At 37.8% G+C, this 576,716-nt stretch overlaps 7 protein-coding genes across 10 annotated transcripts; 3 read left to right on the forward strand and 4 right to left on the reverse strand.

The window, feature by feature from the left end:
* Positions 1-24,293: 24,293 nt before the first annotated feature.
* Positions 24,294-119,462, forward strand: CUL5 (cullin 5). 2 transcript variants are annotated; one of them, XM_043994709.1, is made up of 20 exons: positions 24,295-24,820; positions 44,273-44,385; positions 70,278-70,387; positions 72,413-72,512; positions 74,807-74,983; positions 79,395-79,536; positions 82,184-82,329; positions 82,413-82,493; positions 96,010-96,103; positions 97,731-97,861; positions 98,118-98,225; positions 99,082-99,146; positions 104,817-104,949; positions 105,727-105,858; positions 109,172-109,295; positions 109,723-109,898; positions 110,015-110,176; positions 111,549-111,667; positions 114,852-114,975; positions 115,752-119,462. In XM_043994709.1, exons 3-20 carry the CDS (start codon positions 70,317-70,319, stop codon positions 115,944-115,946), a joined length of 2,280 nt encoding a protein of 759 aa, XP_043850644.1. In that variant the 5' UTR covers positions 24,295-24,820; positions 44,273-44,385; positions 70,278-70,316; the 3' UTR covers positions 115,947-119,462. The 2 variants fall into 2 exon arrangements, with proteins under 2 accessions (XP_043850643.1, XP_043850644.1); XM_043994708.1 differs by lacking the exon at positions 44,273-44,385 and having other exon boundaries at positions 24,294-24,820.
* Positions 119,463-137,040: 17,578 nt separating this feature from the next.
* ACAT1 (acetyl-CoA acetyltransferase 1) lies at positions 137,041-164,084 on the forward strand. The gene is made up of 12 exons (XM_043998114.1): positions 137,041-137,263; positions 138,922-138,969; positions 140,461-140,578; positions 143,408-143,503; positions 144,224-144,324; positions 148,363-148,506; positions 150,654-150,804; positions 152,346-152,441; positions 156,903-157,016; positions 157,846-157,910; positions 160,985-161,142; positions 163,198-164,084. The coding sequence occupies exons 1-12, from the start codon at positions 137,192-137,194 to the stop codon at positions 163,316-163,318; spliced, it is 1,284 nt and encodes a 427-aa protein (XP_043854049.1). The 5' UTR covers positions 137,041-137,191; the 3' UTR covers positions 163,319-164,084.
* Positions 164,085-165,257: 1,173 nt separating this feature from the next.
* LOC122748585 (protein NPAT) lies at positions 165,258-215,046 on the reverse strand. The gene is made up of 18 exons (XM_043994291.1): positions 214,883-215,046; positions 204,589-204,707; positions 197,522-197,582; positions 193,823-193,895; positions 191,890-191,930; positions 190,276-190,494; positions 189,228-189,312; positions 184,541-184,628; positions 183,652-183,743; positions 183,484-183,571; positions 182,217-182,313; positions 181,553-181,678; positions 177,828-179,531; positions 175,690-175,805; positions 175,490-175,598; positions 168,852-168,918; positions 167,641-168,769; positions 165,258-166,756 (listed from the first exon to the last, which is right to left on the reverse strand). The coding sequence occupies exons 1-18, from the start codon at positions 214,917-214,919 to the stop codon at positions 166,679-166,681; spliced, it is 4,329 nt and encodes a 1,442-aa protein (XP_043850226.1). The 5' UTR covers positions 214,920-215,046; the 3' UTR covers positions 165,258-166,678.
* A 280-nt stretch (positions 215,047-215,326) lies between these two features.
* On the forward strand, positions 215,327-347,077 carry ATM (ATM serine/threonine kinase). Its single transcript, XM_043998900.1, is given in 70 exon segments — positions 215,327-215,531; positions 220,172-220,273; positions 220,360-220,472; positions 225,486-225,631; positions 229,659-229,823; positions 232,472-232,637; positions 233,566-233,804; positions 236,473-236,636; positions 237,390-237,559; positions 239,379-239,750; positions 240,227-240,421; positions 242,693-242,788; positions 243,004-243,229; positions 245,931-246,056; positions 247,021-247,146; positions 249,179-249,268; positions 250,479-250,647; positions 251,447-251,646; positions 253,407-253,489; positions 253,597-253,752; positions 256,556-256,631; positions 256,778-256,908; positions 258,683-258,803; positions 259,963-260,139; positions 261,302-261,471; positions 265,187-265,433; positions 267,050-267,165; positions 270,933-271,059; positions 272,182-272,381; positions 273,329-273,503; positions 273,810-273,938; positions 273,940-273,975; positions 283,433-283,565; positions 286,321-286,416; positions 290,121-290,292; positions 292,974-293,094; positions 293,096-293,116; positions 294,007-294,129; positions 294,131-294,178; positions 294,997-295,174; positions 296,021-296,111; positions 298,148-298,300; positions 300,862-300,910; positions 300,912-300,971; positions 302,675-302,766; positions 302,917-302,945; positions 302,948-303,021; positions 303,422-303,461; positions 303,464-303,484; positions 303,487-303,568; positions 309,274-309,378; positions 310,399-310,518; positions 312,485-312,719; positions 312,866-313,033; positions 315,994-316,107; positions 317,069-317,286; positions 318,590-318,797; positions 319,738-319,851; positions 320,454-320,612; positions 321,744-321,882; positions 323,739-323,821; positions 324,949-325,089; positions 331,053-331,169; positions 337,213-337,362; positions 342,419-342,584; positions 344,563-344,649; positions 344,722-344,836; positions 345,825-345,888; positions 346,260-346,396; positions 346,500-347,077. Coding segments are annotated over 69 exon segments (9,186 nt in total). The 5' UTR covers positions 215,327-215,531; positions 220,172-220,201; the 3' UTR covers positions 346,684-347,077.
* A 924-nt stretch (positions 347,078-348,001) lies between these two features.
* On the reverse strand, positions 348,002-392,206 carry C3H11orf65 (chromosome 3 C11orf65 homolog). 3 transcript variants are annotated; one of them, XM_043998897.1, is made up of 9 exons: positions 391,751-392,206; positions 379,431-379,541; positions 369,837-369,929; positions 367,396-367,449; positions 367,044-367,247; positions 365,273-365,406; positions 359,420-359,590; positions 355,473-355,528; positions 348,002-349,004 (listed from the first exon to the last, which is right to left on the reverse strand). In XM_043998897.1, exons 2-9 carry the CDS (start codon positions 379,521-379,523, stop codon positions 348,892-348,894), a joined length of 918 nt encoding a protein of 305 aa, XP_043854832.1. In that variant the 5' UTR covers positions 379,524-379,541; positions 391,751-392,206; the 3' UTR covers positions 348,002-348,891. The 3 variants fall into 3 exon arrangements, with proteins under 3 accessions (XP_043854832.1, XP_043854833.1, XP_043854834.1); XM_043998898.1 differs by having other exon boundaries at positions 379,431-379,544; XM_043998899.1 differs by lacking the exon at positions 369,837-369,929.
* Positions 392,207-405,516: 13,310 nt separating this feature from the next.
* Positions 405,517-449,424, reverse strand: POGLUT3 (protein O-glucosyltransferase 3). The gene is given in 4 exon segments (XM_043993681.1): positions 405,517-405,635; positions 415,389-415,586; positions 444,213-444,478; positions 449,243-449,424. Coding segments are annotated over 4 exon segments (765 nt in total).
* Positions 449,425-455,491: 6,067 nt separating this feature from the next.
* On the reverse strand, positions 455,492-566,050 carry EXPH5 (exophilin 5). Its single transcript, XM_043998896.1, has 6 exons — positions 565,811-566,050; positions 506,753-506,907; positions 502,895-503,057; positions 479,540-479,588; positions 469,342-469,474; positions 455,492-464,128 (listed from the first exon to the last, which is right to left on the reverse strand). The coding sequence occupies exons 1-6, from the start codon at positions 565,927-565,929 to the stop codon at positions 458,448-458,450; spliced, it is 6,300 nt and encodes a 2,099-aa protein (XP_043854831.1). The 5' UTR covers positions 565,930-566,050; the 3' UTR covers positions 455,492-458,447.
* Positions 566,051-576,716: the final 10,666 nt, after the last annotated feature.

The raw sequence follows: 576,716 nt of genomic DNA on the forward strand, positions 1-576,716 counted from the left end.
CACAACTAGTAAGTTTCTGAGGTCAAATTTGAACTCATATGTTCCTGACTCCAGGCTCCACACTCTATACACTGAGCAATCTAGTTGCCTCTCTGATAATATTAAGAGACAGAAGGGCTCATTTTACAAGTTAGGCCCTCATCTATATTCTTTCAGCCTGGAGATAAGAGTGCCCATGTCAGGTACAGAAATTCAGGTAAAGGTAGAAAAAGCAAGAAGTATGTAAAAATTGAAAGTTTCTGAACTTTCAGGTGAATTATGGGTTCCTAAATTGATGTTCTTACAGTTCTGATGATAATAGGATTAGCTATATTGGGTTTGAACTCATTTTCATTATATGAATTAGTTTCTAGAAAACCAAATTTAGAAGGTTGTGTTTGTTCTATCTGAATTATGTTAAGCCCTTGTCACTAGCAGGTTTTTACCAGAATTAACTAGGGAATCTCTGCAATGAACTTGAAACCAGGGAAGTGGATATACTTGGCAAAGCTCCCTCCAGAGAATGAGTCCTAATCCAGAATTTCCAAAGAAAGATATTTCCAGGGATCGGACAGTTACAGCTAAGACCCAAAATGAAATATGCTGATCAAATGGACATTGGAAGTGGTTTACCAGTGTGCTATTTAAATTTTCTTTTGGGGGGGGATGCTAGGCTGAATTTTCTGAAATATTACTAAATTATATATTAATGGCTATTGTACCAGTTTTGGCAGTAAGCATTTATTATTCATTAATATCACATATCATTAAAGTATTGGCTGTGCATCTCCCTTACTTCCCCACTATCACAGGCTTACAGGCGTAAACAATTACATACCCAGCATATTGAGCCAAGAGGGCAAGGAGAGGACATGTGGAGAGTAAAAGATAGTTCAGAGAAGAAGAGAGCAAGCCCCTCATGGCTCAGTCTTTTGATGCTCTTTTTGGTAGAGGTGGGTCACCATACATTGATCTAAGCTAATTGACTAGGATCATTCAGCTTCATTGATTGACATGAAGTGGAGGGTGGTCTAGAGATCAGATTCGAACCATCTAGGTGTCCTTCTTCCCCTAACTAAATAAAGAATCAAATCTGCATTCCTTATATTAAGGTGCCCAGGCAGATTTCTGGTGTGTGTGTGTGGGGGGGAGAACAGAAAAAACTAATGTGTGGGTTTCTCCTAGAAATCTATTATTAATAATTATTTTCTCACAATCCTCCATCTGATTCATTGAGAAACTATGTTTACTCAGTGAATCAAATTAATATTACAAATAATTTTAAAAGTGTTCTTAACTATTGGGGCTTATGATGGTTAACAATGTAAAGGGGAATAAAAGAAAAAAAAATGAGCAACGCATTATATGCAACAGGGATGATTCTTTTTTTTTTTTTTGTGAGGCAATTGGGGTTAAGTGACTTGCCCAGGGTCACACAGCTAGTAAGTGTCAAGTGTCTGAGGGCGGATTTGAACTCAGGTCCTCCTGAATCCAGGGCCAGTGCTTTATCCACTGTGCCACCTACCTGCCCCAACAGGGATGATTCTTGGGACATCATCTTGATGCAGATCTGTATTCCAGATGTGATCTCAGGTGTGATTGCAGAGAAATCTTTCCCACATTCTTTAGATGTTCTTCCTTAGCTGGAAAATCTCCTACAAAACTGATCTTAATAGAAAACTTTAAATAACTTTGTTAATAACAAAATCAAATAATGAAAGTTAGCTCAAAGAAACATTTGTCTAGTGAAATTCAGAATCTTTTAGAGATTTTACAATTATGTATTGTCCAGTTTTTACATATGAAACTCAGATACAAAGAAAAAATTAGAACCCAATATTGTTATTATTAATAACAATAATAATAATACTTTGTATTATTTCAGTCCCCCATCTGGAGGATGAGATTCCCACTAAGGAATTTCAGACTCCTATTTATAAGATGTACTCAGTACAAAATCAAAATCGTACAAAAGTTGTCAGATTAACTTTAGTTGTAATAACTTCTAGCAGAAGTGGATGTCTCTTTAAGGCATTTGCAAGAGTCCACAAGTTATGCTGATATACCCTTTTTTAATACAGTATTGAAACAATTGTGATATTAACTAAGAAAAGGATTCATATCCAAGATGAAATATGCTGATTAAATGGACATTGTAAGTGGGTTACCAGGAATAAAGAGGCTTAATGTTATTTATTATTGGTGATCATTAATTGTAATGTTTTTGCTTTAATGTTTCCTAGTGTTTATGTTTGCATGCAAGAGAGGTATGCCCAAATTCCTTTTATTTACTGTTCAAGGATCAGCCCATCCCTCCTGCAACAATGGCAGACTATAAGGAAGCAGTTCAGCAAGCCCTTCTCCCCAACCCAAACTCCTCCATATAGACCTAGAAAGTTCACCACACCAAATCCTGATGAAGAAATCCAGGAAGAAGTCATAATAAGTGACTTTTTCAGCCCTGGTTAGCATAGACAGAGAGGTCCATTGTTACTGGGAATGGGGGCTGGCTAATAGTAGCCATTCAGAATGCACTAATGATTAAGGAGAAGCTGTGCACAAGGGCAAGATAAAGTCACATACCATATCAAGGCACAATGGTGGTAACAGGTGCCATATGATAGCTTTATCTTGCACTACAAGTTCCGGGTCACAAATCCAGGGCAGACTAAGGATGAAACCTGTGCCTAGAAGTGTGATTCTGAGGTAAGGAGCAATTTCAGAACTAAGATTGTGTACTGAGCGAGAAGGAAGCAACAGCAATATGACTGAGACTCCCAGGAACAGAGAAGGATCTCAGTTCCAATTTCTAGTCTAGTCTGAAGCCTGCAGAGATATAATTAGGGCAGGAGTCCTAGACCAAAGGGGAGCCTAGACTTCTGCCATTCTGAACCAGCAGAGCTCAACAGCTGGCTGACAAGGGCTGAGGTTAGCAGCTCAGATCCAAACCCAGGTCAGGAACTTGCAGAGTTCAGACTAGAAATGCAGTGGCTAGACTTTACCCTATATCAGACTACTTTGGGAGCACTGAAAGCTTTCAGGTTCCAAGTGTAGGATCCTACAATAACAAAGCACTCAATACCCCAAAAGGACAGCAACAGAACCAGCCCAGATCTTCCCTCTAGAAGTATACAGTGCCCAACATCAAGTCCAAAATCAAGAAGTAGCACGGAAGAATGAATAAATAAATAAAAATAATCCTACCATTAAAAACTTTTCCAGTGACAAGAGTAAAAAAAAAAATTTTTTTATCGGGGAAATGAGAGTGTTAGATGAAAACCCCCAGGAAAAAATACAGAGAATCCAGGCCAAAGGGGAAAAAATACTATAAGCAGCCAGAAAGAAAGAACTCAAGTACCAAGGAGCCACAGTCAGAATCACATATGATTTAGCAGCCACCACTACAAAGGAGCAGAGAGCTTGGAATGTGATATTCAGAAGATAAAGGACATAGGCTTATGTACGTGAGGAGGGAAATAGAGCTTTAATGAAATAGAGTACTTCCAAGCATTCCTGATTTTTAAAAAAGACCAGAAATATGTAAAAACTTTGAAGGACAAACACAAGAGTGAAGAGAAACATGAAAAGGTAAACACAATTATAAAGGACTAAACAAGGAAAAATTGCTCACACTCAAAGATGAAGAGATGATATATGTGTTCCCTCTGAACTTTGTCTTTATCAGGGATCATAGGAAAAGTTTAATTAGACAAGGCCAGGAAGTGGTTTTGTTATGTCTCCATGTTCTCAAGAGAAAAATGGAAAGAGGGGGGAAGAAGAATGCATTAGAGAAGGAAGGGGAAAGAAGGTTAGGAAAAAAATTATCTCACATAATTTGGATGTGCAAGTAGAAGTCTATACAAACAAGGAGAAGATGGAGTGGGGGGGGAGTGGCTGATACTTGGCCCTCATTCTCATCTGAACTGGTGAAAGGAAAAAAAGACTACAAGGACATATACATAGTTAAGTAGAGAACTACATTTCACTCAGCAGGAAATAAAAAAAAAAGGGGAGAAGGAAAAGAGGAATTAGAAAGAGAGTAAATTAAGGGAGGATTTAGTCCTAGGCTGTGGGATCTGGGACATTAAAAAAAAAAATGGAATATCCATATAAGGAATGGAATGTGGATTCCAAGACTTGCAGTATGGATATCCATGTAAGGAAGAGCCATATGTGCTGCACTTAAAAGTACATATAGTCACCATTTAAACCAGTCAACATTTTGTTTACAAGCACTGCAACCAATGAATAATTCTAGTTAGAACGAAGAAGATTCCTTGCCCTATGTAACCTAGATGTATAAATATCAGAGGGGAATGGGAGGGAATTTGCAGGAATTCAAAGAAATTCACAAAGTCCGCCTGCTTCCATGGACACACTGGCACCCCCCCCCCAATAAGTAAGTCTCCTTTAAATAAATTCTATCTCTTTCACCCTGGAGGGGGCAATGGCTTTCTTCAGTATCAAGTTTTCATCTGGGTACTGGGGCATCCTGAGCCCCTGCCATACCCTACATAAGCAAAACAAATTCTAAAGATGTAAAAAAATATTTATAGCTCCTTTTTAAGTGACAAAGACTGAGAATCTAACTGGAAACTCATAAACAAAGGAACTGATGAACAAGTTATTGTATATATATAAATGTGATGGAATACTATTATGCTGCAAGAAGTAATGAAGATGGCTTCAGAGAAACCTGAGAAAACTTATATGAACTGATATAGGATGAAGTGAACAGAACCAGGAGAACAATCTATATAAGACAATATTATAAAATCAAACAACTTTAAAAGACTTAGGAACTGTGGTCAGCATAATGTCCAAGTAATGATGTAACCTGCTACCCACTTCCTGATAGAGAGATGAAAGACTTGGGAAGCAAGATGAGACCCCCTTTATTTTTTGGCATGGTCAATGTAGAAATTTATTTTGCTTTACCATACATGTTTGTAACAGGGCTTTTATTTTTATTTTGTTTTCAACTGGGAGGGAGCAGTTAGGGTAGAGGGAGAAAAAGCAGTTTCGCTGATTGAAAAAAGATTTAAAAATAAAGATAGGAGAGCTGATACTGTCTGTAGGAAGCAGAGAAGAAGTTAATAGATAAGAAGAAACTGAAAATTCAGGAAAAAAAAGGATAACCGTGGGGGAAATCTGAAAGAGATGGGAGGAGATGAAATCGTGGGCATATGTAGAGGCAGGTAACATTGAGAAGTGCTACTTTTTTGTCAGAGACTAGAATAAAGCAGGAGACAATAGAAGATGATAATACAGGGTTTTGAGTTGAAGAAAAGTGAATGGAAATATTCTACAATGAAAATATTGCTTCTATTTCTGCCTCCAGTGATCCTCACTCAAATTATTCTCCATAATATTTCCCTCTGATCCCTATATGTCCTTAAATAAGCATATTTTATATAAGTAGATATCTGTACAAACATATCTATCAGGTGGCTCAGCAGATAGAACCAGGGCTCTATCCTAGAGTCGGGAAGAACAGCATTCAAATCTGACCTCAGATACTAGCTGTGTGACTCTGGGCAAGTCACTTAACCTCTATTTGCCTAATCCATGAGAGAAGGAAATGACAAACCACTTCAGTAGCTTTACCAAGAAAACTCCATCTGGGAACACAGTCAAATAAGACTGACCAAATGAACAAAAAAAAATCTTTTTATCTATCTATACTGATCCTTCCTCACTTTATTTACCTATCCTATTCCTTTTGATTTGAGTCACATAATACCAGTGAGATCATATTTACCTCCTTGCATTAGGGTTTCTAATTTAATATTTTATTTTTTCCAAATTATATGTAAAAAGTTTTTAACATTCATTTAAAAATTTTGACCTGCAAATTCTCTTCTTTCCCTCCCTTCTCTACGTGCTCCCTGAGAAGGCAAGCAACTTCATTTACACTACACATGTGTTGTTATGCATATTGGTCATGTTGTCAAAGAAAATATAGACCAAAAACGAAAAGAAAAATAAAGTTTTTTAAAGTATATTTTAATCTGTAGTCAAGACTCCATCACTTCTTTTTCTGGATGTGGATGGCATTTTTCACTGTATTGTTGAGAATTGCTAAGTCATTCACAGTTGATCATTGTGCAATACTGTTGTTACTGTCTGTAAAATGGTCTTTTGGTTCTGCTCATTTCACATCAGTTCATGTAAATCTTTCCAGTTTTTTCTGAGAGTATGCTGCTCATCATTTCTTATAGCACAATAGTATTAAATTGTATTCCATCATAATTATATACCACAACTTGTTCAGCCATTCACCAAATGATGGGCATCCTCTCTATGTCCAATTCTTTGCCACAACAAAAAGAGCTACTATAAATATTTTTGTATATAGAGGTCCTTTGTCTTTTTGATCTTTTTGGGATAGAGAACTACTAGTAATATTACTTGGTTAAAGGGTATGCATGATTTTATAGCCCTTTGGAAAGTTCCAAATTGCTCATCAGAATGGCTGAATCAGTTCATAACTCGACTGCTCTTATCATTAGGGTCTCAATTTTACCAAATCCCCTCCAAAATTTGTCATTTTCCTTTTCTGTCATATTAGCCTATCTGATAGGCATGAGGTGGTACCTCAGAGTTATTTTAATTTGAATTTCTGTAAGCAATAGTGATTTAGAGCATTTTTTCATATACTATAGCTTTGATTACTTCATCTGAAAACTGCCTATTCACATTCTTTGACCATTTATCAATTGGAGAATGATTTGTATTCTTATAAATTTGATTCAGTTCTCTATATATTTGAGAAATGAGGCTTTTAAAAGAAAAGCTTAATGTAGCTTTTTTCAGTTATGATTACTGTATTTCCCTCCATTCAATTTTCCTCATTTATCCTATTCTCTTTCTCCTTTTACCCTATCCTCAAAAGTGTTTTGTTTCTACCACTTCCCCCAATCTGCCATCCCTTCTATCACCCCAACCCTTTCTCTTATTCCCTTCCCCTATTTACCTGTAGTAAGACAGATTTCTATAACCAATGGAGTGTGTATGTTATTCCCTTTTTGAACCAATTCTGATGAGAGTAGGAGTCAAGCACCCACACACACACTTCCCCACCATTGTAAAAGCTCTTTTGCACATCTTTTATGTGAGATAATTTATCCCATTCTACCTTTCCTTTCCACTTTCTCTCAGTGCATTCATCTTTCCCACCCCTTAATTTTATTTTTTCAGATATCATCCCATTTTAGTCAACTCATACCCATGCCCTCTGTCTATGGATAATTCCTTCTAACTGCTCTAATAGTGATAAAGTTCTTGGGAGTTACAAGTATCATCTTCCTACATTAGAATATAAAGTTTAACCTTATTGCATCCCTTATAATTTCTTTCTTGTTTACCTTTTTATATTTCTCTTGTGTCTTGAATACAAGAAAGTCAAATTTTCTATTTAGCTCTGGTCTTTTCATCAAGAATGCTTAAAAGTCCTTTATTTAATTAAATATCCATTTTCCCCCTGAAGGATTATACTCAGTTTTGCTGGGTAGATGATTCTTGGTCATAATCCTAGCTCCTTTGCCTCCAGAATATATTATTCCAAGCCCTCCAACACTGTAATGTAGAACCTACTAGATCTTGTGTTAGCCTGACTGCGGCTCCATGATATTTGAATTGTTTCTTTCTGGCTGCTTGTACTATTTTCTCCTTGACTTAGAAACTCTGGAATTTGGCTATAATATTCCTGGGAGTTTTCATTTTGTGATCTGTTTCAGGAGGTCATTGGAAGAGTCTTTCCATCTATATTTTACCCTATGGTTCTAGACTATAAGGATGGTTTCCTTAATAATATGATGCCTAGGCTCTTTTTTTTTGGATCATGGTTGTCAGGTAGTCAAATAATTCTTAAATTATCTCTCCTCAATCTGTTCTTCAGGTCAGTATTTCCAGTGAGATATTTCACATTTTCTTCTATTTTTTCTTTTTTAAAAATTTTGTTTTATTGTTTCTTGAAGTCTCATGGAGTAATTAGCTTTCACTTGCTCAATTCTGATTTTCAAGGAATTATTTTCTTCAGTGAGCTTTTGTACCAACTTTTCCATGTGTCCAATTCTGATTTTTACAGAGTTGTTCTCTTTAGTGAATTTCTGTACATCTTTTTCCATTTGGCCAATTCTACTTTTTTAAGGAGTTCTTCTCTTCAGTGGATTTTGTGCCTCTTTTACCATTTGGCCTATTCTGGATTTTTTAAGGTGTTATTTTCTTCAGTATTTTTTGTGCCTCTTTTATCAAGCTGTTGACTTTTTTCCATGATTTTCTTGCATCAATGTCATTTCTTTACCCAATTTCCCCTCTATCTCTTTTTTGATTTTTAAAATCTTCTTTGAGCTCTTCCTGGAATTATTTTTGGGCATGAGATGGATTCACACATTTTTGTTTGAGACTTTAAGTGTATTTGTTTTGACTTTGTTGTTTTCTTTTAAGTTTGTTTTGATTTTCCCTGTCACCATAGTTACTTTCTGTGGTAAGGTTTTTTGTTGTTGTTTGCTCATTTTTTTTTTTAACTTTTAACTTTATGATAAAAGTTGGGCCCTACTCCTAGGGTGAAAGGGAAATTCTCCTGAGCTTCAGGTTTTTCTACAGCTATTTTCAGAGCTAGTTCTGGGAATCTATAAAGTTTCAGTTTTTCCAAGGTGCTGTGATCTAAGGAGAAGTGTGTTTCTAATATCTTGGTCTGTGAGTGACTTCAAGCTCTCTCTTCTGCCCTGGAACTGTGACCAGGATCTCTGTTCTCCTGCAGCCATGAACTAACTCTGGTATGCTAGTACTCTTCCTCACCCTGTGATTGAGATACAGAACTGCAACTTGGATCCACATATGGACAATGCAAGAGAGTCCTGCACATAATGCCAGCAAAGGGACTGCTGTAATCTCCTTCTGATCAGTTGTCTGACCCCTTTATCCTTTATGGGCTGAGAGTTCCAGAAGCTACTACTGTCAATTCAATTGGCTTGTCCTGGTGTCGCCTGTGCTACACTGAGCTATACTCTCAACCCAATGAGACAGACCTTTCCTGCTACCCTTCTAAGTTGTTCTGGGGTGGGAAATTGTTTCACTCCATCCCCTTGTGGATCCTGCCACTCCAGAATTAATTTTGAGGTATTATTTTAAAGTTGCTTGGAGGGGAATTTGGGAGAGCTCAGGAGAGTCTTTTTGCTTTTCTCTGCCATCTTGGCTCCATCCCCCTGTATTAGGACTTCTAATTCAACCTGTTTGCTAGCCATTCTTTATTCATCTGAGGACAGACATTTAAAGCCTTGTGCTTTATTCCTGCCTCCTTTCCTAAAAATTATCTGCCATGAATATTTATCACCACTCTTTTTCCTGTATTATACTTACTCTCTAAGGAATATAACTTGCTAAGTATATGTAGGTGGTATGCTTCTTCCCTTTGCGATTAAAGAATTCTTACTTAGATTTTCTATGCCCTAGTTGGGTACACTCTATTCCTAGTTAACAACCCATAATTCCTTTACTTTCCTCTGTGGCTCAGAAATCCAAATTCATTCCTTAGACACTATCTTTATATCTGGCTTCTTATTTCTCAAATCTTTGTTTCTTTTGTGAATCCTTCAACTTTGGTCAGCAGCAATGATAAAAAAAACCAACAAAAAACCCTGTAACTCTATGGACTTTTGTTTCTTGCTCAAGACTTCTTAATCTTTAGCAATAAACAATTTAGCCAAGTGAATAATAGTACAGCTCATTGTACAGTAAATTTTCAGTAATAAGGAGGTAGAATGACACATCTAACCACAATTCCTCTCTTAATTGCCAGACTTATACATGGAAGCCTATTAGACATGCCAAACTGGATATCTCATAGACATCTTAAACTCCACATGTTCAAACACATGTTCAAAACTAAATATATTATCTTTCCACCAGACTCTCCCCTCCTTTCAAACTTCTCTATTACTGTCAAAAGTACCACCATCCTCCTGGTCCTCAACCTCTCTCACCCCACTTCACCCCAATCCAATCTGTTGCCAAGTTCTTTCAATTTTGTCTTTGTATAATTTCTCATATATGCCCCCTTCTCTCCTCTGACACTGCTACTTTCCTAAATCTCTTTTTACCTAATGCCTGGAGTACTGCGATGGCCTGCTGGTTGGTCTTTCTGCCTTGTCTCTCCCTACTTCAATTCATCCTCCACTCAGCTGCCAAATTAATCTTCCTAAAGCACAGATCTGGCCATGTCACACACACACACTGTCCCCATTCAATAAACTCCAGTGGCTCCCTATCATCTCCAGAATCAAATATAACATTATCTATTTGGCATTCAAAGACCTTCAAAGCCTGGCTTTCTCCTACTTTTCCATACTTTTTATACCTAATTCCCTTCCATGTACTCTTTAATCCAGTGACACTGGCCCCCTTGCTTTTCATTACACAAGACACTCCATCTCCAACTCGGTGAGCTTGCATTGACTATTCCTCATGCCTGGAATAGTTTCTGTTCTTATTTCTGCCTCCTGGCTTCCTTGAAGTCCCAACTAATATCCCACCTACTATAAGAAGCCTTTCCTGATTCCCCTTAATGCTAGTGCCTTTCCTCATTTGATTAAATCTAATTTATCATATACATGTATAGAGACAAATAGACAAAGCTTGTTCATAGCTGTTTGTATGTTCTCCCCCTGATTAGATTGTGAGCTCCCTCAGAGCAGAGATTCTCTTTTGCTTTTCTTTGTATCCCCAATGCCTGGCACATAGTAAGTACTTAATAAATGCTTATTGACCAACTCGTTACAGTGAAACAAAACTGTAACAGCATTCCTAAATTGTATTATCTTCTAACTCACCTGTGCATATTATAAGTCTTCTGCACCCTGATGACTTCTGTCAACTCTGAAAACAAATGGCCAAAGAGTCATAGAGGTTTTGCAACTGCTGTTAATTCTAAAAATACCAAAGAGGTCACACAAGTTATCACAATCCCAGTTAACTCTGAAAAATAAAATAAAATAACAAAATAAAACCAACGAGATAAGAGAGGAAAGAAACTAGACACATGTGCCAGGGACCCCTTCTAGTAGGAAACCTGTGTCAGTGTAGGCAAATCTCAATACATATGCTAGTGGCTACACAGTGAGCTGTAGCCCTGATGATGACAACAATGAGACAAGTTTGATTCATACCAGGGTTTCATGACCAGAACATGGGTACTCTGAGTGCCTGTCTGAGCTCAGAGACTACCTGGTGCTGGTATGAAACAATTCTGGGATTTTGCTGTGCCTGAGTTCATCCAGAGGGTGAGTGTGAAGGATTGTTGTTATGCCAAGCTCAGAGCACAGCTTGCTTTCTGGGCCTTAGCTCTGGAAAACAGGGTGTCTCTTAATAGTAAAAGGAGAGAAATGAAAAGAGAGGGGTGGTCTTGGCATGTGTAAAGAATTAATTGTTATTTGAGGTTTTTATGACCCCATCTTTTGGCTAGAATTTGAAAGAAAAACCTCAGCGTGCACTGGCCTGGGGCTCTGCAAACCGCACGGTGCTCCACCCACTGGTTGTAGCCTTTGCCATGGAGCTGGCACCTCATCACCACTCGCCTACGACGTCTACATGGGCCTGGCAAAATTATAATGATTGGAAGCCTAGTGAGGGCAGTCATGTGACTGTCAGAGCAGCGAGCCAATTGGCTGGGGGCTGTGTGGGGGTGCTGCAAAGAAGGGAGGTTTTTTTCCGGCATTCCAACTGGAAGCTGGAAGGCGCTGGAAGATGGTGCTGTGTATTCTCAGGGGATTCCTGAGCAGTGGTTTCAGATTGTATAATTTCCCTTTCCCCATTTTATTTCCTTTCCCTTGATCCTACTGATCCTGTTTGTTTTTTGTTTAAGTTCGTTCTTGTTAAATAAATCCTGCTCTGTTTTGAGGGAGGCTGCCAGTCTCCTTCTTTGCCTGAATGTTGCGGCAAGCCGCTTAGCTAACACTCCCCAATTAAAAATTGGTCCCCACACATGGGCATCCTGACACTTCCAATGCCATCACCCTTGCATACCTCACTTGGCAGGTCTCTCAAATATGTAACTGATTCATAATTTTGTATTTGACTAGGTAAGGCCTATCTACTGTCTTTCAGCCTATTAGTGGGCTAGAAAGAAAGCCTAGATGTTGTCTAATGTTTTATATTCTTCTTTCCTATTCAGAAAATTACAGGAAACCTTTCAGATTTATGGATTCAGGATTCAACTACAATCGATTCCTTTTGGTCACTAACACTCCAGATTCTAATCCACCATTAAAAGGGAAATTGTGAGGCAGCTAGCTAGGTGGCACAGTAGATAAAACACCGGCCCTGGATTCAGGAGGATTTGAGTTCAAATCCAGCCTCAGACACTTGACACTAGCTGTGTGACTCTGGGAAAGTCACTTAACCCTCATTGCTTCCCAACCACCCACCCACCCCCGCCAAAAAAAGGGGGAATTGCTTCAAGAGCCCTTAGTTTCACTATTCAGGCAATCCATCCAGTGATTTCAATTTGTGTGTGTGTGTGTGTGTGTGTGTGTGTGTGTGTGTGTGAAGTGATTTCAATTTTGCAATCTTTAGTGCCTTAGTAAACAGTTTTCTGGTAGTTAGGCAATACAGTGGATAGAGTGCTGGGCCTGGAATCAGGAAGACTTAGCTTCCTGAGTTCAAATATGGCTTACTAGTTAGATGACCCTGGGTAAGTCAGTTCTCTCATTTGTAAAATGGGCTGGAGAAGGAAATGGCAAACCATGCAAGTATCTTTGCTAAGAAATCCCAAATGGGGTCACAAAGAGTTGGACATGACTGAAACAACTGAACAATAATGAACAGTTTTTCAGAGCTCTGTGACTAAAAAAATTCACTAACTAGAGTAATAACCATCCTTAAAAAACTCTGTACTTGGCCCAGCAATACATTCAATCTATTATATCTCTTTTATTCAGAACCAAACTTGGAAAAAGTTTCTCATCTTTCACTTCTCTGCCCTTGAAATCCAGCTTCTGGCCACATTATCCTCCTCTAATATTGCCTTGAAAGTTAGCAGCAATCTTTTTTTTCCCAGGCCAATGGGAGTTAAGTGACTTGCCCAGGGTCACACAGCTAGCAATTGTCAAGTGTCTGAGGCCAGATTTGAACTCAGGTCCTCCTGAATCCAGGGCCGGTGCTTTATCTACTGTGCCAACTAGCTGCCCCAGCATCAGTCTTTCTAATTGTCAGTGGTCATTTTTCAATCTTCATTATCTTTGACTACTTTAGCACTTTAAATTCTTCTTGTTTCTGGTATATTCTTTCCTCCCTTGACTTCTGTAATATCACTTTCTGCCTGACCACTCTTTTTTAGTCTCTTTTATTAATTTACCATCCATCTCCCATTCCATAAGCATGGGTATCCCACAGTGTCCTTCACCCCTTTTTCTTCTCTCTGTTAATTTTCTCTTTGTGATCTCATCCAATCCAACAGGTTCACTTCCTATCTCTATACTGACAATTTCCAAGTCTATTTATCCAGCCATAGTCTCCTTCAAATTCCAGCCCTGAATCAATTGACTATACTTTTACACTCTTATCCACTTAGCTGGGAATTACCTTAAACACAGGCCTTTATCATTTCTTACCTGTACTGTCATAACAGAGTCCTAATTGATCTTCCTTATTAACTTTTCCCTTCTTCAATGTATTTTCCACAAAACTGACAAAATAATCTTCCTAAGATACCAATCTGACCAGTTTGCTCAGAATACTTTAGTGATTCCCTTTGTCTTTAAAATAAAATATAGGGGCAGCTAGGTGGCACAGTGGATAAAGTACTGGCTCTGGATTTAGGCGGACCTGAGTTCAAATCCAGCCTCAGACACTTGACACTAGCTATGTGTCCTTGGGCAAGTCACTTAACCCTCATTGCCTTGCAAAAAACAAACAAATAAAAAATAATATAATAAAATATAATACTCTTACCCTACTGTCAAGTTATTAAAGTCTTACTATGTGCCAAGCACACACTAAGAGCTGAGAAAACAAATAAACAAACAAACCAAAAAACCCAGTTCCTGCCCCCAAGAAGCTCACATTCTGATACAGGAGACATCTGGGTCGAAACATTTCATATTACTCACCTCATATACTCTATATTCCAATTAAACACACCAACTAACTATTCTCTAAATTCAGTGTCTGCTCCAGGCTGTTCCTTATGCCTGCTACCCCACTTATGCACTTATTATCCCTTATGCACCCCTACCCCACTTAATCTTTAACTTTCTTCAGGATTCAGCTAAGTTTCTACCTCCTATGGGAAACCTTTCCTAATTCCCCTCAGTTGTTATTTCTTTGTTAGTCCCAGCACAAGGCACAGTGGCTCATACATGGTAGGCTCTTTATTTTTTTTTAAGTGAGGCATTTGGGGTTAAGTGACTTGCCTAGGGTCACACAGCTAGTAAGTCTTAAGTATCTGAGGCCGGATTTGAACTCAGGTCCTCTTGAATCCAGGGCTGGTGCTCTAACCACTAAGCCACCTAGCTGTCCCTGTAGGCTCGTAATAAATGTAGCCAGTACATCATCTTTTCCATCTCTGTGAATATCCAAAAGCTCAATAAATTTTTCACAGAGGGAGAAAGAACAGAAGCTGTAAGACACACCACTGGAAATGAGACTGCCCAGATTGTAACTAGGTCAGAGAAGACAATGGAAGATATTATGCACTGAATGTGCTTTAGGGGAAAACCCCATAGGACTCAGACTTTGGGGAGAGGAGAAAAAGAGGGACACAGCAGGTGTGATTGGGGCCTAGAAGGAACCACAGTGAAGATACTGTGACTATAGCTGGCCAAAAGATACAGCAGCACATGCACAGCTTTCAAACCTATCAAACCTAGGGCAGAGACAATGACCTTAGGAAAGATGAAAAGGGAAAAGATACAGTGTTGCCAAGTTGCCTAGTTATGAATTCCAAGGGGTCGCTGAACTGAATCTGAGAAAGGAAGTAGAAGCTCTCCTTGCACAGTCCTTTCCATGAATTTTGTCATGTCAGGATTACCCTCTTCAGTGGGAATTCTGGCACAGATAGAGAAGGAGGGGTAGGAGGTAGCTTGAAATAAATACCCAAATATGGAATTTTTTGGTCTACTTTCCTTTTTATTTTATTCTATATATGATAAATTGTGTAATTATAAACTGCTAAATCTCCATATCTATGAATGCCGTAAGAAGTGACCTGAAGGAATGGAATCCACTATGGGTACATGATTTCATATTTTAATATTATGAGCAATATTCCATTCTATTTGTTGTTGTTGTTCAGTTGTCCTACTCTTCTACACCCTAGGTTATATCCTGACCTGGACAATAAGGGGTTAATCCAAACTACATTAGCACCACAGACTTGTTGAGTTAAGAAAACAGGCTAGACATTTTCCGGATGAGGATCCTCTGATGGCTAGCAGGAATACAGTAGACTCTTGGGAATTGGACTATCTTCACGTGCCCCAAAGGAGTAACTTTTGGGGGGGGGGGCGGGGCAATGAGGGTTAAGTGACTTGCCCAGGGTCACACAGCTAGTGTCAAGTGTCTGAGGCCGGATTTGAACTCAGGTCCTTCTGAATCCAGGGCTGATACTTTATCCACTGCTCCACCTAGTTGCCCCCTTCTTGCAGTATAATTAGTACAATAGCAAACAGTCTTTCTGTAGTTTTAGGGAAAGTAGAAAGCACTTGAACCACACAATTAAAAGGCTCCGTGTTGGGAGCAAGTGTCACACAGATTTTTGTTCAGCTGAATTAGTGATGAATCTCTTAGAACTTAGGCTTGCCTTTTGAATTGCATATATGTAGTCACACAGTCAGTCATTGGGTCTTTGACAGAAGCATACTTCTTACCAGGAGCTTGTCTTTTTCCCGGAAAGTTTAAGAATAAGATTTTAGTGGAGTAAAAAGTCATTAATAGATTATTTTTTTTAACCTTTTTCCACTTTATTATACAAAAAAAGGGAGGGAGGGGGGAACAAAGCTTCCAAAGTTGGCCGCAGCCAGACATAATAGATTATTTTAAAAATTTTTTTGGGGGGGGGGGTGAGGCAATTGAGGTTAAGTGACTTGCCCAGGGTCACACAACTAGTAAGTGTTAAGTGTCTGAGGCCGCATTTGAACCCAGGTCCTCCTGACTCCAGGGCTGGTGCTCTATCCACTGCACCACCTAGCTGCCCCTATTAATAGATTTTAATAGATATTAAGGCCTTGAAAGTAATACTTGGGGCTGCTAGGTGGCGCAGTGGATAGAGCAGACACTTAACACTTACTAGCTGTGTGACCCTGGGCAAGTCACTTAACCCCAATGGCCTCACTAAAAAAAAAAAAGAAAGTAATACTTGAAAAGATCCATTATTGGTATTCCCTAGCTAGAGTATTTTGTGTCATTAAAAAATTATTCTGAGTAAAGACAGGAACTAGCCTGAATTCTCCCAAATTCTCCTCTAAACAACTTTTAAATCACACCTCCAAATGGATTCTAATGGGGCAGAACCAACAAAAGGAGGGGGTGAAACAATTTTCAAGCCCAAGAAAACTTAGAAGGTTAGCAGGAAAAATCTGTCTCACTGGGGTGATAGTGGAGAGCATTCCAATGCAGGCTGTACCTAGGCAAGCCAGCTGTAGGCCTAGGGAATAAATGAATTGCCAGTGTCAGTTTATAGAGCTCTGAGCCTAGAGATGGTAAGGGGGTCATGAAACTGGTCAGAAGGAGATTACAGGGGATCCCTTTTCTGGCAGTCAATGCAGGACTCTGTTGCAAAGACCATATGTGGATCCAGGTCCTAATTCTGGGTCTCAGTCCCAGGGTGAGAAGAAACACTAGCACACCAGAACTTGTGGCCGAAGGGAAGCAGGGATCCTAGTCACAGTCAATGGGTGGAAAAGAGTGCCTGTGGTCACTCACAGACCACAGCACAGGCCAGGAGAGAAATGACCACAGCATTTCTTAGATAATACCACCTTGGAAGAACTGAAATTGAAGATCCCCAGAATTAGCTTTGAAAACAGCAGTGCAAAAAACTCTAAGCTTTGTACCTAGTGTGACATAACTCTGCAAAGAATGTAAACTACCTTGAGTCAATGTAAACAGCAAAAGAAACTCCAACTATCTTATGGGAAAACTTACATGAGACCAAAGGCCATCCCTAGCACTATGCCTTCTTTGTTCTCCTATAAATTACCTGATATAAGGAGGGTACATAGATCTATCAAGTTGTTCTATTGTTGCCACAAGGCCAAGTCTCATGAATCAACCCCTTTTTAAAGCCTAATTACCCCCAATAAACCCTAATAAATCAACATATACAACCCAAGCTGGTGTGGCCTCCTTCTTTCTTCATTATGTAAGTACCTTCCCATTACAGTGGTATTGTACCTTTGAACAGTTTGTGCCATTACAAACATAAAGTTAAGTCAAGAAATAGGCTAGAAAAGTGAGCAAACAACTACAGAAAAGAACCTGACCTTAGAAAGTTATTATGGTGACAGGGAAGATAAAAATACAAACTCAGAAGACAACAAAGTCAAAACAACTACATTTAAAGCCTGAAAAAAAATAAAATGTATGAAGTGGTCTCAGCTCAAAAATAATTCCAGGAAGAACCCAAAAAGGATTTTTAAAATCAAACAAGAGAGGTAGAGGAAAATTGAGGAAAGAAATGACATTGATGCAAGAAAATCATGAAAAAAGAGTCAACAGCTTGGTAAAGGAGGCACACAAAAATTGTAAAGTTGGTTTCTGTAATGTGGCTAAAATTCTAGGTATACTGTCTAAAATTCTAATGAGTGGTTGCCAATAAATTAGAAGCTTTAGCAAGAGTTTAGATTTTTAAGCATTTATTAAGGAGCATAAGAATTTGGTGAAGAGAGAGAAAGAGGCCTAGATGTCTACATCTATCTATCTCAGGGAGCCAGCGTTTCTAGTTCCATACCCCACAAGGTCCTGACAAAAGAGAGTGAGAGAGAGAGCCTTACCCTTTCTTTATCTCACAAGCCTCCTGTGAAACCAGGAACATCCCATCCACATACACACGTAGCTCCAAGCTAATTGGCCGGTAGCTTTGATTGACAGCACCCACGAGCAAACATCACATTCTGACTCCAAGGAACTGACCTTCCAAGCCACATGGCTTGCCCTCAGATGCCTTCTCCTCATGGCAGGGCTTTCCTACAGTATCTCTCCAGTGGGGGGCGTCACTCCAACTGTCACAAAATACTCAAGAAAATAACACCATAAAAAAACAGAATAGGCCAAATGGTAAAAGAGGCACAAAAATCCACTTAAGAGAAGAACTTAAAAAGTAGAACTGATCAAATGGAAAAAGATGTATAGAAATTCACTGAAGAAAACAACTCTTTAAAATCAGAATTGGACACATGGAAAAGTTGGTACAAAAGCTCACTGAAGAAAATAATTCCTTAAAAATCAGAATTGAGCAAGTGGAAACTTAATTACTCCAAGAGACTTCAAGAAATTTTAAGAAACAATAAAAGAAAGAAAAAAATAGAAGAAATAGAAGAAGATGCAAAATAAATCACTGGAAAAACAACTGACCTTGAAAACAGATTGAGGAGAGAGAATTTAAGAATTATTGGATTAGTCATATGAAAAAATGCTATAAATCTTTTTTTTCCTTTTTTTTTTTTTTTAGTGAGGCAGTTGGGGTTAAGTGACTTGCCCAGGGTCACACAGCTAGTAAGTGTTAAGTGTCTGAGGCCAGATTTGAACTCAGGTACTCCTGACTCCAAGGCCAGTGCTCTATCCACTGAGCCATCTAGCTGCCCCTATAAATCATTATTGATTAGAGAAATGCAAATTAAAATAAATTTGAGATAGAAGGGGAAAAGATAAATGTTGGAAGGAATTCGGATCCCATCCATTTTTGGAGAACAACTTGGTATTATGCTTAATGTGAGAATTGGAATGACACCCCCTGCTGGGAGGGACATTGTGAGCTCTGGCCTGAAAAGAAACTATGTGACTTTAGTGTCAGGAAGTGACCTTTTCTGGGGTTTTGAAGGTCAGATCGGCGTCAGGAAGTGATGTTTGCCACCCCTGGGTCCTGTCAATCAGAGCTACCAACCAATTAGCTTGGAGCTGTGTGTGTGGATGGCCCTGTTTCCTGTTTCATAGGAGGCTTCTGGGAGGAGCAAGGTTTTTCGTTTTGGGATCTCAGCTTGGCAGGAGGACAGATACTGGGCTCTCTTAGATGAAGTTTGCTTTTTATCTCTCTCTCTTCACTATCTTCTGATGCACTTTAATAAATACTTAAAAGTCTAAATTCTTCCTAAAACTTCTAATTTAAGGTGACCATTCATTAGATTTTTTTTAATTAATAAAGTATTTTATTCACTCATTAGATTTTAGACATCATAGCTAGAATTTTAGGCCCTTACATTAAAGAGTTATAAAACTGTATACACTTTGACCCAGTAATGCTACTATTAGGTCTGTTTCCCAAGGTGATCAGGGAAAAAAGAAAAGAATCTATATACAGTAGTTCTCTTTGTGGTGGCAAAGAACTGGAAATTGAGGCGAAGTACATCAATTGGGGAGTGGCTATACAAGTTGTGGTATATGATTGCGATGGAAGAAAATAATGGGGTCCTATGAGACCAAGAGAGCCTGGCCAGACCTTTCTTAAGACCAGCCCAGAGTCAGGAGAATTTCAGAGGAAATGTGGTTGGACCTTGGACTGTGAATAGGGATTAAAACCACACCTACCTGAAAGCTTTTTCCTCTTGGAGGGCTCCATATTCTGACATCAGTACGCACCATGCTGAACCACCCTCAAATCCAGTAAACCAATAGATTTGAATGATGCTAGCCAATTAGCTTTGAGCAATGTGTAAGGGCGGGTTCTTCTCCAGCCTGCAGGAAGCTTACACAGTGATGTGCTCTTGACTTAGAACGCTCAGGGAGGCAGGACGTGGATGGTTCTCTCCCCTCTATCCTAGATAGGTCTGATATTTCTGAGCAATGTGCTCTCTCTCTTTACTAATATTTAATATGCTTTAATAAATGCTTAATGCCCCAAACTGGTGCAGTAGTCTCTAATTTCTAAGTAACAAATATATGGTAAAACCCCAGCTAATTTTCCCTAAAACCTGGGACAGTAATAGGGTGATCCCATGTAATTTTAATCGTCACAGCTGTAAGAAATGATGAGCAGGGGGGCGGCTAGGTGGCGCAGTGGATAAAGCACCGGCCCTGGATTCAGGAGTACCTGAGTTCAAATCCGGCCTCAGACACTTGACACTTACTAGCTGTGTGACCCTGGGCAAGTCACTTAACCCCCATTGCCCTGAGCAAAAAAAAAAAAAAGAAAAAAAAAAAAAGAAATGATGAGCAGATTAATTTTGGAAAAACATATAAAGACTTGCATAAAACAATGAAGAATGAAATTAGCAGAATCAAGAGAACAGATACAGTAACAGCATTCACTGAACTAAGTCATTCTAAATATTTTAAATATTCAAATCAACTACAAAGGACCTATGAAGGAAAATGCTATCCCTCTCCTGGGAAAAAACTGACAAGTAGAAGTATGCATAAGATGGTTTACATATATACATTCAAGTACATGTTTATGTATATGTATATGTATATATATATATTTTTCCTGTGTCAAATGGTGGCCTTCTCTTATGTGTGGTTGGGAGGGAGATAGTTTAGAACATAAAATGTAACAAAAATTAAATTAAATTTTAAAAAATGAATTATTGGACTACCTGAAAACCATGATAAAAAAAAAAAAAAGAGCCCAGACATCCTATTTCAAGAAATCATCAGGGAAAATTGTCCTGATATTCTGGAACAAGAGGGCAAACTAGAAATTGAAAGAATCTGCCAATCACCTCCTGAAACTGATCCCAAAATGAAAACTTCCAGGAATATTCTAACCAAATTCCAGAGCTACCAAGTCAAGGAGAAAATATTGCAAGGAGCCAGAAAGAAACAATTTAAATATCATAGAATCACATTCAGGATAACACAAGATCTAGCAGCTTCTATATTAAAGTGCTAGAGGGGTGAGAAAGGGGGATGCACTGAGAGAAAGGGGAAAGGAGAGGTAGAATGGGTTAAATGATCTCATTTTTAAAAGTTTTGAAAGCTTTTACAGTGGAGGGACAAGATGAGGGGATGGGGGTAATGGCAGACAATACTTGATTCTTACTCACCTTACTCTCATCAGAACTGGCTCAAAGAAAGAATAACATAAACACTCAGTTAGGTATAAAAATCTATCTTATCCTATAAGGAAGTAGGAGAGGAAGAGAATAAGAGAATTTGGAGGGCTGTTTATCCTTCTTTCTCAGTGAGGATCATAACAGATGTCATAAATTGCAATGAATTGGATTTAAGTGAGGAAGGGCAGTGGAAAGTCACCAGCCTTACTCTCTCCTCCACAGCTCTCTGGATCTAGTAGCAAGATATATCATCAGGATGACTGGAGATGACTCCAGATGTTTTAAGGTAATTGGGGTTAAATGACTTGCCCAGGGTCACACAGATAGTAAGTGTCTGAGGTCAAGTTTGAACTCAGCTCCTCCCAACTTCAGAGCTTGTTCTCTATCCACTGTGCCACCTAGCTGATGGCAAATTAGGGGAGGTGTGGTCAGAAGCAAAACACTTTTCTGGAGGGACAGGGTGAAAGGAGAGAGAGAAGAAGAAACAGAAGAAAAATAGGATTGAGGGAATTACACAGTAATCATAACTGTCAAAAATATTTATAGCAAATTTTTCTGATAAAGGCCTCATTTCTCAAATACATATAGAGTTAAGTAAAATTTGTCATTTCCTCACTGATAAACGGTCAAAGGATATGAAGTCAGTTTTCAAATGAAGAAATCTTTTTATAGTCATGTGAAAAAAATACAAATCAAAACAACTCTGAAGTACAATCCCACATCTATCAGACTGGCTAATTTTTTTTTTTGTTATACATGTACAATCATGTTAAACAAATTTCCACATTAGTCATGTTATGAAAGAAGAATCAGAACAAAAGGGGGAAACCACAAGAAAAAAACAAAAACCAAAAAAGTGAAAACAGCATGCTTTGATCTTCATTCAGACTCCATTGTTCCTTCTCTGAATGTGGATAGATTTTCTATCATGAATCTTTTGGAATTATCTTTGATCATTGTATAGCTGAGAAGAGCTAAGCTTATCATAGTTCATCATTCCACAGTGTTCCTGCCACTGTGTACAATTTTCTCCTGGTTCAGATGGGCTAATATGACAGAAAAAGGAAATGACAAACATTGGAAGGAAGGTGGGACAGTTGGGACACTAACATAGTCTTGGTGGAGGTGTGAACTGATCCAACCCTTCTGGAAAGCAATTTGGAATTTTGCCCAATCAGCTATAAAACTATGCATACCATTTGACCCGGTATTGCCACTACTAGGTCTGTACCCCAAAGAAATTTTTTTAAAAGAAAGAAAAGGACCTACATGTACAAAAATATTTATAGCAGCTCTTTTTTTTTGTAGTGGCAAAGAACTGGACAATGAGACAATACTCATTGACTGGGGAATGGCTAAACAAGTCCTGGTATATGATTATGACTGTGCCACCTAGCTGCCCTGGAAGCATACTTTTTAAAACTTTATTTTTCTTGTTTTGTTTTGGTCTGTGTTTTCACAATATGATGTGAAAATATGTTTTACATGACAGCACATGTATAATCTATATCATATTGCTTGCATTCTCAACAAGGGGGGAAGGGGGCAGTTAGGTGGCACAGTGGATAGAGCATCAGCCTTGGATTCAGGAGGACCTGAGTTCAAATCTGGCCTCAGACACTTGACACTTACTAGCTGTGTGACCCTGGGCAAGTCACTTAACCCCAATTGCCTCACCAAAAAAAGAAAGAAAAAAAAGGGGAAAAAATGGAGGGGGGAGGAGAATTAGGGAGAAAATTTGGAACTCAAAATTCTAATAAATGAATGTTAAAGATTTTTGTTACTTGTAATTGGTAAAGAATACAATATTTTTTTAAATTAACAAAATATTATTTTCTAAAAATTTAATATTTTATTCCCCCCAATTACATGTAAAAATAAATCTGGCCTCACCTGCTTACTAGTTGTCACTTTAGCTCTCCAATTTTTGCTCTCTGATTCACTTTAAGCTATCACTAGCAAGTCACTTTACCCTGTTTCTTTATCTGTAAAATGAGCTGGAGAAGGAAATGGCAAACCATTGCAGTTTATTTGACAAGAAAACCCCAAATGGGGGTCACAAAGAGTCAGACACTGAGCAACAATATATTTAATAATAATAGCCAATATTTATATAGTATCTACTATATGACAGGCACTGTGGTAAGTGCTTTACAAATATTATCTTATTTTGCCCTCACAACTCTTCTTGTTCTCCCCACCCCATTTGTTTGTCTTGGGAAGAGCAAATGGCAGAAATGGAAGCAGAGAGCGTGGGCAGCTTTTATAGGAGTTTGGGTGTGAAAGAGAGTGGACATTAAGTCAGTAGTCTGGGTGGATTAGAGTCTAATTAGGATTTTTTTTTTTAATGAATGGGTAGGTTTATGAGCAGCTTGGAGGGAAGGGAATGAAGGTTAGAGAGGAGGTTGACCAAAGCTCCTTGAGGACTATTTCATTCTTGTGTTCCCCAGTGCCTGGCACATAGTAGGAGCTTAATAATTGAAATCCTATCTCAGAAAGTAAAAGTCTGTGTGACCCTGGCCAAGTCATTTAACTTTCCTCAGCTTCCTCACCTGCAAAATACGAATAATAGCACAAGGTAGTTGTGGGGATTTAGTGAGATAATATATGTAAGGTTCTTGGCCATTCTTAAAACTCCATATAGGGGGGCAGCTAGGTGGTGCAGTGGATAAAGCACGTGCCCTGGATTCAGGAGGACCTGGGTTCAAATTCGGCTTCAGACACTTGACACTTACTAGCTGTGTGACCCTGGGCAAGTCACTTAACCCCCATTACCCCGCAAAAAAACCCAAAAAACCCCTCCATATAAATGTTATTACTATTATTGTTAATAAATACTTGTTGATTGATCGATGGGGGATCTGGAGCAAGAAGGTGCATCTCTCTCCACCAGAGGCAGAAGCCAAAAAGTAAGAAATGGGGAGAATTCTTAAAATCTCGGTATAATTTTTCACCTTTTGCGGTTTTCCTCCGCCCAAATCATAGATTTTTTTTTCCCCCTAATGTTTTCGAGGGGCGGGGAAGAGGCGGCGCAAGGAGGCCTCTGCCCCTTTAAGGTCACGACCAAGAGACGGCTGACCTCGGCGGCTCCCCGCCCCTTCCTCCTCCTCGGGTTCCCAGCTTCACCCGGGGCTCGTCGAGGCCCGGGCCCTCCCCAGCTCCAGGGCCACGTGACTCGGCCCCAGCCTCAGAACCCCGGCCGCGGGGCTCTGAATTGCACAGATTGGTTGCGGGTGCGACCGTGACAGACTGAGCCGAAGAGCTAAGGAAGGCTCGTCCTGGCTCTGATCTCGTCGCCTTTTCCTCCTCCCTGGCTCTTCTTAATTCGCTGTGCAGACGGTGTCTCTGAGGCTTCGCCTGGGTTCGCCTGAGCTCTTCCCGTGCGGGAGAGCCCCCCGTGAGCATGTAAAAGGGAGGAGGGCGAGCGTGCCAGTTCCCGGAGCCTGGACTGAGAACGCCGGGAGCCCAGTCCACCCTCCCTTCCCCCATTGGGCAGCGCTGGGCTCTCGGGCGCTGGGCCCGGCCGGGAGGTCTGGCGGGAGAGGCCGCAGCTGAGCCGGCGAGCTCTTGAAAATCTCGCGCGGTCCCGCGAGAGGATAAGTTGAGGGAACATGGCGACGTCTAATCTGTTAAAGGTAAGAACCCCACTCCTACCATCCCTCTCCGCCTTTCCGGGCTGTGCTACAGGATTCGCGCCAGGGAAGGAGCACGCCTGGCCCCGGGGGCGGATGCTGTGTAGGGTCAGACGACTGGACCCATAGTGACAGCGGTGACTGAGGGGAGACCCTCCCCCGGCTCTGGGGAGTGAGCGGCCCTGTTTCCCCGCCCCCCCCCGCGCTCCCCACCAGTTGCCCGGGGGTGTCGTGGGGAGCCTTGCGATCACTTCACGGGACACTGATTTCGGGATGGTGGGGTACAGTTCCTTTTTAGGGGTTCCCCCCCCCTATGTCCCAGCTCGCAAGGGCTAAGGCATAGAAGAGAAAAATCCGAGGAATGCCTAGGCTGCAGGATGCTGATCCCATTTACCTCACCCCCCCTTGCCCTCCCCCCAACTCGGACGTTTGTAGACCCCTCCCCCCCATTAATTTGCAGGACCCTTCACCCCAATCTCTGCCTCTTTTCCTCCTCTAGAAATTTCAGATTCTCTGCTCTCAGTTTCTTTAAGGGCTTGAGCTCTTGCTATAACGCGGTAGCAAGGTATTAGAGGGTTTTAAAAAATCTCTTTCTAAAGAAAGTAATTTTGTGCAAGAGCAAACTGTTGTAGGTTTGTTAGGTGTGATATTCACATTGTAAACTTTTTGCCTTTATGGATTCGAAAGGTTTCAAACCTGGAAGGGACCCATCAATACAACTGTCATTTTGCAAATGATCAAACAGGCTTATATAAAGAAATTAAGTGACTTGCCCAAGGTCATAGCCAGTTTGAAGAGTAGCTAGAGCTAACTTGATTCTAGGGATTTTTCTGTTTTACTACCCTGTATTTCTGATTAGTTATGAATGGTTGAGGTTTTTCCTAATTTCATGCTCTCCCTTTGAACTGGTCAATTATGGTCACTTCTCACGTCACATGTAAGTTTTCTCAAATCAAATCACAGTACCAGTTAAATAAACTTTGTCCACATTTAGTTACCTAAACATAACATTTTGCTGTTTGAAGTCAAGACTGATTTGAGTATGGGTGATGGTTTGAGTACCATTTTCCATGTTATGCAAACAATTTAAACTGATGCACTGCACACAAACATGAATTCTAAAATCAATTTTTTTAAAGGATGCTGATTAGTATTATCAGATTTCTTTTTTTGGTGTCAGTTAAGGCTCTTTTAAGTTTGCAAGCTGCTTCTCTGCTGAGATTCTTTTTTACTTTTCAACTCTTTACTTCTTAAGGATTATCTTTTAACTTTGGTGTATATGTTGGGTTTTTAATTTTTATTATTTTTTTTGTAATGGAGAGGAAGATTAAGTGATCAATAGGGGATTTGTGCAAAATTCATATAATTTATTCGACATTTATTAAACACTTAACTGTGTGCTGAGCCCTGTGCTAGGTTCTCGAGGAAATTTCAAGCTTAAAATGTTCAGTAGTCTCCTTAGAGCAGTATCTCCTAATCTTTTTTGTGTTATTTACCCCTTTTCGCCTTTTCTCCGAATAATGTTTTTAAATGCATAAAATAAAATACATAGGATTACAAGGGGAAACTAATTGTGTTGGAATACAGTTAACATTTATACAATTATGACCATGACTCCCAGCTTAAAACCTTGGAGACCTATTAGAATCTAGAGAGATAGAAGACATAAAAACTGAAAACTATAAAGCACATTTTTACATTTTGAATAATTTGGGGTTTGGTTTGTTGTTGTTTTTTTTTAGTAAATCTTCAATGAATGCAGTTCAATAACTCATTGCAATTTATAATCTTAGAGACTTCCCCTGGTACACTAAAGTTAAGGAAGTTCCTCATGATTAACCAACCAGCTAATATATATCCAAGAAAAGACTTGGAATTAGCTCTTCTTGACTATGTAGACTTCTAGCAACTACATGACTGTCTCTGGTGATGAGTGCATTAGAGGATTGCAAAACAAATTTCTCTGAGGTCTGTGTGGGGGGAACAAAGGAAGCATAAAAGAATATTAATATTTGAATTGGACTTTAAAAGAGGGGAGAAATTCAACAGGTTAAGGATGGAAAGGGAAGCTATTTCTGACATAGGGAACCACATGTACAAAGGCACTAAGCTAGTAAGCATTAATTGGATGTATTCAGTAGGCGGAGAACTGTCCAGTTTGACTCCAGGGCAGTAATATGAGGTGTTTTCACAGATGCATCCATCCTAGCAGTGTGACCCAGAGCACTTAAGCCACTTTAACTCTTGGCCTCAGATTTCTCATCTGTAAGATGAGGATGATAGTAATATTTTACTTCCCAGGGTTGTTGTGAGAATTGAATGAGATAATATATGTAAAGTACTTTGCAAACTTTAAAATGATACATAAATGTTATTATTTTTTAAGATCGAGCCTTGAGTGACAGGCAGAGGAGTTTTCATTTTACCAAGTATGTAACAAATAGGTAGCCACTGAAGATTTTTGAGCAAAGCAATGAATTGACTAGATCTAAGGATAGGAATATTATGGCAGCAGTATGCAAAATAAGTAAGAAAGTAGAGGGTCTTCTCAATTGGTGCTGAATGTCTTTTGTGTATTGAATCTACAAAAAAGGTAGATGGATACTCTCTACCCTTGAAAATAACATATAATAGATTCTCTTGGTATGCTTACATTGGAAACACTTACTGTACTATATCCCCTGAGATCATTCCATTCTAGTGAAACCAGAGACTGACATGATACTTGTAGCCAGTGAGGCTCTATCCAGAGACAGAGAAAGCAGAGCACTACCCTCAGAAAGCCCCAGGGTAGTTGGAAATCTGCAGTGTGGGCCTTGGAAGCTGCTGGAACAGCAGTTACAAGTCCAAGTGTGACTTTACTAAGAATGGAATACCCTAGGTCCTGGGACTCTGACATCCCTAGTACTCTGCAAGAGATGCTAAAGTGGGCCTTGAAGGTCCAGCACTCCAAACTTCAAAGGGACAGTGCTGGTGCTAACACCATATAGTGGCAGTTGGCATAGAAACCCAGGTCAGGATCAAGCAAGGCTAAATATTCCACCCAAAAGCATAGCAAGGGGTAAAGACTGACTCAGGCACAAAACTCCAATTTACAAACTAAGACTGAAGAGATGAGTAAATAAAAGAATACATAACTATTTATAGAGATTTATAATAGATCCAGAAATACCCAATAATCTAAAAGGAGAGAATAACTCCATAACAACTGTAATCAAAGATGCAAAAGAAAAAAATTTTTTTCACAAGAACTATATAAATACCTAGAAGAAATGAAGCAAGAGATTCAAAATATAGTTTTAGAAGAAAGAATTAGAAAAAGTGTAAATAGCCTAGAGCAGAAAGTGGTACAGAATTCTCTAAAATTTAGAATAGACCACACAAATCAGGGATTTAATGAGACAGCAAGTAATATTAGAAAAAATGCAGAAGATTGAAAAAAGGCTACTATCTATTATCTAAAACAACTGGGTCTAACAAACTGGAAAACAAGTCAAGTAGAGATAATTTTAAGAATCATTGGGCTCGGGGTGGCACAGTGGGATAAAGCACCGGCCCTGGATTCAGGAGTACCTGAGTTCAAATCTGGCCTCAGACACTTGACACTTACTAGCTGTGTGACCCTGGGCAAGTCACTTAACCCCCATTGCCCTGCAAAAAAAAAAAAAAGAATCATTGGGCTCGGGGCAGCTAGGTAGCCCAGTGGATAAAGCACCGGCCCTGGAGTCAGGAGTACCTGAATTCAAATCCGGCCTCGGACACTTAACACTTACTAGCTGTGTGACCCTGGGCAAGTCACTTAACCCCAATTGCCTCACTAAAAAAAAAAGAATCATTGGGCTCTCTAGGAACCACATTTTTAAAAAAAAATAAAAGTATTTTATTATTTTCCAGTTACATGTAAGGATAGTTTTCAACATTTGTTTTCATAGGAGTTTTAGTTCCAAATTTTCCTCCCACTCTCGCTTCCCTCCCTTCTCCCCATGACGGAAAGCAATTTGATATAGGTTAAATATGTACAATCACATTAAACATATTTCTGGGGCAGCTAGATGACACCGGCCCTGGAGTCAGGAGTACCTGAGTTCAAATCCAGCCTCAGACACTTAACACTTACTAGCTGTGTGACCCTGGGCAAGTCACTTAACCCCAATTGCCTCACTAAAAAAAAACAAAGAAAAAAACATATTTCTGCATTAGACATATTGTTAAAGAAGTATCAGAGCACAAGGGGAAAACCCTCAAAAAAGAAGGGAAGAAAACCCAGCCCCAAAGTAGAAATAGTATGTTTCAATCTGCATTCATAATCCACAGTTCTTTTTTCTGGATGTTGAGAATATTTTCTATCCTGAGTTCTTTGAAATTGTTTTGGGTCATTGCACTGCTGAGAAGAGCCAAGTCTATCACAGCTGTTCATCACACCATGTTGCTGTTACTGTTACTGTATACAATGTTCTCCTGGTTCTGCTCCTCTCAGTCAGCATCACTTCATGTAAGTCCTTCCAGATTTCTCTGAAATCCTCCTGCTCATTGCTTCTTACAGCACAATAGTATTCCATTACATTCTGTGGTAAAATAATGGAATTTGCCCAGGGGTCCAACTTGATTGACTTAGTAGTGTTTGAATTGGGTGTGAATGAGAAAGTACTAAGTACCCACTTAGATTTTTAACCACCTAGTTTAAACTTGGCCAACCCTGAGAAGGAGTGTCCTCTGAGGCTGTGGACTCTGTCATTAACAGGGAACCAGTCTCAACCACACTACTTGAAGGACTCCCCCCCACCTCCCTTTGGGGCAGGGAGAAAAAGGTAGAAAAGGGGACCCCAACAGGAAGTGACTCTGACACATACTCGGTCTCTCTCTGGCTTTGGAGGAGCATTCAGAGCAGACTACAGGCTGAACAGCTGACCCCTGGTCATGAGTTAAATCCTGCCCTTTGAATTAGCTGAGCTGAAATCAAGTTTGAGTTTGAGACAGCCCTTGATAGAGCCAGGAAGATTATCCATTTTCCTTTTTCCCTATTCCCTTGTCATTGGCTTAATTTCTTTCACCTTTGCTGTGTATTTTATTGCCATTAAATGGAACCTGATTTGTTTGTGGAAAAGTGACTGTTAAGCTCCTTTCTTATTGGCATGGGAGAAATAACTAAAAGGCAGTTCAAAGGGGAGGAAACTTTGGACCTAGAGGTACTTCATTATTTTCTGAACCCCAGTATTACAGCAAGCCACCCAATTAACTCTCCCCATATTAAATTTGGCCCCTACAATTCATATACCACAACTTGTTTAGCCATTCCCCAATTGATGGGCATTCCCTTGATTTCCAGTTCTTTGCCACCACAAAGGGAGCTGCTATAAATATTTTTGTACATGTGGGTCCTTTTCCCTCTTCTGTGATCTCTTTGGGATACAGATCTAGCAGTGGTACCACGGGGTCAAAGGGTATGAACAGTCCCATGCCCCTTTGGGCATAGTTCCAAATTGTTCTCCAGAATGGTTGGATCAGTTCACAGCTCCACCAACAATGCATTAGTGTTCCAATTTTTCCACAGCTTCTCCAACATTTTGTCATATTTAGCCAATCTGATAGGTGTCAGATGGTACCTCAGAGTTGTTTTAATTTGTATTTCTCTAATTAATAGTGATTTAGAGCATTTTTTCATATGGCAATAGATAGCTTTGATTTCTTCATCTGAAAACTGCCTGTTCGTTTCCTTTGAACATTTCTCAATTGGGGGATGATTTACATTCTTATAAATTTGATTTAGTTCCTTATATATTTTAGAGATGAGGTCTTTATCAGAAATACTGGCAGTAAAAATTGTTTCCCAGCTTTCTGCCTCCCTTCTAATTTTGGCTACATTGGTTCTGTTTGTACAAAACCTTTTTAGCTTGGGGCAGCTAGGTGGCGCAGTGGATAAAGCACTGGCCCTCGATTCAGGAATACCTGAGTTCAAATCTGACCTCAGACACTTGACACTTACTAGCTGTGTGACCCTAGGCAAGTCACTTAACCCCCATTGCCATGCAAAAAAAACAACCCAAAACTTTTTAACTTAATGTAATCAAAGTCATCCATCTTTCATTTCATAATATTCTCTATCACTTGTTTTGACATAAATTGTTTTCCTCTCTATAGATCTGAGAGGTAAACTACTCCTTCCTCTCCTAATTTATCTGTGGTATAACCCTTTATGTCTAAATCTCGTACCCATTTTGACCTTATTTTGGTATATGGCATAAGATGTTGGTCTATGCCTAGTTTTTACCGTACTCTCTTCCAGTTTTCCCAGCAGTTTTTGTCAAATACTGAGTTCCTATCCCAGAAGCTGGAGTCTTTGGGTTTATCAAACAGTAGATTACTATAGTCATTTACTATTGTGTCTCCTGTGCCAAACCTATTCCATTGATCCACCCCTCTATTTCTTAGCCAGTACCAAATAGTTTTGATGACTGTTGCTTTATAGTATAGCTTCAGATATGGTTCAGCTAGCTCACCTTCCTGTGCATTTTTTTATTAGTTCCCTTGATATTCTTGACTTTTTGTTCTTCCAAATGAATTTTGTTATTATTTTTTCTAACTCTATAAAATAATTTTTAGGTAGTCTGATTGGTATGGCACTGAATAAGTAAACTAATTCAGATAGAATTGTCATTTTTATTATATTAGCTTGGCCTAACCATGAACAATTGATATTTTTCCAATTATATAGATTTTATTTTATTTGTGTGAAAAGTTTTTTGTGATTGTGTTCATAGAGTTTCTAGGTTTGTCTTGGCAGGTAGACTCCCAAGTATTTTATATGTCTACAGTTACTTTAAATGGAATTTATCTTTCTATCTCTTGCTGCTGACCTTTGTTGGTCATGTATAGAAATTCTGATGATTTATGTGGGTTTATTTTATATCTTGAAACTTTGCTAAAGTTGTTAATTGTTTCAAGTAGTTTTTTAGTTGATTCTTTAGGATTATTTAAGTATACCATCATAATCATCTGCAAAGAGTGAAAGTTTTGTTTCCTCCTTGCCTATTCTAATTCCTTTAATTCCCTTTTCTTTTCTTATTGCTAAAGCTAACATTTCTAGTACAATGTTAAATAGTAGAGGTGATAATGGACATCCCTGTTTCACCCCTGATCTTATTGAGAATGCCTCTTACTTATCCGCATTACATATAATGTTTGCTGATGGTTTAAGAACCACATTAAAAAAAAAAAAAAGATTCTGGACACCATGTTTAAGAAAACATAGGGGCAGCGAGGTGGTGCAGTGTATAAAGCACCAGCCCTGGATTCAGGAGGACCTGAGTTCTAATATTACCTCAGACGCTTGACCCTTACTAGCTGTGTGACCCTGGGCAAGTCACTTAACCCTCATTGCCCTGCTAAAAAAAAAACAAAAGGACTGAGAAAACATAAATGAAACTTCAGAGATCTATTCAAAATAGTATTATTTTTTGGTTTGCTTCTAGAAAGTAGTTTGGAACTCTGAAAAATCTATTCATCTATGCATACCCTTTGATTTAGTAATATTGATTTAAAAAGAGGAAAAGGACATGTGCAAAGCAATTTATAGCAACTCTTTTTTGTGGTGGCAGAGAATGGAAAGTGAGGGAATTTTCATCAATCTGGGAATGACTGAACAAGTTATTGTATATACATATGATATAATACCATCATGCTATGAAAAATGCTGAAAGGGATAGTTTTAGAGAAACATGGGTAGACTTATATGCATTGATGCAAAGTGAAGTGAGCAGAACTAGGAGAACAATTTGTGCGTTAATAGCAATATTGTAAAGACACACAACTTTGGAAGACAAGAACTCTGATCCACACAGTGATCAACCACAGTTCCAGAGAATTTGAAACGTGCTACCTACATCCTGATAGGTGATGGATTCAGTAGAGATTGAGACTAAAAAAAAATTATGGCCAATTTGGGAATTTGTTTTGATTAATAGTGCATGGTTGTAACGGGGTTGTAGTTTGTTGTTGTTTTTTCCCTTGCTTTCTCAATTGGATAGTAGGATCAAGTAGAGGGAGAAAATGAACATCTAAAAACAAAATTTATTTAAAAAAACAAACAAAACCATAGAACACAGTAAAACGAAAAAGAATCCCCAAATTAATTTTACATTTAATCTCTCAATGCTCTAAGCAACTTTCTGAGCCTTTAAGTTGCAGAGAAGGTGCTGAGTTTTTTGGTAGAGAAGATTTCCTCATCCAAGAATTCTATAGTAGTAAAATCACAGCTGTAGTCAATATCCCAAATACAAGGTGTATCAAAAGTCTTGGTGTAATTCTAAGGTATTAAAAGGAGACACCTTGTATGTACTATGCACTGTTATGGTTCAGGAATCAATAAGACTTTCGTTGCTCCCAAGAAACTTAAAGTCCTTTATTATAGTCCCCAAAATCACCAAATAAAGAATTGGGAAGATTTGGCTTCCCAAGTTCATATTAAAATTACTTAAGTATATTAAATGAATATAGTTTCATGTATAAATCAACAGTATAGTTGACCAGAAAGTCATTTTAGTTTTAGTTTGTATTGGATGCCATTTAATATAAGAATATATAAGTGCTTAAATAAATTCATGATCATTGAAGGGCATTCCTTCCAGCAATGTAGATTGCAACTCATCCATACAATCAAGATAGTGAAAGGCCTTGAGTCCATTTCATATGAGAATCATTTGAAGAAACTGTATGGTTAACTTAGAAAAGAGAAGATTCAGGGAGGAGAGGACATGAATAGCTGGTTTCAGATATTTGAAGGGCCGTTATGTGGAGGAAGAATTGGATTTGTTCTGTTTGGCCTCAGAGGGAAGAATGGAGCAATGAAAGGAAATTGCAAAGAGACCAGTTTAGGTTCTGTTATCAGGAAAAGCTTGCTAACAATTACAGCTGTCCAAAAGTGAAATGAGCTTTCTGCAAAGGTGATTGGTTTCCCCCTCTTTGGAGGTATTCTCTCATTTGTTGGCTGTATTATGATAAGGGTTATTTTCTTGTATGAGTTGAGCTAGATGGCCCCTGAAATCCCTTCCAACTCTCAGATTCTGTGATTGTGTGGAAGAGAAATTATTTGTGTACACTAGTTGGCAGAACAAAAACCAAAAGATGGAAGTTACAAGGAAGCAAACTTGAACTGTTGAACTGTGTAAATGAAATGGAGTGAATGGGATGATAACCTCCATGTCACTCTTTCTGGCTAAATGCCAGCTTGTGAAGAAAGTCATAGAAAGTCTCTGTGTGGAAGATTGGTCTAAATAATGTCTCAGATCTTTATCTCTTTCTTAAGATTCCATGGTTTTGTTTTGTTTGTCACTTAGATTGTTGGGGCAGCTAGGTGGCACAGTGGATAGAGCACCAGCCCTGGATTCAGGAGGACCTGAGTTCAAATCCAGCCTCAGACACTTAAAACTTACTAGCTGTGTGACCCTGGGCAAGTCACTTAACCCCAATTCTCTCTCTCTCACACACACACACACACACACACACACACACACACACACACACACACACAAACTAGATTGTTAATAAACTAGCACACCTAATCTCTGTATCCTTTGAAGTAGTCATAATCTCCATTTTCCTGAGCATCCTTGAAGATAACTCATCAAAAGAACAACATACTCTCACACTAAAATTCCATCACAACAAATGCAAGGGCCTATGCAAGGTTGCTTTTTAAGGATGGAAATTTAACTATGACAACAGCAATAACAACAATAAATTATGCTTCTTCATTTATTTGAAATAGATGGTGGTCTTCACCCTTTTTGTGTTATAGACTCCTTTGGTAGTGTGGTGAAATCTAGGGATCCGTTCTTATAATAATTTTTAAGTGCATAAAATTTATAAAAAGATTAAAAAGGAAACCATATATATTAACAGTTATCAAGACATTTTTTAAAAACAAGTTTAACAGCAGAATCAGAACCCCCTGAAATAGACCACTTTTATTGACACTTAGAAACCTTTTTGTTATATATAGCTCTTTGTTGCAATATTCTGTGTCAGAATGTATTTTGACCAAATCATTTTTCTGTAGTCCTGATCTAATTTTGTGGTTTTCCACTCATTGGGGCAGCTAGGTTGCACAGTACATAGATTACTAGGCCTGAAGTCAGGAAGACCTGAGTTCAAATGTGGCCCCACACACTGATTAGCCATAAGATGAGACTAATGATAGCTCCTATCTAGTATAGTTGTTGTGAGGATCCAATGAGATAATTGTAAAGCCTTTAGGATGATGTCTGGTACATAGTCAGTGCTATATAAATGCTAGCTGTTATTAACTATTATAAGGGAATAGTTGGAGTAGATAGGCTAGAAAGGTAGGTCAGGCCAGGTTATAAAGATTCCTGAATGCCAGGCTAAGCTCAGAGTTTGAACTTTATCTTTTGGGCAGTGGGAAGACATAATATTTTGTGCAAGGGAATGACATGATTGAAGCTAATACCTGTGAACCAAATATGATATATGCACTTGCAAGCTGCACCTTAAGATCCTTAAGTACTTTGTAAATGTTAACAACTAGAAAAAGCTATATCTAAACACAAAACATTTTTGCATTTTTAATAAAGTTTTTTGTTTTGTTTGTTTGTTTTGCCAGGCAATGAGGGTTAAGTGACATGCCCAGGGTCACACAGCTAATAAATGTAACGTGACTGAGGCTGGATTTGAACTCAGGTCCTCCTGAATCCAAGGCAGGTGCTTTATCCACTGCGCCACCTAGCTGCCCCTAATAAAGTTTTTATCCACAAATTCCAGGAAGGAGAGAGCTCTCTAGTTTTACTTGATATCATCTTCCCTCTCTTCTTCCTTGAAACCAGATAAGAAGTAGTTCCTTCCTTTTAAAAAAATTGGACCCAAGAAGGAAGAGGAGTTGGTAGAAGATTTCTTTCTACCTACCTCATTTTCCTATCCTGAAGAACCTGAAGTTGCTGAAGGAGAAATTTGAGAGTGGCCTGGTGAACCTCTTCTCTCCAACCATTTTGCCCATTAAAGATAGTTGAGAAAAATTTAGATTAGTAATTTCTATTTAAAAAGAAAATTATTTTAGATGGGCTAATACCCCTTCACTCATACATTAGTATATATCCTTCAGTTAGATTGCCTAATATGTAGAGTAAAAAAGAGTTTTAATTGATGCTTTTTAGAGGAAGGATTAATTGTGAATCTTGGAGGTTGGCCCCAATTGGGATTATTTTGGACAGACAGGATGGCATTGAAGGCAGTGGGCACATAGTGAGTAAGGAAAAGGAATACAGTACAGGAGAAAGGCTAGCAGGTACAGTTAATAAATCAACTACTTTTTTAATGTCTTCATGGTATTGTTACATTATATTGGAAATGTTATAGTGGAATGTTATATTAGAATTCCATTGTTTTATTAGAAATCATGCTACCTCTCCAGAAGTTCTTATTGTATCACAGAGCCCTTTGGAAGTGTGGTGAAGCTTACAGATCCCTTCTCAGAATGTTATAAAATGCATAAAAATTAAGTATATAGGATTACAAAGAAAGCCAATTATATTGAAATATAGGTATCAGAATATTGAAGAAAACAACACTGAAGACTCCAGGTTAAAAATCCTTGCTTTCAAGGATACTCATCAAAAAAATAACTCTCCTCAAAAGATCGACATTGGGGCAGCTAGGTGGCACAGTGGATAGAGCCCTGGCCCTGGATTCAGGAGGACCTGAGTTCAAATATGACCTCAGACACTTGACACTTACTAGCTGTGTGACCCTGGGCAAGTCACAACTCTCATTGCCTCGCCAAAAAAAATAAAATAAAATAAAAAAGAGTGACATATTCACACACTAGAATTCCATCATAGTAAATACATAGCACTACCTACCATACCATTATAGAAAAGTACCCTGTCCATTAAAACCCACTGTCTTATTTTTGATACGGTATTTTGACCCTATCATATAATTTGTTGTATCATTTTAGTGTCACTTATTTTGTCCTGCATGTGATGTGGTCATTTCTTTGTAATTTCAGGTAGTCCATATTTTTTTTATAATATCAAGCATACTGCATGAACAAAATATTAGTAACAATAATTAGAAAAACTTATAGAATTAAGTTAACAAGTATGTATTAATTGGTATGTGCCAAGAATTTGACCTTGTGTTTGTGATACAAAGACAAAAATTAATAGTTTCTATCCTCAAGGAACTTAGATTTTATTGAATAGAAACAACATACATATAGATTAATAAATATAAAGTATTATATTTGGTATGGGTACAAAGAGAAAGATTTTGTTAGGAGGCACCACTTGAACTTTTAGCCATCTTAAGAGTCAAAGATGAGGAGGGATAACATTTTAGAGAAAAGGACTGATACAGAGACAGAAGTAGGAATCATGTCTGACTATCATTAAGCCAGGCCAGGCCACTTTGGCTAGAATTCCTGGGAGGAATATGAAATCATTGTAGAAAGATAAGTTAAGCCAAATTGGTGAAGGACTTTAAGTGCCAAAAATATGGTTGTTTTTTTATTTATGTTTGTCTTTGATACAATAGGAAGCCACTGAAGGCATTGCGGTAGAATTTCCTTGCAAGTTCATCATTATTTGAATTTTTTTTCCTGTAGACATCTGTGCTTTATTAGAATATAGTTCAGTATAATAACATAGTTATTTAACAGTTTTTTAAAAACATGGTGCTACAGAGACTTATCTACTATCATATATTTTGTATTCATTTTTAAAAGATTGGTTTTAATAAGTTTGTATTTTTATATATTATGTATATCACATGCAGAGTGATCTTTCTACCTTTTCCTGAGGCTGATAAAAATATTTTATGAATACTTAGTGTTCAAAGAGCAGACAGCTGCTTATTAATAGTACTTTAGATTTAAAGATGATGTACAGATCTTGAGTAATAATAGAACTAAAAATTATGCTGAATTTATGTATTTCCCAGCACACATTTTTCCCCCCTGCCTGGAATTACAAAATCAAGGAGACTTGCAAAGGTTTGAATCATTAAGTACCTAGTCTTTGCTAGATTCTGGGAATACAAAATGGAAAAATTAATTGGTCCTTGCCTGTAAGTTCTAAATAGACCACTTTTTATCTCATATCATAGGAGGTGAGAGACACCATCTAGTTCAATCTACCTATTTTACAGATGAGAAAAGTAGCTAGGGCTTTAAGGTTTAAAAAGTACTTTCTCCTTAACTCTTTAGAGGTTGGTAGTGTTAGGTATTATCTTCATTTAAGTTTGCTCATGATCCAATGATTAGTAAGTGGTAGAGCCAGGCCTAAGTTAAGTCCACTATTTTCTACTATGCCTTTTTACTTTCTGCCAGTTATTTTATAGGCAGGTAGGTGGCATGGTGGATAGAACTTGGGTAGGAAGCAGCTTTACTTCCATAATGATGCATGATAAAAGAGGGGCTGGAGCCTTCCTTTAGAAACCAAGGTGGAATCAGAATAGTTGTAAGCAAACATAGATCAGTGCCAGGGGTACTGGGCTTAGAATTGAAAGGAAAGACCAGGTGCTGTGGGGTTTTTGAAGTCAAAGCCAAGGTCTAGCAGCTGGTGTTGATGAGTTTGAAACTGGATGACCCTGCAGTAATAATAATGATAATAATCATAATAATAGCTAGCATTTAGATAGGGCTTGCTGTTTACTAAGCATTGTGCTAAGTGCTTTACAAATATTATCTCATTTGATCCACACAACAACCCTGGGAGATAGGCATACATATTCTTAAAGCTGAGAAAACTGAAACCTATAGCACTTAAATAACTTGCCTAGTCACATGGCTAGTAAGTGGCTAGGGACAGATTTGAACTCAGGTCTTCTTGACCTGTGTTACTACCTAGCTACCTTAGACAGCTATGTGCAAAGAGATGTATTTAAAACTAGAATAAAAATTAAATATATGGAAGATTATTCAGAGCACAGTTTAAGGTTGAGACATCAAAAGTTTCTTTTATTTTGGGGTTGCAGTAGAGGATAGACATTTATAGCTCTACTTGAGCTATAAAACCCCAGAATTCCTTTCAACTAGGAGCTTCTTTCAGCCAACCTCCTCTTTTGGAGTTATTAATTTTCTTAAATTTTTTCTCCTCAGTTTGTTTTCCAGGTCAGTTTTTGTTATGAATACATTTTCTTCTATTTTTTTTCCCATTTTTTTAAACTTTGTTTCACTATTTCTTAGTTTCCATTTGGTTCATTCCAGTTTTCAGGGAGTTTGTTGCTTGGGCAAGATTTTGTATCTGTTGTGCCAAATTATTTATTCTCTTTCCAATTCTTTCATTCATGGTTATCATTTCTTTTCCATTTTTTTCTCTAGTGCTCTCATTTCATTGATTAACAACATTTAGCTCTTTTAAAACTCCTATTTCTCTCTAAGAGTTCTATTTGTGCTGAAGCTGAGTTTTTCTTTGAGGCTTTACTTATAAAGGTTTTGGAGTCATTCTTGAGCATCCTTGTCACCCTAATAACTTTTTATGATGGGATTCTTTTGTTTGTTGTTTGTTCATTCTTCTAACCTTTGTTCATTCTTGACCTCAGACCTGATATTAGGGTTGTGCTCTGGACACTTCTGGAGTCTTGACTCCAGAGGCCTTGACTGGTTTTATTGCTGATTTCTTGGGATGTTGAGTATTGTGTTTTTTCAGAATCTCAGGGACAAGTCAGGTCTGATCCAAGATCACATCTGGTCACTTCACTTCCTGTACAAGTTGCTGACCTGGGTTTGGGTCTGAAAACAGTAGACTGCTGCTGGACTTGGTCCCTGTTGCCAGCTGGGGAACTAGTTCAGAGTGATAGAATGGCAAACTCCCTTTCTGGGATGCTTGTCCTGGTTATTCCTCTCCAGTTTTATGACAGGGTTAAAAGTTGGAACTGAAACCCCACTCTGCTCCTGGGATCTGAGGCACTGATGCTTCTGGACTTGCTTTTCTCTCTGTACATAACTCTGGGCTAGTGATTGCTTGTTACTTAGAATGCTACTCCTGGGTGCTCAAGTTTCCTCTGTTCTTTGTTCTGCATCAGATCTGTACTGCTTCTTGTCACCAACAATCATGACTCCACTTTGGGATCACGTCTCATGGGAGGTTCCTGTACTGAATTTACCCCCCCTAAGTTCCTTTCTCCCAAATTGACCCCATATCAAGGCCTGCTAAAGCCCCTGGTGTTATTTCTTGCATTCCACCTGTTGGTTGGAGCTACCCGAGTTCCCAGTCTAAACACTCTAGGAGGAAATGCTTTTCTGGAATTCCGAATCAGAACTCTTTTCTAAATATGTTTCTTCCTCTAGAAGCATTGTTTAATTGGTGGTTTGGCTTTATTGTATCGTTAGTACAATATGTGCTTCTGGTACACATTTAGGTTGGCCTGAAAACCTAACTGCCATTTATAACATTGTTTCCCTGGAAAATTCAATTCACAAGCTTTTATTAAGTATCCATTTAAGCAACGCAATATACAATAACAAGAAATGCAATAATATAAAGAAGAGTCAGGTGCTTTCTTTTCCCTTTGTAAGTTTAAGTGAAAGGAGATGTATATTTTAGCCAAATTAGACTGTTATTTGCCCTCTAAATTCAACATTCCATCTCCACCCTGGCCTTCCTCCCCCCATTCCTGGAATGAATTCCTTCCTCATCTCTGTCAGAATCTTTCTCTTTAAGGCTTAATTCACACGGCACTTTGTACCTGAAGTGTTTCCGTGCCCCCTCAGTCGTTAATGCTCTCAGATCTCTTTTAATCACCTTGTATTTAGCTTGTCTGTATACCTGTTATATTCCCTCAGTAGAATGTTAACTTGCTTCTTGAGGCAGGAACTGTTGCTTCTTTGTCTTTGTATCTCCAGTGGCTCTTGCATACTAAGTGCTTAATAAATGTATTTTGGACTTGTTCAGTTTGGGTCAACTGTGGGTCATCTATGTGCTGTTCTAGAAGCATTTGGACATGCTTCTCTGGAACTTGGAAGAGTGATCAGGGCCAGAGACAGCTATTTGAGAGTCGTGAGTGTGTCATTCGTGAGTGTGTAGCATTGTGCCTACCATGTTCCAAACACTGTGCTAGGCTTCAGTGACATGCTGACAAAAATGAAATAGTCCCTCCCTTCAAGGAGCTTATGTACTACTGGGGGAACCAGTATGGTACAGAATAATAAGTACAAAATATACAAAATCATATGGTGAATGAATGGTACCCATAACGGAAGTAAACAAGCATTTATTAAGTTTCATCTATGTGCCAGGCACTGTTCTAAGTGTTTTACAAGTATTATCTCATTTTATTTCCACTACAACCTTGGGAGATAGTTATTACTATTATCCCTATTTGCAGTTGATAAAACTGAGGGCAACAGGGTTAAGTACTTGCCAAGGGTCACATTTGAACTTGAGTTTCTTCCACTCCAGACCCAGCCCTTTATCCGTTGCGCCACTTAGCTGCCTCTAAGAAATAAAACTTGAGCTGAACCTTGAAGGAAGCTAAAGAGTCTGAAGCAGAGATAAAGAAGGGCATTCCATGGATGGGAGGAAGTTTGTACAAAGGCATGAAGATAGTATATAGAGGCTCAGTAAGTAGGCCAGCTTGTCTGGAAATTAAAGTCCAGGAAGGGAAAGCATGTATAGTAATTCTAGAAAGGAAGACTGGAGCCAAGACTTTAAATACCAACCATAGGAGTTTGTTAAAAAGGTTGGATAGAGGGGCAGCTAGGTGGTGCAGTGGATAGAGCACCGGCCCTGGAGTCAGGAGTACCTGAGTTCAAATTCGGCCTCAGACACTTAACACTTAGTAGCTGTGTGACCCTGGGCAAGTCACTTAACCCCAACTGCCTCACTTAAAAAAAAAAAAAAGGTTGGATAGAGAGGAGAAGCAGTTGTGAAGATGTGGGGAATTTTGGAGGACTCAAGGAGAAGGACATTAACCTCCTACCTCTGTTAAAACTCACTAACCACTTACTAGCTGTGTGACCTTGGGCAAGTCACTTAACCCTCATTGCTCCACAAAACAAACAAACAAAAAAACTCACTAACCCATGAAAGCTGGATCAGGGTCAACTTTGGGGACTTCTCTCTAATAATAATCTCTATGACTCACCCCTGGGAACACCTAATTCTGACTTGTCTCCCAAAGGATTTTCAATTTGTCTTCTAACAGTAGGATTAACTAGGCATTAACTGTAAAACATTTATTGATTTTTAGAGTTTTTAAAATAATAAACATTTTATTTATAGTTTTGAGTTCCAAATTTTTTCCCTCTGTCCCCATCCCACTCCCTGAGGTAGTAAGCAATCAGATGTGGCTTATTTGGTTGAGAGAGTTGACTCACCTGAGCATTCACTATACTCACAGGACCAGGTTTTTCTCATAACCTGTCTATCTGTAAAATAATGTTTTGTAGTTAAACTGGTAAGTCCTTGGGTATGTCTTGGGAGGTTAACTCCCAGTCGTTTTGTACATTTTATAGTTATTTTTAGTAGAATTTTTCTATCATTTCCTTTTGAGTTTTGTTTATATTGCATAGAAATGGGTTTTTTGAAGATTAATTTTGTGACATACTTTATTGAAGCTATTAACTGTTTCTTTGCATATTCATAGGGCTGTTTAAAGTAAACTAACATCATTTGCAAAAAGAAATCATTTTTCATCCTCTTTGCTTATGTGTACTCTTTAATTTCCTTCTCTTGTTTTATTTCTGGGAACTGGAAAAGTCTGTAGTGGATGTGTTCAAGCTATAGCACAAACAAGGAATTGCAAAAGAGACTTCATAGATTTCACTTTTAGAAAAAAAGAGCAAAAAAAGATGGTCAAGGGGCAGCTAGGTGGTGCATTGGATAAAGCAGAGGCCCTGGATTCAGGAGGACCTGAGTTCAAATCCGGTCTCACACTTGGCCCTTACTAGCTGTGTGACCCTGGGCAAGTCACTTAACCCCAATTGCCTCAAAAAAAAAAAGATGGTCAAGACAGATGAGCAAGGGATAACCATTTGACAAACCTATGTGCTCTGGTATCCTGGCCATGTCAAGATAATACAAGGAATGTTACCATTATGTTGTATGGACCTCCTGTAACAGACTTAAAAGAAGACAAGAGTTGCACAGGATGCATCATGATTTGCATAGCTGAAATCATAAATGCATCATATTTTTCAAAGTTAAACTGAAAACAGATCATTGTCAAATTGATGTCATATTGTTGTGGTTTATAGTACTGTATTAAGTAGTGGTAGGCAGAGGGGGATCCTTGTTGTATTGCTGTACTTACTAGGAACACTTACATGTTTTTTCCATTGTAAATAATGCTGATTTTTATATACACACATACACAAATGTACACACACATGTAATATTAATCACATTTAAAAAGGTATTTTCATAACATACTTTTTAAGGCTTTTAACATGAGTCCAATATTTTGTCGAGTGATTTTTCTGCATCTACTGATATAATCATGTGGCTTTTGTTGTTTGGTTAATTATGATTATTTTGCCAGTGCTAATCTATTTTTACATCTCTCATATGAGTCTAGCATGATTGTAGTAGATGGTTTTTGTCTATATTGCTACAGTTTCTTTAAGGCTTTATTTATTTGTTTGATTGCTTTGATGTTTATTAGCAAAATTGGTTTTGGTTACCATTCTCATCTTCATTTCAGTTGGCACTGCTACTTTGAGGGGGAAAATTTCCTAATTTATACTATTAAGATTATAAAATATTAAACAAAAAATTTTGATCTTTGCTTTTATGAGTTGGTTTTTTTGGGGGAGGGGGGGGTTGGGGGTTTTTGCAGGGCAATGAGGGTTAAGTGACTTGCCCAGGGTTACACAGCTACTGTCAAGTGTCTGAGGCCAGATTTGAACTCCGGTACTCCTGAGTCCAGGGCTTTACCACTGTGCCATCTAGCTGCCCCCTGCTTTTATGAGTTTTAAGCAGTAGCTTTTACTGATTAGATTTCTCATCATGGTATTAATCGTTCTGTGGCCCAATGTACTTTTCTTCCTTAATTAAAAAAAAAATGATCTTTTTACATTACCTTTATTTTCAAATATATATGCCCAGAGTCATCCCTTGTAATAGAATTTTTAAAAGATAGAGGAATGAGGCAGTCCAGCAAAACAAACCAACCCATCAAAGAGTCTGACAACATATTAAATGTTGCATATGTATGGTTCCCCACCTTTGAAAAAAAGGTAGGACAGAGAGGTCATTATACTTATTGTCATCATGTATATTATTTTCTTTATTCTGTTTACTTCACTTTGCATCAGTAATTATATGCATTCCAATAATGAAAAGCAATATCAACTTACTGAGGTTCTTTTGTATAAGATTAAAAAATCTAGAATGTTACTAATCTGATTTCAGATTCACCATCAGGTCAGGTATATGTGCATGGATCTCAACTAAGATCTGAAATTGAAATCCATCCCTTCAACTTAATATGTTTTTCCTTTAGAATAACAAGGTCACTGGTGATTTTACTGCTGGGCTCACTCTGATTTCCAGTGGTATTGAATTCTGCAACCAAAGACTTTTGACTGAGACCAGGTTACCACTAATTCCAGCCAGGTTAGTATGAGCAGTCTTTTGATATTAGTTGAGCTTATAGGGGCTAATCTAGACTACAGTATAAACATTTAAAGTTAGATTTTTCTGACCTATGTTGTGAAACCCAAAGCAAATTAATATTAAGCCTGCAGTTTAATTACAGGTTGTTGTTGGGGGTTTTTTGGATGTTCCACTGAAGGCTTCCTTTAATGCCTCATTTTAGTGTAAAGATAACTCCAGGTTCTCCAAGTCCATACTGGCAGAGTAGAAATCCTGCATAAATATGTGTGCATGTGTGTGTGCGTGCATGTGTGTGTATATGTATATATATAGACTTATGTATGTAGGTAAGCTTATATAGAGAGAATTTACATATTTATGATAAATATGTATACATATGTGTATATGAATAGATAAAATGCATGTCTAAAAACATTTTATGAATGTATAATTGTACCCCATCAAGCTGAAAGGGGTTTAATTATTGGCTTGGTGATAAGGTTGATAGCAAGGGCCAGCCTGTCTAGCTAAATCAGGAATTGAATACAGATACTAGATACTAGGCTTAATCAATCAAGACTAAATTGAGCATGGATTATTGATAAAGCCCTGTACTGGGTGTTGTGGTGCCGTGACTAGCTTTCCTTTGTGGTTTTGTTTGTTTTTTTTGGCTGGGCAATGAGGGTTGTGACTTGCCCAGGGTCACACAGCTAGTGTCAAGTGTCTGAGGCCAGATTTGAACTCAGGTACTCCTGAATCCAGGGCCAGTGCTTTATCCACTGTGCCACCTAGCTGCCGCCCTTGTGGTATAATTTTAAGTGACATCAAGAAATCTACCTTTCCTTGTCCTCAGATACTTAAAGATTTAAAAATTAAAGATTTGTTCTATGACTTAAGGCTTAGTTTCATATTAAATTGTAGACTATCTTGGGACAATATGGCCTTATCATTCATTTATAACTTAGTACAGATTTGCTAGATTATTATTAATACTTTCTAAATAGCAGATTTTGATAGAGTGATGGACTGAGAGCATGTGGTCCTCGGGTACTTGAGTTGGAGGAGGCAGAAAGAGGATTTGGAGACTGCCAAAAAGATCTTTGCTTACTTCACAGTTTTACCTAATGTTGGTCTTAGGAGTTGGTGTACAACTGAAATAAATGTTTCCTTTAAAAATTTACTTTTCACTTTATAGAGTATACACACATGCAGATATAGGCATCTATATCTCTACATATCTATGTGTGTATGTATAATACATATACATAACATGCATACCTATATATGAGAACTATAAACCAAAGTATCAACAAATGCAAAATATCATGCTAATAGAGAGAAGGCTTTGTAGAGGTGGTGAGTTTTGAAAAGACAGATGTGGACAACAATAACTGGTGGTAGGTATGATGGGGGAAGGAATTCATATGTGCAGCAGAAGTGTAGAGACCAACACAAGTTCTTTGTAAGGGCTGGTAAGCAGATTTAAGTTGCTAAGAGTGGTTGGAGCCTGTTGAGAAAAAAAATGAAATTGAAGGAAGTTTCAAGTTGAGTGGTACTTTTAAAGACTTAAATTGTGGTCTTTTAAAAATGGGTTTCTAATCTTTTGTTTTTAATATTGCTTAGATTGTAAATCCATATTCTTCTTCTTTCCCAGAGCCAGCCTTAATAATGAAGAATTTTTTTTTAAAAGAGGGAAAAGAAGGGAGGAAAAATCAGGAACATCAACTAATAGATAAAAAACCCCTGACACCTTATATGATGTTTCATGCCTTCCTCTGTAGAGGAACCAAGTTTATTCTTTGTAATTTCACAATATGTATTTCTAATTTTAATTCTGTTTTTAACTCTAAAAAGGAATTTAGTTTTAAAAGTAGTATGTACAGCAAAGATATGAGGAACAGAGGTACAGACATTTCCAGTGGGGATAGGGGAAGTATACATTCTTTTCAATACCACCCTGGAGAAAGTGGGCTCAAATTTGAAGTAGTTTCTACTTAGCATTGGTCCGACAAGATTCTCTTCCACATGAGATATAGTTGATGGATCAGTCCTTATCTCAGCTATGGCTGGACTACATTATTCCTGAGGACCTGACTTAACAAAACTGTGTCCTCTTCCTTAGGGCTACCCTGCTAGACTGTCTGGCTATAAAACTGGCTTGGAATTGAGCTCTTGGTAATTTACAGTTTTAACGTTTCAAAACTTACAAGGTCGTATCTGTGATATGGTGTGCTAAAGACCTTTCCAAGGGTTTTCAACAATTCTTATCTCTTTAGAGGACTACAGTCATGAAAATTTCCCAACTCTGCTTACTTCACTTTGTATGAATTTTTTGCATTATTTTAAGAGTTTTTAATGCCCTTTGGAAAAAAAGGTAGCAGAATGTTGAGGGTGTTGAGGGATCAAATTTCAAGGTAATCTTCAGGGAAGAAAAAATAAGAAAAGTGGGGGAAAAAATCTTGGGAGTATTAATACCAAAAAAAGTGAATAAGAAAATATAACTACTGTTATCTATGCTTATTTTTTCTTGAAGGGAGTGTTAAAATAGAACATTTAGGCTTTTGTAAGCAATACACCATAGTGTATATCTTTACCATCATGCAATTGAACAAAAGGTTTAGAGAATATAAGATTTCACTGTGTTTATTATTTGTCAAGTACAAAAAGCATTTGATTCATTAGAATACTCTCCCATCTGGGGCAGCTAGGTGGCACAGTGGATAGAGCACCAGGCCTGGATTCAGGAGTACCTGAGTTCAGATCCAGCCTCAGACACTTACCTGGCTGTGTGACCTTGGGCAAGTCACTTAACCCCAATTGCCTCACCAAAAAAAAAAAAAGAATACTCTCCCATCTCACCTCTGCCTTCTCTTTTCCCTCGCTTATTTAAAGACTCAATTCAGATCCCACCTTCTGTAAGAGACCTTTCCTAGACCCTGCTCCCTCACCCCTTCTAGTGCCTTCATCCTGAGATTACCTCCCATTTTACCGTATATATCTTACCTGAACATAGTCATTAGCTTGTTGCCTCTTTCATTAGAATATAAGCTCCTTAAGGACAAAGACCACATTTTTGCTTTTAAAAAAATATCCAGGGCAGCCAGGTGGTCCTGAGTTCAAATTTGGCCTCAGGCACTTAACACATTACTAGCTGTATGACCCTAGGCAAGTCACTAACCCCAATTGCCTCACAAAAACAAAACAAAACAAAAAAATATCCCTAGTGTTTAGAACAGTGCCTGAGGTTTAGTAAGCACTTAGTAAATGCTTATTGATAATGACAGGAAAACACTATATTTAGATGTCTCCTGTGCATATATGTCAAAATTATTCAAAAATCTTTGAAAGACATAACAATAGAGGTAACCTTGTTTGATCTGATCACTAATAACAGGAGAAACATAAAATAGGTAGACATAGTGATCAAAGGTATCTACCACTGTCACGACAGGATCTGGGGCTTCAAACAAGTAAAAGAGAAAGTCTTATAAATGGTGAGGTGCTTCAAAATGCTCTGGTTTGGAGATTAGTGTGATGATCAGATTAAGTCCTGGAATAATGCAGAACCTCCTAGACCAGATCCGTAACCCCCAAAAGAGTTTGACCCAAATTTCCATTCCGAATAGACCAAAAAATAAAGAATGCTTGTTGCCTGTACTGATGTATATACATTTGATTGAATAATTGATAGAGTGCGTGCATGTGTGTGTCTGTGTGTGTGTGTGTGTGTGTGTGTGTGTGTGTGTGTGTGTGTGTGTGTGTGTGTGTGTTTGCTTATATATCTTGGAAGAAACTTCATATAGACACTAAATTGGAGTCATAATTGAACTGAAGAGTGGTTTGGCTTTGGAAATTTTAAAAGTTCTTTTAATGTCCCTAAGCTCTCCCTGAAATAGAAGCCAATATATTAAATATCAGTGTTATTCTGCTGGTGGTGTATGACTCTTAAGTTATATTAAACTATAGTTTTCAAAGAATTAAAAATTAGACTTACCCAAAGAGCCATAAAGAGGTACATGGTGAACATGAGCAGACAAAGGATTATGAGAGAGAAATAGTAGGATGTCATCAAAGAAACAGATGCTAGAAAAAAGATGGCTTACCACAAAATAAAGCAAGGATAATTAGACAGCTCTTTTGGTATACTGGTCATGTTGAAAAAGGGAAGAAAAAGTCCTGATTCATTCAGTGGAATCCCTTTAGTGAATTTATAGAAAGAAAGGTCAAGATATGCCTGGGGGAAAATGTACTCTTCGATGAGATCAAAGATCCATTGTTATATTGAATACATGGATATATTCTTTAGGTGAGATTATACAAAAACCGTTTATTTTATGAGTTGCATTAGCTTTTCTCAACTGTAGCTTCCTTTCCTGAGTCCTAGTCTGATGAATGGCAGTCAAAGGATCATAAATTTAGAGGTATAAGAGACTTTAGAAGGTATTGAGTCTAACTCCGTCATTTTATTGCTGTAGCACTGGGTGGTTAAATGATTTACCAGATTATTACAGCTAGTATCTGAAGCAGGTGCTTGAAAAGCTTTATGCACAAGCTCAGTGACATATGTCAAGGATTAGTCTAACTTAAAGACAGAAAGGATCTTCAGTGTAACTTCAGCCATCATATAATAAATATTTTTGGCCATAGCAGCTCAGGAATTCTACTGGCTAATTGTTTCAGTTTGTTTCAGTGTTGAGAGTATACACAACAGTAAAATCATGAGTCCTTAAAATATAAATAGATTTGATAATTAGATAATTGTTAGTTTAACATGGTGAAATCATGGAACTTTCTTCCTGACACCTTTCTTTGTCCACTGTCTTATGGTTTACCTATCTAGCTTACTTTTTACTTACATTGCTTACTTTTATGACATCTAAAATAATATCACATTCTAATAATATTTCAGACTTGCAGAACACAAAGTCATGTAGTCTTCACTCCTTCCTAAAGAAAACATGGGGGGCGGCTAGGTGGCGCAGTGGATAGAGCACTGGCCCAGGATTCAGGAGTATCTGAGTTCACATCCAGCCTCAGACACTAGACACTTACTAGCTGTGTGACCCTGGGCAAGTCACTTAACCCCCATTGCCCTGCAAAAAGAAAAGAAAGAAAGAAAGAAAAAGAAAACATTACTTTCCAGGGCAAACCACTCCTGTTTTCAATAAGTATTAGGAAGTTGTTCCTAGTATTGATGCAAAATTTGCATCTCCCAAAGTTCCATTACACAGATTGCCCCCATGCATGGAATACACTTTCTTTTCACCTCTGTCTGTTAGAATATCTTGATTCCTTTAAAGCTCAGCTCAGTTGCCATCTTCTACTTGAGACCTTTCCTGGTCATTCCCCCACCCCCAATCCCAAATAGATCATAGATCTAGAGATGGAAGAGATCTTTGAAGTAATCTAGTCCAAAGGTGTCCAACACACAGGCCATGGGCTGCATGTATCCCATGAGACTTCTGAGTGTGCCCAAACCACATTAGAATGTAATTAGGAAATAATTCCAAAAGTAAATAAAAATAGAGAATATTAAATTATAAAATTGAAATTTTATTTTTAATTCTCTCTCTCTCTCTTTTTTTGGGGGGTGGGGTGAGGCAACTGGAGTTAAGTGACTTGCCCAGGGTCACACAGCTAGTAAGTGTCAAGTGTCTGAGGTCAGATTTGAACTCAGGTCCTCCTGAATCCAAGGCTGGTGTTCTATCCACTGTGCCACCTAGCTGCCCCCAAATTCTCTTTTAAGACTTAATCATGCTGTCATGGGTTTAATACTCTCCCACACTGTAAGTCCAAACTTCTTACCTTTGTAACTCCACTCTTGATCTATGGTTGAAATTTGCCTAAAGGCCAAACTTCTGTCTTGTAATTATATCCACTAAGGACTCAATTATTTTGTGAATTGAATCTTCACTCTCGAATTGTCTACCTTTGTTTTTGTTCCTCCTTTTCTAAGAGGACCAAAGACATCCCTGGTGACAACTTGCTCCTGAATTGGGTTCAGGTGAGGCAGAGTTGCACAGTCATCAGCCTCACTCCTTCTTCCAGAGTCATTGAAGTCCAGTGGCAAGACAAAAGTCAAGACACGTGGCAATGGCCCAAGATGCAGTGGATGACCTTGGCATCTTCAATGTCTGACCTAGTTCTAAGCCTTCCTCAAGCACCTGCCTCAGCCACCTTCATGGCTGTTGGAATAAATTGTACTTATTCACCCATTCTACTGGGGCAAGTCTTCATATACTTGGGGTGGACATCCCCTTAACTCACTGACAAATTTGAGGCCTGTCAGTTACCCTCGAACTGGGTTAGCTCATCTTCTGAGATAGTTTACCCAGGTCTGGCTTCTGCAAATACTACAGTTTCTTGAGCTACACTTGAGAATTGGATGAAGGTGGACATCAAAAGTGGATGAGCAGGGGCAGCTAGGTGGCGCAGGGGATAGAACACCGGCCCTGGAGTCAGGAGTACCTGAGTTCAAATCCGGCCTCAGACACTTAACACTTACTAGCTGTGTGACCCTGGGCAAGTCACTTAACCCCAATTGCCTCACTAAAAAAAAAAAAAGTGGATGAGCGGTGGCAGCTAGGTAGCTCTGTGGATAAATCTGATTACTTCATTACCTGAGTCTCATTTTCCCTATCTCTAAAATGAGTGGGTTGTATTAGATGCTTTAATAGCCTTTTTATTTTTATTTATTTATTTATTTATTTTTGCTGGGCAATGAGGGTTAAGTGACTTGCCCAGGGTCCCACAGCTAGTAAGTATCTAGTGTCTGAGGCCAGATTTGAACTTAGGTCCTCCTGACTCCAGGGCTAGTGCTTTATCCACTGCGCCACCTAGCTGCCCCCCCTTAATATCCTTTTTAGCTCTCCCATTCTGTGATATTTTGAAAGCATTCAGAGAAAGAGAGGTACTCAAAAGGGTTGGTTTTAAATTCAGTTCAATAAATGGTCTGCTTATATCTAACTGAAGTTTTTTTCTCTTCTATAAATTTTTAAAATTCTTTAGCACTCTGTCATCTTTTTTTGGCAGGGAGGGAATGCATCATTATTCCTTCCCCCATACATATACAGTTCCATCCCTCAAAAAACAAAAACCCTCCCTTGTAACAAATAAGCACAAACAAACAGAATCCATGCATCGTCCATGTTAGAAAATGTGTACTTCGTTCTATACCTGTTGTTCATTGTCTTTTTATGAAGAGGTTGGTAGCATTATTCTTCATCTGTCTTTTGGATTGATCATTACATTGTTTAGAGTTCTTAAGTCTTTCAAAGTTGTTTTTTAGTGACTTTTGGGGTATAATTCCAACCTGCTTTCCAGAGGCCTGGACTAATTTATAGCTCTATCAGCAATATATTAGTGTGCCTGGCCTCCTACATCCATGTTGTCTAATTTTCATTGAGTTTTTGTTCTTCAATAAATAGGTATAAGACTTTCCCATTACTTTTGCCGTAGACCCAAACAGGAATTTGCATAGTTTTTCCATTTTTATCCACTCATTTTATAATTAAAAGGTCAGGAGAAAAGAGAGTGAACTAGCTAAATAAATTGTGTAAAACAAGGGAGACTTATGGGAAAATATAGGGAAAATGTCTAAATCTCATTTCATTTGATTAAATCAAAAGTATGAATAAAGGTATACGATTAAAGACATGTAATAAAGAAGAGTAAGTAAATACGGACAAAATGTAGAAAAGATTTGAAGCTCTACAAAAAATTTATAATACAAGTTGTCCCAAAAATCTTAGTGCAATTATAAGCTATTAAAGGACAAAGGTAACATGCAGAACAATCGCAGAAAGATCCTTTTGGTTGTGGTGTTTTGAACAGATGGGAGGGGGGAAAGTGGATGAGAAAACATGGGTGAGGGAAGTTACTGACAAATAAGATGTAATATGTATGACCAAGAATACCAGGGATGTTGTAGGACTAACAAGGACCAGTAAGAGAAATATTTGATTGAAGACTTGAGTCTGATCAAGAGAACTTTAAACTGAAAATAGATGGAGAGGGAGAAAGCTACCTTATATAGTTTTCCATAAACTACCATTTTCTACAGAAAGTCACATGTATGATATAAGATATAAAGAATATCTGTAATTAGATGAATTGTCCAAGAATAGAGATAGAAATAAAATACATGTCCTTAGATGTCTGCCCAAAGTATGAATAATAAACATGATAAGAATTCTTAACACTTGGAGGTAAATTTGACCTGGGTAGGTATATCACATAAACTTGTTGGAATATTATTGGAGTATGATTGTAGAAGCATATAGATTATTCAAAGAGAACAAATCCATGATTCCTAACCTGTAGGCCAATAACCCTTGATACCCCTGGAGTAATGGGGATAAGAGGGAGAATGCAGTTAGTTTTTTCAAGTTATTAAATGTCATTATGATAATCAAATGTACCTTCTGTAGACAAAGTAAATGTTTCTAAATATAGCTGTCTTTCTATTATACACAAAATGCTATTATTTTTAAATATTTCATGTTTTCCAATTACATGTAAAAACAAATTTTTAACATTTGTTTAAAAAAATATTTTGAATTCCAGACTCTCTCCATTTCTTCCCTTTATTGAGAAGGCAAGCAGTTTGATATAGGTTACATATGTACAGTCATGTAAAACATTTCTATATTAGTCAAGATGTGACAGAAAACAGATTTAAAAAACATGAAAAAAAAATAATATACTTTGATCTGCATTTAAACTTTATCAATTTCTCTGGAGGGGATAACATCTTTCTCAAGGAGGGAGGGATAGAATTTGGAACTTAAAATTTTTTTTAGTTAATGTTAAAATTGATTTTTACATGTAATTGGGAAAAATAAAATATTTTTTAAGAAGAAAAATATATTTTCATGATGAAATTTAGATATTAGAGTGGGGGAAGCATGGTGGAAAGTATTTCAATAGGGATCATTGAAATGAGAAACAAAAAAGAGTATTGTGAGCTTATATTACAGGTTATCCAACCAAATATAGAACATAGTGAGTTCTGGAAATAAAGAATAAGAGAGAAATGCAGTAGACTTCTGTGTAATTAAAAGTTCATGTCTCTGTGTAAGGTTTGTAATATATTTACATACAGTATATTTTTTTTCTGTAATGTAGTGTTTAAGGAATAGCTTATAAATATAAAGTGACACAGTGATCATTAGGAGCCAACATGGGTTCACACCAAACACTATTTCCTTTTTGACAGGACAGTGTCATAGTCAAATTCAACTTGAATTTCAGGAAAACCTTAAAATCTTTATTGATGTTTTTGTGGACAAAATGAAGACAGTCTAAATTTTAGTACAACCATGACTAAATAAAACATATTCCTTGAGAGTAGGAGTTATTTAAAAAAAAATGTTTTTGTCTCTGTATCTGTAATGCTTAACAGAGGGCCTAGCAACATAGTAAGTACTTCAGATGTAGTGATTAATGGATAAATATCACCTTTGAGGGAAATCTCAAGGAAAGTATTCTTCTTTTTTTTTTTTTTTTTGCAGGGCAATGAGGGTTAAGTGACTTGCCCACAGTCACACAGCTAGAAGGAAAGTATTCTTAAAAATCTATCCTGTACTGATCAACATTTTGATCTGTGACTTGAATTAAGAAATAGATCCCATGTTTACCAAATTTACAAATGACACAAATTAGGGAAGAATAGATTAATGATGGCATCTAAAACAGTTCAGTGGACTATGTGAGGGGTTCTTAACTTGGGTGTAGAGATTTGAGGGGGTGGGTAAACTTGGTTGAGGGAGTGGAAATTGCATCTTTATTCTTACTAACCTCAAATTTAGCCTTTCTTCAATTATAAATGTGTTGTTCAGTTGTGTCCAACTGCTTGTGACTCCATGTGGATTTTTATTAGCAAAGATACTGGAGTCGTTTGCCATTTCCTTCTCCAACTCAATTTATAGATGAGGAAACTGAGACAAACATGATTCAATTATTTACCCAGGGTCACACAACTAGTAAGTCTGAGGCCAGATTTGAACTCAAGAAGATGAATCTTCCTGATTCCAAGCCTGGGTGCTCTGTGTACCACCTGCCTGCCCAATTATGAATGTAGACAGCAAATATTCTGATAAGGGTCCATAGGCTTCACCAGATTGCCAGAGAATTTCTGACACACATAAAAATCTCCCTGAGCTAGATCAGTGGACAGAAATCTAATAAGATTAATTAAAAGAGTAAAAATATAAAATCCTACTTGAAGGTTACTGCTATAGCTAACAGTATTTGAAGATGACTTGGTCTTGTAATAGTGCAAAAGTACGAGGGCAGGTGGCAGCTAGGTGGCGCAGTGGATAGAGCAGTGGCCCTGGATTCAGGAGGACCTGAGTTCAAATCCGGCCTCAGACACTTAAAACTTACTAGCTGTATGACTCTGGGCAAGCCATTTAACCCTAATTGCCTCACCAAAAAAAAAAAAAAAAAAAGTAGGAGGGCGGAGCATTGGGCTGGGACTTCCATTGAAAATTTATTTCTGTATGAGAAAAAAAAAAACCAAAAAAACTTCCTCTTAGATTTTAAGTGTAATGGGGATAAGTACTACCTTTTATCACTTCTGTGAATGGGATACCTTATGGGGTGGTGAACTCTGGAATTTTTTAAGCCAGAGCTAGATGACTATTTGACAGTATTGCAAAAGGTATTCTTTTCAGGCATGGTTAGGCTGGAGATGATCTCAGAAGTCCCTTACAGCTCTTATAATCTTTGATTTTGTTATTTTGTCAAGGGAGCTCTGCTCATATATGACTGGAAGGAGTTAATGGTCGACTTCAGAGGAAAGGTTTGTTTACTATAATTGACAATGATCAGATTTGGGGAAATGATGTTACTGTAAGGAGGAGACTGGAAAAAAGAGTGGATTAATAATTAACATCTTGCTACAGATGAGCATGCCCAGAGATATTTAAGATGTATTTTTAAAGTAACAGTAATATTTTTTGGGAGTAAGCTTTAGGAGTTTCTTGTAGTGCTGGCTTTAGGAGAAATTAATTGTTTTATTTACTTAAGGATTTTCTATTTTTATGTTTTTATCAAGAATGTACTGGGCTCAGGGCAGCTAGGTGGCGCAGTGGATAAAGCACTGGCCTTGGATTTAGGAGGACCTGAGTTCAAATCCAGCCTCAGACACTTGGCACTTAACTAGCTGTGTGACACCGGGCAAGTCATTTAACCCTCATTGCCCTGCAAAAAAAAAAAAAAATGTACTGGGCTCATTTTTTGAGCCCAGATTAGAATTAATAGTCGAATGATCCAAGTGAGAGAGAATAGAGAGCACAAAAATGAATAATAAATAGACAGTTCAGTTACACTGAAGTAAAATAACTAAATATGGAGGCTTGAGAAGCAGGAAAGATGCAGAGCTTTAGACACTTGAGAATTGCTTATCCTGCTGAAGCAGCTAAAGTGAGTGAGTAAGGACTTATATCAGAAAATGGAACAACTCTGCATAGTTTAACTTTACCCTTGCTATAAATGAAAACTGTGACAAACTATGGGATTAATTCACAAACTTGGGACGAATTTTTTTGTTTTATAAGCTTCGGTGTATGAAGAAAAAAAAGATTTGTTTAACTGAATAAGAAATGTGTCGTTCATTGTATATAAGAGTACATTAGGGGGCGCAGCTAGGTGGCGCAGTGGGTAGAGCACCAGCCCTGGATTCAGGAGTACCTGAGTTCAAATCCGGCCTCAGACACTTAACACTTACTAGCTGTGTGACCCATGGCAAGTCACTTAATCCTCATTGCCCCACAAAAAAAAAAAAAAAAGAGTACATTAGTATTAGAAATGACAAGAGACCCAGTCCACCTTCAAGGATGGGGTTGTGGGCAGGGAATAGTGGCAAGAAATTTATGATTTGCAAATAGATTGTTTTTTAAATAGTTTCTCAAATTGGAACTTAGAATCCAGTCATAGAACCAGTATTTTAAATGGTTAGGTACAAAAGATGGCACATAGAATTCTGTTTAACTCATGTAGTCAAAATACCATTCACATGTAATTTGAAAGTAGAAAAGTTAATCCACATAAATTATCAGCTTTTCTATACATGACCAACAAAGTCCAGCAGCAAGAGATAGAAAGAGAAATTCCATTTAAAGTAATCGTAGACAATATAAAATACTTGGGAGTCTCCTTGCCAAGACAAACCCAGGAACTCTATGAACACAATTACAAAACACTTTTCACACAAATCAAATCAGATCTAAATAATTGGGGAAAATATCAATTGCTCATGGATAGGCCAAGCTAATATAATAAAAATGACAATTCTCCCTAAATTGATTTATTTGGTGCCATACCAATCAGACTACCTAAAAATTATTTTATAGAGCTAGAAAAAATAACAACAAAATTCATCTGGAAAAACAAAAGGTCAAGAATATCAAGGAAAATAATGAAAAAAAAAATGCACAAGAAGGTGGGCTAGCTGTACCAAATCTGAAGCTTTACTATAAAGCAGCAGTCATCAAAACTATCTGGTACTGGCTAAGAAATAGAATGGAGGATCAATGGAATAGGTTAGGCACAGGAGATACAATAGTAAATGACTTTAATAATGGACTGTTTGATAAGCCCAAAGACTCCAGCTTCTGGGATAGGAATTCAGTATTTGACAAAAACTGCTGGGAAAACTGGAAGGGAGTATGGCAGAAACTAGGCATAGACCAACATCTTACACCTTATAGTAAAATAAGGTCAAAATGGGTACATGATTTAGACATAAAAGGTGATACCATGGATAAATTAGGAGAAGAAGGAATAGTTTACCTCTCAGATCTTTGGAAAGGAGAACAGTTTATGACCAAACAAGAGATAGAGAATAGTATGAAATGCAAAATGGATGATTTTGATTACATTAAATTAAAAAGGTTTTGTACAAATAGAAGCAATGCATCCAAAATTAAAAGGGAGCCAGTAAACTTGGAAACAATTTTTATAGCCAGTACTACTTCTTCTTCTTCTTCTTTTTTTTTTTTTGGTGAGGCAATTGGGGTTAAGTGACTTTCCCAGGGTCACACAACTACTAAGTGTTAAGTGTCTAAGGCCGGATTTGAACTCAGGTACTCCTGACTCCAGGGCCAGTGCTCTATCCACTGCACCATCTAGCTGCCCCCTATAGCCAGTACTTCTGATAAAGGCTTCATTTCTAAAATATTTTGAGAACTGAATCAAATTTATAACAATGAAAATCGTTCCCCAATTGAGAAATGTTCAAAGGATATGAACAGGTAATTTTCTGATGAAGAAATCAAAGCTATCTATTGCCATATGAAGAAATGCTCTAAATCACTATTGATTAGAGAGATGCAAATTAAAACAACTCTGAGGTACCACCTGACACCTATCAGATTGGCTAAAATGGCAAAAAAGGAAAATTATAAATGTTGGAGAAGCTGTGGGAAAATTGGAACACTAATGCATTGGAGCTGTGAACTGATCCAACCATTCTAGAGAGCAGTTTGGAACTATGCCCAAAGGACTATAAAGCTTTGCATACGCTTTGACCCAGCAATACCACTTTTGGGTCTTTTTCCCAAAGAGATTATAAAAAAGGGAAAAGGATCCACATGTACAAAAATATTTATAGCTGCTCTTTTTGTGGTGGCAAGGATTTGGAAATTGAAGGGCTGCCCATCAATTGGGGAATGGCTGAATAAGTTGTGGTATATGAATGTAATGGAATACTATTGTGCTGTAAGAAATGATGAGCAGGTGGATTTCAGAGAAACCTGGAAGGACTTTAATGAACTGGTGATGAATGAGATGAACAGAACCAGGAGAACATTGTACACAGTATCAACAATATTGTGTGTTGGTTAACTGTGATAGACTTGATTCTTCTCACCAATACAATGGTCCAAGATTGTTCCAAAGGACTCATGATGGAAAATGCTCTCCAAATCCAGAAAGAAAAAAAAAGAACTGTTGAATTTGGATGCAGATCCAACTATACTATTTCTATTGTTTTTGTTGTTGTTTTTCTTTTTTGAGGTTTTTCCTTTTTGCTCTGATTCTTCTCTCATTACATGACTAATGCAGAAATATGTTTAATGCGATTGTACATATATAACCTATATCAGATTACTTGCTGTCTTGGGAGGGGAGGGAGGAAGAAAAATTTGAAATAAGAAATCTTACAAAAACAAATGTTGAGGGGGCAGCTAGATAGTGCAGTGGATAGAGCACCGGCCCTGGAGTCAGGAGGACCTGAGTTCAAATCTGGCCTCAGACACCTAACACTTACTAGCTGTGTGACCCTGCGCAAGTCACTTAACCCCAATTGCCTCACTTAAAAAAAAATGTTGAAAACTTAAAAAAAAAGAGAGAGATTAGTTGTTGTAAAACTAATTAAGCAAAAGAGAAACTTATTGAATAATTTTATTTTACTCATCTTGATTGCTGAAGTTTAAGGAAAAGCTTTAATTAGAGGATGATAGCCAGGTCAGTAAAGACTTTCTGAAATTTAGAAGGAAACTTTGGAAACTTTTTAGTAGTTGGTGACATTGCTTTTTTTTTAAATGCCTAATATCCCTTTTAAATGTATGTCTTTCCTTTTCTGTCACATAAATTGTTCCCCCCTTCCCCCATGTTCTTATATCTCTTAGGATCATAGGCTTACTAGTATTGATTAGGGTTGAGAATTTTTTTGAGCATATGACTAGAATGAAAAAAGAGGGAACTTTTTTTTCCTGAGTCTTAGTAAGTTGGGGTTTAAAAGGGATTAAATACAATATATGTTCATTTGAGATTGATGGCCTTTGTTGAAATTAGCAGTACGGTAGTAACTGACTTATGGGTGGTGAAAAAGGAAAATGGGGGAGGGTGCATATGTTTATAGTCATTCTAGGGGGCAAGAAAGAGGGTGGTTGTTTAAAAAAAACTTGGGGTCACAATTTGGTAGTCAGTGAGCAGCCATTTATTAAGTTCCTCTTATGTACCAGACATTTTGCTGGATGCAGGGGATGCAAAGACCAAAATTAAATAATTCCTGCCCTCAAGGAACTTTCCTTGTACCTGAGAAGACAACATAGAGACATATAAGTAAATAGAAAATCTGTAAAGTTGGTAGAAGGTCAATTGGGGCAGAGCAGAGAGATGATAAAAGGTTTTGTGAAGAATTTTGCATATGAGGTGAGCTTTAAAGAGAGCTAGGGATTCTACGAGGCTGGAAGTGAGGAATGAGTAAATGCTGGGGCAGAGAAGGGATGTATATGCACATTGGTTCCAAGGCATGAATCTGGGTGATGGAGCATCATATATATGGAACAAAGAACAAATGTGCCAGTTTGGGTGTTTCTGGAGAATGCATATACTTAAAGTGGAAGAGTAGTGGTAATAAACCTGGGGAAATAGGTTGGACCCTGATTCTGAAGGGCATACTAAACAGAGGAGTTTGGCTTTTGATCCTAGAAAGTAAAGGCAGCACTGGAGGTTTTTTGGTCAGCAACATGGTAGATCTATATTTTAGGAAAATTATTTTGGCAGCCATGTGAAAGATGTGAAAGAAAAATGAGGCAGAAAGACCAAATAATTCAGGTGAGAGATTATGAGGATCATAACTTAATTGGTGGTCTTGTGAATAGAAAAGGGAACAAATACAAGAGATATCTTGTGTAGAAAGAGTCAAGAGAACTTAGCAACTGATTAGATATTTAGGGTAATGGAGGATGGATCCTGAATCCTAGGTTGTAAAACATGGCTAGTAGGCATTTGGTGAGATAGGACTGGAGCTTAGGAAAGAGATTGGGCCTTGGACATGCTTACCTGAAGTCATCTACAGTTATCCCTGCCCCATTTCAGCTTTTCCCGTTGTGGTTTCAATATATTGTGGGTTGGCATAAGAAATTAAACAGGAATATTTTGGAGAGTTTTGTGATAGCCACAGATGACACACAAAGGCTGGCAGATGACACAGAAAAAGTTGAGAAACTCAGAAATGCATAAGATGTGTGTGTGTGTGTGTGTGTCTATTATTGTATAATATCAACAAATATTTACCTTTTAATACCATAATAATTCAGATTTCTTCCCTGGTACAAAGGGAGGGTCAAAAAATTTTATGTGGTTTTTCCAGATCATAGGGGTGCACTGCACCCATAACCCCCATGATTTGGAAGGAATAATTATACATAAAATAATTGGATCCATGGGACTTTATGAGATCACAGAGAGCATGTGATGCTATTTTCAGTACTGCTTGTTTGCTTTCTAGAATCATGAAAATAAAGAAGCAAGGTGAAACAGGCCATAAATATATACCTAAAATTAGAAAATTTTAGTGACAAATACCTGAAGAATCTATATATTTAAGAAGGCAATCTCTGGAACAGCTAGGTGGCTCAGTGGATAAAACACCGGCCCTGGATTCAGGAGGACCTGAGTTCAAATCCAGCCTCAGACACTTGACACTTACTAGCTGTGTGACCCTGGGCAAGTCACTTAACCCTCATTGCCCTGAAAAAAAAAAAAGAAGGCAATCTCAGTTAAAATAGATAGATTATTTGGCCTATATTTTAGCTTGTTGTTCAGTCATATCTGACTCTTTGTGACTCCACAGATTGGGGTTTTCTTGACAAAGATACTAGAATGTTTTACTATTTCCTTTTCCAATGGATTAAGCCAAAAAGAAGGTAAGTAACTTGCCCAGGGTTACACAGCTTGTAAGTATTCTGAGACCCGATTTGAATTCAGATTTGATGATTAAAAAGATGAGATACTTAGTTTCTGGGTGATTTAATCATTTTATTACTAATAAGGCCAGCAGGTTATTAATAAAAGGACGTTTATTTGGCCATCTCTCTCAGACCAAAGACATTCATGGCAGTGGGGCTCAGAGTTTATATACCATTGACACAGTAGGTGGTTAGTGGGGCTGAGAGACCCCTTCACAGAGTGGTTATCTCCACTCAGACCACAACTAGCCTTGGGCTATCAATTCAAAGAATGTATCCCCTCTTCATTGGGGTGGGAGGGGGGAGAGTGAGTGACCCCTGGATAAAGAAGCCTTTGGCTATCTAGACAAGTTTGAGTAGAACACAGTGAGCTTCCCCAACCTGCATTAAATTTCTTACATGATTTTGGGGAGGTTGAGAGGGGGTGTTCTAAGCAAGATGAGAGGAGTTAATGAAGTATAATTCAGTAATATCCTCCAGGAAAAAGGGACTTTTTAAAATGAGGAATTTAGGGGGGGAGAGCCTCTGAATCTTCCCAAGGCATTAGTTATTAATAATCATTTCTCACACAGGTCTTCCTGGCTCCAGGCCCAGCATTCTATCCACTGAGCCACCTAGCTGCCTCTATAGTTTGGTACTGTGGTTCGGTTATCTTCCTGAGTTCAAATCTAGGTACTTATTAGCTGTGTAACCCTGGGCAGGTCACTTAATCCTGTTGGCCTCAGTTTCCTCATCTGTAAAATGAACTGGAGAAGGAAATGGCAAACCACTCCCATATCTTTGCCAAGAAAACCCCAAATGGGGTCATGAGGAATTGGACATAAACGGAACAGCAGCAGTTTAATGTTATACCCTTTGCTTTTATGGAAGGGCAAAACCATTCCAACATTTCCATGGTTTTTACAAAACCATAATTGTTACCTAGTATCCTTTTATATAATGACTTATATTTTCCTCCTTGAATTTAATGACAGAACAGAAAGGGGTTTGCCATTACAGGTGAATTGGTAGGCATTCTTCTGTTAGGCAGCAGTTAGCATATAATTCAGTAATTGGTTTCCTCTTTTTGTCTTATCTACCAGAAAACTTAAAAAAAAAATTAGTGTACTACTCTAGTAATTAACTAATCTCTTTATACTTTGACTTCTTTAATGACTTTGGTTCCATTGTTAGTTTTACTTGTCCTTTTACATATCTTTGTGTGTAACTTTAAACCCTTTGTTGGGTATTGTGGTGGAGCATGTCTGTAATCCTTGCTACTGTCTGAGGCTCATGGATCAGCTGAGTTCAGGAGTTCTGAGCTGCAGTAGGACAAAAACAGATAAGCATCTGTATTGAAAAATCTAGCAGGTTGAAGTTTTCATGCTGATCATCATTAGGATTAGGCCCTTGAGTGGCTGCTGTGTATACCCCTAGACTGTGTGAGATAGGGAAATTTAGTATCATATTAAATCAAATCAAACAAATTCTTTTTGGAAGTAGGCAATGTATGAATCCTAAATTAATTAGTAAATACCTGGCACCACCTGATGGGCCAGACCATATCTACATTTTTAAATTTAAGAAAAACAGGCTTGATTGTGTGAGCCCTCTAAGTTTTCTGATCTAATAGCCCTAAATTACATGACCTATTACTTTTTTGGGGGGCGGGGGCAGTGGGGGTTAAGTGACTTGCCCAGGGTCACACAGCTAGTAAGTGTCAAGTGTCTGAGGTCAGATTTGAACTCAGGTACTCCTGAATCCAGGGCCAGTGCTTTATCCACTGTGCCACCTAGCCACCCCCCAACCTATTATTTTAACTTACAAGAATGTGTCTTTGTTGTTATCATCATTAGGATAAAGTAGGAAGTAGATGGCATAATGTCCTTATTTTTTATTGGTGAATTTTGTTTTGATACAATATGTATTTCCCAGCAAAAACTATCTTTCCCCTTTCCCCCCCAAACATAGGGCATCAACAGTTAAGCAAAATCACCCAAAACCATTGATTGCCACTTCTAGTGCTTTGCACTATTTGTAGTTAACAGCAAGGAAGACTGTGCTTTAACTTTGGATGGTATAGTACCAGCATAATTATATTTGACCCAAGTTTTGTTGAATTTAAGTGTTGTCTATGTTTCCATTGTTTGTCGCTTATATTGGGTTTTTTGGCTCTATCCTGCACTCTTTTAATCATTTCATCCAAGTCTTGCTGTGGTTCTCTGAATTCTTAAAGGCTGGTGTTCTCTCCATTATCCATTCTATCAGTTATGCTTGTTTCCAGTAAGCAAAATAGCAGTCTGTCCCTTAATTGAAATTGCTAAGATAATTGAATAGTCTAGTTTGAAGGACTACAATTAGATCAGTTCTCCTATTTCAGCTCTGGCTCCATGTAGTATATGATACATTTCAAAGATCTACTTGTTGCTGATACGTCTTGTTAGTCACACTGACTACTTGTCTACTGTTAAAGCTTGTGCTTTACCTTGATCTCATTCCTATGTATTTGGTGTGAACCTGAATGTTGTTTTGGTTTCTAATATCCAATTAAGTCTTCCTACTTTATGGTACTTCCCAAGCTGATTCACATTGTTCTATTTTGTTGTTATTGTTATTTTTTTTAATTGTTATTTATTTTAAGCCTTACTTTCTTTGTTCAGTCCATCAGCAAGCATTTTAAGTATCTTCGGTGTGCCAGACATTTTGCATAGTACTGAGAATACAGTAGTTAAGTGTCAAGTGTCTGTCAGTTTTCGATTTAATTCTAGGTATTGCATAAGGGCACCAGTATGGTTTTTCCTTTTAAAAATGTTATTTGTGACATTGCAGTTATGTTTTAAATAACAGCAATATACAGGGTTGGGTTTTGGGTTTGGTGGGTTTTTGTTTTTGTTTTTTTTCTGTCAGCAAAAATCCCCCTAGAATCTTGCTGTTGAACATGTTCGTTGTAGGGGGCAGCTAGGTGGTGCAGTGGATAAAGCACTGGCCCTGGATTCAGGAGGACCTGAGTTCAAATTCAGCCTCAGACACTTGACACTAGCTGTGTGATCCTGGGCAAGTCACTTAACCCTCATTGATCTGCCGCTTCCCCCCCCCCCCCCCCCCCCCCCCCCCCGCAATATTCATTGTAAAGGATGATTTTGTATGATGTGATTCTTCTTCATGGGGATTTAGTTGGTAAAGGTCCAGAAGACAGTTGAGAGATGTTGTATATAGAAAATACCCAATATCATCACACACAAAAAATAAAATTAAAAAAGAAATCATTGTTTATTGATGTTGGAGTCATTTTCTATTTAGTTGTCTATGTATAGTCAGACCATAAACTTTGAAGAAAAAAAATAGAAAAAACTATACCAAATTAGAATAAAGAATAAAAATAAGATATGGCTTTTAGTTAAAATAATGCCATGCTGTTAATGCTCAAAAGTGCTAAATCAACAAAAGAACAATCAATACAGACTATTAGTATTTTTTAAGGATGAAATTTAAATTAGTTGCAGCAACTAGGAAACCAAAACAGCAGTAAATACTATTATCTCCTTGATGAGTGGAGAGATAGAACAACCAAGGGCATTAAGTGCCTATTTATGATATTAAAATCATTTGTTATGTCTTACCAGAGGATGAAATCAGAAAATTAAAAGCCGTTTTTGTTGTTTTTGTTTAGTCATTTCAGTCTTACTCAATTCCTCATGACCCCATTTTGGGATTTTCTTGGCAAAGATGCTGGAGTGGTTTGCCATTTCCTTCTTCAACTCATTTTACAGATGAAGAAACTGAGGCAAACAGGATTAAGTGACAGGGTCACAGAGTTAGTAAGTATCTGAAGCCAAATTTGAACTGAGGTCTTTCTGACTTCAGGCCTGGTGCTCTAGCCACCGTAAAATTACAAAAAAAGATAGAGAGAAAAACATTTGTAAGAGATTTGGTGAGAGGCCCAAATAAGCCATATCATTCCCAGACCATTTAAGAATGAAACTGGCAGGATTATAAACAGAAACAATAACAAAAAAAAATGGAGATCTGTCAAGATGATTATAGCAGATTGCTTTCTCAAAGATAATGGGGCTTCCACATTTTTCCTTAAGTTTAGTCAGCATGGCCATAGAAACTTATTAGCAGTGTGACCCTGGACAAGTCATTTTATACTGTTAACCTCAGTTCTTCATCTGTAAAATGAGCTAGAGAAGGAAATGGCAAACCACTCCAGCATCTGTCAAGAAAACTCCAAATGAGGTCACAGTCAGGCACAACTGAAAAAATTACTAGAACAATACATGTGAAGTAAACATAACACTAAAAAAATTAGTCAGCAAATTTTTTTTTTTTGCAGGGCAATGGGGGTTAAGTGACTTGCTCAGGGTCACACAGCTAGTAAGTGTCAAGTGTCTGAGGCCGAATTTGAACTCAGATCCTCCTGAATCCAGGGCCGGTGTTTTATCCACTTCGCCACCTAGCCGCCCCAACAACTATTTATTAAATACTTACCTACTAAGCAAGGTATAGAACACATAATAGATGCATTGCTTACCAGTATTGTTTGTAAGTGATGTGGAAAATGTTTACACTGATTCCACTTAGAAGAGGATACCCTATAGATGTTGGGGTCCCTCAAATGTTTCTTTTCACAGCACACATTGTGCTGATTGGATGAAGCCCTGGAGCATTGAAAGCCAACTAAATGAGAACTATGAAATTTCAAGAGATTGGACTAACCGTCTATTCAGGGAAAAACCAAGTGGATGAATAATGCCTGTTGAACAGACTGTGGTATGCAGTTAGATGGTCAGTCCACCCATCAGATACATTAGACAGACACACTGCAATTTCAGAGGAACAATAGAACCAGCTGGATTTCACTTGGGAAGTTGAGGTGATTAAAAAAAAACTCTGCTGGCCTCTTCCTTTTCTCCTTAATGTCAGTATTTTAAACATACACATGACTATGTCAGGATAGGTAGGTAGGTAGGTAGGTAGGTAGGTAGGTAGGTAGGTAGGTAGGTAGGTAGATAGATAGATAGATAGATAGATAGATAGATAGATAGATAGATAGATAGATAGATAGATAGATAGATAGATAGATAGATATGGGCACGTATATGTTTATATCCAACATGTGTGCTTATATGAATGCATCACATTTATTGCTAAGGTTAATGCCATGCATAGAAATAAAGTGGCAGAATCATTTTCTTCAATAACAAGTTTCATTTAATATCTTCAGTGTAGCAAATAGTTTCCAAAATAGTACTGGTAAAATGGTAAGGTGTTTGGACTTAAAACAGTATAACCTTGAACATAATTCACTGATTGTTATTTAAAAGCCACACACACACACACACACACAACATTATACACAATAACAGCAACATTGTGTGATGATAAACTGTGATACAATGATCCAAGACAGTTCCAAAAGACTCATGATGGAAAATGTTCTCCACATCCAGAAAAAGAACTATGGAGTCTGAATGCAGATTGGGAGCATAGTATTTTCAGGGGGTTTTTTTGCTGCTTTTTTGTTTCTTCTTTTTTATAGATTTCCCCTTTTGTTCTGATTCTTCTCCCACAATATGACTAATGTGGAAATGTGTTCAACATAATCATACTTTATAACCTTTATCAGATTGCTTGCTGTCTTGTGGAAGGGGGAGGTAAGGGAGGGAGGGAGAAAAATTTGGAACTCAAAATCTTAGAAACATGAATGTTGAAAACTATCTTTACATGTAATTGGGAAAAAAATTAAATACTACTTTTAAAAAATAAATATATGGGGCAGCTAGGCGGCGCAGTGGATAGAGCACCAGGCCTGGAGTTAGGAGTACCGGAGTTCAAATCCAGCCTCAGACACTTAACACTTACTAGCTGTGTGACCCTGGGCAAGTCACGTAACCCCAGTTGCCTCACTAAAAAATGAATGAATGAACATAAGTCCTGATTGGTCCTTCTTTAGGGCAGGGCTTCTTAAACTTTTTTCAATAACCACCCCTTTTCACCTGGGAAATTTTTATGTGACCCTGGGTGTATAGGTATATAAAATAGATGTACATAAACTGTTGCCAATTTTTTTTCACAACCCCCCCACCACCACCACCACATTCAGTTAGCTGACCCTAAATGGGGTCATGACCCACAGTTTAAGAAACTTTGCTTTAGGGTCTCATCTTTTGATTTGTAACTCATTTTAGAACTATTTTTGTGATTTTAGATGAATCACTTTGTTTATTTTTTATTTTTGACTAAACACTTTAAGTGACTCCCCATTATCTCCTTTGCAAATTCAAACAACTCCTACTTGACATTTAAAGTCCTGTAAGGGGGCAGCTAGGTGGCGCAGTGGATAAAACAACTGTCCTGGATTCAACAGGACCTGAGTTCAAATGCGGGTTCAGACACTTGACACTTACTAGCTGTGTGACCCTGGGCAAGTCACTTAACCCTCATTGCCCCAACCCCCCAAAAAGCCCTTTAAGCCTGGTTCTTGTCCACCTTACCAGCCTTTACTCCCCTTTATATAAATTTCTGATCCATCCAAACTGACTTTATTTTCACACTGTATTTATTTGTTTACATGTTGCCTCCTCCATTATACCGTAAACTCTCTGAAGACGGGCTGTCTTTTATCTCATTTTGTATCCCCACCACTTAGCACAGTGTCTGACACATAGTAAGTGGTTAATAGATATTTATTGGTTGTTTGATTTCTAGATTCCTGAAATGCACTTCTCTTACCTCTATTGTCTAGAATCATGTTTTCTTCAAAGTTCAGTTCCTAACCAGTGTTGTAGGACATGGAGTCAAAGACCTGAGTTCAAATTTTGTCTCAAACACTTGCTTGCCATATGGCCCTAGGAAAGTTAAATTCTCTCTTCCTCTATTTCTCCATTTGTAAAATGGAGATAATAATACCACCTATATCACAGAGTTGTTATGAGGATCAAAGGAATTAACCTATAAAAGGATTTGCAAACCTTAAAGAGCTATATAGCTATTATTCTTTGCTCATCTTTAGAACTTTTCCTAAGCTTATTTACTGATCTTGTTCTCCCTCTGATACAAATTGACTGTTTGGCCCTAGGTAAGTCACTTAATGTCTTTGAGCCCTAGGTAACTATTTAAGACTGTAAGACTAAAAATGACATTTATTAAACTATTACTGTGTGCTAGGCACTATGCTACTAAGTACTGGAAAATAGAAATAGAAGCAAATAGAAGCAGAAAGAAAGACAGCTCCCTACCATCAAGGAGTTATTAGAAGATAATACATAAAAGGGAGCTGAAAGAGGGTGGGGGAGACATGATGGAGAAAGAAGGTTGTGTGGAGATGAGATAGCAGTATAACCTGAAGATGGATTGAGAAATCTTTGGCCTCTGCCTCCTCCTTATTGGAGGTTCTGGGAGAAAATAGCCAATCAAATGTGATAATTAGTCCAGAAGAAGATTGAACTTTCAGACTAAAGAAGTTTCTGTGGCATGGTGGATTAGTCAACTTGTGCAGCCTATGGAGGGGGAAGGGCCATTCTCCAGCTTTTATACCGCGTTGCTCCTTGGGGTAGTAGAAATGAAAGTGAAAAGATAGAATTTAAAGGAAATAGCAAAGGAAGAACTAACAGGATTTGTTTACAAATTAGAGTGTCTCCATGGCACTTTAATGTTATCTTAGTCTATCTGCACAGTGTCCAAGCAGGTAGGGAGTAAACATTTTTGACCCAACTTCACAGAGATCTTAAGGGGCTTGTTCTGGTCACATTAAGTTATAAGCTAATACACCAGGAGTGTGAAGGGGTATAAGATACATCAGTAGTGTGAGGTGGAGATAACACCTAGAAAGGCAGTGGTTTTTTTTCTTGAATTGCCTTATATTTTAGTAACATGGTGAAATGGTTTGTGTTCATGGCTTAGTAGAGGAAGAAACCTTTCAAAATTGAGAGTACAGGGGCAGCTAGGTGTCGCAGTGGATAAAGCACCGGCCCTGGATTCAGGAGTACCTGAGTTCAAATCCGACCTCAGATATTTGACACTTACTAGCTGTGTGACCCTGGGCAAGTCACTTAACCCTCATTGCCCCACTAAAAATAAATAAATAAATAAAATAAACATTGAGAGTACAATCAGCTGATTCGGCTTAGGAAGATATTCCTATGGTAACTATGCTTTTAACACTTTAATAATAAATGACACATTAAAAAAATTTTGAGCAGACAACCACCATTTCTCATTTTGCAAAGAATAGTGGTAATTATTTGAGTTAACTTACTTGATATGATCTTACTAATGCTCATACTCCATCTTCATCTCTTAAGGACCATGAGGAAAAACAATCTTGTTTTTCACATCAGCTAATCAGATAATAAGGCTGCAATTTTTTATTGTTGTATGTAAAAGACCAATGTATGAACCCAAGTACATTAAATAGATTAGATTTCTACTATTTTTCTTATTAATGTTGTAAATATTATTACAGAAAAGATAGTGATTAATTTTTAATAAGTAATGTTTTTTAAAAGGCATTGATTTTTTTTTTTTAGAATGCCTATCTTTCCATTGTTCTTATTATAGCATTTATAGTATCAGGATAGATTTCCAAAGTGAGCTTTGCCAGTATTGCTGTGGAATTGTGTGATATTATGGAAGTCTGGACTGGGCTGGACTGGAAGTCAGCAAGTCTGGATTCTAGTCTCAACTCTGCCACTAAGTTGTGTGCCCTCAGATCAGTCACTTAACACTTGGGCCTCGGTTTCCTTATTTGTGAAATGAAAAAGATTCATTAAGAAAGGTCTCTAATGACCTAGAGATCTCTAAAAACCTCTGAAGTTGAATCACTTTAGCAGAATTTTACGTTTTTTTAAATTAATAAAGTATTTTATTTTTTTCCGTTACATGTAAAAGATAGTTCTCAACTTTTGTTTATACAAGCTCTACAATTTCAGATTTTTCTAGAATTTTACATTTATTAATATATGCTGCTTGCTATTCTACAAAATTTCTGAGAAAAACATTAGTGAAGAAAAAGAAGATGAAATGAAATATCAAGGTAACCATGGCTCCTTGACATAGGGTAAAATTTAGAGTGAATTTGTACTCCTTTATGGAAAATGGGTGACCTTAAATTTGGAATCTCAACTTTCTCCAGCTAATTATTAAAAGATAAAAATAGTAGATGATTTTAATTGACAATGTAATTTTAACTTAAGGGGATTTAAATAAAACGACTTTTCCTTTCTTTTTAAGAATAAAGGCTCACTTCAGTTTGAAGACAAATGGGATTTTATGCGTCCTATTGTTCTGAAGCTTTTACGCCAGGAATCTGTCACAAAACAGCAGTGGTTTGATTTGTTTTCGTAAGTAATTGTTTCATTCTAATTTGGGGGCAACATAATAGAAATGATGCTATAAGTGGGTTTTTTATTTTTTGATGAATCAAAAATGTGCCTTTTGAACTGGCACATTTACATGTAAAATAAAGTTAATGACAGACTTTGACTAAAATATATGTAGCATTGTTTTACTGAGATTTTTCAGGCTTTTTTCTTATAAAGAATAACATGACTTTCTTTTTTACATGCATTGCTGCCCTCATTTGAGCCTTTTGATGTTTTGTATATTGAGGCAACAGTGATAGACTAGATGTAATACTGGACCAGAAATACTAAATTACAGGTGTAATACTGGACTAGGTGTAATACTGGACCAGGATCAGAAAGACCTGGGTTCAAATCCCAAATCTGACACTGAGTAAATCACTTAATATTTGTGTGTCTCAAGTAGCAACTTAAGATTTATTTACCAAGTCATAGTTGGTAGAGGGAATTCTTTTTGTAGAAGAAATCTCATAATCACAGCTGTCATGCTCATAATTATATCCTATGAGAATTAAAGCATAAGAACCAGCAATTGAGTTGATTTTCCATTCTACATCAGTTCTGATACTAACCAGTTGGGTGACCTTGGACAAATCACTCACCTTCCCTAGATATTATTCCTAAGGGAGGCGAACCCCAGTCTTTATTGCCTCTAAAAATTCTGTGATTATATAACATTCACACATACACATCTCTTTTCTCTGTACCAGTTATTCTAAGTCAATGACAAAATAAAGATTAAATGAGACTATTTGTAAAGTGCTTTTCAAACCCTAATACATTATATTATTATTGTTATGTTTGTTGTTATTAAGTAAGAAGACTTTAGCTCATGGTGTGATACTAGTATCCACCAAAATTATGGTAGCTTTTGTATGTAAAATTCGATCTCATTTTAATCAGTGTTTCAGCCACTGATTCAGATAGGAATTTCATCTTCTTTTGTTGCATAAAATATCAAAAAGTTAGTGATCTATGAGCATTCAGATATTTGCCATTTAAAATGACCCTTAAGCGTACTTTTTAACAATATGATTAATTATCCTCTTCGCAAATTCAACTTTTTGTCAGAATTTCTTTTGCCTCCTTTTTTTTTTTTTTTTTTTTTTTGGTGAGGCAATTGGGGTTAAGTGACTTGCCCAGGGTCACATAGCTAGTAAGTGTCAATAGTCTGAGGCCGGATTTGAACTCAGGTACTCCTGACTCCAGGGCTGGTGTTTTGTCCACTGCACCACCTAGCTGCCCCAGGTTGCCTCCTTTTTAAAAATAAGAGTAGGGGGCAGCCAGCTGGCACAGTGGATGAAGCACTGGCTTTGGATTCAGGAGGACTTGAGTTCTAATCCAGCCTCAGACACTTGACACTTGACACTTAACTAGCTGTGTGACCCTGGGCAAGTCACTTAACCCTCATTGCCCTGCAAAAAATAATAATAAAAATTTTTTTTAAAGTAAATACTTTTTGGGGCAGCTAGGTGGCGCAGTGGATAAAGCACCAGCCTTGGATTCAGGAGTACTGAGTTCAAATGTGACTTCAGACACTTGACACTTACTAGCTGTGTGACCCTGGGCAAGTCACTTAACCCCCATTGCCCTGCAAAAACAAAAACAAAACAAAAAATAAATACTTTTTAATATAAAGTAAATGCCTTAGGAATGTGTAAGTATTAAATACCTGAAGGAATGTGAAACTGAATAAGTTGTATATTTGGAGCTTTACTTCTTTATCCATGTTTGAATGATATACTAGGTTCTGTAGAGAACATGGATATGTATTATTTTATTATTAAGAGTAATAAAACATGAACAAATTAGTATCTGTCTCCTAGGAACTTCTTTCTAAAGCTGTATAGCAAACGTGTATATGTATGTGATATGTATTTTGTTTGTATGTGTGTCTATATGTATATATGTGTGTGTGTGTGTATGTGTGTTTATATCTATATGTACAGTGATTACATATAAGAATTATGCCCTTAAAGGTGACTTGCCTTCATTATTTTCTAGGGATGTTCATGCAGTTTGTCTGTGGGATGATAAAGGCCCAGCAAAAATCCATCAGGCTTTGAAAGAAGATATACTTGATTTTATTAAACAAGCACAGGCAGTGAGTCTTTCAAAGTTAATTTTAAAACTTTTTATGATGTGGTTGCTTTTTTGAAATTAATATTTTGCTTTCAGTGAAGACTGCTTTATGGAATGTAATGTCTTTTTTTATTAGATTTTTTGAGATTTCAGCAGGTCTTTAAAATTTTATGCCTGAAATTCTTTTCCTTATATATTTATTCGTGTTTTGCTAATTTAGTGTTAAACTGTGTTCTTGCCCTGGCAAGATTATTATTTTGGTGCTATATCCAGTAGCTCTTGGTATGTTGATTATGATCCCTTTTATGGGACTTCCACCTATAGATAGCAGAATTTTGTTTTCTATGACAGAGTTCTTAAATCATTAGGAAATGCTTAAGCTGCCTTCTATTCTTGATACTGAGTCTAAAGTTCAAGGGTTGTAGCACAGTAAAGCTTACCTGTAATTAAAACTTCTAACAGATAACCAACTTTCAATTACTCAGGAGCTTATCCATTTAGTTCAGTTCTGCAAATATTTTTCGTACTGACTATATCTACCTAGTTTCTTTTGTTCTTCCTCACTATTGTGTACATTTTATCCATTTCATTCTTCATCACTGTCCTCTAGAAGGTGACAGAGGAAAGCCAATGAGTTGAAACCCAAATCAGCCAGATCATGTTGTTTGCTGGAAGTGCTTGTTAATTGATTGGTAGGAGGAAATTGAAGCTGATGACTGAAATTGCTTTTTTGGATTATCAGGGGTTTTAAGTTATCCCTGCTTTCACTTTTCTTTATTAATCAAGAGCCCTGAATTTTAGCTTTTTTTTTTTTCTGACATGGATACTGTTAATTCCAAAGAAACAAAAAAGAGGTAAAAGAAAATATTCTTGGGGCAGCTAGGTGGCACAGTGGATAGAGCACTGGCCCTGGATTCAGGAGGACCTGAGTTCAAATCCGGCCTCAGACACTTAACACTTACTAGCTGTGTGACCCTGGGCAAGTTGCTTAACCCCAACTGCCTCACGAAAAAAAAAAAGAAAAAAAATATTCTTGCACCGTATTCAAGCTTTTCAGATTAATGAGTTTTGAATTTTTTGCTGTCATACAGGCCAAGGTACTGCTCTGGGAACAGAATGTATTAATAATTGACCCATGTATAAATATATTTTTATACTTCTGAAAATAAAAATTGAAGCAAAGTGTTCATATCTCAGTATTATGTCAGTTATGCCCTTAAGCACTGTTTTTATACCAGTTTGAAAGATCCACAAGATTTTACTTTCTTTATTATGAAGTTTGGAAGCTATAGAAAACTAGAATTTCTGTTTTTTTAATGAAACTTTAAATGTCACTAATTTGCCAGTGCAAACAAACCAATAAAAGTTGCAAAATTACTCAATTACCTCTTTAACAGTTTTATATCTCTGCATATTAGTGTTTTTGTTACATACAGTCTTTATTCTGGGTTAAGATAATTTTCCTTTGTAATTAAGGGACTTAACGTATCAAAAGTGAACACTGATAAGTCATATATTACAAGGTAGCTAACATCTTGGTTAGGAATGATAATGTGTGTAGACTTTCTTTGGAATATTGAATGTTTTATTGTTAAAACATAATCAAGGGGCAGCTAGGTGGCACAGTGGATAGAGCACTGGCCCTGGAGTCCAGTACCTGAGTTCAGATCCAGCCTCAGACACTTAACACTTACTAGCTGTGTGACCCTGGGCAAGTCACTTAACCCCAACTGCCTCACCCAAAAAAAGCACCCCATAATCAAAAGCTTTGTTTTTGTATAAATTGTTTCTAAGTGCAGTTTGAAATTTTATAGAAAACCATTCATGGGGTTTTTTTGTTGTTGTTTTTTTAATTTTAATTTGTAACTTCTGGTGAAGTTGACTTGTGCCTCTAAAAGTGAGAGACATTCATTTGTTAATGCATAAAAATAAATTGATAATATCATTTGCTATATTTTTAACATTTGATAAATATCTATGCTGAACACTATGTGGAAAATCCAGTTAATGAAATACATTATAGTCTCTCTCTAACATAGTCAAGAGTTGAGAGTTCATTTTGATATTATCCAGATTAGGGTGTGCATCCACTTGAGGATAGAATCTAATGTATTTGACTCAGAATTTAAATGCTAGTAATAAACATATAGATAGAACTTTTGAAAGAGGGTACTTTTAAAAATCTTTAGTGTAACTACTTAGGAGATTAACCCTAATTTAATATAAAATACCAAATTAATCTTAAATTTTAAAGTCATTTTGTCCTTTTAGTGTTAACTGTATGTGTTCTTTTTAACTGGGATTTTTTTCTTTCAGAGAGTACTAAGCCATCAAGATGATACAGCACTGCTAAAAGCATATATTGTAGAGTGGAGAAAATTCTTTACTCAGTGTGATATCTTACCTAAACCATTTTGTCAGCTAGAGATTACATTAATGGGCAAACAGGGCAGCAACAAAAAATCAAATGTGGAAGATAGTATTGTTAGAAAGGTAAGTAAAGTGGACTCACTATTTCCTGTCATATAGTAGCTTTAGACCAACATCTTCCCTTTCAGATTTATATTCCTTCCTCAATCCTTGCTGATTCTTCCCTAATAACAAAGTATTTTTCCTTATTAACTTCACAGGCCTTGCTTTAGCATCAACATTTTTTTCTTGTTATCCATTATAACTTTGACCAATTCATACAATTCTAATTCATTTCCTTCAGCTATTACTACATAACCTCTCATTCCATCCCATTTCCTTTTCCTCTTTTTTCCTTTCTTTCTGCAGACATTATTATTCCATTTCATGATTTTTATTGCTTCTATTTTATTTTTGTGTTGCTTTCTGTAATCTGACCGCTTTCTCTCCTTCACATACTCCTCTTTTCCAGTGCATTTAATTTTCTTCTATCCCTTTCTCTGTGTTAAGTCATGCTTCACTTGTTTTCACCCTTCAGCTTTCATTGACCTGACATAACTTTTCTGAATCTCCTAACTATTGAAAAATTCAGCTTGTGTTATATTGTTTTGCACTTAAAAGTGTTAAATCATTTTGTGTGTGTGTTTTGTCTCCCTAACTAAATTTTTAATTCTTTTTTGGGCAAGGGAGCTGTGCAAGCAATTAATTTTCTTATTTGTACATAGTGCTTATACGTTATGGTGAAAAGAAAGAGTACAAGGCTGCGAATGAAGGAACTTGATTTTCAATCCTTGTTTTACAGTTCTATATGTGACCTTACACAAGTCATATTAACTTCTCTGGGTCTGTTTCCTCATCTGTCAAATATGATCATATCCTGACTTTACTGGGTAAAATGAGACAATAGATTTGCTACTACATTGAAAAGTTACTACAATAGAAATGTGAGATATCATTTGTCCTTATAGTTATAACTATTTATTGAATGAATATGCTTTCCCTTCTCATTTTCTTTTATATCTAGATTTGTTGAACACGTCATTTAAAACTGCTGCTTTCAGTTTTGGTCATCTATATTCATCTTAACTTAAATCTGTTTAGTTTCAGTGACTGCTACTTTGTCAAGTTTTTTTTTTTTTTAAGTGAGGCAATTGGGGTTAAGTGACTTGCCCAGGGTCACACAGCTAGTAAGTGTTAAGTGTCTGAGGCAGGATTTGAACTCAGGTACTCCTGACTCCAGGGCCGGTGCTCTGTCCACTCCACCATCTAGCTGCCCCTACTTTGTCAAGTTTTACAGTATGTTTTTGGTTTTAAAACCCATTGACTTTTTCAGTCAGTCCATCAATAGTCAATAAACATATGTTAAGCTCTGCTATATACCGGGTACTAAGAATACAAAAAAGATAAAAGGGGGGGAAAAGCAGCAAAAGACAATCCTGCCCTCAGGGAGCTTATATTCTAATGGAAACACAGAGAGAGAGAGAGTAAGGTATATACAGGATAAGTAGGAAATAATTCTGTCTTAATTCTGCTCAGCTTCTAAAACTAGGGTAGGATTTCTGGGAGTGCCACAGAGAATAGTATATGTTAGGTTTTAACTAGCTTTCTAACAGTGGTGATGCTCACAGCAGTGAAACAGCGGACCATCTGTGAATAATGTGAGCTTAATGTATCTTGCCACTCCTTGCATCCTTCCTTCATTTTCTTAGTTCTTGCCTTAAAATCTACAGTAGTGCTAAAGGATTCTAAAGCAGTAAATATTCAGACAGCTCTCTGATAGTTAGCAGACCTAAAAGGTGAACTCTGAACATGACAGAATTAGGGTTGTGGGGAAGTTGCAGAATAAAAAAAAATTATTTCTGTGAATTATCTTTTTCTTCCTGAAATTATCTCTAACTTGCATTTCCATGGTAATGCCCTATCCTCTTTCTCATTTCCTTAATATTTCTGCTTCACTTCTTTGTGTGGAATTTGGGCATCTCCTATTACTTTAACAATGAGAAACTGACTATATAGCATTTGTGTTTTTAGATGCTTTTGATCTGTAGTTTGTATTCTTATGATAAATATGTGTATGTGATCTAATTGGGTTAATAATGAAGTTGGAGGGGCAGCTAGGTGGTGTAGTGGATAGAGCACTGGCCCTCAATTCAGGAGTGCCTGAGTTCAAATCCAGCCTCAGACACTTGACACTTACTAGCTGTGTGACCCTGGACAAGTCACTTAACCCCAATTGCCTCACTAAAAAAATAAATAAATAATGAAGTTGGGATCCGTTTGTGAGATCTCATTCAATCATGCCTTCTTATCTAAATACACACACATTGTCTTCTACTGTTTGTCTATGATAGAACAAAGTATTTGAATAGTACTGAATAGGCAGCATACTGAAGTATAGTTTATCACGATGTAAAAATAGAGGATGACACTTTTTTTATGAGGCAGTTGGGGTTAAGTAACTTGCCCAGGGTCACAAAGCTAGTAAATGTCAAGTGTCTGAGGCTGAATTTGAACTCAGGTCCTCCTGACTCCAGGGCTAGTGCTCTATCCACTGCACCACCTAGCTGCCCTGGATGATACTATTTTTTTAAAAAGAGCTAAACAAAGGAACCTTATAACTGAAGGAATATATATCCTTGCTTGCCTCATAATAACTGGGAAGGGATAAGGGACAGAAAAATCATGTAAGATGCAACTGTTTATACTCCTTCAGTATGTCTCTATAGAAGCAATTACTTGACCTCACAACTCAGTTTCCTCCCTGCCTATTCTTCAGGGACCTTTGGCCCTAGCAGTTAGAATTTGACCTGTCTCCAGTTCTCCAAGCTTGCATTTGTATATTGCTTCTTAGAAAACAAAGTTGAACGCAATGGATAATCATACTTGCAGCATAATCCAATGGTGAGTGTGCCTGTGGAGATTTAGGTTACTTGTAAATCAGTTATCAATGGAGTTATGGGAAGAAAACAAAGCAGAACTTTATTTCAATCAAAATTCAGGTGACATAGTTACAGAATATAGACTTTAGATATCCAAGATACTATAGTTGTAAATCTTGATGGACACCAGAAATTCTAACTGATATCTAACTAAGAAAGACCTCAGAATGGAAGAATTGTATTTTCACAAATAAAAACATTTGTCATCAGGTTAGCGTCAGATTCATTTGCTTATAGAATTAGGATTATTAATCTCTTGATTAATTTATATAGAATAATTCATTTCAAAGTACTTTCACATTTATTTCTTTTAATCCTCGGGTAAGGCAGCTATGTGATAGTACCCTCGTTTTTAATGTGAGGAAACTGAGATAGAAATAGCCTAAGTGATTTATCAAGGCACAAAGCTAGTTAATGACAGAACTGGGACTGGAATATAGGTCTCTTAGTTCATAGTTCTGTGCTTTTTGTCAGCAGCATTATTGGCAGAAAGCTTTTTAAAATTCCTTAAATTAGTATTCTAACTTTTAAGAGTGTATAATTCGGGGACGGCTAGGTGGCGCAGTGGATAAAGCACCAGCCCTGGATTCAGGAGGACCTGAGTACAAATCCACCCTCAGACACTTGACACTTACTAGCTGTGTGACCCTGGGAAAGTCACTTAACCCCTATTGCCCGCCCCCCCCCAAAGAGTGTATAATTCTACCTTCTTTAGGCAAAAATAATTTTATATTAAAAGAAAAATAGCTGACTTTTAAAAAACTTTTCTCAATGAACAAATTTTTATTTATCCCTCTCTTTTCTCTGTACCCAAATTAAAAAAATAAAACCAAAACCCTCATAACTAACATGCATGGTTAAGAAGATAAATTCCCACCTTGACCATGTAAAAAACTTTTTTTTCTTATTTTTGTTTTTATTTCTTTACCAAAAAGGACTAGGATGTTTAAGTTGACTATTGGTAGAAAAAAGGACTGATATTTTAAGAAACTGAGAGCTGAATACCTCTTCATGGTTTTCAGGTGTAAAATGTTAATTTTTGAGGCATAATTGGCAAAGTTAGTGAGAATCAACATCTAACAAAGAATTTGCTTTAAAATGTTTTAAATTCTGTAGTAACTGTCAGCATTAGAAAAATAAAAATGTTTTAAGGATTTCTTTATATTAAAACATTCCTTTAAATTACTTGATTGTGGTAGTTTTGTTCAGTCTTTTTCTGCTGAATTCTATTTGTCTTTCTCACAGGATTTTTTTTTTTTTTTGAGGAAAGTGATGCTCTTTTATATTTTGAGGTGCTTAAAACATGATATTTTTTTTAAAGGGTAATAAAATATAAATTTTGAGCAGTTGACCAAGATTAGGTAAGATTTTGGAAAATCATCACTTTCTGACTTGTAACAAAATTTGATGTTTTAGCATTCAAATGAATGAAGGATGAAAGATTGGTAAATAGATATTTGGATTTTTTTTTCCACAGTCTTCACCCTTATTCTTTATATTTACCATAATTCCTTATACATTTATACTTACTGTATTTTATTTTCTTTTTTATGTAGCTCATGCTTGATACATGGAATGAGTCAATCTTTTCAAATATAAAGAATAGACTCCAGGACAGTGCAATGAAGCTAGTCCATGCAGAGAGATTAGGAGAAGCTTTTGATTCTCAACTGGTGATTGGAGTGAGAGAATCCTATGGTATGTTTTTAATTCTATGATATTACTTACCTGGTTTTTTTTTTTTAAACTGATGTATTTTGTGCTGCGGAACTTACTGTCATTAAGCATAATATATGTAATGTTGGTGTTAGATCAGAGGTCCTTAACATGGATTGTTAACTCTTTTTACACACACACACACACACACACACACACACACACAGAGTTTGATAATTATTTTAATATAATTGGTTATCTTTATAATCCTATGTATTTTTTATTCATTTTAAAATGTTATTCTGTGAAGAGGCTCATAGGCATCATTAGACTATCAATGGGGTCCATGATAAAAAAAATAGTTAACTTCTCTGTTACATAAATGAATGAAAAAGCGGTTATTATATTAAATATTTACTGTGTGCTGAGCACTGGAGAGACAAATGTTTACAGTCCCTGCTCTCAGGGTGCTCACATTCAAATGGTGGAGACAAAACATAAATTTCAGCTGCAGGTCAGATGAAAATGACTTTTAGGGTACAGCAGCAAAGCAGATGTTATGTATATTCTTTAATGTCTTTTGACAGTCAAAATTATACCTATTTCTGATGAACAATTTGGCAAGGCCAAAGACTTTGCCATCAAGAGCTTTCTTTTCTGACTCTTCTTGGCAGTGGTTGCTGAGGAGGCAGGGTCTACAACCCCTTCAGGAAGTTTGCAGGTCATATAGCACAGAGGGTGCTTATGATGTCTTTGGGGATTACAGTGAAAGAAGGACTGGTGGTTGCTGCAACTCCCAGTCTTTTTGACCTATTGGCAGCAAATGATTGTTGGTTGATGGTGGTAGTAGTGGTGAAAAAGATGGTTTCAGAATGCTTTTAGTAAAAGAACTTATTATTAGTTCACTCCATTTGATATTTTCTCCTTGGCTTTTGGGGCAACTAGATGGCACAGTGGATAGAGCACTTGAATTCGTATCCAGCCTCAGACACTTGACACTTACTGTGTGACCCTGGGCAAGTCACTTAACCCCAATTCCGCAGACATCTGGGGCCATCTCAAGTTGTCCTGATAATATATCTTGCCACTGGGCCCAGATGGCTCTGGAGGAGAGAAAATTAATTTTGCACAGCCCTCTCTCACTTAAATCCAATTCATGGCAAGTCATGACATCTGTTATTGTCTGCTTCAAGAATGAAGGATAGGGGCAGCTAGGTGGCGAAGTGGATAGAGCACCGGCCCTGGAGTCAGGAGGACCTGAGTTCAAATCTGACCTCAGACACTTAACACTTACTAGCTGTGTGACCCTGGGCAAGTCACTTAATTGCCTCACTAAAAAAAAAAAAAATGAAGGATAAACAACAATCCTTGGCTTTTAAGCTATAAATTTCTTTTTTTTAAATTAAGCTATACATTTCTAAATTTCTTAATAGATATGCTATGGCTGTTAGATCAATTTAAATAAGGGCAGTCATCTGACAAGTAACTTTTGCATTAATGTTCAAGTTTGGGAAGTGTGTTAATTCCTTTTAGGATTTATATTCCTAAAATTCAGAACCAACAGCAAATCCTGATTTTCTTACTTCTGACAGTCTCTTAGGCAACCAAGTTTAAGACTTTGACTCTTTTGACTCTATCTTTGAATCTTCCCACTTGCTTGGCACTCACATCCAATTATTGTACTCTTTTGATACCCACTTTCTAGTCCCACTAGTAAAATCTTAGTTCAGGTTTCTTTTCTTTGATTCCTAGACTATTCAAATAGCTTCCTTGCCCAATTTCTTTTTCTGTGTTCCCTCTCCTCTATAAATCTACCATGTATACTGATACCATGTTTTTCTTTTAAAACACTGCTATTTTTGTGTCACTGTTCAAATACTTAAATAACTCTTCACTGTCAAGTTCAACCTTTATAATCTGAGATTCAAGGCTTTATACAATATGACTCAGTTGCGTCACAGGGGAAAGATCACTAGCTGTGGAGTCAGATGTCAAAGCAGTTCAAATCCAGCTTCTGACATTTGCTACTTTTGTGACCATAGACAAGTGACATGTAACCTTTCTGGGCCTTAGTTCCCTCATCTGTAAAAAAGAAAAAGTTGGACCAGAAGGCTTCTAATATCCCTTCCATCTCTAGATATATAGTCCTAAATCCTATTTTTCTACCTATATATAAAATGGAAACCTTATATTCATCAACTCCCATAAGAGCCCTAGCCTTCCACCACCATTTCCTACGTATAACATGTTCTTCTGTACTTCTATGTTTCTGCTTATACTTTCCCAACTATTTCTTCCCACTGCCTCTAGAATAGCTTCCCTTTTCCTGAATTATCCAATGCCTTCAGTGCCCAGTTCCATAACCATCTCTTAATATAACGTTTTCCTCAAACACTAACTGAAATCTACTACTAGAATACTTTGTCTGTACCATGAACCTGCCACTTATTTACCATCTTATATTATCTTTTTATGCATTTGTGTCTCTTTCTTCTTGACTAAATTATGTGCTCCATATAGATACAGGGCTTATTATTCTTGCCACTGTGTATCTAGAGTCTGTGTGTGTAGCACTTAAAATTTTGTGGCCTTAGTTTTCTTTTAAAGTCTACATATTTTAAATATTTAAATATGAATTGTATCATAACTGGAGTGAAATTTTTTTTCTGGGTTGTTTTTTTTCCTTCAGTTAATCTCTGTTCAAATCCCGAGGATAAGCTTCAAATTTACCGAGACAATTTTGAAAAGGCATACTTGGATTCGACAGAAAGATTTTATAGAACACAGGCCCCTTCTTATTTACAACAAAATGGTGTACAGAACTATATGAAATATGTAAGTCAGAACTTACCACATAAGATAATTATTACTATACTATTACTCTTCTTAAAAATGATTGTCATTTTGCTTTCGGACAGGCAGATGCTAAATTAAAAGAAGAAGAAAAAAGAGCACTTCGGTATTTAGAAACAAGAAGAGAATGTAACTCTGTAGAAGCAGTAAGTATTTTTTGAGAATCAGTATGCTGTAGAATTGGTTGACTGTACTCCATTAAGTAAGTTCAATTAATCAGTTACTTTGTATTGTGTTTAAAAATTCTTATTTATAGTTTAATCTTTAAAGTGACATTTATGTTCCCCAAGTCAGCCACTTCACTATATTCAAATTTATCACTTAATCCAGATTCTATTGACTATTACCTGTCAACACCTAAGGCATTATCCTTTTTTCCTCATCAGATTTAGTCCCTAGCCTGACAGTTTTTCTCTCATCCCAGCTCCTGTTCTCCTTCAGCTAATGTATTTCAATATACATATTGATGCTTCATCCATCACCCCCACTTCTCAGTTCCTTAATCTACTCAGTTCTCATGATCTGCTCCTCCATTCTGTTTCAGCTACATACAGAAGTGGTCATGCCCTTGATCTTGTCATTTCTCTCAAGTGTTTCATTTCTATATTCGTGAATTCCAAAATTCCTTCATCTGATCATGATTTTTTATCATTACATCTTTCCCTCTGACTTACAATCCTTCACCCTATTCCTTGACCTCATTGTGACCTCCAAGCCCTCCAACCCTAGTTCTTTCTCAGTCTTTTATCCTTGTTTTGCCACACTCTCCTCCATTCCTTTCCCCCCATGTAAATAAATTCAACTCTATACTGTCCTCTACAATCTAATCCCATTTGCTTTTGTTCTGTCACCAATTATGCCTTGCCTAATCCTGACCTTAAATTATTTTCATCATCTACCTCCTTTACTCCTATTTGCATGTTGCCAAATGGAGCTGTAGAAAAATCATGAAACTGACTATGCTAACTAGGCCTTCATTGCAGTCATTTTACACTTACTTAATAAATTATATATCCTACAGACCACAGCAGTTTTTCTGAACCTTTTCATCCATCTTCAAGCCTTCTGTGGTTTCCTCTCCATATTTTCTCACTTTGTACTTCATTGAAAAAAACTGAAGCCATGCAACAAGAACTTTCTCTTCTTCCCTCATCATCTCAAGATCGCTCACCTACTCTCCTCCTCTCTCACATGAAAAACTAGCCCTTCTCACCAAAGCAATCCCCTCTACATGCACCCTTCATTTTAGGCCTTCTCATCTCCTCCAGCAAATTGTCCCCTTTCTCATCCTCACTCTTACTCTAATTTTCAGTCTATTTTCTGACTCTCCCTGCTGCCTACAAACATGACCATATCTTCCCCATTCCTGTATTTTTTTTCCTTTTTTTCTCCTATTGTTAAAAATCCTTCACCTAATATAGCTGATATCTCTCTTCCCCTTTATGATCAGATTCTTTGAGTAAAGACTTTAGTCTACACTAAGTACGACCATTTCCCTACCTCTCACTTGGTATATAAATTGTGCAGTCTGGATTCTGACCTCATCAGTCAACTGAAACTCTCCTGCCCTCTCCAAAGTTACCAGTGATTTTTCAATTGCCTAATTTTTCTCAGTCTTTATCCTCATCCTTCTTTATCTCTTGATAGCCTTCAACATTATCAATTACTCTCTTCTGGATACTCTTACCTCTTTAGTTTTTCATAACACTGCCTTCATCCTGACTCTCCTACTGCTTGTAAGAATGATTTTTCTCAGCCTCCTTTGCAACCAGATCCTGCCTACTAACTATGGGCATCTGCCAAGTTTCTGTCCTGGTTCCCCTTTCATTTTCCCTCTCTACTCTCTAACCTGGTGACCTCATTAACTCTGATGGATTCAATTATCATATCTATGCAAAGGATTTCCCGATCTATTATATCAAGCATTAATCTCTTTTGACCTGTAGTCAAGCATCTTCTTCAACTGGTCTCTTAAACATCACAAACTCAACACATAACATAATATATTCCCCCAAATCTTCCCTTCTTTATAACTTTTGTATTAATGTCAAGAATATTGTAATTACCAAGGCACACAATTTCACTGTCACTCTTGATTCCATACTTTCACTCAACATAGTCAATCTGTCATGAAATTTTATAGATTCTACTTTCATAACATCTTGAGTATACACTTCCTTCTCACCTCTGACACTGCCATCACCTTAGTGTAGGCACTCATTACATCACACCTGGACTGTTGAAATAGCCTGCGGGCTGGTTTCCCTGTCTCAAGTCTCACTACAGTCTACCCTCCACTCAACTGCAAAAGTGATTTTCCTAAAGTAGGTCTGACCATCTCAGCCCACTCCCCCCTACCCACTACTCCCCACTTGTTAAACTCCAATGGCTCCCTCTTAACCTCGAAGATTAAATATAGAATGCTTTATTTGACATTTAAAACCCTTCGCAACCTAGCCCTTTCCTAACTTTCCAGGCTTCTTACATTTTATTCCCCTACAATATGAAATCATATCGTAGGTTCCTTGCACATGACACTCCATGCCTTTGGAATAGCTGTTCCCCATTTCTGGAGTGCTGTGCCTTCTCACTCCTGCCTCTGGTTTCCTTCAAGACCAAGTTCAAATCCAACCTTCTACAGGAGTCCTTTCCTCTGAGATTACCTTCTATTTATACTGTATATGTCGGGGCAGCTAGATGGCGCAGTGGATAAAGCACTGGGCCTGGATTCAGGAGAACCCAAGTTGAAATCCGGCCTTAGACACTTAACACTTACTAGCTGTGTGACCCTGGGCAAGTCACTTAACCCCAATTGCCTCACCAAAAAAAAAAAAGAATTAAAAAATATATATATACTGTATATGTCTTGTTGGTCTGTAGTTGTTTGTATGTTGTCTCTTCTATTAGCGAACCCCTTGACAACAGGGACCATGTTTTTGCTTTTCTTTTATCTGTAACACTGTGCTTGGAATATAATAAGTGCTTGTTGACTGACTGAAAAAATTATTTTCATTCATTTCACATTTAATTTCTAGTCAGGAGAATTTCTGATGCTATCACAGAAAAGATAAAGCTGTATTTTAGAAACAAAAGCAATCTTTGATAATATAATTACAAGTAATTCATGATTGTGATTAAAAAAACTTTTAGAATAGTTAGAAAGTCAATTCATTTTGGAATCAGATCCAGTCTTTATTAAAATTGAATTATTCTGTTTCATGATTCAAGACATGAAATCCTGGGGTTTTTTTGTTTGGTTTGGGTTTTTTTGGTGTATTTTCATTTGATTTGGATTTGGAATAACTTCAAAATGGTCAGGTTAATGTAGGAAAACTGTGATTGCTTTCTAGTGTGGTTCAGATTGGTTCATGTTCTTGTTCTCACAAAGCCATTGATCAATATGGAAAGTTAAGTGTTAGGGTATGAAGACTTTATTGCTGTTTCTACATAGGTCAAATCAAGTGGAGAATCAAGGCAACTAACTGAGCCACTAAGCCTGATATATGGTTTTGGTTTAAGTAAACCTGAGCTATTAGCATTGGTTACACCTGATATCAGTTAGCTTTGCTCTAACTGCCCGACTACCAGCTTGATTTGTATTTAAAATAACCAGTATATCAAGTCATCAAATAACATTTCTTTTTGGTTTAGGATTATTTTTAGAACCTATTATTTTGTAAGAAATTGGTGTGGGGGGGTAAGAGATAATGATAATAACAATAATGACTAAACTACCTATAATCAAAAATAATTTTATTTTGTGCTTATCTGTTTCATGTTATGGTTATTCTCGTTTAAGAAAATAATGATTATTCAAAGGTGATGACTATGTCAGATTATCATTTCTGAGTGCTTTCTGCTCTGGAGGACCAACTTAAGGCTTCTTGAGCTAAACACATCTGTAGAATTTTGAGAAAGCTCACATAGTCTGCTTGAACAGAGAAGGTCGTTTTTCCTATTTCATTCCTTTCAGCCATTGGAGTTCTCAGCTCTAGCTTCAATTTCATATTTAAAATGTTAAAACATCTCAATAATTTGTTTAGATTTAACCAATTTTAACTGTTTTAGGTAGGATTTTTTTTCTTCTAGTCTTCTTTCCAAAGTTGTTTTTCTTGTTATTGTATAAATTGTTTTCTTCATTCTGTTCACTTCACACTGCATCAGTCTATATATGTCTTCCCAGTTTTCTCTGAAACAATTCATTTTATTATTTTAATATTCTTCTTTTCTGAACCTTAATTCCCTTTATTTTTTCCTCATACAGTAGGCCAAATTTAGATTCTTTTCCCCATTACAGTTAGTTTTTTCTCCTCCAATTACTTTTTTTGTTTGTTTTTTTAGTGAGGCAATTGGGATTAAGTGACTTGTCCAAGGTCACACAGCTAGTAAGTGTTAAGTGTCTGAGGCCATATTTGAACTCAGGTACTCCTGACTCCAGGGCCAGTGCTCTATCCACTGCGACACCTAGCTGCCCCCTCCAATTACTTTTTTTCCTTATCCCTTTTGTTTGTTTGTTTGGTGTGTTTTGGGGGGGGGGGTCGGGCAATGAGGGTTAAGTGACTTGTCCAGGGTCTCACAGTTAGTAAGTGTCAAGTGTCCAAGGTCAAATTTTAACTCAGGTCCTCCTGAATCCAGGGCCGGTGCTTTGTCTACTGCGCCACCTAGCTGCCCCTCCATATCCCTTTTGGACATTACTACCTCTTTGATTTACCAAAAAGTAAAGCCTAATGCTTGGCTAAAAATCGGGAGAAGTTCTTTACTATCTTTAGGGCTTTCCAGTTTATATCCATGGTTGTTTGTATAAGAACTCTTAATTTTTCTCCTTTTAAAATTAAAGGTTAGTAATATTATATGTGTACCATATTCACAGAAATATGTAAGGAGTAGTGTTATCCATTTTAATTCAGCAAATATTTATTAAGCACCTTATTGTTGTTCATGCTATTGAGTCATTCACTTGTGTCCAATTCTTTGAGACACTGGGACATAGCATGCAAGGAAGGCCCTTCTGTTCTCCACTGTTTGCCTAATTCTGTCCAAACTCATGTTTGTTGCTTCCATGACACTCTGTACCCATTTCATCCTCTGCTGTCCCCGTTTCCTTTTACCTTAAGTCTTTTCCAGTTTTGGTCTTTTCCAGTGAGTCCTGTCTTCTCATTATGTGACCTGAGTATTTCTGTTTCAATTCAGTATTTGTCCTTCCAATGAATAGTCAAGAGTTGATTTCTTTAAGTATTGCTTGATTTGAACTCCTTGCTGTACAAGAAGCTCTCAAAAGTCTTATCCAAGGGGCAGCTAGATGGCGCAGTGGATAAAGCACCGGCCTCAGACACTTGACACTTACTAGCTGTGTGACCCTGGGCAAGTCACTTAACCCCCATTGCCCCACAAAAACAAAAACAAAAAAAACCAATGCAAACTGATACCTTTTTGGCAATTTTTAATCTTAGAAAATTAAACTATCTGAAGATGATGGAGATGAGGAATATGTAAAAAAGATAACCTTCAGTGAAGAAATTTGTTAGTGATACTATAGCAAAAAATGCACAGAAATCAAGCCAATACTGACAAGATTCAAAGTGTCTACAGCAGAATCAAAAGGTCAGGAAGGAATACTTCAAAAAGCAGAAAAAGACTTCCAAGCCACTGAAAGGACATGCTTTTCTAGAGGATATTAAAGTAGAAATGCAGGCAAGCTTTGAAAAGGGTGGTTCCCTCCAAAAGTGAAAAGCAGTTTTATCACCAATGTAAAGAATTGCTTCTGGGGCAGCTAGGTGGCGCAGTGGATAGAGCACTGCCCTGGATTTGGGAGTACCTGAGTTCGAATCTGGCCTCAGACACTTGACACTTACTAGCTGTGTGACCCTGGGCAAGTCACTTAACCCTCATTGCCAGGCAAAAAAACAAACAAACAAACAAAAAGAATTGCTTCAGAATGTCTGATTAGGAGTCTATTCAAGATCTCAGGAGGAAATATCTTTAAGAAAATAAGTTTGAACAGTTTTTTGAAGTTTTCCATCTTATTTCTGTAGTAGTTGATAATGCAGTGAGAACTTACCCTGCCGAATTTGATAAATATCATCCAGATTACTTTGCTAAAAATGTATTGTCCAAATTTCCTGTTTAGTTTTCCAAGGTGGAACTCTACCCTTTGCTGCGTTTAAATATGTATGAAATTTTATGATAGGACGTAGTAGTAAGGGTTGTCAGATAAAAGGAAATGGTGGGGAGACACAGTATACAGTTAAATGAATTCAGTATTTCAGTAAAGGAAAAAAATTAAAATGAGCACTGACTATGTTGGGGTACTAAAAAGTGGCAGAATTTGAACCTAGCTCTTCCTAACTCTGAAGCCTGCTCTGTCTCCTATTTCATACTTCCTCTATTTTGATTTTTCTTCTGATACAATAGCAATCTAATGCAATATACTACAATCATATGCCATGGTTTTTTCAACCATTTACCAGTTGATGAGCACTCACTTTTTTTCTAGTTTTTTACCACCACAAAAATTGCTTTAAGGAATATTTTAGTATCTGAATCATAAAATAGTAATGCTACGTAGACCTTTAGAGATTATATACCGAGAAACTTGATCCTAACCAATACAAGCTTCTTCAAATTAGTTCCTCTTTATTTCTAAATTTACTTCTCCAAATCTGTTTCTTTATATCTTTACCAGTCGTCCTCTTTGTCTAAGAAGATGATATCACTTTTTCTTTACTGATTTCTTTTTCTTTGCCTACAGATATACTTAGGAACCTCTGTTTTACAGTAGCCATCCCTAGACCCTGCCACATAATTGTATTACTGCTCTGCATTTCTCCTTTGTTCTATCTCCAAACTACTTGAAAGAGGGCTTAGGGTACTATAAGCTGCCTTTACCACAAATGAATAACTTCATTCCTTATTCCTTTTTTTTTCTAGTTTTTCCCCTCACTCTTTGATCAAACTGATATCTCAGTAACAATCATCCTATCCAGTGATCTTTTCTGAGACTTTTTTTTTTTTTTTTTTTGCTTGGGAGGCATGGCAATGAGGGTTAAGTGACTTGCCCAGGGTCACACAGCTAGTAAGTGTCAACTGTCTTGAGACCGGATTTGAACTCATGTCCTCCTGAATCCAGGGTCAGTGCTTTATCTGCTTTGCTACCTAGCTGCCCCCTTCTGAGACTTGAAAAAAATCTTTATATAGCATTTTTTTTTTTTAGTGAGGCAATTGGGGTTAAGTGACTTGCCCAGGGTCACACAGCTAGTAAGTGTTAAGTGTCTGAGGCTGGATTTGAACTCAGGTACTCCTGACTCCAGGGCCGGTGCTCTATCCACTGTGCCATCTAGCTGCCCCTTTATATAGCATTTTACACTGATGATTCTTTCCTTACTGATGTTACTGCTTCTTGAATTTATGTGATGCTAGATTCCCTTGTTGTTTCTACTTGTCACACTGTTCAGCAGCTGAGAAATGCAGTGGATGGAATACTGGACTTGGAGTCAAAAACACCTAAGTTCAAATTCTGCCATAGACTCCGACTCCTCCTCCTCCTCCTCCTTCTTCTTCTTCCTCTTCTTCTTCTTCCTCCTCTTCCTCTTCCTCCTCCTCCTCTTCCTCCTCCCTCCCTCCCTCTCCTCCTCCTCCAGCAATTGTGATTAAGTGACTTGCCCAGGGTCACACAGCTAGTAAGTGTCAAACGTCTGAGGCCAGATTTGAACTCAGGTACTCCTGATTCCAGGGCCAGTGCTCTATCCACTGCACCACCTAGCTGCCCCTGCCTTAGACTCTTTATAGCTGTATGATTCTGGACAAGTCACTTAACCTCTATTTGCATCACTTTCCTCATTTGTATAATAAGAATAATAGCACCTATTTCCCGAGGTTTTTGTAAAGATTAAATGAAATGGAATTTTTTAAGCACTTTGAAAATTTAAAGTGCTACATAAGTACTAACTCTTAGCTATTATTATTCTTTCACTGGTTGCTTCCATATCCTAAATGTAGATGTTGCCGAGGGTTTTGTCCTTGGTCCTTTTTGTTTTTCCACCATTTTCTTTAGTTATTTTATCTGATCCTGTGCTTTCAGGACCCCTATATGAATGATATCCAAATAGATCTCTCTATCCCCAACCTTTTTCTCATATAAATTTCAGTTGTAGATTCTCTAAACAACAGCAGAACATTTTTACCTGTTTCTTTGACACTTTACACTCAGTGTTTGCAAAACTGAATTCATCTTTGAAGGGACTATGATCAACACAATGACCAACTATGATTCCAGAGTATGAGTGATAAAGAATGTTACATACCTCCTGACAGAAGGGTGACAAACTCAATCTGCAGAATAAGACATAGAATTTTTGACATATTCAATTTGAGAATTTGTTTTGCTTAAGTATGCTTACTTAGGTTTTTCTTTTATCATTTGGAGTTGGAAGGAGAAAAAAAAATAAATGCTTGTTAATTTGGGGGGGAGGGACTGAATTCATCTTCCACAAAATTAAGTCAAGCTTTAGATATCTCGGTTTTAATTAATAGCACCTTCATTTCATCCATTGTTTCAAAATTGAAATATCTCTTATCCTAATCTTCATATCCATTTAGTAGGCATTTCTCTCCATTTTACTTCAGTGTTTCTCTTATCTCTTTGCTCCTTTCTGTCATTACTGCAACCAACTTAAGAGTCTTATATTACTAGAAATAGTATAAGCTTCTTAAAAGTGAAATAAGAAACTTAACTTGAACTTCATGACCAAGCCAATTTGCATCATGAAGACTCTTATGAATCCATTTTGTGATGATACAAAGATAAAATGAAAAGGTTTCTGTCTTCACTGATAGGAGGCATCATTTAAAGATATAGATATGTACACACTAATTTAAAGACAGGAAAAACTCAAGAATTGGAATCAGGGAAGGCTTTCCTTAACAAGTGGCATGTGAAGAGTACCTTGAATAAAACTATGGATTCTAAGTGAAGATCAGAAAAAGAGTGTATTCCAGGCATGGACAAAGAAAGGGCATGGAGAATAGGGGGTGGGGGAAGGATGTTGTATATGGGAGACGGAAAAAAAATTAGGTTGGTAGGAATGTAGAGTATATGAAAGGGAGTAATATACAATAAACCTGGAAAGGGTGGGCTGGAGCCAACCAAATTGTAAAAGACTTTAATGCCAAGCAGGGCAGTTTATATTTCACTCTAGGGAGAGTCGAGAGCCACTGAAAGTTCCTAAGCAGGGAAGTGTTATGTTTAGACCTTTGCTTTAGGAAGGTTATTTTGATACCTGAGTTTGAGAAGTCATATGTAGTTGGTCTCTAAAGTCCTTTCTGATTTCATCATTCTATAATGCTGTTATTCATCTTAATTCAGATCCTTGTTCTTTGCCAATACTGTATGTCCTCTCTCCCCCTAAATATTCTTTTTTTTTTTTTAATGAGGCAGTTGGGGTTAAGTGACTTGCCTAAGGTCACACAGCTAGTAAGTGTTAAGTGTCTGAGGCCGGATTTGAACTCAGGTCCTCCTGACTCCAGGGCCCCTGCTCTATCCACTGCGCCACCTAGCTGCCCCCAAATACCCTTTTAATCTACCCTTCACATTACTATCAAATTAAGCCTTCTGGAGTACAGCTCAGTGAAGAAAGCAAAACCAAGAGTGTAACTACATACATTAGTGTTACTAATACAGTAACTACAGTAATATAAAAGATAACACAATAAAATAGTCAAACTATGAATTGTTATAAACAGTCTTCTCAACTGATAGGAAAACACAGTTTTCTCAGTAGAGACTGACCAAAAGTCCTTGAAGCCATTTTCAGTAGGAGTACACAGGGCAATTGTTAATCTTATGCTATGCTTAAACACTCTTATTGCTTGGATTCTTTTTTTTTTTTTAAAGTGAGGCAATTGGGGTTAAGTGACTTGCCCAGGGTCACACAGCTAGTAAGTGTTAAGTGTCTGAGACCAGATTTGAACTCAGATACTCCTGATTCCAGGGCCGGTGCTTTTTCCACTGTGCCACCTAGCCGCCCCTCTTGGATTCTTAATTAGAAATTTTGCCTCTTTAAAAAGATCCTTTGCCTGTTCATTGTTTTAAAGGGTTGCTAATCAGTCATCAAACACTGATAAGACATTTTTTATGTACCAAGCACTGTGCTAGGTGCTAGGGATGCAAAGGCAAAAATGAAACTGTCCTTGCCCACGAAATCCTTATATTCTTTTGGGGGAAGCAACATGAATGTAAAATATATACAAGGTAAATTTATGGGAAGGGGGACCCAAAAATGTTTCATTCTAGTTATTCAAGCAGTAAATGGTGTTCTAAGTTACTATCAGTATAATGTCACAGAATGTGTTTTCTATATTAGGGCCTTAGAGAGACATTGATGTCATGTGACTTATAGGAGAATTAATATTTTAGATTTATAGATCAAGTGACAGTTCATGACTGATTGGATGAGATTGCTCAGTAGCTATCAGTACTCCTCAGTTGCTATTTTTAAAAGTTATAATATACTTAGATTTTGTTTTTTCCTCTCCTTTAGTAGAATATCCTAAGGGGTGAATTAGAAACTGCCTTAGAAAAGTGGGGTAAAAACTAACTGTGGAAAGAATTTTTATTGTATTACATGGATTTCTGCAGGTTTTTAGCATAGTATATCTTAGTATCTGTTCATAGGGCAGAAATATCTTTATAAAAGTAATGAAGATCATATTTGATAACTAATTAGCCAAGATCCAAATTTAGACAGTAGTAGGAAGAATGTTAGGCTTGACTTATTTTGATATTGCAGTTCAGTTAATAGTTATAACTTGTAGCCCAATTATAATTAGATATTAAAATTTCTCATACTATCTGATATTCTGGGTTAGTCTGGCTTCTCTAATCTGCAAATTACTTTTGTAAAAACAAGGATGGAACCACAGAATTTTTAGAGCTGCCTGATAATTTAAAAGATTACTCGGGGCAGCTAGGTGGCGCGGTGGATAGAGCACCGGCCCTGGAGTCAGGAGGACCTGAGTTCAAATGTGGCCTCAGACACTTAACACTTACTGGCTGTGTGACCCTGGACAAGTCACTTAACCCCAATTGCCTCACCAAAAAAAAAAAAAGATTACTCAGTCTTAATTGTCTTAATTGACACAGTATAAGAAGACATGGGTGGGTTACCATTTAGAGAAGTGGAGGAAAATCACATATCTATCCATTTGAGTAAGTTGAGGCAACTATAAAAGGTAAAACTTCCCCATTATCATACATTTAGGTCACTTGACTCTTTCTGGTGGTCTTTACAATTCCTTAAACATAATTTTTTTTCTTGTAAACAAATACCCAATCGGTATGTATTGAATCTACCACAAAAGTTAGTCAACTGGGAATACCCTTTGACTCAACTATCTCACTGCTAGGCCTGTTCCCCAAAGAGATCAAAGAAAGAGGAAAAGGCCCCATAATGTTCAGTGTTTGCCACTCTTTTTGTTGTGGCAAAGAATTGGAAACTAAAGGGGTATCCATCAATTAGGAAAGGTTTGAATAAGTGATGGTATACTAATTAGTTGGAATACTGCTGTGCTATAAAAAATAACAAAAAGGAGAAATCTGGAAAGATTTATATGAACTAATACAGAATAAAATTAATATAATCAGTAGAACAATGTATACAATAATGAAAACTTCAAAAGAATAAACAAATTTGAAAGACTTGAAAACTGATGATCCTTACATAGATGATTTACTCAGAGCACAACTTGAGGTGTAATATTTTTAGGACACGACTAACATGGCAATTCATTTTGCTTGCTAATGCATATAATAAGGTTATTGTTTTATTTTAAATTAGGGGAGGGGAAGAAAATTTATATTTGTTTAAAAAATTTTTAATGTAATTAAAAATATATATATACTATAATCCAGGCACTGGGTACTATTGGAGATACAAAATATGGCCCCTGTGCTTAAGTAACTCAGGTTTTAGTTGAGAAGATTATACATATAGATGAAAAGAAATAATTGCAAAGAACAGTAAATGTTAAGTATCAAATGAGTGATACAGTATGTTGATGATATATATTAGTTCAAAGGGATAAAAAAGACATTTCACACTGGGGGAATTTAGGTGGACTCACAAGAGAGTATGTCTAGTTTGATTAGGGGTAGAGATGTTTGAAGAGGGTATTCAATAATTGGAGATTAGTGTAAACAAAGGTGTTAAAGGAGCAAAGCATAAAGCCTGTTTTTGTTTGTTTGGTTTTTTTTTTTTAAGTGAGGCAGTTGGAGTTAAGTGACTTGCCCAGGGTCACACAGCTGGTAAGTGTTAAGTGTCTGAGGCTGGATTTGAACTCCGCTCTATCCACTGCCCCATAAAGCCTGTTTTGAGGGCAGTATATAGACTAGTTGGGTCAGAATAGATGGTTTGCATATAAGAGTTGTTGATGATAAAACTTAGAAAGGTAGATTGGGACCACATAGTGTAAAATCTTGAGATGGAATTTTAAGTTTGGGTTCGATCTTATGGGTAATAGAATATCTTTGAAGATTTCTGAGTACGTGGCAGACATTGTTAACAGCAGTATCTAGAATGGATTGGATGTGATTTTAGTAGTTTGAAGTGAAGAGATAGTGATCTAAACTAGGGTGGTCATAGTGGAACCTTACATACATTTAGTTTATGAACTAATAGTCCGCTCCCTGATATGGCTATATGAAGAAGTAAAAGATTAAGTCGGGAAGAGCAAGTGGACCAAACCCAGTATGTACAGGGAAAAATATTTTGAAGTTGACAATTTTAAAACCAAATGTAGGGGCGGCTAGGTGGCGCAGTGGATAAAGCACCGGCCTTGGATTCAGGAGTACCCAGGTTCAAATTCGGCCTCAGACACTTGACACTTACAGGCTGTGTGACCCTGGGCAAGTCACTTAACCCCCATTGGCCTGCAAAAAAAAAACAACCCAAATGTAGATCAGTTTTCTGGGTATTTCACAAAGGGGAAATGCCAAAAGAATAGAAAAGTATTAGTACTAAAAATGTAGCCAAGAATATAAGGAGGAAACAGGCCTTAAAGAAATGTGGTGGGTCTATCACAATTATAGAAAAGAATTCCTCATTATTGAACAAGTAGAAATTATCAGAGGCAAAGTAGGTTTTGATACAAAATGAATTGTTAAATAACAAAATGTTTTGCATCCAGAATTTTTAAAAAATGTATCAGTTGGGGCTGAGAGGGAGGGAATTTTTGCCATGCTTAGATGGCTTTCCCAAATGTATGAGAATGATTTATGTCCAAATAATAAATGATCAAAGGATATGAATTTTTAAAATAAGAAACATTATCAATAGTTGCCTTTAAAACCATTTTGTATTCTCTCATAATTAAAGTAAAACACACCCTCTCCCAACACAAACATAACCTCTCAAAATTCTAAAGGACTTACCTCGCCTAAAGTGGTCGCAAGCCTTATACCTCTGATCTTCAGGGGGCAAAAGAATGTACTCATAAATGCTAAATCAGTATGAAAAATACATCTTAGAGATCCTGCATTACAGGTAAGTAACCTCCGTTTTGAGCACATAACAGGTTTTTCTCATTGTGGAGAAACTAATTTTAGCTTCTAAATTGAAACTTATGTGCTAAAAAACTTGAAATGAGTTCACTTAATTTCTGATATTTCAGCTCATGGAATGCTGTGTAAATGCCCTGGTGACATCCTTTAAAGAGACAATTTTAGCAGAATGCCAAGGCATGATAAAACGAAATGAAACTGAAAGTAAGTAAAATAGTAAATAACTCGTGTCAAATACAAGTAATTGTTAAGTAAATTATTTGATAGCTCTCAGTTATCTTACTCTTAGTATTTATATAAGGTACTTGTTAATGCATTCTATGCTTAAAGATTATAACAGTAAACTATCTTAAACATTATATTTTTCACCAATTTTTTTTCTATTTGAAATATTGTTAAATTGATGGTACTTTAGTAGCCTTTGAATTATGATTTGGAATATTTGATAATAACATAATTCTTTAAAGTTAATAGCCCATTTTTAAAAGGATGGTTTACATTAAGTATGGTGACTACAATTTTAAAAAGAGATTTTTCATGCATGGCTTACAGGATTCATCTTGTTGCTTTGTAATCAGATCTTATATATTTTAATACTCCATTCTGTTTAATTGAACACTATTTCTGCAGAAAATGATGCAAGAATACACATGCATAGTGATTTTGCTGTCAGTGAATATATTTAAGTATTATAAAAAGACCTTTTTTAAAAAATCAATCTGAATATTCCATATACAAATACAAATCACAACCTTTCCAAACCTTGGTGGACAGTTTCTGTGTCCAAAAAGATTTGAAATTACAAAACAAATTGTGAGAGGTAGAGGCTAGTGTTATTTTTTTTTAGGATGGAAAAAGGACTAGACACATTCTCTGCAACTTCTAGTCTTAACGAGTAAACTACAGCACTGAGAAGTTAAATGACTTGCCCAGGTCACAGAAGGTGTCAGAAGTGGGACTTGAATCCAAGTCTTCTGGCTTCAAGGTCAGCTTACTTTCCTAAGCTAGGATGTTATTACCATATTTTCTCTTAATTTTCCAAAAGCATTCACAATAAGGTCCTCTTTTTAAAAATATGGTTTTCATTATTAAAAGAAATAGTTTATATTATTTTTAAGAATACTTATATTGTATAAAACAGAATCGACCCATAACTTATCATTTGCTGTCACCAAAGGATGTTCAGTGGCTTAGTATCATGCACTAGAAGGTAATAAAAATGGATCAAGCTGAACGGTACTTGAGCACTATCCAAGGAGGAATAGTGGAATTTATTATTAGTCCAGTGTTAAAGGAGCAGTACAGTAATGTTATGTATAAGCAGAAGGTGCTCCCAAAGTATGAACCCTTACAAAAGGATTATAGGATGACCATTGGGGATGGGGGGACACTGTGGGGGTATGTCTTTGACTTTTTGTGGGGAATGGAGAGAATGGTAAAAAGCATTGCATTTCTTCATTATGTAGAATAATTTATGTATTGTATATTACCTGTTATGTTTTAAGTATTGTCATACTTGAAAGAAATACCTATACCTTTACATTTATTCAGTTTACTAATCTTCAACATAAAGTTGAATACCTTCTTGTTCCAAGAAAGAGATTAGGTTATTCAGGTGTCATTTCAGTATGTAGTCACTTTTGAGTTAGGATTTTTTTTCTTCATTTTTGTAATTGTTGGGAATAAACTGGAAAATTAAATCAGAACAGGCCCTACTTACCGTGATAATTCCTAAACTCATTTTCTCTTTATGGAGGAAACTTTCAGGTAAGTTGATTTTTTTTTTCTAAGTGGATAAGGTAGTTTTACTGGCATGTTTTTGTCTTTTCAGAATTACATTTAATGTTTTCATTGATGGACAAAGTTCCTAATGGAATAGAACCAATGTTGAAAGATTTAGAGGAACACATAGTGAGTGCTGGCCTAGCTGATATGGTAGCAGCTGCTGAAACTATTACTACTGTAAGTGTTTTTCAATAAAATATATCAGAAATAAATGTATGTCAAGATGAGAAAAGAAAATTGCAAATACTTAACATCGTTAAGTGAAATAATATTTACAATGGTACGGTATCACATCAAGAAAATATTCTTAGTGCTTTAGATCTATAGTAATTTAATTCTATTTAATTTGTATAGTTAACATATTTGAAATAACTTTACCAATATAGCATTGTGGTTAATTTTTTTAAACTTTGTAAATATGTTTTACTTCTAGGATTCTGAAAAATATGTTGAACAGTTACTTACACTATTTAATCGATTTAGTAAACTTGTTAAAGAAGCATTTCAAGATGATCCACGATTTCTTACTGCAAGAGATAAGGTATGTGACTTCACTGGGTTTTTTACTAAAAATGTCACTGTCATAGTTTACTTTTAGTTAAAAAGTTTCCTTCAGTACACAAATTAAAATTACCAAATAAAGGATTGGTCTTATTTAGCTAACTCACTTATTTTTACCGTTGAAGAGTGCTATTTATAATGTAAACGTTTATTTTTCGTTTTAGAATGTATTTTGCACCTGTATTTTTGAGTATATATGTCTTCTTTGCTTCAAGACTCAGTCGAGTTGCCTGATCTTTTTTGTTTATTAGCCTTTCCTGGTCCTCTCATGTGAAGAAAATCTCTTCCTCTTCATATTTCTCATAGCATTTTAATAGGACCACTCCTTTGTGCTTTTTATACTCTCCCTTATGTTGAACAGCAAAGTGGTTTAGAACTTGGAGTCAGAAAGACCTGAATTCAAGTCCTACCTCAAAAGACATACTAGCTGTGGGATATTGGACATCATGTAATTTCTCCGTTTCAGTTTTCTCATTTGTAAAAAAAAATTAATAGCACTTACCTCCCTGGGTTATGAGGACCAAATAAGGTAACATACATAAAGCACTTTTAAACCTTAAAGTTTAAAGTACTACAGAAATACTAGCTATTATTTTAGATGATGATGATGATGTAATTTGTAGTCTTCCTCTGGCTATTAAATTGTAAGCGCTGTAAGGTCTGTGTAATATTTATCTTTATATGTCCCTGGCACCTAGCACAATGTCCTACACATAATAAGCCCCTAATAAATGCTTGTTGAATTGAATGCTAACAGAAAATGCCTAATTTCATGTGTATAAGTATTTTAAATGTTAAAAAGTTTTTTTACCTATTTCATTTTAAATTATTTCTAGGCATACAAAGCAGTTGTGAATGATGCTACAATTTTTAAACTTGAATTACCATTAAAGCAGAAAGGGTAAGGAAATTTTTATTAAGGAAACATTCATTTTTAAATTAAAAAATGATCAAATTTACATTTTGAAACTTACCATATTTTAGGTTTTGAAAGTATCATATTAACTCTCATTCTATTTGTTTTGTGTAGTTTAATAATAAGCTACCTTAGCTTATTTTAAATCTGTTCTTCATCTTTTTTTCCCCCAGTTTTTAGGTTGGGGAAAATACTTGATTGTTGAACTTTCTCTTTAGATTATCTCCTCTCCTAATAAAAAAAAAATTATAAGAATAAACCAGAGAGGGGCTTCTAGGTGGTGCAGTGGATAAAGCACCAGCCCTGGATTCAGAAGGACCTAAGTTCAAATTTGGCCTCAGACACTTGACATTAGCTGTGTGACCCTGGGCAAGTCACCTCATTGCCCTGCAAAAAAAAAAAAAAAAAGAATAAGCCAGAGAAATTGTTAAATTTGGGGGCAGCATTTCTTTTCTACAGTTGTTCCTTATGTGTGTCCACAAGTGTTCAGAAATGTCATCCCATCTGCAAATAAACAAACTGAACTGATGCTAGCTGTAACTTAAATAAAAGTATATTTGCATTTTTATGTATTTCTCATTTCAGTGTCAGTGAACAATTAAGTTAATAAAATCCCTTTCTTAATTCAGGGAAAATATTTATATGATGATACTTTTAAAATTTAACTTAAAAAATAAAACCAAACCCCTGAATTGATCTTTCTTATGCAAATCCAGTCTATTTATTTGCAAGTGGGAGGCCTCTGCCTTGGAGCCATTAAAAATGGGCCTACTTTTCACATTTAAGATCAAGTTATTTTATCAAACTCCTTATACTACAGAGAGAATTTTGTGGGGTTTTTTTCTTTATACTTCAACTCCTTCATTTCCTTCCTGCAAGAAATTAGAAATAATTTATATAGTAGGGAGTGGGATATTATGGGGACTTTTTGTTTGTTTGTTTTTTAATTTTTTTTTTTTTTGGTGAGGCAATTAGGGTTAAGTGACTTGCCCAGGGTCACACAGGTAGTAACTGTCAAGTGTCTGAGGTCGGATTTGAACTCAGGTCCTCCTGAATGCAGGGCTGGTGCTTTATCCACTGCGCCACCTAGCTGCCCCATAATTTTATTTTTATTTAATTTGGGGGGGGGGGATATTATGGTTTTTGTATCACATATCTTTTCCATTATCTCTGATTCTACATGTGTAGTAAACTGCTGACTTGGCTTAATTGTTTTGAGGAAAAGTCATCCTAAATAAGTGAAGTCAAAAAAATTATAGGTTTAAAAAATGTAGCAAGGTTTGTACCTTTAAGTATGTAGACTCTTCTGATTCTACATTTAAATAAACTTCCTTGGGTCTGCTTTAATGCATAGAAGATGATGATGGTTAAAACCAAGCATTCCCTTCTTTTTTTTTTTTAATTTTTGGTGAGGCGATTGCCCAGGGTCACACAGCTAGTAAGTGTTGAGTGTCTGAGGCCGGATTTGAACTCAGGTCTTCCTGACTCCAGGGCCAGTGCTCTATCCACTATGCCACCTAGCTGCTCCCAAGCATTTCCTTCTAAGTCATCTTCCGTCTATTCTGTATGCTAGATGTATTTGTTTATTTACAAGTCATCTCTCCCCTTTAATAAGTGCTTATCAATTGACTGATAGATGGATTCCAGATCTTCAGTAGCTGTACAAGTACAGGGTCTGAGGGAGCACTGCTGTTCCTAGAGTTCTTGGGCTCACGGTCCTGAGTTGTCCCAACCAGAGTCTGAGGGAAATTGGTGGATAGCTGAGATGGTTTGACCTTCCTGGCATATGGCATCCCTTCCATCTCTTCTTCATGGTGCTTTATTGCTTCAGTTAGGCTACTTTAGATATGATGTGATAAATTAAATTCATTCATTACACTATTTTTTTCCACTTGTTTTCTTTGTTCTTTAAATACCTACTACAATTGATTGTGGGGGCAGCTAGGTAGCACAGTAGATAAAGCACCAGTCCTAGATTCAGGAGGACCTGAGTTCAAATCCGGCCTCAGACACTTGACACTTACTAGCTGTGTGACCCTGGGCAAGTCACTTAACCCTCATTGCCCCGCAAAACAATACAATTGATTGTGTTAACTCTTTAAATGAAGGTCACATTTATATTAACTCTTTGTAACAAATAAATTGCATGCTTCCTGGTTAAATCTTTAACATTTTTGTTGTTAACTTTTGGGCTTAAATGTGGATGAGTTATAGCTAGGAGTTCCATAATGCTAATAGTAGGTGTTTAACTCCAACAATCTTGCAGTTGTTACAGATACAGACTATCTTGTGATAATGGGCCAACCCACTATACAAACTTTAGAAATTGGAGTCTTACGGAGAATTGGGGGATTTTCCTTTATCTCTAAAATAGGATGTAGAATAAAGGAGAAATAATGGAGAAAAACAGGTTTATATTACTACCATTTTCTCTAGTTTTCTTTTGAAATCAAGGTATGGGGGGGCAGCTAGGTGGCGCAGTGGATAAAGCACGGGCCCTGGAGTCAGGAGTACCTGAGTTCAAATCTGGCCTCAGACACTTGACACTTACTAGCTGTGTGACTCTGGGCAAGTCACTTAACCCCTATAGCCCCACAAAAAACCAAAAAAACCCCAAGGTATAGCTAAAGAATTACCTTATGGACCATTGTTTAGAATGAATCTTAAGTTTATATACAGTCTTCTATAGTGGCCTTAGTTTGCCTAAGCTTTCTTTCCTTAATTTAGCCATTAGGTACTGTGACTGCAACTTGGAAAAAATTTTAGTTTTGTAGGATGGCCATCCATGAGTTTTTTGGAGATATTTTTCATTTAGCAAATTTTTAGAAATATGCCTTATGTTAATGCACTCTGAAAGATACAAAGGTGTAAAAGACGCTATCCTTGCTTTTAAGAAAGCTTACATCCTAGTAGGAGAGAATAAAGGGGTTGTACCATGTGGTCTCTGAGATGCTTGCCAACTCTAAAATCCTGTGTTCCTAAAACAGGTACACAGAAGAGTACATTAGAAGGCAGTAGATGATAAGTGCCATGTTAATGAAACAAAACGGTGCTAAAGGATACAGGAATCAGATCTGCATTGGGAGAGAGCTTAGAGGCTGTAGTCTGATGATTTTCTCCTACTCTCATCTCTACGTTTTCATGACACTGCTATTTCCTAATTCTCTTCTTGTCTTTCTAACCATTTCTTTTCAGTTTCCTTTGCTGGGTCTTCAACTGAATCCCTTTCTCTTTTCTCTCTATACATTCTCACTTGGTGAGACGCCAGTGGATTCAGTTATCATTTCTATGCAAATTAGTCCCAGATTTATACATGCTGCCCTATACTCACATCTTCAACTTCTTCAACTTCATCTCAAACTGGATATCTCATAGATATCTCAGTTTCAGCATATGCAAAGAGAGCTCATTATCTTTTTTCCCCAAAAATCCTTCCCCCTTCTGAACTTTCCTATTATTGTTTTTGGTTTTGGGGTTTTTTTGTGGAGCAGTGAGGGTTAAATGACTTGCCCAGAGTCATACAGCTAGTAAGTATCAAGTGTCTGAGGCTGGATTTGAACTCAGGTCCTCCTGAATCCAGGGCCAGTGTTTTATCCACTGCACCACCTAGTTATCCCCTTTCCTATTATTGAAAGCATCACCATCCTCCAGTCACTGGGACCTGCCACCTCAACTACCCTATTCCATTCACTCCACATATCTAATCTGTTGCTGTCTTGTTTTTTCTACCCTCACAATATATCTCTTCATCATCCCATTCTTTCCATTCACATAACCAACATTCTAATTTGGACTGTCATCACTGCACTCTTAGACTTTTGTAATAGCCTTCTTTCTTTCTTTTTTTTTTTGAACAAAAGTTTGTGTCAAGGACTGACTTTCAATAGATCGTGCAATAGCCTTCTAACCAGTCTCTCTGCAACAAGCCTCTCCAGTTCATCCTTTGCTCATTTGCCAAAGTGATTTATCTAAACTGTAGGTCTAACCATGTTATAATGTTGCTAAGTGAAGTTTGTGGCCTTCAGACACTATTAAAATGTTGAAGAGAAGCCTAGGAAGGTGAGAACTGAGAAAATGCCATTGAATTTGCCAATTAGGAAATTATTGTTTTAGTATTAAGGAGACTTGTACAACAGAAAAAAATCAGTGCGTGACTTTGAGGTTGGTTGTTTTGACAGAAAACAAAAGCAGAGTGGCCTTCCAGTTCCTTAACTTCATTGATGGAGGGCATCGTGCTACTTATTTAATGTATTTTGATTCTTTTTGCACCTGGCTTTTAATCAGAACAGGATTAGAAGAGATGTCACAGGTAGTGCAAGATTTTATTACAAGAGGTTTTCTCAGTGCCAGACATATTAGTACATCCTTAATAAATGCTTATTAAGGCAAAAAATTGGAAATTAAGGAGATGCTCATCAGTTGGGGAATGGCTGAACAAGTTGTGCAGTATGATTGTGATAGAAGACTATTGTGTTACTAGAAATGATGAGGGTGGTGGTTTCCAAAAATATGGGAAGACCTTGGGAGATCATTGTGTACATTAGCATCAATGTTGTAATGATGATCAAGTGTAAAAGACATAGCTACTATGATCGATACAATGATCCAAGACAATTCCAAAAGACTCATGATGTAAAAATGCTATATATCTGCAGAGAGAGAACTGATAAACTCTGAGTGCAGACTGAAATATAATTGTTTAACTTTATTTTTCTTGCATTTTTAAAAACTGTAGCTAAAAGGACATATGTTTTGCATGATTTCACATATATAATTGATATATTATTTGTCTTCTGGTTCAGTAAGGGAAAAGGGGGAGATAATTTAGAACTCAAAATATAAAAAGAAATGAATGCCCCAAATAAATATAGTCAGTCAAAATGTTTTTAAAAATAATTGTTTATTAAATTGAATTGCTCATGAGTTATATAGAGAATTATTGATATAGGAGATGACTTCTGGCTGGGGCAATTGAAGGAGAATATACAAAGGAAATAGACTTTGAACTGATTTTGAAGTCTAGGTTAGATTTAAAGTAGTAAAAATTGGGATGTTGACAGTCCGGGCATGTGAATAAAAGTGGGAACACGGCATCACAAGTATGGTAGGGACAATAAATTTGACTGAAGTTGAGGATTCACATAGAAAGTGGGAGGTAAGAGAGAAACCTATTTGTGGAGGATGTGGAATGCAAAACTTTGTAATTTAGACTTGATCTTTCAGGAAGTTGAGAACTAATGAACATTTTTTTATCAAGAAGTTACAGGATAGAACGTATATTTTAAGAAGATAAATATAGGGGCAGCTAGGTGGCGCAGTGGATAGAATACCGGCCCTGGAATCAGGAGTACCTGAGTTCAAATCTGGCCTCAGACACTTAACACTTACTAGCTGTGTGACACTGGGCAAGTCACTTAACCCCAGTTGCCTCACTTAAAAAAAAAAAAAAGATAAATATAATAGTAATTTATAGAATGGCTTGAAGGTGGGAAAGACTGGAACATAGGAGACTGTTGGAATAATTTGGGCATAAGGTATGATAGGAGTTTGAACTTGGATAATGGCATTTGGGTGTAGAATATAAAAGACTGGTTGCAGGAAGAATATTCACAAATGGTACTGCAATTTAATGAACTGCCTGTATTTTATTTTTAGGGTTGGATTAAAAACACAACCTGAATCAAAATGCCCTGAACTCCTTGCCAATTACTGTGACATGTTGCTAAGAAAAACACCACTAAGCAAAAAACTAACCTCAGAAGAAATTGAAGCCAAACTTAAAGAAGTGGTATGTGTAGGGTTTTTTTTTAATATACTATGATAATTTATTTAAATGCCATTGTTTTGATTTTGGTCTTTCTCTGATAGCATCCATAAAGACTTTCTGTGTAATTAATATAAAATCTTTAGTGTCGATATAAGGTTACCAGTTTTTTGCTTAAAACCGTTTTACCCAAAAATAATATTGAGAGTGAACATCATCGCCATGTTGTGTTCTTCTTATTAACTTATTAACTTTTGCAAAATTTCTTTGGTTCCTTTCTAAGGGTTGTAAAGAATAAGGTGGAGTCACAGTGCTGGGGAGCACAGCACCATTGCTACTCATTCTGACTGAATTTCATAAGGTCCCCAAATGATAAGCCAAACAAGAGCTATATATACAAAAAGAGCAACTCTGTCAACCTCATCATTGTAGCTACCAGAATTAAACAGAAGGGGGAAAAGAGTAGAAACGGGAAAGAAAATGGGAGTGAAAACATGCATAAAGACAGGTGGGAGCCAGGAAAAAAGGAAAATGGAGAGAAGTGAGGGCAAACTGTTCTCTAGCTAAAAAATTGACCAGTTGTCTTGAGAATTCTGAAAGTCTTGTTTTTACTTAACAAATGCAGTTGGGTAGCTTGTCTCAATTTCAGAAAACCAGTAATCCAGCCAGGATTAATTACTCTATGAAATAAGCTACAAAGATATGAGCTCTTCTCCTACTGCACTTTTGTATATTTGGGGTGAGATGAGGGTCAGCCCCCAAGCAGGCAAGAAACTGAATGTGATTTTGTTTCCAATGCAGCTCTTGGTACTTAAGTATGTACAAAACAAAGATGTTTTTATGAGATATCACAAAGCTCACTTAACACGTCGTCTAATATTGGACATCTCTGCTGACAGCGAAATTGAAGAGAATATGGTAGAATGGCTAAGAGTAAGTAACTCCAATGTTTTTGTGTCACTTTTCAGTTCCTTATTTCTCAGTTTTAGAATATGTTAGGCACTTAATAAATGCTTTTTGAAGTTGATACAGTTGATTAATTTTCTGAACCTTATGAGCTGCCCTTTTGGGGAAAGGGGCAGGAAAGAGATTTTATAAAATTTCAGTTATATAAATTAAATTTGTGGCTTTAAAAAAATACCTTTTATGAAATCTGTAAAGTTGCCTATATAATTGTAGACATTTAAGTGAAGTTTCCAGTAATCTAGAAGAAAAAATAACCTCTTCCCTCTTTGTTTCTTTTATTTCACCCCAGGTAGCAGGTTAGTGCCTATAGCTGTTTGTACCTTTCCCTTAAAGTTACCTTACCTTTCATTCAGTGATAAAGGGTTGGTAAGAGATGAGGCAAAAAAATAGCTTCTTTTACCTTGTCAAAAAGAAAAGTCAGTCTGGGGTGTGGGGATAGGGGGAGACTCTTAGGGTTTCTGGCCAAAATAGAAACATTTGCAATTTCTTGTTGTAGTTTGTCCTTCTCAAAGAGGACCCTGACTGAGACCTATCAAAGACCTTAGCTTAAAAAGTCCAAGGTCTCCCACTGCATCTGGGGCCATTTCCAGTCATCCTGATCTATATCTTGCCATAGGGCTCCAGGGGAAAGAGTGAGACTGGTGAATTTGCAAGGCCCTCCCTCACTTAAATCCAATTCATTGTGAGTCATGGCATCACCTCCCTGATGTCATGAACAAAGGACAAACAACATTACTTTTCAAAGGTACCTTCTGTCTCCTCTGAATTTATCTTGTATGCATTGATGCACATTATGGTCTCCATTAAAATTAAAAATATATATATAAGCTACTTGAAGGCAAAGATGGTTTTTGCTTTTGCTTTTTCCTTGACACAGTATTCAGCTTAATAAATACTTGTTAATTGATTGACTTCATACAGAGGGCCAACAGCAGAATTCCTTTTAGCTTTATGAGGGAAGTTTTAGTTTTAAGGAAGTCTGGGTGCTTAGAGTTGAAAGTGTCCTTAGAAGTTACCAAGTTCAATTCCCTTAGTTTACACATGTCGAAACTTAGACCTAGAGTGATCAAGCTGCTTGTCTAACGTCAGATAAGTAATATAAATAACATAGCTAAGATTTGAGGTCAGTTTTCTGACTCCAACTTCCTAGTCTTCTAATGCTGCAATTAATAGTATCAGATATGAAGAGGAGAAAATGGAAAGAATTTTATGCACTAATATAAAATAAAGTAATCAGAAGCCAAATAATAGTATGTATGATTATTATAACAAGGTAAATGGAGGATCTCTAAAAGAAAGTTAAACACTGATTATTTTTTTTTTTTTTGGTGAGGCAATTGGGGTTAAGTGACTTGCCCAGGGTCACATAGCTAGTAAGTGTTAAGTGTCTGAGGCCGGATTTGAACTCATGTCCTCCTGACTCCAGGGTCAGTGCTCTATCCATTGTGCCACCTAGCTGCCCCGAATAATTTTTTAAAAAGCAAAACAGTGAAGGTCCTAGAGAACAAAAAATGAAATATACCTCCCCCCAATCAAGAGATTACTAGAAGAAAATTGTTTTATATTTTGTTAGATTTGGTTACTGCATTGGCTGTTTTTGCTTAATTGGCTTTCTTTGTCCCAAGAGAACATTCATTTATTTCTCAGAATTTCGTTTTTGAGGAGCTCCTATTCCTCTTGGGTGGAGAGTTTGAAATAACTGTGTATTGTTTTCTCCCATTAGAATGTTGACTCTTTAAGAACAGGACCATCTTGCTTTTCTCTTTGTATCTCTAGTGTTTTCACAATGTATAGTAAGCACAACTGTTTTCTTCATTTCTTCATTCATTCATTCATGACTGTGATAGGATGAAAGTTAAAATATAAGTAAAAACAACTGAATCTGCTTCTTTGAAATCATTGTGATATACTCTGACCTATATTTTAATATGTTCCTCACCTCTATTTCAATTCCACATACCATAAATTCTATCTTGACTTACTCTCTAGGAATAAAAGTATGTTTAAGCACCTAGCAAACTATACAGAATTTTATTTTATATAAGGCTTCTTTATAATTATAAAGCTGCTTAATTGAAATTATATAGGGGCAGCTAGGTGGCGCAGTGGATAGAGCACTGGCCCTGGATTCAGGAGTACCTGAGTTCAAATCCGGCCTCAGACACTTAACACGTACTAGCTGTGTGACCCTGGGCAAGTCACTTAACCCCAATTGCCCTGCAAAAAAAAAAAAAAGAAAAGAAAAGAAAAAAGAAAGAAGTGATATAGAAGAGTAACAGTGAGTTTTGCTCTATCCTGGCAGAGGCAAACAGATTGTGCCCTTCTCCCTCCGGTGTTTCACATGTCTTTTTGAGGCTAATCCACATAACTTTAACTACTGAGGGGCATGCCTGGAGTTGAAAGGGTAAATTTTCTTGAAAGCTTTGACAATTCTCAAGAAATCAAATCAGCATGTATTTATTAATTCCCTGCTATGTGCCAGGACCTGAGCTATGAAATGGGTATACAGAAAGGGGCTTAACCTTAAAGAACTCAGTCTAATGTAGGAACCTCCAGGAAGATATTAGAAACACAAGAAGAGGGGCAGCTAGGTGGCGCAGTGGATAGAGCACCAGCCCTGGATTCAGGAGGACCTGAGTTCAAATCTTACCTCAGACACTTGACACTTACTAGCTGTGTGACCCTGGGCAAGTCACTTAACCCCAAATCGCCTCACTAAAAAAACAAGAAAAGAAAAGAAACACAAGAAGAGGAGAAGCTACCTACCTCCTCCTGCATGTAAAAGCAAAGCCCCTTCTGTTCCTTACGGTTAAACTAATACATCCACCATGCTCACACATACGTGCACACGCGTGCACACAACACACTAGCTGTAAAGAATCATTAAAAATTGGCCAAACTAGGGTTGCACTTGACTTGAAGGAACATCCTAAATATTGAGCAGAATATTAACATTTTTATTTAAGAGTTTGGTTAACGTACCCTGAAAAAACAAACAAACAAAAAAACTATAGCAGTGGATAAAGCACCAGCCCTGGATTCAGGAGGACCTGAGTTCAAATGTGACTTCAGACACCCGACACTTACTAGCTGTGTGATCCTGGGCAAGTCACTTAACCCTCATTACCCTGGGAGTGGGGGAGAACCAAACACAAGAGTTTAGTTAATGTGTTAACTAAAATCAAGAAAAGAAATATGTCACCACATCCACAGAGCCAATATTCAATTTTAGCTGTAGTTTTAATTGATATGTTATTTATTCCCTTGTCTGTATGCATAGGAAGTGGGTATGCCAGCAGATTATGTAAACAAGCTCGCTAGGATGTTCCAGGACATTAAAGTGTCAGAAGATTTGAACCAAGCTTTTAAGGAAATGCACAAGAATAATAAGTTGGCTTTACCAGGTACTATTTTATAATCTTCATGTTTTTTAGTAGATACTTTTGAAAGAAAAATTAATCTGCTATAACTTTAGTAACTTAAAAATAAACATTCATTTCAATTCAGCATACATTTATTGAACCCTGACTTTGGATAGCTTGCTTAGAACCAAAATAAACTAAAGGAATTAGAGATATTTATATATCCCTTACCTTTTGAGGATATTATCATGGAAGACAATTCCTGTATACTTGAACACACATCTCTTAAAGTCAGTCAGAAACAGAATATTGATTTAATGGAATTATTGATTTTACTCAGTGTGGTATTCTTGGTTATCGAAGGCCTTGTGTTTATCAGCAAAGTAAATCTGTATTCAAATTGTTATGAGCTTAAACACTTGACTTTTACATATCCCATATGTCATACTTTAAAATATCTTCCCTGTAGCTGACTCAGTAAATATTAAAATTCTGAATGCTGGTGCCTGGTCTAGAAGCTCTGAAAAAGTATTTGTTTCCCTTCCCACTGAGCTGGAGGATCTAATCCCGGAAGTAGAAGAATTCTATAAAAAAAATCACAGTGGCAGAAAACTACACTGGCACCATCTCATGTCAAATGGTATTGTAAGTATATTCTGACCTGAGTGTCAGTGTGTCGCATTTATCATCCATTACCAATCGATTGACATAAACATGGTCATTACCAAGAAATTGTTAGTATTGATTTTTAATGTTTACAGATAACATTTAAAAATGAAGTTGGACAGTATGACCTAGAGGTGACGACGTTTCAGCTGGCTGTGCTGTTTGCTTGGAACCAAAGACCAAGAGAAAAGATCAGCTTTGAAAATCTTAAGCTAGCAACTGAACTTCCTGATGCTGAACTTAGAAGGACTTTATGGGTATCAATTTTTCTTTATAACTTCAATGGAATAACTTTTGAATCTGTTTATTCTTACAGATATTTTATTTCCATTAAAGATTTAGTTTCCATTTGGATTTTCAGTCACTTCTTTGAAAATAATCAATTTTTGATCTCTGAGTCCCTAAGAGCCTATAAATTATTTTTGTTGGTTTTTTTGTTTGTTTTTGGTGAGGCATTTGGGGTTAAGTGACTTGCCCAGGGTCACACAGCTAGTAAGTGTTAGGTGTCTGAGGCCGGATTTGAACTCAGGTCCTCCTGACTCCAGGGTTGGTGTTCTATCCACTGTGCCACCTTGATGCCCTGCCTATAAGTTATTTTTAAACAAATCTAGCAGCAAAATATGTTAGATTAGATTCTTGACAAAGTACTATATGATGCTCAATAGTCTCCAAATTTCAACATCCTGGTCCTACTTAGAATGGCTATTGGGCAACCACATGTTTCTACCTATAATCAAGAGCTTTCACATTTTTCTTTCCATTATCTTCCTACTCAGTCAGAGACTGCATTCTGTATTGGTGAAAATTTCTCTACTGGGTGGACATAAAAGGGTTCTCTACACTGAAGTCAAAGTCCTTTGCTTTATCTGTTTATAATTTTGTATAGATTCTCAGTCTTTCATAGTTGACATCACTTCTGCAGTATACACAGGACATTTCCTAGATTCATTGACTTCATTTCAGTCCTAAGGCTGTAATCATTTTTCTTTCCTTCCATTTTGAGGAATTACATGCTGGTAGATAAATTAAAGCAGGTAATAGTGTCTGGGCCTGAGACAACTAGTAGAGAATTCACAAGTTATCTGTAGTGAGTGGAAAGAGAGAAGATAGAAGGAACAAAACAAAACAAAAAAATTCTGATATTCCATCTCTCTCAATTGGAATTCCCTTTCCATAACAGCATGAACCATCCTTATGAGCCTTATTTCCACCTCACCTCCTGGGGGTTTTTTTGTTTGTTAGTTTTGTTTTGTTTTTGGCGAGGCAATTGGGGTTAAGTGACTTGCCCAGGGTCACACAGCTAGTAAGTGTCAAGTGTCTGAGGCTGGATTTGAACTCAGGTCCTCCTGAATCCAGGGCTGGTGCTCTATCCACTTCACCACATAGCTGCCCCATCACCTCCTGTTAGCATGTATTTTCATTGTTTTGCACACAGGGTTGTAGGATAGGTGGTAAGCTCTATTTTTGGAAGAAGTACTCACTTTAACTCTACAGAGATAGATCACTGCTTCATTGAAGAAACAGCAAATAGATGCTTTCAGAATAGATTTTTACTAGCCTAAATGGAAGAATTAGATAGTGTTTTTCAGCTACTTTTGACAAACTAATGTGTTTTTTTCTTCTGCATAGTCTCTTGTAGCTTTTCCAAAGCTCAAACGACAAGTTTTATTGTATGAACCACAAGTCATCTCACCCAAAGACTTTACAGAGGGGACCCTCTTCTCAGTGAACCAGGAGTTCAGTTTAATGTAAGATTTATGATTATTGGTCTAAAAGTATAATCTTTCCTATGATGGTTAGTGCTTTGTTTCCAGGATAAAGCATTATTATTCTTGGAGGATATATAAAACTAAGAACCTAACCATTTTATAATCTGGGGCCTAATCTGCCCCACTAAGAATGTATTATATAACTAAGAACTTGTTTGACTCTCGTGTTATATATTGTTGCTATTCAAGTTTAATTCCAAAAAGAGTCGGGAGTGGTGAAAGAAATAATCCTGGGGTTTGAGGATCTGTCAGAATAAAATATACTATGGTAATAGACTTGACATAAAGGCTGTCAATATTGTAACTTCTATGTTATAAAGTTTTACTTGTATTAACTTAGTCTGGAGGACATTAAATCAGAGGTTTATAATTTACCTATTTTATATCTACATAAATTTTTTTTCTTTTTTTTTAATACAATTTGGGGGGGGGGGCGGGGAGAAGGCAGTGAGGGTTAAGTGATTTACCCAGGGTCACACAGCTAGTAAGTGTCAAGTGTCTGAGACCGGATTTGAACTCAGGTCCTCCTGAATCCAGGGCCTGTGCTTTATCCACTGTGCCACCTAGCTGCCCACTATTTACATACATTTTAAATTACATTCAAATACTACTTGAAACTTATTATTTCTTCATTTTTATATGTTTAATCATTTTATATGTCAATACAAACTTTGTTAAATCATGTTGCCAATTACAAGCATAGCTTCCTTTTTTGGTAGTTTGGGTTTTGTGTTTAATGTGACAGAAGAATCACCATAATTAATAACCCTAATCTCTCTCCTAAGCAATAGACTTGCATTTCCAACTACTTACTTAACAGCTCTTCTTAAATGTGCCATAGGCTTCTCAGTCTTGTCTAAAAATCAAACTCATTATCTTTCTACTTTAACCTACTTCCCTCTTACTTTTTCTTTCCTGTTAAGAAGGATACTAGCATTCTTTCTGTCACCTAGGTGGGCAACTTAGGAGTCATCTTCAACCCTTCATTTTCATCCATAGCTCCATAGCATCCATTGACTCCATAGCCAATTAGTTTTCCCCCTTCCCTCTACTCACACTAGTGGCCTCCTAATTGGTCTCCTTATATCCTGTCTTTCTCCTCTCCAATTCATCCTGTAGCTTTCAAAATAATATTCCTAAAGTATAGGTTTGACCATGAAAGCTTCCGTGACTCCCCATTACCTTTAAGATAAAACACAAGGGGGCAGCTAGGTGGTACAGTAGATAAAGCAGAGGCCTTGGATTCAGGAGGACCTGAGTTCAAATCCGGCCTCAGACACTTGACACTTACTAGCCGAGTGACCCTGGCCAAGTCACTTAAACCTCATTGCCTGACCAAAAAAAAAAAAAAGATAAAACACAAATTCTGTTTGGTGTTTAAAGCCCTTTTCAATTGGACTCCAGTCTCTTTAAGACTATCATACACGAGCGTCAGGCACTTCACATTCTAGCCAAATTCTACAAGTCACTATTCTCTATATTTGACACCTTCTCTCCCAACTCTCAGCCTTGTACAGTCTCTCCTTCACGTCCAGAATGCTATTTTATTCCCTGGTACTTCTGGGAAACTCTGTCTCCCATCAAGGAAAAGTACTGCCTTCTTTAAGAGGCATTTATTGATTCCTCCAGAGGCTTGTTCATCCATGCACCCTACTCAGATTTTTCATGTCTTTAACCTGTCTGCCCCATACCAGTATAACATAGTATTCTGGAAAGCAGGACTGTTTCGATCCTTTTAAGCCCATTGCCTACCATGCTGCCTGCCACACAGTACATACTGCATAAATGCTTATTGATTTGATATAACTATTGCTAGTACAAACTTTATCAAAAATGCTTTTTGGCTTTTTTTGGTTTTTTTCCTAGCTGCATAAAGTACAGCTAGCAATTTGTACCTTCCTTAGGAGAGTAATATGTATTTGTGTTCACACCTGTGCCCTCATTGGAGTGGAGAAATGCCTTCTACCTGGTTTGCAATTTTTAGTTTTACTGAGTGGCCTAGGGGACTGTGAGATTATTTCATTTGCCCTTGGTCATACATCCAGTAAGAGTATATATCTAAAACAAGAAAGAACCCCAAAGGTCATATTTTCCACTTCCTCATTTTACAGATAAAGAGACAGAGGCCCAGAAAGCTTGTGTGATTTGCACATAGCTAATAGAATGAAAAAGCTAGAACAGGTAGGGTTTTCTTACCTAACTTCTTTATTTTTGGTTCTTTGATTTGCCCAAGGTCACCAAGGTAGTAAGTGGAAGACTCCAAATTCCAGTTCAGTTCCCATACCTCCTATTTCTGCTCACTTTACACTTCCTGGGCTAATACTCCCTACATGTGTGAGGCAGGACTTGTAAGTCTTCTTCCTGACTGGAAGGCCAGCCCTCTCTCCACTACATAATGCTTCCTTTCAATACTCATGGTACTTTTCAGTGTCCAGCCATGCCACCTTGAATACCCAATCGTGTCTGACCTCAAATATAATGAATAAAAGAGAGAAAATTCACCAGTGATTAAAACTGATGGCCTTTGTTTTGTTGGGTTTTTGCAGGGAGGGGTAGGGGGGTGCAGCTAATATCATTACACATTTGCTCTGACCAGAGAACTTTTTTCTTAGGCGATTATCTTTGCACATTACATTTATTTGGTTCCTTTTAGTACAGCACAATGTCCCAGCAAGACCAGCTGGGAAACACCATGGGGCAGGGGGAAAGATGGATAGTTAGGGTCAGAGCACCTGAATTAAATGTCAGCTATGCTCCTTACTATTTCACTTCACCCACCTATAAAATGGGGGATTGTACTAGATGACCTGAGGTCCTTTCAAGCTCCAAATTGATGTTCCTGTCAACTATGAGCCTAAGAGTGTTTATAATATATGTCAAAATATTTAGGTTATCCATTTAATGGATGTGTAAGCCTTGGAACTTCACATTTCTCAACTGTACAGTGAGTACATTGGACTAGATAATCTCAGAGGTTACTTCCAAATTAACATTGTATGATTATGTTAACAAAGTCTGTATTATTGCTACAGAATTTTTTGGATAGTTTAGTATTCCAATTACATTATTGAGTTTTCTTCCACAGAGTTGTCATGTCATTGTTTGCCTTCATGCTGTGAAATAATTACTTTTTTTATTAATGTCATTTGTGTGACCTTTACAGAAAAAATGCAAAAGTTCAGAAAAGGGGTAAAATTAACTTGATTGGACGGTTGCAACTCACCACAGAAAGAATGAGAGAAGAGGAGAATGAAGGAATAGTTCAACTAAGAATATTAAGAACCCAGGTATGTGATGTGAGCAGAAATAAATAAATTTTGAAGTAATTGTGGTAGACATCCTTGTCTACTTCTTGATTTTATAAAATAACTTTTGTTAAGTTATTTTCCCCAAAGCCTTAAGCTTCCTGGATAGAGGAACCTCTAGAGACTGCTGAAAGTAAAGACCCAGGGATGGGAAAATTGAGGAAGAGAGTTATGATAATAGCAATGTGCTATAAGGTTTGCCATTAGTTTCTTACCTCTTAGATTCCTAATTTAAAGTATATTTCTGGGGCAGCTAGGTGGCACAGTGGATAAAGCACTGGCCTTAGATTCAGGAGGACCTGAGTTCAAATCCAGCCTCAGACACTTGACACTTACTAGCTGTGTGACCCTGGGCAAGTCACTTCACCCCAATTGCCTCACCAAAAAAATTAAAAAATAAAGCATATTTCTTCTGGCACTACATAGGTGATTTGTGGTATGGATCTGTGACTTCATGGCTTTAGATCCTCCCTCCCCCAAGATAGAAATTACCCATATCTCATAATTTAACAGTAATATTTGTGGGATTGAACTATTCAAACTATATTCATTCCAAGGCTATGTAGGAAGGAAAAAATAGGTCTCCTTCATAATAATGAGGCTTGTCTTATAACCCTCTGGTGATATATTTCATCATAGTGAGCTTTGTAAAAACTATTTCTAAATCAATTTTGCTTTCCTTGAGGAGGTTCTGCTTTAGTTTTTTCTTATTTCAAAATACATCATAATATTTAACTAAGCTATCATTCTGTTTTTAGGAGGCTATCATCCAAATAATGAAAATGAGAAAGAAAATTAGTAATGCTCAACTGCAGACTGAACTAGTAGAAATTTTGAAAAATATGTTCTTACCACAAAAGAAAATGATAAAAGAGCAAATTGAATGGCTTATAGAGCACAAATATATCAGAAGAGATGAGTCAGATATCAACACTTTCATATACATGGCATAATTTTGAAGACTATGGAAGATGTGGAAAACCCAGATGGAGGTGTGCTTGGGCAGACAAGTTGCAACAGTGTGTGCTGGAGATTAACTAACTCATTGGATTTTTATTACATAAATATCAAAATTCCTGCCTTACCTGACAAAAGGACTATGTTTTGCCAATTCATCAACTAGCATGATGGCACTCCCTTCATGTTGCACACTTTTAACAGCATGCTGTTTTGTGGGGAAACTTGCATTCATGAAGAGCCCATTGTGAGCTTTCTAGAGTTGATTTCATTTATACCCACCAGGAGGATTACAGGTTTTTAGGGAAGGAGGTGGGGGAGGTACTGGGGAAGGGTATTCTTTTTTTTTTCTTTGACTTCCTTTTTTATTTAAAAGATAAACAGTACTTGCACAAGGAAATGATCTTCAAATATTCATGCACTGAAGAACTGCTGTTACTTTTGATTTCTAAATGCAAGTAGGACTAGAAACAGCACTTTCAGTTATTTGTGATCAACGAGTACTGTACTGTCCACCATTGGTGAGATATTTTATATAACATTGGGAGAGACATACATCACATTTGAAAAGATATGTTTTTGTTACAGTATCAACTTGTTGGCTCAAACAGTGCTTCAGTATGTGGTAACTGGATCTTAATGATACACACGTGATGTAAAATATTTCCATCCTTTAAATCTTGGCTTCCTTTAAGAAGGAGATCAGTCTCTTCTTTGTTTTCTGTAAAGTGGCATGGATAATTTTTATCTATTTGGCCAAATAGTTTAACAAAACCTTTTGAAGAAATGAATGAAATAGTTGCTTCATTTGTTTAAAAAAAATATTGTTACAGTTAACTTTTCAGGGCCTGCAGTAGTAAAATGAATATATGTTCAATGTGTTTGGTGGTACATTTAATATTTGTGATCCAAATATCTGCTACATATAATTAGTATTTATGTTTCAGATATCTATCTGATAAGTGCATTAAAAACAATACAAAAACCTCCTACTTGGAATGTGACACATTTACATGATTGATTTTTTTTTTAATTTTGTTTTTTTACAGTCCAAAATACCTGTTGGGGGGAGGAAGGGAGTTGAGGAAGCTACTTTTTTTTAAAGACCTGTAAATCACCTTGAGGTGGGAGATATGAGAAGCATCATCATAGGATGACATATAAACAAAGAAGCAGAATCGATACAACCTTAGTATGAGCAGCAAACTTGCCAAATATTTAGGCTTACATGTGAAATATTAATATTTTTAAATGTTCAGATGGCAGCAATTTCCTTGTTTCTTTCTGTCAAGCAGTCCAAAGTAGTAACTTCATGGTTGATGGTACCCTTATGCCCAGAGTAATAGAGTTCTTTGGACTTATTGGGGACTTGATGATAATTTAAAAAGAAGGGAAAAAACATTTCCCATCGGGAAAGAAAAGCTCAAGTTGGAATTTTATTCATTGTGGTGCAAGTTTCAATTTTTCTTGCAAATAATTATTTTATATACTGTGTGATATAAAATACCAGAATTTTTCAGGAACAATATGATTTTGATGAAGAAAGGAAATGAAATGCTGCAGCACTGAAAGGAATACAGTATTATATCATTAGCAGCATGCATTCAAGAGCATTTGGTAGAGTAAGTTCCCAACCCCATTCAAATGTTGTTGGAATTAGCTGCTATTAAGGAAAGAAAGCAAATTAAAAGGTAGATTAAAGTTTTGCTGTTTATATTCTTATGCCTATTCTGAATCTCATAGGAAATTGAAATTTTTTGTTTAAAAAGTTAAAAGGTTGCAGTTTACTTTTTATGGTAGCTTGGAAATAACAAAAATGTTAGCCCAGAAATGTTCAGAATTGAACTAAAATTAGTTCATATTATTTTCTAGCTACATGAAGGCTAACAGCGGATGAAATTTGGAAAAATAAAATTTGTAATAATAATGGTGACTTTATGTGTAACAAAGCATTCAATATTGGCACATTTACTTGTAATACAAGAATGCCAGAATAGGAAATGATTGGGTAAAATTGACACGCCACTTTGAAAGTTTAAGGTCTTTCTGCCATAATTGTCTTGAGCACTTTTTAAAAATTCCTAATTTTTCTGTCATTTAACTTAAGAATGAGAGCCATGATGTGTTGACCTGCAAGGCAAGCAAAATACAAAAGTGGGTAGCTCTAAACCCATTAGCAGACTTTTCTATTAAATTTTGTAAAATTTTGTTTCATAGCTAATTACGTCCTAATTATATTTTGCACATCCAAACAGGAACAAAGACTGTAGCATTGTAGTTATCTTCAATTTTCTGGTATATATATAAAATTAATAACCAATTAGTTATCTAACTACTTTTCAGTGTTTGTGCAAACCATTAATTAACAAGGTGCCTATAACATTGTTCAATTTTATTTAACTATGTTTTGACTAGAAATTTGCTTTGTTTAAAAAAAAAATGAAAAATGACACCAGCAGCTTGCTAAAGATGCAGAATCACGTTTAGCATCCTTCATCAGGTCAGTTTCACCTATATGCACTTAAAGCTAGTGTTATCTGGGCTAGGGGAGATAACTGAAGTGTTATTTGTGAGAAAAGAGTACACGGATAAAATGAAAGATGTACTTCACTTGCAATATGGCAACAATGCACTTTTAAAGCTTAATTTTAGCTTTGTATATTTATCTCCAAAGACCTAGCTTACACAGGTGCTGCATCTGGAAAGTATAGACAACTGTTGCCACATACACTGCCATAGTGAATGGATGTGAGACAAAATTGACCAAATAAAAATGTGACAGATTGTAAATCACATTTCTAATGAATTTCAGTGAGAAAAATATTAGTTTTTTTCTTTTCCAGTGATTTAATGAAAATCTTCATATAAATTCTCAAGTCTTCCATATTTTTCATTACACAAGTGGTCTCCTTCATTTTTGTTGACCCATGTATCTCTTGCTTGTTTTGAGCATGGGTAAAATGTTCCAAAATGAACAAATATTAGCTTTCTTGTTTTCACTTTAATATGTAAAATTTAGTAGAAATATGATCTGAATAGTCAGAAAACCTTTTGCATTAGGATGTTATTTTTCCTGTAAAATGCGACTTTTAACAATTCAATTTGGGCAAGAGATTTGCTAGTTTTACAGAAAGATTTACTAACTTAAACTCAAACTGTGTTTTTTCTATTTTCATGTAAATGACTGGGATGCTATCTTGTAAATTCTTCCAAGGTCATGTTTGTGAAATAAACAGTACATGAAAGCTTTCCTGTCATATACATTATATGTAGTCTGGAGTGTTGAAGAAACTTGAGTTCCTAGGTTGTAATCTATCTATGTTATGGTATTTACAATATTGAATGTGTGCCACTACATACCGAGATAATAATGCTGTACAATTTTGAATGGTAGCAGTTTCAGTATGGCAGTCGGCTGAACTATTTTGATGTACTGCTTAATTTTTGAATTTTATTTTTTAAGTTGTATAATTTATTTTCTTGCAAAATAAAAAAAAATGTAATACAAAAGACTTCCTCTTATCCAAGAAATTTTGGTGTCCTACTACAAAACAGTTTTTAAACTTGAATAAAATCTCTTCTGCTAGGTTTGTTGTGTTAAATATTAAATGAAGCAAAAAACAAAACCCACAACCATCCTGTAAGAAGGAGAAATGTTGTGGCAATTAATTTATTCATGTTATACATTTTATTTTGAAATGAAGTCTAGAGGTTAGAAAATATGGTCTTAATACCATCTCCATCATTCTCTAATGTGACAGCAAATGGAACAGAACAGAGTGTGCAAACTATAAACCAGGGAGATTAATTTCCATTTCAGAGAAAATTATAGGAGAGATCATTAAAGAGATGGTTGGTAAATACCTAGAAATTAAAGAAATTGATCCTGCATAGATTCACCAAGAACAGGTTAAACCAGACTAATTTCATTTCCTTTTTTGATATCACCAAACAAGTAGATGAGGGAAATGCTATTAATATAGTTTGCCCAGATTTTGCTTTTTATGAAATTTCATACTATATTTTTGTGGAGAAGATGGAGAGATCTGAATTAGACTATAGTACAATCAGATGGATGCAGAATTCTTTTTGACAGGGGATCTTTCTGTAGAGTATCCTAGATCTCTGTACTTAGCCCAGGGCTGCTCACATTTTTATGGGTGACTTGGATAAAGGCATAAATGGTATGCTCAAAAAATTTGCAGATGATAAATATTTAGGAGGGATGACTAACACACTGTAATAATAAAGAACCAAAAGGACCTTGAAGGCTAGAGCTTTGGGATGAACCAAATAAGATAAAATTCAATAGGGATAAATGTAAAGTGCTATACTTGACTACAAAAAGTCAAGTACCCAAATATTAGGTGGAGGAAGGATCTTGGAGTTTTGTTGGACTGCAAGGTCAGTAGGAATAAGCAGTGTGATGTGGTTGCCTAAAAAGCTAATGAAATTTTGGGCTTCATTATTGTTGTTCAGTCTGTGGACTGTGGACCATAGCACACCAATACTGTCCCCATTGGGGTTTTCTTGGCAAAGATACTGGAGTGTTTTTCCATTTCCTTCTTCAGTAGATTAAGACAAACAAACAGATTAAGTGACTTGCCCAGGGTCACACAGCTACAAAATGTCTATGACCAGATTTGAACTCAGGTTTTTCTGACTCCAGGACCAGCAGTCTATCTACTGCATCACCTAGCTGACTTCTTGGGTTTCATTAGAAAGGACATAATTTTCAGGGCTAGGGAGGAAATTATCTCACTGTTCTCTGCACTTGTCAGATCTTATCTCAAGTATTGCATTCAGTTGAATGACCAGAGAAGGTCAACCAGGATGATGGAAGACCTTTTGCCCCTGCCAAATAAGGATCATTTGAAGAAACTGGGAATGTTTATCCTGGAGAATGAACATTTATGGAGTATGGGATAGCTGTCTTCAAGAATTTGAAGTGTTGTCATGTGGAGGAATAAGACTTTTTGGTCTCAGAGGGAAGAACTGGGAGTGATAGGTAGAAATTGCAAAGAGGCAAATTTAGATTCAATATCAAGAAAAACTTAGTAACGGGGGCAGCTAGGTGGTGCAGTGGATAAAGCAGCAGAATACCTGAGTTCAAATCCAGCCTCAGACACTTGACACTTATTAGCTATGTGACCCTGGGCAAGTCACTTAACCCTCATTGCTCCACTTAAAAAAAAAAAGAAAAGAGGGGGCAGCTAGGTGACGCAGTGGATAGAGCACCGGCCCTGGAGTCAGAAGTACCTGAGTTCAAATCCGGCCTCAGACATTTAACACTTACTAGCTGTGTGACCCTGGGCAAGTCACTTAACCCCAATTGCCTCACTTAAAAAAAAAAAAAAGGAAGAAAAGAAAAACTATGTAGTTTCCAACATTAACTAATCATAATCTTTGGATAGAAGTCGTCATATAAATTTGTATAAACAAAAACTTAGTAACAATTAGAATTGTGCAAAAGCATCATGGCTTGCCTTAATAGGTAGTATGTTTTCCCCTCCTTGGAGGTTTTCAAGATGGGGCCTGGATTACCATTTGTTGAGTATGTTGTGAAGATTCAGTCGTGTGTGTGTGTGTGTGTGTGTGTGTGTGTGTGTGTGTGTGTGTGTGTGGTTTGACTGGATGTCTGTTCCAACCCTCAGATTTTGTGAAATTAGGCACCTCCTGGTGGTCAGTAAACATCAGTGATAAAATGACTCTAATATGTATAAACAAATTCATTTCTTGCTTTTAACAAACAGTACCATGTCTTTTTTTATCTTTGTACATGACCCTACCATGTTGTATATGCATACTTGGCACTTAAAATTTTTTTTGTCGTTAAATTCTTAATTTATAATTAGAGCTTATATTAGTGATTATACGGATAAGGATGGACAGATTCTACTCCAATGAAAACTAAATTGGATCACCTATTTATAAGTTGCAACTGTACCATTGCAATGATACAAAACTTCAGGAGAATTCAGGCACATTTCTCTCTAGTTGACAAGTAATGAAGCAATAACATTAGTTTGGCAATAAGTGCTCCTTAAACTCAGAGATAAGAATCAACCAATACTTTCTTCATCACTTCTCAGTGTCCCCTGAATCCAGTTGTATATCAGAGAGCTTTTGCATTTTGTCAGCGGAGAAAGTCATAAAAGAATTTGAACATTTGAGGAAATGTTTTAAAAAGCTATTTCACTGCAAAAAGAATGGAGAAATTATGTTCTAACCTTGATTGTGTTCTAGGTGTATACATGGTGCAGTCTGAAAGAAATAGCTAAACAAGATATATGTGATTAAAGTTTTTGTAACAGTTCATAAAGGGGCAGCTAGGTGGCTCAGTGGATAGAGTACTGGCCTTGGATTCAGGAGGACCTGAGTTCAAATATGACCTGACACCTGACACTTACTAACTGTGTGACCCTGGGCAAGTCACTTAACCCTTATTGCCCTGCAAACCCCCCCCCCCCCCGCAAAAAAACAAAACCAAACAAAAAACAGTTCATAAAATAGGGAGTAAGAAAAAAGGGCATTAATTAAATTTGCATTTTGAAATTCTTTGAAAATGAGAAGACTTGACAACACAGTCAGAGGAAACATTTAGTCTTCATTAAGTATTTGGTTGGTGTGGGGGCAGCTAGGTGGCATGGTGGATAAAGCACTGGCCCTGGATTCAGGAGGACCTGAGTTCAAATCCAGCCTCAGCTGGATTTGACACTTACTATCTGTGTGACCCTGGGCAAGTCACTTAACCCCCATTGCCCCTGTGCCCCCCCCCAAAGTATTTGGTTGGTGAAGCATTGAGGTATTGAAAAAATGAAGTGTTGTGCAGCACAATAAACAGTTGTTTTCCCTCTGATTTGAGTATAGCTTCATCTGTGGGGGATGCATTTATCAGCTAAGGCATATATGTTAAAGAAGGTAGAATTGGCCATGAATTATTCCTCTATTTCTTGTCCAGAAAACCACAGGGAGAGAAAGGGGTCACTCAAAAACTGGCTTGATGTTAGAGGGCCACGTTAGGATAGACCCAATCTCAAATTCACTTGATCTCTGGAGCAATTTTTTTTTTTTTAAGTGAGGCATTTGGGGTTAAGTGACTTGCCCAGGGTTACACAGCTAGTAAGTGTTAAGTGTCTGAGGCCAGATTTGAACTCAGGTACTCCTGACTCCAGGGCTGGTGCTTTTTCCACTGCACCACCTAGCTGCCCCTGAAGCAATTCTAAAAACAATCTGGGGGCAGCTAGGTGGCACAGTGTATAGTACAACTCTTTGTGACCCCATTTGGGGTTTTCTTGGTGAAGATATTGGAATGGTTTGCCACTTCCTTCTCCAGCTCATTTGACAGATAAGAGGCAAACAGAATTAAATGATTTACCCAGGGTCACCCAGCCAGTAAGTGTCTGAGTCCAGACTTCAACTCAGTTCTTCTTGATTCTAGGCCTGTTGCTATAGCCACTGTGCCACCTAGCTGCCATAATCTCTCTTGAGATTCGAGTAAATAAATTTCTTGGCTCTGTCACCTCCTTTCTTGTTTTAGCTTTGTGCTGGGGGCATTATTATGAATGGTGGAAAGATGAAAACATAAGAAACTTGTAGACATCTAATCATTCAAGCCTCTGATAGGAACACCGTCTATCTTTTTTAGAATGGCATGATTGGAATTGTACAAAAACATACTTAATTTCCCTCAACCAATTGTAGAGCTAATATATCCATATTTGTGAAGCTTTTCTTGAAGAGACTGACACTTCTGACTTAGGCCCATCTGCATTAATTTACAATAGCAAATACAGAGTGAACTTTCTCCTCCACAAAGTACCAGTCTTTAATCTCAAACTTCCAGGGTTGCTCACTTCATTCTAATAGTCTAGGATTTGTCAAATGAGTATTCACTTTATATTCTTAAATAATCATGACTTGCTAGGTGGTAGAGCTGTCTCATATTAGATTAGATCTTCTTTTGCTGTTTGTTCTTAAGAGTCTAAAACTTTCTCATTTGTGTTCAGAGATTTGATGACCATCTCAACTTGGAATGATTAGGCCTTAGCCGACCTTTCTAGACTTATTTCACATTATTCTCTTTTATGTACACTAGGTTCCAACTAAACTAGCCTATTTGCTATTCTCTGAACTCAACATACCACTCTTATACTTGTGCCTTTTCACAGCCTGTCTCCTATGCATGATAACATGTTCCCTTGGGAACTGATTTTCTGTTGAATATTAAAATATAGCTTTTGTATCTGCCTGTCTCCTACAAATAGATCAGAGAAATAATGTTTAATTTCTTCTTCTTTTTTTTTTTTGGTGAGGCAATTGGGGTTAAGTGACTAGCCCAGGGTCACACAGCTAGTAAGTGTTAAGTATCTGAGGTCAGATTTGAATTCAGATCCTCCTGAATCCAGGGCCAGTGCTCTATCCACTGCGCCACCTAGCTGCCCCTATATTTAATCTCTTCTACAAATTAATAATCAGATCAGAGAAATTACATCTTATATCTCCTACAACAAACCAGATCAGAGAACATGTTATATCTGCCTATCTCCTACAAACAGATCAGAGAAATAATGTTTAATTTCTCCTACAAATCGGAGACAGAAAAAACATACCTGTCCTCCTACAAAAACATCAGAGACAGACAGAAAAAACATAATATCAATTTAATATTTTATTGTCCCAAGAAGAAAGTTAACAAAACATGATCATGTGAGACTTCCCTCCTAAGAGAGAAGCTCAGAGGACTCCCCATTTCTGAGGGTATATAAGGTTTTAGTCCACTGAGTACAAGGTGTTGTCAGTTTCAATAGTATGATACAGAAATCAACCCAGAAGCAAAAAGTAGTTTAACAACTTCAGTTGGAGGAAATACAGAAGCATCATGATAAATCTACAGGATTACAAAAAAAGGTTTGGCTAGGATGAGGCCCAGATGTTACCATAAGATAAGGATTTATTATCCTGAGGGAAAAGAAGTCACAAGGTAAGGTCTTTTATCTGCTAGCTATCTGGGTTCATTTTGGAATTCAGTTGAATAATATTCTGCTCCTATTAATCCAGGGTTTCATAAAATTCCTTTTGGATAATAAGGTACCTCCATCAAATCCAGGTGATCCATATATTTATATTAACACAACACAGTGACCAACCACAGTTCCAGAGGACATATGATGAAATATACTAATCGCTTCCAGGTAGAGAGATGATGAACTCTGCAAGCTGAGATACAGTCTTTGGATGTGGCTGTGTGGGAATTTGTTTTGTTTAACTGTACATATTTACAACAGAGCTTTTTTTACTGCTTTCTCAGTGGGGCAGGGGAGGTGAAGAACAGTGAGAGGGGAGGAAAGTAGATCTTCATTTGAAAATAAAGTTTATGTTTTTTAAATCTCCAGCTTTCTTTAAGCTCCTTTTTTTAGCTCATTTACCACCTCCCAGGGAAGCTTTTTCTGATTTTTATCCCAACCCCAATTCTCTCATCCCACCCCACCCCCAGAGATTAGTCCTCAATTTATTTAGAGATTTAGTCCTCAATTTATTTTCCATTTATTTATTCATTGTTTTTCCCCTGAAGAATGCCCTTGAGGGCACAAACTGATTTTCATTGATGTATATTTCCAGTGCCTTTTATACTTTACTCATGGTAAGCCTTAATGCTTGTTGAATTAAATAGGAAAACTTGACTCTACCTGCTATTTGATATCTTATAGAAGTCGAATTAAGCAGCACTATTGGTAACTGGATGGATGTTAGAGATGAAGGAGAAAGGATCGGACTTCCCAGTTCTAATCAGGGACAGAGTGAATGGTAGTGTCACTGACCAGGAAAAGCAAATTTTGGGAGAAAGAAAATAAGCTTGGTTTTGCAAAATCAAACTTGAAGGGATGGTGAGATATCTTCATGGAAATGTTTCCTAGGGGGCAACTAGGTGGCACATTGGATAGAGCACTAGCCCTGGATTCAGGAAGACCTGAGTTCAAGTCGGGCCTCAGACACTTAACACTTACTAGCTGTGTGACCCTGGGCAAGTCACTTAACCCCAATTGCCTCACCAAAAAAAGAAAGAAATGTTTCCTAGACAAAGATGTAGGTCTAGAACCCACAGGAGAAATTAGAACCAGAGATAAAGATTTTTAAGTCTTCTGCATGGAGGCAGTTGAAGCAAAGTAGATAAATTATATTGAGATAAAAAGCAGGACACTGATAACTCAAAGCCACAAGAGGAGTGAACACTGTGGGAGGTAATTGTCTCTATTGCATAGAGATCTAGAAGAATAAATACTTGAAGAAAACATCTAAAATCTGTGGGGTCAGTTTGAGTAAAGTGGCAAGTGAAGAAGGGGAGGCTAAGAGAATGGGTAGTGAGGGAATGGAGGTATTAAATATAGCTTTTAGATGAAGTTTGACAGTAAAAAGGGAAAAGAGTGAAGAGATGATTTGTTTTAGGATTATTGAGGCCCTAAGATATTTTTAAGGTAGTTGACAAGGAGCAAATGAAGGATGGGCAGGGGCAGCTAGGTGGAGCACTGGCCTTGGATTCAAGAGGACCTGTGTTCAAATCTAACCTCAGACACTTGACACTTAACTAGCTGTGTGACCCTGGGCAAGTCACTTAACCTTCATTGCCCTGCCCCCCCCCCCAAAAAAAAATGAAGGATGGATTGAAGATGCATGGGCGTGGAGTGGAAGGAGTCAAGATGGCAGAGTAATAGAAAGGACAACCTAGCTCCCCCACCAAACCTTCACAAAGATCTAGAAAATGCACTGCACCAAATCCTGATTAGAAAGCCAAGGAAAAGGGCACAATTAGAATTTTTTTCTCTCACCTAAGTTGCCTTAGGAAGACAGGTTATCAAGGAGCACTAGGACTGAGTCTCTAGAGGCTTGTTTCACGTGGAGCATTCCAGTGCTTCAATGAATAGGAAAGGGCTGAGAATAGGAACCAGGGCAAGAAGAGATTCCATGGTATCCCTGAACTAGGGTGCCAGAACAGGCGCCATTGGGAAGCTCTGTCTTCTACCAGCCTGCTCTGGGTCACAGATCCAAGTTGACTGAGGAGGGGACTTGCATCTAGGAGTGGTCACAGAAGTATGGTGTACTGGGCCCTACCTAGAAGTTTAGAAGCAAACAGTAGCAGTGTGGCTCTGATCCCAGTAGCAGAACAGGAACTCACTTCTAGCCTGAAGCCTCCAGGTAAAAGAACCAAGTAATTAGGAATCCTACTTCCTCCCAATGGGCTAATAGGGGCCGAGTCCAGCAGCAGTCTATTAAAACTTCCAACTCAGAACAAGGGAACAGACCCAAGCCTGGGTCAGGAACTTGCAGAACTCTGACCAGTAGGACTGAGCATATTTTACCCCAGACCACCAGATCACATCACTTTGGGAGCATTGAAAGTTTTTCGGTCCCCAACCTGAGCTGTGAACATAGATAAGTGATGCAAGAGGACAGAAGCTCAGACCAGACATTCCTACACACTGACCCAAGAATTGTGCAATGCCTAACCCTAACAAAGTCCAAAATCTAAAAGTAGGTTAAAAAGAAAGCTATTCTGGTAATGAAGAAGAAGAAAATGACTTGTAGAAAATATCTATAAACGAAGCCTCAAAAGCACAACTTGTACACAAATTCAACCAGAATTCCTGGAAGAGATAAAGCAAGAAATTTTAAAATGCTAAAAAGTTATTTTAAAAACCAAATGAGGGGCAGTTAGGTGGCTCAGTGGATAAAGCACAGGCCTTGGATTCAGGAGGACCTGAGTTCAAATCCAGCCTCAGACACTTAACACTTACTAGCTGTGTGACCCTGGGCAAGTCACTTAACCCCAATTGCCTTCCCCCCCCAAAAAAAAACAAACCAAATGAGAACAATAGAGGAAATTTAAGAAAAGAAATAAGCTATGCAAGAAAGAATTAAATAGGCAGTTAAAGGCTTGTCTATAAAGTATAAAACCTTGCCCAAACAACAAACTCCCTGAAAATAAGAATGGACCAAACAGACATGAAACTAGAATAAACATTTAAATAAAGTCAGGAAACGGGGGGAAAGTTTTGGTTTGGTTTGGTTTTTTTAATGTATCTCATAGCAAAACCAAACTGGGAATAAAAAATATTAGAATAATTGGACTATCTTAAAGTCATGACCAAAAGAAACACTGGAGAAAATATTTTGAGAAGTCATTAAAAAAAAAAAAACACCTGCCCAGATCTCTTCGTATCAGAAGACAAACTGGAAATAGAATGTATCACTTACCTCCTGAAGAAAAACTCAAAATGAAGACTCCTGGGAATATTGTAACCAATATCCAGAGTCTCCAAATTCAAGGAGCAAAAAATATTGCAAGCAGCCAGAAAAGAATTCAAGAAACCAGCACAGTCAAGATCACACATAGTTTAGTAGCCATTACTATACAAGAGCAGAAAGCTTGGAAAATGATATTCCAGAAGGCAAAAGATCTAGGTTTACAACAAAGAATTATTTAATAATTTACAACCAAGAAAAATTTCAGCAAAACTGAATATAATCAATTCAATGCAGGAGTGTGGGAGTTGGGAGCAAAAATGGACCCTTAATGAAATGAACTTCTAAACATTTCTGATGAAAAGATCAAAACCAAATACAAAATCAGGCATACAAATACAGGAGTCAAGAGAAGCATAGGAAGGTAAATATGAGAGTATTCCCAAGGGATTAAACAAGGTAAAACTGTTTACATTCTTATATGGAAACATAATACACATGTATCCTCTCAGAAATCTATCATCATGAGGTATCATAAAGGAAGTCTAATTAGAGGGTGTAGGAATGATTTTGTTTTGTTTTTTGATGATCATAAAAGAAGAATAGAAAGGAAGGAAAGAGTGGGAGAGGAGAAAAAAGGAAGAATGGAAGAAATTACCTCACATAAATGGGGTGTGCAAGTAGAAGTCTATACAGTGAGGAAGGAATTGGGGAAAAGTAGAATACACTTTAACCTTATTAATCTAAACTGATCAAAGAAGGAAAAGGTGCAGAAATACATATTGCCTAACAGGGAGATGAGGGAAAGTAGGAGTGTGGGGAAACAAGAGAAAGGGTAGGTTAGGGGATGGATTAGTCAGAAGCAAAATAAAACCATAAATAATTGTTGGGAAACAAAAACAAGAAAATTTGAGTGGGATAGAGGGAAATGCACAATTAACAATCAGAACTTTGAATATGAATGCGATGAATTTACCCATAAAACTGAAGGGAATAACAAAACGGATTAAAAACCATAATCTAATAAAGTTGTTTACAAGGAATACAATTTAAGTAGACACATACACAGAGTTAAAGTTAAGGGACTGGAACAAAATCTGTTATGCTTCAGTTAAAGTAAAATAAGGCATGTACCAATCATGATCTCAGAGAAAACAAAATAAACCTAATTAAGAGATAAACAGGGAAACTACATTTTGCTGAAAGGTACCACTGACAATAAATTGATATCAATACTAAACACATACACCAAATGGCATAGCATTAAATCTTAAAGGAAAAGTTAAGTGAGTTATAGGGAGGAGTAAAACTATTATAGTGTGAGACTTCAGTTTACCCCTCTCAGACCTAAATAATTATAACAAAATAACAAATGAAGCACTTAAATAGAATTTTAGAACAGTTAGACCCTCTGAAGAATATTGAATGTGTTGCAAAAATGTCTAAGTCACAGTGGAAGAAGAAAAAACCAGTCTCCAAGCCAAAAGAAAAATTAGGTTTATTGAGAGAGGGAGTCTGTCTCACAATAAAGCCGGTCTCAGATCTAGGACACAAAGACCCTGAGCCTCAGGATCTATGGATATTTATACACCATGACTCCTCCCACAAATTAACATAATCTCAGAGGTATAAATATAATAAGTATGGAATAGCAAGAAAGAAACCACCAGTCATACACTAGTGCAATCACTTGCCATTCTAGATATCCTACTTAAATATCCTTGTTACTAAATAACAGGCTCATAAGAAGCCATCTACAGGATTACATCTTTGCCATCTCTAACATTGCACACATATATATACATACATATATACACACAAACATAGATACATATATAAACATATACATATATAATCTCTAGATACTTTCATCAATAAAAGAGAGAAGAAGCAGATGAATGCATTTGGACATGTAACTAAAAAACAGTAGGGGCAGCTAGGTGGCACAGTGGATAAAGCACTGGCCCTGGATTCGGGAGAACCTGAGGTCAAATTCTGCCCCAGACATTTTGACACTTACTAGCTGTGTGACCCTGGGCAAGTCACTTAACCCTCATTGCCCTACAAAACAAAACAAAAAAACAGTAGAAAGCCAATGAATTAAAAACCACTTAAACACTAAAATAGAAACCCTGAAAATTAAAGGAGAGAATAACAAAACTGGAAGGGAAAAGAAAACAACACTAATGAACCAGTAAATAAAACTGGCACTGGGAAGGGAGAAGGATAGAATGAAATAGATCATTAGCTAACTTGATTTTTAAAAAAACAATAAATTATAAGCTTTAGCAAGAGTTAGGCTTTTAAGCATTTATTAAGGAGAATAAGAATTTGGTAAAGAGAGAAAGGCCTACATTCATCTATCTATTAAAGGGAGAGCACATTTCTAGCACCACTCTCCTCCAGAGTCCCCAGGAAAGAGCCCCAGTCAGAGCACCAGGCTCCCCCTTCTTCTTCCCACCAGCAAACGTCACTTCCTGACGCCAAAGATGTCTTTTCTGAGGGCATGGTCTTGCCCTCAGAGACATTCACCTCATGGCGCAGCTTTTCTACAGTAAGTCTCCAGCAGGTGGCGTCATTCCAATCATTACATAACAATTCTTTACAGAAGCTAGGAATACCCAAAGATGGGAATTGAGGACAGGGTTTTTAAGGGGTAACAGAACAAAAGGGAACCAAAAAATAAATAAATAAGCTGCTTCAGAGTCATTTACAGAAACTACTAACTACTTAATATAAATGAACCTTTGACAAAAGACACAATAGAACTGCTCCAGAATTAAGTATAGATGCTACTTAACTCTAAATAGAAACTACTTAATGTAGATGGACTTTTTTATATAATAACATAAAGTCCAGGGAGTAAGGTAGGGAAACATTAGGAGGGGATAAGTTGCTTGGGGGAGGTGGGGGAAGTCCATAAGTCCATCTAGAGTCCGGAAATGACAAAGATTGGTTAGCCCCAGGCAATTCATTTGCTTAGGAAGGGGGAGTGGGTGGGGATCAGTCAGTTCTCAGTTAATTTCTAGGTATCAACATACTAGAGTTCTTTATTTAGCATTTTATTTTCCCCCAATTACATATAAAAACAATTTTAACATTCATTTTGTAAAGAATTAATCGTGATTTAAAAGTCCCAGTGCCCTGGGGCTCAGGCACTGCTGGCAACTTTGATTGACAAAACTAACAGGTGGCTCTACAGCTACAAATTGGCCAGCTTCTGGACACTAATGCTGGCTTCCCCCATTATAAGTTGGCCAGGCCCATGTAAGCGTGCGGGTGTCTGGCGTGAGGTCAGCACGCACAGGCATGCACCAGGGTTTCTAATTTTCGCCAAAGATGGGGTGATAGAAACCCCAAATCATAATTAAGTCCTTACAGTCCTTCAGAGTTGTCTTGGATCATTGTGTTATGTGGAAATAGATAGGGGTTTGGAGTAGAGGTAAGGGTTTATTTTGAGAATATGATGTAAGAGGCAAAAAAGGGGTTAATAGAAAAACCTAAGACCCAAGCTTTAATTTAGATATTAGCTCCAAAAGGGAGTTAGACCCCAGTTAATGGATAACTTACAAGTCAGGATGCTAGGTTCTCTTACCCATAGTAATCAGTACCCATAATGGGAACAGAGGGAGCTAGGCCATAAAGGCCTAAGACTATAACAATAAGACACAAGACAGGGTATAGAAATTCTAATGAAAAATGTGAAACTAGCCATGGGAAACAGAAAGAGACATGCACAGAAAAAGCCAAATTTGTCCTCATTCACGTTATGACATGCAAACCCCCAAAACACACCTGCACAGAAAAAGGTACCCACCTCAGGGGTTGGCTTAGGACCCTAGGAACTCCAAATTAGGATAAGCCCTCCCCTGTACCTCCCAAAGGTGGAGAATATTATTTTGGTTTTTTTGTTTTTTTTGTGAGGCAATTGGGGTTAAGTGACTTGCCCAGGGTCACACAGCTAGTAAGTGTTAAGTGTCTGAGGCTGGATTTGAACTCAGATCCAGGAGGATTCCTGAATCCAGGGCCGGTGCTCTATCCACTGTGCCATCTAGCTGCCCCAGGTGGAGAATATTATAATGAGTAGGACAGGCCCTCCCCTGTACCTCCCTCAGGTGGAGATTATTATAATGAGACTGATAATCAATTTATCCATTCTATAAATATAACTGTCTTTCCTCTCACTATTTGAGAGATACCTTTCCACTTTTCTGGTTCTCTCCCTGTAATCACCCACAGTATTGCAATAAAACTTGGGAAACTGAGTCTTGTAATTCTTTTGGTATGACTCTCAATCAATTTGACCCCAAATTCCATCCCACATCAAACAGAGCTAAGTCATTCACAGCAGATCATTTTACAATATTGCTCTTACCATTTACATAGTACACTTTGTTTCAGCTCATGTAAGTCTTTCCAAATTTTTTCTGAGGACATCCTGCACAATAAATAGTATTTCATCATAATCACATACCACAATTTGTTCAGCCATTCCCCCAATGGATGGACATCCCCTCAGTTTCCAATTCTTTGCCACCTGAAAAGAGCTGCTATACATATTTTTTGTACATAAAGGTTATTTTCCTTTTTCTTTTTTATCTCTTGGATATAAACCTAGTAGTAGTATTACTAGGTCAAAGAGTATACATGTTTTTATAGCCCTTTGGGCATAGTTCCAAATTGTTCTATAAAATGGTTGAATCAATTTTCAACTCCACCAACAGTGCATTAATGTCTCATTTTCCCCATATCCTCTATAATATTTGTCATTTTCCTCTGCTGTCCTATTATCCAACCCAATAGGTATGAGGTACTACCCAGAATTGTTTTTGATGTAGGAGGCAAAAAAGGGTTAATAGAAAAACTTAAAACCCAACCTCTAATTCAGATATGAGCTCTAAGAGGGGTTCAGATCCCAATTAATGGATAACTTACAAGTCAGAATGCTAAGTTTTCTTACCCACAGTAATCAGTACCCATAATGGGAACAGAGGGGAGCTAGGCCATGAAGGCCTAAGACTATAACAATGATACATTGACAGGCTGTAGAAACTCAAACTAGGAATAAATGAGAAATGAAGATGTTTTTCAACTAAGCATGGGAACCAGAAAGAGACATGCACGGAAAAGGCCAAATTTGTCCCCAGATTCACCTTATGACATGTAAACCCTCAAAACACCTCCACAGAAAAAAGTACCCACCTCAGAGGTTGGTTTAGGACCCCAGGAACTCCAAATTAGGATGAACCCTCCCCTGTACCTCCCAAAGGTGGAGAATATTATGAGTAGGACAGGCCCTCCCCTGTACCTCCCTAAGGTGGAGATTATTATAATAAGACTGATCATCAATTTATCCATACTATAAATATAACTGTCTTTCCTTTCCCTATTTGAGAGATATCTTTCCACTATTCTGGTTCTCTCCCTCTCTTCACTCACAGTATTGCAAGAAAACTTGGGAAACTGAGTCACTGAGTCTTGTAATTCTTTTGGGGTGACTCACGATCAATTTGACTCTAATTCCATCCCACATCATTTTGACTTGCATATATTTCCAGTCAATAGTGAGTTAGAGTGGTTTTTTTCATATGGCTATAGATAGTTTTGATTATTTCATTTGAAAACTGTTCATATCTTTTTATCATTTATCATTTGAGGAATGGCTCTTATTTTAATAAATTTGACTTTATATGTTTGAGAAATGAGGCCTTTATCAGACACACTTGCTTCAAAAATTTTTTTCACAGTTACTACTGCTAACTGTATTTCTCTCTATCCTATTCTCTTGCCATGCTGTTCATTCTGTTCCCTATCTCCTTTCACCCTGTCCCTCCTCACAAGTGTTTTGCTTCTGACTACCCCCTCCTCCAATCTTCCCTCCCTTCTGTCACACACCCCTCCTTATCCCCTTCCCCTCCTACTTTCCTGCAGGGTAACAAAGATTTCTATATCCAATTGAGTGTGTATATTATTTCCTCTTTGAACCAGTTCTGATGAGAGTAAGGTTCACTCACTTCCCCTTACCTCCCCCATCTTCCCCTCCACTGTATAAGCTTTTTCTTGCTTCTTTTATGTGAAATAATTTACTCCATTCCATCTTTCCCTTTCCCTTTCTCCCAGTGTGTTCTGTGAGCCCTGCCTCCATGATTGTCTTTGGTCTAAGAGAGATGTCCAAATGACCATCATTTTATGTATAATCTGCTGGCCTTATGATTACCCAGAAACTATGTCTCTAAAACCTTTTTGTTACAAAAGATTTTAACAGGAAGGGGATTCTGAGAAGCAAATTCACTAGAAACTTTTCTGAAGCCCCAGAGGACTGCATCAAGAGATGTTTTCAGAAATCAGAAAGCTGTATGAGAAGAAAGGTCTGAGCTTTAAGATATTGTTGAGGGCGCAGAGCACTCCAGAAGTTCTCTGGGGTACATGGAGGAATCTTCTCCTTGAGAAACTAAACCAGAGGACAAATATGCCTAGAGAGATAAGCGGAACCAGATTGGATTGATCTAGTTTCAGGACCTCCACCCTTCATTCTGATCTCTCTTACCCCAGGGGAGATAACTCTGGGTGTGGCTTCGGCCTTTGTGTTCTGAGGAGATGGCTTGAGAGATGGCAGCCACCCCTCACCCAATTCCTCAAGCCATCACCAGTGGGGGATGGTCCTCCCTCACTAAAGGAATTTCCACAGGCAGATGGTTACACCCCCATCAGTCCCCTATAAAAGTACCTGCCGGTCTCCTGCTTGAGGAGATTGGTACCTCAGAGCCCTGTGCTTTGTGCCTTTCTCCCCAAGAGAAGTCCAAGGATTTCTCTTGGTTTCCCTTCCCTTCCTTTCCCTTGCCCCTAAATACACTACCATCTTATTCTAACTACTTGTGTGTGCAAGAGGGTATAATTCTTTAAAGAGGAATTCCTAAGAACCCCTACCCCTAACCCGTATTCGATTTTCCCAATAACAATATGATGGACGGGATAGAGCACCGTCCCTGGAGTCAGGAGTACCTGAGTTCAAATCCGGCCTCAGACACTTAATACTTAACTAGCTGTGTGACCCTGGGCAAGTCACTTAACCCCAATTGCCTCACTAAAAAACCAAAAAAACAATATGATGGACCAATTAATTGGCCATTCCCTTTTTATTTTTCCCTATGAACCTCTATTCTGTATAAAAGCTGCTTGCTTGCTGGGAATTGTCCCCAGCAAGCTCCTGTCAATGCCTCCATTAATTTCTCTCTTTCCCCCCATATTATTTTTATTTTATTTTAATTTAAAAAAAATTTTTTTAGTGAGGCAATTGGGATTAAGTGACTTGCCCAGGGTCACACAGATAGCAAGTGTTAAGTGTCTGAGGTCGGATTTGAACTCAGGTACTCCTGACTCCAGGGTAGGTGCTCTATCCACTGCACCACTTAGCTGCCCCTCTTTTCCCCATATTATTGAGTGTCATAACAGTTAGTGATTCATTAAGAAGACTCTGCCTTCTCAGAATCAGAGGGGAGAATGACAGAAAATTCTTATTGCCAAATGTAATATGGACTGCCACAATCTCTTATCCTAGTGATGTGGGGATGGATTTAATTGATCAAACTGATCGTGAGGTGTCCCAAATAATTACAAGACTCAGTGACTCAGTTTCTAAGTTTTATTAAAGACTGCGTGGCCACAGGGAGAACACCAAAAAGGAAAAAAAGGAGAAAGGTGTCTGGAATAGGGAGATTATATTTATAGTGAAAAATGTAGGCTATTTCCTCATTATCCTAATCGCCACCTTGTGGGAGGTTCACATCCTATTTTGAAATTCCTGGGGTGCTACCCCCAAGGCGGGTACTTTCTCACTAGGGGTGTGTTTTGGGGGTTTAAACATTATAAGGTGAACTTAAAGACACATTTGGTCCTTCTGCACGTGCTCTCAAAACATGTTTAAATTTGTCAGACCCCTAGGGTCTCTCTGTTTTAGGATATCTCTTTACATTAAGATCTGGTTTCTAGGTACAGTTTCTGTTTCCTGTCACCCAGGATTATTAATCTCTGGCTACTATTTAAGATTCTCTTGATAGTGTTTGTTGATAAGGACTCGAACCCTCCGGGTTACTGTACTGTTGATAAGAACTCAATCCTTATTTTATCTTTTAATCCTTCTACTACAGTTGGTAAGAATTCAGGTCTTATTCTATCTGTTAACCCTTCTGGCCTCCTCCATCACTTGGCAATGTCAGAATCCCAGTAATGTCCTTGAGGGAATGTAGATTAGTTTGAGCTGAGCCACACTTGGAATCCTGTCAACAATGTCAAGTGGAAAAAAGTCTGCCCCAAAATAGCGCCTGACTTCCTTATCCCTTCTGTTGGGATTCAGGGCACGAAGGGCAAATCAAGCCAGAATAAAGTGGTTTTCCTTGCTGGGATTGCCAAGGAAGGCTGACATCTCATGTGACCAGGCCTTGCTACCTCATACTGCCTCCTCCTTTCCTAAAACTATAAAGAACCTTTTCGGGGGTCTCTCGGTGGGGGAAATCCATTGTGCTCTGCACTCATGGGACGTCCCTCAGGGTGGCAGGTTTGCTACCCTGTTATCTCAATTAAAGACACTTTATTTCTCAACTCAAGACTTTGATCTCTTTTAGGACGCCTTGACTTAGAGGCTCTGCCCTAAGATCCACTTGTCTTCCAGCCTAGGAAATTTACAAGTGCCAGCCGCCCTCCTGAGGCCCTCCCCCACTCAATATTTTCTCCCCGCTCCCAGCACATAATGCCTTTCGGCCAATGTCCCTCGCTTCCGTTTTCTGGCTCTCAGCCAATGGCGTCTCGCTGAAGTGAGATCCTATTGGTGGAGGCGAGAGGTGTGGCTGGCCGTAGCTTTTAAGCTAAAAGAGACTCTTCCGCCCGGAGTTCAATAAACTGATCCCGAGGCCCGCAGGCTCCTGGCGGCTTCAGTTATTTCCTCGTCACCCTCCGTGGACCAGCTTGGAGGTGTCTTCGCAAGCAGCCGCTGTTTTGGGGAGACATGGCAATGCTGTCGTTTCTCTTGAGCCGGGGATCTTTCTCGGCTGGTCCTCCCCTTCCGAAGCTGCTGCGGGTGAGGTGTCCGCAGGCTCGGGCTGAACCGTTACTGGGTGGGCGGGCTGCGTGCGCTCTCCCACTTCCCCGTCCCTGGGCAGGTGCGGCGGGAGCTTCCAGATCGGATGGGGGGTGGGGTGGGGTGCGATAAAATGTGTGGCAAGCCTTCCCTCCAGCCTAAGTGTTTACGATGGGCCTGGCGCTGTTGCGCTAAGCATTGGGCAGTACAGTAGGACCCTTCCTCACGTGACACCACCCCAACACACCTGCTCTCAACGGGTCAAGGCCAAGGCAATAAGCAGTGTTTGAGCGCTTTGCTTACTGTGTGTGCAGGGCACTGCGCTAAGTCAGTTGGGGGTGAGTTGGGGAGGGGAGACAGCATGGAAATAACAGGGCCCATACAAGATACCTATAGAGCAATTGGAAGGTGTACATTATGGAAGAGGAAGACATTGGCAGGCTGGGGAGACTCAGAAAGACTTCCTTCAGAAAATGGGATTAGAGCTGGCTCTTGAAAGCAGCGAAACGGGCAGAGGTGAGAGGAGCAGAGCATTCCGGGCATGAAGGGGTCGGGTAGAGGCGTGGTAGTACCTCGGAAGAAAGAAAGGCTGTTTCCTTTTTCGTAACCCCTTCCTTAACGTCCCATAGCTATCGCAGCTGTTAAGGTCACCACCCTCTGCTTCCCCAAGGATCCTCCTAAGTAGCCCCGGACTGTCTGGAGCTGCCTTAATGTGATCTTATGGAATTATCTCACAAAATTAGACATTGACAGTATTGAAGAGCTCCAGGATAAGGCTGCCGACTTCGTAGAGGGATTTTGTTCCTTTTGTCTGTTTAGTTGTAAAGTTTCAGGGATTGGTTGAACAGTCAGTGTTCCATTAAAATCAGTTCTTTCTTTGGAGATGGATAGTATGTTTCATCAAAAGTCCTTTGGGATTGTCTAAGATCATTGTATTGTTGAGAATAGTTAAGTCTTCACAATGCTTCATCAAATAATATTGCTGTTTCTGTGCACAATGTTCTCTTGGTTCTGCTTATTTTACCATACATCAGTTCATACAAGTATTTCCAGGCCTTTCTGAAATCATCCTGCTTGTCATTTCTTATAGCACAATAATATTTTATCACCAATATGTACCACAGCTTGTTTAGCCATTCCCCAATTGATGGGCATTCCTTTGATTTCCAATTCTTAGCCACCACAAAAAGAGCTGCTATAAATATTTTTGTACAAATAGGTCTTTTTCTCTTTTTGGTGATATCTTTGGGATATAAACCTAGCAGTGGTATGCACAGTTCTATAGCCCTTTGGGCATAGTTCCAAATTGTTCTCCAGCATGGTTGGATCTTAATCTTTATATGAAAATAAAAAATTTGCTTTGTACAAAAAATTATCTACATTTCTAGATTTTTATCTCGTTGGTAGCTATTTCTGAGAAAAAAGTAGAAAGACAAAGGGAAAAAAGTCATTTATACTTGCCCATTTGAAAAAAAAATTGTCCTTTATGTAGTAAGTAGATTAAATAAATATGCTTTTGTCTAGTTTAAATAAAATGGTTCAGATATTTCAGGATGATAAAATTTAAAATTAAACCTATAACCAGGTAAGTTTCTGTGACAGAATATCCTGGTATTTGACATTTGTATTATACATTTATAAACATATTTCCATTACAGGAATTGAATTTTGTGCACCGGAGCTATACACCAAGTACCAGTTTGAATGTAAGTTCAAAAATCTACATTTTTTTGACATCTAGATTTAAAATGTTAAAATATATATGTATTTCAGCATCAATTAATATAAGTCAGTTCTATGATCGCCCCATACTCATGTTTTTAAAAATATTTTTCTTTAATGTAAACAAATTTTAACAGTTGTTTTTAAAATTTTAAATTCTCCCCCCCATTGAGAAGACAAGCAGTTTAATATAGGTTATACATGTACAGTCATGCAAAACATATTTCCATATTAGTCATGTTGTGAAAGAAAACACGGACCAAAAAAAAAAAAAAAAGCGGCCAAGGAAAATAAAGTTTAAAAAAGTATCCTTTGGTCTGTATTCAGACACCATCAATTCTTTCTCTGGAGGTGGATAGCATTTTTTCATCATAAGTCCTTCAACATTATCTTGGATTGGGGCAGCTAGGTGGCGCAGTGGATAGAGCACTGGCCCTGGAGTCAGGAGTACCTGAGTTCAAATCCGGCCTCAGACACTTAACACTTACTAGCTGTGTGACTCTGGGCAAGTCACTTACCCCCAACTGCCTCACTAATGGATCATTGTTCCATACTCATGTCTTGAGGAAAATCTTTGAATTATTAGACTGTTAGGAAATAAAATATTCATCTCAGTCTGCTCTAAGATACCTCCCTGTCTATAACTGAGTGTTTTGCTTTAAACCAGTGGCACTTGTTCCTCTCGGTAGCTTTTATCTTATAGGGAATTCTCTCTCTTTAACTCTTGTGCTACCATGTAACTGTAGCTCTCTAGGTCTCAAGCACAGCTTTGATCATGGAAATTCCAGAGGACTATGACAAGGATGTTGTGAAGAAAACTATATATTATTAAGGGCTATATATAAAGGCGAATTATTTATTATTATTTTTCAATATATTGTTTTGTATGTGATTTGCCAGGATCTTGTTTCTGAAGTAACTCAATGAAATTTTTCTGCCAATAGAGTTATTCTTTACTTTGTAGGAGCTAAATAAATAGGAGTTTGGAGTCAAGTGGAAGGAGAGTACCCTAGCTTCTTTTACAAGGAGAATGGATTGCTTGCATAGTCTTAAGGACTCTCCAAGTCTTCCTATAGGTACCCTTTGAAGGGGAGGTATTTATTATTTTTCAGTTAAAAAAGGGTAAGATAACCCTTTCAGAATTTTTATTTACTTTCTGAGTTTAAACTTACTAATTATTAATTACCAGCACATAAGTGAATGCAGAAGACAATTGTCATATGAGGAAAATAATGGATACAGTCAATCAAATGTGTTATCCTGTATTTGTCTTAAGTTCTTATGGAATGGCACCCAGTGGCCAATAATTTTTTGGTATTTAAGTATTGATATTATTTGTCTCTTTGATAAGATAGACAAGTGTGAGGAATCTTAAAAATACCTACCTTCCTTAGGTATATTTATATATGTTAAGTTAATTTGTAAAATGATTTAGGAGTAGGTTTTATAATTTTTGCTAAATTGTTTTCTGCTAGGAAGTGGTCATCGTCAGTGCCCAAAGGACACCTATTGGATCTTTTCTAGGATCTCTTTCCTCACTTCCAGCTACTAAACTTGGTTCCATAGCAATTCAAGCAGCCATTGAAAAGGCAGGTATGTAACTACTTTGTGCTTGGGATGGAGCACTGAGTATGAAGTAAGGAAGGTAAGTAATGACATAGGGAGTTCAAGTCTAACCTCAAATATTCACTAGCTATGTAACTCTGGGCAAATCACTTAACCTCTGTAAGGTTGTGAGGATCAAATGAAATATTTGTAAAGTGCTTGGCACAGTGCCTGGTTAACATATAAAATGTTAAGTAACAAGACAATATATAATAAATGCTGCATGATATTATTACAACAGGGACTAAAAATAAGAGTTCAATTAGATGAATAGGAAAGGATCTAGAGGTTGACCAGAATTCTATTTCACGGAAATCACTGAAGGAAGAGAAGAGTAAGTCTGGGTAGCAGGGATCAGCTAGATGGCTTAGGAACAAAGGCCAAAGACTCTGGGTCATTGGATAGAGGCAGTGATTCTCAGAATCAGAAAAAAGTACTGAGGGGGCAGCTAGGTGGTGCAGTGGATAAGCACTGGCCCTGGATTCAGGAGGACCTGAGTTCAAATCCAGCCTCAGACACTTGACATTAACTAGCTGTGTGACCCTGGGCAAGTCATAACCCTCACTGCCCAGGGGAAAAAAAAAAAAAGTACTGACATCAGGAATATAGCTTTATACTGAAGTTTCCTTATATTCTTTGTCTCCAAAAGTAGACCTGATCTTGGAGGTTGGGCAGTCCTGGGAAAGTCAGTAGTATAACTGGGCTGGAATGGATGACTGAGGGAATCCTAGGGTCATAGATCTAGAGCTGGAAGGGGCCTCAGGCCATTGGTTCTAATTCCCTCACTTTGCAGATGAAGAAACTGAGATTCCAGGGTTAGTCATGTGACTTGAAAAAAGTCATACAAGTAGGGGCAGCCAGGTGGCAAAGTGGATAAAGCACTGGCCCTGGATTCAGGAGGACCTGAGTTCAAATCCGGCCTCAGACACTTTACACTTACTAGCTGTGTGACCCTGGGCAAGTCACTTAACCCTCATTGCCCTGGCCCCCCCTCAAAAAAAAATCAGGTAAGTACTGATTATTAGGGATGGGATTTGAACCTAGGTCCTCTGACTTTGGAGTAAATGCTTTTTTCCACGAGTTGAGAGCAAGACAGAAATTGATATTTACACATACCTATTAAGGTACTATATATGTTTAGTAGAGGAAATGAGTGGTCAGGGAATACTTTTTGGAAGAAGTAGAACTTTAGAAGAAATGGGACTTGGAAGGATAGTAAGATTTGACAGGTTAGGATAGGTAGAGTGTGTTTGAGGTTGAGAACAGAAGGATAAGTAAAAGCTTCGGGGAAAGAGAACTCTTTTGTGTTTGGGTTATCTTAAGTGGGAGATAAAGGCCAAAAGATTGGTTGAGGTTATATTATTCCTCAGCCTTGAATGTCAGTCTGAGGAATTTGGATTTTCTGTAGTTAATTGGAAACAACTGAAGAATAACATGATGAAAACAAGATTAATATAGCAGTAGTGTGAAGAATTAATAGAAGAAAGCGATTAGAGACAGACCAATTAGGAAGAATAGTTCACATATGAATTGAGGGCCTGTATGAGAGCAGTGGGAGGAGAAAGGGATATATATATATATTCAAGAAGCATTTTGAAGAAAGAATGCATGTGACTTGGAGATTGACAAGGTGTGGGGGAGAAAAGGGGAATGGAGAGGGAAGAAGAATTATCTCATGTTTAAGTATGAGTGACTAGAAGAATAATGGCATTACTGCCAGATAGAGCAAAATCATGACAGAGAACCAGTTTTGGGAGGAAAATGGGATTTCAGTTTTAAATGTTGAATTTGATGGTATTACCTGGCTTAAGCAAATGATCTATAGGCAGGCATGATAGTGGATGGAGTGCTGAATTCAGCATTTGGAAGATGACCTAGGTTTGAAATCTAGCCTCTGATATTTATTAATTGTATTACCCATTGGCATAATTGACTTGACCTCTTCAAGCCTTCATGGGGTTAGAGAGGAGAGAAAACATCTAACATTTATTTGCTGGATTATAGTTAAGTTGTGATCTGCATTAGTTGGGGATAGTTCCCACTCTGATGAAATTACAGATCTTTGTATATTGACATGGACTAGTAGACATTTGAAAATAATTTAGGTGGAGATCATTGTATAGAGGTCATGGCCAGAGATATTTAGGAATCATTTAGGAAGAGGTGTGAGAATTGCCACTGTGAAAACATGAGTTCCCCAAAGAAGATAATGTGAAAAGCAGAGGACTGGAGTCTGAATCTTGGGGAATATCTGATTCTAGCAGGGTAGAAAGGTCGGAAAAGGAAAGAAAAAGGTCAGTCAGAGATCCTATGACTAGAACTAGAATAATGTACAGAGGAATTTTAGAAAGGTGAGGTGAGGGATTTTATCAATATCATCAAGCTGCACTGGGGAGGTTGAAATGAATGAGTGAGCACAGACTGTGTGTGCATATTTTTGCCAGAAAGTATTTTTAGATTTATGCACTGAATTGGGTAGATTCTTTTGGGAGTATCCTTTTTGCTTTTAAATAATAAAATTAGGTCATAGAGGTCAATTTACAGTTTTCAATGCAGAATGTGCTAAATGCCCACTCAAGGCACAATTGGTAATATTTATGGGCATAAAGTACTTTTGAAAAATAGGGAAGTAATAAAAAACTTAAATCGACTCTTTTATTTTTTATGAAGTTGCGTTGGGCTACTTGGAGAGAAAAACTTGAAACTGAATAAATGAGAAGTAATACCTAGAACAAACAGTGCTAAGTACTTCTTTACATGATGTAATTATTAACTGAATTGTATGAAATGCTGATATGCCAATTGTTTTGCTTTAAGGGATACCCAAGGAAGAAGTCAAAGAAGCATACATGGGCAATGTTCTGCAGGGGGGTCAAGGACAAGCACCAACCAGGCAGGCCGTGCTTGGAGCAGGTGTGATTAGTTTTTTGGTTATTTTTTCCAGCCTTTGCTAAGCTACTTTTCCTGATAAGGCAACTGGTAAAGTTGCCAGAGAACTGTCCTCAGAGCCAGGAAGACCCATGATCAAGTGCCGTATTTGCCACATACTTTGTGTGAGATCCAGCACAAGTCACTCAATCTCTTAGCAACTCTCCAAGACTGCAACTTGTGAAACAGTTTTCAGTGTTGGTTGGTCTGATTGTTTTCAAAAAGCTCATAAGTTTAGAAGATCTTAAAACTGCCATAGTGCCAGCTACTTGTAACATAATAGTTAATTATAATCTGAGGGAATATTGTTAGGGAGGGATTATGGTATAATGAAGGACAAAAGACTATGGAACTAGGAATAAAGAATCCTGCTTCTGGTCCTGTCTCTACTCTGGGTTCTGTGCGTGACCTTAGGCTATAATTCAGCCTCCCTGGGCTTCAGTTCCCTTTTATCTTAGATATTCTCAGTGGGGGTTGGGGGTCAGGGGTCAGGGGTCCGGGGTCGGGGTGGGGTCCGTGATCCGAAGTAGACTGCTTAGTTTATCCAGAACTAAAATTGCATGGGGCATGGGAATGTTAATGTATGCTGAAGACATCCTTCCGGAAGTGCAGCTTTATTCCACTTACATAAAATGAGTAGTGATATTTAATTGGGAAAAAGTATCTGAGTGATTTGGGAGAATGACTTAGTTATCCTTGTTCTAGGTTTACCTATCTCCATTCCATGCACCACTGTCAATAAAGTTTGTGCATCAGGAATGAAATCTATTATGATGGCATCTCAGAATCTAATGTGTGGCCATCAGGTAAGATGAGTACTTGCTCTTTTATTTCATGTTTAAAACAGCAGAGGCATCAGAGTCAGAGTCTGCTATTAAAATAGCAGAACTGCCTTCAGTCAGAAAAACCTGAGGCAGCTAGGTGGCGCAGTGGATAAAGCAGCATCCCTGGATTCAGGAGGACCTAAGTTCAAATCCTACCTCAGACACTTGACACTTATTAGCTGTGTGACCCTGGGCAAGTCACTTAACCCTCATTGCCCTGCAAAAAAAAAAAAAGGAAAAAAAGGAACTTCAAAGTCAGAAAAACCTAGGTTTAAGTCTTCCCTCAGATACATAATGGCTGTGTGAACTTAGGTAAGCCAATTTAGCCTCAATGTGCCCTAGACAACCCCATCAACTCAACACTGCAGAGTAATACCTCATGTCCATTGGTAGAGTGAATTTTCTCAACCTGAGAATTCAGTATGCCAGTGCAGTCACAGGTGGATATTATAAAATAGTAGTACACTGTTGCTGATCTCAAAAGATAGTGACAATTATAAACAAATACATTTGCCAACACTGAACAAGATTTTCTAGTACAGAGATCCCTTGGCTTCCAGGGTAATGTTTTTTCTACTGCAGTGTTAGAGCTTTTTTCAGACTCACAGTCAGTATGTGTTAGGCAGGACTGGAAGCTGGGCATATATACTTGGGTTTCAGACCAGTTGTGGGCATCATATCATGGTTGCCTCTGTACAAATGACTATAATGAATGAACTATCCTCTTCTTTGTCTAACTGGTGAATTATCTATGACTACGGGACATTTTTGCCAGATATTTTTTATTATGTAGATAACCGATATATGGTTTTTATACTTTGTTTTTTTCACCTTCTCCAAATACCTTTATGTCTTTCACTTAATGTTTGCTTCCTTAACTACTTCTTTTTCTGGTTAGGCAGAGTGCCAAAGACCTTGGAACTCCCAGGAATAGGTTGTCTAGAATTCACATTTGTTGTTTCTGGTTGCTTCTGAGGTCCATGCTATAGGTTTCTGACTACCCTGGAACTTTCTTGTGGGAGCTCTCCACTCTTATTGGCTCTTTCTTTTTTTCTTAGCTCCAATTTTTTTTTTTATTTTGGAGGGGCAAAGAGGATTAAGTGACTTGCCCAGGGTTACACAGCTAGTTAAGTGTCAAGTGTCTGAGGCTGGATTTGAACTCAGGTACTCCTGAATCCAGGGCCAGTGCTTTACCCACTGCAACATCTAGCTGCCCCCTTTTCTTTCTTTCTTTCTTTCTTTCTTTCTTTCTTTCTTTCTTTCTTTCTTTCTTTCTTTCTTTCTTCCTTCCTTCCTTCCTTCCTTCCTTCCTTCCTTCCTTCCTTCCTTCCTTCCTTCCTTCCTTCCTTCCTTCCTTCCTTCCTTCCTTCCTTCCTTCCTTCCTTCCTTCCTTCCTTCCTTCCTTCCTTCCTTTTTTTTTTGAAGGGCAATGAGAGTTAAGCAACTTGCCTAGGGTCACACAGCTAGTAAGTGTCAAAAGTCTGAAGCAGTATTTGAACTCAGGTCCTACTGAATCCAAGGGCTGGTGCTTTATCCACTGTGCCACCTAGCTTCCTTTTGTTGATTGTTGATACAGAACTACATATAGGTATTTCTGGCCTGTCTTCTGGTTAGGCTGAAGGTTTCTGTCTTGTTTGCCTTCCTTGGTCCTGGCTTTTCTGTGGGATCCCATTTCTCACTGTCAAAAAAAAGTATTCTTGATTGGATGAAGTCACTTTAGCTTCTCATTGGATTTCTTAGTTATTATTTAGTCTGACACAATTTTAGGTTTTTGTTATAGTATGTGTGTCAGAAGATTAAATAACTAGGTGCTAGCCCTTTAACAGAGGGTTTTTTGTTTAGTTTTGTGGGTTTTTTTGGGTTTTTTTGGTGAGGCAATTGGGGTTAAGTGACCTGCCCAGGGTAACACAGCTAGTTAAGGGTCAAGTGTCTGAGGCTGGATTTGAACTCAGGTCCTCCTGACTCCAAGGCCAGTGCTCTATCCACTGTGCCACCTAGCTGCCTCCCTATAACAGAGTTTTGGGAATGGTGGAATATACTAATATTTCAGACAGTTCATATGATACAGTTACTGCTTTTTATTCATCCTGTGTGTTCTGGCTTGTATTTTCTCAATAACTGTTCATTATCTTCAAACTAGCAGTCCTTATTGAGGGTTCAATAATCCTACTATTGTGTACCTATTTCCCAGTAGCTGAAGAGTCGTTTTCAATCATAAATACTTTAGTAATTCACAATGTTAATTAATTACATTTGAGTGGTACTTTGACATATAACAGCAGTCAAAATATTATACATAGATGTAGGGCCATGAGGGATCTCAGAGACCATCTAATTCAAGAACATGAGTATGTTTGTAGGCAGGAAAGAGCCAGTTTGAAGATGGCTGATTGCTAGAGTGAAAACATAGTGATGATACATAGGGTAAGAAAGAGGGTCCAAGCAGAAGACTTATTATTTGCATGGGAGGAGACTATAGTGGGTAGTTAGACTGAGAGGCTTTGAAAGGATTACTAATCTCTACCTTTACAGTAAGGTATTTGGTCTAAGTATAGTGGTGCAGGTGACAGTTTGAGGAGGGAGGAAAATGTTTAGAACCTGTAGGAATTGTTCTTTAGGTTTTACATTTCTGTTATTTAATAAGTAACTTATTTATGCATATGGTTATTTTTCTCTGATTTTTTTTTTTTTGTAGGGCAGTGGGGGTTAAGTGACTTGCCCAGGGTCACACAGCTAGTAAGTGTCTGAGGCTGGATTTGAACTCAGGTACTCCTGAATCCAGGGCTGGTGCTTTATCCACTGCGCCACCTAGCTGCCCCCTTTCTCTGATATTTTTAAGAAAACAAATCTATATATTTGATTTTTGTGGAGAAGTTATTTAAAATAAAAAAGATTTTTTTAACTATTTTTTTTTTCAAATGGAGATTCTCTTCTACTTTCCTTTCCCCTCTCTACTCTCTGATCCCTGGCCCCTAGCTTGACAAAGCAAGGGAAAAAACAACTCACTACAAACATGTAAAGACAAGCAAAACAAATTCCTGGAATTAGACATGTCCAAAAAATATCTTGGTCTATACTCTTGAGTCCATCACATCTCTTTCAGGAGATGGGGCAGCATGTTTTATCCTGAGTCATTTGACATCATGATTGATGATTGTGTTGACAGAGTTCCTAAGACTTTCAAAGTTGATTGTCTTTACACTATTGTTATTGTATACATTTTTCTCCTGGTTCCTTTCACTTCATTCTATGCCAGTTTATACAAGTACTTCTAGTTTTCTCTGAAACCATCCCCTTCAGCATTAAATGTGTGTTTTTGTTTTTTAACATATAAGGTATTTTATTTTTTCTGTTACATCTAAAGATAGTTCTCAACTTTTGTTTATACAAGCTTTACAATTTCAGATTTTTCTCCCTCCCTCCCCTCCCTCCCCCCTCCCCTAGACAACAGGTAATCTGATATAGGTTATATCTATATATCTATATATCTATATACATACATCTATATACATACTAAATGTGTGTTTTTTAAAAAATGGAGCAAGTCAAGGAAGAATTAGGAATTTTTCAAGAAAAGTACTCTATGTGTTCTATTCTGGATTCTTTTTTGGTCTGATTCTAATTTTATTTTATATTTATTTTTATTTTATTTTATTTTAGTTTTGTTTTGCGTTTTTCTTTTTTCTTTTCTTTTTTTTTTTGCAGGGCAATGAGGGTTAAGTGACTTGCTCAGGGTCACATAGCCAGTAAGTGTTAACTGTCTGAGGCTGGATTTGAACTTAGGGCCTCCTGAATCCAGGGCCAGTGCTTTATCCACTGCACCACCTAGCTGCCCCCTCTGATTCTAATTTTAATGATAAGTTTGATTTGTAAACAAAAGGTTTGTACTGTATTAGGATTGAAAATGTGTGTATTTTAATTTTTTCAATGTATTCATAGTTTCCTCTAGTTGAACCTTTATTTATAATTTTTCATAGCAATGAATATTGTGATGGTTGAATGCCATTTTCTGTTGAATAGGATGTGATGATTGCAGGTGGAATGGAAAGCATGTCTAATGTTCCATATGTCATGAACAGAGGATCAACTCCTTATGGAGGAGTAAGACTTGAAGATTTAATTGTGAAAGATGGACTAACCGATGTCTACAATAAAATTCACATGGTAAATATTGTTATGCATTGATTATGATGCAGTATAAAATAGGAAGGATCAGTATCTATACTGAAATATGTTCACATTTCCTAAGATGTGTGGTAAGTATTAATCTTAGGAGAAATGTTTTTCACATACACTCCTGATTCTTCGTTCAAGTCTGATCCTGTTTTGTTGACCTTGAAAGAATGGCTACATTCAATAAATTGTAGTTGCTGCACAATCTTTACCTGATGGAATATATGAAATATTTAATTTGTCAGTGTTGCTCCAACTCAGTGGTCATTTTTTCAAGTGCTATATATAATGAGAATGATAATAACAGCAGCAATAGCTAGCATTTATTTAGAGCATACTGTGGACCAGATGCTGTGCTAAATGCCTTGTGAGGTAGGTGCTATTATTATCTCTGTTTTACTGGTGGAGAAATTGAGGCAAACAGAGTTTGAGAGACTTGCCCAGAGTTACACAGCTAGTAAGTGTTTGAGGCTGGATTTGAAATGAGGTCTTCCAGGCTCTGGGTCTGGTCTTCTATCTAAAATCTATAGGATTCGGTAACCATGATTGGATATAGTAAGAGATTGAGGAGTTGACGATTATGCCTACATGTTAGCCTGGTTCAGTGGTAAGATAGTTAGTGGTACTTTTGATATTAAAAGAAAAAATTGATAAAGCAGGAGAGAGGTTAGGGCTGGATAGATATGTGAATATGAGAATTATCTGTGTATAGATGATACTTGCGCCCATGTGAGCTGATGGGATCATCAAGAGAAATAGGGTAGAGTTAGAAGAGAATAGGGCCCAGGACAGAGTCCTGGTGTACACCAGTGGTTAATGGGCATGACCTGTATACAAAGGAGAGTGAGAAGGAACAGTCACATAGGTAGGAGAACCAGGAGAGAGCAGATCAGTGTCATGAAAACTTAGAGAGAAGAGAGTGATCAATGTTGTCAAAGGCTGCAGAGAGGTTGAGGAGAATGAAGATTGAGGAAAGGCCATTGGATTTAGTGATAATTCATAACTTTGGAGAGAACATCTTTTTTTTTTTTTTTTAGTGAGGCAGTTGGGGCCAAGTGACTTGCCTAAGGTCACACAGCTAGTAAGTGTTAAGTGTCTGAGGCCGGATTTGAACTCAGGTACTCCTTACTCCAGGGCCAGTGCTCTATCCACTGCGCCACCTAGCTGCCCCGAGAACATCTTTTTAATCGAATGATGAAGGCAGAAGCCAGATTGTATAGAGTTTAAAGAGTGAGAGGAAAGGAAGCAGAGGAACCAATTTTAGATGACCTTTTTACAAAGAGTTTAGCCATGAAAGGGAGTAGAGATGTAGGACTAATAGCTAGTCGTGGTGGATAGTTCAAATAAGGATGGGGGAGAACTGGGAAATATTTGTAGGTAGTAGGGAAGCAACAATACACAGAGAGATTGAGGATTAGTGAGAGAGTGAGGATGATAGAAGGGACTAAATGCTGAAGAAGATGGAATGAAATGGGATTGTTTGTGTATATAGGAGGATTTGCTTTGGCAAGAAGAAAGAAAAAGCTATGTCTTCATTTGAGACAATGGTGAAGGAAGAGATAATGGTGGAAGGCATGTGAGTGATATGAAGTGAGGAGGGGAGAAGATGGAGCTTTAGGGGAACGAACTCGATTTTTTCAGTAAAGTATGTCGCAAGGTTCTCGGCTGAGAAGTGTGTGTGGTGGGGAGATGCAGTCATGGGAGTATTCTTGAAGAGGGATGAAAAGGTTGAGAAAAGTTACTGGGTAAAGGCATGGAAGTGAGAGGATAGAAATTGCAGAGAAAAGCAAGCCTGCAAATTTGGTTTAAACATAGAATTGTAAAGAGGAGTAATGTGAAATCAAACTTGGAAAGGTAGGCTAGAACCATATTGGAATGGGCTTAACCCTTCTACAAACTTTCTGTGACTTATTTGGCCTTTAGCACTTGCAGTGTCCTAGCATATCACCGTGCTTTGGCTGACATGAAAAATGTCTGGGTTTGTTGAAATATTTGAAGGTGAACCACGAGTGACTAATGTACATGGTTTAATTGAAAGTATGTCATTGAGCAGCTAAGAATGTGAATTCATTGTTGTCAGATGTTATTTGAAGCATATACTAAAATAAATCTTTGTTGTTTCTATTTTTTTTTATTAGGGTAACTGTGCTGAGAATACAGCCAAGAAACTTAACATTTCACGAGAAGAACAAGATGCTTATGCCATAAGTTCTTATGCCAAAAGTAAAGCATCTTGGGAAGCTGGAGTATTTGCAGATGAAATTACTCCTGTTACAATTTCACAAAAAGGTAGAAGCATAATGTTTCCAAATATACTTAAATATAGTTCAGAGGCAGTATGATGTGGTGTTGGACTTGAAGTTAGGAAGAACTTGGTTCTTTTCTTGTCTCTTAATACTTCCTAGTTTTGTGACTATGAGTAAGAAACTTCATCTTTCATAGCCTCAAGCAGCTCTCAAAGATGAGTTTTCAGCGGTACATCTCTAAGACAGGCACTTCATTTTTCTGTGTCATGGACCCCATTGTTAATCTGGTAAACTGTGCAGGCCCTCTTCCCAGAATAATTTTTTTTAAAGACATAAAGGAACACAGAAGATTACCAAGGAAACCAGTTATATCAAAATAAATATGTAATTTTTTTCCCCATCCACCTTCATGGACCCATGGAAATTTTCCTCAGGTTTAACACCTTTAAAAGATGTTTTATAAAGGATTGTGATTTATTAAGTCACTTATTGACTTAAGTTTGGCTTACATATTACAACTTTTCTTTGTAGTGAGATAAAACATTGATGTTTGATTTGTTGCATTTTGGGGTTTTTGTTTTTTGGTTAAAAATAAGTATACTTATCTTCACACTCATGCCAGTTGAGGACATATTTTCCTGTATTCCCAACAAGCAATCACAATGTCTATAGTTTAGAGATTCTGTTAGGTTCTGTGGGGACCAATTTTTAATTGGGGAATGTTAGCTAAGCGGCTTGCCACAATATTGGGGCAAGGAAGGAGACCGGCAGCTTCCTTCAAAACAGAGCAGGATTTATTTTAACAAGAACGAACTTAAAAAAAACAACACAAACAGGATCAGTAGGATCAGGGGAAAGGAAATAAAATGGGGAAAGGGAAATTATACAACCTGAAAAAACACCACCACCCAGGAATCAGCTGAGAATACACAGCAGCACTCCTGTCGCCTTCCAGCTAGAATGGCGAATTCTCCTCCCTTTTCCCAGAAAACCCCACATAGCCCCCAGCCAATTGGCTGGCCTCTCTGACAGTCACATGACTACCCTCACTAGGCTTCCAATCGTTATAATTTTGCCAGGCCCATGTACATGTCAGCGAGTGGTGATGACATGAGGTGCCAGTGCCATGGGCAACAGCTACAACCAGTGGGTGGAGCACTGTGTGGTTTGCAAAGCCCCAGGCCAGTGCTCGCCGAGGCTTTTTTTTTTTTAATTCTAGCCAAAAGATGGGGTCATAAAAACCTCAAAGAACAATTAATTCTTTACATTAATGTAGGACTGTCCACAGTTCTTACCCTCTTTAAACCCAAATCTTGTAGATAACACTGTACTTGTTTACTTTGAATCTAAGTGGAAGTCAGATATAATGAAGTTCTATTTCTTTAATCTAAGCTCATCAGTAGGACATCATCCTAGTATAACAGATTATGTATAACAAATTTGAGTTTAAGGAATATAGGCTTATGAGGAAAAATATTGTATATTTGTATATTAGGTTGCTCACGAAATGAATTTCTGATTCAAACATTCTACATTAGTATGTGTTCATAGTTATTTTCTAACCTTATAGTTTTTATCTTTTAGGTAAACCAGATATAGTGATAAATGAAGATGAAGAGTATAAGCGTGTTGATTTTAAAAAACTCCCAAAGCTGAAGACAGTTTTCCAAAAAGAAAATGGTTAGTTTTAAGAATTTGGCATTTTATTTCATAAGGGGTTTTTTCTTTATTTCTGAATCAAATGTAATTGTCCATAATGGTGATCTAACAAAATGATGTTATAAAAAGTCACACATAATCTCACCAGGACTAGAGAGTCAAGTAATATGAAAAAATGCAAAAGGATGTATTTTCTGATTCCTCTGGTATAAAGAACTCCCTTCTGAGAGGACATAGGCTTCCTCTGGTGACTCTTGCTTTCTACAACTGGGCTCACAATTGTCATACTCCCTCAGTGTCCTACTCAGGCTGTCAGTTGGTTAAGTCTAAGGAAAAGCCCACAGGCCAGCCAGAGAGGTCAGTGAAAACAACACCTTCATGAGTTTGGAGGTTGAGATTAACACGAAAAACAATGACAGCTCAATGCAAAGCTTTATTGTAAGCAGTGGGGAAGAGGGGGAAAGGAAAAGAAAGAAGGGGATCCATTATACAACTCAGGCATACACTAACATAGAGTATACCACATGTAAGGGCAGTGCTGTGTTGGGGAGCAAAGAGACACAAGTATATTCAGCAGGAGGGGAGGGAAGGGGCTACTCCAATATGTTCTTCTGAGGGTGGAGTTCCTATACTCCGATTTTGGGTTGTCCTCTTGAAACTGGCCAATTTGCATATCAGGTTAGGGCAAATATTATTTGGGGGAATTTATTATCATGGAGAAAAACAAGCTGGTGATAGACAATATTATTTTGGGAGGTTGCTCATCAGAGAAACAAGGTGGTGGTAGACAAAATATCATTTGGGGACACAGAAGTACTAATCTTCAAAAACTGTTATTGTCAGCATTTTCCCATGAGTATGTTCTATTCTATAAGCTTACAGCCTTCGTTAGGGAGAGACTGTCAAGATGGTGTCAGGACCACTAAGCCTAATCCTATTACAATCCATCCCTTGGTCTTTGCGATTGCCTATAACTGGCACATTGACAAAATCCTTCATGGTCCTGGAGTCAGGAAGACATGAGTTCAAATCCAGCCTCTGACATTTGACCCTTACTAGCTGTATGACCCTGGGCAAGTCACAACCCCGATTGCCTTACCAAAAGGAAAAAAAAAAGGCCTTTTCCAGGCAGTCTCCCTCAGTAAGTAAGCCTTACAAGAAGTAGTGGCACATAGGGGAGGAAAAGGGAGGGTCTTAACCTAACTTCATCCCAACTTAATGACCTGTCCAGTGGCCTGGAAGGTTCTGTGGTACATGTAGTGCCACAGTATCTTTTTTTCCCCCCTAGGGCAATGGGGGTTAAGTGACTTGCCCAGGGTCACACAGCTATTAAGTGTCAAGTGTCTGAGGCTGGATTTGAACTCAGGTCCTCCTGAATCCAGGGCCAGTGCTTTATCCACTGCATCACCTAGCTGCCCCAATGCCACAGTATCTTAATTCCCACCACACAGAAGATAAAAAGGATCAGTCTCAAAAGCAGTCCAGGCCCAAGTTCCCCAGTTGGTGGGAGCAAGGGGATTGGGGTAGGAGAACAGGTTGTTCAGTAAGCCTGGGGAGATGGAATGAATCTGAGTTAGGAGGTCATCAACCTTGCTGTCTCAGGTTCTTCTCCATGAGTTCACAGACTTTATGGAAGGGGTATATCCTGTAAATCATGTAAAGGAGGGGCGGTATACATGCAAATCTTGAAGTGTGCAAGATAGCCTAGAGCCAAAAGTAGTTGTCCACTACCATGGCCTCAAGGGCTCTTTATCCTTTGGCTAATTTCAAGTCCTTTGGCAGTGTAAGTGACCTTTAGGTGTCTGAAGAGCGCTTACTATGCCTCTCTCCAGTACCTGTACATTTTATCTTCAGCCATTCCCCAGCTGACTGTCCCTAGGAGGGCCCCAACTAATCAGGATGCTCCTTTTCTGCCTGACTTGAGGGGCATGTCAAGGATTGTGGTGGAGTTATGAAAGGTTAGGTCAATGCTTCATTGGTTACAGGTGAAATTGCCCCAAGGGGGAATTAGGTAGGAAGGCACTGGCGGTGCACAAGTCCACCAGGTGCCTGCAGGGCCCTGGAGTTCAAGTCTTGTTGATCCAGATCTCCTTAGGATGTGTGGTGATATATTCCATGGTTGGGTTCCCAGGGGACATAACCTTTATGGCAAGGTAGGTGCCATGGTTTGAGAGGGCTTGTTCAGTACATGACACCTGAGTGGGTTTGATTAGGGGCAGAACTACAGTTACCATTTGGTAAAATGTTGTCAAAAACAGAAATTCCTCCAAAAACCACTTCTCATATCTTTATTAATCTCAGATTAAAAAAACAAACTCTCCTAGACCTCTCTTCAAAATTTCAAACCCTTTACTTTTAAACCCTTCATTCACACTGTTATTGCAAATGGATTCCAAGTTTCTTTAACATTCTGCCCATTAGATTATTTCTGAATCAAATGTAAACTGCATGTGATGGTGATCTTTCAAAATGATGGTATAAACAAGCACAGAATTTGGACACACACCTGGACTAGACAGACAAGTACTATGCCAACATGCAAAAGGATGTTTAAAATAGACACACAAGCATAAAGATTTTTATGTATTATATGCCCACATTTGACTCAATGAAAATGAATAAAAAGATGAATGGGAGCTGAGAGTACCTTCTGCTTGTAAATAGTTCTTTTTAAGTTATTAAGTTTTTTACGTTTTATAGTTTAGGAGTTCATTTTCTTTACCTGAGTTATTCTAAAAGCATTATTCTGCCGTCAACCTCAAATTTATAGATGATATCCATGTGTTAACACTTCTGTGGCATCCAGTTTTGAAATATCCAATTCAAAGAAAAGGATTATTAGTGCTTTTTGAACATCTGTTTGGTAGTTGTGGTTTCAGTAGCAGAAGATGAAACGCTTTCCTAGTAATTTGAATGCTGCTTTGCTTTTTTTAAAAAAAATGCCATTTTGAAGAAATTCAGTGTCTAGGAATTTGTTCACTTTATTACTATTTTTTCTTTATCTCACCATCACATTTGATTTCATTGATTTGTCATGAGGGGATCATATATTCAGAAATACCTCAGAATTGATGCTTTGACAACATCACATTACTAGGACATGGGAAAGGTGAATTTCTTGCTTTCAATTGCATTTAATTTGGCTCTGATGTAGAATTTTGCTACATCGTTTATTTAGGTACTCCCTCCACCAAGAGTTTGTAATCCCTTTACTATATGCTAGTAGATAGTCTTTTAAAAAAAAATTAATAAGCATTTATTTTTTCTCCTCTCCCTCCATTGAAAAAAAGAAAATCCTTGTAACAAATATGCATAGTCAAGCAAAAAGTAAATTCCACATTGGTCATATACAAAAATATGTCTCATACTTCATCTTGTTTCCATCACCACTCTGTCAGGAGGTGGGTATCATTACTTTATCATCAGTTCTCTGGAATCATTGTTGGCCATTGCATCAATCTTAAGTTATGTGTTTCAAAGTTTGTCTTTATGGTGTTATATTTTTTTAAAAACATGTTCTCCTGGTTCTGCTCATTTCACTGCATCAGTTTATATGAGTTTTCCCAGGTTTGTCTGAAACCATCACTCTCACCCTATCTAACTGAGTAGGCAGTCTTCATGACACACCTTCATGTTGTGGCTCGAAAAGTCATGTTATGGCCATCCTTCTGGTCATGAGTCTTTGAACTTAGTCCGCATAGATACAGTCTACTGCCTGTCCTTTAACCAAGTACTTCCTAATTTAGTAGTACATTGGAGGTACCCATATTACTGTCATATAGCCTTTGATAATCTAGGGCCACTTCCATGCCTCAATGAAGCATCAGAGTAGGACTTGTCAACTGGAAATCACAACTTCATGAAACTTACATGAAAACTAGGTTTATTACAGAAGTGAACATGCGTGTAGAATCCAAAGAGTTCACAATCCATACAGAAGTTTGCATATTTATGACAAAGGGAGGAGGAGGAAACAAATCTCTACTTTGAGGGGCATGTCATGGGAGGGGGAAAGGTACAGTAAAGGTGGGAAAAGGACAAAACCCCTCACAAAGGGGAGGAGCAAGGTGATGGATGACAAAATCCTCATTTTTCCCTTAGGGACTGCTAGACCATGAAGATATGATGGTCTGCTTATCTATAAGGGTCCCAGCTGCACAAGCAGTTTCTCAGCCTAGTGCAGATTGACTGGCTCCTGCCTTGACTTCCAAGAACACACAGGGAATCTAGCTTAGGATGCAAACAACAGGTTATACCAGCTCAGGGTGGGGTTCATCCATGACATATTCAGGGCCTCCTGTAGACTCTTGGTCCAGTATTTATGGAAAATATGGCATCTCAAAAAGATAAGTTTAGGGGACCCCTTAATATTCCTTAATAGACTTTAGAAGAGGAACTTAAGACCCTTTTGTATTATTTATTCTGTTATGCACTGAAGAGGTGTGCTGTGTTTTTTGACTTTGGCCTCATTGTCGCTTTCAGGCACAGTGACAGCTGCCAATGCCAGCACACTGAATGATGGAGCAGCTGCTGTGGTTCTCATGACAGCAGATGCAGCCAAGAGGCTAAATGTTGAGCCATTAGCAAGAATAGCAGGTAAGAAACTTTGAGTATGTTATTTCCATACAGCTGTGAACTATTGGCAAGAAGTCATTAACTACAGTTCACTGCTGTTAATTTTGTTGGTTTTATTGTTGGTAATGGATTATAGTTTGAGCTAACTTATGTTATATTGAATTCATTGAGGAGTGATCAGGATGGAAGGTAGACATACTGTTCTGGCATATCTGTGGAGACTACTTGCTTTCTTGGCACTTTCCCAACTATGTACTAGCTTTGCTCTTCTCTTCCAGTCCCCTTGCTCATGAAAGCTACAATCTGACATTATTTTTCTTTGTTTTCTTGAATAAGCCATTTTATCTTTTGAGTCTTGGAATTATCCCATTTTGCTTAATCTATAGCTTGAAGATATTCATAGTTCAGGTTGCATTTTGTGCTCCATCTTCTTGAAGTTCAACTTTAGACATAGAACATTCACAACCACAATTTTGCCATATCTTTCAACTCTGGACATTAAACACTAACTTCATATGTAATATTTTGTGTTTGATAGTCTTAACTTCTTTTTGGTATCAGGTTTTCAACTTCACCTGTAGTAATATATTTTGATTTTTAGTCCAGATGACACATCTAGTGCCTTAAGTTTCTAAATGTTAGACTATAGAAGGTTACAATATTTACTTTTCCAAATAATCACCATTTAGAGGAGTATGCTGACTTACATATTTTATAAAAGGTTTCCCTTTGGTTTTTGTGAACCATTGATAACAGTTGTTGGATATAATTACCCATTTCAATGGGAAAACACTTATATTCCATGATAGGAGATGTAGTATTTTTAAATCTTTGTCTTTGACTTTTATAGGATTTGCAGATGCTGCAGTAGCACCTATTGATTTTCCAATTGCACCTGCTTATGCAGTACCAAAGGTAAGAGGATGGGATAATGAAGACTGCTTGAGTAAGAGTAGCAGTATTCATGTCTTTGGTTAGTTATATTGCAACCTCAGGATATAATACCTTTTTTTTGGATATAATACCTCTTAAAAAACATTTTTCTACTTTTATACCTTTTAATGCCCTGCTAAATTATGCAGCAGTAACCCATTATGATGTGTGTTCCTAAATTTGCCTAGTGCCTCCTTGTTCTGGCCATTTTATCATTTCATAAATGTACACATACATGAAATATATATGTATATATATTACATTACCTACACGTTATATGCCTTAATTTCTTCATCTATAAAATGTTTTTTTCCTTTTTAATCCCCATAAATTTTAAAGTTTAAAAAAATTACACTGAATTCTGACTTGTATTTAGACTACACCCTTGATAACTATTAGTTTTTTAGAGAGAAATTTGTTTCTGCTTACTATAGGGATATCATTGTATATTGTTTCTTGGAAGTGATTTAAAATCAGCAGTCTTCACTGAGAGGTGAGAGGCATTATGATGTAGAACACAAAAATAGGAGTTTTAAGACCTTTATTTGAGTATAGGTGTTGCCATAAGCTGTGTGACCATGGGCAAATTACTTTGCATTGTACCCTGTTACTTAAAATGGGCGTAATAGCACTTGTGTGGATCAAGTGAGTTATTTGTAAAATGTAAAGTTCTATATAAATGGAAGGTATTATTTACTTTATGGATTATGATCTTTTATATCCATAAGTATGAAAATCAGTTATTATGAGTTATTCTGGATAACATTTTAACTTGAGGTTCATTTCACTCCTCTGCCCAGCTTATTTTTTTTTTTTTGGCTGTTGCCTTCTGCTTTCAGGTAGTATATACCCAGGGAATGAAAATGAATTTGAATGTTAGCCTACATCATATATATATATATATATATATTATTTTTTTTTTAAACCCAGGAAGGTTGAACCTTTTGCCTAAAGGATAGCACAGCATATTCAGAATAATTCAGTGATAGAAAAAATGAGGTTTTAAAAAGCTCAGACAATCCAAATCCAAGGAAAAAAAAAAAGAACTGTGGAGTATAGATGCTGAATGAACCATACTATTTCTTTTGTTTTTGGTGCTGTTGGTTTTTTTTTCTATTTTGAGGTTTTTCATCATTGCTCTGATTTTTTCTCTTATAACAGGACTAATGCAGAAATAGGATTAATGTTATTATGTATATATATGTGTGTGTATAAATATATGTATATGTATATAGATATATAGATATAACCTATATCAGATTACCTGCTGTCTAGGGGAGGGTGGAAGGAGGGGAGGGAGGGAGAAAAATCTGAAATTGTAAAGCTTGTATAAACAAAAGTTGAGAACTATCTTTACATGTAACGGAAAAAATAAAATACCTTATATGTAAAAAAAAAAAAGCTCAGACAAAACAAAACAAAAAAATGAAAAAATAAAAAGCTCAGAGAGGTTAGTTTCTTTGCTCAAAGTTATATACTAGTACATGGAAGAGTTGGGATTTGGATTCATGCCTTCTCACACTAATTTCTTTTCTTTTCTTTTCTTTTTTTTTGTGAGGCAATTGGGGTTAAGTGACTTGCCCAGGGTCACACAGTTAGTAAATGTTAAGTGTCTGAGGCCTCATTTGAACTCGGGCCCTCCTGAATCCAGGGCCAGTGCTCTATCCATGGCGCCACCTAGCTGCCCCCTCTCTCACACTAATTTCAAGATAGATAAGACCAGTAAGAAAATTATTTCACAGTATTCCTAACTTCATTGATGAGGATCTTTATTTCACTGAAAGATCATGTACTTACTATTAAGTCTTACTTACTGCACGGTCATTTTAAATTGCTTTGGTCAAAAAATTATCTCTGTAGTCCACCTGGTGATGAGCTTCTACAAATTTAGTAAAGCTGATTTTTAGACAACAAATACATAATTGTATATATAAAAAGGGACTTAAAATGGAATAGGAAGTCCATTGCCAGGTTGCTATCTTTTCTACCTTAGAAGATCCTGTCAAAGCTTATGTTAAGAGAGTGATGAGGTCAAGTAGGTTGCATAGTAGGGGCAAATTGGTCCCTTTTCAAAAATCAATCCCAAGGGGGCAGTTTTAGGTGAGGAGCTGAATTCAAATCCGGCCTTACTAGCTTACTAGCTTTGTGACCCTGGGCGGGTCGCTTAACCTTCATTGCCCCACCAAAAACAACAACAAAAAACCCACCCAAAAACCTTTAAAACAAAACAAAACAATAAACAAAAATCAATCCCAGACACATTTATTTACATGGGCTTCTGACATGGTTCTTGTTTTTGTTCTGTGCCTCTTTTTAAGTTGTATGAATGGCCCCAGGCATTTCTTAATATTCATGCAATTTCTCCATCTTCAATTTGGAATTATTTTCTAATTATCTTTCAATATATTTTCAGTTCTCAAGTGACTCCGGGATTCTGGGTTGAGATTGCTTCAGCCTTTGCTTGTACACTGGACTTCTGTTAGGACTACATATATAAGACACCTGCTTTAATGTCTACAATTTTCTTTCACCTTTTGGAGCTGAGGAATGAATGTCTTCAGTTTTACTTGGGGCAAGGAGCTAAAAAATTCTTGAGTTATAAATCCATAGAAATATTCAGAGTGGATTTTGGTTTTGTTACAATTCTAGGAACTAAAATTGATTTCTCGCTTCTCCCTTATATCATGTTCATAAGCCAACAATTAGCAAGTCTGCATACTGTTAAAACTTTTAATTTTTAACTAACTGGTGATTTCATTGGGATAGGGACCTTTCCACCTTTCCCAATGGAGATTGGCTCCTGCTACATTGAGCATTGCTTGGAGCACTAATACATTAAGTGAATTGTTCATGGTCACACAGCCATATTATGTGTCAAGAGGCCACACTTGAACCAACCCTCCCAGTCTTTGTGAAGCTGCCTCTCAAAACCATTTTTGTAGAGACAAATTTGAGCAATATATATCTATTTAAAAACTGAAAATTCAAATATGAATGTATAAATTAAGATCTTAAGGCCTGTCAAATCATTTAAATCTATGATAATTTGTTTTCAGATTCTTAAAGATTCGGGATTGAAAAAAGATGATATTGCAATATGGGAAGTAAATGAAGCTTTTAGTTTAGTTGTGTTAGCAAATATGAAAATGTTGGATATTGATCCCAAGAAAGTGAACATCGATGGAGGTGCTGTTTCTTTGGGACATCCAATTGGGTAGGTGAAATCATTACATGTTCTAATTTTCTATGGTATTTCCTCTCCATATTCTTGGTTAGTTTCTTTGTTTCTGAAGTTTTATGCTAACCACCTTATAGTTAAAATGCTGACAAAATTTCGGTGAATTCATATATTTGTGGTTCCTTCTCTGCAATGGGGTTGAGAATATTTACAACCAACAAGCATGACCGAATAACGGGATTTTGCTTCCAGAAAAGTATGGAGTGCTTAAATAAAATGAATGGTTGCCTTTGTGACACTGCCAAGTAGTTATATAATGTATGTAAAAGGAATGGCTAAAGTGCTTGAGGAACAACTCTTCACTGTCTAGGTTATTAAATGTTTGGAAAGAAAAAACAAGAAATGCTTCAAACTATAAAAACATGATGCTGAATTAGGGAATCCTCATCTAATTCAAGAAGTTGTAGGTTGGAAGATTTTGTCCACAACTCAAATACAAAATGTGCACAAATAAATCCTACTGTAGACAACAAAGGAAGAAAGGACCACTGAACATTTGAGTTAAAGTATGAGGGTTGTATCCCCTGCCATAAGGGAAGGGATCTGGAACATCTGAGAAGGAAGTAGCTGCTTATACTTAAACCTGTTAAACATAAGTGACCACTACCTGCTTCTGGTGATTCATTTTAGTAGAAATGATACTAAGAACTTAGAAAGCATTTCTGAGGATCATGAACATATCAATTTAACATACATTCATTAAACTTCTGTTAGGAATAAGGAAAGCCCTGCTTGTTACTGGGGTTACAAAGACAAAAACACAACTCTTAAAAAAGCACAACTCAGGGGCAGCTAGGTGGCCCAGTGGATAAAGCACAGGCCCTGGATTCAGGAGGACCTGAGTTCAAATCCACCCTCAGACACTTAACATTTCCTAGCTGTGTGACCCTGGGCAAGTCACTTAACCCTCATTGCCCCACAAAAAAACATAAACAAAAAATTTTTTTAAAAAGCACAACTCAGGAGCCATCTCCTACATAATGCCTTCCTTGAATCTTTTAGTGCTCTTTTTCTTCTCAAATTACTTGCAATTTATTCCTTCTTTACTCATCTGTATTGTATTTCCACCCTCCAACCCAGAAGGTAAATGCCTTAAATCAACCAGAATGGTTATCTTATTGTACTCTACTTTTCAAAAAAAGTTTGTATTAATCTTTTGCTTTTTTACATGATCAAAATTTCCCTCAGTATCCTTCCTCCACCATCTTGTGTAACAAATAGCATTTTTAAAAGCTAAAAATAAAGGGAAAAAAATCAGCAAATTATGTGCATTTGTAGACCTGCAAAAGGGTGTGGTGGTAGTAGATTCTCATATAGCTTTTCTCAAGTCATGCTTGTTCTTTATAATTTTGCAACATTCACTTCTGATTTTTTTTGCTTGTGGGGGTGGTTTTACACACTGTAGTTATTTTCTTGGCTCCGCTTACTTCACTCTGCATCATGAACTACAGTTCATGCAGCTCTTTCCATGTTTCATCATTCATAATTTCTTACAGCACAGTAATATTCTATTTATGTACCACAGTAAGATTAGCCTTTCCTCAATTGATGAGCATCTACTTTGTTTCTAATTCTTTGCCATCATAAAAAGAGCTTCTATAAATATTTTGTTGCATGTGGGGACCTTATTCTTACCTATGACCTCTTTGAGGCATAAGCTTAGTAAGTAGAATTTCTGTATCAAAGGGATATATGGCTTTCTAGTCACTTTATTTGCAAAGGATTCTTGTTCAGGAATAGGGTTGGGTTAGAGGTCCTGAGGTCACGTTGGTAGAGAAATGGAATTACTTTCCTTTATACTTTGAAATTGTCCTTTATATATGAAACATTCTTAGACTCAGCTTCTGCCTCCTTTTTGGGTAACACAAAAAATACTGGAGTTACTTTATTCAGATACATGGACCTTACCTCTTCCCCAAATAGTAGTTTTTGTACCCTAGAAAATTCTAAAGTATGTAAATTGTGGATATTAATATGTGAAATTAAAACTTTTGAAGAATGAAAACTTTTTTTTTTCCTTTTAAATTCTAGGATGTCTGGAGCAAGAATTGTTGTTCACCTGGCCCATGCCTTGAAGAAAGGAGAGTACGGTATTGCAGGGATTTGCAATGGAGGAGGTGGTGCTTCAGCAATACTAATCCAGAAGTACTAGAATGGAGCAAGTACCCTCACCTGTATTTGTGATCAGAAGAGACCAAGAGACTGATCAGTTAGTTAAACAGTTACAAGTGTGAAAAGGACAACATTATGGTGGCACAGCATCCTGGGTATAGCATAAATAAACAGTTTTCTTGTCATCAGATTTGGTAATCTAAGACATTTTTAGCTAAAAAGGGCATCTCCAAAGCCTTTTCAATTTCCAGGAAGATGATCTTGAACATGATTGTTGACTTGAAAACTTTGCAAAATTCTGCAGTGCCACAGTGGTGGGAGCATTATGAGTGCCTTTCAAAAAAAATCCGAAGTTCTTTTCAAGAAAAATGGGTGTGAAAATGACCTTGTATTGTTTTTCTATTTTGAGGTTTTTCCTCATTGCTCTGATTCTTCTCTTATGTTATTATGTATATATATAACCTATATCAGACTACCTGCTGTCTAGGGGAGGGAGAAGAATCTGAAATTGGAAAGCTTGTATAAACAAATGTTGAGAACTATTTTTACATGCAACTGGAAAAAAATAAAATACTTTTATCAGAAAAAAATGACCTTGAAGATTTTTCTTCAAGCAATTAATTGACATAATTGATTTACCTTTTCTAATTAATTTGATTAGTAGTTAAAAATGTTTTCCAAGAAGTTGGACCAGAGCCAACAGCATTTGACTAGAAAGTTGATAGTGAATCCAGCCTACAATTTTTTTTTTTTAGTGAGGCAATTGGGGTTAAGTGACTTGCCCAGGGTCACACTGCTAGTAAGTGTTAAGTGTCTGAGGCCAGATTTGAACTCAGGTACTTCTGACTCCAGGGCCAGTGCTCTATCCACTGCGCCACCTAGCTGCCCCCTATGTTAGATTATCATTTATTTCTTTCTTTTTGGTGAGGCAATTGGGGTTGACTTGCCCAGGGTCACACAGCTAGTGTCAATAATCTGAGGCCGGATTTGAACTCAGGTCCTCCTGAATCCAGGGCTGGTGCTTTATCCACTGCTCCACCTAGCTGCCAGACCTTAGCACTAGAGTGCCAAACCTGGCTTCACACTTACTAGCTGTGTGACTCTGGTTAAGTCACCTGTTTGCGTTTTCTTTATCTTTCAAATGAACTGGAGAAGAAAATGGCAAAACGCTGTCAAGAAAATCCCAAATGGGGTCATGATTGAGCAACAACAAAGTGATACCTGGGATGAGTATCTAAGAGTTGTATTTCCTTTGGCCTAATTGTCTGTTTTTTATACTCATGACTTTTTATATGTATTTTAAAGAACATACTTTAAAGTGGCTTTAATAGATGATTTCGTTCTTATATGCAGTTATAAACACAGCAAGTCTGGCAAGAGTATTTATGGTGGTCATTTGTGTTCATAAGTGGTATGTAGCAGGTGTATATGAATCTAAATCAGTGTTTCCCAAATCTGTGGCACTAAGAATATCTTTATCTAAAAATGATTTCCTTTTCCTTGCCTACTTTGATCAGATAAAAGTCACCAGCAAGTAGATTGCTGGTAAAATAAGCTACAAGGCATAACAGAATAAACACTTGAACATGAGGATATTGCATGAAATGGAAAGAGGAAGTTAGACTAAGGAGAGTATACTCTTTGTAATCAAAGGCATTCTATAAATTGACCCTGCCAATCAACTTTACCTTTGTTTTTTGTTTTGTAGGGCAATGAGGGTTAAGTGACTTGCCCAAAGTCACACAGCTAGTAAGTGTCAAGTGTCTGAGGTTGGATTTGAACTCAGGTCCTCCTGAATCCAAGGCCAGTGCTTTATCCACTGCGCCACCTAGCCGCCTGCCAATCAACTTTAAAACCAGGCCACGAGCTTTGTCTGTTACTTCCAAATAGAACAATAAAAGCTTCAGAAGAAACCAGGTGTCAGTAAATAACTCAAACTTTTGAAGTTAACCAAAATATTTATTCAAACCTAACGGTAATGCAGTATCAAGTAATAAAGCTTATAAACAGTAACTGTATAATATTTAGTTCCTTAAGAATCTTCATATCACTGCCACATCAAAATTGTTTACAACACAAAAGTCTGAAATAAAATCTGAACATGACAAATCAATTAGTGCTATTGAAATAAATTCAGTAAATGGTTACCAGATAATGAATGGATTTTTATGGCTCAGTACAGAACACAGTTGAAGAAAGCTGCATTAGTATCAATATTGGACAACCCTTTAGGGGGAAAAAGTATCTACATGTTTTAAGTTGAACCACACAATAGGAAGCACTTTAGAGAATGCACTTTACATCCGTAATATCCAGGCACAATAGGTTAAATGCTTAAGATTTTATTCTCAGGTAAAATGGTATAAATTGACCCTTAAACTTAACAAGCTCTCTAATGCTCTCTTAATAGCTAGGAAATGACCTGTGGATATCTATATATGTAGACAACCTAGCACTGAAACAGTTTAAGGAAAAAGAGAAAAAATAGTACAAGTTACATTTCTATTTATTTATAGATCTTGGAAAATATCTAAATGGATGTGGTTCTAGAAGATAAATGTTATGAAATAAATCTCAACACTCTCAATATTGGATAAGATTTACATAAAAATGAGATTTGGCCACTAGATTGAAGACTTTTTGCTGAATTAGTGCAATTTTTTAAAAAGCCCCAGTATTTTGTAGGGGAACGAGGGGAGAGGGGAAATATGTACATTTTTGGGAACTTTCAACTACAAAAGCAAATTTTATATGGCTCATTTAAGGTTTTGTAAAAATCCCTACATACAACAGATCAAAACACTTTAAATATCATAGAAAAATTTCCCTAATAGACCAAAATGACACCCACATGGGCTATTTAAAGCTCTTGTTTCTTTTAAAAAAAAAAATTACTTAAAAAATAATCAGGAATACAACGTCCGTGATAACAAGGAGGGGATAGAGAAATGCCCATATCTTTAATTTGTTTAATGGCTAAGTCTTAGAAATGTTTTGTTAGACTGACAAAAGCAATCACTTTTTTCAAAGAATTAAAGGAAACTATTCTAAAGGACGAATGAATCTGAATTGGGAATTGGCTGGTAATTAAAAAAAGCAAACAAAACCAGGCTTGTCAGAACGTTTAGTTAATTGAAATTCAATCCAATTTACACAGTATTTACAATATGCAATTGTTGCAGCTGTACAGTTTTGCAGATTAATGGCTTATACTTCTGCAAGTGCTTTTTCCAAAATAAAAATATACTAAAGTCTATTTACAAACTAGCAAGCTGCTTTAGAAACAGCATGATAGAGCTATAAAGTGTAACTTCAGTGCACTGAAAGTGCAGTTCATGCTCTCAGATCTGTCATTTTTCCTCCTCACAGTAATATGGACACCAGTCTGAATTTAGAGTTCCTATTCATCATAATGCAAAGACAACAAAAACTTGTCCACATCCATTCCAGCAGGAAACGAATTAGGGAGCTTCTTTTTCTGTTGAGAGAAAACACACATCAACTTAATGATGTTCACTAACATCAGATTCACATAATCACAATGGAATAGTCTCAGTCTTCCTCTTAAGTGTCCTATTTCCTTTTCCAGATGTCAGAAAAAATGCCAAATTAAATGCCAGATTCCATATATTAAGAAATGTATATAATTTTCTGACTTTTAAATGAACTTATCCTGATAAATAATAATAAATCATTAGCTATGTGACCGGTTGTTTCCTTGACTGTAAAAATGAGGATAATCCCCATATTACCTAATTATCTAAAAGGGTGATTGTGAGGAAAGCACTTTGGGTTTTTTCTGGCTTGGCAATAAGGGTTAAGTGACTTGCCCAGGGACTTTGGCCAGGCAAAAAGTGTTAAGTGTCTGAGGCAGGATTTGAACTCAGGTTCTCCTGACTCCAGGGCCAGTGCTCTATCCACTGCGCCACCTAGCTGCCCCTAAACATTTCTTTGGCAAAACTTTTTTTATAGCAAAATGGAATATTTATAAGACAATTTACAGGGACAGCATACAAGATATCAATTGGATAAATGAACTTTTAAAAAGAATATGGGGGGCAGCTAGGTGGCGCAGTGGATAGAGCACCGGCCCTGGAATCAGGAGTACCTGAGTTCAAATCTGGCCTCAGACACTTAACACTTACTAGCTGTGTGACCTTGGGCAAGTCACTTAATCCCAATTGCCTCACTAAAAAAAAAAAAAATATGGAAGTCAAGGTGTCAGAAAATGTAAGTCTTAATCCTAGTTCTACCTATACATTTGATGACTGTGGAAGGCATTTTGTGCAATTAGCATGTAATTATTAAGATAATGGAAGAAATGGAAAAGCAATAAACTTTTAAAAAACCTTTCACACTTGCCTTAATTTTCTTCTTTTTTACTGGTACTGCTGAATTCGGAAGATTTTTGTTGGCAGAACGGGCAGTTCGGTCACGCTCTTCTAAATCTTCTAGTTTCCTTTTTTTTGTGGCACTCCTTGAAGATCTAAATTGCTGTGTATTATCTTTGAGAGGTTTTGAAGTAGTCCTTGAGATAGCAGCCCGTGAAAGAATCATTAAAGTATGTGCTGCCATGTTTACACTATTTTCACTTCCTGTTTCACTGGCAGGGCTACAAGCTGGTAAGTCTGGAGTGGCAGGAGGGACCATTCCTTTGGCAGTGCCACTCTCATCATTGTAACGTCTACTGGTTGGAGTCTGGATGCTGTCACAGGGTTCTTCTCTATGTTTCTCCCCAGTTCCTGATCCTGGTGTCCGAGGCACAGGTAAATCCCCACTACTGGGGAGTCTGTTTGTTGGGCTGTGCCAATGAAGGTCATGTAATTTTTCTACACTATTTTTAGTTAGAGGGCTGACAGATTTAGTCTGTTCTCGTTTTAGCTCCTTTGAAACCGTCCCTGTTGAAACAGTGTTTTTACTGTTTGAAGATGGCCCCTGTTTTTTGTTCAGTTCTTGAACCGAGGCAGCAGTTTTCTCATTCCATAGAGGACTGTTCTGATGCCCATTTGACAATTTGATGGCTTCCTGATTCTTCTGCCTTTCCACATCCCTCTGTAGCTCATTCTCCTTATTAGCTGTTGCTTTATGAAAGGAATCAAGAACTAGACCAGTCAGTGAAGTCTTTTTGTCAGGTAGGGTTTCTTTTATAGTTGTATTCCTACTGCTAGCAGTTTCTGACTGGGATAAAATCTTAGGCGCAGAAGGTTTCTCTCTCTCTTTTTTGACATTAAAAGAGGATTTTACAATGGAGGATGAGACAGTGGGAGTGTCTACATTAACAAAAGGAATTTCATTCCTTTCTTTGTTTTGAGACGGTGTTTTGGTGTTAGAACCTTGGGTACTGATGCCAGGAGTATCAAAGCAGAGCACACGCCTGTGACTTTCATGTGGTTTGCTAGTAGACACCGTATTCTCTGTTGAAAGGGGAATTGTGGTATCTTCTAATTTCTTCCCAAGATCTGTAGTCAGATTCTTTTCAGGCATTAGAGTTCTGCAAAAAAGAGGAAGAATATTTCAGCAACAAAATGCCACCATTTAAAAAACACAAACGTAAAAGAAAAATTTGTGCTCACCTCTGTGTATGAAAACCAACTGGATGGTTTAATGAATCCCCCAAGCTGGTAGTTAACTTTCCTGGAACTATTAAAATACAAACAATTAAAGACAGAAAACACCCTCTGAAATATTTTTACATAATACTGCCACAGTGTTTTCTGAAGAAAAAGAAACACATGCATAGACTACTTTGAAACAAGGAGTCAACTGACTGAGGAAAATCCACTAGCCTTAAATTCTCAAACCCACTTAAAACCAAGTCCAATAAGCTTGGGGAAAGTTCTCTTGTGATAAACTTGAATACAAGATTAAATAAAAAGTCAAAGTAAACAACATTTTGCTCTGGGCAGGAGAGGTGTTTATTTAATCTTAAAAATATACTGAGTATTTTTGAGTATTTTGTTAATTGAAAAAAAAAATCTCATTAATTTCTTGATAAAAGTGAATTTTTATGTTAACCAAACATCTCATCAGGCTTGCTCAGCACTATTATAAATAATTTCACTTGGCAAGAGCTTGTACACACATATGTAAAACAAATAGATGTATTTAATTGATATCATTACATGTTAATCATCCATCAGTTTATTAATTTGCTAAGAAATAAATCATGTAGATTTGTTAAATACTAAATTTGGTTTCAGGTATTGAATCAATAAAATATTAAGTACCAGATTTGAAAGGGAAGTCCATGGGTTTGCATACCAGCTTTTCTACTTATTATGTGTATAATCTTGCTTAAAGTCAATTAACCCGTCTAAGTCTCAGTTTCCTCATCTATAAAAACAAAGGGGTTGGACTAGATTACCTCTTGTCTCTTCCAGCTCTAAAAGCTATGATCCTATAGAATTCTTAGCATATGCCATAGTGTGAAAGAAGGCTTGCAGGGCCTGAAAATGCATTTAAGGGAAGGGATTTGGGAGATGGAATATTCATGGGAGAAAGAAAGAACTGAAACCAGGAGAAAGGTCAAGTACATTAGGTACTGGCCACTAGGGAGATAAACACACAATGGCAAAGAAATACCAATGTAACTGAGCTAGTTATGAAAACCACAAAGCTAACAAGATTCTAGAATACATTAAGTAAGAAACAATCATTAAGAAAAGTACTTGGTTCCCACAGAGAGTACTAAGTGTGAGTTGTCATTTCACTTTGCACAGAGAACTAGGTATTTATTAATCTCACACCATGGAGAGAACTCTCTTCGATTTCTGCCCCAAAGCTTCCCAGTATTTTCAGTGATAAGCTATGGAAGCTACCCAGTACCAACACTGGGCTCAGACCCCACAGTACACTGGTGGGTTGGGATCCTTCTCTATCCCATTTGGCAAACTCTCATTTCCTGTTTCCCTTATCCCTCTGATTCAGTTACTACCTGCTATGGTGAAAACCCTTTCTGGTGATTCCTTACTCTATGCTCTTATCTCTACTTACATTGGTTTGCCCTTCCCCAGCTCATTAGTTTCATTCTTCCTCTTGTGGAAGAGACTCATGACTCTGTCATTCCTGACTATTCTTTTGCTACCGTCACTGCAGTGTCTTCTTCTTTGAGGATTGTTACATCTCTTGGTCTAGATTTTTTTGAAAGTTGGTCTAAAAAGTGGTCATTCTCCTTAAGGAGATCAGTAACTACCTCATAGTCTTCTATCACTACACTCATACTGAGAGAACTCAATATACATGTGCCTGTCTCTTCTAGCACTCTGGCCTCCCAGTTCATTGACCTCAGCTATCTAACAGAGATAGAGTTTAGTTTTTAACATTACTCTGGAATTCTTCAATTCTCTCTAATCATATCCACCTCCCTTTACCATAATCTTCCTTTTAATTCTCACTATGACTCTTATCTTCCTAGGCTAACACCTCATCACCCCATCTCTGATCTCACTGTCCAACTTTTGCAATCTTATCTCCTCAAACCTTCCCATCTTTCTCACTTCCTTGTTACTGCTGAGGTAACATCATCTTCCCCATCACCCAGGTTTAAAACCCAAGTATAATCCTTAACTTCTCATTCTTATCCCCCACCAGTCTGTAGACAACTTTTGTCAATTTTACCCTTGTAACATCTAAACATGATATCCCCATCTCTCTGACACCATCATGGTGCTGGCCCTCATCATCTCAAGCCAAGAGCTTTTTGCTTAGTTTCCCTGCCTCAAGTCTTTTTCCCATTTAAGTCTTCTATTTGGTGCTCAAAGCTCTTCCTAACCTTTCTTTCTACCTTTCCAATCTTCTTATACTTTATCCATCCCTTATTCCCTTGCTCCCACCCATAACTGGCTTCCTTGCTGTTTTTCAAACAAGACACTCCTGACATTTTCACTGGCCACCCCCCATTCTGCTTTCCCTTCTCATCTCTGCTTCTTGGTTTCCTTAAAGCTCAGATAAAAGCCCACCTTTTTATAAAAGGTGTAATTCTCCTTAATTCCCTCTGAGGAAATTTACCCTGGGTACATTTACAAGGGACATAGTTGTACATAGTTATTTGCATGTCATCTCCCAAACTAGACTGTGGGCCTGTCTTGCCTTTCTTTATACCTCTAGTGCTTAGCAGAGTGCCTAGCATATAGTAGGTACTTAATAATCCCTTGCCCCCTTGTCCCAATTACTACCAAAACCCTACCCTACAGTTGGGTTGGAAGACGACTCCCATCATTCTGCATTCTCTCCTATTCCAACGTTGCAGAAAGCTGCTAGAGAAAGTGGTACATTGAAATGACCACAAATTTGTTACCTAAGCACAACTAGGCCCTCAATGTTGCATGGCAAATCTTTTATTTTCCCGTTGCTGACTCACTATTCACAGAGCAGGGATTCCAAATGTTCTCTCTTTAAGCCCTTTACACACTCTCACCTTTCTTTTCCAAAGAACTTGCCTCCCTGTATTATTGAGAAAATGGAAGTCACCTGCACAATGTGTGAGCTCTTTTTCCTTATTCAACCTGAAAATTCTTCTACGGCATTTTCTCTTTCTTTGCTCTCTTTTCTTTTCTTTTTCTTTCTTTTTTATGTGGGGCACTGAGGGTTAAGTGACTTGCCCAGGGTCACACAGCTAGTAAGAGTCAAGTGTCTGAGGCCAAATTTGAACCCAGGTCCTCCTGACTTCAGGGGTGGTGCTCTATCCACTGTGCCACCTAGCTGTCCCTGTTCTCATTTCTGAGAAAGAAGTAGTTCTTGCCAAAGCCAGATGCTCTAATGCAAAACTGCTTAAAATGTGGCTTGTGATACCATATGGGGTCGTGTAACAATGTGGGGGTTGCAAAAAATCTGGCAACAGTAAAAAGCTATGTATACCTATTTTATATACCAATATACTGGGGGTCACATAAAAATTTCTCAGGCAAAAAGGGGTCACAAGTGGAAAAAGTTTAAGAAGCCCTGCTCTAATTTGCATACCAGATCCCAACCCTTCATCTGGGAGCTTTTCTCCTTATACCAGCAATTTCTTCTTACACATGAGGGAGCTGGTGCCACAGTGTACTGGGCCTGGAGTCAAGAAGGTCTGAGTTTAAATCTGGCCTTAGATACTTACTAGTTGTGTGACTCTGGATAGGTCATTTTAACTTCTGCCTCGGTTCCTCATCTGTAAAATGGAGATAACTTTCCAAGGTTGTGAGGGTCAAGTGAGATAATATTTGTAAAGTGCTTAGCATAGTGCCTGACACAATAAGAAGGTGCTATCTAAGTGCTTATTTATTCCCTTCCCTTTTCCACTAATTCCTTTGATCATCCCTACCAACATGCTCAGGTTTCCATCCTTAAAAATACTTAACTTGATCCTGCCATCTCCTATAGCTAGCATCCTATTTCTTTTTTCTTTTCATAGCCAAAATCTCGTGGCAGCTTTTGATACTGTTAGCCTCTTCTTAATTATTCTCTTGGCTTTGTTGACATTGCTTTCTTCTTGTCTGATCGATCACTTGTTCTCATCCTCCTTTGCTGCATCGTCACTGACCTCCCTTCCACTAAATATCCCAAGTATTCTGTGAAACTTAAAGAAAAAGAAACTTCAGAGCTATCTTCTCTCTCTCTACTCCCTTTTGGTGATCTCGATTTCTATGCAGACAATTCCTAACATCCAACCCAATCTATCTCCTGGAGTTCACTCCAGGCCTACATTGTCCAAAGCAAAACTTACCATATCTCTCTCCCCCAACTCCCTTTAATCTATCCCTCCTGTAACTTCAGTATATCTGTTAAAGATATTACTATTCTCCCAGTGATACACAATGACAACGTTGGAGTCATTCTCAACTCTTCTCACTACCTCATTCCCACCTCACCTACCCAATCAACATGCCAAGTTTTTGTCGCCACTCACCATTTTTAAATTTTTTTTTTTTTTTAGTGAGGCAATTGGGGTTAAGTGACTTGCCCAGGGTCACACAGCTAGTTAAGTGTTAAGTTTCTGAGGCTGGATTTGAACTCAGGTACTCCTGACTCCAGGGCTGGTGCTCTATCCACGGCGCCACCTAGCTGCCCCGACACTCACTATTTTAATAGCTCTTTACCTTCTACCTTCTAGTCGCTCCTCTATCCAATCTATACTCCAGAGCTGCCAAAATTATCATAAAGCACAGTTGTGACCATGTTACCACCATGTGATCCCTCTACTGGAAAACCTTCAGTGGTTCTCTTGCCTCTAAGACAAAATGCATAGTCTTCATCTGGGCATTTAAAACCTTCCACATCTTGGCTCCCACCTATCTTTACAGACTTGTTTTTTATTACTCCTTTCCAAATATTCTACATTTAAGCCAAGTTGGCCTACTACCTATTCAACAAACTTGGCATCCCATCTCCCCCACTACATACCTTTTGACATGCCATAATTCATGCCTGGAATTCACTGTCCACCTTTATCTGTTGGAATCTTTAGTTTCCTTTAAGACTCAGCCCAGAAGGCACCTCTCACATAAACCTTTCCTAATCCTCTACATTGTTAATGCTTTCTTGATCCTTAAGTTACCTTGTGTTTACTTATGTGTGTATATGTTGAACTTAAGCTCCTCAGGCTCAAGAATTATTTTGTTTCTGTCTTTGTAGCCCAACACTTAACAAAGTGCTTTGTACACAATAGGTGCTTAATAAATATTTGCTGAATTTAACTGAATTAATCACTAGGAGCTAATGGGTTAAATGAGAACAAGTCATCCCAAGTAATGTGGACTAATGACTGGGGATCAACCTTGACAGGTTCTGTTCAATATTTTTGTCAATCACTTGGAATGATCATAGATGGCACAATTCTAGGTTGTAGATGACAAAGTTGGGAGGGATAGTTAAATCATATAAAGGCAAATTTTAAAAGAAAACAGCTATACAAAGTACAGGATGGAATAGGAGACCTAGCTTAATAGCAAAAGACAATGGTTTGGGGCAGCTAGATGGTGCAGTGGACAGAGCACTGGCCCTGGATACAGTTCAAATCCAGCCTCAGACACTTGACACTTACTAGCTGTGTGACCCTGGGCAAGTCACTTAACCCCAATTGCCTCACCAAAAAAACCCAAACCAAACCAAAAAACAAAAGACAATGATTTTAGTTGATTGAAAGTTCAATATGATCCAGTCTGATGCCCCTTCCTAAAAAGTTAATGTAACTTCATTAACAGATGTAGAGAGTACAAATCAAGGGGTCCTATGATTTTGTAATCTATATTTTATGTAAGACACTGATAAGATAAACTGGACCTGTCCTGCAGGGCACTGAGATGGCCAAGCATTTAGAAACTACTTCATGAGGGATGTTTGAAGGAATTGGGGATGCTTGTCCTGGTGAATTTTTTTTTTCTTTTCTAATTGGAAATATGTATTTGGTATTCAACATTTATCAAGTACTCACTTTTTCTAAAGCACTACACTGGGAAGATGAATACTGAATGAATAATGAATAACAAATAAGATATTGGTTTTATAAGGTCAATGACATAGGGTTATTGGACTTATGAAGCTTATTTATAGTTTAATAGGGAGCGAAGACACAAACGCTGACAATCATAGTACAAAATATAGTGAATAGTTTGGTTGGAAAACAGTGTAGATGAATGAGAGAAGGTTAAGGTGAGGCTGGAGAGGTTAAGTGACACTGAACTGCAAAGGGCAAAAGAAAGCTCAAACTTTACTTAATATATAAATATTAGAGCTACTGAAGGGTTTGGAGGATACTTCCTATGCCTTAGGAAGATTAGTCGGCAATATGAAAGAGGGAATGGAGTAGAGGAAAGAGTAGTGGCAAGAAGACTCATTAGAAGGCAAGAAACAATCCAGGCAAGTGGTAATAAAGTTCTGTATTAGGGAAGTGGCAGTGGGAGATGAAATGAGATTGGCATGAAAGTGGAATTGACAAGTAAAGAGGAGTCAGATAACATCAAGATATTGGACATGGGAGACTGTATGAAATCACACAGAAGAGGCATTAGATATTTAGAACTAATGGATTTAAGTTATAGGGAGATACAGAAGAGTTATTGCAGAATTGTTCAAAATACAATGGACTGTCTTCTGAGGTAAGAGTTCCAAGGAGTATTCAGGAGGTGAACTCTAAGATTCAAAAGGGATCCTTGGCAGAAAAAATTAGAGAGTTGCTGCAAATAAGGAAACACAAGGAATATAAAGCTGACATTGCTTAGCCAGCTTTAAAAAGTACCTGTACAAGGCTTGTTTCTTGTTCCCTGGACCTTTTGAGATTTTGGAGGAATAGGGAGTTTAGGAACACTTCTGTTGCAGACAGGTGCTGCTAGAGGCATATGCAGGACCTGGAGGGGAAAAAACTTTAAATTAAAGTATGCTTGAAAATGTTTCACCACTTCATTTTTAGCCAATATCAAACCAGAAACATTACCTTACCTGTCTGGGAGGGGCTGGAAAAGTACTTCCATTTTGTCCTACTACTGATACAGGAATCATTCCTACCATTCCCTGGAGCACAGGCTGGACTGGAGAGGCAATTATAATGGCAGATCCTGAAATTAAAAATGATGACTTTTTTTTTAACTCATAATAATCTTAACACTCTGCAATTGATTCTATAAAATTGTACTTTCTTTCCTCATCTTCCTTCTCTTTTGGAAACAACCCAGAATAAGAGTGGCAAGTGGATACCAGAGGTACAAAAATGAATATTTTTTTCTGTCTCCTTTCTTAACATTTTGAAAAATCTGATTTTATCCATCAGATACTTTCCACTGTAATCCCTCTTTGGTCTTCATAAGTATTTGTGGTTGAAAATTTTGTTCCCTCCCTGGTGCCCAGCTTCCTAGTGATGAGCTTTTCTGAATTTGGCTAGGCTTATTCTTGGATAATATTTTGAGGCTCCTACTTAAAGCCTTTCCAGATCAGTAGGACATGAAAGAGTTTGTACTTTGCTGACACAGGCTTTGAGAACCCACATTCACCTTCATGCCAAAATAAGGCATTTTTCTAGAACTTAAAGTAGTTTTTGTATTGCTTTTAACCATCCTAAATGCCATAGGAACTATCTTAACTTTTTTATAAATAGAAGATCAAATCACATCCTCTTGAAGGAAAACAGTATAAAATTAATTTTTATTCATCCAGGTAGAGGTTATCACAGTTGGTTTTGAACATGGTGCTTATGAAGTTAAGTCACAAGAAGTATTATGTACCTGGTAAGTCCAACCACTGTTACCACCTTCCCTCAAATTCTATTAAGATGTAGGAGCCTAACCCATAGAGCTCTGGTAATAGCAGTGCCACCAGATCACCAGCCCTCCTTTTGACCTGGCCCTAATAGACTTCATCAAGGGGATTGATCAATGTGAAGAATACACCTGCCACCCTTGCAGACCAATGGCCAATGATGGAAAGGTAAGGCCAAGTATTGTCACAGGAACCTTACCTCAGGCTTCCAAGTCCAGGAATTATCATTCAAAGAAACAATCTCTGTGAAGTGACCTGGTCACTACTTTTGTAGCTGCTGCTGCTTCTGCCCTCTCAATAGCCACATGTACTAAAAACTTGGAAAAAAAGTTCTTAGCACCAAAGTCCTTGCTATGACCATATAAAATGGTCCGACATGAGAAATGGGTGTTTTTATTAATGGAAATGACACTCACCACATGTTTTTCTGTAGTTCCCTATGGACCATAGGGCCTTTCCAACTGACTTGCAAATCCTACCTGTGTTGCTGTTCCCTATTAGAACATGAGCTCCCTGAGAACAGAGACACTCTTGTTTATCTGTATCCCTAGTACTGAGCACAATGCTTTGCAATGGTAAGCATCCATTCATTCCTTCCATGTACTAGCAAGTTAGTCTCATATGTAGAAAAATCTTTCATAGCCATTCCTATAATGCCAACCAATTAATCCTAACCTATCAACCTTATTGGAAAAGCAATAAAAACCAATATGGCTCATTGAAATTTTGAAGTGGATATTACTACTGAACACAAAAGGAAGAGTGCTTATTTAATTATTCAGGGATCAGTAGGCTGTTCCCTATACTTGGAACACCCCCACTGAGTTTTCCAAATCTGACTCATTTTTTCAAAGCCAATTCAAGTTGTATTTGTCTCCTCCTGTATAAGGCCTTCTATATCTCTGAAGTTGAGCTGCAATTAGGGTTAGTGCCATGCAGTTTTAGCAACTATTTATTGTTTATTGTTTCTCCAACTAAGATAACACAAGCTCTCCAAGGTTAGGGATGATCACGTCAGATGCTTTTTTATTATTCCCTGGCAATGGACTGAATGTAAATATGTTAATTATTCAGTCCCTTTTGCACAGCTTGAAGCACCATTAGGGTGTAAGTGGGGAAGGAAAAAGTAAATTCAAAACATTCAACTCTGCTTAGCAGCTCAGGAAATAAGTTTGGTTGGAAGAACTGGCTAAAGTCATGGTGATCCTTTGAGGATTCATTTACATTTTTTGTTTTATTTCTAGTTAATTAAACCTCTATTCCCACCCAAGAACAAAACCTGATTCCATTTCAGAAAGATACCAGCAAAATGTTCTTAGAATTACCTTGTGAAAAGTTAGGTGATACTGCCTGGTTCACTGCAAACATACTGTTTGATCTTGGGGGAGTCTGTAACTGCTGTGGTGGTGGGGGCTGAGCAGCCATAGGTGAAGAATTGTTAGGTAACACCACAACATTAGACTGAGTGACAGCTGTTCCCAAGGTTGTTGGATCAGTCACACAGGTAGCTATCAGGATATTACTGGAATTGCCAAAAGTTGTGCTTGTTGCTGGCATCAATTGTATAAATCCTCCATCCTGAGAGACAGTTGGTGTGACAGCTGCTGAAAATGCACTGCAATCATCATTCTGTATGTTATTTGTTACACAGTCTTTAGATTTGAGCACTAAAAGGCTCTGTTCTACTAAGGTTGAGTCCCCTACTTTTTCAGCAGATAAAACAGTATTTGAAGTTTCTTCTGAAGTCAAACATTTAACTAATCCTACATTTTTGACTGGCGATTTTGCTGGAGAAGATACGATTATAGTAGGCAAGTTTTCTCCAGTGATGCTGGAAACAGCATTGTTTAACTCCGTATCTGTTGAGACAAATGGGTCATCACTGATAATGATTTTGAGCGATACTATATTTGATGGATCTACTTCTGCTGAGGAATCTCTAGAATGTTCATATTCACCAGTACTTTGAGGTTCAGTGTTGATCTCCCCCACTGAAGAACACAGGGATTCTGAAGGAACAGAATGACTATATTCTGTGGGATCACTCTCAGTGGGTATCATTTCAATCTCTCTACATTCAACACTTTTGCCAGGGGACAGAAGAATAGCATCACCATCTTCTTTTACAGAAGATGATGGCTCTTGTGATTCCAATGCTATTTCCTCTGAGTTGGAGGGCTCTGATGGCAAACCTTTATTTTCCAAACGATTTGAGTCCACAAGAGATTGACAACTAGATTGTTTGCTGGAAGTGACAGATTCTTCAAGAGAGCCCTCTATTTTGTGGTGATCAGACAAATTTAAATCTGAACTGTGAACAGAGCCAGGTAAGACTTTATTCTGGTTTGAGGAATCATCCTGGCAATCAGGAGGCTGATGGGATACAACGGGCAAAATATCATTTGTTTCAATTTTATTTTGCTGAATTTCACTACAATCTGGTGACTTGGAACTATGAAAAATAGTTTTAAGTTTTACAGAATCACTAGGGCTTTCACAAGGCTGGCTATTTTGAGATGATTTTCCAGTTAATGAAATATTTTGTAAAAAATGGTTTGAATTTTTCCCGTGGTTTGTTAAATTTTCATTGTTTTCTGCTACTCCATCAAGGGAAGTAAACGAAGCCAGAGGCAAATCAGACTGATCAGGATGTAGTTCAGATGTGTTTGGGGTGTTAGACACTGAAGAGTCTTTTTCAATTTCCAAAGCCATTTCATTTTCACTGGACAGCTGATTTGTGTACAATTCTGTACATTGCTCATTGCATTCAGGACCAGAATTTCCTCTTTGGTTAAAGTCATTCAAATTAGGCACAGATTCAAAGGCGATTTCAAGGTTACAGCTCTGTTCAGGAGCAACACATGAGGGTGATTTAAATGTTTCTTTCTGTAGAGTAGATTCCATTGGAGCACACTGTTCCTGGGTTTCCTGTTTCTTAAGATCACCATCAACACTGCCATCCTTCAAGGCACATGATACGTCCTCAGTTTGAAAGTCTGTACAAAATGTGGGCTCACCAGAGCGGTCATCTGTAAAACAACAGGTTGGCTTAGAGAATCACAAAGGTAAAGAGATTCAGATGCTGAGGAGGTTTTCTTCTCTACATACATTGCTTTATTAATGAAGCGATCACTTTTGTCCCACCAGTATAAATCTGGAAAAACTTTGTTGTTCTACAAATTCTGTATTTGCCTACCTTTACCACTAACAATTCTAATTTTATCAACGAATAGCTTAAAAGTATTATAATTCTAACAGGCAAAGAGAGATTATTACTATCAGACATTTGTTCTTGTGTGAAATATTGCCTGTAGTCACATCCAGTGTGTATAAGTATGTTTACAGGGTACGTGCGTAACGTTCTGTATGCTAATGGCCAAATTACACTTTACCTAGCATCAGTTAAGTTTACTGGAGCAAAGCTTTCTTAAACTGTGGATTGTGACCCCACATAACTGAATATGGGGGTCGTGAGAAATTTGGCAACAGTAAAAGGCTATGTATACCTATTTTAGATACCTATATACCCAGGGTCACATAAAAATTTCTTGGGCAAAAAAGGAGTCAGGAGTGGAAAAAGTTTAAGGAGCCTTGTACTAAATCACAAAATAATAGTGTTTTGCTTTGTTATTGTTTTTAAGGTTATAAAAACAGTTTGCTGGTCAACAAAACTTTAAGTAGTTTTGAGAATTAATGACTTGCCCACGCTTGTTGCAACACTTTTCTTTCTTCTTGTCCTATCTACTTTCTTTTCTCCTATCTCTCCTGTCTGTGTTTAATTTCCTCCAGTCATGTTATTTCCTTATACTGAACTTTTTTGTGTCTCTCTTTTCCTCTTTCCCATCTTTAAAATTTTTCTGATTAGTAGTTGAAGCTACTCATATTGCTGTAAACTGAATACCTAGGGAAACAAAAGTGGAAATTTCTATAATCATCAAATATTTATTAAAAATTTAAGTGGTTTTATATAATGAAAATTGCAGATTATCATCTCTGCCTTCTAGAAGAAATAACACTGATATAGACAAATAAGAAAAGCATATGTAATCAGCATTTAAAAAATTGGAACATATGAACAGACCATACTATTTGTATTATACTATTATTATGTACTAAAGTTAGGTGCATATTAGGGCTTAGAAAGCAAAACTAAATAAATATTTTGTGGAAAGAAGCAGTGTGACTTTTATATTTGAGATACACAAAAGGTCAGCAGAACTAAGTTTTTTCTCTAATTTGAAGAAATGTTCTAAATGAAATAGGAAATAGTCTGAAAAAAAGAGGTAGGGAATGTAGTAAAAATAGCCTTGTACATTAAGGAAGAAACTTATCAGGCATACTACAATACAGGAGAAAGAACAAAAAGAAAGATTCAGAAAATGGGTTCTGGTTTTGTTTCACTACTAATTAGCTGTGTGACTCTGGTCAAGTTATTTCATCTAGCTCTGAGCCTCAGTTTCCCATCTGTGTGGATGAGGTACCTTTCTTTTTCTTTTCTTTTCTTTTAAATTTTTGCAGGGCAATGAGGGTTAAGTGACTTTCCCAGGGTCACGCAGCTATTAAGTGTCAAGTGTCCAAGGCCACATTTGAACTCAGGTTCTCCTAAATCCAGGGCTGGCGTTTTATCCACTGTACCACCTAGCTGCCCCTGATGAGGTATTTTCCAGCTAACTTCCTCCAAGCTCTGAAATTCTATGACATAGGGGTTAGTATAGTTATAAGGACAAGGTTGGCTATGGGAAGTACCATTAAGTAATGATGAAAAGAAATCTAATTAACATGCAACAAAAATCCAGATACTAGTGATTTCAGAGAGGAAATACCATTGTGAGAAGCTAGAATTCAGAAACAATAATTTCATGCTCAAAATAGTTAAGTGGAACTAGGTGCAATAATTTCCTCTGGCGAAGAGGGTGTCAGAGAGACTAAAACAATCATTTATTTACACTGTCAATGGTACGTAAACTTCTAAATTAAACGACATATAAAGTAGTGATTTTATAAACTGAGAATTAAAATTTGGATTGAGAACAATAATAAAGATCCTTACTAGATTCTTCAGTTCCAAAAGTGCTTTCGACTGCGAGATTCGTCTCCCCCACCAAGACATTCTGATTGGCTTCCAAATGTTGACTAGAAATGCCTTGTGATATACTCTTATTATTCTTCGTTTTACCTTTTCAAAATAGGAAAGTTACATATAATTCAATCCTTCTGGTTAAATACAAAGACATTAGAAAGAAACAATTCATGCTGCTTTAGAAAAGAAGCAAATTCTAGGCAAGTCACTTAACCCCAATTGCCTCACCAAAAAAAAAAAAAAAAAAAAAAAAGAAATATCTCTAGAAAAGAAGCAAATTCAAACTTCAGTTGTGCAGGTCATTTTCCTATATGATTTGGTATGTTGCTTTTTTAATAAGGATGTTTCATGTAAATACATTGGTTTCCCCTCAAATGGCAAGAACATTGAGGGAAGAAATAAAGTCTTTTACTGCTTTTGCATAACCTGATCTTGCCTAAAATCAAGCTAGGCAAAGGGCAGGACTTTGACAAATTTTTCTACAACAGTTTAATAAAAAGCTTAAGGAATTATAATGAACCCTTGTCTTAGCTGAAGTTTCTTCAGATTAGAGATAATTACAATGTACAGTACTTGTTGAAATTCTAAACAAAGCAAAACAAAATCAATGAATTAATTGCCTGAAAGGTACTACCATAATCAAATAGGTCAAAAAGGGCCTGAAATGCTGGATCTGACTCTGTTTGCTCCAAGATATCTTGTATAGCCTCTTCAGACATGTGGATTTCACTCTGCAAAAGAATTCAAAATACAACAGTCACAAGTCTAATGAAAATGAACATAGCAGCAAAAGAACCAATTACTAGTTCCTGAAAAACTAATGCATTCAAAGAACATGTAGAATACAATATACCTTAGGAAAAAATATGTTGTTTAAGTCTCAGCCCAAGCTTAAAGTCAACTGTGGAAGCGACAATACCACTGAGATGGACAGATAGACAAATAAAAATTTCTTTAGTGCTTACTAGGTCCAGGCACTGTGTTAAATGCTGGGGATATAAATACAAATAACACCTATAATTTATTTTACAAGCCCATGCTAAGACTTATTAAGTATCAAATCACTAGTAATCAAGATAAAAAATGGCAGACACTCTCAAATCAGATGCTAGCCTTTGAAAGACAATTTTTTAAATACAATCATTACTCTGCCACAAATCTTAAAACAAATTTTAAAAGTCTAGATATGAGTGTTTCCAAAATTCTCAACAGACTGGTCTTGCCACTTGAAGTATTTTAAAACATTTCCTACCTTTAGGTCATTCTCCAGAGAGTATGCTCCTCAACTGGCAAATATCTCACGTATGCCATGTACTTGGAAAATAAACACACCTTCCTAACTTTGTCACAGCGCTTGTACTGTTGAGCTCATTTTAAATTTACTTCCATGCACTTATTCCTTGTGGCTCCAAATAGATACAAAACAATTTAAGGGTGGGGGCAATGTTCTGCACAATGCCTAGCTTAGTATCTGGCATAATTAAATTTGTGTTAAATATATTTGTTATGATGCAGAAGAGGCCTCTCCTCCTCAGGAGAAGAGCAATTAATTATATGTTAAAATTAGTGGATCAGAGTCATTTAACAAAAAGAAAGAGGTGACAAACCACTCTACATAAAGTTATTTTCAAGGTTGCTTTAAATAGCTGGTCAGTTTCTATTATCTTAATCACTGTTTTACTTTTTAATGAGAAAACATACCACACTTGCCTAAAGAAACAGTCCTGAAGAAATAATGGGGATAAAAATAAAAGTTCTAAAGATGCAAATTTATATATAATAATAAAAAATTTACACAATAACCTATAAGAACCAGTGCAAACATAAAAAATTCCGATTATGTTATACTCTGTATATACAGACACACAGATACACACACATACACATATACTTGCACATGCCTGAAGTCCCAAGATTTCATCAATTGAAGCCTCTTGTTCAGTGGGATTGCTATCTGCTTGCTTAGGTACTTGAGCAATATTACTGTCACTGCAATGCATAAGAAATCTTTTAAGCACAGATTTTAGATTGGATAAGGTTATGGTTTGATATTTTGATACATGTCTCACCTAATCAAGAATTTGTTAATATTTTCTGCAAGTTTTTCTTGAAGAGATTTGTTGCTTAGTATTTTTTCTCTGGCATTTTCAATAACCATTTGCTGCAAAAGAAAATATTAGAAATTATTAAGAAGTGATGTAAGAGAATTTTATAATAACTTAAATGGAATTACTTGGTGGCAACTAAACAGCCAAACTCTGAGATGTGACCCCAAAGTCAGTAGTAACTTCCTTCAAAGGCATTTCATTCAGGAAGAAGTTCCTTCTCAACCTTTCTTCCCCTATGAGGCAATTTCCCCTTCATCACTTACTATTTTTTCATTGCCTCTCAATATTATACTTTCATTCTACTGTTTGGTAGTAGACCTTCTGTTTTCAAAGAGACCAAATCTCATTCTGAATTCTAAAATAATGTACTGTGGGGAAGAAGGTGTAATGTGATATGAATACTTAATTCATATTTTGGTATTCAAGGTTGAAACAATAACCATATAAACCCCTAATGCTTTGTAATCATGGATCTCCACAACAGGAAAACAAATTGTTGCTACAGTTACTTAATAGAAAACTTAACAATTCTATTATCCTTGTTAATAATTAAGATATCATACCACAACTTTAATCTAAGAACTTAAGTGTCAATTTTTTTATAACAATGATTATTCATAAAGTTTTTTTTAAAGACCCGGCTACTTAAAAAGGACTAATCCATCTCATAACTAATCATAATGACGGAAATGATTATCACAGCAAATAAGTCTTCAGCCATAATTTTAGGAATAAATAATGTTTTCATCACTAAAGATGGTATCTAACCACAATGTCTTCTACAAATACTACATAAGGATTAAAAGGAGACCTTAAGGAGTATAAAGAGTTGGAGTTAGGTTTCACTTACTTTCTCTACTGTAAATGCATTTGGGTCCTGAAAATTTCGAACTGTAGACTGAGGTCCAGAAAACGTAATATTTTTCCTTTGAGATTCACTGAAATATATGAAAATGCTTTGTATTGAGTCTGGTAATACCTTTCTACAAACTATAACAGAATAAGTAACAAATTATTATTGTTATTATTCTGTTGCCTCATTGTAGATTTTCATGGGTATGGCAGGAAAATAGAAGATTAGATAATCCCTACCTATATTTAACTAGAAGGGTTTTCAAAAGGAGTGCTGTCTGAGTAACAGCCTAGCTGACTTCAGAGAAAGGCCTATTCACCAGGTTGATCATAGGAGAATGAATATTTTGGTTACAACAGGTGTTGGTGAGTTTGTATTTTTTTTTTTTTTGAGTTTGTGTTTTTGAGGCAAAGCTTGCTCTTTGGAGCTAGCTGGGCTGGAGGCAGGTTCAGGGTGCCTGGGGCCTTTTTACCCCAGAGATTTAGACATTATTCCTACCTCTATTAACCTCACTTGTGTTTTAAATTTGTTCCCATTAATAAACCTGTTTTGTTTTTGAAAGAGGCTGTTTCTTTTCTTACTCCAATACTCTTCCCATACTAAATTTGGCCCTTACAGCAGAAATAAATGTTAAAGCAGCTGTCCTTCTAAGACAATGTGAGAAGACCTCAGCAAAGACTAGACCTTCAGGGGTGGAGGTTTGGCTCCATTGAAGTGCAAATGCCTCAAGGCAGACTCCCCTCAAACAACTAAATCTGGGGGCAGCTGGGTCAGGAGGCAGCCTCCACCTATGGAACTTTCACCTCACATGTCAGGATGGGACATCTAAGTAGGGCAAGACCGAAAGACCCTTTGCTTTCTCAGGACACCAGATTTAGCTATGCTTGCCAGACATGGTCCTGGGCTGTGGCTATAGGAGAAAAATAGTGAGCATTCACCTCAGGAGTACAATAACAGAGGAGTGGGGACCCTGCTGGCTGTGAGCACTTGCAGGAGAGCAGAGTCCCTGATTTTGGTTCCAGGGCAGGGGGAAGAGCTGAAGTTTGCAGTCATGGAAAGGACCACAGGGAGTAAGAGCATTTGTGGGACAGCATGGCTAGGTGCTCTAGCCATGGCTTATGGGTGGAGAAGAATGCCTGAGGTTGAGCCCCCATACAGAGCTCAGAATATAACAATAAGAAGGTCCTGAGGCCTCGGGAACCATTCCCCATACAATGGAACTAGAAGGTGCTAACAATAATAAGCTGCTAACAATAAAATGAAAGAAAATAAAAATAAAAATAAGCAAAGGATTAAGAATCAACCAACCACAGATAGCTACTAAGGAGATAAAGAAGATCTGGGTTCACATTCAGAGGAAGCTAACTTGAAAAAGCTATGCCCATTTCAAAGAAAAACATCAAATGGTCAGAAGCCCAAAAAGAGTTCTTGGAAGAACTTAAAAAGGACTTAAAAAAATCAAGTAAGAGAGATTGAGGAAAAAGAGATCCAAAAACTTAAGGAAGAAAACTCCTTGAAAGCTAGAACTGGGCAAGGGAAAGCTTATGACATTATAAGACACCAAGGAATAATAAAACAAAATCAAAAGAATGAAAAAAAAAATAGAATAGAATGTGAAATATCTCATTAGAGTAAAAACTGATCCAGGAGATACAATGTAAGAACTGTTGGACTATCTGAAAGTTATGATCAAAAAAAGTCTTGATACAATATTACAAGATATTATTAAGGAAAACTTCCCTGAAATTCTAGAATAAGAAGGCAAAGTAGAAATAGAAAAAAAATCTACAAATCACAACCTGAAAGATATCCTAGGAAGAAAACTAACAGAAACCTCATAGCCAAGTTTCAAAGCTCCCAGTTAAGGAGAAAATACTACAAGCAACAAGAAAGAAACAATTTAAATACTGAGAACTATAATCAGAATAACAGAAGACCTAGCAGCTTCTACATTAAAAGATCATAGGGGGGCAGCTAGGTGGCACAGTGGATAGAGCACCAGTCCTGGATTCAGGAGTACCTGAGTTTAAATCTGGCCTCAGACACTTGACACTTACTAGCTGTGTGACCCTGGGCAAGTCACTTAACCCCCATTGCCCCGCAAAAACAAACAAACAAAAAAACAAACCATCCCCCCAAAAAGATCATAGGGCTTGGAATATTATATTTCAAAGAGCAAAAGAGCTGGGGTTGTGACACTTTAAGCAGAGATACATATAGAGTAAAGGTAAAGAGATGGAACAGAGTCTATTATGCTTCAGTGGAAGTAAAAATAAGCAGAGAGAGTAATCATGATCTCAGACAAAGCAAAAACTAAAACAGATCAACTAAAAAGATAAAATAATTAACAACTTTAATAAAGTTTTAGAATATGAATTAAACTCACATAAATCATCAGTACTTCTAGATATTACTAACAAAGTTCAGCAGCAAGAGATAGAAAGAGAAATTCCATTTATAAGCACTGTGGACAATAAAAAATACTATGGAATCTACCTACCACGACAAAATCAGAAATCATATGAACAAAATCACAAAAACCTTTTCACACAAATAAGATCAGATCTAAACAATTGGAGAACTATGAATTGCTCATGGGTAGGCTGAGACAATATAATAAAAATAATGTGCCACACCAATAAAACTACCAAAAATTACCTTAGAGCTAAAAAAATATAATAAAATTCAGCTGGAAGAACAAAAGGTCAAGAATATCAATTTAAAAAATGTGAAGGAAGGTATCTCAAACTGTATTACAAAGTGGTAAGCACCAAAACTATCAGGTACTGTCTAAGAAATAGAGTGGTGGATTAATGGAACAGATTAGCTATAGAAGACTAAGTAGTAAATGACCATTGTAAACTAGTGTTTGATAAACCCAAAGACCCCAGTTTTAGGGACAAGAACTTGCTAGTTGACAAAACCTTCTGGGAAAACTGGAAAATAGTGTGGCAGAAACTAGGTATGAACCAACACCTCACATAGTACACCAAGATAAGGTTAAAATGGGTTTATGATTTAGACATAAAGGATGATACAAAAGAATCAAAGAAGTGTGGAATGGTTTACTTGTAAGATCTATGGATAAAGGAAGCATTTATTACCAAACAAGAATTAGCGAGCATTACAAGATATAAAATGGATAATTTTGATTACATTAAATTAAAAACCAAAATAATGCAGCCAAGATTATAAGGAAAGCAGAAAACTGGGAAACTGTTTTTACAGCAAGTATCTCTGATAAGGCTTCATTTCTCAAATATGTAGAGAACTGAGTAAAATTTATAAGAATACAACCTCAATTGATAAATGGTCAAAGGATATGAACAGGCAGTCTTCAGATGAAGAAATCAAAGCTATCTATAGTCATATGAAAAAATGTTCTAAATTACTATTGGAGAAATGTAAATTAAAACAATTCTGAGGTACCACCTCATACCTATCAAATTGGCTAATATGACAGAAAAGGAAAATGACGAATGTCTGAGAAGATGTGGGAATTGGGACACTCACGCAATGTTGGTGGAGCTGTAAACTGATCCAACCATTCTGGAAAGCAGTTTAGAACTATACCCAAAGGACTATAAAACTGTGCATACCCTTTAATCCAGCAATATCATTGCTAGGTCTATATCCCACAGAGATCAAAGAAAAAGGGGAAAGACTATATGCATAAAAATATTTATAGCATCTCTTTTTGTGGTAGCAAAGAATTAGAAATTAAGAGGATGCCTATCAATTAGGGAGAATGGCTGAACACGTTGTGGTATATGATTGTGATGGAACACTATTGTGCACGATTCTTTCAGAAAAACCTGAAAAGACTTACATAAACTGACACAAAGTGAAGTGAGGAGAAACAGGAGAACATGGTACACAGTAACTGAAATACTGTACAATGATCAACTGTGAATGAATTAGCTATTCACGGCATTTCTGAAGGACCTCTGATGAAAATGCTAGCCACCTCTGTAGAACTGGTTTGCTTTTTTAACTTTGTTATTTTTTTAACTTTGTGTTTTTTTTCAAATGACTAATATGGAAATATATTTTCCACGATAGACATGCATAACCTTTAACACACTGCTTGCCTTTTTAATAATAGGGGAGGAGATGGGAGGGGAGAGAGTGTGAGAATTTGGAACTCAGAATTATAAAAAAAGAGAATTAAAAATTGTTTTTACACACAATAGGGAAAAAATATTAAAATTTTTAAAAATCCACTAACTTGCACATTAGGTCAACCATATTCATCTAATGAATATGTTTCAGTACCTCAATTAAAGCTCTATTCCGTAAGTTTAAACAGGTTTTACCAAGCCCTAATATTTTAATATAGGGTTGGTGATGCAACGCATATCATGGAGAGACTCATCAACCAAGGTGTTTTTAATCAGCGATGAATTTTTTTTCAGTCGCAGAATTTGATCAAGATGCTTTATTATATTGGCAGTAGTACTCAACTTGGATAGGACTGTGGATACTAGACATATATGCTTTACCCAGCCCTAAACACACATGTGATACATTATTTATCATTGTCTTTCAAATACATAGGTCTGGGAAGTTGACCCAGTCTTACTAGTATATTCAGAATACAATTATCTGGGCATAATGTCTCATTTTTGTTTCAGGTATAAGCACCTCATCTCAAAAAACAAAACAAAACCAAACCAAGACCTACCTTTTTCGTCTTCCAGGGGACATTAAGCTAGAATGAATTTTTCGTTCTTGAGGTACAGGAACTACAATATGCAAAGAATCTGTAGCTAGGAAAAAAAACCAACAAAGAGCCCCATTCAATATTGTTGAAAGCCACTGAAAATCCAGCAAGTTTACTAATACAAAAATTTGAGCTTCATGGATAAATGACACTATAAGAAATATGAAGTGTTATTTTAAAGTCTGATTACCTTTACTATTAAGGTACTCTCTTCTACTATTGGAAAGATAGAAATGTAGGAAAAGAATAGCGTTGAATTTTAGATAGGACAGAAGTATGTAGGGAGACTTACAAGTGAAATGACATATTTTAAATCAATTTTCTTCATCTCAAATTGAAATTAGGTTTTCTCTACCCAGGGTTCTCCTTAACTGCAAGCTCTGCTTCTCTCTCCTTTTTCCATACTCTTTATTTTATTAAATGGCATAATTTCTTTTATTAAGGGAAGAACAGAAATTATTTCACTTATAAAATTTCAAGGGAAGATTATCAATAATTCTTAGTGGAGGGAAATTGTATGTAATACAACTTCAGCTATCCATCAAATTCAAGATGTGTTATTTTGAATAGTTCACCTACAAAAATGATGCTACCTAGTTATATTCATTTATATCTTCTTCTATGCCAAACAGCTCTTCATGAAGGGCACTATCAAGAAGATAGTTCTTGGGGCAGCTAGGTGGCGCAGTGGATAGAGCACCGGCCCTGGATTCAGGAGTACCTGAGTTCAAATCTGGCCTCAGACACTTAACACTTACTAGCTGTGTGACCCTGGGCAAGTCACTTAACCCCAATTGCCTCACTTAAAAAAAAAAAAAGAAGATAGTTCTTTTTCTAAAAAGATGGACACGTTACTTTCAATTCTATTTTCTTATGGTCTGGACAAAAACACAAATTTGCCCCATGATAACCACTGAGAATTAATTTTTTAAAAAATTGCTTATTTATATAGAGAGGATAATGATATCAGAGCTATATCAATGATAGGAAACAAAATATTGAAGCTTACTGGCAATGTTGTCAGGAGGTTGTGAAACAAAGGCAGAATTTGTTCTAAACTGGGTTGTATTTTGACTCATTGGTCTAATGACTTGTGTAGCTGCCAAAGGAGTAGAAGTATACTGTCCTGTCTGGTAAGGCAGAGATGAGAGCTCTGAGCTGATGGGAACTGCCTGAGATGCAAACTTTCGTTGTCGTTTAATTTCTGCAATTCCACTTCTTGTACGTGCTAAAAAGACGAACATTTAATAAACATAAATGGTAGCTCACAAACAATAACCCTAAAGCTTAATAAAACAATGGCTTAGGAAATGCAAGAAATGTATATTATCTGCCATACTAGATATAAAGTCATGGAGAAAAAAAGCACTTTTATTTACTTGTTTTAGATTGTAGCACAGAGACAAACATATGTAACGCTATCCTGTGTGTAATTTAAGTTTCTATTGTAAACTTAAAAAAAAAAAAAAAAGATTAAGTCCAAACCAAATCTTCCTCATATTATGAGAATTCATTTAAAATCAGCAAATAATTATCCGGTGCCTACTGTGTACACTGTACACTGAACTGTACTTAGTGGGGGTGAGACACAAAGTTCAGGCAACATATTATGCCCACCAGTAAAGGTCTAGTAGGACAATGTTATACATATACAAAGACTAATACAAAATATTACATAATTTTATCAGAGGTGTACAAGGGGGATGGAGTGGAGAGATGAGTACTGAGTAAGGATATTATTCAATGGAGAAGAGTATGTTTATATGAGTTTTGCTTTAAAGGATAGAGATTCAATAGGTAGAATGAAAGGGAGAGCATTTTAGACATGGAAATATTATGAGCCTGAAGACAGCAGTTTCTCAATGAACAGTGCATATGGGGAATTCCAAGTAATTCTGTTTTATTAGAGGGGGGTATAATATAAAACTGGAGAAGTAGAGTAGTAATGACTTAAGGAGATCCTTGAATGCCAGGCAAAAGAGTTTCCACTCCACTCAATGGGCAAAAGAGAGAAGTCACTGAAGGAGTTTAAGCAAAAGACTAGTTCTACCCATAAGCAAGCTAAGTCTAGAAGCAGTGTTGAGGATAATTAGTTCAGGCATAAAGTAAATAAGGGTTTGTACTTGGGTGTTAGCAGTGGGAACAGGGAGGAGGTGGGTGGATCATGTTGGTAAAATTAAAGTTTTAGAAACTTTTGATTTAAAGTTAAAAAAAAAAACACCTTGAACTTAAAACACCAAAAAATAAAGAGCAATTCTGTATACGCAGAATACAAAAAAATGAAATGTATATGAAACCATGAATCTCTATTTCATATTACTTGCTTATTTAGAAACTTTTGATATTTTAAGGTATAGGAGGGTGAATTAAACCTCACTTCACTTACTGTAAATATGGCAAGCAGGAAACATAATAAAATATGTATATGTATGTCTGTATATACACATATTTAGCATGTTAAATGAAAATATTGAATTCAAAATCTTTTATCCATTTTTCTTAATCTGTCTTACTATCCATGGAGAGAAGGTCTGTAGTGAAAAGAATGACCACATAATCAGTCATAATTAAGAGTGCTCTGCTCAGCATTGGTTTGAACTTACTGTAAAAGCTGAATACGAACCTCTCTGATTAGCAGCAAACCCTGGGGAACTCTGCATGCTCCTACCAAATACAATGAAGTGGTTATTAAAAAATACTTAGCAAATGTTCCATGTATACACGACATTTTGGTTTGGGTACAGTTAAACTTGAAGTAAAGGTTTGGTCAGAAGTGACTACATCTGTCTTTTACATACCTTGTGGGGCAGGGAAATTTAGCAGAATGCATAAAATTAGCTTTAAGTTTAAAAACCGAACGTAACACAGCTGAACTGCTTACAGCTTAGACTTACTTACGGATTTCTAAAAAAGTGTCATATGTAAAACAAATATTTGCAAATAAATTCCTTCCTATAATTATACCATGCTATTCTTTTATGTCTTTGTAGGGGTCAGGGGAGAGGTATGTTAGGGGCTTGGGACAGAAAGATTGGGTACTGGATGTATGCCTCTTTGGCATTTAGTTTCATCAATGGTCTATAGATTAAATATACTTGTACTATAGACCCTCACAGAACTGTTTGCAAGGAAAGTGCTTTATATATCTTAAAATGAAATAAAAATATGACGACTTAGAAGGGATGCTGCCCAAATGAATTCTGAAATTTTCCATGATGATTTTTAATGAGGTAAATATGTGCTAGCACCCACACATGAAAGCTAAATCATTTCCTTATTTTATCAAACGAATAAAAGCTGAAACGAAGAAAGCCAAGGTGACCTATATTTTGCAAGGTGGATATAAAAGACCAACCAGTTAGCAAATTCAATCTCCCCTATCCTAAGAGGGTTTTCCGAATAATTCTGTGTGATTTGAAACATGCCATGAACTATAAAGTCAAATGATGTTTGCTCTGAAGTCTGTTGTTGTTGTGTGTGTATATAAAAAAAAAATAGGAATGTTTCTCTAGCTGAAACTGAGTATTCCATTCAGTCTTGGCATCAGCCAGACAATCTTATAGTGGGCTCCACATTCTTTGTGACCTAGGAAAAGGTACATTTCTGAAGCCAGGTACAGAGCACAGAGTCTGCTGGCACAGGGGACAGGCAGGATATGTAGCCACATTTGAAGCTACATGGAGGAAGTACCCATTTATAGTTCTAGGAATGGCCCTTGCATAAACATAAATAATCTCTGTAGATGGTTCCCTACTGGGCTCTGCAGCCAAATAAGAAAGCACTGATTTGATTGTGTGTGTGTGTGTGTGTGTGTGTGTGTGTGTGTGGCGGCAATGAGGGTTAAGTGACTTGTCCAAGGTCACACAGCTAGTAAATATCAAGTGTCTAAGGCCGAATTTGAACTCAGTCCTCCTGAATCCAAGGTCGGTGCTTTATCCACTGCACCACTTAGCTGCCCCTGAGAGCACTGATTTGAAAGTTAATTTTGTAAGAACTGGCATCCTACTTAGTTTACTTAGATTTGGTGCTCTTGGGACATGGTGCAGTAACTGAGTTTCATGACATATAAGCATCTTATTTACAAAAGAAATTTACCAAAGGTACCTTTGGGCACATGCAATATTTCTCCACAAAGGTGGCAAGATCATGCTAATACAAAACCAAAGCCTACTTGTTTAGTCTGTCAATCTCCCATTCTTCTGAGTTCAAAAAAGGGAAAGGTATTCTGGCACAGTAGATTATGGGGATCCCACCTACCTAAATCCATGGGTAACTGTGACAAAGTCTTTGATTCCTAATGCCTCGATTTTCTCATCTGTCAGAAGAGGGTGTTGGACTAGATCTAAGGTTCATTTTAGCTTTACAATTTTCTGTGAAATTATAAAACCACTGTTTAAATCCAAGTCACTAAAATAATTTTTCTAAGTACTAGAACACCAAACCCTCTCTTTGATTAATTCTATACAAGCTACACTACGTGGGTCTTGTTAAAGATAAGACCAAAATTGTTTCTCCTTTTGAAATTCTTAAGCACTCCATGATATGACGTTTGTTACCTGATCTGAGAAAGTGTATGGTCTAATTTCTTCCATAGGGATGACATCATTGCTGGGACATCATTTGTTGTTTCTAAAATACAGGAGAAACATTCCTTAATTAAGCCTCTAGCAGAAACCCCAATTTTTTGTTTCAATATAAACTCAGAGTTTTATAATAAGTAAAGAAAATGTCTAGTTCCTGACTTGTCTGGTAACATCATTCATGTTGAGAAGAAACTCAAAAGAGAAGCCAACTTTAGGGCCAACTGCAAAGTTATGGTGAATTTAAGTTATGACACACGTAGAGAATGGCTTCTCCATTAAGTTGTAATGTCTCCAAAACCAAAAATAAAATTCTCAGCTTATGTAAAAACAACTGTCTTAATTTAATGGATGCTTCATATTACAGCTTTAACTTTTTTTTGGCCAAAGAAAGCAAAATAAACAAATTCTAGTAATGTATTTGAACTCTTTGCTTTTTTATAATTTGAACTGTCCCAACCTTCCTCCAACCCCTCAAATTGCATAAGCATCACAAAAACATCAAAGTAGCCATAATTTTGGAAATAATAATCTAACACTTTAAACAATTTCCTTTTGCAGTTTACTACCACTACCAATATTGTGCACAGTGAATTCACATCAAACTGAGTAAATTAACTCTCTAGCCATTACTTTGCAATAAAATACCTGAACTAGTATTAACTGGATTTTAACAATTATATGGACTGTCTCAGGCATAATACGTATTTTAAAGGGCTTTTTTGGTCCAGACCAGCAAATTATCCCTAAATTATAGTTTTTGAGAGCTGCTTGGAACAATGAGAGGTTCTAAACATGACCACACAGCTAGTATGAACTACAGGCAAGACTCAAATTTGGGTCTTCTTATCTCTAAATCAGTCTTCTATCCATCATGCTATGTTAACTCTCATAATCCCCTTGTCCAAATCGGTGAGCACTGAGAACCTAATTGTGTGTAGGCTTGTGGAGAAATCAAACAGCTTCTGCCTTAAAATTTCAATCAGGAATAACAAAATCCCAGGGAGCTTAGAAAAACTTTAGCTTTAACTTAGCTTTTTTAAAGATGAAGCTAGAGAAAACTATACAAGACAAAATCTGAGATGAAAATCTTTTAAAAGTCAAGGCTAATTTAGAGTAAACATAATTCTGTTTCCAACAGCAGTTATACTCCAAATAATCCTATAAAGGTAGAATAGGATGCTTAAGAAATGGGATTTTAAATCAACTTTTTCAAGAAGAGTTGCAACATTTACATCCTTCCATCCCCCAATTCCCATCTAAGCCAAAGCAAGTAACATTTAATCATTCTTTCTTTATGTGTTCCTCTAGCTCTCACTGACAGGCAGTCAGGAAAACATGGGTTCAAGTCTTGATACGAGCATACTAGCCGTGTGATCAAGGACAACTGCTTAACTCGGCAGTACTCCAGACAACTTTCCTGGTATCGTTATGTGAAGTTCCTCTGAAGGATTGGGAATGTTTAGCCTGAAAAGAGGACTGGGGGAAGGGTTAGGAGGAAGAGGAAGAGGAAAAAGCTAGAATGTTCAGGTACTTAAGAGGCCATCATTTGAAGAGCTAGGAGTAGGAAACTGCAAAGAGGCAGATTTGGGCTTGATTTAAGGAAAAACACCTTAACAATTATGGCTATCCAAAAGCGGGATAGACTGCCTTGGGAGCCAGTACAGTTCTCACTGACTTAGAACAAGGATTTTTAACTGAGGGTTTGTAAAATCTTTTTTAAAAAATGTTTTGAGACATATTTCAAAATAATTGTTTTCCTTTATGAGTCTATGGATTTAATTTTACAGATTTAAAAACCATTAAAGGTTCAGAGGCTTTACCAGACTGCCAAAGCAGTCCATGATAAAAAAGACTAAGAACCCTCGGATTAGATACGATCACTTAAGCATAGCATAGAAAGGACTATTCAGCTATGAGTTGAATTAGATGGCTTTTGAGGGTTTCTTCCAATTCTTGTATCTCATGATCTTGTGATCATATGTTACAGAGGAGTTACTGGTATGTACTGGTTGAAGGAGTTTTCATACAAGAGTTTCCTGCACCAAAGGGATCACAGGTACAGATTTTTTAAAGGGATTGGGTTGGAAACTGAGTGGGTGGGATAAGCTATATTAATAGCTCACATTTGCATAGCACTTTCAGGCTTGCAAAGCACTTCATATACATTATCCTGTTTGATCTTCACAATAATCCAGTGAGGCAAGGTGACAAGGTGACATTATTTTCCTCCTTTTCCAGATAATGAAACTTAAGTTTACTAAGAAGTTAAATGACTTGCCCAGGGTCACAAAGTTATTAAAAGCCCAAGGCAGTATTTGAACCCTGGTCCTCCTTACTCCAAGTTTAGAGCCCTTTTCATGTCATGCTGTCTCTTGTTTTGTTTTGTTTTAGTGAGGCAATTGGGGTTAAGTGACTTGCCCAGGGTCACACAGCTAGTAAGTGTTAAGTGTCTGAGGCCAGATTTGAACTCAGGTACTCCTGACTCCAAGGCCGGTGCTCTATCAACTGCGCCACCTAGCTGCCCCAATGCTGTCTCTTAAAAAAAAAAAAAAGTTAGGGGCATTTAAGAGGAAGAGGGATTAGACTTCTGATTTCATTGGTATAAGAAACTCCCCAAATAAAACACTGCCCAAATTCATGTAGGCTGGCATGTTCTCTACAATATACAGATTCAAAGAGCTGCTGGCAGCCCTGAGTCACATGGCCTATTAGGAGAAACCCCTGAATACTTCCTGTATTGTCCTAATTTCTAGGCCTGCTTTCCTCTCACAGTACGTTAAAACCAGGAGAATCAAAAATATCAGAATCTCTTTCCTAAATCTTCATCAAGTTAGCTTAAGTTCTACATTTTACTGCAGGATATAAATTACTATTTAGAGCTATTGATTAATGTAAAGCCTCAAACTTATACTCTGGGGACCTTGGGCTCAAATCTTGTTGAGCTCTTTACTCCCTCTGGGACCAGTTGTTCAAAGTATAGAACCACATTAAAAATTTCCTGTTTTAAAATTTTAAAAATTATCATTTTGTTTTGGTTTTGTGGGGCAATGAGGGTTAAGTGACTTGCCCAGGGTCACACAGCTAATAAGTGTCAAGTGTCTGAGGCTGGATTTGAACTCAAGTCCTCCTGAATCCAGGACCAGTGCTTTATTTATCCACTGTGCCACCTAGCTGCCCCCAAAAAATTATTTAAAAAAATTCAATCACTGACTTACTCTAAAAGACAAATATCAATTTATGCATCATGCAGAAATTTAAGAAAGAATCTCCCTCCATACCATATCAAAACAAATTACTGCCATATCCCAGCAATTTTTTTTTTAAGTGAAACATATTTTTTTGGATCTGATTTGTGATTTCACTGTTATAGGAAACTTCCAAGAATAAACTTCCTCTACCAATGCAGGTAGCACCATGTATAACTTACAGTTTTAAAGAACTGCTTGGGGCACTGAGAGGTTAAATGAGTTACTCAGAGTCACACAACCAGTTGATGTAGGAGTCAAGACTTGGTTCAGGTCTTGCTGATTTGAACCCAGGTACTCCTGACTCCAGGGCCGGTGCTCTATCCACTGCACCACCTAGCTGCCCCCGTAAATGACTTTTAATAAACAAAAGCCCCCCCCCAAACAGAAGAACCTCTAAACTTTAAAATTTATTCAAAGTTCCTACCTTTTGCTTTCATAGCTACATATTCATTCAAAATTGTTGTCAAATTTTTTCCAAATAAAGACTGAAAAGGAAAAAGAGACTAGTTATTACCATTATGACAGAGCAACACTAATAATCTTCCATACTGGAACATTCACCCAGACTATTATATTAAATATTAAAATGTAGGAATGCTGGCCAGCTTTGGGGGAAAAAACAATAAGGGTTAAGGAATGACCAAATCCAACTGAATCTGAAGAAGAGGAAAAGTCCCTTAAGGGCCATTTTCTGACCAGGAGTTAAGACTGCTCATTTATGGCCTGCCAATAAGACTTCTGCAGGGAGGTGGAGATCTAGACAAGACAACCATTCAAAAGCAACACTGGTCCTTTCCCCATTCACTCTGGGTATTTTAAATTCACCCATATCTCAGGCAACTAAAGGTGAGAATAGGAAAAGTAAGTGACACTTACTTAAACAATGCTCTGGAAAGCTCTCCCTCCTCACTTTCACCTCCTGACTTCCTTCAAGACTCAAATGAAATCTTACCCTCACAAGAAACCTTCTCCAATCTGTCTTAATTCTAGTGCCCTCCTTCTAGTGGTTATTTCCTATTTATCCTGTATACAGTTTGTACATAGTGTCTTTTTCTCTTCATCTATATTTAGAATTTAATTTTTCCCAAATTATATGTTAAATACAAATTTTGACATCAATTAAAATAAAAACTGCGTTCCAAATTCCCCCCCCCCCGACTTAAGCAATTCAATATAAGCTATACATGAGTAGTCATGCAAAACATTTCCACATTAGCCAGGTTGTGAAAGAAAATAGACAAAAACAAAACTTTAGATAAAAGAACTAACAAAAAAAAAAGTATGCTTCAATCTGTACTCAGACACCATCAGTTCTCTCTGTAGATGGACTGCATTTTTCACAAGACCTTCAGAGATGTCTTGGAACATTGCACTGCTGAAAATAACCAAATCATTCAAAGTATTGCTGTTATTTTGTATACAGTATATTTCACATTGCATCAGCTCGTGCAGGTCTTTCTGAGTTTTTCTGATAGCATCCTGCTCATCATTTTAATAATAGTAAACTACATTTATATAGTACTTTAAAGAGATTTCCTTACAATAAACCCATGAGGTTGATTCTTGCAACAACGGTAATAGATAACATTTATACAGTACCTTATACCTGACAAAGAATTTTCTTCACAGTAGCCCAGAAAAGTAAGTACCATACATTTTATCATCATCAATCAAACCTCATCAATCAGTCCTCAATTAACCCATCTCGATCAATTCTCATCTTCATCCAATTCTCATCAATCCATCAATTGTTCAATCTTCATCATAATCTTCATCATTTTACATTACTCTTGCCTCTGCTTCAAAATTTTTTCAGTTACTATTGTTAATGGTTTCCGTCCATCCTATTCCCTCCCCTATGATATTTATTCTATTTTCTATCTTCTTTCACTCTATCCTTCCTAGAAAGTGTTTTGCTTCTGACTGCCCCCTCCCCTAATCTGCCCTCCCTTCTTTTTCCTCACCCTCCTAATCCCCCTTCCCCTCCTACCCTCCTGCAGGGTTAGATTAGACTACACAATTGAGTGTGTGTGTGTGTGTGTGTGTTTTTCCCTCCTTGAGCCAACTCTGATGAAATTAAGGTCTTTGAACCAATTCTGATGAGTATAAGGCTCATTCATTACCCTGCCCCCCCCCCCACTCCATAAGCCCTTTCTGGCTTCTTTCATGTGGGATTTCACCCCATTCTACCTCTCCCCTTCCCCCTCCCCCAGTGCAATCCTCCCGCCCCTCAATTTTACCCTAAAGATGTCATCATGGGGCAGCTAGGTGACAGAGTGGACAAAGTACATACCCTGGACCCAGGAAGACCTGAGCCTAAATCTGGCCTCAGACAAAAGACCCTCATCCACTGCTTGACCCCAGGCATGCCACCCACCCCGACTGTCCCACTGCCTGTCACAGGCAAAGAGATATTTTTTTATTTGTTTGTTTTAGACATGTTTTTAGTCAGTAAAAAAATGAGCCAGTACACAGGGAAAAATATTGTGGAGGTCATCTGCCAAGGGAATGGGATTAAAATTACAAGGGGAAAGGTTGGTTTTGGTGCTAAAGCAGCAAGATCTCACTCAGAGACTAAAGGAGGAGGTTTTCAGATATACAAAAAAGAACAATTAACCTCTATTCCCCTTGTAAAGTATGAGGTAAGACTTTCCACTTAAAGGGTGGTGGGAAGTTTAAGACTTCTTGAAGAGAGGTTTTAAACAGCTGTTACTGAGACCAATAGAGAATTAATTAGGGAAGAACATGGTCTTGCTGTAGTGAGGACTCAGCTGATAAAAGATAACATGAATTTGGAGTACGCCATGACTTCCATTAGTACCATTTGGTAGAATTATGAGCAGGAGTAGATGCAGATGGTAGGTATAATCCAGTTTTGGGATTATGTATGTATAAGAGAAGACTGATAATATGATAAGGGGTTTTGGGGCAGATGACTGTAACAATGAATTGACTAACTAAAGAGTCAAGTTTGGGGAAGGGAAAAAAGTGAAACCAGAACAGCAGTAAGATCTGAGAGGGTACTGAGCAATGGAGGGACTTAAAATCACAGTGAAGAGAAAAAGAGATTTAAGAAAATTGAAAGAAAAAGAGAGTTAGATTCACAGGAGGTAATGGAAGTAGAACACTTGTGGTTGATAAATTTTTTTTTAAGAGCGGGGCTGTTGGGGCAGCTTGGTGGTACAGTAGATAAAGCACCAGCCCTGGATTCAGGAGGAACTGAGTTCAAATCCGGCCTCAGACACTTGACACTAGCTGTGTGACCCTGGGCAAGTCACTTAACCCTCACTGCCCTGGGGAGGGGGGGGGGAAGAAGAGTGGAACTGTCCTTGTGTATTGATAGGATAAAGGATTAGAGGATTAGATCTTGGGCAATCCCTAAGGATGCGTGATGAAAAATGCTATTCACCTCCAGAGAAAGAACTGATGGAATCTGAATGCAGACTGAAGCATATTTTTTTTCACTTTCTAGTTTCTTTCTTTTTTTTTTTTTTAGGCAATGGGGGTTAAGTGACTTGCCCAGAGTCACACAGCTAGTAAGTGTCAAGTGTCTGAGGCCGGATTTGAACTCAGGTACTCCTGAATCCAGGGCCGGTGCTTTAACCACTGCACCATCTAGCTGCCCCCTCTAGTTTCTTTTTGTGGTTTTTCTTTCTTTGGGTCTGTGTCTTCTTTCACAACATAATTAATATAATGTATTTTGCATGATTTATCATGTATAACCTATATCAAATTGCTTACCATCTCAGGTGAGGAAACTCAAAATTTAAAAAAAATGAATGTTAAAAATTGTCTTTACATGTAACTGAGGAGAAAAAAAATTTTTATTACTTTTTTTTTTTAAAGGATTAGGTCATGGGAGTTGAAGAGACATAAATGGGGAGGTCAGTTTGAGGAACATCAACTAATATATATAGGAGGTAGGGTAGAGAGGAAGACTGTTAGCCAGGTATAGACTCTTTTACAAAGGAGGGAGGAGTGACCTGATAGCAAGAAGATAATTACCACCAGAATCTGAACTGCGTGATTCTCAAAAAGGAAAATCTGAACTTGGCCAATTCCCCTTCTAGAATTAGTGTGTTGCAGGGTACAACAAGCATGGGAAAGTATGACAAGGATTCAGTCTTTTTTATTGGGGGGGGAGAGAATGTGAAGGGGGAACCCAGGTCTTCTTCAAAAGTGCCAGAAAATGGAAGAACAGGAATTGAGAATAAAGAGAAGCCAGTTATACAGAACAAGGGATTCTTAAAGATACAATAGAAGTTGCAGGCAGAGTAAGAATAATCTAATGGGATCCTAGGAAAAGCATTTTTATTGCATTGTCTTATTTTTCCAGAGGAACTTTCCAATGCTAGCTGTAGACTTTACTTACTTGTGTACATGACATATTCCTCCCTTTCATAAGCCTTTGTTCTATTCCTCTCTTTTCTGTATATCTTCGCTACTTGACTAACACGTAAGGTTTACATTAGAAGTTGTTAAAGATAAGTTCCTAAGGCAAATTATTTTGTTGATTCTGATGAACCAATAATGCAGACACTTACCTGTGAGCTCAATTTTTCCTAATACAATCAACATATACTTTAATTCTATATGCTTACATACCTTTTTTTCAAATAAAGATCTGTGAGAGAAGGAATTGTTGGGTACAATATACACATATACCACAAAAGATGTATAAGTGCATGAGAGGAGTCTCACTAATATAATATAGTGGAAAGAGTACTAGATTTGGTTTTGTGATAAAATAATGGGATTTGGCAGCCGTCCAGGGGTCCCACCTGAGGACTGATTTAGGATTGTTTGAATTGGGTGAGACTGAGAAACTGACTAACTAACTACTTTAGGGTGACTGGATAGAGACCACACCTGGCTGGCCCTGAGTGAAGTGTTGTTCTCAGAGGCAGTGTACTACTGACATCAGCAAGAGACCACTCTCAACCAATCAGCTGGAAGGACCTCCCCCCCTTTCAGGGAGGGAGAGAGGCACTAGGAAGTGGAGGTTAGTGTGCTGCCTCTGTCTCTTGTGGTGGCAGACTGGAGAAAAAAGAGGGTCCCCCTGGTTGTCCAGGACTTTTGGTGTGGTGAGAGATTTCACGTGGGCTGCTAGGAAAGGAAGTTTGTTTCTTTCTCTCTGGCTATACTGAATAGATCCAAGCTAGGATTTCCATGCTGTAAGGAATCTGTTGTTAATCTCTCTCCCCACTAACTTATAATATATTTTAATAAATCCTTAAAAGCCTAAACTCTTGCTGAATTTATCAGTGATTTTAGCCAGCTTCTCCCCCAAAACTGGGGGGAGGGGCAGATTAGAATCCACATTTAGATTTTAAACAACACAATTTGAACTGCAGTTGTTTCTTACTAGTAGCTTAGGATAAGAAACTTCACCTCTCTGGGCCTCAGATTCCTCATCTATAAGATAAGGGGGTTGTAACAGATGATCTTGAGTTTCCTTCTGGCACTAAATCTATGATCCTATGTTTCCATGTAGTTGGTTCTTGGATCGATTACAGATGTGTCATTTGATATCTTGAGCAATTTTAGTGTCATCTAATTAACTGACATTTAACAAGATAGTATCAGCACAAAAGAAATTTTGCCTTTTCAAACACATCAGTTAGACTGGCAATATATTAAAAAAATCTGATAGCAAAAAGCCCAAGTAGCTTCAGCCATCACAAATGTGAGAGCCATAGGGGAAAAAAATCATAAAGGAATCATTTTGAAGAAACTTTCTAAAGAATGAGAAAGAGACAGAGCCTTAAGTCAAAGGACAGCCTTTACAAGAAGACAGTATGGAAAGAATACTTAGTCTCCTACTGGTCTTTTTCGATACATAAGCAGCTATCTTTTTTTTTGTTTGTTTTTTTGAGGGGCAATTGGGGTTAAGTGACTTGCCCAGGGTCACACAGCTAGTAAGTGTTAAGTGTCTGAGGCCGGATTTGAACTCAGGTACTCCTGACTCCAGGACCGGTGCTCTATCCACTGCGCCATCTAGCTGCCCCCATAAGCAGCTATCTTGAACAAAATCTTATAGAGAAGGCTTTGTCATTGTATTGTGGTAACTCTAGTTTCTCCAAAGCTATGTTTGCAAAGAACACAGCATGCTAGGTTTTATCATTCTGGAAAAGCTTTAAGGATGGTACTAGCTATATCCTATTTTCTAAAGACCACCTATGATAAAAATAGTAAGACTCATCAGTAGGCTGTTGACTTGGTGATGAACTTTTTGTTCAACAACCACTACCACCACCACCACCACAAAATGGTCCACAGTTCTATTTAACATTCTTCTACTTCTGAAATAAAAGTGAAAGAGAGATGGGTAGAAAGGGGACAGAGAGAGAGTACTAAAAAAATCAGTTTTTAAACTATGTATAAACATTAACTTGGCTGTTGGTACTCTAAATAAGATTCTTGACCAATGACCAAGAAGTGGACATATTAATTGAGGAAGTCATTCACATTAATCTTGACAAGACATCTGCTCATCGTGTACTGCAGAGTTCAAAGAAAGTATTTGCAAATAACAATTATGAAAATAATTGCAGCTCATGAACCCAACACTGGTCGCAGAAGATGAGAATGTAGAGAAATTTTACAAAAAGATGAACAAAACTTTCAAATTAAATCAACATATACCTTTGATAAATAAAGCAACACGAGGTAACAGAGAACTGGCTCCAGTGTAAGGAAGACCTGGTTTGAAGTCCTGCCTCTGAAACATATTGACCATTAAACTCTGGGCAAGTGACCTAACCTTTCACGGGCCCTTGAAACTCTTTAAAATTATAAACTGCAGGTCAGGTGCCAATCTTCATTGGTAGTAGAAACTCCATAATCAAGTCAACATCCAGTGAAATATGCATCTGGAGGGGTCAGGAAATGAGAGGCCAAAGGCTTGCAGATGACAAGCTTCCATTTGAAACAAAAGTCCTTCTTTGTACTCTTACTGTGGTGTAATTGAACACCATACTCTCTAAAGAATTAAATTGAAGATTACCAAAAGGCAAGCAGGAGGTGTATATGCTGGGCAAGAGAAAATTGTGACACACACATAAGAAATTTTACAGGAGAAATCATATAAAGGATGTCATCAGAGAAAACTTATTGTTGGAAAAAAGGACTGGTTGGCCGCATAGGAAAAATAAAGTGCAACCAATGGATAACCTGTATGCTCCACTGGTATACACATAATGTCAACATATACGTCCCTAAGCAGGTTGGGCAGCATCTAATGGTAATTTTTTGGGAGGTCATGGACAAGAGTAGAACAGAATGGTCAGGCATGGTGATTTTAATGGTTATCATTTGGGTGGTTACCCATATTGATGAGATTACACAGCCACTAGAGAATTAGACTAAAGAGCAACCAGATTACTTCCCAACCCTGATGATTTGGCTGATGGAAGAAATTTTAAGATAAAACTTATCCTTTAAAATAAGTTTTTCAGTGTTGAATGAACCCCAAAAGATGAAATGACTCACCAGCAAGCAGGCTGGAATAAAACCTTCATCTGTACAGTGTTCTGCATATTCCTTTAAATTTGAACTTTCTAAAATGAAAGTCTGGCAGGTAGAGATGAGATTTTCTTGTTGTAAATAGCCTAAATAAGAAAAGAAACAAACAAATCCCACAACAGATTAGTCACCATGTTCAGATTATACTTTGTCAAAGTTAGAAGTAATGAAATAAAGTAAGCATTTTAATACTTTCAGAGTAACAGTTTCATTAAATACAACATAGAGAAATTACAAGTAAAATCGCAAAATTTTGCAAATATCCCACAGCATACAGAGAAAATTGGACAAAGTCCAGAAAACAGTAGCTTCTCTATGGAATATAGCTAATAAGCATTACAAAGTTTTTCTTCCTAAATTTAATATAATCTCATTCAGTTCAAGAAACATTAAGTGCTCACTGTAAACAATAAATTACAGTAAGTTGGAGGATTTACAAATTGTCCAAGACAGTCTTTATCATAACAGAAAAAGTCTAAAAGAATACATACTCAAAAAACTAACATAAAACAAAACATTAAAAGTGCTTTGTGTGTTCTTGAAGGAAGAATGCCTTTCTTATGAAGTACATGTAATAATCTTCTATAGTATATGTATTAATTTATACGAAAGCATTACAGTAACATTTTCTCTACTTTCAACCCCAATTCAACAAGCATTTTTAAAATTTAAGTTTCACTGATGATTTTTACATTACTGTCACTTTCAAATAATTACCATCCCCAGCCCACTCCACAAAACCTTCTTTTGAAACAAAGAAACATAAAGGAAAATAAACCAGCACATTGATTATGTGTAACATATGCCTAATTCTGTGCCTATAGCCTCTCATTTGTATATACTTGTTTACAAATTTGTTGACATTTCTCATTAATGTGTTTTATAAATAAAACAGAAATCAACATTAAAAATACTTGTTTCATTTACATATACGCATGTGAAATTTGTACTGAAAGAGGGAAGTTTCCTACACTTATGAAATTAGTCAATGTAAATCAAGTCTACAAGTATTTGTGTGTTTACAACATACCACTGTACCCTTGCTAGTGCTGAGAATAGCACCCCGCCCCAAAAGGTAAAAAAAGTCTGGCTCTCAAAAAAAGTCTGGTATACATGTGTGTATGTTTCCATAAATGAGTATAACAAGTGCAAAACTGCCACGTAAACACTAAATGTATGTAGGGATAAAGGACACCATCTATTTCATCTCACAGAACAATTAAAACACAAGTCCATTGATGAACAAGGAAAACACCAAAGGCACATACAGGAGGCCACAAACACATACTGAAAACACAAATTGCTTACTACAGACCCTCTTAAAAAGGGGTTGAACTTGGGGTTGAAAAAAGGGGGCAACATTCCAACATTCCATTGAATGCTTCCTTATATGATTCTATTCATTCCCCCACTCCTATACTAGTGCCTGCCAAATGTTTAGATAGGCAACCCTCTTTCTGCTGGACCTATACTGTCTGATAATTCTTAAATTATTTCTCCTACATCTATTTTCCAGGTCAGTTGTTTTTCTGATGAGTTATTTAACCCTTTCTTTGGTTTCCCTTCATTCTTTTGACTTTGTTTTCTTCTCTTTTTTCTGGAGGCAATCCAAATTAAGTGACTTGCCCAGGGCCACACAAGTAGTGTCTGAGGTCACATATGAACTCAAGTCCTCTTGACTGGTGCTCTATCCACTGTGTCCCCCTAGATGCCCCTCTTGTATTATTTATTAATGTCTCGTGGAGTTATTAGCTTTCACTTGCCCAATTCTAATTTCTAAGGAATTATATTTTCTTCAGTGAGCTTTTGTATTTTTTTTCTATTTAGTAATTTTCATCAGTGAAGTTGTGTACCTCTTTTTCCATTTGGCCAATTTTGTTGTTTAAGGTGTTATTTTCTTCAATATTTTTTATGTCTCTTTCACCAAGTTGTTAATTGTCTTTTCATAATTTTCTTGCATCACTCTCATTTCTTTTCCCAATGTTTTTCTCCACCACTCTTATTTGTTTTGAAAATAATTTCTTAGTTCTAGGAATTCTTGTTGGGCTTGTATCCAATTCACTTCTTTTTTTCTTTGAGACTGTTTGTAGCTATTTTGACTTCATTTCCTTTTTTGAGTTTGTATATTGATCTTCCCTGACACCACAGTAGCGTTTACTGATCAGGTTATTTTTTGTTGTTTGCTCATTTTTCCAGCCTATTCCTTAACTTTGAACTTTGTATTCATGTTAGGTTCTGATCCTGGGAGAAAAAGGGGACTGTCCCAAGCTTTGGGTTTTTTTCTATAGTGTTGTTTTCAGAAATAGTTCAGGGGCCTGGAAATTTTTGGTTCTTTCAAGGTAGTATGATCTGGGGAGAGGTGTGGTCACTGCTCTCCTACTCTGCATTCTGGTCCTTACCTAGGAAGCTGATCCCTTGCAGCCAAAAGTGATATTGCTCCTCAAGGTGCCTGCTCCCTTGTGACTGCAAGGAGCTTACAATTTAATGGGGGGAGACAACATGCAAAAAAAAAAATGTGCAATGCAGTTTACAGAAAATAAGATTTTAGTTGGGACTTGAAGGAATCCAGGGAGGTCAGTGGTCATAACAGAGGAAGGAGAGCATTCCAGGCATGGAATTCCAGTGCATAGGGGGATTGCCAGAGAAAACGCCCCCAGAGGCAAAAGTCTTGTTCCTGGAATAGCCAAGAGGCCAGTGCCACTGTATTGAAGAGTACCTGTCAAGGAGTAAGATGTAAAGAGACTACAAAGTGTAAAGGTAGGAGGGGTCTGGATTATGAAAGGCTTTAAATGACAAAAAAAAAGCATTTTGTATTTGGTCCTAGAGGCAATAGGAAGTCACTGGAGTTTACTGAGGGAGGTAACATGATTGGACCTGTACTTTAGAAATATCACTTTAGTGGCTGAGTGAAAGATTAGAATGGGGAGAGACTTGAGGAAGACAGACTCTTCAGCAGATTATTATAATAGTCCAGGCATGACATGATGAGAGTATGGAGTGGTGGCATTGTCAAAGAAGGGGACATGTTTGAGAGATGTTGCAAAGATGAAATGGACAGGTTTTGGCAACAGACTGAATATGAGGGAGTGAGAGACAGTGAGAAGTCCAGGATGAGTGTTGGGTTGTGAGCCTGAGGGAATGAGCAGCGGGTGTTGTTCTCTCTTGTTCTTTCTTCCTTTTGTAGAGGACCAGTGACGTCATGAAGTGCTATCTTATCTTGTCCATGGGTTGAATTTAAGTGAAGCAGAGCTGCACAAAGCCATCATCCTCCCGCTCTTTTCCAAAGTCATCAAAGTCCAGTGGCAAGACAAAAATCAAGATGACTGATGATGGCCCAGGATGCAGTGGATGCCCCTGGCATCTCTGATGTCTGACCAAGCTCTAAGTGCTCCACAGCACCTGCTTCAGCTGCCTTCATGGCCTCTGGAACACATCATTCTCATACATCATTCTGCTGGGGACAGTCTTGTATGCTTGGAGTTGACATCCTCTAGCTCATAGACCAGTCTGAGGCCTGCTGGTTACCTTAAACCTGGTTTAGCCCATCTGCTGAGATGGTTTTATCAGGGTATGGCCACTGCACATGCTACAGCCTCTTAGAGGCACAGGTGAGAGTTGGGTAAGGGGTGAACATCAAAGGTGAATGAACAGTCCTGAAAAGGGCAGGGCAAGCTCTCACACTAGAAGTGCTAGTCCTCCCTGAATACCCATATACCCCAGATCCCTCTCTACAGTAATAGGGAAGATATATGAGGGGGGTGTGTGTGTCTAAGATAATAGTTCAGTTCTGGAAATGTTTCATATAAAATATCTACTGGACACCCACTTCAGACAGTTGGAGACGGGGCAGCTAGGTGGCGCACTGGATAAAGCACCGGCCCTTTATTCAGGAGTACCTGAGTTCAAATCCTGCCTCAGACACTTGACACTTACTAGTTGTGTGACCCTGGGCAAGTGTCACTTAACCCCCATTGCCCCACAAAAAAACCAAAAACAAACAGTTGGAGATGCAAGACGGGAGGTCTGTACAGAGTCTGGGCCAGGATAGATAGTTTTGAGAATTACCAGCATAGACATGATAATTAAATCCATGGGAGCTGAAGAGATCACCAAGTGAAGTTATACAGAAGGAAAGAAGAGGGCCCAGGACAGAACCCTCGGAGAGAACTGTGGCTAGAGGGGATGATGTGGAGGAGTATCCAGGAAAAGAGACAGTGAAGGAGCAGTCAGATAGGTAGGAGAATGAAGAGATAGAGAGAAAACCTAGAGAGAAAAGAATATTTAAGGAAGACAGAGTGTTTAATAGTGTCAAAGTTGCAAAGAGGTCAAGGAAAATGAGGATAGCAAGAAGGCCACTGGATTTGGCAACTAAGAGGTCATTAGTAATTTATGCCTTGTTATTAAGAGTTAAGAAGAGAGTGAGAGATGAGAAAGTGGATGCACCAACTGTAGACAGCATGTTTGAGGAGTTTAGCTATGCGGTGCAGAAGAGATATAGGAAAAATGTTAAGGTCAAGTGAGGGTTTTTTCAAGATAGAGGAGAAACGGGCATGTTTGTAAGCTGTAGAAAATGATCCAGTAGAGAGGGAGGGATTGAAACACATGAAAGAATAGAGATGAACGAGGAAACAATCATTTGGAGGAGATGGGATGGAATGGGACCATGTGAACAAGCAGAGGGGTTAACCTTGGTAAGGGAGTAAGGCTACTTCATCATGAGAGACAAGGGTACAAGAGAAGAGAGTGGCAGAAGGCACTAGAGTGATAGGATATGAAGGAGACAGTAGGGGGAGGAGAGATGAAAAGGTCCTGTAGCAAATTCTTCAGTTTCAACCCTGCCTGTGAAAGCTCTGAATTCTCAGGCTACAATCACAAGAGCTCATTCAGAAAGCCTCCTTTCCCCCACCTCAGTATTTCCTCATGGCATTGTCCTTGCTCAGAAATCACTTTCTTCCCTCTCCAACCTAAACCCAGGAGTTATTCATTTCAACTTTACACTTCCTCTCTTGTTCTGGTTCAACTCATTTCTTGTTAAACTTCATCTCTGAATTGCTCTGACCATATCTCTCCTCAGCTCCTAATCACCAGAAGCTGCAGGAAGTTTAGTAACTATGCAGGCTGGTTAAGAATTCACATTATCTGTAATTTATGTTGGATTGCTTGCCTTCTCAAAGCAAGCCGGGGGGGGGGGGGGGGGGGGGGGGGGGGGGGGGGGGGGGGGTTGGAACACAAAGTTTTAAAAATGGATGTTAAAAGTTGTTCTTATGTGTAATTGGAGGAAAATAAAATGCTAAATAAAGGAAAATTTTAAAAATCAAGAATTCACATTATCCAATCTCAATCAAGCTCTTGTTATAGCAAGGCAGTCCTATTTCTCCCTGAGTAATTTTTCTCCACAGAAGCTATTTCAAACTTTCTCTTCCTTCATCAAGCACTCCTTAAGTGCAACTCCTTACACTCCCCTTTTATCAGCTGAAGACCCTGCCTCTTACTTTACTGATAAAACCAGGGCCATTCAACCTAAGTAACTTTCTCCATTCTCTGCATCTCAAAACCCTAGACAACTCCCACTTCCCTCCTTTCCCCTATTCTTCAACAATGGATCAATTCTCTACATATTTACTTTAATCTGTACTCTCATCTTCAATCATCCTTACTTTAATCTTCAGCCTCTCCCAATCAACCAATTTTTTCTCCCCAGCTTGAAAACAAGCTCAGCTTTCCTCCAGTTAAAAAAAAAAAAACTTCACAAATCCTTATCATTCCTTCAAACTATAATCCTCGTCTCCTCCCTTTCTCAGTCAAACTATTAAGTTGCCAATATTTAACTGCTTCCACTTTTTCTCATATCAATCATTCCACAACTCTATACAATCTGGCTTGCAAAGTCAACCCTCAACAACTTTCTCCAGTTACTGATGCTCTCTAACTGCCCAGTCTGATGGTTTTCTCTTGGTCCTCAAAAGGTCTGCCTTGACCTATCAATTGATTCTATTTAACAATGTTGACTATCATCTCCTCCAGGACACTCTGACCTCTGAGTTAGCATGACGTTACTCTTTCTTGGTTTTGTTCCTACTTGCCTGGCTGCTCCTTCTTAGTCTCCTTTACTGGATCGCTATTCATATCTTGCCCCCCAAGGTTCTATCCTGGGCCCTCTTCTCCTTCCCTGCCCTTTCTCTTCCTCTCAGTAATCTCATCAGATCTCAAGACCTCATTGATTTATCTATCATTTCTATGTAGATGACTTGCAGGTCTATATACCCACCTCCAGTCTCCCATCTGAGCTTCAGTTCCACATCACACATTGCCTATTTGATATTTCAAACCAAATGGCTCAGAGACATCTCAAAATCAGCATGTCTAAAACTCAACTCACCAGGAAAGTTCCCCAATTTTTGTGGAATGTATCACCACCACCCTTGTAATTTCTGAGGTTTGTAATCTTAACACTGTCTTAAACTTCTCATTTGCTCTTCCTCCTCCTATATATCCAAATAGTAACCAATTATTGTTATTTACAACACCACTCCAATCTTACAAACCACCTTATCTTGAATAATAATATCTCATCATCTCTTCCTGCCTGTTCTCCCTGCCTCATCTCTCCTACATACACTACTGCCAAAATAATTTTCATTATGCAGATTTGACTGTATGACTCCTCAACCAACTCTAGTGGCTTTTTTGTGACTTTAGGATCAAATATAAACCTCTGTTTGGTTTTTTTTTTTGCAGGGCAATGGGGGCTAAGTGACTTGCCCAGGGTCACACAGCTAGTAAGTGTCAAGTATCTGAGGCTGGATTTGAACTCAGGTACTCCTGAATCCAGGGCCGGTGCTTTATCCACTGCGCCATCTAGCTGCCCCTCTCTGTTTCACTTTTAAAGCCCTATACAACCTGACCCCAATTTATCTTTCCAACCTCAGTGGAAATTACTATCCCTCCCACACTTAGCTATTTAGTCAAATTGACCCCTTGTCTCCTTGCCTTCATACTAGCCATGTCTTCCTTTGAAGAAGTGGCTCAAGCACCACCATTCTCCATGAAGGATTTCCTCCTCCCAATAGCTAGTGTCTTCCCTCCCAAACTACTTTGGATATATTTTTATTTATTCATTTTATATCTGTGTGCACGAGCCTTTTCTCTCTCTCTCTCTCTCACCATATACACATTTGTATGTTTGTATGTATTTTTGTATATGTGCAAATGTGTACATGTATGTGATCATGCATACGAGTGCACGTACACACACGCCCTGTCCGAATATCAAGTCTAAACATGCCCCTTTGCAACTTCTGCCCACTTTTCCTAGTTCTGCTGTTTGGATTCAAAGAGAACATGTCTAATGCTCCTTCCACATGATTATCCTTCAAATACTTGAAGATATCATGTTTTAAACCCCTATCTCCTAATTCACCTAATTACATGGCATGCACTCAAGCCCCTTCACTATCCTGGTCACCATCCTTTGGATAGTCCCCAGTTTATCCATGTCCCTTCTAATTTCTGCCACCTATCACTGAATACATTACTTTGATGTGGTATTATCAGGTCAAAGTATTCCTGAAAACTATGCATCTCAACGCTGAGCCAAGATCACATTCACTTTTTTTGGTGCCATTATCACACTATAAATACATATTGAGGGGGCAGCTAGGTGGCACAGTGGATAAAGCACCGGCCCTGGATTCAGGAGTACCTGAGTTCAAATTTGACCTCAGACACTTGACACTTACTAGCTGTGTGACCCTGGGCAAGTCACTTAACCCCTGTTGCCCAGCAAAAACCCCCAAACAAGCAAACAAAAAAACAAAAACAAAAACCCAACAAAAAACCACAAATACATATTGAGGTTATAGTTCAGCTCTTTTTAAGGCCAAATTTGGTCTTTCACCTTGCATTTGTGAAAGTAATTTTTTGAGCCCAAGTAAAGAGTTTATTTACATTTACCCTAGTCAGGTTCATCTCATTAGATTTGGCCAAGCTTATCAAGATTTTGGGGTCTTGATTCTGTTATCCAATGAGTTAGCTATATAGTTGGCTATAGCTGTAGTTTTGTATTATCTGAAAATTTGATAAGCATGCCATCAAAGCTTTCATTGAAGTTACCAATAAATATTGTTAAATGAACAGTGAACAAAGGACAGATCCCAGGGACATTCTATGAGGACTTCCAAGAAGGCAGCAAATCATTAAAGTCTGAGTATGGCCATTCTACCAGTTCTCAATCAACTGGCTGTATCACTGTCCACCTTGCATCTCTCCAGTTTTTCAAAGGAGTAGAATGAGTAGGGCAATACTAAGAAAGCACCTAGCTGCCCTACTTGAGTTTAAGTCACTTGGTCCAGATAAACTATTTCCAATACTAAAAGCAATAGATATGATACCTGAGACTTTGCCAGGGATTTCCCGAAAGATTATGAAGCAAAAGAAAGGTGCCACAGGAATGAAGCACAAACACAGTCACAATTTTCAAAAAAGGTTGTCTTCAAACTATAGACCAGTGAGCTTCTGTTTGGCAAAATTCAAGGAAGGATTATTACAGAGGTAGTTATCGAACAGCTAGAAAAAGGGAGGGGAGTGTGTGGGGGGGAAGCATCATTAACAGCCACCCTGAAAAGATTTTCTGTGGAGGATTTATGGGATGAGGACAAGGACATAGGATGAAAAGGTGTGGACAAGTTGTGATTTGCATGGTTGGAGAGAATATCTCCATAAAATCATAGATCCACGGTAATATCTAAGAATGGATTACCTCAATTGGATAACCAGATCATTTTCTTCTTTTTTTTTGGTGGGGCAATGAGGGTTAAGTGACTTGCCCAGGGTCACACTAAGTGTCAAGTGTCTGAGGCCATATTTGAACTCAAGTCCTCCTGAATCCAGGGCCCTTGCTTTATCCACTCAGATCATTTTCTTCTAAACTAGAATTACTGAATCTGAACTAAATAGACAAAACTAGCTATACTTCAGAATCTTTATGTAAGATGACAATGTTCACTGGGGAAATATGCCATTACATATTTTGACAGTACAGCGTTTTGTTTGACCTACATATCCACACAAACATAACTTTAAAAGCTCTTGACCTTTATCACTAGATATGGGGTTATCATGTCAATCTTAAACTCTGACAAGGTCTGGTTAGTCAATAAACATTTATTAAGTGCCTATTATGTTCCAGGTATTGTGTTAAGCTCTGAGGATAAAAAAAAAGGTAAAAGCCAGTCTCTGCTTTCCAGTAGTTCACAATCTAATGGAGAGACAACTTACCAAAAATTATGTACAAAGAATCATATCTACAGGACTCGACGTAATGCTGGACATATACTCAACAGGACATAATCAACAAAAAACTGGCATTAGAGTTAAGGAGTTGGCGTTTTAGCTGGGTCTCGAAGGAAGACAGGAGGCAGAGATGAGGAGGAAGAAAATTCCAGGCAGCCAGTGAAAATGCCCAGAAATGACTGTACCATATCAACCACCTCATTCGATATTAGTTCAAAGACAAGCTTAAAAATATGTCAGGTCTCCGTCACAGGCCCAAATTCTGAAAATATATGCGGCTCAAGTCTTAGCAACACAACTGTGGATACATTTTTGAAGAATGTAAAAAAACACACAAACCAAAAAAGCAAAAATAAAATCACCAAAAAAGGAATGGCCCACCCCATCACTGCAACACAAGCTGGACAATGGAAGGAATTGAGTCATCCAAATGGAGGAACATCCGACCAGGGCTAGAGACGAACCCCCAATCTGCCTTTTTCTCCTTGCTGGAGACCTGGAAAAGTAACTGTGGAGGCTCTAAAACGTGGAGCGGTGCCCCGGGGACCCTCGGGCCGAGCCAGCCAAAGCCTCCCGAAGGTGCTCCCAAACCCCGCGGCTTTGCCATTTAGCAATCGATTGTCCCGGTGGACGCTCCCCGCAGGAGGCCCAGCTCTTAGGCGGCCCAGCCCCGGGCCCTGACGCGGATAACTGAGCGCAGGCAGGGAAGAGCCATTCCACCCCCCCTCCCCCCCGGTCAGGGTCCTCCCCGAGGCCGAGCCCTAACTCTCCCGCCTCGCCTCCAGTCTCGGGGAGCGTCTGTTTCCTTGGGCACCCGCGGGAGGAGTGCCGTGCTAGTCAACCCAGGGGGCTCGGGCTCCCTCCGCCCCCAGGGCTGAGAAGCCGGTTGCCGGTTGGGCTCCGAGGCAGAGCCTCTGATCTCCCACGCCCCACCCCGAAATCCGCGGACCAGCTCGGAGGCTCCACTCACCCAACACTAGCCGGGCGACGTCGGACGGTAACAGCATGATCAGGCCTCTGGAAAAACTCTGAGACCCCGGGCAAGTCTCAGGAACCTTCCGCGTAGCAACACCGAGACCGCATCTCTCGGTCCCAGCGGCGGCGTCAGCTGCGGCACCGAACCCCGAAGCAACTCGTCCCGCCCCCCGGTTTCACTGCAGCCAATCGCTCCTAGGGAGAAAGAAAGGCGCGGAAACGCGCCCCGCCCCGACACTAAGTGAAAGGCACATCATTTCCGCTTAAGGATAAGGAAGAGGGGCGGGAAATGGATGTTGAGCGGTCATACGCCTGCGCAGCGTATCTTAATGAGGGTTTGAGGGAGGATGGTATCTCTATTGAACTATCGCGCCCTATTAGCGATCCGCAGCCTAGGCGGGTGGGGCGGGGAAAGGAGGGTACTAGTAGTACGCCTGTGCAGAGGGGGTCACGGAGGCTGCGATCTCCCTGTATTCTCCCGCCTTGGAGGGAGTCTGCGTGCTGTTTGGTTGAACCCGGAAGTGAGAGCTGTCGCGTGAGGGTTGCGTTGGTGAACCATCTGCCCGTGGGGAGAAGAGGCTGGAAAGAGGAGGGCGGACCCAGGTGGCCTTCCCTCAGGAGGCTGCCGCCTTCGGAGCCCTGCGGTAGGGGGCGAGGGAGAGCGCGTCCCGTTTCCATGGGGTTTGGGGGATTCTGCTTCGGCATTCGGGGGTCTGGGGCGCCCCCTTCTTCAGAACCGTTCTTGGCCACCCCCTCTCTCCATCCGGCGTCAGTGACCGGTGGTACCCTCTTCCCCTGGCCTGGAGGGGGGGGGCGGTGCCTTAAATCCCACAGGGAGGGGGCGGGGAGCGCTGGCGTACCTAACCAGTCTTGGTTCAGGTTCTTCTTTCCCCCGACTCTCTTGTCTCTTGTCTTTTGGTGGCTTCTTTTTGTCCTTCGTTTCCTTTACGTGCCGCGTCTCCCATTCAGCACGGCTCCTTTCGTGGGTCTACCTGGCTGAAGCAGGATGCCCCAAAGGGTGACCCGTTATCTAGGCTGTTCTCTTCCTCTTCCATGAATCTTTGGGAGGAGTACTCTAACAATCCCACTTCCCTTGTAACCCAGTTTGGGAAATAAAGTATTACAGTCACGATTGCAATCCCCAGTTACGATAAATAAGAATTCTGCTGTGGAAGAGAATTCTTGGATGAGAACATGAAAACCCAGAAGTAAATGAGGCTAGGCAGGTAACCATCGACAAGGCCGGAATTAATAAGAGCAAATATTTATATTGTACTTACTGTGCACCCTCAGGCACTGAGCTAAGCGCTTTACAATTATTTTATCCTTACTGCAAGCCTGGGAGGTGCTATTATTCGCGTTTTACAGATGAGAAAGCTGATGCCAGCAGGTTAATTGATTTGCTTAGGGTCACAGAGCTAGTAAAAGTGACTGAGGCTGAATTTGAATTCATCTTCCTAACTACAGGCCCAGTACTCTATCGACCTTCCCACCTAGGCGCTCAGATTACAAAACCAGGTTAGTGTGCCCGTTGTAGTGTTACTTTTTTATACCAAGATACCTACATCTTATATTTTCACTTATTCTGCTGCCATTTGGAATTTTCAGTCAAAATTCTTAGAAAGTTCATCTCTGCTTTTTATTGAGTGAATGAATGAAAATACATTCCTTAAATTCTTTTTTATGTGCCGAGCAGTATGCTAATCGTTGGCTATTCAAATGCAAAAGTGACACTGTCCCTCCAGTTTGTGTTCTAATGGGGGGAAACCTCATATATAGGGAAGTGGTCGCCAGGAAAGGGTAAAGTCAAAGGGATATTGAGTAGAGCTTTATGGCAATTGATTTTGTGCTACTGTTCCCAGAACTAGAAGTGAAAATGGGGGGAGGAGGAGCAGGGAGGTAATAGTGAGGGGAAGTGTCCCATGCAGTCATGGGCAAAAAGGTGGAGTGGCTGGGACCTGCTTGTTGTAATGACCTCTGGGCTGGAGCCGGAGATCCTTTGTGACTGTGGCTTTCCATGGAATCTGAGCTGCTTGGGTTGGGGCTTACTCAGTATGAATCACAAATAACCAAAATTCAGCATTTTCGTAGACCTTTTGACCTGGAGAATGGAATGATCATTATCCCCATTTTATGCATAGGGAACTGAAGCTCAGAAGTCACATAACTTTTGTGGTTGGTCCAGAATTTTAATTCATTTCTTCAGATTTCATTTTTTTTTTGTGAGATAAAAAAGCATGGGAAGGGTCATCCTGAAAAATAACAGGTGGGACTTTATGGAGGTCTTAAAATATTAGAAGAGCTGTTACATGAAGGAGATTAAATTTATTTTTAGTAATAACTAGTAGCTCACATTTATGTAGTCCTATAATGAAAGGACTTTGTAGACCTTAAAACAATCCAATGAAGCAGTTAGTGCAAGGATTCTCCTCATTTTGTAAATGAGAAAACATGAAATTGAGGGGTTATGATTTGCATATGGGTCCATCAGTCAATCAGCATTTATTAATCTCCTATATGCCAGGCAGTGGGCTAGAGTTTGCTGAGAATGCAAAGACAAAAATGAAACAAACTCTGCCCTCGAACATATGCATATTTGTATGTAAGTAAATGCAAAATGCGTACAAAATGAATACAAGATAATAGGTTGGGGAGGGGATCAGGAAAGACTTCATGTAGAAATTGCGGGATTCTGAGGCAGAGATGAAGAGGGAATCCATGCAAGACATGGAGTTCAGCTGGTGCAAAGAGATGAGGACAGGAGATGGTGTGTAGAATGCAAGAAAGGTACTAAAATGTACCAAGGCCAGAAAGGTAGATTGAGGTCCCATTGTGAAGGGCTTTCAAAGCCAAACAAAGATATTTAATTTGATCTATAAAGGGATTGTGGAGCCACTGATTTTGAGTGGGGGAATAAATTACTCAAATCTGTGCTTTAGGAAGATCGTGTGGCAGCTTGTACTGTGGGTGAATTGGAGTGGAGAAAGAGACCAGTTAGGAGGCTATTGAAATAGCCTCGGTGGGGGCAGCTAGATGGCGCAGTGGTTAAAGCACCGGCCCTGGATTCAGTAGTACCTGAGTTCAAATCCGGCCTCAGACACTTAACACTTACTAGCTGTGTGACCCTGGGCAAGTCACTTAACCCCAATTGCCCCGCAAAAAAAAAAAAAAAAGAAAGAAAGAAATAGCCTCGGTGGAAGTATAGTTACAGTATAAATAGAGTGATCAAAGGTAGTTTTCCACCTAGCCTGTTTCTGACATGGATACAAAGGCAGAAACTAAAATGAATAGGTGGGAAGTTAGATGGAAAGAGATTTCTTGTCCTGACACGAGGAAGAAATTTTCAGCATTTTTTTTTGGAGGTAGGACTGGATAAACTGAAGCTCCTTTTCAATTCTAAAATTCTTTGATTCTGTGGCTGTTGGAACGCTTTATGGAAAAGATGGGTCTTGAGATAGATCTAAAAGATGACAAGATTTGGATGGGTAGAGTGGGAAATTACCTTCTGTATTCCTTAGTTTCCTCATGTAAAATGGAGGGGATAATACCTGTTTTGTGTACCTCATAATGTTGTTGATACAACTAAGTTAATACATGAAAACATTTTCAAAACCTTAATGTGTGAAGTGTCCTCTAGCTCATTTTCTCTCTCTCCTCCTCTTTTGCCTCCTGTCTCTATCTCAGTGTCTTTGTCTTTGTCTCTGTCTCTCCCCCTCGCTCTCTCTCCACAACTCCTTCCTCTTGCTTCCCCTGTGTTCTTCTGTATGTCTGTGTATAGTCATATTATTGTAAGTGGAAGCTGCTTATTTTGCAGAAGTTTTGTTTTAGTCTACTATTGCTTAGGGAAAAGAGGAAAGAAACTTGATTGGGTTCATATCCCACTTCAGCTACTTATTATTCACAGAGTAACAGTTACAAGGGACCCTTTTGGTCATGTACTTGTACTGAAGAATTCTTCCACATCAACCACCACAATGGTGATCTGGTCTCTTGGAGAATTCACATGAGGAGAATAAACCATTCCCTCCTTAGGCAATTCTATTTCTTGATGGCAGTTGTTTTGAAGATTTTCCTTACATGGAGTCATCTGCATATCTGGGGCCAAGCATGTCTAATTACTCTTTTACATGACAGTCCTTCAAATATTTGTATACAACTGTCATGTAGGATCCTAAATCCCCCATTTCCCCATATCTAGGCTTCCTGTGCTTACTTTCAGCAATTGGGGACTACTCTTAATTGTCAGAGGAGGCAGGCTATGGAATTAATCCAGACCTCAGATTTGGCACTTAATAAATGCTTATTGTTTGATTTATAATATTATATAATATTAATTATTAATTATATAATTATTATAATGTTATAATATATTATATTATAATAATATAAGTCATTGTTAAAAATATTAATTATGGGGAAGCTAGGTGGCGAAGTGGATAGAGCACTGGCCCTGGAGTCAGGAGGACCCGAGTTCAAATGTGGCCTCAGACACTTAACATTTACTAGCTGTGTGACCCTGGGCAACTCACTTAACCCCAATTGCCTCACCAAAAAAACCAAAAAACAAACAAAAATATTAATTATTAGAGGACTAAGGATACTTTAGTGGGCATGCTCTTTCAACTTTATATTTAGCCATTAATTACTGCTCTTTAAGTCAGGCAATTTAACTTATTATCATTTCACCTTTCATTTAACCTATATCTTTCCATTTTGTCCACAAGGAAGTGTGAGAGACATAGGTAAATCCAGAGATGCAACACTCACTATGTGTCAGATAAGATGTGAAAATAAGAAGACTCATAAAACAGTCCCCTGCCCTTAAGGAATGTGCATTATATAGGAAGTGACATTACGGGGATTATTCCTCACCCTGTTCCTCAACCCAGTTATTATCCATTTCAACCCTAGACTGTCCTGTCTCCTTATCCTATTTCCACTATTTCTAGCCAGGATCAGTCCTGGATTACTTCTACTAGCATGATTCCATACTACTAGCAAAGTGGAAATTTTTTAGAAGCCACTAAACAGGAGACTCCTAGTCATTCCATTAGTTTGTTTTGTGGTGGTTTTTTTGTTTTGTTTTGGCAGGGCAATGAGGGATAAGTGACTTGCCCAGGGTCACATAGCTACTAAGTGTCAAGTGTCTGAGGCTGGATTTGAACTTAGGTTCTCCTGATTCTAGGAGGAATCCACTGTGCTCCCTAGCTACCTTCCTAGTCGTTCCATTTTTTATGCTTAATTTATGTTTTTATTTATATCATTGCCTTTTTTCCCTTTATAGATCTTTGTTGTGTGGATTGGTAACTTGAACATGAGCCTTGCACTAAATGATTTACTACTTTGCTGTGGTCAACTGGAAAATGACAGAGCTACAGAACGAAGGGTAGTAAATGACATTAATTTATACAGTGTTCTTATCTCAAATAAAGGTGTAGATTAATAATAACTCATATTTAAATGTACTTTCAGAAAGAAGTTGAGAAATTCAAGCATTTGATCCGGGATCCTGAAACAGTTAAACATTTGGATCGAAACTCTGATTCTAAACAAGGAAAATATTTGAACTGGGATGCTGTTTTTAGGTATTTTGTTTAATAAATTTTGCTCCTTTAATTTTCAACCATCATTTATATAATTTAATATGATACTGTTAATTTTCCTTTCATGACTTAGACTTTATATTACCATTTTCTAAAGGACCTATCACAATGTTATGCACAAAATAATTTCTTGACAAATTTTAATTGATTCAAAACATAATAAAAGTATTATTTTTATATGAAAAATTAAGAAAATTAAAAATTGGGTTCACATTTTTCTTTTGTTAATTCCCAGCTCACATTGTTTAAAATATTATAAACATTATCTTACAGATATGTTGCAAATATGCATTTAATTGATTTGGAATAGATACTGATCTTAGGACTTTATAATTTCTTATTACAAGGTGAAAGTAAGACTGGTTAGATTATAGCTCTTAAAATTTTATGAAAATGTGTTAAGTCACCAATAAGTAATTTCCCCCACCCTGATTAATTATTATATGATAAATTAAAATGAAGCAATTAGGAAAAAATGAGAATAATGTTATATAACAATTCAGTTAAAAAATTACTTAAGCCAACAAAAGAAGGAAATTATTAGAAAACTGCAGCAGCATTCATTTGATTAGGATGATTAATTTTAAGTCGAGATAAAGTCCATTTGAGTCATGAATTGTTATATAGCTTTGTAAAAAAAGTTGTAATTTCTTTAAAATTAAAAGAAATGATTTTCAGATGATTAATTTTTTCATTGGCTTCATTTTGGAATACATTCCTCCATCCTCCCCTACCTAGAGACCCATCCCTTGTAACAGAGGAAAAAAAATGAAAGAAAAGAAAGAGTTCAACAAAATTACCTTACACATATCAGCAGGGTGTGATGGTATCTGTAATGTTCTGCACTAATAATATCCTGCTTCTGCAAAGAAGGGAGAGGGGTGAATTTTTTTCATTTCTTGGTGATAAACTTGTTCATTAGAATTAATTACATGGTATTCAGTTTCTTTTTTAGGTTGTTATTTCCATTTAAATTGTTGTTGCCCTGTATATGATTGTTGTTTTCCTGGTTCTACGTACTTCACTATGTATCAGTTCATATACATCTTACCTTGCTTCTCTGAATTCTATGTATTTCATAGTGATAATCAATTTCATCAGTTCTTTTAGCCACTTCCCTACCAGGGTGTATTCATTTTGTCTTCAGGTCCTTCTATCAAGAAAAATGAAAAGTCAGAATTTCTGACAGAAAAATGACTCAATAGCTTGGAAATGATTAAAAAGCCTTAAAAGCAAATCTAACTCATTTAGTATATAACATAAAATTTAGATGAATTTCATTGGCAGTCTGCTTTTCTAGTCATACATATCCTTGATGATGCCTTTGACATTACTTTTTGTCTGTAAGTCACCATTTATGCTGCAGCCTACTTGAATAGGCCTTATGTTTTTCCATTGCCCTTTGGATCACTTGCAGTTTTACTACATCTGAGACCTTGGTAGGATTCCTTAATCCACAGCCAAATAGCATTTCTAGGAAGATATTGGAATTCAAAAACTGAAAAGATCGAGCTTGGTAACAGGGAATAAGAGGCTTGAGGACATTAGAAGATGCTGCACAGGTTCCTAAATGTAGTTTAGCTTGTTTGTGTTCTCCTGTTAGATTCTGGACTAAGCTTATTGTTCATTTGGACTGCCTGTCCAAAATTTATCTATTCTTAGATTAAATCAAAGGAGTGCCCATAAAGTGCATGTAATCTGGGTGATTTCAACTGAGTGTTATCTGGAGTACTTAGAGGCTGAATGACTTAACTCTCACTTTCCTATTTGTAAAAGTAGAGTTGGTCTGCATGGTCTCCAGGGTTCCTTCCAGGTTTAAAATCTAGGATTCTGTGACACAGCAAATATATGTTGGAGATGGGACTTGAACTCTTCAATACTCCATTCACCCTGCCTCTCAGTTAATAAGCATTCTTTGCTAAGTTTTCCTGTGTGAATTTATTTCTTAATTTCTCTGAGCATCTTTGAATCTGATCAAGAAGAGCATTCTGGGGTTCAGTGAGGTCACTGTTATATTTAGCAAACAGAGCATCTGAAAAACCTTAGCATCTCTAATGAGTTCTTCTAGTTTTGCTTTGGTACAAGATGACTACCAGTGAACACCTTTGGAGACCATAAGTCTCATTGTTTTATGACTCACTTGATATTAATCATCAAAGGATTTTTTATTAAAGTTACTGCTTTATTACAGGAATCATCTATGATTTTAACATCTATGGAATCATCTGTGGTTTTAACATGTACAAGGGAGATGTATTGTTGGAATAAAAAAGCTAAATATTTTGCTTTACCAAATCACATGTGGTTTTTTGGTTAAAAAAAAGAAGTATAGGGGCAGCTAGGTGGCACAGTGGATAAAGCACTGGCCCTGGATTCAGGAGTACCTGAGTTCAAATCTGGCCTCAGACACTTACTAGCTGTGTGACCCTGGGCAAGTCACTTAACCCCCATTGCCCTGAAAAAAAAAGTACAAGTGTAGTTGAATCTTTTCTTAGAAAACAGATTTTTATTGTTATATTTTGTTTTTATATTACCTAGATTTCCCCTTCTATCCCTCCCTTCTATCCTGGGCCATCTTTTTTCTATGTATTTCACTTAGTGATCTTATCATGTCCCTGAGAGTAAATGATCATCTTTATGTAGATGTTTACCAGATCTCTATATATCCAGCCTTAATCTCTTCCTGAGTTTCTCACATCACCAACTTACTTTTGGACATTTTGAATTGGATGCCTCTTAGTCATCTCAAATGTCACAGGAAATTCAAAATAGAATTTATCTTTTCCCCAAAAACTCTTGGTACTTGCTGACTTTATTTTTACTGTTGAGGATACCACCATTTTTCTTATAACTCTGCATCACAACTTTGGTATCATCATTGACTAATCACTTGAACTCACCCCCACATATCTTATCTGTGGTCAAACTTTGTTTTTTCTACCCTTACAACATCTCTTCTTTACATCTATTTTTCTCTCTTCTCAGAGACACTACCCAGGTACTGGCCCTGGTTATTTCTCACCTGGACATAATAACCTTCCCACTTACTGGTCTCTCTTCCCTCTAATCCAACTTGCACTCAGTTGCTGAAGTGATTTTCCTAGAGCATGGATTTGACCATGTCACCCTCCTCTTCAGTAATCTTTAGTGGCTCCCCTTTACCTTTGGGATCAAACATCAAATCTTTTGTTTGGCATTTGTAGCCCTTTAAACCTGGCCCTTTTTTACCTTTCCAGTCCTTTTATACTTTATTCCTTTTCACTCACTCTGTTATCCAGCTGCACTGGGCTACTTGCCATTCCTCATGTAGGATAGATAGCCTGTCTTCTGACTTCATGCATGCTTTTGCATTGGCCTCCTCTCCCCAGTCTGTTTCTGGAATGCTATCCCTCCTTATCTTTATGCTTCTCTACCTACTTTCTTGACTGATAATCAGAGTCAGTGTTTTTGTTTTCATCTTTCGCTTCTTTTTGGAGTCAGTTTTCTTTAAAATGAATGTAGTTGTTATAATTGTATACAATGTCATCTCATCCTTATCCTTCTAATTTAATGTTAATTTTGATCTTTGCTGTACTTGATATTTTAATTGCACACAGCTGATTCTGAAACAACCTGAGCATTGGCATCCTGTAGGTAAAGATGTAATTTTATTTTTAAAAGATTTTAAGTATTTCTTGTGTCCCTTGTTTTTATTTTTTAAGTGTTTTATTGATGCTTTTTTATATCACTGTCACTTCCCAATATACCTTCCACTCATGAGAACCTTTTCTTGAAGCAAAGCATCATTGTTAAACCAATGTCATTTCTTTCAGTAGTATGTAAACTGACTTGTTGGATCAAGATCTCAAAGTACCAAGTTACGTTAATTTTTGTACAAGGCTTAAAAATTATGATTCTTTGTAATATTTGTGTCTTTTTCTATCACTCTGTCACTGTTGTAGAAAACAGAAGAGATTGCACAGGACTAAATACCATTTTCTATTTTTATCATCTCTTGGACCACCATGAGCAAATAATTCATCACCTACTAGCCAGGTTGTTGGTTTTGAGAATACCCATACTTAGTTAAGTGGGTACTTAGATAGGAGACACAGTTTATCCCCTGGGTTTGGTATAATTTTCCAAGGTTTTCATTCCTTTAAGAATTCAGTGTTACCTCCATGTCACAGTAGATCATTAGAGTCTGATATTCAAAGAATTTTTGATCATTAAAATGCTTATTAAATTAATATTTGTATATGTTACAGTATCTGGTGTCATTTTGAATATTATTCAAGATTATAGAATGGGAAAGACTTGTCTTGTCCTTTTAGTTTAAGGTTAATTCAGACAAAATATGCATAGTTTAAAAAAGGTATGTATGTATTTCTTTTATACTGTCTGCATATGTTGTAGCACTATTCTGAACATATATCCTTCTGAACCTAGTATATCTGACTGAGCCAGGAAAGCCATCTTTGTCGGCTTTGAAAATTGTTGCTTGTAGAATGGGAAAAATGAGAGTATTTCATGTATAAATGAAGTAAGCCAACTGTAAGAGAAAATGAGAATAGAAAGAACTGGTTAATGATACAAATTATTATAGTTAGCATTTGTATAGTGTTTTAAGTTTTGCAAAGTACTTTGTATATGTTTTTTCACTTGGTGCTTACAACAACCTTGTAAAGTAGGTATTCTTATCCCCATTTTATAGATTAGGAAATTAAGGCAGACAGGTTACCCCAGGTCACATAGCTAGTAAGACATCTAAGGCAGGATTTGAACTCAACTCTCTCTCTCTTTTTTTTGTTTTTTGTTTTTGGGAATTCAGCTCTTTTTGACTGAAGTCCATGGTCTATGAGATAGGTTTATAAAGTCATTGAAGAGAGAGCAATTCATTGGTTAATATAGAGGGCATATGAGTTGAAGTTAAATACTTAAAAGAATACCTTTTTTAGTTGCATGGACTCTTCTTGTAGGAGATCATTTTTAAAAACATATTTTACTTTCTTGAAGGTTTCTGCAAAAATACATCCAGAAGGAAGCAGAATGTTGTCGAACAGCAAAACCAAATGTATCAGCTTCTACACAAGCCTCCAGACAGAAAAAGATGCAAGAAATTAGCAGCTTGGTCAAATACTTCATCAAATGTGCAAATAAAAGTAAGGGATACATATATTTGTTGATGGATTGCCTAGTGATTAATTGCTGTGGTTGATTTAGTTTGAACATGGTAGAGGAAAAGTTGGGTGGTAAATTTGATTGCAAACAAATATAACTAATTTATATTTTGATGTTGAGTATTGAATTTTTTATTTTCCCATTTTTGATATATTTTTTTCAGAGCAGAGTGCAGTGATTATGCAATTATTTTAATCACTTGGGTCACTAGAAAGATGGTAGGGCCCTAATAGAGGGAATTAAGTGTGCGCTGTGGGTATAGGGAAAAGGAAAAGGAGTTCTTTTTTGAGCAATTGTTTTTTTACTTAATAGTTTTTTTCCAGTTACATGTAAAGATTGGTTTCAACATTCTTTTTTTTTTTTTAAGTGAGGCAATTGGGGTTAAGTGACTTGCCCAGGGTCACACAGCTAGTAAGTGTTAAGTGTCTGAGGCCGGATTTGAACTCAGGTCCTCCTGATTCCAGGGCCGGTGCTCTATTCACTGCACCACCTAGCTGCCCCAACATTTATTTTTATAAGATTTTGAATTCCAAATTTTTCTCCTCCCTAAGACAAGTGATCTTATATAGATTATAAATGTACAATCATGTTAAACAAATTTCCACATTAGTCATGTGTGAAAGAATCAGAAAAAAAGGGAAAAACCATAAAAAAACAACAAAAAAAGTAAAAATAGCATGCTTTGATTTGCATTCAGACTCTATAATTCTTTCTTTGGATATGGATAGCCTTTTCCATCATGGGTCTTTTGGAATTGTTTTTGATCATTGTATTGCTGAGAAGAGCTAAGTCTGTTATAGTTGATCATCACACAGTATTGCTGTGTACAGTGTTTTCCTGGTTTCACTCACTTTACTTGGCATCAGTTCAGGTAAGTTTTTCTAGTTTTTTTTTCTGAAATCCATCTGCCCATCATTTTATTTTGTCTCTCATCTTCTTTTTTATTCACTTAATCTAATTCCCACCCCCCACCCCATTACAAGTATTAACTGCTTTTTAAAAAATATATTTTATAGGCAATATTTGGGGAATATTTAGTTCTCTTGCACATGCTCATTTGGGGTATTTTTTTGTTTTTTGGTGGGGCCAGTGCTTTATCCATGTGGGAAAGCTGGGATGCTAATCCACTGTTGGTGGAACTATAAAAAGATCCAACCATTCTGGAGAGCAATTTGGAACTATGCCCAAAGGGCTACAGAACTGTAGCCCTTTGATACAGCAATACCACTACTAGGTCTGTATCCCAAAGAGATCATAAAAAAGGGAAAAGGGCCCACATGTACAAAAATATTTATAGCAGTTCTTTTTGTGGTGACAAAGAACTGAAAATTAAGGGAATTCTCATCAATTAGGGAATGGCTAAACAAGCTATGGTATATGATGGTGATGGGATATTATTATGTTATAAGAAATGACAAACAGGATGATTGCAGAAAGGCCTGGAAAGACTTATATGAACTGATGTGTAGTGAAGTGAGCAGAACCAAGAGCACATTGTGCACAGTGACAGCAATATTGTTTGCTGAAGAACTGTGAATGACTTAACAGTTCTCAAGAGTACAATGATCCAAGATAATCCAAAAGAACTATTGATGAAACATACTTTCTACCTCCAAAGAAAGAACTGATATTGATTGAAAACAGATTGAAGCATGCTATTTTTCACTTTTTCATTTTTTTTTATTCAAGTTGTCTTGTACAAAATGACTAATATAGTAAAGTTTTACATGATTGCAAAAAAAAAGACTGGATACCCTTTGACCTAGCAATACCACTATTAGGTCTCTTTCCTAAGGTGATCAGGGAAAAAGGAAAAGAACCTATCTGTTCTAAAATATAGCAGCTGTTTTTGGGGTAACAAAGAACTGGAAATTGTGGGGATGCCCAGCAATACTATGATGTAAGAAATAATGAACTAGATGATTTTAGAAAAACATGGAAAGACTTGCATGAAATAATGAAAAGGGAAATGAGCAAAAGAACTAAGAGATCACTGTATACAGCAATATTGTTCTAAGAATAATTGTGAACAACCAAGTTATTTGGAGTATTATAAATACTCAAATCAACCACAAAGGATGATGCTATCCCCTTCCAGAGAAAGAACTGATAAATAAAAGGATGTATTGTGAGAAAATAATAGGGTTTTGGGAATTCCCAAAGGCAGGAGGGGATTGATTGGATTAAGATTGATTGGATTGACTGATTTTGCTGATTAACTCACTTAAAGTTAATTCAATTAAAACCACACCTGCCTGGCCCTCAAGAGGGTGTGTTCTCAGAGGGTGTGTTCTCAGAGGGTGTGAACTCTGCCCTCAACACAGGACCATCAAATCCAGTGAACCAGTGGATTTGGTTAATGCTAACCAATGAGCTTGAAGCAGTATGTAAGGACTGCCTCTCCTCTGTACCCAGAAAAAGCTTCCACGCACGGTTACTCTGAGTTAGGCTCTCTGAGGTGCTCTTGGTGGCAGAGGACTTGGAGGAAGAAGTAGGCCACCAGGCTGAGCTCTATTTTTTCCCTAGGCTAGAAGGCCAAACTGAGCTCTATTCTCTCCTGTAGGACAGGAGGCCAGGCTGAGCTCTGTTCTCTAGGCTGGAGGGCCAGGCTGAGCTCTTTTCTCTCCTCCATGCTAGATAGGCCTTTTCTTAACTGTCAGAGACATGCGTACTCTCTTTACTAATATTTAATATACTTTAATAAATGCTTAATGCCCCAAAACTGGTGCTAAAGCTTCTAATTTATAAGTAACAACCATATTAGGAACCCCACCTAATTTTTCCCAAACTTGGGACAGAAATAAGGAGACCACACATTTAGGGTTTTTTTTTGTTGTTTTTTTTTCTTAGTGAGGCAATTGGGGTTAAGTGACTTGCCCAGGGTCACAAAGCTAGTAAATATTAAATGTCTGAGGCCGGATTTGAACTCAGGTACTCCTGAATCCAGGGCCGGTGCTCTATGCACTATGCCACCTAGCTAACCCCACACATTTAGTTTTACTTGTCACAGTTTGGTATAGATTTACATATCTTTATAAATCTGAGTCCAATAATGGCCTTCTCTCTAGTGCAGGGTGGGGAGGGTGGGAGTGAGAAGTTTGGAATTTAAAATGTAACCAAAAAAATGAACAAAAATGATGTTATTAAAATATATTGAAGTCTCAACAGTTGCTCTTCATTCCAGTTAATCCATCTGAGTGAAAAGTATAAATTATAGGAGAATGTAATAGAAGTGCAATTTTATTGTTATCTAGTTTTAACTATAAAATTATATGTTCTATATAGAAGTTCTTTCATGGGTAAATAGCATTTACCTGTATTTAAAATGTTCATTTGTATGCACATAAATGCTGAATATTTAATAATGATAACAGCCAGTATTTATACAAGACTATAAAGATTGCAGAGACCATACATATCTTGTTTAATTTGATCTTAAGCTTTGGAGCTATTATTAACCCCCATTTTACAGTTGAGGAAACTGAGGCACAAAGAGTTTTAGTGATTTGCCTAGAGTTACCAACTATTAGGTGTCTGAGTCAGGATTCAAAATCAGGTCTTCCTGATTCCAAGTTTCTTTGATCTGTGACCATTTTCTTTTCTTTGTAGGCTAAGTATTCTAAGTTGTACTTTTTTTTTTTTAGTGAGGCAATTGGGGTTAAGTGACTTGCCCAGGGTCACACAGCTAGTAAGTGTTAAGTGTCTGAGGCTGGATTTGAACTCAGGTACTCCTGACTCCAGGGCCAGTGCTCTATCCACTATGCCATCTAGCTGCCCCTAAGTTGTACTTTTAAACTTAGTCATTAAATACTTTTTTCATAGATCAATTCCAGTCCATCCTAGGAATAGTTATTATACATTTTGAATAATTTGAGCTGGAATTTAATAAATGTTTGCTACCTATTCATTAATCCTTTATCCAGACTGATGTCTTTATATAATATTAATAATTTATTTTATAACAATTCATCATGTTTTCCTCGCTGCTGTTGTGCTCTTCTTTACCAGGAGCCCCCAGGTTGAAATGTCAAGAACTTCTAAATTATGTCATGGACATAGTGAAGGATTCCTCTAATAGAGCTATTTATGGAGCTGATTATAGTAATATTTTGCTTAAGGACATTCTTTCAGTAAGGAAATACTGGTGTGAAATATCTCAGCATCATTGGTCAGGTATGCTCCCCCCTGGATTATTGTTTGTAAGTTTTTTGTTGTTGAAACACTTTGTTGAAATAAGTAATTCATCAGTCAGGAAATTCTTATTCCTGAGTTGTCACATTTCTCCTCTTTCTTTTACTCTTTAATATTTTATATAATTGATTTTTTAAAAATTTCACAGGGGCTTTACACCTCAGACTCTTTCTGTGCTCCTAGAATCATGTACCTGTAGTTTGAATTGCCCACTAGATTTTGATTTGGGATTTGTTTTTTTTCATGACCAGTTAAGAGAAGAAAAGAAATAATATGCCAATTTCTTAGGTTAAACATTTGGTGAATATAGCTTTATAAATTACATAATATTTAAAGCAGAAATGTAACATTCCTAAAAAGTGTTTTTGTAGTGAATGTAAGATTCTATACTCAGAACAAGAACAGTTAACTTTCAAGCTTTCTGTAAAGAAATGCTGTGATTTCTCTTTGAGGTAGAAACCTTCATAATATCCTAAAAGGAGGCAGTGGGCTATAGTTTCTGGTCAAACAGGCAGCCCTTTAGCCTGCCAAGTGTGGCACAAACCAGGTTACAGTGTAAATGGGAAATATTTAATAAAATAACTATAAATATAATAGAACAGAGATGATGTTGGTATATTATTTTCTAAGTCAATATCTAGCTTCAGGGATCCTTATGATACTTTAGTGGCGCTTGTTTCTGGTTGAGTTTTGGCACCACTGCAGTTGTGGACAGAGCAGTGAGTATTGGGTACTATACAATCCACAGTCTGGACCCACAGACCAGACCTAGAGTCTGATCATAGGATTATAGGTTTAAAGCTGCAAGGGACCTTATAGATCATCTCAGTTTATAGATAAGGAAACCAGGGCCCCAAGAAGTTAGGTGTTTGCTCAAGGTCTCACAGGCTAGTGGCACAGGCAAGATTTCCCTATCCATTTTTTAATACCTGTTTTGTTTTTTAAAAAATTTGTTTTAAAAAAAAATTCAGACTTTTTTCATTATCGTAGGGTTTAGAGAGTTGCCTGGAATGCTCAGAAATTAAGTGATTTGCCTAGTCACACTGCTAGTATTTGTCTGGTGTGAACTTGAACTTAGTCTTGTCTCCAAGGTCAACTCTATCTCTCCTATATTGCTGCCTCTCTACCATGAGCTTAGGCAACATATATTACTCTTTTTTGACTTAGTTCCTTAATATGGAATATAGGTATACTATTACTATACTGTGTAGTATACTATGTATACTGTTATTCCATCTACTTTATAAGAATTTATTGAAATAAATAGTACATATGAAAATAGAATCCTGAGAAAAGAAAGGTAAAACTGCCAAAGAGGGATTAATTTTCTGTTCAGTCCCCATAAAAGATGACTTCTTATATGCCTGAATATATTTATTTTCCCTTTGATGACACAATAATTTCTGGGTTTCCTGGTCTTTTACTTTATTTATTGATTTATTTGTAAGGAAGACTGATTTACATTCTTTTTCTATTAAAAAATACATTTTATTGATTTCTTTTAATACCACCTTTATTTCTCAGTGTATTTTTCCTTTCCAGAGAGCCAGCTTTTATAACAAATAATAAAAAAGAAAGTTCAACTGAATTAATACATTGAAAAAGTTTGGCATTATATGCAGAGTTCTGCACCCATAGTTCCCTCTCATCTACAAAAAATGTGAGGGAGATGTGTTCAAATGTCTTTTCTATGGTTTTGATTGTTTTGCTGTAGTATATTGTTTTTCTCATTCTTATTTTATTTATAGAAATCTTTCTTAATGGTTATATTTATCATTTCTTACTGAAGAAGTACTATAGTACTTATTGAAGAGTACATTCAAGTACCACAGCTTATTTAGATATTCCCTAATTGATGGGCATCTGTTTTGTTTCCAGTTCTTCTCTGCTACTATGAAGAAAGTGCTACCTTAAATTTTTTTGTTTTCTCTGGGGCTTTTCTTTTTGTCATAGACTCTCTTGAAGTATATGCCTAGGGGTGGGTTTGCTAGTTCCAAGAACATGGACATTTTAATCATATTTTTAGTTTAATTCCAAATTATTTTCTAGAATGATTGGATCAGTTAACAACTCTACCATCAATGCATCAGTATTCCTGTCTTTCCACAGCCACTTTACCATTGATAAGTCCCATATGTTAATAAAATATATTAAAAACAAATGTCATTTAATTTCTGCAGAAGATATGCTCCTTTTGGTATCTTGCTTTTGAACATTTATTGAGTATCATGTGCATAATTTTTTCAGTATTATTTTAATAAAAATGTCAGGACAACATTGTCATAGGTGAATGCTTTAATCGTAACATGCACTTTACAAAATTAATATCCTACCTATATTATCTATATTTTTCAAGTAGTGGAATATTTTGATTCACTTAAAACATTTAATGCTCTAATTTAAAAGAAATGCTTTAAAATTATTGAAAAGACATTAAGGGGCAGCTAGGTGGAGCAGTGGATAAAGCGCTAGCCCTGGATTCAGGAGTACCTGAGTTCAGATCTGGCCTCAGACACCTGACACTTACTAGCTGTGTGACCCTGGGCAAGTCACTTAACCCTCATTGCCCTGCCCCCCCCCCATCAATGTGTAAAGACATTAATCTTGTAACTAATTTTGATTTTTTTTAGAACTTCTGGCCCTGTATTGTACATGGTATCTCAAGCCATCTAAAGATATTAATAGAATTTTAGTGGCTAGAATAATTCAAACTGTAACCAGAGGATGCTGTTCCCAGACAGATGGAGTGAATTTAAAGTTTTTTGATTTTTTTTCAAAGGCCATGCAGTGTGCAAGGTAATTTTTAATTATTTTGGAATGGGGCAAGACTTCAGTCAGGAGACTAATTAGAAAGTTTTTGCTATAGTCCCTGAGAGAGATGATGAGAGCATGAACTAATATAATGGCTGGGTTGGGTGGAGAGAACAAGGGGGAGTGAGAAATGTTGTAGAGGTAAAAACAAGATTTGGAAATTGATTTGTATGTTTGGGGTGAGGGAGAGTGAAGTTTCATATGTAGGAAGAATGGTGGTACCTTCAACACAAACTAAGGCAGAAGTCACAAAGTTTCTGCTTTAGTTTTTCTACTTGGAGAAGGCTTCTGTCCCAGTGGTAGACACTGAACTATACAAACAAATGTAAGATACAGACTTTGCCCTCAAGTAGCTCATAGTGTACTTGGACAAATTAGACTTGACACATCAAACAACAGCTGATGAAATACAGAACAACCAAGTTTATATTAGTGTGGAGGAAATTGTAAATAGAACAGGAACAAGAGTTATGCTGGGCAAAAGTAGGTATCAGGAAAAAATCAAGAAAGTTTATGTGAAGTGCTTTGTAAATCAAAGTATTTTATGTATATAAAGTGGCTAAGAAAAAGGTAAGAAGAGTGAGCCTTTTGTATCCATAAATGGACAATTTCTAGTAGGTATACACAGAACCATTGAGACACATGGGATTCTGTAATTTTTCATTAATCAGCAGGCATTTATTAGGTGCTTCTTATGTGCCAGGCACTGTGAAGCATTGGGACTACAAAAGCACAGATGAAATAGTCCATGTCCAGGGTCAGTTGAGACCCTAGCAATTTTGAAATGAATGTTGTCGGGCATTTCCATCTTTGTGTTAATTTCTTAATTGTCTTCAAGTTGATTATATAAATAGCAAAAATCCATGTGGTTTTTTAAAATATAATAATTTGTGCTTGATTTCTTATGTTGTAGGCAGGAAAAAAGCTGTGCAGGCTTGAATCATATACTGGCAGCCCTTAATATCTTTCTCAAGGTTTTTGCTGTAAATTTTCGTATGCAAGTTTGTAAATTAGGAGAAGAAATCCTTCCTACTGTGCTTTACATATGGTCTCAACAAAGACCAAATGATTCTTTGAAGGATGTAATTATTGAATTATTTCATCTGCAAGTTCGTGTTCATCACCCAAAAGGAGCCAAAACCCAAGAAAATGGTACAAGAAAATTTTTGTTATTGTTGTTAATTTGCTCATTCATTAACTATTTAGATCTGATTAGGTCTGATTTAAGTAAAGATTATGACCTTTTCCAGTTTGTCACTAACAGCTATTGCCAAATTGAGGCACCTCTGAGGATTGGATTACTAAGGTTAATGCTGATGTCAAAATGTGTCCCTAGCTTCTTTTATCTGATTGGTATTTATCAGCTGATATTTTTGTTAGAATTATAAGGTTTCATTCTGTGTTTTATCAGCTAATTAATAGACATTAATAAATGTCTGCTGTCTTCCTAGCGTAGTATAAGGCACTGTAGGGACTTAGTAAGTAAAAGACAAAGTCTGGATGGGAAAATAACAACTAACATATATGAAACAATTAAAGAAGAATAAAAGACAATATATAATTAAATGCTGAGTAGTATATAATTACTATAAATGCTAATAATTCAATGAAGGGAGGGATTACAGACTTCTTTTAGATGGTAGAACCTGGGTGATGTTTGGAAGGATATTTAATTAGAAGGATATTTGACATTTGCATAGGCAGAAAAGAAGGCAGTAACAAAGCTTCGTCTTCCGCCTAATATTTGTGGGAGACGGGACTACTGTATTGAGTGGTAGGTTCATATTTTGAAGAAGTTGAAGTCTAATAGTTGGCTAGGTTGAGCAGAGCCAAATTACATAGGGCTTTGAAAGCTGTATAGAGTAGTTGACAGTTCCTGAGCAAAGGTGAAATATTAGAGATTCTTAATCAGGGGAATGACTTGGCAAAACAGTGCTTTAGGTTCTATGTCTGACAGTGGTATGGAGGTTGGTTTGGAGAGAAAATGGACCAAAGTGGGTAGTTTTGCGGTGGTTAATTTTGAGATGTGAAACAATGAGAGCCTGGGAAGAAATAATGGGAATATTCTGAAGGAAGAATTGATAGCAGATGGGTCCAAGATGGTGGAGTAGCTGAAAGTAATACCATGAACTCTACCCCCATATATTCAAACAGATCAAGAAAAAAAGGCTATACCTAATCCTGATGGGGACATTTAAGGAAAAAAAAGAGTCACAGTGAGTTATTTTTCCATCCTAGTTTTTCACAGGGAGATAGAGAAATCTGTGGATGCTGAAGAAGGGGTGTGTCCAGGAGCAGTTGTGTGGAGCACTCCACTGCTTAGAGAGAGGCTGGGCACCAGGGCAAGAGGAGGTCCCAGGTGTATATCTGGTAACTGCATTGGAAATAGTTACCATTCACAGCTTTGTTTTCCATACACAGTTCCAAGTCACGGATACAGGGTGAACTGAGATGAGGACCAGGGTGCTCATTGTGGTGAGAGTTGCTAACCATAGGCAGTGTACTGAGAATAGAGCAAGTTCAGAAGCAAGGGTTTGCAGTGTGGTTTATACCCAGGAGCATAGATGGAACTCAGTTCCATCTTCTAGCCCAGTCTGAAGTTTGTAGAGGAATAACCTAAGTTGAATTCCCAGACCAAAGGGGAGGGAGCCCACACTTCTGTCATTCTGAACCAGCAGAGTTTCTAGCTGGCTGACAGGGACTGAGTCCAGCAGCAAGTCTAATGTTGCTCATAACCATAATCAGGTCAGGAACCTGTAGAGCTAAGACCAAGAGGGCAGCAATCACAGTTTGCCTTGGCTCAGACTACTTTGGGAGCCCTGAAAGCTTGCAGCTTTTCAGCCAGAGCTGACCCTGCAGTCTTGGAATAACATAACCCTGAATACCCACAAAACAACAAGACCAGCCCAGAACTATTCAGAGCCTGCCCTAACATCAAAAATAAAAAATATGACTTTACTAAGTGCCTACTTAGAGTCAGGGACCATGTTAAGGACTTCACAAATATTATCTCATTTGATCCCTGCAACCTTGGGATGTAGGTGCTGTTATTATCCCCATTTTACAGTTGAGGAAACTGAGGCATTCATTAAGTGACTTGGTCAGGGTCACACAGCCAGTAAATATCTGAGATTAGATTTGGACTCATGTCTTCCAGACTCCAAGCCATGACCTGTGGACTATCATTCAATCTAACTACTACCTTCAGACGTTGTCTGAAGTCAGAAAATAGGCTACAAAAATGAGTAAACAAATCAAAGAATCTCACCATAAAAACGTATTGGTTGTTAGCTCAAGCTCAGGTAACCATTGAATTTTTTTAAGCTAGGAGACTAGGATATTATGTCATTGATTCACTTCAGTTCAGCAACCATGTATGGAGCTTCTGCTGTGTACCAGGCACTATAGTAAAGGCACTATCATGTTAGAGAAGGGAACTGTTGGTGGAAATTGATTGACAGAAGTGTTGAAGAAGGTAATGACTTTAAGATTAGATAAGTTGAGGTGACGGTAGTATATCCAGGAAATAATAATTTGGAAGTAGATAGCATTTATATAATATTTTTTAAAGCACTTTATAAAGCACTTTAAAGCACTTCATTCTCACAATAACTCTGAGAGATAGGTGATAGAAAAGTCAAGTTTGGAAGTGAAGGTGTCAGAATCCCTTGTTTGTCTTTGAATATAGCAACATAGATAGATATACAGATATACCCATTTATACATATATGTATGTATCTATATGTAAATACCTTTTTAGTTGTTGGCAGTTGAAAATGGAACTGAGTAGAAATTATAGTTTTTTTATTCTTGTAAATAGGAGCTTACGAATCTGCAAAATGGCAAAGTATCTTGTACAGCTTATATGATCTACTACTGAATGAGATAAGTCATATAGGAAGCAGAGGAAAATATTCTTCTGGATGTCGAAATATTGCTGTCAAAGAAAACTTGGTTGAACTAATGGTAGATGTTTGTCACCAGGTATAGTAGCTCTTATTATGATACTTTTTTGGTCATACTGTTCCCTGTTAAATTTTCATCATATTTTCACCTATATTCTTGTGAGAAAGAGACATAAAATTATTCTGAATATGGTGTTTCATGTTTCCTTCATCTATTCAGTGTGTCTTGAATAGCTGATGTTTTCTTTGCAATAACTTCTTTCCAAATATTCCTTAGGTGGTGATTCTAGGCTATTCCTTTCCCTGTTCAGATCAGTAAACAGTTTGAAGGTCTCTTGTTGGTATTTACACTCTTATATTTTCCAATAACATGGTTTGTAGAAGACAAGGTTATCTTTAACTCTGCTTTCCACATAGAACTTTTTGTTAAAAACATGAGTCAGCTTACTGTGAAGAAGTGTAACTGCTATTAAGATTTTTTTTATTTTAAAAAATCATTCCTCAAAAAACTTTGTCATTTTGCTCTATTAGAGATATCTTTATTTTCTGTTAGTTTAATGTTCTTTGGTAATTTTTCACTTATCTGGCTGTTCCATAGGTACTATCCAGCATAGTAAAAGTGTTGGATTAAAAATGTTTCTCGTTTTTCTAAGATTATCATATATGTTTGAAATATCATAATTATGTATTTGCTCTTGGCCTACAGCTTCTATTTTTCCTCCATTTGGGAAGTGTTGTTTTTTTTTAACCTTACTTTATTAGCTAGCTTTTTCTAAAAGCTGACGTGAAGAAAAAAACCTATTCTCATCGTATGACTTTTCATTTAAAACAGGTCTTCGGTGAAGATACCAGAGTCCTAGAAATCTCTCAGTCTTATGCCACTTCATCAAGAGGTTTTTGTAGTAGCAGTACACCAAACAAAAGGAGGAAAATAGAATTAGGCTGGGACGTTATTAAAGATTACCTTCAGAAGTCACAGAATGATTTTGACCTTGTGCCTTGGTAAAGTACCTAAATCTTCTTTTCTTGTTCACTCTTTTCCTTAGTCCCATTTTTGGTATTATTAATAGTTTTATTTAAAAGACTAGCCCAATTTCTATAAAATTGCTTTAAAACGTCAAAGTGAGCAGTTATAGTCTTGTTGTGAAAGCCACTTATTAGTCTATAGTGCCTAAGTTTTTTATCTATTGTTTGTAAACTAATTTATTAGCTTTGCAAGCTAAATATGCCAACTTTCGAATGCAGTGCTGTTCTATCTTTGGTAGATAGAACCATCCAGGTTTTTCTATTTTTTGGTAGGTATCTCCTCTTAGAGGAGTAGGCTATATGTGTAATTTTTTTTGTAGATAGGTACCCTTTTAATCTTAATAAGAATAATAATAGCTAGTATTTATGTACATAAATAGCCTGCTATGTACTAGACATTGTGCTAAAGCATTTTTTCATATATCTCATTTGATACAGCAATCCTGGGAGGTAGATGCTATTACCCCTTTTTTACAGATGAGGAAAATAAGTAAACAGAGGTTAATGACTTGCCAAAAGTTACATAGCTATAAAGTATCTAATTGTCTTTTTTTTTAACCTGGGTTTTTAACATTTCCAACCACCATAATTAATGTGTAGGTATCTGTGAAAACATTGCAGATAGGAGAAAAAAATCTCTTCCTCTTCAAATTATTTTGGTTTTATTTATCTCTGTATACATGGTATCATTGCCATAAAATGTAATCTCTTTGAGTGCAGGGGCTATTGTATTTTTCCTCTTTTATCTTTAACACCTAGTATAGTGCCTTGATATAATTGGCATTTAATTAAAGATTCTTGATTTAACTGAAAAGCTTTAAAGGGGCCTCAAAGACCTGAGGCCAGATGAATTAAGGTAGTAGACTTGTTGCCCTGAGCTTTGATTTGATCCTTCCATTCTTTTTTCTGGGCATTAAGTTAGTGTACTAAGTTAGAAGTTAAAGGAAAAACAACTTAAAATTTTTTTTTAATTTGGAGGACTATTTCTTGGGAGTTTGGTGTAGTGCTTCTGCACTACATCACTACATCACTACTAGTGATGCAAATGGAATAAGAAGATATAGTTTCAAATCCCATGTCTCATATTTAGTAGCCATATGCCATGGACAAGACATTAAGCTTGTTAGCTACGGTTTCCTTTTCAGTATAATAGTGATAATATCACTTTATTTTTAGGGATAATGTGAAGCTCAAATGAAGTTCATTTATTCAACCCTCATCTATTAAGCATTGTTCTTGTGCCAGGTACTAGGATGAAAAACTGAAACAAACTGCCCTTCTCTTAAAGGAGCTTGCATTCTATTTAGTGAAAAAACATGTATGCAAATAAGTCAATACAACCTAAATGCATAATAAACATAAAGTAATTTGGTAAGTGGGCACATTATCAAATGGGCAAATTCAGAGAAGCAGTGATGAATCTTACCCTTAACTAAAATTTCTCTCTGCCTGTTTCCTCATCTATAAAATAATTATTGCCTCCTTCATAGAGTTGTGCAGATCAAATGAAATACTCTGTGATAAAATATTTTGTAAAACACTTGGTAATATATGTGTTTGCTCTTACTATTTGTGTGTGTGTGTGTGTGTGTGTGTGTGTGTGTGGCAATTGGGGTTAAGTGACTTGCCGAGGGTCACACAGCTAGTAAGTGTATAAAGTGTCTGAGACTGATTTGAACTCAGGTCCTCCTGAATCCAGGGCCCGTACTCTATCCACTGCACCACCTAGCTGCCCCTTACTATTATTAAAAATATGCATTTTTCAAATTAATAATATTGCCTTTTCTTTTTTAAGGTTACAGATTGCAACACAGTTAATAGCAAAGTATCCTGCAAGTCTTCCAAACAATGAGCTTGCACCATTATTAATGATACTACACCAGCTCCTATCCCAGCAGCGACGAGGGGAACGTATTCCATATGTGTTAAGATGCCTCATCGAACTTGCATTGTGTCAAGGCAAGAAATTGGATCTGGAAATCTCACAGAAGTCAGATCTCCTGAAACTTTGGAATAAAATTTGGTCTATTACCTTTCGCAGTATAAGTTCTGAACAAATACAAGCTGAAAACTTTGCCTTACTTGGTGCCATAATTCAGGGAAGTTTGGTTGAAGTTGACAGGGAACTGTGGAAGATATTTATAGGATCAGCTTGTAGACCTTCTTGGTAATTATAGTATATTATACTTCTATTTCTAAATTTAGGATTATGTAATGATATAATATAATAATATACCTTTAGTTTCACTTGAGAATTTTCTCTTGAACTTTTCTTTACTGTGAAAAGTCACTATAACCATAATAATGTGATTTTGACTTCAACAAAGGTAAAGAGATTGTTGTTGCAAAGGTGCAGAATTTCTTCTGACTATTGGATCGAACTTACAATTTGTTGCTTGTTTACTCAGATAGTAATCCTCAATCTTCTATGTTATCTTGAGTTCTAAGAATAATAAAATCTAATTTATTTCCTGGAAATCATGATATTCAATATCATGGATCTTATAATTTGAGATAGCTCAAAACCAAGATGTATAAGATTTTATATATTAAGATTTAAGTAATTTGCCAAGGAATATATTTATGTTCCTCTAACATCTAATGATTGCATTCTCTTTAAAATAAGTTGTCTCTTTCTTTAAGTCCTGCAGTGTGTTGTTTGTCATTAGCCTTGACCTCCTGCACAGTTCCAGAGATGTCAAAAGTAGGAATGGATCAGAGTATTTGTGAAATAAATCAAAGTTACTCAATAAAAGAATTAATTATGAAATGGCTGCTGTTCTATCAGTTAGAAGATGACATGGAAGAAAGTACAGAGCTACCTCCAGTTCTTTGCAGGTAATTTCTCTTAAGAAGAAAGCTGTATTACATTTTATTTTTAAAATTTTTTAAAGTAATAAGTATTTTTATTTATAGTTTTGGGTTCCAATTTTTATCCCTCCCTCCCCTCTCCCCTCCCTGGGGCAGTAAGCTATCAGATATGGGGTATACACATTACATTTTAACATTCATAGGCATATTTTTGCTCTATGATAATCATAAGCCTTAAAAGTAGGAGTAAAGCAGTTTAAGCCTTTACCATTGATCAACAGGCTTTTAAAAGTGTTTACCATGTTAGATGCTGGAGATACAGAGACAAAATTGAAATAATCCTTGCCTTCAAGGAGCGTATGTTATTATATTGGAAGAGACAACATGTATATTCAAAAATAAAGACAAGTTAAATTTCAACAGAGAAGGGAGCTGGCAGTTGAGGGGATGAGGAACAGTGTCATGAAGATGGTAGCATTAGCTCAGAGTCTGGGGAATAACAACCGTGGGATTCTAAGCAGTGGTAGTGAGGAGGAGATACAGTCCAGATGTGGGGTAGAGAGGTGTGGTGGCAGCCATGGCAAAGATAGGAAGATGGGAGGTGGAATGTGTGAAGAACAGTTTGGCTGGACCACAAAATAGAGTAATGTGTAACGGAGCTAGAAAAAAAAGTTGTGCCCATATCATAAAGGGCTTTAAAAGTTAAACAGAAGAATTTATAGTTGATATTAAAGGAAATAGAGAGTCACTGGGGTTTGTTGAATAGGGAAGTGATGTGTTCAGATCTGTACTTTAGGAAAATCATGTTTTCATCTCCGTGGGGTGTAGTTTGGAATAAAGAAATTTAAGGCAAGGAGGCCAATTAGCTTATTGCAGTAGTCTTGGGTTAGAAGTGTTGAGGGCTTGAACTACAGGTTAGGATGGTGGTTTTGAGAGTAGATTAAAAAGTAAAGAGAAATGTAGGGAAGAGAGATGTTGCTGAGATAAAAACAAGATGTGGCAGCTGAATGGATATGTGGGCAAAAGTAGAGGGAGTAGACAAGATAATGCCAAGGTTACAAACCTGGGTAGCTTAGAGGATGGTGATTTCTTCAACAAAAATAGAGAAATTTGTAAGAGCCCTGAGTTTTGGGGAAATTGGATGATTTCAGTTGTAGACATATTGAGTTTCGAGATGTCTCTGGGATATCCAATTTGAAACATCTAGTAGACAGAGATGTATGACTGGAGCTTAGGAGAGAGGTTAGAGCTGGGTATATATATATATATATATATATATATATATGTTTGGAGTCTTCTGCATAGAAGTAATAAAGTAATTAAGTGATAATTACCATCCAGGAATAATGTTTGAAAGGCTTGTCTTGAACTTGAATATGTATTTATTTATAGTAGGCAATACTTAATATGTTTTATTGTATTAGGCAATAGCAATACAGAGTTGTAATTGAAAAGCAACCAAGGAGCTTACATTCTGTAGGGGAAATAACATGTACAGGTGAGTAAATATAAAGTAATGTAATAGGAGTGCACTCATAACCAAGGGGAATTAGAATAGGTCCCCAAGTGATGGTGCTTGAGCTGAGCCTTGAAGGAAGCTAGGAATTTTAAGAGGTATAAGTGGCAGTTAGGTCTTTGCTTATAGGTATCTCAAGTACACTATGTGCAAAATAGCACCCATTATGTCATTCTCCCTTCCTTTCCTTACTCCATCTATCATATTTCTTTTGAGGATACCACCATCCTGAGTCATTGAGATTCAGATTTTTAGAGTCCTTCTCAATTCTTCACTCTTTTGCCCCCCTCCCCTCCCCTATTTAATTAGTATCTAGTCTTGTAAATTCTGTCTCTAGAGCATCCCTTACCCTTCTCTTGCCTCACAGTGCCATAATTTAAATTCCCTATCTCCCATCTTTCCCCTCTCCAACCCTTTGTCTACTCAACTGCCAAATTGATATTCCTAAAACACTGATCATGTCTTTCCCATCTCTGTTCAGGATACTCCAGAGGCTCCCTGTTTCCTCAAGGCTAACAGAGATTCCTCCCTCTGCTTGGCACGTATAGCCCTTAAAATGTGTATGGCCTCAGCCTATCTTTCTAGGCTTATTTTTCATTGCTTCTCTTTAAAGACTTGACAGATTAACAAAACTGGTTGTCTAGCTGTTCCTTTTACACCATTCTTTCCTTTTTCTTATTTTGGATTTCGTGCTTGCATTTCTTTCTATCTCTCTCCTTTGCTTGCATAGAGGCAGGACTTATGTATTTATTAAACTCAAGTGCAAAACTTCTTCTTCACAGCGATTTTCCTCATTTAGCCCTGGAGTCAATTCTTGTGAGTCTCACCATGAAGCATTGTAAAGGGGCAATGGATTTTTTCCAACATGTGTTTAAATGGTATGTAAATTAAGAAATTTTTGTGTTGCCTGGAACAGAATTCTAATGTAATTTGAACTGCCTCTTATTAAATGTAAAATTCATTTATTGAGCACTTCCCAACTGTGAAGATTTTCCTTGCTATCAAGTGATAGAGATCTCTATTATTTTGGTATTTAAAGGTCTATTTGTTTATGATAGCCTAACTATAAAACTAAGGCCTTATTTTCTTACAGTGAGCAGCATCAAAAAGACAAAGTGGAGCCTACATTCTTAGAAGTAGAAGAGCTGTACCTTCAGACAACTTTTGACCAGATGGATTTTTGTACCAATATGATGGATGTTGCCCCTGAAAAAATCCCTACTAGTGCTGGACTTTCTGTCCATCAGAATCTAAAAGAAACACTAGATCGCTATCTTCTGGGATTGTCTGAACAGTTTCTAAATAATTATTCCTTTGAGGTGAGAGTTAAGGATATTTAAATCTGTAACTTTGACAGATTATTTTTTTTCACATTGGGTTACAGAGTGTTTTTTGGGGGGCCCTGAGTAGGAAAGATTGTAGAGGAAAGAATCAATGGTATAAAGAAAATGCTATCTTTAAGGGAAAGGAAATGCAGCTGAGGGGGGAAACAGTCTAGCAATTATTAAGTTGCACTTGTGTTGTGCTAGACTGTTCCACAATCACAGAATCTCTGAGTTAGAAGTCATTTAATCTAACTGGTACCTGAGCAGGATCTACTTTTTTTTTTTTTTTTTTAGTGAGGCAATTGGGGTTAAATGACTTGCCCAGGGTCACACAGCTAGTAAGTGTTAAGTGTCTGAGGCCGGATTTGAACTCAGGTCCTCCTGAATCCAGGGCTGGTGCTCTATCCACTGTGCCACCTAGCTGCCCCGAGCAGGATCTACTTTTAAGCATTAAAAGTGGTCATTCACCCCCTTCTCTTGAGGCAGCTTTTTTTTTTTTTAAACTACTGGACAACTCCAATTATTAGGAATGCAGAATTCATCTCGCTTCAGTTTCCCTAACTGCCTTCTTCCATAGCACAACCATTTAGGTCTTTGAGAACTAATGATAATAATGATGATGACAATGATAAGAAGAATAGACAACAATTATATAACATTCTAAAATTTTCAGAACACTTTTTACAAATGTTATCTTCTTTAGTGTGTGAAGTTCCCGAATTCAAGTAGTCTTTTGGGGAAAAAAATGTGCAACCTTTCCAGACTTTTGATTGGCTATGTGGCATAATCTAAGCGATGTTTTATGAAGATTAATATGGTAACAGGAAGAATGAATGAATGAAAAAGCACTTATTAAGTACTTACTATGGGGAAAACACTATTCTAAGTGTTTGGAGTACAAACAGAAAAACAAGACAGTTCCTGTGTTGGGGCCTCTTCTTTTGGGGGAGACAGCACATAGAGGAGGTTTTAGCTATGTCACATGGAGAGGTCCTGTAGTCCTTAGGGTACAGTGGCAAAACAGATGTTGGTGTATCTTTTAAAATGTTATTTCCTTTTTTTTGGGGTGAGGCAATTGGGGTTAAGTGACTTGCCCAGGGTCACACAGCTAGTAAGTGTATAAAGTGTCTGAGGCCGGATTTGAACTCGGGTCCTCTTGAATCCAGGGCCGGTGCTCTATCTACTGCGCCACCTAGCTGCCCCTAAAATGTTATTTCCATTTATTAAAAACCATGTCTGTTCATGATGCTGAACCATCTAATTGTTCTAGGGAGGAGCTATGTGGACAATTGCATCCTCCCTCCACCTCCAACTCAGCCCCTTTCCAATTTACCCTGTAATTATTTTGGATATACTTATTTATATATGTGTTGTCATCCCCAGTAGAATGTAAGTTCCCTGAAGTCAGGAGTTGTTTTATTTTTGTATTTATATACTTAATGCCTAGCACAATGGCTGGCACATAGTAAGTGCTTAAGAACGATTTGTTGATTGATAATGGCAAAGCAGAAAAAGAAATCTAAAGGAATTGGCTGGGATAAGAGGTGGAAAAAAGTAGTAAATTGGAAGGAAGTGTCAAGATGTATCTATGGGAAACTTAAAGAGTTACATTTTTAAGAGAATTCTGAAACCAGATTGAAGAAATAATTTCTCATCTCTTCCCCATCTTTGTGACACAAAATCTGCAGACCACTCAGTACCAGGGAACATAGGAAAAGGCAGAAAGAAGAATAGAAAACTTTAGGAGTAATATGCCTGCTTCCTCATTCCTACAATTTAAAAAGCCTGAGAAAAATAAGCTCATAGAAACCCTGCACTTTTCCACTTACATTTCATTGTCATGCAGTCTAGTTTCTAAATTCTGCTTCATTATAAGTAAAAACAACTCATTAATGCTACGATAATTTTCCTGTAAGAGAAGATAATGTTTTATTTATATATATAATAAAATGACTAATATGGTAGTATTTTACATAATTGCACATGTATAACTTATATCTGATTGTTTACCACCTCAGGGAGGGGGAAGGGTAGGAAGTGAGAGAATGAGAGAGAGAGAGAATTTGGAACTCAAAACTCTAAATAAATAAATAAATACAGTTGTTGGGTTTTTTTTGTTTGTTTGTTTTTGAAAAAAAAGGGAAGATAATATTTAGAAATTGTTTTGTTCGTTCTATGATCATTTAAATGTCTATTACACCAAGCATTAGGGGAATTAATGGCCTAAGTAAAACCAATTTTTGTTTTCCTAGAGTTTACAGTCTAACACAGGAATGTTACACACACACACCCTCCCAAAAATGGCTCTAGTCAAAGTACACCATGTTAGATTTGAAAAGCTCTGTGCAAGGCTGAGGAGGAAAAGTGTTGCATGGAGCATGTCGAAATGTGAAGTAGCAATACCAGTGTATATAATGCTAGGCTAGTAGAACATGTGTGTGTGTTTCTTTGTCTTGATTGAGCAGGCTAGAGTCTAAGATGTTTGGATCAGAATTTCTTTCAACTGTGGAGATTTAAAAAAATATTCGCAAAGATAAGCCACTATTTTTTAAACTTAGTATAATTTACTTATAGCTATAAAAGTAGTTCATTTAAAAGATAGTCACAGGATACTTAAAATCATTTAGTAACTATTCAGAACAATGCCATATTAACAGAAACATATTTTATATTTGTGCTTCTGGTTTATTTCAAGACTATAAGGTCAGAAGCTCTAGTCCGATGTTCCAGTCTTTTGGTGGGTGTTCTTGGCTGCTATTGTCATGTGGGTATATTATCTGAAGAAGATGCATATAAATCAAAATTGTTCCAGAATGCCAAGGTAGGAAATATAAGTCAATACTTTTTTGACAAAATTTTTAATAGCATTTATTTCATGAACAATTGATTTATTTGATAGGAAAATGGCATTTGAGAAATTTGTTTATGATGATGATGATAGTAGCTAACATTTATAAGCATTTACTCTATGCCAGGCATTGATAAGCACTTTGCAGTTACCATCTCATTTGATCATAACAGCTCTGAACTAGGAGCTGTTATTAGCATTTTACAGATGAGGAAACTGAGGCAAACCAAGGTTAAGTAATTTACCCAGTGTCACATAACTAGTAAGTGTGTGAATCTGGATTTGAACTCAGGTTTCCCTGACTGCAGGCCTGGTTTTCTGTCTTCTGTGCCACTAATTGCTCTTTATCTGTCCAGTGAGTTTAGACTCAGTGGTCTCTGAGGTCCTTCTACTTCTAAATTTGTGTTCCTGTGACCATATGGTCCTGTGTATGTGATTATCTATTCTGTTCTACTTAGAGGAAAAATATAATGAAATTATCTAAGTCTAGGCTAATCTTTACTGCTTAATTCATTTGTGCAAGCTTTGGGTATACTTATATAATGTCTTTTCTTTAATTTTTAGACTTGAAATTGATTAAACCTAGTAACAGATTAATATTTTTATTTATATCATCAAGTTCATATGCCCAGTGATAATCCCTAATTAACATTCTTTTATGGATTTCACGAAGGTCTGTGAAGGCTCAACTATTTTTTTTTATTCCTCTTTGGATACTATCATGTTTATATTTTAATTGAAAAGTACTATAGACTCCTTTCCACAATTTTTTCCCTTCATGATTTTTAATTGTGTGATATCAAGTTGAACTTCCTAATGTATCTTTATCAAAAAATTCAGAGACTTCTTCAAAAAAGAGTTAGATTTCTGCTGCTGCATTTTACTTGAAATGTTTCTGGTATGTTTTGCTTTGTTTTCCATTTCTATTCTTTAATAGTCTCTGATGCAGTGTGCTGGAAAAAGTATTACTTTGTTTAAAAGTAAGATAAATGAAGAATCTAGAATTTGTTCATTGAGGACCATGATATTGCTTTGTACCAGCTACTTGTATAATTGTACAAAGGTAAGATTCCTTTTGATTAATGTTTTAACTTTGTAATTCCCTTAGCAGTGTGGAATATCTAGATGACTATTGGTTGTTAGCATTTTAGTTGTTTTTTATCACAAAATTTTAAATTCAATTAAAAACTAAATGGAAAAATACATTTTAGATGTAAGTGAATAAAGCAACTACAACAATTTTCAATATTGAAAGTCTGTTTTTGTCCTTTTTATTAAGTTGTCTGAGATAATTCTACACAGAATAAAGTACACAATTGATTCTTCATAAGTAGCATTTTTTTTCAGCCATTCATTTTGTCCCTGCTATGTACAGGGCAATAGGGAGGCCTTTTGGGAAACAGAAGGGTGAATAAGAGATATGCCTTCCAGGACCTTTATTGTACTTAGTATTTAATTTTGTTGGAATTAGATGGATTAAACTGACTGGAGGGCTAGGTTGGGCAAGGTAGGTCTGGGCATGGGCAAAGGCAAAGATTATCTGAGATCAAAGGATATATTGTCAGTTAAGGAAAGTTCTGAAGACTGTTATCTTGTTTCCTTCCTAACTTTCGCTTTTACAGAATGTGTCAACATTGTGTGGATTGATGAGTGGTTATCTGGGTTTTGGGTAGAAAGGCCAGGTAAAGAGAGAAGAAAGCAAGAATTATGGCTACAAATAAAAGATAAAGAGAGTGCTGTAGATACAAAGACAAAAACATGAAATAATCCTTGCTCTCCAACAATGTCCACCTACATTTTGTGGGGGGAGAACATATACATTTATGTATATCCAGAGTAGATAAATATATGTGTGTATTTATAGATATATGTGTATATATATTTGTATACACACATACGTAGAGAATCAGTACAAAATAAATACAAGGTTGTTCACTACAAGATAATCTGTGGGGGGAGGAAGGAGGGTACTAGCATTTGAAGGGAAAAGAAAAGGCATTGTGGAGAAAGTAGCATTTGGATTGTGTCTTGAAGGAAATGAGGGATTCCAGGCATAGAGGATGGCCAGAAGGACAAGGACATGGAAGAGGGTGATGGGGTGCTTTGTATGAAGAATAGCAGGAAGGGTAACTTGGCTGGTCTGTAGAGTTTGGGAAAGGGAGGAATAGATACTGAGCCTGGGAAGATAGACTGGAGACAAATTATGAAGGGCTTTAAACGCCCAACAGAGTAGTTTATGTTTTAAAAAGAGGCGATAGGGTACCCAGGGGGAGTTTGCAGTAGGGCAGTGTTGTGGTCAAACCTCCACCTAAGAAAAGTAATTAAGGAATGATGAACTCTGCTTCTCTTTTTGTTAAGGGGCTTTTGCCTCAGTTACTGTTGCTTCTGAGAGTCAGTCAGTATCTTATTTATTTAGTTATTTAATCCTGGCCTTATCCAGGGTTACAGCGACCAGTCAAGAACTGAACTGAACTTACTACCTGAACTGGTAGTTTATGCCTCATTGCCTGTGGTGGCTTCAGTCATGTTGTCAAATCAGATTACTGCTGAGTAATTTTCAGCTTTATCGGGAGTATAACTGGGAATTAGCTGAAATTGACCAGAATATAAATGTAGAAAAGATGTTTTGGACAATTAATGATCTGTATTGAGATAACTGCTCTGTATATCAATAGCATGAATTTTTAGCCATGTAATCGTGAGTTTTGTTGTGAGCAAGGATGGGGGTAATGAAACAGGATTGATTTTAGAATTATCTCATTGGGTTCTTTAGAATCAATAGCTTTTACATATTTGACTGCTTCTATAGTAGAATGAAGAAAAAGTACAGTGAAACATAGATGATGGACATACACTTACTCATAGTTATTTATAAATGAGTTTTTTACTATTTTTGAAGTGAGTTGCATATATATATATGTATGGATATAGTTTATTTGTATAAACTTTAATATTGAAATCTTTCATATTTATCACCTTATTCTCTCAATCTTGTAGAGAACTCATAATACAGAAGAAATAACTTTTTCTCTTAAAACAGAAAAAGTACAAATTTGCTGTAACAGATGCAAATTTCCCCCTTTTTTTCCTAATAGCACAAATCGAATAAGATTGTATCTGGCCTTTTTCTGCGTTTGTTAACATCAAAGTTGATGAATGACATTGTGGACATTTGTATAAATTTAGTAAGTATGGTTTCAATCATTAAGACTCTAAAAAATTTACATATGGCTTATTAGAGTATTATTTTAGAATATAAGTTAGGTTTAATTTTATTTTAGTTCTCTAAAGAGATCACCTACACCAGGATATGCAGATTATTGCATTCAGGACTGCATCTAAATCGTAAATATATAAAAATATGCCAAAAAAAGAAGAGTTCATGTCTGCTAATTCAATTCAACAAGTCAGAAGCACCCACTCTGCACTGGTGATACAAAATAAGACAATAAGCTTTTGGAGTTTACACTGTTCCATGTAGATAATAAATATATTGCAGGCCCAGGGATTCAGGAGATCTTGGCCAAAGAGCTTTAGGAAAATTTGAGTGGGGTTATTTTGTGTGTGTATGTGTATGCCACTAATACTTTATAGCTTTGTGATCCATTGTGAACCACTTTCCTTCTTTAAGCTTTAGTTGATTCCTTTTAATATTCCGTAATTCACATGTTCAAGAAGTTTTCCCCAATATCTAATTCTAAGTAATAATGCTATTAACTGATACTTATATTGAACTTTGAGTTTCTCAAAGGTATGATCTCCTTTGACCTTTATAACAGTTGTCTGAGTAAGCTAAGATTCAAAGAGTTCAGTGATTTTTTCCCTGGTTATCCAACTAATGTGTCAGAGACAGAATTGAAGCTTCTAGCTCCAAGCACATGCCTATTTCTTCTTTACTGTGTAGCCTTCCTGCCTCCCTCCTGTTCTACTCTAGGGCCTTTGCCTATGGGAGGAAAGATGTCTCATCAGCTATACATACATACTATCTTGTATTCTTGCAGATAATTAAGTTCCCAATTAAATTTCCCTTTTGCAGAAGTTTTCTCTAATTAATTTCTCTTACTTTCCCAATGATAATCAAGTGTCTAGAGTAGCTACATCTCACTTAAAAACAAAATATCTTTATATTGATATATGTCATCTATTTTTAGCTGAAGCAATCAGCCTTGCATTTTTATTTTACAGGCTGTTAGAAAAGTTTGTTCATTTATATCAATTTCATCATTCAAGTGTTGGAGTGAAAGCAGGGATAATTAACATTTTATTTGCATATCAAAAAGAAGTTAACATTCTTATCTGGATATGGAAGATTTTTGTTTTTTCTCTTTAAACTGATAAGCAGCTTTTTGTCAGAAGCAGTATCTAGTAGGGCAAAATAATTTCTGTTCTTTGAAGGCATCCTTTACTAAACGACCATTTGATTCTGGAGAAGTAGAATTCATAGAAGATGATGTCGACAGAAATCTAATGGAGGTAGAGGATCCATCAACCATAAACCTTTTTGAATCTGATGACACTAATATTAGTAATGCAAATGAATCTGGAGAGGTACAAAATACATTTGGTGAGTAGATACTTAATATTACCTTTTATTCTTCCTACCTACTGATTTTGCCCTAGAAAGAATGTAGTGATTGAGATTGGTGTTGGTTTTTATCAGTTCTTTTTGTAAAACTAGTTATTGGAATTGCCATTTTCTTGTACCCTTTGTAAGGGCCTAACATTAAAATTTTAGCTATGATGTCTAAAATCTAATGAGTGGTCACCTTAAATTAGAAGCAAGAGTTTAGACTTTAAGTATTTATTAAAGTATATCAGAAGTTAGTGAAGAGAGAGAGAGAGGGATAAAAAGCAAACTTCATATAACTATCTAAGAGAGCCCAGCATCTGTCCTCCCAATAAGCTGCAGTCCGAAAATGAAAGGCCTCACTCCTCCCAGAAGCCTCCTGTGAAACAGGAAACAGGGCTGTCCACACACACAGTTCCAAGCTAATTGGCTGGTAACCCTAATTAACAGGACTCCCAGATAGCAGACACAACTTCTGGACACCAAAGTTACATGGTCTCTTTTGAGGCCAGAGCTCACAATGTTCCTACCAGCAGGGGGTGTCATTCCAATTCTCACACCTTTTGGCAATAGGTTGAGTTCTAGCCACTGCATGTTGGTTTCTAATGATGATGCTCTTTCCATCCTGAAGATGCTAGGTTTTAATCAATTGCATTAGAATTTCATTTGTCATATGTTGGTGATTTTAAAAAAGATACATCTGAATAAGTACTTCAGAAATGTTGCTCTTTTTTTTTCATTTTGAGAACTCAGGAAATTTTCTCTTCATAAACTGAGTCAGCATATTTGTTTTTAGGTGCAATAAGCCCCCTAGCTGAAGAACATTTGACAAAGCAAGATCTCCTTCTCCTGGACATGCTAAAGTTCTTGTGTATGTGTGTAACTACAGCTCAATCCCATACAGTATCTTTTAGAGCATCAGACATAAGGAGGGAGCTATTGAAGTTAATTGAACCAAGCATACTAGACACTTCTAAATCCCTCCACCTACACATGGTAAGTCAAGTTTTGTGGAAAAGGTCTTAGATTTTTCTATTACCAGTTGTTGCAGTATATCTTTGATTCTAAAAGTCTAATAAATCTCTCACACACATACACAGACACACACACAGACACACCACACACACACACACACACACACACACACACACACACACACACACACACATGCATTGTTGGTGGACAATTGCTTCCAGAGAAATAAAAATAGAATTGTTTGTTTAAAAAAAAAAAGCTTTGGGGGCAGCTAGGCGGCGCAGTGGATAAAACACTGGTCCTGGGTTCAGGAGAACCTGAGTTCAAATCCGGACTCAGACACTTGACACTAGCTGTGTGACCCTGGGCAAGTCACTTAATCCTCATTGCCTCACCAAAACCAAACCAAAACAAAACAAAAAAAGCTTCTCCATTTAAAATGCCTTTAAAACAGGGGGCAGCTAGGTGGCGTAGTGGATAAAGCACTGGCCCTGGATTCAGGAGGACCTGAGTTCAAATCTGGCCTCAGACACTTGACACTTACTAGCTGTGTGACCTTGGGCAAGTCACTTAACTCTCATTGCCCCACAAAAACAAAACAAAACCTAAATATATGTGATGTTTTAGACCAAGTCTTCTTAAATTTTTTCCACTTGTGACCCTTTTTCTCCCAAGAAATTATTATGCAACCCCAGGTATATAAAATCGGTATACAAATCAAACATTTGCTGCCCAATTTTTTGTGACCCCCACATTCAGTTATGCGACCCCATATGCCGTCAAGACCCAAAATATAAGAAGCTTTGCTTTAGACTAGGAATTCTTCATCTCTTTTGTATCATGTACCTTCTTTGGCAGTCTGGCCAAACCTTTGGACCCCTTCTCAGAATATTGTTTTTAAATATATAAAATAGAATACATAGTATTGCTAAGGAAACAAAAAGCTACCAAGTTCAGACTCCCTGAAATCTTTCTGCAGATCATGGACCCACAGTGGTGAACTCTTGCTTTTAGACTCTTTGTTGAATACGAAACATATACTGAATTCTAACATACCTGGCTTTATGTCATTTATTTACTGCTATCCTGTGTTTGTGAAAACAGTTTGTATGTTTCCCAAAGCTTCTAAAGCAGCTAATTTAGTGTCAGAAAGACTTGAAGAGTATATATGGCTTCTATTTTGTCCATTTCCTTTTTCTGGATTCATTGAGCAAGGTTGTGTAGAACCCTAGCCTTGTAAGGAGAAATCCCTTGCTAGCCAAGTAAACCTAGACTACTGAACTTCTCTGTAAAATTGGGTTAGTAACACTGGTGCTACCCTATCAGTTTTTGTGAGGAAATTGTTTCATAAACTTTAATGACTTTATTTATAAAAGTTAGTTGTTCATAGGATCATAGTGTTTGAAGGGACCTCAGACATCATCTAGTTCAACCCTTTGATTATACAGATAACTAAAGCTCCTACATGCAAAGTGACTTACCTAGAGTTGAATTGGTAGAAAGTGTAAGATGGGGAGTGAACTGAAGTCTTATCCAAATCTTCTGCTTTTTATACTATATATACCCTTGGCCCCTATTGTGGTGACCATGCGTTGGCCTCGAGCATAATTTGTTCTATGGGAATAGTGTATAAGTGCAACATTAAATCTTCATTTTTCCATGTCTCCACAAAGGCATTTACTTTTAGACACATTTACTTTAAAGACATTTACACAAAGACATTTTACATATATTTCTGTCTTACATAAAATACATAAAAACATTTTTTCATTGTACTTTAGTACCTGGTGCTTTTAAAGGAACTTCCAGTTGAAGAATACCCTTTGCCAATGGAAGAAGTTTTTGAACTTCTGAAGCCTCTTTCGTAAGAAATTGAATCCACAAATCAAATTCACTTTAACTTATCCATTTGTTGTTATTTTTGACTATATTTATGATTTTTCTTTTTCTCTTTTAAACAACATAACATAGCAATGTGTGTTCTTTGTATCGTCGTGACCAAGATGTTTGCAGAGCAATCTTAAGCCATACTCTTCCAATAATAACAAATCTGGGCCAACGTAGTTCAGATGTGGAAAATACAAGGAATGCTCAAGGACAGTTTCTAACAGTCATAGGAGCTTTTTGGTAGGTATAAACTTATGGAACAATTCTGGCTTTTTCCTATCTCTGATTGTAAATGGGGATTATTGCATTAATATGTTACTTTTTTTTTTTTTGCAAAATAGTTTATTTCAGCCACTGATAGACATTCAGTTTGTGTATTTTCCACTTCTTCCCCCTTTTCCCCTTCACCTTGAAGAACTTCTTTCTGGTTATTTGGATTTTTTTTTAAAGTAGATTTAGTATATAAGTTTTGGAATTTTAAAATCAATTATACTTTCACGTGTAAGGATCATAGGATAAAAGATTTAGAGTCAGAAGTGACCTCAGTGTTTATCTGTTTCTTCCCCACTATTTTACAGGCGAGGAAACTGAGGCTCAGAGAGGTTAAATGACCTGCCCAACATCAAATAAGTAGTGTTGGTTGGGATTTAAATCCAGGTCTTCTGTCTACATATCTAGCCTTCTTGACACTACCATGTTTGGACAATGTCTTAACTATCAGTGACAGTAGCCAAATAAAGCATATAAAGATCAATACTAGTTATTGATGAGTGAAATTTAAGTTAATAAGCGATTATTAAGCACTTGTGATGCCCAAGGCATAGTACTAATTTCTGGGGATACAAAGATGAAAGAAAATCGTCTCTGGCCTTAAGGAGCTTATATTCTTCTGGAGGAAAACAAAGTGTATAAAAATAACTAAATATATGCACACCTGTACTTAAACACATATATTTGGGGAAGAGCGATAGGAAATTATGGAGAATAGGGGGGTCTTTGTGGAGGAGACAGCACCTAAACCGAACCTTTGAAGGTAGCTAGGAATTTGAAAAAGTAGACATGAGGAAGAGTTTTTCTGGTCTGAGTACAGACTATCCTGAGTACAGGATGTGGAAGAGAGAATGGTTTTTACAAGGAATACTAAGTAGCCAGTTTTGTTGGATTGTAGGATTGTTGAGTAGTGTGAAATCAGTCTAGAAACATTGGTATGAGCTGGAATGGTAGTGGCTTTTTTTGTGTCATCCTAAAAATAATGAGAAATTCTTCAATTTTCCTGAATAGGAATACTGACATTTTTCTGCTGAATAGAGAATGGATTGGAAAGGGAAAAGCCTTAGTGCTGGGGAGGATGTTACAGTAGTCCAGGACCTGAACCAGGGAAAAGATAGTATGACTAGAGAGACATCAAGTATTGTTAGTGATGTGGTAGGCATCAGTTAGTGATATGGAGCAGAGAAAGTGGGAAGAGTTAGTGGTAACTCCAGATTTTCAACCCTGGGTGATTGGAAGGATGGTGGTGCTGTCAACAGAAATGAGCAACTTTGGAAGATGAATGATTTGGGGGGAAATATAAGTTCTATTTGGGTCTGTTCAGTTTGAGATGTCCATGGAACATCTTGGGTGGAGCTGTCTAGTAACAAACTGGAGTTCAGGAGAGATTGGGTCTAAAAATAGACTTATATTTGGATATGTGTGTGTGCGTGTGTGTGTATATTTTCATGAGAGAGAGAGAGAGAGAGAGAGATGATTGAACTATGACATTGCATGAATTGTACTGTCATCAAATTTATTTGGTAATTGTTTTAGCTTTCTTTCATTCAGAAATTTGGTCATAGTTCCAGCAGTGAAGAATATGCAAATAGTTCTTGACCTAAAACTCATAGGAATATTTGAAATGATTCTTCTTGATCTGTTGGCTATTCTCTTTTAGTTATGAGAAAAAGGGCTCTGAGGGAGAAATTGGTTGGTTTGTTCGAAGCCCTTCTTAGTCTTCCTCTAATTTCTCTTTGTAGGCTTATTTTACAATAGTCCTCCTCACGAGTTATGTTCAAACTGGCCTCCTTGTCCCTGTACTGAGTATTCCATCTCCCACCTCTGTGACTTTGGAACATTCTTCCTCCTCACTTCTATGTCTTGGAACTCCTAGGTTTCTCTACAAGGCTCTGTTCACATTCAGAGACCGTTTCTGACCCCATGAAATGACTTTGTGTGTATTTTGTATCTGTTTGGCTGAGAATTCATAGGTTGAGGTGGAAGGAGCTTTGGAGGCCATTGTAGTCCAGTTGCCTTCTTTTACAGATGATGAAGCTGAGACTTGGAGTGGTTATGACAATAAAGGTCATTCAGAGAATAAGCTGAGACAGAATTTGAACCCCAGGTCTTCTGGTTTAAGAGCCAGTGCTCTTTTCATTGCTTATTTGTACACGTGTTGCTTCTTCCCATTTAATGTATTCTCCTCAAAGGCCAGAAATGTTGTGTTTTTTGTCTTTGGGTCCCCAGCGTCTCACGTAGTGCTTAGGATGTAGTAGACAGTGCCTTGAGATGCGTTGAGAAAGTGTGTGGGGGAGTGTGGAAGGGCTGAGGAGAAAAGAGATTTGAAGTGTGGTTAATTTGCTAATGTTCTGCATGTACTTTATGTGAATAAATAGCCTGAAAAGTCTTTCTTTCATGTAACAACCATTTATTGAACATCTGCCATGTGTGGATATTACATATGAAGAAGCACAGGCAAGTAACTTAGCATTAAAGTCTCTCTAATTTTAGATATAAACTTTGGACAGCAAGGTAGTATGAAAGATTCAAAAACTGTGCTACTATGAAAAGAAAGCATTTTTTTGGAGTTTCTCTCAAAATTTATCAGTTATATCAATTGACCGCAAGATACATATATAGTAAAGAGCATATATTAAGTACCTTTATTCATTAATTTTCATTAAACATGAGGAGGCTTTGAGAGAACTAAGGAAAATCAGGATTTGCCAGAGGAGAGAACCAAATCTGGAAGGGATAGATTGTCATTTTTCATAATTTTTGTATGTTTCAGGCACTTAACAAAGGAAGGCAAATGTACGGCTCCTGTAAGAATGGCACTAGTAAACTGCCTGAAAGCCTTGCTTGAGGTAAGCTTTGCTTCTTTATTAAGAGATTAGGAGTAGGACAGTGTATCATGGGCATTTAAAAATCCAATCCATCATTTAAAAAATTGTTGATTTTGATTTTGATTTTGGTTTATGCTATGTTACCTGGAGTTGTTAATTTTCTTTAGGCTGATCCTTATTCAAAGTGGGCTGTTCTCAACATAATGGAAAAAGACTTACCTGTGACTGAGGTTCTCCCACAGTTTCTAGCTGACAACCATCACCACGTTCGAATGATTGCTGCAAAGTCAATTAACCGGTGACGTAAATTCTCCATGTAGTAGCTAACTCATAAGGACACTTCCGGATTGGGTGTGTGAGTGAGGATGAAATTAAACTATGCTGCACATTAGGCATATATATATATATATATTTGTGCATGAGGCAATTGGAGTTAAGTGACTTGCCCAGGGTCACAGAGCTGGTAAGTATTAAGTGTCCGAGGCCACATTTGAACTCAGGTCCTCCTGACTCCAGGGCCAGTGCTCTATCCACTGTGCCACCTAGCTGCCTCACATTAGGCATATTTTTACATGACATGTTGCCATTAATATTCAACATGGTTTGTATTGAAACTCTTAGCTTTGTATATAGGCATTGAAAAGATGCTCTTAATGAAAAACTTTCAGACATTAGTCTGACTCCTAGGCAACTAGGCAGCACAGTGGATGAAGCCCCAAGGAATACCTGAGTTCATTCTGTCCTCAGATCCTTACTGGCTATGTCTTGCTGGGCAAATCATTTAATCTTTGTTTCAGTTTCCTCAACTGTAATATGGGGATAATTATAGCACCTGTTTCCCAGGGTGGTTGTGAGTATTGAATGAAATATTTGTAAAGCAGTTAGCCCAGTGACTGGCACATAGTGCTCAGGAAATCCTTTTTTTTTCCTTCTTTTCTCTTCTACTACTTGTGACTGTGCTTTATGATGTTTTTCTTTTTCTTTTTTTTTTTGTGGGGCAGTGAGGATTAAGTGACTTGTCCAGCGTCACATAGCTAGTAATTAAGTGTCTGAGGCCTGGATTTGAACTCATGTCATCCTGAATCCAGGGCCCGTGCTTTATCCACTGTGCCACCTAGCTGTCTGTCCCCTTTATGATGTTTTTAAAACTCCATGTGAATTTGTTAGGACTAATGTTTCCAGTAGTTCATATTGGTTTCCAGTAAGCTATGTATGAGTGAGAATCTAGATGTCTGACTATTCTGACTTAAAAATTTTTTCTTTATGAGCATGTTCAATAAATATGTATAGGTGAAATATATTAAATATTTAGTTGATTTTTCATTAAATATATAGGTGATGCCGACTAAATTAGGAGTGCTGAGGACCATGGAAAATAAATAGTAATTGACCACCAAAACCAGGATGATGTTGAAGTGCATATATGAGATAGATATCACAGATATAAAGTAAAAAAAAAAATGAAGACTTCAAGAATATAGTGGACTTTGATTTAATTTTAGTGTTAGCATTTCAGAGTGAACTAGAGAAATTGGAGCATTCAGATAACAGAAATTATCAAAAGTTTCAGAAAATAAGGAAAAAGGTAAAGGGGCTTAAATTACTTTGTCTCAAGATGGAAGGGCCTTTATTCAGAAGATATAAATCAGCTTTTCTGTGAAGTCCATCTCTTCCGTGGTTAAAATAATAAAGTGAATTGTTTAAACATAAGAACAACCTACCACAGGAGAATATGGGCACCTTATCTTTGGAAGCAGTACTTTAGAATATGTAAATGATCTGTTTTTGTCTGACTTAATTATTGTCTTATCTAAAAACTCAAGATTGTATTCCTTGGTATCCATTTTAACTCTAAGACTATATTACTTATGTGGTGTAGAAATTAGGTATTTAGAACCTCCCTAAATGAAGAAACATTGTACAGTCCTTTGAAAGAGATATTGGCATGTAAGCATAAGCTTTGCATGCCTTGCAGTGTATCTGTTTTCTGTTTACAAAATATGTTGGAATGGGATTTTGGAACACTGGTTACACCTAATTGGTTTTTTTGTTGTGTTTTTTTTTTTTTAAAGATTATTTCAGGATATAAAACCTGTAGCCATTTCAAGGTTATCAAGAGCACTTCCTTTGAAGCTTCAGCAAAAAGCTTTTGAAAATGCATATTTAAAAGTCCAGGAAGGAATGAGAATAATGGTAATTCTGCAATTAAAATGCTCTCATATAGCCATTTTTATTTATTGACTAATTGCTGTGCAAGGTATATGCTTGTTTTGTACTTGTGTATGGATAAACAAGGTAGGCTAGAGGAGCATAGGGTCAATATCCACATTTTTAATGCCAGGAAATGCAGGTTTTGTCAAGTTGTAAATGAAAGCTCATAGCTTCTAGTTGATATAAAATCCAGGGATTGGAGGGTGATTCACAACTTGCAAGATCATACAAAGGCCTTCACCTAAACTCTTCTTGTCATTGTACCAAATATGATAAAAAAGACAGTGTCTGTCCAGTAGTTTACAGTCTAAAAACAATATAGATAAAATAAGCATAAGAGGTAAAAAAACAACTGTATCAATTTATCTTTGGAAGAAACTGTTTTGCTGAGCTTTTATTGGGGGCACAGAGGAGTTTGATTTGTATATTTCAGGTCTGATGGTATATTGTATATTGTATATATTGTATATTTCAGGCCTGAAGAGAAGAGATTATGATAAAATGTGCATCAATCCCTGGTTCTTGTTATTTTTTTCAAGACAGTATTCTTGATACCTTTATATTTCTGTGATAAAGCCCTATTTTTAATAAGGCACAGTAAGATTTAAAATAGATACTTAAGTGTCTTAAGAAGAATAATCTTATTATTGCAAAAGCAATTGGGAAACCAAAGTGCTATAGAAAGATAAGGTCTCATTATTGAATTAACAATTGTAGCAATAATAATATACAACTATAGGTACCAGATAGATGCTAACTTAGATAACTGTGTCTGGTCTCTCTTGTACATATCCTAGGGCCTTTCTGATTTTTAAAAAATTCCTTGAAAGCCTCTTTATCTTAACATAAAGATTTTTTCCTTCTTCAAGTTCTATTGATAAAGCCTTATATAAATTCTTCTCACTGAAAGAAACTAGATAATTTCTTATGTCCCTTTGATTTCTAAAATTCTCTGATTCTGTGGATTCTGTCCTTTCTTCTTGAATACTACCTCTGGATTAGAGTAGTGCAAATAGTTGAGGTTTTTACTATCTTCTTGTAAATACTTTTAATTTTATTTTCATTTGTTTATTTATAATGTTCATGTATTTGCTATCCATTTGATATTGTTTATTAAAAAATATTTTTTCCCCTAATGAAGTCTCGAGGTCCTGTCAAGACTGATGAGGTGCTGGATGAGCCTTATAATAGAAAGGCTACTTTATTGATGACAATATCCATGATTTTATGCTCTAGTCCTGTGTGTGAAAAACAGGCGTTGTTTGCCATATGCCAGTCTGTGAAAGAAAATGGATTAGAAACCCAACTTGTAAAAAAGGTAAAATATGACCACAGATTTTTAAATTGTTATTTATATACTGCCTATGATGAATCTTTTTGGTATTTTAAAAAATAATTTTTGACAGAATTTGAAATATAGTTTATATAACATGCATATATGGGATCTCCCAAAGGTCTTAGTGCAATTTTAAGCCTTAATAGCTTAAATGTTAATATAATAGCATATGAAGTAATCTATAAACATTAATTTAAAGCTTTGATAGCTTAAAATTATACTAAGACTTTGGGGGTACTGTATATTAATATAAAAATATTTCAGTGTATATAGTTTCATTCATATGAATATTTTATTTTGGGGTTCTGGTAAATGTAGTCATTAAGTAGCATATATTTTGCTTCTATTTATATCTATATTCATTTTGAAATAGTATACAGGCACACTCCATCGTATGTTATTACTTACTCATCATAAAGAAGGCCTTGAATGAAATGATAATCAATTCCATAAAATAGTATTCTAGGTGGGTAGATGGTTTTTTTGTTCGTTTTTTTGTTTTTTGTTTTTTTTGCAGGGCAATGAGGGTTAAGTGACTTGCCCAGGGTCACACAGCTAGTGTCAAGTGCCTGAGGCCGGATTTGAACTCAGGTCCTCCTGAATCCAGGGCCAGTGCTCTATCCACTGTGCCACCTAGCTGCCCGGTAGATGTTTTTCATACACAGTAAAGATATGGATAATAAAAGCTTAAAATAAGTACAAATAATACATATTATTTAACACATTAATTTCAGCCCCCCCCATTCTTCCTTGGGAAAACAAAACAGCCTTTCCTTTTCATGGATGAGAAAAATGAGATCCAGATATGTTAGCCAAATAGTAGAGTCAGAATTTGAACCTGAGTCAGATTTTCTGACTAGCAATCCCTCACTCTTTACATTTCATCATAGGGATTTGGAGAGACTTTAGGTAGGTTTTTAGAATACTATATTAATGGCAGTATGAAAAATAAGTGTTAGTGAAGGTACTTATGTGGGTCATATCTGTTATTTTCATGCAGAATAATTAGATGTTCTGAATTGTAGAGCATTGTTTCTTATAGTCATTTAAATGAGAATTGGAATTACATGTATCATATCTTGACTGTTTCCTTTAAACAGGGTGGGTTTTTTTTTTTTTGTGTGTGTGTGTGTATGTTACTCAGGTTTTGAAGAGAATCTCTGAAATTTTTGAGTATAAACACTTAGAAGACTTCATGACTTCTCATCTAGACTATTTAGTTTTGGAGTGGTTGAAATTACAAGATACTGGATACAACTTGGCATCATTTCCCTTTATTTTACTGAACTACACAAACATTACAGATTTCTACAGGTAGATTTGCAAATGATATATCTGTGTGGATGTGGGTGTGTGTGTAGGTATAGTACTGTTCTTAGAATCAGAAGACCTCTGATAAATCCTGCTTTTATACTTACTTTATGATAGTAAATGAATCACTTTAACTTGAGTTTATTATTTTTTTATCTGTAAAATGAGAATAATATTTCTACTTTCAGTTTCATTAAGGTGATGCAAGGTCTGAATAGAGTTTCTGAAAGCAGAGGCAGTGGGGCATAGTGGATAGAGAGATAGCCTTGAGAACAAAAAAAACCCTTCTGTTCATATCCTAGCACTGATACACAACTATCTGGATGACCTTGGGTAGGCCACTTAACATCTCTGTGCTCCAGGAAATCTCTTAGGACTATATAACTTGTAGCAAAAATGTAGATCTGCATTGGTAGAGGGAAGCCCTTTGCTGGTGTATACCAATGAAGTGATAGTGCCTGTTTTTTTCTTTTAAATATGTACATAGAAATATATTAATGCACAAACATATATACACACATAAGTATATTGTATACATGCCAATATATTTAAGGTAGAAATTCTCAACAATTAATTACTTGTTCCATTTCTTTTTTATTCAGTTTCCTCAGAGTACCTAATTTGTCTGTTTCGATTCCTGGTATCTCTGTCAGGTAGAGTTCACACAGTCACAGTGGTAGAGTTGTTTCCAGAAAGGGGAGTAGAGGATACTAATAATTGCATAATTTTTAGTTAGTCTTTCAATATTAATTTTTTTTTTAAGTGAGGCAGTTGGGGTTAAGTGACTTGCCCAGGGTCACACAGCTAGTGTTAAGTGTCTGAGGCCGGATTTGAACTCAGGTACTCCTGACTCCAGGGCTGGTGCTCTATCCACTGCGCCATCTAGCTGCCCCCCTTTCAATATTAATTTAACAGTACTCAAAATAAAAATTCCATTTCCATTGACCAGACAAGTGAAAATATATTATAAATACAAGTATGATAGTAGCTGAACCGGTCCAATATAAATGCAATCAGAAGATATAAGGAAATTGATGTTAAATGGAAGTATGTCTCATATGATCTCCTTGGAGAAGCAAATAAAATAGTTGGCAGAATTTATTACCTCATATACTCAAATATAGGAAGAACGTCAGTTCATAAACCATTTGATTTTATGGCTTTCTATTGCTTATGATGATCAATGAGCAAAAGGTTCTTCACGCAGATAACCAGTTATCTGTTGCAGAAAACAAAGAAGTAAATGAATCCTAAAAGAAATCTTTAGAACAGCCTAAACCTAGTGAAATTGTGCGTGTGTATGTATCTTTAAAGATGGACTTCTACAAAGGCAAGAATCTTCTATGAAGTCTGCAAGCCTTTGGCTTATTCATTTTCTTAATTTTGAACCATATATTCAAAGACATTTTTCAACTTCTTTCCCTTTTGCATTTTTGTGTGCCAAGCACTGTGCTGGGCTCTGGCAGTTAAAAGACAAAAATGAAATAACTCTTGCCCTTAGGAGTTTTATTTCTGTTGAGGAGACAATATATAACACATACATTCCTGTCTTTCTACTTTCTTATACCTTAATCCTCTCCATGTCAGCCAGTCAGTTAATAAGCATTTAAGCATGTGTTATGTTCCAGGCACTGTGGTAAGTCCTGCGAATACAAAAAAAAAGCAGAAGAACGGTCCCTGTCTTCAAGGATCTCACAACCTAAAGGGCAAAACAGTATGAAAACTACAGAACAATAACATATAAACATGATAAATAGGAAATAATCAGTAAAGGAAAGGCACTAGAATAAAGAAGGATTGCAAAAGATGTCTCTGTAGAAAGTGGGATTTTTCTGGGATTAAGGAAGCCAGGGGATATACATCTTGAACTCAGCATACCCATAATAGAACTCCTCTTTTCCCCAAACCTTTTACTCTGCTGAACTTCCCAATTTCTGATGAGGTTACCATCATTCTTCATTCTCTCAAGCATTACCGTGGCATTATCCTCAACTCCTCACTGTTCCTGACCCCACATATCCATTATGTTGCTAAATCTTGCCATTTCTATTTCCACTGCATCTTGTACTTGTGTCCCCTTTAGTCTACTTAAGAGAGCTACCTATTGTAGTGCCTTCCCTCTCTAACTACTCTGTATTCATTTTGTATTTTATGAATACTCACTTACATAGATATTTTCCCCAGACAGAATAAAAGCTTCTTGAGAGCAGTTGCTTTTTCACTTTTGACTTTGTATATGTAGCACCTAATTGAGTGCCTGGCCACTAGCAGGCACCTAATAAATGCATATTGATTGATTCAAAATCATTTAGGGATGAAATTGGATGGAAAGCAATATGCAAAAAGTGGAGAGGATCTCTCGGTTTCCTTTTCTTCATTGATGGTAGAATCACTACACTTAGATACTTAATGAAATGCCAAATGAGGAAGTGGAAATGGCCATTAAGAAGACAAAATCTGAAACAGCAACCAAAGATCAAGTATATGTAGGAGAAATATCTATTAGAGGTCAAATAATTTGGAAGCCATGGAGGGATTCTCAGGATAGCTAAAACTTAATGATGGGGAAAAAAATCACAGATAGTATTATTACTGAAAGAAGGTCACCTGGAGGACACCAAATAACCACCTACCAGTCTAAGTGCTAACTTTTTCATCTCTATGAAATCCTCTATTTTAATGATATAAGCATGTATCAAAGATGTCCTTGATGAAATTATGAGATGGAAAAAGATCACGTTTTAAAAATGATAGTCTTCATGGATCTTCATTTTATAGGTATACATTAGCCTGAAAAATGTGGAGAATACATAGTTTCACTGTTTAATTATATTAAAAAAAAAGTATGATACATTAGAGCAACATCTAATTTTGCTTTAGGCTTTTCAACACAGTATTACCAATACAGTACTTATAAGGTTACAAGTTAATTTTTTTAGCTGACTTCTGATTATCAGTGTCAAACAAAGCATAAAACAGGAAGTGTTAAACTTGTCAGTGGTGTTTGCTACTGTCATGATGAACGTCTGGCAAAGTTCAAATGGAAAAGGGATTCCCAAAAGATAATGAGAACTTCCAGATGATCTTATTTGTGGATGGTATTGTGGTGATTGGATGAGGAGGTGGGTTGGTCCCATAGAGTAATAACCGGTTCTTGGACTGTACTGGTACCTACATAACATTAAGACATTTGTCAGTGATTTAAGGTAACTAGAATTTGATGAGACAGTTTAGTAAATCTAAATTAAAATCAAATGTCCATGCACTTGAAAAGAATCAAGAAACATATGTTATATTTTGTATTTACTTTATATTTTATTCTTGCATTTGCCCTCTTGTAAATGGAGATAAAGAATAAAATTCCTTAATGAGCTAGAGAAAAATACCTTTAAAAACTAAGATTATATTAAACATAATCTTGGCTATTTTTTTCACAGCTATTGAGAGGAAGAGTGGCACTGTGTTTGGAGGGCTGGTCTTAGAAACAGGAAAACCTGGGTTTGAGTCTTGCCTCTGACACAAAATAAATGTGTGGCCATAGTGTGTGTTAGCTCTCTTACAGATCTGTACTGTTACAAGAACCTTTTCTACCAAGAGTTCTGCATATCAGTGTGTCATAAGTTCACAGTGGGGGGATGAAGGGAAGGAGGGAGCAGCATTATAAAATGGATTTAAAAAAAATATTACTCTTTCTAATTTACAATTATCTCATCCACAGGTCTTGCTATAAGGTTTTAATTCCACTTTTGGTGATTAGAGGTCAATTTGAAGATGTAAAGTCCATTGCTGATCAGATTCAGGAGGATTGGAAAAGCCTTCTAACAGATTGCTTCCCCAAAATCCTTGTAAACATTCTTCCATATTTTGCCTTTGAGGGCACAGGGGACAGTGATATATCAGAGCGAAGAGATACTGCTACTAAAGTATATGATATGCTTAAGGATGAAAATATCCTAGGGAAACAGGTATGATCAACTGTTTCTTAATTCTGTATTTACATGTACAGTATGCATTTTTAATCCATTTTTTAATTATAGTGCCACTAGATTTCAGACTTCAAGATTTTATTCATTGATTTATCATTGATACATTTATAAAACATTTTAATAGTGTATTTAAAAAGAACTTTTTTTGTCTTAAAATACATGCTTCAGGGTTGAAGGGTTTTTTTTTGGTTGTTTTTTGGTGGTTGTTTGTTTTTTAGTGAGGCAGTTGGGGTTAAGTGACTTGCCCAGGGTCACATAGCTAGTAAGTGTGTGTTAAGTGTCTGAGGCTGGATTTGAACTCAGGTACTCCTGACTCCAGGGCCGGTGCTCTATCCACCATGCCACCTAGCTGCCCCAGGGTTGAAGTTTTAAATGGAGGTATATTCAAAATAACCTCTATGGAAGACAGGTAAAACTTTCTGAGTGACATTTTCAAATGAGTCAAGATAAAAGATTTGATAACCTTCATTCATAGACTTTAAAGCATTAAACATAATGGCAAACTTCAAGTTATGAATCCAGAATCTTTTTTGTAAGCTGCTACTTTGGAATTTGGAACACATTTTCCCATATAATAATATTACATGGTAGTTATAATATCTAGAGGTCATCACTTAAAAACTTGTTTAATCTGTTTTCAGAACATGTACTAAACTCCACTACTTTTCTCACTCCCTGCCCCAAACAAAAGCAAAAACAAAAACTTGAAATATATAACTATTTTCATGGGGAAAATGATCCATCATGGAATATCAGGAAGATATCTCCTGGTCTTCCCCTTCAGTGACTTTTCAAATCTTTTAGGCAACACAAGCCGGCACTCCCATAGCTTGAAGCCAGTGAGTGGCTCTTTGGTTAAGGGGTACAAAAATGAGGAGCCCCATGCCAACAGGCTATGTGGGACTTAGGGATTCCTGTTGGTGTAACTCCCCAAGAGCACTTCTTGGATTTGCATATTGCTACCTTTCCACTGCCATTCTGATTGCTTCCGATCAAGGCCCCTCTTCTTCCCTACCTCACAATTGAACAGAATTTAGTCTCAGAAGTTTTCCCTTATCTTCCTTTCTCTGACACAATCAAACACAGCCTTTCTGAGGTTTTCTCATTATACTGCTATTAGGAATAGAGAGATTAGGAGCTAAGTAATCCTTTCCTAATTCTTTTCACTTAGGTCCTATAAGGAAAAGATTAAATCACATAATGATGATTGTTTTTTTATTTAGTAAACCAAATATATGTTTCATTTACATTTCAGGGGAACATGTAGACTACCCTAGGTATTTCATTATAGGAGCTAGGAGGGTGGAACCAGCGCTCTGGGATGAAAAATTGCAGGGATGGGAAAGCTTCTGTAAGGCCATCAAAATTCCTAGTCTTAGCAATGGCTAGGAGAGATAATTAGCCTCAAGAGTTTAAACCTTAGTCACTACCATTAGCCCTACAATTTTTAGGTAAAGCCAAATGGAACATTTCAAGCAGAAGCAGAAGAGGAGTGGAAAGAAAGCTCTTTTTCTTAGATTGGCTTTTCTTCCAAAGGAGTAAACCAAACATTTGCAAATCAGGGAGTTTCAGGTGTCTAATTTCTGTTTTTGCAGATTGATCACTTACTTAACAATAACTTGGCAGAAATCATAGTGGAACTATTGATGACATTACATGAGCCAGCTGATACTGAAGCTGATGAAAGCACTGACCTTTCTAACTTTTCAGGGTATGAATTTTAAAACTTAAAGAAATAACAACTTTAAATTGTCTGGGGAGTGGGGCAGCTTTGGGGAGGGGAGTGATAGTTGTCTGCATCTTCAGAAGTATTTGTATTTACCAAGATTGAATATTGTGTCAAATCTGTGCTTGTTTACTTTAAAATTGATGTTTATAGTTCAAAATATGATCTGATTCTAAGTTGTTAGAATTTGCTTCCTAGTTTAAGGGGTGGGGGAAAACACACCACCATTCATTCCTTGACCTTCCTACCCCTTTTAAATGCTATCTATCTTGCCTCTGGCCTTCCTTTTCTTTCCAAATACCTGAACTTTATAATCTGTTACCATCATGAGTTTTTAGTCCTCTTATCACTTGGGGATTTTCTGTAACCTGGACACTAACCCTATCATTAGAGTGAAACTGAGTCTCTGATTTTACTAGTCATCTTCTAAATGGCTTTTCTGAGATTTCATCTTTTCAAGGTCTCTGCAACATTTAACACTGTTAAGATTCTCTTTTCTGAAACTCACTTACCTTGGCTTCCATGAAATGTGAAAATACACTTAATTCCATTTTCTGTGATTAATATGTTATCAGACCTTGTCCTATCTTTCTTGGAAATGTCTCTAGGATTGACCCATTGTCCATTCCTCCCACTTCCATCTTACTCCATTCTCTGCAAAGAAGGGAGGACACTGTTTTTTTTCACCTCCTCTTTATGGGCACATTCAGTGTCATTATAATTACAGTTTTCAGATTAGTATTTTTATTATTTCATTGTTTTTTCTTTTTATATTATTATAGTTTGTTTTGTTTCGTATCGTATTGTTTTGTTTTCTTGGTCCTGATTGCTTTGCTCTTTATTAATTCAATCAGTTAGACCTTGTTATGTGTCAACCATGTGTCTGGCATTGTGATAGGTGCCAGGGATGCAGAAACAAAAGAGAAGCAGTTCATGGTTCAAAGAGCTTACTTTTGATTGTGGGAGACAAAATGTACATATGTAACTATAGATAAGATATGTACAAAGTGAATAATAGTTGATTTGGGAGAAAGGCAGTAGCAGTTGTGGTCATCCACATAGTTCTCATCAAGAAGATGGCACTTGATCTAATCTTTGAATTAAATTTGGGATTTTATGAGGTAAAAATTAGAAGGGAGGGTATTTCAGGCATTGAGGGCATTAGGGCAAAGGCATGGAGACAGGAGCTAGAATGTCTTATGTGAAGAATAAAGCGTTTGGCTGGCATTTTACATATTGATACCACATAGGCTGCATGTTAACTATTTACTCATTAGTAATTTTTTCCCCCCATACTTAAAATTCTTCATATTCAGTGTTTATTGGGACAGACTACATTCTCTTACAACATTTTGTTTAGCTATTTGTTCCCCCAAATGATGGGCACCCACTTTGTTTTCATTTCTGTGCTACTACAAAAAAATACTGCTTTTGAATATTTTGGTATATGCCTAACAATGAAATCTCTAGGTGAAAGAGCATAGACATTTTAGTTACCTTCTTATGCATAATTCCACATTAAATTATGAACTATTAATTATATATGAAAGATTGCTGAAAACATTAACTGTAAAAAATATAGATCAGAATATTTCTGAGGTTTCACCTCACCCTGAGCAAATTGGCAGAGATGACAAAGGATGGGACTTTTCAGTGTTGATGGGCTTGAGGAAAACTGCCACTACTGCACTATTGGCAGAGCTTTGAATTCAACCATTCATCGTGTAAAGTAATTTGGAATCATAAATTTTATTTTATTTTCTTTATTTGTTTTGTGAGGCAATGGAGGCTAAGTGACTTGCTTCGGGTCACACAGCTAGTAAGTGTCGTCTGAGGCCAGATTTGAAATCAGGTTCTCCTGAATCCAGGGCCGGTGCTCTATCCACTGCGCCACCTGGCTGCCCCCAGAATCATAAATTTTAAAAATAAATACTTTGGGGGCAGCTAGGTGGCGCAGTGGATAGAGCACCAGCCCTGGAGTCAGGAGGACCTGAGTTCAAATATGACCTCAGACACTTAATACTTACTAGCTGTGTGACACTGGGCAAGTCACTTAACCCCAATTGCCTCCCCCCCCCCCCCCCCAAAAAAAAAAAAAGCACTTTTACGTATTGAAATCAGTCCATACTTCTTCTTGGCATATAGTAACCACTTAATAAATGCTTGTTGATTGATTTTTTTTTCAAGATCCTACCTAATTTGAAGTCTCCAGCTTTATTTCTACTATTTCACAAGTCCCGATAGTTTCACTGATCTTTGAGCACCCATGCCAGAGAGTGTTTACACACACACACACACACACACACACACACACACACACAGAGTGCCTTATATTCTTTATAATTTATCAATTGGCTTACCTTTAAAATGACATGCTGTTTGTCTCAAAATAGATAACCATTGCTAGTGTTTTAGAAATTCATATTAGCAAAAAAATTAGATCTATTTGAATTAATAATCAAAATGCCATTTTAGATCTGACATTGATTCTTTATATTATCCTGTGGAAATATTTTTGATTGACTGGACCTAATTTTGGGGGGCTAATCTGACTGGAGGACTAATCTGGGGACTTTTAACTATTTGGCTAGCTGAAAAATTAATTTAATGTGAGTCGTTTATAAAGTTCCACCACACTGCTCTACTCCCAAATTGATAAGCAAAATATTAAGAAGGTTCTTATCTAAATAATCAAAGCAGAATTTATTTATGAGATACTATTGAAAATTAAGAATACAGGGAAATAAAATGTACAACGTGACTGCCTTCCCGTGGTCTCTTTCCACTGCCTCTCTTTCTCACCTGCTGGGCTTCGAACTTCTTGAATACAATAAGGGCCTTAGCCGCCTCCTGCCTCAGGGCACGCTACACTTTCCCTGCTCAGCTACTTTCTTCTAACTCCTCTTAATCTTCACTTTCTCCAACCTGTACCCTGTGCTGACACTTCTGTGCTCTCCACTGCCGCCTGTTCTGTCTGTCTGCTCCATCCTCTGCCGCCTTTGTCACCCCTCTAATCTTGTCCGCCGGCCTTTCCTCCTTGCTCCTAGTCCTGCGTTACTGTTCGTCTCGTCCCCCCTCTCCTTGTCCGAACCTCTTCTCAGCCTCTCTCTTCTGTCCTTGTCCAACCGAACCCCCTTTGCTATTTAACTCCCAGGTCTATATATACCTTTTCTTCTCTCCACTCAAATCTTGGGGCTTCTTGCACCCACACACCAAGCTAATCCGCTAGCCAGGGCTGCGGCTGGTGTGTGTGTGGGGGTGCGCTCCAGATTCACATGCCTCAGGCTATGCCAGAGCCCAGCCTGGGGATCCCTCCGCTCTGGAGGGAGCTGGGGGCTTGTTTCCCCCAGCTGTCTGACCCGGGCCTTACACAGCCCACGGGCTTTCTGGCTCAGCTGACCCAGAGGAGGAGGGGAAGAGACCCTGAGGGCCTAAGGCTTTCTAATCTCAGCCTAAAGGTAGGGCCCCCAAATCAAAATAAATTTCCACAATCCTAAGAAAATCACTTTTAATAGAATGATCTAATGGGTAATTGTTACTGATTTATTATTAGAAATGCACAGACTTCATTGTATACCAGGTATAATTTTATTCCAATGAAAATTGACTTTTGCTTTTAATGTCTGTTTTGATTTTGCTCCATACATGCTATTGTTTTTCTTTGGGCAGTTCATGTCCTTAACATAATTGAAATATTTCCAAAGCAATCTTACACTGATGATTATCACTTCATTATTTCTTATAACTTTTAGGGACCTTGATCCTGCCCCTAATCCTCCATACTTTCCATCACATGTGATCAAAGCAACGTTGGCTTACATCAGCAATTGCCATAAAACCAAGTTTAAAAGTATTGTAGACATTCTTTCCAAGAGCCCAGTAAGTATAAATTGTGAATCAGGTAACCAAAAAGAAGTTCATTTATCTTTCACCTAGAAATATGAACTCTATGTATGTCTTACGAACTTATGTCTTAGTAAACAAGCATTTATTAAGCTCTTAGAACTAAGCACTGGATATACAAACAGAAACAGAAAGACAGTCTTTGCCCTCAAGGAGTTTATATTTTAATGGGGGAAGACAACACAAAAAAGTAAAAGGGTGTTGAAATTGAGGGGTGAGGGAGTACAGAAAGTCTCTTGGGGATGAATCAGCAGTGCTGCCCGGGCCTCCTCCTTAAAACGTTCTGTGAGGAACCAGCCAATCAGAAGGTAAGACCATAAACACAAAGAGTATATGGACTATTGAAGAAGTAATCCAAAGATGGGAGTGAGTTTCCAAGGTGAAGAGATTTTTATGGTGTGAAAGAAAAAGTCCTGTGGACATGAATCAGTAGTTCAACAAGGAAGAAAGAAGGATGATTTAAGAATGTAAAGATAGATAATTAAGTCCAACAAAGGAAATACATACGTTTTGTAGAAGGTAGAAAATCTCTTGAAATTTAATTTTAAAACTTTGTGTTTCATACACTAGTATTTATTTATTCATGTTGAGGTATAAAGTTTGTAGATTATTTTCCTTTTAGTTATTGTAGTTAGAAAGACATTACTCCAGGCAGACAAATGGTGGGATTGGGAATGAGACTAAAACAGCACTTAGAGGTAAATGGTAATCTAGGCCCCACCTGAGGTTTTCTTAAACTGTTTCTTTAATGGGATTATTGCCCAGATCTGCTATAGTGAGGTGACTTTTCTTCTTCCCCTAGATGCTCTTATCCTAAGGATGGATGGCACACATGCCACTTTGGGCATTTCCTTATGGGAGTAGATTTATTTGGTACAAGAATATTTTTCCAAATTATAGCTCATTTAAAAAAAATAAGTACTTATAAAAAACTGGCTTTCATTAACAGTTTAAGGAAGTAATTAATAACTTTTGAAATAATGTTTTGCATTTGATCTAACATATTTGCACTTTTGAGTAAAAGATAGTTTATTTTATGAACACGGTATCTCATGTGTTCAGAAAGATTTTCATTAAAGTTTTTTGTTTGTTTTTTAGGATTCCTTCCAGAAAATTCTTTTAGCCATATGTGAACAAGCAGCTGAAACAAATAATGCATATAAAAAAACCAGAATTCTTAAAATATATCATCTCTTTGTTAGCTTATTACTGAGAGAAATAAAAAGTGGTTTGGGTGGAGCTTGGGCTTTTGTTCTTCGAGATGTTATTTATACCTTGATCCACTATATCAATAACAGGTAAATATTTTATTTGATTAATGTAATCTAAGGGACAGTTAGGTGGTAAAGTGCATAGAGTGTTGGGCCTGGAGTCAGGAAGACCTGGGATCGAATCTGCTGACCTCAGGGACTAACTGCATGATCCTGGAAAAGTTGCTTAACCTGTATTTGCCTTACTTTCCTTATCTGTAAAATGGTATTAATAATAACACCTACTTCCCAGGGAATCAAATTTGATAATAATTATAAAGTGTTTGACATAGTGCCTGGCACATAGAAATTGCTATAGAAATAGTAGCTGATGCCATTATAATGACTTTTATACTCTTATTCCTCACTCTTGTTTCACTTTATTTCAAATATATCTTTAAAGATGTAGGAGCCCACAAGATATTTTTAAGAACAGTTTTCTCTGATATTTATATGGTGCTTTAAGGTTTGTGCAGCACTTTACATTCATTATCTTGCTTGATCCTCACAACAGGTCATCTTAGTTTTATAGATAGAGAAATTAAGACTGAGATTACATAGCAAATAAAGGTTTTCTGAATTTTCTTTTTAAATTATGTCTCTACAGTTTATCACCACCTTTTCACAAAATAAAATCTATGTAGAATAACATCTAAATTTTGTGGGAGGAGGGGCTTATCTGTAAATTATTTTATGTGGGGAATTCGCATTTCTTTAAGGCCCTTCACTAATGCAGATAAGTAGTATCTTTTAATTTATAGGTATAGAAAGTTTGAGGGGCTGAGATAGAAGTCACTTAGGTGTGACCATGGATTTTTTGTTGTCTGCTCTTTTGATTTTTCATTTCAGTTCTTATTGAGTGTTAAAGTATGTGATTTTATTCAAATGATTACTCTGCCAAGCTATATAAGAATTAGAAGACATGAACAGAAGTGTTTTGCTTTTGGAATAAGGAAAAAACAACTTAAAATCAAGTTTTTTCTTCCTGTTATTAGGCCTTCTCACTTCACGGGTGTATCATTACGCAGCTTCTCACTTTGCTGTGACCTGTTAAGTCAGGTTTGCCAGACAGCAGTGACTTACTGTAAAGATGCTTTGGAAAGCCACCTTCATGTTGTTGTGGGGACAGTTATACCCTTAGTGGGTGACCAGTTGGAGATTCAGGAGCAGGTAATTTTCTGGACCATCTTAACAAACATTTCCTTAAAATGGAATGTTATTGGTAAGAACCATGTGTCTTATGTTTATCTTGTATTACTAGATTTTAAAAATAATGTTTTAAATATAACTGTATGTAAGAAATTGCTCATTTCAAGTGTTATAGTGCTTTTGCTGTTTTTAAAAACACAATATTGTAAAGCAACTATTTAATTCATTTGACTTCCTTGATTATGGTAGCAATTTGTTATAGTTGTGTGAATTCTAATGAATCCATTTTTTTCTCCTTTCAATATTTTTTTTTCTGTTTGAATTTAGGTCTTGGACTTATTGAAATACCTAGTGATAGACAACAAAGACAATGAAAACCTTTATCACAGAATAGACTCCTAGACGCCATTTCCTGATCATGATGCTTTTAAGGACTTACGTATCACTCAGCAGAAGAATCAAATATAGCAGAGGACCCTTTTCACTCTTGGAGGTAAAATGATAACTAGTCCATTATTTAATTGCTGTGTGATGGAGAGTTGTTAACCTGTGTGACTGGAAAGGTTAGGAAAAAAGTGTCCAGAAATTGATACATAGAATAATGTAATAGAGAGTAAAAAAAAAAATCATATGACTGTCTTTCATTCTTTCAGAAAAGCCATCTCAAGGGGCAGCTAGGTGGTGCAATGGATAGAGCACCAGCCCTGGAGTCAGGAGAACCTGAGTTCAAATCCGGCCTCAGACACTTGACATTTACTAGCTGTGTGACCCTGGGCAAGTCACTTAACTCCAATTGCCTCAAAAAAAACCCACCACAAAACAAAACAGAATACCCATCTCAGATGAACTACATTCTTGCATACTAAAAAAATGAGTTGATAGATTGCTGAGTCTCTCTCAGTGATTATTTAAAGAGCACAGAAGAGGTGCCACTGGACTTAAGAAGGACAAATGTCTGAATGTTCAGAAAAGGGAAGAGACTAGAATCTTATGCCTAAAAGCCATTGGGTTTGACTTAAATTTGTGGCAAAATTCTAGAACATATTGTTAAAGAGGTTAGTGGACTTGTAACAACAACAACAAAAAAGGTAGCAGTGATCATAAAGAGACAGCAGCTTCCTCATGAACTAACCTTATTTCCTTTTTTTGATAAGTTAGTAAATTGATTGATCATGGTAATGCTGGAATTGTATTTCTCAGTTCTAGTAAACCATTTATATATATCCCCCATGTGTTGTTCTCCTACTTTCCATTCTTTTAAAATCATCAAAACGTAACTGAATCACTCCTGGGCCCTCTGTCTAATGACACTAATAATGATAGAGTTCTTACAGATACATGTATCAGATGTATTTACCATATTAAAATGTAAACAGTATATCCTTGTTCAGTCCTTTTGATTACTTGCTCATGTTTTCTTCTTTTTTTTTTTTCTTGACTCCTGTGATTGTATTTCAGACTTCTATTCAGGCCTAGTCTTTCATCAGGAGTGCTTAAAAGTCCTCTGTTTCATTAAAGACACATTTTTCTCCCCCTGCAGGATTATGTTCAGCTTTATTGGGTAAATTATTCTTAGTTGGTAATTTTGCCTTCTGGAATATTGTATTCTCTGCTCCTTTATAGTGGTGGCTATAATCTTATGTGGTCTTGTGCTGAATCTTCTGTGATCCTGACTGTGACTTCTCAGTATTGAATTCTTTCTGTAGTATTTTTTCTTAGGTTTGGACACTTTGGATATTGGCTTTATACCTGGAATTTTGGGGTTTTGATTTTTTTCAAAAGATTAACAATGGATCCTTCTATTTTCACTTTGCCCTTTAGTTCCAAAGGACTCTGGACAGTTTTTCTTTTATGATTTTTGGAAATATTATGACTTTCAAGTAGTCCAGTGATTATTGAATTTTCTTTCTTTGATTTGTTTTCCACATCAGTTGTTTTTGCTATGAGATATCTTATGCTTTCTTCATTTTTTTTTTTCAGTCTTTTGACTTTGTTTAATATTAGCTTTTTATTTCTTAGAGTCGTCTTCTTTTTGGTTCTTTCTAATTTTCAAAATAATCTGTTTGTTTGGGCTAGGTTTTGTATTTTTTGGGAGCAAGCTGTTAATTTCCTTTCTAGTTCTTTCTTCCATAGTCTCCCCCCTCCCCCACCAGTTGTTTCCTCTAGTTCCCGATCTTATTGATAAAAGCATTTTAAAACTTAAAACAAAACAAACAAAAAAACTTTACAGGAATTCTAGTTGAACTTGTGCCCAAACTTTTATTTAAGCATTGCTTGTAGTTGTTTTGGAGCCAATCTTTTGTGAGTTTTTGTCTTGTCTTGAATGTTTCTATTACAATAATAACTTTTTATGGCCAGATTCTTTTCTGCTTACTCATTTTTCTAACCTTGCTTTCTGACATCCAACTTTGTGTTCCAACAGCCTCTGTGTGATTCTGGAGAGAATATCTATTTATGCTGTACTTGGTTCTGTTTTCTGTCCTTTTGGGTCCTTCTATTGTTTTCTTGAGGTACTGAGTATTGTGTTATTCCAGGCTTTTAGTTACAGCTCATACTGTCATTACCTGTAAAGTGTTCTGATCCAGGGCAAAATCTGATCACAAACTTCTGGTTTGGGTTTATATCTCTGTAATACTTTGACTTGCCTCTGGTTGGAAGTTCTAGTAGACCTCTGTCAATGACCAGGAAAGCTCTGTAGGTTCAGATGAGCAATGTGTATGCTCCCCTTTGGTTTGGGATTCCTGCCCTGGTTCTCCTACTCTAGACTTCAGACTAAGTTGTAGGCTGGAATTCAAAGCCTTCTCACCTCCTGGGGATAGCCACAAAACTGCAGCTTGATTCTGAAATTCTTCCCTATTCAATGCATAACATAGGTTCTCATAGGTTCAAGTCCCTTACTCATTCCATTCTGGGTTTGTAACCCAGAACTTGGCAATGTATGACAGAGCTGCCATTTGGCCCCTTTTCTTGAAGACTGAACAAAGTTGATATCTCCCATGAATGGGTCTGGCACCTCCTCTTTCCTTGGTGCATAGACTTGGTCCTCTTTTAGTTCCAGGGTCCTATAATGCACTGCAGTGCCCCACTGGCCAGATCCTGTCCTCACTATCCATGGACCCCTGTCTCCTCCTCCCTATGTTGGCCTGGCCTGGACCTGTAACTCCTAGTGAGTTTTGGTCTTAGCTTTAAGTCTGATGAATTTTCTAGAGCTTCGTGGCAGGAATTCTGTTGAGTGGAAGTCACCTATATTTCTCTGTGCTGCTCAGGCCTTCTCGAGCCTGTAGTTATCCCCCAGGAAGATCATCCTATAAGCTTTTTTCTTTTTTTTTTCCCATGGTGTGCTATTACCAATAAATTCTCCACCAAGTAACCATCCTGCTGGATATAAGCCTTTCTGTATTTAGCTATGCTGTTCCTTAGAAACTAGACACAGAGTATGTCTTTGACTACCCAAAAGCCCTTCCAGTATGATAGAACAGGACAGAGCTTATGTTCTAGACTGGATAGCCTTAAGAACTCAGGGTTACTTCCTTGCTATGATAGGCAATCAAAGTAGTACTTTGTATTATTATATCCCATATGGTGAATAATGACATTAATAGGCATTTTAGCATTTAGGTGAGTTCTTAGTGATTAAAATTGTTTTTACTTATTAAAAATGTTCATGGATATTCTTTTATTTCTCTTCTTGACATCATTGTCACTTCCCTAGTACCCTTAACTCCTTCCAAAGGAAAAGTGAATATCCTCCTTTATAACATAAGTTTATCTCTCTGCCCAGATAGGGAAACATGTTTCACGAATATTTTTCAAGAGTTGTATTTGATCATTGCATTGCTCAGAGTTAAGGGCTTCAAAAAACAATTTTCCTTTCCATTACTGTAATCATTACATAAATTAGACTCTTGTTTTTTTGTTTTTTGTTTTTTACTTTACTCAGCATCAGTTTATATATATCTTCTTAGATTTCCCTAAATCTCTTTTATTTATTATTGTGCAATAATATTTCATTTGCATTCATATATCACAGTTTATTCAGACATTCTTTAATTAATGGGCACCCATTTTATTTCATTTATTGCTAAAATGAAAGGTGCTGCTGGAATTTTTTTTTTAACATGTGGATGCTTTCCCTCTATCTTCAGGTTACAAGTTTAGGAATGATACACTGAGTTTAAGAGTATGTACTATTTTAAAAAAAGAGAGTATATACTGTTTTAGTGACCTTTTGGGTATAGTATCCAAGTGCTTTCCAGGCAATTTTTACTGCAGCAACTTTTTAAGGTGCAGCATCCCTCTTCTTTTCCTGTGATTTAGAGTTAAAGTTCCAAAACTGTGTGATTTCAGGTCCTGTCTATTTAAATCTGTGTTCTTACAGTGCAGATGAATTCAGAAGCTTCTGTAGGGATGTGATTACTTTCCTGCAGGGAATAGCAGAATATACTTTTTTAAAAAATTACATTTCCTTTTATGAATATTGGATTTTAACTTTTCATTACTCAGGTGAGGGATTCAGAATTAATTCACTGAATCTTTCTTTATTGCTATTGCTCTTGTCATGGATGCCCGTAACCTTGCCCCAGCTTTTGAGAAGTTCACATGAGAAGAAAGGGAAACCTCATTGCTCCATAAATAGTCTGGTAGCAGTGTTTTGATGGTGTATTTGTCCACTTAAATAAGCAGAAGTTCTCAGTATGTATTTGTGATTTTGGAGTATGTTGCCCATTCAGACACTGCTTGTCTTCTCAGCCACATTGTCTTGTTTCCTTGTCAGGCATTTTTTGGTGGTATTTGTTTAAAGGTTGGTGTTACTAAAATAAACTCTGACTCTAGGTTTCATTTTAGAGGGGAACACTAAGGATGAACCTTAGTATATGTTCAGATGTACAGATAGAAGCTGTGGTTTTTATTTTCAGAACTGAAAGTCCCTTTCCTCATAACTATCAAAGAGTCAGAATTGGGGATGTTAGGGTATGACTTTAAAATAAGAATATCAATTATGCCCAAATATGTTGGCCTTTTCCGTACTCCCAGATCTGTCTTTGATGTGGTTACTCTGATTCTTATGACTCTTAGTGTGACTATAGGGCTCATGAGGCAATATTCTTATGTATGTTTGTATATTTGGATGCCATATAAGTTCAATATAATTCACTATTAATGTGTAGCAAGTTTTCCCAGGTGCACATTAGGTCACTGGGACTAGACACTTCTCACTACTTGCTGGCTTTCTTCCTTGCTAAGTAAAGGACAGTGTTGCATGTTTGCTTCCCATTCCATATATCCTCCTTTTGTCAGCAGTGTATTAGTAACCCTGACCTCCAACATGGTTATGTTCAATTTTAGCCCTTTTTGACAATCTGTTGGTTATAAAGTGGAACCTCAAGAGTTGTTCCAACTGTAGGTTCCAACTTATAAAAATAAATTTTTATTTATCTTTTGTTTTTATATCACCTCCGTTTCCAAATGTATCTTCACCCACTCCCTTCTAGAAAGCTACTACACAGAAAGAACTAATCAACATATTGAAAAAAGTCTGACAGTATATACAGTGTCCCACACTCGTAGTCCCTAACCTCTACAAGGAATTTGGGGGTTGAGGTACCTTCTCATATATCTTCCTTGGGGCCCTTCTTGGTCATTATAATTTTATGTCATTCAGTTTTGATTATTTTATTGTTAGTTTCATTTATATTATGGTCATTGCTTATATTGTTTTCCTGGTTCTGTTTCTTGGCTTTGCATCAATTGATATAAATTTCCCTAGCCTTCTCTGTCCTAGACGACCATTTGTTGATTATATTGTTGAAAAGATTCTATTTGAGGAGGAGGCTGTTCTAGATGACCCGAGGGATCCTTTTTCTCTCTGAGATTCTGTGACATATAGCATAGAAATTGTATATAAATTAGATGGATTGACTAATGTTCTGCTGCCTGAATGCCTGCCTGCTGTATTATATGGGCCCCAGGAGATTCAGAAACATAATGAGAATATTCACTATTCCATTTTACCTCATATAAAAAGGGAAAATATGAAAGATTCCTAGTTAAAATGCTGATTTTTCTCATTTGAATTTAAATCTTATTCAGAGGCAATGCTTGTAAAACAGCCCATTTTGAAAGCACAGACCTTCTTCCAGTTTGAGTGAATTTGTGTAAAGAAGCTTTTCATGTCTTTAAAAGAATGTGAATCTTGGGAAAACAGATATATTGGTTTTTTTTAATTTTTTTTTCTTTTTAGGGCAATGAGGGTTAAGTGACTTGCCCAGGGTCACACAACTAGTGTTAAGTGTCTGAGGCCGGATTTGAACCCAGGTACTTCCTGACTCAGGGCCGGGGCTCTATCCACTGCGCCACCTAGCTGCCCCCGATAATATTGTTGATATATTCTTTTCCTTCTTATGGGACTTGGGACTTTCTGTGTTGACATTTTTTTGGAGGGGGGGGCAGGACACTGAGGGTTAAGTGACTTGCCCAGGGTCACACAGCTAGTAAGTATCAAGTGTCTGAGGCTGGATTTTGAACTCTGGTCCTCCTGAATCCAGGGCCAGTGCTCTATCCACTGTGCCACCTAGCTGCCCCCTTGTGTTGGTATTTTAAAACCAAATACAATGTTTAGATTCATTTTCATGAAATCTGAACATAGATATTGATAAATTGACATATTGAAAAATTGATAATTGATCTCCTGCACAGGAAATGTCTCTTATTTACATTTTATATGATCCTTGCTAGCTGTAATGAATTCCAAAATTGAGCTCTATAGTCAGTCAATAAGCATTTAAGTGCTTACTATGTGCTAGGCACCATACTAAGCTCTTGGGATAGAGAGAAAGGCAAAAATCTTGTTCTTTCTTTCAAGAAATTCACATTCTTATGAGAAAAACAGTTTGCAAACAACTATGTACATACAAGACTTAGGAAGTATCCATAGTAAGCACTCTTAGAGGGAAGAAACTAACATTAAGGGGAATGGGAAGGAACTTTTGCAGAATATAGGATTTGAACTGGGACTTCAAGGAAGCCAGGGGAGCCATGAGGTAGGGATGAGAAGGGAGAGCTTTCTAGGCATGGTAGATCCCAGTGAAAAGTAAAGTCTGGAGATGGAGTGTCCTCTGCAGGGAACAGCAAGAGGGCTGGTGTCTGGATAACAAAGAATGTGGAGAGGAATGAAATGTAAGAAGACTGGAAATGTAGGAAAGGGCCAAGTTGAGAAGAGCTTTATAAGCCAAACAGGATTTTGAAATAGAGAGGTAATAGGGAATCACTGGAGTTTGTTGAGTGGGAGCCATGTGTATATGTAAATTTTTTCCCCATTTTGCCATATTATTGCTTTGTCATTGATGTCTCAATCCCACTTCCACAGCTAGTCACAAAATCAGATACTTTGGCCCTGTTCTGCCCCTTAGTAAGTAGTTTCTTTCAGCTACTAAAGATCATCTGCTTCTCTAGTTGTAAAGGAAGACATCCAGGTCTTGGGACAGAGTAAAGTTGGTGAGATCTAGTCACAGAGTGGGGAAGACTGGTATGGGTGGAGAGGGCCTGAAGAATGTGTTCAAGATCAAGATCTGAAGGGTGGATGGTCAGATTCAAACCTGAGCTTTGGGGTTGAGTGAGATATGAGGGCATGGGGATGGAGACCATCTTTCCAGACCCTGCCCGGAAGCGCATGGGCTGCTCCAGTTGGTGAGGTAGAGGGCAGCATTAGGGCCTGAGAATCTACCTCTGATGAGAACAAGCCAGCTAGGTGAATGTAGCTGCATGCTGGTTCAGCAGCTCCCATACCAGTGCCTTGTGCTTCTGGAAATGGTGCTACCTGTAAATCTTTTCTTGGTCCTTGCAGAAGTCAGTAATGAGAGTCAAGAAGCCTCTCGGACTGATTTCTGTTACTTTTTGTTCCTCTGGTAGCAAACACAGAACTTATAGTTTCCTCCATGGCCCTGTGGCCACATGTTAGGGGACAACACTAACAGGCTCCACCATGAATGCGGGTGTGTTGGGTTCTGAAAGTCATGAAGGTTATGGTTGGTCTTGTGCTTTAAGACATTGGCTTGGATGGCTGAGTGGAAGATATCAGAGAGAAGATTTGCAGGCAAGGACACCAACCAGAAGCCTACTGCAGTACTCTAGGTGTGAGGTGATGAGTGTCCGCAATTGCTTGGCATCTGGTTTTTTTGTTTGTTTGTTTTTAAATCTTAAAACTATTTTTATTATTTTCCAGGTACATGTAAAGATAATTTTCAGCATTTGTTTTTATAAGATTTTGAGTTCCAAATTTTTCTTCCTCCTTCCTTTCCCTCCCCTGTCCCCAAAACAGAAAACAATCTGATATAGGTTATATATGTATAATCACATTAAACATATTTCTGCATTAGTCATGTCGTGAAAGAAGAATCAGAACAAAAGGGAAAAACCTCAAAAACCAAAAAAAAACACCCAAAAGTAGAAATAGTATGGTTCAATCTGCATCCAGATTCCATTTTCCATCATGAGGCCTTTGGAAATTGTCTTGGATCATTGTATTGCTGAGAAGAGCTAAGTACTTGCTTGGCAACTGTGTCAGGAGAGAAGGGGGGTATATTCAAGAGATAATCCATGTGTAGAAATGACATGACTTGTTAACAAATTGGTTATGTGAGGTGAGAGAGTGAGGACTTGAGGGTGATACTTAGGTTGTGAGTATAGGTGATTAGGATGATGGTGGTAACCATGACAGAAAGAGGGAAATTTGGAAGAGGGGAGGATTTTTTGGAAAATAGTTGTTTTGGACATACTGAGTTTAACTTGATTGGTTATCTTATTCAAGATATTTGAATGACATTTGGAGATGTGAGACTGAAGGTCAGTACGGAAGTTAAGGCTGGATACATAGATCTCACCAGTGATCTACAAGGAGTTGATAATTGAATCCTTGGAAATGATGAGATCACTGAATTAGATCAGACATCCATTCAATAACCTTATAGGAAAGACTTGAATTTGAAAGACTTGGAAAAAAAGGAGTTTGAAATGGAAAAAGATTTATTCTATATCTTATATAAAAAATCTCAATCTGTGGCAGTATCTATAATCTAATCTTCCATTTCTTAGTTAAATTTTTTACTGAGTCTGCTGTGTGTATCTTTATAATGTATATAAATAATAGCACAGTTTCAGACATCTAAAATCTGGAACTGAATTTTATACTTTTTTAATAGGTTTCTTGGGCTATATTTGCTTTGAGTAAAATTATACTATTTGTATGTGTGTCTAAAATGATAAGAATTATTATTTCTATTAGTTTTTTACCCTTATGATTCAGGAAAAATGGACAATAGGACTTCCTTGAAGGGGGAATAGTTACCAGTTGACATTGATATTATTATGAAATATTTCTTTGTTGTTACTAATCATTCCAGCTATGGAAAAACTTATATTGATTACGGTTTAGGTCAGATAACATTTAGTTGCAAAGAGGATATTGAAATTCTGAAAACAGCCTGTTAGAAGAAAAAGCATTTTGTCTGCTTTGAATGAGAGTCTGTCTAGAGCCAGCATGGTATCATGAAAAGCACATTGGACTGGAGTCAAGAAACCTGCCTCCTAGTCTCTTATTTTATTGTGTGACCTTGGACAAATCACCTACTCTTATCAGGCTTCATTATTTTCATTTGTAAAATGAGAGAGCTGGACAGTATCTCATTGAGCTTCATGTGTGTTTGACATTTTATCTGTTTGACATGTACACATTCTAATTTTATGGGTATATTTACCAAACTTATTTTAAAGCCTTTCTTCAGTTAGAGTACTGTAATGATAAGTATTAGAACACACCCATGCTTGTTATCCCATGAGATTCTTATTGATCATGTCCTTTAAATCCTCCTGGGAACGTCAGCTCAGTGTACAAGAAGACTTTTTCTAAAGTTATCATAAATCAGTCTTTAATTTTTAACTTTTTTTTCTCCTAGGAAATTAACCATTTCCTTTCAGTAAATGTCTGTGATTCACTGCCTTTGACTAGACTGGAAGGATTAAAGGAGCTTCGAAAGCAGCTGGAACAACATAAAGATCAGATGAAAGACCTTTTGAAAGAGTTTCAGGGTACAAAATTATTATGACATATTTTTATACTATATATTATTTAGAGGAATTCAATTAGTAAATGTTTTTAAATAAAACAATCTTTTCATAATGTTAATCTTCCCTAATTTATCTCTTTAGTTTAGATGTTTATATATCAGTTTTTCTTAATTTAGAAGCAAACCTGTGATTTCTTATATATGTTATTTTATATACATATTAATAACAAAGTTAGTCTGCTTTAATCTTGATATTTTATTAATGTTTTTAATTTTTGTTACTGTCTTTCCCTAGACTAAGGAAATTTTTTTCATATGAGTTAGAGTACAATGGCATATCTTTTCAAGCTTTCTTGTTTTCTTTGAAACATTACGGATATGTAAAATTGAATTAAATAGACCAGGACAAATATAGTAAAACTCTATAGAGTTTCCAGTGTACTAATAGTTTCTTTTTATCTAAGTTACGATCCTCTGAATACAGTGAGGAATAATGCATCTGTGTGTAACATTGACTGTAAGTTGTGTTACAGTTATCCTTGTCTATTATCTTGCTGTGGTTTAAGGTAAACTCAACTTTAATTTTTTATTATTATAACACTGTCTGTATTTCTTGTCTGTATTGAAAGAAATGTGCAAGTTACTTGTCTAGATACTGAGGAATTCACAGAGGTGAAGAGTTTGTCTTTGGCTTGAATTAGTTTATATTCTAGGTAGAGAAGACATGAACACAAATAACTGTAATATAAAGTAAAGAGTAATAAACATATAGTAGTGATCCAGAATAGTAGAATTCAGAAGAAGGAATGGTTATTTCTGGTTAAAATCTTAGAAAAGGCTTCATGGAAGAGATAGCATTTGACCTAGGCCATGGAAAGATGGTAGAAATAGGAAGAAGGCATTCTCTGTCATGGAAATGACAATAGCACCAAATCTGTTTGGTGAATAGTAAATAATCCAATTAATCCAGTTTGATTAAAGCATTAACTAAGTAATGGGGGCTTGGTGAAACCTGGAAAGGTAGATTGGGACCAAATTGTGGGACACTTTGAATGCCAGGTTAAGCAGTTGGAATTTTATTCAGTAGGCTGTTAGGAGAAAGTAAAAGTTTTTGAGTGTTAGAGTAATGTGATTAGAGTTATATCTCATATGATTTAATATTGATATAAGTGTATTTTGATCTTGAGTTGAAGCAATTATAATGTACCATTGGGAAAGTTTTTCTCCATGCACAGTGTGATTTGTTCTTTTCTTGAATTAATTTTTACTCATCTGTTACATTATCTTTAATAGTGCCTATATGTGTGTATATATGAAATTAAACCAGTTTTTTAGCCCTGTCTCCTTCAGAGATTCTTGAACTTTTTTTTTAAATCATGTAGATCTTCTTAGATGTATTTTTTCCTCTTCACATGAATTATTCTAGGGATGGGCCATGATTGTGATATAAAGATAAAACACATCAACAAAATTTTTTTTTTTTTTGTGGGGCAATAGGGTTAAGTGACTTGCCCAGGTCACACAGCTAGTAAGTGTTTAAGTGTCTGAGGCCGGATTTGAACTCAGGTACTCCTGACTCCAGGGCCCGGTGCTCTGTCCACTGCACCCTCAGACACTTACACTTACTAGCTGTGTGACCCTGGGCAAGTCACTTAACCCCAATTTGCCTCACTTTAAAAAAAAAAAAAAGATGGGGCCAGTGAGGATATTCTTCCTGTAGAAATCCAACTAGAAACATATTTTTGTTATAAATTCTGTATTCCTCATTGAACTCCATTACTGGAGATCTGGGAAAAAAGAGAATATGTATTGGCTTATATTCCAGAATTCCTAAAGGTTCTTTCTGGGTTTCATCATCACCACCACCATCATCATCATAATGCGCGCACACACAAAATACTCTTAGCTTCCTCCTCAAAAATTATTGCCACCTTTGTGCCTATGACACCTTGAAAAATTTAAGTGGCTTCCATGGTCACATAGGTAGTAACTGGCAAAACTGAGACTCAAACCTAGGTCTTTCCAAGTCCAGTGCCCTTTCTGCCAAGTTTATTGTGCTTTATCATCAGCACCAATGATTTTTGTTCATTCAGGAGTTCCTTTGAGCCTTTGGCTTTCATCCTAAATTTTTTTCCCCCATTAGCTTTTCTCTTCTTGTGTGTCAGAAATTGCTGGTTGCATTTTTACCATTTATGTGGTTGTATTTTATATATTTACGGGTTTTTCCAACATATTTAATTTACACTTACTGAGGAGAATATACTTGAAATGCAAATCAACAAACATTGAGGAAATGACAGCTGTGTGCAGAGCATTGAGGACAAAAACAAACCAGGCTCTGCCCTCAAGTAGCTTACATTTACTTAGCATAGGGACTGATGAATAAAAACAGGATAGTTTAAGTTCAAATCTGCTTACCACTTGAGTCAACATGGGCAAGTTATTTAACCTCCCATGCCCTCAGTTTTCATCATTTATAAATCTTACAAATGGAAATGAATTGAATTCGATGGTCTCCTGGCCATCCTAGCAGCTCTAGGTCTATGATCCCATACTATAGTCAGATAACTTAATTGCTTGTGATTGTTATCTCATCCTGGTAAATGATAAACTCCTTGAATGAAGGCAAGGAGTATTTCTTCTCTTTGTCTTTGTATTCCCAGCCTCGAGCAAGTACCTTGTACACAAGTGATTAATAAATGTTTGTTTTTTAACTGATATGTGTATATTTTAAATAAAATAGAATGTTTGTAATTTTTTTTCCATCATAATCCTAGATAATCCACAAGATGGCATTATGGTGAAGCTTACTGTGAGTTTACTCCAGATATCCAAGATGGCAATGAACCATGCTGGTGAAAAGGAAGTGTTAGGTAAATGATTTAAAATTTTTTATAACTTTTAGCATTCTTTTTTTTTTTTTTAAAGAAATTTTGTGGGGGTGCTAGGTGGCCCAGTGATAAAGCACTGCCCAGGATTCAGGAGTACCTGAGTTCAAATGCTGGCCTCAGACACTTGACATTTACGAGCTGTGTACCCTGGGCAAGTCACTTAACCCCCATTCCCTGCAAAATAAAAGGGGTAAAAAAAAAAAGAAATTTTGAGTTCAGAATTCTCTCCCTTCAGCCCCTTCATACCTGTTGTAAAGGCAAGAAATGTGATATCAGTTATACATGTGAAATAATGCCCCACATATTTCCATATTAGCCATGTTGTAAAAGAACAGACCAAACTCTGCTGCCCTTCCCTCTTCCCCCACCCCACCAAATAAAGAAAGTTAAGTTAAAAGGTTTGTTTCCATCTGTATTCAGACTCTAGTGGTTATTTCTCTGGAGGTAGATAGCTTTTTTCACCATAAGAACTTTGGAATTGTCTTGGATCAGAACAGCTAAGTCTTTCATAGTTGATCGTGTTGTTACTGCATATAGTGTTCTCTTGGTCCTGCTTACTTAGCTTTGCATCAGTTAATCTAAGTCTTCCCTGGTTTTTCTGAAAGCATCTACCTTTCATCATTTCTTACAGCATTGTAGTATTCCAGTGCACAAGGTAAGTTCTTTAGCTTAGTAAATGTGGCTAAATTTCATGACCAAGTTTTGTCGTATACATGAAAATCTTTACCACCATAGTTTTATTAATTTGGGTTGTTCGGAAAAAGAGACATGTTAGTCAAGTTTCTTTATACTTCTTTTTTTTTCCGTAACTTTTTTGTCCTCCCTTTTTTTGGAGGAGGCATTGGGGTTAAGTGACTTCCCAGGGGCACACAGCCAGTAGGTTTAAGTGTCTGAGGTCAGATTTGAACTCAGGTACTCCTGACTCCAGGGCCAGTGCTCTAGTCTACTGTGCCACCTAGCTGCCCCCGCTTTTTTTCTGTGCTTAGACTTAAAAGTGGATGATTGGACAGTGTTTGTTCATATAATTACTTATTTAAACAAGTATTACAGATGTGCATATGCAGAGGACTTGGCAAATAACAAATGTCTTCTTCCTTCCAGAGTTAGTCAACAGACATGTGCTAGAGTTGCATTTAACTTTTTTTTTTTAAAGTGAGGCAATTGGGGTTAAGTGACTTGCCCAGGGTCACACAGCTAGTAAGTGTTAAGTGTCTGAGGCTGGATTTGAACTCAGGTACTCCTGAATCCAGGGCCTGTGCTCTATCCACTGCGCCATCTAGCTGGCCCCTGCATTTAACTCTAAAAAGCATAACTACAAAAAAGTTTTTAAACTAGACTGTGGAGTAAAGCAGCATTTCTTGCTTTTGTGTCCAGTAGAAAAAAAAGGATTTTTTTTGTCCTGATGTGTTTGGGAAGAATTTTTCTCAATACAGATAGTAAATTTTCTGTTCTGTACAGATTTTCATAGATTCACGACCGGAGGGGAAGGAGATATTTAGCCCAAAAATTATTGTAACACTATTGCCTCAGATACAACAAATGATAGAATGAAAAGTAGTTCTACCCTTGCCAGCTATGCCTCCTCATAAGTTCTGTGGAATAGCATAGTATCCAGTAGAAAGGTATTCCTTTCTTAGCCCTCTAATTAGAAAATATCACCTTCTTTTCTCACAAGACAGCAAGCAGTTATTAAAGTACTTATTATATGCCAGACATTAAAAGCATGGAATATAATATAAGCAGCCAAAAAAAGTCCCTTCCCTCACAGAGCTTAAAACCAGCTGGGGAGAACGAAGGTTCTTGAGGAGGGTGGGGCATGGTATGGAAGTCCAGAAAAGTCAGAGGCATGGCTGGGAGGGGTATGAAGATTGTCTGACCGGTGGCCGTCGTCTCCAAAATGGAATCCCCAGGAAAAAAATCCACCAGGGGAAGGCAGGGGGTTGATATGACAGATGAAGGTTTCATGGGAGACTGTAGCAGAGACCTGGTCTTGAAAGCTGGGAAGTTCAGAAGCACCTGTAATTCACTTCTCGCTAGTATAAACTTAGATGCTGCCAGAACCCTGCAGGAGCCCAAATGAACTGCTGTAATTATTGGCATCTTCCAGTGTAGGTTTAGTGCCATTATTGGTTTATAATTAATGTGTTAGAAAATTGTTCTATTATGTGTTTGACTTAGTGTGATTTGGACCAAATCCTTAAAATCTACTTCTGACCTCATCATTCTACTGAAACTGCTCTTTGCAAAGTTACTATCTCCAAATTGCTATTGTGCTAGACCAAGGTTCATTTGAATATTCTTTTAGCTCTCCAGAGTGAAATGTATCATTTCTGCCTCCCCTTTCATCCATACCCAAATGCACATCCCACTTTCTAATTTGTAGATTTTTATATACACATAGACCTTTATGATTTAAGAGAGCTGCTCCCTTTGCCTTTCTGTTAGAACCATTTCCACTCCTGTATTTTTAAGTAACTTATCACACTGAGTCTTGGTGACTATAAATTTATCAATTTATGTAAAAATTTCAAGTTCACTTTATTACATGCATTTTATGCATTCTATAGTATATAGATACCTAAGGCCATAATTAGTTTTTCTGTCACTTCTCCATTGTTCACTTGCTGAGTGACCTCTGTGGAGACAGTGTTGTTCCATGACTTACAACCATTCAGTGATACTAGAAGGTTACTAATGTTAAGAAAAGCCTTTGTGACTGGGGCACCAGTCCACTGTTGGTTGAGTTGTGAACTGATCCAACCATTCTGGAGAGTAATTTGAAACTTTGCCCAAAGGGCTGTAAAACTGCATACCCTTTGACCCAGCAATATCACTGCTAGGTTTATATCCCAAAGATGTCCCCCCAAAGAAAAAAAGACCTATTTGTCCGAAAATATTTATAGCAGCTCTTTCTGTGGTTGTTAGCAATTGGAAATCAAAGGAATGCCCATCATTTGGATAATGGCTGAACAAGCTGTGGTATATGATTATAGTGGAATAGTATTGTGCTATAAGAAATGACAGTCAGGATGATTTCTGAAAGGCCTGGAAAGACTAATATGAACTGATCTATAGTGAAATGAGCAGAACCAGTAGGATGTTGTACACAGTGACAGCACTATTTTTTGATGAAGAACTGTGAATGACAGCTATTTTCAGCAATACAATGATCCAAGACAATCCCAAAGGACTAATGATGAAGCATACTATCTACCTCCAAAAAAAGAACTGATATTGATTGAACATAGACTGAAGCATGCTATTTTTCACTTTATTTCTTTCATTTTTTTCTTTTTATTTGAGTTTTCTTATACAGAATTACTAATATGGTAATGTTTTATGTAATTGCACATGTATAACCTATATCTGATTGCTTACTGCCTCAGGGAAAGGGGAGGGGAGAAAGGAAAGAAGGGATAGAATTTGGAACCCCAAACTTTAAATAAAAATGTTTATTACCCTCCCCCCCCCCAAAGAGCCTTTTTGTCTGTTAGAAATTTGAGGCCATTCAATACCTAAATAAATTTGTTTCTTTATTCCACTTTAAATCCCTTATAATATATTTGAATCTTGAATTGTGAAAAAGTAGGCTTTTCTTGGCATTAAGAGATTATTTGACTTTTTTCAACCCTGCAGAAATTCTGCAGAATATTCAACTTATACCAAAATGATGTTTCTGTTTGTAGAGGCTATTGGAAGCTGCTTGGGAGAAGTGGGTCCTATAGATTTTTCTACCATAGCCATTCAGCATGGTAAAGATGCATCTTATTCCAAGGCTCTTGACTTATTTGAAGACAGAAAACTTCAGTGGACCTTCATAATGCTCACATACCTAAATAATGCACTAGTTGAAGATTGGTGAGTGTTTAATGATAGTTTCTATGCAATACTGCCTAATGTATCTGTCTCCTAGAGAATGAGATTGCATATACGTTCTCTTGTTTTCTAGTCATGTTCAACCCTTTATGACCCTATTTGAGGTTTTCTTGGCAAAGATACTGGGATGGTTTGCCATTTCCTTCTCTAGCTTATTTTATAGATGAGGAAACTGAGGCAAATAGGGTTAAGTGATTTGCCCAGGATCACACAGCTAGTAAGTGAGGCCAGATTTGGACTCACGAAGATGAGTCTTTCTGACAAATGAAGTTTTTAAGTAACAAATTTAAAAAAAACTTTTTTTAGCCACTTTTGATAGAAATCTTTCTGGAATGCATAATATATATTTCTATGCCTTTTCAAAGAGTATATTGAATATAGCAGCATTTTTTAAGGATTTAGAGTTAAGATTTTAAGTTACTGAGTTAGACTAAAATATAGTAGCTTTCCATTTTCCCTTGTTATCAGATCATCTCCAATTATTTCTGCTATTGAAATGAATGTCTCCTATGACTTTTCCTATTTTTGGTTGCTTTTAATCTCTCCTGGTCTGAGAAATCAGATCATCAGGTTTGTTTTATATATGTATTTATCTGAGGTCAAATTTGAACTTAAGGTCTCTTCCTAATTCTATACCCAGCTTTCTGTTCATTGTGCTGCCTAACTCACTCTAGAAGGAGGCCTGTACAAGCCAGTTGTAGAGATGTAGCGATGTAGTGATGGAGAGTGAGGAGTTGAGGATGAATTTGGGGTTGTGAACCTGGATGGCTGAAAGGGTGATGGTATACTTGGTATTAATAATGAAAACTCAGAATAAGAATAGGTTTGGGGACCAGGAGAGAGATAACAAATTCTTTGGACATATTGATAATGAGATGTCTATGGGACATCAGTTTGAAATGTCTAATAGGCAGTTGGTGATGTTGGACTGAAATTCTGGAGAGACTAGGGATGGATATAAAGATCTTTATACAGATGCTAATTGAATTCATGGGAGAGTAACCGAGATTACTACTTGAGAGTATAGAAAGGAAAAGAGAGGGAGACCCAAGACAAGAGCCTTGGGATAAACTGAAGATTAGTGACATGGATGAAAATCTAGCAAAAGCAGACTAAAAAAGGAGTAGTCAGGTAGATAAGAAGATAAGACAGGCGAAATAATGTTTAAATAAAGTGAGTGAGTGAGAGAGAGAGAGAGAAGAAGATTATCTGTGAGATCATTTTAGTAATCCAGTAACTCTTTTAACACTACTTTAGATTTTTTTTTGCTTAATTTTTAATTCTCCATATTCTTTTCTTTTTCTTTTTTTCTTTTCTTTTTTTGCAGGGCTATGGGGGTTAAGTGACTTGCCCAGGGTCACACAGCTAGTTAGTGTCAAGTGTCTGAGGCCGGATTTGAACTCAGGTACTCCTGAATCCAGGGCCAGTGCTTTATCCACTGCACTACCTAGCTGCCTCTAATTCTCCATATTCTTAATCATTGAGAATGCCAGAACTCTGACTTTGAGATCATTTTGCTATATATTTCACTATTAGTGACAATAGTGTCACCATTTTAAGAAAAATATACTTTTCTTTCCCTCTTCCTCCTCCTTTTTGTATTCTCCTCTTCCCCCTTCTGAAGAAAAATTGTCTTTAGCTCCTAAGGGAAAAAGAGATTTTAAATTCTATTTTTAATCCTTAAATGATTTTTAAGGCTAATAAGATCCTACCTCTAACTTTAAAATGAAAAGCATTCATGCTGTATTAGGTTGTGATATTCCCAACTACTTTTCTTGATTCATTTGGCAAATTCAAATGAACATTTATTAAATACTTCTTATGTGCACAGTAGCATGGCATCATGCAAAGGTGTCAAACTCAAAAGAGAATGGCAGTTACTAAACTTTACATGAGGATCTTTGTGGACTACTTTAGGAAACCACAGTTACTTATGTTTTGTTGTATTTTTATTTATTTTGTTATTTCCCAATTTGGACTGTTGTGCCAGGTTTTTGACTACTGGTATAGTGGATACAAAGACCTGAATTCAGTTCTGCCTTTGACATATCCCTGCTGTGTGACTCTGGGCAAGTCATTTAACTTCTCAGGGTCTCAGGCAAACTCTTAAGTCACAAATCAGATGTTCTTTGCAGAGGAAGTGTTCCATGACAGGATAGCCAGTAAAATAACAGTTCGCAAACTGAAAAAGAAGAAAATAAATATATGGAACATTGTTGTCTATGGCAGGGTACAAAGGTAACTAAGAGTGTGGTCTCCTTTTCTGGAGCTTATGATCTAGGAGGGGCCAGGGAAGAAATAAGTAAAACACAAAAATAGAATATAAGTACATATGGAGGGAAAGACTACTTTTCAAGGTCAGAGAAAGGACAGATGATGAGTTTGTCTAATAATTTGTAATAGTAATACTTAAATTTCATCGGATTCAATATGGGCAATTGTGCGTTCTTCCTTTATAGTTGAGGAGTCATGTTGACTCCTTTGATGGTTATAATTTTGGTCATTGTATTAAATTCGTCCATCTGTACTTTGAACTTGTTTTCATGCTTACTAAGGAATTTGTTGGTTAGTTGTTAATATTTCTCAAAGTGCCTGTGTGGAATGGTGTTTATATGTGTGTGTATACATATGTTATATATGTTTATATATGTATATATTTGCAGTGTAAGGTTCGATCAGCTGCTGTTACATGTTTTGAAAAATATTTTAGCCACAAAGACTGGACATGAGTGCTGGGAGGTTTATAAGAAAACAACTGACCCCATGCTTATATACCTACAACCTTGTCAGAACATCTAGGAAAAAGGTATGTTTAATACTTGCTCAGTAATTATTGAGTACTTCTGTATGCCTAGTGCTAGCCGAGGGAATCTTAGCAGAAAGAGAAATATGAAATGCATTTCCCTTCAAAGAATTTATTTCCATTAATTGTACACTTAGCAAATAAAATAATAATGCTCAGGGTTATCATGCCTCTGAGGCTAAGCAATTCCTATTTCTCATCCTCATAAACTGGTTTGTGTATTTTTTTTTTTCCCTAGACAAGTAGGGCCTCAGTCATCTTAATTCTGTATGATGATTCTCTTATCCCTCAGTCACCTTAGGTTCTGTTTTTCAGGCTTCTCTGGTAAACTGGCGAGATACCTCTTTACAAAAGATTTAACTTATAGTCATAGAATTTAGAGTGTGGAAGGATCTTAGAGGTTATCTTGTCTGATCTCTACATGAAGCATGAATTCTCTCTGTTCCATCTTGATAAGTATCATCAGTTCAACTTGTCATAGTGTTCTTTTATGAAAAGAAAAAATAGTATATTAATTGTATAATTTTTAAAATTTATATTTTGATAATTTTATTGCTCCTCCTCCATGATTTCCTCATTCTCGCTGCCTCACTTCGTATGGGAAAGGCACTTAAGAAATCCTTTACAGTTGATAATTTAAGTATTAGAACACACCCTTAATACTGATTCTTTGCTTTCACAACTGTATTTTGTATGTTAGTCCTTTTTAAGGCCCTTGGAAAAGGCAAACTTTTTATGTAATATATGTGAAAGTATTCTCTCTACATAGATATTCTTTTTCTGTACTCAGAGAAAACTCTGTGAAGAGGAGAGTTGAGTAGCTTGTGGGATCTATGAGAGAAAATATGATGTTTCATTATTGCTTTCATATGACTCGAACCTTTGCTTTCCAGTTTCTAGAAGTTCCTAGAATTGACAAAGAAAATCCTTTGGAAAGCTGGGATGATCCACATGTGTGGATTCCTCAGGAAGAAAACCATGATAGTTGGATCAAGACATTGACTTGTACACTTTTAAAACAGTGGCGGCATAGAAAGTGAAATTCGTCTGTACTAAAGCCCCTGTGTGAATTAAGGAAGAATACATATCACCTCCAAGATTCTGCTTGGCTTAATCCCTTCTCTCTTGCCTTTTTATTCCATTTTTCTGTGGTAGTCACAGTCTTCCATAAATGTTTTACAAGTCTTCATACTTGAAGATAATGTTAGTGATGGGCATCCTCATCTTTTTGGCATATGTATCATATGTGTCTTATTTATGAATCATTATTCTCTTTCTACTTCTTAGTTCCCTATAGAAAGCATACATTTTCCTCATTTCCATCTAGTTGATATCCTATTCAGTCCTGTTAGCTTAATGACATACTATTCATATACATATCATTTAAAATTTGATATAAATTATAAGTACTGGTCTTAATAATCTCTGATTTACAGACTTATAAAAATTAAGCAGACTATTAAAAACATCTTTTTTATGTTTTGATATTGCTCTCCCCAGATCACTGTTGTAAATATGCATAATTGACGGTTTCAGATTTCCTATTTTGTGCTATACATCATTTCTAGTAACCCAGAAGGAAGAGTATGCTCTTCAGAGACTACATTTATATATTAATACTGTTCCACCTGTAAAGCAACATTTATTGTATGGCTATCATTTATTTGTTTCTTAAATATTAACTATAATCCGATCCTATGGTTTTGGTAAATCTTAGAGATTTGACATGCACTGATTTATTTGACATGGGTATACTGCACTGGTGCCACTACCATTTGTCATTCTTATAAGTATAATAAAACCTGTGGAAAGGACTGAAAACATAAAATTTATACATGTTATTTTTGCCTAAATCCTTGACTAGATGTATTTGTGTATTCTAGGTGAACTCTGACTTTTGTGGGTATGTGCTTCCGTATTTGATTCATGATATTTTGCTCCATGATAAAAATGAATCCTGGCGAAATCTCCTATCCGTGCATATCCAGGGATTTTTTACTAACTGTTTCAGATATTCTTCACAATCTAGCCGATCTACAACGCCTGCAACTTTAGATTCAGGTATTAAAAGCTTCTGAAATTTAAATATTATTAAAATAGAACCAGATTTGCTTTATGTAGTTTTATCCATGCCAATGAAGAGGGGATGCAATGTCACAGAAAATACAGAGCATTTGCTCTAAAAGATCAAAACTATGAGTATTTTATTTTCATTTGATTTAATAATGAAAGTTGTGAGGGGGTTGGGGGCAACAAAATTTCTTTTTATTTTTCTTAAATTAATTTTGGAATTAACTTTGTATTTTTTGTATTCCCTAAATAACACCTCAAATAATCACAATGTAGACATGGATCATAGAAGTGTGAGATGGCCAGGTAAGTCTACTCTATGATTATAAATTGCTATATGTGGCCCAAAGCATGTATAATCCATATGTATATAAACATAGTATAAATTGTTATAAACATCATTATGCTTTTGTTTATTAAATAATATCTAGATTTAAACATCATTTAAAAATTTTTTAACATTCTTCATTTGTTGATCATAAATAACTTCATTGATAACCTGAATTTTTTTATCATTTTCATGATTCAGTTTCGGTATCTTGATATGGTTAGATAGAGCTATTTGCCACATTATAAGATTTCAAACATTAGGTAGGTTCACTTTGTACTATATAGTTAGTATGAAATAATTTACTGTTTTGATATGATTAGACTTTGTAGTTAGAAAACGAATACTGTAACCCTTTATACTTATTCATTTTTAGAGGAAATTGTTAGAAAGCTATATGTGAAAATTCATGTATCTCATAGATATAACTTTAAATTTCTGGGTAGCATTTTTTTGTTTGATGCATCAGAAGATTCATTTCTGCCATATTTTATATCTTTTAAACTTAGAATCAGAATTTCCATTTCGAGGATCTTTGAATAAAAAATCAAGACGAACAATGCTTGCTGTTGTAGACTATATGAGAAGACAAAGGAGGTAATAAATACAGCCTCAGGACCTTTTGAATTTTGGAGGTAGAATCATAAAGATGGAAAAAGCTTTGCTAGTTTACTGTGTTAATAGGAGTTGCTAACTTAAGATAACCTAAGGCATTAGTGCCTAAAGCTACCACATGCAACACCTCAAATAGCTCATGAAGCCAAATGGGTTTGCTGTCCTTCTTGGGGAAGGTAGGGAAGCCAGAATCTAAATGAAACCATGCTCTGGGCTACCAGAACTCAGTACACCCTACCTTTTTGTGTTGTTCTTAATAGATTCCAGTTATCAATTTACAGTTGCACAACTGAACCTGTTTAGAGTTATAGCTAGTCTATAGGGACTTTAGAGATCACTTAATCCACCCCTTGATCTTATAGATATAGAAACAGGCCCAAAGAGATGGTGACTTTTCCAGGATCACACAGGTATGAAGTAGCAGACCTGGAATTAGGGCTTTATGAATAGATTCTCTATTAGCCGAAAGGCCTACCTTCTCTTATAAGAGATTAAGTATAATCTGTTCATCTCTGCTTGGCATTGTACTGACAAGGTCTTATTCTTGTGACATCCCATTGTTATTGCCATACTAATCTTGTCACTGAAATTGCTCCTCAAATTCATACATCCCCAAGTGGCCTATAGGAACAGGTCAGATTGTTTCATTAAAAAAAAAAAATGTTTGCATGTCAATGAGGGTTAAGTGGACTTGCCCAGGGTCACACAGCCAGTAAGTATCAAGTGTCTGAGGCTGGATTTGAACTCAGGTCCTCCTGAATCCAAGGCCAGTGCTTTAGTCCACTGTGCCACCTAGCTGCCCCAAATTGTTTCATTTTTTTTTTTTCCCCAGAGATCTCTTTTGTTGTACAACTTCATAATAAAGATTGCAGAATAGTATAGTGGGAGAAGCCTAAGCATGCAGTTCTAATCTTTCCTCTACATCTGTGTGCTTGGCCATCCGCAGGAAAATGAGGAAATTGGACTAGATCATCTCTCAGGTTACATCTACCCCTAAAACTTTGTTTATGCTACTCGCTGTGCCTCCCCTTTGGCCTTCTCTGTGTTTTAATTCCTAAAGGAGCTGCTGATGAACTCTGCGGACACATGGGTTCTCCGGGTGGTATAGCCTGGCTCCTTTTTATAATACAATATATTGTCTACACCTGATGTCTTGTAATATGATGACATTGTAGAAGAAATTCAAGTTTCAGTGTTTAGTTATGTGTTAGGGCTAGGGTGTTTCTGTGATTCCTTCATAGTGTAGGATTGTATGATCTTACTCTGATAAAATCAGTTTTTATACTAATACCTAATGCTAGGTGAAGATTTTGGAGGTATGAAGACTCTGAAGGTTTCTGAAATGATTTGCAGACTCGGTAGTTTTAGAAACACAGCTCTATGCTGATTTGTTTCATTATGAGCATATTAAAAGGCTAGGTTCCTTCCTTACCTTTCTCTCCTTTCTTCAATCACCAATTTATTTTCTTAATTTTGATTATGTACTTTAATTCATCTTTAATTCCACCTTTTTACAAAAGCAACTATAAGCTTTTAAGTGTAGGTGTTTCTAGATGAAACAGTTTATACAGTTAATTTTCCAGAATCTCTCAGGTAGACATGGAAAGCAAAATTTTCATTATTAATAAACTGATTTTAGAATCTTTCTGTTATAGTTATACCAAGAAATAGCACCAACACCAATAACTTTTTGTGTAATGAAATGTAACTGCATAAACACATTTTTTGAAGATTCTTTTAAATTTTATAATAATAGTTAATCTATGCAAGGGAGCTTTTGGATGCAAAGAATGTTAGAGCTGGATGAGGACCTTAGATATTAAATATTTTAAAATATGCTTGTTATATGACCACATTTTTGCAAAATTAATGTGTCTCTAAGCTAATAAGAAAGCAGCAGGGTAGCGTGACGCTCTACTTAGCTTGCCTATTTGATGTATAACATTGTAGTATTATGCAGGAACTTTTTAATTTAAGCTTAAGAAATGGGGTTCTCACTCGCTTTTAATTTTTTACCAGACTCTCTCAGCGACAGTTTTTGATGACGCTTTTTGGCTGGAGTTGAATTATTTGGAGGTTGCCATGGTAGCTCAGTCTTGTGCAGCTCACTTCACAGCATTACTGTATACAGAATCTACACAGACAAGAAAAATTTGGATGAGTCAACAGAAAAGGTATTGGCTTGAAAGTCTAATATTCTTCATATTTACGATAAGTTAAGGGGTGCTTTAAAAAAAAGACAGTTTAGACATAGACCCTATATATAGCAAAACAGATACTGCTGCTATTCACAGCATAGAAGAGTTTTGCTCTAGTTGAAAGAACTGTGTGTCCTTGGTAATAAACACCTCCTTTTCCAATTAAGAATACTAAGAATCCTAGTTGATTATAAATTGCTCTGAGGAGGGTATATCCTTTATACATCATTTAATGTGCTTAACAACCCAATAATGAGGCTTCAGGTGGGTTTAGTAAATATTTTTTTAATGAATGATCAAATCTTTGTTTTAGTTAAGTTATCACAAAACCTTTAGTTTATTGATGCTGTTTTACAAAAGTTATTGTTATGTTGACTATCTCGGTTTACTTTCAAATAATAAATTGGAGAGACAGATTCATAATTACTTTCTGCCTTATATCAATTGTGAGGTGTAATGATTAAATAATGAAAGAGATTACTTCATTACTGTACTGATTTTGATTGGGATCACGATTAGTTTATCATCACTTCTTGCTTAAAATTATTGCAGCATCCTTCTAATTAGTTTCTTGCTTCCAGTCTTTCCATTCTCCACACAGCTGCTGAAATAATTTTTCTAAAGCTCCTCAGCCTGACCTTTAAAGCTTCTGCAATCAAACTCCAATCTATATTACTTGACTTATTTCATGAAAGCAGCATGGCATAGTGGACAGAATGCCAAACTCTGGTGTTAAAAGGCCTGAGTTTCAAAGTTTGCCTCAGATACTTACTACTGATGTGACCCTGGGCAAGTCATTTAACATTAATATCTCATTTTTCATATCTGTAAAATTGGGTTATTAATATCTTTGACACTTCTCTCACAGGTTTATTGTCAGGATCAGGTGAGATAATAGCACCTTCCAAATCTTAAAGTGCAATTTTATTGTCAGTTATTAATATACTACTACTCTGTTCAGGCCACATTAGCTTGTTACTTTAACTTAGTATTCGGTTTCATATCTGTGCCTGGAATAAGACTCTTTCATCACCTCTGCTTCTGAAGGTTCAACTAGAAGCTACTTCCAGAGGAAAAGCTTTTTTGTAATACTTTTAGTTGTTAGTGTTCTTTCCCTACATTACCTTAAATTGTAATCTTGAAATTCTTTGAAGGCAGGAACCATCACTGTATCTCTAGCACCTAGCCTATGCCTTGCACATGGAACTCACTTAATGTTTGTTGAGTTGAGTTTCATGATGGATAATTTTTTTTAAATGGAGCTAAGAAGGTAATGGTTCGAATCACTGGAAAAGTATACTCTTATTTTCACTGTTCTCTGATCTTTGTGCCATCTTAATTGATTTTTTTATATCAGCTTTAATTTGAGGGGAATGCATTTTATGTGGCAGTTTGTAGGATTGATTCTTGGTCTATTGCCATAAAACATTTCTATTGAAAGAGAAGATAAAATGGTAATGTCATTAGTCCTTTTTTGCATTATAGTTACAAATTATTTTTGTTGAAGATAGCCTCTAAACTATAAACATAGTGAGGCTTTGTACTCTGGAAAATCAGATGCCTGGATTCTGATACCTAACAACAGTTTTTTATGTCCTTTTATAATATTATTTGACTTTAATTTCTTAGACTTATCCCTCAGATAGAATATAACTAACACTATCATTTATATAAATAGAGACCATATTTGAGAATTGATATTAGTCATTTTAGTATGTAAGCATCCTTAGAGCAATTATGTTGTTCTTGTAATACATAGTGAATAGAAAAGTGCTTCTTTCCCAGGGTTTGGATGTCAGAAGAAGATATTTAGATTTTGGGGGCAGCTGGGTGGTGTAATTGAATGGGACACTGGACCTGAAGTCAGGAAGATCTGATTCAAATGTGGCCTTAGACCTTACTAGCCATGTTACCCGGGCAAGTCACTTTACCCTGTTTGCCTCAATTTCCTCATCTGTTAAATGAGCTGGAGAAGGAAATGGCAGAACACTTCAGTATCTTTGCCAAGAAACTAGATGAGGTCACAAAGTCGTTGGACATAACCGAAAAACAACTGAACAACAAAGAAGTTATATTTAGAAATGGAAATGATTTGGAGGTTAGCTAATCCATCACCACATGTCACTTGCCCAAAGACACCCAGATAGTAAGTAGCAAACAGAAATTTGAACCCAGGTTGTCTGACTTCAAATCCATTGCTTTGGTACTTTGCTCTCTTAAAAGTTTGTCATTTGTTTCTAAGTATATATTTTGTTATATTAGATTAATCTACATGTAGTACAAACATATTAAACTCAAAGCACTGAGCTTCTGCAAAATAGGAATAATTGAGTTCTATGATAAATATAAAGGGCTGTAGACATGCCTACATTTGATGTAATTGGGGTTAAATTTTGGTTAACTTTAGGAAAGTTGCATAGTAAATTTGGACAGTTAGTGCCTGCTCTAGTAACGTAGTTTTGAGGATCGTCAGGGGTTCATGTTAATTTTCCACTAAACACTGTCCAACAGTTCAAATTGGATTTTCTCTTTTATAGAGCTACTTTCTCAGCAAGCAGAAGTTTAACATTTGAAGATGGAAGTCCAGTGTACAACTATTTCTAGTTTGAGTGAGAAAAGTAAAGAAGAGACTGGAATAAGTTTACAGGTAAAATAGACTGCCTCCTTTTGGATTATTAATAACAATTTTAATAGTCCTTATTGAGGTCAGGAGCATGTAAATAAATAAATACATCTGCTTGTGTGTACATAATGTTATTTTACAACCAAAATTATTACTGTGCTTAACCTGATAGCAGGCTTTAAAATATAACAAAATTTGGAAATTAACTAAAATAAAGCAGGAAGGAGTTTTTTTACATTGGCATACTAAGCAGATACAATACAAATTCATTAATTCAACTTCTTCGAATGGGAATTTCTTTTTGTTTGATTTGTGGTTTGTTTTGTTTTTTGGTGAGGCAGTTGGGGTTAAGTGACTTGCCCAAGGTCACACAGCGAGTAAGTATCAAGTGTCTGAGACTGGATTTGAACTCAGGTCCTCCTGACTCCAGGGGTCAGTGCTCTATCCACTGCGCCACCTAGCTGCCCCTCTAATGGGAAGTTCTTTAAAAAAAAATTAGTGGCTGGGAAGTAATTTGGCCTTTGAATTAGGTTTTAAGTGGCAATATCTTTATACTTTGATAGACTTATGATCTGATTCATTGTGGATATTGCCATCAGTGATGGTTTACAACCATACATACCTACCTATATAACTTTTGCTCTTGTCCTCTTATTCCTGGGATGTTCACGTCAATGTTCAGAGGCTTTCCTAGAAATTTCTTTATGCTGAATAGATACCAATGGAGTGGGCTGTTATTCAGTATCCCTCAAAATCATTTTGAGATCATCCCGTGGTTTTTTTTTCCCCCAGTCAGACATTTGCCAAATGAATTAATAGATTTAATAATGGAATATAATTTTAGGGGACCCTTTAAACTTAAAATGCAAACTGTTTTTAAGCTATTTCAAGCATATTAGGAATACCTACTTACACTTACTATTTTATAACAATTCTCATTTAGTCAAATAACTTTCTAAATATTGGGAAACATTTTGCTGTTATTGGTCTAAAAATTATGTGTATTTGAAATTAATATAACTTGTTTTAGTCCTTCTAGGATCTATGATTTCATAAGGGTGCATATTCTCTCCAGTAGTGCAGAACAAAAGCCCTCACTCACTAGATTAATAGATTTAGATGACATGGGGGGAGAGTAGACATTTGATTTAATGCCTTAGGCAACTTAGCTAGTAAGGGAAACTCTCTCTACCAATTCAAATCTGCATCTGCTCTGCAACTTTCAGTCTTACAGAGTTGTATGGGGTGTTCAGAGGGTTAAATGTCTTGCTCAGGGTCACATGGCCAGTAGGTGTTAGAGATGAGACTTGGGCCTATGTCTTCTTAACTCCTAGGGAAACCCTTTATCCACCCCATTGCCACTTATCTACTTCACGATAATAGAGAGTCTTCCTAAATCATTCTCTGGTAAGGTAGATCCATATTTATCTGGGCTGGGCCTCAAGGAGGAGATAGTTCTTTGACTCCCAGTACTGAAGAGAAATATACCACATTTATATCACTGATGACTTAAATATTTCATGAAATACATAGTTAAATATAATATTATTCAATTTATTTGTAAAATATAAAACCATAAATTTGGGAAGGGGAGGAAGTTGTACCTTGATCATTATTGTATAGTTTCTTTTTTCTTTTTTTATTATTACATAATATAAAGATAACACTAAAATTCATCAAATTGCATTTCTTATCTCTCGTTCACTTTTGGTATTCTGATATTATAGGATCTTCTTATGGAAATCTATAGAAGTATTGGAGAGCCTGATAGTCTTTATGGCTGTGGTGGAGGGAAAATGTTACAACCCCTTGTTAGCAAGTTATTTCAAATGCTTTAAAAATTAATTCATTTCTATCTAATGGTATAATTCCCTCATTTCTTTGGTAAATGATCATATTTCCTATCTCTTCTGTGAAACTGAAAATCAATAGTGATCAAAAACCCAAAAGCTTTCTTTTTCTGTCTCAGGATAAGAACATATGAACATGAAGCAATGTGGGGAAAGCACTTGTGACCTATGACCTTGAGACAGCTCTCATCCCCAGCCTACACGCCAGGGCAGGAATAATACAGGTACATTTCTTCATCTTTCACAGTGTTCACCATACATGTCCTACTCTTGCTTTTAATGTTTAATTAGGATGTTTATAGACATAAAATTAAATTAAGGAAGTATTTTGTATTGTGATTGGTGGTGAGAATTGAAATTATCTGTTATTGTTACATTGTGTAATATTTTAGAGTGGTTTTCTCCAGCATTTCTATCACTGGCTGATTTGCCAAAGCAAATCTAAACTTTGAGCAGAAATCTGAACTTTGTCTAATATTTGAGCCTTTAAGTTACAATACAATGACTTTAAATCAGAACTGTTCTGCAGGTATTAGAATCTTTATGAATAATGCTGCTAGAATCCTGTTTTCACCACTAATTTTTAATTTAAATTAACTAATGTTAATTTTCATTCTTGATCAGGCCTTGCAGAATTTTGGTCTTTGCCACACTCTTTCCACTTACTTAAAGGGTTGGATCATGAACACTCGAGTGGTGTGCTGAGCAGCAGGAACTTGCTATCAAGCAGCATGGGAGGAACATGCAGTGGGACTATTGTCCTTCCCACAGGTAAAAGAAACACACACAAAACACCCATTCTTTCTTTCTTGCTACGCCTAGATATATATATGAGAGATTCATGTCATATTCTCTTAAAGGCATAGTAAGGAACTGAAGTTTTTCTGTTTCTCAAAAAATTTTGGAGTGGCAGAAATAATCAAAACTCTGATAAAGCAGTTGTTTAGCTTAAGACAACTTAGGAGGACATTAGAACAATCTGACCTCCCTGTATGGTGGTCTGGCCTAATTGAAGTGTATATACCTCAGGGTAAATACTGCTGAGTCAGCAAATAGCAAGCCCTGGAGGCAGCTGTGTAGGAGCTTCCAGAACTTAACACACAGTGTAGGGGTTGGGTGGCTGATGAGGGTAGATGGGGGGGCCCTTCCCCTGGTACTGGAAGCAGGGTCCACACTCGGTGACCAGACAAGTTCTTGGGCTGTGGCTGCTGGCAAGGAGCAAGCACAATGGATACAGTTACATAGGGGTGGGGGCCCTCCTGGTTGTAATCAGTCTCAGGAGAATGGAGTTCCAGCTGACAACTGGGAGCAAGAATGTTTGTGGTGGCAGCAGTTCATGGGTTGGGGCAGAGAGGAGTGCCTGAGGTTATTTATAGACCAAAATGTGAACCGGAGGGGCCTTGGATTATAGAACTTTGGAAGAACCAAGAGGTCAAAGCCCTCCAGATAGAATTCAGAAAACAACAGCAAGAAAAACCTGAAGTCTAAGATATTATCCTCCACACCCTGGGAACAGAGTCTAACTAACTAAAAGTTAACAGCCAAGAAACAGGTCATTTAAAAAAGCCCCCCCCAAAAAAGTAAAAAATGGAGAAGGAGCTCAACTGTGCTGGTAGAGAATATCAAGGTTCAAAATCAGAAGACAAAACAGCTTATTGTAAAGCTTCAAAGAAAAATGTAAAATGGTAACAAAACTAAAAAAATGTTCTTGGAAGAGCTTAAAAAAGATGAGAGGTTGAGGAAATTAGGAAAAGAAATGAGTAATGCAAGAAAAGTAGGAAAATTATGAAAAGAATGGAAAATTCTTGATGGAAAAAAGATCCAAAAACTTACTGAAGAAAATAACTCCTTAAAAATTAGAATTGGGAAAGGGGAAGCTACTGACTTCATAAGATTCCTGGAAATAATAAAATAAAATAAAAAGAAGTAATACAAGATAATGCGGAATATCTCATTAGAAAAACAAAAGACCGAGAAAACAGATCTAGGAGAGAGAATATAAGAGTTGTTGGACTACCTGGAAATTATGACCAAAAAAAGAGTCTAGACAATATATACTTCAAGAAATAATTTTTTGTTTTTGTTTTTTTTTTTACTTCAAGAAATACCTAAGGAAATTTGCCCTGAAGTTCTAGAACTAGAAGGTAAAACAGAAGTTGATAAAAGATCCATTAATTACTGCCTGAAAGAGATTCCAACATAAATACTCACAGGAGCATTACAACTAATTTAAAAAGCCCCTGGTTAAGGAGAAAATATTACAAGTAACTAGAAAGAAACAATTTAAATACTATGGAGCTGCAGTCAGGATAACATAACATTTTGCATCTTCCACATTAAAAGACCAAAAAGCATGGGATATGATAGTCTGAAGAGCAAAGGTACTTAGTTTTCAACCAAGAATAACTTACTCAGAAAAAACTGAGTATAATCGTGCAAGGGAAGAAATGGATATTTTATAAACCAAAGGACTTTCAAGTATTTTTGAGGAAAAACTAATAAAGAGTGTAAAGGCCTCATATCTAAAATACATAGAGAGGGGCAGCTAGGTGGCTCAGAGGATAAAGCACTGGCCCTGGATTCAGGAGCATGTGAGTTCAAATCCGGCCTCAGACACTTGACACTTGCTAGCTGTGTGACCCTGGGCAAGTCACTTAATGCTCATTGCCCCACAAAAACAAAACAAAACAAAAACAAACAAACAATAAATATATAGAGATCTGAATCAAATGTATAAGAATTCAAGTCATTCCCCAATTGAGAAATGGTCAAAGGATATGAACAGGCAGTTTTCAGATAAAGAAATTAAAGCTATCTATAGCCATATGAAAAATGTTCTCCATCACTATTGATGAGAGAAATGCAAATTAAAAGTACTCTGAAGTACCACTTCAAACCTATCCAACTGTTAATATTACAAAAAAGGGAAATGATAAATATTGGAGGAGATGTGGGAAAAATGGAACACTAATACACTGTTGGTGGAGTTGTGAACTGATTCAACCATTCTGGAGAGCAATTCGGAACCATGCCCAAAGAGTTATAAAACTATGCAGATCCTTTGACCCAGCAATACTACCACTAGGTCTATATCCCAAAGAGATCATAAAAAAGGGAAAAAGACCCATAAGTACAAAAAATATGTATTTTTTGTAATAAACATTTTTATTTATAGTTTTGGGTTCCAATTTTTATTCCTCTTTCTCTCCCTCCCCTCTCCCTGAGGCAGCAAGCAATCAGATATAACCCATACATGTATGATTATGTAAAATATTATCATATTTGTCATTTTGCACAAGAAAACTTGTAAAAAGTACTTTATAGCAGCTCATTTTGTGGTGGCAAAGAATTGGAAATTGAAGGGATGCCCATCAAGTAGGAAATGGCTAAACAAGTTGTGGTTTATGAATGTAATGGAATATTATTATGCTGTAAGAAACGATAAGCAGTCGAATTTCAGAAAAATCTGCAAAGACTTATATGAATTAATGGTGAGTGAAATGAGTAGAACCAAGAGAACATTGTAAACAGTATTAACAACATTGTGTGATGATCTACTGTGATAGACTTAGCTCTTCTCAGCAATACAGTGATCCAAGACAGTGCCAAAAGACTCATTTTGGAAAGTTCTGTCCTCATACAGAAAAAAGAACTATGGAGTCTGAACCCAAATTTTAAGCACACTATTTCTTTTTTGTTGTTCTTTCCTTGTGTTTTTTTTTCCTTTTGTTCTGACTTTTCTTTTACAGCATGACTAATGTGGAAATATGTTTAATATGATTGTAATGTGTAACCTATATTAGATTGCTGTCTCTCCTTGGAAGAGGAGAAGGAAGGGAGGGTGGGAGAAAAATTTGGAACTCAAAATCTTTCAAAAGTGAATGTTGAGGGGCAGCTAGATGGTGCAGTAGATAAAGTACTGGCCCTGGATTCAGGAGGACCTCAGACACTTGATACTTTCTAGCTCTGTGACCCTAGGCAAGTCACTTAACCCTCATTGCCCTGCCAAAATAAAAAGGAAAAAAAAGTAAATGTTGAAAACTATCTTTACATGTAATTTTTTTTAAAAGGGTCTGGTAAAATAAAATAAAATTTAAAAAGGTGTCATTGATAAGTAATATCCCTATTAAACATGTATGTACCAAATGCTATATCATTCATATTTTTGAAGGAAAAGGTTAAATGAATTACAGTGGAAATATATCAAAACTAAATAGCAGAGGATTTCATCCTTCCCTCTGAAAACTATATAGATCTAACCAAAGAATAAGATTAATAGAATCTTAGATAAGCTAGATAAATATATATCTGGAGAGAACTGAATGGGAATAGAAAGAAATATTCTTTTTCTCTGCAGTACATGACACATTTAGAAAATTGACCATATATCAGCCCATAAAACCTTTTAGTTGTACTAGAAATACCACTATTAGGTCTGTTTCCCAAGGTGATAAGGGAAAAAGGAGGAGAACCTATATGTTCCAAAATATTTATAGCAACTCTGTGTAGTTGCAAAGAGCTAGAAATTGAGGGGATGCTATTAATTGATTTTTGGTTGTTTTGCGAGGCAATAACGTTAAGGACTTGCCCAGGGTCACATAGCTAGTAAGTATCAAGTGTCTGAGGCCAGAGATGAGCTCAGGTCCTCCTGAATCCAGGGCCAGTACCCTATCCACTGTGCCACCTAGCTGCCTCAGATGCTATTAATTGAGGGAATGGCTGATAAGTTGTTGTATATGATTGTGATGGAATACAACTGATCAGTAGGAAATAATGAGCAGATTGATTTTAGGAAAACATGGAAATACTTGCATGAAATAATGAAGAATGGAAAGATTTGAACCAAGAGAACATTGTATACAGTAACAGCAATATTCTTTGAAGAGTAAATGTGAATGACTAAGCTATTCTGAACATTCAAATCAACTACAGAAGACTTATGAAGGAAGATACTATCCACCTCTAGAGAAAGACATCTGTGTCAAATGTTGGCCTTCTTTAGTGCAGGGTTGGGAGGGTGGGAGAGAAATGGCTTATAACTCAAATGTAACAAAAAAAAAAAAATGACCCTTCTTCTTCCGCCCGCCCCCCCCCCCCCCCCCCCCCCCCCCGCCCCTGCCCTAATCCAGCAAACCAAGCGCATGTTTCACATCCTTTTCTTCTTAAAAAAAAGACTCTCGGGGGCAGCTAGGTGGCGCAGTGGATAGAGCACCGGCCCTGGAGTCAGGAGTACCTGAGTTCAAATCTGGCCTCAGACACTTAACACTTACTAGCTGTGTGACCCTGGGCAAGTCACTTAACCCCAATTGCCTCACTAAAAAAAAAAAAAAGACTCTCCAGCTATTTTGTAAAATTGGAATGAAAAAAAAAAAGTGCTTTGAAGGCAGGACTTCACAGTAAAAATAGTGCTGGATTTAGAATCAAAAGACCTTTGTTCAAATCCAGGTCCAATATTAGTTCCTTTTCAACTTTAGGGAAGTCTTTAAACTTCTCTTTGCCTCAGTTTGTAGTATATGTTTGAAATCTATCGTCCTGTGCTCTTATATAAAAATCCAATTAGTGTGGGGGCAGCTAGGTGGCACAGTGGATAAAGCACCGGCCCTGGATTCAGGAGGACCTGAGTTCAAATCCAGCCTCAGACATTTAACACTTACTAGCTGTATGACCTTGGGCAAGTCACTTAACCCTCATTGCCCCACCCCCTAAAAAAATCCAATTAGTGTTTAATTAAAGAAAAATTAAATCCAGTCCCCTTTACTCCCCCCCCAAAAAAAGAATTTACCCTGGAAAATACCCACTATTCCCCTTAGAAATTGAATTTTGAGTTTTTGCAAATATGGGATAAATTGGGAGGGCCTCAGAGCAATTAAAACAAACAAAAAAGCCTCTATTTGCCTGTCTCTTATCAATCTATCTTTATCTTCATCTCCATTCAGTATTCCCAAATACTCTGTATTCATAACTTGTAAAAGGTATAATTCTGACTTTTAAATCATGTTATAGTGGAAAGAGTTCTGAACTTGGAGTCATAGGACCTAAATTTGAATCCTTCCTCTGCCATTAATACCTGTGTGTTCTTGGGCAAGTCACTTAATTTCTTTGGGCCTCACTTTACTTATATGTAAAATTAATGTTGTATTAGATGACCTCTAAGATCTTCTCTAGACCTAGATCTATCATCCAAAGATTATTAAGATTTAATTTTCAAAATATTTCACGACAAAGTTGTAATATCCAAAATGCTTAGCTTATGCCTTTTCTCTGCTTAATATGATCTTTTTCTGCTTAAATAACCCATCCTGATATTCTTTACCAAAATTTCTAGAAATTAAATAAAAAATATAGGACAATTGAGATCTCAGTTCATCTCAAAAAACATTTAAAAAACATGGCATTTTGTCTTTAAGTTGATGAAGATGGCAGGAATGCCTGCTTTAAAATTAAATTTGTGGTTTTATCTTTCATTGATCTCAAAGAAAAGGAACAGAAGGACCTGGCTACCATGAATCATTGTACAACTCCCTGCAGTCTTTAAGAGACAAAGAATTCTCTACATTCTATGAAACCCTCAAATATGCCAGGTATAAGAGAAAGAAAATGATTTTTTAAAATGTATGTATATCTGCATATGGTACTCTGATGTACTGATTAATCAATCAAAAACAATTTATTAAGCATCTACTATATTCCAGATACTCTCCTAGGCACTAGAAATACAAATATGAACTATGAAACCTAAGGACTCATCAGTAAGGACTGTATTTTCTATCGAGGAGGCTGTGTGTATGTGTGTGTGTGTGTGTACATACAAATAATCACAAGGAAATACCAGTTAGGAAGAGAGGAAACTAGCATTTGCAAGGTTCAGGAAAGTTTTCATATAGAAGATGGTGCTTGAGATATGGCTTGAAGTGAGGCATTCTAAGAAAATTTTCTGAAAGGAATATATTTCAGGAATGGAGGATTGGCCACTGCAAAGCCATGGAGACAGGTGATGGAATTAATGAGTTAATAGAGTTAATGCTAGGTGGTACAGTAGATAGATATATAGTATATATATAGATAGTAGATAGAGTACCAGGCTTGGAGTCATCAGTATCTTAGTTCAAATCCAGCCTCAGACACTTAAAAGCTGTGTGACCTGGGCAAAGCACTTAACCCTCATTGCCCCAGTTCTTCATCTTTTAAAAAAAAAAAAAGAGAAGGAAATGGCAAACCACTTCAGTATATTTGCCAAGAAAACCCCATGGACAGAGTCCTTTGGGTCACATAGAATCAGGTACAACTGAATGACTGGACAATAAGAGTTAAAGAACTGTAGCTTAGTTTTCTAAGTGTAAAGATACAAATGGTTCAGATGACTAATAATTAAACAAAGAGTAAAAAGCTATTTTATCATAAATATATTTGTATGTTTTCATTTTGTGTAATGTTTCTTTAATCCCAGTACTAATTAATTGTCTTAATACATAGGTTATTATGATTTTATTACAATGATATATTATCTAGGCATGTTCAAAGGCTATTATAGCAGATTTTGAAATTTTGGTTTACTTGAATCACTTTCTTCATTCTTAAATTTCTCTTTCTCCTGTCACTAGAGTGAAAGAGGTGGAAGAATTGTGTAAAGGCAGCCTTGAGTCTGTATATTCACTCTACCCTACTCTCAGCAGATTACAGGCTATTGGAGAGTTGGAAAATATAGGACAACTTTTCTCCAGGTATGTCTATGATTAATTTACTTGTTTTTAAACTTTCTGATATAATAAACCTCATAATATCCTACTTTTGTCAGTGATTTTGAACAAATATAGGTTTATACCACCTCTTTAATCAGCTAACCAAGCACCCCAGGATATTTTTCAAATTGATCTTGCATATTTGATTAAATTTTTCCAGGTAAAAATTCATTTTAACTTCCATTAATCCTGCAGATTAAGTCTCATATATTTACTACCTATATGACCTTGGTAATTTATATGGCTTCCCTGGGCCTCAGTTTCCTCAAGTATAAAATGAAGGGATTGTAAAAGGTCATATCTGATATAATTTTTAACTTTTAGAAGCTAGAATCTAGAGATTATTTTTAGCTTCTAACTTCATGTAATCCTATATGATTTTTTTTCAGAGCAGCTCTAATTAAGAAGCAAATTTCCTGCAACCCCCCACTCCAATTCTTTTTTTACTCAGCATCCTTTGAAAAGAATATTGTATATTTCTACGGCATTTTAGTTTACAATATATTTTTGTGTATTATGTCATACATGTGTTATATATTATGTTACTCTTCGTAACAGTCCTATGAAAAAGGCAAGGAATATCTTGCATGCTATAATGGGAAAAGTACTATATTCTTTCTCAGGGTACCTAGGTAGTAATAGTTCCCTCTCTGCCTCCTACTAACTGGCCTTGAGTGACTTAACCTCAGTGTTAACCCATCAAATGAGGGAATTGGATCTTTTTCCAGCTACAGAATGCTGTAATAAAGTACTTTGCAACTTAAAATAGTCTATAAACAGGAGCTCTTATTACAGAAAAGAAAACTGAGAGAGCTTAAATGACGTCACATAGCTGGTGAGTGATGATACTAGGACTAAAAACTTAGATACAGTGCTCTTTGTACTATGTGCTTCTGTTTCTTAGGTGACTAAGTTTGGTATTTCTTTTTTTAAAAATTAAAAAAATAATAATAAACAATTATTTTAAAGTTTGAGTTCCAGATTCTATCCCTCCTTCTCTCCCTCCTCTTCCCCACTCCCTGAGGCAGTAAGAAATCAGATAATAGGTTATACATGTGCAATTATGTAAAACATTACCATATTAGTTGGTATTTCTTCTATATTAAATTGTGGATAGGGTTGGTAAAATGGACTGCTAGGAAGCTTTGGGGGTTGCAAGGTAAGGACTGGAGTAAGTAAGTGTTGCCTGGAACACAGACATAATTTTATGTAGTGGGTTTGTGGAAGAGGAGGAAGATATGTGAAGGGTTAAAGTTGTTCAGTGTAGGACCTTCTTGCAAAAATAAAATACTAAAGTTGCAATTGAAAATTGTACAAGTTAAGATTGTCCTGGGACTAGCAAATTAAAAAAAAAAAGTGCTTGGAGTAGGGAGAGCCTCTGGTTTTCTCACCTGTAGAAAATGGGGTAGGGTAGAAATGCACTCAGTCTTAACTGGTGAGATCTTTCAGAGTTCTATTTCTCTGAGGTTCAGGGATTTATCTTTATAATGAAGAAAATTGATAAAATTCTAGGGAGACAGGGAAAAGGAGAGAAAGAATAGGGGATGTGAAGGAAAACACTTTCTGTCCACTATCATCTTTGATGTTATGAAGTAGAAATGTTTGTCTCTGTGAATTTCTGTCTTCCTTTCTTATCAAATTTGGTAGATGTTTAAAATCAAAATTAGAGGCTTATTTTTTTATTGAGGGGCCATGAGGGTTAGGTGACTTGCCCAAGGTCACACAGCTATTAAGTATCAAATATCTGAGGCTAGATTTGAACTCAGGTCCTCCTGAATCCAGAGCTGGTGCTCTATCCACTGCACCACCTAGCCACCCCAAAATTAGAGGCTTAATTGTGTGACAAAAGAACTTTTGTATTATTTCTTTTTGTTTCTTATTTCCATGTGAATGTAATTTTTGTTTCTCTTTATGCTTTATCGTATGAACTTTAAAACTATGCTTTCAGATCTATCACTGATAGAGAACTCACTGAGGTGTATGGGAAGTGGCAGAGACAGTCCCAGCTTCTCAAGGATAGTGATTTTGCTTTTCAAGAGCCAGTCATGGCTTTGCGTACAGTCATTCTTGAGACCCTAATGGAAAAAGAAAATGAGAATCCACAAAGGGAAGTTATTAAGGCTATTCTCACCAAGCACCTTGTTGAACTATCTACATTGGCCCGGACTGCCAGAAACACACAGGTAATAAAAATTTTAAATATTTCAAGCAACTCATAGGCCTGTTCTTTTAATAGTCATAAAACTGGTGATATTAAAAGGAAACTGTTAGTAGGAGAGAAAGAGATAACAGTAAAATTTATACTCAGATGTCACCATTGTTATTTCAGCTTCCTGAAAAGGCGATGTTTCAAATCAAACAGTATACTTCAGCCAGTTGTGGAATCTCTGAATGGCAGCTGGAGGAAGCTCAAGTATTCTGGGCTAAAAAGGAACAGAGTCTTGCCTTAAATATTCTAAAACAAATGATCAAGAAGCTAGATGAAATTTTTTCACAGGTTTGCACCGTTTTTATTGACTATTAGTTTAAAAACTGGGTTTTTGACTTTTAAAAAGCCCGTTGCTCTTATCAGACTCCAGAGACCCCTGAAGATAAGGTTCTGAAGTGACACACATATTATCTGCCCATATTAGATTGAAAACAAGTCATCTTTGTTTTGTCTATTATAATTGTTTGCACACATTTTCATTTTTATGTTTCTCTTGCCTCATTTGTTTATATCTTAAAGTTTCTCCTCAGCTCTCATCTTTTTATCTAGGATGCTTGGAAGTCCTCTATTTCATTAAAGAGTTTTTTTCCGGGGCAGCTAGGTGGCACAGTGGATAGAGCACTGGCCTTGGAGTCGGGAGTACCTGAGTTCAAATCCAGCCTCAGACACTCAATACTTACTAGCTGTGTGACCCTGGGCAAGTCACTTAACCCCAATTGCCTCACTAAAAAAAAAAAATTAAAAAAAAAAGGTTTTTTCCCCCCTTGTAGGATTTTACTGGTTTTACTGGGCAAATTAATTTTGATTGGTAAGACTGTATCTTTTATCTTCTGGAACATATTCCACGCTCTCTGTTCTTTTAAAACATAGTGGCTGCCAAATCTTCTGTGATCCTGACTCTAGGACGTTTTCCTTGAATTTTTTTTTCTGGGTTCTTGCAGTAATTTTTTCCTTTAGATTTTGGAAGTTCTAGATATTGGATATGATGTTCTTGAAAGTTTACATTTTAGAGTTTCTTTCTGTTTCCATTTTGTCTTCTGGTTTTAAGAAGTCTGGGAAGTTTTCCTTTAAGATTTTAAAAAATATTATATCTAATCTTCCTTTTTTGGGTCATGGATTTTAGGTAGTCCAAAGATTATTAAGTTCCCTCTTCCTTGATCTATTTTCCAAGTCAGTTATTTTAGCTATAAGGTACCTTATACTTCTGAGGTATTTTTTTTCTTCAGTCTTTTGGCTTTTAATAATATTTCTTCTCTCTCTCTGTCTCTCTTTTTTTTTTTTTAGTGAGGCAATTGGGGTTAAGTGACTTGCCCAGGGTCACATAGCTAGTAAGTGTTAAGTGTCTGAGGCTGGATTTGAACTCAGCTACTCCTGATTCCAGGGCCGGTGCTCTATCCACTGCGCCACCTAGCTGTCCCAATAATATTTCTTGATAGCTCATAATTATCTTTTGTTTGGTTCATTATAATTTCAAGTAGGTGAGGTTTTATACTTCTTGTCCTAAGCTATTAATTCCCTCTTCAATTCTTGCTTCCAGAGCTCTCAATGCTTTTACATTTTTTCTCTGGTGACTTCATTCCATCTTTAAAAAAACATTTTAAACTCTTTTTAAAAAAAAAAAATTACTTCATCTTTTCCAGGAATTATAGTTCAACTTGTGCTCAAAGTGTGTGTTCTTTGAAGTTCTGTTTGTACATGTTTTAGAGCCATTCTCTTCTGGATTTGTGTCTTGAGCATCCTTGTCATCATAATAGCTCTCTTGGGAGGAATTCTTTTTTGCTTTCTCATTCTTCTCTCTCTGACTTTGTGTTAGGACCAGGTTCTCTACATTTCTAGAAGGAGTGTCTGTTCTTTGTTTGGTCCTATTTTGTGTCCTTTTGGGTCCTTCTGCTGTTTTCTTGGGGTCTTGAATTGGAATATCATTCCAGGATCTCAAGGATACTTCAAGCTTTTCATTGCTTCTGAAGTGATCTGATCCAAAGTGAAATAACCTCCTACTTTGAACTCTGCAAGTTCCTGATCTGTGTTTGGGGGTGAGCAACACAGTTGTTTGAAGTTCCAGCAGACTGCTTCTGGACCCAAACACTGTCATCCATTTAGAAAGCTCTGCAAGTTCATCATGACAGAACCATTCCCCCTGGGTCTGAGATTCCTGTCCTTATTATTCTGGGGTAGACTTCAGACTAAGTTGAAGGCTAGCTTTGAGACCCTGCTCTGCTTCCTGGAGTGAGAGCCACAGAGTTGCAGCTCACTTTTGACCTTGTTTATCTCAGTTCACAGATCAGGACCTGATACCACTCTTTGCCCTGGACTGGCATCCACCAGTCTACACTGTATCTATGACTTGGCAATGGGTGGGGAGTGACAGATGCCAGTTGTCTCTTCTTGTCTTAGTGCATGGCTTCAGGCAAGGGTCTTGTTCAGTCCATGCTGGGATGCTCCAGGTAGCCATTCCTGGCTAGACTCTGTCCCCAGTGTCTGCCCATTTCTCTGTCTATCTCCCTTTGTTAACCTAGACTGAAAGATGACTCACTGTGTGTGTTTTTTTCCTGAATTTCCTGATCAAAACTTGGTCTCATGCATATTCTAGGCTTTTGTGGAGTAGTTATTAGAGAGAGTGTGACTGCAATATTTCTTTCTACTCTTCTAGTCTTGGCTGGGCCTCCTTCCTGATCTCACATTACATTATTGCAGATAAAGTAGTCTTTCCCATTCTCTAATCTTGTTCTCTTTTTCCTGAAATTTCAGTGCCTATTCTTTCACCATCTCCTGACCTTGTACTGCCTTCTGCCCTCCTTTCATGTCCATCGTTTGAACTCTTTCCCACCTTTTAAAGCTTAGCTCAGATGCCACCTAACTCTTGAAGATTTCCTTGATTCCCTCAGCCAAAAAAGGATTTATATTTCTTCTCAACCCTCATACCATTTTGTGGCTCTCCTGTGTACTTCCCAAATTCCAATTAGTATTGTTTGTGCCTATGTTTTATTTCTCTTGCTAGATGATAAACTCCTTGATAGTAGGAACTATGCTTTATTTACCTGTATATTCTCCACAGTGCCTGATGGAGTAGGTGCCTAATAAATAATTATTGAATTGAACTTCATTAGGAATCCTTAATTATAGTGGCTTTTTTCTCATATTACATATGGTAAAGAAGAGTAATTTTGTAAGCCTGTTATTTTAGTATGCCCTTTTGAATACATGTGATGATTGACTCCATTTTCTAAAAATTTCCTTTCATTGTAAAGAATGACCCAAGTTTGAAACTGATATACACAGAATGTTTAAGAGTATGTGGAAATTGGTTGGCAGAAACTTGCCTAGAAAATCCTACAGTCATTATGAAGACATACCTAGAAAAGGTAAGAATTTTAAAATAGTTTTTGATGTAATTGGTATAATGTCACATTTCCCAAAGTCTTATTTATTTTAAAGAGAAAGCCTAATTTTCCCAAGTGCTGTAGTTTTTGCCTGAATCCAATAGAGTTTTAGAATAGTTCTGTATAATCATTAATTAATAGGGGTGCTTTATTTATGTACAAATGTCTATATAAATGGTCTGTTATCATCAGGAACCCATGTTTTTGGAGGTAGACAGGGAGCATTTTAGCCTTTAGAATATACACCTGCATGTTTTTCTCTTGTTTCCATCAGGGTAATCTCCAAGTTACTTCTTCCACTTATTTATGTACAAAGCAGTAGGTGAATGTGAGAGAGTTATTTAGTCTCTCTTATTCATCCATAGCTAACCTGCTCTGTCTGGAGATGTAAAAATTTTAGCCTCCATCCATGTAGGAACTTTTTATTTCATCTAACCCACTTTGCAGATTTTTGAAGCAGAATGTCAACAGCCCTACAATAACATTTAATTATGTGCATTTCACAGTACATGTTCTATCTCTAGAATTTACACAATTTACTTTGCTAAGTCTACACATACAAAGTGCTCCCAGAAAGACCAGAAAGTACTTTGATTTGTGTGTAAAGGTAGATTGGTATCTGGGAAAGTATACTAGATTTGGAAGTTAGGAACATTGGTTCATGTCCCATTTGGAACATTATTAGATAATCCACAGGAAGTCACTTGATTTCTCTGAACTTCAGTTTCCTTAAAATAAAGATATTTTATACTACTTCATGGAATTTCTGTAGAGAAAATGCTTTGTCAACCTTCTACTGATCTACATAAAAAGTGTTATATTCTCCATACTCCAATACATTTAACTAATGTGCCAGTAGCCTTGATTTATTGACTGGTCCTTTTTACAAAATATATCAGTATTTGTATACGTATTTGTAGATGTTAATTGGTATTTCTTTTAGGCAGTGGAAGTTGCTGGAAGTTTTGATGCAGGGTGCAATGATAAACTTAGAAGTGGAAAAATGAAGGCTTTCCTATCATTGGCACGATTTTCAGATATTCAGTATCAAAGAATTGAAAACTACATGAAATCATCAGAATTTGAAAATAAACAAGCTCTGCTGAATAAGGCTAAACAGGAAGTGGGTCTTCTTAGGGAACACAAAGTCCAGACAAACAGGTAATAATTGAATAAAGAGGAACCCAAAAGCTAATTAATGTTGAATTTAACAGTTTTATGTTTACCAGACTGCTGAACAAGGATATGTTTGTGGAAGATAAAAATTTAATTTTCTTTGTGATTGTTTATTTTCAAGAAGCAATGTGCTGTGTTAGAAAAGAACATTTTATTTAAAGGTAGAAGATCTCTTTCAAGTCTCAGCCCTGTCACTCTTGAACCTTGGTCAAATCATTTCTTCTTAGTGCATTTCCCCTAGTTTTCTTTCATAAAGTGAAGAGTTTGGGCAAGACGACTTATCTAGTCGTCTTAGTTCTTTTTTTTTTTTTTTTTGTATATTTTTTTTTTTGCGGGCATTGGGGGTTAAGTGACTTGCCCAGGGTCACACAGGTAGTAAGTGTCAAGTGTCTGAGGCCGGATTTTGAACTCAGGTACTCCTGAATCCAGGGCCGGTGCTTTAACCACTGCACCATCTAGCTGCCCTAGTCTTCTTAGTTCTGAATCTCATAATCCTCCTGGTACTTGAATTTGTTTTAGTGATATGGGTTGTCATGACTATAATTTAGAGAATTTAATTTCTGATTTTGTGGGTTTCACTGTAAATATATTTCACAATGAGTGCTATTTGTGGTCGGCTATGATTTGTTTTATGACTGAAAAATACGAAGAAGCAAAATAAGTTATATTAATGTAACTAAATCCCCTCACTGATTCATGCCCTATGTTCAGTTGAAGAAATACAAGATTAAGAAAATTAGATAGCTTGGTTAGGGCACTCGCTGTCTAGGGTGGTAAGGTGTTTAAAATGTTGAGTTCTTAAAATTAATGATCCACAAAATGTATTTTTGAGATTTGTTTGTATTTGATTATTGTTTATTACTTTTGTCATTCATACGCTTATTCCACAAACATTTATATTCAGTACCTGTTCTTGATAGAACTTTGTGCTATTCAAAGGTAGTGTACAGTGTTGTAGATAAGACAAAAGCCTGGATCTTATGGAGCTTAAAAGTTTAGTAAAGTATAAGACATAAACTCAGGTAACTTAAAGTGATGTCACGGTAAGAGCCCTAGCTCATGAATCACATACCTGGGCTTGAATCCACTTTTGCTATTTACTGCCTGGTGACCTGACTAGACGAGTAACTTCTCTCTGGGCCTCAGTTTTCTTATCTGTAAAATTAGGGAGTTAGATGATTCCTAAAGTCTCTTCTACCTCTCTGACCTTCTAATAAATACATTAGCCAAGTTGAGATTCTATAAGTGTAGTTGATTTAATGTTTTTACTTTAATTCTTCAATATTAGGTATACAGTAAAGGTTCAGAGAGAGTTAGAACTGGATGAGTGTGCAATCCGTGCATTGAGAGAGGATCGCAAACGCTTCTTATGTAAAGCAGTTGAGAACTACATCAGCTGTTTACTTAGTGGAGAAGAGCATGATATGTGGATATTTCGACTTTGTTCCCTTTGGCTTGAAAACTCTGCGGTTTCTGGAGTCAATAGCATGATGAAGGTAAGTTTGTCTTTTCCATCCCTTAAGACTAGAGGTTGGAGAATAAGGTAGGTTGGGACCACATCTATATTGATTTTCTGAATAATTTAACATACTGTCTTGTCCATATTAGGAACTTAATAAATGCTTGTAGATCATGGCAAGGGTGGGATTTTTGTGTAGAGATGAGAGAATTCTATTTCCCTTTCCCTATTCTCCCAACCCTTACTCCCAACCCTACAGGATGTGGCCTTGGAAGATGTATTTTCCTCAAAGAACCAGAAAAGAAAAATCAATTGTGATTATCCTTGAAAATCAAATTGATGGCAGAAGTTCTTAAATTTCAAAGTCTTTGCTTTTAGTGAAAATTTCTACATAGTAAGTTTAAAATAATACATTGTGCCTGATGACTGTTACATCAGTGTTGATCCTAGGAATCTGGACTTATCCCATTAAATTGTAACTTTTGACAATGACATGCTATTTTTACTAGAAAATAAAAGAAAAATAATGGCCCCATTCTGTTCTATGGTTGCCTTTTCTGTGGGCTTCCTTTGATCAATGCTTATTTAATATAACTTCAGTGCAAATGGTGCCCAAAAATCTGATGATTCTTAATATATTTTAATTTATGATTTTTAGGATCAACACTGATGTAATAGTCATCAAGGCATATTGTAGCAATCTTCCTAGGTGCTCTCTGTCAAAGGGTTTGGAATAGAACAAATGGCAAGGGAGCCACTTCAAGCCACTTTTAACCACTAAGTTATTATTATTCACAATGTAAACATATGTTAAATATGAAATGTTACATATATACAACATAAAATATATACATATATAATATTTTAAAGCATTTTGAATTTGAATTTAAAGCATTTGAATATGTCAGAATAATCTGAGTTGAAGGTTCATGGTATTTAAAAAAAAATTAACAATTTCTGATTTCTTTTCAAAACAGAAAGATGGAGTGAAGATTCCCTCATACAAGTTTCTGCCTCTCATGTACCAGCTGGCTGCTAGAATGGGAACCAAAATGATGGGAGGCGTAGGATTTCATGAAGTTCTGAATAATGTAATAATGGATTAATGCCTGAAGCCAAAAGCATTTTCTTTCTTATTATATCACCTTGATAGAGAATAGATGACTTTCTTTATACTTCACTAGAGGCTATTTTTGCAGTGTGGTCAGGCTATGTATTTTTTTTTTAATTAAAAAAAATTTTTTTGGGGGTGGGGCAATGAGGGTTAAGTGACTTGCCCAGGGTCACACAGCTAGTAAGTGTCAAGTATCTGAGGCTGGATTTGAACTCAGGTCCTCCTGAATCCAGGGTCAGTGCTTTATCCACTGTGCCACCTAGCTGCCCCCAAGGCTATGTTTTATAACTTCAGGAGAAGAAAATGTTCAATATATTTAGTTCCATCTTATTTCTCCTTAAGGGCAGAAACTAGATCTTATTGATCCTTTTCTGTGCCTCTGCCCCCTATGTTTTCTCGGGCAGTGCATCACAATTTCTCTCCCTTATCCTCAAAGGATATTACTTAATGAAGTGAAAGTCTACTGTTTTCCATAATTCTTCCATGAATTTATAGATTATTTTTCAGTTTGCTTGAAACTTATGTTTCAGTTTGTTTAGTTCACCCGTTGATAACTAATTATTCTTACCTTTCCAATAGCTCATCGCTAGAATTTCACTGGACCACCCCCATCACACTTTGTTTATTATACTGGCCTTAGCAAATGCAAATAAGGATGAACTTCTAACCAAACCAGAAGGAGCAACAAGAAGCAGAATAACGAAAAATGCACCAAAGCAGATTTCTCAGCTTGATGAGGTAAGTAGGTAGAAACCTTCATTTATTGCATCAGATGGTTTAGGACCACATCTCCAGGGTGCTAGGACTTTTCATTACATTTATTTGTGTTGTAGTAGGACAGACAGAAAAACCTGTATCATTTATAAAACAAGATTTTCCCTTTTAAAAAAAGTTTTATTGTTGCCTTTTGCATTTGCATCATATTCATTTCTGAGTGTTCTCTCCATTTCCCTACACAGAAAGCCTTCTCATAAAATTTAAAAACTGGAAAGCTATAGTTGAAGTTGAGATAGTACTCAAATCATTTTCATAATTAATATCCCTCTTTTTGGGGAGGAGGCATGAGTACATCACTTTTTTACTTCATAAAATAGATTTTTTTCTTGTATTTTTTCCTTTTTCTTACCATAAATCTGTATACAGAGTATTAGTTTGCTATAATTGGATTTCTTGTTATTGTGAACTGGTACCTTTGACAATTTAGAGGAAATAGTAATTGTTGGTCGTGTCCAAAGAAATTATGTCTCAGTCTACACTTGAGCCCATCACCTTTCTATCAAGAGATGGCAGTATGTTTAAGAGTTTTAATACATCTGATAACTAGAAAAATACAATCATGTGTATCTAATCTCTTTTTTTTCCTCTCACTATCACCCTGGTACAAATATTTATGTTTAGTAAAATAAATCAAAGGCAGGAAGAAGGAAAGAGGCTGGATAATCCATAAGCTACTGTAATCAGTTATTGAAAAATTGAAGGTTCATAGTATTTTGATTAACAGTTTCCTATTAGTATTTAGATGAGAGCATTTTTAGAAATCAAATGCAAAAAACATAATTACAGGTTCGCCCAGTAGGTCAGTAAACTTTTATTAAGCACCTACTATGTGCCAGGTACTATGACTAAGTCAGGAAAAAAAGCCTCATTCAGTTTCATACTTATAAAACAGAGAAAAACACTAATAAGATTTGAATGGTCTTTATTATTTGCCTGTAGATTATTCTTTTTTTTTTGGTACATGTTTTGTGTCTAAGGAATTAGGATGTTTGTACAAATAGAGCCTAGACTTTAGATTTTTATGTTTTGCCTCTGTGCTTTCTTTGTAGTTCTGGATGACACTCTAACAGTCATCTTTTTTAAAAAATTTAGGATCGAATGGAGGCTGCAAACAACATAATAAGTATTATCAAAAATGGAAGAGCTAAGATGGTCAGAAATGTGGAGGCACTTTGTGATGCTTATATCACATTAGCAAATATGGATGCCAGTCCATGGAAGACTCAGAGAAGTATGTATTCAAAAGGCTATTAACATGATGTAATAATTTTTTCTGCAGTTATATGTTAATAGTGTACACAAGCATGCAAATGTTCAAAATCAAATACAGTCAACTCTCAGTTATCCATGGTAACGGGAAATAAGGCCCTAATAATTGAAATTTATAGATAACAGAAAAATATGTTCATATCCTACAAATTTAACCTTCTTTTGCACATTCTTTTTCTCTCTCCCTCATTGAGTAAGTAAGAAAAGCAAATCCCTGTTCCAAACATATATAATCAAGCACAACAAATCCCCATGTTGGTTGTGTCCAAAGAAATTATGTCTCAGTCTACACTTGAGCCCATCACCTTTCTATCAAGAGATGGCAGTATGTTTAAGAGTTTTAATACATCTGATAACTAGAAAAATACAATCATGTGTATCTAATCTCTTTTTTTTCCTCTCACTATCACCCTGGTACAAATATTTATGTTTAGTAAAATAAATCAAAGGCAGGAAGAAGGAAAGAGGCTGGATAATCCATAAGCTACTGTAATCAGTTATTGAAAAATTGAAGGTTCATAGTATTTTGATTAACAGTTTCCTATTAGTATTTAGATGAGAGCATTTTTAGAAATCAAATGCAAAAAACATAATTACAGGTTCGCCCAGTAGGTCAGTAAACTTTTATTAAGCACCTACTATGTGCCAGGTACTATGACTAAGTCAGGAAAAAAAGCCTCATTCAGTTTCTCTCCCAGTCCCATCAATAATAAACTTTTTTGGGGGGGAGGGGGAGGGGGAGGGCAATGGGGGGTTAAGTAACTTGCCCAGGGTCACACAGCTAGTAAGTGTCAAGTATCTGATGCCGGATTTGAACTCAGGTCCTCCTGAATCCAGGGCCGGTACTCTATCCACTGCGCCACCTAGCTGCCCCCAATAAACTTTTAAACAGTAACAAAATCCGTCTTCTTCAGTACTAATTTTTAACATTTGTAGACTATTATGTTTGGTTATGTAACCTCTGTTTATTGGCTTATCCTTTTCATTTTCTTTATAGATTAATCTCTTTTGCCCTAATGTTACTCCTTTCTGTTAAAAGCTTTCCAGTTTATCTAATTTCTTTCAGTTTATCCACAGCATTACTGTTTCTCTAATATAAGATTGGGGCTACAGATGGGGTTTCCTTAATGATATATCAGCTCACTGCCACCTCCTTTTGTCAAAATACATTGCTGTAGCATATAGGTTACACCCAAAATATTGATGTAGTCCTTCCTCTAAAATGTTATTGAAATAATGCACCATGCCCCTATTATGTAAGCTATTGTGCATACTGCCTAGAAGCTACAGTTTATACCCACAGGTGAAATCTAACCCAGTTCAAGAATAAGGAGGGGGCAGCTAGGTGGCACAGTGGATAGAGCACTGGCCCTGGAGTCAGGAGGACCTAAGTTCAAATCCAGCCTCAGACACTTGACATTTACTAGCTGTGTGACCTTGGGCAAGTCATTTAACCCCAATTGCCTCACCAAAAAAAAAAAAAAGAATAGGGGAGGAGTGTTTGGATGGGAAAGGCTGACAGCTTGAATCAGAGTCAGCTGAGGGACCATATTACCTATTATAATTGTTGGCTGTAACTCAGCTCCATAACCTGGCACCTCCAGGTCAGGGATGACACCAGGGACAGTGCTCCATCTATTGAGGTTTTGGCCTAATAGAGATTGTGGGTAAGGGTTACCTTGTGTAGAATTGAGGCAAGGGTGATAGATGGGCCCTAGAACACATCTACCATTCTTGGCTTGCCTGCAACCCCACTTCTCAGGTTGTTAATGAATATATGGATGGTTCTCACTAAAAATACCCTTATTTTAAATGCAGAAGGTATAAATATTCCTGCAGACCAGCCCATCACTAGACTAAAGAACTTGGACGATGTTGTCGTTCCCACCATGGAAATTAAGGTATTTGGAGCCATGTGTGATGTTAACTATTTCTCTTTCAAATAATTGTGGCCTAAATTTGGGTTATTTTAAAGTGTTTTCTTTTTTAAAATTGATCTTTACCATACAGTGCTCTAAAGTATTTCAAGGTTTTTTCTTCCCTTTTATTCTTTCATTTCTACTCATCCTCTTGATTTCATGAAGGGAGATTGTGTGTCTTTGTTCCTTAACTGACAGTAGGAATTTAGAATCCCCTTTACCTGTATCAGGCTTAGTTTCAAATTTCTTCAGGAACTTCCTTTTAAATAGTTTTGTTAGTATGTTTTTAAAAATTGTTAATAAGACCTCATAGTTTAGCATATCTCTAAGCAATAAAACCCCTCCAAAATAAATAAAAAGTTCCGAATGGTTTGGGATAAAGGTTCTAATAAAAGTAAATGCTGTGCTTATGGATAAACTGATGGCTGACTATACTATGACTGAACTTTCAGGGCTGAAAATCCTTTTGTGTAGTCCTCTAGTTGCCAGGTCATCAGAATCATAACCTGTTACTTTGGTAAATAAGTAAACTGTGACAAACTCTCATTTCCCTGCCTCTGAGATTATTGGATTTGAACTTTTGGCAGTATTTTATGTACTATTACCTAATCATTAAACAATATATTTCCAGCTCTATTACCCAGCTTCGGGCTTACTTGGAAAATGCAAAACTGAATATTACTGATTTAGAAAATTCCCCTACAACATTTCTCACCTTATTTTGCCATGATTTTTCCCTTTTGAAAACATTGAGCTCCTGTTTGCTTCTAGGTTAAAAAAGGGCTAAAAATATAATGAGTGAAAAATAATAACACTATATAATACATGGACTTTGATTTGAGGTTACTTTTGGATGATCTAAGTAGATTTCTTATGGCATCTCTTTATAACTAATTAAAACTCTTCTAACTCTTCTAGCCAGGTGAAACAGGACAGTTGCTATCCAAGTTGTCCTTAGAAGCTAATATTTTCATGCAGCCAAATACCATTTCTTGCCTTGTTTGATGTTAAAACCAATTTTTTTTTCTTACTGATTAACAGATGCCTCATTTTTTGCTATATTAATATCATGAATCTGATCTCTCACTCTTGTGTTTGAATCTTTCTAGGTTGACCCTACAGGGGAATATGAAAATCTGGTGACTATACAGTCGTTCAGGCAAGAGTTTCGTTTAGCCGGAGGCCTTAATCTACCTAAAATAATAGATTGTGTAGGGTCAGATGGCAGAGAGAGGAGACAGCTTGTCAAGGTAAGTTCTTTGATTTCTGCCCCATCCTAGTGTAAGGAAGGGACCTCTGAGATCATCTAGCCCAACCTGTATCTAAAAAGAAATCCCTAGGACAGGAGGTTGTCTAGCTTTCCCTTTAAAAACTTCAATAAAAAGGAACTCATCATCTTCTCCAGTTGTCCATTCCACTTTGGGGAATTTATGATCATTAGGAAAGTTTTCCTTATTTTATCTGAATGTCAACCCATCAAATATGACTGTATAATTTGAGTGGGGCCTGTTTGAGAATGATCATAACATCAAAAGAAATAAGGTAAGTAGGAAGAGATTCAGGTTTGGAAGGAGGATAATGAGTTCAATTTTAGACAAATTAAGTTTGAGGAAGACATCTAAGGTCAATATTTAGTCTAGCAACAAGTTGAAAGCCTAGGACTGAAGTTCTGAGAAGGTGGGAATAGAGAAAAATAGTTCAGAGTTAAGGAACAAAGAAGTAATAATTAAAGCCATGTATTGGAATAGGGATTACTTAGAAAAAGCATAGAGAGAAAAGGTCAAAGGCAGCTTGTGGGGATACCTGCACCCAGGGCGAGGAAAAAGAACCAGTGCAAGAAACAAAGAATTATTAGGAAGGGCAGGAAGGAGGGAAAGAAGGGAGGGGGGGAAAAAAAAAGGATGGAAGGAAGGGCATGGGAGAGAAGGAAGGAAATATCTCATTTGATCCTCACAATCCTGAGAGGTAGTGCTTATTATCCCATTTTACAGTTAAGGTAACTGAGGCAAATGGAGGTTAAATGATTTGTCCAGCGTCACACAAAATGTAAATATCTCAGGCAGTATTTGAACTCAGATCTTTCTAACTCCAGCCACACCACTCTTATCTATTGTGCTACCTAGCTCTAATTTCTTTTTCTTTCTTTCTTTCTTTCTTTGGTGGGGCAATGAGGGTTGAGTGACTTGCCCAGGGTCACACAGCTAGTAAGTGTCAAGTGTCTGAGGTTAGATTTGAACTCAGGTCCTCCTAAATCCAGGGCCGGTGCTTTATCCACTGCACCACCTAGCTAGAAAACAGAGTGAAAACCATCAAAGACCAGTGTCATGAAAACTGAAGGCTTTCTAATTTAGAGTTCTTTCAGAAATTTGGAATAACTAATTATGATAGAATGAGGAAGGAAGCAGATTATAAAGGATTGAGCAATAAGTGGTAGTCACTAGCATGGACCAGTGTTGTCAAACTAAAATAGAACTTGTTTTTACTGGCTGCATATTGACACAAATTAACACTATCCATTTTATTGTATTATTTATTTTGTTTAACATTTCTCAATTATATTTTAGTTTGGTTTGGCAGCACTCAAGGATTTTGCTGGCTGTTGGAAATAGTACCAGGGCTATAGTCAGGCTCACAGTCTGGGTTTATCAGCTCTATCCCTTAGCACCTATTTGACCTTAGTGAGTCATCTACCTTCTCTAGCCTTCAGTTTTCTCATCAGTAAAATGAGGGTAATAGACAAAATGACATCTGGGCTTTCATCCAACCCTAGATCTATCATCACATGAGCCTGTGTATCATAGGGCCCTACCAGCATAGATTATCTGTGGCAAGGTAGATGACCACCTCATCTACTGAGATTAGACGGCAGGAGAAAAAAACAGAAGACATAGAAAGGTTTTGTGGTACGGTGGAGAGGAGAGGAGAGGCTAGAACTCAAAGTAAATGGCCTCTCAGCCTTTTTAGTAACATAGGAAATGAGATCGTTTCTTGAGACTCTGGAGAGTGTATTAACAAGTCAATATGATATAAGTCAGAAGATTGCTTTTGAATCCTCTTCATCCTAGTTGTTCCTCTGGACACTTTCCAGTTTATTAATGTCCTTCCTAAAAGGTTGTACGGAAAAATTAAAACAGTATTCCTCATATGGAACTTGGATCTACTCATTATATATAGTTTTGTTAATGCATCCAAAGGTTAATTTAGCTTGTTTTTGTTTTTGTTTTTATATCAATCATTTCTTATTACTTTATGCAACCTGTACCCAGTGAACCCTCCCTTACACCATAGGAAAAAAATTAAGCAAAATTAACACATTGAGAATATTTGGTGGCATGTGCAGGATTCCATTTAGGAAGCCCTGTCACACTTCGAAAGGGGTGCTGGTTCTGAAGTAAGAGGCCATGGGTTTAGGTGCCATCCTTGTTGCTGTTGACCTGTGTGTAAGCAAGTCAATTTAACCTTCTTGGTTCTCAGGGTGGTCTTCTGAAAAATATGTTAAATGAGGAGATTTGGGACTGGAGGCCTCAGAGGTCTCTTCCAGTTATAGATCTACAATTCTGTGCCTGAGAATTATGCTTCATCACACATTCCCTAGGGCCAGTATTGGTCCTTAAAGTCCCTCAGGACTATAGTGGATAGAGCAAGCCCTGGCCTTGGAGTCATAAGGACCTTGAGTTCAAATGTGACCTCAGACACTTGACACTTACTAGGCGTATAACCCTGGGGAATTTACTTAACCTTGATTTCCTCCCCAGGAATAAAAAATTCACCAGGGCTGGCTGCATCTAAGTGTTTGCATTTACACTGCTGTAGTAATGGTGAATGTTGTCCTAGTTTTGTTCTTCACTTCAGCAGTCCATCTTCCCAAGTTCCTCTAAATTCTGTTTCTTATAGCATAGTAAATGCATTCATTTGCTGCAGCTTGTTTTGCTATTCCCAAACAGTGGGTACTCACTTGATTTCTCGTTGTTTCAGATTATTATTTTTTTTTTCACCTGCACCCTACTGACTTGTATTGAGTTTATAGTTCATTTAAAAGGCTCCAGGTCCTTCTCCCATGAACTGTTGCCCAGCTGTCCTCCATCTTAAACTTGTACAACTGATTTTTTTTAAAGCTTAATTGAAGTACTTTACCTCTAGTTCTATTAAATTTCATCTCATTAGATTTTATCCATTGTTTAGCCTGGTAAAGCCTTTTGCAATTTTGATTCTCATCAAATTAACCTTTCCAGATTTGGGTCATACACAGATTTGATAAGAATGCCATCATCTATCAGTGTTTTGAAATCCATGACACAAAACTCAACAGTTGGAGTGATTCTTCCCAATCCTTTAGTTATTCTTGTTTATTCTTTTTTTTTTTTTTTTTGGTGAGGCAGTTGGGGTTAAGTGACTTGCCCAGGGTCACACAGCTAGTAAGTGTCAAGTGTCTGAGGCCAGATTTGAACTCATGTCCTCCTGACTCCAGGGTCGGTGCTCTATCCACTGTACCACCTAGCTGTCCCTTAGTTATTTTTGTTTATGTGGAAAGGGAGAAAGGGTTTCTAGCGGGAATAAATGATTTACATGCCTATTATGTGCCAAGCACTGGTGCTAAAGATTTAAAGGAAAAAAAATTAAATAGTCCCTGTTCTTAAGGTGTTTACATTCTGCCAGTTGTCCTGCATCCTGGAAGAGGACTGTGATATCAGGATGATGTAATGACTTGCAGTAAATTGGATTTAAGTGATGGAGGGCTGTACAAAGTAACCAGCTTCGCTCTTTTCTCCAGAGCCATCAATGTCCAGTGGCAAGATATATATCAGGAGAACTGGAGATGGCCCTGGATGTTTAAGGCAATTAGGGTTAAGTGACTTGCTCACTTTAATTCCTCAGTCCAACTTTCACAACTCCTGGCTCTTTCTCTGTAAGGCTCAATTCAAGTACCTGTCCGGAAAATTTCTAAGTCCGATGGAGGACCAGAAACAACAAAGTCTCCAGACTGAAGCAAATAGGTTTATTGAGAGAAGGCTTCACAATAAAACCAATAGGTTTATTGAGAGAGATTTAGTCCCATAATAAAGCCAGTCATTCAGGGGGTTGGACCTGAAAGACCTTGAGTTACAAAATCAATGGGTTTTTATACCCTCCCAGAATTTGCATACTTATATAACATATTAATTAGGAAAAATCTAAAATTAAAGCATATTCTTAGGAAATATGGGAAACTGCTTACATGACAAATGTCAGCATTTTCCAATAAACTTACCAGTCTTATTGTGGCAACAGGGTCATAGTTATACTGCATGACCCCCTTCTATTAGTCAAGTATGCCACTGGTGAGCTGCATGACCCCCCTTGAGTCAAGCATAACAGTCATGGTTTCTAAAATATAATATTGCTGACTACTGTATCTTCTGATATTACTTAATGCTTGACATTGGAAAGTTAGAAGAGAGACTTAACCTATTAATACAATTAAAAAATTAGATATCTAAATATAATAAATCATAATTTTTAGTTAATATATTGATTATTAACTTAAATAACTTATAACTATATTAAATCTCTCATAACTAAGGGATGGTAAAAATCTCACTCACATACTGCAAGGCCTTTTCTTGTAAGTTTAGCCTCATTCCTGTGAAATCACTTTGCTCAGGGTCACACAGCTAATAAGTGGCTGAGGTTAGATTTGAATTCAGGTCCTCCCAGCTTCAGGGCCAGTGCTCTATCTACTCCAACACCTAGCTGGCCCTATTCTGTCATAGAGTCAAATAGTATTTACAAAGTATAAACAAAAATAAACAAAAGGTAATTTGGCAGAGACAAGACAGGACAAATAACTGGGGAGAGTTTGGTACAAAGTGGCACTTAGGAGTTTTGAAGAAAACAAGGAATTGGAAGAAACAGAAATGAGAAGATCTACAAAGTGTATTACCAGCCTGGGAACAGCCAATGCAGAGGTTTATAGTGGGGGATTGAGATGGGGAATTGTAAGAAGACGAGCTTGGTTGGTCCTCAAAGTAGGGGAAGGAGAAAAGTGTATGATAAACTTTGAAAGGAAAGTGGTTTGTTTAAAGCTCTTTTATTAACTTATCTTTCCAGGATGCTTACACATTACTTTACCTTATTAAGCACTTAATATTCTAATCAGATAGACCTATTTCTAGTACATGCTGTTCCATCTCCCATGTCTGTGACTTTGCAGAGATTGTACCTATTTTTGGGACGCTTTCTCTCAGTACAACTTTCACAACCCCTAGCTCTTTCTCTGTAAGGCTCAGTTCAAATATCCCAAGGCCTTTTCTTTTAGGTTTAGCCTCATTCCTGTGAAATTACTTTGTACACATTTTTTATGTGCTTAACTTCATGCTTGAATACAGATAAGAATGAAAATTCCTTGTATGCAGGGACTGTTTGGTTATTAACTCTATAGCCCTAGACCTAGCACAGTCCCTGGCACATAGTAAAGCTTATTGAGTTGAATTGCTGAACTTCTTGTTTGGAATTTTAAAAATTATTGAATCATTAAGAAGGCTAAGTCAGCATGTTTGATGAATTGATGTACTATTTTTTTTGGGTGGAAATAGATTGTGATCATTGTATTTGTAGGCTTCCAAAAGACTTAATTATATTAGCTGGCTAGCTATTAAAGCTAGTAGACAATGTTACCATGTCATGGAAGGCATGAACGTATAATAAGGAGGAAAAAAAAAAGCAGAATCCATGTTCAGGTTTTAAGTGGTCCATTTAAACATTTTTTTAGTTATGTGTCCTTGAATTCATATTAAGAGACCTTTTTCATTTGTGAAAGATTCCAGAAGGAGGCAGTTACCATGTTTTCTGAGCTGATAGTAGCTACCTAGAGTCTCTGAAAAACTTAAGGAGAATTAGAGGTCAGCCCTACCTCTTTTTAATGTTTGAGAATTCAATATTACTCCTATGCAAGCCCTCTCAACCTCATTTTCAGAAATTTCTAGTAGTTAATTAGCAAGGACAACAGAAGGAGAAAATGGTTGTTTGGGGTTTGTTTGTATATTTTTTAAGTACAAATCTGTCTTAAATGGTAGCCTATTCTGGAAAAGATGACATTCAATGTCAATTACTTGAAGAACTCAGGCCAGTTTTTTTCATCTTTGTTCTCTCTAATAAGGAACATCACTTTTCTGTTGCCTTACTAAAAAGAAAATAAGCTATACTGCAGTAATTTGTGTATTTGTTTTTTCTTAAGGGTCGAGATGACCTTCGTCAAGATGCAGTAATGGAGCAAGTTTTCCAGATGTGTAATATGTTACTCCAGAAAAACACAGATACAAGAAAGAGAAAATTGACAATTTGCACATATAAGGTAAAAGTTTTTCCTCCTGATATTTTCCAGTTACATGTAAAAATAGTTTTCAACATTTGTTTGCATAAGATTTTTAGTTCCAAATGTTCTCCCCTCCCTTTCCTCCCCCCTCCCCAAAACAGAAATCAATCTGATATAGGATAAATATGTACAATCACATTAAACATATTTCTGCATTAGTTATATTGTGAAAGAAGAATCAGAATACAAGGGAAAAACCTCAAAAAAGAACAAACTAAAACAAAAGTAGAAACAGTATGATTCAATCTGTATTCAGAATCCACAGTTCTTTTTTCTGGATGTGGAGAACATTTTCCATCATGAGTTCTTTGGAATTGTCTTGAATCATTGCAGTGCTGAGAAGAGCCAAGTCTATCACAGTTGATCATCACACAATGTTGCTGTTACTGTGTACAATATTCTCCTGGTTCTGCTCACTCTATTCTCCCTTGGCTTTACTGGCACAGCTCTTTCCTAATCTTCTTCCTGCCTTTTTGACAGTCTTTTCTCTTTTCTCTCTCCCATAGGTTTAACTATCACCTGTAGACAACTTTTCTATAAATACAACTCTAATCTTTCTCCTGGAGAGTAGTCCTGTACCTCTCCACCAAGTTTTTCCTTTGGCGTCTCAAACTCAACATGTCCACAACAGAACTCATTATCTTCTTTTATAACAATCATTATCTTCTTAGAACTTATCTTTTTCTATAGAACTCATTGTCTTCTATAAAGCTTCATCTGAAAAACTTCCTCTAAACTTGGCTATCTTTCTTTTTTTTTTTTTTAAGTGAGGCAGTTGGGGTTAAGTGACTTGCCCAGGGTCACACAGCTAGTAAGTGTTAAGCATCTGAGGTCGGATTTGAACTCAGGTAATCCTGACTCCAGGGCTGGTGCTCTATCCACTGCACCACCTAGCTGCCCCGGCTATCTTTCTTAAGTGCACTTCAATCACTTAGGTTTGCAAAATTGGAGTAATTTTTTACTCCTCTCTTCCTCTACCCCTCCTCTCCCTCAGATCCAATTAGTTGCCAAATCTTGTCTGTTTCCACAAAAGTGGTCACACCTCTCCTTTCATTTCCTGCAGGGGTTCTTGGACTATTGCAATTTCTTTGTTCTCCAGTGACCTTGACAACAGGTCATAGGTTATACTTGAAGATCATGTATCCCAGTGTATTCATTTTACAAGTGATGAAACTAAGGTACAGGGAAAGAAAAGGACTTGACCAAATTCTTAAAGCCTACTAGTGTTTCAACCAGAGCTAGAATTCTGTTCTCTTTCCTCTTAGTTAAGTATTCTCTCTTCTGCAGTACACTGCTTCCTTATGACAGTCATTCATAACAAAGATGACCCTTATCTGACTCCTAACATTCAGTTCTTCATCACCAACTATTGCCTGGATATTTCTGTAGGTTATACAAGCTTCTCAAAACTAAACAAGTCCAAAATGTAACTAAACAATCCATTTTCCTAACTTCTCTATTTCTGACATGGTAACTACCATTCTTCCATCCATCTAGGTTTGCAATCTCCAAGTCATTCTTGTCTTTTCCCTCTCTTTTACTCTCATTTACAATCAATTGCCAAGTCTTTGCCAGTTGTCAATTCTCCCTCCACAAAAAGTCTTACATCTGACCCCTTTTTTCCACTCAAAACCCCACCACTTTAGTTCATGCCCACATTACCCATCAATTACACTATTACAACAGCCTCCTAATTAATCTTCCCTCTCATTCATATTACATATAACTACTAAATTGATATTCTTTTTTTTCCCCTTTTTTAAAATTTTATTTTATTTTATTTTATTTTTTTTATGTATAAGGTATTTTATTTTTTTCGTTACATGTAAAGATAGTTCTCAACTTTTGTTTATACAAGCTTTACAATTTCAGATTTTTCTCCCTCCCTCCCCTCCCTCTCCCCTCCCCTAGACAGCAGGTAATCTGATATAGGTTATATCTATATATCTCTATACATATACATATAGATATAGATATATACACACACATATATATACACATAATAACATTAATCCTATTTCTGCATTAATCCTGTTACAAGAAAAAATCAGAGCAGTGATGCAAAACCTCAAAATAGAAAAAAAAAAACAAAAACAAACAACAGCACCCAAAACAAAAGAAATAGTATGGTTCAATCAGCATCTATACTCCACAGTTCTTTTTTTTTTTTCTTGGATTTGGAGATCCTCTTCTATCATGAGTTCCCTGGAACTCTTCCGTACCATTGCATTGGTGAGAAGAATATAGTCCATCACAGTAGGTCAACACTCAATGTTGATGATACTGTGTACAATGTTCTTCTGGTTCTGCTCATCTCACTCATCATCAGCTCACGTAAGACCCTCCAGGTTTCTCTGAACTCTTCCTGCTCATCATTTCTTACAGCACAATAGTATTCCATTGTATTCATATACCACAACTTGTCCAGCCATTCCCCAATTGATGGGCACCCCCTCAACTTCCAATTCCTTGCTACCACATAAAGAGCAGCTATAAATATTTTTGTACATGTGGGTCCCTTTCCCCCTTCCATGATTTCTTTGGGCAAAAGACCTAAAAGTGGGATTGCTGGGTCAAAGGGTATGCATAGCTTTATCGCCCTTTGGGCATAATTCCAAATTGCTCTCCAGAATGGTTGGATCAGTTCACAGCTCCACCAACAATGCATTAGTGTTCCAATTTTCCCACAGCCTCTCCAACATTTATTATCTTCCTTTTTTGTCATTTTAGCCAATCTGATAGGTGTCAGGTGGTACCTCAGAGTTGTTTTAATTTGCATCTCTCTAATCATTAGAGATTTAGAGCATTTTTTCATATGGGAATAGATAGCTTTGGTTTCTTCATCAGAAAACTGCCTGTTCATATCCTTTGACCATTTCTCAATTGGGGAATGACTTGGATTCTTATAAATTTGATTTAATTCCCTATATATTTTAGAGATGAGGCCTTTATCAGAAGCACTGGCCTCAAAAATTGTTTCCCAGCTTTCTGCCTCCCTTCCACTAAATTGATATTCTTAAAATATAGGTCTAATCAGGGGGCAGCTAGGTGGAGCAGTGGATAAAGCACTGGTCCTGGATTCAGGAGGACCTGAGTTCAAATCTAGCTTCTGACACTTGATACTAGCTGTGTGACCCTGGGCAAGTCACTTAACCCTCATTGCCCCACCAAATATATATACACACACACACACACACACACACACACACACACACACACACACATATATACATATATACATATATACATATATATATATAGTATATATGTCTAATCAGTCTCATTCTTAGGAAACTTCAGTGGTTCTCTGTTTGCTGTGAGATAAAGCACAAATGCCTCCATTTGTCATTTTAAACCCTTAGCAATCTAACTCCAGCATATTTTTCTTTCCTTTTAAAAATGTTTTATTGATTACTTTTGTCTTCACATTAGTCATTTTTGGAACCTGCCCCTTTTTCTACCTGCCCCCTAGAAATTTCCCTTTTAACGAAGAAAAGCAAGCAGAAATATCTAGTATGATAACTTCCTCTGAAAATCAATAAGCATTTATTAAGCACCTACAGTGTATGAGATACTTGGTGCTACAGTTACAGTTACAAAAGTGTGATGGTCCCCACTGGAAGAAGCTTATGTTCTCCTAGGGAGATGAAACATTTTCACAGGAAACTAAGTATAAGATATAGACCAAATAAAAGCACAGTGATTTTGTCACAAGGGTGGCTTCAAGATAATAGTGACCAGGTATAAGGGAGTTTTGATTAAAGACTTATAACTACAGGAATCCTAAATGAAGGCATCCATAGGACTCGAAATTGTAACCTTCTCAGGTACTATATCCAATATTCTGCCATAGTGGTCCCCTTCTTTACCAAGAGGCAGAAAGTTCATTCTGTGTTAGTATTTACAGATGTTTCCTTGTTTCTCAGAATTCTTCATATTCATCATTATTTTCTATGAAACAAAATTTCATTATGTTCATTACTGTAGTTGTTTTGGTTTGGTTTTAAGCCATTTCCTAGTCAGTGGACACCCATTTTATATTTAGTTCTTGACTGACATAATGAATATCTTGGTATATATTGGACTTTTTTTCTTGTCTTTGACTTCATTTCATTATATGCCTAGTAGTAAGATTGATAGGTCCAAAAGGAAGGGATATTTTAGTCATTTTCCTTATTCAAAATTCCAAATTGATATCCAGAATAGTTATACTATTTCACAGTTCTACCAACAGTGTGTTATTATTCATTTCTTTTTTTTTTTTTTTTAGTGAGGCAATTGGGGTTAAGTGACTTGCCCAGAGTCACACAGCTAGTAAGTGTTATATGTCTGAGGCCGGATTTGAACTCAGGTCCTCCTGACTCCAGGGCCGGTGCTCTATCCACTGCACCACCTAGCTGCCCCCATTCATTACTTCTTATAGCTCACGTTAACTGTGGTTTTTGTAACTTTTGCCGGTTTGGAGGTTGGAAGTTCAGAATTTTAATTGGATTTATCTTGCTGTTAGTTGTTTGGAGCATATTGTTAAATAGTCATTTAGAGTTTTGAAGGCTATTCATAACCTTTACCCATTTATCTATTAGAGAATGACTTTTTTGCGGGGGGAGCAGGGCAATGAGGGTTAAGTGATTTGCCCAAGGTCACTCAGCTAGTAAGTGTCAAGTATTGGAGGTCAGATTTGAACTCGGGTCCTGAATCCACTGAGCTACCTAGGTGCCCCTGAAATAACTCTTGATTTTCTAAATATGGCATTTCTTTATGTGTTTTCATATCAAATTTTATCAGTGATGTTTGATTCAAATATTTTCCCCCATTTAATAGCTTCTCATATTTTGTTTTCATTACTTGTTCAGGTAAATACTTTAAAAATTTTATGTAACAGAATCTGGCTTTTCACTTTTTATAGTTTCTTCTAAACATTGTTTGGGTAACAGTTACCTTCCTGGTTAAAGTTGTGAAAGATACTTTCATGCAACTATAATTTTTTTTTATACTGGGACTATTTTTAGATCCCCCATATTAATTTTTTTTTGATGAGGCAATTGGGGTTAAGTGACTTGCCTAGGGTCACACAGCTAGTAAGTATTAAGTGTCTGAGGCTGGATTTGAACTCAGGTCCTCCTGACTCCAGGGCCGGTGCTCTATCCACTGCACCACCTAGCTGCCCCAAGCAGTTTTTGGTTTTTTTTTGTTTTGTTTGTTTTGCTTTGTTTTGGTGAGGCAATTGGGGTTAAGTGACTTGCTCAGGGTCACACAGCTAGTAAGTGTTAAGTGTCTGAGGTCGGATTTGAACTCAGGTCCTCCTGACTCCAGGGCCGGTGTTCTATCCACTGTGCCACCTAGCTGCCCCATATTAACTTTTAAGTTTACTTTGTACAGTATAGGGTAAGATACTGGTTCAGACTTTAAAATTTGTCATACTCTTTTCCATTCTTTCTAGCAGTTATTGTCTAAAAGGGAATCTTTCCCCAAGTTATTCATGTTCTCAAGTTTGTCAAACACTGGTCTACTTTTTTTAATTGATTCTCTTTTCTCATTTATTTATAAAATAGTCTGTTTCACTGACTTCTCTCTTTTTTTTCATTAGTACCAACTAGTTTTGCTGATTACTGCTTCATTATAGTTTTTATAGGATGCTGAGATCCTGAATCTAGAGCTGATGGCAGTCTCAGGCCATTTCGTCCAACACCCTCATTAAACAGTTGAGAAAACCAAGGCCAGGCAGTTTAAGTAACTTGCCCATGGTACAGATAGTAAGCATGAAAGGTCGGATTTGAACTTCAGTCCTCTGACCTCAGCCAGCATTTCTCACACTGTACTGGTCTTCATCTTACACCAAAGAAAAGTTGTACACACAGATGTTAGCACTGTGTTAGCTAGTTTTGTGAACTTATCATAGTATTATTTTTGCCAAAGAGCCTACAAAACTTCCACACAGGGTTTCATAGCTGAACTTTAATTATGTTACCTATTTCTAATAGTGCCTTACCATATATAAAAGATCTCTCTTCTGCAACTGTAGGTGGTTCCCCTCTCTCAGCGAAGTGGCGTCCTTGAATGGTGTACAGGGACAGTGCCCATTGGTGAATTTCTTGTTAATAATGAAGATGGAGCTCATAAAAGATATCGGCCAAAGGACTTCAGTGCTTATCAGTGCCAAAAGAAAATGATGGTGAGTCATAATCATAGAATCAGAAACCGTTTTAAGATTTCCTTGCAGTATGTTTCAAATGTTGACATTTGTAATTAAAAATGTTTTAATATACAAAATACCTTCAATTAGGTGACATCACAATGAAAATGTCTGTGTACGACAATAAAGAAAGGTAAGGTTGTGGCAGCTAGGTGGCTCAGTGGATAAAGCACTGGCCCTAGATTCAGGAAGACCTGAGTTCAAATTTGGCCTCAGACACTTGACACTTACTAGCTGTGTGACCTTGGGCAAGTCACTTAACCCTCATTGCCCCACATAAATAAATACAATTAAAAAAAAAAAAAAAGAAAAGAAAGGTAAGGTTGATTCTTAGCTTTACAAAGCACCAAGAGGCACCATGGTCCAATAGGTGGGAGGGCCATATCCTGTGCTTGAGAGATTTTGGCTCTGTTACCTAATCTTCCAGTACTTTTAGCTATAAATGAATTACTAATTGGCTTCCGTGAAAGGAGTTGCTACAGATGAAATCACAGGTCCAGATCTTATCCACCACTAAAAGAAAACACAGTATAAGTCATAGCCAGCTAGGAAGGCTTTTGGTCTAAACTGGGAGCTTTTAACCTCTTAGGTATCATGGGTTACTTTGGCAGTCTGGTAAAGGCTGTGGAACCTTTTTCAGAATCATGTTTGTAAATTCACAAAATAAACTACCTATGATTACAAAGTTATATTGAAATAGTTATCAAAATATCAAAAAGACAGGTTCTTGGACCCTAGGTGAAGAACTTGTGGTTTAAATTCTCTTCTGTCTCACATCCTTGACAGTACTCCATCCTTAACCCCCTAGGCACCTCCCTGGGAGCTTGGCCCTTCTTTTTTTGGCTTTGATTTGGTAGAAGGAAATGTTGATAAAAAGTTGGCAGGAAGACATGTGAGCAAAATAGTTCTCTGTGGACTTTGTTAATATCAGTGGGCAGCCCCAAATAAAGGTGTCAGCTGAAATGTTAGGGTAAGTACAACTTGAAGAGCATGGACAACAGACCATAATACTGAACCTTTTTTTTTTTAAGTAAACTTTTATTGCTCTTTTGTTTATATATTGCCAAAATTTCTCCCAGTATCCTTTTCCCTCCACCCCCCAAAGAGCCTTCTCATACCACAAATATTTTTTAAGGGAAAAAAATTGAAAAAAAAAAGAAAAATCAGCAAGACCTATCAGTACACTTTTTAACGTCTGAAAATAAATGCAGTGTTCCACATCTATGGACCTCCCCTGCTCTGCAAAGGAGTGGGATTGGACATATCTTCTCATATCTCTTCTTCAGGGCCATGCTTAAATACTGAAACTTTTTATCAGACAGGCAGTAATGCCAGTAATGATGAGGCATCATGAACTTCATATTTATGGATTTAATTTCTTTCATAGACTTTTCTAACTCTAAAGGAAATGGGGGCAGAGGGAAGGGAATGGAAAGCTAGGCATGGAATATACTAAGGGCTTTTGAGCATGTTGTTTTGGGAAAGGGTTTTGGAGTGTGGGGATGGGGTGAAGAAAAGGCAAGAAGGAAATTGTTCTAAATTATCTATTTCTAATATGTAGTAAGATCTATGTACTTATAGGCACGTGTATGCATATATATATACACATACGTGTGTGTGTTTGTGTGTAATGAAGCAATTTAAGTTCTTAAACACATTCTCAAATTTGTGATTCTTTGACAATAGCAAAGCATGCTGTATACTGGGGACTATGTAAATAGGGCTAGTCACATACCTTGTTAATATATAAAAGCATTTTCCTCCCAAGTAGTTTAAATTAATACTAAAGAAATCTTGTGATTTTCTATTTTTTTTCTTATTTAACTTAGAATTTTTGGAAAACTTCTGACCAATTTATTTTTCTAAAATTTTCTTAGTTTATTTTAAGAGCTTTTTTGTTTCTAGGTTTTAATGCAACACAGTCACATGAAAGTTAGTCACAAAAGGGTATTCTTCACCATAACTCTAATTTTGATGATATAACATGGTGCAGGTTTTAGCCTAACATAAGATGTGTAGTTTTTATCTCTTCCAACAGTAGGATGCAATGAAAATCATGCCAGACTTGGAAGACCTGGAGTCAAATCACACCTATGATACTTCTCAGCTTTAAGCCTCATTTTCCTCATCTGTAAAATGGTGAAAATAATATTCATGATACTGACTCCATAGCATTATGATGAAGACCAAATGAGATGTAAAGTTCTTTGAAAATTTAATTAGCGACAGCTAGGTGGCTGTATCCATGCCCTTTTAGTACATTCATCAGGAATGAGTTGTTTCTCTTTTAAGAATTTTAAGGGAGTGGGCAGCTAGGTGGCGCAGTGGATAGAGCACCAGCCCTGGAGTCAGGAGGACCTGAGTTCAAATCCGGCCTCAGACACTTAACACTTACTAGCTGTGTGACCCTGGGCAAGTCACTTAACCCCAATTGCCTCACCAAAAAAAAAAAAAAAAGAATTTTGAGGGGAATAACGTTTTTCTCTTGGAAGAAAAAAATTGAGACAAATTGTGAGCACTGAAAGCAGATGTCTCCCTTGGCTACAGCCACTAGAACAAAGGGGCCAGGCTGTGCATTGGTGGAAGTGACTCTTGGTTATAATGACACTGGTTTTTATTTCTTTGGTGCTTTACACTGCTCTTTTCTAGTAAAAACCCTTTGAGAGGGGGCAGCTAGATGGCGCAGTGGATAAATCACTGGCCTTGGATTCAGGAGGACCTGAGTTCAAATCCAGCCTCAGACACTTAACTAGCTATGTGACCCTGGGCAAGTCACTTAACCCTCATTGCCCTGCAAAAACAAAAACCCCCCCCCCCCCAAAAAAAAAAAAACCACCAAAAAACCCCTATGAGATACTTTAGTGTCCAGAAGCAGTATTCTGGCCTAGTGGGAAGGGCCCAGTTTGTGTGTTAGAGTCAAGACCTGGATTGGTCTGCTTCTTCCAGGATTAGTTCAGAGACATTCTGACTTGCTTGTAGTTAAGCAATTGAGTTTTAAGTCTGTATCTTCGGATTGTATGTCCAGTGCTCTCCTTTCAGGCATACTCACAGCAGTAACAATTGCTATCAAGAGCTTAATTTTCAAATACAAAAATTGTAGAAGAATGTAATTGCTTGTAAGGCTTTCTGTTTTGGATTATATTCCCCACTCAGTATCAAGTACTGTGCTTGCCCACAGGGGTATCTAGGTGGCACAATGTACAGTGCCAAGTTGGGAGTCAGGAAGACCCAGGCGACCTCAGATGCTAGTTGTGTGACCCTGGGCAAGTCACTTTAACCTCATTTGCCTCAGTTTTCTCATATGTAAAATAAGATGGAGAAGGAAATGGCAAACCATTTTAATATCTTGGCTAAGAAAACTCCAAATGCGGTCACAAAGAGTCTGACACAACTGAAAAATGATTGAACAACAGTAACAACAAATGCCCACATTAAGACTCAATTCAGGAGCCAAGATGGTGGAGGAAAGGCAGTAAGCTCTCGAACTCATGACACGATCGCTCCCCAAAAATCCAAATAATGCCATAGGACAATTCCTGTAGCAGCAAAACCCACAGAAGAGTGTGCTGAAATCATCTAACCAAGAACAGCTTGGAAGGTCAGAAGGAGGCAGCTGCTGTGCTGATATAGGAGTGGAGCCTAACCCCACAGTCACCCTGACACAGATCCAGTTCCAGGAAGGCCTCACCAGAGAAGGAGACCCTTCCCCCCCCCCCCCCCCAAGCCTCTGAATCAGCTGCAGTGCCAGTGTTGTCTGGAACTAAGTTCACAGTCTGGTGAGAAGGCTGAGCCCTTGTCAGGGAGGAGACTACAGGGGTCTATGCTGGGGCTGAGGAAGAACTTGGATTTTTCACCCCTGCTGAGAACCAGGAGGTAGGCTTGAGTAGCAGTGGCCCAGTTGGGGGGAGGGGCACAGGCTCATCAGAGCTGACAACCACAACACACAAAGCTGGTTGATTAGCAACTTGGTCTGGGGTCATCTATGGACCAGGGAACAGGCCAGGCAAGTTAAGAACCTGATCCTCCTTAAATCATACCTCCTGGGACTTCTGAAGCTTGGGATAGTGCAGCCTGGAAACAGTGCCCCACTTTAGGGAGCTAAAAGTCAAGTAAAAGAAAGGCAGGATGAGCAGACAAAGGTGAGGACTATAGAAAGTTTCTTTAGTGACAAGGAAGATTGAGGTGCACCCCCAGACGAAGATGTCAATGTCAGGGCCCCTATATATAAAGCTTCCAAGAAAAATATGAATTGGTCTCAGGCCATAGAGGCACTCAAAAAGGACTTTGAAGATAAAGTTAGAGAGGTAGAAGAAAAATTAGAAAGAGAAGTGAGGATGATGTAGGAAAGACTAAAAAAAAAGTCAACAGCTTGAAAAGCCAAATGGAAAAGCTCTCTGGTGAAAATAATTAATTACCTAAGAATTAGGATTGAACAAATGGAAGCTTGTGACTTTATGAGAAACCAAGGCACACTAAAGCAAATCCAAATGAATAAAAAAATAGAGGGCAATGTGAAATATCTTCTGGGAAAAACTGCTGACCTGAAAATAGGTGCAGGAGAGATAATTTGAAAATTATTGGTCTACCTGAAAACCATGATCAAGGAAAGAGCTTAGGCATCATCTTTCAAGATATTCTCAGGGAAAATTGCCCTGAAATTCTAGAAGCAGAAGCTAAAATAGAAATTGAAAGAATCTACTGATCACCTCCAGAAAAAGATCCCAAAAGGAAAACTCCTAGGAATATTATAGCCAAATTCCAGAGCTCTCAGGTCAAGGAGAAAATATTGCAAGCTGCCAAAAAAAAAAAGAATTCAAGTACTGTGGAGCCCCAGTCAGGATAGCACAAGATCTAGCAGCTTCTCCATTAAAGGACCAGAAGGCATGGAATATGATATTCCAGAGGGCAAAGGAATTGGGATCACAACAAAGAATCACCTACCCAACAAAACTGAGCATAATCTTTCAGAGGAAAAAAGACTCAATGCATCTTTTTTTTTTTTTTTGGTAGTAATGCTTTGGTATTTTATTTAAAGGAAATGCAGAAGAAATCTTTTGAAGAAAAGTATGAAGCCTTCATGGATGTCTGTCAAAACTTTCAGCCAGTCTTCCGCTACTTTTGCATGGAAAAATTCTTGGACCCAGCAGTTTGGTTTGAAAAGCGGTTGGCATATACTCGCAGTGTGGCTACTTCTTCTATTGGTAATCTTTTAAATATTTTACTTAATAATAACCTTAGATCTTTTAAATGTGGTAAGTTCTTTTTCCCTCAACAGCCTTGTGATTGCGGAGATATATATCTTATCTGCATTATTTGATAAAGATTTTTCATAGTCAGCTTATTGGTTTCTCCCACTCCGTGAGATACAGCAGTATGCATTATGGAGCCACTGCAGGGGAAATCTGCCCAGCCCTGAATAAAACTTGCCATGTTTTGTAAGCATTTGCCCATTAACTTTTTTTTTTTTTGACCATTAACTTCAGACCAAGGAAGCAGGAGAATAGGCTGGGTGGTGGTTATTCTTTATTTCAAATAGAATCATGTCCATGAATTTTCTACTCAATTTATTATTTTCTGTGTATCAAGTAGAATGAGAAATCATGAGTCTGATAGAGAACTGACCTTGAAATTAGGAAGTCCTGAGTTCAAGTCCTACCTTCCACCTTTGGCACTTCTCTAACACTTTAAATTGCAAATGAGTTGCTGATTTGCATAAGTGGAAAAAAGTTTAGTTTCTATACTAGAAGTTCCTTATACTGATGAACTAACACGTCTGAACCCTTTTTCCCCCCAATTTCCCCTCAATCACCTACCCTAGCCAAAAAAACCCCAACCATATTTAAAAGATGATTTTATAACTCTTGAGGCTTACAGATTTAAAAAAACAACAACAAACCAACAACTTCATATTACATTGTTAGTGTAAGAGCATTTTGTGTTTGGCAGCAGGTTTTCAATTTTGGAGCTGAAGCAGTGATGCATATCTTAGTGTCTGGTGTCTTATACATAATATTTCTATTTACTTCTGAATGACCAAAGTGTATAGTATGAATTTAAAATTGAGCAGACAACCAACCTGAATATCTATGCATTTTAAGACAGACCACATATTTTGGGCCTAATTGTTTCTGACGTCTTAATAACATACAGAAGTAATATTTTGAACCACATAGATTAGGTTTTTTAAGTCTAGAATATTTAATTTCCTAAAGGGAACTAGGTAACACATTAGATAGAGAGCTGACCTGGAGTCAGGAAGACAATACTTGACTCTAGAGAAGTCACTTAACCTCTGTTTACCTCAGTTTTCTCAACTCTAAAGCAGAGATAATAATAACACCTATTTCATACAGTTGATGTGAGGATAAAATGAGATAACATTCGTAAAGCACTTGGCACAGTACATGCTTCTTTCCTTCCTTCTTTCTATCTTCCTTCTTTACTTCCTTCCATCCCTCCTGCCTTCCTCCCTTCTTTCCTATTTGCCACAGGTATCTGAGTCCTTAGGAACGTATCTCAGTTCATGCTGCTCTAATTTGTACTACTCGGTTGTGAGTTGGAGTTTCTTTTTAAAATACATGCATGGAACTGAAGTCATCTTAAGACACAAGAAACTATTTTTAGTGAGAAATTTAGTTTTGATACAGGCTGTACATCCACACACTACATTTCCTCAAAACAGCCAAGCAAAATAATATTAAAATATGATTGCAAAGATAGGACATGAAACCTTACACTTTTATAATTTAATCATTTGTTTAAAAGGACGGGTATATGCTTTAACAAATTAGTACCCGTATTGTCTATGGTATTTGAGTTTTTTAGCTATTTAAGGTTTTCTTCTACAGAATTGCTATCTTTGAGTATATTGCAATTTTGGTTTTGCTTCCTTTGTGTTGCTTTACTCTTCATTCAAGCCTTTCCTTATTCCTTTGTATTGTTCACTTGAGTAGCAAAGTGTCCCTAGGACTTCTAGAACACAAAATTCTTGGAAACAATTAGCAAGATTTGATACAGCCATTGTATATATTATTTCTTGGGAAATATTCAAAATAAAAACAAATACCTAAGGTCTCTAGTAGTAAAAAATGTTGGTGGCATTTTGATTTAAGACATTAGAGGGATAAAACATTATTTTTCTTTGTCATTTGTTTCATCTTGAGATTTTCTTCTCCTTAGTTGGTTACATACTTGGACTTGGTGATCGACATGTACAGAATATCTTAATTAATGAGCAGTCAGCAGAGCTTGTTCACATAGATTTAGGTAAGTAATAAAATACAAAAACCTTTCATTGTCATAAACATTGTTCTTAATCTGCCATCTTTCTTCTTTTAGGGGTTGCATTTGAACAGGGGAAGATTCTTCCTACCCCAGAAACAGTTCCTTTTAGACTAACCAGAGATATTGTGGATGGGATGGGCATCACTGGCGTGGAAGGTGTCTTCAGAAGGTACAAGTTATTTTTTGAGTAACTGAAATTGGTAGGCATGTTTTTCTTCATCTTTATAAATAATAGATAAATTAAAGCATTAACAAAACCATGGTTTCAGTTCAATTCAACAAGCATTAATTAGCCACCTGCTGTATGACAGGCACTGGGGACACCTGCTTTATATACTGTACTTTATATGCTACTAACAACATGTACACAAATAGGGAATACCAAAAAAGTACAGAGTGGTTTATTGGAGGTAAAGGGCCACAACTTGGGAGAGGAATGATTAGGAAAAGCCTCCTAAAGGAAATAGAGCACTTGGTACTTGAGCTGAAGGGAACTAGAAAGCCAAGAGACAGAGGAGAACATTCCAGGCAGAGATACACAATTAATGAGATTGATCAATCAGAAGGTAATTGGGATCAAAAATCGGGGGGATGATACCAAAGCTGTCACAGTCTTTGGTGAACATTTTCAAGCTCTCTCCTGTTTTCTGTGCAATGTTTGCCTTGTTCGCCCAGCTTAACCAGACTTCTGTGTGAAGGTGACCTCACTTACAAAGTCCTACTCCAGTGCCCTATTGAAGTATGGCAGTAAACCTGTGGCTTTGAAGGCTCTTCCACCAGAGTTAAGTTCTGACAGATTCTACATTGGGAAAACTGGCAACAGATACATTCTGCTTTCTGAAGACCATTCTAGCAAAGCATCCAGAGGCTCTTCACCTACAATAGCTTGGCCACTCAGTGATGAAATCTTTGGCCAAAGCACCCTATGGGGGGGAAGAAAAAGAATTTTTAAAAAAGCCCTTTGCTGCTCCCTCCCTCTTATTTCTGCAAACACAGTGGGGGGAAAGGGAGTCAGAGTGAGGCGAGAGAGCATCCAAGCAAGGGGAGGCCTAGCTGTGCAGAGGCAGGATAGTGTCGGTCACCCTTAACTGCCATAAGGGTGCAGAGGTAGAAAGACAGAATGTCATAATTTTTTTTTGTTTTGACTTTATTTATAGGTGCTGTGAAAAGACCCTGGAGGTCATGAGAAATTCTCAGGAAACTCTTTTAACCATTGTTGAGGTAAGTGTTTTCAGGCAGTAAACTGTAAAGCAGTCTTTATTGGTTCTCTTCCTTTTTTGCATAGAAGAATGTCCTGTGGACTGTGGTGATTTAGATGGACATGAATGTCCTTATTTATCACCACTTCTGTCCAGGATAACATTGGTGTTCACAAATCAGTTCAACTTTTTTGTGCTGCTTTAGGATTATAAACAATAGCATAATATTTAATATCTAAATGAACACCTTCATTTCTTAGATCACTACCTACTATGTCTGTTTCTACAATGGTAGTCAGGGCTATGTTCCTTTCATATTATCTACCTTAGTTGTTTTTGAGTATAGTTTTAGCATGCATACAATTCTTCTAAGGCATGTACTCCTTACATTAGGTCCTGCTTTATGATCCTCTCTTTGACTGGACCATGAACCCCTTGAAAGCTTTGTATTTACAGCAGAGGCCAGAGGATGAGACTGAACTTAATTCTACTCTAAATACAGAAGATCAAGAGTATAACAGAAGTCTTGGGTGAGTAGTATCTGAATGAAAGGCATGCTTCTGTGTTATTTTTTAAATTCCCAAGGCCCTTGAAACTACACTGTCATAGTAAAATTTCTCTTTTTGTCATTAGTCGTATTGACCAGAGTTTCAACAAAGTGGCTGAACGTGTTCTAATGAGGCTACAGGAGAAGCTGAAAGGGGTAGAGGAAGGAACAGTGCTCAGCGTGGGTGGACAAGTGAATTTGCTCATCCAACAAGCAATGGATCCCAAAAATCTCAGCCGACTTTTTCCTGGATGGAAAGCTTGGGTGTAAACTTTGGCATGTCAAAATCAGAATTGAAATTATAATCTGCCTTTTTTCCCCAAAATTTGCTTTGAAACTGAGTAGCTAATAATATTAATGTAAGCTTGGATCATAATATGATACCCTTAGTAAGCTAAAATTATTCTCGTTAAAAATATTTCTTAAAAAGACATCTTACTTAGTCTTAGATGAGCAAAATTACCATATATGAGTTTAAAATGGGCTGACCATAAGGGAGTTAATTTACATGAGCTACTGACTCTCTCTGTAGTAGAAAGCTAGTCATTTAAACTGGCTTAATTTTGCTCATCTATAAAATGGAATTTTAAGGCTGTTAATGTTTATAAACTATTTTCAAAAGGAAAATAGCCAGCTGCTAGAAATGGAATATTTCAATGACTTTTTTTTAAAGTAATATCATTAAGTATTATTGGTAAATGGCCACTATGTTGTTATACTTCCCACATTTCATGGTCATATTATGTGAAAAGTAGAAGGGAAAATTTTGCTTTCTTTAGACTAAAAATGGTTTACAAGTTATAGCGAATTTTCAAAGTTGCTTTTTTTGTTTTTAGTTCAAGGAAATCTAGATAAGAGAGTTTAAAGGACATCATTAGTTTTTAATGTGTGTCACTGACATTGTCCTTCCTCACTGGAGTTTGGTTGCCTTCAGTGTCTGTTAGTTATTATAGTATTTTATAAGAGGTATGCCATCAGAGACACTGTATTTCATTTTCAAAGTTTGGAGCTTTGCCAGTTTAGTAAGAAAAATATTAACCCTTTTGAATCCTCTTTCAGCACACATACTAAGTGTGTACAGCAAGAACATTATATCAATGAAAACAAGAAATTGAGATTGGGGAGGATTTTTCTAAAGGTGGTTTCATTTTGATTAGAGACCAATATCGTGCTGCTCAGTTTTCTGAAGGGGGCAGATAAACAAGGGGAAGGCATCAGGAATAGTAGAGGCAGAACCTAGCCAAAGAAAAGAATTGTTTATATATGTATCACTGGCCCCTTAGAGGGCTTTTGGTCTTGGTGGGCTCATTCTCAACAAAAGTTTATAGGTTAGCTACATAAAGATGATATCAAGATTAATAATATGAAAGGAAAAAAAGCAAAGCCATAAAATTTTTATGTCTTTCTCATGAGAAAAATGAGTCAGTTACAATATGTATTTGCTCTCTGTAAATATATGCACTAAAAAAATTTTTTTAGAAAGAAAAAGAAATATATGCACTTAGAAATGTTGAGGATTAAGAAAAAATTTTAATTTGGTGATAAAAATGAATTTTCACATGTATATAAAGGGCTACCCTTTTCACTGCCATAGGTCACCTTATTATGTACACAATCTAAAAATGTTGAATGTAGAGAAATGTATAGTTAAAATTTTAGTTGCATGTTAATGAAATTGTATATTTCTGCAGAATTATTGTTACTTAACCTATGAATGTAAAATATACAACTGACCATTTCAATAAAAGTAGAACTATAAAACAATATTAAAAACTCATACAATGGATTTCAAAGTGGTGATTTTGTATTAGCAATATAGTTTTGCTAATGTCTGTAGAATCCCAGGTTAAAAACTGTGTATAACTTTGGGATTTTATTTTCCTTCATAACTAGAGAATGACCTAATGTAATACATGAAAACCTCAGCTCTCTAGGATTTTCATTTTAAAAACTATCGATCAGGCTTTCTTTTGCACCTGGGAGGGTCCTCTTTGTCAATTTGCAGTTTGTTTCCTCTTGCCAAAGCCAATCTGTCTACAAATATCCCTCCCATATATCTCCAACTGGATTGTCCTCGATGGCCTCTCCCTCTAATCTTTACCTCTCCCTGCTACTCACAACTGTGCCCTAATCATCAGCATTCTGAAAAAACTCATTAGACCCTACCATCCTCCAAAACATTGTCTCTTCCCATTAATAGGCAAATTTCACGTTTTCACATTCCAGTATTAAAATAATCTTTAATGAGTTGTGATTGTTAAAGATACAGCAACAAGGCTAATTTCTTTATGGCATAGTCACTACATAACGTTCTATTTCTATTTAAACTGTATTGCCTAAGGGGCTATATCCTATGTATGATGTGTATGAGTGCACATAATAAGGCAAACAAACATCTGGGGTACAACTGATGTGTGTGTGTGCAAAAAAGAAAAGAAAAATATACTAAAGGACACATCAGAGGTCTCTGCCAAGTAGCTATACATTTTCTGCTGCTTTCTTCAGTTTTTCTTCCTTTTTCATTTGTTCCAGGCCAGCAGGGGAAAAATCTAATTTTGATACTGGATTCCATAATGTCCCAAACCTGAAACCTAAATAAAAAAAATTGCATGGTCAGTGGCGATAGTGATGATCAAGAAGGTCTACAACACTTGCTATTGTAACTTTTCTCAATTCTCTCATCTCTACCCTAAGTAGTCATAGATGAACTTGTATCTTCACTGATAATTGAATGAACTCTAAATGCCTCTACTCAGTTTTCCTTTTCATTTCAGAAAATCATTTTTTCCTCTCTCTGCATCAATCCTTATTTTCTGAGAGAGGGATGTTCCCCTTCTCTCCCTCTAAATTTACTCCAGAATCTACCACCCACCACCCACCATCACTTCAAAATCAATTCCTAACGATTAACTCTAGAGGCCATTACTTGTTATCTCCTCACAATACTTGATCCCATATTCATTCCTTCCATCTCTTAACATCTTCAGCATCACCCTTTCCATCACTGACTCCTTTCCCTCTTTCCACTAATGTGAAAAATCACCCACCTTCATGGAAACTGTCAACAAATATGTAAATAACTATTAAGTGCCAGGCAATTCCTATTTGCAATGAGCTTACATTCTAATGAAGGAAACAAGTACATATAAAAATATATAAACAAATTTAAAGTTAATAAATTGTCATTGTCACATCTGTTTTAACCTAAAAAGTGTACATGAACACTGAATTTGTGAATACTGCACCATTGCTCTTAGGGGAAATACGGGATTAGGTTCCTTTGACCCTCTGGTTCTCGATGTTTTTTGTCAGCAGATTAACATATAGTCTTGTTTTATATACATTTCTGTTTAAAGACACTTTTTGAAATATATATAATTATATGTTAAGTTAATTTCCTCTTCCTTTTTCTGGATGCACCCTATTGTTAATTCATTAACATTGAATGAAGCTCATCTAACACGTTTTCTCTGTAAAGGCATATCACAGCCTTTTTGATCTTAGAACACTAGGTGACCACTTGACTTTGCTGGTGGGTCATTTTAAGCAGAGAAATGACCAACAAAAAGCGTAAAAAATCCCCAAAATAATAGCAGCAAATAGACCCAAGGAAGGACATTTTGTTTAAAGTATGAGAGCAGAAACAAGAAAGCGTCTCGCTTGCCATTCCATCGTGTGCTCACCACCTTCCAAGAGTAAAATACTCCATCCTAATCATCAATTCCCTATTTTTGTTGTCCTCTATTAGAAAGTGAGCTTTTTGGGTGCAGACATTGTATCTCTTCAAAGTACGTGTATCTCCTATGCTTGTTACAGTGCCTGTCATTTAGTAAGTGCTTTTTCAGATACCTCAGTGGACTTTTCACAAACTCTCATTTCCTATGACCTCTCTATATAGCTTATCCACTAAAGGGTCACCACCTCATTTTTTTGTTTTGGTTTTTTGGGTAGGGCAGTGAGGGTTAAGTGACCAGCCCAGGGTCACACAACTAGTAAGTGTCTGAGGCTGCATTTGAACTCAGGTCCTCCTGAATCCAGGACCAATGCTTTATCCACTGCGCCAACTAGCTGCCCCCCACCACCTCCTTAAAAATGTTTTCTGTGGGTTTCATTCAGCTTTTCTGAGAGCTCCTTTGAAGCATCCTCTTTCTCCCAACTATTATCCTGTCTCAAGTATCAGTCCTTTGACTTCTCTGCTTGTTTCCCTAAAGGACTCATTTAGCTTTAGTTATTTCTTTGCCAACTGTAATTTAATCTACATATCCAGTTAGTACCCAGCAAATAGATCTCCAATCTCATATTTCAACATGCCTACAGAATATTTTCCCTTAGATATGCTACTAAAAATTAAAAACATCTAAAACCATGTCTTTATATACCAACTGCATAATCAATTTTTCTCATATTTTCTTCATTTACCCTTCCCTCAAGAAACTTACATTCCATTGGGGAGGTAGCATTCAAAATAAGTATATAAAAGGAATAATTTTTTTAAATGGGGGTGGGGATGATAAACCACGGAGGAAAGGCTTTCCAGAGGAATTGTACCTGAACCAAGCCTTGAAGGAGTGAAAGAATTATTCTGAGAAACAAATGATGAGAAAGTACATTCTAGGCAAGAACAGCCTTTGTGAATACACCAAAAGATGGGAGAGGGAAATTTGGGAGACAACTAGTTTAATTTGGGTGGAACACAGAATATGTGAAGGGGGGAGTAGTAAGAAACAAGACTGAAAAGGTGGATAAGAGCCTGCTTATAAAGGACTTTGAATATCAAGCTAATAAATGCGTATTTTGTCCTAGAGACAATGGCATGGATATCAATGAAGACTTTTGAACACAAGTCACAATCTTAGACTTTAGGAAGCTTATTTTAGCAAATATGTGGAGCATGAATTAGAGAAAGAGACTGGAAGCAAGGAGACTAATCAACTAATATAGTAGCCTGAGAGGTAATGAATATCTGAATTAGGATAGTGGCTTTATGACCAGAGAGAAAGGGACACATGTGATTGATATTGTGGAGATAAACTGACAAGATTTGGCCACTGACTAAATGCAATTCAAATGTTAATTATGCTCCAGTGATGTACAAAGCACTCAATACAAAGACAAGACAAAAAACATTCCCTTCCTTTAAGGAGCTTATGTTCTACTGGAGAGATACAACATGTAAACAAGTATATACATGATAATTTGAGGAGGAACAAGAAGGCACCAATAGAGAGATCAAGCTTTGAGCAAAGGGAGAAGAAATAAAGCTGACTCCAAGGTTACAAACCTAAGTGACTGGGAGTATGGTGATGCCTTTAACAGAAAATGGGAAATTTGGAGGAAATACATGGAGAGATTAATTATATTTTGCACAGTGAGTTTGAGATATTTACAGGACATCCAGCAGGGAATTGTTGATGCAGAACTAGAGTTTAGGTGAGAGGTTAAGACCAGATATAGTTGAATCCATGAGAACAGAGAAGATTGCCAAGGAAGAGAGTGGCTTTAGTAGCTAAAACATTACTAGTGACCTTAGGGAAAGCAATTGCAGGAGGGGGTGAACAAGAGAAAGGAATAATCAGGATGAGATGGAATGATGAGACACAATACTAAAGGAAACAAGCTGATGAGATCAAAGGCGCAAATAGAGGAACTAAACCTGACAAGGAAAAGAGCCACCTCTCCTAGGATTCTACTAAAGCAAGAGAAGAAAAGGTGTGGTGAATCTTGAGTTACAGAGTAAATAAGAGTAGGCTGAGGACAGAGGGTCATAATTCTCTTAGTAAAATAGGAGACAAGGAAATCTGAGAAAGGTCAGTGGGATCTAGAATTTATAATAGCTGGTCCTGTATAAATGAAAGGGTTAAAGGTGCAGCAGTGAGGACACAGTTGTGATTAGATAACATGAATTTGCAGTATATTCAAGTTGCATATCCATCAACAAGGAGCCCAAGTATATGTTCAGCTCCGTGGAAGGTCTAGGAAATTAGCGGTTTCCCCTATGCCTCTTGATACATACATTTTTTTTAAGTGGGCAAGAGTATCAAGGGACACTGGAAAAATGAAAGTAATATTGTACTCTTGAATTTTAAACATATTAGGCACTTCTGCTAGAATGGCTCCCTGAATGAGAGACAGGCCAGCGAGCTCCCATATATATATATACCTATTCCAGCAATAGCTCTGAAGCTCATACCAAAACAAATAATGATTAAAAAATCCAATGAGAAACTAAAGTGACTTTTCCCAGCCCTCAACTGCACAAAAAATCAGCCAGAAGTGCACAAGCAATGGGAAAGAAGGCCCATCCAGCAAAGTCAGTGCCAACACAGGGTAGCCTCCCAGAGTGACCAGAGACAAAACATGTTTGGCTTGCAAGTCTCAGTGTCTCCCAACAACAAAAATGGGTTCTCCTGAGAAAATCCCCAAATGGTCACAAAATCCTTGGAAGCCTCAGGGAATGTCAGTGATCACCAACCAGTATGGTGCCATGGAACTCAGACATTTATGGGAACTGAGGCCCCTAACATTTTGTCCTGAGATGCCCCTGAACATCCAGCATGAGGAACCTAAAAGTCTAGTGTGGAAGGCATTAATATTGGGAGGTAGAGGTGAGCACAGGACTCCAGGGGGCTCAGGGAAAGACTAAGCAGGGTCAACCACCCCATGCAAAAGCAGAGCAGGGGGCAGAACCTGGCCCTGGAACAAAGACCCAGTTTAGGAACTAAAGCTGGAGTGATGAGTAACTCAAAGAAAACTGTAGTATGAAATTTTTTTTTGCAAATCTAGCTATCTCCCCAAAGAAGTAACTCCATAACAATTGAAAGCAGAGACACAAAACAAAAAATGGATTTCTTAAAAGGACTACACGAATACCTAGAAGAAATTAAGAGATAAGTTAAATAAAAGCTCTGGAGGAAAGAATCTTAGCTTAGAAGAGAAAGTGGCAAACATTTTACTCACATATTGGACTACCTGAAAATTAAATAGACCAAGCAGAAGTTAATGATACCATGAGACAGGAAGGAATATTAGGAAAAAAATTAAAAACAAGAGAAGAAGAGATAACTGATCTTAAAAAATTAAACCTGGCCTGGAAAACAGATCAAGGAGAAATAATATAAGAATCACTGGACTAAAAAATAAAAATAAAATAAAATAATTTTTAAAAATGAAAAGGGGCAGCTAGGTGGCGCAGTGGTTAAAGTGTTGGCTCTGGATTCAGGAGTACCTGAGTTCAAATTTGACCTCAGACACTTGACACTTACTAGCTGTGTGACCCTGGGCAAGTCACTTAACCCCCATTACCCCGCCCCCCCCCCCCAAAGAATCACTGGACTGCTGGAAAATGAAGAGTTAAAAAAAAAAAGCCTGGACACTATATTTCAAGAAATTATAAATAGAAATTATTAACATATATTAGAACCAGAGGGCAAAATAAAAAAATAGAATTCACTGATCAGTGTCTGAAAGGACCCCCCCCCCCCCGCCAATTACAATTGTAGTCAATATTCAGAGTTAACCACATCAAAAAAAAAAATGCAAGCATCCAGAAAAAAGGACTTCAAATACCTAGGAACTACATACAGTCAGGATCACACAAAGTGAACAAATTTACACAAAGTAAACAAGAGGTCTTAGAATACAGTCTTCCAAAGGGTGAAATATATGAGTTTACAACAAAGAATAACCCTTCAAAATAGTATAATTCCCTATGGGGGGAAAATGAATCTTTAATAGAATAGAGGACTTTCAAGCATTTTTGATGAAAAGACCATGGCTGAATAGAAACTCTGAAATAAAACCCCAAGAGAACCCCAGAGAATAAAACCTAAGAGAAATCTAGAAAGGTAAATTTATTTGTGTAACCGGAAGGAGATTAATAATGATGCAGTGCTGGAGCAGCTAGGTGGCGCAGTGGATAAAGCACCAGCCCTGGAGTCAGGAGGACCTGAGTTCAAATCCGTCCTCAGACACTTGACACTTACTAGCTGTGTGACCCTGGGCAAGTCACTTAACCCTCATTGCCCTGCAAAAAACAAAAACAAAACAAAAAAAATAATGATGCAGTATTCACATTCTAATAGAGAAGAAATAAGTGTCCCTTTAGAATCTTAATGTCTTCACATGCTATTGGGGGAGGAGGAGTGTAAAAAAGAAAAACAGATCCTAGGGGTGGATTAGTTTTGTTTTAAGGGTTTGAAGAGACAAACAAGAAAGATGAAAGGACACAAGGGTTAAAAGACAACATAGAGAAGGAAAAAGAGGTGGAACTTCATAATTGTTTTTTTTTTTGTTTAGTTGTTTCAATAGTGTCTGACTCTTTGTGACCTCATTTGGGATTTTCTTGGCAAAGATACTGGAGTGGTTTGCCATTTCCTTCTCCAACTCATTTTACAGATGAAGAAACTGAGGCAAACATAGTTAAGTGACTTGTCTAGGTTCACACAGCCACTAAGTGTCAAAGGCCAGATTTGAACTCAGGAAGATGAGTTTTCCTGACTAGGCCAGGCACTCTATCCACTGTGCCACCTAGCTGCCCTGTGTAATTGGATTATATCCAAAAGAAAGTGTACAAACATGGAAGGGGTAGGAAAGAGGAGTAGGCATCAAGTAGAAATTCACTTTTATCTGAAATGGACAAAGGACTGTTGAACACACACAGAACCATGAATAGTTTGGTAGAGAAGCACATCAAACTCAATAAGCATCAAATGACTGGAAAACCAGTAGAGATTGGCATGGGGGAGGGGAACATAGTTAAGAGGAAGGAGAATACCCAGGAGGGAATAGTCACAAACAAAACAAACTTGCTGATCTTGAAGAGGGAATTAAAAGTTAAGACCCTCTTAGATTCTAGTTCTTTTCTTAAGGTTGTTTTTTTTTACCCCTTTAAATAGATTATTTTACAAGAAAAATTTTGTTTATAGTCTTAAGTCTCACAAAATACATCCTTACCAACTTCCATAATAGTTTAGGTCTCACTTTACAATACAGACTTCTCAACATTTTCTAACTAACTTTAGTCACCAGAGTTTAGCACATCTATCCTTAAAGTGGCATACCTTGAATGTTAGCTGAAGAGTTGCTTGTAGCAATGCTTTTCCAATTGTTGACATACCTAGGGCATACAATATATGTATTTAGTAAAACAAATCAATAAAGAAAAAAATATTACTTGTATTTCTATTACTGTTGAGGGCAGCAACATCCTTCCCATCACTTAGGTTCACAACCATCAGCATCATTCTTTTTTTTTTTTTTTTAGTGAGGCAATTGGGGTTAAGTGACTTGCCCAGGGTCACACAGCTAGTAAGGGTTAAGTGTCCGAGGCCACATTTGAACTCAGGTACTCCTGACTCCAGGGCCGGTGCTCTATCCACTGCACTACCCCTATCATCAGCATCATTCTTGACTACTCCAATTCATCCCAAATATCCAATTGATTGCTAAACCTTGTCTTTTTTTCCCCCTCCACATCTCTTGGTATATTTACCCTTCTCTCCACTTACACAATTATCACCTCAGTTCAGTCGCTCATTACTCTTCACCTCAACTATTACAATAGCCTTCTAATTTATCTTCCCTGCCCCAAGTCTCTCTCTACTCCAGCCCTTCTTCCACATAGCTGCCCAGTTAAAATGCCCAAGACAGCTCTTAGATTGTGAGCTCCTAGAGAGAAGGGACTGTGTTTTTGCCTTTCTTTGTCTCCCCAATGCTTAGTGTATATCTGGCACATAACAAGTACTTAATAAATGCTTATCGACTGACTCTTCTAACCACTCAGTAAATTCTAAAGGCTCTGGGATCAAATATACAAATATACATACATCTCTTAGTATTTAAAGCCCTTCATGAACTGACACCTTACCATCTTTCCAGTTTTCTTTTTTTTTTAATTTTTTAATTTAATTTTTTTTAGTGAGGCATTTGGGGTTAAGTGACTTGCCCAGGATCACACAGCTAGTAAGTGTTAAGTGTCTGAGGTCGAATTTGAACTCAGGTACTCCTGAATCCAAGGCCAGTGCTCTATCCACTGCGCCACCTAGCTGCCCCTCTTTCCAGTTTTCTTACGCATTATTTTCCTTCATACACTCTCTAGTCTAACCATACTATTCATCTGGTGTTCTTTTTCTTTGTATCTACAATTCAGAAATTGTTATCAACACAGTGGGGAAAAAACACTTGGAAAGATAATTTCAAGGATCACTTGTTTGCAGTTATCATTGTTATCTCAGGTGTGCTTAATATGAACTCGGGGATCTATGAAACAGGAAAGCGAACATCTGTAGTGGAAGCCTCTTCTATACCCAAATGGTGAGCAAAATTCCTGATCTACTGGTAATTTCTTATTTGCAAACATTCTTCTCTCCTTTCCCAATAAAAACATTCTGAGAGTTACAAGGTTGCCGGTAAGCTTGTTGGAACAAGGTAGATTATTGGTTTAAAAAACATCCTAGAGCATCTAATGCCTCCTCTGAAAGGAGGCATTTATTTTCTTTTTTTCATTTCTTAATTTAATGAACACCAAAAAAGAACATTCCTCTATACAAAGTAGAACAGAAAAAGAGAATCACATGTGAATCTGCAAATCTCTATTATGTAAAGCTTGTTTTAAAAACCACATATATAGTAAATTCAATATGTTAATTTCAAAACTGTTCTGCTAGCCAGTATTTCCTTCTCAACTTCCTTCTGACATCTTCTGTCAGAGGATGCATTAAAAACATGCTTCGATGATCCTCTTTATTTTCATCTTCTTTTTTGAGTATGCTTCAGTTTTCTCCCTAAATCTCTGCTCACCCTCCACTTGCAAAGGAAAAATAAATCCTTATAGCAAATAGACATAATCAAGCCAAATAATTTATGGCATACACTCTGCATTGTTTTTAGAAAGTCGTGGGCTCCTTTTTCTCAAAGTTTGGCTAGAAGAGAAAATAGCCTGATCCTACTGAGTTCCACTCCCTCTCTCACATAAATCCTTATGTCCCCAATCTCTAAAACCAACAAATACAGTAAAGGAGTAAGAATGGGAAGCCAGATATAATCCACTCACTTGCTGGAACTCATCTGAATCCTTCACTTTCTAGCAGTTGAAAAAATTTGAAAGCAGAAAAATTAGGTAAAAGATAGTTGATTGGGGCAGCTAGGTGGCGCAGTGGATAAAGCACTGGCCTTGGATTCAGGAGGACCTGAGTTCAAATCCAGCCTCAGACACTTGACACTAGCTGTGTGACCCTGGGCAAGTCACTTAACCCTCATTGCCCCACAAAACAAAACTAAAAACAAAAGATAGTTGATTGATTAAGAGCATTTTTGTAATACATATTCCTGAATTATTTATCAAATGCCTCTGTGTTCTATAATTAAATTTTTATAGCACCTAATACATATCCATTCTATGAAAGTATTCAGGAAACTGTTAAAAAGAATAATAATGAAGTAAAAAAATTAACTGGATGCATTGTTTTACAATAATATATTTGGTTTTTCTTTTTAGCATTTTCTTTTTTGGGCTGACCGTAGTTTGCTTTAGGGATAGCAAAATAATCCACCTCCTCTAATATCATGGCATCCCAGAGTTGAAAGGGTTTATCTACTCCAATTCTTAGGTTAGCGTGAAATATATGATATCCCTGACAAGTCATTCAGCCTATGCTTGAACACTTCCAGGAATGGGGATCTCATTATCTCATAAAGCAACTCATTCCATTTTCAAGCTTTAATTCTTCCTTCTATTAAATACACCCTTCTAAGCACTTATGTTTTTGATGTTATGTTATTTCATGCATTATTATATATCCATCAATCAATCAATAAGTTATTAAGTCCATATAGTATGTCAGGAATTGTGGTAAGGGCCAATGATACAAAGACAATTTTTAAAAAAATTCCTGCCTTCATGGAGTTAGCATTATAATTTAGGGAAAGCAGTTAAGTATATATATGTGTATGTATGTGTGTATGTATATATAGTTATAGATATGTGTGTGTGTGTGCGTGTGTGTATATGTATGTGTGTATATATATATATACACACACACACAAGTTATCTATGTATTTATAATGCAAATATAAGGTAATTTTAGGGAGGAAGCACTAGCAGGGGGAATCAAGAAAAGCTTCATATAAGAATTGACATTTGAACTGAGTTCTAAATGTAGCTAAAATTTCTAAAAGGTGGAGGTGAGAAGGAAGTGCATTCCAGGTGTGAGAGGCAGCCTGAACAATGGCATGGAGATGGAATATTGCGTATGAGGAAGAATAAGAAGGCCAAATTGGCTGATCATAGAATGAATGAAAAAGGGTGATATCTATTAAGGCTGAAAAGGTTGGAACCAGGTTGAGAAGGGTTAAAATGCTTAGTAGAAGAGTTTGCATTTTTTTATTGTTGTTGTTTTGTTTTTGGCAGGGTTAAGTGATTTGCCCAGGGTCACACAGCTAGTAAGTGTCAAGTGTCTGAGGTTGGATTTGAACTCAGGTCCTCCTGAATCCAGGGCCTGTGCTTTATCCACTGTGCCACCTAGCTGCCACCTAGCTGCCCCCTAGGAGTTTGCATTTTTAACTAGAAGTGATAAGGAATTATTGGAGTCTACTGAGTAGTGGAGTGATTTGATCAGACCTTTAGGAAAATCACTTTGGTAGTTGTGTTGGGGATAGACTGTAGGCAGAGAAAATAATTAGGAGGCTGTCATCATCATCCAGGTGAGAAGTAATGAGAATTTGAACTAGTTGTGGTAGTCATACCACAGAGTAACAGAGGGGCACTGGGTTAGGCTGCTGTTTCACATGGTTTTGTGAGGAAATGTTTTAAGAACAGATGAGGGAAGGGGCAGCTAGGTGGTGCAGTGGGTAGAGCACCGGCCCTGGAGTCAGGAGTACTTGAGTTCAAATCCAACCTCAGACACTTAACACTTACTAGTTGTGTGACCCTGGGCAAGTCACTTAACCCCCACTGCCCCTCAAAAAATAAAATAAAATAAAAATTTTTTAAAAAGCACCATCTCCTTACTCTTCAAAGTTTAGTGTATTTGTCCAGTTCAGAATTTCATCCACTTCCCATTCCATCACCGAGTCCATTCCACCTTCTTCAACTGCTTTTATCAATCCTTTTGTTGCTTTAAGGATTAAGTCTGTACATCCAACATCTGCTTTCTTTGTTTCTAGGCTTCCTGAATAATACCTGAGAAAAGTAAAGGGAGTATTAGGTAAAACCTTTGAATGATTATGAGCAGATAATACTGGTAACTTCAAGTAGCATTAAGGATCTAACATATTACATAAAATTCTTATGCTAGATCTCTAGAAAGAAGGCAATCCAATCATTCATATATGACCGATATTTATCATTGAACTTCACATTTCAACCTCACATCTCAGCGAGTTAAATCCATGAGTGCCCTGGTAAATGGCTAACAAATTAACAAATGGCTCTCTGGGGAGAAGGGGAAAATGTGCACATGACACACTTTTATATGTAACCTCTTTTATTTACATTTTCTCCATCACTGTCTTAAGTCTAAATTGACATCAACAAAACAAATCAAGCTCTAATTTATTGTATTTGCTGACTTCTGAGGTGTAAATGTTTACATTGAAAATTGAACAATTGGCTCACTGGAAACTTGTACAAGGTGGCCCCAGCACATCCTTGGTTAAATTTCAAGGTTACAAGGAAAAATAAAGTCATTAGATAATAGAATCAGGGGGTTTCAGGATCTTCACTTTACAGATCATGAAGTTTCTGAAGCTCACGTAGTTGAAATGACTTGCCCCAAATCTCACAGGTAGCTTTTGTTCTATATTAGTTGTATATATACAGGAGCTGCAGCTCCTGTATCAGTCTGCACAGCCACACTGTGGCCTGTGGCTCTTCAAGGCGCCGCTGATCCATGGTCGTCCGCGACTGGCAGAAGCCTATACTACTATAGCTGTATATATATAAATATGCATAAATGGAGAGCTAGTGGTACAGGAGATAGAGTCCCAGGCCTGGAATCAGGAGGACTCATCTTGGAGAAGGAAATGGCAAACCATTTCTGTATCATTGCCAAGAAAACTCCACATGGAGTCACGTAGAGTCACATACCATTGAAAAAAAATGACAAAATAACAAAGTGCACAAATACCATGTATCCATCCAATAATGACTAATGGAATAAAGAAGCCAATAGTTCTGAGCCAAAAGATTGGTTTTTACTATTTTCTATATGGGTATTTATTTTCCATTTAAGATGTTTAGTGGTAGCCAATTCATTCTGAAACACAAGAATAATGCTACGTCAGTTTTTGAACAGGATATGCTCAATGGGTGGAGATATATTTTAGAGGGCCCATAGCAAATTTCTTAAATTATCTTCATTATAAATTAACAAAGGAAGTATTATTTCACATTTTTTAATACTCTTTAGAGAACAATGTGATCAACTCCAATGTCTGGAGGGACACTAATGCTTGGGACAAGGTCTCTACAGTCAAGTCTCTGCAATCAATCTGGAGAGGGACCTACTGACCCAAAGTGATTAAAATTCAGTCCATGACTTAACTACAATACAGCTAGAAATTACAAAACATGGGGGGTGGATGCTTTGATTAATGCAGTGACCAATTAAGACTTTACTGACTAATGATACTTGATAGTAAAGCAAATAGGAAATGAAGGCTGTACTTTTCAGACATGTGTTAATTTGTTTTACTTAACCACAGTTTTTTTTTTTTTACAAGGGAGGGTTCTTTGTGGGGAATCACTGGGAAGTGACAATGATATTTTAAAAAATAATATCAATAAAACATTTGAGAAACAAATGCCTGGGATAACTTTTTGGAATGATCAGCCTTCACACATATAAAAATCATGTTTAACTACTGAATGACCATCTTCTAACACTCAAAACAATACATAGAAATTCTAGTACCTTTTTTTTTTTGTAGAAGAGGATGACATGGTACATTGTTGATAAAGAGAGCATTGATATTGAACTACTAAAGTTGTTCAAATAGTTCAGTATTTGATATTTTGCATTTAGTATTCAAATACTAAAGCATTTGAAAAACTCTCGGACGTTGACTACACTGCTTCTTCAATTAATACTGCAGAGCTAAATTAGGACATCATAAATATTGCACTTTGCTTCTATGTCTGCAGATATAGGAATCATTTGAACTGTGCATTGGTCATAATTTTTTTAAAATTAATGCTTATCCTTAAGGGGAAAAAGAAACCTTAAAATATACTTCATCTGAATAAATAACAATAGCCTTAGAGGCAGTACATTTTTAGCTGAAGAACAAGTTGGAAAATTCGGTTGGAAAAACAAGCCAAATTAAATGAAGAAAGATTCTATAGAAATGTTGCATGATGGGGAAAAAAGACACACTTCAAGGGCCTAGAGTAAAATCCAAGGCTTAACTTCAAAAGGAGATGGGGACATGTGATGGTGGAAGAATCTTTAAGGGCTGAGATTTAATAATTTTTCTATTAGTAAATTTGAGGAAAGGAGATGTAAAATAATTACTCTGTTTAAAAAAAAAAAGACCTGACTCCTTCCAGACAAACTAGCCCCAGTGGGGGAAGCAAAATACTTCTTGCTCCAAATTACTATTTTCAGATTCTCCCTTCATGCTATCACTCAGCAATCTCTCCTCTTTTGAGATTCAGTCTCTCCAGATTTATCATCTAAGTTCAATTCTAGCCTCAGACACTTGCTAGCTGGATGATTCTGTGCAAGTCATTTTACTTTGTTTGCCTGAGTTTCCATAGCTGTAAAATGGGAGTGGTAATATCACTTAACTCACAAGATTGTCATGAGGATCAAATGAAATATTTGTAAAAGAACTCAGCGGGGGCGGCTAGGTGGCACAGTGGATAAAGCACCGGCCCTGGAATCAGGACAACCTGAGTTCAAATCCGGCCTCAGAGACTTGACACTTACTAGCTGTGTAACCCTGGGCAAGTCACTTAACCCCCATTGCCCCATCAAAAAAAAAAAAAAAAAAAGAACTCAGCACAGTGCCTGGCACAAAACAAGCACAATACAGATGTCCTCTTTCTGGACCTCCTCTCCTTCTCCATTCCCTTCTGTTATGGGGGAAATTGATGGAGGTTTGGGATAGGGGTCCTTAGGAATCCTTTTTAAAAAATTGCACCCTCTTGCACACAAATCCAATTAAAATGAAATAATGGTTTATTTAGGTGCTAGGGAAAGGAAACCAAGAGAGAAATCCCTGGACTTCTAATGGGAAGAAAGCACAGCACAGAGGTGTGGCTCTGAGATACCTATCTCCTCAAGGAGAAGACAGGCAGATACTTTTATATAGAGGTCCACATTGGTCCGATGAGGTGATGGTCTGTCTGACTGTGGATAGTTCCCCTATTGGGGAAGGACCATCCCCCACTGGTGGTGGCTGGGGGAAGTTGGGTGAGGGGTAACTCTGGAGCTCTCTAGCCATCTCTCTGCTCCTCACCCACAAAGACAACAGCCACACCTAATCTTATCTCCCTGAGCGGTGGGGGAGACTGGTTAGGTGTGTCTGTCCTTTGGTTTAGTTTCTCAAAGAGAAGGTTCTTTTAATTTACCCCACAAAACTTCTGGGGTACCCAGGGCCACTCAAATGAGGTACCCAGGCCCATAACTCTTCCCTTATGGAGGCCATATTATTTGCTTTTCCAAGGAATTCAAGGCTTGGCTCATAGTTTTCCTCTACCCGATTCCAGCCTTTATATTGGGAACTTCAACATACATATTCATGTTTCCTCAAGCACTCTAACATCTCAGTTGCTAGGTTTTCCCAGGAAAACCTATGCTCGCTCTCTCTTAGCTACACACAGAGATGGTCACAGCTTTGATCTTGCCATCATCAAGTGGTCCATTTCCACAATCAAAAATCGGACATTCCTCTGACCTTCGCCTCTTCTCATTCCATCTCTCTATCCCTTACTCCTCCTAAACCTGTTTGTTTTCCTCATGCTAGCCTCCATTCCCTCAAGGTTATCTCCACTCAGGCATCTGCTCTGCTTTCTTCTCCTCTTCCCACTATCAACCCCTTAATGAACTAGCTCAACTCCATACTTTCTTCTACTTTTCGATCCTATGCTTCCGTTTTTATTCCTGTTTATCCCTTGTCAAAATCCAACCATGTATTATTCCTACCATCCATCCACCTCCTCTCTTCAGTGAACTCTTTTGTCTCGTGTAATTTTCATTTATGATTTCTCTGGTAAACCAGGCTTGATAAAACCCACTGGGATTCAAATGGAGCTACTTGACCATGCCTTTAAACCCAAATCACTCTGGCTCTCACTGATTGGCTAATAATAGGTTCCAGCCCAGGCTTCACTTGCCCATTGTTTGGGTTTTGATAGCTCAGAGTAAGTATAAATAGCAATTGTTTCTGCTCTGGTCAGAAACTCCAGGGTCTTCCCTTCTCTGAATGATTCTTTTATGGAGGCAAAGTAATTACTGAATGGGCATAGCCCAAACTGATACCTGGGAAAGAGTTGGCTTAAAAAGACCAGGGTGGGGGGGGGGCAACTAGGTGGCCCAGTCGATAAAGCACTGACCCTGGATTCAGGAGGACCTGAGTTCAAATGCGACCTCAAACACTTAACACTTACTTGCTGTGTGACCCTGGGCAAGTCACTTAGCACTCATTGCCCCACCAAAAAAAAAAAAAAAAAAAAGACCAGCGTGTCTCTACTGCATCTGGGGCCACCACCATTTGTCCTGACCTATGTCTTACCACTGCACTCCTATGACGCTGGAGGAGAGAGAGGGGCTGATGACTTTGCACAGCTCCTCCTTACTTAAATCCAATTCACTTACAAGTCAAGATATTACCCTCCTGATGTCATTGGTCCCCTTTGGAGAAACAACAATCCTACTAACTTACTGCCAAACAGGACTGGATAAAATCACTTAATTAGCTCTCTATCCATTATACCACCTAACAAATGGTTAAATGTCAACTATATAACAGGCCCTATGCTAAGTGCTATATCTATTTTCTACATAGATACATTGGTATATATTGTTTCTCCCATTAAAATGTAAACTCCTGGAAGGCAAGTACTATATTTTTCCTTCTTATTCTTATATCCCCTTGAGACCTAGCACTGTACCTGGCACATAGTAGGTGTTTAATAAATGTTTGTTGTTTTAATGATTAAAATGGGGAAAAATTAGTCTTCTGTTTTAATTAGCTTTTTACTGGTAAGAACTGGATGGAAGAGTCTTTAAAGGACAATTATAATAGTTACATAAAATATAAATTCTTATACAACTTGTAAGACTCTTAAAGAGTAAAATTAATACTACTAAAATAATGAAGTAAGGGTCACATAATTTTGTTTTGTTTTGTTTTTTGGCGGGGCAATGGGGGTTAAGTGACTTGCCCAGGGTCAACAGCTAGTAAAGTGTCAAGTGTCCGAGGCCGGATTTGAACTCAGGTACTCCTGAATCCAGGGCCAGTGCTTTATCCACTGCACCACCTAGCTGCCCCTGGGTCACATAATTTTGAAAGAATATAGGATACAAGAAATTTCAAAAGAATTGAAAGATAATTTTTGTGCATAGGTTCAACACTACATAATCACAGATATGATATGACAGGATGTGCTAGAAGTGTAAAAGTTATTTTTCATATTAAAAGATTAATTTTTTTAAATGTAGGCCTTACAAGGAGAAAAGCATGCACCATAGTGAGAGCAGCAAGGCCTTTTATGAAACTCAGATTGATAGGGAAAAATTGTTAAATCTACAAAATGATATTCAACAGTTTTATTAGTAATAGTCAACCTCCAAAAAATTGTAAATTGCCATAATCATTTGTATATTGTTTCCATAAGTATAAGAAGTTCATTACTTACATTTGCCTCATCCATCTAATTTTTTTATGTTTTCTTCTTATGTCAATGTCCTGTCTTCTCTTCAGTTTGGAGAAGTGAAAGTCAATTTTTTGTTTATTTCCTTCTTCCGTGATCTCATCAATAGCTTTCCAAAACTGTTGACAAATGGTATTATAAAAACCCTTTATACTGTTATCTGTGATGATGTTTGGTTATGGAATGACATTTCTTTGTGTGGCAGAGATATCTCAGAGCAGAAGCAGTCATAATAATGCCCCATGTCTGTCATCCTTTATGGTCACAAAAGCCTTTCACAAATATATCATCTTGAGCCTCCTATTAATTATATGAGGTAATTTGGGCAGGTATAGCGTCTCCATTTTCCCAATTAGGCAGTAAGGATAAGAGAATACACGGAGGGGAATAAAATATAAGAAGAGCAGAAAAATAGGAAATTTCAGTAAGGAGCACAACTGTTTATGTAGAGGTAAAATGGTGACATGCTGAGACCCAAGTTTTAGGAAAATCACTTTAAGAGCTGAATGGAGAATGGACTGGACTTGGGAGAACCTTGAAGTAGGGAGACCAATGAGCAGGTTACTGCATTAATCCAAGTGTGAAGCAATGAGGTCCTGCACTAGAATAATAGCTGTGTGAGTGTGGACAAGTATACAAGAGATGTTGTGAGGGTAGAAAAGGCAAGATTTAGCAATAGATTGGACATGGGGGAAGAGGGGTGAGAGAGTGAGAAATCAAGGATGACAACAGGATTATAAGCCTGGGTCACTGGGAAGGATGGTGGTGCCCTTGACACTAATAAGAAAGTTCAAAAGTGGGGAGGCTTTGAGAGGAAGATAAGGAACTCTATTTTGAACATGTTAAGTTTGAGTTATTATATTGGGACAGCCTAAACATGAATAACTAATGTCCCTTCAATTATTTGAACAGGATTTTCTTTTTCTAATCCGAGAAAGGTACAGAATATTTGAGATTGTACTGACTTGAAAAATTTGGAATGTATGGTTGTTATTTCTCTCAGATACAAGCTATCCTAAATGAGCTTTACAAAAGTGGGATTGGTATGGCTCTGAAACATATGCCTGCCACAAAAACTCACTTCATACTTTATCCTCTCAAAACTACGAAAATCCACTGCTTTATCACTAATCCTTATTGCTCAACAATTCATCATAGCTTAGATATGCTGTTTCTACATATTCGAACTATCCAGATATGAGATGGGCTGCTTCAGTTTGTGGCCAATCAGTGGAGTTCTTCAAGAAAAGGGTGAATGACTGCTTAGTGTTAGACAACACTGTTCTAAGTGTTAAAAGAGATAGAATGATAAAGATAAGAAGACATTCTCCCTACTATCACTGAAGATAATATCTAGTAAACCCCACAAAATTGACCTTTTTTTGATCTCAAGAATTCCCACATCGTGCTATACAGTGAAGTTGAGTTTGAAGTCAACAACATTCTCAATTTCCTTTTGTTGCAGAAATCGCATTTCATTTATCTCACCGACCACATAATTCTATATTTCTACTATATTTCTGAAGGGTGCAGGATAGCTTAAAGTGCAGACACATCTTCTCTTAGTAAGAAAAATGAGTAAATTTAAGACTAAGATATATGACTATATCTTAAAGTATAATCAAAGTTTCCACCAGAGTTGTTTTAAATCAGCAATGCTTATTATTTAGACCAGTTGACAATTATATTAGATTTATATGTTCTTGAAATCTATTGCAAAATTAAATTTCCAAAATGATAATTTTGCTTCACTTACTCTTTTGGAAACAAGTCTCCAGCCATTGTTCTCTACACGCTTGTACCAGCCATCGTGGTCATCTTTAAGACATTTCTTATCAATTGTCATACGTGATAGTTGCTTTGGGGTAATGTTCACATAATCTCTAGGACTGTTAGCACATATATCTACAATATGTCTGTGAGTGAAAATTTTATAATATATGTTGGGAGGAAACTTCTCCTGTAGTTGAAAAAAAATTTAAATCCAATTATAATCTTACAATAAAAAATGTTTAAGCTTAAAATAATTATCTATAGGGGATAGAATCAATTAGGGAGGATTTTTGGATACTTTTAAGACTATTAGACAAAAATATTTCCATACTTACGCCACCTAATCTAAATCGAATATTAATTCCAGATGCAGCATCTAGAAGCTCTGCCTAAAAGAGAACCAAATTAACCTATCACATTTTAGTAATATTAATTAGCTTAAAATATATACCAAAAAGGTTATCAGCTATAATTATTTGACCAAATATGTGGATATTTGTTCAACCTGCCTTATAAAAGAATAGAAAGTGAATATGCATAAACAAATTTACATTTACATTTTCAAATGTAAATATTGAGAAGCTGAGAAATAAATTACTTTCTCAAGAATACCCAATAAGTAATAAGTTGAAAGGGGAGGTTCCTGAGTTTAAAAAGCCAAGATTCCTGACTGTAAAAAAACCCTGCTGCTTTAAAAATGCTTTTTTTCCTACTGGAAATATAAGTTTGACATTAAAATTGTTACTTATTGCTTATAGTCACAAGACAGAAATTGAAAATCATGATTTTATATGTGGGAGGAGCTCACTTATAGGTAAATCCAGGGAAATGTAGTGGCTTACCAACCCAAGCTTAACATCATGTGGCCTTAATTCTCCCTCTTGATTTTGTCTTTGATAAATTCACATTTAAATTTTGCATGACCTATAACATGTCTCTTCATTTTTTAACATACTGACAAGTAGCAATTATAAAACACAATATAAATATTAATGATTATTAATACAGGCCTCTTCATTATCCATTAAACAAATAGTCCCAGACGTATTAAGTCACTTACCCAAGATTATCCATTTAGCTGATGGAAGAGCTGTAACTGGAACCTATGTATTGATATTGAATTCCTTCTCCACATTTAGTAAAACTCTTAAAAGGTTGATTTCATACTTATCTCCTCTACTTCTCTTTAGCAACTTCTACTTAGCAATATGTTATTTATAAGTTTATTGTTGTTGTAGTTATGTCATTTCAATCGTGTCCAACTCTTCATGACACCTATTTAGGGTTTTCTTGGCAAAGATACTGGAGTGGTTTGCTATTTCCTTCTTCAGCTCATTTTACAGATGAGAAAACTGAGGCAAACAGGATTAAATGATTTGCCCAGGGTCACATAGCTAGTAAATATCTGAAGCCAGATTTGAACTCATGAAGATGAGTCTTCCTTATTCTAAGCCCAGTGCTCTATCCACTACACCACCTAGCTGTCCTTATAAATTTATAGTGTTTTATATACCCTAAACTGAAACTAAAGCATATATAGAAATTTGGAATTTGATTGTTTTTGCCAGTGGTTGTTCCAAGAAGTTCTTACTCATTGGCCAGTTATAGTAATATCACCTATCTATTCACAAACATATCACACAGAATCTTGGAGTTTGAAAGGCCCTCAGCAGTCCAGCCACACTTGAGCAAGGATCTCTACATCCCCAACAAGTGGCTGGGCCATTCACCCTTTGCTTGAAGAACTCCATTGATTGGCCATAAACTGAGGCAGCCCGTCTCACATCTGGCTAGTTCTAATATGTAGAAAGTTCTCCCAACTCTCTTTTTGCAATTCACACCTAATCGCTCCTAGGACTTCTTTTGGGAAGCAAGCCAAACAACTTTATGACAAACAGCCTTTCAAATGATTTGCCACTTGGTTCTTTAAGTCTTCTATATTCTCCAGTCCTCTCACCATCCTGCTTGTCTTCTTGTGGGCACATTTCAGGCTGGCATTCCTAAAATGTGGTGCCTGAAACTGAACAAATTACTCTGACTCAGGCAGAGGGTAACACAACTATTACCTTCCTCATTCTGGACAGCATACTTTTCAATACAATATAGGACATTAGCTTTAGGGCTGTGATCTCACACAGTGATGACTCAACTTGAGTTTCTGGTAAAACTTTAAGATTTCTTCAGAGTAACTATGGTTTAATCATAGCTTCACAGTCCTATGAATATGAAACTTTTTTTAAAAAAAATTCAAGTATAGATCTATAGAGTACATCTAGATGGCATAGTAGATATAGCACCTAGCCTAGAGTCAGGAAGACCTAAATTCAAATTAACCTCAGCCACTTACCAGCTATGTATCTGTGGACAAGTCACTTAACCCTGTTTTCCCCAGTTTCTTATTATTTAAAATAAGCTAGAGAAGGAAATGGCAAACACTATAATATCTTTGCTAAGAAAACTCCAAATGGGGGCACAAAGAGGTGGACATTACTGAAACGACTAAACTGAATAGACCTACACATTTATCCCTATTAAATTTTATCTTACTCAGTTTGGGCCACCATTTTAGTCTTTTCAAGTTATTTTGATTCTTGACCCTATAATAAAAAATGACAACTATCTTTCCCATTTTCATGTTGCTTATAAATTTATGAAGCATGCTACTATTACCATCATCCACGTTATTAATAAAAATGCTAAACAGAAAATATGAACACTAAATAAATTACATATATCTCTAAAATATTATATATGCATATGTATGGAATGCCTTTACCTCATTAGGATCAATATATTTTAATAGTTGACGGGGGTCTCCTTGCCTTCTTATAAGAATTAGACTTTTGAAGTGGTTAAATACACAGGTATCCTAGAAGTTCAAACATATTAGGAGTAACAATTAAAACATGTTTACTACTTCCTAATAGTCACTGGCTTTGGGTAAGTATAAACCATCAGATATGTTCAATGTAAACTTGTCATCCACCTATGTTTTATTTTGACATAAATAATAAACATTTAAAAAAATTGAATTTTGCACAGTACAACCAGCAGGTGTCACTATCTGACAAGGTTTAAAATTTAGGGTGGAAAGAGAAACAAATTAAGGGACAGACTACACTATTAGAGGTGTGATCTTCTCTTAATCTCCACCCTGCTCCCTGCCTCCTGTTCCCCCAAACCTGTACTTGCTCAGAGGCTGGTGCTGCTCTGATATGGCATTCTAAGCTATAGTTGAATCGATTCAACAATGACTCCTTTAGCCTACAGGTGAAATGGCCATGAAGTCATATGGTTCATCTAACACTGTGATACACACACACAGTCACACACACACAGAGTCTTTTAAAAGTTATGAATACAAATAAAAGCCATAAAATTCTCTCATGATTCTAGCTCGGACTCCCCCAAACCCAAATGAAACCCCAACTATTTTAGAGGGAGTGAGGGGCTAGCCTCTGTCCTATTTAATTTACTATATATTCCCAGATATTCATTTACATCCTCTATCATACTTTCCTAGCAAACAATTAATATTCAGATATGCATCACAAAGAAGTTAGTTATAATTAAAAATATTCTTATGTCAAGGGTAAAATGTTTTTAAACACTAAAATTAAATTAGGAGTTGCAAGTAGACCTAAAATACCGAGACACTTTAGATTAAATGCCTGCCATTTGTAGGTGGGATCAGAGGGGAATTGAAACACTTTACCTGTTTCCTCAGTTTCTTGGAAAAAATCAGCTTGTTTACCTTTCTCAGCAGGGGTTTGACTAGGTGGAGGTGGCTTGGCTTTTTAGGCCAATACCTTAATGCCCTAATCTTAATCCCTATTCCAGAAGATATAATTGAGATTATTTATTATTATGATTATTTATCTTCTCATATCAAGAAGATAAATGCTATCTCATTTGATCTTCACAACAACCCTGGGATTTACATTTTATAATCTAGATGAGGAAACTGGGGCAGAGATTATTGGTTAAGTGACTTGCTCAGGGTCACACATCTGGTAAGGGTCACTGATCATATTTGAATTCAGATCTTCTTATTTCAAGTTCTAGTGTTGTATTTACTATGGAATCTAGCTCCCTAAAATTTATCTGTTTTTAGGTTTGTTTTAATGTCTTTTGTATTTTATAATTGTATTTACATAATTATTTGGTGTGCCTTGTAGGCTGAACTCTGAGATATTTTGTATATTCTGCAGTTATTTTGAATGGAATTATTTTTCTCTCTTGCTGGGTTTTGTTGGAACTACACAGAAAAACTGATGATTTTATGGGTTATATATTGCTACTTAACTCAAGTTATTGTTTTAACTAATTTTTTAGCTGATTCTGTAGGGTTCTTTAAGTAAATCATCATGTCATCAAAAGTGATTCCTTAGCTCTTTTTCTTGTCTTATAGCTATAATTAGCATTTCTGAAACTCTACCAAATAACTGGGGACAATGGACATCCTTGCTTTACCCATCATCTTGTTAGAAAGGTTCCCATCATTTTCTCCATTTGTAATAATACTAATTCTGGGATTTAGATATACATCATTTTCAATATTAAATAATGGTCAATTTATCCTTATGCTTTTTAACATTTCTAATCAAAATTAATACTATCTACTGACATAAAAATGTGGTTTTATTTTTCAATATGGTCCATTATGTTTAATGTTTTCCTAATATTGAACCAACTTTGTATTTCTGATATGTCAAGCCTGGTAAAAGTATAAAATCTTTTAAAATATATAGTGTCTTATTTTCACTAATATTTTATTCAATATTTTTGTATCTATGTTCATTAGGGATATTGCTATCATTTCATTCCTTTTTTTAAAACATTAAAATATTTTATTTCTAACATTCTTTTCTATTAAAATGTTGAGTTCCAAATCCTCTCCTTACCTTCTAGTCCTCTGCCACCCACTGAGAAAGCAAGCAATATGTCAATTATACATGTGAAATCATTAGGCATACTGCAAAAACCCCCAAACAACACAATAAAAATAAGGTGAGATATTTATACTTCAATTTGCACTGAGAATCTATAATTTCTCTCTGGAGGTAGATAGCATTTTTTCATCATTAGTCCTTTGGAATTTTCTTGGATCATTGTATTGATCAGATAGTTTGATTTTTTTCTTCTGAACACTACTTGTTCATATCCTTTGACCACATATCAATTGGGGAATAGCTCTTATTTTTATAAATTTTACCCAGTTCTTGTGAGGAAAATGACTCCTGCTCAATAATTCTCTGGAACTCAGCAGCAAGTTCACTTTTCTTCTTCTTTTGACTTTGTTTTATTGTATCTTGATGTCTCATGAATTCATTAGCTTCCACTTGCCCAAATCTAATTTTTAAGGAATTGTTTTCTTCAGTGAGTTTTTGTACCCCCTTTTCCATTTTACAAGAATGGGCAGCCCAGTGTGCAGCTGGTAGGTGCCAAAAATGGAGGCTTGCAGGCCCCATTTTATCCCCTAATCCCTAATGCAAAATGACCCTTCCCCCTTTTCATTGCTGCTCCAATTACTCAAGGGTTACAATCTACACCCATCTGCCTTGACTTTCCCAGGGGAAATTTCTCTATCTAAATTAAACCTCGTCTGTAAATATTAGCATTTTAGTCTCCATTTCTACTTTCCCAGGGGAAGTTTAGCCTCTGAATTAACTCCCATTGAGAGGAGACAATTGCTCAATTCCTCACAGTTCTCTATATATTTATTAGAGAAACTTAATATAAAAATTTTGGATATTACTTCAGTGTCTATGGCACCTTTCAGCAAAATGTAATTTCCCTGATTATATCTTTTAATTGGGTTCAGTTTTGCTTTTGCTTTGTCTGAGATCATGACTGCCATCCCCTGCCTGTTTTGCTTTAATATCAAGCATATTAGGTTCTGCTCTAGTCTTTTATTTTAACTCTGTGTGCCTTTCTGTTGCAAATGTTTCTTATAAACAAAATATTGTTGCATTCTAATTTCTAATCCCTTCTGCTATTTCTGTTTTACAGGTGAGCTCATCCCATTCACAATGATGATTATGATTACTGTGTATTTCCCTCCATCCCATTTTATTCTGTCTGTTCTCTTTTTTTATACTGTCCTTTCTCAAAAGTCTATTTTGCTTCTAACCACTACCCTGCCTTAATCCACCCTCTTTTATTATCCTCCCTCATTCTCTTATTCTCTCCCTCTCCAATTTTCATGTTGGGTAAAATAGATTTCTATACACAACTGAGCATGTATGTGTGTATGTATATATGCATATATAATGTGTGTATATAAACATGCATGTGTATATATATGTCTATATAAATATTTCTTCCCTCTTTAAACCAATTCTGATGGGACTGATGTTCAAGCATTGTCTGCCACCTCCCTCCATTTTCCCCTTTATTGTGAAAGCTCTTTAGTGTGCTTCTTTTATGTGAGAAAATTTTCCCCATTCTACCTCCCCACTTCTCCCAGTGAATCCCTCTTTATCATCCCTTCATTTTTTTAAAAAAATCATCCTAACATAATTGACTCACACACATATGCTCTATGAAGACTCCTAACTGCCCTAAAAATGATAATGATTTTAGGGATTTACATGTATCATCTACCCATATGGGAATGTAAACAGTTTAAATTTATCAATTACTTATTACTCTTTCATGTTTTCTATTCAGCTCTGGTCTTTTAATTGGAAATGCTTGAGCATCCTCTTTTTCATCAAATATCTATTTTTTATCTACCTAGTTTTGCTGGGTAGCTGGTTTCTGTTTGTAATCTTAGCTCCACTGCCTTCTGGAATAGCGTATTTCAAGTCCTCTGCTCATTTAACATGGAAGTTGTTAAATCCTGTGTCATTCTGACTGTAGTTCCACAATATTTGAATTGTTTCTTTCTGACTGCTCACAATATTTTCTTCTTGGTCTGGAGACTCTGGAATTTGGCTATAATATCCTGGGAGTTTTCATTTTGGGATCTCTTTCAGGAGGTGATCAGTAGATTCTTTCAATTGTCATTTTACCCTATTTAAGATTTGGGGGCACTTTTCTATATAATTTCTTGAAATATGATGTCTAGGCCATTTAAAAAATTGTGGCTTTAAGGTAGTCCAATAATATTTAAATGATCTCTCCTCAATCTGTTTTCCAGGTCAGTTTCTTTTCTGATGAGATGTTTCACATTTTCTTCACTTTTCTTCTTCTTTTGACTTTGTTTTATTGTTTCTTGATGTCTCATGAATTCATTAGCTTCCACTTACCCAATTCTAATTTTTAAGGAATTGTTTTCTTCAGTGAGCTTTTGTACCTCCTTTTCCATTTTGCCAATTCTGTTTTTTTAAGGAGTTCTTTTCTTCAGTGTACTTTTGTGACTTTTTTTTTTTTTTTACTATTAGGCCAATTCTGTTTGTAAGGTCATTTTTTTTTTCAGGGCAATGAGGGTTAAGTGATTGGCCCAAGGTCACACAGCTAGTAAGTGTAAAGTGTCTGATCCCTGATTCGAACTCAGGTCTTCCTGAATCTAAGGTTGGTGCTTTATCCACTGCACCACCTAGCTGCCCCATAAGGTCATTAAAAAACTATTAGGCCAATTCTGCTTTTTAAGGTAATTTTCTTTGGTATTTTTTGTGCCTCTTTTACAAGGATGTTAATTCTCTTTTCATAATTTTCTTGCACTATCATTTCTTTCCCCAATTTTTCCTCTACTACTGTTCTCCTTAACGCTTAGAGGAATTTGTACTGGGCTTGTGTCCAATCAGCATTTTTCTTTTCAAGTCTTGTTTGTAGCTGTTTTCACATTGTTTTCTTCTTCTGACTTTATGTCTTAGTCTTCCTTGCCTCTGTGGTAGCTTTTTATGGTTAAGTTCATTTTTCCAGCCTATTTTTTGACTTTGAACTTTTTAAATGTTGGGTTCTACTTACCTAGGTGTGGGAGGGGGGCACTATCCCAAGCTTCAGGCTTTTTCATGCTGCTATTTTCAGCACTAGTTCTGAGAGTCTGCATGTTTTTGGTGTTTCCAAGGTGGCATGATCTTAGGAGAGGTATGGTTACTGCTCTCCTGGTTGGCACTCTGGTCTTTACCCAGAAAGGTCCCCTGTTCCCCTGTAGCCAAAAGCACTGGTGCTCCTCTTGGCCCCAGAACTGTGATTAAGTCCCCCGTTCCCCTGCAGCTGCAAATGCTAGTGCTCCTCTGTGTCTTGGAACTGGGACCAGGCCCCTGCCCACTTGTGAGAGACCACAAGCACACCAAAACATCTCTGGGCTGAGAGGCCCCCAACCTGCTGCTGGTACCATTTCAGCTGCCTCTAAGACCCACTGCTGGTACTGCTGCTGTGTGTGCTCCAGACCAGCCTCTACTCTGCTGTCACAGATCTCTCCTGCCAACCTTCTAAGTTGTCTTAAGCTGGAAAAATGTCTCACTCTGACTTTTTTTTGGCTCCGCTGCTCCAAAATTTGATTTGAGGTGTTATTTTAAAGTTGTTTGGAAGAGAATGTTGAGAAAGTTCAGCTGGGTTACTGCCTCTAATCTGCCATCTTGGCTTCACCTCTGACTAATTTTCTTTCATTACTTTATATCTTCCTGGTTTAGATTTCAGGACCATATTTGTATCATAGAAGGAGTTTGGTAAGTAAGACCCCTTCTTTTGCTATTATTGCATACAGTTTATATAACATTGGAATTATTTTTCTTTGAATATTTAATAAAATCTATTTGTAAATCCATCTGATCCTGCTATATTTTTTGGGGGGAGGGTATAGCAGGGTATAATTTGTTCAAGTCCTTTTTCTAAGATTTAGTTATTTATACTCTATTTCTTATTCTATTAATCTATACATTTTATATTTTTGTAAATATTAATTCACTTCAATTTGCATACAATTGGGCAAAATAGTTTTTTCATTTGTTGTGAATCCTTTTTGATTTCTGACATTGGCAATTTGGCTATTTTATCTTTTTATCAGATTGGCTAATATTTTGCCCATTTTATTAGTTTTGTTTTAAAACCTGCTTCTAGTTTGATATATCAAAGAAATTATGTTTGTCTTAAATTTTATGTATCTTTAATCTTTATAATTTCCTTTTTTGTATTTGATTATAGTTTTTTGATTTGCTGCTTTTCTAATTTTTTTAACTGTAGCTGGAAAAATATTTCACTCTTTTTTGTTGACTCTGCTGCTCCAAAATTTGATTTGTAAAAAAAAAAAATTAACTTATCCTAATCTGTGAATTTTATAACTGTGGGCTATATGAAAAATTATAACTATAGAAAAATTATAATTGGGCCATAAGTACTGCCGTGGTTGCCATTCGAATGTAAGAATAATTGTAACTTACTGGGCCTAAATCTGTGGACTTTTGACTGGCTGGCTATCTGACTGCTATTAATTTCCTAAGCCAGTCTGTTAGGGCCATTTAAAATTTCCCACACAACCACTTCTCCAAAATTGATAAGCAAATGCCTCTCTGTAAATAACAGCACAAGGATTTATTTAGATGAATAAACTCAGGGACAAAGGCAACAAAAGAAGTAGGATAACAAAATTAAAATACAACCTGTCAGTTTTTTAAACTTTCTGCCACCTCTCGCCTATGGGTATGCTGGCTGCTGCCTCTGTGGCCTGCAGCCACGCCTCACTTGGACAGGCTTGCCTTCAGTCCTCTCCAACTTTCTTAGTCCCTCTGCTTCATTGCTTTGCTCCTTTCTTCTAACTCCAAACCCCCTTCACTTTGTGGACCCCCCTTTACTTCTCTGCTTGCTGTCAGTCCCCTTTTTTCTTTTCTCCTCTCCACCATAGCTATGACCCCCGAAAAAGCCCCTTACTCTGTACTGTTGCGAACCTCCAATGTCTCTTTTTATTAACCTCCTCTCTCAGGTGAAATTTGGGCTGGCCCACCCAGGGCTAGCCAAGCCCCGTGCTGTGTGCGCTGGGAGCTGGAGGCTGGGTGAAGCAAACCCTGGCGTCCCTCCAGTTTTTTTGCATGCCTCTTTGCTGTGTGCACAGGCCTTGCTGTGCCATGCCCAGGGCCTGGGGATTTTCGTCTGCGAAGCTTAGCCCAGCTCAGAGGGCGCTCCCCCCCCCCCCCCCGCCCCCCAGCTGAAACAGAGGGGGAGGGGCAGCTCTGTTCAGAGAGCCTGAGGCTAATTTTAATGATTACAGATTTGAGGTGTTATTTTAAAGTTGTTTGGAAGAGAACATTGAGAGAGTTCAGCTGGGTTGCTCTCTCCCCAGAAGCTCTCAAAACAGCTCCACCCTTCACCTAAGTATAAAGCATTGCCTAAGTATTTCTTTTACGAATTATTAGTCATCTTTCCCCCATACACAGGATGAAGCATAGGATGTTCCTTTTTTTTTTACCATGGTGGGAACTGGGATCACGTAACTTCATTGTTTTTTCAGGTGCTTTTTGGAGGCTTTACTGAGGTGTTTTGGAGACATCTGGGTTCCTTCTAACATATTGCCATTGTAGCTGGAAGTACCCAAAGATTAGGATTATTAACTTGTCTCCTTTTATCTCTTTTTATTGCCACTGAAGTGAACTTTACTGTTAATACAACTATTTAATATTTAATGATATTTAATATAGCAATCTAAACTTTAGAAGTGAAACCTGGTTCTTCAGTAGACTATAAAGTATCAATAATGCCTTTAGCTGGTTACAGAATATAGTTAAGGATATGCAGAAGATGCAAAATTACCATCTTTATGCCAATTACTCCTGAATATCTCTTTCCAACTCTAGTCTACTGAGTTCTAGTTCTGTATGATGAATTACCTATTAGACATTTTGAACTAGATATCTCATAAACATCTAAAATTCAACATGTCTAAGCATAACTCCATCTTTCTGCTCAAGCCTTCCTATCAAACTTCCCTACTTTTGAGGACACCATCATCTTTCCAAGCACCTAGTTACCCAATCTCAGAGGCATCCTCAACTCTTCTCTCTCATACCTATTCAACTGCCAAATCTAATTATTTCTTCCTCTCCAACACCCTTTGTACATGCTCTTACCTTTATGCTCACATAGCTACCTCCCTACTTCAAGCCCTTCCTATTCCTCACCTGGATGATTGTAGTAGTCCCCAAAGTGGTTTCCTGGTCTCAAATCTCTCCCCCCATCTAGTTTATCCTCCATATATTTGTCAAAGTGATTGTCCTAAAGCACAAGTCCAACCATGTCACAAACTCCCACTCAGAAAGTCTAGGAATTCATGATTATCTATAGGTTTAAATATAAACTCCTTTGATTGACATTTAAAGCTCCTCACAACCTGGACTGATCCTACATTTTCAGTCTTCTGACATATTGCTCCCCTCCATGTACTCTGTGTGGGCCACTTGCTGTTTCTCAAACATAGTCCTCCTACCTCCATCTCCCTGCCTTTCTACTAGCTGTCTCCTTCATTATCTCCGCCTCTCAGAATCTGATATGTCCTGAAAGACTCATTTCAAAGTATTACCTTTTACATGAAGACTTTTCTTACCCTCTTAGCTGCTAGTGCATTTGTTCCTCAAACTACCGGACATTCATTTTGAATATATCATGTATATATGTATGTGCTGTTAATGTAATCTTGAGGACAAGGATTGTTTCCCTTTTATCTTTGCATTCCCAAAACTTAGCACAGTATATGGCATATTATAGGTATTAAATGAATTCTTGTTGATTATTGATTCTAAATGATTCATAGATCATCTATAACTAAAAACATTTTAATACATGCCAAAATATTTGTAGTGCCATTTTCTTGCTATAATAAACAAAGTGGGTGCTCATCAAGTATCTTCCTATTTGATAATTAGGTCCTGATTTATCACCTTTTATTCTTTAGCTTGAGTAGAATAACTATCCACTATCCACTGTCCTGTATACCAACATTTGAGGTGTCCGAGCATGCAATTACTTTGGTCTTGGCACAGACAGGTAGGACAAGAAGGTGGGGTTAGAAGTCATTCTGCTCTTGTGGAAAACAAAGGGATTTCTGTTGTGCTGAAAATAAAGGAGCCCTAATTCACAGAATCATTTGAACACTAAGATGGCCACCATTTCCAGCAAGGAAGAAAGGAAAACTTATTTTTAGCAATAAACCTCCAGCTACTATGATGTCTCATCAGCCCATTCTTCATGATCTTACCACTAGCTGTATTTATAGCAGGGGACCACGATTAACAGTGATATACAATGCATTAATGCTTATGGCTCACACAAAATGACTTTCCAGCAAAGAAATTCAGTCTGTGGAAGTAAAAAGCTTATTAGTGACACTATCATCATTTTTCTAAACTTAATTTTATTGTTACTATTATGAATAAATATGTAAAAATTGAAGCTTAAAAAAAAGATTTTCAAAAACACAAATAACACAACTTACAAGATAATTTTTCCAGACCTTCTGAATGAGCCTGGCAGCTTTATCATAGTCTTCAAAAGTTGATTCTGCCTTGTTTCCTGAGCTTGAACTCATGCTTCACTGACATTTGAGCTACTTAAAGCAAAAATATATGTAAAAGTATAAATTAGAAGCACTGTATATTGGCATTAAAATACTACTGTGATATTAAGCAAATTATACAAGATTTTATATAAACTAAACATTAAAATCAGAGTCAGGATTTAGAATGACTGAATTCTAACAAAACTTATGTTTTTTCTTTGATTTCATTAAATCTAATTAATTTCAACAATATGATTATAACAGGTCCTCCACTGAAATCCTACCCTAAGTTGCATTGTAGTACAGTGGTGATCTTGGATTTTTTAAGGCTATTAAAGTAATAGTAGCTTACAACTATATAGTTCTTTGAGGTTTTCAAAGCACTTTATATAGCCATCTAATTTGATACTCATGACAACCCTGTAACACAGGTGCTACTGTCATTAAATTTTGCACATTAGGAAAGTAAGGTTGAGAGGTTAAATGTTTTGTCGAGGGTCACACTGCTAATAAATACCTGACTTAGGATTTTAATTCAGGTCTTTTTGACTCCAAGCCTGGTGTTCTCTACACTACATCATACTTTCTCTCAAGATATGCCAAAAGAGTGAAAATTCTGGCCCTAGAACAGGTTAGATAGTGAGTCTCCAAGAACCAGGCCAGCAAAATGAAAAGAAACTCATCATCAGAGTTTGCTACCAGGTTCTAAATTTTTTTACAATCCTAGCAGCTCATAAATATTATCTACTTTATTTCTGAAATTTAAACATTACTACTTCAATTTGACTATTTTTTTTTTGGTGAGGCAACTGGGGTTAAGTGACTTGCCCAGGGTCACACAGCCAGTAAGTGTCAAATGTCTGAGGCCAGATTTGAAATCGGGTCCTCCTGAATCCAGGGTTGGTGCTCTATCCACTGTACCACCTGCTGCCCTGACTATTATTTTTAAGAAATGTTTTATTGATATCTTTTTATTTTTTAATCATATAATTTCTCAAAATGCTTGTTTCCCACTAAAATATTTTCTTTTGTGTGATGGGAGAACTAACCAAGAAGGAATCCAAGCATATTCTGAGTATTGGGCCCTCACTGTCCAGTTCCTCCATTATACTTATAACAAGGAAAAATGGTTATGCAAATGGCCAACAATGACTGTATCAGAGAGCTATGCTTAGTCCTCTACTTTCCCGTGGGAAAGAGGGAAATATGATTTGTTTGTTCTAAAAGATAAAGATTAATCTTTGCAATGAATCTAAATTCAGTTGCCTTTTCCATGTTTTCATTTACATTATTATAACATATTATTCTCCTAGTATTTCTTTCTTCACTCTGTATCATTTCATACAGTCCTCATGTTCCTTTGAATGTCCTTGTATTTGTTTCTTATTGCATAATAATATTCCATGCTGTTCATGTGTAAACATTTGTTCAGCTATTCCTCAATTGTTGGGCATCTGAGTTATTTTTAGCTTTTTACTACAGAAAGAAAATAGCACTAAAAATATTTCGGTGTGTATTAAAATGTTTTGAAGCATAGATGATATGATAAGCCATTTAGGAAGCCCAAGAGACTCAACAAAAATTAATTGATAACTTCATCAACATAGGAGAATATAAATCCAGAAAAAAATCACCAATGTTTCTATAGATCACTAACAAAAAATGGAGTGATTAACAAATAGGGAAATATTATTTATAAGAATAGCAACATATATTAAATATTTGGTTAGTAACCTATCAACACACTCACAAGACCTCTAAAAGACATCTCGGCAAAATAAGTTTTACAGAAATAAGTATTCAATATTGTATTTCAAGGATTTTAAATTACATTTAGTATATGTTCTCCCTTAATGGACACAGATTACATCATAGATAATCTTTGAGAGTTTCTGTGGTAGAAAATTTCATCACTGGTAGTCAACCTGGTAAGGAGCTTCTCCGAATTACAGGAAGGCCAGTCCTGGAACTAGAGACATCCTTTCCATTGTAAGCCCCATATTCAAATCTTTGATAGAACCTGAAAAAGCTTTTGTTGCACTTGCTTTGACTTCAGAAACCAAGGCTCAAACCCATGTCACAATGAGGCACTGGAATAGAACTTTAATAGGATATACAGAAATATATTTTTATTTAGAATTTATTTTTCCCCAAATTACACATAAAAACAAATTTTAAAATAAAATTTTAAAACTTTGTGTTGCAAATTCTCTTCCTCCCTCCCTACCTTAAGAACTCAAGCAATTCAATGTAAGTTATACATGTGTAGTCATGCAAAACATTTCCACATTAGTCAGGTTATGAAAGAAAATGGACAAAACAAGCTTTAGAAAAAGGAACTAACAAAAAATTATGCTTCAATATGTATTTAGATACCATCAGTTTTTTCTCTGTAGATGGAGTGCATTTTATAAGTCCTTCAGAGTTGTCTTGGAAAATAACTAAGTCATTCACAGCAGATTATCTTACAATATTGCTGTTATTTTGTATATAGTATGTTTCACTTTGCATCAACTCATGTAAGTCTTTCCAGATTTTTCTGATAGCATCCTGCTCATCATTTCTTGTAGCACAATAGCATTCCATCATAATCTCATCCCATAATTTGTTCAGCCATTCCCCAATTGATGGGTATCTCCTCAATTTCGAATTAAACTTTTTTTATCTTTTTTTTTGGATACCAACCTAGTAGTGGTATTACTAGGTCAAAGAGTATGCATGGTTTTATAGCCCTTTGGCCATGGTTCCAAATTGCTCTACAGAATGTTTGAAGCAGTTTACAACTTTACCAAGAGTGTATTAATGTCTCATTTCCCCCATATCCCCTACAACATTTGTCATTTTTCTCTGTTGTCCTATTATCCAATCCAATAGGTATGAGGTAGTATCCCAGAATTGTTTTGACCTGAATCTCTCCAATCAATAGTGAGTTAGAGTATTTTTTTCATATGGCTGGCTATAGGTATCATTGATTATTTCATCTGAAAACTTCATGTCTTTTGATCATCTATCAGTTGGGGAATGACTTATTGTAACAAATTTGACTCAGTTCTCTGTGTGTTTGAGAACTGAGGCCTATCAAACAAACTGGCTTCAAATTTTTTCCCCAGTTACTATAGCTAACTGTATTTCCCTTCATCCTATTCCCTCCCCATGACATTTACTCTATTCTCTATCTTCTTTCACCCTATCCCTCCTCAAAAGTGTTTTGCTTCTGACTGCCCCCTCCCCCAATCTGCTCTCCCTTCTATTACCTCCCCCCACCCCCATCCCCTTCCCTTCCTACTTTCCTGCAGGGTAAGAAGATAGATTACTATACCCAATTGAGTGTGTATGTTATTCCCTCTTTAAACCACTTCTGATGAGAGTAAGGCTCACTCACTCGCCCATATCTCCCCATTTTCCCCTTCCATTCCATAAGCTTTTTCTTGCTTCTTTTATGTGAGATACTTTACCTCATTCCATCTCTCCCTTGCCCTTTCTCCCAGGGCATTCTTCTCACCCCTTAATTTTATTTTTTAAAGATACCATCCATTCATATTCAACTCATGCCTGTGTCCTCTGTCTAAATATACTCCATTCAGCTGCCCTAATAATGAGAAAGTTCTTATGAGTTACAAGTATCACCTTCCTATACAGGAATGTAAACAGTTTAAACTTTTAATATTCCTTATGATTTCTTTTCCCCATTTACCTTTTTATGATTCTTTAGGGTCTTGTATTTGAAAGTCAGATTTTCTACTCAGCTCATGTCTTTTCATCAAGAATGCCTGAAAAAAATCCTCTCTTTCATTGAATTCCTATGTTTTCCCCTGAAGGATTATACTGTTTTTCTGGGTAGGTGATTCTTGCTTGTAATCCCAGTTCTTTTGCTATTCAGAGTATCATATTCCAAGTCCTCTAATCCTTTAATGTAGAAACTGCTAGATCTTATGTTATCCTGACTGTGGCTCCACCATACTTGAATTGTCTCCTTCTGGATGCCTGAAAAATTTTCTCCTTGATCTGAGAGCTCTGGGATTTGGCTACAATATTCCTGGAAGTTTTTATTTTGGGATCTCTTTCAGGAGATGCTATGGGGATTCTTTCAATTTCTATTTTACCTTCTGCTTCTAGAATATCAGGGCAATTTTCCCTGACAATTTCTTGGAAGATGATGTGTAGGCTCTTTTTTTGATCATGGCTTTCAGGAAGTCCAATACTTTTCCAATTATCTTTCCTGGATCTATTTTCCAGGTCGGTTGTTTTTCCAATGAGATATTTCATATTGCCGTCTATTTTTTCATTCTTTTGGTTTTGCTTTATTGTGTATTGATTTCTCACAAAGTCATTAGCTTCCATTTGCTTCCATATTTTCTTCAGAGAGCTTTTGCATCCCCTTTTTCATTTAGCCAATTCGGCTTTGTAAGCTATTGACTTTTTTCATTATTTTCTTGTAACTCTCATTTCTCTTTCCATTTTTTTCTTCTACCTCTCTTACTTTATTTCCAAAGTCCTTTTTGAATGCTTTTATGGCCTGAGACCAATTCATATTTTTCTTGGAAGTTTTGGATGTAAGAGCTTTGACTTATAAGATAACAATCTTCTTCTGAGGGTGTATTTTGATATTCAGTGTCACCACAGACACTTTCTAGGGTCAGCATTTTTTCTGTTTGCTCATTTTTTCCAGTCTATTTCTTGACTTTTAACTCCTTCTTAAAGTGGGGCTTCCAGGGTGGAGGGCGCACTGTCCCAAGCTTCAGGGGGTTTGAGCAGCTGTTCTGAGATACTTCTAGGAATTTGTAAGTCCCTAGCCCCTCCAAGGTTATATGATTCAAGGAGAGGCACGTTCACCACTCCCCCAGCCTGCAAGCAACCACAGGTCCACTTCTCTGCTCTGTAACCTAGAACATAATCCTGCAGCACTATGGCTACCAGCTCTGATGTGCCTGCACCCCTTCCCTGCCTGGGCCACCACCCAAGATTGCAACTGGGATCTGAGCACAGGCAAAACAACAGAGTCCTGCCTCAGAGTCAGCAAAGAGACCCCTGTAATCTCCCTATGGCCAACTGCTCGACCCCCTTACCATCTGTGGGCTGAGTTACAGAAGCAGCTGCTGGTACAGCTGATTCAGAGGCTCCCAAGGCCTGGTTCCCTGGGGTGACCTATCTGGGGCTGGATCTGTGCTGGTGCAGCCTGCATGGGGCCGCACTCCACTCTCACCCCAGTACAACAGACCTTTCCTGTCAACCTTCTAAGGTGTCTTTGGTTGGAAAATGATTTCACCCTGTCCTTTTGTGGGTTCTGGTGCTTCAGAAACTGTCTTATGGCATTATTTGAAGGTATCAGCAAACTAAAAAGTATAATAAATAATCCAGTTATGAAAGAATGCTTTAACTCATATTTTATAGTGGGACCAACCATCAAGTGCCAACACTGAAATTCTGGAGGAATTGTGAGTCTGTGATTAGGGCATGGACTTAAGATCCCTATGGCCTCAGGGTTTCAGCTCATCCCAAATCAAGGAACTGGTCCTATTAGTCTTATTTCTGAGAAGGACTTCAGACTTCTGGCCACAGATAGCTACCAAGAAGCAAGGTGAGTAGATTCAGCAGTAAGCCTTGCAAGAAGCAGTGTTGCCAACTGCTTCAAACTCTGACCTTAACCATGGTATTCTCAACTTCAGCTATGCTTCCTCACTTTCTATTGGTCATCTGTAGCCAAAGCCCTACAATTCTATGAAAGAAGAGCAGAGAGTGAGAGAAGCACTATAACTCTATGAAATCCACATTATCTAAATCACAAAACCACAAAATAAGCAAAATGTTTGTTAAACTTTAGTGACCATTAATGAAGCACAAGACTAGTCTCTATATGTGATAACTTGAAGTCAAATGCTTTGGACTCTATTGCTTAGGGGTCCCTTTAGAGCTCTTCTCCAACTCTTCTGTTCACTGAGAGAGAAGGGAACTACAGGTCTTGCTTTTATTGATCTGGTCTAAAACAGGATTTTCTTTGTAAAAATTTCTACTCAATCATTAAGTAGTATGACATTAACAAATAAATGAGGGTCTATGAACTGATATATTGTAGGGCAAGGAAAATCAAGACAACAATATGAATGATGATGACAACAATGTAAACAGAAAGAACAAAAAAAATGAAATTGAATGCTATGTAATCACAATGACCATTCTTGGCCCTAGAGAAGAGCTGGGAAAATGTATCTTTTCCCTTTCTTTGCAGTAGTTACTGGGTAGGGTTGTAGAATATTGTATATCTCCTCAGACTCAGTGATAGTGATATAGTGGCTGATTTTGCTGAACTGATTTGTTTTTCTTTCTTTTTTTTTATTCTTTGTTATAATGGCTGGCTCACTGTGGAGGGGAGGAATATATTTGGAAATGTAGGTAATGAAAAAAGGTAAAAGTATTTAAAAATAAAATTTTCAGTCATCTTTTTTTTTTAAGTGAGGCAATTGGGGTTAAGTGACTTGCCCAGGGTCACACAGCTAGTAAGTGTTAAGTTGTCTGAGGCTGGATTTGAACTCAGGTAACTCCTGACTCCAGGGCCGGTGCTCTATCCACTGCACCACCTAGCTGCCCCCAGTCTTCTTTTTAATAAAAAAAATTAGTGATCTGCCTATAATACATAAACTATTTCTACTTCAAGACAAGATATTACTAAATGACCTCTTGGTAAGAACTGCATCATCAGTAGATAAGAATATTCTGCCACTTGTTCTTCAGTCATTTTTCAGTCCTGTCTGACTCTTTGTGACTCCATTTTTGAGGTTTTCTTGGCAGACATACTGGAGTGATTTGCTATTTCCTTCTCAGTGTTTACAAACATAAGTCTCCCTGACTCCAGGCCTGGCACTCTATCCACTGCACCACCTAGCTGATTCTGCTACTTACAAGGTATGATCTTGAACAGTTTCTCTTACTTAAGAATATTCCTTTCACTTCATGTCATTTTTATAAGAGGGATATTTAAAGGTTTCTTTTTTAATAGGATAAAAAGTATTTATTCAAAACCAAATTATCATTATAGAAAATAGAGAAATATCAGGTCTTTCATTACATAAGGAGGTAAGGTTAGGGTTGGGGGTCACTTGCCACTACAACTAAACAGTTTTGTAGTAAGAAAGTGAGAAAAAGACAATACAGAAACTAGGATAGCCAATTATGAGGTCAAATACCTCTATTTGCAGATAATATGATGGCTTATTTAGAAAACCCAAGAGCCTCAATAAAAAATGAATCAAGGTAATAAGTAATTTCAGCCAAACAGTGATAGGCATGACATAGTGGACAGAGTACTGAGTTTAGGAATAAAAACATTTGGATTAAAATCCTGCCTCTAACACTTATTTTTTATAACTATGGACAAGTCACTTTTTCTCTCTAAGTTTTTTGTACTTTCCTCATCTGTAAAATGGGAATACTACAATTTGTAGTATCTACCTTACAGGGTTATAAACCAGGGTTGTATCTCAAATGAAATAATGCATATAAAGCCTTTTGCAAACTTTGAAGCCCTAGTAAATGTTTATCACTGTTATGAGAGATAGGATAGTGCAGTAAACAGAAGACACAGAATAGGGGCAGCTAGATGGCTCAGTGGATAGAGCACTGAGGAAGAGCATAGTCAGAAAGATCTGAATTAAAGTCCAGTCTCAGATACTTATTGGCTATGTGACCTTGGGCAAGTCACTTAACCTCTCTTTGCTTTAATCCACCGGTGAAGGAAATGACAAACCACTTCAGTATCTTTGCCAAGAAAACTTCATGGACAATTATGATCCACAGAGTCTCAAAGAGTTGGACATGACTGAACAAGTAGATAGGAGGCTGGCCTTAGAGTCAAGGCTATGAGTCCTACTTGTGACACAGAATAGGGGCATGACCCTAGAAAAGTCATTCAATCTCTTAAGGCCTCAGGCAACAAAAATGATAAATTATAGATGAGTCCTTGATAACATCAGTGAAGGTAATTTCCACACAGGGCATTCCTTACACTGGCAAAATCAAAATTCCAGATTACCTCAACTCCATGCTAATTATATAAGATTTAATTCATAAAATTGATAGCATTTTACATATCATTAACAAATCCAAAATTAATTGATAGAAAAAAACACCATTTGATATTTTAAAAATGTGTCAAATACTTAGACAATAACCTACCAAGGCAAATCTAAGACAATATGAATAAATAAGACAATTTTAGTAGAAATAAAAGAATTTAAAAATTGGAAAGATATTCAATGTGCATTATTAGGTCAAGCCAATAGAGTAAAGGAGACAATATTATTCAAATTAACATGTAGTTTTAATACAATACCAATTAAAGTGGGATGAAAATAGGGAACATGATAAAATGTATTTGTAATTTGTAAGAACATGAATAGCAGGAAAAATTACAGGGGGAATAAAAGAAATGAAAGGAGACATGAACTACCAGTTTTCATATAATCTAAAGCAGTAATTAATCAAAACTTTCTAGTATTAGATTTTTAAAATTTAGGAAAACTGATGACCTAGAACTAGAATCAGAGGCATCAGAACTAGAACCAAACACATAGAAGACATCAGTATTCAATAAATCCAAGATTACATAACAATGGTGTAGAAATTCATTCATTATTCCTTAAAAATTGTTGGGATATTTGGATATAAGAATGGCGAAAAAAAGGCATTTGAACCACATATTGTACCATATACCATGATAGATTCCAAATAGATCACTGATCTAGGTAAAAGATGCTTCTTTGTAACATCTTCCCTCTGGGGTCAAGTGGAAAAAGTCTATTTTTTTTTTTCTCACTATGACAGTCCTTCAAATACTTGAAGACAGCTTTGAGGACTTTCCCTCCCTCAGTCTTTTCTTCTGGCCAAACATCTCCAGTTCCTTCAACTAACCTATATGCATAAAGAAATTATAGGTGACAAAACTGAGATACACATGTGTGTATACATTTACACACAGACTATATATATATATATATAATATACACACACATACATACATACATATGAAGGTTTTGGACAAGAAAAGGCAATAAAATTTCCATTCCTTCATTGCCGAGGTAAGGAGGGGGTTCGTGGGTGTTGAATATTGCCTATACTGTACTGTCAAACGTAGTCAATGTGTTGGCTAATTCTGTTGATTTGCCTTTTTCCTCCACTTTCTTTTTTAACTTATGTAACCAGGGGACAGCTCACTGGTTAAGGCGGGGGCGGACTAAATCTAGAAATGAATGTGATGTAAATACAAAAGACATTAAAAATAAGTTAACATTTAAAAATAATTTAGCCAGAATAAATTTGAAAGAAACAGATGACAGAAAAAAACCATGGCTACAGGACACTTCTGGGAAAGCCTATCATATGAAATTTATAAGATATTGATGAGAACTTATGAGTAAAATCCATTCTCCAACAGATGAACTATCAAAGGATATGAATAATGTGAAATTATAAAAAACTATATGAAAAAAATTTCTTCTAATAATAACTGAGTTAATACCTTTTATCCACAAAATTGTTAAATAGTTAAATATTTAAGAAGTCAATTCTGGCTGTGGAAAAACACTATACTAGACCACTAAAGTGGTTGAACTGTTCATTGTTGGTATATTTTTGGAAACCAATATGATAATATATAATAAAAGGTGGTACAGTACAGAGTCCTGGATTCCAGTCTCAGATACTTAGTAGTTGGGTGACCCTGGACAAGTTACTTAACCTCTGTTTGCATCAGTTTCCTCAACTGTAAAATGAGGACCAAAATAACACCTATCTCAGAGTTGTTGAGGGGATCAAATGAGGTAATATTTGCAAAGCAGTTTACAGATCTTAAAGCATTATTTTAATTCTAGTTGTTGTTGTTAGTTTTACTATTACTAATATTATTACTATTTTTATTACTACTATCTGAGTACAAGGATTATATCCTAGGGCTTTTTCTTTCGGAGCGAGGAGGCCAAGGGTGGGGTGAGACCAGATTGATCATTTCATTGGTAAAAAAAAATTACCAATGAGAAAAAAATTCCCTTTGCTAATGTAAATCAGTACCTGTTGTGAGAATTATAGTATTAGAGAGTTGCCTAGGGAGCCAAAAGTTGTTATTGGTAGAAAAAAATGCATATACTTTAAAAACTATACATGGTATTATTTTCAGTAGGAAAAACAAAACAAAACTAGAAACAACCCAAAAGATGGTTGGATAGCTTTAAAAAATTGTTGGATACATGAAATATACTATTATTGTCACAAAATGATAAATATCAATAATAATGGCTAGCACTTTAAGATTTGCAAAACAGTTTATGTATACAAGCATTTATTAAGCAGCTACAATGTGCCTGGCACCATGCTAAGTAAGCCCTTTACAAATATTTTATCTTCACAAAAACCCTGGGAGGTAGGTGCTTTCCATTTTACAGATGAGGAAACTGAGACAGACAGAGGTTAAATGGCTTTCCCAAGGTCACACAACTAGTGTCTGCTAACAGATTTGGCTTAGGAAAACTAAGGTCTTGGACTCCAACTCTATCCATTATAACACTTAGCTGTCTCTAATTGATCATCACAACAATTGTGGCAGGCGGTATTATCCCCATTTTCCAGATGAGGAAACTGAGTCACATATAAATTAAGTGATACACATGGTCAGACAGCTAATAAGTGTCTGAGGCACGGTTTGAACTCAGGTTATTTTGCTGCTAAATTTTGTATTCTACCTACTGTACCATCTAGCTACCTCAATACAAAAGACATTTATTTATGAAGACTTTTTTGAAGTGAGGCAGAGTGAAAGCAGAATTTAAACAAGAAAACCTTAGAAAAAATAATTAAAGCAACAATATATACTCTGACCACAACTAGGTAAACAAGTATAATCACAATAACAAAATCAAAGAAAATATATTAAGAACAAAAAAACCCTTCAGTATGGATGATATAAACAAATACCAAAATCAATATTTTGTTGCTATCTTGTTAAAGACCAATACATATTTCAATTTTTCCTTTTATTAAAAATAACAAATAATGTAAATTTTAGTTTTATTGTAATTTTAATATTATTTATGTATATGATTATGTAAATTAATTAAAATACATTTATTCATAGGCAAGCATATGACACGAACTATGATAAGTCCCAGACACAGGAGATAGTCCCAGCTCTCAAAAGCTCACTCAAACTTGAGTAGACAATAATTATAAAAGAACTGATCAGGAGGATGAATTGGCACGGCCAAAAGAGTCCTTAGAATACATAAGCACCCCACATGACAGGCGTGGGGACAGAAGCAGAGAGGATGTAAGGCCTAGAGGACTTCAGAAAGCACTAACAAGGTAAAAGATTAAGGCCTGCTGGTCTTCCAGATCTCACTGGAAGGCTTGTCTATCATTTTTAAAAAGGGAAACGTTAAGGATAGTTAAAAGACTTTTTGTTTGTTATATTCAGAGCAAAAAGAACAAGGGAAAAGTATCTATATCATATTACAAGACACCAGCCAGGAAGTTGAAAGCCTCAACTCCTCCAGATACTTTAAGATGTCTATCATTTCCCTCCTAACCCTTATTACCTCTATCTCGGGATATCCCCCATAATCTCTCATCTATTCTTCCAAACTTATTTCATTAACATTCCCCTTACTATGTTCAAAACAGATCGGACTATTCCATCTACTCTCTTAAGTCCTTTTCACAGGCGTTATTCAGCACCATGCTTCAACTGCCTTCTAACCATATAAATTACCTCATCCCACGTGGCTTTCCAACCCTGGACCATCCATCTACCTCTGTAGTCTCCTTTTACATTTTGAGTTAAGGCCTTGACCAGCCATTCTTTATTCCTCTCCCGGTTCTACTTCTGGATCTCTGGATCTCTGGATCTTGCCACCATGCCCTCCCTTTTATGTGTGTATTTTCTATTAGAATGTAAGCTCCTTGAGGGCAGGGACTGCCTTTCTTTTTGCTGGCATTGGCCTTCTCAGCACTTGGCCTGGCGCCTAGAGTACAGCAAGGGCTTAAGAAATGCTCAGAAGCCACCTTTTACACTAAGCCTTTCCTGATCCTCAAACTTCCTGAAGTCGGGGGCGCTTTTATTTATTTGCTCTTGTCTTTGTCACCCCAGGGCCTAGAACGGTGCTTGAATATAGCAGAGGCTTGACACTGTTTTTTGGCTGCTCTGTCTCTGTATAAGAAGCATTTTATAGACACACTCGTGACGGGCTGGGAGGAGGGAAAACCAAACCACCAACCTTCTCCTCACAAACTCCTTTCCTCCAACCCCGCCTGTGCCTCATGAGAGGAAGGGGAGTCCACGACAAGTCGGCCTTCCTTAATAAGAAAACCAGGCAACTGCCCAGACTGGAAGTCTGGAGAGCCCAAGGTGAAGGCCCACAGTCAACCGCGAGCCGGCGGCCTTTCAGGCCAGTCTCTTCGCACGGGAGTGACGGTCCCACGGTAACGCAGGTATCGCGGCGGGGCAGGGCGGGGAAAGATAGCGGGAGGCTGCCGGCAGAGCCCCGGGCACCACACGGGAGGCAGAAGGGAGGGGGCAGGTCGAAGGGCAACGGAAGCAAGCCAGAGAGGGCACAATGAAAGTTATAGGGGAGTGGGGGGGGAACCCTCCTCTGGGCTACTCTGAGTTACTGGGCCGGGGTCCCACCGCCCGCGGAAGCCGCGGGACTAGGTGGGAAAGACTACAATTTCACCATAGGGTTGCGGCAGGCTTGGGAACCGTTTCGCTTCTCGTTACCCTAGTGACGGGCCCGGAAACGGCGCACAACCGTCACTTCCGGCCCCGCCTCCTTGTAGGCAGTACCGAGGTGGAGGAGCGCGTGGGTGTGGGGGCGGTGGCGTCGGCCCTCCTCACTTGTCCCTGGAGCTGCGTCCAGGGGAGGGGAAAAACCGAGGCGGGAAGCCGCCGGGAGATGGCGCTATTCTTTCGCTGGCTGTCTCTATGGGCGACCTTGGGGCAAGGGATTTCAGAAAGAAAAGGAAGTTCCATACTGGTACTACTCTCCACTCCCCCTTCCCGGGGTGAAGTGACTTTCCCAAGGTCAGACTGGTAGTAAATGAGTTAAGAGGCAGAGACGGGATTTCAGGCCAGCTCTCCCGACTCCCAAAACAGTACTTTATGAAGCCCGGTTTCTTGGAGGCTTGGACAAGCTCACCCGAAGGAACCTTTATTAATTTTAAATGAATAGGTATAGTATATGGAATATGTATGGTATGTAAGTGATTATGTATAGAAAAAATATGGCAACACTTTTAAAGATTACATGTGTGCTAATTTCAAATCAATATATACATATTATATACGGAAAATAGAGATATATTTTGGCCTGCTCATAACTATAAATGTCTATATGTGTATATATACATACAAGTCCTCCCAACTTCAGGACCAGTGCTCTATCCACTGCCTCCACCTAGCTGCCTCATCTCACCTCAGACACTAGCTGTCTGACCCAGGGTAAGTCACTTAACCTCAACTGATTTAAACATTTGGGGCCATCTCCAGTCGTCCTGATCTTGCCACTGGACCCAGATGGTTCTGGGGAAAAGAGTGAGGTTGGTGACTTTGCACAGCCCTTACTCACTTAAATCCAAGTCACTGCAAGTCATGACATCATGCCCTATGTCATGGTCCTCTTTCAGAACGAAGGACAAACAACAACAAAAAGTATATAAAATTATATGTACATATTATATGTGTGCATATAATGTATATTATAGCATATATGTATAGCACATGTTTGTACCACACACAAAGTATGTGTACATGCATGTGCACATACAATGTAGATGTACACACAGTATATGTTTGGTATAGTATGTATGCACATATATAACTATGAGCAAACCAAGATATATATGTATATACACACATATGTGTGTATAATATATAGCTTGTAATATGCATCTATTAATTTAAAATTAATACCACACACATTTAGAGACAGATATACAGTTATGAGCAAACCAAAAGCAGGCTTTGACATTTTTGGAATGGAAGTCCATTCATTGTTCAATATTAGTATTTAAATAGTGCTTTAAGTTCTGCCATACAGGTTACACATATTCTCTTATTAGCCCTCACAGTAAGCCTGGGAGTTGGTGCTATTATTATAACCCCCATTTTATAGATAAGGGAACTGAGGCAAACAGATTAAGTGACTTACCCAATTTCAAACAGCTAGTGTCTGAGGTAACATTTAAACTCAGGTCTTCTTGATTCAAAGTAATCAATCCATTGGCCCTAAAGAGATAGGGAATTGTGCTATAGGGTCTCAGCCCTAATGAAATTTATAATCTAGAAGGGAAATAAGAACACTGCCAATATATGTTATATCTAGATGCATGTGCCTAAATATATAGTATAAGGATATTAAGTGTTAAATAATAGGTGCAAAACAAAATAATCTATGAAGCCAAAGCATGGAAGGATTCTTGTAGGAGGAGGCATTTGTCTAGGGACTTAAAAATTTAGGAATTCATTATGGGAAGTAGAAGAGATAAAATGAAAAAAATTTTCCTCCAAGGGCAAAATTATTACATAAAGCATAGTGTTACATGGAGAGCTATAGTAGTTACTCCTTTACTTCTCCTACCCCCTTCTAACAAAGTCCATATTTTGAGAAGTATGTCTTATTGATTAGATATTTCATCCACCACTAAAGATTGAAACCCATCCCCACCTGTATAGTCAACCTACAAACTTCTTTTATAGTTTGTTCTTTCTTAAAAAAACACACCATATAATAAATCCAATATGTTTGTTTTAAAGCTGTCCTGCTTGTTTATGTCTCTCTCAGAACCTCCTTCTATTTTCTTCTGTGTTTTTGAAAATCTGGTTATCAAAGGATGTATTTAATATTTTAATATTTCTACTCTTCTGCATTTATTTATGAGGTTTTTCTGTTCTACTTCTATAGCTTATTAACAAGTACAAAGCATTTTCTTCACAACATCTCTGAGAGAGGTTGTGTATTAGCCCTATTTCGCAAATGAGGAAGATGAGGCACAGGATCAGGGAGCCAATAGATAGATGACTGAGACTGCATCAATGCCCTTTTCGGTATACCATAATGCTTCTCAAAGTTGCCCTGGCTTATCACCAAATCTCAGGAGTGTGGTAGAGGCTTGAACAAGCATCTATAAATTGGTCAAGGAAGCAAGGCAGGGAATTTTAACAAGTAGAAATGAGAAAGGAGCATATTTTAAAATGCTACCACCTAGCCCCCAAATGCCAACAAAATCCATGAGAGTCTGCTGGACTCCTTACTAGAATAATATGTGTTGTTTACATTCATAATTGAAAGAAAGTGATAAAATTTTAGTTAGAAGTTAGGGAAAGACTTCTGGGTCATGTGAACAGCAAAATGGAGGACCCCTACAATCTCTCAAACCTCTCCAAAACAGAAATTATGCACCAAAGAAAAAAGCAATTTCAGCTGTATCCATAGTCTAGATCACTCAGAATCTTTTTTTTTTTTTTTTGGCAGGGCAATGAGGGTTAAGTGACTTGCCCAGGGTCACACAGCTAGTTAAGTATCAAATGTCTGAGGCCTGATTTGAACTCAGGTCCTCCTGAATCCAGGGCCGGTGCTTTATCTACTGTGCCACCTAGCTGCCCCGATCACTCAGAATCTTAAAGAAAAAAGGTTTAAAAAACCCCTAAACTACGAACCAATGTTCACTGACCTTGATGTCTCTCAACACCCCTCTCCTACCCCCTGGCAGCAAGGTTGTAGTAGCAGACCTAAGGATATGACACAGACTTACAACAAAACCCACTCCTACACCCCCAGTCCCTCCTCCCTCTTTCCAGTGCTGTGGAAACCCTGGCTTCAGGTTGCAGAAAATTGCCCTGATCATACAGACAGCCAGCACAACTGCAGCCCTTTAGAAGCAAAAGCTTTTCAGGGGCCACAACTAGCACCAGTGTTGAAAAACTCTGAATTGCCAGTATCAGGCCAAAGAATTAAGGAATAGAGGGAATGAGACAGGACATCAGGATGGGACACCATGTGTATGGTGTCTGTGCTACACTTTGCTGAGTCTGAGAGAAAGAGCATATCATCTAGCTAGAACTAGTTCTAACCATCCCCAACTCAGGGCAGAGACCTATACTGGTGAACTATGAATTGCCCAGTGTGGGAGAAGGCTGAGATACTTTGAGAACCATCTTTCAAGGAAACCACAGTCAGAGGGGAGGGAGTCAGAAAATGAATTATAAGGGAAAAAAAGGGGGGGGAATGATGAAATTGTCAAAGATTTCAGGAAGGAGAAAATTCAAATGCCTTGTACATAAATGATAAATTAACAGGAAAAACAGTCATGACAGAAGGAAATAATGGCTTCCAGATCTAGTAAACAACTTGAGGCATCAATGAATAAACACAGCAAAACAAAGGAACATGATCCAACACTTGACTGAGACAGAGAACTTTGTAAAGTGGGAGGAGAATTAGAATCACAACACGTTGTTCCTGAGTGGTTCTTTTTTTGTTGTTTTGGTTTTGGTTTTGGTGAGGCAATTGGGGTTAAGTGACTTGCCCAGGGTCACACAGCTAGTAAGTGTTAAGTGTCTGAGGCCAGACTTGAACTCAGGTACTCCTGAATCCAGGGCCGGTGCTTTATCCACTGCACCATCTAGCTGCTCCATTCCTGAGTGGTTCAAAAGAGAAATGAGAGTTATGAGCAGAATTTGTAGCCTGCACAGCAAAAATCATGAACAGAACAGAAAAATGAAATCTGTGATGCCAAGTCTAACCAAATAATCAAAAGAGAAAATCATAGACTAAGAAGGCTAATACACATAAGTGAAGGATAGCCAAAAGAAGAGAAACAAAATAATAGTAATAATAATAATAATAATGTTAAAGAAAATATGCTCACTATGCAAATAAAATCTACTGATCTTTAAGACAATGCATAGGGACAACCTAAGGATCATGGGTCTCCAAGAAGAATATAGTAGGACAAAAAAACCCTTAACACCATAATAAAGGAAATAATAGAAGAAAATTTCTGAACACAAAAATGAAATTCTAATTGAAAGAATTCACAGATTGCTTACACACACACACGCACGCACGCACGCACGCACGCACGCACGCATGCATGTACGCATGTACCCCCCCCAAACCCCAAAGCTGCAAACTCCAATACATACTGGTTAAATTAAAAAATTCATTTTAGAAACAAGTTCTTCAAGATATCAGGAGAAAGACTGTAATATACAAAGGAATGGAAATTGAGATAATCCAAGACTATTCTGTACCCACTAGAAAACATTGGAGGGAATGGAATAATGTATTCCCAAGAACAATGGAACTCAGCATGCATCCCAGGGTGACCTACCCTGTAAATCTGAGCTGAACCCTACATGAAAAATGATGGATGTTCAATAATAAAGAGGTATCTGAAACATTTTTAGGAAGAAATCCCAAACTGAAGAGATTATTGGCTTTTTTGCTTCTCAAATACCCCAAACAACAGAAATGCAGGAGTAATAAATGGAGCAGACAATGATAGCAACAGTAATAGGGTGACAGCAGAGAGACCAGTAAGAGACTTCTTTCTACTTGTACACAAGAAATTAGGGGTGAAAGCAGAAATCTGATGGAGGTCACATTGACGAAGCAGACAGGGAGCATTATGGATGGAGTCTAGTTATAACCTGCCTAGAGGTGAATTAATGGGCTTTTGTGGAACTGCATTACAACACAAGAGGGTTCATAAAGGGAGAGGGAGTACAGGGGGATAGAGAGGAATGTGATTGTTCTAGGGTCAAATCAAGGACTAACAATGAAGGGAAGGTGACTCCTGTGATCTCAGAGAGAGCCTAAAGGGGAGTAGGTGAAGCTGGGGAAGGATTGAAAAAGGGGGAGGAAGGAAAAAGCCCTTACTTTGAGGTGGGAGGGGGTTCTCTTTATGAATGCTCCAGTGGGTGAAGCAAGAAAGTCTGTGAAGGGAGATGGATCCTAGGGGATTTAGTGCTTGATCTGTATACTCATCTTAGAGCAGGAGGTTGGGGTGGGGGTAGTTGGGACTCCTGGGGGAGTGGGAGAACATAGATGCAGAGAGGATATTTTGAGCCAAATGTGGAAAGAAAGGTAACCAAGGGAAGGTATAGATCAGTTATGGGCTGTGTAATCAGGGAGATCATGGGAGAGGGTGCCTTCCATGGGGCAGTGTCCTCTCTGACACCTAAAATTACTGGAATTGTTCTGGGAGTGAAGCACAATGGAAAAGGGGAATCTACATGGCTAGTTCTACAAGGCAGTGGCAGAAACCTCTCATAGGGGGGCAGCTAGGTGGTGCAGTGGATAAAGCATGGGCCCTGGATTCAGGAGGACTTGAGTTCAAATCCGATATCAGACACTTGACACTAACTGTGTAACCCTGGGCAAGTCACTTAACCCTTATTGCCCTGCAAAACAATGAAAAAGAAAAAAAAAGGAAACCTTTCATAGGGAGGAGAGCCCAGAATGGATATTGTAGAAGTCTGCATGAAGAATACAGAGAAAAGAGAGAAACTAGACAGTTATAGGCATCATGAATCGGAGAATGAAGGTCTAGAGAGTAGACAGAGTGGATAGGGAAATCCTTTTTAGGAAGGAATGCAAAAGAAATTTTAAAAACTAATGAACAGGACTCACTGGAGGGGATGAGAGGAAGGGAAATCTATTTGACTAACAAGAAAAAAAGAGAAGTATTTCTATAACTAGATAAAAGTTGGTGAAAATAAAGATTTCATTTTACCCATCCGACTTCACAGACTGCTAGTCCAGATTAAGAACTTTAGCTCTAAATGATAGTGTTATTTACCTCATCAAATTCTCCAAGAACATTTTGTCTGGATTTCCCTTTTCTATCTTTCTATTTTGTTTTTGTACTTTCTCTATATAACATGTATGGTAGCAGTGTGTCTGTGATCCTTTATGAGTAGTTGGAACCATGCACAGAGTTGGCCATCAATCAACCCAATACTCTACCTCACACTACTACATAATGCTGTGTGGTCCATCATATCCAGGAATAGGGGGATCATATCAGCGACTTGTCTATGTCCCTTTGTTTCCCCAAATTTGTTGTTACTTCAGTTAACTCCACTCATGATCCTAGTTGTGATTAAATAGTTTAATCAGATAAAAATGTAACAAAATTCAAAGCAAAAGGCATATATGTGTGTATGTATATATCTGCCAGTATGTGTATGTGTGTATTAGGACACACAATTCCATTCACATACTTGGTTCTACAAGGCAGGAAAAACTCCATACAAGTTGGCATCCAGTTCCCTCCAACTGCAGCTTTCCTAGCTTCAGTATGGAGCTCAAAAACATAAAATCAACATCTGATCATGAGTGATCAGATATAAGAGGCATAGGGAGACACAGTCTAAACCCACAGAAGATAAAGGGATTTGAAATCCAAAAATTCCCTCTCACTCTCAGAGTCTACCTGCCACCTCCTACCCTGTTAGCAGCCAGAAGTATTCTTTTCATTCTCAGTCATTGGTTTCACTTGCCTCTGTGTCTTGTCCTTCATTAGAAAGAGTTGATGCTTAAAAGTCACAAAGACCAGCACAGGATGAAGCCCATCAGTGGGGTGATCAGTATGCTGAATCTCTCAGATAACAATTCTTCTCATCTCTTTGCGTTCAAAATCCCATGTTCGTTTTTCTCACATCACCTCTGTCCTTTGCCCTTTCCATCAATAGCCCTATAGGGGAGCAACATACTGTTGTTACATATTTTATTTATCTCTGTGCCCATATTCTGCTTATTTGATTATAAACTTCTTAAGGGCAGAGACTATGTTTTTTTTAACCTTTGTATCCTTAGCATTTAGCATATTACCTTGTACATAATAAGCACTTAATATATTGAATGTCCAGACATTTTTCAAAGGAATGTGGTGTGACAACATCTTCAGAGGCTATTCCTTATACATAACATTCCCTTAATAATCTAATAAGAAAATGGGATCTGAGAATTAATCTAAATTCTTCTTGCTTCTGTTAATGCTTTATTATATAGCTCCTGAAGGTAACCAAATAAAATAAACAAATATTTATAAATCACCTCTTACCCACTGTTTAAAAAATATAATGTGGTAAATTCTTTTATCTAGTATGATAGGGGACTGGGATGTTCTCATTAATCAGATATTCTTGTTAATAGGTACCTAGCATGTATTTCAGGGCCCATTAAATTGTACCTGCTACATTTCATTTCAGCGTTTCTGGTTTTCATAACCATTTCTTATGATGTATTAGGATATATTTTTCTCTTAGACTTTTGTAACTGCAAATGCCACCTTTCCTCTGGGGAATGTAAGTGAATTGATAGTGCTTGCTATATGTATATGAACACAATTTATACATAACTATATGAATAATTTTGGCTTTTCTTCCCCTTGTTAGGATCTCTGTGTCTTACAGATTTATTCCCTTCCTCCCTAGTAGAATCTAAGTTAGCATTCATTATGTAGAATGCCAAAGGAAAATGTTTTAAGCACCTCCATCAGAGGCCTTTGAGCCTTATTTGAAAGAATAGCCCAAGATTGTCCTACTGGTACAAACTAGGCCAGTTAGATGCAGAACTCTTTGAGAAGACTCATGCATATATTAATTGGCTGTTATCCTATATACCTGTGTAATTTTAATTTCTTCTTGCTTTCATCCCCGAAATGAGTTTAGCGCATCGACTTGTTTTCTCAGTTATCACTTCATGGATAAGTGTTCACCTAGGGCCAATTTGTTTCATAGCACCTGGGATCATAGATAAGATCTTCCTTGTTAATTAACCTTGAGAAGCATCCCAATACCATATTCTTATCCTCCTCAACCAATTACTATGCTCAGAGATTTGGGGTTTTTTGTGTGTGTGTGTGAGGCAGGTGGGGTTAAGTGACTTGCCCAGGGTCACACAGCCAGTAAGTGTTAAGTGTCTGAGGCCAGATTTGAACTCAGGTCCTCCTGACTCCAGGGCCGGTGCTCTATCCACTGTGCCACCTAGCTGCCCCTGTGCTCAGAGATTTGAAAATATAGAACTGAAAGCATAGGTCTTAGATAAAACTTAACAAATCCTCAGTTTGGAACCCCTGAGGAGGGACTATCCCTAACATGTTATTAATGGCAGGTTTCCAGTACAGAAAAGGAAATTTAGTATGCCATCCTTGAGGAAACTGTCACATGATCACTCTAATCTGAACACAGCTTTGGAGTACTACAGCACCTCTTAATTTGACCTAGCATGCTATAATAAATATCCTTTAATAAATCCTATTTGGATGGCTGTCTTATGTGAGTTTTTCAATTTTCCCTTTCCCTGGTACAGGAACTGAATTACTACATAATCATGCATTTGGAAAGGCCTTTGCTGCCAAATGTAGGGATTTGAATGAGTAGGAAAAATTGATCAAGTCTCTTCATTTCAAAGATCCTTTAACTCAAAGAGAGCCCAAATTCAAATTTCTGTAGTGATTGGCTCTAATTCACCACATGTGTCACATATGATTTACCAATTTTCAAAGAGCCAAAGTATGATATATGCTTACAAAGAACAATACAAACTACGTAATTATTTAATGTTTCACTAACAATATGAAAGGTACTTCAGGATTGGTGATAATCATACAATGCACATCAGCTATCATTGCTAGATTGTGATTCCTTCCCTCCTATTTTTGCATTTATTTCATGTATATCACAGCACTTTTTCACACAATAGATGCATTGTGTATGGATTTTGAATGAATGATTATGTATTTGTTCTATTTATTTATTTATTATTTTTTTTGGTGAGGCAATTGGGGCTAAGTGACTTGTCCAGGGTCACACAGCTAGTAAGTGTTAAGTGTCTGAGGCCGGATTTGAACTCAGGTCCTCCTGAATCTAGGGCCGGTGCTCCATCCACTGTACCACCTAGCTGCCCCTAAAGGACATCTAGATTTTTTTTTTCATGGCAATGAGGGTAAAGTGATTTGACCAGGATCACAGAGCTGGTAAGTGTCAAGTGCCTAAGGCTGGATTTGAACTCAGGTACTCCTGAATCCAAGGCTGGTGCTTTATCTACTGTGCTACCTAGCTACCCCTATATATTTGAATGAATGAATGAATGAATGATATTGATATAGTGGAAATACCAGTTAATTGAGAATTCCGGATGATAGAATATGGTATAAACACTTTTGTTTTTGTTTTTGTTTTTGGAGGGCAATGAGGGTTAAGTGACTTGCCCAGGGTCACACAGTTAAGTGTCAAGTGTCTGAGGCTGGATTTGAACTCAGGTCCTCCTGAATCCAAGGCCAGTGCTTTATCCACTGCGCCACCTAGCTGCCCCGGTATAAACACTTTTAATGCATTTATTTTAATTTGTCCTAAAGTCATCTCTTTCTCTCTTTTTTGGGGGGTGGGGCTCTGAGGGTTAAGTGACTTGTCCAAGGTCACACAACTAGTAAGTGTCAAGTGTCTGAGGCTGGATTTGAACTCAGGTCCTCCTGAATCTAGGACCGATGCTTTATCCACTGTGCCAACTAGCTGCCCCCTAAAGTCACCTCTTTTACAAGATGAGATGCTTTCCCCACTACTTCAGTTATTCTGGGATTTGATAACAATCCCATGTTCATCTTGATGAAAGTAAAATATTGTCTTCTCTATGCAAGTCACAGAAAATTCTCCTGCTCTCTTTGCTGGAAGCAAGATTTTCAGTCATCTCTCATTCTTACTAGTAATTCTTGGTCTGTATCTTTCAGGTTTTTATAGACTTCAGGCATGCTACTTATTAGCTTTATGACCTTGGACAAATCACTTCTATTTGAGCTTAATTATATCATTTGTAAAATGATGAGTTGGATTAAATAGTTAAGGCTATTTCTGGCTCTAACATTCTATAATATCCTCTGGTGTGGGGACCAATTTTTAATTGGGGAGTGTTAGCTAAGCGGCTTGCCACAATATTTGGGGCAAGGAAGGAGACCGGCAGCCTCCCTCAAAACAGAACAGGATTTATTTTAACAAGAACGAACTTAAAAAAAAAAAAAACAACCCACCACAAACAGGATCAGTAGGATCAAGGGAAAGGACATAAAATGGGGAAAGGGAAATTATACAACCTGAAAAAATACCACCACCCAGGAATCAGCTGAGAATACACAGCAGTGCTCCTGTCGTCTTCCAGCTTCCAGCTAGAATGGCGAATTCTCCTCCCCCTCCCCAGGAAACCCCAGCAGCGCCCAACCAATTGGCTGGCTGCTCTGACAGTCACAAGACTGTCCTCACTAGGCTTCCAATCGTTATAATTTTGCCAGGCTCATGTAGGCATCGGCGAGTGGTGATGAGGTATGGTGCCAGCGCCATGGCGACGGCTACAACCAATAGGTGGAGCACCGTGAGGTTTGTGGAGCCCCAGAGGCCAGTGTGTGTGCCGAGGTTTTTTTTTTCAATTCTAGCCAAAAGATGGGGTCATAAAAACTTCAAATAACAATTAATTCTTTACACTGGTAAGCCTAAATGCTTCCAAGATATAGAAACCTAGTCTCTTTAGTTTATTGATGCTCCATATCCCCTTAATAATTTACTTGTATATCTCTGGAACTTTTCCAACTCCAGCATATTTTTGTTAAGGTACGATGATCACAGTGGCCCACAGTATCCCATGTGTGGAGCCATCAAAGTTTTATAAACAGGTATTTTATGCTTTCTGTTTTGTTTCCAAAATCCATCCTGAAGATGCCCAGATTTTATAAGTTGTACCATCTTTGAAAACTTGGCTAGCACTAAGCTAAAGACTTTGAAAAAAATTTTAAAGTAATATAGCAAATTGAATTTTTTTTACTAGACTCAATGTGTGTATAATTATATATATACACACATATAATATAAATATAGAGTATACACACATATGTGTGTTTGTTTAAATATAAATATTTAGTAGGCACCTAGGTGGTGCAGTGAATAAAGTGCTAGATGTTCCCTCAGGAAGATCTGAATTCAAACTAGCCTCAGACATTTACTAGCTGTGTGACTCTAGATAAGTCACTCAACCTCTCTCAGCCCCAGTTTCCTCATTTATAAAATTGCTATGATAGTGTCTATGTCACAGGGTTGTTGTGAAGATCAAATGAAGTAACATAAGTAAACTGCTTTGCAAACCTGAAAATACTATATAAAGATATATTATTCTAAGTTTATGCCATAGAAGTTCTTCAGTGAACTTCAGATCAACAATCCATTTAGGGTAACAATAGCTTGCGTTTATGTCGTGCTTCAAGGTTTGTAAAGTGTTATAGAAATATTACATCATTTTATCCTCACAGCACCCTTGAGAGGTAGGAGCTATTATTATCCCCATTTTACATCTAAGGAAACTGAGGGAGGCAGTGGCCGAGTGACTTGCCCAGTGTCATAGGGCTAGTAACCATTCTCCTGATCACCCAAGCTTGAAATGTAGGTGTCATCTTTGACTCTTCACTCCCTCTCACCCCTCCCCTAAATATCTAGTCTCTTGCCAGGGCCCAGCAACTCTAACTTCCATATATATTCTCTTCTATCCTCTGATGCCACTGCCACCTTGGTACAGACCCTCATCATCTCACCCCCACACTACTACAATGGCCTGCTGGTTAGTCTCCTGCCTCAATCTCTCCCCACTCTTGTCTATCCTATACTCAATTATCAAAAGCACCAGTCTGACCATGTTGCCCCTTGGCCTCCTAGTCAGTAAACTCTAGTGCCTCCCTATTAGCTTTAGAATCAAATTTAAATCTTCTAGTTGGTCTTAAAGCCCACCATAATCTGACCCCCTCCCATCTTTCCAGTCTACTACTTTACAGCCCTCTATGATCTGGCAACATGGTGTTTTTTGATATTCTATACCATTCCAGCTCTCAACTCTGCATTTTCTTTTCTTTTTACTTTTTTTTCTTTAAATTACAATTTTATTTTAATATAATTTGTTTCCTTTTAATCCTATTCACTTAAAAAGATTTGTTTTCCTGAGAAAGCATTTCAGACTAGCAAAGGGGTCCAAAAAATAGTAAAAGGTCAAGAATCTCCTTAGTTATGTAAGTACAACAGTCTTTTCCACATTTCCATCTAATGTTGAGATGTTTGTTTGTTTGTTTGTTTTTGTGGGGCAGTAGGGGTTAAGTGACTTGCCCAGGGTCACACAGCTAATAAGTGTCAAGTGTCTGAGGCTGGATTTGAACTCAGGTACTCCTGAAACCAGGGCCAGTGTTTTATCCACTGCACCACCTAGCCGCCCCAAATGTTGAGATGTTAATAGACTCTTGCTCAATAGTCTGAACATTCTAAGGAAATCTCAACTCTGCATTTTCACAACAGCTGTCCCCATGCCTGGAATTCTCTCCCTCCTCAGTTCAGCCTTCTGACCTCCCTGACTTTTTTCTAGTGTCCGGTAAAATCTCACCTTCCACAAAAAGCCTTTCTGGTACTATTTAATGCTAGTGCCTTTCCCTGACACCTCCCATTTATCTTGTATATGTATAAATATACATATGCACATATATGTGTATACATATGTATGTATGTTTTGTACATAGTCATTTGCAGTTATTTTGTCTTCCCTGTTAGAAAGTAAGCTTTTTGAGGGAAAGGCTACTTTTTGCATCCTCAGTGCTTAGCACAATGGCTGGCTCACAGTAGGCATTTAGTACATTTACCATGTACTTTTAGGTTTATAAAGTGCTTTCTATTACAGCAACTCTTTGAGGTAAGGAGTGTTAATATAATTATTGCCACCCTATCCTGCTGAGGCTGAGGCTCACTGAGGTAAGGTGATACTTATCTATTCACAGAGCAAGTTTTGAAATTCTGGTTTCCTGACTGCAAGCCCAGTCCTATTTCTACTACAGCATGTAGCTTTCTGCCACCAACTTAACTTTGCCACTGGAAATTCTCCTGTTTTTCATAACTCCAATTCTATTTTAGTGCTTCTATCAAAGATGTATTTGGGACTCACAGGACTATGTTTCTGGGACATCTTTAAAGCTCTGTCTTCAGTGGCCTTCTCTTGTGGCAGTAGCAAGAGGATGTGCTGTCATTTGGCCAAGGAATAAACTCTACTCCATGGTAGATTTCAGGCTTGCTGGATTGAAGCATAGCTTATTTGTGAAAAAGAAGTGGCAGCTAATAGACTTGCACTCAGTAGGCTTTCCCCTTCTCACTTCTTCAGCTCAGTCTCATATGGTGCCTTCCTTTTTGCTACACTTCACCAAACTATTTATGATAGTATAGTATTATTCTGCTTTTTTAACCAATATTATTAAATTCCAGTTTTACTTGTGAAAGACAATAGTGTAATATTTGACAAACTAGCCAATGAGAGAATCCAGACCACGGAATCTACCTGCCATTTCTGACTTAAAGAAAGTGGCTGAAAAATCTCACCTCTCTGATGTGTTTCCTTATCTGGAACAACTGAAACCTCCACGTCTATTAACTACGCTTTCATGTGGGATTTACTTTAGCAAAATACATAACACAGGCTAACAAAATTGGAATCTGAATTGAAGTCCTTAGAACCACATACTCCTCGGGCCAAGGGTCACAGGATCACGGATTTAAAACTGGAAGGGGCAGCAGAGGTCCAACCTCCCTCATTTTACAGAAGAGGAAGCTGAGGCTCAGAGAAGTCAAGTGACTTGTCTGAGTTCTTAAGGGGAGAGACCCATCGTTTGAATGTAAGTGCTCTGACTCTAAATTCATCATCTTTCCTATAAACCACAAGGAAACTGCCTGATTGCCCTACCAGGTAATCCAAAGCAGAACATGGGGTTCTTCAGAACATGCTGCAACATGCAGCCTCCTTCGGCATCTTCATGTCTTAGGCAAAATTTTTAAATGCCTGCCCTCCTGTCCCTTTCTCTCTCCCTCTCCCTACTCCTTTGAAATATCTCCTCTGTTTTTGTTTGCTGGAAGCCAACACATGGACCTTGACTTGCTCGCCAGACATAAACTAAGGCATGGAAAACAAAATTTCTACCACTAGAAAGAGGTACATTTATTTAAAATACTTTTTAAAAAAAATGTCACTGTGTGTTGTGCTGTAGGAGGCTGTTCATCTTATCTACCCCATGTCTTTGCTCTGCATGGGTTTACCCATAAGAAGAAAGGGTCATCATCTTGTGACATCCTTTTCTCTGACAACCGTACAAAATTGTGATATGTCACTCCATTACTTGTTACTCAGTGAAGGGTTTAATAATCTTTGGCATTAGGCCAAATGTTAATCAATTTGAATAGAGAAAAATAATGAGTTCTTACTATGAGAGCAGAGATTGTTTCATGCTTTGTATTTCTATCTTTATTGCCCAGCACAGTACCTGGCACATATGTTTAACAAATGCTTATTGATTAATTGATTATTAAAACAATACACCATGATACACATTACTGGGGTTTCAAAGGCATGCTGTAGCTTACCTTGCAATAATCCCAGGTATTTAGAGCTGGAAGAAATCATCTTGTTCAATAGTTTTATTTCACAGATGAGAAAAACAAAGCCTAAAGGGCAAGGTCTAATTGGTTGCTAAAATTAATTTTGTTAAAAATGACAGTAAAGAGGGGCAGCTAGATGGTGCAGTGGATAGAGCACCGGCCCAGGATTCTGGAGTACCTGAGTTCAAATCTGGCCTCAGACACTTAACACTTACTAGCTGTGTGACCCTGAGCAAGTCACTTAGCCCCAATTGCCTTACTAAAAAAAAAAAAATGATAGTAAAGAAAGAGCTATCTTTCATCTTGACTCATAAAGACACAAAACACTATTGTCACAACACTTAACAGTGATGACAAAGGGTTCTTATCTGTTGCCAGCAGCTTGCCTTTCTACACTGGGATGACACCATCATGGTTCTGTGGCTGACGCTGTAGTCCATCAAGGAAAGCAATGGTCACCCAAATATGTGGTCTGACAAAATGGAATTTAAATTAGGTTGATACAGTTAGAGCTAGAGGAACCTTAGATGTTATCCCAAAGGTTCTTAACTTGGGGTTTGTGAACTAAAAATTTTTAATAGTTGTTTCAAAATAATTGGTTTCTTTTGTAACCCCATGTATTTTATGCATTTTAAAAACATTCAGTCCATCAGATTGCCAAAGGGGTCCATGACACACACATACAGATTAAGAATCTTTTTTTTTTTTTTTTTTTTTTTGCAGGGCAATGAGGTTTAAGTGACTTGCCCAGGGTCACACAGCTAGTAAGAGTCAAGTGTCTGAGGCTGGATTTGAACTCAGGTACTCCTGAATCCAGGGCTGGTGCTTTATCCATTGCGCCACCTAGCTGCCCCACTTTTTCCTTTTTCTTGGAAAAAGAAGTATACAGTAAATCATACATCTAGTAGTTCTGGTTTTTCCTTGGATAAATGCACTAATTGAAGACATTATTCTCTGCTGCCTCTGCCTCTGCAAAAAAGCTTTTTCTCTTTTATTGTTCTGGGTGGGATCTGGATGGTTTCAAAGGTAAAGAGATGAGAATAGAACAGTTCAGGAATATTCAGTGAAATGTTTCTTATTTTTACATAGCTGATGCAGTCGTAAATTCTTTCACTGTCATCCAGAGGATAGAATATTTTTGTTATCAACTCATCTCCTAAAGTTGACAGTATCTCAATAATATTAGATCTAGTCTATTTGCCACTGATACTTTCAAGGTAAAAAAACCATAATTAAAAAAAGTAATCCTTTTATTCAGTTGTAAAGAACTAACGATCCAGAAAAACATTTTAATCTTTTTAAATGTTTAATTTCACATTTTTCCTAGTAGTGAACACTTTGGAAACAAAGTATTTTGCAAACTGTGCTGAATGTCAATCTGTAGCAATAAAGCTCAGGCACCAAATTACAGGTAAGAAGTGATTAATTCATTGAATCTACACAATAATAATACCACCATCAAAAATAATATCTGACATTTGTTGGGCACTACCAGGTTTGCAAAGCTTTTTATGTAAATTAGATAGTGGGGTTCAAATTAGAAGTAGATACCATGAGCATGATCATCCCATTTGGTAGGTGGAGTTGCAGAGAGGTTAAGTGATTTGTCCACGGTCACACAGTCCTTAAATATCAGAGACGGGATTTGAAACCAGGTACTTTTGTTTCCAAATCCCGCATTCTTTCCACTAGAACATGGCAAATCTCTTCTCCAGGATATCAATATTTATTCCCTCTTCCATTCCTTGAAATTAAACATGTTTTACATTCTCAGGCTATTCTGAGTTAATCAGAGAAGATAAGATGAGACAAAGATCATGAATCTTTAATTCTTTAACCGAATCTTGAGCAAACCACTTTTGAATTTAAAAGTAATTTATTCAACCTTTTGTTTAACTGAAAATGCTTGTGCCTCAGAGAAATTTATCACCAATTTCCTCTCTACTTACCCCATGAGACTATGAGTATTTTGGCCACAGCAACTCTCAAAAACCATCTAAGTTATAGAGGAGTTGAAATCCATAGCAGTAGAAGGTATTGTTAATAGAGCGAACTACAGACCATTGAAATATCAGTGGCTTAAGTTTGTGTACTCAAACAGAATATGCTATCTCCACATCCTTAATCCTTATGAGAAACCCCATTTAAGAATTTCTGGGACTCAGTGTTGGAGAAGTGTCAAAGGTCTTTATTTATACATTCGCTTGAGAATGGGCCAGCTCCCTAAAGGAAATGGCCGCATTCGTGGGATTCGGGAGCCCTTTTATTTCTTAACCCAGCTAGCCCCTCCCTTCTTCCTCAGTTACAATCTTTGCGCCAAGACACTGGCACCAAATGCAAGCAGTATAGTCAAAGGGGCAGCCCTCTAAACTCCTCCCCCACGTGACCAGCCTTGGGTTTCGCTCATCATGTGATCCTTATTGCTGGGGAGGGAGGAGGAAAGGAGCCATCAGTAAGCACCCTTCTTCCAGCTGAAATTCACCTCCCAGACATTAATTGTTCCCCAGACAACTTCAATCAGCTTTTGAGTGGGGCCCATCTTTTCCCACAACCCTTAAGTCTTTTCCTAAAGAGTGGATTTCAATTTACCTATGTTTCCTTAAATTGAGAAATCACCCTTAGTATAGAAAGTACTGAATCACAAAATATAGAAGAAAAAAATGTCATTGCTTTTATTGAAGATTTGCTGTATCTCTTTTTATTCTCTGCTACTGCTTCCAAATGAGAAACAGGTCTCTCTTGGTCTCTCTCTCTCTCTCTCTCTCTCTCTCTCTCTCTCTCTCTCTCTCTCTCTCTCTCTCTCTGACGGATTTGAAAAAATGCCTCTGGATTCACATACTAAAGATTATGAATCAAAACAAGCAAAAGGAAACTTGTGGTTATTACAAGATAGCATCTTCCTTCTCATGGGACTAGACCAAAACAAAGGATTTACTTTGCTTGCTCTGAGTAAATAAAAGGAAGGATGGATTCCAAAAGAATAGATAAAAGTAGACTCATTAAAGGGAAAAACCTTTTAGAAAGTATCAAGGTAGCTGTAATATATGTTCCATTTGTATCTTACACTGTATGCTTTACAAAGCATGTTATTCAAGTCACATGAAACTTCATGTAAACTCCTTGAGAAGAAGGATTGTATATTTTTTTGGTTTTTTTATCCCAAGCGTCTACCACAATGCCTAGGCCCACATTGTAGGCATTTAATAAATACTTGTTCATTCACTGATTGGTGAAAATATTTGTGTCTCTTAGAGACAGAACTCAAAGGTCATTTGTTACCCAGTTTGCATTTTCATTCAGAATATTTACAAATCGATTAAATCAAAGACAGCTTTGGGTGTTTTGGGGATCTAGGCATTAACATTAAAACCCACATATCTTTAATTTTAGGACAAACATTTATTTATTTATTTAGAAAGGGTTTTTTGTTTGTTTCTCTTTTTTTGGGTAAATTTTTAAAATTTGTTTTGGACAAATACAAAAAGAGAAAAGAAAAAATATTGCCATGTACATAGCAGAACATAAGAGATGATTCAATATAAAACAATAAATTTCCATTTCAAGAAAACCTATATAATAATGCTGCATATTATTTTCAAAGTTGCCCAACTTTTCTTTGTTTCCTTGTTGGTTTTCTTTTGTTCTCTGTTGTATACTTTTTAATGTTATTGTCCCCCCAAACCCCCGAAGGCTACAATTAAGTGTGAATATATATATACATAAACACACACAGATATCTATAAAATATGCATATATACACTCATACACATATATGTAAGACTGTACCATACTAATTTCCACCTGTCATCTGTTTCTCTGAGGGTGATAGATCTTCCTCCATAAGTCCAAGTCTTTCCATGTTTTTCAAGGCAAGCAACTCATCATTTCCTTCTCCACAGCAATATTCCAAAACAACACATCCTATCTGAGAGATTGTCTATGAAAGTTTTCCCCCTGAAATTTCTGTATTCCTTCTTTTCTTGGCTACATAGATTTTATATATACCAGAAAACTTTATTTAAAAATCATTGAAATTATTCATTTTATACTTCAACAATGCTTTTACCTTATGATATAGTTTAAGGTCTGATACTACTGAATCTGCTTCTTTTACATCTTTTTTCCTGGTTTCTTTGAAGTTCCTGACCTTTTATTCTTCCAAATGAACTTTGTTATTATTTTTTCTAACTTAGTAATTTTTTAGTAATTCAATTGGGATGACATTGAATCAGTAGATTAGTTAGGTAAAATTGTCATTTTTATTTATTTATTTATTTGGTGAGACAATTAGGGTTAAGTGACTTGCCCAGGGTCACACAGCCAGTAAGTGTCAAGTGTCTGAGGCCAGATTTGAACTCAGGTCCTCCTGACTCCAGGGCTGGTGCTCTATCCACTGTGCCACCTAGCTGCCCCAAAATTGTCATTTTTTATTATATTGTCTTTACCTACCCATGAACAATAAATAGTACTTCAATTATTTGGATCTGAGTTTATTTGTTTAAAAAGTGTTTTGTGTTTATTTTCATGTAGTTCCTGTGTCTGTTTTGGCAGGTGTACTCTCAAGTATTTTATACTGTGTGGTTATTTTAAGTGGTCTAAAACAATAATGAATACTTTTTCTGGCACAGTGTGGTTTACCTATTTTTCTCATTTAATAAAATCTATTTTAACTTTAGCTTTGAGATCATGATTATTCTCCCTGCATTTTTACATAATAAATTCTACCCCTGATCTTTATTTTATATTTGTGTATTATTCATTTTTATAATGTTTCCTGATAGCAACATATTGTTGAATTCAAATTTTTAATCTGCTAAGCATTTCTGTTTTATGGATAAATTCATCCCATTCATGTTCTAAGCTATAATTACTTATTGTGTATTTACTGCTTTCCTATTTTTCCTCATTATCCTTCTCACCCTATTTACCCTATCCCTCTTCATTCCTCTATCTTATTTCTACATGATACCTTGCTTTCCTATCCCTTAACCTACCCACTCCTCCAAGAGTCCCTCCCTTATACTCTCCCCTTTCCTATGCCCTTGCCCTCTTGTTACTTTCTGAATTTAGAAGACTTTTGGAAGATTTTTCTATTTTTTCATTTTTTTTTGTTTTGTTTTATGATTTCTTGGTGTCTGCCTAATTCTGGTTTTCAAGGAATTATTTTCTTCCTTACATTTTTGGTTCTCTATTTCAAGTTAGTTGATTTTATTTTCATAATTTTCTTGTATTGCTCATATTTTTTTCTATTTTTTCCTCTATTTCTCTTAGTTGTTTTTTAAGTGCTTCTAGGAACTCTTTTTTGTGCTTGGGACCATTTGATGTTTCTCATTGAAAAAGGAGTGCCTTTTTAAGCTCCATTATCTTTCTCTGAATATGAACCTAGATCTTCTCTATCCCCATAATATTGATCTGTGGTTAGGTTCTTTCTCCTTTGCTTACTCATTTATTTATTGTTTTATTTTGTTCTTAGCAGTTATTTTCTGAGGTCTGTCTCAGGGCCCAACCTTAGGCTCTCCTCTTCACTCCTAAAGCCACATTGTCCAGCAAATGATCTTGTTCCCTGCAGTCCCTCTTACAGCTGTTCTCTCTGCCCTGGAACTGAAACCAGGGGTCTTATTGACTTTTCGATGTTCTACTGGCTAATCTCCAACATTGGTTTGAATAGATTTTGTGCCTTCTATGCAACTTTGACTGCAAGCTCCCTTTCTTAGAGGTAAGAACTTTGTTCCTTCTCTATTGTCTTATTACAGATGGATGAGGCACAAATTCAAAATTTCTGCCTCTTAAAAGTTTTCCTGACTTCAAACAAGTGCTTCAGATCAAGTCCTGCCTGCTCCAGGAAGGCTTCCCTGATTTCCTCAGGTGCTAATGCCTTTTTCTCAGACTCTCTTCACTCTACTCTGCATTATATCCTATTTGTATGTAGTTGTTTACAAGTTGTCCTCATGTTAGAATGTGAAGTCCTTGAGGCAAAGACCATATTTTTACCTTCCTCTATATCCCCAGGGCTGACCCATATTAGGTACTTCATAAATGCTTGTTGACTTGATTTCCCTGCTCCCTGACCTGTTTAGGAAGGGTAGTAGTCTGACTCAAATTTTAGGTGCTCTAAATCATAAGCTCTTTGAATGTAGGGACTCTATATACCCAATGCAACCATACCATATATTACATTATTGGGCTATCACTGTGTGTATTCTGAGAGGCACCACGTTGAATTGATGAGCTTTAGATTTGAGATCTAGAATTCCTTGGTTCAAATCTTATCTCTGCTACTTTCTACTGATGTAATCTTAAGGAAGTCACTTTTTCTTCTCTGAACCTCTGTTTCTTCATCTTTAAAAGGGGGATATTAATGATTATACTATCTACCTCACAAGGTTGCTATGAGGAAGGCAGATTATGACTTTTAAAGGCCTATGTAAATATGAATTTTTAGCCAGCTATGATGATGATAATAACATCTCTTGCTCTGGCTTTGTTATATAATCATAGGCCCATACTTTAAAAGTGTCACATATTAATAACAGGTAACATGTATAACACTTTAAGGTTTGCAAAGGACTTTACATATATTCTCATTTGGTGCTATTATTATCTTCATTTTACAGATAGAGAAATTGAGGCTGAAAGAGGTTAAGGGACTTGTCCAAGATCCCCCAGCTAATAAGTATCTGAGGCAGGTTTCAGACTCAGGTCCTCCTGACTTGAAGTCCAACACTCTATACATATACCACCTTGCTGCTGCATGTGATTAAGTCATTTTCAAAGGTATGAATGAAGACACACATTGAAGATATTCCTGTCACATCAGTTAACTACATGGGAGAGGGTGTACCATGGCACATGACAAAACTCAGGTCTTAAAAACAACTTAAATTTAACATATGACATTAGATCTTTCAACATCCCTTTGAAATAGGTAGGACAAGTGTTAGAAACTGAAGCTTAGAGGGGTTAAGTGACTTGCTCAACCATTACATAGGTGATATGTATCAGAGACAGGATTTGAATCCAGGTCTTTCTGACTACAGGTTCATCACACTATCTACTATAATGACTAATAGGTAGCAAAAACAAGACCTCCTTCTTACTCCAAATCCAGTATTTCTTCCATAGGTTTATACTAGCAGGCTATTTAGTTCTAGATCAACAGTGTTCCAACTAACTTCTGGAGATGACTTTGCAGAAGTTGACACTCTATTATTCATATACAGTATTTCTAAATGGAGTCCACGGTTTCTCAAACCTTCCCACCATCAAATTTTTGGCCCCCTCTGCTGACTGAGTTCTATTCTCTCCACTTCCAGTTCTAAGTGTACTATGGACCTAACTCCTCTTCTAGTGTCCAAAGGTTATTGGTGAACATTCATATTTTCTAACCCAGACTCAGACCCATCATGTTGGTCATCTTTATGCTTAGATGCTCCTTTTTATATCCTCTATGTGGCATGCCAGCTCCCACCTGGGGACCCTGGCCCCTCTCCAGCCATCTTCACATTATGTCATTGCATCCATATTGTTTCCCCTAACCCTTTTCCAATTATTTTTCTAACACCAGTAATTACATCAATGCAACCATTACTTGAAAGGATGTGTTGATGATTCAGTTAATTGATAAGCATTTATTAAGTGCTTACTGTATATCAGGCAAGGAAAAAATGTCCCTGTTATCAAGGAGTATGCATTCTAATAGGGAAGACAAATATAAAAATAACTAGGTACATACAAGATATATAGAGAGTAGATCAGAGGTAATCTTGGAGGCAAAAGCCCTAGCATTCCCTGTCTCTGGGGGACAGGGAAAAGCAGATTTGAGCTGAATGTTGAAGGAAGCTAGGGAAACTAAGTGGGAGAGGTGAAAAAGGAGAGAGAGAATTCCAGGAATGTGGGATACACAGTTGTCCTATGATTCCAGTCACCATCCCAGTGACTTCCCTGACCAAAAGTCCTTTCTGGGCACTTGCCCCACATATATGTTGTTTCCCCCTTGTAGAATGTCTTGCTTGCTTGTATTTGTATCCCTAATACTTAGCAAATGGTATTTGACAGGCAGATATTTGAGGTAGCTAGGTGGTTCAGTGGGTAGAATTTTGAGCCAGAAGTCAAGGAAGACCTGAGCTTAAATATGACTTTAGATACTAGCTGTGTGAGCCTGGGTAAGTCACTTAACCTCTGTTTACCTTAATCCACTGGATAAGGGAAATGGCAAACCTCTCCAGTATCATTGTTAAGAAAATCCCATGGACAGTATGGCCCATAGGGTTATGAAGAGTGACACACGACTGAAAAAACTGAATAATGACAAAACCGATACATAGTAGATACTTAACAAATTAGTTTTCCTTCCTTCGTTTATATTTGGCTTTCCATTTTAACCACACAGCATTCTAGATAACAAAATAGTCTTATACCTTTCAAAATGTATGGAGACCGAGACGCATGCTCTTCACCATAAAGTACATTTATCTTTAGCCCTTCTTTGACACTACCATATATCTAGTACCTTATCTGAAATGAGCCATTGTTTCTGTCCAAAGGGTTAGGGATATGAATGTGAACTAACTCTTGTGGTAAAAGTGGTCTGATTCCAACCCTGAATGGTTTTTGTCCTGAAAGAAGAAAATGCAAAAAATTGTCCTATCTGGGTGGGTATATGTTATGTCCCATGATTAATCACATTCCTACTAGACACAGATGGAGCTAATAGGTATAGTTCTTTTTTTCTGGAGCATGCAAGACCAGTCACAAAAAGTAAGAAAGGAAGAAATTGCCTTGTGAATTACATGCAGGTAAAGTTTTAGAACTAGGAGTGAGAGGAACAATGTGGAAAAATTGAAAGAATGTTGGACCTGGAGTCAGGAAGTTAGAATACTTTCTCAGACTCTGACTAGCTCTATGTCCCTGGGCATATCCTTTCACTTACATCAATCTCAGTTTCCTCATCTGTATAATGAGGATAATAATAACCACAGCACCAACTTCACAGGACTTTTGTGAAGATAATGAGATGATGAATGTAAAACTGTTTACAAACTTTAAAGAAATATGTGAATGTTGTTGTTGTTCAGTTGTTTCTGTTGTGTCCGACTCTTTATGAGAGATACTGAAATGGTTTACTATTTCCTTCTCCAGCTCATTTTACAGATGAAGAACTGAGGTAAACAGGGTTAAGTGACTTGCCCAGAATCACAAAGCCAGTAATTATCTGAGGTTGGATTTAAACTCAGGTCTTCCTGACTCCAGGCCTGGTGCTTTATGTACTCCACCACCTAGCATCCCATATATGAATGTTAATTATAATAATAATTATTATTAGGACCCTAGAAGGATGTCTGTCTAGTTCCTCCACTTTATCCCACAGAAGAGACTAAAACAAAGCCATCTGCTTCTAAAAACACAGTAAGACTTCACAAACTTCCTTTGTAACATATTCCAATATCAAACCACTGTCAGTCCTTTTTCTGTTTAGCCCAAGTAAAAAAGAATAGTTTATTTCTACTAACAGAACCTAAGCAGCTTTTCTCTTCTTATCCTCACTTCATTTGACATCTTCCATTTGTCTTCCACCTTCTGTTAATCTTTTCTATCCATTCTTCTCTTTCTTCAACCCCTCCTTCCCTGCCTTTCCCTTCCATCCCTTAACTAGTTATAATATGGAATTGAAGCATGTTTACAAATATATATTGTATTTATTGAATCTTCTGCCAAAGTCCTTCTTGGATGGGCCTATATTGTGACAGTTGAATATAAAGTCTGATAGGCCCTACTAAAATGGAAGGTAGCTAAGTCTTGGCTGACAATTCACTTCATCACCACACTGCCTTTCTTTTAGGTTTCTCTCAAATTAGATACTATTTGTAAAGTGCTTAGCATAGTGCCTCGAACATAGTGGGTGATTAAAAATGCTTATTCCTTTACCTTTCTCCATTATTCCTCCTCTTCCCCTCTCATTGTCAGAAAATTAAATATCTACCTTGTGATCCTCAACTTATTTTGTTTGTGGTTCAGTGGATTTTGATAGGAAAAAAGTTCTCTATCTCTGCAAGGCTGGAACAATAATATAGCATTTACAAATCCTGTTAAAATATTTGAAGACTGGATTACCAATTTTCAGATTTTAATATCAAAATCCCTATTCAAGTGTGAAAGAATTCAGCTAGAGTAAATTGGGGTTAAGTGACTTGCCCAGGGTCACACAGCTAGTAAGTGTGTGTTAAGTGTCTGAGGCCGGATTTGAACTCAGGTACTCCTGACTCCAGGGCCGGTGCTCTATCCACTTCGCCACCTAGCTGCCCCTAGAGTAAATTAACTTTAACAATTGCTTAAAGAACAAGAAAGGACAAATAATTAGATAGTTAAAAAGCATAGGTAAAATAATATGATATGAAGTGTTTAAACCCACTGGAGATTTACTTGAAATTTCTAAAGGAAAGACAAAAGTTGGCTTTTTTGTACTTACTACTTACCTTTGGGAAGTATCACTTGAGAGCCATACCTCAAAGTATGTATAGAGAAACTTAACTGAACCACTAAACACACACACACACACACACACACACACACACACACATACATATGTATGTATAATAAAATCATCAGAATTTTCCTACAACTCTTTCTTACATAAGTCACTTCTGGCATGAAATTGAATTTACAACCATCACAAAGTAATCAGATCATGTGATGAAAGAAGCATAAGCAATTTTAACCTCATCAAAGAGCAAATGAGTAGTAGAGTTTCAATTTGCTGCAAATTGAAGGAATGTGAATTCTAATCAGCCTTGTGGGTTAATATCATGGAACAGAATTGGATTTTAGATAGTGCTTTTTATACTTCATGTATCCCAAATTGCTTTAAGAAAAATGAATAATTCAGTGACTGTGTAGACAAATAAGGTAACATTCAGGTTAGTACTAAAGCACATAGTAATATTTTGAGCCATTTAAATCAGAAAACTTGAAAACCTTTCATTTGAAAAATAAAATATAAGCATAGAATTTTAAATGTTCATAGAATTCAGTGGTAGAAATAGAGAAGGCCCAGAGCAGACCTTTTATTTTAGTTTAACATATTTTAATAACAAACTTACAGCAGTAGCACAGAAGACAGTCTACATTAAAAGCATGGGCTTGGGGCAACTAGGTGGCACAGTGGATAAAGCACTGGCCCTGGATTCAGGAGTACCTGAGTTCAAATCCGGCCTCAGACACTTGACACTTGCTAGCTGTGTGACCCTGGGCAAGTCACTCAACCCTCATTGGCCAGCAAAAAAAAAAAACCATGGGCTTGCCTGTAAGACAAAACAAGTAGAAAAGTATAGTGATTGGGTAGAATCTACCATATGTTAAAAATAATGCAGGGGGCAGCTAGGTGGCACAGTGGATAAAGCACTGGCCCTGGATTCAGGAGTACCTGAGTTCAAATCCGGCCTCAGACACTTGACACTTACTAGTTGTGTGACCCTGGGCAAGTCACTTAACTCCCATTGCCCCGCAAAAACAAACAAACAAACAAAATAATGCAAACACTAGTTACCACCAATAAAAATTTTCTTCTTTAAAAAAACCCAAGTGTCCAGAAAATTTAACATATTTGTTATAATTTTTATAAAGTTGAATCATTGAAATTTGTTAATGGAAATATTTTGGGCTATACTAATACTTTATAGCCTATAAATTTCAATATTTATATTCAAAATTCACACACAAAGGAAGTGGAAAAAAAATTGGCAATACCTGATTCTGTCCTCTGTTTTTCCATTCACAATCATATATTTCCATGTTTTTAATATTTCTTGTCTTCTGTGCTATTCCTGCAAGTTTGCTATTAAAATATATTAAAATGGGGCAGCTAGGTGGCTCAGTGGATAAAGCACCAGCCCTGGATTCAGGAGGAACTGAGTTCAAATCTGGCCTTAGACACTTGACACTTACTAGCTGTGTGACCCTGGGCAAGTCACTTAACCCTCATTGCCCTGCAAAAAAAAAAAAAAAGAGGGGGAGAATCTGAATCTCCCCATGATAAAATACATTAAAATAATATTTACTCTGGACTTTCTCTTTTTCTAGCAGTTGTGTACATTTTGACCCCATGGGGGAAATTATCAAATATTCAGAACTATCAATAACAGGAAGAAGATATTATTTTTTGTTTTGAGAATGATAAGTATTTCCCATCATAGTGGAATTTAAGCATGTTCTCCATCTAAGATACTAACTGGATATCTTTTGGCATGATTGTGACGCATTTGGCATAGATAATATATAGGTCGATATCCTCAAATAGGAGGCTAATCAGACAGGCTTCTCTTGCCTATTGCACAACACTAATTGCTGCACACTGGAAGCGCATAACTGCTTTGAAGTCCTGAGTAATTTCAGGCCCCAGACAGTGGGCCTGGATCAGTTCAGTAGATTTCTGATCAATGTCTGATTTCATGGACTGCTGCAATAGCAATGTAGCCTGTAACTATGAGATTTCTTGACCCTTGCTTGGTACATGGCATGTTTCTGAAAACTTTTTATACACTTTCCTTCTTTTTTGACTTGGGTTCAGAGAATGAGAGGTAGTAGACTTTCTTTTTTTTCTTTTTGGTCAGGCAATTGGAGTTAAGTGACTTGCCCAGGTTCACACAGCTAGTTAAGTGTCAAGTATCTGAAGCTGGATTTGAACTCAGGTCCTCCTGAATCCAGGGCTGGTGCTTTATCCACTGGGCCACCTAGCTGTCTCCTAGCCTTTCATTCTAATTATGTAGTACTGCTTGGCAGTGACCACCGTATTTAGTATTCACTGACCTCCTCCCCTCCCAAAAGACCAGGGAGAAAGATTCTCTTAATGCCGTGCTTGTTAGGGCAATTTCCAAGGGTTTCAGGTCACCACTATTGATGTTTCCTCAAAATGAAAATGTCTTAAAAGGGAAAATATTTGATTGTCTTCTGATCAGTTAGAACAGGTTCTTGCCCATTAGGATTTTTAAACTATTTCTGTTTTTTATTCTCAGCTTAATAATGATCAGCCAACATTTCAAGATACAAAGAACAGGGAAGATGATAGTATAAGAGATTCTCTTATGTATAAGAAATAGTAAATAGTTAGGCATGCATATATATTATATATGTATACACATATATATGTATGTACACACAACACACATATGTATGTGTATAATACATACATATATAAACACATATATGTAAATATCAGATGATTTCAGAAAAACCTGGAAAAACTTACATAAACTGATGCAAAGTTAAGTGAGCAAAACCAGGAGATCATTGTACAAAGTAACAGCAATATTGTACAATGATCAACTGTAAACGACTTAGCTATTGTCCGTAATACAATTCAAGACAGTTCCAAAGGACTCATGATGAAAAAATGCTATCTACCTCCAGAGAAAGAATTAATGGAGGCTGAATGCAGATTAAAGCATACTATTTTTCACTTTTTTGGTGTGTGTTCTTTTTTTGGGTGGGGAGAGGGTCTTTGTCTTCTTTTACAACATGAATAATATAGAAATAAGTTTTACATGATTGCACATACATAAGATAAATCATTTTTGTTACCATGTCAGGGAGAGGGAAGGAAAGGGAGAAAGGGAGAGAACTTGGAACTCAAAATTTAAAAAAATGAATGTTCAAAATTGTTTTTACATGTAATTGGGAAAAATAAAATATTCAAAAAATTACAAAGAAATAGATATTTCATATAATTGATGCTCAATTTTGTTCATGTCTATTACTACTTATTGACTCGCCTTCTCATTTGCCCACCTTGGGCTCAAAGTAGAACTTATGTATAATCAGTAAAACAAAGTGGACATAGCTGGATACACTGGCCCCACCTGAGAATGTATGTGTGATTTTGCATCCCTCCCTCTAAAGATATAGGAGATATTTCATCATCAATCTTTTGAAGTCTGGATTGGTTACAGCTTTTGCCAGAGATCTGAGGCCCTTCAAGGCTGTTTGTTCCTCATGTTATTATTATGGTCATAATGCAAATTGTTCTCATTCTGTTCATTTCACTTTGCATTAATACACATGAATTTTCGTATCAGAGGACTTGCTAATGAGCCCACAGCCCTTATGAGTATGAGAATGCTTAGACTTTGAACTCTATGTAGATATTCTGTAACTGGCTCTAGTCTCCAAACAAGTGGTAAAGGGGAGCTTCTTTGGTTGTGTACGGGAACTATAGGGAACATTTAAAAGGCAATAATTGACCAGAACCCAGCCCTTCTCTTCAGTTGACTTCTTCCTTTCTGATGGCATTCTGGTGAGTAAAGAGAGGTAATACTATAAGAGGAAAGGTTTTAGATGCTCCCTATCCACAACTGACCAACACTCTGTGACTATAGGCCTCTGTTTTTGTTTTTACAATTTAGGTGAAGGGGATTGCTACACATTTCTTTGAATCTGTCATCTTTACCATTTCTTATGGCACATCAAAATTCCATTATATTCATATACTACAATTTGTTCAATTGTTCCTCAAATGATGCACGTCTATTTTGTTTTCAATTCTTTCTTATGAAAAATGTGTTGCTAGAAACATTCTTATATACAAAGGTCCTTCCTTGACATACATGCATAATAGCTGTATTGCTGAGTAAAATTATATATATATATATATGTATGTATATATATATATATTATATATATATAGTAACATTATGGATATAGTTGGAAGTTGTTTTTCAGAATGGTTGAATTGGTTCAACTAAAAACGGTACATTCATGTGTATACCTTGCCAAAGCCCCTCCAAAAATTGTTATTTTCTTCTTTATTCATCTTTGCTGGTATTATTGCTATGAGGTAGAACTTCAGAGTTGTCATTATTACTGTTTTGAATCATGTTTTCGTATGGTTATTTAACTTTTTAATAGTTAAGTTAGTTTTAATAGTTAATAGGCAGTTTGAGAACTGCCTATTCATATCCTTCAACCACTTATCTATTTATCTAGAATGTATCTTGATCTTACATCATTATATCAATTTTTATATATTTTGGATATTAGACTTTTATTAGAGAAATTTACCATGAAGATTTTCCCTACTTATTTCCCTTCTGATTCTTACTGAACTTATTTTGCTTGTGCAAGAGCCTTTAAATTTGATATAATTAAAATTTTTATTTTTATATTTCTATCACTTTATTTAGATAAAAAAATTTCCTAGACATTTATGAGCTGTAGCTCTTTCACGTGTCCTCTAATTTTTTATGATATGATATTTTTTATGATATAATTTAGGCCATATATCCATTTAGAATTTATTGAGGTGTATGGCATAAGATGTTAATATAAACCTAGTTTTTGCCAGTCTGCTTTACAATTTTCTCAGCAGTTTTTGTAAAAGTGCAAATCCCTTAGTGGTGTCCTTGAATTTATCAAATATGAAGTTTGATGTTTTGGGATGTTATTTACCTAATCTATTCCATTGCTTACCTCTATTTTTTAACTAGTACCAATTTTTTTTGTTGATTTCTGTTATAGAATGGTTCAAGATTTGGTACCATTAGGCTCCCTTCCTGACAACTTTTTTCCGAGTTTCCTTGAGATGCTTGACCTTTAGTTTCTCCAGATGAATTTTATTATTTTGTCTAGATGTATAAAATAACTCCTTAAGAGTTTGATTAGTATGAAACCCAATCTGTAAATTAATTTAGATAGTATTATAATCATTAAATCCATAAATTAATTTAGGTTGAATTGTCATTTAATTATATCAGCACAGCCCAACACTGAGCAATTAATTTTTCTCTAGTTATTTAAATCTTTGTTTATTTCTGTAAAAAATATTTTGTAATTGTATTCATATGAGTCCCAAGTCCCAAGTCCCAAGTATATCTTCGTAGGTAGATTCCCATGAAGTTTTTTGAATGGGGTTTCTTTTTCTGTTTTCCTTTCCTGTCTACACAGAAAGGTTGAATGATTTTTATGGGTTTATTTTCTATCCTGATATTTTACTGGTTACTGTTTCAATTAATTTTTAGTTGAATTTAATAGTTCTCTAAGTAAACCATCATATCTACAAATAGAGATAATTTTGTTTCCTTTTTGACTATGCTTATTCTTCAAATTTAGTTTTCTTCCCTTTTTTTGCTATAACTAGCATTTCTAGAACTATATACTAAATCATACTGGTAGCAACGGACATCTTTGCTTTATCCCTGATCTTTTTTGAAAGGTCTCTAGTGTCACTCAATTACAGATAATGCTAGTTCTTGGTTTTTTATAGATTTTCTTATAGATATTTTAAAAGTATTAATTATTTTATTGTCAAAAGCATTTCCTGAATCTATTAAAATTATTTTTTATTGTTTTTGTAATATGGTTTGTTATGTTTACAGTTTTCCTAATGTTAAGTGAACCCTGCATACCAAGCATAAATCTAACTTAATTACAGTGAATAATCTTTTGAATGTGATATTATTACCTCTTTCATTCAATATTTTTGTATTAATAGAAATACTAGTCTAGAGTTTTATCTTCTGCTTATCTCTCTCAGTCATAGGTATTTGGATAGAATTTGTTTCAAAAAAAGGAATTTTGCAGATGATTTATGTAGTATTGGAAGTAATCGTTAAACATTTGTTAGAGTTAACTTATAAATCTATGTGAATTAGGTGTTGGTTTTTTTTTTTTCAGGGCAATGAGGGTTAACTGACTTGCCCAGTTTCACACAACTAGTACATGTCAAGCGTCTGAGGCCAGATTTGAACTCAGGTCCTCCTGAATCCAGGACCAGTGCTTTATCCACTGGGAGTTAATATATGGCTTGTTCAATTTCTTTTTCTGAGATTGGGCTGTTTGAATTCTCTTTCTCATTCTGTTAATCTAGCTATTTTATATATATTTTAAGTATTTTAAATTACTGGGCTTTAGTCTTCTTTTTCTCCTTTAATCCTTTTTTATAATCCATTCTCCATAGTTGAAATTTCTTTTGCTTGTGACCTAGCTCTCCTCAACTATAGCCTCTTCCTTTCCTTCCTTCTTTCTTTTTCTTTCTTTCTTTCTTTTTTTGCAGGGCAATGAGGGTTAACTGACTTGCCCAGGGTTACACAGCTAGTAAGTGTCAAGTGTCTGAGGCCGGATTTGAACTCAGGTCCTTCTGAATCCAGGGCCAGTGCTTTATTCACTGTGCCACCTAGCTGCCCATAGCCTCTTTCTTTTTTTTGTTTTTGTTTTTGTTTTTTTAGTGAGGCAATTGGGGTTAAGTGACTTTCCCAGGGTCACACAGCTAGTAAGTGTTAAGTGTCTGAGGTCGGCTTTGAACTCAGGTACTCCTGACTTCAGGGCCAGTGCTCTATCCACTGTGCCACCTAGCTGCCCCCATAGCCTCATTCTTAAATCTATTTTTTCCTCTCTTTGTCCCAGTCTGTTTCCCTGTTGATTTTTTAATGTATTTCTACTTTAAAATGTGCATGTGCATGCATGTTCAACTTTCCTCTTCTTGGTTCACATAAGACTGGGATTCATGAAATGCCCATAATAGTGGGATTCACTCCATCTCTATCACGATGTTTGTATATTCTAATCTGTCCTGATTATAAGAAAGATTAGCATACTCCTCATTTCTTCCCTGTTTATTCTCCCCAACCCCCTTTTCTTTATGTTCTAAAATAAAGAAAGCAACCAAAACTTCCACCCAGGGCCCGAGTTGACTTCATTTGCTTGCCCTTTGGCTTTTGGAAAAAAGTGAGATTTTGTGAAGGGACAATGGTATCCTTTAGGATATGAGCACTTGATCATCATTTAGCCTCTTCAAAGCCCTAAAATCGTTACTCTTCTGGGTTTCTTTTGTCTCTTATATGTGTTTCTAAGTTCTACCTAGCTCTGGTTTTCTGAATAGGATTGCTTGAATGTCATAAATTATATTAAAAGTATTTTTTCAAGCGTGGAATTATACAGAATAAGATATTCTTCATTGTAAGCCCTTCCCCCTTGCCTTTTGGTATATCCTCTTTCAAGATTGCCTTTATCTATCAAAAGGTATTTACTAGGAAGTCAGTTAACATGTACTTATTATGTTCTTACTATGTGTCAGGCACTGTGACAAATGCTAGAAATACGAAGAGACAAAAAAATACCTGCTCTCAAGGGGCTCACATTTTAATGGAGGGGACAATATGCAAATAACTCTGTATATACAAGATTTGAACAGTGTAAATGGAAGGTAGTTCACAGAGCACTAGTTAACCTTTTTTGTGTCTTGGACCCCTTTGGTAACCTTGTGAAACCTGTGGATTCCTTGTCAGAACAATGTTTTTAAATAATTAAAGGAAATCCTGAATTTCAGTTAAGAGTTTACTGAAACTCAAACTATAACTTTTTTCTATCAATGGACTCCCATGGGGGGGGGTGTCAATGTTCCTCAGATTAAGAACCCTTGTCTTAGAGGAAAGAGACTAGGGAGCGATGGGAGAAAGCGGAATTTGAACTGTGTCTTGAAAGAAACTGAGAGTTGGAGATAAAGAGGAAGGTTTGCCAGGAATTTTACTAAGCACTAGAGATGAAAGAAAAAAGCAAAAACAATTCCTATCCTTGAAGAGTTTATATTCTAACAGAGGAGACAACAGGTACATAAACCAGAAGGTATAAAATACATAAAGAGTAGATGGGGGGGCAGCTAGATGGCACAGTGGATAGAGCACCGGCCCTGGAGTCAGGAGTACCTGAGTTCAAATCCGGCCTCAGACACTTAACACTTACTAGCTGTGTGACCCTGGGCAAGTCACTTAACCCCAATTGCCTCACTAAAAAAGAAAAAAAAAAAGAGTAGATGGAAGGCATCCTTGAATAGGAAGGCACTCCCTTTGTAGGGGATTAGAAAACTAAAGATCTGAGACTGGAAAGGGAGGAGAGTGTAACCAATGAAAGTGTGATGGCGTGGGAGAGAACTGAGACATGGAGGGATCAGAAATGAAACCAAGAATAAAGAATATGTTTAGGAGTAGAATGGCAAGGCAAAAGGAGAAATGGAAATATTGGAGATTATTAGTAGAGTAGATCAATTGGGAGTGGTGGCAAGATCAAGGATATGACCATCCTTGTGTATAGGTAGAGTGTTGTATAGGAGTAGGTCATGAAGTTAAGTACATTGAGGAATCAGGAAGTTAGGGTATTTGAATGAATACCAGTACGTATGGTGAAATCCCACAGTATGAGGCAAAGGAGCTGGAGGCAGAGAGGAAAACTGTTAGCTGGGCACTTAACTTACTAAGGAGAGGTTGCTGAGTAAAGGTGGGAAAAGGAGAGTCTAGAAGTAGCAGGAAGCAAAGAGTATTCTGAATACCCCTCCAGGTCCAGTGTGACAAAGGTTGGGTATGAGAGAAGGTACGGCCAGTTCTGGAGATGATGTCCGGGAATGCAGCGTTGTCTAGTTAGCCAGGTCACTGTGAGTACAAATTTATGGAAGTGTGAAAAAGTATATGGAAATGACCATCGACCAATATTTTGCCTTTTTCTATTTATCATTTTTTAAAGCAATAACATCTTATTTTAAATAGGTGAAGTTGAAGCATTTTTAGTTGCTCATAATATTGTCTTGATTTTCGTCTTCTAATTTTACATGGATGTTGACCTTTGCTTTAACTACAGAGTGCTGTGTGAATCCTTGCAACGTGAAAGAATTTTGAGATGGCTTCATTTTGTGATCACAATGACCATTTGCATGTGCTTATACTGATACTATGTTGACTTAGAACATACGATCTTGACCTGATGAAATTGAACTGGTTTCCCCACATTTAGTTAGCTCTCTATTAATTGAGTGCTGGATTTTGTTCCCCCTCCTTCCACGTTTCATTACTCTCTTTTGTTGTGTTTTTGATTTAGTAGATTTTAAGAATGGATACTACTCCAAGGAAATATCCAGAAATTGCAGCTGTTAAGAAGCATACTCCAATGACTATTAGAGAAATTACAGCTATTGTCAATATGGGAAAACCAAGTGTTTCAAGGACCAGTCAAACTTATAGTGGGTCATTTGCAGAGAGGGTCAGGGGAAAGTGCAGTCTAAAACAAAAAGTAATACCAAGAACTGGAAAACACTGCAAAATAGCCTAATTAATACTCAGAAAACTAGGCAAAGACACCCAGAGGGACTTTATAACTAGAGAGACTTATTAATTCCTCTACAATGCAGCATAAGCTTCTTGAATATGGAGGAATAGTGAGAAGACCAGTTAAAAAGCAGCTGCTAACTTATTGCTATAAAGAAAAAAAATTGTAAGGTGATACAGAGACTAGAGAAATGAAGACTGAATAAAAGTAATTTTTACTGATGAAACTCACTTTTAAATTCAAGGATATTCCTAAATTATTGCCAGAAGAAAATTAAAGCCTATAATATCTGGGCATCTTCTGACTGTAAAACATCTATGCAAAAAATGTTTGCTGTGATTTTTTTACTTCTAGACCTGAAAGTCTTGTCCCCCATTTATCAAATTATTAATTATAACAAATATAATAATATACTGGAAGAAAAATTGCTTCAAAATTCAGAAGTTTGCGAATGGAGATAAAATACTGCAACATGATCCTGCACCATACCACATAGCATCAAAGAGATTTATCTAGAGATGGGAATAAATATGCTTTAATGGCCTGTGAGCTCACTTGATTTAAACCCCATTAAAAACATATGGGCCGGGGCAGCTAGGTGGCGCAGTGGATAGAGCACTGGCCCTGGAGTCAGGAGGACCTGAGTTCGGGTCTGGCCTCAGACACTTAACACTTACTAGCTGTGTGACCCTGGGCAAGTCACTTAACCCCAATTGCCTCACTAAAAAAACAAAAAACAAAAAACAACAAAAAAAAAACATATGGGCCGTTATCAATGCAAGATTTGGAAAAATAACTTTATCAAAGTTACACTTAATATGAAATATGATAAAAGTCTGGTTTCAGGATGAAGAACACATGTCAAAGATTTGTGAACTCAGTGCCAAATCCTGACAAACTAGTGATTATTAAGTTTTTTTAAAGATGTAAAAATACTGTAAGGTTTATTGTTTAAGTTCAAGTTAATTTATATAGCACTATAGTTGACATTCTGACTGTACAAAGAAAATAGATTTTGATAGGACTTTATATCAGGAATCAGTTATTTCTTGCATGCTATGATCTAATCAATTCCATTTTTATAATGTTCACCCATACCACATCTTGAACCTTTTAACACTCTTTTAGAAAAAAATTTTTATATATATATATATATATATATATATATATATATATATATATATATATATATATATATATATATATATAGAGAGAGAGAGAGAGAGAGAGAGAGAGAGAGAGAGAGAGAGAGAGAGAGAGAGAGAGAGAGAGAGAGAGAGAGAGAGAGAGTTGAGGGTTCTGCGCAGTCTATAAGCCATTAAACCTGTTTATTTCTCAAACTGAGGCATATATTCTAGCATTTTTTATCTTCCTTTGTGCCCACCTTAGCACTCAAACCGAGTATTCAAGCATATGTTGACTTAACTTCGAGGATCTTGTAAAGTTTGTCATATGATTTATTACCAAATCCCATTTTACAAGATGTTGCTATGCAAAGTGCATTTGTCTTCATGGTAGCCTTTATATTTATGTGCACCATTAATACTACAAGACAAGATGACCAAATGTTCTATTAAATGATCTTTTTTATTGCTGTGAAACCAACTCTGCCAACTCCTTTGGTTGCTTCTCTAGGGAAAGCCAGTACATCTTCTATTTAGCTGCAATTTTTTTGTCTTCTAGTTTCTTTTATCATGAAAATGTCAATATTGTGATTCAGTTCTTCCAATAGCATATCAATTTACTGGTTATTGGACAAAGCTCTCATATTTAGAATATCTATAGTTAAGTTAATTTTGATCTTTAGGTGGCACAATGGATAGAGTGATGAACTTGGGGTCAGGAAAATAGTTCATTTCCTGTCTCAGACACTTACTATCTGTGATCCTGGGCAAGTCACCTATCCTTTCTCAGCTTCAGTTTCTTCATATTTCAAATGGAGATAATAGCAGCACCTATTAGATATTATTATTACTGCTTTTATAAAGGAATATATACTGGGAAAATATAGCAAGAAGCAAAGTACATTTTCCACAACTCTTGGGGACACACTTGGTCCCTGGGGAGATTGGTCTCAAACTTAACTCAGTTTCTACATAGCATTCACCCATTGAATGTACTTCCAAATGTAGCTTAGCCATTGTATGAGATTTTTGTCTCAGCTACTGTTGGGCTGGGCTTCACAAGGCATTGATACTGGACTCTACTTCCTGACCTCCTGGTGGCTTGCTCTTTTTACTTTCTGATTATAGACATTTCCAATCTCCTTCACCTAAAAGCAAGAAGGATAAAACAGAGAGAGAAGCAACAGTAGGGTAATGTGGTCTATGCTTTATGACAACTCCAGGTGAGTGAGAGCCTGAGGCCCCTTACCTACCGTGAGGGAAAAATCCATCCTCTTTTCAATAATTCTCAGGAACTCAGCAGTGAGGTGACAAAGGCTTTATTTTCTTCTCATGAGGAGGAGGCACCCTAGTGTGCAGCTAGTGGGTGCCCCAAAAGGGGGCTTGCAGGCCCTGTTTTATACCCTAGTCCCTAACACGAATGGACCTTCCCCTTTTTCATCACTGGTCTGGGTTACAATCTACGCGCAAAAACTAGCTAATCGGAACGCAGTATTCCCACCCCTCTTCCTTGTATGGGCATAACTCAGGAGTGGACCTTATACCTTCTTATATGGACAGAACTGTGGAGAGGACCTAATTGAGACCAGGGCTCCTTGAACCATGTGACCTTGCTAACCTGAGGGGGAGGAGGAGATCTGAAACCTTTGTCCTACAAACAGGTCAGGGGGAGTATGACTGACTGTTATATCCACATCGAGAGGAGACAACTACCCATTTCTCACACCTACTCAGGCCCATGGCACTTTGTCCTCCCTCTCCAATGCCAGCCATTCCAGAAAGAACCAGGGTGAACAAGTTAATATTTACAGATGGTCTTAAATGGCAAGATTTATAATGTCTCCTGACTCCTTTTTTGCCACTTTATTACTGTCACTGAAGAAGTAGAAGGGAGACTCAAAGGATTCAAAGACATTTATAATTTTTTTCAAAGAATTAATTATATGGTGGCCAACCTAACAGTAATGAGCAGCTTACTACCTCACTAAGTTGGTCCCTTTGTATACTTATCTCATCCTTTCTAGACTGTAGACACCTCCAGGGCATGGCCTTCTCTTACTGATTTTTGTATCCTTTGTTGTGGTGCCTTTCCCATAGTAAGTGTAAACACCTGCTCATTTATTGAATGGTAATGAAATCAGCAGTCTTTCAAGACGGAACTAGAGATGTTGAAATTAAAGGTTAACCAGAAGTGCTGGAATAGCAAGCTATTAGGCAGACACATATCATGTCATTTTGCTTTTAACCTAGGAGGAGCTCTGGTAGATTGTGGTACCTTAAAAGGAGTTTCTATAAAAACTTAACTAGTAGATATGTCACCAAGGTAAAAGTCAGAGAAGATAATTTTAGGAGTAATATATGGCATGATATTGGTTTCATAATCATTTTATGACTTTCACTTTCAAAAGTTAGTTACTCAGTATAAATAAATATTCCTCCTGTCCCTTTAAGATGCCAGAATGAGGACTGGAAATGACAAGAGGTTGGAGCTGACAGTTGTACTATGTTGTGTACAGACAAATATCAATATTACTGGATTTAATTATTCACATCAACAGAAGAGAGAAGATGTAGATAAAACAAAACATAAAAACTGGAAATGCGAAAGTAATTTCTATTTGTCTTTGGGATTGAGTAACTCACAAACTTCCACTGTGTTTAGTGGGCTCCCACCTAGTAGGGTCCTACCCACTGTAAGCTCAGCACTCAGCCAGTCTGGGGAGGGGAGGTAACTCCAACTTGTCACAGATCATAGACATTGTGGATTTTGTCCTTTTCGGATAAGCAAAAGTTGACTCTAACCCTAAGACTTGACATTCTTGCAAATCATGCGTAACAAGGGCTGGGAATAAATGAGAAGCATAAAAATTACAGAAGATAAAAGGAGACCACCAATCGTGGTTAAGAGGGGAAGACTAGACATTTCCCTAAAATTTCAATAATTCCAAAAAAAACTAAATGAATTTTTTAAAAAGCCCCACCCCCTCTTATGCAAAACTTGTACCTCCTCCTCTCTACCCTGTAATTACACAATTCCACTGTGTAGGAGTTAGCTACTTTCAAATGATCTGGCTTGCATAAAGTAATTAGAATGAGACACTCTGCTCTGATGACTAACCTCATCAAGACACAGTGCAAGCTGGAACAGCTCTGGAGGATGAAGTCAGAGATAGAAAGTCCTTCCCAGAACCTGACCTAGTTCCTGTAGCACCAGGTTGGACTTTACTATTCCCCACCTTCCCTGCTTTTCTCCTGGGAAATCTCATTAACTGGCCTCAGGCTGACCTGATACTTTATGGAATGTTTGAGCTAGAAAGGAGGTAGATATTGGAGATCCTCTTGGTGAGAGTCCTCTCACTTTGTAGCTAAAGAAACTGAGGCCCAGAGAGATGAAGTGATTTGCTTAAGGTCATGAAGATTTCTCTACATCTGAAGCTCTTATAGGATAAGAAGCATTAGTGGGAACCCAAATATATGAAATCATAAAAACATCAGCTTTATCTCTAGCAACCCTTTCTCTTGAGATTCAGAGGTATAAATGACATATTTCTAATGATTGGGAACTTAGACAACTTTACAGAAATAAGAAGTTGCTAAATGTTCCAAACATTTACATAATTTTAAATATTTTTCATACTTTTGCCAGGGCACACACATATTTTCAAAGAGTTACTTATCAGTGTTTACAGACTATCTTTGTGTACTGTTATTCTTAAGTCAACAAGCATTTATTAAGCACCTCCTATGTGCCAAGCATTGTTCAAAGTACTGGGAATACAAAGAAAGAAAAAAACAACATGTTTTGATCTTACTCACAGTATATTATATAAACAAGATGTATATAGGAAAATTTGGAGATAGTCAATAGAGTTCTCATCTACTATTTCATATAAGTACAGCACAATAAAGGACTTGCGATTTCATCAACTTGGGAAACCACATTAAAGGAACCTAGTCCATCAATGCAGATGCAAATCATCTATCAGTAGAGGTCTTGGGCAACTTCTTGAGGTGCATACCACCTAAGCGACTTGTCCAGGGCAGGCATCTATTGAGTGTCAGGGGCAGAATTTGAATGTAGGTCTTCCTGAAGCCAAACACAGTGCTCTATCCACTATCTGTTGTTGCTGTTGTTGTTCAATTGTTTTACTCTTGTCCAACTCTTCATGACCCCTTTTAGGGTTTCTGTGGCAAAGATACTAGAATGGTCTGTCATTTTCTGCTCTAGTTCATTTTACAGATGAGGAAACGGAGGCAAACAGGGTTAAGTGACTTGCTTGGGGCCACACAGCTAGTATCTGAGCCTAGATTTGAACTCAGAAAAATGTCTTCCTGACTCCAAGCCCAGTGCTGTATCCACTGCACCAATAATTCCAACGCCAACAGAATCAAAATGTCAGAACTTAGAGAGTGAAATTTTTATTGTATTTACACCACCAGCTAATGCTATTAGAGCACATTTGTCATTTATGATAACTCTTTTGTGTTAATAATACACCATGCTTTGTTTATCCATTTCCCTATAGTTTGGCCTCCGAGTTTATATAGGTAGTAGAGAAATTTTTTGTTGTTGTGGTAAAAATGCAGGACAAAAGTCAACCACCTTGTGCAGGTAAAGATTTAAGGGAGACTAATTGAGAGCCTATTATAATCGCCCTGGTAAGGGGTAATGAATGTCTGTACTAGGGTGGTAGGGGTGTAATGGACAGAAGGGAAAGGCTGTGTTCCTTTTATTTAGGTGCCAGTGATTAGTATCACAATTCCATTTAACTGCTTAATATCAGTTAGATTTAACAAACAGATATTCACTCTGAAGATTAAACAAAAATATAAACATTTCCCCCAACACCTTATGGGCACACTCCATTATTGCATCTTGGCCTCTGTGGAAAGTGGGCTCAAAATTAGTTCAGTCCCTACCAAGTTTACATCCAAATGTGGTATCACTGTTGGATGAATCTTTGTTTGGGTCCAGTAGTAAGAAATACATCAGGATGACTGGAGATGGCCCCAGATGTTTAGGGCAATTGGGGTTAAGTGACTTGAACAGCATCACATGGCTATTAAGTATCTGAGGTGAGATTTGAATTCAGGTCCTCCTGATTCCAGGGCCAGTGCTTTATCCACTGTGCCACCTACCTGCCCCAGATATGTTTGATAGCTTTTAGAAAGCTAAAAGCACCCTCAGTTGTAGTTTGCAGCTATTTGAAAAGGCTTTCCTAAACCACATGGTGAGCAGACCAGACTGTCTACATATGCTCCAATATCTATCCAAAGCACTTTTATTACATGTCATCATGTAATGGTGGCTCTCCTCTAAACAGACTCCCCTGCCTCTCCCACATGGGGAATTTGCATCAGGTGAGCACACCGATGCACTCTGCCTATGTACCAGTTGTGTCACATTGAAATTTAGGCAGGAAGTTTAATTTACATTCATCTCCAGCTCTACTTTATTCCTGGCTTCTTTTGGTTGAGGTATAACTCAATTTACTAGGAATGTAAAGAAGTAGCAGAATATATTATAGTGTCTGTTGATAGGCATGGGGAGGGGAAGCTGGGAAAAGACTAGACTTTTAAATTAAATTTATTTATTTAGGGTTTTTTTTTTTTGCAGGGCAATGAGGGTTAAGTGACTTGCCCAGGGTCACACAGCTAGTAAATGTCACGTATCTGAGGCCAGATTTGAACTCAGGTCCTCCTGAATCCAAGGCTGGTGCTTTATCCACTTCGCCACCTAGCTGCCCCCGACTAGACTTGTTTGTTTGTTTGTTTGTTTTGTGGGGCAATGAGGGTTAAATGACTTGCTCAGGGTCACACAGCTAGTGTCAAGTGTCTGAGTCTGGATTTGAACTCAGGTCCTCCTGAATCCAGGGCCAGTGCTTTATCCACTGCACCACCTAGCTGCTCCCTAGACTTAAAAAAAACCCAAAAAACAACTTTTGTGTTCTTTAAGAGGTGGCTACGCCTGGAAATATCACCCTGAGTCTTCTGATCCAATTTGCTTGTAGGGCTAATGGCCCTTCTTGATCTCTCTCTTCTCAGAATGTCACAGCTCAGTCTTTTTTCTTTCTCCTTTTGCTGGATGCCTCTGGTTTGCTGGTTCTTTCCTTCTCAGTTCTTGATGTTTCCAGTCCTTCCTCTCTAATTCCAGACCTTGGAATAATTTGGGTTCAGAATTGGTCATTTTTCTCAACCAATTAGAGCATTTCTTCTATGAACTTCAGCCTGGTTCAATTAAATTTTTTTTTTGTATTTCATCTGTTAAGGGTTGTTAGAGGAATCTCCTTAACTTGTCTTTTTGAATTGCCATATTTTTCAGAAACACTGGACTCAGAGTATGCCGGAGACCCTGAATATGTCAAGGATGAAGCTCCTTCTGAGCTGACATAATTTGTTGTTGTACCCGAAGCTCTACTCCCTGTGTGTCCTTGGGAGGCAAGATGGGCACCAGCCAGTCTGTTCCAGGCTGGGCTACTGCTTGTGCAGCTGGGGTCTTCTGCAGATAAGGGGACACTCCTATCTTCATAGTTTAGCTGTTCCCAAGGGAAAAGAATGTGGCTCTTGCTGTTATCCTGCTCCTCCCCATGGGGTGGTTTTTCTGTCCTACACCTTGATGCACTGTTCCCCCTCCCATGTTATGCCCCTCCCTGGTATCCACTTCTCTCTTTATCCTGCTATTATAAGAGTGTAAACTTCTGTAAAACCTTCAAGCCCATTGGGGTTCCTATGCATGCTCATTTTTCTTATAATAAATCTGGTTTTCACATAAGTGACATTGTGATTGCCTATTGACACATCTGAAGTAATCGATTAGGACTTCTTGCTTGACAAATGTATGAGGATGGAGTATACAATCAACCCTCAACCTTAAAACAAATTTAAATAAATTCAACATGTATACAAACTAGATAAGGTTATTGGAGGGGGGGACTGTCTCAGAAAAAGCCTCTGGGGTAAGAGACAATAGCTGAGATTTGAAGGAAGTGAAGGATTCTAACTGGGCAGCTAGGTGGTGCAGTAGATAGAGTGGAGTTAGGAACACTAATCATCCTGAGTTCAAATCTGGCCTCAGACACCTACTAGCTGGGTGACCCTCAGCAAGTCACTTAACCCTGTTTACCTCAGTTTCCTCATCTGTAAAATGAGCTGGAGAAGGAAATGGCAAACCACTCCAGTATCTTTGGCAAGAAAACACCAAATGGGGTCAGGAAAAGTCCAATATGACTGAAACAACTGAAACAATAACAAAGGATTCTAAAAGGTGGAGCTGAGGAAGGAGCATTTCCTAGTCAGACATGGACTTTAAATATTTTATTAAGAAACAGTGGGGCAGCTAGGTGGCGCAATGGATAAAGCACCAGCCCTGCATTCAGGAGGACCTGAGTTCAAATCTGGCCTCAGACATTTGACACTTACTAGCTGTGTGACTCTGGGCAAGTCACTTAACCCTCATTGCCCTGAAGAAAGAAAGAAAGAAAGAAAGAAAGAAAGAAAGAAAGAAAGAAAGAAAGGAAGGAAGGAAGGAAGGAAGGAAGGAAGGAAGGAAGGAAGGAAGGAAGGAAGGAAGGAAGGAAGGAAAGAGCAAGTGGCAAAAAGTTTGGAAAGGTAGGTTGGAGTTTGATTGTGAAGGGCTTTAAATGCCCCACAGAGGAGTTTGTACTTTGTCCTACTGGCCATAAGAAGATACTGGAGCTTTGTGAGCAGGGGAGTTACATGATTACACCTATGCTTTAGGAACATCATTCTGGAAGTTGTGTGGAAGATGGATCAAAGGGGGTGAATATTTAAGGGAGACTAATTGGGAGGCTTTTGTAATAATCCAAGTCAGAGGTAATGAGTGATGGGGGTGTGAGGGACTGAAGGGAAGGGATATGAGAGGTATTTTGTGGTAGAATCCTCTGATAACCAATCTTTGGCAACTAAAGGACCCTTGGGAAGCTATTCATGTTACCATATTTACAACGCCATGAGGTTGTATGGTAGTTTGGGAATTGGATAGCCAAGTTCCTTTTTATCTAGCAAAAGGAGGGAGAAAAGGCCTCCAAAACTAAAGAAGCTACTATAGAGATCCCTGATCCTTATGCAGTGTCTGAGGAATGCATGGACCATATTAGGTTTACTCAAGTGCCCCATTATAGGTTCGGGGTGACCCTGGATCCCTGAAGGGTATGCTAGCAGGGGAGAAGCTTTGGCCAGTTCTGTGAGGAAAGATTTGAGAATGAGACCAACAGCAGATTGTGTGTCTGTTAGCTTTGCATGAATTTCTTTTTTTATCTCTATTGGGTTATTTCTGCAGTGAATGTTTCCCAAAATGGAATCAAACAATTCCAAAGAGTATGAACAATTTTTGTAGGTTGTTTCATGTATCCAAATATCTTTTCAGAAAGACTGAACCAATTTACAAGTCACCAACAGTTTCTAAGTGTGTTTCCTCATGTTCTTTCCAATACTGGGTTTTAGTTTTATTTACTTTGAAACACTATGTCAAACATCATTGATGTTCTGTGTTTCCAATAATTTATCCTAAACTATAGAAAGCAAAGCTCTTAGAATTCATTTGAGTAATTGAAGGGGAAAGGGATTGTTCCCCTACCCCCACTGCTTTTCTTGTTTTTTAGGAAGCTACCATTGTCAAAATATCTTTATGATCCATTAATCTCACTGTGGAAGGTGTTGTCTCCACCTGATTTCTAATCTAGCCATTGCATATTACTTTTATTTTCTCCTGCCAGACTCTAGCTATATGTGTATGTTAATTCCTTTATCAATGGTGATAGTGATAGATTACATTTTGCAGAACTATATTGTTCTTGTATGATACACAAAGGAGGCTGTATAATTTAGAGCCAAGAGCACTAGACTTGGAAGATTTGGGCTCTCAGCCCTGCCACTGAATCACCTAGGGAAAGCCAATTCATGCCCTTGGAACTCAGTCTTCTCATCTGTAAAATAAAGGAGTTATAGTGATGAAAGTACCTCCCAGCTCTAAAACTGTTCATCTATGAAGCTCCTACTGTTGGCTCTTTAATTCAGGAGTTCTAATATCACCCTTTAATCTGTATGAGGCTTATTTCCTTACCAGAGTATAACTCTGTTTCCTGTGAGGTATAAGAAAATCTCAATAATGAAAAAGTCTGGCTATGTGAAATCATTGAGAAAAGACTGATGTAATGAAACCTCACTTTATGGCTTCCCCATTCCCCTGTTCCAAAGGGCTTCTGGACAGTGGGTGGGAGATGTGGCAACAGAATCATGGTGGTGAAGATCAGAGTGAAAGGGATACTAAGATGTTGGAAGGTAGTGAAGCTCCTTGATGAGGCTGGCAGCCAATTCCACTCACCCTGCTCATGATAGGTTAGCTGCAGCCAGATGAGGCCAGAAATCCCCATCTCAGCAACTTCTCCTGCTTTGAGAATCCCTTCACCCAAATTTATCACCCTATGTAGATCTTTGTAGCTGTAATTTACTTATTCCCAGGCCTTTCTTTCTCCAGGAGTTTAGTATATCGCCCACAGTCTTTCTCTCAAGTTCCCTCTCTCTCTTATCCTTAAGGATTTCAGTATACATGATGATGTCCCCTCCAAGAGGATATCTTTCCTAGTCATTGGTCTCTTCAGTTTCCATGACCTGAACCATTGCTCTACCTCAGCCACACACAAAGGTGGTCATAACCGTGATCTCATCATCACCCACCAGTATTCCATCTCCACAAGACAAAATTCTGAAACTCTTTAATCTGATCATAAACTCTTGCTTTTACATCTTTCCTTGTGTCTTACTCCTCCTAAAGAAACATATTCTTGGTCCTTACCACAATATCCAGCTACTTTACCTTTCCCTGATTTCCCAGTCCATTACCAGTGAGGCTCTTGTCTCAATTTCCTCCATTCAAAAATTTCATCCTAGAGTTAACTAGTTCTGCTTCATACCATATTCTACCCTGGAACCCTTACTTCCTTGTCTGTCCCTGCTGATGCTTCTCTTAAACTCCAGCGTCAGAATACTCCAATCTTCTGTCTTCTCCGTTCCTGCTCACAAACTGCTCAGTCTCTCAGCTATGCTTCCTGGGTCTGCTAAGTTTGCTATCATCTCAACTAGGTTCTTGCTTCTGCCTAACAATCCTTTTACTCTTTCTTAATTGATTCTCTAATGCTCTCTCTCTCTATAACTTCTTTTCTGATCCTTCTTTCCTTAAGCTATTTATATCACCTTACCATCTCCCTTCTTGGAATAATGTTTTTAAAACAATTGAAGAAAATGCTAAATTTCCATCAGAGTTGAAATAAAGAGGTAATTTTCCCCATCCTAATTCACATACCCTTCTGAAATCTAAAACATCCAATTCTATTCAGAGGGCCTCACCTTATCAGTCAAGAGTTCCCTTTTCTTTTCCCTCTCCCCCAACTCTAACCTTTTCTCCAGTCTCTAAGGAAGAAGTGGTCTTTCTCCTTACCAAGGCCAACCCCCTCCCTCATGCAGACTCTCCTTGTTGTTATTCTACGTCCTACTTCCAGACACTCTTTCATCCCTAGGTTTGCATGGCTTGGTCTTCTTCTGGTTCTCCTCCTACCAGTTCTACTTCTCTATTTCCTTTGTTAAGATTATCAGCCATGACCAATCCCTTTGGATGGGCATACCTAGAACTCTGTCCTTGGTCCTCTTCCCTTTCCATATTCTTTCTTAGTGATTTTATCAGCTTTGATGGATTAAACTAGCATCTCTATGGAGGTGATGTCCAAATATACATAACTAGTCTATACCTCTCTCCTGAAATGCAAAACATCACCAACTACCCTGCTCACTGGACAGCACCACAGGATGTCCTATAGTCTACTCAAACTCCATATGTCTAAGACATAATTGTTACCCATTCCACAAGCCCTACTTTTCCATTAATTCCATTATTTCTGTCCAGGATACACTATCTTCCCAATCACTCTGGTTAAATTCAGTCATCCTCAACTCATTTACTTGCCTTCACTGATTCCTTTGTCACTCTTCCCTCCCATATCCAATCAGTTGTAAAGTCTTATCAATTCTACTTCCATGGCAGCTCTCATATCTTTCCCCTTTTCTCCACCTGCATAACCATCACTCTAGTTTAGGATAGCCTTCTAACTGATCTCTCTGCCTCCAGTTGTTCCCTTTTTCAATCCATTCTGGAAAATTATAAAATTCCTAAATAGAAAGTCTGACCATGGTGCTCTGTGTTCCAGAAACTGCAGTGGTTCCCAAATTTTTCTGGGATAAAATACAGACTTCTGTGTTTGATATTTTAAATCCTTTGTAAAAAGGTATACTCAATAGTTCAAGACTGATTCCATATTACTTCCCCTCACACTAGATATTTCTATCAAACTAGCCTTACTTTCTATTCTACATACAATTCATTCAGTGTCCCAGCTCTTTATCTTTTTCACAGGCTATCATCCATGTCTGAAATACTATCTCCTTTAACTCAGAATTTTTAGCTTCCTTCAAAGCACAGCTTAATTGCCTCCTCCTATATGAGGCCTTTGCTGATCTCTTTAGGGCATATTGGGTATGCAGGGAGGACTAGTACATGTAGACTGTGAGAGCTGGTGAGTGCTTTATAAGGTGGCTTATCCACTTTTGGTGTTCACCTGCCACCCAACTCTCACTTGTGGCTTCAAGAAGTTGTAACATGTGCAGTGGCCACACCCTCATAAAACCATCTTGGCAGATGGGCTAAAACTTGTTAAGGGTAACTGACAGGCATCAAGTCTGTTGGTGAGTTGGGGTGGGGGTGGGGACTACCCCAAGTATGTGAAGACTCCCCCGGGGGAATAGGTGGATATGATCAATTTGTCCAAATGGGCTATGAAGGCAGCGGAAGCAGGCACTGTGGAGTTTTTAGAGCTGGGTCAGATATTGAAGACACCAAGGTCATCCACTGCATCCAGAGCCATCCCTAGTCATTTTAACTTTTGTCTTGCCACTGAACTTTGGTGATTCTGGGGGAAAACGTGAGGCTGGTGACTTTGTGCAACCCTGCCTCACTTAAATCCAATTTACTTATAAGTCAAAAGATATCATCCATGCCACCCTGCCATTTTATATTTTACTATTTTATTATTTTGCTAGTCAGATATTTGCTTTTATTATTTTACTATTTTATCTACTTCAAAGTCTTGAGGTGATGGGCTAATATCAAAGCAACAGGTTCAGGGATACTGGGAACTTTAGCTACAACCCTGCACACAGGCAGCCCAGGGCATGGGGTCATCTTCTCCCTGGACTGAAGCAGCAGTGGGATTTGGCAGTTCCCTGGATGTCTGAGCAGCCTTTTTAAAGGGCCACACTGCTCACCACCTGGCAGGAGGAAGGGGCTAAAAAAGGTGTCCTAAAAATTATCTGCTTTACATAGCCCTGGCCTATTTACTGTGGCAGGCAGGGATCTCATTCTGTGGATGAAACAAAACAAATGCACAAAAAATTTTGCAAAGATGAATGAAATCAGAAGCAGCAACAGTAATGGTCAATTAATACCAAAGACTTGTACATCTCATGACCTTCTCATTACCAACACCATCTTCTCAAATGCAATAAAATTTCATGTATACACATGCACAGTAAACAGTAGCATAACATATTATGTCATTGCAAGGAAGAGTCAAAAAGGATGTGAGAGTAACAAAGGCAATGTATAGTGCAAAGTGCTGGACCGGTCATAGATTTATCCTCTCCAAGCTAAACATTCACATTCAACAAAAGTGGTGACCCCAAAGCAAGATGACTATCAGAAGACTCAACATCAACATATTAGAGTGCTTCTTTATATGTGAACAGTTTGTTGATGACTTGAAGGGAAAGCTGGCAATAGTGGAGCAGAAAAGTAATGGACAGCTTTCAGAGATTTGGTTTTCAGTACCACCTTTAATCATCTGGGACAGAACACTTAAACATCTGGATTGGTTTGATGACAATGATGGAAATTCAGGAGCTATTAAGTGAAAAATGAGAACTACATAGGGTTTACCAGCAGGATAGTTCATCTATCATTAGGAAGGCAGCATTTAACTCCATCAAAAGTAAAGTGCAAGCAAAACTTAGAGATTCAGGATCCTTGGCTCAGTAAGAAGGCAAATGAAATTCACTCTGATACTCATAGTAACAGCTCAAAGCACTTCTATGATACCTCGATGGCTGTATAAGGGCCAAAGATCTATGGTGTATCTCAACTATTCAGCACTGATGGAGTCACACTGATTAATGATAAGGACACGATTCTGGAGGGGTAGGTCAAAAACTTCCATAGTTTTCAACAGACTGTCATCAGTCAATGCTGAAGTCATCGACTATACACCTCAGGTTGAAGACAGTCCCTCTCTGGCTGAATTTCCAACTGAAGAGGAGCTATTAGGCTCTTATGTGACAAAATGCCTGATGTTGATCCTATTTCAGCTAAGATTTACAAGGCAAGGGGTCCACTGTTCATACAAAAGCTGACTGAAATCTTCTGGGTTATATGACAAGAGGAGGTTATCCCCCAGCAGATCAAGTATGCCTCTGTTGTCTATAAAGGAAAAGGAAATAGGTTGTCATGTGACAATCAGAGGGTGGTTCTTTCTCTTAGTCATTGTCAGCAAAATTCTTGCCAGAGTCTTCCTTAATAGGTTGATCCTTCACCTGGAATATGGGCATCCACCCCTGAGTTAGTGTAGCTTCAAAAAGGACCTAGAAATGGTCAATGTGGCATTTTCTGCCCAACAACTCCAGGAGAAATGTCAGGAGCAGAACAGAGGTCTGTACATATTTGTTTATTTAACCAAGGCCTTTGATACTGTCAGTTGTGAGGGCTTGTGGAAGATCATGGTGAAATTTGGTTGCCTGGAAAAATTCATTTTGTCCTTCATTCTTTTTTTAATCATAAAAGTATTTTATTATTTTCCAGTTACATGTACAGTTTTCAGCATTTGTTTTCATAAGATTTTTGGTTACATTTTTTTCTCCCTCCCTTGAAAGGGACACAAGCCAAGACTAAAGTGGACAGAGCATTGGTGTGGGACTTTTTGTTCCCAACTGATTGTGTACTCAATGAAGTTCCTCAAGCTAGGATGCAAGAGTATGGATCGACTCTCTGCTGCTATGTGGTCATTTTGGCCTGGCAATTAATACCAAGAAAACAAGAGGTTATCCACCATTCACCACCATACCATCCATGTTTGTAACCATCGGTTACAGCAAATGGAGAAATTTTGAATGCTGTGGATAACTTTACTTACTTTGGCAGTATACTTTCCAGGGATGTACACATGGATGATGAGGTTAATGCATGCATTTCCAGAGCTATCTCAGTATTTGGGAGGCTCCAAAAGAAGGTGTGGGAAAGAAGTATTAGGCTGCCTACCAAACTGAAGGTCTACAGAGCTGTTGTGCTGCCCTTGTTATTGTATGCTCGTGAAATTTGGATAGTATACCAGCACCATGCCAGGAAACTGAATTGCTTTCATTCGAATTGTCTTAGTATGATTCTGAAGATCACCTGGCAGGATAAGGCACCAGACACTGAGGTCCTTTCTCAAGCTGAACTACCAAGCATTCAGACTCTACTGTAGAGAGCACCACTCCAATGAGCTGGCCACATTGTTCAAATGCCAAGAAGACTATTTTATGCTGAACTCATAAAAGACAAATGCTCACACTACAGTCAGACGAAGTAATATAAGGACCCTCTCTGTTATCAGTTGTAAGATATGGGAGACACTGGCACAGGACCATCTAGCATGGCAAGCCCTAATCAAAGAAGATTTTATGCTCTATAAGCAAAGGAGAATTTCAGTAGCTCAAAAGAAATGTGAAATGTGTAAATTTAGACATTTCCTTCCCAAATGTTCACGTGGACTATTTGTGCCCAAGATATGATATAGCTTTCTGAGCTTGTATTGCTTTGATCAATCCCAGCGAACATGCTATACATTGACCCTGACATAGTGATGTCATTTTGGTCCTCTTTGATTTTGGACAACTAACAACTAGCCAGTCTTTTCAGTTGTTAGCATTTCCCTCTCCTGAATTCAGTACTCATTGTGTTTTTAATTTGTATGCTTGTCTTTGTACATATTGTTTTCTCCCAGTATAATGTAAACTCCTTGAGATCAGGATATGTTTCATTTCTGTCTTTGTGTTCTTAGTGCCTAGTACAGGTGTATATAGTAAGTGATCAATGTTTGGTGAACTGAATTATTTACACTTAAATTTCAATGCATAAACCATCATGCCTTTGCAGTCACTTATAAATCTCCATTAGGATTCCTTTTTCATTTAATCACTTTTTCTCTTATATAGTTGTAATAAGTACACACTCTGTTCTTTTGACTCTGCTTTTTATTCATTTTACATTATTTAATTAAAATATTTTATGTTATAGTTGCTGATGTTAATAGAATTATAGTATCCAATCAATCAAAAAACGTGTCTATATACCAGGTATTGTGATTAGACCCAAGGGACACAAATATAAAGAAACAAATCCTTTCGATCTAGAAATTTATGTTCTAACGTATCATAATTTATTCAATCATTCCCCTATTGTTATTGGATACTTTGTTTCCAGGTTTTTTCTCAAGTATAAATAGTACTCCTATAAAGCTCTTTGATTAGATGGCTTTTTGGGGGTTGTTGTTGCTGTTTCAAACAGGTCCCAAAGAGATATTCTGAATGTCAGCTTTGTTTGCAGAGTTGTTCTCCTCCCAACATGTCTAAAAGTCCATGGTGCATGCAGTTGTACACGGAAGTTCCTCTGTTTCATACGTGTAGATTATGGTTTATATCATGCAGAAACTTCAATGACATTATATTACGGGCTATGGGAGGAGGAAGAATGGAAACAAAGAAAGAAAAAAAGCCCACTAGATAGGAAACATAAGTCTCTGGGTCACCCTGTTTTTCCTAGACCAGAGAGCCTGTCTGTGATGCTGTCCAGGAGGGTAGAATCGAGCTTTGACTGTTAAACTAGCAAAGTAATAGGAATGAGAGAGAAGCCTCGGGATCATTTTCTTCTTGGGTGCGCAGTACCTGCGGGTGAACGCGTGAGTTCTCTTCCCTCGCATTCCCTCCTCTCGGCAGAGTTGACAACTTGGAGATAAAAATACCTGACTGGAAGAACGACCCTCGCTTCTATTCCAGGGCCCCACACCAGACCTTGTTTCCAGGAACAGAGCTCCCAGACACCACAGCAGAAACGGCAAGGAGACCACGGCGCCACCTCTGCCCACGGTGCTACCTGGAAAGATGTGGGGGAGGAGAGGCCACGCCTGCGACTAGAGGGAATACCAGGTTTCCTAACCTCATTTCAAAAGGTTAACAGCGGAGGGAGGGGAAGGGAACTGCTGGGATTTGATTAGTAAATGATTTGACCAATCAGGAGCAAATTCAGCCCTCGCTTTTGTAATATGGACTCTGGCTCAGGGATGATGATGAAATAGGGCGTTGAGGATCGGTAAATAAAGCGTTTCCAGGTTTGTTTGTGGTGGTGTTCGTTTATTTGTTTAAGCCAGTTTTAAACATTTAAATTCTTTACCACTCTGCCCTCACTTTTTTGGGGGGTGGGGGGGAGGGCCGCTGGTTGAGGAAAGTAAAGACATTTTGTTGAGGTTTTTTGAGCATGCCCCAGCTCCACTGTTACAACCATTCGAGTGTTTACTTTCAATTAAAACAAAATTTAAATTCAACACCTGGTATCTCCTGAGTATACTTTTGTTTTTAAACCTTTGTCTTTACACACGAAAAAAAGTTAAAAAAGAAAGAAACAAGAAAAGCCCAGAGTAAAATCCCTAAACAAATTATACCTAGTGTTTATTATAAGGTTTGCAGCGCTTCACAAATATTATCTAATTTAATTCTCACAACAACCCTGTGAAGTGAGTTGCTATTATTATCTTCATTGAGGAAATTGAAGTCGGAAAAAATTATGTTATCTTGCCTAGGGTCACACAGCTGATTGAGTCCAGATTTGAACCAAGTATTCCTGAAATTCCAAGCCTGATTCTCTATCCAATGCATCGCCAGGCTGCCTAACTAGCCAGTGATAGGAGAACTAGGAAGATGCTTCTCTTTGCCACAACCATTAGTTCAGACTCTTGACTTTTCTTGTCATTGTTCTGTTTTCCTAGGCGGAGCAGAGACTGAGGTGCCTTCCAGAAGTACGGGTTGAGTGAGAAGGCCTGTTAGTTGGGTTTGTACTCACGGGGAGACATGCAAGAATTGTATTTGAACAGTCTTTGCAAGGGTATAACAGGATTACAGACAAAACTTTAACTTTTTTCATCCAGTTTTCCCAACCCATTTCCCTTTTTCTTTTAAAAAGTTTTTTCCCCACTTTATTACATAATTCCAAATTGACATTTATTTTCTTTCTCTCTCCACTCCCCAGAAAAAAGAAAGAAAAATAAAACCCTTTGTAACAAAATATAGTCAAACAAAACTAATTCTCATATTATCCAGATCCAAAAATATGTCTCATTTTGCATATTTAGTCTATCACTTTTCTGTCAGGAGTTGAGGAACATGCTTCATCATGGGTCCTCTGGAGTTATAGTTGATGATTGTGTTGATCAGAATTCTCAAGTCTTTTACAATTGTTTTTACAATGTTATTGATTCAGTATCAATTGTACTCCTGGTTCTGCTCACTTCATTCTGCCTCAGTTTATATAAGTCTCCAGTTTCTCTGAAACCATTCCATTCATCAATTTCTAATTGTAAGATAATATTCCATTACATTCATGTCCCATAATTTGTCCAGCCATTCTGTAATTGATGAGTACCCCTTAAGTTTCCAGATCTTTGCTATCACTGAAAGAGCTGCTGAGTCAACGAATAAGGAAATGAGTATTTTTTACACATAAGACTTTTTCCTTTTTTAAAAATCTTTTAAAGGGCATAAACCTAGTGATCTTATTGTTGGATCAAAAGGTGTGAACAACTAAGTACTTTTTTTGGGCATAGTTCCAAATTGCTTTCCAGAATAACCAGACACATCCAACCTGACCTATTTTCAATGGTCTCTGACAAGTGTTGGCTCTGGTCACAGAAACTAGTCATAAATTGTAGTTGAAATTGTGAAGTTAAATCAGGATCATTGTCCTGGCTTTCAGGTGCCAATTATATTTCTGTCAGTATGTAAACTGGATTCAGTCACTCAACCTATCTGACCTGAGCTCTCTCAACTTCTTTCTTCTACTTCTTCAATCTTAATATGTCCTCAACTGTCCTCTCTTCTTTCCCCTCATTCTCACAAGGGCAAGATATCTTTACCAGTTCCTAAGGCTAATTCCTTTAGCTGTGCCAGTGATCTCATCCCCTGATATCTCTTCCAGGAGTTTAGTCTATCAGTTATTTCTTATGCCTTTTGACTTTTTGATCTCTGTCACTACAGGCTACTTTTCCCAGGTGCTTGAAACAGGTTCAGCCTTACCTAACCTAAAGGGACCCTCAGAATATTACATGTCTATGTTTGGAAAGCACCTATGAGGCCATCTAGTCTTTGCCTCTCATTTTACAGATGAGGAAACTGAGGCCCAGTGAGGTTGTTCCTCTAGAGCTAGTGTTCTTTCCACTATACCAAGCTGCTTCCCTTCCTTTAAACTTGCTCTACCTTTTTTTCACTGCCAAACTTCTTTTTTTTAAAGCCTTAATTGTGAACTTCTTTACTTTCACCACAACCTCCTGAAATCTGTCTTCATTCTCTATTACTCTATTAAAATTGCTTTTTCCAAGGTCATCAGTCTGCTTTTGTACTATTTTCTTTCTTTTTTTTTTTTTTAGTGAGGCAATTGGGGTTAAGTGACTTGCCCAGGGTCACACAGCTAGTAAGTGTTAAGTGTCTGAGGCCGGATTTGAACTCAGGTTCTCCAGATTCCAGGGCTGGTGCTCTATCCACTGCGCCACCTAGCTGCCCCTTTTGTACTATTTTCTATGGCAAGCTGGGTCTACAGCCAACAAATTTCCATGTCACTGATTAAAGTCTCCCAGGATGCATTGTCAGCAAGACTGGGCAGATCTGGCCAGGAACATTGGTAGCAGCAAAGTATCAGCCCACAAAAGACATGGTTTATTCAAAGCAGGAAGGCTAGTTACACGAGTTGCAAAAAGGCAATTGAGTCTCAATTAAGCCTGAGGCAGAAATGAGGTCCAAAGAGCAGTTAGGAAAATATAGTTCAAGTTTAGGTGTGAATTTAAAGAAACCAGGAGGCCAATGAGTCCTGAATCTGAACAAATCAATCAACAAGCATTGATTAAACACCTAGGGGGATTTGATAGCAATTTTTTTCACAGAATCTAAAGATTCTGTTTCTTCTGACCCCTCACCAGTGTTCTTATAACTTCTTGAGGCTTATCAAAAATATAAGGCAATTTTATACATCAGAGCATAATGGGAGTGAAAAGAAACAATGAAGGGGTTACAGAAACAAAAACCAAAAACCAAAACCTTGTTCCAACCCTAAAGGAACTCTCTTAATTCTAATGCCTTCCATCTTTTAGTGATTTCTTATTATCCTACATAGAACTTGTTTGTACTTATGTTTGCTTATTTCCCCTATTAGGTTGTATACTCCTCAAGGGCAGGAACTATCTTTTGCTTCTTTTTTATATCCCCAGATCTTAGCAGAATGTCTGGTACATGGGAGGTACAATAGGTACTCATATAAATAAATACAGAAGAAAAAATATACACACACACGGATATGTATGCACATGTAAAACAAATGCAAAGTAATTTGGGGAGAGGGGAAAGCACTGACAACAAACATTAATATAAACTTGCTTGGCAATTTACATTTTAAATAAATGAGTTTTAAGACATAAAATATCATTAGAACTTTTCTGTGACTCAAGTCTCTCTGATTCTTTGCCATTCATTTCCACTTTTCTCTTCCACACAGTCATAAGTATGTGTTCTGTTCTGAGTTCTCCTTTTGACTTTGCATTATTTCAGCAAATTTCTTCTAAGTGTCACGATCCTCATACTTGTCTATTTTAATTGCATTATCATATTTTATTACATTAATATACCACAATTTATTTAGCAATTCCCTTATTTGGGGCATTTAGGTTGTTACTAGTTTCTTTTCCTTTTTTGTAATTATAAGTAATGCCTCTATAAAAATCTTTTAACAGATAATAACACTTTCATAATATATTCTCAGCAATGTAATTATAGAGTATACTTATTTTAGATACTTTGACTATGTACACAAACAGCTTTCCAAAAAGATTCTACTAGCATGCAATGCCACCAGCAACACGAGTATACCTGTTTTTTCCCCAAACGCAACATTTTAATTTTTGCCAATTTAATTTTGCTAATGTGCTGGAAATAAAATGACATCTTAGAGTTGTTTTAATTTTTATCTTCTCAATTATTAGTGAGGTTAAACATTTTTGGAAGTGATTATTAACAGTTGTGTTTTCTGTTTTGTAAGTCATTCATATTTCTTGGCCTCATCAATTAAAGATTGGAAATTTTCTCTGTAAACTTTTAATAGCTCTTCATATATTTTGAATGTCAGACTTTTATGCCATACTGGCCATAGACAGAGCATGGTATAATGGAAAGCCAGTTTCAAAGCCAGAAATGCCTAGATTCAAGCTCTACCACTGAAACCTATTGGCTAGGTGACTCTTTCAATGGCCAATCTTCATGACTAGGAGTTCCTTATACCAATGAAGTCACAGGTCTGGACAAAAAATTGGCAACAATATTTATGGCCATCTACTATTTAATTTTTCCTGAAATGGGAAGAATGATGTAATTCCCCATGTAAAGAGATTGGGGATCCTGTTTCTGGAAAGTGAATGAAAGAGGGTCCCTGCTTCATGATGGAGAGCATGCCAGAGAATTTCTTGTGGCTGGTTCTAGTTTGCTAACCATATGATGAGATGTTGATTGGCCATTTAAGTCAGAACTGGTGTGCATTCAAAAGGCAGTAGTAATCCAGGGTGAGTCTCTTGGCTCTGATTCTAGACTCTCTGACATTAGAGAAGGAGTACAAGCTGCTGTGTAACTCTGGGCCCTTCCTCATCTGGAGCCACAATGAAGCTGACCTTGTTGTTGCAAAGGCCCCTGTTATGTTTAGATGAAGGATATTAGAGGTGGCTATGACCTTGGGAGCTTCAGAAGTTTGGGAGAGAAAGTCACCAGGAGGTCTAGAAGCAGAGTCCATGTCAGGATCTTTGACCATCCAGCCCAACATCAAAGTTCCACTGGAAAGACCTGAGGAGCCCATCCAAGCAATAGCTGAAATAAGGACCCATTCAGTACCTGCGCAGAATTTGAAAGTAAACCTAGAGGGCTGAATGCTATGTAGAAAATGAATTGAATTTGAACCCACTGTTTTCTGGGTGTTGAAGAGATGTTTGTGTTTCTGTTCCCCTTATATCTTATTAAATATTCCTTTGTAAAGGCTAATTGAAATTAGTTGGTTAAATGGAACTGTGGCACTAATCTCTGGGAGGAAAATAGTGGAAGAAACACATAGGAATGGGGACTTAAGCCAATAGCATCATAGAAAGTCTTCCCTGCTTCCTTAAATATATCCCTAGATCCCTGAGGGGGAGATGTAACTGGCCTAGAAGAGTAAGTCCAGAGTCTTGCTACAATTTTCTTTTTTTTTGACGCATAGAAATTATTTTAGTTTAATCAAGAAAATCTGTCATGATGATCCCCTCCTTTTGAAATTCTTTCATGACACACTTCTCTTATAGTTCTTTCTGACAGCTTCATGTTCTTTTAAGGTGGGCATCATCCAAGCCTCTCTCCTTGCCCTCTTCTCTCTATATTCTCTCCATTAATGATTTCATTTACACCCCCCCAATTATCTATATGTAGAATGAGTCTGAATTCTAAACTCTGACCTTAGTCCTTTCCAAGACTTTCAGTACATCTCCAACTTCCTGAATGTTTTAGCTAGCACCTCAAACTCAGTACATCAGAACCTGAACTCTTTTACTCTGCCTTTTCTCCTAACTTCTGACCCTGTTGATGGTACTACCAGCCACTATCATGACTCAAAACTTTATAGTCAACTTTGACAGTTTTCTTATCCCTTATGTCTATGCACTTGCTAAGTTCTGTGGATTCTATACAGGAATTCATTTTACATGTTAATTCTCTTTTTTCCATTTCTGCAATTGCCCTAGGACTTGCCAGGACTATATGACTATATATAACTAGAACTAGAACTAGAACTAACTATAACTATAACAACAACTAACTATATATATGATCATGGGAGCAAGTCACCAGGAGTGTGTGGATGTATATACACATATACACACATATATACATACATATATATGTGTGTATATACATATGCGTACATGTATATATATATATATATTTATTTATTTATTTATATATAAAACTCATATTCCTTCGGTCTCTCTTCACTCCAAAGCATCCTTCATACTGTTGTTTATAATATTTCTAATGCACTGTTCTAGTTAAATCATGTATAGGAAAGATATTTCAATGGTAGAACTGATAGGACTTGGCAATTAATTAGATATGGGGGTGGTGGTGAGATTGAGTTGAGGGTGACACCTAGGTTTTGGGCCTATGTTATTGTAATAGTCTTTGACAGTAATAGCAAAATTGGGAAGGAGAGTATCTGGAGGGAAAGATAATGCAATCAGTTTTAGATTGTTGAGTTTTAAAATGTCTGTGGGACATCTAGTTCAAGATATGAAAAAGACAGTTGGAGATGTGAGATTGAAGGTCAGGAGAGGTTAGGACTCAATTAATACTAAAATAAAGTATAGACTCATTAGATTGGTAGTAAAAGATTTCCAAAAGTCTTTCTTCAACCTGATCTTCCAGTATGGACTCATAATATGTATGTTATATGTCTTAACAAACTGGACTTCTTGGTATCCCCTTATTCTATCCTGTTTTTTTCTGTTTCCTTTTTTTCATACCATCACCTCACCCTGGAATAGATTCCTTTCCCTCATCCTCCATTCTACCTATTGGTATATTTCCCTTCTTTAGGGCTTAACTCCATGAGGTCCTTGAATGTGTTCCAAACTGTAAGTTATCCCTTTTCTTCCTCACAGCAAACTAGTCCTCCTTGCATTCCTGACCTTTAGCCCTGAATTTCTAACTGCCTGATGGACAGCTCCAAATGATGCCACATAGGCATTTCAAGCTCAGCATGTCTGAAACAGAACCCATTATATTTTTGCTTTAAATCTATCCCTCCTCCTAACATCCCTATTCTGTCAAGACCTCACCATTCTATTCACTCAGGTTTAAAGCCTAGGAGTCAAACCCAACTTTTCACTCACCCCCTATATCCATATCTCCACAGCATCTCTCAAATCTGTTCTCTTCTCCACATTCACACAATCATCCTTTTCCAGGTCTTCAATGCTTCTCACCTGGACTATTGTAATAGTTCCCTAATTGGTTTCCTCTCTCCATCCCTTCCTCTCAATTCCATTCTCCATATCAGTTGCCAAACTGATATTCCAAAGTACTGGATATTCATTCCTAAAGTACATGCCACTCCTTACGTCTGCCTACTGGAACCCCTACCTCTTTTCAGGGCTTAGCTTTAAGAGGCCTTTCCTGATGTCCCCAGTTGGTTGTATTCTTTGAAATTTGCATTTATTTTGTACATGTACTATGTTTATTTTTAAAAATATTTTCCCTTAACATTAGATTATGTGATTCTCAAGAGCAAGGACTATCTTACTTTTGTGTATTCCCAGAGTCTAGCACAGTGCCTAGCAGGCACATAGGCATTTAACAAGTACTTTTTAAATTGTCATCACTGTATATGGATTGCTCCTTTGTATTTCTTGTCTAATCTGTGGACATGTTTTATTTCCTCTTTTGGAGTTTGAATTCTTTGAGAACAATGCATCACTTTTTAAAAATCTTTGTATCTTTAGCATTTGGCACATAATAGGCCCTTAACAATTATCTGTTGAATTGAACTGACCCCCAAATTCAGCCTTAAAGAGAATTTAATAAAATTTAATTTGTTCATATTCTATAGAAATGGCAGTTTAGATTACACAATCTAACTTTTTAAAGTGGAGGAAAATGAGACCTAGGGAAGTAAAATGACTTGTTCAAAGTTAGTGGACCAAGAACTTAGGTCTCTTGACTCCTGATGTTAAAATCACAACATAAAGAAGGTATAGAAAGCATTACAAAATGTAAAATAGATGCTTTTGATTCTATAAAATTAAAAAGCTTTTGCACAAACAAAACCAATGCAACCAAAATTATAAAGAAAGCAGAAAACTGGAAAAGAACTTTTGCAACAAGTATCTCTAATAAAGGCTTCATTCCTCAAATACAAAGAACTGGTCAAATTTGTAAAAATACAAATCATTCTCCAACTGATTAATGCTCAAAAGATATGAACAGTCAATTTTCAGACAAAGAAATTGAAGCTATATATAGTCATATAAAAATTCTCTAAATCACTATTGAACAGAGAAATGCAAATTAGAACAACTCTGAGGTACCACCTCACACATATCACAGTGGCTTATATGACAAAAAAGGGAAAATGTTGGATGTTGGATGGGATGTGGGTAAACTGGGACACTAATCCACTGTGGTGGAGTTGGGAATGGATCCAACCATTCTAGAGAGCAATTTGGAACTATGCCTAAAGGTCTACAAAACTGTTCATGCCCTTTGATCCTGCAATACCACTGCTAGGTTTATATCCCAAAGACATCTCCCAAAACGAGAAAGGACCTATTTGTACAAATATATTTATAGCAGGTCTTTTTTGTGGTGACTAAGAATTGGAAATTAAAGGGATGCCCATCAATTGGGGAATGACTAAATAAGCTGTAGTATATGATTGTAATGGAATATTATTGTGCTATAAGAAATGACAAGTAGGATGATTTTAGAAAAACCTGAAAAGACTTACATGAACTGATGTATAGTAAAGTGAACGGAACCAGAACATTGTACACAGTCACAGCAATATTGTTTGATAAAAATTGTGAGTGACTTAGCTATTCTCAGCTATACAATGATCCAAGACAATCCAAAGGACTAATGATGAAGCATGCTATCTACCTTCAGAAAAAGAACTGATATTGATTGAAGTAGCTAAAGAACTGATACAGACTGAAGCATGCTATTGTTTGGTTTCTTTAGTTTTTTCTCTTATTGGAGTCTTCGTATACAAAATGACTAATATGGAAATGTTTTATATAATTGTACATATATAACCTATGTCTGATTATTTACTGATTCAGGGAGGGGGAGCAGAGGGAGGTAAGGATAGAATTTGGAACTCAAAATTTTAAATAAAAATGTTTATTAAAAACCCAACAACATGGATATGTTCAAATCAGAACATACCTGCCATATTTGAATTGTCATATTTTTAGAGTATTTTTCCACTGAAGAATTCTGGGAAAGATACTAAGGTGCTTGACATAAAAATGCTTGTTGACTAAGGCCAAAGGTATTCATTTTTTCATCTTATGCTAGAATTCTTGGCTATATATGAATGTCCTTTAACTTTCATGGAAGTAGCTAAGTAATTCTTTTTGAATTAGACCTGTTTCCCACTGGCAAAAATAAATGGCAATTTCATAGGCATGTACATAAAATGACTTTCTAATTTTGTCTTGAATCAGGATACTGGTTACCAAAAAAAGTCAGTAGAAAACATAATAAAGTTCTATCCTATCAGTGCCCTAAGTAGATTCTAGGTAGAGTACTGAGAGAATAGAACTTTAAAAAAATTCTAATTCTAGAGGTAATCAATTATGTAGTAGAGTTGTCTAGAAACCAACTGGTTCTGAGTGATAGTAAAATTTAATCCCATACATCTTTATACTCGAGAAAGCAACAGCCAAGTGTTTCAAAAGCATACCGTGGAAGCTTAGAAACTTCATCTGAATGTCCTCATATTTAAAAACAACTAATCTATATTAACTTGTTTCTTCCCATATCTTAATAATATTTTCTGGAATTTTCCTTTGTTTAGCTTGAGTATCACCAATGCCTTGGATCAGTTCATCAGAGTAAATCAAACTTAAGTAACACTTATCTATATGTTTCTGATCCCCATCCATGATCATTTCTGTTTTGCATAACTATGGATTGAGAGTTGGCCAATCCATTTATTAAGTGTCTGATATGTACCAGCCAGATTGGGTGGCAGGAACACAAAGACAAAAGTAAGACAGTCCCTCACTGCAAGGAACTTCCATTCTTCTAGGCAGAGACACATCCACAGACAGATGTGTAGGTACAGGATAAAAGCAAAAAAAAATTAATAGTGATACAGGCACTAATAACTAGGAGAATTAGGGAAGTCCCATTGATGGAAATGGGGCTTATGTTGAGCCTTAAAGGAAGCTAGGGATTCCAAGAGGTGTAGCATCAGGTGGAGCGTTTTAATACATGGAAATTTTTGTGTGTGACTCTGGAGAATTCAAATTCACTACATTTTAGTACATTTTTACTAGAATAAATTTCTTGCTTCTGGAATCTTGGCTTGAAACCATGAAAAACTTTTATAATTCAGTTCCCCTCTCAGTGTAATCTGTAGCATCATCAGTAAGAACTCAGTCACAAAACTGGATTAACTCAGAGTCTATGAAACTCACAAAACATTTTATTTAACTGTACTTAGTTTGTGATATATTAATAACAAGTTTAGATGACTCATTCACACTCAAATTCTCATAATAGAAAGGCATTAGCCCTGAAACATAGAATGTAAGATCTATGGGGAAGAGACTACTTAATTTTTGTCTTTGAATCACCAGTGCCTGGCACATTCCTAGAACTCATGAGCTATTTTAGAAATGCTTGTCTAATTTAGATGAATGGAAAATGACCCTAGAAGTACTCTATCATTCTACTTAGGCTAGAAGGAAGGGGCAGACTAACAAGGATGAAGGGGGAAGCAATGCAAAGGTAGGTATTGTGGTCAGTGTTTGAATTACAACTGTTACTTTGGAAGATAAATGGACCAAAGGACAATTTGTACCAATTTTTTTTCTTTCTTTCAAGAGACTCAGGACCCTTTGATTCTATGTAATACTTATTAAGCACCTACTATGTGCCAGACTGTTTCAGGTGCTAGAGCTAGCCCAAACTTGTCCAATTACTCATTGGGGAAAGGCAAGCAAGTCATTCTTTTTGAAATTACCCATATTGCACCTCTTCTTATTCAGGATCTATAGGATACAAAGTTACCAGAAACATTTATTTGAATAATATTATGTATTTTGAATTTTTCTTAAATTTATTCAAATTTTATTAGTTAAGTATGGAAATAAGAGTCAAATGAAACATTCTAATCTGTTTAGACCATTTATTTGAAAACAGGAATTTCTTTAATATTACATTATTCTTTGTAGCATTGCCACATTCAGAGAAAAGGCTTAGAAACAATTGCATATAAATGACCACTTGAAAAAGTTGTAGAAAAAGTGCATTAAGGCTTATTTGTTTCAGAAGTTATACAATTGCCAGTGATTCTGAGCCACCTCAGTGACAATGTAAACTTGCAAAGCTGCTGAGAAAACAAAACATATATATACACACACACATATTCAAACATATGGATATGTTTGGTATAGCTTAGGTCATAATTAGTGGAAATTATGAATTTCCTGCAGTGGTCTCATGTATTCAAATTTGCATTATTCAAAGTTATAATTGTGTAAAATATGGTAACTGATTCCAGCCTAATGGGAAAATGCAGTGCAAATTTTAATAAAGTAAACACTTCAAGGGATTCATTATTTGCACTAATTGGCTGTACACTGTATACATGTGTTGGCTATACATTCAAATGGAATTACCATCCTGAAGCAATAATGTTACTATTCTTAATAAGATTTCATCTAATCCTATGGCATGACAAAAATAATTTATTTCATTTGAGAATTTTACTTCCAAGTACCTTTCTTTATAAGTTTGACTTCCTCCCACTACTAGCTTCAGTGCAGGTATATGCTGAATTTCTATTGACTATTCTATTTGCTTATCATATTAGAAAACTTATTAGAGTTAAGGGTTTATTAACCACCAATAGCCTTATAATACTGAATGGCCCATTTAAAATAGTTTCCCTAAAATGCAATCAAATGAGGCCTGTATTAAATCGGTCACATACTCTATGACTCATGACTCCAAGAGTCCATTATCGATATATAAAATAATTATTTTACAAGTGTACATATTAGTGTTCATTTCCTTTTGATTGGTTCAGCTGTACACAGGTATTATTTTGTTATGGAATATCTCTTAGAAAACACGTTTGGAATGTGAAAAGGACTAATATAAATTATATATACCCAAAAAGGATCATATTTTAAAAGAGCAGCAGTTTGTATGTTAAAATACATATAAAATGACTACACTTCTTTAACGAAGTACTTTAATTATAAAATACAAAGAAAGAAGGAAAATAGTGCCTTCTAGAAATTTGTTTTTCTGACAACACAGCAAATAGTAAAGTTGAAAGTTAGCAGTTGTGGCAAGATTTAAATCATAGATGGCCAATTGAGAAAATTTGGCACAAGAGTGAGTAGCTGTTAATCCCCAAATCTACTACTTTGCCTGAACTCTAGGCTTCAAAATCCCTAACTCCATTTCATGTGGTAAGGCAGACACAGCCTCATTTAGTGACATAGAATTTTCAAGGCATCATAGAAAACTCACGTTTTTCAACTTTAGAGTATTAGGCCTCTTTTGAAATTATAAGAAACTGTTCTTAATGTTCTATACAGATTTGTAGCAAGAAAATGGGGAGGAGGACAGAAAAAGGGCAACTTGAAAGAATATATGCATTTTTACAAATATTTCATGTCCAACTTCAAATGCTAGTAACATTTGAATTCAAAATCTTGGTACTCTGCTCAATGGACTTAAAACAGCATAGTTTAGTCATGTTCTTAAGTCTTCAGTGGGACACCAGATCTCAGACTTATGAAATGAATAAAAGTTAAAAACAGAATTTGTGGTGGTTACTCTATTATCATCCATTTGAGATTCATGGGAATAGAGTAGGGAAAATAACCTGCACTGTACTTCTAGGCAAAATGGCATTGATGTAGACATTGATAACGATAGCAACATACTTCCTTCTCATAATCCTATCTTCCTAGACTCTTTAAGTATTTTACTAACAAGTATCATTACCTTGATGATATAAGAATAAAAGCAAAGGAGAGAAAACAAGGAGAGAAATGCATACAGAATATAAACCAATACTAACAAAGAAGACTATAAAAGGCAGTTGTGAAACAGGATGAAAGGATTTAAAAAAAAATTTCCTAGGATTATTTCCAATTTTCTATATTTGTGAAGTCTAAGACTTTCCAAAGGGAACAGCTTCAGTCCGTAAGTACTGAGAGAGAGAGCATCAGCCACATTTCTAAAATGCTGCCCATTTTAAGTAAAACTCCTGGACTCATATATCTATATCTATAGATGCTGCCAAACTATTTTACTCTAGGACCTTGAAGTCCTGACATGTTGGTTTCTTTCTAATTATCGGCTTAAGCTAGGGAAAGGTACATAGCTCCAAATAACTATGAAAGCTAATACTACTAAGGGAAAGGTGGTCAAGGTAAAGAATACTGTGATTGAGATATTTTGATAGATCTAGCCAATGAAGTCTATCGACCACTTCCTTAACCCGATTCTGGATTGGTTCCTGCTCAAATGATGATGAAATGTTGTTCATCTTCTTATATGAGGGAAAAATAGCTTATCATCATTGTTATCATAATCTCTATCACTTTAAGTAGCATTATGAAGAGAGTAGAACATGACCTGTGCTGGATGATTAGCAAAGTTAATCTTTTGGGGAAGAAAGAGTGTAGGAAAAGGAAAAAGAGTTCAAGACTGGAAGGTGAATTGGAGATGAAAAAGTAGGGGAGATGGAGAAAGCTAAGGATATACTCCACTCCATGGCAGTCCTATTGGGGACAAGCAGGAAAGTGTGAAACCTCCAGAAGAAATGTGAGAAGAAACATTTATCTTATCTTTAAGAGGCAAAAAATCCAAACAAACAAACAACAACAAAACCAAACCACGATTGTTTATGCTGAGTCCTGGGAGTAGTGGGTGTGAAGAAAAAACAGGGAATCAGGTCTCCTTCAGAATGAGGACTGCCCAGACTAGATCTTTTGTCCCAGATATTCTCATGGTCATGATGCTATTTACAAAGATACTTACCCTGGATTCCCAGGAACAATAGTTAATTTTTTTTAAGGTTATTCTCTTTATTGAAAAGAGTCCTCAGAGTTCTGATTCCTTGTCAGCTTCATCTAGGTAGTACTCATCATCTGTAGTGGTATCAGTGTCAGATTCTGAATGCACCACAGGTTTATCCTTATAGGTGTTAAGCAGCTCCCTGGGAGACAAACCATCTTTTGGAATTTTGTTATCAGGAGAACTGGAGGTTAGTGACTCAGATCTATTTGCAGGATGACTCGCATCATCTGTTAGGAAGCCAGGGTTCTTAAGGAAATTTGGCCTCCACAACCTCCCTTCCGTGAGTGACCTCTTTACATTCTCCAAGAAAGCCAGCTGCTGTTCCTTCCCAAAAATTCCATAGTCAATTGGTCTGGAGATGGAGCTTGTAGACTTGGGACCAGTGGCCCTGGTCCTGTCCCTGCCGAGATCCCAGGTGTTATTTTCATCACAGGCAGAAAGTTCAGAAAAAGATCGGAACCTTCTTCCATACCCACTTTGAACAGGAAGTTCATTGCCAAGTTTCCATTTGTCCTGGGCATTGTCAGAAAAAGTACGTGCAGAAAGGTGTCGCTCACGGATTTTATAAGGTTGACTTATTTGCTGCTGATTACCAAGTACATTTATGTTTTTTAAACTCTTGGAACGATAGAGATTTGAGTCAGGCTCCCATTCTTGGGGTGAGATTTTTTGCTGTGACAGAGCACTGGGTGGCAGGATTCTTTCTTCAGAAGTCTTACATATAGCCTCAGATGGGAACTGAAGGCTCAGCTTCTTTAGATCATCAGAGAAATCCTCTGTCCCCACACTGGAAAGCATGGGTTGGGCTACAGTTTCATATCCTGTTTCCAAAGTTTGAGGGCATTTGCTTTTTTCTGCTGGTATTTCATCTGCTGGGTTTATGTTGCTCAGTGGTGATTCTGTTACATTCTCAACCCTATTTTTATTTGGTTTGGAACTGCTGGCCATTATTTTTTGCTCACTTACATAAGTGACAGGTTTCTTGATAGAATCTAAATGAGGCTGAAGAGGGGTCTTAGTCTTACTCACTTCAGCTGTTTGGAATACAAAGCTCTCAGTTCCACCAGGACCTGATTTCTTATATTCATGTATGGATTCTGGGATCCCAAAGGTGGGTTTAGCTGAAAGTGGAGACATCTGTGGTGTGTTAAGAGGTAAGCCACTGGTATTGGAATTGACTTCCTCTTGTGGGAAAATAGTAGCAATGTGCTTTCTGGGGCTGATATCTTTTGTTGAGAATTTTCTGCCGACTTTGGACAAAGCTGCCAGTTTTTGTTTAACAGAAGTTCTGTTTTTCCTTTTCTCTAGATTGATTTTTTCTTTGGTGCAACCCAAATCACTCTTAATTTCGTTTATTACCTTGGGAGGTGGATACTGATCACATGCCAGCCCCTGCATTTTCTCTTTAGCCTTTGTGTTCTGGGCATCTCCTACTTTATCCAACCTAATTAAATGCTTATCTGCATCACTTCCCTGAGATACTTCTTTTGGTTCCTTCAGTGACTTTTCTAAGTCAGGTTGACCATTATGGTTCGTTTCCCCAGTATGAAGTTTGAGTGAGTTGGAAGGGAGGGAAAAGTCTTTGCTTTGCAAAGCAGAATAAGTTTTTTCAATTATTTTCTGGTCATCTGTTTTAAGTTTCCCATTAGCAGCTTCTGGCTGTAAGTCTCTTGGATCATCATAGAAAGATGTAGCTCCAGGTACTGAGTTTATTTTGCCATTAACTTCTTCAGGAGAATAATTTCTGCTTCCAATAGACATAGCATCTATGTAGTGAGGCTCACATTTCCCTAAGAATTCTCCTATGCGAGGACTGCCATTAACATTATCTCCCAAATGGGTCTGCATGTCAGAAAGACTGTCTCTTTCACATACTTTAATGAACTGGTCAGGATTTTCAAGATTTCCTTCTCTAACAAGTTTACCATGAAGACTCGTTGGTGAGACAGATGTATGCCTGGTGTGATTCTGCCTTTTTTCTTGCCCCTCTTGATGGCCAGGAATGAAAGAAAAGGCATCCATACTTTTTCTTTGTATATCATCTGAGATTGTTTTAGCTGAACAATCATTTATTGCATTGAGTTCTTCTTTGCAAAGAGGAATACTTCTAACCATAGGAGAAAACCCAAAGGCCATTCCCTGTAATGTCTCTGCTTCAGTATATGGACTATGTGGTGACTGTAAAAGAGATGCTGTTTCAATGTCATGTGAGAAGGAATGCTTTCTCCATTGAACCCTGCTAACAGATGCCTTTGCACATGGAGATACAGGTGTTCCTGGTAATGATTGTGTGGAAGAATTGAATCGCTTCTTTACCAGAGAAACAGGGAATGTTGCATCCCCTACTGAAGCTGATTCTGGGGAGAAATGTATACTTTGTGTGTCACTTTTAAGGAGGTCACATAATTTTTTGTTGGATTTCCTTGGTAAAGTGTAATAGATTGAAACCACCTCGAGACATTTGACATTGTCTTCATCCCCAGAAACAGTGACTGTGCTTGTTGTCTTATATTTCTGCAGGTGTTGCCCACTTTGCTTTTCTGACACATCTAGGGGAAAAGATAAATGTTTTTCATCAGGGAGGGAAAATGTATTTGCAAAATTATCTGTCTGAGAAGAAGCCATTTTGTTCTGATTTTCAGAGTTGACTTGAAAACTTTCTGTTTGAGGATGATCTCTGGCTAGTTGTAAAGGATAGACTTTAATGGACGGGCTCTTTGCCTGAGTGGTAGATATCAGCTCCTCAGGCCTTTGTGTTAGAATAGAAGGTTCTGTGTCTAGGCCATAACATTTATCTCTTCTGTCCACACCACCTGAGGAACATGTCACGAGAGGCCTGGCCATGGTCCTTTTGATTTCAAATGGAGGGGGCCCTTTTCTAATAGCAGAAGGCACTATTTTTCTAAGATTTGTCATCATCTCTACAGGTACGGGCCTTAAAGGGGAAGAGTCCAAATGTATTTCAGGGCATTGCCTATCTGACTCAGAAGAATTGGAATTGTTTTTGTTTGAGAAGCATTTCTCTAGTGGATCTTCCATGTTCTTCTTTATTTGGAATGGAGGGGGGCCCTTCCTAAATGGGGTGGACATCATGTTGTCTGGCCTTATGTTGTCATTGATTAGAAAACTGGCTGATTTTCTTGGGAAGGTACAATAAATGTCAAGGGGCTCAAGAGACTGGGAATTATAGTGATCAGGGACTATGTCACTATTGTCATTACTCTCCTCTCTCAAGAAATTGCCTGATTTGCTTAATTTCTCAATACATGATATACGGTGCCTTATTTTCCCTTTTCCTCTCCCAAGACTGAAAAGATGGTCTGGATGGCATTTAGGAACATCCTTTACTTCCTTAACATCCCCAATAGCTTGGTTTTCTGAGGAGCTGAGTGGTAATTGATTATTTTGGTCCTTGTTACCAGAATAGGTCTTTTCATCACTTTTCTTTTGAGATGGGTCTTTTCCCAGAAGACTCATCTTTGAGAACATATCCTCTTCTGCTAATACATTAGATGTGAAATTTAATGAAGTAGCAGAGGGAGTTACTAAAGAAGCTAAGGAAGGACTTTTGGGAGAAAATGATGATGGAAGACCTTGACCATCATCTGGCAATGGTTCTAGGGAATGGTCTGATAGGACATGATGATTTTCAGCAAATGTGGTGCAGTTGGTAGGAGGAACCAAAGCATTTTTCAATCTAATACCTTGTACATCCTCAGCATCTGAAAGAAATGACTCTCCTGGATACTGTGGGTTTTGATCACTGGCAGTTCCTAGTTTCCAGTCTTCCTTTTCAGTGCTGGTAATGCAAACATTATTTATCCCTGATTCTTGCTGACAACCTTGATTTTGTTTGGGAAAAGACAATGATGTTTTGTTTTCCTGAGAGAAAGGAAATGAAGTTTCTGAATCTAGTTTTCTTTCCGTGGTAGAATCCTTTTCTCTTTTAAGTGCATTTGCTTTATCTCTGTTTGATATGTAAATCTTGGAAATATCCCTTCTGCCAAAGATTCCAGTTGGTTTTTTTGAACCTATATTAAAAACAGATCTGTTGTTGGAAAAGGAGGCCGAGTCCCTAGAAAGGGAATGCTGATAATCAGGTGTAATCTCAGTAATTGCTGATTGAGAAACAACTGATGATGTTTTATCTGCCAGGCCTGTCTCATCTACCTTGTTTAGTTGCCTCGCTTTTTCTGACACAGATTCTGTCAGGTCTTTCTCAGGATTCAACTCAGCAATCCAAGTGTTTGGTTGCCTTCTAGCAACAGTGACAGAGTCACCATTGGTTTCAATAAGTTCTGTTTGGCTTAAAGGAAGGGAGGCAGATTCATCAGGAGTATCCCCTTTGGTATCCCACAATGTAGTGGTAGCTTTTGGGAAGTCAGATCTTTGAGGGGTTTCTATTCTATGTGCAATTAAGGGCAGAGGAGTCTGAGCTGAGGATGACAAATTCTGAGTAGTTTCAGGCAAGTTGGTCTCTGCATTTGCATTTTCTTCCAATGGAGGCTGCTTCTGTTGATTTACTAGCATACTGGGTCTGACTTGACTTCTAGAATAAATATCCGGGGAAATCTGGAATTTGCTTCCTGTTGTATCCATGGAAGGTATGTGCAAATGTTCACAGCTTTCCTTTAAGGGTACTTGGGTAACATCTTGTGACTGGACTTCCATGTCCTCCAATACACATGTCTGAAAATTAGACTCCCTGTGAATTGATTCTTCTTGGTTTCTGGAAAAATTTGCTCTCCAGGGTTGAGATGGTATAGGAGTCTTATTACTATGGACAGCTGACCTCTCATTTACATCAGTTGAAATCATTTCAAAGTCTCCGTCAGAAGAAATGAATTCTTTGTTTCTGTGGTAAAAGTTGGACAAAGATGGAGTTTCTTCTCTTTTTCTCTGAAAAGGACTTCCTCCAAATTTTTGCAATCTCCTAGGGCCAATGGTGTTCCAACAGTATGGCCGTGAGAATTTGTTTTCATGTTGGTGGAATGGCATATTCTCAGAATTCTCAAAGGAATCAGGACTGGTTGCTCCGTCCCTGGTAGCATGTGGCCTAACACTTTGGTACATATTACTGGAACGGTAAAATTCGTATCTTCTATTGTCTTGAGGCCAAGTGGGGTATATATCCTGATTGACAGGGTCAACTTCCATTGGGGACTGTGCCCCCAGAAACTCTTCCTGGTACTGACTATCTCCAGGAGGATATGGCCTGTTCCATACAATAGATGACAAAGGAGTTCTCCTTGGACTCTGTTGATGGCTCCTTGGTACAAAAACACTCTTCCTCTGAGTATGGGATGGCAGATGTAGGCTATTTGCTGTGAAATGGCCAAAAGTAGGAGAGGCTGATTGCTGTGTCCTGTCAGAACACAGAGATGAACTGCTGAAGGTCCTGTGCACATATTCCTCTTGGGAGATCGTTTGTTCTCTTGAGCCATACATATCATAAATTGTTTTAGTTCTATAGGAGAAAGTTTTAAAACCTTCTCTAGGGGTCGATGGTCTTAGGATATCATAGATGGATGGATTTGAAGTTTCACCATACTTATTCCTATGTCCCTCCAAGAGATTGCCATTTCTGCTCGCAGTGTTGTGAAAAGGACTGATCTGTGTTCTGAGTCCAAAGTGGATTGGTCTTCGTGTATTCTTTGGACTTAGGGCTTGTTCCTGAGCCAGTTTGTTGTCCAAGTCATCTAAAACTAAAGGGATAAAATGAATTAAAGCTTGCTTTTGTAAAGTGATTGCATAGTCTAATTTAAATTTCTATTTATGCAATGCCTTTTTACCAAAAATTGCTCATTAATGATTCAACCTACATTCTATCGTCTTGAATGTAATAATTGAACGAATTACATTCAATTTTGTTGTGTTTTCAAGGTATTTTGCTTTTTAAAAAATAGTAGCATGATAGAGTATTCTAGTGGCACATACCAGGAGATTGCCCCCTGCCTGCCCCCCAAAAGTTTATGTAGTGTTTTCAGTAAGTACAGAAAGTTGTGTTATTCAAAGGATAAAGAAGGCTGTTAGTCGTGACTTCTTAGTTTTCTAATTTAGTCTGAATTTTGTTTGTTACTTTTAATTTTTAAGTCTTAAGATCCTGGCTTTGTTTTCTACCTGGGTGACTTTAGTTAAAACTGTGACTTAACCTTTCTGGGGCTCAGCTTTCTCATCTGCAAAACGAAGGGGTTGGAATAGATGTTATCGAAGATTAATCCAAGTCCTGAATATCTGGTCCTTTCACTTGAGTTCCAGACTCACTTTATCAATAATCAGCTGTTTTACCTTGGGCAAGTCATTTCATCTCTCCAGGCCTCAGTTTCTTCATCTGTAGAATGAGGGAGTTGAACAAGATGGCTTCTAAGGTTCCTCTTATATTTAAAATTCTACAATTGAGGTTTCTCTCATTCCTCTATTCCAAACACCTCTTCTTCCCTTATATACTTGGGATATTATTGCGAAAAGAACAGAAGAATAATAATCACCCCTCACCCCAGTCTTCCCTTATTTTTTATTATTAAATAAAATACTGAGCCTAATTCTGGTAGGATTTCACAATACTTTAAATAACAGGTTTTTTTTGGGGGGGGCAGGGCAATGAGGGTTAAGTGACTTGCCCAGGGTCACACAGCTAGTTAGTGTCAAGTGCCTGAGGCTGGATTTGAACTCAGGTCCTCCTGAATCCAGGGGTGATGCCCTATCCACTGTGCCATCTAGCTGCTCCTAAATAACAGTTTTAAGGGGTGAAAACAGAGAAAGAGATCAATGCCTTTTCCCTATTTCCTACTGAGTCTTGAAATCATATTTTACATATTTTCCTCAATAAATGTGAAGATTTAAAGAATAGGAACAGAACAGTAGAATTACTAGAATCTTTGATCTTTAAGGGACCATAAGGATCATTTAGGCCAGCCCCCACATCTAATGCATATCCCTCTAGAATTCCATCAAAAAGTAATCTTCCAGCTTCTATTCAGTTACTTCTAGTCATAAGAAATCTACAACCTTCTGAAGTCACCTATTCCACATTCAGATAGAATTATTTGGAATTTTTTCCTTTACATTGTTTAAGACTCTGCCTGTCTTTTTTATCCATTGTTTCTAGACCTGCGTAAAATTCTAGATTTGGAGTTGAGGAACTGGGGTCAAACCTGCCAGTTACTATATGTGTGACTTGGAGCAAGTCATTAACCTCTCTAAAGTGTTCTTTTTTTTTTTTTTTGCAGGGCAATTGGGGTTAAGTGACTTGCCCAGGGTCACACAGCTAGTAAGTGTTAAGTGTCTGAGGTCAGATTTGAACTCAGGTACTCCTGAATCCAGGGCCGGTGCTCTATCCACTGCACCATCTAGCTGCCCCAACTAAAGTGTTCTTAACTACAACAAGAAGGACTTTGGTTAGGTAACTTCAAAGGCTGCTTTTTCTCTAAATCTACAGTCCTACACAATCCTAATGTCTTCAAAGAAGTCATTGATAAAAATGTGTAACAGAACAGAATTGAGTCCTGAGACTTGAGGCAGTCCATCAGAGATACCCCCCACCCAAACTGGCACATTACTCTATTAATGAAATGTCTTGGTTCAATCACTTCTAAATCCACACAACAACTCCACTTCTATGTGGTTCAAGTTTCTCTTTTTTCCACAGGATATCAAGGGAGAATTTGTTAAATGCCTTGCTGAAATCAGGATAAAGTATTCCCCTGATCTACCAATTAGTGGCCTCGTCAAACATGGCCATACTTTTAGGTGTCAAATTCTCTGAGGCTACTGTATTGAACAAACATTTTGAAGTAACCTTTTATTTCCTCCTAAGGGTAAGAACTAAAATATTCATTTCTTTTAAGAAATTCTAATATACAATGATTCCAACTGATAGACAAATTAGGGAGTGGTAATTATTTTAATTTTGAAAAAAATCTTTAATACAAGAGGTTTTATCACAAAATTCCTTCCAGTAGTGAGTCCCCCTTAGCACATTTTAAAACAACTATTTTGGAGAAAAAAATTATTTTGTTCAGTTAGGCATTTATTTTATTTATGTTATATTTATTTTATATATTATATATAGGTATTTATATATAATTTACAAACTATAATTGAGTTCATAGAAATAAGAGAGATTTCTGTCACTCTTATTGAATTAAAGAAAATTCCGATATTGCTTATCAGGGTCTTCCTGGATTTTGCCTTTGAGGTCGTTTAGAGTTCAACAGCTGGTAGAAGGTAACAACAAGGATCTTAGGAGAGGCAACCAAGAAGTCTCCAGGGAATCACCATCATGAGTACCATCACTGTCATCACCAGTAGCAGCGGCAACATTAGCAACATTTAAATAGCTCTTTAAGGTTCTCAAAGCACTTTTTTTACATGTATTATATTGTTTAACCTTGAAATTATAAATCTGCAAATGTAGAAATGTCATGTAATAAAATACATTATCTATTTAACCCTCCTCCACCCCAAATTCCTGAAGACCAGTTTTAGGGGGACAGCCTGTAATTTCATCAATGTAGGGAACTCTAAGTTAGGAAATTCCTTCCATCAACATAAATCTATAACCTATAAGTCTTAAGGGGTTGCCTGCTTTGCACTGAGAAGTTAAGGATCACACAGTCAGTTTGTGTCAGGGATGGAACTAGAAGCCAGGTCATCCCAACTGCAAGGCCTGCCTTATATCTGTAACCCCAAGTCCATAAAATTATTTTCCTTTATTAGATAAATGAAGTAAACTACATCAAAATATGGAGCAAAGGAAAAGAAAAGCAACAACCAAGTACAGGCAGGACACTGTCTCTCTCTCTCTCTTTTTTTTTTAGCTATTAAAACTGGTAACAAATTCTTTGTGATGCCTTATGTAGCCTGTTCACAGCTGGGTGTTTCTCCCTAGAATTCTAGATTCACAAAAATGTTTTACTCACAATTCTGTGTTTTCAAAATAGCTTGAAACAGCCTTCTTCCATTAATGAAATTGGCTTTCCACTGGAGCAGGCCTCTCTCTCTCCTGGGCTCCAGAAATTTACTGTCAGACCTCTTTGACTTAACTTTTTTTTTTTTTTTAAACTAGAGGTCTAAAGTGATATCAGGAACTGAGATGACATCATTCTCCAGGTCGTAGGTTATTTCAGTTATTTCCTCAAGTTGAAGCTGGGGAATGACTGTGCAAATTACTTTCTTAAAGGGGCAGACTCTTTCAAAACAGAAAAATGTTTTCTGTTTTGAAGGTATTGCTTTGTGGGGCTTATGGAACTAGGCTCAATACTTTAAAGTTATATGACAAGTTATAAACAAATTGTTTCTTCAAGTGGCTACAGATTCTAATTGGGCAATAAAGGTAAATTAAGAATGCTATTTGAATAGGTAGAGGTCTAGGATTGTAGATTTTAGAGCTAGAAGGGAATATTGACTTAATAGATATGAATCACAAGAAGCACATGTGCATTTTGATGTTGTATTTTGGATTTTGATCACTGGCAGAGGAAGCTCTCGGGGAATGAATCTCTTTGCTGTTGAAGATCAATACCCTGTCTATAATCTCTAGTTTTAGAGTTGTCTAGAGCATTGAAATGTTAAGTGACATATATAGGTTATACCAGATCTTCCTCACTCAGGTCAGCTCTCCTACCATTATGTCACTCTTCTTCCCTACTCTTCTTTTTTCCATAAACATGTGAACAAAATTTTTAGGTAAAGAACACCCGAATTAACACACCAGAGGCTCTTAGGACTGGAAAGGGCCTTACACTATTTCATTTAGTCCAATATTTTATAGATAACTGAGAAATATAGTGAATATATACAGAATACTGAGAAATCTACTGAGAACATACAGACTATAGATACAGAAAACTGAAGCCCACAGTAACTTAATAATAGCTAGCATTTATACAGCCATTTAAAGTCTGCAAAGTCTTTTATCTATGTTATCCCATTTGATCTTCACCACAATCTTTTTTTTTTTTTTTAGTGAGGCAATTGGGGTTAAGTGACTTGTCCAGGGTCACACAGCTAGTAAGTGTGTAAAGTGTCTGAGGCCGGATTTGAACTCAGGTCCTCCTGAATCCAGGGCCGGTTCTCTATCCACTGCGCCACCTAGCTGCCCCCACCACAATCTTTTGAGGTAGGTACTATTGTTATCCCCATTTTGCAGATGAAGAAACAGCCTGAGAAATGTTAAGTGATTTGCCTAGGATCACCACTTAACTATTTTAAAACTACTTTCCTAGGATAACTACTTTAATGACTGGGTCTGAGGGTGGGGGGAGTGGGGGTGGGCAGGGACTATACATAAGATACACTTTTAAGTTTAATCTGCATTATTAGCATCTTCATCACTTTCTTAAGCCATAAATCAATTTAATCAACAAAACAATAAATCAAGCTCTGATTACCATTTATATGACTTATAGGTAAATTCGTATTTGCCGATTTTTGAGTTATAAATGCTCTCAATGAAAATTTAGCAATCTATTATAAAGAGACAATAGGAGCTGAATCCAGCATACTCTAGCCACAAACCTAATAAGTTTCTGGGGGAGGATTTGCACTCAGGTCTTCCTAAGTCTAATATTGCGCTACTGAAAGGTCATACTGAAATTTTTTTTTTTTTTTAGTGAAGCAATTGGGATTAAGTGACTTTCCCAGGGTCACACAGCTAGTAAGTGTTAAGTGTCTGAAGCTGGATTTGAACTCAGGTACTCCTGACTCCAAGGCCAGTGCTCTATCCACTGCGCCATCTAGCTGCCCCCAAACTGAAAATTTTAAACATCCAGATGTAGCACAAAAGTCTGTTGATCCCTAGTCCAGTGATTTTTCTGCCATGCCATGTTTGGCTACTCATCATGCACAGTACCTTAGAATTTTTGGGGGGGGGGGACAGCAGAGGAGTTTATGAAGGCAATTCAATTCACAGACTTACCACGAAAGAATTCATTCTCTAGCTGGGAAGCATCCCATGGAGGAATGCCACTTCCTTCCCTCATTCCTGCAGGCTTTGGGGAAAATGCTGTATTTGACGATTCACTGTTCAATGGTGAGTTGTATATTCCTGCCTGTGAATTTTAAAGGGAAAAATAGAGGTTAATTTTAGGTCTTTCACAAACATACTACTCTACATAGAAGCCTACAGACTTGATTTATGTATTGAATATCTTCCCACATCCTTTTTGAAAATTTTTGGAAAATTCTAAAAAATTTTAGCCTTAGACCTACAAAGTAACTTTCCTGACATGTTTTTCCCCCCATATATCATGTTTAATGATTTTTTCTATTTGAAATTGATAATAAGCCTCACTATACCACTATTCATTCTTTTTTAAAAAAATTCACTCTTTTAATAAGAAAATACAAAAGTAACAGGTCCATGGGCAGTCCTCTCAACTTCTAGGAGCCATATTTTTCTTATTATAGGACTTAACATAACTCAAGCCTCTAAAGAACTCTGAAAATAGGTGCAAAAGTCAGCAAGCATTTATTAAGTGCTTACCACAAGTCAGGCACCATGCTAAGTGGAAGGGGTTTTAAGAAAGTAAAAAGCATGACTGCTGCCCTCAAGGAGCTCACAGAATGGGAGAGACAACATGCAAAAAACTGCATACACACAAAATATACATGTAACTGGGAGATAATCTCAGAAGGAAGCTAGCAATGGGGATTGGGGTATGTGGGCAAGCAAATTGGTAGAATTTGAACAGTCTTGTAGGAAGGCAGGGAGGCCAGAGATGAGAGGATAGGGCATTCCAGAAACGGGAGACTGCCAGTGTAAAGGTAAAAATTCAGGAGGTAGAGTATGGTGTCTAAGGAACAGCAAGCTGGCTGATGTCACTGGATTGTAGAGTTAGTGGAAGGGAGATAAGTATACAAAATATACAAAGACTGAGATCTAGGACTGGCCAGGTTGTGAAAGGCTTTAAAAGCCAAAGAGAACATTTCACATTTAATTGTGAAGGTAATAGGGAGCCACAAGAGTTTATTAGATAAGAGGTGACATGGTCAGACAGACCTGTGCTTTAGGAAAATCATTTTGACAGCTGAATGGAAGATAAACTGGAGTGAAAAGAGACTTGAGGCCTGGAGACCAACCAGCAGGCTATTGCAGTAGAATAGGTGTGAGGTAATAAGGGCCTGTATCAGGACTGACTATACAGGAGATGTGAGGGTAGAAATGTGGGATAAATTCCAGTGAGGAGCCGATCATGACAGTGAGGAGTCTAGGTTGCAAGCCTGGGTCACCTTGTACCCTCAAGTGTAATAGGGAAATTAGAAAGACAGTAGGATCTGGGAGGAAAGATGAGTTCTGTTTTGGACATGTTGAGTTTGAGATGTCTATGGGACATAATTCCTAGACCTCTTATAAGACAGAAGATGGAAGAGGCCAATCCTACTTCACTCAGATTTAAGGAAGTGTTTCTTAGGTATTTACCTGTTAAGGAGGTCACAATCAAATACCTACAGGGTTATTAATATCCTATTAATAATGAATATTATAATACAAATATATAATCTCATTAGACCATGAGTTCCTTGAGAGCAAGGATTTGGTTGGGTTTTTTTGTTTGTTTGTTTGGTTTGTTGTTTTGCTTTTCTTTTAATCCCCAGTGCTTAGTACAGTGGCACAAAGTATGAATTTAATAAATGTTTACTGACTGACTATGATCTGGAGATCATAAAAGCTCCCAAAGTCTCTTGTTTAAAAAGCATCTCCTTTTGCCTGTTATGGTTTTCTATGGTTAACCTAATTCATTAAAGCTGTAGTTACACATTAAAACAAAGTGAAAGCTTGAGCTGAAAGTTCAGTAACTCCTTTGGAAAAAATGCTGAAAGTTTTGGTCTTGATGATTGACTTTATTTCATGCAGAATGATGTAAACAAGAGCCTAAAGTGCTTTAGTCAGTAAGTACTTGACTTGTGAAATGACAAGAGAGAAGATCCAAAGGCAGCAACAATTAAGAATATCATTTTGTTCACAAAATCTTGATTAGGAGGATAGTGAAAGATTATGAGTAGTGTCACCTCATAGAATAGCAAGAAGCAGTAGAGAGTAAAGCCAGTTTAAGGAAATCTTGGCAAGATCAATAACTAACCAAATTCATCCTGAGAACATTTAAGGACAAAACTCAGAGGACAACAAAGAAATGAATAATTGAGATTTGTAAAGATTTTTATGACAAACTATTCACCATTAGGAAAAGTAAGAACCACTGCATTTGGATTTTAGCAGCACATTCCTGGATATACTTATAGAGGAGGTAGAAATGTCATGTAAGAGAAGACAGTAAAAACACTTGGATTAGGTGAAGTATACAGAGAGATTTGTGCTTGAGGTGACACAATCGTGAGCATTTTGAAGGATTGATTGACAAGGTATCTAAAACAGAAGATACAAAAGTTGTGGGAAAATCTTATATCTTATTAATACCAAAAAAAGGAACTTTGAGACCATCAACAACTACTGACCTATATGCCTATTTCCTGTCCATATAAATTTTTAATGATAATAATCTGTATATACATTTGCAAGAATCCTTGATGAAGACATTAGTAGGAAACATGCAGGCTTTTATGTGATTTTCCACAGTAGACCAAATCTATACAATCATAGAATTGACTAAAAAATGTAAACAAAAAGCTTTTGATTTAGGAGCAAAACACTGCCTGGAAGATTCTATTCTAAGAAGGTGTCTCCCATGCATACATCAAAAATATATCCAATTCCTTGAAAGATATGACAATACTTGTTCAACAAACCCTCTGATCCACAATATGAAAAGAGGCATAAAACAAGGAATTATATGCTTTGGTACTGTCATGGGAGATTCATACTCACTCAATAGGAGTTTGATCTAATCATCTACACAGGAAACATAAGTGGATGAAGAATGCCTAATGTTTGGATTATGAGCTGCATTTATATGGATATAAGGGATTCCCTATGGGTAGTGGAGTCCCAATAAAGCTGTATTGCAGAGGGGAAAGACTAGAAGAAAGGAAGACAATTACAATAGTCCAGATCAAGAAGGGTATAACAATGGTCTTCATGAAGATGTTGGGAATGTGAATGGAAAGGAAGGATCTAGATGCAGAACATTGTGTGTTTTTAGTTTTTTTTTTTCTTTTTTAGTGAGGCAATTGGGGTTAAGTGACTTGCCCAGGGTCACACAGCTAGTAAGTGTGTGTTAAGTGTCTGAGGCCGGATTTGAACTCAGGTACTCCTGACTCCAGGGCCGGTGCTCTATCCACTGCACCACCTAGCTGCCCCACATTGTGTGTTTTAAAAAATTTAATTGCTATTGCTATAGATACCAGTTTTGGTTAAGTGTCATATTAATTTATCAATATTATACCAGTAAAAGATTGACCACTCATCTCCCTAACTTATCGTGGTCTCAGGCAGTGTAGTAGAGAAGGCAGGGAGAGGAGCAAAAGCAGGGAAAAAAGCCCCAAAAGCCCCATGCTGTCTCTTAGGGAGAGGGCATGTGGTATCAAGGAGACTCAAGAGAGACAGAGACCATGTGGTCTCAGAGAACCAAGAGAAAGCTCAGAAGAGTATAGGAGAGAGTATAAATAGAAGAAAAGAGGAGTGAGGACTGTCTTGGGAACATATCTCATACTTAAAGGGACTTCAGAGACCACCTAGTCCAAATACCTTATTTGACAAAAAAGGAAACTGAGTCACAAAGAGATCAACTGACTTGCCCAAAGACATTCAGTAAGTGGCAGGGCTGGGATTTGAAGTTGAAGGAATACCTCCATAGGTATCCCTCCTCCCAGAAAATCTCTTGCCAGTTCTAAGATTTTATGATCCTATCAACTCAGCTATGACTGGCCAAACATCTTACTATGAAGTAACCCTGGATTCTTTGTGAACTTCTCTGGGCAGCCAAACCTGCTGAACAGATACCAGAGTTCAGGTTTACTGATAATATCAAATGCTTTATGAAAGTCAACAAATTAATTTTAGAGGAATTATTGTAGTTTTCCTTTATCTTCTCTATGGAAAGGCCCCGTTTATCAACCCACCTCATGGGTCCCAAAATATGGCATGAAACCACACCACTTGGTATTGCTGTGCAAAGAGCAATGTGGTATGCTCAGGCGTCTGGCCACAAAGCCTCAGCTCAGTGTTCAGCCAGTGATAGAGAGGAGTGTCTGGCAAGGGTTGTTTCTAGCACTTAAGACATGCCTTGCATCCAGCATGCACTTAATAAATATCGAATTGGAATATTAGTCATCCTTCAGGTGTTTCCTCTTGAATATAGTGATTATTGCAGCATCTTTGTAATCTTATGGATTTCACTTTTGGCCTCATTTTAGTGGAAGAGAAATTTTGGGGGGAAGGGAGATGTGAACTCACATGAAATCATTCTCAGATAAAGAAACTCCTTTCACCATTGCAAGGTGACACTTCTCTGCTACTAAAAATAGCAGAAAATTGCCTAGGTTTAAATATAATACTATCTAGGTTTTATGTATTTTTATTTATTTTGTTCAGTAGTTCCCTATTACATTCTTTTTTTTTTTAGGTGAGGCAATTGGGGTTAAGTGACTTGTCCAGGGTCACATAGCTAGTGTCAAGTGTCTGAGGCCAGATTTGAACTCAGGTCCTCCTGAATCCAGAGCCGAATGCTTTATCCACTGTGGCCACCTAGCTGCTCCTCCCTATTACATTTTTTTTTCGGTAAGGCAATTGGGGTTAAGTGACTTGCCCCGGGTCACACAGCTAGTAGTGTTAAGTGTCTGAGGCCGGATTTTGAACTCAGGTACTCCTGAATCCAGGGCCGGTGCTTTATCCACTGCGCCACCTAGCTGCCCCCCTATTACATTTTAATCCGGTTCAAGCTATAGTTGAGAGCACTGGGGACTAAATGGAACCCAGCCTGTTTGACACTTCAGGCCCAGAGCATCCAAAGGTGAAGTGACTCAGGGATGAAAGTGATTTGGCCAGGGTCACACAGCCAATACATGTCCAATAACAGGGCTTATACCCAAATCTTTCTGGTTTTGAGTTTTCAGGCTCTCCATATTCTATGCCATGTTGCCTCTCAGACCCAAGCAAGTAATAGGTCTGAGTAGGCTGGACAGCTTCCAGGTAGATTTTTAAAAAATCATACTGACAATCAGGTAGATCTGTTGGGTTGCTTAAATGTTCCACCTAAGGCTACTGTTGACAAGTAGATGATATTAAAATACAGTAGCATGAGAGCACTGTAACCTTTCTGAACCTCAGTTTTCTCATTTGTAAAATGAGGGAGTTGTATTAGATTGCCCATTAGGTTGCATTCAGCTCTAAGTATAGTTCTTATGATTCTATAAATACTATAGAAATATGACCTATTATTATTACTATTGATCCCATTGAATACTCTATGCCTGAGACTTTGAGCTGAGTTGGAATGAAAAGGAGGCTCTGCATATAACATTTTCTGTATTCTTTCTCCTCCTCCCCTTCTCGACCATTCCACTCCAAATCCCTAGAACTATCTCCTCATGCTCAGAATGATTTAGGATCTGTTCCTTAGATTACAGGCTTGAAACCCTGGGTTTTGGGTATTAATTCAAGTCTGTGCAGCCCTGGTTCTGCTTCCCAAATGAGAAGTCCATTCTATTTTCAGAGTTGAAGTATCTAACAGCACATAAGGCTTCTATGAAGGAATCCAGGGAGAGGGGAGGGCGGACAGGGGACAGGGAGGAGGGGAGGAGGAGGAGGAGGAGGAGAAGAGAGAGAAAGGAGGGGGGAGAGAGATTGATTGGTATAGGATGGTGACATTCTCCTATACTTAAGTAGATTCTAAGCAGATCTTCACTTCTCTGCCTAAATATCTTAGCAGATTTATTTTTTATTTTTATTTTTTTGGTGAGGCATTTGAGGTTAAGTGACTTGCCCAGGGTCACACAGCTAGTAAGTTTTAAATGTCTGAGGCCAGATTTGAACTCAGGTCCTCCTAACTCCAGGGCCGGTGCTCTATCTACTGTGCCACCTAGCTGCCCCCCTTAACAGATATTTGTGAAGTATTTATAACTAACTATTTCTTTTAATGTAAGGATCAAGGATATTAAAGATAATTGAAATATTTAGATAATCATTTAGATAATCCAGAATCACAGTTTTTACCATTCTGGTTTCCAGTGAAAGGACCTTGAAAGAACCTTAGTGGGGGCAGCTAAATGGCACAGTCGGCTTTTAAAGCAACCGGCCCTGGATTCAGGCAGTACCTGAGTTCCAATCGGCCTCAGACACCTTGACACTTACTAGCCGTTGTGACCCTGGGCAAGTCACTTAACCCCTCATTGCCCTGCAAAAAAAACCCAAACCAAACCAACCAAAACAAAAAAAAAAAAAAAGAAGAAAAGAAAAGAAAGAACCTGAGTGGGGCCAGGAACAGGCAACACACTCCTTGTTCTCCACTTTTATGTCCATACACTTGCTTGGGTCCAATCTCTCAAGCAGCCTTTTCTTATCTGAGGTTCCCTCTAAATCTCTCATAGATGTTAACAAATTACAGAAATAATTAGTTTGGTTTCTTTCCTGCCGTTGCAGGCAATGAGGGTTAAGTGACTTGCCCAGGGTCCACACACCTAGTGTTTAAGTGGCTAAGGCTGGATTTGAACTCAGGTCCTTCTGAATCCAGGGCTGGTGCTTTATCCACTTCGCCACCTAGCTGCCCCCAGTTCTTCAGTTCTGGGTCCAAGATCTAATCATTCTGCTATTGTACCTGGGTGGAGCATGTCAGTCTATTGCCTGTGGATCCACTCAATAATTTCACTTTCCAAATCAAAATTGGCCACCACTTTACTGTGTTTTGTTGTTTTCCTCTATCAGAATATAAGCTCCTTGAAGGCAGGGACTATCTGCTTCTTGTATAAGTTTTCCAGGACTTATCACAGAGCTTGGCATATAGTAAGCACTTAAATGGTTTTTTATTCATTTTTCTTCTTCCTGCTAATCTTCTGATACATGTACCTATGAAATGGCTACAAGAAAAGCACCAAATGGAACACAGAGACACAAAAATAAGCTTGAATGATCCACTCTAGATATTTAGCTCCTGACTTACTTTACAGTTGATTGTACTGCTTATTATCACTTCTAAGTGTTTACATTTCCTCTTGCATTCCCCACATGCTTCATGCTTCTTTGTGGCCTAACCTTTGATTGGGAGTGCACCTAGTGGAAGGTAAATTGAGAGCATCCTTCCAGGGAAGAAGAGAAAGGAAGTGAAAAACTTCTCAGGAATTCATAACATAACCACCCTATTTTCAGCACAAGAATTCTGGGTAAAGTGAGGCAGCACTTTTGCCCAGACATCCTCTCTGCAAAGGGGAGTCAATGAAGACAGTAAGGAGATGTAGGAGGTTCTTGCAGGGTCCCATTTGGTGGAACTAAGGAAAATGTAGAGATAGCTGAGGAGAAAGAAGGCATGTTGAGGGATACTAGCCTAAAAGAAAGTAGTATGGTTGTCTAAGATCTCATGAGAGAGGTTTCATCTCTTATATTTTATTTCCTCTCTTTTTCATAGCCAGATTCCTAGAAAAAAATCCATTTAACCTCACCATCTTTACTTTCTCAACTTATACTCTCTTTTCAACCTCTTGCGATCTGGCTTCTGGCTTTATTATTCAACTGAAACTACTCCCCCAAAGGTTACCAGTGATCTATTAATTGACAAATTTGATGCCATATTCTTGATCTTTATTGACCTCGCAATGGGGTTTGACACTGACTATACCCTCTTGTTAAATATTCTCTCCTCCCTACATTTTCATAACATTGAACTCTTCTGGTTCTCCTCCTGTTTGGCTTTTTCTTCACCATCTTTGCTGGATCATCATCCTTGTTTCATCCCCTATATATTAGAGTACCTTAGAACTATGTGATCTAGGCCTTGTTGTCACTAAGTACTTTCTTGGTTATTTCATCAACTCCCTTAGGTTCAACTATCAAACTATCACCTCTCTGCAGGTAATTCCTAGATATCTCTCTCTCTCTGCTTTATTTATCTCCTGCATTCCAGTGCTGTCCCACTAACTGTCCATTGACAAATCATAACTGAATGCCCACTAGGAAACTCTAATTCAACATATGTGAAACATAATTCAATACCTTTATTTCTCCTCCTTCCATATTTCTATAACTTCTTACCATTACCCTTTCAGTCACTCAGGTTGGAAATTAGTCACCCTTGATTAATTCTCAATTGTAAAATGGGTATAATAATAGCACCTACCTCACAGGGTTGTTGCAAGATCAAATGAGATAAAATTTTAAAGCACCTAGCACAGTGCTTGACACATAGTAGGTGCTTAATAAATTCATGTTCCTTCTCCTTCCTTTGATTCTTTCCTCTCCAATCACTCATGTAATCAGTTGCCAAGTCTTGTAGATTCTATCTTCCTTCACTTATACAACCACTACCCTAGTTCAGAAGCTTTCATTGTCTCCCCTCCCACATTATGGAAACAGCCTCCTTAATTTGTCTCCCAGCTTCTGGTCTCTCTCTTATCCAGTCTTTCCTTCATACTTTCCAAGTAAACATTACTAAAGACCAAATCTGACTATGTAACCCTTTTGCTCAAGAGTGAGCACTCTTGGGGCAGCTAGATGGCGCAGTGGATAGAGCACCGGCCCTGGAGTCAGGAGTACCTGAGTTCAAATCCAGCCTCAGACACTTAAACTTACTTACTGACTGTGTGACCCCTAGGCCAGTCACTTAACCCCAACTGCCTCACTAAAACAAAACAAAAACAAACAAAAAAAAAGAGTGAGCACTCTTTTGCTAGAATAACATACAAACTGGTCCTTTATTTGGCTTTTAAAACCATTCATAGATTGCCTCCTCCCTATCTTTCCAGTCTTCCTTTACATCACTTTCCTTTATTCACTGCCTACTCTAGCCATACTGGTCTACTTGCTATTATTCCCTGAAGAACCCAATATTCTATCTTCCATCTTTATGTCTTTGCCTAAGCTGCACCATCATACTAGCTCCCTACCCAGAATGCGCCCCTTTTCAACTTTTATAGAAACCATAGATTTCCCCTAAAGGTCAATTAGAATGCTGCTTCGTACAAGAAACCTGATCCTGATTTCCTCTCTTGCCCTCCCCTTAGAAATTACTTTCTATATAGTTTACATTTACTTTCATTTGTATGTGTGACTTTCCCCAATATCATGTAAGCTGATTTAAGGACGAAAGACATTTTGTCTGTCTTTGTACTTTCTAGATCCTAGCACAGTTCCATGGCCTATGATAGGCACTTACATAAATGTTGGCTGAATTGAGTTTGAGACCCACAATATCACAAAATAGTACGAGGAGGCAGTATCCCAGTCGGCAAGAGTATTGAATTAGTGTCAGCCCTACTTTTGAATCTTCAGTTTACTACCCTATTGTGTAATCTTGGATCTTACTTCTCTGGACCTCGGTCCTCCTCAATTGTTAAATGACGAAAGTTGAGCTTATTATTTTCTAATAGCTCCTTCTATGCTAACTATCTATAAATCTGTTTGAGTAGGTAGCCCAGCTCTAGCTCTTGAGGTCAGAGAAACATCTCTGTTTATCCATACCTGATAATACACTACACCCTATCGCATGTCTTTTAATTTTAATAAAAATGATAATCAGTGGGGCAAAATACTAACGTTGGGAACAGTGGGGTATATCTGTGGTAGCTGGAGACTCCTCCTTTCCTAGGAAGCCTTGTTGGGATGCCAGGAACCAAAAAAAAAAAACCCCTCAGCTGTTTTTGAGATCTGCATTAGTTAAAAAAAGACAAAACAAACAAACCACAACCCTTGAGTGGCCACAGGTGATAACTAATATAAACACATCAGTTTAATGCTGAGGCTGAGCTTTCTCCCCGTTTACAAGCTATTAACTGCATTCATTATTATAGCTAAGAAGAAACCTACTGCAGGCAGGGGAATCTTTGGATGCATTAGGAGGAACTGTGCCTAGTAAGTAAATGTTTTTAAATAGAGCTGTGGGGAATTCTGCTTGAATTAGTAGCTGACCTGAGAATAACATCAATTCTGGATAGCATTACACCACGGCCCTGACAATACCTTTACTTTCTGGATGTAAGACAACTCAACAGAAAAAGACAGTCCAACAACTTACCCCAGGGGTTCCCTTCACAGCAACAGATGTCCTGTAAAAGCCATCGTATCTGTGGAAAGAATTTGAAATTATTTCCTTAAAGATAAATGTAGGGAGGGGATCAGTTATTAAAAGAAAGGCCTTATATATATACACCAAAATATTCATGGAAGCAGTTTTGTACTAGCGAAGAACTGGAAACAAATTAGATGTCTATCAACGGGGGAATAGTTTAAACATTGTGGTATATGAATATATATTGAATATCATTGCACTGTAAGAAATGAGTATGAAGAATAGAGAGGCATGGAAAGATATATGAACTAATGCACATGACATATGTAGATCTAGGAAGAGCTATAAACATGTCAATCAGAAGAATAGTTAAAAACCCTACCACCCCAAAAATTAATGCTATAAAATTATAATGATTCAAGCTTGTCCCCAAAGAAGAGATAGGAGAATGCAGCTTCCTCTTTCTTTGCAGAAATAAAGGACTTTGCATATGATGTTGGGCTTGTTTGACATGTTGGTTTAATTTTGCTAAAACTGTCTTTTCTCTCTCTTAAAAAATGTTCTTTTTTTTCCACCCAGGCTGGAAGTATAGCGGCCATTCTGGGGCCGGCTCTCTTGCTGATTGGGATAGAAATCTTGACCTGTTCTGTTTCCAATCTGGTTTTGTTTTGCCCCTCCTTAGGTAGCCAGGTGGCCCTCAAGCTCCCAAGAGCTCACCATATTGGTGCCTGACTTAATTAGCATTTATACAGCATCTTCTATGTGTCAGACACTGTTCTAAGAATTTGTGGGCCTTAGTTAAAATAATTTCTAAATATTATTTTATTTGATCCTCACAACAACCTTGGGAGGTAGGTGTTTTATTATCTCTATCTTCAGTTAAGGAAACAGAGGGGCAAAACAGAGGTTAAATGACTTTCCCAGGACCATACAACTGGTATCTAAGGTTGGATTTGAAATAAGATCCAGACCCAGCATTCTATCTACTCTGTCACCTAGCTGCGCAGTACATGTTTTTTTAAAAAAAAACATTTTGGACAGTTTCCCCATAGTTACTTAGAACAGATAAGATGGATGGTTATCAAGTGTGTAGCAAAGAATGAGTATGTCATAAAGAGTTGGTATGACTTTATCAGGGATAGGCCAAGAAGAGAACCCTTTTGATGGTAGATAAGAGGAAATGCTGTAGATACAATTTACTTACATTTTAACAAAGCATTTGACAAAGTTTTTCACGATATTCTTTTAGACAAGATGGAGAGATGTGTTCTAGACGACAGCATGGTTTTGTCCTCTGGGGACCACAGATAATACAGGAGGATTGAGTATTGCTCAAATGGCTGACTTCAAAAATTAGACATCAGAGGTGTAATTCCAGCTGGGACGGAGGTCTCCAGTAGTGTGTCTCAGGGATTTGTGCTTAGAGCTGTGCTGTGTACCATTTTCATCAATGACTTGAATAAAGTCATAGATGTTGTGTTCACTTATTAGATTGTCAGATGACAAAAAGCTGGAAAGGACAGCTAACACCAGTTGAGAGGATTCAAAAAGATCTTGACAGGCCCAAATATAATAAGAAATTTAATAAGGATAAATGTGAAGTCCTATATTTGAGTTAATCAACTTCACAAATGCGAGATGGTGAGATGGCATTTTGAAAAAGGATTTTAGGGTGTTAGTAGGTGGCAAACTCAATATGAGTCAACAGTGGGGTTTGTTTTGTTTTGAACTAGACCCTGATTTCATTGGTATGGGGAACTCCTGACAAGAAAACTTGTCTACCAAGGCAGATTGGCACCTACTCTGCCACTTGTAGTCATAGACAGTTGCCTGGGGCACTGAGAGGTTAAGATGACATGTCCAATGAGGATATGAGACAACCTGGCTTAGTGAGTGCAGTGATGGACTTGGTGTCAGGAAGGCACAAGTTAAAATTTACTCTAAGACACTTAAAAGCTGTGTGACCCTGAACAAATCACTTAAACTCTCTGGGCCTCAGTTTCCTCATATATAAAAATGTGGGGGTTGGACTAGATGACCTATAAGGTCATCTCTTTTAGCTTTAAGTGTATGATCCTATGATGGTTGTCTTCTAGTAATGTATGGTTTCCAAGAGGAAGAGCAATTAGGCTTATTTTGGTGATCAGGAAGACAAAACTAGGAGCAAAGAGGGGAAGTTACACAAAAGCAAATTGAGGTTTGCTGTACTTTCTTAAAAATCAGAGCTATTCAAAAGTGGAATGGGCTTCCTTGGAAAGTAGGGGTACCCCATCATTGGAGGTCTTCAAGCAAAGAAGGATTGGTTAGAATGTAAGCTTCTTGTGAGTAGGAATTTTTCATTCTTTGTATCTCCAACACTTACCATAGCGTCTGACACCTAATAGGCACTTAATAAACTCTTATTTGTAAAGTATGTGTAGAGAGATTCTTTTTCAGGTATGGAGATGTTTTAGATGGGCTTAGTGATCCTTTCCAGTTCCTAGATTCTGAATGACAAGTGTCAAAACCCAGCAGATGCTTTTCTACTGGCACATGCATTTTTGCATGGAAGGATATCTACTGTCTTTTTCCCCAAAAAAGATGAAATAGGAATATATTTTACAATTAGGAATGAGATTTTCTAAAAAATAAATTATTTTGTGGAATCCCTCAAGATAATCTGTTTTTACAAAGATAGCATATTTATTTTCTCACTAAAATCCTCCCATGATGCCTCATTGTAGCCTGAAAATGATTTGGGGGCACCAGGGGACCACAAACTCTGCCAGGTCCTGTGAAGGCAGAAAGGCATCCAGTACCAACCCTGTGACTATTATCTGTATATAGCTTGCTTTTCTATGTTTGCATGTTGTCTACCCCATTAGATTGTAAGCTTCTTGAGGGAAAAGAATGTTTTTGGCCACCTTCTGTATACCTGGCACTTAGCACCAGGTCTGGCACATAGTAGGAGCTTGAGAAATGATTAGTGATTGATTTGAGGCCCGGCTTAGCTAGGTGTGGAGAGGCTCATTATTAGTGAGTTAGCAACCAACGACAGATATTTTCAGTCACAGCTCCTCATGAAGACTTCTGCTAAGGCATAGAGGGATTTTAGTCAGGCTCATTGAAGGGAATACTCCAAAACAATGAGATCAGAAATCTTTGATGTATTTAGATCAAGTAGAATTGATTAGATAGATCAAATTGTAAATATAATTATAGAATAAACTTTCTTCATGACAGCACATGGTGTTTTATTCACTCAACTTTTACTCTCACAATGGGGTTTGGTTGAGCTGAAAAATCAACTGAGAAATTTTCAATATTTTGAATATGCAAACTAGTGCCAAATCTAATGCTGTTTGAGAATTTGTGGGCCCTAATTACTCAGCATTCTCTCCGGAACTCCAATACATAGACACTAAAGGAAATAAGAAATTGAGTCAGAGGAGTTGCCAAAATAGAATCAGTTATAAGAAAATAGATTTAGAGCTGGCAGGGACCTTAGAGATCACATCTAATCCAACTCTCTCCTATCTTACAGATGAGGAAACTGAGGCCCAGAAGAGTTCAATGACTTGATCCAATCCCAGCTCTCTTTCTGCTGTAGAATGAGACTTCCTGACCTTTTCAAATTCGCATAACCAGCTACTTAGCAGTTTCAGTTACACCAAACCATGAATACTGACTGTGAATCTATACACTTCATGACCATAGGTTTTTAATTTCAAAACCCCTGTTACTTTGTATGTAACAGGGCCGGAGTAGTCACTATTAAACTTATTTTTATGGAGTTCAAATCCAAAAGCATAAGGAGAATGAATACTGTGGTTTCTTACTCTTACTCTCTGAAATTTTAGTGATGTTAACTATACCTGGAATTTCCATACTGCCTTTATGCTCATTAATTTAAAACCTTGAATCAGAGTACCTGACTCCAATCTTGGCCTTGCTGTTTACTAGCTGTGACCTTGGGAAGGTTACTTCACATCTCTTGACCCCAGTCTCCGCATCTATAAAATGAGGGCTTGGGAGCGCGCGACCTCTAGAATTCCTTCCAGTCCTAAATCTCTGATCTCATTTACTGGGTACTTACTGTATACGAGACACTACATGCTAGGTGTTGTAAGGAATAAAAAAAAAAGACCTGGTCCCTTTCTAAAGAGAATTTAGAATCTAATAGGAGAGTTAGGATGAACATACAAATAATTATAACCCAAAGTAGATTCTGCAAACTGCCATAGTGGTGCTATAGCCAAAGTACTATAGGAATTTGGGGGAGAAAGAGAACACTTCTAACAGAGTAATAGGATAAGGAATAGATGAAGCAGCGTTGTAGTGGAATACTGAAAAACTACAGTCATCCAATAAACATTTATGTTGTTGTTGTTGTTGTTCAGTGGTATCTGACTCTGACTCTAGTTGGGGTTTTCTTGGCAAAGCTACTGGAGTGGTTTGCCATTTCCTTCTCCAGCTCATTTGACAGATGAGAAATCTGAGGCACATAGGGTTAAGTGACTTGCCCAGGGCCACGTGGCCAATAAGTGTCTGAGGCCAGATTTGAACTTGGGTCTTCCTGACTCCAGGCCCAGCATTCTATCCACTGTGCCCCCTATTGGCCCCAGACATTTATTAAGCAAGTGCTAGAGATACAAATAAGAAAAAGGAAAGACAATTCCTGCCCTCAAGGAGTTTATAATCTAACAGGGAAAGATAATACACAACAGGGGCAGCTCGGTGGCACAATGGATAGAGCACCGGCCCTGGAGTCAGGAGTACCTGAGTTCAAATCCGGCCTCAGACACTTAACACTTACTAGTTGTGTGACCCTGGGCAAGTCACTTAACCCCAATTGCCTCACTAAAAACAAAAAACAAAACCAAGATAATACACAACAGTAAATCAGAAGGGAGCAAATGTGCTGGGCCGGGGTAGAAGGGATTATTTTAGGTTAGGGACTGAAATGGTAGAAGAATAAGGGAAGGCAAAGAATTATAGGGGGCTATCAAGGTCACTAATAAAATAGAAAATGAAACTAGAAAATAATCCTTTAAATACTTTAACCTACCCTTTTCTCGGGAGCTATTATTTACCATCTGGATTCACCAGTGTTTGAGGAGCCACAGACACAGAAGGCAGGCCATCAACAGACAGACTCAGAGGCTTTGGTGAAATCACTGACTTGGCCTCGTTAGTGTGTGCTCCTTCTTGCTATTGGTCCAGGACTTGATTGAAATGAGGCTACTCCAATGGAACAGTTACAGGAAGGCCTCCATGAACCCTCTGGTCACATAGGCACAGGTGACTATGACCTTGTCCTGAAGCAAAGTTCAGGCACCACAGTGCTAGGATATAACAGAAGCTTACAGTGAAGATGCTATGATAGGGATGTGATGTTATTGCTGTCCACTTATGTGATTTGGATAAAAGGTAGGAATGTGAGGTAGAATGCTGGGAACAAGCCTCAGGGAATTGTTAGTTTATGTTGTTATATTAGATCACATAATAACATCAATAGTGGGCCATGTGAAGATCATTCTGGAACATACCAGAATGCATATGGAATTAAAGGTGGAAACAAGTGGAATAAAAATGAGCCCTCCCTGTGAGGACAATTTCCTTCATCTCTGCCATGATGAATGGAAGAAAAAAAAAGCTAATACTTTTCACCTTTGGAGCATTCAAGTTACTCTGCTGCCCTAAAAGTTACCAAAGAAGAGGCAAGACCTAACATACAAACCCTGAGCCAATGAAGATGAGAAGAGCTCAACCCTGTGTACCCTTATTCTATTGTTCTACCAATGACCTTGCCTTACTATACTGCATTCCTAGGTTACTTCCATTATTTGTCCCTTTCATTCCTACTCACATGCTGCTTAGTGGGCCTGGAAGAAGTCCTGAAACCACGCTGATTGCATTTGCTACAAATTCATATTATCTGATCCCAAATTGGCCCTCAGAAGTAAGATATTCCTAATGCTTCCTAATACCTTTTCTATGACAGCCAGTAGAGAAATGGTTCCAAACCTTCTTTTTTCTCCTCCAGCCTGCCACATCACAGTATATCCTACTCCCCTCTAAGCTGAGTATCTGTGATATTTCACTCAAAAAACTAAGGCCATTCACTGAAACCTCCCTTTTCTCTCTTCCTCTCTAACTTCCTGCTGACAGCCCCCATCTTCTCCACTCCAGTTTCTGATAAAGGGGTGACCCTTTTCCATGCCAAGGCAAACCCCTCTTACATGTATCACATGTATCCTTGGGTCTATCCCCTCTTATCTTCTCTAGTAGATTGCCCCCATTATTACAGTCCTTTCCCTCTAATCATCAAGCTCTCTCCACCAGTTTTCTTCCTTGAAAAAGTCATCTACCCTCAGTGCTTCTCATTCTCTTTTAATTGCTCTGCAATCTGGCTTCCTACCAAATCACTCAATTAAAATCTTTCTCTCCAATGTTGCCAACAACTTCTTAGTTAGCAGATCTCATGACCTCTTCTTAATACTTATCCTTCTTCACCTTTCTGCAGCATTTGACTCTACTGATCACCTTCTCTTCCTGGATATTCTCTTTCTCAGTTCTTATACCTGTCTCACTGTATCTTTTCAGTGTCTTCTGCTGTTTCTTCATGTCTTGTCCAGTAATTATGGGTCTGTACTGGGCCTCCTTCTGTTTTTTTCTCTAAATTATCTCATCATCTCCCATGGGTTCAAATATCATTTCCACATCCATGATTCCCAAATCATTATAATATATAATCCTAGAATCTCTCCTAAACTCCATCACCAATTGCCCTTTGGACATCACAAAGTGGATGTTACATAGACATCTCAAACTCTACATGTCCAAAACACAACTTAATATCTTTCCTTTCAACCCCACTCCTCTTCCAAGCTGCTCTATTATGGTTGATGCATAACCATTGTTCTACTCTGTGAGGTTCATAGCTTTAACAATATCTTCAACTCCTCCCTCTTTCACCCCACATATCCAATCAGTTGCCAATTCTTGTCATTTCTGCCTATAACACCACACATATGTTTCCCTCTTCTTTCTCCTTACTTAGTTACCATCCCAGTTCAAGCCCTTTTACCTCTGTCCTGGACTATTGTAACAGCCTTCTAATTGGTTTTCCTGTCTCAAGACTTTCCCCATTTTAATCTATCCTCTGCACAGCTGCCAAAGCAGTATACCTAAAGGGCACATGTGATCAGGTCACCACACTGCCCAACATACACTCAGCTAATCTAGGGGCTTCCTGTTATTTCTAGGATAAAATATAAACTCTTCTCTGTGGCAGTAAAGCTCTTTATGACATGGCTCCTTTCCCTTCAAGATTTAGCTTATGCCTCACCTTCTACATTCCAGTCCCTCATTTGCTAGGGACTTCCCTTCTGTGGTTACTCTGTATCTACCCTTTAGAATTCTTGAATAGACACAGATTTTCCAACCTATTAAGATGCAAGATCCTTGAGGGTAGGGGCTATTTTGCTTTTTAAAAAAAAAAATCTGTAATTTTACTTACTGCTTAGCACATAGTAATAAATGTATTTATTTGTTTGTTTGTTTGTTTGCTTGTTTGCTTGTTTATTTTTTTGGTGAGGCAATTGGTGTTAAGTGACTTGCCCAGGGTCACACAGCTAGTAATTGTCAAGTGTCTTGAGGCTGGATTTGAACTCAGGTCCTCCTGAATCCAGGGCCGATACTCTATCCACTGCGCCACCTAGCTGCCCCCACACTGTAATAAATTAATAAATATTTGCTTGCTTGATTATATTGTAGGCAAATGGAATACTGTGATAATGATAATAATAACTGGCATATATAGAACACTTTAAGGCTTACAAAGCACTTTACAAATATATTATTTTCTGGGAAATAGGTGCTATTATTATCCCCATTTTATAGATGAGGAAACTGAAGTAGACACAGGTTAAGTGATTTGCCTAGGGTCACAAAGCTAGTGTCTGAGGCTGGATTCGAACTCAGGTCTTTCTGACTCCAGGTCCATCATGTGGATCCCTTTTCCACCAAACATTCCCAGTACTTCTTGGTGTAAACCTGATCACCCCATTTATCACCCCCTACTGTGAGTACGGCTCTGACCTATCTTTACCCAAATTTCACACATGCCCCTGTCCATGGTGCTTCATTTTCCTAAGAGATTTTTCAAAATCTTGGCCATGGTAAATGTGGAGAACTTCATAGGTCAAGACCTCATTCACTGGGTTACTAATTCCTTCTTTTTTTTTTTTTTTTTTAGTGAGGCAATTGGGGTTAAGTGAAGGGTCACACAGCTAGTAGGTGTTAAGTGTCTGAGGCCGGATTTGAACTCAGGTACTCCTGACTCCAGGGCCGATACTCTATCCACTGCACCACCTAGCTGCCCCTACTAATTCCTTCTTAACCAAAAGTCACTCCTAAGGCTGCTGAAGCTATAACAACCATTCTTTTGTCTTAGATATGATTATTCCTAAATCTGATGCCCTTCAATACTTAGCTCCATTATGAGAACATCATTCTAAACAGAAATAATAGAAAACATTTGAATGGTAAAGTTGATAAAGCAATTTATTCATAAGAAATCTGTGATGGAGTTCACACAAGTATAATTAGTCCATTTTGCATATGATGAAACAGATTCTAGGGGTGAATATAGTAAGAATCTGAACTGTAATTCACACCTAGGCAAGTGTGTGCTGGAGCCAGCTCCTGGGTTAGAGACAATTGTTAAATGTTCTGTGTCAGCATTTATACCTTGGAAATGAGCACATGTTACAAGTCAAAACTTATTGTTTTGTTGGTTGTCAACTTAAAAAGTTTTGGAGAAAATGTTAATGATGCAGATTAAATTTAAAGCGTGTTCCACTTTGGAGGAAAGCTGGTTGTTAAACATTTACCAGCACATCCTAAATCTCTGTCTCCTGGCTCCAAGTCCCACATTGCACAGTACCTGGCTGCTTGATGTTATTTTGTCCCACTTTCGATCCATAGTCAATAGATGGGCCAGTATACCTTGGATATACCAGTATACCCAGTACAGTGTTGATGTCAATTCTATTTCTGGGCACTGTTGCTGAAACTGTATTCAGCCCTCATGGTCAGTACCCAGTACCACTTGGTGTCTGTTTTAATCTGGACATAAGCTTCCACACATGGGGAAAAAGTAGATTCAGCAGAATCCAATTAAAGAGGTTAGGTGAAGAGAGCTCCAGCCCTTTTCAAAACTAAGCTAGCTATAGCTTAAAAGCAACCAAATGTCCCCAAGCAAAATAAACTGCTATAGTCCTTTTGTGCTACAGCCACCCTCCTTTGAGCTTTGACTACATAGATCTCCTTTGATTTACCTAGTTTCCAGTTTTACTGAATTATCAGTCAGTCATTTACTTGGCCTTTAGCTCTCTCTGCCTTCAGAACCCCCTTGTTGCCTGATTGCTTCACTCTGATATGAGGATGTCCCCTTTGCGTCTGGCTCTTTAAAAAAAACAACATTTTATTCATATTTTCTTTTACAACACTTGGATTTCTCAATATACCCAATATATATTCAATATATCCCCTTTCCTACCCAGAGAGCTATCCCTTATTACCAAGAATACATTTTTTATATTTATTTTGTGTGTGTTCGTGGGGGCAATGAGGGTTAAGTGACTTGCCCAGGGTCACACAGCTAGTAAGTGTCAAGTGTCTGAGGCCAGATTTGAACTCAGGTCCTCCTGAATCCAGGGCCAGTGCTTTATCCACTGTGCCACCTAGCTTTCCCCTGCCTCTGTCTCTATAAGACTGCTTTGACTGACCCATTGCCAACCTCTTCTCTACAAAAGAGAACTGGATCCTTTCCTTCCCCCATTTAACAAGGGTTCCTCACCCAAAGCACCACACCCCTGAGGAGTGTTAGATGCTCAATACCTCATGCTCTGCCCTCACCCCACCCTTTGCTCTGTTCCTGAACTGGGTCAGGCTAGGCAGGACTATAAATGTAAAGAGAACCACCAGCGCAGGCCTGCCTGAGATAACCATGAATAACAAGACTTATTCAGATTCACCAAAACTGGGACCTCAATACCTCCTCATCAACACCCTGACCCTCCCATATCTCTTATGACTGAATTGTAGTGTTCATGTCTAGGTCCTGATTTCCTGAGGGGCACATTTATTTTTTTTTGTTAGAACCAAAGATAAGGGTCCTCTGGGGTTTCACTGAAACCAGCCCCTAACAAGAATTCAACTAAGCTGGACTTCTTAGGATAAAGAACTGTAACTATGTACCACATAGAATGAGAAAGCATGATAGAGTAGATGAAGAGCTGGTCTCAGAGTAAAGAAAACCTGGGCTCAAGGCCCATCTTTAACTCATACAGTCATATCACCCTGGATAAGTCACTTAGAGTCTCAAGCAGTTCTATAATATTATAAGCTGTAGAGGAGGTGACACTTTCCATTGATATAGGGAGTTTGCTTAACCAATGAATTCGGCTATAGTGCTTCAACTCTTAATGATTATAGCTCCCTCAGGATAATTATCACCTATAACCTGTTCATTCTTCATCAGCTAGACCAGTGGTGTCAAACTCAAATGGAAATGGAGGCCACTAAATAATAAATAAGCATTCCTGTGGGTTGCATATTGAATTAGAAAACCACATATTAATATTGTTCATGTTTTATTGTATTTTTATTTATGTTATTAAATATTTCCTGATTAAAATATAATTGGGAAATATTTAACAACATAAAGAATAATACATTTTAATCTGGCTCAGGTTAGAATTAGTAGTGTTATGGGCTGCATGCTTGGCTATGTGTTTGACACCTTTGAACTAGACCAACTCTGGGGGAGAAGAGGGTGTGCTGTGATTTTTACTAAGTTGACCCTCCAAGGAGAATACAACCTGGTTCATGTATGGAGGAAAGATGAATGGGAGGCCATATTCAGAACCAGGTGTAGCCATCATGAATTATGGTATCTATCTACACCTTATAATGTTCTCAATGTGCTATTACAGTGATACTTGATAATCTTTTTTTTTTTTTTTTTTAGTGAGGCAATTGGGGTTAAGTGACTTGCCCAGGGTCACCCAGCTAGTAAGTGTTAAGTGTCTGAGGCTGGATTTGAACTCAGGTACTCCTGACTCTAGGGCCGATGCTCTATCCACTGTGCCATCTAGCTGCCCCTACTTGATAATCTTTAAAAGAAATTTTGGACCAGACCTGTGATTTCACAGTTATGCAGAACTCTCAGTGAGAAAATTCCTGTTTCTAAAGCAGATCTGCACCTGCTCTGTGACTTATACTCTTAGAGAGTTGTCTGGCTCAGAGATGCCAAATACACATCTGGCAGGCTTTATCCTGTAGGCCACATGCCAGAGTACAGTATAAATCAGATTAAAATATAATTGGGAAATATTTAACAAAATAAGTAAAAATACAGTAGTACATAGATAATGTTAATGTGTATATATATGTGTGTGTGTATATATATATATATATATTTCTAAGTCAGTAAGTGATCACAGGGATCCTTAAATATGGTTGAGTAACTTCATTTCTATTTAAGTTTGACACTACTGGTCTGGAGCACTGAGAGGTATTAAGGATTTGTCTAGGGTCACACAACTGGTATGGGACTTGACCCCAGGTTATCTTGATTATGACACTGGCTCTTTATCTACTATAGCACGCTATCGCATACTTAATGACATTCTCATATATTCTCAAGAACTGGCCTAACAGGCCAGGGTTGCAACTCATGCCTTTAATCCCTGCTCCCAGGGATTAAATTAATCTCAGGAATTCTGACCTCCAGTAGGTTATGTCAATTTGGTATCTCAACTAAGTCCAACACCAGTATGGTGAGCCCCAGGGGACTACCAGACTGCCTAAAGAGGGGGAAATTGGCCCAGGTTGGGCCAATTTGAGCAGGTCAAAGCTCCCTTTGTGATAAGCAATGGGGTCTGGCCTATGAATGACCACTGCCAGACCAGTCCCGGCAAGATAGAAAAACCCAATCTCAAAAAACAAACAAAAACTGGCTCAAATACAATACTAACCTCAATGGGGAGGCAGGACAGTTGAGCTAGAAGGCCTTGGCAGTTGCTAATAGCCCTAATGAGGGTACCAGTCTCTTTTATGCTGAGAGTGCCTGTGGGCAACATTTAAAAGCAGAGAGCCTCTGGGTTGGTATTCTGAACTAGCCTTTTAATTGTGGCTGTAGAGCTGACTGTACTGACAGGAATGAATGCAAGAGAACTAGGCCAAACTTCCCTCTACTTGTATCCTCTTATACTGTGTGTATCCCTGGGAAGGTCTTGTGCCTTAAGCTAACGGGTGTACAGCTTGAAGATTAGACATGAAGTGTGATGAAGAACTGGATCATGATAAATCTTGGATCACAAGGCTAGCAAAAGCAGTGACCTTGACAACAACTTTCTAGCCCTTCCCTAGTTACTTTGGCAAAGTTTTATCAGAGAATCCTGAGGACCCTGGTGCCTCAGTGGTCAAGGGATCTTGAAAACTACACACATCCAGACAGTCCTAAAACTCAATCAGCAAGCATGTGGCAGGCATTGTACCAAGTGCTTGGGGTAAAAAGACAAAAGTACCTTACAATTTAGCTAGGGAAGAAAACATATATATATATAGATAAGTACAAACAAGAGAGATTCATGATGATTTTGTAGGGAAGGCATTAGGAGCTGAGGGGGACAGGAAAGGCTTCATGAGAAGAAGACATCTAGGCTGAGCCTTGAAGGGAATGAGGGATGCAAGAGGCAGTGAAATATAGTCTTGGCATGAGGGACAGCCAATGCAGAGGTGTGAGGAGGGAAATGGAGTACCCTATGTGAGGCATGAGAAGGCAGCCAGTTTGGTTGGACCATAGTATAAGTGAAGAGGAATGAGACATGTATAATTAGGCTGGAAAGGTAGGATGGTAGCTAGGTCATTAGGGCTTTAAATGCCAAACAGAGGAATTTACATTTGGTCCTTGACATATCAGAAGCCACTGGAGTTTGAGGGACATGGTCAGATGTACATGCTAGAAAAATTACTTTGGAAGTTGTGTGGAAGATGAATTGGAGCTGAGATAGACTTGAGGCAGGAAAGCTAATGAGGAGGCCATTTCAATAGTTCAGGTGAGAGTTCATGAGGGTCTGATCTAGGCTAGTGGCTATGTGAGGGGAGAGAGTTGGGGTGGATCAAAATTAGTAGGCCTCCACCAGTTGTGGACAACCATGGATCAGCACCTTGAAGAGCCACAGGCCATAGTGTGGCTGTGTAGTCCAATGTGGACTGCAGCTCCTGAGTGACATAACCGGTAACTGCAGCATCCTGTGTTGTATCTACCCCATAAGGAGTAGCTGGAGTGTCCTCTCCAGGGCACTGGCCTGGGCAGATCAATATGGAAAACAAGCTGTTGCCCATGCAGCAGGTTTTCCCTCTCCACGACATTGGTGGATCCAAAGGGGAGGCAGAGCCAATATAGTTTGGCACCAGTGCCTCCGCAGGAGTTGCCAGAGGGATGTGATGTCCAACATACAACTGCCTAAGGGACTCCGACTCCTGATTTTTCCTTGGTTAACAGGGAAGCCTTTCCCATATATGGGTATAGCCGCAAGGCAGTGGAGGTTTAAAATCAGGGTTTCCTTCCCCTAGGCAGGTTGCCTGCTAAGGCTAATGAGCCCCACCTGCCCTATCAAACTAAGATATGGCAACTGATTAGATATGTGAAATGAGTGGAAATGAAGAGTTGAAGACGACACAGAGGCTGTAAATCTGGGTGACTAGAAGGATAATGGTATATACAAGAGTGATGAGGAACTTTGGAGGAGGAGCGGGTTTTGGGGGGGGAGAGATACGGTTCCATTTTGGACATGTTAAGTTTGAGTACTATACATGAAAGTTAGATAAGTATAAGTTTAATTGTGAGGAGTTTGAGTTTCTAAGTCATACATTCTTCCAAAAAAGATTTCTATCCCTGGAAGATTCATGGAGGCAGTATGGTACAGTAGGAAAAGCACTGGATGCAGAGCCATTGGACCTAGGTTCAAATCTCAGCTCTGTCACTTATTACCTATGTGACCTTGGGAAAATAATTTTATCTTCTTGGATATCAGTTTCCTTATTTATAAAATGAGGGAATTGAAAGGTTATAACTTTGATTCCCTCTTTTTTTTTTTTTTAGTGAGGCAATTGGGGTTAAGTGACTTGCCCAGGGTCACACAGCTAGTAAGTATTAAGTGTCTGAGGCTGGATTTGAACTCAGGTCCTCCTGACTCCAGGGCCAGTGCTTTATCCACTGATTCCCTCTTTTTATAAATAAGGAAACCGAGTCAGAAGTCTAGTTGGCACAAACACAGCAACATTTCTAGGGTGAGTTCAGCGCTTTCTATGGGGTCTGGAATATGTTGAAAAGGATTGGGTAAAAGTACACCCTTGGGGGGCAGCTAGGTGGCGCAGTGAATAAAGCACTGGCCCTGGATTCAGGAGTACCTGAGTTCAAATCCGGCCTCAGACACTTGACACTTACTAGCTGTGTGACCCTGGGCAAATCACTTAACCCCCATTGCCCCACAAAAACCCCCAAAACCCCAAAAGTACACCCTTTCAGAGATTATTGAGTTCATTGTACCCCATTATTATAGGATCATTAATTTTGTGGCCTAGGAACATACACAATTTTAATGTTGAAAGAATAATTAGTAAGAAACTTTTTAAAGTTATAACTTTAAAGGTCCCTCCTAGCTTTAAAGATATGATCCAATGACTTCAGTCCCCCTTGGGATAAAGTAAGTTTCTTGCTAATTGTCCTTCACAATATTGTCTCAAAGGGCCGCAGTATTAAGGCATCATTTGCACAAAGCATGAAAACTTAGAGCACCTATATACAGTCCACCACTCAATTGGTACCATGTGTACCAGCCACTCTTCTTTTCTTCTTTCAACTAGACTTCATGACTTTCATTCACAGGAGTAATTTTACCCAGACTCTAAAAGTTAGTCCTAGTCTCTCTGAGTTGGAAAGGACCTCTGAGGTTAGCAGGTCCAATCCCTACCGAAAGCATGAATTATTTCTATGACGTCCTCAGTAAATATTCAACCAACATCTTCCTAAGTGAGAGGGAACTTGCTACTTCATGAGGCAGACCATTCCATTTTTGGACAGCTCTAATTGATAGGGACATTTTTATCATATGGAGAGAACATCTGCCTCTCTAGCAAGACAACTTACCCAGATCATTAGTGGGAGCTGATAAGCTTCACATCCAACAAACTCAATAAATACTAACACTGCCCAGAATACACCATCAGAGCAAGTTAGTTGCTTCACTCCGCCCTGGTATTGCTTCTGGTTCCTACCACTTCCTAGATCTCTGAATTCTCATCTTTAGATGCAGCTTTTGTTTGCTTCCTTGTACCGTAATTCTCTGCTTTCTGGCTCAGATTAGCTCAGACCACACCCTTCAGTTCTTGACTGAATTTATGACTTGCACTGGACCTTGCTAGTCTAGACAAGAAGGCTAGGAGGAATGACTCCTTAAAAGTCCTAAACTCACCTTGGTCAACTTCTTTGAGCAAATTAGCAAAACTAAGACATCCAAGTCAGCTGTTAGAACCACAGACAGGCACCCTGAATAGTGATGCCTGTATAGCAACCCCATCCTACCTGCTGCAGGCTCACTCCCTGCAAAAAAAAAAAAAAAAAAAGATGAGAAATGTACATGAAAAGCTCCAGCACAAAGCACTATCCTTGTGATAAGTGCCATGAGAAGAGTGCAACCAAAGCAGGGTAAGAGTTCAGAGGTAGAGACCATTTCTAGCTCAGGGCATCAAGGAATACTTCATGGAGAAGTTAATTGAGCAGAGCTAGGAAGAAGGGATGGCACTGGGATGTTTAGAGCTTGGAATGGAGGGGTATTTCAGACAGGAAGGAAGGAAACAAAAGTTTGTTAAATGCCTCCCATGTGCTAGGCACTGTGCTAATCACTTTACAAATATTATCTTATGTGATCCTCACAACAACCCTGAGAAGTAGGTGGTATTATTCCATTTTTTAGAGTTGAGGAAACTGATGCAAATAGAGGTTAAATGACTTGCCCAGGGTCACGAAGCCAGTAAACATCTGAGGCAGGATTTAAACTCAGGTCTTCCTGACTCCAGGCCTAGTGCTTTATCTACTACACTATCTAGCTAGATAGGAAAGGATGAAATGCCTCCAGGGAATGGCAATTAGTCCACTTTGGTGAGGAGAGCATCAGGGGCCATGGATGAAAGGTAGATAGTTGAGCTAACAGTGCTCTAGAAATGACAAGTGGGGACCAAACCACTAGTAGGCTGCTTTCCATCCATTAGCCTGGAGAGTAGTAGGAAGCATTCTGTTTGCCCTACTATACCGTGGAGCTTTTATACTATGAACAAATGAAGGAAAAACCATTTATTAAACATTTAGTATAAGCCGGGCACTGTGCTAAGTGCTGTGACAGGCGATAATAACAACTCACATTTATATAGTGATATGAAATTTACTTTCCTCCTAGTGACTTAGTACTCAGTCAACAAGCATTTATTATTTACTGTGTGCCACACACTGTGCTAAGTGCAGGGGATACAAAGGGAATCATTCTAATGGGGGAGACAACATGCAAAAAATGAGATATATAATGAGAGGAAAATGACCCCTGCTCAATAATTCTCTGAATTTTAGCATCGATGTGTCAAAGGCTCATTTATCCTCATTCTCAAGAAAATGGACACTTGCAAATAAGTACTACAACTGGCAAGTGCAAGGACTGAGAGTAAGGGCTCACAGGCCCCTTTTTTATACCTAGTCCCTAACATGAAATGGACCTTCCCCTTGTTCATCACTGACTGATTACTTAAAGGTTACAATCTACTTGGGAAAGCTAGCTAACCGGAATGCAATATTCTTAACCCTAATTTCCATAATTATTCTTTGGGTTCTCAGCCAATGCGGGAGGTGACACGGGAACATTTCTTCAATCTTTCCTTATATGGACACAGCCCAGAAGAGGACCTCATTGAGAGCAGCTCAGGGCTACTTGAACCATGTGATCTGTTTGCTGGAAGAGAGGGAAGGGGGACTGAGACCTTTGTCCTCAAACAGTTCAGGAGGAGTGTCATTTGACTGGTGATGGTTATATTCTTATTGAGAGGAGACCATTACCCATTTCCTCATATATAAGATATAGATAGTGTAAATGGAAGAGAGTCTCAGAGGGCAGGCACAAGCAATGTGTGTGGGGGGGAAGGGGGAGGGACTAGGAAGACTAGGAAAGACCTCCTGCAGAAGGTGAGGTTTTAGCTGAGTTCTGAAAGAGATGAGGAGGGAGAGCATTCTAGGTACCAGAAATAGCCAGTGAAAAGCATAGAGAATCATATGAGAGGTGCAGCAAGTAAGCCTGGATAGCTGGCTCATAGAGTACATGGTAGGGAGTCAAGTATCTAGAGACTAGAAGGGGAGAAAGGATCCAGGTCGTAAAAGGCTTTAAATGCCAAACAGAGAGTTTTTATAGTTCATCCTGAAGGAAGTAGGGAACCATTAGAGTTTATTGAATGTGGGGGTGAGGAGAGGATGGGGGCGTGTAACCTGGTCAGATCGGATGTTTAGGGACATCACTTTGGCAACCTAGTAGAGGATGGTTTGGAGAGAAGAGGAGGGAGGAGGCCAGTGATAAGGCTACTGAAATGGTTAAGGCTGAGATGATATGGGTCTCTTTCAGGATAACAGCTGGGTGAGTGGCTAGAAGGGGCCCTATATGGGAGATATTGTGAAGGTGAAAATGACAATACTACACAACAGACTGGACATGTGGGGTGAGCAAGAGGAGGGAATTTTCAGATCTGGGAATCACCTGTGTAGAGATTATCATTGAACTCCTCAGAGCTGATAAGATCTCCAATTGAGAAATTATAGAGGGAGAAAAGCATAGGGCCTATGACAGAGCCTTGGATTAGCCACCATTAGTGGGGTTACCTGAATGAAGATCCAGCAAAGGAGCTGTCATGGAGAAGAGCCACGAGAAAGCAGTGTCACGAAAAGCTAGAGAGGAGAGGGAGTATGCAGAAGGGGGCACTCAACAGAGCCAAGAGAGGTCAAGAAGGATGAGGATGGAGAAAAGGGTATTAGGTGGGATGATCAAGAGATCATTCCTAACTTTGGAGAGAGCAGTTTCCCAGTTGAATAATGAGGTCACAAGCTAAACTGCAGAAATTTTAGAAGCAGGTGAGAGAAGTGGAGGCACCAATTGTAGATGGCTTTCTCAAGGATTTTAGCTGAGAGGGAAGGAGAGATATGTCAGATCAAGTAAGAGGTTTTTAAGGATAAGGGTGAGGAGATGTGGGTATGTTTGTAGGCAGTAGGGAAGGAGCCAGTCCATAGGGAGAGATTAAAGATGAATGAGAGTGAGGATGATGGGACAATCTGTTTGAGAAGATGGGAAGGTATTGGATTAAGGGTGTATTGAATAAAGGTCTTGACAAGGGAAAGAGCCACTTTAATGTGAGATAGGGATGAAAGAGTAGTGGGGCATAGTGGGGGACAAATATTAGGGGAAGAGATCTGAGTGATATGAGGAGGAGGGAAGATGAAAGGGCTTTTGCTAAATGGTTTCAATTTTTTTTCAGTGAAGTATTAGGTGAGGTCTTCACCTGAGGAGATAGGATGAGGGGGCATTATGGGGTGGGAGGAATGAGGAGGGATGAAAAGGTTTTGTTAAACCTCTGTTGTGAGTGGGATGGAGAATCAATTAGGGGGTGTAAAAGGTTTGCCTTGCTGTGGTGAGCACCTAGTTGAGATTACTTAGCATATATCGAGAGGCAAGTAGTAAAAATATTATTATCCCCATTTTATACACGAAAAAATACTGAGAATAAGAGAGTTTAAGTGACTTGCCCATTCGATCATTACTATCACAGCAGGGATCCAAATTAAAATCTTCTGATTCCAGGTCCAGCATTTTCACAATGCCATGTCCCTTATATCTCTTCCTTCCCAAACTGCTTCTTTCTAAGTGTACCTAATTCTTTTTATTGCCCGTGTAGGGGTGTCTAATATGTTTCAAGGACAGAAGTAGAGAACAGGGAAGGCAGTCAGGACACCCCGAGAGAAGCAAAAAGAGGTTTCAAGAGGATCTTTTCTCTTCCCACATAACAACTGGAGGTGTGAATAGTTTTCTAGCCTTTCCCCCTTCTTTTTAATAATGCAACTATGGCTTTCTAAAAAGTCATAGTTTATTTTCTACATAATCTAAAAAGAATGGTATAAAAAAGGCTAAGGAAGTCATATAGCCCTTCTTGAACTCCAGTCTCCTCCCTGTATAATAGGGTTGTTGTGAATTTCAAACTTCAAAACAATGTCATCATCATCATCATTATCACCACCATCTTCTTCATCATCATCACCACCACATGCTCACAACAACATCAACGTCAAACAGGGAGGTAGCACAATATAATAAATCCAGCACAGAGGTCCTTGGTTCAAATCATTCCTCAGTATTTCACTATGTGTATGACCTTGTCAACAGTGTGATGTGATAGAAACAGCTCCAGATTTAGAGTAAGAGGTGTTGGATATTAATCCCTGCTCTTACACTGAGTATGAGCTTGGGCAAAGAGCCTTCTCTTTGGTCCTCAAGTTTCCTCATCTATAAAATGAGAGAATCAGGTTAAATAGCCTCTAAAATTCCTGGGCCTCGACTTCCTCAGCTGTAAAATGAAGGGGTTGGACTATATAACCTCTGATTTCCCTTCCCCTTCTAAACCAATGAGCCTATTAAAACAACTTTTGTGGGGGCAGCTAGGTGGTGCAGTGGATAGAGCACCGGCCCTGGAGTCAGGAGGACCTGAGTTCAAATCCGCTTCAGACACTTAACACTTACTAGCTATGTGACCCTGGGCAAGTCACTTAACCCCAATTGCCTCACTAAAAAACAAAACAAACAAATAAACAAAAAACTTTTGTGTAGGCTGCACTAAATTCAATATACATCTGATTTACCCGGGCTGAGAAAACTTGATGAAAGCAAGCTAAGTGAAATGTAAACAAAATATATTTTCTTTTCTTTAGAACGAACATATAGGTGTAGTTTAGCGGATTAAATATAGAATAAAAAATAACCACGAGATAATTTCAGGAGGAGCATGTGAAACAAAGAAGAAGAACTTTGACCCTTCTGCAAACGAGCATATTCCCTAACCACCCTCGGTGTTGACCTACAAATATTGGGACATCAAAGCCATAGACAACGCTCTGGAGATGACTTCTGTAGCCCTGGAAAGTGATTAGAAGGGCCCATGGATGTAATGAGTCAACAGTCACTGGAAAGGTGATACTTTTAACCAACTCCTCCAGTTAACAAACAGTGGAGAAGGAAGGAAAGAAGAAAAGACATTTTTTTTTTTGCTAGTCTCCTTCAGGGTGGAGAAAATGGTTTCTTTGGTTTGGGGAAATTTGTGCTTTTTTTCTTGCAAGGTAATTTTACAAAAAAGCCTCTGCCATGCTTTGTTCGTTTATTCCTCAGGAGCCTGGCAAGTAATAATGTGGCATATTTTCCTCCTCTTCAGCAAGTATAAACCTGACTGCTGCCTTGTTCAGGGTGACTGTTTCCCTGAGTGCTTTGTCAATTCTTCACAATGTGCTGGGAGGCAGGGAAGACCTCCTCTACTGGATTTTACAGTTTGTAGGTTGAGATTAATGATCAGAATGACTAATAAAGGGCAGGTTTGGTTCAAGTTTTGAGTGACCCACAGGGTCAGTGATGTACAATTCACATTATTCAACGTGGTACAAAAGAACGGGAGAGAGGGAGCACTTTCAAGATTTATATCCATTTAAACCACGTTCATATATTTTTTAAAAGTAAGATGAGTATGTGGGAGTGGTTATTGATTGCTCACCTGTATCTTAGCATGTGAGTCCTAAGGGACTGGAAGCATGGTTAAAATCAATAAATATTTATTAATGATGAGTCAATTTAACAAACATTTATCAAGTACTTACTATGTGCAAAACTACTGGGCTAAGAGATGGATCAGGTAAACATTCCTATGCATCTTTTGAAAATGAAATGCATTTAAAAGAAGACAATTTTTTCATGCTTAAAGTTTAAAGTTTAAAAAATATACACTTAAATGACTCCATTTGAACAGGTTTTCTCTAGCTAACAATTAGTGATATATATATATATATATATATATATATATATATATATATATATATATATATTTATGCATGCATGGCTACCTGCACTGATGAAATCACTGGTCTGGTTAAAAAATGCATGCCATTTTTCATTGAGTGAGGTTACACAGAGTTAAATGTCCATATAACTTATATGAAAGGTAGCTTCCAGACTAGAAGGTTACAAGTCTTTTGCACACCCTGTCCATGGCATGTGGATTTCAGAAGATAAGAGATAATAAGAAAGATTTTTAAACTTTTCTGGTACACATTTTCTGAAACAATCTGAAAACACTTGTACAGATCAAAGCCATGAGCTACAGGTTTCCCTCAAACTTGACCCCAGTTTTCCTCATCTTGGATTATTCTATTTTATATAACAATAATAAAACTCATCTAAAATTGGCCACATGCAAAACACCCAAGCTGTATCACATATAACAACATCTTTTTTCTCCCCCAAAAGAACCATTTCCTTCAAGCACCTCTGATCCAATCCCAAGTGCCTGAACATGAGAACAATTATAAACCTTTCCAACATTTTGGTTAGAAAAATTGACTCTTACCTACCAAAAAAGATCCCAGCACAGGTTGTCAATCAGTTAGCTTGGTAAGGATATCTCACAACAAAAAGAAAAAAAAACAAACAACAAAAAAAAACCCACCCTGCAGTTTTTTCCCCCTCCCAAATCTGCAAAATCTTTTCCGAGAACAAAACAGCCCTCAGGTGGCAGCGGGGAGCAGCAAGGTTTCCAGCCTCGGAAGAGGGACTAAACTGAGTAAAAAGGTTTCTCCGTCAGTGCCGGTGAGCCTCATTACCTGACTTGGGCAGCGGCTGCTACTGCCTCTGGTCTCCCTAGGCAGCTAGTACACTCTCTCCAACACCTTTATTGACTGCATGCAGAGCTTGTTCCTAATGGTTTGTCTTCTTACGGAACAAAATTGCACGCCAAGCCAACACCTTAAAAGGGTGGGAAGCTTTTTTTTTTTAAACCAGGAAGAGACGTGACTAAAATATTTAGCAGTCAGCTCCATTGAAAGTAACCATAGACTAATTTCTTGTTTGAAAAAAAGAAAACAAAACAATTTGACTGCACAGTGAGTCAAGTTGGACTGATTTATATGTTTTTAGTCCAGAACTGTCTAAGTGCAGGGTCCTGCTGCTCCTAACACTGGCTCCCCATCCTCTTAACCTTTGAACTCTGTTCTGGGGAAGCTTTGGAATGGGGCCTCTCACTATTTCTGCACAGACTTAGCAACCACCCAGCAGCCCTAGAAAGGGCTCTCAAGGTTGAATCCCATGATTAAGCTAAGCAAAGGAAAAATCATTTCGGGTTCAGCCTGTGGGATTCATTCTTGCTCTTCAGAGCCCAACTCAGCTTTCTTATTTACTTCCAATCAGTCTTTCAAAGGCTTCACATCTTTAACCCCCAAGGACTTCCTCATTCCATACTGAGAATATCAAGTAGCTCTGTATTGCTAGGGAATCTATTGAATTCTTTGAAATGAGAAGAGACTATATAATAAAGACTTTCCTTATGGTTAGTTCCTGATTTCCCAAATAAATACATCAGGGTCTCAAGAGCTAGACCCCAGAGCACCAAGGTGGGAACTTCATTTCAGATAAGCCATGCTTCACAGAGCCTCTTTTGGACTACAAGACCAGGTCAGTTGACTCTGATACCCCAGGGACAGGTCTGTAACATACTCCATCTTCACCAATTGTCTCCTTTTAGATTTCCTATCTTCTTGTAATCAATCAATCAATCAATCAATTAGTAAGTCATTTAAAAGAATGAAGTACATTTGCAAGGCTCAAGTCAGGTACCACCTGCTATGAGAAGCTTTTTCTGACATGCTCAATGTTAGTGCTTTCTCCTCTTCAAATTACCTTGAAATTATTTATCTCTGCATATGTCAGAGCTACCCCTCCCTCACCCTGCCCCCATACAAAGTAACTTTCCTGGGGGCAGGGAGTGTTTAATTTTTTGGTTTTGACTCCTCAGTGCCTAGCATGATACATTCATTGCTTGTAGAGGGCCCTTATGAAATTTTTGCTGAATTGTAGTATTGCTGACCTCCAATCTGATTATAGCTAATATATTGAATGAGAAATATGATACCTGCTTCTTAGATAGCATGCAGGCTAATGGAATGTGCGTGTGATCTGTGGTTAGTTACCTTACCCTTGTTGTGATTGTGGCTGAGGCTTTGAAATCTCTTTTCCTGATTTTCCAAAAGAGAATAATGAAGCTAGAGATGACCTGAAGCCCAGGCGTCGAGGAGTAGATGAAGGATTATTTCGACTTGGAAGATTTGGGGATCTTGACATGGGTAAATGCATAGAATCTAGAAGCAAACATCAACAACATTGCAAGTGGTCAGTGATTCTTTAAAATATGGTCATGTATACATGAAACTTCAATAGACAAGAATGGTTATAGGTATGGGCACTCACCCTTCACCAGTGCAGATTGCAATCCAAGACTTGAATCAATCCATTAACAAACAATCATTAACTATTAACTATATGCCAGGTACTGTACTAAGGAATAGGAATATAAAGAAATGCAAAATACAGTCCCTGACCTCAAGGGGCTTGCAGTCTAATGGGAAAGACAGCATGTAAATAAATAAGCCCCTACAAGATACAGAGTACATGAAATGTGACCTTAGAAACTGGGAACCATCAAGGCCTCCTGCAGAAGGTCATATCTGAACTGAGTCTTGTAGGAAATGAGGGAAACTAAGAGGTGGATAATAGCTGATGGGGCAACAAAATTCAACACCTTGAGGACATCCTAACGCTAAACCTCTATGAATTTAACTAGACTGGTCAGGTGTGGAGAGATGGAGAGTCCATTGTAGGTCCTATACCCTAGGCCTTTCTAGTTTGGTCGGACTTGCCAGAGTTTATGCTCCATTAATATAACCTTAGAGTGCCCAGTGCTATTCATTCTAGCCTTCAAATAGGACTTTACTATGGGTAAATGATAAATACCTCAAAGAAAAAGGACTCCTTTCCCCATTTTCTTTCGCATCCCCTCCCTTGCCTCAACCTCACAAAGTCTAGTAATTGACATGGGGCATACTCAAAAGTAGAGGCCACAGGAACTGAGGGATCAACTAGACACTGACCGTTATAGAATCGGGTAGCCAATGATTCTGTAGGGAGGGAAGATCATGACAAAACAGATATGAGCCTTTCAATACACCCCTGTTTATTCATGGTTAATTGAATGAATGGAAACATTTACACAAAAAGAACCACAGGATCATAGACTGTGTGACTACCTACTAGAAATGTCAGAGAGAGAATCTGTGGTTAAGGGAAGGGTGAGCCTAGATCACTTCAGAGGTCACTTCCAAATACAAAATTCTATGAATTGCACTCTCTTCATAACAGGCAAGGGTCATTTGTCAATTCTGTCTATGCATGCAGAAGGTAGAACTCATCCATTGCTCATGTGGCTACCTTGCTATGTGCCTTTAAAACATTTCATCTTAGTGGTTCAATAGAATAGTAATAGGTATTGTACAAAATGCAGATTTTAAAAAATTGATTAAAAACATAATCAATGTTTCATATAAAAAAGAAAATGCAAGTAACCTCTAAATTATTTGCCTTACTCTATATTCCATTTTATCACCTCTTACTTCTCAACTCTTAGCAATCAGGCTTCTGACCTCACCACTGAACTCAAACTGTTTTCTCTAAAGTTGTCCACAATCCCTTAATTGTCATTGGTTAAACTCTCCATATCCCTCATCTTTATTAACCTTTCTTCTGCATTTGACACTGTTGGCCACTCTCTATTCTTAGATATTCTTACTTCTCTGGGTTTTTGTGACTCTACCGTCCCTGATTCTCCTATTTGTTTAAGCTCATGCCTTTTGTGGTTTTTGTCCTTCATTCTCAAAGAGGACCATGACATCTGGACATGATATAACTTGCAGTTGACATGGAGTTTAGGATATAGAGGAATTGAGACTATTAAAGCTTAAATTGGCCAACTAGATATCAGGACAGACAAACCTAAGAAGTAAGGGGAAATAAAATTCTATAGCAGGAAAGTCAGTTAGGCATGGCTACTACCTGAGCTAGGAGACAAGCGATAACTCTAGAGGTCAGGAACATCATTCCTAAACAATAACCCTCCTTAACTCTCAGGAATGACAAGCTCCCAGCTTTCCCCACTCCACCCCCAAAAGGTACTTTCCATTTTCAGGTAGTCACCCCATCTATCCTCTATAAAAGTTTTTGCCTTCCCTCTAGAACAGAGGAGGAGAGTATTTCTAAGCCATCTCCTCCCCTTGAGGCTAAGTCTTCAACTTCCGTAGTGCCCCAGAAAGAACCATTTTAATTTTAATTGGACTTTGTGCTAGATCATAATTCTTTACAGAGAAATAACTAAGGACCACCACCACCTATTTCCCCCATGACACAGTGAATTGGATTTAAGTGAGGGAAGGCTGTGCATAGTCACCAACCTCACTCTCTCCTCCAGAGTCATATGGGTCCAGTGGCAAGACAGACAGACAGACAGACAGACACACACACACACATATACAAACTGGAAATGGCATTGGATGTTTAAGGCATTGTCACTTACAATTGCCCAGGGTCACAGAATTAGTAAGTGTCTGAGGTGAGATTTGAACTCAGGTCCTCCCAACTTCAGGGCCAGTGCTTTTTAACTGTGGGTATACCCCTAGGATCTGTCTTGGACCCTGGCTTCCTCTCTCCTTATCTAATCTCTTTTAGTGATCTTATCAGTTCTCATTGAGGCAGCTAGGTAGTAAAGTAGATAGAGTGCTGGGCCTGGAGTTAGAAAGACCTGAGTTTTAAATCCTTCTTCAGACACTTACTGGCTTTGTGACTCTGGGCAAGTCACTCAACCTCTGTTTGCTTCAGTTTCCTTAAATATATAATGGAGATAATAATAGCACTTACCTAGGATTGGTGTGAGGATCAAACAAAATGTCTTTTAAAACATTTTTTGAATTTTAATATTTTATTTTTCCCTAATTACATGTAAAAACAATTTTTAACCTTTGGGGTTTTTTTTTTATGATTTTAAGTTCTAAATTCTCTCTCACCCTCCCTTCCCTCCTCTCTCACTGGAAAGGCAAGTAATTTGATAAAGGTCATACATGTACAGTCATGAAAAACATATGAAATAGTATTTGTAAAGCATCTAGCATAGTACCTAGCACATAATGAGTGCTTAATAGATGCTTCCTTCCTTCCTTCATGGGTTTAATGATCATTTCTATGCAGATGACTTTAAGATTTCTATATTCAATCCTAGTCTCTTTCCAGAGTTTCAGTCATGTCCGAAATTACCTATTGAAAATTAAAAACTGGGGGCAGCTAGGTGTCGAAGTGGATAGAGCACTGTCCCTGGATTCAGGAGGACCTGAGTTCAAATCCAGCCTCAGACACTTGGCTTACTAGCTGTGTGACCCTGGCCAAGTCACTTAACCCTCATTACCCTGCCAAAAAGAAAAAAAGAGAAAAAAAAATTTGTGGTTCTATAAAGCTTTTGTTAAAAAAAAAGGAACTAAAATATATTTTAAAATCTTTTGGCAAAACTTGGAGTTATATAGAGGCATGAATAACAGGATCAAAGCAGCATGGCATAGTGGATAGAGGTCCTGCTTTGTAATTAGGATGATCCAGGTTCAAGTCCTGTCTATTACACATGTTAGCTATATGATCACGAGCAAATTTTTTAACCTCTCTGAGGCTCAGTTTATTTATTTATAAAATGAAAGGAATAGACGATCTGGCTTCTAAGGTTCCTTCCAACTCTAGATCTATGGTCCTATATAATCCTAGTTGCCAATCTGCATTGGTGGAGGGAATTTCTGTACTATGGAGAGAGTGTCCACTTTGGGAATTCCCTATAACCAGTGAAATCACAGGGCTGGACCACCCTCCTCATATTCCCTTTTCCTCCTTCCAAAAAACTAGAGAAATACAAAACAACCCCCACTCTCCCACTTTTGAAATGAGACAATGCATATACCCATCATCTTACCATTTCTCATCTTCCTTAGCCTGTATGTGAGTGGTTGTTTTAACATCTGGTTGACATCGGTGTCATTGCGAAACTTTTTTCTCTGGATTTCTTCAAACCATTCACCAGTCACTCCTTGGAGCCATCTAATATCTCTCTTTGTCTTCTGGAGTTTGCTGAAATGAAATAGAAGTATTCATGCGTTTGTTTAAGCAGTTTACACCCTTAGACCATCTGTCTCTAGAAAGTCATGCCCTGTTCAGTAAGTACATGCCTCTGTGCTGGGGGTAAAGTTTATTGAATATATCCATGATGTCAGCATTGTCTGTTACAACATCAGTCCCATTCAGATTATACTGTTTACCACTGACTGTGCATAGATTTCCACAGTGCTTCGGCTCTTATTCCAATACATACAACTGAAAGCCTGTTGGCTTTCCCAGCAATCAAACTGAATGTCAAGGAAATGAGGACAATCTTGGTTGAGCAATGGACTAACACCTAACCTAGTAATGACATTAAAGGGCAGACTCCCAGAAACTGGAAAATTCTAGTTCCAACTTGTCCCAGAAAAAAGCAAACATAATAGTAGCCATGAAAATAGGAGAGGTTATGCAAATACTCAGGGTGAGCTTTATGCCCAAATGAAGTTAATAAGATTTAGAATAGAATGGATTGTAGAAATTATCTAGTCCAACTTCATCCCCTTACAGATGAAGAAACTGAGGGCATAAGAGGTTAAGTGATTTACCCAAGGTGACACAGATTATTACTATTTCTATTATTGTTTTTATTCAGTCATTTTTAGTTGTGTCTGACTCTTTGTGACCCCATTTGGGGTTTTCTTGGCAAAGATACTTGAGTGGTTTGTCATTTCCTTCTCAGCTCATTTTACAAACGAGGAAACTGAGGTAAACAGGGTTAAGTGACTTGCTCAGGTTCATACAACTAATGTCTGAGGTCAGATTTGAACTCAGGAAGATGAGTCTTCCTAACTCCAGGCCTGGCACTCTATCCACTGAGCCACCTAACTGCCCATTACTATTACCATTATTACTATAATTACTAGCATAGCCAGGATTTGAGCCCAAGCCCAAGCATGTACCAGGCAAATCAAACCCCTACCACCATTGTGATCACTCTCTTCCGTCAGACTCTAATGAAAACAGCCCAGGATGCTGAATCCCCAAACCACAGTAATCACCATACTTCCAGCCTAGGGTCATCCTGGGAAACAGTCTCTGTGGATATACAGCCTGGCAAATGCTCCTGCATATGCTATAAGCCACATCTACTGAATACCTAGAAAAGAATGAACTTGCCATCCAAGTCCTTGTCATTATCAAATGTTTCAACATAAGAAAATGACATGATTTTATGAGCAGAAATGACATTAACAAAGCAGAATTCCCATCTGCTTTGCCTCAGCAACCCTAAGGACCATGGGGCCTTTCCATAGTCTGTTTGGACTTGTAACTGAAACCTTCCACGAGCACGTTATCTCTTCTGTTAGACCGAAAGCTCCCTGAGAGCAGGGACTGCTTTAACTTTTCTTTCCATATCCCCAGTGCAAAGGGCTTTGCATACAGCAAGTGCTAAATAAACTCTTCATTCTTTTTTGGGGGGGAGGGGCAATTGGGGTTAAGTGACTTGCCCAGGGTCACACAGCTAGTAAGTGTTAAGTGTCTGAGGCTGGATTTGAACTCAGGTCCTCCTGAATCCAGGGCCGGTGCTTTATCCACTGTGCCACCTAGCTGCCCCTAAACTCTTCATCCTTTCCTTGAAATCTTCTGATTTCAGATCCTGTGTTTTTTCTACAATGACATTGGATCAGCTGTGTGATTTTGAAGCAACATGGTACAGTGGAAAGACACCTGCAAGAGGATGAGGTTTCTGATGATGAGCCTTGGTTCTCACTCCTCTGCCCTGGTACCTCTCCGATTGTCAGGGTGGCATAAAGGACTCCTTCCAAAACCTCCACTTAAGGATGGTGCCCAGGCCAACCACCTCTTCTTTTCACTTCCCACCTAGTGCTCTCCTTTGGACTTCTTTGTCAAGCCCTTACACTGGCATTTTTCTCTTTCTCTTTTCAGCTTCCCTTAGTGTGTTGTCTACTCCCATTAAATTGTAAGCTCCTTGAGGACAGAGACTGTCTTTCTTTTTCATATTTGTCTTCCCACCCCTAGCACAGTGCCTGGAACATGCTAAATACTTAATAAATGTTTATTTTTGGACTGATTGATTAGTATTATTCACTGAGAGGTTAGTGACTTTTCCAGGGTCTCATAGCAAGTTTTTGTCTGAGGTTGAATATGTAAATATCAGCTATTTTTATGATTATTCCAGCTCTAAATCCCCAGTCCTGGTTCTAGAAGGATTGCATAGATAGGTCATTTGGCCAAAACTCTCACTCGGGTGCTGTAGTGTCTAAAATTCCATCACTGATGATTCACTCCTTAGGCTCAAATGTTGTCTTTTCCAATGTCCAGGTCTTCTTTGAAAATAACTTCTTGTCTGACATGTTGAGAAGGTTCAAACATTTAGTTAAATGCTTAACTTACTATGTAGTTTTAACAGAGCGATTTCCTTCCTGACAAGAGGGATCTGGGGTAGCCTAAGTGGACTTTGCAGAGCATAGCTCCTTGAATGATCACAGGACAAGGGGGCAGCAAAGAGTGTCGGGGGAACATGAAAAACCAATTGTGTCTGCAGTGACTCCAGTTCTGCAAGTGCTCATTATAAAACAAACACGCTGGATTTGTGTCATGTGGTTGTTTGGGGGAAGCCTGTCTGATGATTCAGCAGCCATTTACCCTTATTTTTAAGTGTTTTATGCCCTCACAAGGTGGGGTGGGGATAGGAACGATATATCATAAGTGAGTGGCATGGGCAAAGGGTGGGTTTGTAAGGTTTCCTCTTCTAGCCATGATACTGAGCTAATCGAGCCACAGCATAAAGTTATTGGGCAAAGAACCAGAGGTCATCTAGTCTAGACTTGCCAATCCTGGATGGCAATTTAAAAAAATCCATTAGGTTGCAAATAGTCTATTTTGCCTACAAAATATGTTTGACCCTGCCCACATTTACTAGTGCCTCTACCCAGCTGACACCTAGCTATCTTACTCCTCAACTATGTCTCATAACAGTCAATCACAAGCATTTGTTAAATGCTTACCATGTACAAAGCACCTCGATGAGCAACTGAATGTACAAACCCTCCCCTGCCAATCATTGTTGCCCTCAAGGAATTTTCATTCTAATGGAGAAGCAAAATGTACGTATTTATGTACATATTCATGTGTGCAGATAGGTATATACATATACATCTACATTTATATTTGATACTAGAGGTACACCCATGTGTATATGTATATATATATATATATATATATATATATATATATATATATATATGCATGTGTGTGCACATATGTGTGTCTTGAGAGAGAGAAACAAAGATACACAGACAGAAAGTAGATCCAGACAAAAGTGCAGAAGATGGGAAGGAAGCCATGGGATTCTAAGAGGCAGAGGTGAGGAAGGAGAGCATTCCAGGCAGGAAGGACAGTCAGTGAAAAGCATGGAGGTGGGAGATGGGTGAAGTGTCTTTTCTGACAAATAGCTAGTAGGCTAGTATGTCTGGACCATAGAATGTATGGAGAGGAGGAATAGTTAATAAGTAATGGTATAGGGGGCAGCTAGACGGCACAGTATATAGAGCACTGGCCCTGGATTCAGGAGGATCTGAGTTCAAATCCGGCCTCAGACACTTGACACTTCCTAGCTGTGTGACCTTGGGCAAGTCACTTAACCCTCATTGCCCAACCAACCCCCCCCCAAATAAGTAATGTATAATAGGAAGGGGCTAGGCTATAAATGCCCGAGCTTTAAATATCAAACTGATGAATTTATATTTGATACTACAGGCAATAATAGGTTTCAAAGTAAAGGACAACCTGCATCTGCCTTTAGCCAATAGAGGTAATTCCCAAGTTACAAATGTAATAATAGATGAAATTTTCATAATAATTTAGAATGTGCAAAGTATTTTACGTATTTTGTCTCTCTTGAGCCTTACAACAATTCTGTGATAATCTGTATTATACCTATTTCTAAGAAGAAATAGTTCTGGGGCAGCTAGGTGGCGCAGTGGATAGAGCACCGGCCCTGGAGTCAGGAGGACCTGAGTTCAAATCCGGCCTCGGACACTTAACACTTACTGGCTGTGTGACCCTGGGCAAGTCACTTAACCCCAATTGCCTCACTTAAAAAAAAAAAAGTAAAAAAAAAAAAAAAAAAAAAAAATAAATAGTTCCAGAAGGGTTAAGTGATTTGCCTGGTGTGATACAGTGTCAGGTAGGATTTAAGTCTTCACACTGCCTTCTAATATGTATAGGTGCACACCATCCCCTCCATTCCTTTCCCATTGCTTTTTTGTGGCTCTTCATTCTGGAGGACAGCAACACTGGTAACTGTCTCACACAAGATCTCTTCCCTATCATCTTGTACAAGTCCCCTTTCCTCTGTCAAAAACAAAACAAAACAAAACATTATCCTTGTTCCACTCCCAGATTCATACCATTTAACCTCTTCTTTATTTCTTCCAACTCTTCTTCCACTCTCTTTGGGAAAATCTCTCCCTCCTTCTCCCTATCTGTCTGTCTCCATGTGTGTTTATTCTTTCTGTGTTCCAAAAAATAACCTTGATCATGGTTAAGTGGAAGAATGAATTTATTTCTTAAAGTAAGAAATCCACTTGTTAGAGGTATGCCATTCTCAAGGAACAGGAGAATTCTCAAGTAAAATTAGAGAGTAATCAGCCTCTAAAGCCCTTGAAAGCATCTAGAACTCCCTTGCAGAATCTACATAAAAGCTTCCCCCTCCCATCCTCATCCTCCTCTAGCTAAACTTGGTTTTTTTTGTGAACCAGTATTTGAGATAGTTTTTACATAAAACTCTTATTCCATTATATTGTTTTAATGTTTTACCTCATTTCTAGCATGACATTGACATTTTAAAAATTATTTTTCACTGCATATATTCAGTATTATTATGACATTGTGGGTTAAATGAATGAATGAATGAATGCAAAAATACTATGCCAAGCATGATGCCAATGCAAAAGCAAGACAGGTACCTGTACTCAGGTGCTTACATTCCAATAGTGGGAGACAACCAACACCTATTGGGTTCATCAGGAAATCTCCATTTACAGCCGTAGAAATGTATTCTAAATTTAAACAGCTAACATACAAGCCAGCATTTGGAACACAGCCTCTTTACGAGTTGGGGCCCAGTTTGGTATTTAATAAATATTTCTGTGGTGGCAGTTGTAGAATATTCTTTTATTTGGTGCTTTTTAGCATCAGTACAGGATAAAAAAAAATCATTTACAACTACTCTTACAAAAGCTAACTCAACAACCCTTTCTATCATCATAAAGGATGATGATAGAAGAGGGTTTTGAGTTAACATTTCAAAAAAGTCCTCCAGATTCATTAAAGAAAAAGATTAATAATAATGTGTGTGTGTGGTGGTGGTGGTGGTGGGGTGGGGGGGATTCTGAGCTTGTGATTTCATTGCTCTAGGGAACTCCCAGTATGGAAACTTCTACCTGTGCAGAACAGCAACTCACTGCCTGAGGCATTGAGAAATCACATGATTCGTGCAATGTAACAGAGCCAGAAAATGTCAGAGGCAAGACTTGAACCCAGCTTTTCCTGACTCCAAGTCAGGCTCTAAGCCATTTCATCACAATGTTGCTTTTGGGTACTCTGGTTCAAGTAAATTTCTAGGTCAAATGACTACATCTAGGTCTCCATGATATATATTAGAAAGTTACTATTTAACTTTGAGAGAGAATCCACTGAGAGAATTCATAGGAAAGAAATATAGAAAGCCAGGAGGATAGCCCAAGAGAAGCAAATTCAAATCAAAATTTAATTTCAGTCCCCGGTAGACTTAAAACAAAGTGAAAACTACAAGTTCATTGTTGAAAGGAATTCTTAATGTTGAAACTCCCATCATCAAGGAAGATCAACACTTGCTCTGCAATTTACAGTCTTAGAGGGTTGTGTGGGGATGCTGAAAAACTGAGTCCCCTGGGCATCTCAAATTCAGTGTATCCAAGGCAGTGTTCATCTTTCTTCCAAAACAGAGTCCTCGGGGAAGCTATGTGGCACAGTGGATAGAGCACTGGCCCTGGATTCAGGAGGACCTGAGTTCAAACCCGACCTCACACACTTGACACTTACTAGCTGTGTGACCCTGGGCAAATCACTTAACCCCAATTGCCTCACCAAAACAAAATGAAACAAAAAAACAGTCCTCTTCTAGACTTTCCTCTTCCTATCTCTCACCATCCTTCTAACCTCCCAGGCTCTCAGATTCTCATCCTTAGTGTGATCCTTGATGCTTCACTCTTTTTTTTGGCGGGGGGTGGGGGGGGTGGGGGGGGCAGGGCAATGAGGGTTAAATGACTTGCCCAGGGTCACACAGCTTGTAAATGTCAAGTGTCTGTGGATAAAGTCGGTGCTTTACCTACTGCACCACCTAGCTGCCCCTGATTCTTCATTCTTAATCACTCCACATATTCAACAAGCTGCCAGCTCTGTCTCCACAACATCTCTGATAGATAGATGATAGATACATAGATACATAGATAGATGATAGATAGAGATAGCGATAGAGATGTGTGTGTATGTGTGTTTCCTCCTCTCTACTTGCACAACTGCCATCCAAAGTCAACACCTCATCATATCTCATTGCATTAATAGCCTCCCATTGGTCTCTGTAGCTTGAGCTACATCCTCCAAAGAGCCACCAAAGAACCTTTCCCAAAACATAAATCCAATTTTGTCACCTCCCCCCATCCATATCAATAAGTTCCATTGGTTCCCTACTGCCTCTAGGATAGAGCATTAACTTCCCTGTTTGGCATTTAAAGTTTTTTACAACTTGACCCCTTCCTACCTTCCTAGTTTTTTTTTTTAAATAAATTACTCACTTCTGCATATTCTTTCATCCAATCATCCATCTCGGTGACTTTGCACTGGCTCCATCACATGTCTGGAATACATTCTATTCTCCCTTCTTTCTCTCGAATCCCTGTTTGCCATAAAGACTCAGCTCAAGTCTCACCTTCAAATGAAGCTTTTCCTGACCTTTCTCCAAGCCACTAGTGTGCTTCCTCTCCAAACCACCCTGTATTTATTGAGTGTATACTTATATATGGACATGTGCTCCCTGTGTGTATGCTTATATAGGGGCATATGTTCCCTGTGTATATGCTTACATATGACCATTATCTTCTCTGTTAGAATTCAAACTACTTGAGTGTAGGTACATCTGTCTTTTTATCCCCAGTGCTCGGCATAATACCTATCTCATAATTCTAGGGAATGGACCTGTGTTTGGATTGGTATAGGGAACTCCCAGGAGAAGAAACTCCTTTGACATTGCCATCTGACACCTTTCTGGAAACTTTTAGCCTTAGACAGTTAGTTAACTTAGAGTTTAATGACTTACCCAGGATCACACAAGCCAGATGTACCAATGGTGAAATTTGAACCTAGGATCTCCTGGTTTCCAGGACAGCTATCTATTTATTATGTCATATTACCTTATTAAATGCTAGTGGATTAATTAATTGAGATGACTTGTCCAGGGTTATATAGCCTATAAGTATCAGAAATGAGATGCAAAACTAAGTCCCATTCCCTCTTACCTGGCACATGGTGAGTACTTAATATAAATGCTTGATTCGGTGAGTATTTATCACACACTATAAGCTCGGCAACATTACAAAGGAGGTAAGAGACTACATTGAGGAAGACTGCATTTTCCATGCAAAAGGGGACTTTCATTTCAAGAAATTCTGTGGACAGAATCTAGTGAAGTCATGTAATTTTGAAGACATGAGTTTCTCTCTGGAACTGAGGGATATAATTGTAGCCCAGAAAGAAAGGATTTTGCTTTCCCAGGTGAATAGGGTAGCAAAGGAAAATAGTTTTGGTCTTTACTTAAGTAATTTAGAAGTTTGTTACTCCAAGATTCCCTTAGATTTGAAAAAACATACATAGTTTGTACACTTTCAACAATTGACATAGCTCGTTGGCTTAACAGAATGCATTGACTATGATAAATCAGTCATTTTCTTTCAATAGCATAAAACTACCTTAAAACATCACAGCAGCTAAGTCATCAACTCCAGGTAGAATGAGAGCTATGAATATAAAATAGGGATGCAGTGATGTGTGCTGTGTCTCAATTAGACTGTAAAATATGATGAATGTTGACTTAGCTCACACAATAAGATAAAAGCTAGATGGCACAGTGAATAGAGTACTATTCCTGGAGTCAGGAAGATTCATCTTCCTGAGTTAAAATCTGGCCTCAGACACTTAGTATCTGTGTGACCCTGGGAAAGTCATGTAACCCTTTTTGCCTCAGTTTCTTCATCTGTAAAATAACCCAGAGAAGGAAATGGCAAACCACTCCAGTATCTTTGCCAAGACAGCTTCAAATGGGGTCACGAAGAATTGGATACAACTGAAAATGACTCAACAATAATAAGTAAAGGGAATAGAAATTAAGAGGACTCTTCAGATTCTACATAAAAAGTAGCCTTTTAGAAAGGAGTAGGGTACCAGGTGTGGTTGCCCATACCTGCTACTGGGGACGCTAAGATCTGGTGGGTCTCAGGCTAAGGATTTTTGAGATTCAGCAGTCCATTCCAGATTCTATTATGGTGTCTTTCTCTGGTGATCCCCTGGGTATGGGGGCCACTAGATTTCCAAAGGAGGGATAACTGGCCTATTTTGAAAAATGGAGCAAGTTAAAGATTCTATGGCAATTAGAGTAGGACTGGGTCTGTGACTAGTCCCCAAACATGTGTGTGTGTGTGTGTGTGTGTGTGTATGTGAGGGGGGGGATAGGAAAGGAGAAGGGTAGGAAGGGTAGGGAAGGAGAGGAGAGGAGAGAGATTGGGAAGGAGAAAGGGAGAAAAGAAAGAAGGGGAAGGAAACAAAGGAAGAAAAGAATGGAAGAAAGAAAATAAGGGAAAGAATAATTGTGTATTTGAATGTAAGAGATCTACCATGCAAATTTCATTTGATACATAAATTCTGACAAGAAATTGGGGCAGCTCGGTGGTGCAGTGGATAGAGTGCTGGTCCTGGAATCAGGAGGACCTGAGTTCAAATCTGGCCTTAGACACTTGACATTTACTAGCTGTGTGAGGCTGGTCAAGTCATTTAACCCCAATTGCCTTAAACATCCAGGGCTATCTTCAGTCAGCCTGATGTATATCCAGCCCACTGGACCCAGTAGGTTCTGGAGGAGAGTGAGGCTGGTGACTTTGCACAGCCCTCCCTCACTTAAAACCAATTCATTGCATGTCATGACATCACCTCCCAACGTCAGGGTCCTCTTTGAGAATGAAGGACAAACAACAACAGGAAAAGGCAGTAGGGAGACCTTTCATGGAACGTAGGACCATAGATCTAAATCTGAAAGGGACCTGAAAGGTCATCTTGTCCATTCTCCCATTTTACAAATGAAGAAACCAAGGCCCAAGGAGGTTAAGTGATTTGCCCAAGACGTCAAGCAGGACATATTCTGGTACTATTATGCCATAATGGTGCTAATAAACAGTTGCTCTGAAAATCTGCCACAGGCACACCCCCATCTAATGTTGACCTTGCCAATATTGTTTTGCAATGATGTCATTAATATATTATTACCAAACCCATAATAATGTTATGCGTCCTCACTCTAACAGAATTCAACTCACTGAGGTAAGATTATATAGCAAAAGTCTAAGCTAGCTCTTGAGATCCAGTGGCCCAAGGATAAGCCTGTTTACTTTTGTAATATTGCTACTTGCTTGTGCACAAATCTTGTTCTTATAGATCCAACTGCACTCTGGAATGCTGTTTCACTTATGAGGTTTTTTTCTGGAACCAGTTAACAATGTCAGGCAAAGTATGTCTGCTGAATCTCATTCTGATACTGATGTTTAACCTGGGTCAGGGAATTTTTCATTTAAGTATGCGGGACCATCACATTCCAATCAAGGTCACCTGTAATAGAAAAACTACATTTTCTATGTACTTTTGTTTGTTTTGTTTTTAGTGAGGCAATTGGGGTTAAGTGACTTGCCCAGGGTCACACAGCTAGTAAGTGTTAAATGTCTGAGGCCGGATTTGAACTCAGGTACTCCTGACTCCAGGGCCGGTGCTCTATCCACTGTGCCACCTAGCTGCCCCCTGCTATGTACTTTTTACTCAATTGCTGTTTAATACAAATAATATGAAACCATCTGTATCATCCTTGGAAGCCTTTGCACTCTGTTATAATAATGGCTTTTATTTATATCATATCACTCTCTGGATTGCCTTTGGGACATTATTTTAATGTTATTTTAATGACTTCAGTTTTCTTATGCCTGAAACAAAGGCCAATAATTTAAGTACCAAAGTTCTTCTTGTGATGTGATGTGACTGCATTCAACAAAACAGAAGTTGGGCCTAACCTAAAGGGCAGCAGAGAAGAGTGTAGTGGGCATGACCAGGCTGCAATGATTATAAATGAGTAGCTGTATATTAGGAATAGCTAAAGGACATTATCAGAGAAATATGTAGTCAGAAAAGAAGCTGGATTGATACATAGCAAGAACCAAGCATAACTGATGGAGAACCTGCATGTTCTGGGTAACCACAGAGCTGCATCAATTGGACCAGAGGCCACCAGGAAGTGTCCTCCTGGGAAGTGTAGCTTGAGCCCTAGCACTACCCCCACCCAAGGACAATCAAGTCCTGGAGACAACTCTGTACTAGTCTAACTTGTGTGGTGCAGTGAGGGGGAATCCTGGTAGACAGTGGTCCTATCATAAATTGCCATTTATAAGGCATTGAAGGTTTCCAAAGAACTTTACAGTTGAGGGGAAAGTGATTTGCTCACGGTTTTAATAATGACTTAAACGGAAATTAAACCCCCAAATTCTAGACACCCAGTCTTGTACTCTTTTCTTCTATATCATGTTTCTTCCTATTGTTCCATTGCCTGTTGGTCAACTCCTGGCTGACTATAGAACTGGTATTCCAAAACGTTGATTTCCACCAACATTCTTATGGAAATATATTTGCTCATGGCATTAAAAGCATACCATTGCAGTGCAAATATGATTGAGGAAGGGTTTTTTCATTAGGCATCTGTAAAAATTCTCATTTCAAGCAAGAATAAATTTTAAATTACAGCTCCTATTCTCAATGTTAATGAAGAAATCCCAAATATTTTCTCACTAGTCTCCATTTTACTAGTTATTTGTATCCAAAGCCTCAATTGCTCTTACTGCCATTTTGGTTTTACCTTTTAACCTTTCCCGTGAGATCTTTCCAACTTTCTCTTTAATCTTCTGTTTCCTAGGTGATCCTTTTTCTTTCCTTTCATTAACTTTCTATCAGTTCTTGATCTCATCTCACTGTGCCCTTTCATGATCTGTCAAAACCAGTGCTTTATTTCTCCATGCAAGTGTCCTGATTCCTATTAATTCTCTACCCTTGGCACCAAGCTTTACTTCTTGGCAACTCTTCTAAGGCCCTCTATTCCCTTCTAGGTGTATATGTTCAGTTTTCATTGCCTATATAAATGAATTATTCAATAATACTCAACTTTTTAAAATGGATCAGCAATTTATATTATATAATAGTGAAGCAACATCAAAATCTCTTTCCTCACTTTCTCCCTCCCCTTCCACACCAAATACCTATTTGCTTTCTATTGTTCAACAAACATCATACATAGCAAGTCACAAGTGGCATGCATCGGATGGGAGTTTTTCTTCCTGACCTTAATTTCATTAGTGTAAAAAAAAAAAACTCCCATTGAACTCTCTAGAACTTACAGAGTTTTAGAGAATAGACTGAGGACACTGAGAAGTTAGTTAAGTGACTTGTCCAGGTTCACATAGATAATATGTGTGAGAACTCAGTCTTTCTATTTCTAAGGCTAGTGCTATCCTCTACCTATACCATGCTGACACTAGAGGGAATTAGATGCCTGAAATAGAACTTTAAGTATTTAATACCATGAGGAAGATTGAATTAATAAATTCATAAATCAAGTCAAAGACTTCCCAGGAATTTGAAGTAAAAAAATAAGACTTAACAACTGAAGTGGATGGTCCCCCTTGGTTTTCCTGTTCTAGAAGGATGCTATTTCTAAGCACTAACCTTACATTCACCCTCATTTCACTAGAGAAGGGAGATTCTAGGAATGTACCTCCCCAGGACAGAGCATGAATGGAGAAGAATGGTTCTTTTCCTTTATTGACTCTTTGCAACTGAGGACTCAATATCTCACTGTGCTGAGCTGCTCTGAAAAGACTGCTACTAGAGAACATCTACTACTGACAGCATCAGAGGCCTCTTTCCTGAATCAGCCTGTATTCAAAACATTTGGTGGGGCTGAGCTGAAGGGAAATCAGCAGTGCATTCAAAGTGTGTCCTTAAAAAAATAATGGGGCAGCTAGGTGGCGCAATGGATAAAGCACCAGCTCTGGATTCAGGAGGACCTGAGTTCAAATCCAGCCTCAGACACTTGACACTTACTAGCTGTGTGACCCTGGGCAAGTCACTTAACCCCCATTGCCCCGCAAAAAAAATAAATAATGAAAGCTACACCTCACTGAGGGGCAAAAAGATAGTTGGCTTTAGAGAAACATTCTTAGGAGCCTGTGGAGTATCCTGAAAAGGTTAAAAGAAAAAAATAGTACCAACTTAAATGAATTGAGATAATGTGGCTCATTTAAATTCCCTGGGATTTTGAGACCCGGATCTCCTTGGGTGAGGTTAAGAATATGCATCTTTGGGGGCAGCTAGGTGGAACAGTGGATAAAGCACCAACCCTGGATTCAGGAGGAACTCAGTTCAAATTTGGCCTCAGACACTAGCTTTGTGACCCTGGGCAAGTCACTCAACCCTCATTGCCCTGCAAAAATAAAAAGGAAGGTGCATCTTTAAAAAAATTGCTGAGACCTTTCCTCTCCCTCCCTACCCAGGAGATTTCTTGTTCAGTGTTTTACAATAAGAAAAAAAGCTATCTCCTAAAGGGAATAAAGTAGAGAGGATTATTGTTTTGGGTGGTTCTACAAGATAACTCCCCCCAACTCTGACATTCTGAGATTTATTATTCTTTAATAAAGATGGTGAAAACTTTTAAGATCATGCCGTCCTCTAAGGCTCAGTTGAAGGCAAAAGGGATGTTCAGCTTGGAAAAGAGAGGACTTAGGGGGGAAATGATACTTGTCTTCAACTGCAGAGAATTAGACTCTTTCTGCTTGGCCCCAGAGGGGTAAAAGTAGGAGCAGTGGCTAGAAGAGGCACTTATCTTGAGGGAATACTCCCCTTTCAACAAGTTATGTGGTGCTGGGCAACAAGCCAATGAAACAAACATCTATTTCATGCATCACTCTTGACTTTTATTAATAAGAATGCTTAGCATATTTTTCATCTTTGAGGTACTAATTACTAATCCTCATAACTGATCTTGCAAGGAAAGTCTGTGTTCTTTCTCTTATTTTTCACAAGTAAAAAGGCTCAGTGGGCCAAGTTAAATTCCTAGAATATGATCAGTAATCTGAAAAATTGCTCTTTTGGGGATGAGCTCTTTGAGATCTAGAAAGCTCAGGTATAATAGGCTGCTTCTGTTCTAAGAACTCCCTATCCCCCTTTTTCTGGAATCCTCCACGTGCAGAATCATCCATATTTGAAACTTCTGGGGTGTTGTTCTCAGTTGGCCTTGTGAGCATTCCCCGTCTGAGACATCAGAGATGGGAAACCAATGAGCCAGACCTGAATGAGGCAGCTGAAACTCCCTAGACAACCCCTGGCCCCTGGGACTGAGTTGCTGAGTTGCTTTACATAAGACAAAACCCAGCATCAGTTCATACATCAAACAAGGAATAGAGATGACGTCTTGGTGCATCCTGGGTTTTCTGTGGCCAAGGAGCAACCAAATCATCGACTCCCTTCTGCCTCCTGCTGTGGCCTGAAGATCATCACCTCAAGGCCCAGGCTGCACCTCTAATGATTGCGACCTCTATCTGTCCTTTGCCTTAAACTTCTTTTCCCTTGCCCCTGCCCTCAAACCCTGGGTCTCTCCAGTTAGGCTTTAAGTCTTCCTTTACATGAATTATATTAGACTCGTAATAAAAGTTTCTGGCTTTTAGCATCCCTCTCCAGTCTGTCTCTTCAGTGAAAAGCCTCTGAGTCCCAAAGCAGCTACAACTGGCTGAGACACAGTCGATTGGAACAGATTCCATAATTGTTTACCATCCTATGTCTGGAACACAAGGTTATCCTGGTCTTCCTTCTCATCCCTTAATGATAATTCACATTTATCTTTTCTTTGGTACAGTGGAAAGACAACACTAATAGTATTTTTCTATTGGTTTAAGGTTTGTAAAGCACTTTACATGTTTTGTCTCATTTGATCCTTACCACAGTCCTGGGAGGTAGGTCTATTATTATCCCCATTTCACAGATGAGGAAACTGGGGCACCCTGAGGTGAAGTGACTTGCACAGGGTCACACAACTAGTAAGTGTCTGAATCTGGATTTGAACTCAGGCCTTCCTGTCTCTTGGTGTTGACACATGACATTGGGCAAGTCACTTAATCTGCCCAGGCCTCAATTTTCTACATTTGTAAAATGAAGGGGAGGGGCAGCTAGGTGTTGAAGTGGATAGAACACTGGCCCTGGAGTCAGGAGGACCTGAGTTCAAATCTGGCCTCAGACACTTAACACTTACTAGCTGTGTGATCCTGGGCAAGTCACTTAACCCCAATTGCCTCACACAAAAAATAATGAAGGGGCTGGACTAGATAGCATCTAAGGTCCCCTCTAGCTCTAGACCTCTGGTCTTGTGATGATATATTACATGCAAACTATATAACCAACTATTCCCCAATCTCCCACCCCTAAGCATGAGCACAAGTCATCCTCCATGCTTAGAATTCACTAGATCTATATCTTGATATCCTCTTATTTAGGGCTCAATTCAGGTACCACTCCCTCTTTGAAGAGTTCTCCAATCCCTCAAGCTAAAAGTCATCTCTAACTCCAATTTCCTTAGAGTATTTTTGCTTGCATCTCTCCTTTGCTCTTAGTGGGTTCTACCATATACCACACTTATCTGTCTACTTTTCTTATCCCTCCTATTAAACTCTAAATCCCTTAAGGGCAGGGACTATGTCATTTTTCATCTTTGACTTTCCTGTGGCTAGGCCTGTATTTTCATGTAATAAGTTCTTTTCCATTTCCATTCATTCATTCATTAATGAAAAATAGGCTCTTCATAAAAATCAGTGGAGTTGGGTTAAATTGAAAGTCTTTGGATCATGAAGAGAAAGTTCTTCAATGATCCCTTGAATATGTCCTCCCCAATCATGCTATGGTGATCTACATGCAATGCTACAGAGTCCAAGACATGTAGTAATATGAACCTTGTCTCAACCTTTAAGGAAGCTGATGGTGCAATCTAAGCCACCACAAAAAACCCTACATTCTACAGAATTTCTGCTGAGATAGCTAAATCAGGAAGACAGGGACTGCTCAGACAATCTATACATGAAAAGTGCTGAGGAAATGCTTGATGATTTCACTGGTTGCACCACCAGGAGCATCCTTCCCTGTGGGCTGGTCAGGACGGGGACTGATTTCAGAAATCTATCATCATTTAGTGCAGGCCACTCTGCGGGTAAACCCATGAGATACACAGAGTGAGTTGGATCTGTTCTGAGCCACTCCATGGAAATTGCTGAAGATTCCACTTCATTAAATATTATTTAAGTCCTTGTGCTAAGTACTGATGATAATAATAAGCTAAAGGTTTGATCTCAAAACTCTGGTAACTTATAATTTAAGGAAAAGATGCAAATATCTTAAAATCTCTTTCATTCTCATATTCTTCATAACTCACATGTACATGAAAGAATTTAGTTATAGAGTCCATTTTCTATTATCCACGTGTGTATTATCCATTCAGTGAATTATCTCTGGCACATTTTAAATTCCTAGTGGATGTTCCTCAGTCATGTACAATGTTTCAAGATTGTCTTCTCTTTTTTTGCAAAAAAAAAAAATTGTCTTCTATTGATATCACTTGGCATATATAAAGGAAATACAAACTAATTTTTTTTTCTTTTTCTTTCTTTTTTTTTTTAAGTGAGGCAATTGGGGTTAAGTGACTTGCCCAGGGTCACACAGCTAGTAAGTGTGTCAAGTGTCTGAGGCCGGATTTGAACTCAGGTACTCCTGACTCCAGGGCCTGTGCTCTATCCACTGCACCACCTAGCTGCCCCAAAATGCAAACTAATTTAACAATATATGGATAACTTAAAAAAAAATCACATCATAAAATCCAATAATTGGAATGCAATCAAATATGTATAGCCTTACATTATAAATAGTATAAATCAATCAATCCAGAATTTACTGCATATACAACCTCACTATGATTCATCTTTATAGGCCGATCACACATTACTCCCACTCTTCCACTTCATGTTCAGCGAAACTCATTTCCTTACCTTTCCCTGTGTATGACATTTTATGCCCTACCCCTGGGCATTGCACAGCCATGCCTGGAATGCTCTCCCTGGCTTAACTTCTATCTTTTGGAGCCCTTAGCTACCTTCAAGGCTCATCTGAGGTACCATCTCCAACAAGAGGTTTTTCTTAGTTCTCCAAGTTGTTAGTGTACCCCACATCTCATCCCTCTGAAACTACTTGATGTTTTTTAAATTTACTACTCCGTGTTTTTGAGACAGAATATAAGCTCTTTGAGGGAAGGGACCATTTCACTTCTGTCTTTGTATTCCTAGCACCTGGGACAGTGCCTGGTACAAAATGGCTTTTGTTCAATAAATTGAATGTGTACTACATACTCAATACTATAGTAGTTGCTGTGAAGATCCAGAAAGAGGTTAAGACATGGACCCTACCTTTGAGGAAACTAGTGATATGGGGGGAAATGGGGCTGGATCAGGGGTGGGGTTCTTAGGAATTCCTCTTTAAAGAATTACACCCTCTTGCACACAAAAGTAGTTAGAATAAGGTGGTAGTTTATTTAGGGGAAGGGAAGGGTGGGGGGAGGGAAACTATGAAAGAAATCCTTGGACTTTTTATGGGGAGACAGGCACAAAGCACATGGCTCAGAGGTACCAAATCTCCTCGAACAGGAGACTGGAAGGTACTTTTATAGAGGACTGATGGTGGACCATCTGCCCGTGAAAAGTTCCTTTAGTGAGGGAGGACCATCCCCCACTGGTGGTAGCTGGGGGAATTGGGTGAGGAGTGGAGTACCATCCCCCACTGGTAGTGACTAGAGGAATTGGGTGAGGGGTGGCTACAGATCCCTCTTCAGGACACAGAGACCGCAGCCACACCCAAATTTATCTCCCCAGGGTAAGGGAGACCAGAATGAAGGGTAGGAATCCGAAGCTAGCTCAGTCCGATTTGGTTCAGTTTATCTCTCTAGGCGTTATCTGTTCTCTGGTTTAGTTTCTCAAGGAGAAGGTTCCTTGATGTGCCCCAGAGAACTTCTGGGGTGCTCTGCACCCCATGACACTAGCATTGAATCAGTAAATACAAGGAAGAGTTGACAAGGGCTAATTTGTGCTGCATTGCATCTACATGCTGGAGGTGTTCTCAGAGGCTGGAAGTCAGTGAGGGTTGGAAGTAAGCAGGAAAGTAAGCTTCAGCCCAAGTTTGGTTTTGGATATGTTGAACTTGAGGTGATGGCAGTATATCATGGGTATTTCATAGTTGATGTGAGACTTGGTTAATCAGGTGGGATCTCCTAAATCTCACTCAGTAAACACAGAGAGAGGAATTTGTACATTTCTTTTGTTCAGTGGACAAATAGAAATTTTTGACTTTTGAAAGGCTTTTGGAGCCATTGTATCCAGAACCAGTGATATTCTTGGGAAAGGGGGATAAAGAGAAGTTTCACTGACTAGGTCAAGGTGGGATTAGTATTGTCAATGAAAACTCATTGTTTTGGATTAGGCACTGCCCTTATTCACATGCTTCCTGTTCTTTCCAAAGCCACTTTCACAAAACACACTTTTCAAAGGAGGAGGACTGACTTTAAACAATTATAAACTTGTTTATCACATATTAACTTTCTGTCTAAACTGGTTTTGCTCCATCTGTTGGCCTCTTGTCGATGCAACACCACCCACCTTATTCTAACATATTCTACTATCTTATTCCTTTATTTTGTTTTGAATATTCCTTTGTATTTTTATAATTGGGCAAAATTTATTTCATAAGACCGAGTTACAGTTTAGTGGGTCCCTGATTCCACTAGCAGCATCTTGTATTCATGTAGCATTGTCTCATCCAGAAAACCTTAATAGGCTACAGTATGTTCTTTTGTAATAGCTATGTCTCAAGTCAATATATGCTTCCAAAGAATTACATCTTTTGTTCTGTAATAAAAAATCTGTGCCTGGGATTAAATGAAATAAATGTGTCTTCCAGAATGAACCAGGTATCTTTTTTTCTACAAACATCAGCATTTATATAATTTTAAAAAAATGATTTCATTTCTTTCCTACCTCATTCCTTTTTTTTTTTCCTTTTCAGCATTTTCTTCATTTTAACTCTTATGTTTGGACATCTATGCTCTTCTATCTTTATCTCAATGGTAATAATAACTGACATTTATGAATGCATTAGAATTGGCTAAGAACCTTACATATATTTAAGGTTCATTTCAAATATAAGGTTAATTTGAACTTTATAATAACCTGTTTAGGTAGGTACTACAGATACTATTGTTCTCATTTTACGGCTCAGAGGGGTTGAGTTATTTGCCCGTGGTTATGTAGCTAATAAATAACACAGGTAAGATTGGAGCACAGCTCTCACTGACTAGGGTTCTATCTACTACACCATGCTGTCAACTTAGATACCCCATAACAAGGAATTCTGGGCAAATTCAGTAGAGAACTAGGGGTAGGAGGTGGGGGTGAATTGGAGAGTCTGTTTAAGTCAGGTGTTGTCACACAGAGAAGAGACATCCTATTTCCATGAGAGATTGGATGCAGCTCCTCTAGCTTCACTGACTCTCCAAGTTCTGTGCTACTTCGCAAGCAGGGGAAAGGCAGTGGGAGAAGGGGGTGTCTGAAAGAGGAGCAGAACCTTTGTGGGTGGGGTATCGTGCAACATAGGGTAGATAGGCTGGAGGACCCCTACAAGAAAGAAGCATGTTCCCTCCAAATGTAAGCACTCTGGGACAGAGCCCTGATTACCCACCCCTAGTTAGGATTTTGCCTCCCAATAACAAACCTAATGTGAAAAGATTATTTCCCGTGATGCATTAAATCACCAAGTATCACAAAACAATTGCTTAAGATTCTTAGAGAAAAGTAAATTATGATACAGTATATGTTATATGCATTATAATATGACCTTGAAATCATTATGTATCTAAAGTGAGTAACTCATTTATTTGAAATTACACACTTTAAAAAATTCTTGGTACCCTGAGAATATGTTTAGAATCATTATAGGCAATATAGATTGCCTCTAGACAGTGAATCTTTTTCTCTAGAATGAAAAGCAAAGCTAGATGCCTCTGAACATGGGAAATCTTTCATGAAATAGAACTGGAAAGTTCTGCTTATGGAGCAGGTTGGCATGTGAACAGTGTTTTGGGAAAACAGTGACCTTCAAGTGAAAGCCTCTCATCCATTCATTTATGTTTTCTTTAAAAAAAAAACCAAAAAACAAAACAACTTCTTTTTTTTACATTTTTTCCAATTCACAAGCATTTATTTTCTTTCTTTCTAACCTCCCTCCTGCTGGAAAAGAAAGAAAAAGAAAGCCCTTGTAACAAATATGCAGTCAAGCAAAACTCATCTATTCAGTTATTGATTATTCTATTTCCTCTCCCCCTTTTGATAATTATTCTACCTCCTCCTGCCCCCACCCCAAACCCATTTTCCTTTGCACAAGTATTGGCTTTCCTTCACACAGGGCTAGGTGAAAAAGAATGTTGCATTCCTTTCCTTTCCTTTGTCATTCTGATTCCTCCATTCTGCCTCTAAAGGAGCCTTAGATTAAGCCAGAAGGGGGTATGACTTTAGTTAAGCATTGGACTTCTATGTAGCTATAGCTTTTGTTTCTAAGTCTCCCCTTAGGGATGTCTCAGCTTTCTAACAGCCAATAGTCTAGTCTGGCTGCAATAACCTGACCCTATGCTACCTTTCCAACCTTATTACATGTCACCCCTCTTCATACATACTTTAGTTCAGTCAGACTGGCTTTCTTCCTGAATCTCACATTTGGTATTTCATTTCTCATCTTTGACTATCTCTCACACCTGGAATGCATTCATTCCCTTCTCACCTTTTCAGGGTAGAATCCTTTACTTCCTTTGGGGCTCAGCTCAAGTGCTATTTTTTAAGTAAAGCTCTTCTTGACCCCATCACATGCCCCAAGGAACTAGTGCCTTCCTCCTAAATGTATCTTATTTATAGAATAATGTCGATGATGATGATGGTGATAACTAGCATTTCTATAGCACCTACTATGTGCCAGGTACTGTGCTAAGTACTTTACAAATATTTTCCCATTTGATCCTCACAACAACCCTGTGAGATAAATGCTATTATTATTATCCTCATCTTACAGTTGAGGAAACAGAGGCAAATTTTACATCTATCTATCTATCTATCTTCACATACATACACACATATTTACATATATTTATTCACATACATACATCCATATATACTTATATATGTGTGTATATCTCTATCTCTATCATACCTTATATGTATAGTTTTTTGTTTTTGCGGGCCAATAAGGGTTAAGTGACTTGCCCAGGGTCACACAGCTAGTAAGTGTCAAGTGTCTGAGGCTGGATTTAAACTCAGGTTCTACTGAATCCAGGGCCAGTGTTTTATTCTCTGTGCCACCTAGCTGCCCCTGTATGTATAGTTCTTAACCTGTTAGATTATAAACTGAAGACCAGGGACTACTTCACTTTTAATTTTGAATCCCCAGCACTTATTGTGCCTGACACATAGTAGGTACTTAATACTCGTCGGTTGATTGAGTGATGGAGGGTGGGGGAATATTATGAAATAAAGCTGAAAGAAAACCAGTTGTCAATTATATACAGATTAATTTGTTTACATTTTGTCATAAACAAAGGGAAGCCATTGAAAGTTTTTGAGCAGGGGACTGACATAGATAAATTTATGCATTAGAAAGATTCTTTTGGCAGCTGTGGGAAGGATGGATGAAAGAGGGGAGAGAATGGTGACAGACAGACAAGTTAAAAGCCTATTATAGGGGCAGCTAGGTGGCACAGAGGATAGAGCACCAGCCCTGGAGTGAGGAGGACCTGAGTTCAAATGTGGCTTCAGACACTTAACACTTACTAGCTGTGTGACCCTGGGCAAGTCACTTAACCCCAATTACCACACACACAGACACACACACACACAGACACACACACAGACACACACACACACACAGCCTATTATAGTTGTCCAGTCAAGAGATGAAGGGACTGAGTTAGGGTAGTAGTTGTGTGAGTGGATGCTTAGGAAAGATGTTGTCAAGGTGGAAGACAGAACTTATCCACTGAATAGTGGATAGAATGCTGGATGCTGAATCAGGAGGACCTAGGTTCAATTCCCACTTCAGACATTTATCAGCTGTGTGATGCTAAGCAAATCACTAAACCTCTCTGTGCCTCATCTTTCTCATGTAGAAGATGGGGAGTTAAATTAAGTGGACTCTAGAACCTCTCCCGGCTCTAAATCTGTAATCCTGTGGTGGAACAGGGAGCCTAAGAGGGAGGGAAGATCTAAAGGTAACTCTGGGTTTTTGAGCCTGGATGATTCAGAAAATGGTGTACTTTTGACAAAAAATAGGGAAGTTGGGATGAGCAACATTAAGAAGAAAAAAACTATGATTTCAGTATAGGACAAAGTGAGTTTGAGGTGCAGGTCTGACATTAGGGATTGGATGAGAGGAGGTAGATAGGATACAGGGCAGCAACCATGAATTTATAACAGAGTAGGCTTTTCCACAAGCTGTCCCCCATAACAGAAATAAACCGTCTCTTCATCTTGACTTGTCAAAACCCTTCTCTTCTCTCAAGGCTCTATCTCCACCAAGAAGCTTTCACCATTCCCTCTCTAGAGTATTTTCCTTGACTAGGTTGTCCTAATCAATTATGCGCATTTTGCTCTTGTTTCATGTCTGCCATGTCCAGTGCCTTCCAAACCCCTTCTTTTGGAAACAAATATAGAGACAGTTAAGTGTCACCAACTCCCTCAGCCTCAGTTTTCCAGTCTGTAAAATGGAGGTAATAATAGCACCTACCTCCCAGCATTGTTGTGAGAGTAAAGTGAGATAATATGTATAAAATATTTTACGAACCTTAAAGCTCTATGTAAATGCTAGCTATAATTATTAACTCTTATTAAGTATACATAGTCATTTAGGTAGGAGGCCGCCCAATAGTTTACAAGCCTTTGGTTTCTTTGATTTCTCCAATCTAGCCATGTTTTCCAACATACTTTTCATCTTCCTCTTCTGTCTCCACCCTTGCACTAAAGTCACCGAGTGGTGACTTGGGTTGGAGAATCTTGTCAAGTGCACTGATACTAATAAAGGCAAGTCCCTTAATACTTTGTTTTGGAGTTTGGTGGAGTTTGCTGGATTTCGTGATTGGAACAAAGCACTTTGAGCAGCTAAGATTGGTGTTAAGATTGCTAATCAGCCAGCCAGCTGGCCACCTTGGGAAGCCTAATTTTGTAAAAATATGCTACCAGGATTATATACAAAAGCAATGACTGTGCACAGGAAATGCCATTCTTCATGTTCTTTGGCTGTCCACAGATAGCCCTTTTACTTCTTTATTTATCATTTTGTAGGCTTAATTGTTGCAATGATTTTCTACATCCTTCACCAATTGGCTAGGACTAACCCAGCTGGTATTTTTTTTGTTTATATGTTTGTTTTTATAACATATTTGTTTATATGTTTTTTCTCCTCCCCCTCTCCCCCAGTAGACTGTTAGACAGTTAGACAGTAGACAGTAGACTGTCCTTGAGGGCAGAGAACATTTTCTCTACAATGCTCTTTTCCCCCATAGTGCACAGCTATTTTGTAGATAGAAGATGCTGAAAAAATGTTGTGGTTTTTAAAAAAATGAATGAGTGAATAGCAAACTAGATTGTGCCCTCACTCCTCTCCACCTTCACCACCCATGGCACCTGCAGAATAACCCGTACTGTTGTAGGGGGAGAAGTAACTGTTTATTGTCTCCTGGAAACCCTAAAGCCCCAGCATTGTGGGAACTTAACCAGGAGGCTTTATGAAGGTCAGACCCTGCCTGTTCATATTTACACTTAACCATCCTATTTCACTGGGTTGGAAACAGACTCCCAGATTCCTTAGAAGTAGAAACCCTGACATTCCCTCATAAACTGCTGAAAGAGGGCCAAGCGAGGAGAAAAGAGGAGAGTGAAAGAAGAGGACAGGCAGCAGCTATGCCATGGAAGGACTGGAAGCCTTTCCCCCAAGGAAATTCAAAAAGGAGGATCTGAAGAAAGAAACAGAACTTCTGTTGGGGCTGCACAAGGTCTTGTTCTCATGACGAACACCACAATTTTGAGTGGGTTATCGTCAAAACAATAACCCAAACTTCAAAAGCTGGGGGCACTGGACTCAGAGCTCTATTGACATACACAATCACAAAATCTTCAAGCAAGGAGGAACCTTACAAATCATCCAGTTCAACCTCCCCATTTAATGGGTAAGAGGTGAAATAACCTGTGCAAGGATCTCTAGTTCACAGCTAGTTCCCAGTGAAGCCAGGCTGGACTGCCGACCTTCTGACTCCAGATCCAGAGTTCTTTCCACGACTTCAAGCGGCCTTCCCTGTCTCAGAGAGGAGTCACAAGTGTCACAGGCACTTAAACTTTGCCAGAAATGGAAGCAGTTTCTCTTCCATTTACTTAGAGAACAAATGAACTGGAAACAATGACTTTAGTATCATTATTTTTATATGCAGCCAGTTAGAGGAAGTTTGGTAAAGGTTTGTTGGTCTCAAATAGGCTCCTGAAATGCAGAGGGAAGGAAGAGAGCCAAAAATGACCTAATGCTTTGAGTCAGGCCAGAAGCTGCCAGCAATGCACAAACTCCAGCTTCAGAGAACTTTTTTTCCCCCCACAAATTTAGTTCTCTATGCTAAAATGAAGAGTCTTGGAACATTGAAGTCAATTCCACTACTAATTAAGATCCAATAAGTGTTGCCCTATTAAGATCTAATGAGTTACCCCATCAAAGGCCTTTGTAGATGTCTCATCACAGCATGTAGGTTCTTATACTATCACAGAATTTCAGAGCTGGAAGGGACCTTAGTTATAGGCCAATAAGTACTGCTACGAACCCAAACGAGAATTGCTGCTATAAGACACCCAACAAGTGGCCATTCAATCTTTCCTTGAAGACTTCTAGTGGCATTCAATTCCCTTGCCACCTTCCACTTCACAGGCTGTGATAACACTGCCTTCCTTAAACCTCCCCCCTTCCATCTCCACCCCAGTTTCTCAGAACATTCCTCTGCCACTGCACCCTAGAGGCCACTAGGCCTCGCCATCTGCCCTGTAGTCAAACCTTCCTTTTTGTGTTATCATTCCCCCTTTAGCTTGTGAGGTCATTCAGAAGAGGAGCTGTCCAGATTTTGAATTTCTGCTTTTCAGGGATGACACAATGCTACAAGGGCTATCTCATGAGGGCATCAGCCGCACATTCTGGCTTTGGAACTCTGGTGCCCTAAAGCTTCTGCACTCCATGCCTCAGATGGATAGGCTGCTGGAGGAGTCCTATGGGGACTCATCAGGGGCGAAAGGTGGGTCTGTTTATGGGTTTTGGCCAGAGAGCATGGTTTGGGCATTGTTGCCATTTAAAATTTGGTTTTGTTCATTTGTGTGAGTACGCGCAGATATTTTATCTTATTGTAAAGGGAATTACACTTACATTTATTTTGTTCCCTTGGAAAGGTTTTTAGTGGCTGAGGAACAAAGCACGGCAAGTCCACACATGGGGGAAGGGGAAAGAGCACTGAGAGAGTTTGGCCTTTGCTTGACAGAAAGGGGTGGAGACAGCGAGAGGCAGAGGCAGGTGAGGGAGGAGCTGAGTGTGGCTTTGAAGGTAGCTGAACAGCTACCCTGGGGGGGTGGTATCTTACTCATAAACTTTTTACAGGGTTCTGCCTAGATGGCAATGGTAAAGTAATTAAACATCTGTGGAAAGACATGACCTAATTTATTAGACTTACAATTTCCTTCTGTCAGACCTGTTCTATAGAAAATTGGAGCTACAGTTAAGCTCCCAGCCCAAGGAAGGGCCATTTCCTGGGTCCTATGAACAAGGGCATGACTGAGGAAGGAAGAAAACAAGCCTTTATTAAGTACCTACTATGTGCCTATAGGGATTATGCTAAGTGTTTTACAAATGTTATCACATTTAATCCTTACCCTGAGAGATAGATGCTATTATGAGACCCATTTTATAGTGAAACCTGTGGCAGACAGAGGTAAAATGACTTCCCCGGGGTTACAGAGCTAGGAAATGTCTGAGGCTGGATTTGACCTCAGATGTTCCTGACTCCAGGCTCAATGGTCTAGCCACGGGACCAACCTAGCTGAAGGAGTTGGAGGAGAGTAGGGGAAGAGCTACCTGAGGTTGTAATCCAGAGGAAACAGAAGGAGAGCTTCAGGGACCAGCTAGGGGATTGAGGAATATTCTATATGGTCCCCTTCTCTTCCTATCACGTTGTATCATCTAGAAGTGATAGAAAGAGGAAGGGCTTTCAATCCTATTTCCTCCTCCACATCCTGTTCCTTTATTGCCCCAGGAATAGAAAGAACCTAGTATACACCACCTAAGTGACATCCACCTATCATTAAGCAAAATTCTGCCTTGGACCTTCCTGGCCATGAGGGAAATCAGAGAGATCCGGGCTTCTATGCAAATAAAGAGACTCAATAGTCTATACCTGTTCCTAAAGATGCACCAGCTTCTAGGAGAAAAAGAGATGAGAGTCGTACATGAAACCAAATGGTCAAAGAGAGAGTTAGGCAAAAATCTAAATGGTCAAAGAGAGAATAATACTGGCAGACTGTAAAAAGTTGTCGCACGTTAAGAGCCTGAAAAGAAAAAGAGAAAAAACCTGTGTTGACATCTGCTCCTGTATTCAATCCAAGTTAAAGCACCACCCTTTCAGGTGCTTTAATGAGGACTAACAAGACATTACTGCAGCTTCTTCTAGGCCCTCCTGCTGGCCTCTGAAAACTCTTCATTTCTCTTTCTATTCTCCTGGCTTCCCTGCTCAAATCACCTCTCTCAAGTTTTTCCTGTTACACATCATCAATCGTTGCTGTTCAGTCATTCAGTTGTGTCCCTCTCTTCCTGACCCTGTAGATCATACTGTCCATGGGGGTTTCTTGGCAAAGATACAGAAGTCATTTGCCATTTCCTTCTCCAGTGGACTAAGGCAAACAGAGGTTAAGTGACTTGCCCAGGCTCACACAGCGAGCAAGTATCTGAGGCCAGATTTTAAACTCATGTCCTCCTGATTCTGGGCCCAACACTCTATCCACTACACCACCCAGCTACATATATCAGTACCCCAGCATTTATTTGCCATTTCCCCAGACCATGCTTTACTGTGTATTTCTATCCATCCCTTCTGGCTTTCCATACTTAGATGCCACTTCCTCTTTCGGGACCACACCCCTTCCATCTTCCTTTTTCTTTCATCTCCTTTTCTCTTCCTCTTTACTGACTCATTCTTCACCCAAACTACATTCAGATTTCTCTCCCTTAAAATCATATTGTTGGGCAGCTAGATGGCGCAGTGGTAAAGCACCGGCCCTGGATTCAGGAGGACCTGAGTTCAAATTCGGCCTCAGACACTTGACACTTACTAGCTGTGTGACCCTGGGCAAGTCACTTAACCCTCATTGCCCTGCAAAAAAAAAAAATCATATTGTCCCATTTCCTTCCTCTCTTTTCACTATGTGTTTGGGGCTCAGTGTTTTATGCTGGCCTTTGCTATTGACCCTGAGGTATTGGACACAGAAAAAAACTTCAAGGGATGTGCTAATAATGGATGGAGGACTGGGCCTGGAGTCAGGACAGACCTGACCTGAGTTCAAATTCGGCCTCAGACACTTGACACTTACTAGCTGTGTGACCCTGGGCAAGTCACTTAACCCTCATTGCCCTGCAAAAAAAAAAAATCATATTGTCCCATTTCCTTCCTCTCTTTTCACTATGTGTTTGGGGCTCAGTGTTTTATGCTGGCCTTTGCTATTGACCCTGAGGTATTGGACACAGAAAAAAACTTCAAGGGATGTGCTAATAATGGATGGAGGACTGGGCCTGGAGTCAGGACAGACCTGACCTGAGTTCAAATATGACCTCAGACACTTACAAACTGTCACTTTACTGGGCAAGTCATTTAGCCTCTCTATGTTTTAGTTTCCTTAACCTATCTTGCAGGTTTTGAGGATCAAATGAGATAATACTTATAAAGCACTTAGCACAATGCCTGGCACAAAGTAGGCCCTTAATAAATGCTTATTTCCTTCCTTTTCCTGTCTTTCATTTCATCATGAGGCAGTTAGGTGGGGCAGTGGATAAAGTACTGCATCTGTAGTCAGGAAGACCCGAGTTCAAATCTGGTCTCAGACATTTACTGTGTGATCTTAGGCAAGTCACTTAACCTGCCTCAGTGACTCTGTCTGCCTCAGTTTCCTCACCTGTAAAATTAGGCTAAAATAGCTCCTATCTCCCAGAGTTGCTGTGAGGTTGAAATGAATAGTAGTAGTAATAATTATAGCTAATATTTATAGATTAGTGCTACATAAATGTTAGCTATTGTTATTATTATTTCATTTCACATACCATAGCTAGTAATATGCATGTTTTAATTCCCCTAATGGCCTGCAAGTTTATAAAGTCCAGAGACTGTGTTACATTTATCTTTGTATCTTTCTCAGAGACTTAACAGAGTGCTCTGTATAAAGTAGTCAATATAGTATGGTGTGATGGAAAAAAGGATTGGGGCAGACGAGTTAATGTTCATATTTTACCTCTATCACTTACTAGCTATTTGGCACTGGGCAAGTTACTTTACTTCTAGGAGTCTCAGTTTTCTCATCTGTACAATGGGACCACTCTCTAAGATATTACATTATAGATGAATGGCCAATCTGCCTTAGTGAATGGAGTTTCCACATCAGAAAATTGCTGCATTAATGAAATCACAGGTTCAGACTCCTCCCCCCAAAAACTTTGTCTTCCCTACCTTATAAATTGTTGTGAGAAAAGCATTTCATAAACCTGAAAGTCCTGTTTACATGTATTTTTATTTTTACTAACCCATTTAATGAATTATTGAACTAAACAAGTGCTTAACTGAATGTCACGCCTGGATCCTAACAATCTTAGCCGCGCCTACTAACCTGTATTTTTGCCAGGGTCACATAAACTATCCCAGACTGATTAAGCTCCCCTTAGTCCCCCTTTTAGGACAGCTAGGTGGCACAATTCATAGAGTGGATAAGAAGACCTGACTGCAAATCTGACCTCAGATACTTAGTAGCTGTGTTACCTTGGGCAAGTCACTTAACTCTGTTTGCCTCAGTTTCCCCATCTGTAAAATGAGCTGGAGAAGGAAATGGCAAACCACTCTAGTATCTTTGCCAGGAAAAGCCCAAATTGGGTCACAGAGCCAGAGACTAAAGAACAATAAACAACTATTCCCCCTTCACCACAGGGCTGTTGTCAGAGTCAGATAATTTATGTAAAGTGATCTGCAAACTTTGCAAACAAAATTTATAAAATGCATTTATAAACCACTTTACAAACTTTAAAGTGGTTTATAAATGCTGCCTATTAGTTAATATTGTTGTTTCTTCAAAAATCTTTTTTAGGCTTCCCTACTTCTCAGTATAAGCCACTCCCTGACTTCTCACGATTAACCCAGACCTTTAATAATATACACCGGGACCAAGCTAGCTGCTTGGCTCTCCAGAGCAAATTGACCCTTCCCTGACTAATAACTTGTTTTTGCTGTGAGCCTTCTAAAAGGAGAGAGAACTTAATAGTCTTTTGGGCTGTACTCTTTCTGGACTTTCTTCTCCAACACTGCCCCCTAGGGGTCCTGAGAAGCACAGCTTCTGCAACAGTTCTTGCCTTCTCTGGTTGGTTTTCCCTAAACAACCTCTGAAAATGCAGCCCTGGTCTTAGAAATATTCCAAAAAACAGGCACCTTTATGGGGTGGTTTGAGGGATACTTAGGAGGTTCTCCTCCAGATACCTTCTTCATTTGCTGACTGTTGACTGAAATTCCACATATTAAGTCCTCATTCCCTTGACTTAGTTTTTTGCCCAATTTAAATTTAATACCACCAGAAAAGATAACACTTTGAGCTGCCAGCCACCATTAACAACTTAAATATGGATGGGATTATCAAATTTTCACTTGGGAGCAATTTGATAGAGGGTGAGAAGATGCTCAGGAGCAATCTGGTTACTTGATGTTAAGGGTAGGGGGTACAATTGGTGATCAAGAAGGGGCACAAAAAAAAGGGAAAGTGGGAAATCTGGAAGTCACTTTCATTACTTAAAGATTTGGGCTAAGACTGGCAGAGCATTGCAGAGGTCAGCCTGCCTGTCTTGACATCAGTTGAGCTTAGTTTCAAAGCCCTGCTTTAATGTTTACTACCTGTGTAATCATAGCTGCAAGAGAAGCCAGTTCAACCTAATAGGTCATTTTACAAATGGGGAAACTGAGGCCCAGAAAGGTGAAGAGAACTGTCTGAGGTCACACAAGTAGTTGGGACTTGGACAAAAGTCCTCTGACTTCAAACATAGGTCCTCTTTCTACTACACCACAAAGATAACTCATTGAATCTCTGAGCCTGAGTTTCCTTATCTGTAAAATACCTATATCATAGCATTGTGGGAATGATCAAATAAGATAATGTACAGAGTGTTTTGTGAACTTTCAAGCAATATCTAATCATTAACTCTTTTCCCCTCCTCCCCACTCCCCCCACCCAGTTGTACTTTCTGTCATATGGGACCCCAGTCACAGCAACATAAATGGTATTCCAGAAAAAGTCCTGGATTTGAAATGATAGGAACAGGGTTCAAGTCCAGGCTCAGCTACTTATTACCTGTATTATCTTGGGCAACTAATCTCATTTCTCTAGGTCTCAGTTTCCTTATCTGTTAAAAGAGGGATTGAACTACTTAACTTCTAAGGGCAACTAACAATCATCTCTTAAATCTCTACTGTGTGCCTGGTGCTACTGTGTTAGGGTTTGTTTGTTTGGTTTTTTGTGGGGCAATGGGGGTTAAGTGACTTGCCCAGGGTCACACAGCTAGTAAGTGTCAAGTGTCTGAGGCCGGATTTGAACTTAGTTACTCCTGAATCCAGGGCCATTGCTTTATCCACTGTGCCACCTAGCTGCCCCTTACTGTGTTAGGTTTTAAGGCTCTTTTAGCTCTAAACCTGTGGTGCCTTGTATCTGAGGTTTGCACATATAATAGTAGACAATAGGTATTTATCAAAATGAAATGAGTCAATATATATTATCTTAAATCAGGTAGTAAAACCAACAGCAACAGATGGATTTGTTACTACAATCCCACGATTTTCTCTTGAATCCTTAAAAAGGTGGAAAATGAGAAAGGTGCTTCCTGTCACATGTTTGGGAAGCAAATTTTGGAATATTCAGTTCAATAAACATTTATTAAGTACCCCCTGAGGGCAGTGTTGCATTAGCTGTAAGTTTTAAAAGGTTCATTCGCTATGGCACCCAAGCAACATTCCTGAGAGCTGAGGTTCTCTAACCTAACCCGGTGTAGGTACTTTGCCAGAGACATTGTGGGAGAGTGAAAGGGCCCCTGAATTTAGAATCAGAGGGCCTCAGTTTGAATCCTGCTGTTTCTCATAAAATTAATTCTGGGGCAGCTAGTTGTCAAAGTGGATAGCACACCCACCCTGGATTCAGGAGGACCTGAGTTCAAATCTGGCCTCAGACACTTGACACTTACTAGCTGTGTGACCCTGGGCAAATCACTTAACCCCAATTGCCTCACCAAAACCAAAAAACAAAACAACAATAAAATTAATCCTAATAACAATATCTTGTGTTTGGATAGGACTTTACAATTTACAAAGCGTTTTCACATATATTATCTCAGGATCAAACAATGTCAGAGTGAGAAGTGAATTCAAAAGCTACCCTAGTTCAATCCAGGCCTGGAAAAGGATTTTTTCTGCAACCTCCCCAATGCCAAATCTTCCAGACTTCCCTTGAAGATGTCCTGTGATGGATGGACCTGTTTCCTCCCAAGGTGACCCATTTTCCTTTTGGATAGCTCTAACAGAGAACAACATTTTCCTTGAGTAAAGACAAAAATTCAACAACTCCTATACCTGCCCTCTGGGTACAAGTAGAAGAAAACTAATCCTTCTTCCAGTGCCAGCCTTTCAAATATTTGAACATACTTTGAATACTTCAAACTTTGAATACTCTGAATACTTCAAATACTTGAAGATATTTACTTCCTGTCATTCCTACTATAACCTGCCAAGTAAGCAATGCCTGTGTTGTTACCCTTATTTTATAGGTGCGGAAACTGAGGCCCCCAAAAGTTAGGTACCATCCTAAGGTCACAGGGCTAGTAAATAGCAGAGGCAGGACTTGAACCCCGCTCTTTGGACATCAAATGCAGTTCTCTGTCCTTTATGCTGGTGTTTCCTTACATTGCTCTATAGAACAGCACTGTGGTCTGTGGAAAATACTTTTTGGTTCATCAAACTTACAAACAAAAGGTCCTTATTTCTTAAAGCCTACCAATTTAAGAGAGAGAAAGAGACTGAGACACAGGTGAGGAGGGGTGAGGAAGGGGGAGGGAGAAGAAAGGAGACAGAGACAGAAGACAGGGAGACAGAGAGACAGAGACAGAGACAGAGACAGAAGAGCTGATGCCATTTTCTTGTATTCTCTTTTCATTTGCAGTCCTCACATTCTCCTCAGTTCTGGCTCCTGCTTCCCAAGCCTTGGAGGGCAGATGTTCTAAGACTGCAGGAGACAGTCCAAGTCCAAGGTAGGGAATTTCGATATTTTGCATGTCCAATGTATGGTTTGGGTTGGAAAAAAGTGCAGCACATTCCTATGCAGTGAGAGATAGTCATATCATGTTTCTATGGTCATACTTTGATTAATTCTACTTGTGTTCATTCCATTTCTTCTTCCAAAAGAAAGAAAGAGTTTCCCAAGGGTAATGATCTTGTCAATGACCCTTCTTGAAACTCCCCACAGCCACCAGGATAGTGCTCTGTGTATAGATGGTGAAGCATTGTAATGGTGAGGACTATATGAGCCCTGAGGCTATCCGTGTGCATTGGACAATGAGAGGGCAGCCTGGCCAGAACAACGGGTACTGGTGAAAGTGTTCGTTTGTCCGTACAAATAGGTGTGGTTTTTACTGTTGTTCCTTACTGTTGTGGCTTAAAGTTTTTGCTGCCAGTGTGATCTGGTCCTGAGCCCAAAGATCTGATTGTGATCTGAACCTTTAATTTAGTGGTCCAATATCAACATGTGCTAGGCAGGTGGAGGGGGGGAGGGAAGGGAAAGACAGAGAAACCTCATCAAACAACCTGAGGTATGAGGTTAGGTGGCATAGTGGTGTGATTCTGTCTGACCGAGTGGAAAGGGATTGCAGGGACTGCAAGTGTGGGCAGGCTGCCCAAGGACTTTCAGATCATTGACTTCTTCCTCCAGCAAGAGCAGCTGCTGCCTCAGCAGAGCTGTCATCTTCTGCTCAGATTGACAAAAGTGGTTTTATTCATTTTGGCCTTGAAACTTTAGCTTTAGTGGGTTTTTTATTCATCCAGAGTAGGAGAGAACTAATTTCTTTAGGCTCAATGACAGGATGTGAATTGGACAGAGGAGATGTATGCTATCTGGTAAATTCTTCTTCTTCTTTTTTTTGGTGGGACAATGAGTGTTAAGTGGCTTCCCCAGGGTCACACAGCTAGTAAGTGTCAAGTGTCTGAATCCAAATTTGAACTCAGGTCCTCCTGAATCCAGAACTTGAATCCACTGTACCACTTAGCTGCCCCCATCTGGTAAATTTTAAGGAGATTAATGGTAGTAGTTTGGGGAAGATTCCAGGTGATGGGGGTTTGGGTGAGTTGGAATAACAGGGACCTTCCTGCCAATATCAGGCTGTGCTTAAAACTTTCATCTGCCCACTGGGGACCTTTTGTATGTATATATTTGAAGATTTGCTCTTTGTGGAAGGGTGGGGGTCATTGGTTGACTTCAGCCCACTTAACTGAGAAAATGATATCCCCTGATGCCTTTATCAGGTGCAAACGCCTCCACAGAGCCAATGAATCAGAGGTATTAACTAAATTAATAAGGCCTAGACCAAATCAATGACTTTTTTATTGGCAGAGGTACAAAATATCCTTGATCAACTTAGAAGTCCTAGATTGGCACTGGAAGAAATGGGGTTGATGTTGCATAGGAAAAATGTTCAGATTGGTTATGGGGACTTGGTCATGCCCTGTGGGCTTTGTACAAATTAGTAGACCACTTTGGTACCTAGGGATTTGATGGCCTGGAGCACTAAGAACAAAAACAAATACTTCACAGTCAGTAGAACAACCAGAGGTTTGGTTCTTCCCTTCCCCTTCTTGCCCCAGTGGAAAAAGATTTCAGAATGTAAACTTGCACCTCCTTTGTTATATATTCAAGGTAAATTTGGGACACATAATAGATATTTGGCAACTTTTCAATACAGAAGTTATTTGGATGGCATTTATCCAAAGTGGAGGCAGCTAAAGGGGCCTATCTCCCTCATATTCAAAATCCCCTTCTCAGTGAAATCTTCCTTTGTCCTCCCTGGTCAGTAATGACCTTTCCCTTCTGATGTCACATAACGCTTAGTTTCATTCCCCTCTTGTGAGAGGCAAAGTGTATAAAGATTTTAGTGCCAGAGAGCTTGGCTTTAAATTTCATCTCAGTCACTTACGATTTCTGTGACCTTCTCTGGGCCTCAATTCTCTGATCCTTAAAATGAAAGTGTTGGACCAAACGGTATCTGAGGACCCTTTCAGGCCTAATTCTATGCCTTTTATGACCCTCCTTTATAAGGGGAGAAGAAGAACAGCTGGAAGAAGAGTAGTCAATGCAGATAAGGGGAGAACAGCACTGGGAAATGAGCAAATACAGTGACAATGTTATGTATCAGAGTTATCTTTGTTTGCAAAGTCTTAAGTTCCTTGAGAGGAGAGACTAAGCTGTAGCTACACTTTTTTCTGGTTTTCCTCATTTGCCCTATGCATTTCAGTCCTCAAAAAGTCAAGTAACCGATCCCTAGTTTTCTTCTGTGGTCTTGTGAAATGAAAGGATTCTGTAGAATTCATCTATAAAGTGAGGGTATGTATAGACTAAATAATACCAAAGATCATTTCCAGCTCTGATATCCATTCTGTGATTCCATGATTCTCTGATAGCATTCTGTCAATAGCTGTTAAATTATTAGTGATGTCTGGATAGGGTTCAGTAGATAGACTTTTATTAAGAGCCTTCTATGTGACAGGCAATACACTAAGTGCTATAGATACAAGTAATAATAAATAATTTAATAATAATAACATCAGCTAATATTTATATAGTATTTACCATGTGCCAGGAACTGTGTTAAGTGCTTTATAATTATTATCTCATTTGATCCTCGAAACAACCCTGTAAGGTAGGTGTTACTGTTGTTCCCATTTTAAAGATGAAGAAACTGAGGTAAACAGAGGTTAAATGACTTGTCCAGGGTCACACAACTAGTATGTGTCTGAAGCAGGATTTGAACTCAGGTCTTCCTGAACCCAGGCCCGACATTCTATCTACTGCTCCATAAAGATAGTCCCTGCTCTCAAGTATGTCAGAGTCAAATGGAGAAGAAAACATGCCAACTACTATGTACAAACACTATATCTACAAGATAAATTGGATATAATCTCAGAGGAAAGGCATTAACATTAAAGGGAGGGAGAGAAGTCTTCCTTGTAGAAATTAAGCTTTTAACTGGCACTTGAAGGAATTCAAGAAAGCCAGGTATAGGGGACAGCCAGTGAAATGCTCAGAGTAGGAAGATGGACTGTCCAGGTATCCTAAAGTACTTGGAGGGTTGCAAGATATAAGAAGACTAGAAAGGTTAGATGAAGCCAGGTTATGAAGGGCTTTGTAAGACAAACATTGGATTTTATACTTTATCCTTGAAGTGATAAGGGGCCACTGAAGTTTATTGAAAAGTGGAAATGATGTGGTCAGACCTGCAATGGAGGAAGATCCCTTTGATAGCTGAAAGGAGTGGGAGGAGAAGTGGCAGGGAAACCAACCAGCAGCCTCTGGCAATAGTCCAAGTGTGAGATGATGAGGGCCAGCAGCAGGTGGTGGCAGGGTTAGAGAGAAGGGGACATATATGAAAGACATTATGAATGCAGAATAGATAGGCATTGGCGACAGATTGGATATGGGTTGGGGGCGATGAGGGAGAGTGAAGAGTCGACAAGGATGACACATAGGTTGTGAGCCTGGGTGACTGGGAGGAGAGTGGTACCCTCAGGGAAGTTAGGAAAAGGAGGGGAACGGTTAAGAGGGAAATGAGTGGATGTTCTGATCTTCCAATCTTCGATGCCAAACTTGTATGGGCTGTTTAGGTGCTGGCTTTACCTGTTCCATAACTCACCTTGCAAGCACTGTTAATAAAAAGTTTTAGCCTATTCCTCTTAGCCAGAGCCAAACCTAGCTATAGGCAAAGCAGGTCTGGGGTGTAAACAGAGAGGGGACTGCAATCAATTAAACAAGCATTTATTAAGCTCCTCTTTGTGGAACTGTGCTAGGAGCTTGGGACACAAGGACAAAAGCAAAACAGTCCCTGCTTCAAGGCGTTTGTATTCTATGGGGAGAAACAACAGGTTCATAAGTAAGTATATGCAAATAGATGCAAAGTAAATACAAGAACAGCCTCATGCAGGAGCAAGAGGTAGTGCTGAGCTGGGCTTTGAAGAGGTTAGGGGTGCTTAGAGGCAAAGGTCAGGCAATTTCAAAAAGAGACACTTTAATCTTACCTTCATAAGGGCACCCATTTTTAATGCAAGAAAATTCTGTTCCCCATGACTCAGAGTATTTATTTCAGGACAAATCAGGCCCCAGGTGTTAAAACAGTAAACACTCAGCCTCTGGGGAAGAGTGACACATAGGGCCCAGTTTTCAAACCTTGCCAAGGGAACACAAATTCCTTGTCATCACAGCAGGTCTCAGAGTTTCAAGGTGGGGGGGACAAAGCCAACTTGTAGTATTCAGCAGTCACCACCCAATAGCTCTGATTTCAACAACTTCGACTGGAATTCAACCACTCTTCTGAAGAACACTAGTTTAGCCTAAATTTAGAAGTGTCACTTCTAAATTTACAAGTTGTTACTATTCATCTTGATCACATCTCTAGCTTTGGTATTTTATTGGCTTTCTGTGATAGAGGGAACGAACATTAGCTCAATTTATTGGTTATTCTGGCTACTTGATGGAATTTTTCTGGTCTTTTTTTTTTTTTTTGCAGGGCAATGGGGGTTAAGTGACTTGCCCAGGGTCACCCAGCTATTAAGTGTCAAGTGTCTGAGGCTGGATTTGAACTCAAGTCTTCCTGAATCCAGGGCCAGGGGTTTGTCTATTGTGCCACCTAGCTGCTCCCCCCTCTCTTTTTTTTTGACTGAATAAAAGACAGTTTTTATTTCACCCCATGAAAAATGTAGAAGATGCAAAGAAGTCAGAAGACCCCATAAACAAATATATAAAATGAACAATTCATAGTAGCCAATAAGTGATCTACACAATTTACTTCCCTCTCTTATAGATCACATTTTTCCACCATAGTTCTAGAGTCTATCAAACTAGGTTCCACAGCATGGTCTGGATTATCCTTAGAAGTAAATTGGGGGCAGCTAGATGGCGCAGTGGATAGAGCACCGGCCCTGGAGTCAGGAGTACCTGAGTTCAAATCTGGCCTCAGACACTTAACACTTACTAGCTGTGTGACCCTGGGCAAGTCACTTAACCCCAATTGCCTCACTAAAAAAAAAAAAAAAAAAAAGAAGTAAATTGAAGTTAGTGGTATCAGTTGAATAACAATCTAACATTCCAAAGAAAACTCAGTCTTAAAATAATCTCAATCTTGTAGAGAGTCTATAAAGTTCTTCCTCCCCCAAGGTTCTGAGTTCTGGTTCTCTTTTAAAAAAAAATTAATTGTATGGGGACAGGTAGGTGGCACAGTGGATAAAGCACCAGCCCTGGATTCAGGAGGACCTGAGTTCAAATCTGGCTTCAGACACTTGACACTTGCTAGCTGTGTGACCCTGGGCAAGTCACTTAATCCTCATTGCCCTACCAAAAAAAAAAGTAATTGTATTTAAACAAAAGACCAAAGGCAAAACTTTCCATATACTCATAAAAAATTGGATTCTATTCCTCTTACATGAGCAATAACTGCCTGACTGTTACAGAGGTAGGGGCAAAAAATTTTCATCATAAAATAACCCTGAGTTCTGCCATTTTTCTTTGCTAGAATCTGGGACAACAAAGAATGTAGAAGTTGTAAAAAAAAATCACAATCTCAGAATGGACATTTACTGTTCTGGTGTCATCTCCCTTTCCAAATTGACTGCCATGAGGGCCATATGTTTGGAATTGGAAAGAACCATAGACGCTAGTCCAACCCAGAACTGAATAAGCATCCTTTCTACAAATACTCAGTCTTTGCTTGAAGACCTTCATGAGCAAAGGCTCACTGTCTGTAGGCAGCTCATTCTACTTGGGGACAGCTCTGTAAGCAAGTTTTTCCTGATATCAAACTCAAATTTGCCTCTTCATTTTCCTCACTTTGTTCCTGGTTCTACCCTTCTGGGGAGTCGATCAATTAACCAGCATGTATTTATTAAGCATTTATGATGTCCCAGGCTCTGTGATAAGGACTGGAAGTCCAAAGAAAGACAAACCAGTTCCTTTCCTCAAGGAGCTCGCATTCGAATAGGGGAGATAGCATGTAAATAGATGGAAATCAAGTGTATGGGAAGCAGGTAGAAGGTAATCTTTAGTGTAGGAGGCTCCAGCAGCTGGGGGGACTGGGAAAGACTCATTACACGAGGTGGTTTGATCTGACTCTTGAAGGAAGCTGGGGATTCTTAGAGGTACAGGTGAGGAAGGAGAGCCTTGCAGAGAGGATGAGCATTCCAGGCATGACAAATAGTAAAGGCACAGGTGGAGGAGATGAAATGTTGTCTAAACTTAAAGCCTGGCAACTCTGTCAACAAAGAATAGGTAGGACTGCCAATAGCTATTTCTGTTTCCTTATCTGAATCTCTTCTTCTGTGTTGCCTGTCATCACAGGCCTGGAAGCTGGGCCCAGAACCAAAGATTTCTCTCCCAAACATCACTTGAGAAGTTTGCCACTGTCCCACACATTAGAGGAAGAAGGCCCTAACTGAAAGACTGTGGCTTATATTTCGAGGTGGTTTTTTGTTTTGTTTTGTTTTGTTTTGTTTTGTTTTGTTTTGCAGGGCAATCGGGGTTAAGTGACTTGCCCAGGGTCACACAACTAGTAAGTGTCAAGTGCCTGAGGCCAGATTTGAATTCAGGTCCTCCTGAATCCAGGGCTAGTGCTTTATCCACTGTGCCACCTAGCTGCCCCTTGAGGTGGTTTTAAAAAATCATTTGTCAGAGGGGCAGCTAGGTAGTGCAGTGGCTAAAGCACCGGCCCTGGATTCAGGAGGACCTGAATTCAAATCTGGCCTCAGACACTTGACACTTACTAGCTGTGTGACCCTGGGCAAGTCATTTTACCCCCATTGCCCCCCCCCAATCATTTGTCGGGGCAGCTAGGTGGCACAGTGAGTGGATAGAGTACTGGCCCTGGAGTCAGGAGTACTTGAGTTCAAATCCAGCCTCAGACACTTAACACTTACTAGCTGTGTGACCCTGGACAAGTCACTTAACCCCAATTGCCTCACTTAAAAAAAAAAAATTGTCCAGCATCCTGAAGTATTTTTGTCTTTTGGTTTCAAATTCTATTCACTGCCAAAACAACAAGTCTTGCTTTAGAATCACAGTCATTGGGAGCTTATTCATGATATCAGGTGCCAATGAGTCAGACATTTCATAGGCAGGAATAGTTCAAACATTTATATTTTATTCTCCATAGAGACTCAACGGGAACCTCTATGGAGAACAAGCAGTGCGGTGTTTGGATGTGAGATTGGGAGTTGGAAGACCTAGGTTTGAATACTTGCTTTGCCACTTTCTAAATTTGTGATGTTGGTCAAGTCACTTAAACACCATGGGCCTCAGTCTCCCCATCTGAAAAATAAGGCCATTGGACTAGATGATGTCTAAGGTTTCCTCCAGCTTTATCTATGACCATGGGGGAAAGGAGTGAGAAGAAGCATCTATTCTTTGTGATTCTATTGCAAACTCAGGGAAGAAAGGATTATTTCTGAGACATATAAAACATCTTTAGAACCATTTCTTCTGAAAAATACTAGTTGTCATTTCCAGAAGAGCTAGGCTGCTAGGTAGTACAATAAATAAATACTTGGACCTGGAGTCAGGATGACATGAGTTCAAATATGGATTCAGATACTTACTAGCAGTGTGACCCTGGGCAAGTCACTTTACCTCTGTATGCCTCAGTTCTCTTATCTATAGAAAAACAACATCCCAGGTTTGTTGTGAGGATCAAAGGTGAGACCATATGTAAAGCACTTTGCAAACCTTGAAATGCTAGCTATCATTACTGTTGTTTTTATGAACACCTCTGCCTTCATACTGCTATTGTATTCACAGCCATATTTTCCAGGCCAATCTTAAGGATAATAATAATAATAATAATAATGGCTTATATTTTTTTAGTACTTTTGTACATTTCCTCCTTTGATCTCACAACCTGTGACTGTGCTATAATTATCCAGTTTTACAAGCAAGGGAACTGAGAGTTAGAGAAATTAAATGACTTGCCCAGGGACACATGACTTGTACATGTTTTGAGGTGAGATCTAAACTGACTATGTGACACAGCACAATCTAGGAGACCACATGGGTCATTCAGATTTCAGAGTAGCAAAGTGTATTTCAACACAGAACACCTGATCTTAATGGCCCTGAGAAAATAGCATTCCCCCTTGTACCCATGATGCCAGTGATATTTGACCTTATGTTAGTCAAAAACTCTCTGAATTTTAATTTTTCTTGAATGTAAGAGAAGAATGATAACAATTTGATATTTCAAGGATTTTTTATCAGCATAGACCCTCTTTTTATTATTGCAGGTGACAGATCCTCTAAGCCTGCTCTCGGTGAAGTTCTGGGACAGGAAAAAAAAATGTATCCTCAATCCCCTGGTGGTGAGCCTTCACACTTAACTAGGTGGGTTTTCAGATAATAGACATGCAAACCATTTCCCCACAAGCCTTTCCAGTCTAATAGGACTTTTTAGAGATTGTGCTCCTTTGGCCCAACCAGCCTTTGAGAATCTAGGCTCACCTTCCTGTCACCATAAGGCATCAGAGTAGATTTTAGTTGAATGAAAACCATTTGTATCATGCTTTACAGTTTAAAAAGCACATTCATAATATATTATCTCATTTCGCCCTCACAGTAAGGCTGGGAAGTAAGCAAAGTGAGCCATAATTATTATTTCCATTTTTTAAATGAGGAAATTCAGGTTTCAGAAGGGTTCAGAAAGGTTCAGTGTTTTATAGCTGGTGCTACTACGGCTAATAAGTGATGGGGTCAGAGTTTGAACTTTGGTCCTCTTACAGTAAATCCAGAGCTCTTTCCATTACTCCATGCTCACAGGGTGGAACCGTAAGAAATTGAATTTTAAAAATTGTGTGGTTCTCATTTGTTCATTCATTCACCAAGCCTCAGTTGGTTTGCCCATGCTCCAAGCATGGTGCTAGGTCCTGGGAAAAATACAAAGCTCAAATACGACACTGTCTTCCTCTCAGATCCTAAGAGGTTTCACTCCCATCTTCCAGTGGCTCCCACTGCTTCAATGGGAAGATCTCTCACCTATGGAGTAACACAGATTACAGTTTGGGAACACAGGACAGGCATAAGCAACTGGCAGCAGTAGCAGGTTTCAGGTTGCGCTAGCTCTGGGGTAATAGGTGGTGGGAGCAGTGTGGGGAGAGGCCTCTGGAGGAAGACCCTAAGCCTATTTGACCAGCTTACTTGGCACATGAGAAAAGCTTAGTGCCGCTCTACTACCAAAATGTTAGGGACAAGGTTGCCATGGAGCAGCAGACAAAAGGGTTTTCAGACATCTGGAAGAGAGGAATGAGGGCAGCTAGGTGGCGCAGTGGATAACACACTGGCCTTGGATTCAGGAGGACCTGAGTTCAAATCCAGCCTCAGACATTTGACAATTAACTAGCTGTGTTACCCTGGGCAAGTCACTTAACCCTGGTTGTCCTGCAACCCCCCCCCCAAAAAAAAAAAAAAGAGAGAGGAATGGGAGGCCATGGGCAGGAAGGTATCCCTTGCACTGATAGCTACTCAATAAATATTTGACACATACATGAATGAGTGAGTCTATAGTCAAGAACTCCTGGCCCTTCTTCCCACTCGACTCTCCTACCTCCCTTCCTCCAGTGACCTCCTTTGACTCCCACTCATACCCGCTGTTTCTTTTTCTCTCTCTTCCCTCTTCTCATCCCTCCCTCCTTCCCTCAGGCCTAACTGCTGTTTCCTTGTCTTCTCTGAATTCCCTCGTACTAGGGTCAAAAAGGTCTGATATATAAGTAAATTAAGAGAGCATGGAATAGTTTATCTGTCAGATTTATGGACAGAGGAAGAATCAGGACCAAAGAAGATATAGAGAGCAATACAAAAAGTAAAATATATAATTCTGATTATATAAAATTAAAAAGCTTTTGCACAAATAAAACTAATGCAACCAAGATTATAAGGAAAGCAGAAAACTGTGAAAGAATTTTTAAAACAAGTATCCCTGAAAAAGGTCTCATTTTCAAATATATAGAGGAGTCAAATTTATAAAAATACAAGTCATTCCCCAATTGATAAATGGTCAAAGGATATGAACAGGCAGTTTTCAGACAAAAAAATCAAAGTTATCTATAGTCATATGAAAAAACGCTCCAGATCACTATTGATCAGAGAAATGCAAATTAAAATATCTCTGAAGTATCACTTCACACCTATCAGGGTGGCAAATATAACACAAAAAGGAAAATATTGGATATTGGAGGTGATGTGGGAAAACTGGGATGTTAATTCACTGTTGGTGGAGTTGTGAAAAGATCCAACCATTTTGGAGAGCAATTTGGAACTATGCCCAAAGGGCTATCAAATTGTGCATACCCTTTGATCCAGCAATACCACTGCTAATTTTATATCTCAAAGACATCCCCCAAAAGAGAAAAAGACCTAGTTGTACAAAAATATTTCTAGCAGCTCTTTTTGTGGTGGCTAAGAATTGGAAATTAAAGGAATTCCCATCAACTGGGGGAATGGCTAAACAAGTTGTGGTATATAATGGTGACAGAATATTATTGTGCTTTAAGAAATAACAAACAAGATGATTTCAGAGAGGCCTGGGAAGACTTATATGAACTGATGTATAGTGAAGTGAGCAGAACTAGGAGAACATTTTACACAGTGACAGCAATATTGTTTGATGAAGAACTGTGAATGACTTAACTATTTTCAATAATACAATGATCCAAGACAATCCCAAAGAACTAATGATAAAGCATACTATTCACCTCCAAAAAAAAAGAATTGATATCGATTGAATACAAACTGAAGCATGCTACTTTTCACTTTCTTTCATTTTTTTCTTTTATTCACGTTTTCTTGTACAAAATGACTAGTGTGGTAATGTTTTACATAATTGCACATGTATATAACCTATATCTGATTGCTTACTGTCTCAGGGATGGGGGAGGGGAGGGAGGAAAGGAGAGATAATATTTGGAACTCAAAACTTTAAATTAAAATGTTTATTATTATTTAAAAAGAGAGAAATATCTGGTATGGGTTTGGTTGGCTCCAGGATGCAGGGTTTTGTGTGTAAGTGTGCATCTCAATTTAGGAGTAGACTAAGTTCCACTTATCGTGAGCTTATCTATTTCTGAGATTCAAAACTATGATCTCTTCATAAACATATCTAGCTCTACCTGATTTCTTCCCTGCATTCCTGTCTATTGGCTCCTTCCTTCTCTGTTTGTTTACAAATATGCACATGACCCTCATCCTTTAAAAATGAAAATAAGATCCCACTAACCTAACTAGCTACTGTCCTCTATCTCTCCTCCATCTCATGGCTAACCTCCTTGAGAAGGCCTTCTACAATTACAATTACTTTCTGTCCTGTCACTCTCTGTTAAACCCTCTGCAATTTGGCTTATCTCAAAAGACCAAAGACCAAAAAACAGTCCCTCTGTTTTTATAGGTGTCTTATGGAGGACGGTGGGGAGGGAGGGGAAAAGGGCAAATTTTAATAGGAAGATAGTGTAATAAGTTGTAGTGAAGAGATCACTGTACTTAGAGCCCTAGCACAGTGCCATGGACATAGTAAGAAACTGATAAAATACTTTTGGAATAGAACCAAACACCTGATTCAACTTGCTCCATCACCTTTCATCTGGCTCTCATCACTTCTCACCTAAACTATCATAACAGCTTCCCCATTGGACTTAGTTCCAGTCCTCTGACCAATGCATCCTCCAGGTCTAGCTGCCAAAGTAATCCACTTTATTATTATTATTATTATTAGTGGGGCAATGAGGGTTAAGTGACTTGCCCAGAGTCACACAGCTAGTAAGTATCAAGTGTCCAAGGTCAGATTTGAACTCAGGTCCTCCTGAATCTAGGGCCGGTGCTTTATCCACTGTGCCACCTAGCTGCCTCCCCAAAGTAATCCACTTTTAACTATATCATTCCACTGCTCAAGAAGGTACTGTGGCTCCCTACTGATAAAATATAACCTGTTCAATTTGAATTTTTATTTTATTTTTAATTTTTTTCTGATTACATGTAAAGATTTTTTTTTTAATTCCATTTTTTCTCCCACTCTCCCTTCCCTCCCTTCCCCCTCCTGAGGCTAGCAAGCAATCTGATATAGGTTATACATTACAATCATGTTAATCATATTTCTACATTAGTCATGTTGTAAGAGAAGAATGAGAACAAAAGGGAAAAAATGCAAGAACAATAAACAAGAACAATAACAAAAAAGCAACAACAAAAGTAGAACTAGTATGCTTCAATCTGCATTCAGATTCCACATTTCTTTTTCTGGATGTGGAGAGCATTTTCCACCACGAGTCTTTTGGCATTATCTTGGATCATTGTGTTGCTGAGTAGAGCTAAATCTATCAGTCGATCATCACACAATGTTGTTCATATTGTGTACAATGTTCTGTTGGTTCTGCTCATTTCACTCAGCATCAATTCATGTAAGTCTTTCCTGTTCCTGTTCCATTTGGCAGAGCTCTTCACAGTCTGGTTCTGGCTGACCTTTCCAGTCTTACTGTACATTTCTCACATTCACATGCTCAGTTGTCCAGCCAAACTGACTTACTTGCTGTTCCCTGTACACCACATTCCATCTTCAGTCATGCTGCTTTTGTGTAGGCTGTGCCCTACACCTGGAATAGACTTCTCCACCTCCACCTCACAGACTCCATAGCTTCTTCCAAGGATCAGCTAGAGTCCCACGGCTCACACAGGACCAGTCCTGATTCTCTTACAAAATATCAAACTTTCTACAATTTCCACTTATTTATCTGTGGACACATCTTCTCTCCTAAATAGAACGTTTAGCTCTTTGAGGGCTCGCACTGTTTCATTTTTGTCCTTGTATCTCCAGTGACTAGCACACAGAATTATAGTTCACAGTAGACATTTACTAAATGTTGTTGAATAATTACACAAACAAATTCTGCCATTTATTAGCTGCATCCAGTGAGTCTCCTAAGCCTGCACAGGTCAGTCTTCTCTGTAATACTGGGGTAATGATACCTCCGAGGGTTATTGTAAAGATTGAATGAGATGATTTAGGCAAAATGCTTTTATCTCTAACATGCATAAATGAAAACTTTTGTTATTGTTGTTGTATAGTACATAGAACATAAGTGGATAGGGCAGATGTCGGAAATCTAACCTACCAATCTAAGCCAATCCAGTGAGCGTTTATTAAGCATCTGCTCTGCATAAGATATTTTGCTCCTTTTCTATCCCAGTTCCAGGATAGTCTCAAGAAACCAGAATAGAATTCCACTAGCACGAAAGGAATGAAAGGGAGCACCTGCACTGCTTTTGTCTGGGGCAGTTAGAAAAGGCATCAAAACAGACAACGGGAAAGCTGGCATTGGGACATCTTCATATCATCATATATCCCCTTCTCTCCTTTTAAGCTGCCACCACCCTCGTACAGGCTCTCATCACCTCACACTGGAACTGTTAGAGTAGCCTGCTGCTTGGTCTCCCTGCCTCACTTCTCTACTCATGTCTATCTTCTACTCAGTTATTAAAGTGATATTCCTACAGCTCAAGACTGGCCACATCACCTTCACTACTGAATAAACTTGAGTTACCTATTACCTCCAGGATCAAGTGTACAACCTTCTGTTGGACTTTTAAAGCCCTTTATGACCTGGCCTTCCCCCACCTTTCCACTCTTCTTATACTTTACTCCCCACTGTGACCCAGTGACCCTGGCTTCTGGGCTGGTCTTCATACCTTTGAGCATTTTCACCTGCTCTTCCACATGCCTGGAATACCCTCTCTCTCCCCTTCTTTCTTCCCTCTTTCTCTCCCTTTCCCCTTCTCTCTCTCCCTCTCTCTTCCCTTCTTTCTTTACTTCTTTCTTCACCTCTCTTCCCTATCTCCCTATCTCCCTTTCTCCTTCTCTTTTCCCTCTCTCTCCCTCTCCTCTTCTTTCTCACCTCTCTCTCTTTCCCCTTCTCTTCTTCCTTCTCCTCCTCTCTCCCCATCTTCTCCTCTCTGTCTCTCCCCACCTCTCTCTCTCCCCCTTCTCTCCCTCTCCCTCCAGGATTCCCTGGTTTCCTTCAAGTCTCAGCTAAAATCCCATCTTCTGTAAGAAGCCTTTCCTGATCCCCTTGAATGTTAGTGCCTTCCCTCTACTATCTCAAATTTATCCTTTATATATTTTGCTTGCACATAGCCATTTGCATGTCATCTCCTCAATTAGACTATGAGCTCCCTGACGACAGAGATTATCTTTTGATCTTTGTATTTCTAGCACTTAGCACAGTGCCTGGCACATAATAGGCACTTAAGAAATGCTCATTGGGGGGCAGCTAGGTGGTGCAGTGAATAAAGCACCGGCCCTGGATTCAGGAGTACCTGAGTTCAAATCCGGCCTCAGACACTTGACACTTACTAGCTGTCTGACCCTGGGCAAGTCACTTAACCCCCATTGCCCTGCAAAAAAAAAAAAAAAAGAAAGAAATGTTCATTGACTGACTGACTGAACCTCCCAAAGAATATTTGGTTTCTAACAAGGCAGCTAACAACATTTCTCCTATTCTTGTGGCTAAGATAGATGACAGCACAGGACGATGGATGAATAGCTCACCAAACTTGAAAGAGTGTTGGCCTTGGAGTCAGTAAACTTGGGTTCAAATTCTAGCTCTGCTACTGATTAGTTCTGTTACCATGGGCAAATCACCCAATTACTGTGAGCCTCAGTTTTCTTATTTGTAAAATGGAAAAGAATAATACATCTACTACCCATCTTACAGGGTTGTTCTGATAAAAGCATACCACATATAAATGTGAGTTATTATTATCATGATGTCAGGCTGAGTGGAGGTCTCTAGTGTCGTGTGGTGAAAGGCAGCAAGGTATAGTGGAAAGGGCACTGGATTTGGAATCAAGAGAGACATGGGTTCAAAACCCAGTTAAGATACTTGCTAGCTATAAAATTATGGGCCAGTCATTTCAACTCTCCAGGCCTGTTTCATCATTTGTACAACATGGATAATAATAATAATAATAATAATAATAATAATATCTAAGTCAATATGCTAGTTAGGAGACTGGTTGTAAATTATTCTGGGAAGGGCTATTAGAGGGCGGTTATCCCAAGTTCTTCACATTACAGGTGAGGAAAGTGAACCCTAGAGAAGACTGATTATACAGATAGTAAGGGATGGAACTGAGACTGGAAGCCAGGTTCTCTAACTTCAAATCCAGAGCTCTTTCTTTTGTATCGTGATGTCTCTCTTACAGGGCTCTTATGAGAGAAGTCCTGATAACCTTGCAGTGACATATAAATATGATTTATTTATGATTTCTATCAGAAGGTTCTGAAGTTGTCTATTCTTCACTGAATGCTTGGATGAAGGCACAGGCATATTTTTCAAATATTTGTATCACATGAATTTGCGAGAGATCAGGAAAATGTTGGATAACAGTCAAGATTCAAAAAGAATCTAGACTGTTCAAGAATCTAGGTCAGACTTACTAGCTGTGTGACCTTGGGCAAGTCACTTAACCCTCATTGCCCTGTGCCAAAAAAAAAAAAAGAATCTAGGTCAGAACAAAGGAACAGATCTAGGAAAATGAAATGCAATAGAGATAAATATAAAGTCTTGCAAGGTTAAAAAAACAAACTGCATAAGAATAAGACAAGGTATATATATTCAAAAAGTAGCTCATGTGAAACATATTTAAGGGTTTTAGTTGACTGTAAACTTAAGTAAACTAACAAACAGCATTATTTAGTTGTTAAAAAAACAAAACAATTCAATGACAATAGCTGGCTACGTTGATAGTAGTAGCATATCCAGGACAAGGGAAATGATCATAATCTGTACTCCTCAGACTGCATCAGGACTGCTGTGGTCAATGCTGAGCTCAACATCAGAGGAAGGTCATTGACAAATTGGAGGGCATCCAACATGGTAGTCTCAGAGTCATGTCACCTGAGGAATAGCTGATAGAACTGACTATATCTAGTCTGGAAAAGATAAGACTTAGGGGCAACATGCTGTTTGTTTGTTTTGTGTGTGTGTGTGTGTGTGTGTGTGTGTGTGTGTTTTGCAGGGCAATGAGGGTTAAGTGACTTGCCCAGGGTCACACAGCTAGTAAGTGTCAAATGTCTAAGGCTGGATTTGAACTCAGGTCCTCCTGAATCCAGGGCCAGTGCTTTATCCACTGCACCACCTAGCTGCCCTGCAACATGCTTTTTTAAAAAAAAAAGCAAGACATATTGCCCTGATTGCTGTCTTAAAACCCCAAACCAGCTGGCATGTGGAAGAGGAATTAGTTAGTCATTAGAGCTTCAGAGAGCAGAACTAGGAACCAGGGAATGAATGGGGACACAAATTTTGGCCCAGTATAAGGAAGGACTTTCCAAAAATTGAAAATAATCCCAAAATAGAATGGGCTGGCTCAGGGGAAAGGGTCTTTGTTCTTCACCACAGCAGAGTTCTAGTAGAGGCTAGATAAGCGCTATTGGAGATATCAAGAAGCATTCAATCAATAAGCATTGGATATAGAGGGATTGTAGCATGGGGTAGGAGACTGGACAAGATAACCCCAAGGATCCTCTTAAATCTGAGATTATAAGATTCCAAGTTATAATGCCTTCCCTGCCTATTTGATAGAGTTTTTGTAAGGATGAAATGAGGAAATAGCTGTGAAAGCACTTTGAAAAGCACAAATAAAAGGCGTTAAGCTCAACAGAACACACCATAAAAATACCAGGTAATAATAGTGGTGGGAGCAAACTTGCACAGTTCTCACACTGAGCCCTTTAAGTTTGAGAAACAACAGAAGATAGGCAGCTAATATTCTGTCAGAATTAGCTCCAGTTTATTTCTTTCACTTTTTCTTCTTCCTGTGAAGGAAAGTATTGAGCAAAGATGAAGAACGTGGAGACATGGCTTCTAATCTCAGCTCTGCCACTAAGTAGGTGTTTGTTCAGTCGTTTTTCAGTCATGTCTGACTTTTTGTAACCCCATTTGGGCTGGTCTTGGCAAAGATACTGGAGTGGTGTGCCATTTCCTTCTCCAGCATATTTACAGATGAGGAACTGAGGCATACTGAGGGCTAAGTGACTTCCCCAGGGTCACACAGCTAGTAAGTGTCTGAGGCCAGATTTGAACTCAGGAGGATGTCTTCCTGACTCCAGGTCCAGCACCCTATCTACTGCCCTTTATAACCTAGCTGCCCCAAGTGGGTGACTGTCATATAATTTATTTGAGGCTCAGTTTCCTTATCTTTCAGAAGCAGCTAAGTTGTGCAGTGGATAGAACTCCTTGATCTGGAGTCAGGAAGAGGCAAATTCAAATTTGGTCTCAGCTACATAACCCTGGGCAAGTCACTTAACCCTCTTAGCCTCAGTTTCCTCATCAGCAAAATGGGGAATAATAATAGCATCTACCTCCCCTAGTTGTCGTGAGGATAAAATGAGATATTTGTTAAGCATTTTATAAACCTTAAAGTGCCACATAAATACCAGCAATTATTATCTATAAAATGATGGGGTTGAACTGAATCTACTCTAGGTTTCTCCAGCCTCTAAGATCCTAATTGATTACTGCTCTCACCTTTGCTTAACGAGATTTTCTGTCCCCTTCATTTAACAAAGTACCCTGAGGCATCCTCTGCAGTTTCCCTGAGAGGTTTCCCATTCAAATGAAACTTCAAAGATGATGCCAGAGCACAAGCAGGACTTGCCAAATCAGTTTGTTCCAGTTTTTCATCCTTTTCAAGTCTCTGATTCTAGCTATGGTTGTTTTCACCTTAAAATGTATCTCTTATTGTTGAAATTTCAGTGGGTCAAATCCTACCATTACGTTATATCCTATTTCTTACTCCACACTGCCCCACCATAATATTCCCCAATACTTGTATCTAGGTAAAATTAGGCTAAAATATTGTGAATAGCCTTGAAGGAGAAAAGAGGTTAAAAATACCATAGCAAGGGGTAGAAACCAAAGAAGGGAGTTCTCTTGCTCCTTGAGGAACCATAATTATGGTTGATTGCAGTTCAGTTCTCAGAGAAGCTTTTGGGCTCACTATCCTGGAGGTTTTTATGAAGATGGTGGCCTTTGGGGTTCAATGGAAGATCTGAACAATGCTGGACTGTGAGGGCCCAGGCAAAAAGGGTTCTATATTTCCATATTCCATGCATGCATATGAGGATCAGGTGAGTTTTTTCCTAAACACTAGTCCCCTTCTTCACGTCTCCTGCCTCTCCTCACCATATTTACCATCCAGGCAATAATAGAAGATGCCAAGGACAACACCAAGAAAACTGACCTAACATTATAGGTTTTAGAGCTAGAATAGTTCTTAGAGGTTGTTCAGTCCCATCCTCTCCTTTTACAAATGAAGTCACACTGTCATAGGGAAAAGGTCTAGTCTCTCTCTGCCCCAGTCCCTCCTCCATTCAGCTGACTGTGACCTTCCTGAAGTGCAGGTCTGACCATGTCACCCCCCATACTCAGTAAACTCCATTGGCTTCCCATCATGTTCAGGATCAATATAAAAGCCTGTGGTATTCAAAGTCCTTCAGAATCTAGCAGCCTCCTATCTTTCCAGTCTTCTTATGCTTTACTCCCCTTCATGATCCAGTGACACTGGCCTTTTTACTGTTCCTTGAACAACACTCCATCTCCTGACCCTGACCATTTTTACTGGCTGTCCCCCATGCCTGGAATTCTCTCCCTCCTTCTATGGCCTTCTTCAAGTCCTAGCTAAAATCCCACCTTCTGAGAGAAGCCTTTCCTCATCCCCCTTAATTCTAGTGCTTTGCCTATGTTGATTATCTCCAATTGATCCTCTATAGATCTTGTTTGTAAATAGTCGTCTCCCCATTAGACTATAAATTTCTTGAAAGCAGGAACTGTCTTTTTTGCCCTTCTTTGTATTCTGAGTTTAGCCCAGTGCCTGTGATTAGTAGCTGCTTAATAAATGCTTAGTTTTCACAGAGTGTAAAAATGAATCTGTTATTTGCCCAACACTGTTAAGTTCTGTGTGGGAAAAGAGTAAATAGCAATAGCAATAGTATTAGTAATTTGTATTTGTAGTAAGTATTTATTAAGTACCTACTATATATCAGACACGGGGATAGAAATAAAAAGAATATTTCTTTTAAAATTATTTAAAAAAATAAATTAACAAAATCAATTTTCTCTCCTTTCCATCCCCACCATTGGGGGAAAAAAGGAAAACCAACTTTGTAACAAAAATTCATAGTCAAGCAAAATAAATCCCCACATGAGCCATGTCCGATATTTCTAAACACCAAGATTAAACAGTTAGCATCACAGGTGGGATTTGAACTCTGGTCTTCTAACTTCAGAATCAATGCTTTTTTTCCTGTCTCACATGGCTTCCTTTATAAAATATTGTCAGAAGTGGGATATAAAACCATGTCTGCAGGGGAGATCATCACCTTAACATGGTCAATTTAGTACAACTTCATAATACAAACCAGCTGACAAAGGGAATGGAACAAGGCAAAAATCAGGCCAAATGTCCTAGTGAAAATTCCTTTGTGTGAAAAGGAAAGTGATTTTTATGACTTGCTTGTAAAGCTACAGGTCTGAAAATCCATTGTTCCCTATCACTTGGAGTATTTGAACAGTGGCTGAGTGGTCACCTGTCAGGGAACCTGTGGAAGGGATTCATATATTTGGTGTGACTCTTGGATTAGATGACAAAACACCACCGCTTACCAAGAGGTTGGACCTAGAAGGAGGGAAGGCCTTGAAGAGTCTAACCACCTGCCACAGTCAATAGACCTCTCTTCAAGCACTGATAGTCTGCCTGTCCTCATTCCTCAGTGGTTGCCAAAACCCCACCTCCCTTGCTGAATCCCCAGCTGTCACTGTACAAACGTCATCCCCCAGCTCCTATTTTCCTGCTCCCTCCAATATCCCACTCAAGATTTACCATCCTCTTTCATTATATTCTCTGGGATGCCTGCTCCATAATGAACAAACTTGCTTTCATCTTAAACTTTTTCCTACCCTACTCTTTCTATTTCATGTCTGTCTTTGAGGCCCAGTTCTCTTCTGACACTGAACCCTTGGCCATGCTTACCAGTAGTTACACTTTCATTCACAGCCTAGTTCACTGATGTGCTAGGGAAGTCCAAAAATTCCTTGCTTCCCATTGCTACTTCCAGACTCTTTTCTCTCCCACCAGCACTAAGAAACCAATTCTCCTTCGAGGTTCATTCAGTGCAAATTTGTGGCCCAATCAACATTCTGAAAATGTCATTTACTAACCCTTGCTTAGTACATACTTCTTCCTTCCTCAATAAGTTCAGTGACTGATTCTCAGTTTTTCTCTCCATCCTTACTCCTCGCATACTACAGGACTTCAATGTACACATTAATATTACAACATGTGTTAATACTTTTCAGATCTTATTCAGTTCCTACGACCTACTCCTCCATTTCACCCCAGCTACACATTTCCATGTAAGTGAACTCCAAAATTTCTTTATCTGATCATAATCTTTTATCATTCTGTCCTTCCCTCAGCCTTACAAACTCTTCATCTTCAGCATGATTTCCAAATCCCTCGATTCTTTTCCAGACAATCCCCCCTACCCTGATTACCTTCTTCTCTCTTGTGTATCCACTACACTCAAGTTCCTTATCCCCTTGTCCTGTAATGTTGATTATGCTTTATGACACCCAACCTTGAATTACTTTCACTATCTGCTACCTTCGTTATTATTCCCATGCTAATGAATGGAGCTGGATAAAAATCATGAGAGCATTCTGACATTTATGTTACCTAATTTCCATTGGGCCCTTAAGGCAATGCTTTTTTATTTCCCTAATCCATTTGCTATCCCCCTCAGCACAGCAGTTATTCCAAGCTTTTCATCCCTTTTCAAACTTATTGTGGCACCATTCCCCTATCTTCTAAGTTAAGGACTTTCTTCTTACTTCAGTGAAAAAAAAACTGAGGCTCTCTTTTCCTCATCTTACATCACTCATATTTCTTCCCTCACCATTTCCTCCCACCTCACATAACAAGGTAGTTTCTTGCCAAGATAAGTCCTTCTTCATGTACCCTTGATCCTATTCCACCCCATCTTCTCTAGCCAATTGTCCCATCTATCATTCCCACTCTCATCGATCTTCAATTTCTCTTTAGCTATTGGCTGTTTCCCTGCTGCCTAAAAATATGATCATCTCTCCTAGCCTATATTTCTCTTCCACTCCTTGACTCAGATCCTTGAGAAAACCATCCACCCTCTTTTCCTCTCACTTTCTTCTAAATCCTCTGCAATCTCCCTTCTGACCTCAAACCAAAACTGTTCTTCAGTCTGACATCACCAACTGTCTCTTGAATATCTCGTGTTGGATATCCTGTAAAAATATCAAATTTACCATATCCCAAACAGAATTCATCATTTCCCCCCCAAATCTTTCCCTCTTCCCAACATTGTGTTTCTGTCAAGGGTACCAATATTTCTTTCTGTCATCTAACCTCGAAATGTTGATTTCAACCCAAATTTTCACCCATGTTCAGTTCATATGTACTATTTGTTGCAAGTCTTACTATTTCCATCTTTACAACATCTCTTGTATACTTCCTCTTCTCTCTACTCACACTGCCACTACTTCACTGTAGACTCTTATCGCCTTGTGCACAGACTATTCCATGGCCTTTTGGTTGGTACCCTTGGCTCAAGTCTCTTCCCATTCCAATCCATGTTCCATTAGGCTAACAAAGTGATTTTCTTAGAGTGTGGCTCTGGCCCTATTACCCCCCTACTGAATAAAACCCAATGGGGGGGCAACTAGGTGGCGCAGTGGATAAAGCACCAGCCCTGGATTCAGGAGTTCCTGAGTTCAAATCTGGCCTCAGACACTTGACACTTACTAGCTGTGTGACCCTGGGCAAGTCACTTAACCCCCATTGCCCCACAAAAAATAAATTAATTAAAAAAAATACATTATAAGTGTGAGTTATTATAGACACAGTCTGGGCTGCTTATCTGGTTCGTTCTCTCTCTCTCTCTCTCTCTCTCTCTCTCTCTCTCTCTCTCTTTCTCTCTCTCTCCTTCCCTCCCTCCCTCCCTCTGAAGATCTGACTTGAAAAGCTATCATTTGGCTCAGCCTCCCAACCCCAAATCCTCTGAGAGGGAATAATATAGAAGACCGCTAGAAGGAAGAAAAAAAAAATCTATTAGGGGCAGCTAGGTGGCGCAGTGGATAGAGCACCGGCCTTGGAGTCAGGAGGACCTGAGTTCAAATCCGGCCTCAGACACTTAACACTTACTAGCTGTGTGACCCTGGGCAAGTCACTTAACCCCAATTGCCTCACTAAAAAAAAAAAAAAAAAAACAAAAAAACCCAGTGGGTCCCGATTATCTCCAGGATCAAATATAGACTCCTCTGACATTTAAAGCTCTCGATGACCTGGCCTCTTCCTAGATAATCTAGCTTTATTACTCTTTACTCCCCTCTATGGACTTTATGATTCAGTGACCACGGCCTTCTTGTTTTGCCCCACATCCAATACTTCATCTCCTGATTTATTTTGTGGCTGTTCCCCATGCCCGTGATACCCTCCCTACCCACCTTCATTTTCTGGTTTCCCTGGCTTCTTTCTTTACTCAGCTCAAATCCCATATTCTGTAGGAGGTTTTTCTGGGTTTGCCACCCTCCCCATTTTCTATCCTCCATCCCTGTCCTCTGTCTCACAGGGATCTCTTTCATTTACACTGTATTTATATTGTACATGCACTGTCTTGCATGTTGTTTCCCCCACTTCAATGGGAGTTCCTTCAGGGATAGAGCTGAGTTTTTACCTTTCTATATCCTCAGTGCTTAGCATAGTGCCTGGCACATAGTAAGTGCTTAATAAATGCTTGTTGACTGACCAACTGATGAAATTCCTTCCATGTTATCTGTGAACACATTTGTAGCCCATCTTGGCCAAGTCAACCCAAAGGCCTTAGAATCCTGGACTGGTAGAACTGGAAGGGACCTTAAAGATCTTTTAACACAGTCTTCTCATTTTACACATAAAGCAACTGAAGCTCATGGAGGTCAAATAACTATTTTAATTATAGATAACCAGTTAATGGCAGAGTTAGAACCAAAACCCATCTCTCCCGAATCCCATCTCAGTGAAGCAAACTGTGATATAGTGGGAAGAACGAGAGAGAGAGCAAGCGAGTGAGCAAGAGAGGGAGAGAGAGAGAGAGGGAGAGAGACAGAGACAGAAACAGAGAGACAGAGACAGAGAGACAGAGACAGAGAGAATTGTACTTGAGTCAGAAGAGCTGGATTTGAGTCCCAGTTCTGATAACTATGAAATACCTGTGTAATCTTGGGCAACTTATTTCACCCTCCTGAGCCTCAGTTTCCTCTCTATAAAATGGGGAGGATTAGATAATCTGTAAGATCCTTTTCAGCTCTAATGACATACAGTTCTGGGGTTCTTTCTATTATGTAATATCCAGACCCTGAGAACAAAACTCCATGGGATTATGTGTTTAAGGTACTGACAGGCATTTTTGAAGACTCCATCAATACAGAAGCAGAGCATGGTGGTACACAATCCACTTCCCCAGGTATTTCAACCCTGACCTAGGACAAAAAATTGACTCTATGCCCAGTGTACTCTGCCTCTCTGCCTCCAAAGTTACTAAAGGTTCTGGTGTAGAAGTTATTTGGTTCCAGAAGGGTCTGTAAACCTGGAGCATAATGGTCACCATGAAACAGATGTTAGGGAATAGTTCTTCTCAGGGTGGTCTGGTGCCATGAGTCCTGGCACTGATGTCCACAGACCTCAGTTCAAATCCTGCCTCTGCCACTTGCTATTGGTGTGACTGATAGCAAGTCATTTAACCTCTCTAGGCCTCGGTTTCTTCATCCATAAAGTAAGATGACCTTTGAGGTCCTTTCCAGTTCTGAATATATGATCCTATGATCAATTCTAACCAATTCTACATTTCAAGCAGGGCAATGAGTATAACAATTTTAATTCTCCTCTTTGGCCAACAAGAGAAGCTTTTGCTTAGGTCAAAGTCATGCTGAAGCTTACCCAAGACTTCCCCAGCAGAAAAACTGGTTAGTTTACTATTTCTGGCCAAGGTGAAATTCTCTTTCTGACCTTCATTGACTACTAACTACTCACTTAGGCACCTTTCTTTGTGTAAAATTGTCAAAGGTGAAATTCTATAGGAACTTCCAAAAGACAAGATTAGCAAGGACTTAGTGAAGTCCAGCCAAATATCTACCCCTTCCTAAGATCTCAAGAGTGTCTCTTGGCTGCTCTATTTGTTACTGAGATTTCTGGAGGCTCTGTCTTTGAGAGGGAGGAAGTGTTTCATTCACAGCCAGGTGTACTGGGACTACAACAAATGTGTGTGTGTGTGTGTGTGTGTATAAATGTGTTAGAAGGATGGAAGGAACATGACAAAGAGGAAAGGCAGTTCATTTCTTAGTAGCTCTGAAGCAAATTGTTTGAAATTATATGTATGATTTGAGGAATGAGAAACACTGAATGAAAAGCCACTTCCCCTCTTACACTCATATATAACCCTAATTAAGTGAGGAGCTAAAAACCTCAAGGGTTGTTGTAACCCCTGGATGTTTCCTCTAAGCCAATTATATCTTAAGATGACTAGATAAAGTGAGGAGAGACATCTCCAGCTATCTTAAAGAAAATCTCAGGATATAGAGGTCTGGCTGGGAAGAAAAACTCTCAAGATACAGGAAGAAGGGATCTTAGCCATTATTTCAGCTGAGGCCCAGAGAAGGAAGATATGACTTGTTCAGGATCACATGATTAGTTAGTGCCAAAGTATAATATTAAAACATAGGTTTCTTGATTCATAGCCTAGCACTCTTTCCACTCAACTAGGCCAGTCCTGACCTTAGCATTAAATTAGTAATGATAATGGTAAAAGCATAGGGAAATAATCTTTGTATCAAATATGCTGATAAAAGTCTGATATCCAAGATACATTTAAGACTGAGTCATTAAGGCAAATGGTCAAAGGATATGAGAAATTTGCAAAAGAAGGCAAAAGAAGACAAAATAGCAATAACCATATTTTTTAAACTGCTGAATCACTAATAAGAGAAATACAAATTACAACAATTCTCAGGGTTCACCTCCTGCTTATCAAATTGGCAAAATGATAAAATATAAAAGATTAAAATAGTCAGTGTTGGAAGAACTGAGGGAAGATAGGTACACTAACATACTATTGGTGGAATTGGAAGTTGGTCCAACCATTCTGGAAAATAATTCATAGTTATACAAGAAAAGCCACTAAATCCTTTGTATCATTTGAACCATTAACCCTTCTGTTGGACATAAATACCAAAGAGGTCAAACACAAAAAGAAAGAACCTGTTTAAACTGTACTTTTCTGGGAACAAAATTGATTGGAGGATAGCTAAAAACAATTGTGGTATATTAATTAATGGAATATAATTGCACTGCAAGGAACGATGAATATGAGGAATTAAGAGGAAAATGGGAAGATGTGTGTGAACTGAGGCAGAACAAAGAAAGTAGAGGTGGGAGAACACTAGATACAACTAAAATAACAGTGAACAAACACAACATTGAAAGGTAATTGAACTCAGATTCAATGCATTGACCAATATTGGTCCCAGAGGGCAGACAACAAATTTGGTTTCCCCCTCTTTTTTTTTTTTTTTTTTTGCCAGGCAGTGGGGGTTAAGTGACTTGCCCAAGGTCACACGGCTAGTAAGTGTCAAGTGTCTGAGGCTGGATTTGAACTCAGGAACTCCTGAATCCAGGGCCGGTGCTTTATCCACTGCGCCACCTAGCCACTCTGGTTTCCCCCTCTTAATAGACAGGTGGGAGACAACCAGGACAGGATGATATAAATGCTGTGTTCATTAATTTTGTTGCACAGTTTTTCTTTATTATAAGGAGTTGGGTGAGGGGGAGTATCATCCACCAGGTAAGAGTATTGCTGTAATAAGCAAAAGACATCAATACAACTTTTTTTAAAAAAAGCATTGTTGTTAAAAATGATGTGGGTTTGAATCCTGTTTATGGCTGTTGCTAGTTGTATGATTATGAACAGACCTCTGTTTCTTCATCTGTAAAATGGGACAACTAAAACTTGTGATACCTCACAAGGTTGCTGGGAGGCTCAAACGAGCTAACGTGTGTAAAAAGCTTTCAGAACTTCACAGGGTATATAAAGGTTAGCTGTGATACCACAGGGGTTTGGAGAAAAAGCAAGAGGGAAAGGAGGAAATAAGAGCAGCCGTTAAGTTAGTTGTGTGACCTTGGGCAAGACATTGAACCTCTCTGGGCCTCACTTTCCTCACCTGTAAAATGAGGAAGTTGGAGGAAAGGGCCTCTCAGGTGCCCTTCCACGGCTGCCATCCAGTGATTATGCCCGGGGTTTTAAAAAGTGCCCAACCCCACAAGATCCTCCCCACTCATCTTCCCAAGTAGCCTGCCATTCGTTCGGACTTGTTCACTAGCTTTCCATCCCCACCCTCCTTCAGACCCTAGAGGACAAGTTCTCCTAGCTGTGGCTACAGCAGCGGCAACAGCAGCAGCATCCCCACTGGGCAGAGGCAGCTAAGGCTGCTGGGAGGTGCCCAGGCCCACAATGGGAAAGCAAGTCAGCTCAGCTTGGCTGAGAGGTAGCCAGGTGCAACCTGGTCCCAGGACAAATCACCCAGTTTCCTCCTTCCTTTAACACATGCCCAGCCCAGATCTTCCAGACTTCACAGAGGGGACCCCACCCCCACCCCCACCCCCAATGGGATGTGTCAGTACAATGGAGACCCTGTGGGTTCTTTTTGCTCCTGCCCCACTGTGTCTAATCACAGAGGAAGAGAAAGCCGTTCTCCCTTTACCTGATTCTGTCCCTCTCTGCTCTCTGCAGCTGCTCGTTTCTCTCCAGGACCTGCAGGATCTGCCTGGCTTCTTCATCATTTAAGAAGCTGAAATCAAACCCCTGAGGAACTTTCGTCATTTTCTTCAGTGTGTAGGATTTACATTTAAGTCCCTTGGCGCCTCCTGCTACTTTGACATTTTCCAAGGCATTAACAATTCCTTCACGAGCTTGGTCCCATAGCCAATAGTAAGCCCTCTTCCTCTGGGAGTCTGAAACCACACTCCTGTGGCACAGCCCACACCTACAGGGCTCATTTTGACAACACCTTAATGACACAATTCTCTCTGCCTGACCAACCAAGACTCACCAGGGAACCCCGGGGGTGGAGAGGGAGCCAATCTCTTTGCAAAGGGGCGGGTTCCCACCTGGCTTTTCCTTCCTCCCCCTAATTAGGATTGTTAAACAAACATTTCTGTACCTTGGTTCTGCCCATAAAGGAGGCTAAGACTTTAAATATTTGCTTTAAACGTTGGACATGGAGGTGTTTGTATTGGCCCTGTTAGTTGGTAGCAGAACCTGAGCGTGGCTATTAGAAGAATTTTAAAAGGGAATTGAGGTCACTTCAGATCTGTAATTAATCTTCCCTTTCAACAAATACCTACAAGTCTCCAGGAGAAAGGTAGCACTACAAAATGGAAATATTTTAAATTAAAGGAAGAGTTTCTCATTTAAACAACTAGGGAGAGAGAAAAACAGACAGACAGAGAGACAGACAAACAGTGACAGAGAGAGAGCCAGAGAGCCAGAGCCAGAACCAGAGCCAGAGATCATGTAGTCTTATAGATTCAGGGCAGCAGAAGTGTGGTATCTATATTAGGAATTAATTCTTTGTCACTCCTCTAGGCCTGTCCCAAACACACCCTTCTAGGGGGTTGTCTCACAAGTCAGCTTCAGACTTCCTGAGTCTAGTGACTACCTAATTTGAAAAGTCTTTTTGATAAAAGTAAGAGAGAGACCTATATGGTAGATGCCAGACAAATGGTCCAATATACCTTTTTTTTTTTTTGGCAGGTCAATGAGGGTTAAGTGACTTGCTCAGGGTCATACAGCTAGTAAGTGTCAAGTGTCTGAGGCCAGATTTGAACTCAGGTCCCCCTGAATCCAGGGCTGGTGCTTTATCCACTGCACCACCTAGCTGCCCCCGTCCAACATCCTATTAACCTTCAGGGTTGTGGAAACCTTAGTAATAGTCTTAAAATGACAAGGGAAATGACACCTTTACCACATTCCCACTGGATAGAGATGGAGGGAGTATGCTAGGCTATTCATGACCTCTCTTTTTCCTCTTCCTCTTTCTGCTAGAGTCTCACAGGAAAACCTGACTATTGGGGAAAGGTGGGGATCTGAGAAAGCACCATGCTGTGGTGGAAAGAACTCTGACCTTGGAGTCATAGGACCGGAGTTCTATTATCTGTCACTTAGTACCAAAGTGATCATGTGCAAGTCACTCACTTTTTTGACCTTAGAGTCCTTATTGGTAAAATGAGATGGTTCGGACCAAATGATTTATAAGATCCTTTACAATTCTTAATCTATAATCCTATTAGGGGTGTGTGTGTGTGTGTGTGTGTGTGTGTGTGTGTGTGTGTGTGTGTGTGTGTGTGTGTGTTTAAGAGAGACAGACGGACAGACAGACAGAGATAGAAAGAAACAGAGACAGAGAGACAAAGACAATGATGGGGTGGAAAGGAGAGGTAGTCTTCCACTAATTTTAAACCTAGGCTAGTCCCTCTGCAAGTCTGGAGCATGGACCTAAGTTGGAAGAAAGAGAGAGGGAAGGATGGAAGGGACAAAGAGAGCAACATCATAAAAAACTTGGGAACTAGGAAAAATGGGTAGTAGTTGCAAAGAAATAGATTTCTGCTCTAAGTAAGGAAAAACTTCCTGGAGATTGGAACTGTCCTATGGAGTTAATGAGTTCCCCCTCACTGGAGGTCTTCACGCAGGGATTGTATGACCACTTGTCAGGTATATTATAGGAGGGAATTGTTGTCTATATCTGGGATGAACTAGATGTCCTCTGAGATTCCTTCCAAATCTGAGATTCAATGATTCTGTGAATTTAAAGGAACCACGGAGGATGAATGCTACAGTACTATAAGCCCAACTCTCTTGAAATAGAAGCATTTCTGATTTCTCTAGACTGTACTCAAAAGATGATGTTATGGGCCCATTCAAAAGTTGTAAGTGTCCACATTGTGCCCTAGTCCCTGGTGACACCTCCTTGCTCTGCCTCTAGGCCATGGAGATATTCATCGGTTTGGCTTCTAATTGTAACAGCTATAGAACAGGAATAATCTCTAGGAATCTTTTCCCACACTCTCCTAACTTCACCAGTCTGTGGGATTGATTCTATACCAGAATACTTCCTTTGATTCCTTATAAACTCACTTAACCCAGAGTCAGAATCTCACCATTCAGTTGCCTATTTGAAGGTCATAAGATCATAGATTTAGAGTTGAAAGGAACCACAGAGGTCATCCAATCCAATTACTTCATTTCAGAGATGAGGAAGCTGAAAGCTAAAAGGGATTAAGGGATTCTCTTGAGGTCACACAGGTAGTTAATACTAGAACTGCAATTTGAACCTGGGTCCACTGAATCTAAATCTAATACTCTTTCCATTGTACCCTGCTGTCATCTTTAACTCAATCTAAAATCCCATTGCAAAGTCCTTGGATCATTGTGTTTACCTTTTCAGCTCATGAAATATGATGGGAGTTGGGTAGGGGGTTTAGATTAAAAGAGAAAAGACTGGATTTTTTTTGTCAATTTAAGGAAGTTTATTAGCATTAAGTCTCGATGGCCAATGAGCCACTTCCCAGCAGTTACTCACCTGAACCATAAGAAGAATAGGACTTCTTTTCCAATAGGTAATAAAAATAACATCATTGATAAAACACTGTGAACATTCCTTTCTGATTTGGACAGTTTTATTAATTTTAATAAAGGGACAGTTGTAAAACAAATATTTAGGAATCATCTCACAGAAAAAAGATACAAAGTATCCTGTTTCTTAGTGTCTAATTTACTTTTTTTAAAATTTTTTTTTTAGTGAGGCAGTTGGGGTTAAGTGACTTGCCCAGGGTCACACAGCTAGTAAGTGTTAAGTGTCTGAGACCGGATTTGAACTCAGGTACTCCTGACTCCATAGCCGGTGCTTTATCCACTGCACCACCTAGCTGCCCCTCTAATTTACATTTGATAGGGATAAAATGTTAAGGTTATTACTAGGAAACCCAAACCTAGAACTATGTGGGGACTATGGGAACATCGTATGTCATCTGCTTGTAGTTTGATTAATAATTACATAGATTTTGTTTTCTCACCATAAAGTCGAATTGAGTAATTTCACAGAAGAGATCCTACTTTAAGAGCAGTAGGGCTGGTCAAGACCAGACCTCCAAGTGGGTCCAAGAAGAACCCTCGGAGGTGAGTCTAAGAAGCAGCCTCAAAGCTGGGTCACAGCAGCACCCCATAGCCTGTACTGCCCTCTGCTACTGGAAAGAGCAGATTGGAAGAAAATCTTTGAAGAATGGATTGGAGGAAAAGGGTTCTCCTAATGCAAGCTGTTGTCTGAGAGGTAGAACCTCCTCATACCTCAGACCACCCAATCAACCTAGTAAAGCTCTGAAGACTGAGGGTTCTGTTTTACTGAAAGAACTTAACAGTGTTTCAGAAGCCCAGAAGACAAGTGGCAAATACCAGCTAGCAGAGAACCCTGCCCCCTCCTAGCAGGAAACAGAAGGATCCAGAAGACCAGTCCTGCTCATCAGTGAAGTGTTATACAGATTATTCCTGAAGGTGACAATGGACATAAAGGCCCACAATCAAGAGTTGTGAGTTGTCTGAGGTACCACCTTGCACCTTTCAGATTGACTGACATGACAAAAGGAAAATGATAACTTTTGAAAGGGATGTGGGAAAATTGGGATACTAGTGCTGGAGTTGTGAACAGATCCAACCATTCTAGAGAGCAATTTGGAATTATACCCAAAGGGCTACAAAACTGTAAGTATTCTTTGATCCAGCAATACCAATACTAGGTCTGTATCCCAGAGACATTAAAAAAATGGAAAAGAACCTATATGTACAAAAATATTTATAGCAGCTCTTTTTGTGATGGCAAAGAAATGGAAATTGAGGGGATGAACCAATTGGGGAATGGTTGAACAAGTTGTGGTATATGAATGTAATGGAATAGTACTGTGATATAAAAATGATGGGCAGGCAGATTTTATAAAAACCTGGAAAGACTTACATGAAATGATGCAAAGTAAAGCAAGCAAAACCAGGAGAACATTGTACATAGTAAAAGCAACATTGTATGATGAGCAACTATGAATGACTTAGCTATCCCTAGCAATACAATGATCCCAGAAAATTCCAAAGGACTCATGAGGAAAAATGCTATTCACATCCAGAGAAAGTACTAATGGAATCTGAATGCAGGTCGAAGCATACTGGTTTAACTTTATTTTTTTCATGGTTTTTCCCCCCCTTTTGGTCTGTTTCCTCTTTCACATCATGACTAATATGTTTTATATGATTATATGTGTATAACATATCAAATTACTTAACATCTTAGGGAGGCAAGAGATGAGGGAAGGAGGGAGAAAATTTGAAACTCAGAAATTTTAAATGAATGTTAAACTTTGTCTTTATGTGTAATTAGAAAAAAATACTATTAAAAAAAGGAATTGTGAGTTAGAATTAAAGTGTAAAGTAAAACTAAGTCAATATGCTGCCTTCAGGGATCCAGATGTATGGTTTAGTGACCCTATTTCTATTTGAGTTTGACACCATTGATCTAGAACAAAGCTTCTTAAACTGTGGGTCGCAACCCCATATGGGTTCTCAAAACTGAACATAGGTGTTTTGTGAAAAACTTGGCAACAGTAAAACATTATGTATACCTACTTTATATACCTAGACACCTGGGGTCACATAAAAATTTCTTAGGTGGGGGCAGCTAGGTGGCACAGTGGATAAAGCACCGGCCCTGGATTCAGGAGGACCTGAGTTCAAATCCAACCTCAGGCACTTGACACTAGCTGTGTGACCCTGGGCAAGTCACTTAATCCTCATTGCCCTGCAAAAAGAAAAAAAAATTCTCGGGCGAAAAGGGGTTGCGAGTGGAAAAAGTTGAAGAAGCCCTGATCTAGAATAAGACCCTCTATGGAGAAAGGATGAGCCATCTCCACTGAATGCTGACCAGGGGTCTCCCACAGGGCAGATAGACTAACTAGGCTGAAGTAGCAAGCAAAACTACTGCCACCACCTCAACTACAACTTCTTCTCAGACCCTGAGCCCAAGGGTCCCGGGAATAGCAGCTCCCTCTCCCCTCAATACTACTGTCTCTGTTTCCAACAAATTCCTACAAGCTGTCATCCTTGGAAGGAACCCCTGTACAGATGTGACCTGGCAACATTCTATGCAGGCATTACTGCCTCTTCAGAGCCACTGAGTTCTTGCCTCCAAAGTCCTTGGCTTTGTCAAATAGTTCAACACCCCAAATTCATATGATTTTATTAATAGGAATGACACTGAAGAAGTTGTTTCACTGCCTATTTGCCCCCCCCCCCCAGGGTCTAAGACCAAGGGGCTTTTGCAGCCAAAACCTCCTCTTTGGCAGGTAGATGACGCAATGGGTAGACATGAATTCAAATCCAACCTCAGGCATGCAGTTAGCTGGATGACTCTAGGCAAGTTACTTACACTCTATTTTGCCTCAGTTACCTCAAGTGTAAAATGGGGGTGATGACAGCCACTACTCTGTAGGGTTGTTATGGGTATCAAATGAGATAACAGTTGTAAAGTGCTTGGCGCAGTGCCTGGAGCATAGTAAGTACTTTATAAATGCTTATTTCCTCCCTCCCTTTTTTTTTTTTTTAATGAGGCAATTGGGGTTAAGTGACTTGCCGAGGGTCACACAGATAGTACATGTTAAGTGTCTGAGGCCGGATTTGAACTCGGGTACTCCTGACTCCAGGGCCAGTGTTCTATCCACTGTGCCATCTAGCTGCCCCCCTCCTTCTTTCTTTATGCATTGTTTCCCCCACTAGAACGCGAAGTTTTGGGGGGCTGGGACTGTCTTGCTTTACTCTTTGTATCCCCAGAGCCTAACACAGTGTATTGTACATAGCAAGTGCTTTATTTAATGCTTTTTCATCATCATTATTAGTATTACTATTATTATCCTTACTTTACCTTGTTGAATTCCACTGCTTCCTATAAATACGGGAATATATATATATATATATATATATATATATATATATTCCCATAAATACAGGAATATATATATATAAAGAGAGGACAATATGTGTAATTTGTATCTCCTGTGTAAGGTAACATCTCTTAACCTTCATTCCGAAATGTTCTAGTGCTAATCAGTTCATTATTGTTAGGATCACAGAATTTAGAGTTAGAAGGGAACTAGGAGCTGGTTTAGTCCAAACCCCTCATTTTAGAAGTTCAGTGTCTCATCCATGGTCTCTCATGTAACGTACCTTATTTATTGGATCTAAGGTTTGAAGCTGGAACCCTTGACTAGAAATTCAGAGTGATTTCCATTACTTCACATTGACCATTTTTTAAAAAAAGTCGAAGCACTATAGACTTAAAACTGGAACAGATTTAGAGATTATTCAGTCCAGTCCTCTCCACACACAGATGAGGACACTGAAACTCAGTGAGGTTGGGACCCCTCATATGTTTACACATATTTCATTAGTGTACTGTGTGGAAAAGGACACTTGTCAACTAAGAATATGGGTGTTTCCTTGTGTAATTAACTCTTGTGTAAGGCTCTGACTGTACTGTACTAAGCATATTTACCTATTGACAGGAGGACAGGAAAGAAGACTGCAGAGGTATCACTAGCATGATGAGTAATAAAAACATTTTGCAAGGTATGCAGAGAGAATGAGACAGAGACAGACAGACAGACAGACAGACAGACAGACAGAGGCAGATGGAAAATTAAACAAAGGGCCAATACTCCATAGGGCTTTGACAGTTTTGTAGAGGTATAGTCTTGAAAACTAAAGCATATTAGGAGAAAAAAGGGGACATGTTCAGGTCAATGAAACACAATGGAGGCCTCTACTTCAGTGTCATAAACCAGAAATCTAGCAACATGGGCACCTGTTTCTCCAATGCTATATGGGGAATTCTGCCTCTACCCTCATTGTCTGGGCATGAAGGTTTCTTCACCCCAGAATCCCATTCCATTTGAATGATAAGGAAAGCATCAGATTCTGGGATTAGTACAAATATACCAGGATTGACTTGACCTGAGAGATTAAAATTAGTATATTAACTAAGCCATTAAAACAGATGTTTAGGCTATTTCTAAAACCTTATTACCACACAGTGTAATGCAATAAATATACTATTCTGTATGGTTTTTCCAACCCAAACAGTTGCCAACCAATCTATCCATCAATTATCTGCAAGATACTGTGATGGGTTCTGGAGATACAAAGACAAAAATGAAACATTTTCTGCCTTCAAGGAGCTTACATTCTAGTCAGTTGTCTACAGCTCCACTGTGTATTCTGACCAGGAAAGGGAGCCACTTGGTTCACCATGGATTCAGTTAATTTCAACATTAGGAAAATGCATGTTCTAGCTGGGATCTGGATTTTCCATCTTCAGCTCTGCTTGGTTTGGATTTTTTGGAATATGATGTCCTACCTAGGATTACCAATCACCTGAAATCTCATCATCATACAGTTTAACTCAAGGTCTTCCTACTTCTCTCAGCCTCCTTTTCCCTCTGATTGGAGGGCTAGAGGGCAGAGCACTAAACTCTTCCCAGAGGTTTCTTTTATAGAGGGGCTAGGATCTGGACTTTTCAGATAACTCCATTTTCCATCTGTAGCTTCCCTCCTTGTTCCAGGCTCCCCTCCCCACACTCCTCACCCCTCTTAGCACAATGCCTGGTACATAGTAGGTGTTTAATGTTTATTGGATTGAATTGACTCTATGCCAAGTCCTAAATTTCACACATGCATATTTACTTCTCTTTTTTACCTTTTCTTTTCTTTTTCTTTTTTTTTTTTTTGGTGGGGCAATGAGGGTTAAGTGACTTGCCCAGGGTCACACAGCTAGTGTCCCGTGTCTGAGGCCAGATTTGAACTCAGTTCCTCCTAAATCCAGGGCTGGTGCTTTATCCACTGCTCCACCTAGCTGCCCCCTCTTTTTTATCTTGTCAATCATTCTGTTTTGTTTTGTTTTTGCAGGGCAAAGAGGGTTAAGTGACTTGCCCAAGGTCACACAGCACTTTTTTATCTTTTCAAAGCAAGGAGAATTCTAGAATGGGGGAATGGGGGATTTCTGGAGAATCACCCCCATGTTACCCTCTTCTGTTTTAGTAGGAGTCTTGCTTCCGGGCAGGACTACCCTGAATCATTGTTTACATACAGTATTGATTTTGTCTTTAACAGTCTCTGGGAAATCCAACATAGCTACTAAACCTAAGAAAATAAAACCTTTATCAGCAGGAATAAAACTAGGTGGTATCAATTTTAGGATTTAAAAAAATCACAGAATCATAGATTTAGATGTGGAAAAGACCTTCAAGGTCATCTAGTACAAATCCTTCATTGTCCAATTGTGGAAATTAAGTAAACTTGCCCAAGATCATGAGATCACTGGTAGAGCCAGAATTTGAACCCAGGTCTTTTGACTCCAAATCTTATTGAGTGGGCAAAACCCACCTTGCTAATAATTATGGTTTAATCTAATAAACATTTATTAAATACTACTTTGCAGTACTAGATGAGGTGATGGATTGCAAAGGCATGGTTATCTCATGAAACAAAGTTGTCTTCATAAAACTTTGAGTCTATGGGGAGCAGATTATAACATGCAATTGATTATTTATTTATTTTTATTTTTTATCATAATAGTATTTTATTATTTCCCAGTTTCATGTAAAGGTAGTTTTCAACATTTGTTTACTAAGATTTTTAGTTCCAAATTTTTCTCCCTCCCTCCCTTCCCACCCCTCTTCCCAAGACAGAAAGCAATCTGATATAGGTTATATATCTACAATAACATTAAACATATTTCTGCATTAGTCATATGGTGAAAGAAGAATCAGAACACAAGAGAAAAACCTCAAAAAAAAACTAGCCAAAAAGTAGAAACGGTATGGTTCAATCTGCATTCAGAATCCACAGTTCTTTTTTCTGGATGTGGAGAACATTTTCCATCATGAGTTCTTTGGATCATTGCACTGCTGAGAAGAGCCAAGTCTATCATAGTTGATCATCACACAATGTTACTGTTACTGTTACTGTGTACAATGTTTTCCTGGTTCTGCTCACTTCACTCAGCATCAGTCCACTTAAGTCTTTCCAGGTTTTTCTGAAATCTGCCTGCTCATCATTTCTTCTATCACAATAGTATTCCATTACATTCATATACCACAACTTGTTCAGCCATTTCCCAATTGATGGGCATTCCCTCAATTTCCAATTCTTTACCACCACAAAGAAAGCTGCTATAAACATTTTTGTACATGTGGGTACTTTTCCTTTTTCTATGATCTCTTTGGGATACAGACTTAGTAGTGGTATTGCTGGGTCAAAGGGTATGCATGGTCCCATAGCCCTTTGGACATAGTTCCAAATTGCTCTCCAGGATGGTTAGATCAGTTCACAACTCTACCACCAATGCATTAGTGTTCCAATTTTTCCATAGCTTCTCCAACATTTATTATTTTCATTTTTGTCATATTAGCCAATCTGGTGTGAGGTGGTACCTCAGAGTTGTTTTAATTTGCATTTCTCTAATCAGTAGTGATTTAGAGCATTTTTTCATATGGCAATAGATAGCTTTGATTTCTTCATCTGAAAACTGCCAGTTCATGTCCTTTGACCATTTTTCAATTGGGGAATGATTTGCATTCTTATAAATTTGATTTGGTTCCCTATATATTTTAGAAGTGATGACTTGATCAGAAACACTGACTGCAAAAATCTACACAATTGATTATAGTACAAAATCATAGACCTATTAGCTAGAAAGGATCTTAGTGATCATCTAGTCCAACCTTTTAATTTTTTTCAAATGAGGAAACTGAGGCCCAGAGAGGTTAAGCCCAAGGGCACACAACAAACACATTACAAAGGAAAGACTCAAACCTAGGCTTCTGAATCCAAAGCCATCACTCTATCAATCATGTTATGTTGCTTCAGCATGTTAATGTATCAGAAATGTATAAGAAACATGACAAGACTGCTTCCTTCTGGTTGTGCTCCTGTCTTTCTGACTGCTCCTTCCCAGTCTCTCCTTTGATGAATGGTTATCTATCCATTTTTAACCCCTTAACCATGAGTGGCCCCTAAAGCTCTGGTCTGTGTTCTATTTTCTTTTATCTCTACCCTTTCTGCATAATTTCACCATCTCTTACATGTTCAACTGCTAACTGTACAAGGATGACACCCAGATTGAGAAATCTAGCCATAATCTCTTTCACACACTCCATTTTCATATTATTAACTGATCCAGTGGATTTCCCATGTCTATCTCAAACTCTGTATGTCCTAAATGGAATTCAGTTTCTTCTCTGATAAATCTCCAAACATTCATGTCATATCATTCTTCCATTCACCAAGATGCATAAGAATAATACTTGGCTGGGGGCGGCTAGGTGGCGCAGTGGATAAAGCACTGGCCCTGGATTCAGGAGTACCTGAGTTCAAATCCGGCTTCAGACACTTGACACTAGCTGTGTGACTTGCTGGGCAAGTCACTTAACCCCCATTGCCCTGCAAAAAAAAAAAAGAATAATACTTGACTGCTCCTTTTCCCTCAACCCTATAGCCAAGCAATTGCCAAGTCTTGTTGT

Source organism: Dromiciops gliroides, chromosome 3 (assembly GCF_019393635.1).
Source record: "Dromiciops gliroides isolate mDroGli1 chromosome 3, mDroGli1.pri, whole genome shotgun sequence".
Taxonomy (NCBI): domain Eukaryota; kingdom Metazoa; phylum Chordata; class Mammalia; order Microbiotheria; family Microbiotheriidae; genus Dromiciops; species Dromiciops gliroides.

Bases quoted from the DNA above. Each gene is read 5' to 3' on its own strand.
- CUL5 (XM_043994708.1), top strand. From the start codon at position 24,797: ATGGCGACGTCTAATCTGTTAAAG. The intron at 82,494-96,009 runs GTAAGTATTTTT...CTGATATTTCAG, and splicing joins AATGTAACTCTGTAGAAGCA to CTCATGGAATGCTGTGTAAA. The intron at 97,862-98,117 runs GTAAGTGTTTTT...TTTTACTTCTAG, and splicing joins CTGCTGAAACTATTACTACT to GATTCTGAAAAATATGTTGA.
- ACAT1 (XM_043998114.1), top strand. From the start codon at position 137,192: ATGGCAATGCTGTCGTTTCTCTTGAGCCGGGGATCTTTCTCGGCTGGT. The intron at 137,264-138,921 runs GTGAGGTGTCCG...TTTCCATTACAG, and splicing joins CCCTTCCGAAGCTGCTGCGG to GAATTGAATTTTGTGCACCG. The intron at 148,507-150,653 runs GTAAATATTGTT...TTTTTTTATTAG, and splicing joins TCTACAATAAAATTCACATG to GGTAACTGTGCTGAGAATAC.
- LOC122748585 (XM_043994291.1), bottom strand. From the start codon at position 214,919: ATGCTGTTACCGTCCGACGTCGCCCGGCTAGTGTTGG. The intron at 189,313-190,275 runs GTAAGCTTCAAT...TTTTTTTCCTAG, and splicing joins ACCTCCTGACAACATTGCCA to CTACAGATTCTTTGCATATT. The intron at 175,599-175,689 runs GTAAGGTAATGT...TTTCCCCTCCAG, and splicing joins TTCCAGCCCCTCCCAGACAG to GTCCTGCATATGCCTCTAGC.
- C3H11orf65 (XM_043998897.1), bottom strand. From the start codon at position 379,523: ATGAGTTCAAGCTCAGGAAACAAGGCAGAATCAACTTTTGAAGACTAT. The intron at 367,248-367,395 runs GTAAGTATGGAA...TTTCAACTACAG, and splicing joins TTCGATTTAGATTAGGTGGC to GAGAAGTTTCCTCCCAACAT. The intron at 359,591-365,272 runs GTAAGTAATGAA...TACTTTTCTCAG, and splicing joins ATTAGATGGATGAGGCAAAT to GTATTATTCAGGAAGCCTAG.
- EXPH5 (XM_043998896.1), bottom strand. From the start codon at position 565,929: ATGACGAAAGTTCCTCAGGGGTTTGATTTCAGCTTCTTAAATGATGAA. The intron at 503,058-506,752 runs GTAAGATGATGG...GTTTGCTTCTAG, and splicing joins GCTAAGGAAGATGAGAAATG to ATTCTATGCATTTACCCATG. The intron at 464,129-469,341 runs GTAAGTCTGTGA...TTATCCCTTTAG, and splicing joins AGAGAATGAATTCTTTCGTG to TTTTAGATGACTTGGACAAC.